At 36.7% G+C, this 463,504-nt stretch overlaps 2 protein-coding genes across 2 annotated transcripts; both read left to right on the top strand.

Moving 5' to 3' along the window:
* The first annotated feature begins 76,652 nt into the window (after positions 1-76,652).
* On the top strand, positions 76,653-362,562 carry ADAMTS19 (ADAM metallopeptidase with thrombospondin type 1 motif 19). The gene is made up of 23 exons (XM_060008921.1): positions 76,653-76,737; positions 77,366-78,003; positions 135,527-135,692; positions 142,503-142,675; positions 144,285-144,368; positions 145,041-145,198; positions 172,267-172,310; positions 208,221-208,326; positions 233,419-233,559; positions 234,979-235,129; positions 248,467-248,568; positions 254,287-254,417; positions 255,354-255,526; positions 266,432-266,559; positions 270,638-270,758; positions 277,461-277,541; positions 308,603-308,760; positions 312,485-312,638; positions 323,117-323,252; positions 330,540-330,744; positions 333,424-333,576; positions 359,582-359,759; positions 362,165-362,562. Exons 1-23 carry the CDS (start codon positions 76,653-76,655, stop codon positions 362,314-362,316), a joined length of 3,618 nt encoding a protein of 1,205 aa, XP_059864904.1. The 3' UTR covers positions 362,317-362,562.
* A 7,631-nt stretch (positions 362,563-370,193) lies between these two features.
* On the top strand, positions 370,194-386,742 carry MINAR2 (membrane integral NOTCH2 associated receptor 2). The gene is made up of 3 exons (XM_060006951.1): positions 370,194-370,358; positions 382,846-383,073; positions 386,512-386,742. Exons 1-3 carry the CDS (start codon positions 370,194-370,196, stop codon positions 386,689-386,691), a joined length of 573 nt encoding a protein of 190 aa, XP_059862934.1. The 3' UTR covers positions 386,692-386,742.
* Positions 386,743-463,504: the final 76,762 nt, after the last annotated feature.

Below are 463,504 nucleotides of genomic sequence, written 5' to 3'. Positions count from 1 at the left end.
TTATTCATTTTTGGCTGCGTTGGGTCTTCATTGCAGCGCGTGGGCTTTATCTAGTTGCTGAGAGCAGGGACTACTCTTCGTTGCGGTGCGCAGGCTTCTCATTGTGGTGGCTTCTCTTGTTGCAGAGCACGGGCTCTAGATGTGCAGGCTTCAGTAGTTGTGACACGCGGACTCAGTAGTTGTGGTGCACGGGCTTAGTTGCTCTGCGGCATGTGGGATCTTGCCACACCAGGGCTCGAACCCGTGTCCCCTGCATTGGCAGGCGGATTCTTAACCACTGTGCCACCAGGAAAGCCCTTGCCTTTATTTTTAAACTTTGGTATGCATCTTAAAAAATAAGAGTATTTTCCTTCATAGCCAGAATATTATCTCATTGAAAGTAATACTTCCTTATTTATAAGATAATATAGAGGCTATATTGTTATTTCTTATTCAAACTTTCCCAATTGTCCCAAAATGTCTGAAACAAGAGAAACCCAATACCATGGATTTAATTTGCTTCTGTGTCTTTTCAGTAAGGACCATTGTACAGTTGGATTTTTCCCCATGCAAGCAAAAAGTAATCTCTAGTTTATGACTTTTGTGCCATACAGATAGATGTCCAGTTTCCCTTCATCCATTCATCTTATGGTTTCAACACCAATTGATAATTGTTGCCGGATTTTTATTGCCATCAAGATCTGCAATAATCAATCATTCCTCCTAATTCTTCCACAGAATTTTCTAGCTTTCCCTTATTAAATGGGGCTATTTAGTACCCTAAACTCCAGTTGCTATCTGAATGAGGAATAAATTTTTAATTATTTCTCTTTAGTAGCCAAATTTCAAAGAAAAGAGTCTATTAGTAGTTTCTTTGAATAGATACTTGAGTTTTTTTTTTTATTAAGTATCATCATAGGCCCAAGCATTTTCATAGATTGTGTTGCAATCATTTACAATAATTATTCTTTATTGAAGCCCAACCCAAACCGTCACAAATTTGACTAGCGGGAGGCCCTTTAACTTTGCAGCTCTCCCAGCCCAAAGTGAATTTAATTCCATGTCTATCCTCAAGCAATAGATGAAGCACAAACCAAATTATACCTGGCACTCAAAGTGAATCTCTTAGAGGAAGATAACAGGTCTGAAATAAGCTGCAAGAGAATTTAAAGATACATCTAAAATGTGTAATAAAGAGAAAAGTATGAGGTTCTGAATACTATTATTCAGGTCCTCTGACTTTTATTGAGAGGATTTTTATTTATTTTTCATTCCTTCATTTAATGAGAATTTATTAAGTTCTCGCTGTATTCCAGCAATTCTGCAACTTGTTGAGGTTAAACTGAAGTCAAAACATGTATACTCTCTGTCCTTTTTGAGATTTGCTGCAGTGGTGAAGGGTCATTAATCAAAATACTTTATTAATAAATTTTAAATGATCACTCTGACGGGTGCTGTGAAGGAAAGAGTAACAGTTTGGGGAACCAACTGACTTGGTCTGAGACTGCAGCAAAAGTTTCCTTGAGAATGTGATACTCCATCTTAGAATAGATAAGTAGGACTTGCATAGGTGGAGTTAAAAAGACTAACTCTAGGTAATGGAAGATGTGAATATTCAAATAAATAAATTTCAACAATCAATGTCATTGAGAAATCAAGTGAACTGATACTGAAACCTTGTGAAAGCTATTTGGATGCAGGGTAAATGCACTTATTTGTATACAAATTAAAATATCTGAAAGCATATCTCATAATTATTAATAAAAGTTTACAGTGGAAAATTATGCTGGGAATTGATAAAGAGCAAAAGGGAATTGTTTGTTTTTAATCTTAAAATTTTCCTGTGTTGGAATTATTTTCATGCTCCAGTATTATTTTTCAAATTCAGAAAAAGGAATTTGCATACAACTCATAGGATTAAATTCTCAAATCCATTTTTGTTACTTAAAAAAAACTGTAAGACAAAGTAAATGTATAGTCTGACATTTTCATAATGCCATGATGGTATCCATGTATACAGAAAGATATAGGTGATCACTGTGCAGGCAAACTAAGATAACTCAAGTAAATATAAATAATTTTTTAAAATAAAGACTCCTCTATACACCTAGAATAGGTACTCTGTACTGCTGGGTCTTGGAATTTTGTTTTTGTCACTGGAATTTTCCTTCTTAAGAGGCATTATGGGGCTTCCCTGGTGGCGCAGTGGTTGAGAGTCCGCCTGCCGATGCAGGGGACACGGGTTCGTGCCCCGGTCCGGGAAGATCCCACATGCCGTGGAGCGGCTAGGCCCGTGAGCCATGGCCGCTGAGCCTGCGCGTCCGGAGCCTGTGATCCGCAACGAGAGAGGCCACAACAGTGAGAGGCCCGCGTACCGCCAAAAAAAAAAAAGGGGGGGGGGCATTATGGCAGGTATTAGACTATTACACTTTTATTGCACCCAGTCTTTATTTTGTTGTGTCGAAGTGTCCTGTAATTCAACTGAGAAGCTCTGATTCTCTATCTGCAATTTTTTAGAAAGAGAACTAAACACTGGATTCTCAAATGAAAGTTTTAAGCATAAAGAATTTAGTCTTTTCTCCTAAATGTATTCACTTTATTAGTTTTCGGAAGAAAGTACCCTAAATAGAGAAAGAGGAGAGAGACTTGAAAACCTCAGAGTTCTTCAGAAAGACTTCCTTTGCATAGAATCATTCATTAATTTCAACCGTAACAGAAAGTAATGGAAACGTGATCTGAATGGGTACCTGAAAATTGAGTAATAACTTAAAACTCCGTTGAAGTTGTCCATCAGATATAGATAGGGTCCAGCTTGTTCCTTGTATTGTAAATGTTTAAATGTTGTGGATATTTCTGCCAAAATTAAAACTTTTTTCCCAAAGGAATAGTGGTGATATAATGTGAGTATGTTAAAAGCACTTCACCTTCTAATGGGTGGCATAAGTTTTTATAAATCATTTAAAATTAGACCAAGTGTATTCACAAATATGCATCTTTATTTAGAATATATGGAAACCTATTCCATCTGAAAGTTTATTCTTATTAAAAGTATTTTTTCAGGGAATAAAATAACATTAAAGCTGGAAGTCTCTGGCACAGACGGCAGATTTTCTTTTAGGTGTTCCCAATTGTGTACTGTCTGTCCACCCTCAATCTCAGTAAATTTTGTTTTCAGATTTTCTTACTTTTGTACATATACCATTTACTCCTAGTTTATATGCTTTTATTTATAGCATTTTATAACTACTGAAATAAGTTCTGTGCCTGTCCAACTTCTTTTTTAAAAAGCTTAAAAATTAAGTCTAGAAATACGTTTTAATTGAAAAGCAACAGACTAAGAATTAACTTATGATCCTAAGAAAAAGAAAGAAGTAAAATCCTATAAAATTCTCAAGGTATTTCCCCTGTAAATATTTGAAAATTAATCTCTTGGCCTTTTTAGTGATTGGTGTATTGATATTTAGTAAGGAATTATTATTCCAAAAATATATTTTGTGATTTTGTAAGAAAAAACCTCTCTCTCAATGGCTTCGGAAGAGCTTTGTTACTCGAAAGAAAAGAGAGAGGGAGAGAGAAGGAAATAAAAGAACTGATGTTACGTAATGTCTTCGAGACAAGATGAGGTTACTGTCATGTTTTCAGATAAATAAATTATGCACAGTTTAATCCATGAAATAAGTTGAAGACCAAAAAGGTCACAAAGATCCTGAGTTCTGCACTCTGAAACAGCTGTTCCCAAACTGATTTTTAACATGGAAACAATTTAAAATCCATTGTTTTTAGCACTTTCCTGGTCTTCTTTGAGAATACTTACATGCCTATATTTTTCTAATGTGACATATTTTAAATATATATCATTAAAATTCTAATTCATCTTAAGCATGAGAATAAAGTTTAAAAGCTATAATTAATCATTTTTATCTAAAATATTTAGAAGAAAAATATATCAACATTTCAGTCAATATTATTTAAAGTATATAGGTATGATATTACATATATATGCATATTTGTGTGTGATATATAGATACATATGTGTGTATATATAAGCAGGTATACTGTTCTAAATTTATAGTACATGGAAGAAAAATAAGATTTATGTTCATGCCTTTTTATGAGCTTACTGTAGTGAATTCTTCTTCAATTGTCTAGAATTCTGCCTTCTTCCTGAAGGCCAAAGAATCATCCCCTTCCTTTGTCCACATTTTTAAAAAGTAAAGTGATAAAAATTAACTTAAGTTTCTATCCCTAAACAAATATTAAATTGATGCCTTATTAGAGTTGAATCTGTTAGAGATAAATTAATCCTAGAGGGCTGAAAGAAGTAAATACAAGAGCAAAGATATGTGTGTATGTTAAGAAACCTCTTCCCTAATTATTTTTTCTGTATTTTGAATTGACTCCTTAAAGTGCTTAGCAGAGTATGTGCCCCATATGTAAACCCACTGTAGTCACCATCAGTAGCTCCAACCCAATGCCATGACCCAGGATCAAACAAGTGTCTCAGTGTCCAATATGATCATCTTACATATCCAGGGCACTCCAGAGTGTTCTTTGAGTCAGCTCACTTTTTAATCAGCATTTTAAGATTTCCCAAGCATTGTCCTGGCTCAAGATTTTACTGTAGGTCTTTCTATCTTAATTTTTTAATATATCTTCACCACCCCTATCACTCCTAAGGTCTAACGTTTCCCCTCCCTTGGTGTGAAGGTGGTTGTTATCCCTCTACCACCACAAAATTAGAGTGTCCCATTTTAATTGCTATAACTTTAATTTTTACCCAAATATCCCCTATCCATGCCCAGAACTTTTATCAAGAAGGGACAGGTACAAGATGGGAAAGGGTATTTTTCTGAAACATACAGAGACCCATTATAACCCACACTGACACATGTAGCCCCTTGGTGAGCAGTGTACTTATCCAAGTGGCCATTACACTTATGGTCTAAGATCATGTCAGTCCAACAAAAAATCCAGATAGCCGAATCAGAATCAAATTTGAATTCCTTGGAGCCCCCTTTGGCCAGGCTGTCATTTGGAGAATGTACCAGCCAGGCTGGCCTGAAGTTGCCATTATTAGAAAGAAAGGAACGTCATGTCCAGAAACGGTCCTGGCAGAATCCTGAATTTTCCAAATTAATGTATACATAACCCTCTACTCTTTTTGGTCTGATCATTACCCAGGAAGTGGCCAGAAGGAGATGATCCCTTGCTGGGGTCACCCACACAGTAAGTGACCAAACTGCTTTATGACATTTGAGGGCCAGTAAGCAATCAGGGAGGTAGAGTCAGAAATCTTTGGGGGTTGATTTTGAAAGACGCTGTTCCAACACTCAAAAATACCAGATGCCTGTGGGTGGTAGTGAGAATGAGAAATCCACTGAATAACTTGACTGTCAGTACATTGTTGAACAGCTTTTGCAATAAACTGTGAATCATTTTCAGACTGCAAATGATCAAGAAAGCCAAAAATATGACACAGACTAGTTTCAAGTTCCACAGTGATATGTCCAGAGTTGGCTGATTAGACTAGAACAGCAACATTAACCTAAAATGGTATCATCACTGGTTAAGACACCACGGAAAATCTCAACCCTACCAGGATTCTAAAGATTTATCTGGTTTCAGACCATGGTGGTTGTGAATTTACTTCCTTTCTCACTCAGCATAGCCATGCATTTTTGTAACTGTTGTCTCCTGATTCTTATCCATGTCAATAACAAGAGAAGACAATACTTATTTATTCTTTCTTCATGTTGTTATGACACTTTGACATAATTTGATGTTTTAAACAAAAAAATATTTATTAGAGTTTTAAGGAGGGCAGAAATTCTCCATATTTGAGCTCCTATGGTACTGTCAAATCACAAATTTGCAACCATTACTACGTGAGGCTAATCACAATGGAGGATGTTGCTGTCTTTGCTGCTTTATCGGATGAGTACAAGCAATTATATAAGGGTTAGTCATAATAATAATAGATTTGCTGAGCTTTTGTACAATACTTCACATTTTATGAAACAACTTCCACATTATGATTTCATCTACTCAAACACCCTTAAGGAAGGTAAGAATCTCTTTTTAAAAATAATAAATATGTGACTTACCCATTATCATGCAATCTTGAAGCAACAAAACTAACACAGAAACTGGGGTCTTTGATATTGAAAATCTGGTGCTTGTCCAGAGCTGTCATTAAAGCTTTCCTCTGAGAAGGAAAGTATGACTGAGATCTTTTGTTTTGCATGTGTAGAGATCTTGCTATGTAACTTGTAAATGTTCGGAAAAGCTTGGGGATTTTTGATACTTAATTACGAGATTGGGTCAACTAATATAATGCCGTGGATTCTCAAGTTCTCATTAGATACTTTTGATGTTGGAGGTTATTGTGTGCACCAGTGGATGCAGAAGGTCGATTTGGCCCAGGCTGTCATTCTCCCTGCCCCCTCCCCCCAATTACCTGCATGATGTATTGGTAGGGTGGGCAGTGCTACTGAAGAGTTCTTTCATCTGAGAGTGAAGATGAAAACAAACCAGTGAGTTCTCTCTGCATTGTTCACTAGGTCTTTGTTTTATCTTCCAAAGGTTTGATGTTTGATAATGAATAAATTAGGATAAAATATGAATGCACCCTCTGTAAGGACCCAGCTGGAAACATTGGCTGTTGAGCCAGATCTCAATCAGTGAAAGAAAAGGGTTCATTTTGGCATCAAGACCAGGCCTGTGAAGTCTGCTTATTCAGAAGAAAACTCAAGATGAAAAAGGAAGTATGTGTGCATGGTGTCTATGTGTGTGCAAGACAGAAAATAAGTAGGCTTAGAAAAGTTTCCGTTTTATGGAAACACCACAAATTTTATATATAATTTAATTTCTTTTTCATATAATTTAGTCTTTAAAATATTTATTCAGTTACTAATTATTTCCCTATTATTTAAATTGGCATAAAAATTTTTACTAACGCCTCTTGGAAGCTGAACATCTTTTGAAGCTCGTGCACATTTATAAAATATCTGTGTTACTCACACAAACTGTTGCTCACCCTCACAGAGACAGCTGGAGCCATTGTAAAAAACCAGAAAAAAAATTGTATGGAAACTGGCTTTATGTGGAATTTTGTGAACAGTGTCATAGACTTGGTGTTAATACATCTCTTCCCTTATTGTCAAATTTAGATCTGGTCTAAATTTAGATCTGGTTTTCCTGGTCTCCTACACATACAATACTTCTTTTAAAGGTTGCTACATATTGTTATTCTGGGGACAGTGCCATAAGTCAGGGGTCCCCAACCCCTGGGCCATGGACCAGTACTGGTCCGCAGCCTGTTACGAACCCGGCCACACAGCAGGAGGTGAGTGGCGGGCAAGCGAGCGAAGCTTCATCTGACACTCCCCATCGCTCCCCATCACTCACATTACCGCCTGAACCATTGCTTGCTTTACCACCTGAACCATCCCTCGACACCCACCCCTCCACAACCCCGGCCCGTGGAAAAATTATCTTCCATGAAACTGGTCCCTGGTGCCAAAAAGGTTGGGGACTGCTGCCATAAGTGACTCAATCATATTAATTTAAAGCCAGGATCTGAGGCTAAGAGCACACCTATCTAAGGTGCCATGTGGTCCCATGCTGTTACTGTTCTCCTCACATCTGCCCTACCATGAAAAGCTGTCACAGGAAATTAGCAACTCCCAACTCTTTCTGTCACTCAGCTTATAGATGGAGGTTGGCTGTAGCCCTCCCTTCATTTAGGACCTGCCTGAAAGTAAGAGATGGAAGCTCTGGCGTGGGCTTCAGTTCTAAATTATGCAAGAGGGATGAAGTTCGCTCGAAAATGTCAAGTGGGCAAAATGTTTTTCTGGCATCTGCTTTTGTGCATTTTCCCTCTCTTTACTATATCCTTCTTTAAACCCAATTTCAGACTCCAGGAGGGCTATGAAATGAGACTTGAGGAGAGATTGTGGTGCAAGTGGAGAAGTATTCATTCCATTTCGTACATGAACAAAATGAACCTACTTCTTCCAGACTCATTTACATTAGCCTCTCTTTTTTAACTGTATAGCTCAAAACTTAATTTTTTATTTGAAATACAGTTGACATACAATATTATGTTAGTTTCAGGTATACTATATAATGATTTGACATTTGCACATATTATGAAATGATCACCATGGGAAGTCTAATAATTATCCCAATACAAAGTTATTACAGTATTATTGAGCATATTTTTAATGCTGGATATTATATCCCTATGACTTATTTATTATATAACTGGAGATTTATACCTCTAAATTCCTTATATTTCACTCACTAATGAGCCCCCTCCCTTCTGGCAACTATGCCTTCATATCTGAGTCTCTGTGTTGTGGTTTGTTTGTTTGTTTTGCTTTTTAGATTCCATATATAAGTGAGATAATGTGTTACTTAACTTTCTCTGTCTGACTTATTTCACTTAGCATAGTACACTCTAGGTCCATACATGTTGTCCAAATGGAAAGTTTTTTATGGCTGAGTAATATTTCATTGTGTGTATGTATCTGTATGTATGTATGTGTGTGTATATGTACATGTATGTATATATGTGTGTGTATATATATGTATATATATACTTATGATATTTTAAGTATTTAAAAAACTTTTAATACTGAAAATATTTTAAGTTTCCCTTATCCATTCTCCTATTGATGGACACTTAGGTTGCTTCCGTATCTTGGCTATTGTAAGTAATGCTGCAATGAACTTTGGGATGCCTATATCTTTTTGAATTAGATTTTTGTTTTCTTCAGGTAAATACCCTGAAGTGAAATTGCTGGATCATATGGCAGTTCTATTTTAGATATTTTGATGATCCTCCATATTGTTTTCCATGGTGGCTTCACCAATTTACATTTCCACCAACAGTGCATGAGTGTTTTGTTTTCTTCACATCCTCTCCAACACTTGTTATTTGTTGTCTTCTTGATGATAGTCATTTTGAAAGGTGTGAGGTGTCATCTCATTGTTGTTTTGGCTTGAATTTCCCTGATGATTAGTGATGCTGAGCATATTTTCATGTGTCTGTTGGCTATCTGTATGTCTTCTTTGGAAAAGTGTCTTTTCACGTCCTCTGTCCTTGGTTTAATTGGGTTGTTTGGGTTTTCAATGTTGAGTTGTATGAGTTCTTTGTATGTTTTGTATATTACCCCTTATCAGATATATCATTTACAAATATCTTCCCTGATTCAGGAGGCTGCCTTTTTGTTTTCCTGATAGTTTCTTTCACTGTGCAAAAGCTTTTTAGTTTTATTGGGTCCCATTTATTTTTGCTTTTGTTTCCCTTGCCTGAGGAGATATATCCCGAAAAAATACTGCTAAGACCAATGTCAAAGAACGTACATTTTCCTCTAGAAGTTTTATGGTTTCAGGTCTTACATTTAACTCTTTAATCCATTTTGGATTTATTTTTGTATGTGATGTGAGAAAGTAGTTCAGTTTGATTCTTTTGTAAGTAAGTGTCCAGTTTTTCCAACACCATTTATTGAAGAGGCTGCCTTTTCCCCACTATATATCCTTGCCTCTTTTGTCATAGATTAAGCCCATATAGGTGTGGGTTTGATTCTGGTCCATTGATTTATATGTCTGTTTTTGTGCCAGTACCATACTGTTCTGATTACTATAGCTTTGTATTAGAGTTTGGAATCAGGAAGCATGATACCTCCAGCTTTGTTCTTTTTTCAAGATTGTTTTGGCTATTCAGGGTCTTGTGTGTTTCCATACAAATTTTATAATTATTTGCTCTAGTTATGTAAAAAATGCTATTGATATTTTGATAGGGATTGCATTGAACCTTTGGATTGGTTTGGATAGTATAGTCATTTTAACAATATTCATTCTTGCAATCCATGGACACAATATGTCTTTCTATCTGTTTGGGTCATCTTCTGTTTCTTTCATCAGTGTCTTATAGTTTTCCAAGTACAAGTCTTTTACCTCCTTGGTTAGATTTATTCCTAGGTATTTTATTCTTTTTGATGCAACTGTAAATGGGGTTGTTTCCTTAATTCCTCTTCCTGATAGTTCATTGTTAGTGTTCAAAATGCAACAGAGTTCCATAGATTAATTTTGTATCCTGCAACTTTACTGAATCCATTTCTTAGTTCTAATAGTTTTTTGGTAGCATCTTTAGGATTTTCTATATGTAGTATCATGTCATCTGCAAAGAGTGACAATTTTACTTCTTCCTTTCCATTTTGGATTCCTTTTATTTCATGATTGATTGCTGTGGCTAGGACTTCCATACTATGTTGAATAAAAGTGGTGAGAGTGAGCATCCTTGTCTTGTTCCTAATTTTAGGGGAAAAGCTTTTAGTTTTTCACCATTAAATATAATGTTGACTGTAGTTTTCATATACAGCCTTTATTATGTTAAGATATGTTCCTGCTATACCTACTTTGTTTATAGTTTTCATAAATGAGTGTTTGAATTTTGTCACAAGCTTTTTCTGCATCCGTTGAGATAATCATACGATTTTTATTCAATTTATTAACATGTATCACATTGATTGATTTGTTGATATTGAACCATCTTTGCATCTCTGAGATAAATTCCACTCGATCAGTGTGAACAATCCTTTTAGTGTATTGTTGAAATTGGTTTGCTAATATTTTATTGAGGATTTTTATAACTATGTTCATCAGTAATTTTAGCCTGTAATTTCTTTTTTTGTGTGGTGTCTTTGTCTAGTTTTGATATCAAGGTGATGCTGACCTCATAGAATGAGTTGGGAAGCATTATTTTCTCTTCAGTATTTTGGAATACTTTGAGAAGGATAGATGTTACCTCTTATTTTAATGTTTGGTAGAACTCATCTATGAAGATGTTTGGTCTTGGAATCAGATTTCTTGGGAGTTTTTAAAATTACTGGTTCAATTTCATTACTGGTAATAATCTATATATACTTTCTATATCTTCCTGTTTCAAACTTGGGAGATTGTACTTTTCTAGGAAGATGTCTATTTCTTCTGCTTTTCTAGGAATTCATCTATTTTATTTCATATACTTGTTCATAGTAATATCTTATGATATTTTGTGTTTTTGTGGTGTCAGTTGTAACTTCTCTTTCATTTCCAATTTTACCCATTCTTTGCCTTGAAGAGTGTGGCTAAAGGTTTATCAATTTTGTTTATCTTTTCAAAGAACCTGCTCTTAGTTTAATTAATTTTTTAAAGTCTCTATCATTTACTTCTGCTCTGTCCTTTATGTTTTCTTTCCTTCTATTAACTTTGGGTTTTTTTCATTATTCATTTCTCTAGTTCTTTTAGATGTAAATTTGGGTTGTTTATTTGAGATTTTTCTTGTTTCCTGAAGAGGCTTGCATTGCTATAAAGTTCCCTCTTAGAACTACTTTTGCTGTATCCCATAGATTTTGAATCATTGTTTTTTCATTTTCATTTGTCTCCAGATATTTTTAAATTTCTTCTTTGATTTCTTCAGTGACCCATTGGTTGTTTAGTAGTATATTGTTTAGCTTCTATATGTTTGGTTTTTTTGCAGTTTTTTTTCTTGCAGTTGATATCTAGTTTCACAGCATTATAATTGGAAAAGATGTTGGAAATGCTTTCAATTTTTCATAAAGTCACTGAGACTTGTTTTGTGTCCTAGCATGTGATCTATCATGGAGAATGTTCAATGAGCACTTTAAAAGAATGTGTATTCTACTGCTTTTGGATAAAATATTAAGTCCATCTGGTCTAATGTGTCATAAGGCCAGTGTTTCAATATTGATTTTCTGTCTGGATAATCTGTCCATTGATTTCAGTGGGGTGTTAATGTTGCCTACTATTACTGTGTTACTGTCAATTTTTCCCTTTGTGATAGTTAATATTTATGTATTTAGATGCTCCTGTGTTGGGTGCATATATTTGTATTGTTCTCTCTTCTTGCTGAATCAATCCATTTATCATTATGTACTATTTTTCCTTGTTTCTTGTTACAGTCTTTGTTTTCAAGTCAATTTTATAAGTATTGCTACCCCGGCTTTCTTTTCATTTCTACATGAATAGAATGCCTTTTTTCATCCCCTCACTTTCAATCTGTGTCTCCATACATCTGGAGTGTCTTGTAGGCAGCATATATATGATTTTTAAAATGCATTTAGCTACTCTATGTCTTTTGATTGGAGCATTTAGAGTGATTATCGATAGGCATGTACTTACTGCCATAAGTATATACCTATCTATTAACTGCTTTCTGGTTACTTTTCTAGTTCTTTTTTGTTCTCTCTCTCTTTTTTTTTTTTTTTTTTCTCTCTTCCTGTGTGATTTGATCCTTAGTGTTATTTGCATTTCTTTCTCTTTTCTTTTTTTTCTGGAACTATAATAGTGTATTCAGAAAAGTATAGCATCTGTCCTTTTTCCCTCCAGTACCCTACAGATAACAATATTCTTTTTTTTTTTAACATCTTTATTGGAATATAATTGCTTTACAATGGTGTGTTACTTTCTGCTTTATAACAAAGTGAATCAGCTATACATATACATATATCCCCATATCTCTTCTCTCTTGGTTCTGCCTCCCTCCCACCCTCCCTATACCACCTCTCTACGTGGTCACAAAGCACTGAGCTGATCTCCCTGTGCTTTGCAGCTGCTTCCCACTAGCTATCGGTTTTATATTTGTTAGTGTATATATGTCCATGCCACTCTCTCACTTTCTGCCAGCTTACCCTTCCCCCTCCCCGTGTGTCTTTGTACCCATCTTGCCCCTAGGTTCTTCATGAACTTTTTTTCCTCTTTCTGACTTACTTCACTCTGTGTGACAGACTCTAGGTCCATCCACCTCACTGCAAATTACTCAGTTTTGTTTCTTTTTATGGCTGAGTAATTTTCCATTATATATATGTGCCACATCTTCTTTATCCATTCATCTGTTGATGGACACTTAGGTTGCTTCCATGTTCTAGTTATTGTAAATAGAGCTGCAATGAATATTGTGGTACATGACTCTTTTTGAATTATGGTTTTCTCAGGGTATATGCCCAGTAGTGGTATTGCTGGGTCATGTGGTAGTTCTATTTGTAGTTTTTTAAGGAACCTCCATACTGTTCCCCATAGTGGCTGTACCAATTCACATTCCCACCAACAGTGTAAGAGTGTCCCTTTTCTCCACACCCTCTCCAGCATTTATTGTTTCTAGATTTTTTGATGATGGCCATTCTGACCGGTGTGAGATGATATCTTATTGTAGTTTTGATTTGCATTTCTCTAATGATTAATGATGTTGAGCATTCTTTCATGTGTTTGTTGGCAATCTGTATATCTTTTTTGGAGAAATGTCTATTTAGGTCTTCTGCCCATTTTTGGATTGGGTTGTTTGTTTTTTTGTTATTGAGCTGCATGAGCTGCTTGTAAATTTTGGAGATTAATCCTTTGTCAGTTGCTTCATTTGCAAATATTTTCTATTTAAATTCATTTATTGTGTTGTTCTTCATTGTTTGCTCTTTAGTTCTTCTAGGTCCTCATTAAATGTTTCTTGTATTTTCTCTATTCTATTTCTAAGATTTTAGATCATTTTTACTATCATTTTTTTTTTAATTCTTTTACAGATAGACTGCCTATTTCCTCTTCATTTGTTTGGTCTGGTGTGTTTTTACCCTGTTCCTTCATCTGCTGTTTGTTTCTCTGTCTTCTCATTTTGCTTAACTTACTGTGTTTGAGGTCTCCTTTTCGCAGGTTGCAGGTTCGTAGTTCCTGTTGTTTTTGGTGTCTGCCCCCAGTGGGTAAGGTTGTTTCAGTGGGTTGCGTAGGCTTCCTGGTGGAGGGGACTGGTTCCTGTGTTCTGGTAGGTGAGGCTGGATCTTGTCTTTGTGGTGGGTAGGTCTGCCTCTGGTGGTGTGTTTTGGGGGTGTCTGTGACCTTATTATGATTTTAGGCAGCCTCTCTGCTAATGGGTGGGGTTGTGTTCCTCTCTTGCTAGTTATTTTGCATAGGGTGTCAAGCACTGCAGATTTCTGGTTGTTGAGTGGAGCTGGGTTTTAGCATTGAGATGGAGATCTCTGGGAGATTTTCGCCATTTGATGTTATGTGGAGCTGGGAGGTCTCTGGTGGACCAATGTTCTGAACTCGGCTCTCCCACCTCGGAGGCACAGGCCTGATGCCTGGCCAGAACACCTGGCCAGAAGAAAAGGGAGAATAAAAGAAATAAAAATAAATAATAAAATAAAATAACGTTATTAAAATAAAAAATTATTAAAAATTTTTTAAAAATTTAAGTAATAAAAAAAGGAAAGAAAGAAGAGAGCAACCAAACCAACAAACAATCCCCCAATGATAACAAGCGCTAAAAACTATACTAAAAAAAAACAACAGGTCTTCCCTGGTGGCACAGTGGTTGAGAGTCTGCCTGCTGATGCAGGGGACATGGGTTCATGCCCCAGTCCGGGAAGATCCCACATGCCGCGGAGCGGCTGGGCCCGTGAACCATGGCCGCTGAGCCTGTGTGTCCGGAGCCTGTGCTCTGCAACGGGAGAGGCCACAACAGTGAGAGGCCCGCATACAGCAAAAAACAGTCAAACAAACAAACAAACAAAAACAAAAGCAAAAAACAAAAATGGACAGAACCCTAGGACAAATAGTAAAAGCAAAGCTATACAGACAAAATCACACACAAAAGCATACACATACACACTTACAAAAAGAGAAAAAGGAAAAAAATATATATATATCGCTGCTCCCAAAGCCCACCTCCTCAATTTGGGATGATTCGTTGTCTATTCAGGTATTCCACAGATGCAGGGTACATCATGTTGATTGTGGAGACTTAATCTGCTGCTCCTGAGGCTGTTGGGAGAGATTTCCCTTTCTCTTCTTTGTTCACACAGCTCCTGGGGCCCAGCTCTGAATTTGGACCTGCTTCTGCATGTAGGTCACCTGATTGCATCTGTTTTTAGCTCACAGAGGATGGGGTTAAAGGAGTAGCTGATTAGGGGGCTCTGGCTCACTCAGGCCAATGGGAGGGAAGGGTATGGAATGCGGGGCAAGCCTGCGGTGGCAGAGGCCAGCGTAACATTGCACCAGCCTGAGGTACGCCGTGCGTTCTCCCAGGGAAGTTGTCACTGGATCCCGGGACCCTGGCAGTGGCGGGTTGCACAGGCTCCTGGGAGGGGAGGTGTGGATAGTGACCTGTGCTCGCACACAGGCTTCTTGGTGGCTGCAGCAGCAGCCTTAGTGTCTCATGCCCGTCTCTGGGGTCCGCACTGATAGCTGGGCTTGCGCCCGTCTTTGGAGCTCATTTAGGCAATGCTCTTAATCCCCTCTCCTCTGCACCGTGAAACAAGGAGGCAAGAAAAAGTCCCTTGTCTCTTAGGCAGTTCCAGACTTTTTCCTGGACTCCCTCCCAGCTAGCTGTGGCGCACTAGGCCCCTTCAGGCTGTGTTCACGCAGCCAACCCCAGTCCTCTCCTTGGGATCCAACCTCCGAAGCCCGAGCCTCAACTCCCAGTCCCTGCCCACCCCAGCAGGTGAGCAGATAAGCCTCTTGGGCTGGTGAGTGCCGGTCGGCACCAATCCTCTGTGCGGGAATCTCTCTGCTTTGCCCTCCGCACCCCTGTTGCCACGCTCTCCTCCGTGGCTCTGAAGCTTCTTCCCCGCTCTGCCACCCGCAGCCTCCGCCCATGAAGGGGCTTCCTAGTGTGTGGAAACCTTCCCTCCTTCACAGCTCCCTCCCTGAGGTGGAGGTCCCATCCCTATTCTTTTGTCTCTGTTTTTTCTTTTGCCCTACCCAGGTACTTGGGGATTTTCTTGCCTTTTGGGAGGTCTGAGGTCTTCTGCCAGCATTCAGTAGCTGTTCTGTCGGAATTGTTCCACATGTAGATATATTTCTGATGTATTTGTGGGGAGGAAGGTGATCTCCACTTCTTACTCTTCTGCCATCTTTAAGGTCTCTCTCTCTTTTTTTTTGTGTGTACTTATTATAGGTTTTTGGTTTGTGGTTACCATGAGGTTCATATATAATAACCTGTATATTTAGTCATTATTTTTAAGTTGATGATCTCTTAAGTTTGGACACATTTTAGCAAAACTGCATTTTAATGTTTTTGACATCATATTGCTTTGCATATCCCTTTACTACTTATTGTGAATATAGATGATTTTACTACTTTTGTCTTGTAACTTTCCTACAAGTTTTACAAATGCTTGATATATTACCTTTACCAATGAGATTTTTCCTCTCCTAATTTTCATTTTTCTCATTGTGGTCTTTTCCTTTCTTCTTACAGAAGTCACTTCAACAATTCTTGTAAAGCATATTTAGTGGTGCTGTACTCTTAGCCTTTGCTTGTCTAGAAAACTCTTTATCTCTCGCTCAAATATGAATGATTGTTTTACCAAGTGGAGTATTCATGGTTGTAGGGTTCTTTTCCTTTCATTACCTTAAATATATCATACCATTCTCTTCTGGCCTGGAAATTCCTGCTGGAAAGTCAGCTGAGAGTCCTATGGGAATACATAGCTAATTTCTCTTGCTACTTTTAAGATTCTCTCTTTAGGTTTAATTTTTTCCATTTTAATTACACTGTCTTAGTGTGAGCCTCTTTTGGTATCTCTGTTCGTCCTGGACTTATTCATCTCTTTCCTTTCCTTTGTTAGGGCAGTTTTCAGCTACTGTTACTTCAAATAATTTCTCTGCCCCTATTTTTCTCTCTTCTCCTTTTGGGACCTCTATAATGTAAATGTTAGTATGTATGATGTTTTTCCAGAGGTTTCTTAAACTTTCCTAATTTTGTGGAATCCTTTTTTCTTTTTTCTGTTCAGCTTGGGTGATTTTCCACTACTCTGTCTTCCAGATCACTGATCCATTCCTCTGTATCATCTACCAAATGTTGATTTCTTCTAGTGTATTTTTTATTTCATTTATTGTATTCTTTAGCTCTGTTTGGTTCTTCTTTATATTTTCTAACTCTTTGTTAAAGCTCTCACTGTATTCATCCATTCTTCTCCTGAGTTCATTGAGTATCTTTATGATCACTACCTTGAACTCTTTATTGGGTCGATTGCTTATCTCTACTTCATTAGTTCTACTTCTGAGGTTTTGTCTTGTTCCTTCATTTGGAACATATTCCTCTGTCTCCTCATTTTGCCTAACTTTCTGTGTTTATTTCTATGTACTACGTAGGTTGGTTATGTTTCCCAATCTTGAAGAAGTGGCCTTATGTAGGAGATGTCCTATGGGGCCAAGTAGCACACTCCTCTCTAGTCACCAGAGCTATATGCTCTAGTGGTGCCCCTATGTGGACTATGTGGGTCCTTCTCTTGTGGCATGGCCACCCCCTATGTGTGTGCTGGTAGCGGGGGCTTGCCCTTGGCCTGGTTGGTTGCCAAGCCCTGCCTTGTGTGGTGGCTGGGAGGCCCAGGGCCAGTGCCAGCCCACTAGTGGGTTGGGCTGAATCCTGGGGCAGCTGGCTGTGGGGCTCGTTGGGCCCAGAGCTGGCACCAGCCTGCTGATGGATGGGGCTGAGTCCCTACATGGCTGGCTGTGTAACCTGGAGTTTCCCAGGACTAGTGTCAACCATCTGGTCGGCAGGTAAGCCCTAGTCCTAATAGGCTAGAGGAAGGACCCCAAAATGTGTCTGGCACTTGCCAGCACTACTGTCCTCATCATAGAATGTGCTCCCCCAAATGGCTGTCATCAGTGTCTGTGTCCCTATGGGGAGCCCCAATTGCCTCCTGCCTGTCTGAGAGGCTCTCCAAGACAGTAAGTGAATCTGGCCAGGAAATTTTCAAGTTATTGCCTCTGCTCTCGAACTTGCAGCAGGTGAGATTTTGCACATGCCCTTAACAGTGGAGTCTCTGCATCCTATTGCCCTCTGGCTCTCTCATGTGCAAGCCTGACTGATCTTCAAAGCCAGATGTTCTGGGGCCTTATCTCCCCAGTGCAGGACCACTGGGCTGGGGAGTTTGATGTAAACTGCAGAGCCCTCACTCCTTGGGGAGAACCTCTGCAACTGTGATTACCCTCCCATTTGTGGGTCACCTACCCAGGGGTATGGGTCTTAACTATACCTCATCTGAACCCCTCCTACTTATCTCACTGTGGTTCCTTCTTTATGGCTTTAGCTGCGGAAAATCTTATCTGCTAGTCTGCAGGTCATTCTCATCGATAGTTGCTCTGTAAATAGTTGTCATTTTGGTGTGCCTGTGGGAAGAGGTGAGGTCAGGATCTTCCTGCTCCGCCATCTGGGCTGCACTTCTCCCAAAATTTAATTTCTAAATTAAAAAATCTGGAAGTCTAGCTAGCATGTTGTAGAGATATTTTGGGTACTTCCCCAAATAACCTGTCACTGGTAGCTTCTAATGTTACATTTATGTGTAACATGCCATGAAGACAGTGCTCTTTTAGAAAGCACTTCAATAACGATGCAGACAAGAGAACGGACTTGAGGACACAGGGAGGGGGAAGGGTAAGCTGGGGCGAAGTGAGAGAGTGGCATGGACATGTATACACTACCAAATGTAAAATAGATAGCTAGTGGGAAGCAGCCACATAGCACAGGGAGATCAGCTCGGTGCTCTCTGACCACCTAGAGGGGTGGGATAGGGAGGGTGGGCAGGAGACACAAGAGGGAGAAGATATATGTATATGCATAGCTGATCCACTTTGTTATACAGCAGAAACTAACACATCATTGTAAAGCAATTATATTCCAATAAAGATGTAAAAAATGATAATAAAAAATAAAGTAATCAAATTCATAGAAACAGAAAGTAGAATGGTGGTTACCAGGGTCTGGAAGGCTGAGGAAAGGGAAGCTATTGTTCAATGGATATAGTGTTTTGGATTTGCAAGATGAAGAAATTCCGGAGCTCTGTTTCATAGCATATTAAGTTATGTTAATTTTGTTAACATAATAAAACATATTTATTAAATTAAAAAAAAAGAAAGCACGTCAAGATTCTGTGCCCTGTGGTTACTAGCATAGTCAGTTCAATCATTGAGCACACAACAGTAATTCTTGTCCTTACTTATTTTGTATAATATGATAATGACATGGCTCAGTGTAAAATAAACTTATTTTTGAGTAGAGTCAACATGGAATATGTGAAAAAATATGTAGCAGGTCCATTACTTTATTTCATGGACATTGCAATTACAGCATTTTTTTCCTCTCAATCTGTAATCAGATATACTGTTTTTTTTGAAATTAAGAGATAGGAAAATATAGATAAGACAGCTAATTTCTGAAACTGTGGCTGAATTACATTAAAAAAAATAAATTAAGGCTTTTCTATTCCTTGGAGAGAAATTTTAGACTTAAGAATGTTTTCATAATTAGCATTTCTTGAAGGTACAGGAAGATAACACAAGATGTGTAACTATATGTTGTTATACATACAGTAAGATTAAAATACGTTAATTTAAAAGTGATTTCCTTTTGTATTTTATCTAACTAGTTGGTGTTCAATATATTTACTTAAATATTTCCCTTGATCTTTTTTTCTTCTCACTTCCTTTTTTCTTTGTATAACTATGAAAGCAGAGATTTTTATCTATTAATTAGTAGCACAAACTATGTTGGAGTTGCCTGAAGCAAACATGCATCAGTGGTTATGTACTGCATTGCTACCTTATAATTAACTGCCTTTCAAAGTGTAAGAAAGAGGGGAAGGAAAGGAAGAGGGAGATGAGGGGGGACGGGGGGGGGGAGAGAGAGAGAGAGAGAGAGAGAGAGAGAGAGAGATGAAAAAGAAAAGCAGAAAGTTGTTGAAGGAAAAAGGTCCACTGTAAGAAAATGTATTATATTAATAAATAATAACTTGCAGTTCTTTATGATATCACTAGGTGGCATGTGACCGACTTGAATGAAAATGAGATTAGAGAGGAGCCAGGAAAGTTATGATTTTAAACAGCTATGTCTGGAAATTTTCTGTATTTATTGTCTTACCTATTTCCACAGTTCACAATTAAGATAGCTCAAATTTATATTGGGGATCAAATGATAGTAACACATGTAAAAGTGCTGTTGGTCCCTGGTGTACAATTAGCCCTCAATATATGTAAAGTTATTTTCATGAGATTAGTCAAAGAAGACAGTATTTTTTTTGCTGCTTATGTTGCTACAAATATACATCCTTATTAATGAGGGAGATCAGGAATTTCTATAACTAGTAATATGTTCCCAAATTGTTCATTGAATTGTTGAAAATACAAAAATATAAATTGACAGAAAGTAAATATATACATTTTGTTGAAATTCTTCTAATTACTTCTAAACTTTAGGTAAATATTTTTTTTGCGAAGACTTACTACCATCCGACCTCCACAAAGTATTCTTAAATGTGATGAACATGATTCCCCACCATGTTCTGAGTTCAAATTCCTAAAATGTACAAACATATGTATCACTCACATGCTTTTGTGACCTGTAGTTTATTTCCCCATATTTGTTTAAAACATGATGAATTACCAAACTCTATTCCCCTCTTTCTTCTATGAAAAATACACTTCAGTACAATAATAGAGACCCTACAAACGAAGTTGGCTTTCATATATAGTTTATATGTAGTAGATCAGAAGAGAGAACAGTGGGAAATAGTAACAGCACTTTATGGTGTTGCTGATATTGGTAAACCCTGAGAAGAGGAAACACAGCTAGTGAATAAATGTCCACATCATTTGTTTTCACTTTTCAAAGTCTAAAAATAATGAGAGCATTAGCTTGACACCAGGTCCCAAAATGTCCCTGTAAATTTTCTCCTGTAATGGGTTATTTAAATAGATGACAAGTTGAATATTTGAGAAGACTCCTCAAATAAAAGTTTGAGTCACTTCCTTTGATAATGAAAAATATGGACAAGTACTTAAAAAGTGAAAAAATAGCCATTTTCCCTTCTTAGATAAAGAAGAGAGAAACATTAATTTACTGAGTATTTACTTTGTGACAAACACTGTAAGTATATCATTTAAATCTTAACAATAACCCATTAAAAGAAGTTACATTATCACATGTTATATATGAAGAAAATGAAATATATATAAGTAAAATCTTGCCCGAAGTCACTCATCTTGTGAGTGGGAAAACTTGGATAAAAGTTAATGGACATTCACATCAGGTCGCTTCTGATGAACTCTTCTAATCAACAAATTTTCTGGGTAGTCAATTAGAAATCCAACCAATTTTCATAAAAATGCACTCACTATTTATTGATCGCAGCTTTACAAATGAAGACATTTTATGGGTTGTATGTGATAATGCCTCTCACTGGCATTGAAATTTTTGTTTTATAATACAAATTTAAAGTGGATCAAAGTTCAGATGTTCGAAGTAGGGAGATTACAAATGATATTTAAGTAATAGAAGAATAATTTAAAATATTATTGGAAGTGCTTCTTAGTCGAGGAGATTAGATAATTTGGAACAAAATCATCATGAGAATAACTAGAAAACCTGTGGGACGAATCACATGATAAGAAAATACTGGAGAGTGGAAAAGAGAGTTAAAATTGATCCCACCAAAATTTGGGAAAGATTAGAGCCCCACTGAGGTAAGTCTAGGATTTGGGGGGTTTTTCCTCTCCAATTATTTACCACTCAGGTCAAGAGATCCAAAATATACAGAGGTGAAGTAGCCACTTTGACACTCTGGAGTAGAGAAGGAGATGGGAATTAGAGTCCAGGAACCTCCAAAAGAGGAGAAGTTGGAGGACCTCTCTCACATTACGTTGGGACTGCAAAGGGCCCCACCCTAAGGTGAGAGTGACCTCTATGTGGAAAAGCCCCTCCAGAGACTACAGTGCAGGTTCAACTACCCTCAGTACCTCATACTGGACTGAGGTAATCCCAAATTTCTCGTGACCCCATGCAGCAAGCAGAGGCAAAATGAAAAGACTGTGGAACAAGGTAACAGGTTAGGTCTCAAATTATTTCTCCAATTGACTTTTCAAACAGATATCCAAATTATCCAAACAAACATGACGAGGCAAATGAAGAGGTAAGACAGCATGACTAAAAGCCACCAGCAAAAACAAAACACAGTGCTGTTGTCTAAGTGTTCGTGTCCTCCTGAAAATCATATGTTGAAACAGAATCCCCAATGGTGATGGTATCAGTAGGTGGGGATTTTGGGAGGTGATTAGGCCATGAGGGTGGAGCCCTCATGAATGGAATTAGTGATCTTATATAAGGGACTCCACAGAGCTCCCTTACCTCTTCCACCATGTGAAGGTACAAGGAGAAATCTGCAGCCTGGAAGATGGCCCTTGCCCAACCATGCGGGCACTCCGATTTTGGACTTCCAGTCTCCAAAACTGTGAGAAATAAATTTCTGTTGTTTCTAAGCCACCCAGTCTGTGGTATTTTATTACAGCAGCCTGAACAGAATAAGATATATAGAAGCAGAACTATAGCAGCTGCAAATACCAAAAAAATTTTGAAATAATTATGCTATTTTATGGTGATAATAGCCAGAATTGAAACTTTCAGGAGAAAATTGCAAATAATATATTTTTAAAAATAGAAATTCTAGAAGTGAAAAATAAAATAGCTAATGAGAAACTCAATGAATGGTTTAAGAACAATTTAAAAGCAGCTGAGAAATAATTTTTTTAGTGGAAGAGCTAAGAGAAGATATCTTGAATAATGCACAAAGAGACAAATATAAGGGGAAAATAAAACATAAGAGACATGGAGGGTAGCATAAGAATGCTTAATATAATTGTAGTTGGAATCCTAAAGGACAGAAGAAAAATGGAGCAGAAACAATTTGAAGAGATAATGGATACAATCTTGTAAAACTGACAAAAGACAGAAAACCGTTTTTCAAAAAGACTATGAACAACAAGCAAGGTAAATACAAAAGAAAATCCACACCTAATCATGTCAATAACTACTGAAGACTAAAAACAAAGAGAAAATTTTCAAGCAATCGGACGAAGAAAACTTGAAGGATTATATTCTAATGTGTGACAGTGAAAACCTAACTTCTTCTCTACAACTCCAACGGAAAATAGGAGATAGCTGAATAATATTTTCAAAATGCCAAAGAAAATAACTGCCAACCAGAATTCCATACACAGCAAAAATGCCTTTAGAAAATTAAAGTGAAAAAATTATATTTTCAGGCAAACCAATGCTGAAATAATTATTACAAGTAGAGCTTAATATTGGGAAGAAAAACATCTCTTTAAAAGGAATATATAGGGGCTTCCCTGGTGGCGCAGTGGTTGAGAGTCCGCCTGCCGGTGCAGGGGACACGAGTTCGTGCCATGGTCCGGGAAGATCCCACATGCCGCGGAGCGACTGGACCCGTGAGCCATGGCCGCTGAGCCTGCGTGTCCGGAACCTGTGCTCCACAACGGGAGAGGCCGCAGCAGTGAGAAGCCCGCGTACCGCCAAAAAAAAAAAAAAAAAAAAAAGGGATATGCAGGATTTCAAATGGAAGATCTGCAATGCCAGATGGCAGGAAGAGAAACAAAAGTGATTAAAATGAGAGTAAACCTAAGTAAATTTGGATAGTATAAAATGATAATAATGTATTAATGGTTTATGTTTCATATATTTACTTATGTATGATTTAATATATGATTATAATGTATTTTTATATATTTACAATGGTTAAGAAAAAGAAATCACATAAATTGGAAGGTGGGTGTATTGTGTTATAAGGAACTATCTGATGGGGTGAGAGAGAGAAAGAAAGAAAGAGAATCTATGTACAGAAACTGTTAAAATTAGTAAGACATTTTCTCCCTTCCCCCGCCCTCCTCTTTATTTCCCATTACTGTTTTAAACAATTTAGTTTAAAGCCATCCAATGGAGATAAGCAAATCTCTGCCATGGCCCACAGTACGTATCAGAGTTATAAGAAAAGGCGATCATACTATAAGAAAAAGGGACTTACTAAAATATGTATTTCTGTTTGGAATTCTGTGGGGAATTATTCCAAAAGTATACAGAAGCTGATGAGCAGTAAAAATACCCAGCTCCTCACAATATAAACCCAACGTCTCCTAGTTACCAGAACTACAATTATAGGAAACTTAGAGACCATTATGGCAAAGCCTCTATGGGATTTGGCATGGATATGATTAATACACTGACTGAAATGTGCACACATTTTATTAACATGGTCTGTAAGTCTTAAGGTGACAAAAGTCTTAAGTTTAGTATATTTACACATAAGGAAGAAGGCAGCGTCCCTCAGGTATGAAAATCATGCCATCTTTCATGACCCAGGATATAAATGGGCACAGTAATCAATTTTTTAAGTGCACACTCAGGAATACCTTTCTACTAGGAAGTAACTTCAAAAGAACTCTTATTTTAGAAACACATGCCACAGAATAGAATATGCTTTTTATGACAGCTTACAGGACATCTTTTGTCAAAGCAGCCAACCACATGTGGCTTAATGAGGGATGCCTATTTTGTGGCACTAGTCAGAAAACCTTCAAAGATCTTTATGACACTATGATTCATCTTCATGAATGGCATGGAGATGAAGATGAATTCTCAATGTTTTCTTCTCTGATGATGGGTATATTTAATAGATATTTAAAATCAAGTTATGTATGGTTATGCTTTTTGTTTTTTAAATATTATTCTAAATTATTAAACATGTTCTAGGAATAAAATTCATTATAGTTTTCTCAGTATGCTGAAAGACACGCATTTCAAAGCAGGAAATTCAAAAGAAAAATCATATAATCACATAATACTGCTCAGCAAAGGGGACAGATTTGGGCTGCAGTATAGCATGAACTCTGCTTCCAGGTTGTGTCCTGCTGTGGATTTTTTCTAATCCACACAACGTCGCTATACAGATGAGTCTTGGCTCTGAATTGTCCCCCAAGTATGTGTTTGTACCTGACCTACCTTGCATTACTGTGGGTGGTCCACTGACATCTGAGCATTTCTTATTCTAATCACTCCTAGGAACTGTCCAGTCCATCTCCTTCTGGTGTGCATCTCCATGGAAGGGAGATACTATGCAGATCCACTCGTTCAAACTTTCTGCCCATTTGGGACACAGAGCACTTTTTAAATGCCCTCAAATTCCACTGTAGGTATATGAGAAACTTAGGGTGTTTTCTCCAGAACTGTTTTGCCTGGGCTCACCTTGCCTCTCTAAATAACTTTCTCTCTCCATTTTAGCGGAATCCCCCAAAGGTCAAAAACAAAACAAAATTTAGCAACTATCTGCACACTTCAAAACCAAGTACCACACTCCTTATTTCAGGCTCATAGAAGAAGTAAACAAATTGCCACTTTTGTAATGATATCCAGAATGAACTTATGAAAGAACTGAGGTTGAAGAAGCTTAGAGAGAGAGATAATGTCTTAGCAGGGGTGTGTTGGAGTGCTACGGGATTTCTACTCCCGGCTCCATCAGAGAAGGATGTACACACTTCCCTCTTACCTCAAACCCCATGATAGAGGCTTCAAGGAGACCATTCAGAGAATACTTCCTTGAAATCTGGGGGTTTGGCATCTTTTCAGATCCCATGTGACTGACCATCCCTCATCACCACATGGATGATACACCCAGGTATCATCATTGAAATAAAGGTGACCCCTAGAAGAGAAAAAAGTAGCATGATAGTTGACCTTGGCAATAAGAGCACCCGTTGTGATAAATATACTAATAAAGGCTCAAATTTTAAGGGAGTTAAAGAGAAAGAAATGATGAGTCCTGCCTAGAGGAATCTATGAAAACTGTTGAGAAGCATGAAGGTTGGGAAGGGATGACAGAAGGTGAATTGAAATTATCCAGCAAACTGGAGAAAATCGGACAGAAACAAGAGGGGGTGCACCTTCTGATGAAAAGGAGAGTAGGCTTGCTTGGTTGGTGGCAGGAAGGTGAATGTTGCTGAGGTATGGGGAGCAAGGATGCCGAAGAACACAATCCAGGTCGGGCTGGAGAAGCAGATAGGAGAGAATTTGATGGCTCCTTAAGTTGTCCAAATATCCCAGAAAATTCTGAACTGAGACTGTGTGAGTGGAGTTGTTTTTTCTGTGTGATTCAGAGGTGAGATGGTTACTAAATCTGATGATGACAATGTTTGACAATTAACAGTAAAATGTATGTTGTAATTTAAACATAATTTAAATTGAAAGGCATTTTTACCTAATATCTCTGGGGAAATGTATTGGAGAAATACAGAAATGTTTGATTTCCTCTTGAGCTGATTGTCTTTATAGTATTAAAATGCCATAAAATGAAGAGTTTTCCCCCCTAATACTTTAATTCACTAGACACTAGGTCAGAGCTTTCAGGTATGAGATTTTTTAAATTTGCGCTACACTTAGAGATTGTACCGCTTCATACGAGAGGAAATTGAAGATGGAATATATGATGTTTCCCACTGTATTTCCTTACAATTATAAAAAAATAATCAAACTTCCCTAAAGTTACAGGAAAATGCTTTAAATTCTTTCTAGAGATCCAAATTCATGGTCACTTAACTTTGTTTAAATAATCTTTCCCTCTAATTTTAAGTGTTAGAGTTGGCTTTGTTGGAATTTGCCCTTGAGGCTACTCTCTAAAATAACCACTTCCACAAACATTCTTTTCAAATTGTCACATCTAAAGACCCTTCAGCCCTTTCATTTATAATCAGGTGCCTCCCTTCTCAGTGTGAGCTTAAGTGAGAGCATAGGGCACACCAGGAAAGCTTCTAGCTGAGCTGAATACTGATGGGGTGATAACTTCAAAGACAATGTCGTTGGTTCACCACAGCAGGTTGGCAGCTGCAAGACAGGAAACTCAAGTGGTATGTCCTCAGTGATTCATATCCTTTGTGATTGTGGAATAGACTTACACGGTGATTTCTCAGTTATGCCATCTGTCTCCAGGTACCGCTACTAATCTGAGAGTTAGTAGAGATGTGTAAGGAATGGTGGCATCTTATATCAGGACACAACTGACTTATATAACTCTGTCGACATTTTACAACTTTTGTGATGTTAAGACTTGTCACTTTGTTTTTCAGGCGTCCTTTTATTAAGCTACACATAATGTCTTTCACTAATGCAGAGTCTGAGTGATGGATATGTTGTCACTTGCCTTCGGTAAAACTCCTGAGTCAGAAAAAAATGGGAGGGCTGGTTTCCCAAGATCTTTCCCACTCACCTTTCTTGGCCCTACTGTTTCTCCCAATAAATATAATTCCCAGTCTTCTCACTGTGCATCCAAGTTAGCAGGTAAATTCATGGCTCATGACACATGAACGTATCTGTCACTCCTCTAAAACATGAATATACATCAAAACAATTAATTATAGTCATATTTTAGTAATTAAAGATTCATGTAATTCACAGTCAGTGACATAAACATATCACAGCAATGAAAGTGCATTATTTGGAACAAAATAATCTGACACAAAAGCAGTAACTCAAAGCATACATTCTGCAGAAAGTACATCAGAAAATAAGCTACAAGCAGAAGAGAGATATATTTCAGTAAAACCCTAAAATCTTTCAATATATTCTTGCTGTGATTTTGTATAAGAGTTGGTAATGCGTATTTAATATAAACATATATAATACATAGTTTGAATCTGCATTATATTCATTCATTCATAAAATTTTAGTGACAGCCAAGGCTGCTTTCTAACACTGCTTATTAACATTACATTTTCAGATTTCTAGGAAAGCCATCTCATTCACTTTCATGAAAGCAAATTTGGTTGAACAATTTTTCAAAGTGATATTGGTAGTTAATGGGGATTAGTGCTTCTCTTTTCAACTCATATTCCTATAAGCTAAGTCAAAATACACAGACTAAGGTGTTATTCCTAGAAAGCCAAGTCTATAAATCCAGCACAATGAATACTACTTAACATTTAGCCTCAACGAGAACATTATCACATGCTAAGTGTAATAAGCTGAAAAATTAGTTCACATACAAATCTATGAAAAGTCTTATCTACGCTTCCCTCCCCAGTATTATGACTCTACAAAATATTTACTTAATATTTGGTCTCCTTAATAGATAAACTCAAACAAATGAAATATTTTCTCTAGAGTCCTAACCAGAAAGTTCTCTAAAAGACTCAAGTGTCATACTCCCTTATTTCCTCAGCTTACTTCCGTTGGGGTAAAGGTTCAAATTTAATTAGCATGTTATTAAATGCCTATTATGTACCAGGCACTTGTTTACACACTTTCACGCATGTAATCTCATTCAATTTTTAACTGACTTAAAACAAAAACACAACATTCAGTGGCATCAATAAAAGGGGAATTTGTTGGGATTTTGAAACCACTAAAGCCCTGGTTTGGGTTACACAAAATGTAAGTAAATATACTTTCATAGACTGTGTTCTTGGAAAGATTTTGGCTTGATTATTTGAGTAGGTATAGTTGTCATGCTTCCTGAAACAAAGTGAATTTGTGTCACATGTGCTCTCTGTCCACAGTACTTTACATTATCTTGATATAATGGGCAGTTGTTTTGCTTACGCTCTGCCTGTAGCCTTTAAGTCTGCTTAGTATTGCTTCACATTTATTCTAGATGCTTCTGTGATTCTCCATGAACAGTAAAAAAAAAAAAAGGTATGCACATTATTAGCAGTACTGTTTCTACTTTGATCTTTATCACTACACTTCTGCTGAGCCTTAGACACGTTCACATTCTCACGACTGGAAGTTGTAGACATCGCCTCAACTATGAGCATTGAGGAAGCTTCCCTAATTCTTACATGAAGGACTTTAGGGAGAAGCTATGGAGGAATTAGCAAATTTCCAGAGTTGAAAATCCTGTCCTACTCCTATTTCTACACAGCAGAGCTTTTTGGAGTATGTCCTAACAACAGTTGAACTCCTTCTGCTTTAGAACTTTGCTCATTGCTGTCACCTGTAATTCATAATTCATTGCTCCCTCCTGCACTAAACACTGCTGGAGAAAAATTACCTCTTTCAACACATATCTTACAAAAACAAAAGTCCCCTTCACCTACTTCCCCTTCCATTAGAGTTTCATTTTTTCCTTTCCTTTTCGTAAATAAATTGAATGGAAACTGCATGACTGTGTCCTGCCTCTATTTCCTCACTACCTATCCAAGCCTCAGTTCTTTCCAGTGTGGCTTCTGCCTGTAGCTCAACTGCAAAACGGTTCTAATCAGTGACCTGCACTTTTCCAAATCCCATTACATTTTTTTTGAAGTATGGTAGATTTAAAATGTGTTAGTGTCTGGTGCACAGCAGAGTGATATATATATATATATATACACACATATATATGTGTGCTTTTTCATATTCTTTTCCATTATAGGTTATTACAAGATATTAAATATACTTCCCTGTGCTATACAGTAGATCCTTGTTGGTTATCTATTTTATATATAGTATTGTGTATCTCTTAATCCCAAACTCCTAATTTATCTCTCCCTACCTTTCCCCTTTGGTAACCATCAGTTTGTTTTCAAAGTCTGTGAGTCTGTTTCTGTTTTGTAAATAAGTTCATTGTATCATATTTTAGATTCCACATATAAGTGATATCATACGGTATTTGTCTTTCTCTATCTGACTTACATCACTTAGTATGATAATCTCTAGGTCCATCCACGTTGCTGCAAATGGCAGTATTTCATTCCTTTTTAAGGATGGGTAGTATTCCATTGTTTATATACATCACATCTTCTTTATCCATTCATCTGTTGATGTTTCTCAGCAGCATTTGATATAGTTACACTATCAGTTTTCCTCAAAATATCCTTCTCTACTAGCTTCCATGAGTCTTTCTTCCTTGGCACCTCTTCCTTTGATGCATTTCTTGCTTCTCCTTATTTATCTGCCCTGTAAAATTTGGAAGTTCCAAGGCCCAGATCCTAGACTTTCTCTTACATCTGTACATTCTCACTTTGGTTATTTTTCCTGTTCTGCTGGCTTTAAATATCTGTATAGTTAAGGCCACTCTCCCATCCAAAAGAGAAGTATTACTTCTTGCTTAGTAGAAAGCTAGAATTGGAAAGTATCATTCAGGAACTTTTCCCTCCATCTCATTTTGCACTGCCCAAAAATTCAGTAGAGAAATTTTATTCTATTTTGTTTTACTATTAAGTGTTTGAAATTTCCTATTATTAATTCCCTCTTCTCTTCCTGTGTTGTTGTTCTCTACCTTCTGTCAGTGTTCAGTAAGTTACTCTAATACTACAGCATGCAGTATGAACACTACACACAGCACAGCTCTGTGTTTGGTGATGCATAATTACTTACCTACCAGAGATATAAGAAACACACATAGAATACTTATATGTCAGGACAGACAAAATACTCTATATGTTTATAAATATACATGTAACAATTGATATGACATTCAGTGGGGAAAAAACAGAAATATCAGCTGGAGTAATCTAAGAAACTAGACCTAGAAGGTACCTTCCATCCCAAAATTGTTATTTTAATAATTCAAAGGAACTTCTGAATTATCCTGTCCTAGATTTACAATAGCCTTAAATATGATCAACTCTTTGTCCCAACAATTCCAATTAGGAGAAATTTCCTAAAGAAGTAATCAAAGTTAGGCCTATAATTTAATCTATAAAAATGCTTTTCAGAATGTTGTTCATAATAAGATATTAGCTGTATACATCCACTATTGAATAATCAGGTATATTAGGTTTGCTAAACTGTTAGGATACTAAGCACATTGAAGAACAGTATATATACCAATTCTGTAAAATAAGACTATTTGTAAAAATAAGAGCTGGAAATATATACTATGTGGAATAAAATATTAAGAGCATTAATCTCTGGATAGTTGACTGTTTTTGGTAATGATTGTATGTGATCTATACTAAATATTTAAAAATAATTATGTATTATATTAGTGATTAGAAAATTTAAGTACATAGTGAAAGTCTTGTCTAATCCCTCCAAGAAGATTTCCTTTGCTAAAGAAAATGGTAGTGGTGATTCCTCCCATGAAGATGCTTCTATTAACAGTACCTTCACTCACACTAGTCCTTCTTGCTTGCCTATAGAATAGAACCTTGACTTATTGGTGTAGCATATGTGCCAAATATTTGTAATTATTTATCTATTATTTCCTAGAAAGTAGAATTTAAGCCTGATATCTTTGCATAATTTCACATCCACAGGCAAACATGTCATTAGTAATGATTTTTATTTTAATTTTGTTTTTTTCTTGAATATTTTTATGATATATAGTCAAGATAAAATTGAGTAAAATGAATCATCTCATTTAAAAAATAATAAAATTAAACTATATGTATTAATTGCTTACATTACAAAATATTTCTTTTGAATTCAAGTGGGTAGCTTTCCTGAGAACCCTAATGAATAACCATCAATGTGCATGCATGTTCATCTTTATTGGAATTGCCAAGAAAAAAAAAAAGAAACCATGTGACGGTATCAGTTACATTCCCACTAGTGGTAGAATGAAACTTCTAGTTATTTCATACCCTTATACATTTAGTATTGGTAGATTTTAATTTAATTTTAGTTATTAAATTGCTGAATATAAAATTTTATATTATTATGGATTTAAAGTTATTTTCTCTGATATTCATGCATTGAGCTTCTTTACATAGGTTTAGACTTATATGCATTTATTCTTCTGTAATGACATTTTTCAAACACTTATCTGTTTGGTAACTGTTTTTATTGATCAATAGAAGTTGTTTATATATTCTGAATAAAAATCCTGTGTTGGTTATAGGCATTATTCTGGCAGTTTTGTGGCCTATATTTTTGTTCTATGATCTAGCAAACCCACTTCTGGGTGTTTATCCAAAAGAATTGAAATGAGGATGCAAAAGAAATACCAGCACTCCCATACACATTGCAGCACTATTCCAAATAGCCAGGATGTGGAACCAACCTAAATGTCCATTGCCACATGAATGGATAAAGAATGTGTGGTATATAGATAAAATGGAATACTACTCAGCTTAAAAAAGAAGGAAATCTTGCCATATGTAAAAACATGGATGAAACTTGAGGACATTATGCCAAGTGAAATAAGCCAGACAGAGAAAGACAGATACTGCATGATTCACTTACATGAGGTATCTAAAATTTGACTATGTTAAATAAAAATGCATAGAATTAAAGAGTAGAACTGTGGTTACCAGGGTTTGGGGGGAAAGGGCAATGGGGAGTTATTGATTAAAGGACACAAAGTGTCAGCCAAGCAAGATAAATAAGCTCTAGTGATTTGTTGTACACCATTGTACCCATAATTAACAATAATGTATTGTATATTTAAAAATTTGTTAAGAGGGTATATCCCATGTTAAGTGCTCCTGCCACAAAAAAATAAAGTAATACAAAGTAAAAGTAATGATTTTTATGATAAGTGTACAAATATATTATTAGCTTTCATGATATTTTATATTTGGCTTTTTAATGAAAGATCCATTGGATCCTGACTTTGATGATGATGATGAGATGATTATGATGATGATGATGGTAATAATAAATATTTGAGCATGTCCTATGCATCAAGCTCAGTGCTAGGCTCCTGCAATGTACTTTCCCACTAATATGATACTGTGATATGGCTGCTAATATTATTCCAAGAAGAAATTGAGGTTTAGAATTATAAGGTAATTCTCCCAACGGCATGAAGGTAGTAAAGTGGTTTAGCTGGAATTCAAACCCAGATCTGTGTGATTCCAAAGTCCATCAATGCTATTAGTCTCCAGACTACCTTAAACAGATTGGTTCAGATTTGGAGGCTCTCCAACAGAAGGCCTCCTCCTTTCCATGGCCAGTTCTTTGCTTTCTTTTGTCAGTCTCTGAACACACCTTTTTGTTCTACAGACTCATTCAAAAAATTATGTTGATAGTGGTCACAAAATGGTGAAAGCCATCAGCATCAATGAGAATAAAAATAAATCTTTGCAAAAAATGAAAACGAAGCTAAGCTTAGAGAGCAACACTGCACTTTTAAATTTACAACAATTTGGCTTTGTAAGAAGCTGAAGTGTGACTGTGATGGAAACATTGCCTCTGGAAACTCCTTATTTCTCATCCTTTCCACCTAAAAGGTTGGATAGTTAGTTTGCCATTTAATATTCCTAGGTGAAAAACTGAGATGTCTCATAGTAACAAGGGAAGATTCATTAGGACTTAGTTCCAATCTTCTTTTTTTTTTTTTGGAGGATAATTGCTTTACAATGTTGTGTTAGTTTCTGCTGTATAACAAAGTGAATCAGCTATACATATACATATATTCCCATATCCCCTTCCTCTTGTGTCTCTCTCCCACCCTCTCTATCCCACCCCTCTAGGTGGTCACAAAGCACCGAGCTGTTCTCCCTGTTCTATGAAGCTGCTTCCCACTAGCTATCTATTTTATATCTGGTAGCGTATATATTGTCAATGCTACTCTCTCACTTCATCCCAGCTTACCCTGCTCCCTCCCTGTGTCCTCAAGTCCATTCTCTACATCTGCATCTTTATTCCTGTCCTGCCCCTAGGTTCATCAGAACCATTTTTTTTTTAGATTCCATATACATGTGTTAGCATACGGTATTTATTTTTCTCTTTCTGACTTACTTCACTCTGTATGACAGATTCTAGGTCCATCACATCCCTACAAACAGTTTAATTTCATTTCTTTTTATGGCTGAGTAATATTTCATCGTATATATGTGCTACATCTTCTTTATCCATTCATCTGTTGATGGACACTTAGGTAGCTTCCATGTCCTGGCTGATGCAATGAACATTGAAGTACATGTTTCTTTTTGAATTATGATTTTATCAGGGTATGTGCCCAGTAGTGGGATTGCTGGGTCAATGGTAGTTCTATCTTTAGTTTTTTAAGGAACCTCCATACTGTTCTCCATAGTGGCTGTTCAATTTACATTCCCACCAACAGTGCAAGAGGGTTCCCTTTTCTCCACACCCTCTCCAGCATTTATTGTTTGTAGATTTTTTTTAACATCTTTATTGGAGTATAATTGCTTTACAGTGGTGTGTTAGTTTCTGCTTTATAACAAGGTGAATCAGCTATACACATACATATATCCCCACATTTCCAGCATTTATTATTTGTAGATTTTTGATGATGGCCATTCTGACCAATGTGAGGTGATACCTCATTGTAGTTTTGATTTGCATTTCTCTAATGGTTACTGATGCTGAGCATCCTTTCATGTATTTGTTGGCAGTCTGTTATATCTTCTTTGGAGAAATGACTATTTAGGTCTTCTGCCCATTTTTGGATTGGGTTGTTTGTTTTTTTTGATATTGACCTACATGAGCTTCTTGTATATTTTGGAGATTAATCCTTTGTCAGTTGCTTCATTTGCAAATATTTTCTCCCATTCTGAGGGTTGTTTTTTTTGTCTTGTTTATGGTTTCTTTGCTGTGCAAAAACATTTAAGTTTCATTAGGTCCCATTTTTTATTTTTGTTTTTATTTCCATTTCTCTAGGAGGTGGGTCAAAAAGGATCTTGTTGTGATTTATGTAATGGAGTGTTCTGCCTATGTTTTCCTCTAAAAGTTTTATAGTGTCTGGCCTTACATTTAGGTCTTTAATCCATTATGAGTTTATTTTTGTGTATGGTGTTAGGGAGTGTTTTAATTTCATTCTTTTAAATGTAGCTGTTCACTTTTCCCAGCACCACTTATTGAAGAGGCTGTCTTTTCTCCATTGTGTATTTTTGCCTCCTTTATCAAAAATAAGGTGACCATATGTGCATGGGTTTATCTCCAGGCTTTCTACCCTGTTCCATTGATCTATATTTCTGTTTTTGTGCCAATACCATACTATCTTGATTACTGTAGCTTTGTAGTGTAGTCTGAAGTTAGGGAGCCTGATTCTTCCAGCTCCATTTTTCTTTCTGAAGATTGCTTTCCCTATTCAGGGTCTCTTGTGTTTCCATACAAATTGTGAAATTTTTTGTTCTAGCTCTGTGAAAAATGCCATTGGCAGTTTGATAGGAATTGCATTGAATCTGTAGATTGCTTTGGGTAGTATAGTCATTTTCACAATGTTGATTCTTCCAATCCAAGAGCATGGTATATCTCTCCATCTGTTTGTATCATCTTTAATTTCTTTCATTAGTGTCTTATAGTTTTCTAGCTTGCAGAGTTTCTGCTGATCAGCTGTTAACCTTTTGGGGATTCCCTTATATGTTTGTTGCCTTTCCCTTGCTGCTTTTAATATTTTTTCTTTGTATTTAATTTTTGATAGTTTGATTAATATGTGTCTTGGCGTGTTTCTCCTTGGATTTTCCTGTATGGGAGTCTCTGTGCTTCCTGGGCTTTATTGACTATTTCCTTTCCCATGTTAGTGAAGTTTTCAACTATAATCTCTTCAAATATTTTCTCAGTCCATTTCTTTTTCTCTTCTTCTTCTGAGACCTTTATAATTTGAATATTGGTACATTTACTGTTGTCCCAGAAGTCTCTGAGACCGTCCTCAATTCTTCTCATTCTTTTATCTTTATCTGCTCTGCGGTAGTTATTTCCACTATTTTATCTTCCAGGTCACTTATCCGTTCTTCTGCCTCAGTTACTGTGCTATTGATTCCTTCTAGAGTATTTTTAATTTCATTTATTGTGTTGTTCATCATTGTTTGTTTGCTCTTTAGTTCTTCTAGGTCCTTGTTAAATGTTTCTTGTATTTTCTCCATTCTAGTTCCAAAATTTGGAATCATCTTTACTATCATTACTCTGAATTCTTTTTCAGGTAGACTGCCTATTTCCTCTTCATTTGTTTGGTCTGGTGGGTTTTTACCTTGCTCCTTCATCTGCTGCATATTTCTCTGTCTTCTCATTTTGCTTAACTTACTGTGTTTGGGGTCTCCTTTTTGCAGACTGCAGGTTCGTAGCCCCGGTTGTTTTTGGTGTTTGCCCCCAGTGGGTGAGGTTGTTTCAGTGACTTGTGGAGGGGACTGGTGCCTGTGTTCTGGTGGGTGGGGCTGGATCTTGTCTTTTTGGTAGGCAGGGCCACATCCAGTGGTGTGTTTGGGGGCATCTGTGAATTACTGTGATTTTAGGCAGCCTGTCTGATAATGGGTGGGGTTGTGTTCCTGTCTTGCTAGTTGTTTGGTGTGGGGCATCCAGCACTGGAGCTTGCTGGCTGTTGGGTGGAGCTGGGTCTTAGCATTGAGACAGAGATCTCTGGGAGAGCTCGTACCAATTGGTATTACATGGGACTGGGAGGTCTCTGGTGGTCCAGTGTCCTGAACTTGGCTCTCCCACCTTGGGGGCTCAGGCCTGACACCAGGCCCGAGCACCAAGACCCTGTCGGCTACACAGCCAGGTATGTGGGGATTTTCTTGCCTTTTGGGATGTCTGAGGTCTTCTGCCAGCGTTCAGTAGGTATTCTGTAGGAGTTGTTCCACATGTAGATGTATTTTTGATGTGTTTGTGGGGAGGAAGGTGATCTCTACATCTTACTCCTCCGCCGTCTTGAAGGTCCCCCTGCAGTAGGAGACTCCACTGAAGACCCAACCTCTGCAAGAACTAGAGGTACAGAGGCATTTTTCTCAGAGGGTTTGCAACTTGCTTTTTCTTTTTCTTTTCCTTTGCGCTTCATCTAGTTTCAGTTGTTCACAGGGTGACTCATGCAGAGGCCTCGCACCCGACAGTTCAGATCTGAGTGCCTAGTGAGAAATGGCTGCGCTGACACCTCAGCTCAGTGGGTCAGGCCGTGTGTGGAAGTGCTACCCCTGACACTGCAACTCAAGATCTAGATTCCAATCTTCTAATGCTGATATTTTGACTCTCTGAGCCCTATGAAATGATTTAGCTGCATAAATTGTAGAATTGTTTTTGTTGGTAACTTCTAACTCATTTTCAGAATGAAAGGGTGAAAGAGTTTTTAAGCTCCAGATGGACCATTGGAATAATCTAGTTCTATTCCCTTGTTTCAACAATGGCAAATTATAATAATGAATTCCAAAGCAGTAAAATTACTTGTTCAGGCTTTCACTTCTAACTAGACTAGATTAGACCAGAAGCCAGTGTAGTTCTCTTTTCAGTAAAATTGAGTTACGAATAGAAACATTGATATTGATTTGTTAGTATAATGTATAAATAGTGCTTTTGTGAAAACTTTTATTAGTCCTAGAAAATAATCCTAAAATTACTGGCTCAAAATTTCACAGCTAACTAGACTGTATTAAACATTTTATCATGAATTTCAATCTGTTTGCATTCATACATTATGTAGTACTTACACAAAAAAATCGTTTGTATTGTGGGCTTGTTTTATTGTTACGGAAATTAGTAGTCCTCGGACATAATTCTAAAATAATAAAATCAGCTTATGTATGTATATTTGAAAGAAAAAAAATTGAAAATAAAACGGTGCTTCAATTATCTAACTAGAGAATCAGAGCTTACTTTACTTTAGAAATGCATGAAGAATAATACAAAAGTCTGGCCATCTGTGTATGTGATGTCAGCAAGAAGACTCAGCTACTCAAACTAGGCTATGTGATGTGCCATAGAGATGTGTCAAGAGGCCAGCATATTTCCTGAAAACGTATCTTGCAGAATGTTGCCCTGTTTACAGTATTTCTCTGCATTCTAAGATATTGCTCTGGCACAGTCAATGTGAACAAAGAGTCTGTTGTTAATACATAAAGTCCCCCCTCCCCTTTTCATGATATTTGATACTTCATGGCCACAAGAGATCTAAAGACGTCTGGGTGCTGAAGGAAAGAAGTGGAATGAAGCTGTTAGGACTTTTGTACTCAGATTCTTGGGTGGGAAAGTTAGTAAGCTCTGTTTGGTTTTTTGCAGCTTTATATAGATAACAATCTGTGGTGTGTTCATTTTACCTTGGCCCCATTCCCACATCCTAATCCAAATCTTGCCATTAGGTATAGGTATGCTTTTCCTTCTCTCCTGATATTTGCACTTGGGTGGGAGCTCATTTGTGGATCTTAAATACAGAGTCTTTGTTTTTGTTTTATGTCAGTGGGAGCTGTGGAGCATCATGTTAATCCTGGAGCTTCTTGGACTAAATTAAGAAAGGGATACTTAAAGATACTCACGTGGCACAAAGGAAGAACACATGGAGTAATTTTCTACAGAGAGTCCCGAAAAATTTTTCTTATCCCTGTTCACACATGCTGCTCCTTCCATCAAGCAGTGAGGTGTATGTCTCACCCTTTAAACCTAGACTAGCCTAGTGATTTGCTTTGATCAGTAGTATGAGGATGAAGGGAGATTCTGGGATTTCTGAGCCCAGACTTTGAGAGACCTTGTAGGCTTCCCTTTTGCTATCTCAAAAACTGGCTGCCATTTAGAGAAGTATGACTGTTCCTGGAAGATGAGAGATTCCAAAGGGAGAGAAAGAGGTCCAGATGGCCCCCAGCCATTTCAGCCAGCTCCGTTGAGGCAATAGACATGTGAGTGAGGTCATCTTGGGCTTTCCAGCAGATTCCATGTAGAGCAAAAGAACTGCCCGATTGAACTCAGTCACTCCTCAGAATCATGAAAAATCGTGAACTGTGGTTGTTTTAAGCTCCTAATTGGAGGTTAATTTGTTATGCAGCAATTAATAACCAAAACAGGATCCTTCTACAGTTGGCACAGCAGATACTCTCACTTCAGCCCATTACCCTCAATAAATCTGTTTTGATTTTCTTGTGTGTGTGTGTGTGAGTGACTCTCCAGTGCATTTGATTCTTCTGATAGTGCCTTTTCCAAACTTTGGTTTCTGAGTCACCACTCTCTCCTGATTCTCTTCTAATCTTAATTCTTTTTCATCTCCATTATCAAGGGCCTTCCTTATCTCACCATTAAATATGGTTGGTTCCAAAGTTTGAATCTTGTCTCCCTTCCCACTTTGTGTTTGTGGTATATATTCTCTTTTATGCCTCCCTCTATAACTCATGACTTCCTTAACCGTCTATTTTCTAAGTCTCCAAAATTTCTAACTCAAACCAGATTCCTTTTCTGTCATTTAGATTCTCACCTTCAACTATGTGCTAGAAAACTCTGCCTAAATATCTAAGAATTTCAAACTTGGTCCTAAACTAAGCTCCTAAATCCTTACCCTAACATTATGTGGATGTGGTTTTTTCAATTATTACTTAATCTACTTATTTGCTTTAGTCTCTAGCTATTCTTCTGAGTCATACATCTGAGCTGATCTTCCTATTGCCCCTCTCTCATAGCTAATCAGCCGCTATGTTTTTTTTACAACTCTAACTGGAATGTGTCTCTCAGATCTATCCCTTCCTTTTTTCTGGTTTAAACTAGGCTGTCAATATTTATTACCTGAACTAAATCAATTATCTCCTAAATTGTTTCCTTGTCTTTATTCCTTTAGTTAAGTGGATTTTTCCAAAATGCAGATGTAATCATGTAACTTCCTGCCTTAAGTCATTAAAAGGCTCCCTTCGGTGTAGCAGAACTTTCTGTCTGGTGTCTGGGCACAATTATATGTGTGCACAGTAGTGAGTCTGTAAATGTTTGACAGCCTGCTCTCCATGAGGAAAAAAAAGTATGCATGTGAATAATGTACACACAGACATATACATACGTGTGTGCATGTATACATATATACATAAATTTGTTATATTTTACTGAGGTACAGCATACAGTCTACAAATAATTTTTTAAATGCAATACTGTACCTTGTAAATTCAGTATAGCCGACTGATTCTCATAGGCTGCTTCTGTTGAGTTTTGCTGAGCTGCTGTGTCTGGATCCATGCTCTGGTGGCAGTTGATAAACAACTATAGCTCTGATGTGAATGTTAATGATATTTTCATTTACCTTAATGATTAAGATGAACACAAACAGTAATGTCATGTTGAAACTTCACTTGTTAGTCAACAACAGCAACTTCTTTGCTGAATCGTGTAAGTTTTCCAATACTGGAAGTATACGACCTCAATTTTGGGGTGCTAGTCACAGTGAAACTGCTAGAACTATGACATACTTTAAGTATAATCTGCACTATTAACATTTTATCCATCTCCAACTTTCTTAAGCTCAATCAACAAAACAGTAAATAAAAACGTGATCTGTAGCATTTGCTGATTTTTCCTGGCATCACTTCTCCCACCATGGCCAATTTCAAGCTACCAACATGATGTCACTACATGAGGATTTGGAAAGAAGTGCACAGGAGCACACAATTATTTAGTATTTCTACTTTTCAGGTACAGTAGACATTACCTCAAAAGCACACCTAAGAGTAAGGTGTAGTAAAATAATTGGGAAGTAATAAGGTTTGAATATTATGTTTGTTTTTAGTATAATTTCTTTGATTGTAAGTTTATATAATGTGCTATTTAGTAATGGCTATGTTTATCAATCAGCTTGCAAAATTCTTCAGATTTGAACAGTTGGCTCTCTTTAACCTGCAATGTTAGGTGTATCCAGCACACAACTTGGTGTACCCAAGGTCTTCATCTTCTCCTAGAGGAAGCTTTTGGGGTGTGGGCCTGAGTGATGCCTGAGTTCTTGGCCCTCATCCAAGAGCGCCTGCTAATTTTTCACATCCTGTATGAAGCTTTGGTGAAACTACCCCTTGCCCAGGCAAATGGAGATGACTTCTTCCCTTATGCCCCGTGCTTACCGCTTACCTTCCTCTACCTCCTGCGACATTTATCACCTCTATTGTGATTCCTTCTCATTTTCCTACTATGCTAATAGTCTTAAGAACCTATAACAAAGAACTGTGATGCTATTATTGGGTACTCAATTTATTGTCTAGGAATAAATGTATGAAAGGTGAATGGGCTGTTAGGACTGACAGGGAATAGGAAATTGAAAATTGTCCCAGAATGCAGGGTTCTCTCTACCATCCTGGCCAACCGACTTTCAGTGACATCATCTAGCAGATAAAAACCAAAGTGACTCACTCTGATCGGGGTTAGTGAGATAGCACTGAAGAATAACGGAGAGGTGTCTGTCTCCACTCTCCTTAGTAAAGGATCAGCAAGCTCCTTAGAAGAGCAAAAAGACTTCAAAAGATTATATTTCAGAGAATCTGGCAAGATACTACGTTATAAACTTTGTCAGAAAATCTTAAGTAATAAGAGCTGTCAGAAATAACAAAATTCTTAGCCTTACAGGAGCCTTACCTTGTATGCTTCTGATTAGTATTTTCTTACCATATGCAGCATCTGAAGATCAACTAGCAATATCACCGCTTCCAAAAACGAAAGTAAAACACCTATAGGACTGCTTCCCACTAGCTATCTGCCTTACGTTTGGTAGTGTATATATGTCCATGCCTCTTTATCGCTTTGTCACCGTTTACCCTTCCCCCTCCCCATAGCCTCAAGTCCATTCTCTAGTAAGTCTGTGTCTTTATTCCTGTTTCACCCCTAGGTTTTTCATGACATTTTTTTTTTCTTAAATTCCATATATATGTGTTAGCATACGGTATTTGTCTCTCTCTTTCTGACTTACTTCACTCTGTATGACAGACTCTAGGTCTATCCAGGGAGATCAGCTCGGTGCTGCCTGGAGGGGTGGGATAGGGAGGGTGGTAGGGAGGGAGACGCAAGCGGGAAGAGATATGGGAATATATGTATATATATAACTGATTCATTGTGTTGTGAAGCTGAAACTAACATACCATTGTAAAGCAATTATACTCCAATAAAGATGTTTAAAAAAAAAAAAAAAACACCTATAGGAAACAACTGCAGAGCATTTGTGACACCCCAGTCACTACTCATAATGTACTATGAGTTTAAAAGCAAAGCAAAAAGGCTGAATCCTGTCTGTATTGCACTCTTCCAATTTACTGTGCGGCTTGTGTTTGAACATGTTCTGGGGCACACACTACCTCTCTCACTTCTTATGCTGTATTTGGCAAAACATGAAAACCAGTGAGGCTGATAATAGAGGTCTGAAACCAAGCCAGTCTCTTATCATCATGGCTGCATTACCTTCAAACCCACTCTGCTGGGCTCGACGAAGGTTGGCAAAAGATAATAGCACCGCCAAGGTCCTCCATGTCCACGGGGAGTCCTTGCCAACAGAGCAGAAGAAACTCCATAAAGACTAATTTAAATACCTGAATGCAGGGCTCTCTGAAGCCATATGATCACAGAATGACCAACTTGGCATGATCACTTTTCATTCATAGAATGTGAATCTTTTAGGTTGCCACAGATCAGTAATAAGAAAAATAAAGACTTTTGTCAAATACCAACTGTATTCAATGCTGAGTATCACTAACTTTGTAACACTATTAAAGCTAACTGCCAGCAGTAAATGAAGAGATTCACCAACAGACTGTATAGTTTCATATTGTATCAGGAACTTAGAGAAAATCTTATACCTTATAAGATATAAGGTATAAGATATAAGGTATAAAATATATAAAATATAAGATAAGATATAAGGTATAAAATCCAGATATAAGGTTGGTAAAATACAGACTACTGGAGGTGCATTTACTCACCCAAGATCACAAAGTTTGAAAGTGGCAAAAGCAAATTTGAACACAGGCCTGTGTAACTCCAAAGTTATATTCTTTGCACTATACAAGTAAATAAAGATACGTTTCATACATTAGACATTAAAGTTCTACTAGTTATCACTGTCAGTAACCTTAGTCATAATGTGACAGCACCATATTTAAGTACAGAGGTTAGTGTTATGAATGTACCTCATTTCACTGTGGGCTAAAATATAAACATCTGAAACATTTGGATGTGTATTCATGTCTACAAATATTCAGACTGTAGCTGAAATGCAGAAATTTATGGACTTCCTCTCTTCTTGCCATGCACACTCTTTACTGATATAATGTCATTTTTTTCATTCAGCAAACACCATTGACCAAGGATCAGGAAATGTGTTAAGCATTGCTGGTACCCAATGAATAAGACAAGCAGGATTCCTGCCACCCAAAGAACTAACAGTTTAGTTGAAGAAGGCAGATTGTAAGCACACAAAAAAGTAAACGCATAAATAACTATGATCATTACAGACTGTGAAACTTGTTATGAAGGAAATATGCAATATGACATGGCAGAGAATAATTAGAAGGCAACTACTAAAAGTCAAATCATGTGTTACTGCTACTGAAGAAAATAGCAGTAGCATCAATAGGGAGCATATCCAAGGCTTTCTAGGAAGCAAAAAAAAAACGCATTCGTAGATGTTGACATCAACCTCTCTGCACAATATGCATGGTTTGAAAAGGAATCAGTTCTTCCATTCAAAATTATGCATTGTCTGATATTGCAGGTGCTATGAAAAAAGGAAGAATTTAACTAGTGATAACCTTTACTTTAAACCTTAGTGTCTGTCAGTAATTTTTTGTTCTTTATACGGAGTTAATGAATGATTTTTTGTTTCTGTTTTGGAAAAGTAAACCCTCTTTTCTGCCACAGAGACAGGATTGCAGCTACAGACAGTTTGCATCAGTGAGTTCCCAGGAATCATTAGGAAAAATGGCATGACAGAGTTGAAAGAGCCAAATGCCCTGGCCAGTCTTGAATCCCCAGTCACTATGACGTGTTCTTCCACAGGTCATAACCGTTTCTTTACAACGTCTAAAATGAGAGTATTGCATCATTCACCAAATGATGACTGAGATTCATTCCAACTCTAACAATCTCTGATTTTGTGTTCGAATTCAAATAAACTATATATAAATATGTAAATTATCTTTCTATTGAGACAGAGAGGAAATTTATTAGAGTGGCATAAAGAACTCTCTGTTTTGGGACTTCCATGGTGGCGCAATGGTTAAGAATCTGCCTGCCAATGCAGGGGACACGGGTTCGATCCCTGGTCCACAAAGATACCACATGCCACAGAGGAACTAAGCCCATGCACCACAACTACTGAGCTTGTGTGCCACAACTACTGAAGCCCCAGCACCTTGCTCCGCAATGAGAAGCCACCGCCCCGCAACAAAGAGTAGCCCCTCCCCACGCCCCACTCACCGCAACTAGAGAAAGCCTGCACGCAGCAACGAAGACCGAATGCAGGCAAAAATAAACTTAAATCTTTTTTTTAAAAAAAGAACTCTCTGTTTAGATCTGTTAATATTCTGGATATTGGTTCAGAAAAACCTTACTCTAAAGTTTTTGATATGAACAGCACATGACTAGTTAACAATTTTCTAGTCCAGTGCCCTCATTTTGAAGAGGTAACTGCAGCCCAGAAGCATGAAGGACTTAGCCATTGTGCTAATGGCAATGGCCAAACCGACACCAGGGCTCCAGACCTAATCCAGTCCTTGGTCTCTCAGATTAACTATGGCTTATGTCCTGTCACATATTAATTTTTAAATCTGAATCTGCCATGTTCTGTTTCTGAACTTATTTCTGTTTTTCTTTATTGTTCATTATAAAGTTATTTATATTTTGGAGACAGAATTCAACCAATATCATGATAACCTTGTTTCTTACTCCAGGCCCTATTTCCAAGTCAGTGCCCATGAAAAAAGGGTAGGAGAATACATAATTTAATTTACCTGCTTTGTTCTTTCTTGTTCTTTTTGAACTCTGCTCTTTTAATGATAAAAACAAATCCCTGCACTATCATTGAGACACTGATGGTTTTTCGTCTACATAGATTCTCAGATTTTATATATGACATCTAAGTCTAGCCATGTACAAAAAGGAGTCACATTTCACAGTGCTATTTTATGAAATTGTTATTTATACCATTTGCAACAAATAGAGAAGCAAAATAGGAGTTATAATCATGAACAGTCTCTTAAAATTCTCTGAATAATCTAGCTACCCAAAAGACATAAAAACATATATCCAAACAAAAACTTGTACACTAATATTCATAGCAGCATTATTTATAATAGAGTGGACACAACAGATTGTCCATTAAAGGATGAATGGATAAACACATAAGGTATATCCAGACATGACATATTATTTGGCAATGAAATGGAATGAAGTATCGATATATGATGCAATATAGATGAATTTCGACAAATTACGCTAAGTGAACAAATGAGAATATGATTGTATGATTTCTTTATAAGAGAAGTCCAGAATGTGCAAATCTATAGAGATAGAAAGTAGATTAGCAGTTACCTGGGGCTGGGAGTGAAATGGAAGTGACTGCTATTGCGTATAGGGTTTCTTTCAGAGCTGATGAAAATGTTCTAATTTTAGATAGTGGTAATATTTGCATAATTCTGTGAATATACTAAAACCCCTAAGTTTTATACTTTACATGGGTGAATTTTATGGTATATAAATTATATCTCAGTAAAGTTGCTTTAAAAATCATCTGTCAAGGGCTTCCCTGGTGGCGCAGTGGTTGAGAGTCCGCCTGCTGATGCAGGGGACACGGGTTCGTGCCCCGGTCCGGGAAGATCCCACATGCCGCGGAGCGGCTGCGCCCGTGAGCCATGGCCGCTGAGCTTGCGCGTCCGGAGCATGTGCTCCGCAACGGGAGAGGCCCCAAAAGTGAGAGGCCCGCGTACCGCAAAAAAAAAAAAAAAAAAAAAAACATCTGTCTACCAAGTAGTTGGGCTTACCTTTCTCATGCACCAACCTAACCTTTAGCAACTGTGAGAAACTGAAAGTATTTTCATAGATATGAATTAAAGTTTCATAGAGCTGGAAGGAATATTTGAATTCATAGTATAATAGTCAAAGTCTTATGCTCTGATGCCAGATTGCTTAGGTGTGAATCTGGCTCTGTTAGTTACAAGTTGTGTTATCTTGGACAAAATGTATTTATTTTCTTTAATCCTCAGGTTTCTAATTTATAGAAAAGGATAATAATAGTACCCAGCTCATAGATAAATTAATTGCTATTTTGTGAAGTTTTGGCTAACATGATATAGTTCAAATAATTGAATCATTGTTAGTCATATGATGCAGTTCAATTCCCTCATTTTACAAATGTGGTACTACTGTTGGTATTAGGTTTTAAAGAAGTTATGTCAAGTTGCACAAAATCACATAGTAAAATAAAACAACTATAAGTTATCAAATGCCTTTGCATTGTTTTTAAGAAGTAAAATTTGGATTTTAATTTTTTTCCCCTTAAAGAACTACTTTGTTTCATTGTTGGGCTAAAATGTGTCTCATTTTGAAATAATTTAATGAATTTAGTCTTTATAGGTTTATTTGTTTCTTGTAAAAAGGGCAATTGGATGAAAGCTAAAGACTCTACACTGGGTTCATATAATGATTATCTGGACTGATGGAAACTAAAAATAAATTCTGTATTTAATTCAGTTTAAATTCTCTAGATCATCCTCAAAGGAATGTTCACAAACTTTGAAGACACATGACAGGTGACTTGCAGTTTTAAGGAAATTTATTAAATTAACCATTTTTATCCAGTTATCTTTAATGGGAATGATATTAAAGAATTGTAACATAGAACTGAAATACTAGATTTCCAAGTATAATATGATTTAGAAATATACCACCAGAAATATAAAATAGTTCAGTAGTTAAATGAAATACTTTCTGCTAGGTTTTTTGTTTCATGCTTTTGATTCCTAGGTAAGGTTTAAATTGATTCAGGAAAGTAGTCACAAAATTGTGTTTACTTGCTGAACTGGGAGACAGAGAGCAAGAAGGTAAGAAACAAAGAATCAGGAGACAGAAAGAAAATGGCAGAAACATAGCAATTACACTCATTAGCAGTTTTGAAAAGAGTAACATTATTTGATCTTGTAACTCTATGCTTGTGTCATAAAGCAGATATATAAAAATGGTCTCTGGACTGGAATGCAAAGTTCTATAGCTTTAAAGCAATTTATCTAACTAGTCTTTAAAATTCTAAAGTCATTTAGAAATGTAAACTGAAAAGCTTTTTAAACAGCATTTTTCCTCTATGGAAATAAGAGGGATGAGAGCAAAATACAAACTTTGAGATTTGACTGCATTTATAATCCTGACACATTTGGTAAACATTTTGATAATGTTGAGTTCAAGTTTAAACAAATGACAGAGATATGTATAAAACTTAAGTTTCTTAACTTAAACTTTATCTGTATATCTGATTAGTTACATCCCTAACTTTTACATCACGTCCCAAAAAGAAAATATTTGATGAATGCTAGAGTCAATAGTTGCAATTACCAGAGTTCTAAAATTTGTAGCTTAAATAAAGAACAAGTAAGGGAGAATTAAACTAAGTAAATAATTGAAGTGTTTATTTATTCATCTTCGTCTTTTGTGTGTGCTTAATGTATTTTGAGGAACATTCTACCAGCTCTTCTTTTTGTTTTCCTAATGAAACCTTTACTAAAGCAAACAATTCTGGAGATGGAAGGGTAAGAGGATGTGGAGCTCACCTCCCCCCACGAACACATCACAAAGATATCTACAATGTGGAACAATTCTCACTGAAAACAAACTGGAATCTGACAGAAGGATTCCTGTACAACTAAGGGTATAAGAAAGATACACATGTAATCAGGTAGGAAGGGAAGAAAAGCAGTCAGGTTGAGACCTGTGCCCCCAGCAGGGAGAATATACAGGCAGATACCAACCCTGGGCAGTGAAAGCTGAGAGCCACAGTTTGAGAGCCACAGTCCTGGGTCCTACACATGGGAGACAAACCTCCTTGGCTGGTTGGAGGACCTCTGGCAATAACAAGAGGGCTGTGGTAAGACTGGACTCTGCTGGTGAGGAGTACACATGTGCTGGCTTCCCCCAAGGCAGGCAGGAAAGAGCAGCTGCCAGGTTTCCTGTGACCCACTTGGCACATGCTCCTGCTCAAGCCTAGTGGATGTTTGGCCTTGCTCACTCCACATCACAGCAAGGCATATGGAACATTCTCCAGAAGAGATCACATGCTAGGCCACAAAGCAAGTCTCACCCAATTTAAGAGGATAGGAATTATATCAAGCTTTTTTTTCTGACCACAAGGGTATGAAATATGAAATCAATCATAGAAAGAAAAATGGGAAAAGAACAAACACATGGAGACTAAGCAACATGCTACTAAAATACCAATCAGCCAATAAAGAAATCAAAGAGGGAATCAGAAAATATCTTAAGACAAATGAAAATGAGAACACAATTTTCCAAAATCTATGGGAGGCAGCAAAATCAGTTCTAAGAGGGGAGTATACAGCAATACAGACCTTCCTCAAGAAACAAGAAGAATCTCAAACAAACTAACCTACCACCTAAAGGAATTAGAAAAAGGAGAATAAACAAAACCCAATGTCAGCAGAAGGAAGGAAACAATACAGATCAGATAGGAAATAAAATAGATATAAAAATAGATAAGATCAATGAAACTAAGAGCTGTCTTTTTGAAAAGATAAATGAAATTGATAAACCTTTAGCCAGGGTCACTAAGAAGAAAAGAGAGAGGACCTAAATAAAATAAGGAATGAAAGAGGAGAAAAAACAGCCAATAACCACAGAGATATAAAAAATCATGAGAATACTATGAACAGTTATACACAAACAAATTGGGCAATCTAGAAGAAACGGACAAATTTCTAGAAACATACAGCCTGCCGAGACTGAGTCAAGAAGAAACAGAAAATCTTAACAGATGATCACTAGTAGTGAAATTGAATTTGTAATTTAAAAATTACAGAAATCAAGAAATCTAGGACCAGATGACTTCACAAGGGAATTCTACCAAACATACAAAGAAGAGCTAATACCTATCCTTCTCAAACTAGTCCAAAAAATTGAAGAGGACAGACACTCCCAAATTCACTCTGTGAGGCCATATTTACCCTGATACTAAAACTAGATAGGCACTACAAAAAATGAAAATGACAGGCTCAGGTCTTTTATGAATATAGATGCAAATATCTTCAACAAAATGTTAGCAGTTAGAATCCTACAATATATAAAAGGATCATGTACCATGATCAAGTGAGATTTATTCCAGTGAACCAAGGATGGTTCAATATTGCCAAATTAATCAATGTAGTATACCACATTAACAAAGGAAGTATAAAAAAATCACATGATCTTCTCAATAGATGCAGAAAAAGCATTTGACAAAATTCAACATCCATTCATGAAAAATTCTCATCAAATTTAGTATATAGGGAACATATTTCAACATAATAAAGGCCATTTATGACAGACCCACAGCTTAACATACTCAACGGTGAAAAGCCGAAAGACTTTTCTCTAAAGTCACGAATAGAAAGGAATGCCCACTTTCACCAGTTCTATTTAACTCAGTAATAGAAATCCTAGCCACAGTGATCAGAAAAGAAATAAAAGGCATCCAGATTGGAAAGGAAGAAGTAGAACTGTCATTATTTGCAGATGACATGATACTTTATATAGAAAACTCTAAAGTCTCCACCAAAAAACATTAGAATAAATGAATTCAACAGTCACAGGATACAAGATTTATATACAGAAATCTGTATATTAATCTGTTGCTTTTCTATACACACTAATAATGAACTATCAGAAAGAGTAAAAAAAAATCACATCAAAAAGAATAAAATACCTAGAAATAAATTTAACCAAGGAGATGAAAGACCTATGCACTGAAAACTATAAAACACTGATGAAGGAAATTGAAGCTGATACAAAGAAATGGAAAGATATCCCATGCTCTTGGATTAGTAGAATCAGTATTGTCAGAATAGCCATACTAACCAAAACAATCTGCAGATTTAATGCAATCTCTATCAAAATACCTACAATAGTTTTCACAGAAGTAGAACAAATAATATTAAAGTTCATATGGAACTACAAAAGACCCCAAATTGCCAAGGCATTCTGGAGAAAAAAGAACAAAGCTGGACTTTCCCAGACTTCACACTATACTACAAAGCTACAAAGCTACAGTAATCAAAACAGCATGGTATGGGGGACAAAAAAAGACACATAGATTGATGGAACAGGATAGAGAGCCCAGAAATAAACCCACACATCTATGGTCAGTTAATCTATGGCAAAGAAGGCAAGAATATACAACAGAGGAAAGATGGTCTCTTCAATAAATGGTGCTGAGAAACCTGGGCAGCTACATGTAAAAGAATGATATCAGAAAATTTCCTCACACTATATGCAAAAATAAACTTAAAAGGGATTAAAAACCTAAAAGTCAGACTGGAAACCATAAAACTCTCAGAAGAGAATATAGGCACTCTTTGACAAAAATTGTAGCAATATTTTTGAGGTTTCTGTTCCTTAAGGCAAAAGAATTAAAGGAAAAATAAACAAATGAGACCTAAATAAACTTAAATGCTTTTGCACAGCAAAGGAAACCATCAACAACACTAAAAGACAACCTATGGAATGAGAGAAAATATTTGCAAATGATATGACCAATAAGGAGTTAATATCCAAAATATACAAACAGTTCATACAGCTCAATATCAAAAAAACAATCTAATAAAAAAATGGGCAGAAGACCTGAATAGACATTTTTTCCAAAGAAACCATACAGATGGCAAACAGGGACATGAAATGATTATCAACATTGCTAATTATTAGAGAAAATGCAAATCAAAACCACGATGAGATATCACCTCACACCTGTCAGAATGGCTATCATCAATGAGTTTACAAGCAACTAATGTTGGTGAGGATGTGGAGAAAAAGGGAACCTTTGTACGTAGTTGGTGGGAATGTAGATTGGTGCAGCCACTATGGAAAGCAGTGTGGAGGTTACTCAAAAACTAAAAATAGAACTACCATTTGATCCAGCAACTCCACTCCTAGGTATACATAGGAAAAAACCAAAAACACTAATTCGAAAAGATGTGTGCACTCCACTGTTCATAGCAGCACTATTTACAATAGTCAAGGTATGGAAGCAACCCAAGTATCTGTCAACAGATGAATGGATAAAAAAATGTGGTACATATATGCAATGGAATATTGCTCAGCCAATAAAAAAGAATGAAATTCTGCCCTTTGCTGCAACACAGATGGACCTAGAGAATATTACGCTTAGTGAAATAAGTTAGAGAAAGACAAATACTTTATGATAGCACTTATATGTGGAATCTAAAAAATAAACAAACAAATGTAAATAGCAAACAGAAACGGACTCACAGATACAGAAAACAAGCCAGTGGTTACTGGAGGGAAGAGCAAAGAGTGGAGGGGCAAGATAGGGGCATGGGCTTAAGAGATACAAACTGTTGTGTATAAAATAGATAAGCAACAAGGATGCATTGTACAGCACAGGGAATTACAGCCATTATCTTGTAATAACTTTTAATGGAGTATAATCTCTAAAAGTACTGAATCACTATGCTGTACACCTGAAACTAATATATCGTACATCAACTATACTTCCATAAAAAATAATAAAACAATTGTAACCTATTATTTCAGTTCCACCTGCATTATTATTTTTTTAATATATATATTTATTTATTTATTTTTGGCTGCATTGGGTCTTCGTTGCTGCATGCGGGCTTTCTCTAGTTGTGGCAACCGGGGGTTACTCTTTGTTGCGGTGTGCGGGCTTCTCATTGCAGTGGCTTCTCTTGTGCAGCATGGGCGCTTCAGTAGTTGTGGCACGTGGGCTCTAGAGCACAGGTTCAGTAGTTGTGGCACATGAGGTTCGTTGCTCCGCAGCATGTGGGATCTTCCCGGACCAGGGCTTGAACCCATGTCCCCTGCATTGGCAGGTGGATTCTTAACCATTGCGCCAGCAGGGAAGCCCCCACCTGCATTATTAAAATGTATGGTAGATAAAAGAATTTTTAAAAATATGGTCACTACTGTGTAGTAGCCCAACTCAGGGGAATTTACGCACACTTAACGAGTAATGGATTTAAGCTCTCTATGACAAATGCCAAAACAAAGTTATCTGAAGAACAGTATGAAAATATCTGGGAAGGAGAAGTAATTATTCCTCAGGGAATTGTGTCAGACTCCTTCTAGGCGTTAACAGCTAGTCTGGCTTTTAACAGAAGTGTAGGTAGGTTTAGACAAGTAACTGTGTGGCATTAAGAAAGACTGCAACAGGAAGTAATAACTTAAAGCAGGGCATATCCTGAGAACAAAAAGTAAATTGTTATGGGACTCTATTCTACAATTCATTTTATTTTCCCCTTTTGGATATCATAATTCAGCAAACTGTGAAGCGGCCATACAACATTTTGACACAACACTTTCTGTGCTCATGGCTCACAGAAAGAGGTTATCTAGGGTTTGTATGAATCTGAAGCCCCTGGCATTTTGCCCATTTTTTCAGCAGGACTGTAAGGACCTGTGCTTTCATGGTCCATTGACATGTCACTCCTAGATGTTTTCAAATTTCTCTGGTACCGCAGTTTGGGTGCTGGATTGTTGGCCTCTAAAGAACAGCTTGAAGACATGGCTCATGTGTGTGACACAGCACATGTTCTCACAACTTATGTGGTCTTATAGAACCTGTTCTGCAAGCTTCCACATCTCCGTTTTATGAATAAATGCATTTGAAAAACATAAATCAATTTTATAACATTTGTTATTTTAAATCTGCCAAGAATAATGGAAACTTTCTCAGTTCTAGAGGAGAAACAGAGCAAAGAAGATATTCATCACACAATTTGAATGAAAGATGACTGGTAGGTTAATTTCCTTTCTCTGAGAAATTTGGTCTTTGTTGCTAGAATGTTCTATTTGGAACATGAATCACACAAATCACTGAACCATTGATTTGACTATTAAAGCTGTTTTAAAATAAATTTTCATTTTTCACATTGTTGATTCAATATTTGTTAGGAACAGTAGTAAACTATATAATTCATCACTTGCACTGTGGAGATTGTGTAAAAAGAAAGAAGTACACATCAAAGGTACACATGTAATGTTTAAAAAAAACTCTACAAATTCTCTTCTATTCTGTGAAAAAAAATCAAATTAAAGGATTCCTTTCAGTCAAATCCACCTACAAGCATAAATTTTAAGTATTAATAGATATAAGGATCATGTTAAATTTGAGATAAATGCATATATTTATTGCATGTCCACCTACATCTATGGATCATGCTCAGTTTTTCCATAAGCAACTTTAATAAATTAACAGAATGCATTAGTGAATAGAGTAGTTCATAGACAATAATTTTAGTTCTTCTGTCCCTGAAGAAATGCTAAAGTACCAGCTTCATTAACTTAATGAGGTTACATTAAACACTTGGAGAAAACAGCCAGCACTAAAGGCAACAGTCCAAAGGAGGAAATAGCACGCTGATGTCAAATAGGTTTAATTGTGAGGGCTGGCTTAGTTCTGTTGGTGGTGAGACCTAAAATACAATGCCATGAATATTTTAAAATATGAAGTTAGCTGGATTTAGGGAGAAACAAAACTCTGATTAAGCAATTGTATCAACAATACGATTGGGAGAAGGGACTGATGGTACAGTTGCCATTTGTTTGCTGATCCTTTCCAAAACTAATCCTTCACTAAGCTCTAATTTTATCATTTAAATCAGCTTCCTAAAATCACCACCATATGCTAGATGTATTGAAGATGCAAGAAAGTATGGTGGTAGCTTTATTCATCTTGATGTATAAATTAACCTTGAAAAAAATAGAAAGTCTGTATGCTAAATATTGTTGCTTGATTCCTTTTAAAACTTTATGCAGGAATTATTTTCCATATTGCAGTAATACTCTAAGCCAACCTAAAGTTGAGAGAATTCTTTGAGAAAATATTCAGCTCATTATATGGGTATCTCTTGAAAAAATTAAGTCCATTTTTATAGTGAATGAACAAAACTTGTCAACAGGAATGTTAATCACTGGGCTGTATCTCATGTGAATGTCAAAAAAGGTTCCAAACAAGATATAATGAAAATGACCAGAGTCACATCGACTGAAAAAAAAAAAAAAAAGCACAACCTAAAGTTGAGAGTTATGTTTTATTCAGTGGACAAAACTGAGGACTTAAGCCTGGGACACAGCATCTGAGATAACTCTGAGAGACTGCTCCGAAGAGGCAAGGGAGAGGAGCCAGGATATATAGGTGTTTTGGCAACAAGGACAAGGTATGAAGTACATGGTTGGCTGGTGGTGGGGGGCGGGGGGTGGCGGCTACAGTGTCTGATGGTTTGAGGACAGGCATTGTTTCCATTCTGAGTTCCCTCAGGGCACACCATCAGGGCAGCTGTAGTGGCTGATGGCTGCAACATCCTTTGTTTACTGATACAGCAAGAGACATTCTTATGTTCACAGTCATAATAATCATACCTCAGAAAGTTTGGGGACTGCCCAGTTTTTTAAGATTCAGAGTCACCCTACAAGCTGTCTTCTCAGAATTAGAAGGCTACCAATCTCTATTCTGCTAATATTTATTAGCTACCTTCCTGTCTCTTCACCCTGTATGTCTTCATCTTAGGTTTATGTTCCCCCTACCAAACTAATAACTCACTCTTTCCTATGAAGGTCTTTTTGGCTTGTGATTACATATGGATTCTGTTTACTCCTGTCCACTACTACTTTTTGCTCTCTTTTTCCTCTCTTTCACTTTCTGTTCCACCAGGCAAATGACCTCTGACTATTTATTTCCAGTTCAGATTATCAACAGAAAGGAAGCCTCTAATTTCTGAGCAGCTTTTTCCAAGCTATTGATTGACACTCTTGAGTTGTAGGCCAATTATTATAATATAATCATGTTTAACCAGAAGGATGGCACCCTTGCAACACTGTCGTGTCAACTTACACAAAAAGAAATTCTGGCTTTCAGTGTAAAGTACATTTATTTCTCAGAATATTGAATTCTATTCTGAAATGTGCATACATCTGCAGTTTATAAAACACAGATGAAAAAATGTTCACACGTTTAGAGTATAAATAAGTAACTAGTAAGCACAAACGTTGTTAGAGGTAAGCTGATTCATAGGATGTATTCAGTAAAGATAAACACTTAGCATATTACTCTTAAACACAGTAAGGAGTGGACAGTATTCCGTTGTATGAATATATCACATTTTCTTTATCCATTCATCTGTTGATGGACAGTTGGGTTGTTTCAATATCTTGGCTATTGTGAATAAAGTGACAGTGAATAATGGCAGTGTTAATCTTTCCTGGGGATCCTGATTTTAATTCCTTTGGATAAATACCCAGAAGTGGGATTACTTCTGGGTATTTTAACTTTTGAGGAAATTTTATACTATTTTCCACAGTGGCTACTCCATTTTACATTCCTACTAACAGTGGACAAGGGGTCCAATTTCTCCATATCCTCACAAACACTTTTTTATCCATTTGCAACAACATGGATGAACCTGAAGGAAATTATACTAAGTGAAATAAGTGAGACTCAGAAGGACAAATACTCCATGACTCTACCATGATGAGGTATCTAAAACAGTCAAACTCATATAAGAAGAAGTCAAACTTGTAGAAGCAGAGAACAGGATGGTAGTTGCCAGGGTCTGAGGGGAGCGGGAAATGAGGAGCTGTTGTTCAATGGGCATAAAATTTCAGTTATGCAGGATGAATAAGTTCTAGAGACCTGCTGTACCACATCGTGTCTATAGTTAAAAATACTGTATTGCACATTTACATAGTTAAGAAGGTACATCTCATTTTGTGTTCTTATAACAGAAAAAGAAGTACAAGGAAACTTTTAGAGGTGATGGGTATGTCTATTACCTCAATTGTGGTGATCGTTTCACAGGTGTATGCATATGTAAAAATTCATCAAATTTCAAGCCCAACCCAACACTTGACTAGATTAACACAAATCCTTTCTGTACACTAAAGGTGCAGAAGAAGGAAAGGTATGCTCATCTCCAAGCCTAAGGTAAACTTGCCTCAGAATCTGCTGTGCTTTAACATGTCTAGCTTCCAAAGAAAATTACAAGACATTGGAAAAGTCAAGAATAAATGAAGTCTGAAGATACAAAGTAATTATCAGAACCAGCCTTGGAGATGACCGAGGTGCTAGAACTCACAAGGAATTTAAAATAACTATGAATAATATGCTAAAAAAAAGCTCTAATGAAAAAGTTAGACAACATACAAGAATAGATTGGTAATTTAAGCATAGAGTTGGAAACCAGGAAAGAGTCAAATGGAAATACTAGAAATCAAAAACACAGCAACAGAGATGATGAAGTTTTCTTTTTACTTCATTTTTCAGATCTCTGAAAATAAAACTTACTTGTTATTTAGCTCCTTACTTTACACTCCTACCAATACAAGTATTCAGATGGAATTGACCTATCAAGTGTTTTAAACTTACCTTTACTTCTGTTGGATTGTTTGAGTAAAAAAAAAATGAATAAAAACAAGCAAATCCAATAGAAAGTTATTTTACTGGCTCAACTATGTTTAAGGGTGTGTGTGTAAATGTATCTTTAAACTGATTTTATCAAATTTAATCAAAACAGCTGAATTAATTTATGCATAAAGCCACTAATTTTAAATAGATGGGTTTGAGTATAAAGATGGGAAAGGGGCTTGTGTCTGAAATTAAGAATGCTAATTATTCTAGAAATTTCTGCACATCAGACAAGCATGCAAACTTTCAGGCAGTAACAATTTTCTGTTTCAGGTTAGACTAAATTTCCCAGGGAATTCCATTAAATTGGATTGTTCTGTGGGAACACAACACTTTGTGATATAAAACAGCCCCCACCAATTTACTAAATTGCTTTTTCATCAAGCTGTATTTTTTTAAAGTATAAATGATCAGTTTAAGCATTTCTCCTCGGCATAATACACATAAGGCAAGATGAAGAAAATCTTGAGTGGCAATCCAATCAGTGTTCTGTTGAATAGTGCTATTTCAAAAATAATAATCATACAAATTCTACCCACAGGTACTACTGTGAATAATGATATTTATTATTTGTTCAGTGCTGACAGTGGGCAGACACAGCCCCTGACCTGGGGGTTTATAATATTGAAAAGAACCTAGACAGCCAAGGAAATCTGAATAAACTATGCCAGTGAGTGCGAGGCTTTGCGGCTTACACACATCTATAAATTTCTCTTCCTTTTCTCTTAATTTCTACCCCTTTATTCTTGTAACACACTGTATATCAAGTAAATACATTATGGAAATTTTTTGCAGATTTCTTACTGATAGTTTACATTAAGCAAATCACATCTTAATTTGTAATATATAAAGTTCTTTAACATAATTTAAGCAGAGATCACTGACAGGTCTTCACAGGGAGTTTTAGATTAAATCTGTAAATATTTGTATTTTAATAAAAATATATTAAGTCCTACAATTTTTTTCCTCATTTTTGGAGAAAGGAGGCTATTTTGGTTGGATAACAAAAGGAACAAGGAAGCAAGATCCATTAATTACACACTACTTATTCATAGATACTTGGTGCATTGTTTTAGCTAACAGTTTTTCAGTACCATATTTGAGCCTTTACAAGTGCATTTTGTTCTAAAGCAAGGTTTACTTGAGAACTTTTTAAAAAAAGCTTTTGAAGTAATATATTATATTTGAAGTAATATACACACATAGATTTAAATAAATCTTTTATTTAAGTACATGTAGTATAGAATTACACATTGAACATTTGGAAATCATGAGTTTAATGTGATATAAATTAACTGTTTAGATCAACAGAAATACATTGTTGCCTTCATAAAGAGAACAGCACCATTTCTCACAAAGCACTTTAAAACAAAAATCAAGATCTAGCACATATATGTATGCTTCTGAGATGGAAAACCAGTTTATAATCTATCTTGAATTTTTATAAGAGTTTATTTATCCTGTGATAATATTTGAAAGGCTTTCCAGAAACAGGAAGACATAAGTTTCTGGTTCTAATTTAAATAGTCATATGATATGTGACCTTAATGTAGTAAGAGGTATTCTGGCCAGGGTAGTTTCTTCTATGGATCAAGTGTATTTTTGTTAAATTGTAAAAATTTAAAACAAATGTCTCCCAAGCTGGAAAAAAAAAACCTCAAGGGCATCATCAGTCATAGGTTTAAAACACATGCCCAAATAATTAACAGCTAAATCATAGAAGAAAAAAAAATAAGAGCTTTTCCTGAACAATTTGTGGTATTATTTAAAGTCGTCTCTTAGAAGGCAATTGTTCTAGAATGACTGATTTTCTCTTTGCACTTTCACTCAATAAACATTAATGAGTCAATTATGTAAAAGTAGAAATAAAGCAAGACAGAGAAGCATTGAGCACTTTGAATTGTTTTTTTCTTTTAAACAGTCTTTAGTGGAAGTTTTAAAAGTTGCAGAGAATTAAATGACACAATAGAAAACATGAAGAGTTTCTCTCTCTGTAGTTATCCCTATTACACCTAACATAAATTCTCACTCCTTTGAAGTATTTCAATATTTTGTTGTATACTCTGCCATTCCTTTCTGCATATTCATGCAACTATATACACCCAATATATATCAGAGGAAATACATTACATTATGACTTTTAAAAAACGTTATAATATAGTGTATACCTTTTTCCATATCAGTAGAAAAGGTCAATGCTTTTTGAAAGATGAGCTGTAAATTGTTCCATCATTTGCCTAATGATGGACATGGAGACTATCTCCCAGTTTAGTGCCACTGTAAACGGTGGTGCCATAAACATCCTTATCCAATATCCTTAGGTTTCGGGGCTTCTCTCTCTCCAACATAGATTTCCTCAAGCGGGATTGCACGATCAATGGGATATGTCATTCTAAACTTTGCTGAAGATGGCCAGTTCCATTTCCAAAGAGGGCTTAGCACCCACTCTCAGAAGCAAGGTAAGACTGTTCCCACCTCGCACACTTCACCTTCACTTTTATCACTCTCTTTTTTTAGGGCATTAAAAAAAAAATCAAAACAGGATCTTTTATAATAATCTGCATTACTCTCCCTAGTGGTGAAATTAAGCAACTTTTCATACAATTGTTTTCCATTTGTATTTCCTCTTTTCTCAATGATTTATTCTATCCTTTACCCATTTTTCTTTCTGACTGCTCATCTTCTTCTCAGTTAATTTATAGGAATTCTTTTTGCATTAGGGATATTGACCTTTTGTCTATCCTGTGTGTTTTATTATTTTTTCTAAATTATGTTTTTAATACATTTTTTAAAAAATGAAGTCAAATGTTTTTTTCTTTATGACTTTTTAGCCTTTCTATACTGTTTCAAAAGCCTCCCCCCAACCAAAGATTATTCAAATATTCCCCTACAATGTAATGATATTTTTCTGCTGGCATATTAGGGAATCAGCAGTAGTAGAGGCCAGATAAACTTTAGTGAGGGAAGTAGATGCTGTAAGTTAAGGAATAGCTTCCATACATGCCCGCAGTGCTTTTCAGTTATTCTCTCCCTCATCAATGTTGGATATGCAGAAAGAGGCTGGCTGATGTCATCAGTGAGGGCTTTTTTGTATAATCCTGGAATAAGCCTCTCTTTCACAGAGCGGGGCTTTTGAGGAGCATTCACATGGGACAAAAATGTGTTCCACTCTGGGAAGTTCTTAAACTTCCACTTCAAGAAATTCATACACATAATTCTTATACAGGCTTTTTTCTCACTGATCCTTTAATCAGATTCCTTCCTAGTTTCTTGCAACCTTGTAAAACCATTAACCACCATTCATTAATCAGTATAAAAACTTACTTCATGCCATGCCTCTTTCCAGCTGGGTGGACAAAAAAGATGTGCTGCTTGAAATTCAGCCCACTGTCCTTCAGGACAACTCCAGAGTTGGGGTGCAACATTGCAATTGTCTACTTGCGGTTGATGCCAGCAAATTGCACAGAGAAACCTATGAACCAGGGCTGAATTTATTCCTCTTTAATTTTCAGCTGATCTTAGAGACCTTCCCATGGAACAATAGATAATTTTTGTGGGAGAGACTTCAGTAAGATAAGCGTGCTCATATGTTGAGAGAACAGTATGAGAAATGTGGCCGTCAGGACCTGCCCAGACTTAATCCTGTATATGCAAGTTCTGTTTGGTGAGAGAGTGTTTCTGGACAAGTTTAGCTAGATTCCTCCCTCCGGCCCTTCCTTCCTTCCTTCCTTCCTTCTGTCCTTCCTTTTTCCTTTCCACCATCTAACAGAAAATATTTACTAAGCAATTATCATATACCAGGTATCATTCCAGAATCTGGGAAATAATGGTGAGCAAGACAGGTCCGTCCCTTCCTTCATGAACCTTCATGTGTTAATACCCTAGTAGAACACAGTAGTACCTGATTCATGATGAGTGGCTCAGTTTACTTGGTCATCTGCTATTCCACAGTCAGGTATTATGTCTCAATCATGGCCTAGTAGAAAGCCAAAAGCTTTTTTAAAGAACGGAACAGTTATTTACAGAAGAGGACGTGGCGAGGTTTCAGCATTTTTAGGGCCTCTGTTTTGATTTTCTAATCGTGTCTCGCTGCTGCTCCAAACAGGGATGAGATTATACACACACATTCCTAATGCCCCTCTTAATTTCCTGGGTCTATAGGGTACATAGGCAGAGCTATTTGCACCCCCAACAAGACCAATAGGAGAAAATTTGGTTGCTCTGAACCATGCTCATAATGTACCATTCTTTGGATCAACTAGAAAATAGGTTGGAAAGGCTAACTCAAATAAGTATATATTTTCTCCAAAATCCAAAGAACCCACAAAATGTTTTTCTTACTGGTGGAGGTACAAGGTACGGCAAAATATTTCTTTACTTTGAAAGGGAGATCCTGACTTGGCCCAAATCACTAGACTCCCAGAAACTTCTCTGAAGTGGTAGGCCCTTAATCTCTCAATGTTCAATATATGGGCTTTCCATCAAGAATGGCTACATCATGCTCTCTGTCTCCTATCAGCATTATTATTAATCTAATGAAGAAGCATTATGTCCCTTGGGGGAATATAAACTTTAATGTCCCTGTGGACTAAGTTACAGAAAGCATTAGAGAGTAGTCATATTCTAGGAGAAATTTGTACTCTGATCTCTTTCAGGTAAAACAAATATCTTCCATTGCTTTATATTATAGAGATAAAGGCAATGATATTACCAAATCACTAACTGCCTGTTAACTGTTGGAGGCTATATGTAGTTGTCCAAATAAAAAGGCCATATCTAGAAAAGCAGCTAAAATTGATTAAATATACAGCAATCATTTATTATTCACCAGGACCTGTCATCTGCACAGGTGAGTTAAATAGGAATAGGGGAAAAAAAAATCAGCACCTTTGCATTTTCTAAGTCTTTGATAGAGGCACCAATTTCCACAGTTTCACAGTAATTCAGGGTTACTTTGATTTATAATTTTGGTTTGGAGGGGGAGTTCTAGTGGTTTCCATTTGGTGTATTTTCCCTTTAGTCCCTTACCCTATGTGTTGGAAAACCCATGTGAGAGGTCTGCCAGTTCATAGTATTTTTATTCTTAGGACATATTCAGCAAGTGGAGAAAAAGCACAGCATTGTGACAGAGATTGCTAGATTCTCCCTAAAATCTACTTCCTCTTTTCCCTCTGTAAAATGTTAGGCTATATTTCCTACCCTCCCTGTATATAGGGATGATCCCATAGTCAGAGTTTGCCAAAAGACTGTGAACAGGTGAGATGTATACCATTCTAAGGTTTTTTAGAAACACGTCTGCCTCTTCATGTGCCTTCCCCTTCCATAGACTGGGTGCAGCTAACAAGGTTATGGGACATGGAAGAGCCCTGAGAAGGAGGGAACCTGGGCCCTAAAGCATAAGGAGCACCTGCCTGGACTGTCACCTAAGTGAGAAATATATTTCTATTGTGGTTCAGCCATTATATATTTGGGAATATATATTTGTTACCATAGTCTTATGAATCGTGTGGATTCAGGATTTCATTGGGCTTATCATAAGCTGACTCAGATCAAAATTCATTTATGAAGTTTACATAATTCAGTTATGTAAACTGCAATGCATGTTGGGTCCTCAGGGATTCGTGTTTTCTCAGAGCTTATGTCCAACCATAAAACTCAAAAGATCTGGGCATATTCTATTTCCCCAAGCAAAATAATCTTAGTAAAGTGTTACAGGTTCTTTTCTGGCAGGCAAGAAGGAAGATTGGCTTAAACATGATGTTATCATCAGGTCTTCTCAGGGGTGTCCAGGCTTTCCTTCATTCAAGGGACTGAAGGCAATGTACTGAGTCAGGTCCAGGAATGTTCTATTTTTTTATATACTTTTAAATATAGGTCAAATAGGATTTGGTAAGCACCTATCCATTTCACTCCTAATAATCCTATGATATATTAGCAACCAGTAAAATCTCTGTGGGTCAGGCTATTTAGATTACATTGCCAGTAACCAGAGTGTTACCCCTGAGGTTAAGTACCACTATGTCACCCAGGGTCCTAATCCCCCATTAGAGACAGGGAGACCATTTCAACTGCATCCCATAACAGCATTCACAGCTTCAAAGTACAGCCACTAATGTATTTTTAAAGATGACCCTAGGACTCTCATTAATTTATTTTTCAAGGCCTTTGAGAAAGGAACTGTTTCTAGGCCTTCTAGGAGTCATACATTTCACTTGATCAATTCCCTCCAGGATTCCATTCTCCTGACTTTGGATATCTTCTTCCCAATAAACCAAGGAAGTTCTGGAAGTAACAGAAGGTAGGGATTGTTTTAGTCCACTCATAAAAATCCCAGGAATTTCAGTACATGGCTTAAACTGAGAATTTTGGAATTTGGGCCTCTTATTGGCCTTATGTAGGACCACTAGAAGCAGGTACCCCACCCTGTATGGAAAATTCTGCTCTCAGTACACATTTCATTTCACTAGACCAGAGAAAATATTTTAAAGAGAAATTTTGTCACTGTATGTCAGGGACTGACAGATTCCTTCTGATGAATACCAACAGAATGTTCATTGCCTTCAACGCCAAGTACGCACAACTCCCTAGGTTTTTCTGAGTTCCTTTTAACTGCAACCTGCTTCCTGACAACAGTTTGTTTAAGCCATAAGTCTTGCTTATAGCAAGAGAATTGGATTCTGGTTAGTTTTAATAGAAAATAATTTAATAAAATTATGTCATTGTGTGGCTTAAAGAATTGATGGGAAAGCTGGAAAACGAAGCTCTGAAAGCAGGCTGAAACCCCAGGAAGCCGGGCAGCTGTCGTTACAGCCAAGCCCCAGCCACTGGAATAACTGGTTAGGATGCTTGTGCAGCTGGCTTAGGACACTGAACGAACTACTGGCATTACTGGCATCGCAGCTACTGGCCACTACTGTTGAAAGGAATTCTAAATTGCTCTTCTTTCCTTTGTGCTACTGGTTCCAGATCTGCAAGCTATGAACATTCAATTAGCTAAGCCTAGGTCGTGAGTCTGCACCCTGGTGGATAAGGGGAATGATAATCTGGACTTTTGGGCTACATTGGTGGGAGTCAATGCCCCTCTGCCCCAGCATGTTTCTCAACTGGGAGATTCTCATAACATACAAAGGGAGGTCAAATGATGAGCAGTTAAAACATCAACAGAGCAAAGGTCTGTAACACCCCACTAATATGAAATTCTACTTCCATTCCATGCTAGTGGTTAATTTACCATCAATAGTCAACGTATAAAGGGAGTATTTTTCAAGCTTTTTTTTTTTTTGCCAGTGGTGTACTTTTTGTATCAAAATTATTCTGAAAACATTTTTTAGTACTTCTGTCTTTGTCTCTCTCTGTCTCGCTGCCTCTCTCTCACACACACACACACATACACATATTTTGAGTACTTATAATAATCATAGAACTATAGACATAAAAGGCATATCTTTATCTCATCTGAGTCCTTCTCCCACCTCTGGCAGGATCACATGTAGATGACACTATCTTATTTCATTCATTCAGTTATTCAATAAACATTTATTGAGTGTTTAGTAGGTTAGGGTATTTCTTCGAAGATGCATCACTTCAAATTGTGTTGGAATTAAGCATACTGCTAACTGGAAAAAAGACACTAAATTATATAACACAAGATGCTTAAGGCTTTGTGTTCGGTACAGTGGTTCTAGTCTTCAGATAATGATCATTACAATGATGATCATTGCTACTTAGTAGGATACTGCTCCAAGGGAACCAATGAAAAAGTCCAAGAAGGGAGCTCTTGGCTCTAGATCAGTATTTCTTAATCTTGGAATTGGAGTCCCAACAGGTATGTGTAAATAATGAGTAAACGTTCAGTGGCAAAGAAATATATATATAAGATAGAAGTGGTAAATAAAAAAGCCTGAATTATGGTCTTTTTCTTGTTCATGAAGCTGAAGAACTTTATTATGACATACTTTACTGACTTGAGGATTGAAGACCCTCATTTTTAGATTTTTAATCCTGGCTTCTTTTACTATTGAAAGACCTTAAAACACCTCTTTAGGTAGAACACAATTCCTGTACAGTAGTGATCATTATAGGTAATTCAAACAAAACTGAGACATTTCAGGCCCTGTGTTGCACACAAAAATAAAATGCAAGTTCCATGTTCACCACCCCTTCTTTTATTGATAAAAGAATAGCAATAAAATGTCTATACACTTTCAAATGCTGAATAGTTTATGTAACACATAACGAAACTTTGTAATCATCTTTTTTCTTTTATAAATCTTTTCAAAGTCCATTCATCACAGCATAGAAATTGCCACTGCAACATTTTGTCTCACTTTTTTCAAAAGTTTGATGAAACTCAGTTTTCACAGGGTCTTTTCTTTCTCATTACTTCTTCCTTCCTTCTCAGATATGCTTTTCCTTCTAACGGTTCTTTGCATGACTTGGATTTGAAAAAAAATAATAAGCTTCCATCTTATTAACCAACTGCTTGGCCCATGTGCTGAGCAGGGGGAATTTAGAACATCTCAGATGGCAAGAGAGAAGGAAGGCTATGTATATTTATATATTTTAATTTTGTCTGTCATATAGTATTATGCTGACATTTGTCAATATGCTTTTGTTTTATGATAGTCTGGAAGGAAAAAAACTAACAGTGATTATCCCGAGGGAGCAGAATTGTGGGATAGTTGGAAGGATTTGGGTAAAGACAGATATTGAACAGACAATTACAAATAACAGCTAGATCACAGAACACTCTGAGTAGAAAACCAGGTACAATTTTGGCATAGAGCAATGAGACCTAACCTGCTACTTAGTATGCCTGAGGAAGGGGAGAAGAGAGGCATGTATCAAGAATAAGTAGAAGTTACCTAAGCTAATGTGCAGAATGGGAGAGGACATGTTTCAGGCAGAGGGAACAGCATGTGTAGTCCTGAGGCTAAATAAATCACAATATGTTTTAAGAATTGAGAGAGATCTGAAAGGGAAGAGCAGAATGTGATGGGACTGAAGACATGAAACAACTCAGATTACACAGGGCCTTTAGGTTATGTTAAGGAGATCGAAGTTTGTTCTTTGAGCACTAGGAAGCCACTGAAGGATTTTAATCAGAATATATTATTTTCATTTGAAATGACCACTCTGTCTACAGAGTGAAAATTGGATTGTAGTGGAGACAAAGTGAACATAAGAGACAGGTGACTTGGCGTTACAGTGTTTCCAGTGAGAGACGATTGCAATACGTTATGGCTAGAAGTGTTGGGTAGAGTAAATGAATCTAGGAGCTATTTAGAAGGGGACAAATGCTATGTCTTAAAGTCTGATTACATGTTGGTGATAAAAAAGATGAATGAGTCAAGGATGACTTCCTGGGCTCATGGTTTGAGCACCTGGGCAGACATAGCTCTTATTTACCTGGGGAATCCTGAAGGAGGATCCCTATTCCCTGTACATATACTCATCAATGCCTAAGATGGAAGCACTGGGGATGTCACATATTCATCTTAAGTCTTTCTTTAAATAGGTTTATTATTATATAATCTACATACAATAAATTTCACCAATGTTAAGTGTATAATTTGAATGAGTTTTGAAAAACACAGTCACATCACTGGTACCATAATCATGATACGGAACATTTCCATCACTCAAGAAAGTTCTCTCATGCCCCTTTGCCCTCTGTGCCTTCAGGCCAGCCCTGGCATCTGGCACTGATCTGCTTTCTATCACTTTACCTTTTCTAAGCTTTCATACACATGGAAGCTTCTCTCACCTAGAATAATGCTTTTGAGATTCATACACATTGTTGCATGTATCAGCAACATATTTGTTGCTGCAAATGTTTGTTTCATTTTATTGCTGTCTGGAATTCCACCATAAGGATAGAGTAAAATTTGTTTATCCATTGATCAGTTGATGGGCATATGGTTGTTTTTTTTTTCCAGTTTGGGGCTATTATGGATAAAAAGCTGGTATTAAAATTCCAGTAGTCTTTTGTATATACATGTATCCATTTCTCTTGGTAAATATCTAGGAATTGGGTTACTGGGTTGTATGATAAATGTATATTTAAGAAACATCAGAAGCTGTCAACGTTTTTTCCAAAGTGGCTGTACCATTTAGCATTCACATCAGTAATGCATGAGAGTTCCAGCTGTTCCACACCCTAGCAAACATTATAGATATTTAAAATTTTTTCCATTCTAATGGGTATGTAGCATCAACTGTTTTAATTTGCATTAAATGTTTATTTCTCTAGTTGCTAATGATGTTGGGTATCCATATATATAAATGTGAAACTTTACCTTACCTCTTCTCATCTACTGAAATTAGATCAAAATGGATCACAGACGTAAATGTAAGAGGAAAACCTTTAAAACTTCTAGAAGAAAATGTAAGAGAAAGGCATTTGATCTTGGGTTATGCAAAAATGTCTTAGGAAACCACAAGGACAAACTATAAAGGACAAATTAATAAATTAGACGTTATTAAAATTAAACATATTTGCTCCTCAAAAGACATTATTTAGTAAATGAAAAGGCAAGCCACTGACAAGGAGAAAGTGTTTACAAAATACGTATCTGCTAAAGGAGACTGTCTCCCCCTTTCCCTCTTTTCCTCTTTCCCTCTTCTGGTTTACATGGGTTGTGGATGAGAAATTTTCTGTCATTCTTATCTTTGTTTCTCTACATAATGTCTTTTTTCCTCTGACTGCTTTTGAAATTTTCTATTTCTGATTTGTCTATAGCAGTTTGATTAAGATATGTGTTGGCACAGTTTTCATTAGGTATGGTCTGCTTGCACATATATGTTTATAGTTTTCATCAAGTTTGGACAATTTTCAGCCTTCTTTCTTCAAATAATTTCTCCTCCCACTTCTACTTCTTCTCTCCTTCTATGACTCTAATTACTCATATGTTGGATCATTTGTTATTTCAATAGCTCACCAACGTTCAAGTCATTTCTTCTTTCTTTCTGTGCTTCACTTGGGACAGTTTCTATTGCTATGTCTTCAAATTCACTAATCTTTTTTTCTGAAGTGTCTAATCTCCTTTTAATGCCATCCAGTGTGTCTTTTCATTTGAAATATTGTATTTTTTATCTCTAGAATTTACAACTGGGTCTTTTTAATTTTCCTCCTCATCAGGTTTATGTTTTCCTCTGTCTTATTGTAAAGTTATAGCATATCTATGATAGCTGTGTTAATGATTGTGTTGGCTCATTCTATTACTTCTGTCACATCTGAATCTGTTTTTACTAATTGATTTTCTTCCTTGTTATGGGAAACATTTTTCTGCTTTTTGCATGCCTGGAATTTTTTTATTGGCTGCAAGAGAATGAGAATTTTACATCCTTGCCGCTTACTACTATTATTCCTTTAAATACAATGAACTTGACTTGGAATCAGATGGGTCATTTTGAGGCTGACTTTTAAGCTATGTAGGAATGGGGTCAAATCAGTTTTAATTATAGAGCTAATTTAGCCCCACTGCTAAGCAGATAATATTCTGAGAGCACTATCAAATGTCCCTTGTATAATGAGGTTCTTCCACTCTAGCTGGTGGGAATACACAGAACTTGAAGTATTGTTTGGCCTGATGCTTTTTGCCTTCCCCCCGACCCTATACTGTGGGGTAGTTTCTTTACACACATGCACAAATCAGAACACAATAAATTATTTTAAAGTTCACTCAGCAAATACCCGGTGTCCTCTTCCTCTGTAGTAGTTGTAAGGATATGTCGACAAATTCTTTGATATTCCTCCCATCAATTGGTGGAATTTAGTTCTCTTCCCTTAGAGTATGAGTTGGACTTAGTGACCCATGTTGGACAATTAGATTATAGCAGAAGTGATGGGATATCACTTCTGTGGTTAGACTATCACAATATTGTGGCTTCCTTCTTGAGTGCACTCTCTTGCTCCCTCTTGGATAACTGCTTTAAGGGAAGCCAGAACCTTCAGGCCCAGTCAAATCATCAGTGACTGTAGCCTGTAGCTCTGGCCAATAGTTTAGTTGCAATTTTATGAGAAATCTTGAGCCAGAACTACACAGTTAAGCCCTTCCTAGATTCTTAACACTAAGAGACTGTGTGAGATGATAAATGTTTATTTCTTTAAATGCTAAGTTTTGGGGCAATGTTATGTAGCAATAGATAGCTAATACATATTTTGGTACTTTGAAGTAGGTGTTGCTGTACCAACAGCTTAAATTTTAAGAATGGCCCTGGAGCTGGGCAGTGGACATTGAGGAAAGTATCAGTGAAAGCCTAAAATACTTTGAAGAAGCTTTACTTGAGGTTTTATTTTGAAGTAATTTTGTACTCAGAAAATTTGTAAATCTAATACAGATATCTTCTATGCATCCTTCTTCCATTTTCATCAATGATACTGTCTTATATAACCATAGTATATTATCAAAACCAGAAAATTGACATAGGTACAATATTATTAAGTAAACTACAGACCTTACTTGGATCTCACCAGGTGCGTTGTGTGTGTGTGTGTGTAATTCTATGAAATACTATCATGTATAGATTTATGTAACCACAACCATGATTAAAATACAGAACTGTTCCACATGATAATAAAACACCCTTTTGCCATTTATTTATAGACACAAACTCCTCCAAAACATAATCCTTGGCAGCCACTGATATGTTCCCCTTAAGTATAATTTTGTCATTTCAAGAATAATATATAAAAAGAATCATATAGCATGCAACATTTTGAGATTGATTTTTCATTCACCATAATACCTTTGAGATCCATTCTGTAGTTCATTTAATGTATGAGAGTTCCAGTTGATTCCACATCCTTGTCAGTGCTTGGAATTTTCAGTATTTTATATTTTAGCCATTCTAATAGGCATATAATTATATTTAATTATGGTTTTAATATCTATTTCTCTACTGATTAATGATGTTTAATATCTTTTCATGTGCTTATTTGTCCTGTATATACTTGCTTTTCAAGTCTTTTTGCCCATTTTCTAGTTGGATTGTTTGTTTTCTTAGTAATTATTTCAAAGATTTTTTTTTTTTTTTTTTTTTTTTTTTTAGTATTCTGAATATAAATCATTTGTCAGATACGTGGTTTTCAAATATCTTCTCCTCCCAGTCTATGGTCCATCTCTTATTAGGGTCTTTTTCACAGAAAAAGTTTTTAATTTTGATGAATTCCAATATGTCATTTTAAAATGATTTTATTTTAATTTTAAAAATTATTATTATTATTATTCTACAGATTCTGCTTTTGGTGTCATGTCTAAGAACTCCTTGTTTAAGTCATGAAGACTAAAGAGTTCGTTCCATGTTTCCTTCTAGAAGTTTTGTGTTTATTAGTTTTACATTTTATATTTAGATCTATGATCCATTTTTTTTTTTTTTTTTTTTTTTTTTTTTTACGGTATGTGGGCCTCTCACTGTTGTGGCCTCTCCCGTTGCGGAGCACAGGCTCAGCGGCCATGGCTCATGGGCCCAGCTGCTCCACGGCATGTGGGATCTTCCCGGACCGGGGCACGAACCCATGTCCCCTGCATCGGCAGGTGGACTCTCAACCACTGCACCACCAGGGAAGCCCTATGATCCATTCTGAGTTAATTTTTCTATAAGATATGAAATTCAGTTAAGAATTTTTAAACTGTTTTTTTGTCTTCAGTGTCCAGTTGTTCCAAATCCATTTGTTAAAAAGATACCCTTTCTCCATTGAATTGGTTTTGTACCTTTTCCAAAAATTAGTTGCATACTTATGTGAAAATATTTCTGGATTCTCTCTTCTGATCCATGGATCTATGGAATACAACAATCCATTGGTTACTGTACCTATAGAGTAAACCTTAATACTAGATGGTGTTGGGCCCTCAAACTTTATTCTCTTTTGCCAACTTTTTCACTATTTTAGTTTCTTTCTGTTTCCATATATATTTAAAAATCAATTTTATATCTTCAAAATAATCCAGCTGGGATGTTGATAGGAATTTCTATCAAAAAGATATTTTGGACTGAATTGTCACCTTTAATATTACTGTTTATTCTTCCACACTGTGAACCCAGTATGCCTCTCCATTTATTTAGGTCTTTAATTTTTTTTTTTTTTTTTTTTTTTTTGTAGTACGCGGGCCTCTCACTGTTGCGGCCTCTCCCACTGCGGAGCACAGGCTCCGGACGCGCAGGCCCAGCAGCCATGGCTCACAGGCCCAGCTGCTCCGCGGCACGTGGGATCCTCCCGGACCGGGGCACGAACCCGTGTCCCTGCCTCGGCAGGTGGACTCTCAACCACTGCGCCACCAGGGAAGCCCTAGGTCTTTAATTTTTTAATGTTTTGTGGTCTTCAGCATACAGATCCTATACATGTTTGATTTGACTTACACCTAAATATTTCATTATTTTGAAGCTAATGTAAATGTTAATACATTTTAGTTTCCAGTTTTTCACTAGTATACAGAAATTTGGTTGACTTCTGGTGTTGACCTTGTATCCTGCGATCTTGCTTATTACTCTAGGAATTTTTTAATGTTTATTTTGAGGATTTTCTATGTAGACAAACATGTCATTGGTAAACAGGGACAGCTTTATTTATTTTTCCAATTACTTTTATTTCTTTTTCTTGCTTTATTGTACTAGTTAGAATTTCCAGTACTGTGCTGAATAGGAGTGGTGAGAGTGGACATCCATACCTTGGTCTCAAGCATGGATAGCATTCAGTCCTTCACTCTTAGCTGCAGTTTTTAAAAATAAATAATCTGTATCCAGTTGAAGAATTTCCCTTCTACTCCTATTCCAGTTTGCTGAGGGTTTTAATCATGAATGGATATTGAATTTTGTAAAATGCCTCTTCTTCATCAATTGGTATAGTCATGTGGTTTTCTTCTGTAGCCTGTTGTTATGGTAGATTACATTGATTGATTTTGGAATATTGAACTAGCCTTGCATTTCTTAAATAAACCTCACTGGTCATGTTACATTATTCTTTTTATATACTGCTGGATTCAATTTGCTAATATTTTGTAGATTTTGCATCTATATTCATGAGATATATCGGTCTGTATTTTCTCTTTTTGTACTGACTTTGTCTGGTTTCGGTATGAGGGTAATGCCAGGCTCACAAAATTAGTTGCAAAGTGTGGTCTTCTATTTTCTGGAATAGATTATGTAGAATTGGTGTTACTTTAAAAACAAATGTTCAGTAGAATTAACCATTGAAACCATCTGGAACTAGAGATTTCTTTTCTGAAAGTTTTTTAACTACAAATTTAATTTGTTTAATACCTTAAAAAAGCTTTTAGTTGAAGCCATATGATGTTTGGTAAGGCTATAGGTAGGGGCTTGTAGCAAAGTGAGGTAAATATTATAGGAAACTAAAGTAAAAGGAATCCTTTTCATATAGTGGCATTAAATTTAGCAACACTGTTGTCTGCAGTGGAAAAATGGGCCTAATGAACTGGTTCATCAACCTAAGAAGATTTCCAAAAAAATTTTGAAGGTGCCACCTGGTTTATTCCTTCTTATAGAAAATGTGAAAGGAGAGAGATAAATAAACTGAAGAAAAACTGTTAATAAAAACCAGCCAGAACTTGATGACTCTGAAAAATTTCAGCCTCTTTTTCTGGAAAATAATGCTAAATAATTTAGAGCAAATACTTATTTTAATAATTAAAATAATTAAGGTCAAATTGCATCAGATCAAAGATGAGACGCAGGGCACTTTCAGGAAAGCATGGTCTAATGACAAAGCTAAAGGTGTGGCTGTAAAATCCTTTGTTATGAACTCATAAAGATCATAAAGATCACATGTGGCCACTCAGAGTGAAGGCCCTCTAAAGTGTTTAAATGTGTTTCTCCCAGATCCTTCCCCTCGAACAATAGGGCTCCTAAGAAGCCTAAGAACACTGTCTCTAACAGTTGCATCAGAAACTCAAAGTAGGGAAGGGTTTATCTTAAGAAGGTTTGAGGGTGTGGCTGTGTCTAATGAAGTGGTGAACCCCATAAAGATTCACAGGTGACTCACAAAGTTTGAGAAATAGAATTACATATGTAGAGACATTTCTGGTCAGAAGGGGGCAGAGGTTATATAAAATGATAAGAAGTTATTGGAGCCATAAATTCTACTGTGAGGAAGTCCACTGAGAAAACTACTCAGTTGCAAATTCATACTACCTTTCATGAAAATGGAAGGATGACTCAGAGGGTAGATACAAGTTCCCAGAGGGCAGAGACCAGAGCTATGAAGAATTATTCTCAGACCTTGAGACCTCATCAAGGAACTTTACATTTTCCCAATTGGATTTCAGAATTGCTGTGGACCAGTGACTCCTTTGTGCCTTCTCCTTTCCTCCCTTTTGAGCAGAGATGTCTATAGCAATTATCCTCTGTTTGTTCTACCACAATATGTTGGGTGTATGAGAGGCAGATAAATTGTTCCTTTAGTTTCACAGGTGTATATAGAGAGAAAGACTAAACCTGAGGAGCTCTACTTAATGAACTACACTGAGGACATTCACATTCACATGGACATGATTTAGATGGTAAGATTCTGGACTTCGAGCTAATGCTTTAATAAGATGAGCCTTTTGATAGCCTTGGGAAAGAATTAGTGTATTTTACATATGAAGGAAGTGCAAATAGCTTTTTTGCCAGAGGGTATAAGCACCCTCTGATGGATTTAAAAGCATGTCCATAAATTCTTTGCTACTTCTCCCTTTAAGTGTGAGCTGGACTTAATGATTTGCTTCTAACGAAGAGAATACGGTGGAAGTAACGGTAGGTCATCTTCAATATTAGGTTATAAAAGACCATAGCTTCCAGTTTGGGTGCAATCTCTCTCTTGCATCACTTGTTCTGAGGCAACACGTGAAATGAGAGGCCCTATGGAGAGGTCGATGTGACAAAGTTTCCTGTCAACAGTTATGTGACTTTGAAAATAGAACCTCTACCTTCATTAAGTCTTCAGAAACTTTAGTCTTGGTCAAGAGTTTGACTGAAATCTTGTGAGAAACCTTGAGCAGAAATATCCAGATTGCTGATCCTCAGAAACCATGTGAGATAGGAAATGTTTGTTGTTTCAAACTGCTAAGTTGGTTATGCAGCAATAGATAACCTCTACACTCTCTACGCAGCTCCCTCCTCTCTGGTACTGTATCCTGTAAATTCCAGTCATCTTGCTCTGTCTTCTCTTCTTAACTCAGCTAGTCTTCAGGGTTCTGTTTGGATTCCTCCTCCCTGTGCTGAAGCTTGTAGACTGCCTCCAGATAGTAAGCTGGGGAAATTGTAATGATCACCTGTTTGTTTCCTTTCTCTCATAGTCACAGTCCTAGGCTCCCGTTGTCCAATATCTGAAAACCATTGTTTTTTACATTTTGTCTCTTTTCCTAATTGCTTAAGATGAGAGTTAAATCTGGTTCCTGTTACTCTATCATGGCCAGAACTAGCTTAAGTCTTGATTTCGATTTAGATGTGAGTGCTACTGGGAGTTGATATCCTCATGCAACTCAGTGAAAGGGTTCTTCGTATTTTCTTAAGATTTTAATGTTTTTTGGAGAGGAAAGGACTTGAGATTAGCTTTACGTTGTGAGAGGCTTAGGGCCAATGAGTGAGGAGAATGAGGAAGGGCTGAAGGCCTCAAAGCAAACTTTCTACACAGAGAAGCATGGGTTATAAAATGCAACATGTGAGCACCTGGGTATAAGAACAGTTGGTTCCACTTACTCTGATGCTTTGTCACTTACCTCCACCCCATAAAAGCAGTGCTTGGTTGATGCTAGCTACCATCTGGTGACATATGTAGTGACCTGTCTTAACCAACATGTTTTTCCCAGCTGCTCTTTTCTTCCTCTAAGGTTGGTGATGCACACACATGTCACAGTCTTGCCTTTCCTCCTCTATTTCACCACTTACATTTTACTTAATTCCAAATCAGGCTAGTTCTTTTTTTTACATATGTACATACTCAAACCCAATTTAACTGATGCTCTTATTTGCACCTCTAAGTCTCTTTTACATAAGCACAAAATTTTCACACAGTCATTTCTTTCTTAGGCTTATTCTCTGTGTAAGCCAGATAAATCATGCTGATAGTAACTGATCACCAACAGATCTAGACTTGTAATTCTGGGTCAAGGAGTTGGAATAAAATACCATACAGAAATCAATATCTATCATCTTCTAAAGCATCTTAGAGAATTTCCACATGCATTTGGTATATAAATCATTGTATTAGGGTGATGTAAAAAAGGTATATAAAAGAAATCATTCCTACCTTTTCAAAAAATTGATAGTCTAGTAGAAGAAATATGTACATGAGTCATTACAACACAAATGATTTATAAAAGCCTTTGAAAATATACAAATAAATTATAACAGTATTTCAAATAGGAGAAAGAGTAGAGACAGTTGGGAATTAGGCAAACTTTTATGTAACAATCAATAGTAACCTCTACTGTAAGGGATTGGAATGGGTTAATGGCTATATATAGCAGGGGAAAAAAGGGAAAGATGGGAACTTACATAGGCAACCTGTGCTTTTAAATATATTTAATTTAATCGTATGGCTCATCTAGTTTTAAGGAATCACAAATGTATTCCAATAAATACACACAATGTAATATGCATTCCTTCTACAGTTTTATATTTTTGTTGATATTCTTGTTAAAATTACATGAGAAACATTTTATTTAACACTCAAATCCTTGTGGAGGTGTTTCATTGAAACTAACCTTCTGTGTTAAAAATGTGCTTTATTTCTTAAAAATAAACTGCCTCTGATTTCTTGTCTAGTTTTAACTCTGTAGAGTCCCATAAAAAGGAGGGTGTAGGCTCCTAAGTAACCTAGATACCTCGTGAGTGTCTGGAAACCCACACCCACCCTAGTTACTCCAGCTTTAGAGATTTTACAAGACAAGGTTTGCAGACAGACACACCTAGAGTGTCTTTATGTTTGTTTTTAATCTCTGGACAACTCAAAGGAAGTATTCTAGTACCCATCTTATTCAAACAATGGCTTTCCTTTGAAATAAGATCATCTGCCTCCCTCAAAGGCATACTAGTCACCTTTGACACTAGCAACAGAAGGGAAAACAACAAAGGATGTGGGGAACCAACCTCAGTGCTGGAATTTTTAAAAACTGATTTGCATTAACTCTTATTTCTAGGTGTCTGGCCTAGTTCAGAGGGTGCAAATGGCAGGTTAGATCAATCACCCTTGAGTCTGATGTGAAAGGTTTGATGTGGCCGAGAAAGAGGTGCAGAGAGGGGAGTAGGTACTAGGAAGAGCTGTAAGAGAAAAAGCAAGAATATTTAAGGTTGAATTGCGCCCCAAAGACGAAACATAGCAAAAACACATTTTTTAACGGAAAAAAAAAAGGCGAAATAATCTCACTTGGCCTGAGATCTTTAGAATACAGTATTTAATGCCGGTCTCTTTAATCTCACCCTCATTAGGAGTGTGTGTGTGCATGAGTTAGAGAGAGAGAGAGAGAGAGAAACTGAGAGCACTGATGAATGGGAAGCCGGAAAGATAAGGTGGGATAAGGGGCTCTGAAATGTCAGGGTGTCTACTGTCCTGGGAACTTTTGAAGCACACTCCATGACGAATTACATTATCTCCAGGCTTAGAAAATTCCCAGAGACAAAGATGGGAAGAAAAATCAAAGGTCTTTGGTAAATGGGGCCGCTGCTTTGTGCTCAAGTCTGCACTAAGTTTGGCTTTTGTGTGATGTGTGGATGGGGGTAGAACTCCACTGAAGGAGGAACCCGAGTAAGGGGGTGAGCTGGGGAGGGGACGGCCCTTCTACCTGCACACACCTCAGCAGGGAGGAGGGGGTGCCGCGTAAGGATGCAAATCCGGCCTCCCAGAGTGGCCAATCAGGAGTCGGGTGAGGGAATTTGGTTCCCCACCCCACTCCAACCGGGCTTGTGAGCACGTGTGCGGTGTTCTGGGACCTTTGTCCCGCAAAGTCTCGCTTGGCGGGCGCCCCTTGGTCCCTTTTTCTTGTCGGATCCTCTTGAATCTTCTCCACACCCCACCTCACGAATCGTGTCTTCCCCTCATCCCCTTACAAATTCCCTCCCGCGCCGCTGCGGGTAGGAGCCTGGAGCCCTCCGGTCCCGAGGACGGTGCGAAGCGTGGCACGCCCGGCTGCTGGGACCGTGGCACCAGCCCCTGGCAGTTTCGCGTGGGTGCAGGCGGCTAGCCGCTGCTCGGACACCGCGGCGCTCCTGCCCGCGCGGGGCAGTCCTCCGCCTGTCCCGAAGCAGCGCTGCCTGTCTTGCGCCGGCCGGCTCTCGGCTGACTGTGGGGCTGTCCTGAGGGGCTCCGGAAACTCCTGCGACGTCCAGAACACAGAAAATAGACTCATCACCTAATTCGACAGGGAGCCGGAGCGCTGCGGGGCCGCGCGCTGCCTGCCCCCGCTCCTCCCCACCCCCACCCCCACCCGTGCTCCAGCAGCCTCTCGGAGTCACACAGCAACCCCCCCCCCCCCCCCCCCCCGCGGCAGACAAAGGGCCTGGGCAAACTCGCCGCCCGGCCTCCTTGCGCTCCGGGAGGCGGCGGCGGCGACTGCGGCGCTGGCGGCGGCTGCTGCGACCGCGGTAGATCGCGCAAGGAGGCGCGCGCGGGGCCGGGAGCGCGGTATGGGGAAGAGCCGCGAGATGCGCCTGACTCACGTCTGCTGCCTTCTCTACCAGCTGGGGGTCCTGTCGAATGGGATAGTTTCAGGTAAGTTCTTCCGTGACTTTGGACTTGCTTTCCACCTTCCCCCAGCGGAGACCGGGCACGCACGGGTCGGAAGGGCTGGCGCAGCTGTGCGCCGTGAGCAGGGCTCCACGGGAAGCAATAAAAACCGGCGTGCGGTTGCGGGTGAGAGGGTCACGCTCCTGACCGAAGCGCACTTCTCGCGGCCTCATTTCAACAACGTGGAATGCTTAGTTTTTCTCTCACGAGAGTAATAAGATTTGCAAAGGTACGTTTACAGCACCTGGAGGAAAATTGGGACGTAAAGAAATTGATAGCTCTGCCTTGCTCTGGCAGATACTTAAGGAAATCATTTAATTGTGCTGGAGTCTTTGCACCGGTTTTCTTTTCTACAGCTAAGTGCTGTCACCAAACTTTGCAGCCCCACTCTTCCCCTCCCCCTGCCCCGATAATCATACTTTTATTTTGAAAGTGCTGGGGTCTGTAATCTGATCGCTAGGCTTCAGGGGTTGCGAGAGTTTCAGGGGCTAGACGGGTGGTCTCCAGCGCGTTACCCGTGAGCCCTGTGTGCGGAGTGTGTGCCCGGGGACGCTTGTGCTACTGGAATCGCGGCACCTTAAGCCTCGCACTTCTCTGTCTGCCCCGCCCGCAGGGCTGCAGTTCGCCCCCGACCGCGAGGAGTGGGAAGTCGTGTTTCCTGCGCTCTGGCGCCGGGAGCCGGTGGACGCGGCCGGCGGCAGCGGGGGCAGCGCGGACCCAGGCTGGGTGCGCGGCGCCACGGGCGGCGGAGGCGCCCGAGTTCAGGCGGCCGGCAGCTCCCGCGAGGTGCGCTCCGTGGCCCCGGTGCCGCCCCAGGAGCCCGCGGAAGGCCGGTCAGAGCCCCGGCCCCGACCCCCGCCGCCGGGGGGCGAAGAAGACGAGGAGCTCGAATCGCAGGAAGTGCCGCGGGGATCCAGCGGGGCTGCCGCCCTGTCCCCGGGTGCCCCGGCCTCGTGGCAGCCGCCGCCCCCATCTCCCCCCCCGGCGCAGCAAGCAGAGCCGGACGGCGACGAGGTACTGCTGCGGATCCCGGCCTTCTCTCGGGACCTATACCTGCTGCTCCGGAGAGACGGCCGCTTCCTGGCGCCGCGCTTCGCGGTGGAACAGCGGCCGAGTCCGGGCCCGGGCCCCACGCGGGCAACAGCCGCCCCGCGCCCTCCGGCGCCACCCGACGCCTCCTGCTTCTACACCGGGGCTGTGCTGCGGCACCCTGGCTCGCTGGCCTCTTTCAGCACCTGCGGAGGTGGCCTGGTAAGCGCCTTTCCTTCCCCAGCTCTCCTCTTCCCCCTGCCACTCCTCCCTCTCCCCCTCGTAGACCAGTCTGATTTGCCTGCACCTCATCCCCTTACGAAGTGCGCCCTGACCTTGGCCCTAGTCTGCACCCCCTGCACGGAGTCTCTACCGTGTACTTCCCATACAACATTTCCAGGGCAGTGAATCTGAAGGCTAATTGTTTGGATTAATAGCCTTCTGCTAGATGGTCATAAGTTTCTTCATAACACTGGGTAAAACTGTCTCCTTGCAATTCTTCCCACTGGTTTTATTTCTGCTTTTCAAAATAAGCCCACCACGTGGTGTCTTTTAGGAGACTGGAAGACAACCAGTCTGCTCACTGCTGAATCTCCTCCTTGTTTGCCCCTCACCCCCAGTTTCTCATCTATTATCTCATAGTTTTTTTCATGTCCCACTTCAAAGCTGTCAGAACAGTCCTCTAGGGAGTTACGTTCTGACAGCTGTCTGGAATTTAAACACATTCACGCTCACACGGGACACCTGTTCACTGTTCCTGTGAGAAACGAGGGGAGAAGGAGTTAACTCAAAGGCTGCGAGCAGTTGGCTAATGGATGACATGAGAATCCAGTCAGTACTTGAAGGGTTATGGTTCTATGATTTAACATTTCTTTTCTAAGGTTTACATTTTACTTGGCAAAAGTTTCTTTTCTTTTCTCCACTCCATGGGGGAAAATAGCAGGGATGAGAGCCTGGCTAAGAGGCCTGTTGGAGCTAGAAAGTAAAAGCCATTTGCCCTGTCTGAATAATACAGATCATCATTCCATTTCCCCCCGTGTCTTTTGACCCAGGGTTTGGGATAATTGTTGCCTCCTGTAAGTTGACCTTTACTTTGTGGTAAAGTATACATAACATAAAACTTACAATTTTGACCATTTTTATGTCCAGTCAGTGGTGTTAAGTACATTCACATTGTTGTGTAGCCATCATCACTGTGGACTTTACTGTTGGTTTAAGGCAAAACCCACAAAATATTGTAAACACGCACGTGATTTGTGGCTTCATTTTGATATTCCAAGTGAGCCATTGATGAAATCCACAAGGACTTCTCTGAAAGCAACCTGCTCATTTGGAGAAAAATCCAATAGTAATGGACAGCAGAAAATATCAGCACAATCAAAGGCACCCAAAGCCATGAAATGGAAAAAGATGGTTAAAAATCCAAACAAAATGAAACTGGAAATTTTTACCTATACCCTTCTGAGATACCACAGTCAAATGATGTAAAGTGCCACACAGGACTGTATTTTACCAGATGCTCATAATGACGAATATTCAAATATGGTCATTTTTAGCCATGAGTGGAAAAAAATGGCATGGAAAAATTACATGAAAAGCTTTTAAAAATGTTTTTTGTGGAGCGGATGTTTGAACACTTCACTGGGGGAAACATTTTGTGGGGATTTCATTGTCCACCGGTTTTTGGCCGGAGATTAAATAATTACATATAGAAAGTTCCTGGTGCGGTAGAAGCAATAGGGGATAAAGCATTTCACTGTGTTGAAATGTGGGCTTTTGGTCAGATTTTCCAAATGAGCTCTGCCTTCTCTCCATACTTAAAGGAGCAAAGTTAGAATTATGAGTAGGTTTTTCATAGACTGAATAGGAGTTTGACATACCTCCCTGTTTATCATGTTGGACTTTTACTCACTTTTCCTATTAGCCACATATGTATGTGTTCTGAACTGGGAAGTCTTTGTTGTTGAAGAAAACTGACATTGCTAGCAATACAGTGTAGCAGTCAGACTTTGAGTAAAAAGTTAGGCAAATAGCCAAGAAGGTTGGGTTTGTTACTCCAGACTCTGTCATGCCAGCCCTTTCCCTTATGAGGGTGGATTAGGAAAGGGAAAGCATAATTTGTTATCTGAGCTCTGACATTGGCCTGTTCCCTACTGATTGACAAGTCCCTTTCCTCTCTGGGATCTAGTTTTCATAAGTAAAATGAGAGAATCTGATGACTTAATTAAAATTGGATGATAGAATGAAAATTTTGTTGCATGCTAAATATATTCTAGAGCCTGCACTAGGGGCTCACAGATTAGAAGCACATCATATACAAGTAGATACGACACAGGTGGTCATGAAACAGTGACTTAGCAGCATGTTAAATCAGATGTTATGCCTGAGGTTAAACCACGCTTGGGGAGTTGGGGAAGGCTTCCCAAGGCAGAGTTTCAGTGGATTTTGAAGCATGGGGAGCCTTTCTCCAGGCAGGAAAGGGCTGGCAGTGTTACAGATAGAAGGAAGAGACTGAGTGGAGATGAGAAAATGCAGAGCCTAACAAGCGAATGAAAAAAAAAGTTTCTTCCGACGAGGCCAGAAGGTGCAATAAGGGGAAGTGATCCTAAACTGTCTGGTGAGATCAGACCTCAAAAGCCTTGTCTGCCTGAGTACAGGCTTTTTCTCTTTAACTGTTGATTATCGAAGGATTGCATTCTTGTTTTTCTCTATTTAAATTCTGTGATCCAGTAATTCTAATGTGAGGCATCATGATGTCTTTATATGAAGGTGCATTCTTTATAAATGCAACTCCTTTAGTTTGCAACAGTTTTTTCTTCTCAGTAAAAGCTTTCTGACTGTCAGATGCACAGGAAAGAGTAGATTACAAAGTACACCTTCCCTTCCCCTCTCTCAGTAGCAAGTTTTACCCACTTGTGCCTGAACTCCTCAACACCTTTTGAATTATTACATATTTGAAAGGTTCTAAATGTCTCTACCAAAGGAAATAGATAACAGTTATCAAGTATTGCAAAGCGGTGAACATTTGTTAAGACTGGCCAATTCATTCTCCAGATATCAATCTAACTTGTGCTATAAAGGGAAAAGTGATTGAATGGAGATTTTGGTTACAGGTTCCAGTGTTGCCTCTTCAAAGTACTTAATCTTTCTGGATCTTATTTCCCTTATTTGTAAAATGCACAAATTGTATTTGTATGTCTAGCAATTAATGTATGAAGTGTTCTTACTATTTTCCCTTATTAGTCTCTAATACTGAAAAATAATTGAGATCTAATGGGCACATAAGTAATATTAAGTAATTAAGCATTTATTGAACGACTCCTTTGAGCAAGGCATTTTGTAAGTACAGAGAACACAGAAAGGAGATGAGAAAGCCTTGGTATGTTTCAAGGAGTTCCCAACCTGGCTTGCCAGTCACAGATATAAATAGGGAAATAAAGTAGGTTGTGTTACATACAGATGTAGGAATGTCCCAAGTGCTATGATGATACTCTCTTGTTCATCTCTTCACTTCCAGAACATGGTAAGATATCTAGTTTTTAGTAGGCATCCAGTAAAAATCACTGAATAGAATATTACACATATAGTACGTTATTCTGATTTAAATAGTAATCTCTAAAAAATTAAAGTACAAAAAGCAACAAATTAAATTTCACGAAAGAGTGAAACAATCATGTTTGCTCAAAATTAACACTTTTTTAACAAAAGCATACCTAAGCACTGGGCCAAGATAAACTACATCAGTACATTCCTTGCCTGTGATTCTCTTTAGATTGATGATTACTGGCTATCAGTAATATTTAGATTACTTTTCCAGGATGATAAAGAGTAACTACTAAGACTTACTTAAACTTAGAGTTTTATAAATTTAGAGTTTTATATAGTAGTTATGCTGATTAGCTCTTCATGCAAAATCTGCAGCCTTGTGTAAATTCCGTTTTTTGTTTTTTGTTTTTTTCAATTTACTCCCTTATGCGAATCAAAGTATTTGGTACCATGGGAAGTTTTGAACACTTAAGTATTTGGAGGCATCCCTTTTGGACAAGGAACTTTATCAAGTACCAGTATGGAAATAGGAGAGGAGGGTATGAAGACAGGGAAAAGGTAGTACATACCTAGGAGAACTGGAGTAGAAGTGGAGTCAACATCCAAATGAAAAAAAATTGCAGAATAACGTCACACATCCAGCTGCTTTGTTCAAGCCAAATCTTAGGAATGACAGAAAAGATATTCTAAATAAATCTAAAGCAGTATTCTAAAAGAATGCCATCAGTACATCCGACATTTTGAGTATCTTCTGAAAGACTGCAAACAGATTGGATTGGATTAATGGAAAACATATAGATATTAGAGAATATGTGTGAATGCAGGCAGCTGTGGCAGAGGTGCTACTGCACTTGCAAAGAAAGAGAGGGCCATGAGCACAAGGGGCCCTTGAATAACAGCACTATTGGTTTTGTCTGCTGTCCAGTTGTGCCAGGTAGCAGAGGCCAAATGTGTGTCCCTAGGCAAGAGCGGAGAGAATAGTAGTAGAGCTTTCCCGGACGTGTGGGTGACACCAGAGGATAGAGAGTCTCCACTCTCAAAAGTTGAGCCATTGACTTCCTGCATGCAGTAGATGGCCCTACTTGTCCCTCCAAATAACTAGAGGAGAGCTGGTCACAACAGATAGGTGAGTAGGAAACCAACAAAAAGAGATGAGCTGACACCTAAGAATATCACACTGTTAAGAAAACAAACCATATAAAAGAGAGTCATCAAATTGGTTGATTAAAACCATGAAGCAAAAATCTTACTAAATAGAATACTTTAACTGAAAAATAAGAGTAGATATATATTCGTGGAAAAAACCAGGACAGCTGCTGTCTGTAAAGAAATGATTAGATACGGGCTTCCCTGGTGGCGCAGTGGTTGAGAGTCCACCTGCCGAAGCAGGGGACACAGGTTCGTGCCCCGGTCCGGGAAGATCCCACATGCCGCGGAGCGGCTGGGCCCGTGAGCCATGGCTGCTGAGCCTGCGCGTCCGGAGCCTGTGCTCCGCAACGGGAGAGGCCACAACGGTGAGAGGCCCGCATATGGCAAAAAAAAAACCATTAGATACAATGGAACTCACATTATATGATTATTAGAATTAAAAACTCCATAGATGAACTGGTAAGTAAATTTGTGACCTAGAAGGCAAACCCAGAAATTGTCCCAGAATAGAACATAAAGGACAAATGGATGCAAAATACGAAAGAAAATTTGTGAGCCATGAATCATAGATTTATATGGTCCAAATTTCTTTTTTTTTTTTTTACATCTTTATTGGAGTATAATTGCTTTACAATGGTGTGTTAGTTTCTGCTTTATAACAAAGTGAATCAGTTATACATATACATATACATATGTTCCCATATCTCTTCCCTCTTGCGTCTCCCTCCCTCCCACCCTCCCTATCCCACCCCTCTAGGCCAAATTTCTTTAATATGGGAGTTAATTTAAAAAAATAAGTTAAAGGAGAGAGTTTTAAAAATGCATGCAAATGAACCCTAAACATTTGATTCTATATACGTCACCAAAATATACATTCATTAGCCAAGCTTTGGATGTGAGGCCAGATACTACGCCTTTGAGTGTAGGTCAGATAACTGGTGCTCCTGGTGAGCCTTACTCACGATGCACCAAGACCAATTTCCAATATAGGTTTCTGTATTTGGAATAAAATTTAAAAGACAAATGCAAGGCAATTTATGTGTAGAATCCTGGACTTTTAAAACTTTCAAATCTTGTACAGTTTCATCCCAAATAAAATTGCAGCACTTTTTGTTTTTAGCAACTTAACCTTTCTCAGGGTTTTCCAAAGTTTTCATAGAAACAAAGACATCTTTTGCACTTATATTTCACTTGCATTAATATTTAGGTTTGATTAAATTATGTAATTACAAAATGTTGTGAACATATGTTCAAGCAAATACAGCTGATTCTTGGTGAACATACAGGCTGACTGGTGGAAGTAATTGTTTGCAACAAGACAAGAGAGGAATCTAAGCTCAGTGAGCGTTGGGCATACTGCATGCCTCAGTGATCATGTTTTCTGGACGGTGTGGAGAGTGTTATTTAATTCAGTAATTTGAGATGAATTGGTTGATGGAACTGGTGTTGGTTAGGTAGAGGTTAAAGAGAATTTTTTTGTATCAGAATCAAATTTGCCCCATAAATAAAGGAAGACACACGTCTTCAGACTGAAAGACCAACCACTAAACAGAGAGTAGCATAAGGAAAGAGAGACCCAAACCTAGACTCATTGTGGCAGAATCTTAGAAAATCAAAGATAAAGAGAAAATCCTACATGTTTAATAAAGGGAAGATGATCTACAATAAGATGAGTGTCAGATTGATGTTAGAGATTGAATCAGTAATACCAGATGCTAGGGGGTCATGAGTTGATAGCCTCAGATTTCTGATGAAATGTGATTTTGAATCCTAGATTCAGCCAAATTACCATTCAGACCTAAAGGCAGAATGAAATCATTTTCAAAATTACAAGGACTCAGACTTTACCACACAGAACCTCCAAAAAGTTATGCAATGAAAATCTTCCTTCAGCAGCCTTTCCCCAGTTATTGCTCAGTATCCCTTCCTAGAGGTGGCCAGGGTTATTAGTTTCTAGCGGGTGAGCTAGAGGTAATTGACACATAAACAAATAAAATGCATTAAGAGCTTTTAAAAGCCACATTATTTACACACACACACACACACACACACACACGCACACACTGATGTGTGAGATTATCACATAATGAGTGTCTAAAGAGAATCCCCTTTCTGTTTTGGTACTTCCATTTTATCTGATTGCAAAAATGTGGCATAATTTCCTTAATCAGTTTGGTGTGGATGTACGTTTAATGGATTCCAGTATTTTCCTTTTATGAACAGTGCTAAATGAATAAGACTCTGTAGATATGTCGTTCTGCCTATGTCATGCCCTTGTCAAAGGGCAAATGTATTGGTAATTTGGGGGCAATATTGCCTGATTGTACCCCATGGAGGTATGCCACTTTACACTCTCAGGTCAGCAGAGAAACAGAGTACGTCTTTCAGCTATGCTGTCACCAATATAGGTATTAGTAAAAATTTTGATCTTTGTAGAATCTAATGGGCAAGAAATGTTATCTCAAAGTAGTTTTAATTTACATTTTTTTCATATTAATGGTGAGACTGACCATCTTTTCATATTTTTATTCTCATTTCCTTTCCTGTAAACTTTCTGTTCATTTCTTTTACTCATTTTTCTATTAGGTGTTTGGTCTTTTTCATTTCTAATTCCAGTGCTCTTTTTCTATGAGTATATTATTTATTTATTTTTAATTTAAATAAGTAAATTAATTTATTTTTTGGCTGCGTTGGGTCTTTGTTGCTGCGCGCAGGCTTTCTCTAGTTGCGGTGAACGGGGGCTACTCTTCGTTGCCGTGCGCGGGCTTCTCATTGTGGTGACTTTTCTTCTTGCGGAGCACAGGCTCTAGGTGCACGGGCTTCAGTAGTTGTGGCTCAAGAGCTCAAGAGTGCAGTCTCAGTAGTTGTGGTGCACGGGCTTAGTTGCTCCACGGCATGTGGGATCTTCTCGGACCAGGGCTTGAACCCGTGTCCCCTGCATTGGCAGACAGATTCTTAACCACCGCGCCACCAGGGAAGTCCCTTTCTATGAGTATTTTAAAAAGATAAATGTTAATAACAAAATAATACAAGCTGAGTATAGAGAGTTTAGAAAATACATAAAATAAGTCATCTGTAATCTTAACATCCATAGATAAGCACTGTTAACTTTCTTGTGGATATGCTGTAAAGGAAATATAAATACCGAATAAACATTCACAGTTTTTTCAAATGTATTAGGAAACTAGGGAAAAATTTTTCTCAATCATCACTTTTGGTTCATAGATTGGCACAGATTGCAGATTAATAGTATCTGGTGGGCACGCTTGGGGAACACTTAACCTTATACATTGTAGGGGAGTAAATTGGGTAGAGCCTCTTGTGTGGTATGTATTTAAATTTTAAACATGCTTAGTTTTCAGCAATTCTGCTTGTAGGTATCAATATTAGAGGAATATTCACATAAGAGCAAAAGATTTATGTATAAGCCTATTCATCGCAGCATTGTTTTCAAGAGCAGAGCACTCTAAAAGTTCATCAGTAGTGAGCTAGTTACATCTATATACTGTGCCGAATACCCAGAGAACAAAACGGTAAATAGTTCTTGCTTCAAGGTCCTTACAGTTTTTAAGGAAACTTCTCTTTGCCTCAACTTGTCCTACCTGTCTTTTTCACGGTACTATTAAGTGTTCAGTGTTTCCTTATCAACTTTAAGTGCACATCTCCTTAAACCATCCATGGTTTTCCTTTTTAAAAGTTAGAACGGCATGAATGATTTTGTTCCCGCTGACAGTGACACATGGAAGATGTTTCTGTACTTAGAGTGGCCAATATGCAGACACTCCAGTCTTTTTCTAAGGGAGTGATACAGTGAATTCTAGTAAAAAGAATCATTGTGCTGATGGAAAAAGCGATATTATACATTAAAAGTTAATAACCCCTTTAATCATGTGTTAATCTGTGTCTTAGTGTCCTGAGAGGCTTCAGGCATGGACCAATTTTGTGAGAAGAAATTTTGTTTATTTAATAATATTTATTAGATAATATTTAATATTAATATATACTTATTTGAAGTTTATTAGGTGAATCATAAAAATAGTATACCTTTTTAAATTCAGGAAATTCTGTATAGCAGTCTTAAAACATTTTTTATGCAGTACTAAAACAGAGCACATTTTTATTGAGTTCATGTACAATTGAATGTTTCTGCTTAATTACAGTTACATTTTTACCCAGATGGTTTTATGGCTTTGTGTTTGCAAAATAAAGAATAATCAGAGGAGTTCCAGGTTCCTGATAGATGGGAATTGTATTGAGTTAGGGAAGTAATTGACGTATTTTAAAGCACCGAGAGAACCAGTAGTCCCCCTTGGATTATGATTTGTTGGTGGGGGGTGAGGTGGGTGGATGGGGGGTGTTCCTGAAGGGAAATTTTAAGGTTCCCACAACCAAGTGAGGACCATAATTTGATGCAGAGTGCACTTAGGGTGCAGCCATAGTGAGCACATCATCTTGTCTCCATCTCATCTTTATTCTAATGCCAAGCCCTAGACTGAGAGAAGTGAGAAAATGGGAACTCAGCCATTTCAATGCTAACCAGATATTCGTACAGGATTTTTGCATGGTGGTGTTAAGAAGGCCCTTGGGGATTAGAAAGTTTAGTACTTGCCTTTTCCAGCTGATTTCATTTCATAATGAACATCCATATATTTTCAATACATTATTAACTGCTTAGGCTTTAACGCAGATGATCAGGGAATGGAGCTGATGAGCCAGTTTCAGCATTATTTAAACAGCTCCTGCCTCCGTATTGCTTTCCAATTAAACTTATCAGACCTAAACCTTTTTTTTTCCTTCACAAGCTTATGAAGCTGTTTGGCCCCAGATTTTTCCTCTTCCCTCTGCCTGGCTTCACCTAAAATATATGACCACTTTCTGCAGTGAACCCACACCATCGGCTTTTAGATCATGCTTCTTGATGCCCTGTTTCTTAAAGTCTGGTGTGCAAGCACCTGTATCAAAATCATGGCAGTGGGGGTGAGGTAGTGGGAGCTGGGAATTCTCCATTTAAAATGAGAATCCCAGATTGAGCCTCAAAACTAAGAAGTGTATTTCAAAAGAATCCAAGGTAATTCCTGTGCAGGCTCAGATTTGAGGGCAGCCACTCTAGTGGCTCGGAAAACTCCAGAGCTCAGGATCTTTAAGGACTGGATTTGCATCCATCAAACTTCATATCCTATGTGTCTTGAATGAATTTTAATACTGTCTTTCAGCTCCAACTATACTAAACTTGGATACCTCCTGTCCTTACCTTTAACATCTTTCCAGGAACCCACTCAGATGCCATTGAGCTAGCAAGGATTTTATGAATTTCAATTATTCAACAGGCTATAAATGTGAACTAGTTGGGAGATGATATAATGGGACCTTAATGCCAGTATGAATGTTTTCCTACTCTTTAGGTGAAAAAGTATACAAAAGTCGAAACTTGCTTCCCATTCTAGAATTTGGAAGTAAATAGAGATGAATTATTTCAAATTGTCATCAACAGTTTTATGGGTAATATAGCAGGAGACTTACTCCAGCTGTTTCATGATAGTTACTGTAGTAAAATAAAATTTATCAGAAATAAAGGAAGAAACATACCTTCAGATTGTAAAGGGCCTACCATACCACCAAGTTTAGATGTGGCTAAGTGAAGACTGAGGCACATTGTAGAGGCATATTAGAAAATAAGTGAGAAAATTAGAAACTCTTTGTGAGAGATTATCTACACTGGAATGGCAGAGCAGTGTGGTCAGGTTAAGAGGACTTTGGAGATGCATGAGAATTAAATGGTGAGCTATCTCAAATGGCAGAAATAACCTACCAAGGCTTATCTGCTCATTCATATTGCAAGAATTTGGATGTTAAGAGTCCTGTAAAACTCATTAGGATTAACAGTCAAAAAACATTAACATGCTAAGAGGAGTGGCCAGGCAGATAATTATATCAGCTAATCTGATTAGTGCAAATTGTCTATCTCCATTATAATTTGGATTTGAATGCACGTAGTGGCAACTAAAATGTGATAGGTACATTTCCATTATAAAAGTATTATATTACCAGCAAATATTTTAGTGTGCCCAGTTCATAGATAAGCAGTTCATTTATTGACAGAGGAACTTATGTATAGATAGCTTAGGGTCTTCACAGTGTTGACTGGTTGTGTGCTTACGGATAAATAGAACTTCAGCAGTTTATTACAACAAAATAGAAAGTCTGAGTAATTTATTGTGGAAATAACAATTATGTGTACACATACTTAGCAAAGTATGAGTAATTCATTGTGGAAATATCTGTCTTTTAAAATTTAATTATTTGGTGCTCCATTTTGTTTACTAACGTGGATAATTCCTGTGTCTCTGTAGATCTCCAGTTAGAATTTTGTCACTTCAAAATAGATGGTTCTAATTAGTAATGTTTTAAAAGGCATTGAACTGGTATTTTACGGTGAAAGTTCCTACGTAGAAATTTTTCTAAGTAGAACCTAATTATTTCTCATTAGTAAGATAGATTCAAGAATATGTCAAGCTGATTTTTCTAGGGTAAATCATTTAAATCATTTAAAATGTGACAAATTGAAAAGGATACTGTGAATATTTTTCCCCCTAATGTCTTTTTTTCTGGTATGATTTACATACCATAAATTCACCCCAGTGTGCAATTCAATGATTTTTAGTACATTTACAGAACAGTGCAACCATCACCACAATTCAGTTTTAGAACATTTCCATCACCCCAAAGGGGTCCCTCACATCCATTTGCAATCATTCTGTTCCTATCCCCAGTCCCAGGCAACCATTCGTCAACCTTCTCTTTTTATAGATTTACCTTTACATTTCATGTAAATGAAATCATATAAAATTTGGTCTTTTGTGTCTGGCGTCTTAAACTTAGCATAATGTTTTTGAGGTTTGTCCATGTGGTAGCATGTACCAATAGTGCATTCTTTTTCTTGCTGAATAATAAGTCATTGTTTATTCATCCATCAGTTGATGGGCATTTGGATTGTTTCCACTTTTTTGCTGTTATGAATAATGCTAATATAAACATTTGTGTATAAGTCGTTGTGTAGATATATATTTTTATTCCTCTTGGGTAGATACCTAGGAGTGGAATTGCTAGGTGATATGGTAAATTTATGTTTAATATTTTAAGAAACTGCCAAATTCTTTTACAAAGTACTGCCAATTTACGTTCCCACCAGCAATTTATTAGGGTTCCAGTTTCTCTACATCCTCATCAACGCTTGTTATTGTCTCTTTTTGATTTAAACTATTTTTGTGGCTGTGCAGCAGTATTTCATTGTGGTTTGAATTTGCATTTCTTAATGACTATGTTGAGCATCTTTTCATGTCCCTTTTTATAGCCATTCATATATCATCTTTGGTGACATGTCTATTCATATCTTTTGCCTATTTTGAATTAGGCTTTTTGTCTTTCTGCTATTTAGTTTTAAGAGTTCTTTGTATACTCTGGATGTAAATCCTTTGTCAGACATAGGATTTGCTAATGTTTTCTTCTAGTCCAGAGGTTTCTGTTCCTTTTCCTGATGGTATCTTTCAAAGACAGTTTTTATAGATTTTGAAAAAATCCAATTTATTTTTTCCTTTTACGGAATGTGCTTTTGATGTAACTAAGAAGAACTCTGTCTAACTCAAAGTCACATAGACTTCCTCTTATGTTTTCTTCCATAATTTTGGTTATTACATTTAGGTCTGTGATGTATTTTGAGTTAGGTTTTTGTGTATGGTGTGAGATAAGGATTTGAATTAATCTCTTTGCATATGTATATCCAATTTTCTCTCAGCCCCTTTGCTAAAAAGACCATCCTTTCCTAATGAAATGCCATGGAACTTTTGTCAAAAGTCAACCATAAATATGAGTTTACTTTTTTACTATTAATGCTGTTTTTTAAATTTATATGTTTATCCTTATGTCAGTACAATACTGTCTTAGGAGGCTTTATAATATATTTTTTAATTGGGGAAATTCAACTTTGATTTCCTTTTTCAAAGCTTTGTTGACTATTCTGGATCCTTTGCATTTCTGTATAAGTTTTAGGACCAGATTGTCAGTATCTGTGAAGAATCAGCTGGGACTTTGATAGGAATTGTGATTAAAGATAAATTTTGGGAGAGTTTCTATCTTATAAACAATAGAGAAGATTTTTGTGCTATCTGGAAATTATTATTACTAAAGCATTCATTAGGGGATATCTTTGAATACACTGTTGACTAATTGACAAAATTAGCTACTGATACCCCATATTATAGTGGACACGATTTAAAATTCATAATCTATGAGAACAAGTATTCAAAGCCACTCATTTGGAGTTATACAAATAAAGTATACAAAATAGGAAGTTACAAAGATGTAGTGTCTTTGTAGGATTAGGACATGAATCCGCATATCAGACTCTAATTTTTTTAAATGTTGTATTTATGAGCTTCTTTTATTTAAAAAATATTTTTCTTTTCCATTATGGTTTATCACAGGATATTGAATATAGTTCCCTGTACTGTTACAGTAGGACTTGTTGTTTATCCATTCTATATGTAATACTTTACATCTATTAATCTCAAACTCCCAATTTACCCCCACCCCCGCTATTACCCTAGGCAACCACAACTCTGTTCTCTATGCCTGAGTCTGTTTCTGTTTCATTAATAAGTCCATTTGTGTCATATTATAGGTTCCACATATAAGTTATATCATACGATATTTGTCTTTCTCTGACTGACTTCACTTAGTGTGATAATTTCTAAGTCCATCTATGTTGCTGCAAATGGCCTTATTCCATTCTTTTTTATGACTGAGTAGTATTCCATTGTAAATATACACCGCATCTTCTTTTTTAAAAATTTAATTTATTACTTTTTATACAGCAGATTCTTATATCTATTTTATACATATTAGTGTATACATGTCAATCCCAATCTCCCAGTTCATCCCACCCCCCCCCACCTCTTTCCCCCCTTGGTGTCCATACATTTGTTCACTACATCTGTGTCTCTATTTCTGCCTTGCAAAACGGTTCATCTGTACCATTTTTCTAGATTCCACATATATGCGTTAATATGTGATATTTGTTTTTCTCTTTCTGACTAACTTCACTCTGTATGACTGTCTCTAGGTCCATCCACATCTCTACAAGTGACCTGATTTCTTTCCTTTTTATGGCTGAGTAATATTCCACTGTGTATATGTGCCACATCTTCTTTATCCATTTATCTGTCAATGGGCATTTAGGTTGCTTCCATGACCTGGCTATTGTAAATAGTGCTGCAGTGAACATTGGGGTGCATGTGTCTTTTTGAATTGTTTTTCTCTGGGTATATGCCCAGTAGTGATATTGCTGGGTCGCATGGTAATTCTATTTTTAGTTTTCTAAGGAACCTCCATACTGTTCTCCATAGTGGCTGTATCAATTTACATTCCCACCAACCGTGCAACAGGGTTCTCTTTTCTCCACACTCTCCAGCATTTGTTGTTTGTAGACTTTCTGATGATGCCCATTCTAACTGGTGTGAGGTGATACCTCATTGTAGTTTTGATTTGCATTTCTCTAATAATTAGTGATGTTGGGCAGCTTTTCATGTGCCTCTTGGCCATCTGTATGTCTTCTTTGGAGAAATGTCTATTTAGGTCTTCTGCCCATTTTGTGATTGGGTTGTATGGTTTTTTAATATTGAGCTTCATGAGCTCTTTATATATTTTAGAGATTAATCCTTTGTTGATTCATCTGCAAATATTTTCTCCCATTTGGAGGGTTGTCTTTTCATCTTGTTTATAGCTTCCTTTGCTGTGCAAAGGCTTTTAAGTTTCATTAGGTCTCATTTGTTTATTTTTGTTTCTATTTCCATTACTCTAGGAGTTGGGTCAAAAAAGATCTTGCTGTGATTTATGTCAAATAATATTCTTCCTATGTTTTCCTGTAAGAGTTTTATAGTGTCCAGTCTTAGATTTAAGTCTTTAATCCATATTGAGGTTTTTTTTGTGTATGGTGTTAGGAAGTGTTCTAATTTCATTCTTTTACATGTAGCTGTCCAGTTTTCTCAGCACCACTTATTAAAGAGGATATCTTTTCTCCATTGTATATCCTTGCCTCCTGTGTCATAGATTAGTTGATGCATGGGTTTATCTCTGGGCCTTCTGTCCTGTTCCATTGATCTATATTTCTGTTTTTGTGGCAGTACCATATTGTCTTGATTACTGTGGCTTTGTTGTGTAGTCTGAAGTCAGAGAGTCTGATTCCTCCAGCTCCATTTTTTTCCCCTCAAGACTGCTTTGGCTGCTCGAGGTCTTTTGTGTCTCCATGCAAATTTTAAGATTTTTTTGTTCTAGTTCTGTAAAAAATGCCATTGGTAGTTTGATAGGGATTGCATTAAATCTGTAGATTGTTTTGGGTAGTCTAGTCATTTTCACAATATTGATTCTTCCAATCCAAGAACATGGTATATCTCTCCATCTGTTTGTGTCATCTTTGATTTCTTTCATCAATGTCTTATAGTTTTCTGAGCACAGGTCTTTTACCTCCTTAGGTAGGTTTATTCCTAGGTATTTTATTCTTTTTGTTGCAGTGGTAAATGGGAGTGTTTCCTTAATTTCTCTTTCAGATTTTTCATCATTAGTGTATAGGAATGCAAGAGATTTCTGTGTGTTAATTTTGTATCCTGCAACTTTACCAAATTCATTGATTAGCTCTAGTAGTTTTCTGGTGGCATCTTTAGGATGCTCTATGTATAGCTGGTTTCATGTGATCTGCAAACAGTGACAGTTTTACTTCTTCTTTTCCAATTTGTATTCTTTTTATTTATTTTTCTTCTCTGATATCCGTGGCTAGGACTTCCAAAACTATGTTGAATAATAGTGGTGAGACTGGACATCCTTGTCTTGTTCCTGATCTCACAGGAAATCCTTTCAGTCTTTCACCATTGAGAATGATGTATGCTGTGGGTTTGTCCTATATGGCCTTTATTATATTGAGGTAGGTTCCCTCTATGCCCACTTTCTGGAAAGTTTTTATCATAAATGGGTGTTGAATTTTGTCACAATCTTTATCTGCATCTGTTGAGGTGATCATATAGTTGTTTTTCTTCAATTTATTAATATGATGTATCACATTGATTGAATTGCATATATTGAAGAATCCTTGCATCCCTGCGATAAATCCCACTTAATCATGGTGTGTGATCCTTTTAATGTGTTGTTGGATTCTGTTTGCTAGTATTTTGTTGAGGATTTTTGCATCTATATTCATCTGTGATATTGGTTAGTAATTTTCCTTTTTTGTAGTATCTTTGGTTTTGGTGTCAGGATGATGGTGGCCTCATAAAATGAGTTTGGGAGTGTTCATTCCTCTGCAAATTTTTGGAAGAGTTTGAGAAGTATGGGTGTTAGCTCTTCTCTAAATGTTTGATAGAATTTGCCTGTGAAGCCGTCTGGTCCTGGACTTTTTTGTTTATTGGAAGATTTTTAATCACAGTTTCAGTATCAGTGCTTGTGATTGGTCTGTTCATATTTTCTGTTTCTTCCTGGTTCAGTCTTGGAAGGTTGTACTTTTCTAAGAATTTGTCCATTTCTTCCAGGTTGACCATATTATTGGCGTAGAGTTGCTTGTAGTAGTCTCTTAGGATGCTTTGTATTTCTGTGGTGTCTGTTGTAACTTCTCCTTTTTCATGTCTAATTTTATTGATTTGAGTCCTCACCCTTTTTCTTGATGAGTCTGGCTAATGGTTTATCAATTTTGTTTATCTTCTCAAAGAACCAGCTTTTAGTTCTGTTGATCTTTGCTACTGTTTTCTTCATTTCTATTTCATTTATTTCTGCTCTGATCTTTATGATTTCTTTCCTTCTGCTAACTTTTGCTTTTGTTTGTTCTTCTTTCTCTAGTTCCTTTAGGTGTAAGGTTAGATTGTTTATTTGAGATTTTTCTTGTTTCTTGAGGTATTGCTATAAACTTCCCTCTAAGAACTGCTTTTGCTGCATCCCATACGTTTTGGAACGTCGTGTTTTGTCATTTGTCTCTAAGTATTTTTTGATTTCCTCTTTGATTTCTTCAGTGATCTCTTGGTTATTTAGTATCATATTGTTTAGCCTCCATGTGTTTGTGTTTTTTACGTTTTTCCCCCTGTAATTTATTTCTAATCTCATAGTGTTGTGGTCAGAAAAGATGCTTGATATGATTTCAATTTTCTTAAATTTACTGAGGCTTGAGATGTGACCCAAGATGTGATCTATCCTGGAAAATGTTCTGTGTGCCTTTGAGAAGAAAGTGTAATCTGTTTTCGGATGGAATGTCCAATAAATATCGATTAAATCTATCTTGTCTGTTGTGTCATTTAAAACTTGTGTTTCCTTATTAATATTCTGTCTGGATGATCTGTCCATTGGTGTAAGTGAGGTGTTAAAGTCCCCCACTATTATTGTGTTACTGTCGATTTCTTCTTTTATAGCTGTTAGCATTTGCCTTATGTATTTAGGTGGTCCTATGTTGGGTCCATAAATATTTACAGTTGTTATATCTTCTTCTTGGATTGATCCCTTGACCATTATGTAGGGTCCTTCTTTGTCTCTTGTAATAGTATTTATTTTAAAGTCTATTTTGTCTGATATGAGAATTGCTACTCCAGCTTTCTTTTGATTTCCATTTGCATGGCATACCTTTTTCCATCCCCTCACTTTCAGTTTGTATGTGTCCCTAGGTCTGAAATGAGTCTCTTGTATACAGCATATACATGGTTCTTATTTTTGTATCCATTAAGTGAACCTGTGTCATTTGGTAGGAGTATTTAATCCATTCACATTTAAGGTAATTATCAATATGTATGTTCCTATTCCCATTTTCTTAATTGTTTTGTTTTTGTTTTTGTAGGTCCTTTTCTTGTGTTTCCCACTTAGAGAAGTCCCTTTAGCATTTGTTGTAGAGCAGGTTTGGTGGTGCTGAATTCTCTTAGCTTTTGCTTGTTTGTAAAGCTTTTGATTTCTTCATCGAATCTGAGTGATATACTTGCCAGTTAGAGTAATCTTGGTTGTAGGTTTTTCCCTTTCATCACTTTGAATATATCGTGCCACTCCCACCTGGCTTTTAGAGTTTCTGCTGAGAAATCAGCTGTTAACCTTATGGGAATTCTCTTATATGTTATTTGTCATTTTTCCCTTGTTGCTTTTAATAATTTTTCTTTGTCTTTAATTTTTGTCAATTTGATTACTATGTGTCTTGGGTGTTTCTCCTTGGGTTTATCCTGCCTGGGACTTTCTGTGCTTCCTGGCCTTGATCGTCTATTTCCTTCCCATGTTAGGGATGTTTTCACTATAATCAAAATATTTTCTTGGGTCCTTTCTCTCTCTCTTCTCCTTCTGGGATCCCTATAATGCTAATGTTAGTACATTTAACGTTGTCTCAGAGGTCTCTTAGGCTGTCTTCATTTCTTTTCATTCTTTTTTCTTTATTCTGTTCTGCAGCACTGATTTCCACCATTCTGTCTTCCAGGTCACTTATCCGTTCTTTTGCCTCAGTTATTCTGCTATTGATTCCTTCTAGTGTATTTTTCATTTCAGTTATTGTATTATTCATTTCTGTTTGTTTGTTCTCTAATTCTTCTAGGTCTTTGTTAAACATTTCTTGCATCTTCTCGATGTTTGCCTCCATTCTTTTGCCGAGGTCCTGAATCATCTTCTCTATCCTTATTCTGAATTCTTTTTCTGGAAGATTGCCTGTCTCCACTTCATTTAGTTGTTTTTCTGAGGTTTTATCTTGTTCCATCATCTGGTACGTAGTCCTCTGCCTTTCATTTTACCTGTCTTTCTGTGAGTGTGGTTTTCGTTCCACGGGTTGCAGGATTGTAGTTCTTGCTTCTGCTCTCTGCCTTCTGGTGGATGAGGTTATCTCTACATCACATCTTCTTTATCTATTCCTCTGTCAATAGACATTTAAGTTGCTGCCATGTCTTGGCTCTTGTAAATAGTGCTGCTGTGAACACTGGGGTGCATGTATCTTTTTGAATTAATTTTTTGTCCAGATGTATGCCCAGGAGTGGGATTGCTGGATCATATGGTAACTCTATTTTTAGTTTTTTGAGGAGTGTCTATACCATTTTCCATGGTGGCTGCACCAATTTACATTCCTGCAAACAATGTAGGAGGATTCCCTTTCTCTCCACACCCTCTTCAGCATTTATTTGTAGACTTTTTAATGATGGCCAATCTGACCAGTGTGAGGTGCTACCTCATTGTAGTTTTGACTTGCATCTCTAATAATTAGCGATGTTGAGCATCTTTTCATTGTGTTTTGGCCATGTGTACATCTTTTTTGGAAGAATGTCTATTTAGGTCTTCTTCCCATTTTTCCATTGGGTTTGTTTTTTTGGTATTGAGTTGTTCCTTGTGCTATACAGTAGGTCTTACTGTATATAAAATAGATGAACAACAAAGGTCATCTATTTTATATATCGTGGTTGTATCTTATTTTTTCTAAAATTGTACCTTTTATTAAAAACCAAAGCAATAAGTTTTCTCTGGTATTGTGAGTTTGGAGAGATGCCTGCTAGCTGTAGGAATCATGATTGGGAAAATGTTAGGGAAATAAAGGCCCTTAGACAGTTAATCTATTAGGTATTAATTTAATAGTAATATAAAGCAGCCTAGTAAAGGATAGAAATACTGTATTTATTTAATTCCAGTAGATACTTTTCCACATTTTTGCAACTCTTACATTAAAGGGTTTGTTATAACATTGACAGCATCTTAAGACTCTTGAAATTTGATATGAAAGCATATGTGAAATTGGTGTCACTTTAGGAAGTGAACGTTTATGAAGGCCTAGTTGCACTGTTGTCCCAGAACAACTTGGCTCAGAAAGTAAAAGGGAATGGTGTCCAAATAGTTATATTTAAATCTTTGGTTTTGAATAATAATGTATGGACATATTTACAGGAAAGCTTTATATATTTTTTAATGTGCTTAAATTTCTTCTGCTTAAATTGACTGTAGGTCAGGATTAAACCAAATTTTCATCCCTGTAAATGTTATATTAATTCTGAACTTTAGGGAATAAAATGATGGCCCAAAAATTCTATCAGGAGAGATGGTTTGGAGTGGTCAAAGGAGAATGAACAAGACATACATAAAAATACCGCTTGAAAGTTATGTCCAAATCTTAACTGGTAAAATGGTAAATTAAAGAAATACAGTTTTTGATTACTAATTTAATTCCCATGATTGTTTATTTTGCATTTTCAGTTTCTATAGCTCATACGCCTTGTCAGGCCTCAAGAGTTTACATATCTCTGTGAGTTGACAGGACCTTCTTGTGAGGGGGGTAGAGTCATGAAGGGGGTCAATGGGTGGAAAGGTAAAGAGGAGAAGTAAATTCATTGATTCATATTTAGAGTGTGGTTTAAGATTAAGAATAGGGAAGTGCCTTATTTCTATTTGAAATGCTTTTGGAACAACATACTAAAGCACCCTTGGGGACAGCCTAGCACTGTACATTAATATGGTCTCCAAACCTTTGCCTATAGTTAGCTCAGTTGTAGTATTTTTGTAAGTGTTCTAATAACTTGGCTGCTCTTGCCTTTGACTGTGTAGTCTCCACAAGGGCATAGTGTCCAATTTTGGGGTGCTTGGTCACATGGTCTTACATGTTCCGAACCTATTAATAACTTACCATAGGCTTGTAAGAGAAAGAATACATCAGACTCTAAATTGGAACTGCATAATCAACTGTCTACTTCATACTTCTGTCATTTCTTTCCATTACCTATTCCTCTAGAAGATACACATTCAGTCCTGTGTTCAGCGCTTATATCTCCTCCTATTCCTGTAATTCTGAAATGGATTTCAATAAATAGTTTTGGAGAATTAAAAAATAATACAATATAAACAAAACATAATATAAATGGTTATAACTGTGATAATAACGTAGGTTTTAAAAGTACTTTAAAGCTTATAAATTACATTTACAAAATCTTTTGGTTGTAGTATTTCTAGACATTCTTAGAAAATAAGTGACCTGCTCAAATAAATACTTACATGTAAATCTAGTTTTTATAAACTGAATTATATTTTAAGGGCCCTATAGGATATAGCTATGTAAGGAAAACATATTGTGATTTTTTTTTTGTAAATAAAATAATAACCCCTAATTTAGTATCACTTTCTTAGAGCAAGTCTGGTTTGGAAATGCCTGATATTTCACCTTTAAATAATTATGAATACTCTTTATACATTTTGAAAGTGCTCATAAATTTTACGTATGAAAAATCAGAAGAGCTTTCTATGCCATGGCAGTGGTAGATAGTAAATGACAAGAAACATACCTGCAAGAAATAGAAAAGGTACTAGAATCTTCCACTAACCATACCTACAAGGTCAGGAAGCAAGTGATACCTCCACCTTTTTTTCTATCAAATTAATAAAGAAAGATCAGTGACTAGAGATGCTTCTATTTCTGTTTGAATCAATTCAAAAAAAGATTTCATGCCAAAAATGTAATAGCTACTATTTTTTAAGCCCTATTATACGCCAGACTTGTACTGCCATAAGGTATGACTGATTTTCATAGAAACCCACTAAAATACATGCTTTCACTCAGTTTTATAGACTAGGATGCTGAAGCTCGTGGAGATTGAATGTCACCCAGACCTGGTAAGGCCTGAAGGTGAAATTCAAAGTCGTGTGTGTGTGTGTGTGTGTGTGTGTGTGTGTGTGTGTGTGTGTGTGATGAAAATATTTTTGTAGCTTTAATTTTATTTTTCACTGGTGTATAACATTCACATAATTTTAATTCTTTGATCCAAGGTATGGGGTAGAAATTGACATGAATGAGATAGAGGAATAGAATTTGACATAGTAGAAATGACTGATTTTTAGTGTCATCTATCTTCCTTCTCCGTCTAGTTTCTGTTTTGTGTTAGCATTCTTAAAGTTTTAAAGCAAGAGGTTAGCATACAATAGATGTTTTCTTTAAAACAGTCCAATACCATTAACACTTCTAGAAGCAAATAATTTATTAATTTCACCTGCCATTTCACTGTTGGAAAATTTTGTTGTTGGAAAACCCTGGCATCTTGGAATTAATCTTGGTTTTGGTCATTTGGAGTACAAAGAATGCTGTATCACTTTTGTGATATACAGCAGTGACAGTGGCAATAAGTACAAACAACCATGATAGTTTATGAATCAGTTAAGTTTGGGGCACTATACCTGTGGTTCTTAATAGTTACATGATTAGTTTTTACAGTAACTGTGCTAGGAAGGTGTATTACTCCCGTTTTGTTGATTAGGAAGTTGAGTAGTTTTCTTAAGTCACCAAGGAAGCAAGTTGGGAATCCAATCCAGCCTTCCTGATTTCAAAGCTAATACTCTTCATAGAAATGGTTTGAAGACTGAGTTCTGCAAAACTGCACAGTTCTGAAGTATTGTCTCGGGAATTGCCATGTTTCATGTTTTGGAGACAAGTAAAGGGGAGTGTTAGGAGTAGAAGGTGAACTCCAGTCTCGTCACCCTAATTTTGGTGTGATCAGCTGTATTGTTTTCTGTTTAATATATTATCATTTTCATAAAATATTTGGTTTGAAAAAGTGTCCAAGTGCAATAAGTTTAAAACTACTGTAACTTCTACTTCCAGCCATGATGAAATAGGAACTAGAAAATGAGACAAAATATATGAATCAGTGGTTTTTCATGCGTTGGAAAAAAGGTAGCACATGGCAGGAATCCCTGAGAGAAAAGAAACAAATGAATAATCTGTGTATATGTCCCAGTTTATAGTCTGAGAGAGGCTATAGGCTGCAGCACTGACAGGGAACAAAAGTAGAGCCCACCATTCTTGATGAAGAGAAAGGGTTTGGGTTTGAAAGAGGCCAAGGAAGCTAGAATTTGCAGAAAAAATACTAAAGCAGAAGGAGCAGTGCATAGAGAGCCCTCATAATCTACAGAGGGTTATTCTGTAGTATTTAGGTGAATACTGGTCTAATTGACATTTATAGAGCATTTCACCCTACCACCCCAGGATACACTTTATTTTTCCGGTGCATGAAGGATATAGTCCAATATAATACTTCATTCTGGGTCATAAAGGAAATCTCAATAAATTTAAGAGGAATGAAATGATACAAAGTAGGTTTTCTTTCTTTTATATTTTATTGAAGTATAGTTGATTTACAATGTTGTGTTAATTTCTGCTGTACAGCAAAGTGATTCAGTTATACATAGACATATGTGCTTTTTATTTTTTTTTGCGGTATGCGGGCCTCTCACTGTTGTGGCCTCTCCTGTTGCGGAGCACAGGCTCTGGACGCGCAGGCTCAGTGGCCATGGCTCATGGGCCTAGCCGCTCCGTGGCATGTGGAATCTTCCCGGACCGGGGCACAAACCCGTGTCCCCTGCATCGGCAGGCGAACTCTCAACCACTGCGCCACCAGGGAAGCCCAGACATATGTGCTTTTTCATATTCTTTTCCATTATGGTTTATCACAGGATATTGAATATAGTTCCCTGTGGTATACAGTAGGACCTTGTTGTTTATTCATCCTATTTATACTTATATATAACTTGCATCTGCTAATCCCAAACTCCCAATCCTTCCCTCCCCCACCCCCCTCCCCCTTGGCAACCACAAGTCTGTTCTTTATGTCTGTGAGTCTGTTTCTGTTTTGTAGATATGTTCATTTGTGTTATATTTTAGATTCCACATATAAGTGATACATGGTATTTGTCTTTCTCTTTCTGACTTACTTCGCTTAGCATGATAATCTCTAGGTCGATCCATGTTGCTGCAAATGGCATTATTTCATTCTTTTTTATGCTGAATAATATTCTATTGTATATATGTACCAAATCTTCTTTATCCATTCATCTGTCAGTGGACATTTAGGTTGTTTCCGTGTCTTGGCTATTGTAAATAGTGCTGCTCTGGACATAGGGGTGCATGTTATCTTTTTGAATTATAGTTTTGTCTGGGTATATCCCCAGGAGTGAGATTGCTGGATCATATGGTAACTCTATTTTTATTTTTTTTGAGGTACCTCCACACTATTTTCCATAGTGGCTGCACCAATTTAAATTCCCATCAACAGTGAAAGACGGTTCCCTTTTCTCCACACCCTCTCCAACATTTATTATTTGTAGACTTTTTTAATGATGACCATTCTGACCAGCGTGAGGTACTACCTCATTGTAGTTTTGATTTGCATTTCTTTAATAATTATCAATGATGAACATCTTTTCTTGTGCCTATTTTCCATCTGTATGTCTTCTTTGGAGAAATGTCTATTTAGGTCTTCTGCCCATTTTTCTATTGGGTTATTTGATTTTTTTGGTTGTTATTGAGTTATATGAGCTGTTTGTATATTTTGGAAATTAAGCTGTTGTTAGTTATATTGTTTGCAAATATATTCTCCCAGTCTGTAGGTTTGCTTTTCATTTTGTTGATGGTTTCCTTTGCTGTGCAAAAACTTATCAGTTTGGTTAGGCCGCATTTGTTTATTTTTGCTTTTATTTTTGATGCCTTGGGAGACTGACCTAAGAAAACATTGGTACTATTTATGTCAGAGAATGTTTTGCCTATGTTCTCTTCTAGGAGTTTTATGGTGTCATGCCTTATGTTTAAGTCTTTAAGCCATTTTGAGTTTACTTTTGTGTGTGTGGATATGTTCTAAACTTCATTGATTTTCATGAGGCTGTCCAGCTTTTCCAACACCACTTGCTGAAGTGCTATCTTTTCCCCATTTTATAGTCTTGCCTCCTTTGTCGAAGATTAATTTTCCATAGGTTTTGTGGGTTTATTTCTGGGCTTTCCATTCTGTTGCACTGATGCATATGTCTGTTTTTTGTGCCAGTACCATGCTGTTTTCATTACTGTAGCTTTGTAGTATTGTCTGAAGTCTGTGAGTGTTATACCGCCTGCTTTGTTCTTTTTCCTAAGTATTGCTTTGGCAATTCTGGGTCTTTTATGGTGCCATGTAAATTTTAGGATTATTTGTTCTAGTGCCGTGAAGAATATCTTGGGTAATTTGATAGGGATCACATTAAATCTGTAGATTGCTTCGGTTAGTATGGCCATTTTAACAACATTAATTTTTCCAATCCAGTAGCATGGGCTATCTTTTCATTTCTTTGAATCATCTTCAGTTTCCTTTATTAATGTTTTGTAGTTCTCAGCATATAAATCTTTCACGTCCTTGGTCAGGTTTATTCCTAAGTATTTTTTTTAATGCAATTTTAAAAGGGATGGTTTGTTTACATTCCCTTTCTACTGTTTCATTGTTAGTGTAAAGAAATGCAACCAATTTCTGTATGTTAGTATTGTATCCTGCTACATTGCTGAATTTGTTTATCTAGTTCTAGTTTTTGTGTGAAGTCTTTAGGGTTTTCTATATATAGTATCATGTCAACCGTGTATAATGACAATTTACCTCTTCTCTACCAATTTGAATATGTTTTATTTCTTTTTCTTGTCTAGTTGCTGTGGCTAGGACTTTTAATACTATGTTGAAGAGAAGTGGTGAGCATGGGCATCCTTGTCTTGTTCCAGATTTTAGTGGGAAGACTTTCAGCTTTTCACTGTTGAGTATTATATTGGCTGTGGGTTTGTCATAAATAGCTTTTATTATGTTGAGATATGTTCTTTCCATACCCACTTTGGTAAGAGTTTTTATCATGAATGGACGTTGAGTTTTATCAAATGCTTTTTCTGTATCTATTGAAATGATCATGTGGTTTTTGCCTTTTCTTTTGTTTATGTGGTGTATCACATTGATTGATTTGCATATATTGAACCATCCTTGTGACCCTAGGATAAATCCAACTTGATCATGGTGTATGGTCTTTTTTATGTGTTGTTGGATTGGGTTTGGTAATATTTTGTTGAGAATTTTTGCATCTATATTCATCAAAGATATTGCCCTGTAATTTTCTTTTTTGGTGGTGTCTTTGTCTGGTGTTGTTGGCTTCATAGAATATCTTTGGGAGTATTCCTTCATCTTCAGTCTTTTGGAAGAGTTTGAGAAGGATTGCTATAAGTTCTTCTTTGTATGTTTGGTATAATTTGCCTGTGAAGCCATCTGGCCCTGGACTTTTGTTTGTAGGGATTTTTTTTTTTTATTACAGATTCTATTTCATTTCTAGTGATCTGTGTGTTCAAGTTATCTATTTCTTCTTGACTCACTTTTGTTGGGCTGTATGTTTCTAGAAAGTTGTCCATTTCTTCTAGGTTGTTGAATTTGTTGGCATATCATTGTTCATAGTATTCTCTTATGGTTTTTTTTCTTGTATTTCTGTGGTATCAGTTGTGATTTCTCCTCTTTCATTTCTTATTTTGAGTCTTCTCTCGTTTCTTCTTGGTGAGCCTGGGCAGAAGTTTGTCAGTTTTGTTTACCCGTTCAAAAAGCCAGCTCTTGGTTTTATTTATAGTTTTTTATTGTTTTTTAAATCTCTATTTTATTTCCTCTCTGATCTTTATTATTTCCTTCCTTCTGCTGACTTTAGGTTTTGTTTGTTCTTTTTCTAAGTTTTTTATGTGGTGGGTTAGGTTGTTTATTTGAGATTTTTCTTGTTTCTTAAAGAAGGCCTGTATCACTGTGAACTTCCCTCCAAGAACTGCTTTTACTGCATCCCACAGATTTTGTATGGTTGTGTTTTCATTGTCATTTGCCTCAAGGTATTTTTTAAGTTCTTCTTTGATTTCGTCGTTGACCCACTGGTTTTTTCGTAGCATGTTGTGTCGTCTCCATATAATTGTTTTTTTTCTCTCATTTCTTTTTCTGTGGTTGATTTCTAGTTTCATGCCATTGAGGTCAGAAAAGATGCTTGAAGATTTGTGCCCTAGTATGTGGTCACTCATAGGGAATGTTCCATGTGCACTTGAGAAGAATGTGTATTCTGCTTTTTTTGGATGTAATGTCCTGAAAATATCCATTAAGTCTAACTGTTTTATTGTATCATTTAGGATCTCTGTTGCCTTATTGATTTTCTGTCTTGAAGATCTGTCCATTGATGTGAGTGAGGTGTTAAAAGTCTCCTGCTATTACTGTATTCCCATCAGTTTCTCCCTTTATATCTGTTAATATTTGTTTTATATATTTGAGTGCTCCTATATTGGGCGTATATATGTTGACAAGTATACTATCCTCCCTTGTGTCGATCCTTTTATCATTATACAGTATCCTTCTTTATGTTTCTTTATAGCCTTTGTTTTAAAGTCTATTTTGTCTGATATGAGTATTGCGAATCCTGCTTTCTTGTCATTTCCATTTGCATGAAGTATCTTTTTCCATCCCCTTACTTTCAATCTATGTGTGTCCTTTTCCCTAAAGTGAGTCTCTTTTAGGCAGCTTATTGTAGGCTCTTGTTTTTTTTGATCCAGGCTGCCACTCTGTGTCTTTTGATTTGAGCATTTAGTCCATTGACATCTAAGGTAATTATTAATAGGTATGTATTTATTGCCATTTTAAACCTTGTTTTCTTGTTGATTTTATATTTCCATTGTGTCCCTTTCTTTTTCTTTTTCCTTTTGTGGTTTGATGATTTTCTCTTGCTTTATGCTTATGGTCTCTTCTTTTTGGATTTTGTGAGTCTATTTATGTTTTTGATTTGTGGTTGCCCTGTTTTCCAAGTATACTAACTCCTTCCTATATCTACTTGCTTTAGACTGGTAGTCATAAAGGCTCAAACACATTCTAGAAAAAAAAAATCTACATTTTCTTACTCTCCTCCCACACATTTTATGATTTTGATGTCATCTTTTGCATCTTTATGTTCATCCTTTTGCTGTTCATTGTGGTAATAATGGCTTTCACAGGGCTTTTTTGATTTCTTTTAAAATCTGTGTACTGGCTTATTTAAGTGATTTACTTTCCATTTATGATTTTTCTCTTTCCTTTAGATTCTTCTTTTCTATTTAAAGAAGACCTCTCAATATTTCCTTTAGGTTAGGTTTAGTATTGCTGTATTCTTTTAGTTTTTGCTTGTCTGGGAAATTCTTTCTCTCTCCTTCTATTCTGAATGAATGATAATCTTGCTGGATAGAGTATCCTAGGTTGCAAATTTTTCCCTCTCAGGACTTTGAACATATCTTGCCACTCCATTCTGGCCTGCAACATTTCTGTAGAGAAACCAGCTGATAGCCTTATGGGAGTTCCCTTGTAATTAACTGTTTTTCTCTTGCTGCCTTTAGAATCCTCTCTTTATCTTTAAGTTTTGCCATTTTTATTGTAATATGTCTTGGTGTAGGTCTGTTTGGGTTTATCTTGTTTGGGACCCTCTGTGCTTCCTGTACCTGGACATCTGTTTCCTTTTTTAGGTTTGAGAAGCTTTCAGCCATAATTTCTTCAAATACATGTTCAGTATCCCCTTTTTCTCATTCTTCTCCTTCTGAGTTCCCTATTATGCATAAATTGGCACACTTTATATTATTCCATAGTTCTCTTATATTGCCTTCATTTTTTTCTCATTTGGCTTTCTGTCTGCTGTTCTCATTGGGTGATTTCCATTATTCTGTGTTCCAGATCACTTACTTATTCTTCTGTGTTATTCATCCTGCTATTCATTGGCTTTAGCTCAGCTTTCATCTTGGTGAATGAGTTCTCTAATTTTTCTTGGTTCCTTTTTATAGTTTCTAGTTCCTTTTAATAGTAATCTATATTTCTATCAATAGTCCTTCTTAATTCCTTCAGTATTTTCATTATCTCCTTTTGAACTTGACATCTATTAGATTGAAGAGGTCTGTTTCATTGTTTGTTCTTTAGAGGAATTGTCTTGATCTTTTAATTGGGAGTGGTCCCTGTGCTTCTTCATTTTACTTCTCTTGCTCTCTGAGTTTAGGAGAAACAATTATCTACTGTGGTGTTGGAGGGCTATTTTTATGTGGGAGCATCCTTGTGTGGGTTTCATAGTTTTTGGTGCAGGGGCTGTTTTTAGTGTGGATGCTTGCCACCTCTTTCCTCAGTGTATGGTGGCCCTTATCCCCTTGGTAGAATGTGTGACTTGTGGTGACCAGAGCCTGCCCTGCATATTGAGTGTGGCCTCCTCTTTTGCTCTGTGGTTGTCACTGCTCTTTCAGGGGCCAGGACTGTTCCTTAGTTATTGGAGTAGGAGCTCCCAGATCTGTTTCTTAGCTGCATTTCTGAGCTGCATTTCTGAGCTGTGGTTTGATGGTAGGTGGAGTTGGGATTGGAGTGCGCCCACTGAGAGAACAGCCACAGAGTATTCCTCTGCCAGAGTTGTTCACTCCTGAGTGTGCTCTGTTGTGTCACCTATCACCCGTTGTGCAGACTCACACAGTAACTGCTGTTGGCACTGCCCTTGGCCCTGTCTCAACCTTGGAAATGCCGGCAGTCAGCCCTAGTGTCCCTTAGGCGTTGTTTTCACAAGGCCACCAATGCAGATCCACTGAAGCCAAGTCCCAGAACTGCAGTAGTTGTGCACCTGGACCCACTGTGGGAGCTATGGAGGCAGCTCAGACCCTGGCCTGACCCAGCCCCTATGTGTATGTGCCCACAAAGCCCACAGCTGCTCAAGCCAGACATATCCCAGCTACGGGAGCACCTGTTGTTCACTCAGATGTCTTGCCGGTGCTGCATGTACAAAGCTGGTGGCAGAGGTGTAAATCTGCAACTTGTGCAGCTGTGGGGAGAGATTTTAGCTTTGCTTTGTATGTCACGCGGCCCCTGGGGCTCAGCTCTTGTTTCAGCCCCACCTCTGCACGTGGGCAACCTGCTGACGTCTGCTCCCGGAGCCTGCTGGGGCAGCAGCTGGGGCACAGGAGCCTGCTGAGATGGCGGCTGGGGCGTGAGAGCCTTCTGAGGCAGGAACCCCAAGGTGGCAGCTGGGGGCACTATCCCTGAGCCCTCAGAGGCTGGGCTAGCACATGGAGAATGAGGCTGGCATGGCAGCCCCACCCCTCCCTTTGCATGCCACTTAACAATAGTGCTTCACTTCTGTGGTGGGCCCAGGCTTCCTTGAACACCCCCGGTTAAAGGGGATGTACCATACTCCAGCCCCTTCAGGCTGTCTGTGCACAGCTTCTCCCTGGGTCTGTCCTTTAAACCCTGAATTTCAACACCCAGCTCCCGCCTGTACCAGCAGATGTACATCTTAAGGTGGGCCACACAGGGTGGTGGCATGACAGTCTGTGCAGGTCTCTCTCTGTTTTGCCTACCACAGACTGGTTTTTGTACCCTCCTCTGAGCCTCTGAAGCTCCCTTTCTGTCCTGGCTGATCTCCCTGCTGACGAGGGGGCTTCCCAGGGTGCAGGAACCTTTTCTCTTTTTCAGCTCCCTACCAGGGTTGCAGTCCTGTCCCTCTTCCTCTTTTTTTTTTTTTTTTTTCCTTTCCACCTACCTGGTTATGAGGAGATCTTTCTTGTCCTTTGAAGTGTTTGAGGTCTTCTGCTAGTGTTTAGTAGGTATTCTGTGAGAATTGTTGCATTTGTAGATGTATTTTTGATGTATTTTGGGGAGGAGGTGTGTTCCACATCCTTCTACTCTGCCATCTTGACTGGAGATTCACAAAGTAAGTTTTCTAATGCCAACAAAATTAACTTAGGACTAAGTAAGGGTTTCAAAACAATGTTGAAAAGAACAAAGTTGGAAGACAAACCATCTTACTGATGCAGTACTGTAAAGCTTCATTAATGAAGTTAATCTGGTATTAATACAAAGTCAGATTTTGGGAACATAATAGAGAGTCCAGAAATAGATTTGCCCATATATGGCTAATTGATTTTTAATAAAGTTACCAACATATTCAATGGAGAACTTTTAATCTTTGACAAATGGTGCTAGAAAAATTAAACATCCATATGAAAATCTTGACACCTACCTCACCTTAGCCACAAACATTAACTTGAATGGATCATAAACCATTAGGAAAAAAATTAGGAAAAAAATATTTAATACTTTGATATAGGTAACTGTAACTTGAAAGAAAGCTGTAACTTGAAAGAAAAAATTTTGATAATTTAGACATCTGCAATATCAAAACCTTCTTTTCAAGTGACATGAAAGTCCCAGAGTTAGAGGAAGTGTTTGCAAAAGATATATCTGATAAAGCACTTTTTTTCTAGACTATATAAAGAACTCTCTTCATTGTAAGAAGCCAGACAACACAATTAAAAATGGCTGAAGTATCTGAGCAGATGGTTCACTAAAGAAGGTACTCAAATGGAGAATAAACTCATGAAAAGTATGCTTAATATTATTAGTTTTTAAGGAAATGCACATTAATCCACAGTGAAGTACCACCGTACACCCAATAGAATGACTAAAATTCAAATAATTGACAATATTAAAAGTTGGCAAACATGTGGAACTATGAAAACTCTCATAAGCCACTGAAGTGAATGCAAAATGGTAGAATCACTTTGGAAATCATTTTATCATTTTCATATGAAGTTTAATGTACTTACCATTTCAACTAGCAATTCTACATCCAAGAAATAAAAACAAATGTCTGCATACAGGCACTCAAATTGTTCATAGTGGCTTTATTCACAAGAGCCCCTACCTGGAAAACAAAGTGTGCTATACTCATGCAGAAGAATACTACTCAGCAAGAAAAAACTACTAGTACATTCCAGAAAATAGATAAATGATGGAAACGAAACACAAAAAAAACTACTTTTGTTTAATTCTAATTCCATTTATATGAAAGTCTAGGTAAGACAAACAGAAACAAAACCCAGAAAAACCCAAAACCAAAAGCAACAGACTCTACTTTCTCATCATGCAGTCGTTCATCTATGACAACCTAACCACCTTCTGATTACTACTCATGCTTCAGAGGTAAACATCACAGTTGTCTTTAACGATTCCCTACCTTTCTGAGGGTGGTGGTCCAGGTGTAGTCTGGTGGAAGTTAGAGTGAAACTGTTACCTTTCTGAACCTAGACAATGCGTTTCAGGTGTTACAGCCTCAGATTGTCTTAGCTTGTTTAGCTTACATTTCATATTGTCTTCTTTCACAGTTCTTTTAAGATTCAAAAATTAATGATTATTTATTGTAAAATATTAAAAATGCAGAATTAAGTGTATAAAGAGAGAAGCCTCAATCCCCAAGCCCCCCCAGTTCTCTAGAGGTTACTTCAGATACTGTTTGATGTTTTCATCAAGATCTTTCCTAAGGACTTATAAACACTATATATATAAATATGATGCTGGTGCTATTGAGGGCTTTCTGTCCCTTAGATGTTCAGGAAATTCCTTGAAGCCTCATATTCCTCAGCCGGGGAGAGTCTAAGGCCCTGACTCAAGATTTCTGTTAGAGCTTGGGGTGAAGAGGAAAAAGAGTGGGCATTCTTTCTGAGCTCCCTCCCTGGATGCTTTGTCTGCTTGAGCTGCCTTTGTTTCTTCCACGTCAGCCTGCATAGAACACTCAACTGCTTCACTGTTTTCTCCAAAAATATATTCACACCAGTCATTTCAGGTTCTAGGGAATTCGGATAAGGGCTTAGGGCATTGTGGAGTAGAGATACCTTTGAGGACCGCAAGCCTTCTAGTCCCTTTTCTCCCCAATCCATCTCTGCTCTCCCTCCCTCTTTTCTTTCAGGATTGTTTCCAGATGTTCTGAACCCTTTACCCTTTGTTATATAGGACTGTTTAACTGTCCCTTTCACTCAAGAAACTTTCTGTATCAAATCTATCAAGGTACACAGAAAGAAACAAAGGGCCTTCAATCAACCAGACTCCTTTTTTAGGAGCCAACTTGAATTATCCCCTTGCCTTTTTTCTTTTGTTTCGTATTTCATATGCATAGAATAGAAGATATTTCATGTGGAATATTTTGGACGTATTTTTTTCAAAATTAAGGGAACTACCAGAAAATAGATTTCTCAGTTCCCAGTGAGCATGATGATCTAAAAAGACGTTCCATCATATCACAGATGTATTTGAAAACTTTCAGCTAAGTGCTTTAAACACTTATTTACATTGCAACAGCACTTATAACAACCAAGAACTGTTATAATTCTTGTGTTATCAGTGATGCTTCATGACATCCCTGTAACTGTCCGTTACTATCTACTCTGTCCCTTCTCAGTTACTGCCAACCTTTTATTCACATTTATGAAGGTCACACCATCACCATATGCTGTGTACCGTGGCACATTTTTCATCAGTTATTTTTGTGTTGAGTTTTTCTAAATGAATGCTTATAAAAACATTATCCTTTTAGGAAAATTCCATTTTTATAATTTTTTAGGTCTATAGATGAGGTCATAGATAAATAATATTTCTACTATTTTCATGTACTTAATTTTGCTTATATAATATAAATGGAATTACATATTACATGTCTTCTGTAACTATTTTTACTTGTTAATTGACTGGTAGGAGATATTTATTCATTTTGGGTACTAATATTTTATTAGCTATATTCATTACAAATATCTTCTCCAAGTCTGTAACCTGGAGGTGATTGTATGTCATTTGTATAAATCTACCCTTTTAAACAGCTGTATAATATTCGAGCATAATTTATTTAGACTGCTGATAAACTTCTTGGTTAAGGGCAAACAGCTCTGCCATCTGTTATCTTTGTTACTTAGGGTATGATATTTAATCTCTCTGACACTCTTTCTTCACATTTAAAACAAGGAAAATATTTCCTACTTTATGTTGTAGTTGAGATCAGAGAAGTAATGCGATAAGTTCCTCCAGAGCAGGATTTCTCAACCTCACAACTAACATCATTTGGGTAAGATATTTGTTTATTGTGGAGGGCTGTTTTGTGTAATGTAGTATGTTTAACAGCGTCTTTGGCCTCTACATACTAGATACCCAGTCGTGACAGCCAAAAACATATCCATACATTGCCAAATTCTGCACCCCCACTCTCTGGAGTGGGAGGCACAGTCACACCCAACTGAGAACCGCTGCTCTAGAGAAGAGCCTGGCACATGGTATCAAGTCAGCTACATGAAGCTGGACATGTGCACAGCAAAGTTCTCTGGGATTCTCTTTACATGGATTACATTATGAGTGGCTCTTGCTGCAGTTGTGCCTGGTGGTGGCCATTAAGAAACATTCCCATATCGCTAAGCTTTGGGGTTGGTTCCATTTTTACACTAACACAAGTAACAATAATTTCACAGTATACAATCAGTTCTGTAGATCTTTGCATGCTCATGTGAGTATATCTGCCAGAGATATTCCTGGTAATATCTTTGAGGTGAGAGGAAACACAGGAATTTCAGTATTGAAATTTTAATACATTCTGCAGATCACCTTCCAAAAATGCTACACGAGTTTTACACTCTCACCAACTGTAACTAAGACTACCCTTTTCCTCATATCCTTATCTATAGTGAATATTAATATTCTTTTTATATTCAAGCATATTTTATGAATTTTTGTTTCCATAATTTGCCTTTCTTTTATAAATTACACACTCATTATCTTTGCCTATTTTTCCATTAATCTTTTAGTCATTAAAAGCTACACCTAGATCCCCAATTACAAACTATTCAAGTATATAGAGAAGCACAGAGATTAATACGGCTAACACCCACATTTCACAAATGTTGATATTGTTACCATTTTTGCTAAGGATCTTTATTTTTAGATTTTGCTCATAATGTTGAAGCCCTCATGGTATTCTCCCATCAACCAATTTCTTTTCTGAGTCTCCAGATGTAACCACTATTCTCAAATTTGTATACATATTTTTCATCCATATTTTAATAATTTTATTAAGCAGGTATGCATCCATAAAAACATAGAATTGTTTTGTATTTTAAAAATTTGCATAACTGGAATCATACTGCACAAATCCTTCTAGGACTTGCTTTTCAAAAATTCCTATTGTATGAGATTTATCCAAGTTGACCCTTGCACTTCTAGTTCACCCTTTAAACTTCAGTATTTGTTTGAGTATAATAGTTTATTCCTGTTGATGGATGTTAATTTTTCTCCCTTTTAAAAAACTTTTTGGAATTACAAGCAATATAATAATGATCATCCTTTTGTAACTCTCAGGTGTACTTGTGCAAGAGTTTCTCTTTGATAGTTACCTATCAGTAATATTCTGGCTTGTGGATATACACATCTTCATATTTATTATGTATTATCAAACTGTTCTTCATGGTGATTTTAATACTTCATCCTCTTGCCAGCTGTGTATTTTCCTATATCCATACTGACACTTTCTGGTATTGTCAGGCGATTATGTTTTCATCTAATCTTTACTTACCTCTCAGTAATTGGTAGAAAAAATAAACAGAGAAAAAATTTTTGTAATGAAAGACTGAACAATATCATCAACCTGCTAATTGACACTTCAGAAATTCTTGTATTTAATACACATAGAATAGTCATCAAGATAGGTCATAAGCAAAGGAAGATAGAGGGCATTTGTCAGTTTTTTTCTCCTTTTCCTGTAGCACCCTCCTCCTCATTCATCCCTGTCAGCAAATATGATTTAACTTACTACATGTGAAACTTGAATGAGATATGCTTTTTATATTATAATTACTAATAAAACAGAGTAAAGTATGAGGTAACCAAAACAGAATAACTTCTTTCTTAGATAACTATATATATTATCTAGTCATTTATTTTAATTCCTAAAGATTTTCAAGACTATTTTCTTCTCTTCAAAGGAATAGTTAGGCAGTGTTAAGGTGCAGAGAAAATTTTGAGTCAGGGCTTAAAAAGCAAGATGATAATTTTTCAGTGTATGATGCTATTTACTAAATAAATAGCAGTGCATTTCAACATTAAAATTCAACTCTTACCATTTCAAATTTCTATAAATTAATAAAGTTGTATAAAAACTTGCCCTGTTATAAATCAATAAAATAATTTCTATTTTATGGCCTTTAAGATCTGTTTTTAAATTTAATAAAGTGTGTTTTATAATATGTAATGTATATTTATATGTTTTTAGAATAACATAGGGCAGATCCAGCTTACCATTTTGCAGTCTTTTCTTTTAGACTTTTTTTCTTGAAGTATAGTTGATGTACAATATCATGTAAGTTACAGGTGTACAATGTAGTGACTCAAAATTTTTAAAGGTTATACTCCATTTATAATTATAATAAAATATTGGCTATATTCCCCGTAGTGTACAATGTATCCTTGTAGCTTATCTTATACATGGCAGTTTGTGTTTCTTAATCTCTTACCTCTACTTTTGCCCTCCTCCCACCTCTTTTCATTGGTAACCACTGGTTTGTTCTTTATATCTTTGAGTCTGCTTCTTTTTTATTATAGTCACTAGTTTGTTGTATTTTTAGGTTCCACATATAAGTGATATCATACGGTATTTGTCTTTCTCTGTCTGACTTATTTCACTGAACATAATGCCTTCCAAGTGCATCCATGTCACTACAAATTGCAAAATTTCATTCTTTTTTTTTTTTTACTGCTGAGTAGTATTCCACTGTATGTATATACACCTCATCTTCTTTATCCATTCATCTGTTGTTGGACGTTTAGGTTGCTTCCATATCTTGGCAATTGTAAATAATGCTGCTATGAACATTGGGTTGCATGTATCTTTTCAAATTAGTGTTTTCATCTTTCCAGATATATACCCAGGAGTGGAATTGCTGGGTCATATGGTAGTTCTATTTTTAGTTTTTTGAAAAGCCTCCATAATGTTTTGCACAGTGGCTGAACCAATTTACATTTCCACCAACAGTGTGCAAGAGTTCCCTTTTCTCCACATCCTCACCAACATTTGTTATTTTGAATGGTGTCTTGATCCACTTGTAAATGGTCAGATTTCTATTCATGGATCATAATATATATATACTAGGTAATATAATTATATATAATGCTAACTAATATAATTGGATTTTAAAGTTTTATGCTTTTCTTTTTATATAAAATAATAAATACTTTTATACTTTTTCTTGGTAGTCTTAGTGAATTAGCATACCATTTTCTGGATGAAATTTTCTCAGTTTGAAATAATTAATCTCAGTTTGTTGAAATAATCAATTTCAGTTTGTCTGTAGGAATGGTCTGTGTCCTTACTAATTAAGAGTCTAATTCAGTAAAACATGTGTCTTCAACTCTTTAAAGCAGTTTTTCCTGGCACATACTGAATTAGTGAAAACCATCATTGGTATGTATTCTTGTGGGTAGTGTTGAATTAAACCTGAAGGGATTCATACCGGTATATGGATTTGAAGTCTACATATTGGACAAGTTGAAATAATAATGTCACAGGCAAATTGTAAGACCAAAAGGAAGCATAAGGCAATGTTGTGTGGGTGGTAGGATTTTTAGCCTTTAGTTTTTGTAAGAGACCCTATTAACAGTCATAACAAAGGAAATATACCAGGCTTTTATGTTGAAATGAAAATCTTAATTATCTAGAGGTAAAGTACTTAGGACTTTGTAAGGTAGAGCATAGGAATAGTTTACTTTCTCTAGGGATTTACAGTTGTGTAAAGTGCTTTCACATATATCATTTCATTTAATGGATAGGAAATGTTATTTGTAAGATAAGAAAGGGTTGCTTTAATTTCATTCTTAATGTTGCCTTTGTCCAGACGAAGCTTTATGCAGCCACTTACATACATTTTGTCTGCCAACCATCAGCCCAGATCCTAAGGCTGAAAAGTGAACCAAATTTGGCACGAGTTTCTTTAAACTGATGAATGATGTTTAAGGAAATTAGTACAAAGTATAGAATATATTTTAAAATGTTAAAAAGCCTCAGTAGTCTGTGAAGGTCAGGCTTTAATGTTACAGCTGAGCCTGTTTAGCTTTATTGCGTGGTTTTGGTTTACTATCCAAGTCAGTAGATAACAATTTTGATGTCATTATCATTTAAGGCCAACACTTATTGACTGCCCATATGAAAAGTAAAGTGTGATTTATATACTTAATTAAACAATTTGTGGCTCTTCTCATTTTGAAGCTTATTATCATATGGAAAAAGAAACATGATATGGTAGAAATGAGAGAAAACAGTGCCTGTTGAAGGAAAGAGTTGCTCTGCAATGCTGTTTTTTTGTTTTTTCGTGGTATGCGGGCCTCTCACTGTCGTGGCCTCTCCCGCTGCGGAGCACAGGCTCTGAACGCGCAGGCTCAGCGGCCATGGCTCACGGGCCCAGCCGCTCCGCGGCATGTGGGATCTTCCCGGACTGGGGCACGAACCCGTGTCCCCTGCATCGGCAGGCGGACTCTCAACCACTGCGCCACCAGGGAAGCCCTGAAATGCTGTTTTGTGTGCTGTTCCTCGTATTCCTATCCCTGATTTGGAACATGTTAGTCTATAAGATCCTTTGGGTAACTAAGGTGATCTCATCTCACAGCATGTGGTGGGATGCTCCATGAAGTGGTGATGAAGAAGCCCATTTTGTTCAATATCCAATGGCCCGTGGCAGCTTCAGTTTTCAGACAAAACTACAGAGCACCTAACGTTTCATTTTTTAATTCAGTGATATCAGATCTTCCATTTTATCTTTTATGAGAACCTGATCAGGGCCATTGGCTCTTAGTTTTCTGGGTGGATGAATAATTCAGTTATAATTTCCTAAGATGGCTTATTTTTAGATTTTGTAGGAAGCATGTTTTGAGTTAGGCAAATGCTTTGGAAGTGTCCACCTTTTGTAATTAGGGCTTTGGCACTGTTCTTTAGAATAGTACATACTGTTTGTTTTGTACATTATAGTTGATGAGAACATTTTACAGATTAAACTGTCAATTTGCAGTAGCCATGATTAACAGATCTTAGTATTCCCACACTACCAATGGGGAAAACAACGACCACTGAGGTTATATTACTTGCTTAAGCTCACACAGGTCCCACGTGATGGAGCAGATGTTGAGTTTGGTCTTCCAGTGCCATGTCCTTTGCCTTTTCCTTTATGCTTGAGGTTTCTTGTGGATAGGTTGAATTGTATGAAATTGTTAATATGAATATTTGACCTGCAATAAAAAGCAATTTCATATGCAACAACCTAACAACCCCCGCCCCCTCAAAAAAACCTCCATTTAGGAAAAGCTCATTTTACATGCAGCTAAAACTAAATAGTTTTTTGGTTTTTTTTTAAGAGTTCAGTAGTCAGTTTGAGGGGAAAACAAAAAAACTTAGTCATTAATGTTTGAAAATGCAATGCCAGAGGAAACAAGCTTACTTTTGGAGTACTCTTGGCTCCTTTAAATTAGGAGTGTGGACTCAGGAGCCAAAGTGTGTGGTTTTGAATCCACGCTCCCCTGTACTCCCTGCTAGCTGTGTTACCTTAGACAGTTTACTTAACCTCAGAGTGCTTCGATATCTTCCTTTTAAGTTACTTAGGATGTATCTGTGTCTGTCATCATTGTAAGGACTATAAATGTGTTTGTTAAATAAAATGGAGATGGTAAATAGAGATAGAAAATGTTTTGGTCAATTCAGTAAATAATTTTCTAGATCTTTCAAAATGCTACCTATTTTGAAATTAATTAAGTGAAGGCAGAATGTTAACTTAGGTTAAAATAAGTAATAGTGTACCCATGTGCAATTTCTACATTAATTTGTTTAAGTAAGTTTGAGAGAAAATGTATAAAACTAATTACCACTTGCATTCCAGGAAATGTCTGTTGGTTGATTGAGCAGTTAAATAAAATTTTCTCACCAACATTCTTTCCCCAAAATTTCTTTCAAATTTTTAGTACAAAAATGCCATCCAGGAACTGATCTCCAAGAGGACTCTAGCACTTCCCCATTCAAGTACATAGATAAGTGACAAGATAAGTGACATAGTGACTTCCCATGGCCAAGTGATCAAAGTAACTATAAAATGCACACCCACAGAGATGATGATTTGCTTGTTTTCCTATAGGCTTCAATTTCCTCCACGGCCTTCAAAAATTTCAGAAGACTGTAGGAAATAGGAGTGAGAAGAGAACATGCATGTTCACAGTCTAGGGAGTGGGCTAAGTACTTTTACAAGGGGAGAATAAATTCATAATATTTTATGAAAGGCAAATGAAGCACTCAAATTAATATGTTGACTCTACCAAATCAACCAAAACCTTAATTAACATAATTAATTTCAAGCATATGAATGATAAATGCTGACCAAATGGAAATGAAGTCTCAGTAGGTAGTGAGATAAGAGAACCTCTAATTTTTCAAATAAATCCATGTATTCTAGTGCTGATGTGTCATTTCAGGTTAGAAATAGAGAATTTGCGGAGTAAATACTAAATAGCTATTACTTAGCTTTTAAAAATGTATATTTTATAACCATTTTATTCTTATAGATTAATCCATACTGAGGTCATTTAGGTTGTTTTCTTATTTTTTTTTTTTTAATGGTGAGAAACAATTTGCACTCCCAGTCTTGTACTTGCCCTTTCACTTATGCATGTGTGCAAGTATTTTCTTTTTTGTGAAACTGCTGAGGCATTAAAGATGCACATTTTCATTTAAGAGATAGTACACAATTGCTCTCAAAAGGATTTATACCAATTTATACTGTCAAATAGCATTCTGTTATTGTTTCCATTTTAATTTCCTTGGTATTGGACAGGTTGATCATCTTTTTTTGTCATTGGCCACTAGGGTTTCTTCTACTAAGGATTTCCTGTCATGTAATTTGGGAATTCTTCTACTGGATTACCTTTCTATCTCAGAATTATGTGTTACTAAAGAAAATTCCTTTGTTATATATGTTACAAGTATTTTCTTCCAGTCTGCCAGGTTTGTTTATGTTTTGTCATACAATGTTTCTACTTTTTAATGTGGTGGTCAAATTTGATAATATTGTCCAATATGATTGCTGCATTTTGGTGCTTCTTTAAGAAGGCCTCTTCTTCTCCGAAGACTTCTCCAAAGTCTCCGACTACAGAGCTGAATTTGAATAAAAAGCAAGTTGTAGAACGACGCATAAATTATGTTGCTATTTATGTTAAAAAGAACTCACTGTACTATGCATTTTCTGGTGGGTGTCTACATGTGTATGTATAAAGATATAAAAAAATCTAGAAGGAATTAGATCAAATTGATAATAGTGAATATTTTTGGAGATAAGTGAAGGGGTCTGTGATTGAGGATGATGATCAAAGAGATCTTTAAACTTATTTATAATTTTGAAAACCATTTTGGTGGAGACCTTGTGTATTGCTTGTGTAATTAAAGGTCAGTGTATGTGTGTACATATATATTTAATATACTTAAATACATATATATTTATGAGAATAGTGTAATCATAAAAATTTTTTAAAAAGAGAGACATGTTCATATTTCCACTACTTCTAAACAGTTATAATTTTAGTATACTGTTTTTATTACCAGTTTGTTACCCTATGATTTTTTGAGTTGTTTTAAAAGTTCAAATTAAAGTGTACATACATCTTTAAAGAAACAACATATTACATGCATTTTACAGTATTGCCACATAGACTTCAGTGAAGTCAAATTTAAAGAGGCTATAACATGTGTTTTCCCTGAATATACCGTAATTTTGCTTATTATTTCCTTAATGGTAGACTCAAAATAACTTCCATTTATTTTACAAATTTGAATCGTGAATATTATCCTATGTGGTTGCTACTTTGTGATCCTTCTTTCAGATTTTACCTACTCCAAAGTTATAATCATATCTCTTCCATATATTTTTCTTTAATATTTTTATATGGTTGATTTTAATAAAACCAAGCAAGAAGTTCTTATTTTGAGTATATCCAAAGAATAAATTACCAGAACTGCAATTGCTGAGTCCAAAGCTGTAAGTAACACAGTTCTACAAGGATTTCCCAGAGGGAACTAAGCTATGAGGCCAGTAGCCAATTCTGAGCACACCAGGCTGACTATTTTAGCCAATATGAAGTATAATTTTATATGCTTATTTGTAAAACTATTATTTGAAACAGTGAAATTGTCCCTGATTGTGGCAATTTACGTTCCTTTAATTACTAGCCAGGAATGACCACCGTTCTATGCCTGTTTCTCTATTTGTTTTCTTTTTTTAAAAAATAAAATTATTAAATAATTATTTAATAATTATTAATAATAATTATTAAATTAATTATCAATTAATTATATAATAATTAATAATAATTAAATAATTAATTATTAAATAATTAAAAATAAATTATTAAAAAATAAAATTATTATTTGTTTGTTTTTATTTTTGGCTGTGTTGGGTCTTCGTTGCTGTGCATGGGCTTTCTCTAGTTGCAGCAAACAGGGGCTATTCTTCATTGCGGTGTGAGGGCTTCTCATTGTGGTGGTTTCGCTTGTTGCGGAGCACAGGCTCTAGGTGCGTGGGCTTCAGTAGTTGTGGCACACAGGCTCAGTAGTTGTGGTGTGTGGGCTCTAGAGCGCAGGCTCAGTAGTGGTGCACGGGCTTAGTTGCTCCTTGGCATGTGGGATCTTCCCGGACCAGGGTTTGAACCTGTGTCCCCTGCATTGGCACACGGATTCTTAACCACTGCACCACCAGGGAAGCCCTGTTTTCTTCCTTTGTGAATTGTACAGATCATTTGCTCATTTGGCTGTTAGGGTCTTAGACATTGTCATTTACAGAATTGACGTGATCATATTTATTATATTTATTATAAATGTTTTCTCAATTCATTTTGCATTTTTAGTTTAAGTTCAGCTAAAGATCTCCTTTCAGAGTCTTGAATAACTTTTTTTTTCTTTTAAGTAAGATGCTTTGTAGTTATCTTTTAAAAGTAACTCTTTAATCATTTGGGATGAGAGTATTTAGGTAGATTTCTAACTATTTAAATGAAGTTATCTTAAGAGTACTAATATCAACCGGGAAAGAGGTTTCTAGGAAGCATCATGCTTCTGTATTTGACTCTGCCTATACAATAATTTTAATCAGTCTCTTAGATAACAGCATTAATATGCTTCTCATTCAATTTGGAAATTATAAGAATCTATAAGCATTTGCTAATTTGTTGGATCATGGAGTTAAAATCCCAGAGTATTTTTAATAGCTTGGCTGCATATGACAATATAAAACTTAAAAGAATAAACAAGTTCTGCCATTAGTTTAAATAAAAGTTTAGATGGAATAAAATGGCATAACTCTTACACTTTATTAGAACCGAGATAGATGACAGAAGTGAAAATTACCATGTATTATCTATTTCACAAGAATTACACCCCAGTTACTTCTCTTTTCATGGTGGAGTACTCTCAAATATTTTACTTTTTCTCATTTCAGTTTCTTTTCATGCCACAGAGATTCCATTCATCAGTGTTAAAGTTGCAAAATCCATAAGTATGTGTGATGAATTTTGAGATTGGACAGTTTTCCCATTAATGCTAAATTTATATTGCATTTAGCATTAATGAAATAAGGAATTGAATGGTAGTTGTATCTAAATTTTTATTCAAATTATAAACAAGTAAGTGTCTATATTTCAGAATAGTTAACTGTAAAGGACAACATATACGGAGCTGATAGAAATATTTACTTAGGGCTACTGATTTTCAGGCTTCATCTTCTCTATCAGCTGCAATGGAGAGAGCTAACTGTGCCCTTCCTCCTTCTTGATATGTATTTTTATCACTTGCCGTCCAGAATCCACATGCTTCCTCTCAGGCTGCTTCATTGAGTATTCCTATTCTCTGCACCTTCTTTACACTGGTATGCCCTAGGGCTCAGTCATGGGCCTTTTTTTGTCTTCTCTCTCTATACTTATTTGTCGATCTTATCCATTCTCAGGGTTTAAATGCCAACTATATGTCAGTGACTCCAAAATAAGTAACTCTAGTTCAGACCTCTCTGCTGAGCTCCCAGTTTGTATGTCTAGCTACCTATTTGACATTTCAACATGAGGTCTAATAGATAATATCAAACTTGGCATGTTCCAAACTGTTGATTCTCCCCCGACCCAAGCCTCCATCCTGCTCTCCCCACATTATTCTTTGTCTTATTGATGGTCAACTGTGTACTTCCATTTGGCAAAGGTCAAAATAATATTGTGGTCCTGAATTCCTCTCTTTCTTTCAAAATGCACATTCAAACACCATATTATCTCTTTGCTCTGTCTTCAAAATTTATCCTGAATCTGATGAACTCCATTGCCATTAATACTACCCTAGCTCAAGCCACCAATCACTTCTTTTTTTTAATGCATTTTTTTAAATTGAAGTATAGTTGATTTACAATGTTGTGTTAGTTTCAGGTGTACAGCAAAGTTAATCAGTTATACATATATCCACTCTTTTTTTTTTTTAAAGGAATTTTGTTTTAGTTTTTGTTTTAAAATTTATTTTTTTTTGGGGCTGCACTGGGTCTTTGTTGCTGAGCACAGGCTTTCTCTAGTTGCGGCGATCAGGGGCTACTCTTCGTTGCAGTGCGCAGGCTTCTCATTGCAGCAGCTTCCCTTGTTGCGGAGCACGGGCTCTAGGCACGCGGGCTTCAGCAGTTGTGGCACGTGGGATCAGTAGTTCTGGCTCGTGGGCTCTAGAGCACAGGTTCAGTAGTTGTGGTTCACGGGCTCAGTAGTTGTGGTGCCTGGGCTTAGTTGCTCTGCGGCATCTTCCCAGACCAGGTCCCGAACCCGTGTCCCCTGCACTGGCAGGTGGATTCTTAACAACTGCACCACCAGGGAAGCCCCTCCACTCTTTTTTATTTAGATTCTTTTCCCATATAGGCCATTACAGAGTATTGAGTAGAGTTTTTTGTGCTATACAGCAGGTTCTTATTAGTTATCATTTTATATATAGTAGTGTGTAAATGTCAGTCCCAATCTCCTAATTTATCCCCCCCTCACCCCCTTATCCCCTGGTAACCATGAGTTTGTCTTCTATATCTGTGACTCCACTTCCGTTTTGTAAATGAGTTCATTTGTCCCCTTTATTTTTTTTTAGATTTCACATATAAGTGATATCATATGATATTTATCTTTCTGTCTGACTTACTTCACTCAGTATGACAGTCTCCACCTCTGTAGTCTATCCTCAATTCAGCCACTGGAGTGAACCCTTTTAAATAGGTACAAGTATGTTCACTGCTATACTTGTAATAGTGAGTCAATATGTAGTATAAGTTTAAAACATTAGTGCAAAAGATAGGCACGTCTTCAGTGTAGCAGTTACCTCCGAGCAGTAAGAGAAGGGGATTTGTTTCGGGAAGGTATGCAGGTCTACTTCAACTGAATCAATGAATTGTTAGGTTTTTAAAAAAATAATCTACAGCAAATAAATGTTAACATATCTTAAATATTAGGAGTGGGTTACTGGGCACTCTATATCCCATATATGTCTGCAAATTTAAAATGTTTCCTAATAAAGAACGATAAAAAGTAATAAATGGAAACACTTTCCAGTTATTTTCCTATACCAGTCTGTTCCAAGCTTTTAACGTTACTTTTCTTGCAGTCTCTTTTTTCAACTCATCCTCTGTTCTAAGGACATTTTTCATTTAATATTCACTTCCGTATTTTAAAATCAAAGAAAATCAAACCTAAGAGTGACATGTATAAACTAGAGAATATCCAAATAAAATGAAAAGGATGAAGAAGGGTAGGGAACCTATTTCATATCAGGAATGGTTAGAGAAACTGGACACATACAGAGAGGCCATGAGAGTATTTGTTATATGAATGTGAAAAGGGACTTAGGATGCAGAATCAAGACTCCTGGTTTAAAGTAGTTTTGAAGAAAGCCTTTTGGACCTTTTATAATAATCTTTCTGAGAGTTACCTCTGTCCAGTAGAGGCCTACATTGCTTCAGAGTGGTGATTGTTCTATTCATGATTGAAATACATAAACAGAATATTAAATATTTATCAGGGTTGTTGACAAATGAATTTCTTCTCTGGGTGTAATTTGGAACAAACTGACCCCTAATTTCTTGTTTGGATATGCTTTTATTTATAATATGGTGCTCAGACATAATATTCCTGATGTGGTCAGGTATGTGCAGAAGGCAGTGGCTTCCTGGTTTATACCAGATTATTTTGGCTCTTCAGGTGTATGACCTCCAAAAGTAATCTCTAATAAATCAGCCTGATAGTACATGAGCTTCCTGAGCCTCTGTACTCACTGATGGGACATGTATGAAAGAGACAGTAAAGAAAAAAAGCAAAAGTGTGTTCTTTCTGCTCTCACTAGTCAGACGTTTGCATTTGAGCATCTTGTACTTAAGAAACAGGCCATGTGAGAAAGAACTTTGTTGGTCCAAGATTTATTGCTCCCTTTAAGGGAAAAAACCACCAAGGTAATTTCTTGAATATTACTTAATGCCATCAAAATAGGGCTAGGGGAAACTATTTGAATTATCCAAGGGTCCTGTGTGGGGGAAAAACCCCCATGTTTTGCTGATGGGGTTGCAAATGGGAAAGAGGACTTAACATCTACTGTAAGTAAACTCCTTAATTATTAAAAAAGATACTTAAGCTTGTCTGTTTCAAAATGACCATTTTGTGCCCTGCTGTGTTTCCAGCATCTAGCACAAGAGCTGACACATAGTGTGTAAATACTGTTGAACTTATGAATTATTGTATTTATTTGACCTTTCTTGAATCTGGAAAATAAGTTGCAGCACATTTTCCATGTCTTTGAGTACCAGTGCTATGGCCCTTGAGTAGTTTGCTCCGCTAATCTTGTTTCCATGGTGAAATGAATTCGTATCTACTCTCTAGGGGTATGTAGGAGGTTGGCAACATCTCTGTTAATTGTGAGGTCACCAGTAAGACCTGGCAGTGATGAGTACTTCCCCAAATCACAGCTGTGCAGCTTTCTCAGTGGTCTCATTCAGTTCCACTTAAAGCACATAACTGGGCTGGAATTGCATGAGATAAGTGCTGTGAGTGCTCATCACCATGGTGAGGGGCTCTGAACAGTCGCCCAGAGACTAACCCTTTAAGAGCTAGGTGCACAGCCAAATGTGCACCAACTCATTAAGTGCTAGGGTGGGTGGCAAGTTGGAAGCCACCTTTTCCAAAAAATTACAGGTCAAGCAAAGTTAGTTAATACATTTAAATTCTCTGAATGACTCAACAAAATGGAACACATAGAATTCTCTCATTTGCAACAAAAGAAACTCACACTGTTACGACTTTTGAGAACCCTGATTGATACAGGCAAGAGAGTGTTCTTTGGCTCAGTTTTTGTTGCTGAATTTAACAGCAGCATGAACACATGTGTTTGATTATCATGTGTAGGACTACTCATTTTTAACTTGGGCACTATGGGTTAGACAGGGTAAGAGCTTCTTCAGAGTGAACCGAATAAGAACTTATTCCTGTCTTTTCTTTAAAGCCATTTCTAGAAAGAGTTAATTCTGATTTTGAAAAGTCAGCTGTACAAGCTCCTACTTTTCCTTTAACCTCACTAGCCCTTCCTCCTCAGTCTCCTTTGCTAATTGCTACTCTCCTCAGTGTTAGGGTCATCAGGTTTGGTCTTAAGCTCTCTTCTTTTCTCTCTCTATATTCTCTTTCTGGATAACGTCACTCATCACTGTGAACTGAAAAATTATCTTTATGTTGGCAGCTCCCAGATACATGTCTCTAGGTTAAGACTCTCCACAAAGCTCCACACCCCAACTGTCTACTTGATTTCTCTAATTAGAGGTTTCACAGATATATCAAACCTAAGCCAGCCCCATCCGATATTTTGATTATCTACTCCGAAAATCTAAATTTCATCCTAAGTATTTGAAATTTTTATCTCAATTACAAACATTTATCTCCCTTTTTTGAGAACCTAAGCCAGAACTCTGGAGTCATCTTTCATTCTCTGTGTTATTGTCCCTCTGTGTACAAACATCTAAAACATTAACAAACTTGGGTGGTTGCTCTCTGGTTTGTATGAGAAGCCAAAATTAATCTCAAATGTGTTTACTTTTGTCCACATCCTTAGTTCAGCCACCATGTGTTGCTTTCTTGGTCTACCCATCATGATCTTGCACTTGAACTATTACTGACTTCAAACTGGTCTCCCTGATTCTACTCTTGTCACCCTATAGTCTGCTTTCCAAAAAAGAACAAGAATGACTTTCTTAAAAATTTATCAGATTACGCCATACACTGTCAGTTGCTTCCAGTTATACTTCAAATACAATCTAAATGTCTTATCATGGTCTTCAGAGCTCTACAAGAATCATGCCCTGCCAACCCCTCTGTTCTGTTTTTGCTGCAATAATTATTTCTCTGTGACTCCTGCTACCACTTCCATCTCCACATCACTTCTTTAACTGTATTCTGGTTTATCTGTAGGTATTTCTCACTGATAGACTTTAAACTGATGTCACCATTATTTATTGCTTTGATCACTGCAGTAGCCTCCCAACAAGTCTTGTGTCCCTCTATTTCAACCTCTCTATTAAATTAAAATGTAATCTAAGTCATTCATATATATTGTTAGAAAAGTCAATACTTATTGCAAAAATTATAGTGTAAAAAATAAACTTTCTTGCCCCCTCCTTTCCATCTTTGATTTCTGTCCTTTAGGAGCAGCTGCATTTCTTTTAGTACTTACTTTGCCTCTGTATTGCTAAGTAATACGGTTCTGTTGTTTATTCTTTGTTTCTCCTTTAAAAAATAAGTTTTATTGTGACATAAACATATGAAACACAAACATATATTGTTATAAGTAATAGTTTTAAATTTTGCACTTTTATAAACTCAAAGTTGATACATTGAGTTCCTTCCATCTATCTTCCAGGGTCATAGCCTTGGTATATGGCCTCCTGCACCTAAAATACCACTCTTCTCTCACTTATATTCTGTTTCCTATGGCTGGCTCCTTCTTTAGGTCTTGCCTCTACGGTTATCTCCTTAGATAGGTCTTATTGGGCCACCCTCTCTGGTATCCTAACGTGTGCTCTGTTTCTCTCAGATCCTTGTTTGTTTCTTTAATGATACTTTTCACACTTTATATCATCCTAGGTATATTTGTCTGAATATTTTTTTCCTGCCTTTCTCCCTAATATATAAGGTCCATGAAAATGCAGGTTAAATCTGCCTTCATCTTTGAATCCTCAGTGCCTTGCCTACTGCCACGTTGTGGGTATTCAGTAGGTACATTTGTAGTGAACATTAATAAGCACCAGGAAGATACAGTGGAACGTAATAGCTTTTGGCTAGACTGATTGATAAACTTAGAAGTAGATTTAAAACTGAATTTACTACTTCTCAGCTTGTTTTTTTGCTTATTTAAAGAATGCATAGATATCAGGGGATTAATAAAAAAGTCATTATAACCAATAACAGATTATATTAAAGTGAATGGATATAAGAAAGTATATGAAAATCAATAGCTTTTCTTGATATGAGTAGAAATTGTACTATAAAATGAGAAAATAGATAACCGTTATATGAACGAAAAAATCAATTATTTTTGATAACTCAATATTAGGGTGGAGCATTCATTTTCCAGTTTACCAGTTTTTACCCCTTCCTTTTCACTTCTTTAACATACAACAGCTTCTATTTATTATCATACTTGGGATGTTTATAATGGAGTTGAAAAGGAACATTTTTGAAATTTTTAAAAATCCTTACCTCTGTCAAATGTTGGGGAAAAGTTAGAAGAAGGCAATGGTTCTCAAGAAAACAGGAGAGAAAGCATATTTTTTTCAATTGTAGAAGTGAAATCTATCCCTGTGTAATTATTATGTAGATAAAATAAGACTCTGTTGAAAGAACATAACACAGAAGGCCATCATGAGGCATCCCAGGGTAAGATCTGTAACCAGTGTCTAAGAAAAGGTAGATGGGCTAAAAATCAAAGTAGGATTTCATCAGGGTTTATTTCTAAATAACTAATCCCATAAGTTGACACTGCTATGAGTTAAGGCCCTGGATTCCTTTCTAATTATCATTTCCCATATATCACACTGCTCCAGCTGCCCTAGCTTTGCTTTTCCTTAAATGTCCTAAGCTTGTTCCCATCTCAGGGTCTTGGTTTCTCTCTTTTCCTAGAATGTCCTCCCCGCTACATCTTGGCCTGGCCATCTCCCATACCGTACGTCCCTGCTCAGAAGTCACCTCACCCAAAAGGCCATCCCCACATCACTCTCTCACCCCTTCATAGTATTTGGCAGCTGAGTTCATATTATATGTTTATAACTTTTCATTGAGTAAACAGGACTCAAAGATTATCATAATAAAACAAGTAGTTTGCATTTTGTTTGTTCATATTTGTTTCTCTGGTCTTCCTTCTGGTGTTGTTTACTTTCAGGTTTTGAGAAGTCCCCTGGTGAATTTAGTCACAAAAGTCTCTGTTTGGTCATCAGAATATTTATCCTATGATCATCAAAACATCCAAGTTCACGTAAATTTAACATTTCTCTCTGACGCACGCCCTCCACATTCAGGCTTTCTGAGAACTCATCACCTGCAGTGAGGAATGGGGACACGGAGTAAGGTCCTCGTTATTCCCCATCTAGAGCTGTCACCCTCCTGCTCAGCACCCTGGGGTTCCTCTGCATCCCCTAGGGTTAAAGCTCTAAGGGAAGCGAGAAGGAGAAGGGTGCTTAGGTGACTTGTGGGGTCACGAGTGGTGTGGCTGAGCTTTATGACAGGTGCCTACAGTGGACTCTCTCACTCTCATGGGCCACATTTATGGGTTCTTAGGAGGCTTTCGTCTTCAGAGCTGCTCCTGAGCCCCTGAGGTCTTTCACTTACTTGTTCTTGGAGGAGAATTAGTTCATCTTCTCTGAATGTTCACATTCAGCTCCTGCCTTTTGCCTTAGATAGCTGCTGGGACACTTCCAAGCTATATTGTAACCTTGGTTTTTATTGTGACATAGAACACAGACATAAATAAGTGTACAAACCATCAATGTAAAGCTTATTAACAAATGTTGATGGAGAAATTTTATGTGTAACTTTGACCCAGTTGAACAAATAGCACATTGTCTTCCCTCCTGAGGTGTAAGTTGGTGACGGGGCTTTTCAGCCTTGTTCACTGCTACACCCTGAGCTCTGGATGTACAAAGTTCATACTCATAAGCATTTTGTTGAGTAGAGGGTTGCATGAATGAATAGCTAATAAGATTATGATATATTTAGAAGATAAGTTATTATCCAGCAATTAAAAACCAACTTACAAAGATTATTTGATACTATTAAGAAACAAAATCATTATTAAGCTTTTCTTAAGTGGGGAAATAAAGTAGAATATGAAACTTTAACGTGTATACATGTGTTATAGGTACACGCATGCACACATACAGATACATAGACACTTATGTGTATATGTTAGTAGACTAGAAAGAAATATGTATATACATACATATATAATTCTATATGATGGGATTTGGGATGACTATTTTCTTTTTTTTAAGTATATTTTTAAAATATTCTGCTATTTAAAAGTTCTGATTTTATGATCAGAAAGCAGTTTTAAGAAAAAAAAACAGAAGAGAGAATTGAAAGAAAGAAAGAAGGAAAGAAAAACGCAAACCTTGAACTGTTCTCCCAAATCTGCCATGGGAGAGTGATTGGGTTTCCACCATTGAAGGAGGCCTGGAGATGAAACCCTCGGCACACTCAGAAGGCCAGTGTGCCTTTGGCAGCTCACAGGTTGATCACATAAAACAGTCAGCTCAAGATAAAGTTCAGAGCCTAATGCGGTACTTTTGTCTTCTGCTTTGTGAGGGACGGGGCCTGGCCTTGCTCTTGATATCAAATTTTGGACATCTACCATCTGTGAGGTGTTGTGGTTGACGTCAGATCCTCAGTGCAGAAGTTTTTGAAGATGAGAGTTATTTGGAGCAGCAGCCCTGTGGCAGGCCTAGCCTTTTCAGATAGCCTCACAGAGGCAGCATGTGCTCCAAGCCAGGCGGCCTTTGGTTTGAATCCTGTCCTCATCACACACTGATTTCTGACCTTAGGACACAATCAATCTTTTTGAAACTTGCTTTTTTTGCAACTATAAAACGTGTGACGTGAACATAGGTATCCCAAGCTGGCTGTTTGATTAAATGAAATAAGGTATATACAGTGTCTGGCATACAGGCATGTTATTTTCTTCTATTCTTGTTTTCTTATAAATATTTTAAAATAAGTTTGAAAAGGGAAGAGGAAAGGACTATATAGCTTTTTAGCCTGGGTAACTAGAAAAGGGTCATGCATAGAGATACAGACTTAGAGAGGAGGTGCTAGTGTGGCGGGATGTCTATGCAATGGAAGCAGTGGCCTGGGTGTGGGGGGTTTGGGAATCATTTCCGTTGGGGGTTATAAATCCCTTGGGAGGGATAAATGCAGAGAAACTATTGTTGACTGGAGACCTGCTTTGGAGTGAGGAACAGGATCTGTTTAAGGAAATAGAAACAGTTGCTAGAGAACAAGAGACGTAGAGTCATGGAATATTCGTGGAGGAGAAAAGTTGTCAAGGGTCAAATGCCCAAGGGAGAAGAATAAAGGAAAGGGCATGATGGGTGGCCTCAGAACAATTTCCCAGTTCAGTAGGGGAAACAAGAATGTGGGTGGAAATGTAAGGAGAAGGTAGGTAGCGAGCAGATTTATTAGAGTGATGTATTAAAACCAGATATCAATTTGGAAATTGGGAGGCTTAGCTTCTAGCCCTGACATTCCCATGAACTCTCTGTGTGATTTTAGGCAAGTCATGCAAGATTTCTAAGCCTTGGTTTTCTTGATTTTAAAACTCCAGATGGCCGGGTGATTCTAAGTTTCCTTCTACCATTGTCATTTCATGATTCTTTTTGAAGCCCCTTTGGCAGGGAAAGTAAATGGAATGATGTTAACAGTGTGGTCACTTGAAAACTTTTCCTAAAGATAAAACTTGGACACACCGGGAAAGCAACATTGGAAATGCCAGAGGAAGAAATCAAATTGTAATTTTCCCCCAGATGGAGTCACAGGTAGAATGTTGTTCAGAGCAGCAAATGGATACATTTTCTTTTATCTCAAAAGGGAAGAATACATTGAGTTAAAACAGCATTGCCTGAGCACCTGCTATGTACCAGTCCTTGCTCATTGAGGCCTGATGACGAGCACTACACCCCAAGCATTCCCTGAAATAGCTCATGGTCTAATCAGAGGGTCCTGCAAGCAACATTTACAGGGGGCCTAATAGTGAAAGAACAGAAAAGGTACAGAAGTGGATAGAGCAGGCGGTGGTTACTTTGGAGAGAGGATAGGGTTGGCTTGATTTTGAAGAAATAACTCGCCATACCAACAGTGACTTTCTGGAAAGAGAAAACAGCATGTGCAGCGTACCAAGATGTGACCGTGCAACTAAAAGTTATTCTGAAATTGTTAAAATATAAAGTTCACACAATAAAATTTGTCTGTGGTGGTTATATGTGAAGTTTAAGTGGAGAAGTAGGCAAGAGTTTATCATGATCTTATAACTTATATATCTTCATTTGGAGTTGATCCTCACGGTGTAAAGCAGAAACCTTGAAAGTATGATATGGTAATAGGATAGATACGGCGTCAGATTTCCTGCAGATTTATGTGTATGTATAGAATATGCAAAGGCATGAAAAATCACTCCCATTTACAGGAATACTGAAAATGATGTTTTATTTGAATAAAGCATAAAATAGATTTATACCATTATAATTTATGTCAATCCCTATATTATGCTTACGTTTTAAACTATATACTTTACTTAATGAGATGTATACTATAGCATTACCATGCAAGAGAATTTTTTCAAAAATAGTCAAACGTAACATGTGTGGGCTTCCCTGGTGGCGCAGTGGTTGAGAGTCCGCCTGCCGATGCTGGGGACACGGGTTCGTGCCCTGGTCCGGGAGGATCCCACATGCCGTGGAGCAGCTGGGCCCGTGAGCCATGGCCGCTGAGCCTGCGCATCCGGAGCCTGTGCTCCTCAACGGGAGAGGCCACAACAGTGAGAGGCCCGCGTACCGCAAAAAAAAAAAAACAAACTTAACATGTGTGAAGTACACATCATGTAGAGTATGAGACATTTGTATAAAATATTTTTACAAGCAGTATACTGATGCCAGATCCTTTCAGCAACTTCTGTTACTGCTTTTTGGAAGTCAAACACTTATGCTTCTATCTCAGAGATTCTCTAATATACTTTATAGTCGGACAGTGGGCTAAAAATCTTCAGACCCTCAGGACATTGATTTTCCTTTTCCTGTCAAGAACTTTGTCATTTAATGCTTTCAATTATATTGGTTCATCTTACGTTTTGGCTACATTTTCCTGTTTCTCTACTCAAGCCAGGCATCTTCTTAAACTGTTTCCTAGATTCCACGTCTTCTTTGCCCTTTACCCTCTCATAAGGAGCAACTTTCCCCTAGTTTTATCCAAATTCTGTTATCCCTCCAGTCTTCTTACAGCCTGAAATTATAATGATCTACCACACACTAATGGTATTTACTTCTTGTGATATGCTATATATTTTTTAAAATAGGATATTATTAAAGACCCTCACCATATGCAGTTTGAGCCTCAGATATATACCTTCAGCTAGTCCACACAAAGTTTACCTAGAAAACTGAGGTTCTGGAAAATAAAGAAGATTTCCAGAAAGGAACATAGAAGAATGAAAAGAAAACGAGGTAGTAGTTATAGTAGTGCTTCAGTTCCTTAAGTGAATAGGAAGTCAGGCAGGGGAACTGAAGTAGTTAACCTGGTAGGAATGGAAGCAAGACTGGAGAGTGCCAGGTTGCTTTCTAATTTTGTTAGTCATTTTTAATTTATGCTTGTGACATATGCATTAGGACTTTAGACTCTGTCCATCTCTTTAGTAGACATAGTTAATTTGAATTTGAACAAATGAAACGTTTGTATTTGGTGAATTGAAGCAACAGTATATAAAAATCTATGCACATTGGCCAAATCAAATTTCATATTGTAATTAGAAGTTGGTGGCAGTGTCAGTACACCTTCATGGAGATCAGTGTTAATGGCTGTTTTAAAAAGCACAGGGGCGTCTAAATAGAGAAAGTAAAATATCAGAACCAGTAAGACAAGAAATGGCTGGTAGCGTATTTTCACATAAACAGTGGTAGATTTGCAAATACTGAAATGTTTGCTAAATTGTCAAATCAGAGAATAAGATTCAGTGACAATAGAACAGATGCCATTGTATGAGAAAATGTACATGATGACTGGAACAAGGCAGGGAACAACTTTTAATTTCATTTCCAAATGTTTGCATGAAAGATCTCAAAATTGTTAAAATCATTCTGAAAATCTAAAAAGGCAATCTGGGAGAAAATTCTTATATAGTTTGCATTTATTTTAGAGACTGTATTGTGCCATGTCAATACACAATTGATTTTCTTCCCTTCTAAAATTGAAAGGACAATATTTGCACTAAAGTGCATGCTGCCCAATTGTGGATTGTCAAACACAGGAGGACTTTTAAAGAGAGATTGATGTGAATTTGTGTTCTTCCATGGCTTGTAAATTCATAGCGCAGATAAAACAATCCATTTTGTTAGTGGAATAGGTGAGCCCTTTGTGGGGACACAGAAAACTTCATAATTTCCTGCAATTCTGCTTGAAAGATACCAACCCAAGCTAGAGCACTTCCTCTGCTGTTAGATAGTATTCTGGTCTCAGAAAACCCTTCCCTGTAGAGAACCTGAACACTTGATGCTAAATATGCCCTAGAGTGAAATGAGTCTGGCACACTCTGGTCAGACAGTAAATATGTGTTGAATGAATGAGTCATCATTTATAATTATTCAAACATTTTTTTCTTTTTAAAAGTGACCTTATTTTAAAAAATGTGTATAGATAAAATCCTAACACAACAGAGAATGCTGTGTTATGAAGAGGTTTCCAAATTGTAACAAAAAAAAAAAGACCACATTTATTTGAGACAGTATTTAATATGCTAGTGTGGGGATACAGAGACAAATAAATTTTAATTCTTTGGACTCTCTGAGCTCTTCAGTCCAATCTCAAATGTTTGGCTTCTTATATTTATTATGATTATCCTTATTAATAAAATAAAAATTACAATGAACATTTATTGAGCGGGTTACTCAGTATCAGATTCTATGACAGGAGCATGACATGTGCTTAAAAAATGCTTTTAAAAAATAATCCAAACAACGCTATGAAGCTGTTGTATAAAGATGCTGTAACTTTCTCATAGTTACATGCTAGTATTAGGTTATGAACCGAAATAATCTTAAATTCAGAATCTGTTCTTGAGGTCATTAAATTTTATATGATAGTATGCAGTTAAATTTTATAGGGTTTATGGTTATAAATCTTACCATGCTTATAACCTGTTGAAAGAATATATCAGATTGCAAATTCATGATTTAGGGAAACTGAGCATCCTAACAATTATTATCTTAGTCATCAGTCACACTGCCAGTTTTATTAGTGGCCTTGAATACTGACTGAACCTCAGAATCACATTTACGTATAAGACAAGAGAAACACTGTTCTGTATTTTCACAATCTGGATCAATGATAATATGGCACTGCTTATCAATCCATGTGTAGATGTACTACATCTTTAATAATTATTACTTAAATTTTAAAATATTTGATACTCTCTCTTATTCCCATCAAATTAGGCTCTAGGGAAAAATTTTGTGTTTCATATAATTACTTTAAAATTCAAGCTGATTTCATATTTGAGAGAATGAAAACTTGTGTGGAAAATAAAAGAATTCATTGAAAGTCATATTAAAATTACACAAAAATGGTCCAAATATATACTTGCCTGATATTTTGAAAGAATCAATAGAGTAAATCTTTTTTTTGCATTATCCCCACCCACAAATGATATATGTGTGCACGTGTGTGTGTGAACAAGAGAGGGAGAGGGAGAAACTGGGAAAGAGACAGGAAAAGGCAGGAAGAGAGAGAGGGGAAGGGGACAAGTCTAGTGGTGGAGCTGTCATCCTAGTACTTGAGAATTTTATTAGTGATATAAAAACTTCAATAAAATGAAGTTGATGAGTATTTTTAGATTTATTCTTTAGTTATCTTATAATGAAGATATAAGATACCTATTCTTCAGGTATCTTCTATCTTTATTCTGATATAAAGAGTAAAATGTACAGAATAAAATCAGCTTATTGGCAATCACCTGGTCTTTCCATATAGAAGATGCAATACACTTTAGTAATTAAAACAAAACAAAAAGACCTCTTCTAAGGAAAAGTTTTTTTTAGCCTAGTTTTAAAAATATATTCAGTTTGGAACAATTACTGTATCTGAAGACAGAATTATATTACTATGCTAATTATATGTGAATCAAATTAAAATGAACTGTATATGATTTTTATAAAGTTAATGCAAAACAGTATTTGATAACTTTCATATTAGCATATTGGGTGTGAATAATGCAGGTTCTAGGGAATTGTTTCTTAAAAAATGTTTGCTAAAGAGTTAACATTATAAATCAAATATACATTATATATATATTGCAGTTGAGTAAAACAATGAAAATTGGAAAGATCAAGTTATATATTCTTCCATGTAAAATATTTTCCTAATTATAATTCAGATTTATATTCTGAGAAAGGAAGGGAAGAAATGACTAGGCTTAGCTTCAATATAATAAAAGCATACCTACTTGTTATAAGTTCTTTTTGCTGATCATAATCACATTTTACAGTTTTTGGCCCTCTGTCCACAACTGGCTAACTTTAAAATATGGCATGGTATGAAATGAAACTTGTTTATGTAAGTGATGCTTCATTTTTTTCTGTAATTTATTGTTCAGGGGTTTTCAAAAATGTTTAGTAGAAGGCTTAAGAGTATTTTATATAATAACTTTAATGTTATGTGTCCTACATTTACCGTGGTATGTTACATGAATTATTTTATTAAATAATGATTGTCAAAATGTTGTACTATCCTGTGTATGCAATTAAAAACTATATTGCTCTTCTGTACATGCTGTACATATAAGTGACCCCATGGGTCTCCCAAAGTGAGCCTTTAACATTCCAGAATTTTTACTGTGCATCTGTTGCTGGCATCTAGCCTCCCACCCACACAGGCTAAGGCTAACTAAATGAAGTTTATGCTAGTGCAATAAAGTACCTAAAGATGAAGTAGTAAAATGGGAAGACAGTTACCTTATTAGTGGGGTTGCTAACATAGCTTCACTAGAAAAACGTATGCACATACGTGGAAGAAAACAGAGTGGATGTGAGTGGGAGAACCCAGAAAGTAACTTATTCGAATGATATTTCATACGTATCTTTCTATGTTATATATTCCAGATGGGAGTCATACAGCTCAATGAGGACTTCATATTTATTGAACCACTCAATGATACAATGGCCATAACGGGTCACCCACACCGTGTATTTAGGCAGAAAAGGTCCATGGAGGAAAAAGCCACAGAGAAGTCAGCTCCTCACGGTCATTACTGTGGTGTCATTCCAGGTAATGCCTTCTCCTAAAAGGGTTTAACTAAATATGCAATGTGAGATGAATCCTTTAATAAATCCCCCCTCCCTCCCTCTCTTCCTTCCTCCCTTTCCCACCCCTCCCTCCCTCCCTCTCTCTCTGTCTTTCTGTCTATCCATCCATCCACCAGCTTTATCTTTTTTAATGTGGACTCTCTCTTGGTTAATGACAATTACTTATCTTTTTTAGACTTATCTTTTAGTTTTCTATGAAATAGTACATTTTAATATCAAAAAATAGAAACTCAAAAGGACTTCAGATATTAATATATTACATGCTCTATATCCCTCAAGAGGGATACTCATGGGTTACTGTTTCCCTCACTGGAATAGAAATGACACCGAGAGAATTGCAGATTCCCTGAAACTGAATACTGTGAACTCATGGTCTTATTTCAGTCCACCTCCCTGAGAACATCATAGATATCTCTTTACTTTGACCAGAAGCAGCTTCTACTTTTTCTTCTTTTTCTATTTGACTCGAGTAAAAATCATCTTGAAGGTTAAAATTAGAAGAGGAATAGGAAGAAGAGTCAGGATTTACTTCTTTGAATTTTATTCTCAGTATCAGAATACTTTAAATCTGGAAGTTTCAGTGGCTCATAAACATTCCCAACCATCAAATCCTGGTCTCTGTCTGCCAATTTTTCACAGAAGTAAAATGGGGTGACTGTTTTGTACACTTCCTTATTACTTCCTTTGGCAGAGATCTGTGGCATTAGCAAGAAGGATAAGGAAAATGAATGATTTCTATTACATAAGTAGGACCTGAAAGTCATAGTCAGCATTCAGTGGTTTCCCTAGGAAAAATATTTGGACATCTAATCCAGACATCTCAGTGAATATTCACTGATATGAGAAATATTTCCCTATAGTATCTGAGGAAATGTGAATTTATTGAAGAATTTTTGGTGTAAACACTTTAAAATTTGAATTGGAGATTTAAAATTAGGTGTTCGTGTAGTTAGTGCCAAGATAGCAATTCTAACATTGGTTATGGTATCTGAGGCTGATTAGGTATATAAATTGTGATAATAAGTAACATTTGCAGAGGCCGTAGCATGTTCATATCATCAATTGTCTAGTATGTTCAAATTCAGAAAGAATTTCAATATGTTTCTCTTTAGATATATTATCTCAAATTAATTTATGATCTCTATTTTCTTTCACAAAAGCTCATGATATCAGTCTGTATTGGAATTATCTTCAGAAGTGGTTAAGTAAATCTATCTCTGTGTCACATTATTCAACGTACATGATCAAGTCAATTTAAATAAGACACATCCCTCTTCTCTATTCTAAGAACTGTAGACACAATGGAGATAAAAAACAGCTGAACAAAAGTCACAGTATGAACAAGCAAAAGAAAGGTTTTTATATCGTGAAATAACAGAAACAACTTGGATTTAGTCCATTTAAGGAGATTGCCTTGTGTGAGTTATACTGAAAATCTGCACTATGCAACTTTTGAATCATAGTGAGTTCCAGCTATTCTAATTACTCATGTATACGGATGACATAAAACAGGCTTTGTGTGCCATTATGCACAGAGGAAACGTTTCTAGAAAATTCTTATTTTTGATAGGTTTATAAAGCATAAATACACAGTTCATATTTCACAGACATTGTTCATAAACTTTCTAATTTTTTTTAAGGCATGACTGTTGTATCTTAATTGACCTGTTTGGATCAAGCACTTGCATAGAAGGAGTGCTGGAGTGCTAAGCTATCATCAGTTGGATGCTTTACTGAACTTAACTATTTTCGATGCTTTATAAGGGTCTAGAAATTTTAAACTCATTTTAAAATTAGCAATCCATGAAATAAAATATTCATTTACTTATCAGCATAAGTCTAATTGCAGTTCTTCCCTTCTTACTTCAAGCTGATATATCAACATATTAAAAACATGATTCAGATGTGGATAATGTTGCAGTAATTGCCTTTTCACAATGGAATCATAAAGCATATTTGTATTCAACTTGGTCTTTGCCCTATTCCCCTTCATCATGTTAATGTCTTAAGTGTATTGTGTTTGTAGGTATTGATTACGTAAATATTTTTTCTAAACAGGCACTTAATAGTTTAGGATGACTTTGTTGTGTTCTTTTATTAACAGATAACATAGAGGAAAGAAAGGCACATGAGGTTGAGAGTCAGAGGCCCTGGTTTCAAGGCCTAGCTTCAGTCTCACTCCAGCTAGGTACTCTTCTTCACTTCCCTTGAACTTTTGAACCTTAAATTCTTTTTTTTTTTTTTTTTTTTTTCGCGTTACACGGGCCTCTCACTGTTGTGGCCTCTCCCGTTGTGGAGCACAGGCTCCGGACGCGCAGGCTCAGCGGCCATGGCTCACGGGCCCAGCCGCTCTGCAGCATGTGGGATCTTCCCGGACTGGGGCATGAACCCGTGTCCCCTGCATCGGCAGGTGGACTCTCAACCACTGCGCCACCAGGGAAGCCCAATCTTAAATTCTTTATTTGCAACATAAGTAGGACCAGTCACCTCACAGGGGTACAGAGCTAAATGACACAGCTCTTATTCTCAAGAGGTAACCAATGTATTATTTTAGACAAACTAATAAATGAGTAATTATACTATCTATAATAAGAACTATGACAGACTCAGTACCCAAGATTCTAAGCTTCTGTTATTTGGTTGGGGGGGTGTGGCGGTTGAGCCTCAAAGATCAAGTAAAACTTATCCAGACTATAGGGAGGAAGGGGAACAGAGTGTGCAGGTTAAGAAAATGGACTTTGGGGTCAGACTGCATGTGGTCACATCCTTATGCTGCTGCTCCCTACCTGTGTGACTTTGGAAAACTTCGTTGATCTCTCCAAAGCTCCATTTACAATATACAAAATGGGTGTAGTGGTACCCAAATTTCAGGGCAGTTGTCCAAATTAAATGAGATTATTTGTGAAAATGGAAAACATATGTGAAAATTTAGTGGACGTTGTTAGACAGGGAAAGAGCATTTCAGGCAGACGGAACAATAAATACAAAAGTATAAAGGCAGGGGAAAGCATCCAATGTCTACAGTGTGGACATGAGACACAAGCCTGGAAAAGTAGTCATGGATGAGATAATGAGGGGACTTGGGGGCTGTTGTAATAAGGAATTTATCTGGAAGGCAAAGTGTGGTCTTTGAAGACTGTAAGCAGGCAAGTGACATTATCAATCAATATATATTCCTTAACATTTAGTATAAGCTTGTGAGTATGTCTGCTACTCTGTGTGAACAAGAACGAGATTTATAGAATTGAAGAAGACCGATCTATTTGAGCAGGATATAGAGATCATCTCTATTCTAAGAGCTAACTTAACCCAACCACTACTGAAATAGTTTCCATATGCCAACCATAACGGTTGTGGAGATGATTGTCAGTATGTGGAGGGTATTATGGGGAGCACATAGTGAGCACTGGTGAATACACATTTAAAGATCTTTTAACTGAAAGCGTGTGGTATCGACTCTATTGTTTTTATACATGCATCTGGGTAGAAAATGGTCTCAGGATTGAGATGAAGAATGAGCTCAACGTGGTTGATGTAGACAATGAAGACATCAAAGGAAGCAACTTAATAAAAAGATAACTCCAATATGCATGATATTCACACACAAGGGCTACCTTATATAATGGAGTCATAGAATCATGGTATTGGGATTCTTAAGAAACCTAGAATGTTCCAAATAGCCTGTTTAAATATAACGTGCAAATAAGGATGTAGCACAGACAGTTTGGGGCCATCACAGCTATCATTAGCTGGGGCAATAAAGGTAACAAACTTTTCTGTCTCTCCCTTACATGGTCTCTTTATCACTCTTGATATGGTCGAAAAGCCCCGCATTTTATAATTATCCCCTCAGTTTCATATTATCTCTCCTTTTATTTTTCTTATGTTTCTGTCTCCTCCATGGGCATGTCTTCTTCCATATGTGCACCCCCTAAATGCAGGCATTTCCCAGGACTCTCTCCTTTTCCTTCTACTTCTCATGCCACATGCTTCCCTGTGTTGATAGAACCCAAATCCATGGGTTCAACTTCACTTACACATTGTTTAGTTCCAAACTCTATCTCCATTTTAACCTCTCTCCTGACTGTCAGGTGTTTAGTAACTTCTACTCAGATGTCTCTCAGGCATCTCAGACTTAATAAATCTATAGCTGAACCCATCATCTTTCCTCCCAAACTGCTCTGCTGATATTTCCCACTATCTACCTAGTCACTTGAAAATAAACACTAAACACCCCCCCACACATGTAAACAACAGCAACAAGAAAGAGTAACTCTAACCACCTCCGTTTTCCTCTTTTTAGTCTGATTGCTGAGGGTGATGTCTGCTTTCTAATATGTTGCCTATCATCTCATCCTTTCTATTCTAACCACTGTGTGATTTTTACACAGAAGATCAGTGACGTAGCCATCTAGGAGAGCTGCGAAATCTGTGTGTCTGAGTGTCTCTGTATCTATCTATCTATCTATCTTTCCCCATAATCAGTTTATTAGGTGTTGACCCTGCCAAGATGAGCCTTTTTGTATACCTGTAGGAATGTCTCCTACTAAATATTATAAGTTTATATGACAGTATACAAATATATAACCATAAGTAGGATTGTGATTACAATTAGAAAAACTACAAAATTTATTCCTAACTGTTGTAGATCTTAAGATACTAATAAAACCAATTTCTTATTCTGTCCTTCATGAAGGTCTTTGGTATTAACTGCTGGTACTAAATATGGACTCATAAAATTTACTTTATAGTGATTCTGTTGCAGATGGCTACTGTTGCTTTTGTCCTTTTGCATTTTCTTGTTTCATAATATCAATATAATGCTTATTGTTGTTAAATAAGGAGTCTTTGCATTTATTTTCATAACACTTTTGTTAACTTAGTTAACTGACTCTACTTGACATTTGGATAAAACTTTGTTTGTTAAATAGATTTTTAGTCTGTGTCCCTGTGACAAAAAATGAGAAACCGTAATTTATGGAGATATCTGAGAACAGTGAAGTTTCCAGCAATGTGGCAGGATCTACTTCATGTTAGAGCTCAGAGCTAACTCAGTTGGACCTAGAAGTTAGTAATAGAAGGGACCCAGTATTTCAAGAATAGAAGAGATAAACTAATCCTGGCATCATGAAAGGGTATTAGAAGGCAAGTAAGGTGGAAAAGGTAGTAGGATAGGATAGGATAGAATAGAATAGAATTGACATCAAAGTTAAAGTACCTGGAACAAGACTCAAAAAAGGGAATTTATCGGAAACCAAGATGATGGACTGGAACTATGAGCATACATACAAATTCAGAACAGAGACATGTTCATGGAAACGGGACTAACTGGACACACATTTTTATATCCATGGGATTCCACTGAACACACATGTTTACTTCTGGGGACTCCACTAAAATTAGAATACAAAAATATAAAAGATGTCGGCCAACAAATACAAGTTTGGGAAAGAAGATGACAGCTATTTAGTGACATCAACAGAATTTTGGTAAATGGTAAGGAGAGGAACAGGTGATAGCTAATATAACAATGGATTGTGGAGATCATTGCACAATTGTCAAAACTTGTCAAGGATAATTGAATTGTACATTTAAATGGCTCCATGTTATGGCATGTAAATTACCCCTCAATAAAGCTGTTAAAATCATAAATTCGTTATTAAGGTACCACATGCATACAAGAAGTTGCACAAATGATGTGTCCAACTGCTGAATTTTCTCAAAATGAACATAACCATGTAGGTATGACTCAGATCAGAATATAGAAAATATCAGCACCATAGATGTCCCCCTTGTGCCCACTCCTAGGTACTGATCATCTCTAGCTTAGCCATTCTGGGGATTTTAATTTATTTAATTTACTGCGGTTAATTTGCATTTCTCTGAAGACTAATGTGATTGAGCACCTTCTCATATGCTAATTAGCCATTTGGATCTCCTGAAATGGCTCTTCAGATTTGTGGCCAATTTTTCAATTGGGTTATCTGTCATTGATTTAGAGTGGCTTTTTATTACTTTATTATGGAAAAGTACTGTAAATATCTTCTCCCACTTGGTTGCATGCTTTTCATTCTGATAGTGGCATATTTTCATAAACAGAAATTTTACATTTTTATGTAGTTAAATTTATAAGTATGTTTATTTGTGGTTACTGCTTTTATTTGGCCCTGTTTGAGGAATCTGGTACCCTGAGGTCATACCTTCCATATGATCCTGATGGAAGGCAGAACCAATTCCTGTGTAACCCATGTATAGTTTGAGTAAATAGGGGCACCTGCCTGACATTAGGATGTATGGGTCAGTCACTTCAGGCACTTCTGGCAAGTAGACCTTTATTTTGTCACTGATTTCAAAATGAAAATCATGGTGTCTTTTATATATGGAATTATTTTATTTATATGAATCTCTGTGCTAAAAATTTTACAAATGTGATCTTATTATAAGCCACCCACAACTCTAGACAGCAGGTGATATTGTTATTCATTTTACAGATGAGGAAACTAAGGCTGACTGAGTGATGTTAGTTTCCCAAGTGGCAGAGTTAATAAATGGTAGAAGTCCAGTCTGTCTGATTCCAAAGTCATGTTCCAAAGCCAAATGCTCATTTAGATTCCCTGTATGCGGGGAACTTATTTGGTCTTGCTCACCATTATATCATCAGCACATGTTGGTATTCGATAAGCTTTCTTTTTAATTATTGAAGAAATGGAAGTTTTTTTATTCACTTTGCTAAGATAGAGGCACATTTGAAAAATTCATTTCTGTGTTGCAGATAAAGGAAGAACTAGATCTAAAAAAATAACAGAAAGTGGAAGAGGGAAACGATATTCATACAAATTACCTCAAGAATACAACATAGAGACTGTAGTGGTTGCAGACCCAGCAATGGTTTCCTATCATGGAGCAGATGCAGCCAGGAGATTCATTCTAACCATCTTAAATATGGTAGGCAAACTTTAAAGTGCGCTTGGAATTTTTTCAAGAAAACTCTAAGGAAGAAATGTGTGAGTATAATGAAGTTCTTTAAAAATTAACTCATTACTATTCCTTTCTTTTATTGACATCAGTAAAAAAATACTTTAGGTGTACCAAATTGATCCATCTCAAAAGAGATATCAAAATAATAATTCACATCCTCTAGTAAAAAATCCTTATTGTTAATTTGATGTGGCAAAACTTTTTTTCTATTATTCTTTTATCTCTTTTTGTGCCCTTCTTTCTTTTTTATAAAAGGCCATTTGTTGAAATAGCAGAAATGTTATATTTGTTTATATGCATGGCCCCACCCAAAGTACTATAGATTATGAGGTGGAACAAAAATGGAGGTTGGTAATCCACTGAGCGCTTATATAGGTATGTAAAATTGCATGTCAGATACAAAACTAGTTGATGAGTAAGACCTAATAGCTAATAGTTACTAGCTGAATCACATGTAGCTAACTTTGGTTGATAGCTTCTGGACTGTAGAAATCTAACTTGTACCCAGGATCTTATGGATGCTTACTACCACATGAATCCTTTGACTTAATTGCATACCCTGTCGGATAAACTTCCTTCAAGGCAGAATTAGAAGGTTGTCGTGAAGAGTGGTTCTTAGGGGAGAATGAACATAAATGAAAGCCAAAGGCAAATGTCCCTTTATAACTTCAGTTGCCATATTAAGCAAGGTGAGAACCACTAATTCAAGGATAAATTTGTTATATAAAATTACTATTTTTTACTATTTTTTGCTGTCGTCTGGCATGTTTTTTTTTCAGTGAACATATTTTCCCACACTTCAGTCATTTCTGTCTGTGTTCAGCTAACTGCTGACCACTCAACCAGCATTCTGTAAAGAGCAGACAGGCATAGCCTACCAACCTCAGTCTCTTTTAAATAGTACTATCTCTGAAAGCGTGGGTTTGGTGTGCCAATTTTAATTTTCTATTATAAATTAAATACTCAATTTTGCCAAAAAAAATCAAGGTACCACATAAAAAATTTGCCTTCCTTTCCAGCATTGTTACATATACCATGTTTTGGGAAAATCAGTTATAATGATGACCTGAAACCATTAAGCAACGATGGCCTTGTCTTCATGGACAGCCTTGAAGGGAAGAGCTTTGAAAATACTCTGTTCCTATTTGGCAGTTAGCCTTGGGGAGAAAAAAACTCTAAGGAATAAATTGGGAGGTGGCATAAAGCAGGCTGAATTTTCAGGACATTTTCTCAGAAGAAAGGACACTGGCATTTTGTGGTCTTAAGAAAATTTCTAGGGTTTAGTTACTAAAATTTTTCTCTTCAGTATCGTGAAAAGCCCAACGTTCCCTCTGCACCCCATTGAAATGCCTAGATTATCAAGGCAGCAGTGAGTATAGCAGAATGCTAGGTCTAAATTTCTTGGTATCTAAAATGAATTAATTATTGCTTATTAAGCTAATTTTAAAATAATTAAAAAAAATTTAATATGTAAAATTGCTCAACTGAATTGAGATTTCTCCCATGTCTGGGCTTTAAGAAAAATTAAGATGTTTTTCAGTTTTATTTTAGGATTTTTATTTTTATTTGTTTTTAGGTTTTTAACCTTTTCCAACACAAGAGTCTTGGTGTGCAGGTCAATCTTCGTGTGATAAAGCTTATTCTGCTCCATGAAACTCCAGTAAGAAAGTCTTGAGTTTTTCGTTCAATTAAGTGGGTGAGAAGTTGTGTTCAGGTACTTTTAAGTAAAGGGAATGTTAGGGATTTACTTTTTATTGACTTGAAATGCAGACATATCCAGTGAGTCACTTAAAGTATACATAAAACTGGCCGTTAGTCTTAGTTAATACCTCAGTTATATTCCAAAATTGGAATGTTCTTAGTTTCCAAGGATCCTGACAACAAACCTTAACTTTGCAAAATGCAATTTTAAAAAATCATTTTTAATGACAGTTTTATTTTCTTATTTAAACATGGGCTTTATCTGTAATTCAATTTAAACAGACTATTCTGTGGCATCTTTTTAGCATGCTGCTTATCTGGTACTTTGGAAAACCTTTGTTCTTAAATTGTAAAAATAATGAGTGATTTAAGTCTAAAAGTTCCACATTCTTAATATTTCATTGCACCTCTCTTCTTCTTCAGAATAACATTAAACAGATTTTGTAATTACTGTACCTTCACAAAGTTTTAAGATTTTTAGCTCAGGCAAAATTAATCCTGAATGTCTTCCAGGTTTTAATTAATGTTATGGTCAGCAATCTGCTTTAGTAATTCAAGAAGTCCCCTCAGTTTTTAGTTTTTTGTATATCTGAGAATAATTTGCCTTGAAGTGAAATCTCTTCTTTTGCAGGCAGATCTATATATTGGGCATCATGGAGAGAAAATGCTAGAGAGCTTTTGTAAGTGGCAACATGAAGAATTTGGCAAAAAGAATGATATACATTTAGAGATGTCAACAAGCTGGGGAGAGGACATGACTCCAGTGGATGCAGCTATACTTATAACAAGGTAAATTTTCCAAAGCCAATTAAATGACATTCTTAATTTGATGGCCATGCTGTTAATCCTATTAATCCCTTCATAGAATGCTTTTATTCCAGATTTTCTGTTCCAGAAAACTTTTGGCATAATGCTGTTAGTCATTTCCCTCAATTCATAATAACTGATTTCTTAACAGCCACATATTGGATGGTATATTGACTAAACATTTAGTTAATTAATTTCAAAAAAAATTAACCTCAATTTTTGATGTGAAGATGTAGCCAATGATGATGATAAGTGAAAACGCTGGTGAATTTTGGTGGAACTTTGAACTTATGAACCTACGTGGTATGTTTTTCAGTCATCACCATATAAAGTATCCCGTATATTAAATTGAGCAATTGATAGACTTTCTGGTTCCATCTGAGAAAAAAGTTTCAATTAAGTCTCTAGCTAATTAGTTTTGAGCTGTATTGTGAGTGTCCGTACTACTCAAACATTTGTATTGCAGCACTGAGTGTAAATATAAGAAGGTGAAATGATGAGCAACAATTAACTCTCTATGAGCACTCTGTATGAGTAATTATTTACAAGTTTGTCTTGCTTAGAGCTAGTAAAAATGAATGGTAGTTCACTGTTAACTAGCAATTTAATTTTCGTATCAATAATGTTGACATTTCACATCTCAGAATCCACAGTGACATTTAAACATGATTTTCTGTAATGAATCTATTGAATTTGTGATAGCTTCTTGTTTCTGAATTGTATAAAAACTATTCTACTTATAAATAATTCATAAAGATGAAATTATCTCTATGCAAGAACACAACTGGACTTCCATTTCCAGCTTTGTAGGTGTACCTGATACTGGACCTCTGCAATAAACAACCATAAAACTGGAAAACATTTATGAAGCAACTACTGGCAGTTACTGGAGAATGAGCAGTGCAATCTCTGAAAGAAGGAATTCCTAAGTAAACGCCACAGCCAAGCCAACTTTTTGCCTGGGGACAATTTTTTGACTGGTACAGCAAGCTGGAATCTAGGTAGAGCACAGTGGTCCTGCTGAAAGCACCAGAGAAGAGGATCCTTTGTGGGCAGAGGTGCCAAGAAGTCCTTGTGCAGATCATCTATGAGGACTTTGCAAGACTGGTCTAAATACACAGAGATAGAAACTACCCAAAATTTATCAGGGTGCTATGGAGTTTGGATGTTAAAAAGGTACTAGAAATTGAGCAGATTTGGACCACAAGAGTGGAGCAGCCTTGTTAATACCTTGTCATCACTCCTGGCATTTATCTGAGAAAACAGAAATGCTATGCCTACACAGTAGGCACCATGATCCAGAGAAATGCCCTCTCTTGAACTGTCCTAACAAAGCCTAAAACCAAGTCCCAGTAAGGTATTCAGAGGAGATGGAGTTTGGAGGTTGAGTCCCACCAGTTTACAAAAGTTTGGGAATCATCTTGAGCTTTCGGTAGATCCTCCCTACCAAGGAATAAACTCAAACCTACCTACATTCAGAGTGAGGAATAAGTAAAACAAGAGATAGCACTCTTCAGAGGAAGATAAGAGAATCTTGAATCTCTATATCATATACAATGTCTGGAACATAATGAAAATTAGCCAAGCAAAAAAACATGAAAATGTGACCCATGGTCAAAGAAAAGTAGTCAGTAGAAACTGACCCCAAGGTAGCTTAGAAGTTGGATTTACCAAGTAATGTAAATACTGGACCTCTATCATTGGAATCTCAAAAGAGAGTGAGAATGGGTAAGAAAAGTATTTGAAGATGTAATGGCAAAAATTTTTCACAAATTTCATGAAAAACAACAACTTAGAAACCTAGGCATATCATAGAAAAATTGGTCAAAACCAAAGATATAGAAAAAAAAGTGAATTGGCTAGAGTGAAGGGATACGTTACAGAGAAAACAATCTTAAGATGGATAACTGACTTCCTGTCAGAAAAAAAAGCCCAGAAGACAGTAAAGTGATATCTCTAATGTACTGGGGGGAAAAACCCTATCAACAAAAATTCTTAATGAATTCTTAAGGGTATTTTCTTAATGTATGAAAGTGCATCTACATACACAAAAAGTCTATAGCTAACATTACAATTAATGGTGAAAATCAAAATTTTTTAAGACTGGGAGCAAGGCAAGGATGTCCACATTTACCACTTCTGTTCAGTATTGTGCTGACAATCATAACCATAATCAGTATATTAAGCTGGCATGGGGGGGTATAAATACTGGGAAGAAAAAATTAAAAGTGTCTCTTCACAGATGGCATGACTTGGTACAAAGAAAATTTAAAGCAATCTAGGAGAAAAAAATGCTAGAATTTATAACTGAATTTTACAAGGCCACAGAATATAAAGTCAATTTAGAAGAAAAATTGTATTTATATATGGTAGAAATAAACACTTGGGAAAATTTTACAGTAACTTCCAAAACCATGAAATATTAATAATTTAACAAAATAAAATATCTACACAGCTATACTTAGAGAAATTAACGATCTAAATAAAGGTTTATTCAATGGAAGACTAAATATAGTAAATCCCCTAGATACGAACAAGTTCCGTTCCAGGAGTGCATTTGTAAGTTCAATTTGTTCGTTGAGTCTTACAGAGTTAGCCTAGGTACCCAACTAACACAATCGGCCATATAGAACTGTACTGTAATAGGTTTATTTTACTTTTCACATAAATAATACTTAAAAAACAAACACACAAAAAAAGAAAACATTTTTAATCTTGCAGTGTAGTACCTTGAAAAATACAGTGGTACAGTACAACAGCTGGCATACAGGGGCTGACATCGAGTGAACAGGCAAGAAGAGTTACTGACTGGAGGAGGGAGAGGAGGTGGGAGATGGTAGAGCTGAAGGATCGTCAGCAATAGGAGACGGAGGGCAAGCTGTAATTTCATTCACGCCTGACACTGATGGCAAAGGTTCTGGTTCCTCGCTGGATTCAATTCTATCTACCCTCTAGAAAAACCAATCCACTGATGTCTGGGTAGTAGCTCTTTTTTTTCTCATCATAGATGATACGGTAGCACTGGATTGCATTCTGAACGGCTGCTGCAACCTTCGCGCACTGTTCTACGTTCAGGTCCTGTGCCTCAAAAACTAAGAGTGCCTCCTCAAATAAAGAAAATCCCCTTGCCATTTCCTGCATCGTGAATCTCTTTGGTTCTTTAGTTACTTCTTCTTCCTCTTGTCTCTCTTTATCCTTTCTCTGGGCCTCCAATTCCACCAGGTCTTCTTTAGTAAGCTCCTCTTGTTGCACAGCAGGGAGTTCAATGATGTTGTCCTCTTGCAGGTCTAGCTCCATCTTCTCCCTGAGGGTCGCTAAGTTGCTGAAGACCTCTTTGGACTCCTCATCCACCTTCTCAAATCCACGAAAATCATGAACAAACTTCAGGCAAAGGTTTTTCCAAACCCCATTCATGGTGATGGCTGTAACCTCACACCAAGCAAAGTCAATGTTTTTTATGGCCTTGTAGATGTTATGCAGTAGTCCTTCCAAAATTGTCGCAAGGTTGTTCCTGATTCGTCAGTCGCCTTTACTGCCTGATGAAAAGTGTGACATAAATAATATTTCTTGAAAGTTGCTATAACTCCCTGGTCCATAGGTTGGATAAGCGACATAGTATTCAGTGGCAGATGCACTACTTTGACGTTGGGATAAAAGTTATCCACGAACGGGTGGTGGCCTGGAGCATTGTTGAGCAGCAAGAGAATGTTGAACGGGTCGTCCTTCTCCAAGCAGTATTTCTCTACCTCCGGAATAAAGTGGTGGAAAAACCAGTCCTGGAAAATGGCCTGTGTAACCCAGCTTTGGAGTTACTCTTCCACACAACAGGAAGAGAGCACTTGGTAATGTTTTTAAGGGCTCTTGGGTTCTCTGAATGATAAACTAAGAGAGGCTTCAACTTCATATAGCCAGAAGCATTGCCACCAAACAACAGTTAGCCTATCCTTTGCTGCTTTATAGCCTGGCATCAACTTTTCCTCCTTACTGATGTAACTTTGGTCTGGCATCCTTTTCCAGTACAGTCCTGTCTCACCCACATTAAAAACCTGCTCAATTAAATATGTGTCTTCATCAATAATTTCTCAAAGCATTTCAGGAAATTCCTGAGTATCTGCACTTGCTGCCTCACCACTTACTTTTACGTTGTGAAGGTTGGCTCTAGCCTTGAACCAATGAAAACCAGCTGTGGCTGGCATTAAAAGATGCGCCCTCTGATTCTTCACCATGTTTCTTCTTCAAGTCTTCATAAAGGCTTTTAGCTTTCTCTTGAATCAGCATTAAGCTGAACGGGACTCCATGCTGATGCTGGTCCAGCCTCCACACACTGAGAAGTTTCTCCATCTCCTCCATCACTTTTCCACACTTCTTCGATATTATTGTTGACATCATCGGCACAGCAGACTTCACATGTTCCATGATCTTGTCCTTGTTCTTTAGAATTGTGCCAGTGGTTGAACGATTCCTGTGATAAGAGTGAGTGAAGTCTACCATCTTTTTGCTTTGCTCCACTCTCTCAATTACTTTCACTTTTATTTCTATCGGTATCACTTGGTGCTTCTTAGTAGTACCAGCTACATCACCGCTGCTTTTATGCTTGCTTCTGGACATCGTGGGCTTGAAATAAAGATACTGTACTACTGTACTCTGTACAGTACTGTAGAGTAAAGTATACAAAAGCACAGCCAGTTGTAGAGGATGCACGCACATGACAGCATATGCCAGACGTGAAGTAACTTATGTGATTGGACATGCGAACACAGGTTCACATCTTTGAAAGTTCTCAATTAGAAGGTTTGTATGTAGGGGACTTATTGTGTTGTCAAGATGTCCATTTTCCCCAAATTGACTTATAGAGTCACTATAATCCCAATGAAAATCTCTGCAGGCTTTTTGTGTGTGTGTGTGTATAGAAATTACAGTCTGATTCCAGTATTTATTTGGGACAGGAAAGGACCTAGAAGAGTCAAAACAATTTTGTAAAAGAAGAACAAATTGGGTGGACTTACACTATCTGATTTCAAAACTTACTATAAAGATTTGGTAATCAAAACATGATGGCTTTGACAGAAAGTTAGCTATAGAAATCAGTAAAACAGAATAGACTCTGTAAATATACTCACATATATATGGTCAGTTGACTTTCAGTAATACCACCAGCATAATTCAAGATGAAAAGATAGTCTATTCATCAAATAATTCTAGAACATCTGGATAACCATTTGAAAACAATGAATCTTGGGGAATTCCCTGGCAGTCCAGTGGTTACGACTGCACTTTCACTGCCATCCCTGTTCAAGGAACTAAGATCCCACAAGCCAAGGGTTGTGGCAAAAAACAAACAAACAAAAAAAACACCCAGCCCTGCTTGAGTGATGTTAATTCATAATGGATCATAGAACGCTACAACTATAAAACTTTTATTAAAAACGAAATCTTCATGACTGTGGGAAGGGCAGTGATTTTTTAGATTGCATACAAAAAATCATTAAACAAAAATTATTAAAAATAATCGTTTGGGCTTCTTGAAAATTAAAACCACATGATGTCCAAAAACATTGTTATGTAAATGAAAAGACAAGCTCCAGAATTGGAAAAAATAGATGCAATACATATATCTATTGAAGAATTTGTATGTATATGCTTATTTACATATATATATATAATAGATGAATATTTAAAACTTTAAAACTCAATAAGAAGGGTGATCAACTATATATGACCCGTTTTTATCCAAACAGTAGCTGGTAATCTTGAGTTGACTGTTTGACCTCTATGAGTCACATTATTACGAGGATACTAGTACAGAGTGAAGAATATAAGAACTTGTATAACATCTAACATATACTGAACATTCAATAATTTTTTCCAAACATAAATAATTGTATAAGATACTGTTCAAGCTTTTATTAATGTGGACAACATACTATCAAAAATATCTTTTGTTATATTATTATGTAATAAATGTTTTTAGTTGTTAGTTGTTCAGCCCATGGTTATTATTGCATTCCATATTATCTTAGACACAGTTAAGAATCATCTGCTGTGGCTGAAAGTATTCTCTAGTGATTGAGAACATTTGATGGGGTTAGTTTAATATATTAAATATTACTAGTATTAGTTTTATGAACAAATTAAGGTTTAAATTTAAGTGAGAAAATAATATATAAAATTCCTGACATCTAGGAATTGTGAAACAAGTATGAATTACTTTTTCTTCTTTTAGCTCTTTATATTCAGTGAAAATTTATTTTATAAGTTACACTTTCCATTTCTGTAGAATGAGCCTGCCTTGCCTTGAGATTTTTACTGTAAGTTCACTGAAGAGTTCAATAAAATACTGACACTTTCAATGTTTTATATATTTGAAAGAATGTAAGTCTACCTTGTATACCAACACTATTGGATTTTTACTAAATTATTTATTTTAAATTTAATTTTTATTTTATATTGGAGTATAGTTGATTTACAATGTTGTGTTAGTTTCAGGTGTACAGCAAAATGATTCAGTTATACATAGACATATATCTATTCTTTTTCAGATTCTTTTCCCATATAGGTTATTACTGAGTAGAGTTCCCTGTGCTATACAGTAGGTCCTTGTTGATTATCAGTTTTATATATAGTAGTGTATATATGTTAATCCCAACCTCCTAATTTACCCCCACCCCACATTTCCTCTTTGGTAACCATAAGTTTGTTTTCTAAGTCTGTGAGTCTGTTTCTGTTTTGTAAATAAGTTCATTTGTATCATTTTTTTAGATTCCACATATAAGTGATATCATATGGTATTTGTCTTTCTCTGTCTAACTTACTTCACTTAGTATTATGATAATCTCTAGGTCCATCCATGTTGCTACAAATGACATTATTTCATTCCTTTTATGGCTGAGTAATATTCCATTGTATATATGCACCACTTCTTCTTTATCAATTCCTCTGTCAATGGATATTTAGGTTGCTTCCATGTCTTGGTTATTGTAAATAGTGCTGCTGTGAACAATGGGGTGCATGTATCTTTTCGAGTTACTGTTTTCTCCAGATATATGCCCAGGAGTGGGATTGCTGGATCATATGGTAGCTCTATTTTTGTTGTTTTAAGCAACCTCCATACTGTTTTCCATAGTGACTATACCAATTTACATTTCCACTAACAGCACAGGAGGATTCCCTTTTCTCCACACCCTCTTCAGCATTTATTGTTTGTAGACTTTTTTTTTTTTTTTTTTTTTTTTTTTGCGGTACACGGGCCTCTCACTGTCGTGGCCTCTCCCGTTGCGGAGCACAGGCTCCGGACGTGCAGGCTCAGTGGCCATGGCTCACGGGCCTAGCCGCTCCGTGGCATGTGGGATCTTCCCAGACCGGGGCATGAACCCATGTCCCCTGCATCGGCAGGGGGACTCCCAACCACTGCGCCACCAGGGAAGCCCCTGTTTGTAAACTTTTTGATGCTGGCCGTTCCGACCACTGTGAGGTGATATCTCATTGTAGTTTTGATTTGTATTTCTCTAATAATTAGTGATGTTGAGCATCTTTTCATGTGCCTTTTGGCCATCTGTATATCTTCTTTTGAGAAATGGCTATTTAGGTCTTCTGCCCATTTATTGACTGGGTTTTTATTTTTTTTTTCCTATTGAGCTGCATAAGCTGTTTGTATATTTTGGAGATTAATCCCTTGTTGGCCCATCGTTTGCAAATATTTTCAATACTTTCTCCCATTCTGTGGGTTTTCTTTTCATTTTGTTGATGATTTCCTTTGCTGTGCAAAAGCTTTTAAGTTTAATGAGGTCCCATTTGTTTATTTTTTTCATTACTCTAGTAGGCAGATCCAAAAAGATATTGCTGCGATTTGTGTCAGAGTGTTCTGCCTATGTTTTTTCCTACGACTTTTATAATATCCAGTCTTACATTTAGGACTTTCATCCATTTTGAGTTTATTTTTGTATGTAGCATTAGAGAGTGTTCTAATTTCATTCTTTTACATGTAGCTCTCCAGTTTTCCCAGCACCGCTTATTGAAGAGACTGTCTTTTCTCCATTGTATCAATATATTCTTCCCTCCTTTGTCATAGATTAATTGAACATAGGTGCATGAGATAATTTCTGGACTTTCTATCCTTTTCCACTGATCTATAAGTCTGTCTTTGTGCCAGTACCATACTGTTTTGATGACTCTAGCTTTGCAGTATAGCCTGAAGTCAGGGAGCCTGATTCCTCCAGCTCTGGTAGTTTTTTTTCCTCAAGATTGCTTTAGCTATTTGGGGTCTTCTGTGTTTTCATAGAAATTTTAAGATTTTTTGTTCTAGATCTGCAAAAAATACCATTGGTTATTTGATAAGGGTTGCATTGAATCTGTAGATTGCCTTGGGTGGTATAGTCATTTTGACAATATTGATTCTTCCAATCCAAGAACATGGTATATCTTTCATTCTGTTTGTGTCATGTTCGATTTCTTTCATCAGTGTCATATAGTTTTCGGAGTACAGGCCTTTTGTCTCCTTGGGTAGGTTTATTCCTAGGTATTTTATTCTTTTTGATGTAATGGTAAATGGGATTTAAAAAAAATTCTCTTTCTGATATTTTGTTGTTAGTGTAAAGAAATGCAACAGATTTCTGTGTATTAATTTTGTATCCTGCAACTTTACCAAATTCATTGATGAACTCTGCTAGTTTTCTGGTAGCAGCTTTAGGACTTTCCATGTATAATATCATGTCATCTACAAACAGTGACAGTTTTACTTCTTCGTTTCCAATTTGTATTCCTTTTATTTCTTTTTCTTCTCTGATTGCTGTGGCTAGGACTTCCAAAACTATGTTAAATAAAAGTGACAAGACTGGACATCTTTGTCTTGTTCCTGATCTTAGAGGAAATGCTTTCAGCTTTTCACCATTGAGTATGATGTTAGCTGTGGGTTTATCATAGATGGGCTTTATTATGTTGAGGTGGGTTCCTTCTATGCCCACTTTCTGGAGAGTTTTTACCATAAATGGGTGTTGATTTTTGTCAGAAGCTTTTTCTGCATCTATAGAGATGATCATATGGTTTTTATTCTTCAGTTTGTTAATGTGGTGTATCATACTGGCTGATTTGCAGAGATTGAAAAATCCTTGCATCCCTAGGGTAAATCCCATTTGATCTTGGTGTATGATCCTTTTTATGTATTGTTGGATTTGGTTTGCTAGTATTTTCTTGAGGATTTTTGCATCTGTGTTCATCAGTGGTATTGGTCTGTAATTTTCTTTTTTTGTGGTATCTTTGTCTGGTTTTGTTATCAGGGTGGTGGTGACCTCATAGAATGAGTTTGGGAGTGTTTTCCTCTACAATAGTTTGGAATAGTCTCAGAAGGATAGGTGTTAACTCTTCTCTAAATGTCTGACAGAATTCACATGTGAAGCCAGCAAAAGTCCTGGACTTTTGTTTGTTGTGAGTTTTTCATCACAGTTTCAATTTCATTACTTGTGGTTGGTATGTTCATATTTTCTGTTTCTTCCTGGTTCAGTCTTGGGAGATTGTACATTTCTAAGAATTTGTCCTTTTTTTCTAGGTTGTCCAGTTTATTGGCATATAGTTTCTTGTAGTAGTTTCTTATGATCCTTTGTATTTCTGTGGTGTCCATTGTAACTTCTCCTTTTTCATTTCTAATTTTATTGATTTGAACCCTTTTCCTTTTTATTTGATGAGTCTGACTGAAAGTTTATCAATTTTATCTTTTCAATGAGCCAGCTTTTAGTTTCATTGATCTTGTCTATTGTTTTGTTCATCTCTATTTCATTTGTTTCTGTTCTGATCTTTATGATTTCTTTCCTTCTACTAACTTTGGGTTTATTTGTTCTTCTTGCTCTAGTTGCTTTATCTGTAAGTTTAGGCTGTTTGAGATTTTTCTTGTGTCCTGAGGTAAGCTTGTATCACTATAAACTTCCCTCTTAGAACTGCTTTTGCTGCATCCCATAGGTTTTGTTTCATTGTGTTTTCTTTTTCATTTGTCTCTAGGTATTTTTTGATTTCCTCAGTGAGCCATTGGTTGTTTAGTAACATATTGTTTAGCCTCCATGTGTTTGTGTTTTTTACAGTTTTTTTTTTCTTGTAGTTGATTTCCAATCTCATAGCATTGTGGTTGGAAAAGATGCTTGATGTGATTTTAATTTTCTTAAATTTATCAAGCTTGCTTTATGGCCCAGAGTGTGATCTATCCTGGAGAATGTTCCATGTGCACTTGAAAAGATTGTGTGTTCTGCTACTTTCAGATAGAATGCTCTATCAATATCAATCTAGTCCATCTGGTCTAATGTGTCATTAAAGGCTTGTGTTTCCTTGTTGATTTTCTGTCTGGATGATCTGCCCATTGATGAAAGTGGGGTATTAAAAGTCCCCCACTATTATTGTGTTACTATTGATTTCTCCTTTTATGGCTGTTAGCATTTGCCTTATATATTGAGGTGCTCCTATGTTGGGTGCATATATATTTACAATTGTTATATCTTCTTGGATTGATCTCTTGATTATTATGTAGTGTCCTTCTTTGTCTCTTGTAATAGTCTTTATTTTAATGTCCCTTATGTCTGACATGAGTATTGCTACTCCAGCTTTGATTTCCATTTGCGTGGAATACCTTTTTCCATCTCCTCACTTTCAGTGTGTTTTTGTTGCTATATTTGTAGTGGGTTTCTTGTAGACAGCATGAATATGGGTCTTATTTTTGTATCCATTCAGCCAGTCTATGTCTTTTGGTTGGAGCACTTAATCTATTTACATTTAATGTAATTACCGATGTTTATGTTCTTATTGCCGTTTTGTTTAATTGTTTTGGATTTTTGTAGGTCTTTTTTCTTCCCTTCCTCTTTAGTTCTCGTCTCTTGTGATTTGATGACTATCTTTAGTGTTGTGTTTGGATTCCTTTTTCTTTTTTTGTGTGTATATCTATTGTAGAGTTTTGGTTTGTGGTTACCATGAGCTTTTGATATAGCAGTCTATATATGTACAAGATTGTTTTATGTTGCTCATCTCTTAATTTCCAATGCATTTCCAATATTCTGCATTTATACTCTCCTCACTATTGCTGGTTTTGATATCATATTTGTGTGCAGATGGTTTCCTACCTTTACTGTATGTTTACCTTTACTGGTCAGCTTTCCCATTCATAATTTTCTTGTTCTAGTTGTGGCCTCTTGTTCTCTGCCTAGAGAAGTTCTTTTAGCTTTTGTTTGAAAGCTGGTTTGGTGGTGCTGAATTCTCTTAGCTTTTGCTTCTCTGTAAAGCTTTTGATTTCTCTGTTGAATATGAGGAAGAGCTTTGCTGGGTAGAGTATCTGTGGTTGTAGGTTTTACCTTTCCAGCACTTTCTGTTATTGTATGTTCTTGATATCTCTAGCTCTTCATTACACATTTCTCGTATCTTCTCAGTCTGTGTCTCCATTCTTTTCCCGAGATCTTGGGTCACCTTTACTATCATTACTCTGAATTCTTTTTTGGTTAGATTGCCTATCTTCACTTAACTTAGTTGTTCTTCTGGGGTTTTATCTTGCTCCTTCATGTGGAACATATTCCTCAGCCATCTCATTTTGTCTAACTTTCTGTGTTTGCAATTTCCATTCTGCAGGCTTCATAATTGTAGTTCCTCTTGCTTTTGGTGTCTGCCCCCTGGTGGGTGAGGCTGGTCTGAGAGGCTTGTGCAGGCTTCCTGGTGGGAGTGACTGGTGCCTTTGCACTGGTGGGTGGAGCTGGGTTTTGTCCCTCTGGTGGGTAGGGCCATGTTAAGGGATGTGTTTAGTGGCAGTGTGGGCTCAGGAAGACTTAAACAGCTTATCTACTGAGAGTGGAGCTGTGTTTCCACCCTGTTGGTTGTTTGGCCTGAGGTGTCTCAGCATTGGAGCCTACAGGTTGTTGTGTGGAGAGCCACGTCTTCGTGGCAAAATGACAGCTTCCAGGAGACCTCATGCTAATAAGTACTCCCTGGTACCTCCGCCGCCAGTGTCTGTGTCCCCACAGTGAGCCACAGAACTCTCTGTTTCCCCAGGAGACCCTCCAAGACCAGCAGGTAGGTCTGACCCAGGCTTCTGTGAAGTCTCTGCTTTTTCCCCTGAGTCCCAGTGTACACAAGACCTTGTGTATGCCCTCCAAAATGGTGTTTCTGTTTTTCCCAGTCCTGTGGAGTTCCTGTGTTCAAGCCCAGCTAGCCTTCGAAGCCAAATGCTCTGGGGGCTCCTCCCAATGCCAAACCCCCAGACTGGGGAGCTGGATGTGGGGCTAGGAACTCTCATTTGTGTGGGACAACCTCTGCTGTATAACTATTTTCCACTTTGTGGGTCACCCACCTGCAGGGTATGGGAATTGATTGTATCATGAAAGCACCCTTCCTACCATCTTGTTGTGGCTTCTTCTTTGTCTTTGGGTGTAGAATATCTCTTTTGCTAGGTTCCAGTCCTTTTGTCGATGGTTGTTTAGCAGTTAGTTGTGATTTTGGTTTTTTCGTGAGAGGAGGTGAGTTCAAGGCCTTCTCCTCCACCATCTTATCTCTAACCCCACTCAAAACACTTTGCATTTGTTGTCAGGCCACTAGCATTCAGCTTCGGAGCCCACTCCTCGTCAATAGAAGCTCTTTCTGGGCTTCTATTTCAACATGACAGTGGGACTCCAGAGGGCTTTGGTCACCTCTTCTGAAAGTTAGCCAAAGAGAAACTTGAGGCTGCCTGGCATCTCCTGAAGATGCAAAACCAGTGTGGAGGCTGTTCCCTCCACTGGGACATACCCCATGATGAGTGGGGTAAAGCTCTGGATGCTGTGGAAGTCATGGTGGCCCTGGAGAACAACCTGAACCAGGCCTTTTGGGGTCTCTAAATAACTTATATTGGACTAACTTGCATCCCAAACTCTGTTATTGTATAAGGTCTGATATTTGTTACATAATGAAAGTGGAATGGTATTTAACTTTTTCAAATGGTCAAATATATGAATGTTTAAAAAAGAAATATAAGCCAGAAGATAATTACCTTTTATTTCAGGTTAATATAGATATCATTTCATTTCATTTCCTCAGAAATGTTGATGTTAAGCAGGTTGATGGGTAGAAAAATGGTGAGAAAATTAAGTGGGTCATAGTTATTAAGTTATAATATAACTTATTATAATATAATAGCTATTAAGACCTAGAAAAAGGAACAGCAAAATTAAATGCAGAAAACTGTTATAAAGTATTTCAAATAAAAAGGAAGTTTGAAGCATGAATGGAAATTAGCCAAGTATGTAAGGATCAAACATTCTGATATAATAAAAAGTATGTTGGACAATGGGGACAAACATACATTTAATCCCAGCTAGCCTAGTTATGAACTGTGTGACTTAGCAAATTGTTTAGCTTCATTGATCATTAATTTTTCATCTGTAAAATGGGTATGATGATACCATTTCACAGGATATCTGATTCAATAGAGATGATATACCTAAATAACCTAATACAATGCCTGACCCATAGTAAATACTCAATTAAAGTAGTTACTATTTTGCCACTTTTGATTCTAATATTAAAGAATAGGGAATGGGATGTACAAAGGAAGGAGGCATAAGCAAATATGTTTTTGTTCTTCTGAACTACACATGAAGACTTTCTGACTCTAGCTTGTATTTCTGCAAGTAATTTCTTTTAGTCTTATGCCCATTTATGGACTAAAGAACAACATTGAGAAATTATTGGACTCACTATTGGTGTTCACAGCCAATCCCAGTGAATGGTGACCCCCAAGAATTTTTTTAAGAATGTAATGATCTGATACTTTGATTAGTTGGAGGAATCCTCCATATTATCAGTTTCTCTACAGAGAGTTTATATATAGTATGTTTATGAGAAGAGAAAAGAGCCACAGGAAATAACTTTAAGTATAAAGAATAAGAGTGGCATTTGCTCCTGTATAGCTTTCAGCACATTTTCTGTACTGCATAACTGTCTTTCTTCCTGTGAATTTTTGAGCTTTCTTTATGTACAGAACACTAAAAGTTGTTCAATGACTTAAACTATACCTAAGTTTAGACTGACAAAAATCTGGCACCATCATTTTCATGTCTAATTATGTATAAGATAATCCTTGACTAAATAATTTTAGAAGGAAAAAACAAATTAATAGCACTTAAATATATATAAAGATGTTAGTCTTTTCTAAAGAATTATAAGCAAAATACAGGTCTAAATCTATTTAAAGTTATTTAACAAATAATTAAAATTTAATCCTTTTAGTGCATATTTTTTCAGCTCTCTGCTAAATTATATTGTTAAAATTGTTACAATATATTTTAAAAACATGCATCTTTTTTATGGTAGAGTTTCTCTTAATGGCATTTCAGAATGACAGGGTAGCTTTGGAAAGAGACTATTTAAAATCATTTTATTGAGGAGGGGTCCTCTAAGAAATCAGCTTATACTAAATTTTATCTTGTTTATGGCTTTAAGTGTGTTTTATTTGAATAAGTTTAACAAATATTAAAGTTTACTTAACTCTACCAAAAAAATTTTTATGAATTGCTTTTGAAAAAATAATAGAGCAGCAAATAATGCTGTTAATGAGTGATTAGGATTTTCAGTGAACATGTAGACCTCATTTTTAATTTTTAACCTGAATGTCATGTCATATTTTATAATAATTTTATATGACAGTCTTCTTAAATATACTTTATTTTATTATAGTACTAAATATTTCTGAAAAAAGAATTTTTAGTGCTGTATACAATCTCTAGTATTATTTGTGATCACATAAGCTATTGTATAGGCTTATTTCAAACTTCTAACTTGTATTGCCCACCACTCCAATATAGAGAAGTTAGATTCTCAGAATGCATTAACCACAAAGGGTTTTTATATATTTCTCAGCTGATAAAATCTTCCTTCCTTATCCTCACAGTAGTTGGTTTTAGAAATACTGCTTATGAGACCAAAGTGGATGATAATCATAATTTGATTACTGATTCATATTTTTCTCTTCTTATTAAAAATGCAACACATTATAGAAATTTTAGAAGTCCAAGAATAAAGATAAAACATGAGCCTATAATCCCACTACATAGGAATAATTATAGCTAACACGTTTAAGTATATTTCTCCAGTTTTATTTCTCCATATTTCTTTAGCCAAAAACATATATTTGTAATATTTGGAGCATATTCTACATGCAAGTTTTGTCTCGCCCTACCAATACCATGATATTAATTTCATTCCTTACTTCCAATGCCATTTTTTCTCTTCAGAACTCTGAAAATAAAGAATCCCCTGCATCCATTATATATTTTTTTTATGTTTCAAAGCTTTAAAAGCCTAACTCCTCTTCATCATTACCTTCCTTGTTGCTAGCCTGCCCTAGCAGTGTAACACAAGTATTTTCTTTTTAAAACAACGTTGTATGATGTATTTCATATATTAAAAAATAATGATAATACAATTAACACCTGCATGTTCACCCATCCATGTACAGAGCAGAACACTAACATGGAGTTGAAGTCCTCATTTTATATACTATTTTATAATACATATTTTCCCTTAAAATTCTATTCCAAACATTCCCTTGTCCTTAAGTACTTCTTTAGGAAATATTGTAGGATAATTCTCTCCCCCACCACCAAAATAATGCATGAATATCTGTGGTAGAAATTGTCTAAAGGTAACCAATGTTTAGTTGGTGTGTGTATAGCATGAACTTTGTTTCATGCTATACACAGTTTTCTCTATATTTTTAAAATTAATTATTTATTTTTGGCTGCGTTGGGTCTTTGTTGCTGCACATGCACTTTCCCTGGTTGCAGTGAGTGGTGGCTACTCTTTGTTTTGGTGTGCGGGCTTCTCATTGCTGTGGCTTCTCTTGTTGCAGAGCACGGGCTCTAGGCACGCGGGCTTCAGTAGTTGTGGCACGTGAGCTCAGTAGTTGTGGTGCATGGGCTTAGTTCCTCCGTGGCTTGTGGGATCTTCCTGGACCAGGGCTCGAACCCTTGTCCCCTGCATTGTCAGGCAGATTCTTAACCACTGCGCCACCAGGGAAGTCCCAGTTTTCTCTGTTTGGCTGTTTGTTTGTTTTCTTTAACTTTACATTATGTCTTGCAAATCTTCATGTCATTTGTTGTGGAAGGGAGACTAATATACCCCAAAGAGGTCCTCTCTTAATGCCCAGAACCTGTGAGTATGTTCTCTTACATGGTAAAAGGGGCTTTGCAGATGTGATAAAAGGATGTTGAGATAAGAGTATCCTGAATCATCTACATGGGCCCATGCAATCACAAGAAAATGCAAGCAAACAGATTTTACCTTAGAGCCTCTAGAAGGAATGCAGCCTTGATGACACATTGATTTTAGCCCAGTAAGACCTATATGTGGCTTCAGACCTCTAGAACTATAAGATAATACATGTCTGTTGTTTTTTGTTTTTTATTTTTTGTTTTTGCGGCATGTGGGTCTCTTACTGCTGTGGCCTCTCCCGCTGCGGAGCACAGGCTCAGGACGCGCAGGCTCAGCGGCCATGGCCCACGGGCCCAGCCGCTCTGCGGCATGTGGGATCCTCCTGGACCGGGGCACAAACCCGTGTCCCTGCATCGGCAGGTGGACTCTCAACCACTGTGCCACCAGGGAAGCCCATGTCTGTTGTTTTAAGCCACTAAATTTGACGTAATTTGTGACAGCAGCAATAGAAAGCCAACAAACTCATATTTGGTCTATATCATTTGGAGGGAGGAACAGACATACTGTTTTACTGCATAGAAGTATCCTAATTTATGAGACTACTGTGTATTTATGTAAGTTTCTGAATTTTCACGTTTAGAGAAAAATGTATAAACATCTTTATCTGTATATGGTTCTAAACAGGTACTAGTATTTATTTAGGATAATTACAGGGTACTTGATCTTGTGTTTAGAAAGATAATCTTCTTCATTATTGTCAATGCTCATAAAATGCAGTTGAACTGCATGTTTGCCCATGGAGTAGGGTAGCATATTAAAAGAATGAACTGAAGGTAGTCATACCTAGGATTTGTGAGAATATTCTAGATAATATTCTCCAGCAAAACACATAATAACCTGTGTCTTGTAATTTCTGTTTGCTGGATCAAGTCAGTTTATAAAATAATTATTCATCCTCAGATTTTCAAAACTTGAACTACTACAGAAGGACTAAATATGTCCTTTGTATGCGTAAATATGTACTCTGTATGATTTTCAAAGATAAGACAAATTAAAGCATTGTTATTTCTAATGTATCACTTATTTATGGATAGAAAACTAAAGCTTCACTGTCTAGAAAGGATTTCTGCTCAAAACCTAATGAAAAAACCTTTTGGGAGGCAAAATTTGCTATAGTTTTGCTAAGCCACTTCATGTTTCATGGAAAAAAAGATTTTTGTACACTTCCTAAACCCTTTAGCACAAATGTTAACTTCAGTTTTTTGCCCCCTGATAAATAGGACTTAAAATAGGGCTTAATAGCTTGCTTCTCGTTTTTGTTTTTTGTTTTTTGGAAAGCAGTAGGAATAAAATCTGTGGTTGAAAATAGACAAAAAAAAAAACCAACCTGTCAAAGGAGTTACACATATATAACATATTGATAAATACTGACATAAACCTATCTTTACTCACCTGTGGGGCTGTTTATGTGTAGGATCACTTTTCTCCATATCACTGCTTCCAGTGCTCTAATAGTGAAAATTAGCCCAAAAAAGGGAATGTTTTATCTCTAAGTGACCTACCACCATTGATCAGGAAAGTCTAAATGAACGGTTTGAGTAGTTGAGGAAAAATTCCTTTTAGTTAGTGTAGTCATAGATTATCAGATCTTTAGCTTTGCAAGAAAGTTCTCAAAAATAAGATAAAAATTTTAATCTCCATGGATTCCATGGTCTTATCCATATTTGACAAACTGAACTCATAAACAGCCTAGTTTCTAGTGAGTGCTCATCTTAGGTCCTTATTAAATGTTGTATGTTACGTGAGCACATCAGTAGGAAAAGATTTTCGCTCAGCTATTAATTTTGATTTCAACTAACATGAATAATGTTCGTATAAATCCAAACCTATCTGCAGTAATATATTTGTTAAATTGTTCTGTGTGATGCAATGAAGTAAATAGTTTAAAGCTGACCTAGTGCTGTGGGCTAATAGTAACAAAAACACAAAACACGTTATCCCAACAGTCAATTCCATGATTTCTTAGTGTAATTTTCACATTTCTATGTGAAGTTATAGAGAAAGTACGAGTCTGTGTCATGTAAATACTCTTTAATTTAGAATTTAATTTTATTAATGATAGTTTTGCCTTTCAGTATGTACTGAAATGCTTTCAGTACAATACTTCTGAAAGTTAGTTTCAAAATAATGCCATTGGCAAGTAAGATAGAAAATTTAATAAAATATAGACATGGCAGAAATACATTAATTTAATACAAATAATAGAATAATTGTTGAATGAATCATTTATAGGTACATCCCAAGGCACTATAAAGTTCTACAATGAGACTTATTCTCAGATGCATCTTCATTCTTGGAAATTAAAGGCTACATTTCATTTTTTTCAGTATAAATCAGAAGTTAAGCAGAATTTATTGGCCTTCCCAGTTGCCAAAGTCTAACAGTATCATTTCCATAAACTCACATAATGAAACTCTGTGATGCAGACTTCAGGCACACTGAGCCAAAAATGAGCCAAAAATGAGAGAATTTGAATCAACATGATCACAGGTCTAGGCAGCAAGCAAATCTCTATCACCCTTACCCCTCAAAATCTTTGAATGTATGAAATTAAGATTACATTATTTTGGTCCTCTGTAAAGAAGCGTACAGTTGAAGAACTGAAGATTAAGAATTACAGTCTGATCTGCAGTTTTTAAATGCTGGTGACAGTTTGTTCTACAGTTATACTGAAAGGTATTTCCAATGCTTTTGGGTAAAAGACCTTGAATTTTTGAAAAAATGTGCTTTATTCATTTGTTTGCTAAGTGAACAGAAATTGGCTGTGTGATGGACTCTAAGTGCCCTTGACAATAAGCAGTGCATTTCTCATAGTTTTATCATGTTGTTTAGTTACAGATGAAGTCCCTTGTTTCACATTACGTAAATCAAAGTCATCTTGCAGCCTCATGCATTGATATGATGTATCGTACATTTATAAAAAGCACAAAAAATCCCTTTCCCTCTACATCTGAATATACTTTACACTAAGTGATTCTTGGCCCTAAGGTGAAGATTTGATTTTATGTGGTTCTTTAATTTTCTGCATTACCATATTATTCAATACCATCTGTTTTGGGTGTTTCTCTCTCCATTTGTTTGCTGGCAAAGGCAATTTCAAAAGAGAACTATCCATTATTTAATACAATTCCCCAGGCTTCTTCCTCACTGATCCTGGGCCCCTTACATATTACAGAGGTGATTGTGTGTCATTCTCTTCTTTGCCTTCAGAGTAGAAGCCTTTTTTATTTTTCTTTATATTCCTCTTATCCAGTGCTTGGCATGCAAGAAGCCCATAATGAATCCTATCGTATAGTTTGCGCACTACACAACAGTAGAGGGAGCCATTTACGTTGTTGTGTATGTAAATGTACCATTAGAATTAAGCAGTGTACAACCTATACAACTAGGCTTGGTGTCCTTGTAACAAATTTGATTTCTAGATCATCTGATGCAGAGAAAGACTAAATATAGCTGGTCTTTTACTTGTTTCAAAAATGTCAGCAGACCTTTTCCATTCCTCTTCATCTGTAATTATATTCAGACTCTGAATATGTTGCACGACCAGGAGGTATATTTTCCATTATCATTTGGTATTGGTTTTGAGCCACAGAGACCAACACTGAGCACAAGAAGAGGTTCTTTCTGGATTTTTTTGATAAGTGGAGAAGATTCTGTGTAGTACTCAGAATCAAAGGAAGAACTAAAGAACCAAGCATCAAGAAAAACAGTGAAGAAGAAAACAATAGAAATCTCTACCCCTGCGTTTGTATGATCCAGGGCCATTCACATTTTCTTACTATACTGTCTACTTTAGATCCTCTGAAAATGTGTGTTTGCATTGACGGGGGTGTTATATGTGTAATTTCTGTGATTAGAAGTCAGTGACCAGAAAATATGACATATTTGAAGGAGGTTTCCCCAGTGGAATGATGCTGGGGGTTGGCAATAGTTAGGGTAATCTACTGCAGTGGCTGTCAAAGAATCACTCAGCTTTTTTAAAAAAACCTTTGATTATAATCCTGGGAACAAGATTAATTAAGAGCAGTCTATTTTACCCAGATTCTTAAGGTTTTCAGTTTTGTATCTTAAATATTGAAGGCAATGCCATCCACTAGTTTCACTTGGAAGTTTAGGATAGGGTAGCTTGAGTGGTTACATTTATGGGATAAAATTTGAGTGCATCTTCCCTCATTTTTCTTGAGATGTTCTTCTAATTTTTGTATGTATTTTCAGAAAAATACTTTTTACCAAAAAGGCATAAATTTTAAGACCCTTCAGTGCTGATGGGCAATCTGATTATTTGTTTCTATTAAACTATTTCCTTTCATTCAGTTGGGACAGTAGATTTTTTAAGGCATATGCAAGTGACGTTGATAGGATTATATACCTTCTGTATATAAAAGATTTTGTATAAAGTGAAGAATAATGTATCAGGTGATAATAGCCCCAATTTTCAATTATCCAAGATGGATTAACTAGTTTATAGATTTACCAGAATAAAAAATAACAGCATATTTGAGAAAAACATTAAAATTTTTACAAATTACTGGAAACATGTACTGTTTATCTTGTTTACAGATACACAGTAATCTGTAGACAGCAGAATGTAACACTACATTGTATATATTGCATTTTGGGTGATGACTCTCTTCCTTGCAGTCAGATGAGAGGTCTCTGCAGTAGGTTTTCTCTAGAACAAAGATATTTCTGACATGTATTATAAAAGGAGAGGCAGCAGAAAACATGGCCACTACAACAAACCAAATCCAAATATTTACAGGTGGAGTTAAGTGAGGAAAGGAGGGGAGAAGGGATAATGTACAAAGGAGCCTGAGTCTCTGTCTTTCTTGAGTCCTAGTGAAATACTGGAGAAGCGTTCTTAGCTAAGAGAATTAAAGGAATAATAAATCTTCAAGTAATTATTTATGAAGCAATTCATGTGATAAACTCTCATACTTGTATTGTTTTGTTATTTTTAACTGCAGAATGGTAAACATTCCTAACTGTTGGTGTGATTTAAATGAATTAAGTTTATCATAAATCCATTTCGTCCCTTATGTTAAAAACATATTATTTAAGGTTATTTTTATCGTCTTTATCTGGACTTTACCATTCTTCCCTTTACTCTAGTAATGAAGAGTTGATTTCTATATCTGTTTCATAGAAATCATCTTTGTCAGAAATTTGCCTGAAGAAATAGTAAAAAATTATAGTAATTAATTATTGATGTTAAATTACTTCACTCCATAGTTAATTCATACCCTTGGCTAACCACACATTTTTTTCCATTTCCAACCTTATGGAAGAAAGATGACAATATTGTACCAATCACTAATTTTTACAATAATTTATAACTAATGTAATCCCTATTTGTAGAAAGATATCTTTTTTTTTTTTTTTTTGCGGTATGCGGGCCTCTCACTGTTGTGGCCTCTCCCGTTGCGGAGCACAGGCTCCGGACGCGCAGGCTCAGCAGCCATGGCTCACGAGCCTAGCCGCTCTGCGGCATGTGGGATCTTCCCGGACCAGGGCACGAACCCATGTCCCCTGCATCGGCAGGCAGACTGTCAACCACTGCACCACCAGGGCAGCCCTGTAGAAAGATATCTTTGAAAAAGTACTTTATCAGTTGAGGTCAATGTGAACATCTTACTGAGGGAGTTCAGTCTTTTAAAGAGTTTGGTAAAAGTAGCTGCATCATATAAAATGTAAGAACAGAATAAGGCCTTTGTATATTAAGATCTCATATTAACAGTAAATATGTTTCAGTATGCTTAATTACTATATGGTAGGTCACAGATGTGTTCTCTTCTTTTAATTATGTGATAATCTAGCTGACTAGATAATCAAAAAGTGTTCCCATCATTGACATCTAGGAATTGTAGAAAAAATATAATAAAATTCCTTTTACATGCATAGATGAGCCAAAAACAAGAGGGCTCTGGCCAAAAAAAAAAATGCAGTAAGCTTCTGAAGTAATGTGATAGTTGTCCTGGTAGGAGTTTGTTGGACTTAAAAATCTGGGTTCTTGGGTTTATCTCCCACATAAAGAAAAAACATTGTGGCTTTGAAAGTGGGAACTGAAATGATTGTATACAGCCAGAACCCTTGGGTACCTACACCCTTAATAAAAGTTGGATCTGGTATAAAAGCTTTGCAAACAAGCACAGGTTTTCAACAGGAAGCATTCTTTCTATCTCATCCATGAACCCATGTTAGGAGAAAATGGCTCTTTTCGGTATTCATTACCATGAATATGATCCAACATTGAAGCACTTAGTGAAAGCATATGCAAAACTGCTGTGAAAGGGCCCTCTTTCAACTTTGACCTCACAAGGCAACCACAAATAAAGTACAACTAAATGAGTTCACAATAGGATTCCAAAACACAAAGTGACAACATATCCCACTGTAAGAGCCAAGAAGCATGAAAAAGAATATTTTAAAAGACTGACAGAGATGATTAAAAAAACATGTTCACATGATTAAAAACACACAAATTTCAAAATGTGAGAGAAAGGTGTTTTGGAAAAAAGACATGATTTGAAAATTGAGGAAAATAAAACATATAAAAAATGTACTTAAATATCTCAATTTCAGAATTGAAGAGCAGAGTAGATGCAGCTGAAGAGAGCACTAATGGATTGGATGATAGAGCTGAAGGATTCTCCCAGAAGGCTGCCTAAAGTGGTTAAGAGATGGAAATACAAGAGTGCTTGAGAGTTATTGACATCAGAATGAGAAGAGCAAACATGTACCTAAAGGAGTTCTAGGAGAAGAGAGTAGAGAGAATGTGAGAGGAATTAGATAAATAGATAATGGTTAGAATGTTTGTATGTTTGTGGATCTTCAAATTGAAAGACATACCAAGTACCAAAGAAGATAAATAAAAAACTCAGGACCTAGACACATCTTAGTGGGACTGCAGAACTACAAAGACAAAAAGAAATCTTAACATTAATCAGAAACAATGTTACATGTCAATTATATCCAATAAAAAATTAATTAGAAACCAAATCAATGAAAGAAGAGCAAGGTGATTGCAGACTTCTATTTTTATAAATACTAGAATAAAATGAAATAATATCTTCAATGTGCTGACGGCTGATAAAGTCAACCTACAATTCTACAGTCAGCTACTGTTCCATTATGAATGAATGCAAACTAATGAGAATTAAGGAAACAGTAACTGGGCCAGTTTAGTATTCATAGGTCCTCACTGAAGGAGATACTGAAGGATGTACTTAAAGAATAACAGATTCTCTAGAAAGTAATGATACAGAGATTACTGAGAAAAGAAATTGCCAAATATATAGGCAAATCTAAATGAGCACTAATGGTTTAGAAAAAACTGTCTAACTTGAGATTTTAAAAACTGAGATGGAATTACAGGAATGCCTTGGAGATATTGTAGGTTTGGTTCCAGACCACTGCAATAAAGCAAGTCAAATGAATTTTTTGGCTTCCCAGTGCACATAAAAGTTATGTTTACAATATACTATAGTCTATTAAATGTGCAAGAGCATTATGTCTAAAAAATTTTACATACCTTAATTTAAAAATACTTTATTGCTAAAAATGCTAACCATCCTCTGGGCCTTCACTGAGTCATAGTAGTAACATCAAAGATCACTTATCACAGATGACCATAACAAATATAATGATAATAAAAAAGCTTGAAGTATTGTGAGAATTACTAGAATGTGGCACAGAGACATGAACTGAGTAATGCTGTTGGAAGAAATGGTGCCAACAGACTTGCACAATGCAGAGTTGCCACAAACCTTCAATTTGCAAAAAATGCAGTATCTGCTAAGCACAATAATACAAAGCACAGTAAAATGAGGTATGCCTCTATAGTGTCAGATAAAAATAACATGAAAGATTGAAGGAAGAGATTGGATTAAAAGTGTTTGATATCCTTACCTTTTTCAAGAAGAGACCAGAGATACTTTTTAACTTGAAGCGTCTCAAGTGAATATGGTACACAGAATAATGTCCATGTTCTAATCTACAAAACCTGTGACTGTTATACAGCAAAAGGGACCTTGCAGGTGTGATTTTGTTAAGGATTATTGAGATTGGGAGATTATCTGGAATTATCTAGGGGATCCTAATGTAATCACAGGGTGTGGGGAAAGAAGGAGGCAAGAGAGTGGGAGAAAGAGATGTGGTGATGAAAGTAAAGGTCAAAGTGATGCAGTTGTCAGCTTTGAAGATGGAAGGGGACTATAAGTCAAGAAATCCAGGCGGCCTCTAGAAGCTGGAAAAGGCAAGGAAACAGATTCTGACCTAGAACTTCCAGAAGGAACAGAAACATGCTTACACCTTGGTTTTAGCCCAGCAAGTTCCATTTCAGACTTCTGATTTGGAGACTGTAAGATGCGTTAAACTGCTAAATTTGTCGAAGTTGTTATAACAGCAATAGAAAACTAGTAGAGTGTACTTTAAAATGTAGAAGTAACTGTAGATCAAACACAATCTAATGTTATTTTTCAAAACAGTAGCAGAAAAATGTGGAAAATAAAACTGCATATGAACAAAGACAAAAACAGAAGAAAAGGACAAAGGTATAACTTGGTAAATAGCAATCACAAAAAATAGAGAAATCCAAATATGTTAATTAGAAATATTAAATTCACTTATAGAGATAGTATATAATGAGGTTTTACAATTTTAGTCATGTGCTATTTATAAGAGATTAGAGGAAATGAAGGTGAAAGTAAAACAAAGGAAAATATATGCCAAGCAAATATTAATGTTTTACTAATATATTAATATTTGTTAATGTCAGATACAATAGACTTTAACACAGAAAACATTAAAAGGGATGAGTAGGGTTTTACACAGTAATAAAAACAATAATTCAAAATAAATAATAAAATTTAGAGAGAGCTTCGACATAAACAGCACAAATTAGTAGAATCACAGGGAAACATCATCAAATTATAACAATGGAATTTTAAGAGCTCTTCCTTAGTAGCAGATGCAAAAATAAATTCAAAATTTCTCATTCTGTTGAGCAACTGTGTATCCAAGCTTGTTATAGCTAGATCTAATGAACACGTATAGCTTTGCTCCAAACTATTAGAGAGTATACATTTTAAACATGCACAGAATATTTATAAAACTATGCACAGAGTTGTGGATTCTGCTGGATGAGCCAAGCAAGATATGAATTGAAAACTAACCATTGTAATTACCAATGTAGATGTCACTGGGGACATTGAAAGGAGTGTTACACTTAATTTTTAAAGTTTTTGGGGGGACTTCCCTGGTGGCACAGTGGTTAAGAATCTGCCTGCCAATGCAGGGGACATGGGTTTGAGCGCTTATCTGGGAAGATTCCACATGCCGCGGAGCAACTAAGCCCGTGTGCCACAATTACTGAGCCTGCGCTCTAGAGCCCACGAGCCACAACTACTGAGCCTGAGAGCCACAACTACTAAAGCCCACGTGCCTAGAGCCCGTGCTCCACAACAAGAGAAGCCACCGCAATGAGAAGACCACACGCCGCAACTAGAGAAAGCCCGTGCGCAGCAACAAAGACCCAACGTAGCCATAAATAAATAAAATAAAATTTAAAAAATTAAAGTTATTTTTCAGTTTGGAATGGCATTCAGATGGCTATAATAGAGGAATAAAAATAGTGTTTTCCTTTCTCCTTCACACACAAATTGTCGTATTGTTTGTAATAGTAAAAATTCTATAGAACCTAAATGCTCATTGCTAGAAAATTGCTTAAATTATGGCACAGGAATAGAAGCACCAGCAACAACAAAAAACAGCAAAAACATCAACAACTGACTTGAGAGCTTTCTATGTGCCTGGCACTGTTTTAAATGCCTTGTATGTGTTAACTCATTCAAACCACACAGAAAACCTATGTTTTCAGTGTTTTATACATGTTAAATCATCTAAGCTGTACAGTAAATCTATGTGGTAAATAGATATCATTATTACCTCTATTTTTTAGGTGAAGTGACTGAGACACAAGAAGGTTAAGTAAATTCCCTAAGGTCACAAAGCTAGTAAAAGGTAGATAAAAAGTTCTGCTTTCATATAGTTTCCCTTTAAAGCTCATAACTAGTTAGGGAATGCTCTCCAAGATATGGTAGTTAAATAAAGAGAAAAGTATAGAATTTTATTCACGGTGATATCCAGCCTATGTAAAAATACTAATTTCCTCATGCCTCTATTAAAATTATCAGTCTGTTGCCAATCTTAAGATATAAAATGTTATGTTGTTTTAAATTGTATTTCTTACATTTAAATGTTCAATTTGAAAATTATTTTTATGTCATGTGAAGTAGAGATCTTAACAATATTTTTCAAACAGAAAACCATGTCCCTACACCAGATATTTTTCTTGTAATAAAACAATGAAATACTATAAAATTCAAAACAAGATGGAATGTTTATGAAATACTGTATAGGAAATAGGACATAATGTTTTAGGATTGTATCAGGTAAAAATTATAACAATTTAATTCTCACATTTTCTTAGAATTAAAAATTAGTTAATCTTATTTTCAGTTTTATTAAATTCTTAGAGATAAAGAGTATGGTTCAGGGCTTCCCTGGTGGCGCAGTGGTTGAGAGTCCGCCTGCCGATGCAGGGGACACGGTTTTGTGCCCCGGTCCAGGAAGATCCCACATGCCGCGGAGCAGTTAGGCCCGTGAGCCATGGCCGCTGAGCCTGCGCGTCCGGAGCCTGTGCTCCGCAACGGGAGAGGCCACAACAGTGAGAGGCCTGCGTACCGCAAAAAAAAAAAAAAATATGGTTCAATTATTATTATAACTATTAAAAATGAGTCAGTCACATACTCTGTGGAAGAAACAATATTTTCTATTTTTCTTTCTAGGAAAGATTTCTGTGTACACAAAGATGAACCATGTGATACTGTTGGTAAGTGTACATAAAAATTTTTACAGTTTGGAGGAGACCTGGGGAACTTGAACACATCATTTGTTTAAATATAGAAAATTATTTGAAAGTGCTAGTTTGAATGAAACACTTTTAGAATGTCAGTGATATATATTTCAACCTATATGTTTGTCACCACTTCAGTTATTAATGAAACAACCTGAGGACATGTATGTACTATATATTGGAGAAAAGTTTAAACGATGCCTTAAGAATATCATGAGGTCTTTTTTGTGTTTTTCCCCCAGAAATATACCCATGGTTTCAATAAAATTACATAATTATTCAAAACTGAGGCACAATATGTTAACGTCAGTAGGATTGACCTTTTTCAGGCTAATGGATTTGTTTTTGAGTTATACGTTTGAAGTTCTTTGCAGACTGTGAAAGAAAGTCCATCTAATTTGCCCAACAAATGAGGATTTTCTGTACATAAACTAGCAAATTTTCTATATTTTGTCCTGGATATGTAAAATCCCTAAAATGTAACCATATAGCCAGTAGGATCCATAAACCACAGTTCTTAATTTTCAGAAAATGCCACATTAATGCTAATATAAATGCATGTATATAAATTTACCTATCTAAACAGATAGCTAAAACTGTAGGTAAAATTATATAACTATTTATATATATGTTTAGTCTTAAGACACTATATATATGTATAGTGTCTTTTGGTTTTTTATTTTTGGGCCACGCTGCGCGGCATGTGGGATCTTAGTTTCCCGACCAGGGATCGAACCCGCGCCCCCTCCATTGGAAGCGTGGACTCTTAACCACTGGACCACCAGGGAAGTCCTTGTATGGTTTTAATAAGGTATTAGTATTGGGTTATTGGTAAGGTACATTTAAGAGTCATGATCTGGTTTTGATGTGTCATGTGGGGTTCGTTACTGTAGTGTAGTGTGTATTTTAACTTAACCATCGTTGAGGTGTCATTTATTCCTTGAGAGGCGAACAATAAAAAAGTGGCAAAAACAGAATAAATTAAGTACCACTGGTGCTTAAAAAAGTAATTCTAACTAGTTCTGTTAACTTAAGTTCTCACCAGCCTCCTCAGGTGATTAAATCTGAGATAATAAGTGGAAAATAGTTATAATAGTATGAAGCAGATGATGATGGAATCAAAGGAACGTTTGATTTAGAAGGGACTGTAAAAATAAAATGATCTGGACACCTAAGGAAAAGCTGAATTGATTTAGGGATGATCTTCCTAATGTTAACTAACTTGCTTCCTGCAGTTTTGTTGTCTTCTTGCCTGAATCTTCAGAAATTAAATCTTGATATATAGCTTTAATCAACCTAACCATGGAAGCATTTGATTGCCAATAATGCTTGTCTCAAAATAATTACCTTTCCTCTACTTAAACAACTATGTTGCCCCTAAAGCCTTCTCTTAATATAGACAGATCAACTTCTTGCCTTAGTAGAGCATCTGAGAGAAATCAGCAACTCGGGCAGTATCTTCCATAATTATGGACTCTCACCACCTCTTTACAGCATGGACGCCTGGACTAAGAAAGCAGTTACTAATGTGAGGCGAACCAATTTCTTTTTGACTATGACTATGTTTTATATCTTGCTAAATCTTCTAACTGAAAATAGCATGCATATTCATGCTGTGAAACATTTTCTGGGTTGAAGCACATTTGAATAATGAGGTAGCTTGGTATATTTGGAATTATTAGTATAATTAGAATATATATGGTTCGGTAGCACAATGGTGTAATCAGTCTCCAGCTCTGTTCATCTTGTCCATTAAGAGCTTGATAAAAACTAGCTTTAAATATTATAGCATAGGATGTGGAAAGTCCGATGCCGTTTCTGAGATCTCTCTGTGTTTCTGAGTGCTTAGATTCTCAAGGTCTTCTCTGGCATCACTAAATCCTAGTTTTCCCCTCTGTATCTTGTGGCATTTCTTTTTCTCATCCCAAATATGAGACAAGCGTCTTTTTTCATATTTAGTCTTGAGCAGAGTAAAAATCTCAGATATTTCTTTAGGGGACATTAAATGAAAACCTCTAACAACTAAATCAGAAGAGTAGTCTCTTTATCCCAATCCCTGTCCCCACACAAAAAATCTTTTCACACGAACCATGCTTATGCCAAGAGACATAATACATTGGTAAGATTTATAAAGACATTTGTGTGAAGTAGACATGGCGGTTGCCACCCTATCACTCGTGCATCCACCACTGTGCAGCCGTGATGCCAGGTAGAAAAGGATACTCCTCTACAGTTGGGTCATGATTCATCCAGGCCTATCAAAGGGATCGTTTCAGGACCTCAGGCCTAAACCAGTCAGCATATGGCATTGCTATGGTTGGGACATGCGACCTGTAACCTATGTCTGCTTCATGAAGCTGAAGAAAGAAACATTTTTTATGGTTGAAGCTTGGTCATGTCTGTCCCCACTGCGTGTAAACAAGGAAGGATGCAACCATGATTACTATAATAACAAAGGAAACTAGCCTTCAGATGAATCTGAATTCATACACTGCAGAATGGAGTGATGCAGGGTGCCTTTATCCTCAATGACATTGTTGAATTATGGCATCCTCCACACCTTGGACCCAGTCTAACCTTTAGGCTTCTGAATGTGTAAGCCAATAAATATCCTTATTATTTAAGCCAATTTAAAGTTTTCATTTCTGTAGCTTGCAGCCTAAGGCATAGATCTTCCCTGATACTCATATACTCTTTTATAAGAGAAGAAGAATATGGGGCAATATTAATAATATCCACTCTTATTAAGAGAGTGCTGATAAACTGCTCTGTGATTTGTCCCCCAAATTAAATAAGCATGTGTAGCCTACTGGTCATCTTAACAGCTCTCAGTCTCTAGCATAACAAAACAGAAGAGATTTAGAGCTTAAATTAATTGAATATCTATTGACACACATTTTAAAATCTCCTCATGTAATATTATGGATTTTTTTGTCAGATGCTTAAGTTCATATATCCCTTCTTTCTTCTTTTATCTATTTCTGATGTGAAGTCAGTCCATTTCACGTTGGATACTATAGTGAAAATACTGAAATAGAGGAAGGAGAAAGGAAAGAAGTGGATTTAGTATTTATTAGTTTGGATAATATGGGCCTGAATGGTTACTTTACCATGAAAATTTCCCCTACTCTCCTACGTGTAGTGAGATGGGAAGGACAGCAGTTAAAAGCTTTGAATTCTGGTTGTTAATTTGAATTGTAAATGGAGAGAAATCCCTATATTTTAAAAGCAATGTAATATTTATACTGTGCATTGTAACTTGAGCAACACTTTCATGGACATTTTCTCACTTATTTTCTGAAACGCTCTAGTTTTGTTATCATTACTGCTTTACAGATAAAGGAAACTCTGAAACAGAACAGAGCATCAATTTTGAAGTCAGACATCTAGATTTAAATCAGTGCTCTGCTATTTATTACCTACATGAATGTGGGCACATTATTTAACACGTTGAAAGTTTGAATTGCTCACCTTTAAAATAGAGCCTATGTTATTGACCTCACAAAGGCAGAGAGTTTTTAATTGGCACTCAGTAGGCACTAGTTTCTATCACATCCTTTTACTCCCTGCAGAGAAGTTGCACATTTGTCCAGCATCACTGTTAGTAAATGCCACATGGTACTAACCTCTGTCTCATATCTTACTATAATGAGAGGCAGCTTTCCTTTATAACATGATGCGTTTGTTAATCGAGGACAATACAACTAGAAATCTGAAGGTGAGAAAAATATCTTTGAATGAAATTTTAGAATAAAATTGTGTATATTAAAGTATATAAAGAAATAGCAAATATAAGCTTGGAAGTAACTTTTACTTACCAGCATTTAAAATTTGAAACAATAGGATATTTTGCTTGTTTACTGATGCAGAAGATATGTGCATTTTAAATGAACCAGGCTGTATCAGTGCTATGGAATATTATAAATAAATGTTTCAGTTGATAAGTTATACTTATTTATTAAGCTTATGTTTGAAAAGCTGTTTAGAGGGTAAAAAGTAAAAGTTGTTTTACCACCTCCTCAAGCACATTCTTTCCTGTTGTTTCAGTTAGTCAGATTAGTAGGTAGGTATATAGATACTGGGAGGAAAAAAATGCTATTAAGTGTTTTAATCAGCAAAATATCAATTCTCAAACATATGTGTGTTCATCTTTTCACATCCCTGAAATTGAGATTAATTTTGTAATCAGTGGCCTATTAGAATTACGTCATAGTTTCAGTCAAAGTTTTTTAATCTTAGGTTTGGATGAACTATGGTGCTATCCTTAAATTGAAAGAGAAATAAAGTATAATTCCAGATGCAAGTCCCAACTATTACTACTGGTATTGCTAGTGAAGTTGCCCTACTTTCTGTGGCTGGCAGAATAATGGTCCCTGAAGATGTTCATGTCCTAATGGACCTGGAACCTGGCAATATGTTAGGTTACATAGCAAAGGGAAATGAAGTTTTCAGGTGGAACTAAGGCTTCTAGTCAACTGACTTTAAAATAGGGAGATTATCCTAGGAAGTCTGGTATGCCCAATGTAATCACAAGCATCCTCAAAAGGGGGAGGGGGAGGCAGAAAAGCTCAGAGTTGGAGAGAGATATGATTACTGAAGAAAAGCACAGAGAGATGTGATGTGAGAAGGATTCAGCTTGTCATTACTGGTTTTGAGGATGGAGTCAGGGAGCCCCAGGTGAAGAAATATCTAGAACATGGAAAAAGCAATGAAACAGATTCTCCACTAGAGCCTTCAGAGGGAGCACAGACAGCCTCCTGATATATTGATTTTAGCCAGTGGGATCTGGGTCAAACTTCTAATGTAGAGAATTGTAAGATAACAAGTTTGGGTGTTTTAAGCCACTAAATTTGTGATATTTTTGATAACAGCAACCATAGAAAAGCAATATTCTTTCCAATAATTAATTACTCCCTCCCATAACTTATGGAGAAGGAGTAAGGATGGTATTCTTAAATCTTTAGACTGTGGGTTCAAAAATTCTGTCTCAATAGTTTTAAGAACTGGTGAAGGGTTTGGGATTAGATAAAACACTAAAATTTGGATCATGTTATATAAATATATATAAGGAGCAACGAACTGGGGCTATGCTAACAAACATGATTAATTGTAGTTGGCCATTTCTAGCGGAGAGACTAGACAAAAAAATAGCCTATATCATCCACTAACAATCTACGAAATCTAATCAGTCCGTTAAAATCTTTCCAAGAAAATGCCAAACCCTAATGATTTCACAGATGATTTGTACTAAAATTCCAGAAAACAGATCATTCCAATATTATACAAGCTATTTTAGAGAATAGAAAAAGGTGAATTCAAACCATATAAATTTCTTACCATATTCTAAAGCGGACAGTGTAAGAAGGAAAAATAATAAGCCATTCTCAGGAAATAAAAGAAAGAATTCTATATCAAATATTAGCAGATATTATCTCACAATGTATTTTTTAAATAACCAAGTAGGGTTATTTTATTTGAGATTTATTCTGGAAATACAGGGGTAGTTTAACATTAGAAAATCTTAAAATGTAACTCTGTAATCCAATTAAAGATAAAAACCATATGATCCGGCTTCCCTGGTGGCGCAGTGGTTGAGAGTCCGCCTGCCGATGCAGGGGACACGGGTTTGTGCCCTGGTCAGGGAAGATCCCACATGCTGCGGAGCGGCTGAGCCCGTGAGCCACAGCCGCTGAGCCTGCGCGTCCAGAGCCTGTGCAACGGGAGAGGCCACAACAGTGAGAGGCCCGCGTACCACAAAAAAAACAACAACAAAAAAACCATATGATCATCACAATGGATAAAGAAAATATCTTTCAGGCAATTCAAAACTCTTGGCAAAATAGGACAAAGTAGGAACTTTATTAACCAGGTTAAAGATATTTACAAAAAATATATGAATATATTTTTTTAAATAGTGGAGCATTAAAAGCATCCCTTTTGAAATCAGAAACAAGGACAGGACTCTATTTTCACTATTTCTGTTCAACGCTGCATTGGAACTTTTAGGCCTTAAAATGATGTGGACGTTATGATTGTCTACGTTTAAAAAAATAGAGAATATGGAGTTAATTGTTAAAATTAATGGAAGAGTTAGGTGGTTAGATAGCAAATCAGTATTGAATAACCAATTGCATTTTATGTGCCAGCAATTGGCAGTGACACATTTTATTTAAAAATTCTATGAAATATATTTAAAAATACACAAAAAATAGAATTATTTGGAATATATAATATAATAACAAATATCTAAGACATATGGAGGAAATTATTGAGCCATCTTGAAATTCAGTGAAGAAGACCTGACTCAATGAAAAGATAAAGTGTATTTACGGTCTGAAAGACTAAAGATGATACAAATATCCATTTCCCTCAAATTGATCTGTTGATACAACATATTTTTTTTTAAATTCTAACAAATTTTGGAGGAAAATTGAAAGGCTGATTCTAAATGTTATATGGAGGAGCATAGGCCTAAGAATTGCCAAGAGACTAGTGAAGAAAGTATATGGAGAGGAAATCTTCTCTGTTAGGTATCAAGATATGGTCTATAATAAATAGGACAATGCAGTTGCACATATTTGGGAAATGAACACTGGAAAAGGAGGAACATGATATTAAGATAGTCATTCAGAGGAAAAATGTTGAAACGAATTCCATATGGTTTAGATTTTTTTAATTTAGAACAGAAAATATAAAAATATAATTTTATATTTTTGAGGTAGAGACAAATTTCTGTAAAAGGACACAAAAATGCTAATCATGAAGGAAATGCTTAATGAATTCAACTATATTTATATTGAAAAGTTCTATCATAAGACATCATATTGACAGTAGAGGAAGAAACCAAGCTTCTCTCACGGAGAAGACACCATATTTCATGGATTTTTTAAGGTGCCTTCATTGTCATTAATTTCAAGATATGCCATTATTTTATGTTTCTTTTTTCTAAAGAAAAAAATATGATGAATTCTAATTGTAAGACATTATTTTAAGATGTATCACAATGTGAAATAATGTGAATCTTGGAATTACTGTTCTATAATAATTGCAACACATGTAACCAACAAAGTATTGGAACCCAGAGTATAAAAACAACTTCTCTGGGACTTCCCTGGTGGCGCAGTTGTAAGAATCTGCCTGCCAACGCAGGGGACACGGATTCGAGCCCTGGTCTGGGAAGATCCCACATGCCATGGAGCAACTAAGCCCGTGCACCACAACTACTGAACCGCGCTCTAGAGCCCATGAACTACAACTACTGAGCCCGTGTGCCACAACTACTGAGCCTGTGTGCCACAACTACTGAAGCCCACGCACTATAGAGCCTGTGCTCTGCAACAAGAGAAGCCACCGCAGTGAGAAGCCCAGGCACCACAACAAAGAGTAGCCCCTGCTCGCCGCAACTAGAGAAAGCCCGTATGCAGCTACAAAGACCCAACACAGCCAAAAATAAAAAAAGTAATAATAATAAAAAAACAACTTCCCTAAATCAGTAAGAAATAAACAAGCAGATAGACATGCTAAATACAGTGTCCCCCTTATCCAAGGTTTCACTTTCGGCGGTTTCAGTTACTTCAGTCATCCAAGGTCCAAACTAATGAATGGAAAATATCAGAAATAAACAATTTGGAAGTTTCAAACTGCACACCATTCTGAGTAGCGTGATGAAATCTCCCACCACCTTGTTCTGTCCCACCTGGGACCTCAATCATTCCTTCCTCCAGTGTTAGCCACTTATTAGCCAGCTTGGTTATCAGGTCGACTGCTGAAGTATTGTGGTGCCTATGTTCAAGTAACCTTCATTTCACTTAATAACCGACCCCAAAGCACAAGAGTTGTGATGCTGCCAATATGGATATGCCAAAGAGAAGCCATTAAGTGCTTCCTTTAAGTGAAAAGGTGAAAGTTCTGGACTTGATAAGAACAGAAAGAAATCATATGCTGAGGTTGCTAAGATCTCCAGTAAGAACAAGTCTTGTATCCATGAAATTGTGAAGAAGGAAAAAGAAATTCATACTTGTTTTGCTGCCGCACCTCAAACTGCTAAAGTTATGGCCACAGAGCATAATAAAGCTTAGTTAAGATGGAAAAGGCATTAAATTTGAGCAATAAGACATTTGAGAGAGAGATCACATGTTCATAAGTTTTATTACAGGGTATTGTTATAATTGTTCTTATTATTGTTAATGTCTTACAGTGCCTAATTTATAAATTAAACCTTATCATAGGTACATATGTATAGGGGAAAAACATAGTATATATAAGGTTTGCTACTATTTGTGATTTCAGGCATCCACCGGGTGTCTAGAACATATCCCTGATGGATAAGGGGGGGTACTAATGTAGGGCAAAAATGATAACCACCTAGGATAAAAAAGTTAACCACCATTTTTAAAAGAGAATACATCAAGGGTGAATTTTTTAAAAAAGAAAAGATATCAAACTCATTAGTAATAAGGAAAATACACATTCAGATTAAAAGATTTCTACCAATGAGATTGATAAAATTAAAAGTCTGACATTATCAAGTGGCGGAAAGAATGTGAATATATGAAACACTTTTACGCTTCTGGAAGGAACATAAATTGGTATAACCACTCTAGAAAACTTTTGACAGTATCTACTAAAACTGGCATATATATAACCTGTGACCATTAATTCCATTCTTAGGCATATACCTAAGATAATCCTATGTGCACTAAAGACATGTAACAGAACATTAGTAGTCATCAATCAAGAGTACATTAATTGATCAGTGTTTGATGAATGAAGAAACCACAGTGTATGTGTCGTGTTTAACTGGAAAATATCACCTGGCGGGAGAGCATAGAAGTGATAAGGTATAAAGCCTCAAACTTTGAAGAATTTCAGCACTTTCATTTTCAGTTAGAGGGTGAGAATTCAGCAGGTGAGCCTGAGAAGATACATTTACCCTAGAAATGTAAACATGCAAACATAAGTTATCAAAGTCTAAAGTTAAGCTTGCTTCTTTCTCAGGAATACATGGTGGTTAGAACACTTCACACACCCTGCCTTGATTGTAGGGTATTGTCATTTTTAAGAATTTCATTTAATTTTTAAAACTCACAAGATGTTGTTATGGTTTTCTGTAGACAGTGCTTAATTAGACTTGCTCACATATTTATAGTTTTATTAGTTATTTATTCTTTCTTACAACTCAGATCTTTCTTCTGACCATATTCTGTTGCTGACTGAAACAATATTAGAATTAGAATTTCCTTTAGGAAAGATGTGCTGGTCGCAAGCCTTTAAAGTTTTGTTAGTCTTAAAATGTTTTAATTTCATTCTCATTCTCGTGAGGTATTTTAACTGACTGTAGAATCCTAATATTCTGGGTGCATTTTTTTGTTTTGTTTTGTTTTGTTTCAGCACATCGTAGATCTAGTTCACCTGCCTTCTGGCATCCATTGTTGCTGTTGAGAAATCAACTATCAGTCTGAACTCCTTCTACTGTGATCTACCTGGGCTCTCTATTCTGTTTCATTGATCTATGTATCTGTTTTTATGCCAGTACCATACTGTTTTGATTACTATAGCTTTATAATATCGTTTGAAATCAGGACATGTGATACGTCCAGCTTTGTTCTTCTTTCTTAAGATTGCTGTGGCTATTCAGGGTCTTTTGTGGTTTCATATAAATTTTCAGACTGTTTGTTCTAGTTCTGTGAAAAGTGCTATGGGCATTTTGATAGGGATTCCATTAACTCTGTAGATTGCTTTGGGTAGTGTGGACTTTTTAATAATGTTCTTCCAATCCATGAGCACAGTATATCTTTCCATTTGTTTGTGTCATCTTCAATATCATTCCTCAATGTCCTGTAGTTTTCAGAGTACAGGTCTTTCACCTCTTTGGTTAAAGTTACTTCTAGTTATTTTATTCTTTCTGATGAGATTGTAAATAAGATTGTTTTCTTCATTTCTCTTTCTGATAGTTCATTATTAGTGTATATAAATACAACAGATTTCTGTATGTTAATTTTGTATCCTGCAACTTTACTGAATTCATTTACTAGTTCTAATAGTTTTTTTATGAGGTCTTTAGGATTTTCTATATCTAATAGCATGTCATCTGCAAATAAGGATAGTTTTACATCTTCCTTTCCAATTTGGATGACAGGTGCTGTCTTTGTCTCAGTGTGGTGGCTAAAGCTGAATACCTTTGGATTTTAGTTTGGCAAATGCCCACAGGCAGCCAAGCACATTAGTGCCAGTTCCAAACTCTGCATTTCTCCTTTCTTTTTCTTTAGGCCCTCACTGGTACACAGAGCCTTGCATTTAAGAAGATTTTTTGCTATTTTTATTCCAGCATTTGTATGCCAGAAGTGGAAGTCCAAGAAAAAACTTTTAAAGCATTATTGTATATATTTTTATACATGCCACAGTTACACTTGGTCACATAAATCCACTTCTTGCACATGACACTGATTTGGAGAATTGGTGTTAAAAACAAAAAACAGTGAGAAGTCATGAATTTGTTTTATATTTTTGCAAATCACTTTATATCTGGTTCGTAGAAGACAGCAGGGATCTTATATCTGCTTCTGCATGTAAGGTGTTGGTATTTGTTATTTTGCTTTAAGTGTATGAGGAAAATCTGACCTCATAAAGATGTGTAGTTGGAAAATGGATGAGTATTTTCAGATTATTGTGAATATTCTTATTGAAAGTATACTAAAACTCAGTGGTATTGTCTTAGTGGTTAGTGGATTGTAGCAATGTAGACTCTGAATGCATATCAGTAATCATTTATAGTCCGTTACATTAATATCTGTTGTGTATCTCACACTTTAAGTAGATGTTTTAACTATGGATAGCATTTTAAAGAATCATTGATTGGTCAGTGGGAAAATATGGGTTCACTGTATTAGGCAGATCTTCTATATGTTGACACATTTCACTATACTATATATATATATATATATATATATATATATCATATTCGTCAGTATCACCATCTGTCTCATCAGAAAAATTCCTGAAGTTTTGGGAAGCTTCCAAGTGTACAGTAGCAGATAAAATTTTCCCAATATTCTAATTTTAGTTGAAAGCTTGAATTTTATTATTGGCAAAAAATAAACAAAACCTACCATCAGTTGGTTTCCTTGGAGTGACCGATTCACTTTGTTCATTTTTGGGTGTCAGCCACATTCGCAAATCTGAATAACCTTTGTTTGTCTGTCAGACATTCTTTCAAGTAAAAATGGTATTCAACAAAAAGCACAAGTTCAGCTCAGAACTCAAACAATCTCACAGTACTTTTCTTAGAGACAACATGTTATTTTAGTCTGTGGCAGAAATGCTTTATCCATGCTTCCTTTCTGTTACATAAAATATTTAAAAATACATATACTCAGGAGTTCAGATTTAATAAAATTAATACATATTACTGCTTCATCTAGGATATATAAAAGTGAAATTGCCATTTTCCCCCTGGGAGTGAATATCAGTGAAAAATAAAATGACTGACAGTGAAGGCAGTTTTGCCTCCCATTGCTTTTGCACCATCAGTGTGAATGTTGACAGTTTTGACTCTGTGGGTCTCTTGAAAAGATCTTAGGAGACCCACTGAAGAGGTGTTTTGGAAGCCCAGGATTCTGCAGAACACACTGTGAAATTCTGCCGTAACCTGGCAGTGATTGATAATCAGTGGTGATAGTCGTTGTTCACGTGTCTGTGTGTTTCATGAAACCTTTTAAAGACTTTATAGTATAGAAAATTGGTAGATACTTAGAGCTGGCAAAGGTACGTGTTGGATCAGTATGAGTTTCCAGCTATGAATATTTTTTAATACATGTTGATAGGAGAAGCTGAGCATTCTTTACCACCAGATTTCCAATTCAGGGATGCTTTAACTCTCCCTACGTTCTATTGCTTCATTATTATTAATAAGTCTTCTGTCTTTCATCAGGTTGGGATGATGGTTTATTCTTCTGTGCACTTCTGAATAATTCTGATTTTCTGTACATGCAAGTTGTCAAACAGGCATACAGGCCACCTATGAAGCAACTGCCAAATAAGAAATATGTTCAGAGACTAAAACATACTTAAATAACCCTTTTATGTTAGCACTGTACATGTGAGAATCTCCAGACACTTCCCTTTCCAAACACCAGTATGTTCTCCAAACCACATTTTAGCAGAAGTAACCGTTTTCACTGGATAGGGAGAAGAGGTCAAGCCAATTTCTGTCAAGTAGCTTAATTTTCATTAAACAGCAGTCGTGGCATTTTCTCTTGCATTGTGGTACCTAAAGAACAGAGAATTTCAGAGACTGAATATACTTAAAGAAATTACTGAGATCATCTCTCTACTTTAATACCCTTTTGGTTAGAACTATATTTTTTCTACCAAAAAAATCGAATTAGTTTAATGTTCAATATTTTGAAACTTGTAATTCTTTGGGCTAAGCAAACAATGAAGTTAACCTTTATTATAAATATCTTTCTAAATGAATTGGTACTGTAATTAAGTCTTCAAGGGGAGTTCAGATACATTTATTAGGGATGATATTGGGGGTTCTTGCCCATTCAGTCTAGTGGGACATATAATTTAGAGATTATCAAATATCTTAAAGAATGCATCAGCATTAAATGTAAATAATTTTATATAAACGAGTGCCAGGTTTGGGTACCCACAAGTCATCATATTTGTGTGAGATAGGTTTTCATGAGATGCTGCTCAGTTTTTAATGTAGATGTTCTCAGAAATGCGAATGGAATATATTCAGTGTGGTAGACAGAATACTAAAGATGACACTCCTAAGATTCCTGTACCCTGGTTATTCAGTCAATCACTAATCTAGGTACTGCTCTGCTGGAAGGGATTTTGCAGATGTAATTACATTCCCTCACTTAAACTTGAGATATGGAGATCTAACCTTAACAGTCTCCCTTCAAAAAACAGAGGCAAGGAACTGAATTGTGCCAGCAACCTCAATGCGTCTGGAAGCCAGTACTTCCCCAGAGCCTTTAGGTAAGAGTCCAGCCTGGATGACATCTTGATTTTGGCCTTGTGAGAACCTCAGCAGAGTGAAGCCGTCCCAGACTTCTGACCTGTAGAACTGTGCAGTAATAAATGGGGGTTACTTTCAGTCACTGCATGACTTAAGTAATTTGTTATGCAGCAATAAGAAACTACTACATTCAGATAAAGGATGCATATTATTATACATCAGTTGGGGATTTATAAACTGAAAGAAAATGAGGCCATCTTAGATGAAAGTACAGTTTATGGCCCTCTGGGAAATCAGAATAAGAAAAAAGAAAATGTTTGTCAAAGGATAGAAGTTAAGGGAGAGATTCAAAGAGATTTTCACTTATCATACCCGATGGGATAGTAGAAAAGTGATAGGATTTCAAGAGGATTTTGTAAGGATTTACTACATTCCTATAATCTTTGCAAGTTCTCCACATGTAATATTTCTTTTCCCTTGTCTCATTAGTGATGAACAAAAGCACACTAATATGATATGGATCTGAACACTTGCCCTGTGGAGCAGGAAAAAAGGGGTGGGGAAAACTGGCATCAAAGGAGGTAAATTGGGTGGTACCAGCTTGGAATATAAGAAAATGCACCAATCTTCAGGCCTCCAGCGAAGAAAATAAGAAAACCCAGGGCAGTCAGACTGGGCTGGGGCATGACTCTAGCTTTGCAATATAAAGGCCTGTAATTTCATCTATCGGTAATGTGTAATTTCATCTATTGGTAATAATTCACACTAAGACACTTTGAAAAGTTAAAGGGGGCATCATTAGTAATTATGCTTGGACAAAAGCATAAAATGGATGCCCCAGGCATAAGAGTATTGAAGAAAATTGATACCTTATACATCATTTTTTTCTTTTTGTTTAGTTATTAGTATGTAGTAATATTAAGGTAACCTGTGTTATTTTAATGCAAATGGTTAGTAGGTCACTTCTGTTACGGTATATAAAGTATTATCAATTATTACATGGCAAAAATGCAGAAACTGTATAAACTCATACAGAAGAAAGTGCTTTTCCAGATATTACAAAGCTTTACGTCTTTAATACTTAAATAATCTAGTGATGCAGCAAAGTTGTCACTTTGCATTTGCCATAGTCTCCCCAGTTCTGGTGTTTAAGTGGTTGGAATGGTAATGACCCTAGAAAATATTGTGATTATTGAGATGCTTCATTTGCATTGTAAAAATTCCATTGGTAATTATCTTTAAATTACACAATGCTGGTTTTCACTGGGTTTTTTTTGGTTTGTTTTTTGCAGAGAAGAAACTCTCTGTTTAAGGTACTATCTAGTACTTTAAGGTACTATCTAGTTTAAGGTATACTGGAGTAAACACACTCCACCCTTCTCTTTCATTTAATGCAGCTATTAAACATGGGAGAATGGAACAGCTATTTGAGGATTTTAAAAAGTAAATAGTAGCATGCAGATTGGGAAGAAGACAAGAATTTGAAGTACCACCAAACCAGCAGTGAGTTTATTATTTTTCTCTCTCTTTTCTGGACTCAGCATAGCCCAAACTTGAAAGTGCTTATTAGGGCATGTATAGAGAAGCTCTAGGGAATACCTCTAGTTTAAATCAAGGAAGAGAAAGGTCCCTTAATGCTTAGAGAAAGCAGGGGAAATCTCCCGTTTAAGAAAAGTTTCTACATTCTCTCCTGGCCTGTCTGCCAAGCAATCCTGTGATAGTGGCAGTGGGGACAACAGTGGCAGCAGTAGGAGTCATAAAAATCTGAGGTGAACCTTCCTCTCTGATCTGCAGAGCTTTTATTCCAAAAGGGCAAGGTAAACCCCATTGCTTTTTGTCTCTGTCCTCCTATTACTTAGACCTAGAAGCAGATACAGTCATAAAAAGTACACAGCTTAGTGAGATAACTAGAGCCCAAACTTCCTGGAAGCAGGACTGAAATGAGAACCACAGAGACATGGAAGGTACCAGAGAGATAATGGAGAGGGAGGAGCTAGGGAAAGTAACCCCATAAAATTGTTTATCAACTCCTTTGCTCAACTCCAAGTTGTGTATGTTTGAATATGACCCTAAAATTTCTTTGAGAAATGAGCTACTAAGCCATTGAGCTACCTCGGTCCCAGACTGGTCCCTTGGTGACAAACACATAGGATCGATTTGAATATCAATTTGAAAATTGACAGTGAAAATTTGACAATGAAACTGAAAGCTCATAGAAGCTTTGAAAGTTTGGAACATACATCCTGAACCCAACTAGGTTGATTTTATGCTAAAAAAAAAAAAAAAAGAAAAGAAAAAAAGAATCAGCATTCTCTGTAGGATTTAAGTAAGACTGATAGTGTTCTAATATATTCTTCAAAATGTCTAGGATACAATCCAAAATTACACCCTCTGTAAAGACATAAGAACATCTCAATTTGCATGGGAAAATACACTCAACAGATTCCCACTCTGAAATGGCAAAGATTTTGGAATTATCTGACAAAGACCAAAATATCAATTATAAAGATATTCCAACTAGTAAGTGCAGGCATTCCTGAAATGAATGGAAGGATAGAAAGTTTCAGCAAATAAATAGAATATATAGAGAAAATCCAAATGTAAATATTAGAATTAAGGAAAGAATAACCAAAATAAAAATTTCTCTGGATATACTGAATAGAATAGAGATGACAGAGGAAAAAGTCAGTGAACTTAACGATAGATCAGAAGAAAGTATGTAATAGGAACACCACAGAGAAAAGAAGATTGGGAAAAATATGAACAGAGTCTCAGGGATCTGTGGGAAAAATCAAAGCAGTTGTCATGGGTTCCAGAAGTCAACAAAAGGAGAGAAGAAATATGACTGAAGACTTCTCAAATTTGGCAAAAGATTTAAATCTGCGGATTCAAGAAGGCAAGTAAACTCCAAACAAGAAATACTTGAAGCCAAAGATATCATAATCAAAACCGAGAGCTAAAGACAAAGAAAAAAATGACATGGAAAAACAACCTGTTATTTTTAGGGGAACAGTGATTCTAACAACAGCAGATTTCTCATGGCAAACCATAAAAGCCAGAAGGATAGCACACCTTTTTGAAATACTGAAAGAAAGGATTGTCAGTGAAGTTGGAGGTGAAATAAGGGCATTCTCAGATGAGGAAAAACTAATTTATAACCAAAAGAGCTTCTTTAAAGGCTGGTAGTTTTTGCAGATCTTAATGTGTTCAAATGTATTGTTTTAGGATTTTAATAGAAGGCTATTTCTTTGTTGTTCTTCCTCCCTTTTTTTTTTTTTTTAAACACCTTTATTGGAGTATAATTGCTTTACAATGGTATGTTAGTTTCAGCTTCACAACAAAATGAATCATTTATATATACACATATGTTCCCATATCTCTTCCCGCTTGCGTCTCCCTCCCTCCCACCCTCCCTATCCCACCCCTCCAGGCGGTCACAAAGCATCGAGCTGATCTCCCTGTGCTATGCGGCTGCTTCCCACTAGCTATCTACCTTACGTTTAGTAGTGTATATATGTCCATGCCTCTTTATCGCTTTGTCACCGTTTACCCTTCCCCCTCCCCATAGCCTCAAGTCCATTCTCTAGTAAGTCTGTGTCTTTATTCCTGTTTCACCCCTAGGTTTTTCATGACATTTTTTTTTTCTTAAATTCCATATATATGTGTTAGCATACGGTATTTGTCTCTCTCTTTCTGACTTACTTCACTCTGTATGACAGACTCTAGGTCTATCCACCTCATTACAAATAGCTCAATTTCATCTCTTTTTATGGCTGAGTAATATTCCATTGTATATATGTGCCACATCTTCTTTATCCATTCATCCGATGATGGACACTTAGGTTGTTTCCATCTCTGGGCTATTGTAAATAGAGCTGCAATGAACATTTTGGTACATGACTCTTTTTGAATTATGGTTTTCTCAGGGTATATGCCCAGTAGTGGGATTGCTGGGTCATATGGTAGTTCTATTTGTAGCTTTTTAAGGAACCTCCATACTGTTCTCCACAGTGGCTGTATCAATTTACATTCCCACCAACAGTGTAAGAGGGTTCCCTTTTCTCCACACCCTCTCCAGCATTTGTTGTTTCTAGATTTTTTGATGATGGCCATTCTGACTGGTGTGAGATGATATCTCATTGTCGTTTTGATTTGCATTTCTCTAATGATTAGTGATGTTGAGCATTCTTTCATGTGTTTGTTGGCAGTCTGTATATCTTCTTTGGAGAAATGTCTATTTAGGTCTTCTGCCCATTTTTGGATTGGGTTGTTTGTTTTTTTGTTATTAAGCTGCATGAGCTGCTTGTAAATTTTGGAGATTAATCCTTTGTCAGTTGCTTCATTTGCAAATATTTTCTCCCATTCTGAGGGTTGTCTTTTTGTCTTCTTTATGGTTTCCTTTGCTGTGCAAAAGCTTTTAAGTTTCATTAGGTCCCATTTGTTTACTTTTGTTTTTATTTCCATTTCTCTAGGAGGTGGGTCAAAAAGGACCTTGCTGTGATTTATGTCATAGAGTGTTCTGCCTATGTTTTTCTCTAAGAGTTTGATAGTTTCTGGCCTTACATTTAGGTCTTTAATCCATTTTGAGCTTATTTTTGTGTATGGTGTTAGGGAGTGATCTAATCTCATACTTTTACATGTAGCTGTCCAGTTTTCCCAGCACCACTTATTGAATAGGCTGTCCTTTCTCCACTGTACATTTCTGCCTCCTTTGTCAAAGATAAGGTGACCATATGTGCGTGGGTTTATCTCTGTGCTTTCTATCCTGTTCCATTGATCTATATTTCTGTTTTTGTGCCAGTACCATACTGTCTTGATTACTGTAGCTTTGTAGTATAGTCTGAAGTCAGGAAGCCTGATTCCTCCAGCTCCATTTTTCGTTCTCAAGATTGCTTTGGCTATTCGGGGTCTTTTGTGTTTCCATACAAATTGTGAAATTTTTTGTTCTAGTTCTGTGAAAAATGCCAGTGGTAGTTTCATAGGGATTGCATTGAATCTGTAGATTGCTTTGGGTAGTAGAGTCATTTTCACAATGTTGATTCTTCCAATCCAAGAACATGGTATATCTCTCCATCTATTTGTATCATCTTTAATTTCTTTCATCAGTGTCTTATAATTTTCTGCATACAGGTCTTTTGTCTCCTTAGGTAGGTTTATTCCTAGGTATTTTATTCTTTTTGTTGCAATAGTAAATGGGAGTGTTTTCTTGATTTCACTTTCAGATTTTTCATCATTAGTATATAGGAATGCCAGAGATTTCTGTGCATTAATTTTGTATCCTGCAACTTTACCAAATTCATTGATTAGCTCTAGTAGTTTTCTGGTAGCATCTTTAGGGTTCTCTATGTATAGGATCATGTCATCTGCAAACAGTGACAGCTTTACTTCTTCTTTTCGGATTTGGATTCCTTTTATTTCCTTTTCTTCTCTGATTGCTGTGGCTAAAACTTCCAAAACTATGTTGAATAAGAGTGGTGAGAGTGGGCAACCTTGTCTTGTTCCTGATCTTAGTGGAAATGCTTTCAGTTTTTCACCATTGAGGATGATGTTTGCTGTGGGCTTGTCATATATGGCCTTTATTATGTTGAGGAAAGTTCCCTCTATGCCTACTTTCTGCAGGGTTTTTATCATAAATGGGTGTTGAATTTTGTCAAAAGCTTTCTCTGCATCTATTGAGATGATCATATGGTTTTTCTCCTTCAATTTGTTAATATGGTGTATCACGTTGATTGATTTGCGTATATTGAAGAATCCTTGCATTCCTGGAATAAACCCCACTTGATCATGGTGTATGATCCGTTTAATGTGCTGTTGGATTCTGTTTGCTAGTATTTTGTTGAGGATCTTTGCATCTATGTTCATCAGTGATATTGGCCTGTAGTTTTCTTTCTTTGTGACATCCTTGTCTGGTTTTGGTATCAGGGTGATGGTGGCCTCGTAGAATGAGTTGGGGAGTGTTCCTCCCTCTGCTATATTTTGGAAGAGTCTGAGAAGGATAGGTGATAGCTCTTCTCTAAATGTTTGATAGAATTCGCCTGTGAAGCCATCTGGTCCTGGGCTTTTGCTTGTTGGAAGATTTTTAATCACAGTTTCAATTTCAGTGCTTGTGATTGGTCTGTTCATAGTTTCTATTTCTTCCTGATTCAGTCTTGGCAGGTTGTGCCTTTCTAAGAATTTGTCCATTTCTTCCAGGTTGTCCATTTTATTGGCATAGAGTTGCTTGTAGTAATCTCTCATGATCTTTTGTATTTCTGCAGTGTCAGTTGTTACTTCTCCTTTTTCATTTCTAATTCTATTGATTTGAGTCTTCTCCCTTTTTTTCTTGATGAGTCTAGCTAATGGTTTATCAATTTTGTTTATCCTTTCAAAGAACCAGCTTTTAGTTTTATTGATCTTTGCTATCGTTTCCTTCATTTCTTTTTCATTTATCTCTGATCTGATTTTTATGATTTCTTTCCTCCTGCTAACTTTGGGGTTTTTTTGTTCTTCTTTCTCTAATTGCTTGAGGTGCAAGGTTAGGTTGTTTATTCGAGATGTTTCCTGCTTCTTAAGGTGGGCTTGTATTGCTATAAACTTCCCCCTTAGAACTGCTTTTGCTGCATCCCACAGGTTTTGGGTCGTTGTGTCACCATTGTCATTTGTTTCTAGGTATTTTTTGATTTCCTCTTTGATTTCTTCAGTGATCACTTCATTATTAAGTAGTGTATTGTTTAGCCTCCATGTGTTTGTATTTTTTACAGATCTTTTCCTGTAATTGATATCTAGTCTCATGGCGTTGTGGTCAGAAAAGATACTTGATACAATTTCAATTTTCTTAAATTTACCAAGGCTTGATTTGTGACCTAAGATATGATCTATCCTGGAGAATGTTCCATGGGCACTTGAGAAAAATGTGTATTCTGTTGTTTTTGGATGGAGTGTCCTATAAATATCAATTAAGTCCATCTTGTTTAATGTATCATTTAAAGCTTGTGTTTCCTTATTTATTTTCATTTTGGATGATCTGTCCATGGGTGAAAGTGGGGTGTTTAAGTCCCCTACTATGAATGTGTTACTGTCGATTTCCCCTTTTATGGCTGTTAGTATTTGCCTTATGTATTGAGGTGCTCCTATGTTGGGTGCATAAATATTTACAATTGTTATATCTTCTTCTTGGATCGATCCCTTGATCATTATGTAGTGTCCTTCTTTGTCTCTTTTAATAGTCCTTATTTTAAAGTCTATTTTGTCTGATATGAGAATTGCTACTCCAGCTTTCTTTTGGTTTCCATTTGCATGGAATATCTTTTTCCATCCCCTTACTTTCAGTCTGTATGTGTCTCTAGGTCTGAAGTGGGTCTCTTGTAGACAGCATATATAAGGGTCTTGTTTTTGTATCCATTCAGCTAATCTGTGTCTTTTGGTGGGAGCATTTAGTCCATTTACATTTAAGGTAATTATCGATATGTATGTTCCTATTCCCATTTTCTAAATTGTTTTGGGTTCGTTATTATAGGTCTTTTCCTTCTCTTGTGTTTCTTGCCTAGAGAAGATCCTTTAGCATTTGTTGTAAAGCTGGTTTGGTGGTGCTGAACTCTCTCAGCTTTTGCTTGTCTGTAAAGGTTTTAATTTCTCCATCAAATCTGAATGAGATCCTTGCTGGGTAGAGTAGTCTTGGCTGCAGGTTTTTCTCCTTCATCACTTTTAGTATGTCCTGCCACTCCCTTCTGGCTTGTAGGGTTTCTGCTGAGAGATCAGCTGTTAACCTTATGGGGATTCCCTTATGTGTTATTTGTTGTTTTTCCCTTGCTGCTTTTAATATGTTTTCTTTGTATTTAATTTTTGACAGTTTGATTAATATGTGTCTTGGCGTATTTCTCCTTGGATTTATCCTGTATGGGACTCTCTGTGCTTCCTGGACTTGATTAACTATTTCCTTTCCCATATTAGGGAAGTTTTCAACTATAATCTCTTCAAATATTTTCTCAGTCCCTTTCTTTTTCTCTTCTTCTTCTGGAACCCCTATAATTCGAATGTTGGTGCGTTTAATGTTGTCCCAGAGGTCTCTGAGACTGTCCTCAGTTCTTTTCATTCTTTTTTCTTTATTCTGCTCTGCATTGGTTATTTCCACTATTTTATCTTCCAGGTCACTTATCCGTTCTTCTGCCTCAGTTATTCTGCTATTGATCCCATCTAGAGTACTTTTAATTTCATTTATTGTGTTGTTCATAATTGCTTGTTTCATCTTTAGTTCTTCTAGGTCCTTGTTAACTGATTCTTGCATTTTGTCCATTCTATTGTCCATTCTATCTCCAAGATTTCGGATCAACCTTACTATCATTATTCTGAATTCTTTTTCAGGTAGACTGCCTATTTCCTCTTCATTTGTTAGGTCTGGTGGGTTTTTATCTTGCTCCTTCATCTGCGGTGTGTTTTTCTGTCTTTTCATTTTGCTTATCTTACTGTGTTTGGGGTCTCCTTTTTTGCAGGCTGAAGGTTCGTAGTTCCTGTTGTTTTTAGTGTGTCTGTCCCCAGTGGCTAAGGTTGGTTCAGTGGGTTTTGTAGGCTTCCTGGTGGAGGGGACTAGGGCCTGTGTTCTGGTGGATGAGGCTGGATCTTGTCTTTCTGGTGGGCAGGTCCACGTCTGGTGATGTGTTTTGGGGTGTCTGTAGACTTATTATGATTTTGGGCAGCCTCTCTGCTAATGGGTGGGGTTGTGTTCCTGTCTTGCTAGTTGTTTGGCATAGGATGTCCAGCCCTGTGGCTTGCTGGTCGTTGAGTGAAGCTGGGTGCTGGCGTTGAGATGGAGATCTCTCGGAGATTTTTGCTGTTTGATATTATGTGCAGCTGGGAGGCCTCTTGTGGACCAGTGTCCTGAAGTTGGTTCTCCCACCTCAGAGGCACAGCACTGACTCCTGGCTGCAGCCCCAAGAGCCTTTCATCCACAGGGCTTCTTAATTTGGGATGATTCGTTGTCTATTCAGGTATTCCACAGATGCAGGGTATATCAAGTTGGTTGTGGAGCTTTAATCCGCTGCTCCTGAGGCTGCTGGGAGAGATTTCCCTTTCTCTTCTTTGTTCTCACAGTTCCCAGGGGCTCAGCTTTGGATTCGGCCCCGCCTGTGCGTGTAGGTCGCCGGAGGGCGTCTGTTCTTTGCTCAGACAGGACGGGGTTAAAGGAGCCGCTGATTCGGAGGCTCTGGCTCACTCAGGCCGGGGGGGTAGGGAGGGTCACGGAGTGTGGGGCGGGCCTGCGGCGGCAGAGGCCGGCGTGACGTTGCAGCCTGAGGCGCACCGTGCGCTCTCCCGGGGGAGTTGTCCCTGGATCCCGGGACCCCGGCAGTGGCGGGCTGCACAGGCTCCCCGGAAGGGCGTGTGGCTAGCGACCTGTGTTCGCACACAGGCCTCCTGGTGGCGGCAGCAGCGGCCCTAGCGTCTCATGTCTGTCTCTGGGCTCCGCACTTCTAGCCGCGGCTAGCGCCCGTCCCTGGAGCTCTCTCAAGCAGCGTTCTTAATCCCCTCTCCTCCTGCACCAGGAAACAAAGAGGGACGTAAAAGTCTCTTGCCTCTTCGGCAGGTCCAGACTTTTCCCCGGACTCTCTCGCGGTGCACTAACGCCCTGCAGGCTGTGTTCACGCCGCCAACCCCAGTCCTCTCCCGGCGCTCCGACAAAAGCCGGAGCCTCAGCTCCCAGTCCCGCCCGCCCCGGCGGGCGAGCAGACAAGCCTCTCGGCTGGCGAGTTCCGGTCGGCCCGATCCTCTGCGCTGGAGTCTGTCCGCTTTGCCCTCCGCACCCCTGTTGCTGTGCTCTCCTCCGCGGCTCCCAAGCTCCCCCACTCCGCCTCCCGAAGTCTCCACCCGCGAAGGGGCTTCCTAGTGTGTGGACACTTTTCCTCCTTCACAGCTCTCTCCCGCTGGTGCAGGACCCGTCCCTATCCTTTTGTCTCTGTTTAGTTTTTTCTTTTGCCCTAACCAGGTACGTGTGGGGTTCCTTGCCTTTTGGGAGGTCTGAGGTCTTCTGCCAGCGTTCAGTAGGTGCTCCGTAGGAGTTGTTCCACGCGTAGATGTATTTCTGGTGTATCTGTGGGGAGGAAGGTGATCTCCGCGTCTTACTCTTCCGCCATCTTCCCGGAAGTGCCCTCTCTTCCTCCCTTTATCGCTGTTCAGACTCTACCCATTCATCAGAACCCTGATTAATTTACACTTTTGACTTCCCGGATCATCTCTCACTTTACCATGCATGAACCTGGCGGACTTCAGTATACTTTTCTTATAACTTGCATTCCATTCACTCCCTCCCCTTCTAATCTCTTTGTGGTCAAAGATCTTCCTCAATACTTGTCTGTGTCCTCAGCATCTAGTATAGTGACTGAGCATCCCAGGTGCTCAGTCTATGTACTTCTGAATAGAAATGAATTCTTGATAGGAAAATCATACCTTTCCTTGGTTTATAATAAAAGCAAGGCTGAGCTTATCTTGTTTTGGCTCTTGGCTACTAGTGTATATCTTATTAGACACTGGCCAGAACATAAATCAGACACTTAATATTTCTGTTTTGGCAAGACATGTTGTAGGGATAAGACTGGGATACATAATTCTTAAGGAATTATTATGAAAAGTGGTTATTCTTAAGATATTTTTCTTAAGATCCTTTACTGTTAAAGCTTCAATTTAATTAGAATATTGTTTATATTAGAAAATATTTTAATGGTGCTATTAAACACTGTATGAATGTTAAAATATGCTGAGTGTAACTTTGGGAAACAAAAACCATCTTAATTTAGAAAACTCCCTGAGGTCCTCCTTGTAGTTTTTAAGAGTTGTTCTCACTATAAGCATCTGGAAATACAGCTTGTGCTCACTATACACTTATACAGTATTGTCAGTGAACCCTTAATACTTGTTAAGCATCTATTCTGTGCCGTAGATTTTTTTATTATGTCACCTCCTTTAACCTTTCAAGAGTTCTCTATCATAAGGGATTGTTACCTCATTTTACAAATAAGAAAGCTAAGTTTAATGGTTAACATGTTTCAGATAGGCCATCATATGCTTAAAATATGTTATCTGAATTAATAAGCATTCCTAAGAAAAATGACTGATTTCTCAATTTTACTGTTGGGAAAACTGAGGCTTAGAAAACAGAACTAACTTTCCCATGATCACAAAGCTAAAATTCGAGACTTGGACTCAAACCCTAGAGTATTTGACATAGAGCCTCAATTTTTAAGATTTTATCCTTTGCATTTTGCCTTTTTTATGTATACTTAATACAGAAAACAGGTCATGAAAAATTTATTATTGAATTTCAATCAAGATTTTAGAAAACACAAAATCGTTTTTGAGAAAAATTTTCACCATCTTATTTACTGTCAACTGCCTCAGTGTATAGACCTAAAAAAAAGTGATCTTAAAAATGGCATCTAGAGTTGGAACCACTTGTCCCTAAGTACACATATGTTTTATTTGAAGGATTATGTCAAAGCACTATATTAAGCTTAATATTTAAATATTGGTAGTTGAGATTTAAGAATATCAGGTATTTGTAATTGTGTTGTAATTATAATTATATTCTTTAGATTTCTCCAGTTTATAGAATTATTTATTTCCTTCACTTGAATGAAAAACACTGATTATACTGAGTAGAAAGGAGGTTATGAACAGTAACAAAATGATTAAAATTTGGCAAGGTGAAAAAAATGTGTCAAACTGTTTCGAAGTTTGAGTTGGTTTGTAGTCATACATAAAGGCATGCTGTCAATGATTTTACTAGTATACTAAAAAAGCAATTTATACAACTTTTTAGTAGCATGATATTTTTAGTTTTAATTGTCCCTGATTAATGCCTTCAGGATATGATTACGTTATAACATTATAAAAATGCGTTAGCCAAAATTCATGATTTATATGCAATCAGAACACTTTAAATTTTTCCAGCTGTATCCGTAAACTTACTTCACAAAAATCTTTAACTGTGTTTCATCTTACCTATTTTTTAAAGTCATGACAGTTTTTTAATCTCCAAGGCAGATGAAATCATTAAACCTAGTTTTTTTTGCTCATGAGCAAAGTTATATATAAAGCCTAAGAACTCTGATTTATCGTTTTTAAAATTAACATAGCAATGAGAAGACCAGTTTCCAGCCTTGTTTGTGGTCGACTGCACAGTAAAGTTCTCATTACTGATTTACAAGGGTTAGCTGTGTAATCTACCACATATGGCTTTTTGAATGCACCACTAGATTTACATTTTCAGAGTTTCACTGAAATCTAAATTAAGAATTTCGGATGGTATATATTATTAATGATATATTAATGATATATCAAAACCACAATAATGTACATTGGAGTCTGGCTTCATTTAAACTCTCTGAGGGTTTAAGAGTTTAACTTCTAAAGCCATCCAATAACCCGCCCTTAAATTTTCTGAAGAGAGGTGAAAAGTGGATGTGAAGTAGAATAAATCTAGAATACAATAGCAGGAGCACAAAACTAGCCTGCAGGCATAAATTTTCTCAGTTGTTCTGCCTTGCATACAAAAGTAGTCCTTCTCATTACCCTAATGTGGGGATAAGGTGGGTTAGCTTAGTGGTGTGGTTTATTATAAACCTTAAGGAAGGGTAAAAACAACAAAAGCACCAACAAAATCTCTTTTGGATGTGTCCTTAACCATGAAGTCCTCTTTATCTCTCAAAAGGGCAGAAGTTAGGAATTGACCACTGCTGCTCACCCTACATGCCACTCTCCCTCTGGACTCCCTTTCTTTCACTACTTTTCCTAAACATTTACCTGAATCATCTTTCATCTTCTTCCTGCGCCGTATTAATTTTTCATATAAAAGCTTGCCAAAGTTTTCAAGTGGTGTATATACACTATCTGGTGCACTAAGTGCACTTTTCTTAGATACCTCCTTTGCACCTTTGGGTAATAAAATGAGTGATTATTTACTGTTTTATTTTCCTTCAGAAACCCATTAAAAATATAATACAAATTTTTTTAACATGTGTATTCCCATCTGTAGTTAATTTGGTCTCAATACACATAACAAGGTCAAAAGTTATACTAAATTAAGCAAAGAAAATGTTGCATCTAGCTTCTTGCAATGTATTAAATCTTTCACGTGAAGTTCCTACTTCATTTGATTCCAAGACAGTGAAAATGTAAACTTGTCAATATTTTTTTCTATTTAAATTACTTTATTCATCTACCTTATTTTTGTTTTTGTTGTTTTCACATAATCCCCCAACCTCTCATTTGATTCTCTCCAAGTAGCCTGGGTGTTGGGCTATAGATCAGAAACCACCATTCTTTCTCTGCCCTCTGAGACCTTAGGTCTCTGCGTCTTTGCAGTGAATTCCTTAGCCTACATGGCAGCAGAGCACACTGCTGGACTTTGCTCCCAGGAATGTAGCTGGTGCGTTCAACAAAAGAATATTCATCTCAGGGCTCTGTAGCCTTTCTTTCCAGCTCTCTTCACCCACTCTTTATCTTCCCACCCACCCCAGCCCTACCCTTCCATCTCGTACTGCTGCTGAAGATATTGCTGAACTTCCGCTATGTCATCTATAGGTCCCCTATGTTAAACCATCCACCCCTCTGGCCTCCTTGGCAGCGAGAGTCAAAGTAGGCTCAGGAATGATAGCTCAGTCCTTATCTCCACCTAGTCACACAGTATTTTCCTTTATTCTCTATTTGAGCCACCCTGTATTGGCCTGTTGTTTCCCAATCCGCATCTGCCAGAGTTCCAAAAGAATACCACTAATCCTTATCCCCTCCCACCTGCCATCAAAGCAAAGCCTTTAGATGACTAGGAAGACATCACCTATGTGGAAATACAAAAGAGAAATGCATGTTGGTACACCTCAAAATTTGTTATCACTGTACTGTACAAAACATGGTCTACACATTGGGAGTGAACAAGTACTTGATTTCTCAGTACTTTCCTGCCCTTGTGGTGCTTACATGCTAAAGGAGAGATGGTCAATAGCCATAGTAAATAATTAGATTAATATATTAAAAAAATAAAAATGAAATGAGGCATAAAAAATGAAATGAAAATGAAACAGAAAAAAATAGTACATCTAAGTAAGAGAGAATCTGGGAATGCCAGGGTGGGGATAAGGATCTTTATAATTATAATTTGGTGATCAAGAAATGCCTTACTGAAAAAAGTGATATTGTTATGGAACCAAGCTTGGGTCCATTCGCCTGTGTGCAGTAAAGCCAATATACTGACGCCAGGTTGTGGTGAAGAAAGTGCAGCGTTGATTGTATTTAGCTGCCAGGCAAGATGTTCAGAGCAGCGAAGGCTCAAAAAACTCAAACTCTCTGATAGGTTGCAGGGAAGCATTTTTAAAGGCAAGGTGAGGGAGAGGAGTTGCGGGGGATGTGATCAGCTTGTGTACAGTTCTCTGATTGGTTGATGGTGAGGTAATAGAGTGGTGTCACAGGGGCTAACATTATGAATCCTCAGGCTCCAGCTGGACTGGGGGCTACGTGCTCATGGTTATCATGTAGTTAACTTCTTCCATTTGGTGGGGGCTTTAGTATATGTAAAACAACTCAGGAATGTGTATCAGATACTGTCATCTGTATACTTCAGGGAGGAACTAAAAATTCTGTGACTGCTGTATGGCTGACTTACTGTTTAAATTGTTACAGCTCTCCTGATCCAACTGCTACTTTGCTTACTACATGTTCACATCCTTCCAATCATTAATTTTTTTTTCTTTGGTATAAGTTAATCCCAAACTCCTAATTTATCCATTATTAATTCTTAAACCAGGCTTTTGTAACTCAGGGGGGTCTGGGAGACTATAGGTTTTCTACAGACAAGAGGCAGGCAAAGGACATGGGAGTAGGGGTCTCTCCCAGAAAGGCTCCATAGGGTCCTCCTTGGTTACAATATTTTAAAAAATTTGAGGAAGTTCTGAAGAGAGATCTAGGTAGAGAATGTTCCAGACAAGTGAAAAGCCAGTGAAGAGGTCTTGAGGTGGAAACATGCTTGACTCATTTGATGACCTCCCTCCACTGCAAAAAAAAAGCCAGTGTAGCTGGAGTACAGTCAATAAAGGAGATTATTATAGGAAATTTTAGATTTTGTGTTTCTTCTTGTGACAACTTTGATAAATTGTAAAATTTATTAGCATACTATTTTATATATTATCTTGATGTCTTTAGGAATTGTAGAGATATTTCCTTATTCACTTTTGGTGCTGGTGGTTTGTACTTGTCTCTCTTTTATTCTTAATCAGTTTATTAGGTATGTATCAATTTTTGCCAGTTTTCTCTTACATTTGTTTTATTGTTCGTTGATTTTCCTCTTTATTATTTCCTTCTATTTTTTTAAGCTTTAATGCCCTCTTCTTTTCCCATCTTCTGGGAAGAATTTTAACCATTGATTTTCAGTCTCTTTTTTCTGATATACACTATGAATTTTCCTAAGCACTGTCATTTCAGCTCACACATTTTTGAGTTTGAAGTATTTTAATCTCAGTTTAAAGTATTTTCTAATTTCCATTATAATGGAAATTGTATTTTCTAATTTCCATTATAATGGAAATTGTATTTTCTAATTTCCATTATAATTTCTTTCTCTTGTGGACTACTTAGAAGTGTATCGTTTCATGTCTAGACAGTTTGGGCTTTTCTGGTTATCTTTTTAGTCCTTTATTATTTACATTGTAGCCAGTGAACATACTTTGGAATATTTCCACTTTTGAAATTCGTTGAGTTTTTTTTCTCCAATACTCATTAAATGTTCAATTTTTATAAAAGTACCATATACACTTAAAAAGAATGTGAATTTTGTTGTCAGGTGCAATGTTCTATTAGGTCAGTTAAGACAGACTTGCTAATTTATTGTTCTGATCTGTTATCTCCTTAGTGAATTTTTTTATGGTTGTTCTATCAGCGATTAAGAGACATGTTAGGGTTTCCCTGGTGGTGCAGTGGTTGAGAGTCCGCCTGCCGATGCAGGGGACACGGGTTCGTGCCCCAGTCCGGGAAGATCCCACATGCCACGGAGCGGCTGGGCCTGTGAGCCATGGAAATACAAAGGAGACATGCATGTTGGTACACCTCAAAATTTATTATCACTCTACTATACAAAACATGGTCTACACACTGGGAGTGAACAAGTACTTGTATTCTCAGTACTTTCTTTACTTGGTTTGTAATTTTTATTTGTGAGCTCATCTTAAGTCAGCTTTCCTGTGGGAATTTTATGTTTTCTGAGATGATATCATAGTGATATTTCATTTATTTTTACTTAACTGACAAGGAAATCCCTAATCCTTGTATGATCCCCAAATTGTAGGATCAATTTGTACATTACATTCATGGTTTAGTATTCTTGTGGCTTCACACCTATGCATGATGGTGGCTTGGAGTTTTGATTTGTTTATCAAGTCTTTTCTAGCATACCCAGAATTTATTTTGAGCCAGAGTTCCTTGCTGCTTTCCTGCATATGGATTTTTAAAGTTATTTTCAAGTATGTTTGAAAGCCATTAACAGCAGCTATTCCAGGCTTCCTGATTTGTGTATGAATCTCAGTTCCTTACTCACTAATACCTGTCACTGCAGATATTTTGAAACCACACCCATTATTTAATGAGACTTGTATCTTATATGATACCCAGGCTCTGACAGCATTAACTCATGATCTTATTACTCCAGACTTGAATTTTTTTAAGCTTTATTCCTGTACCTGAGAATTGTTTTTACTACAAACTTAGCTATACATTCAAAAATTTGTATATTACATATTATTTGGCATCTCTATGTGTTTTTCAGAAAAGGAGTCTCATTCTACGTGACATGAGAACATAAAAACAATATTTTAATGTCTAAACAATATTCTGCCTTATTTCACCACAGAGTTTCACCATACTTTTCATTAAACTAATACCGTTTTTGTCATCATCAGAAGTCACTTTTTTGGGCTTCCCTGGTGGTGCAGTGGTTGAGAGTCTGCCTGCCGATGCAGGGGACATGGGTTCGTGCCCCGGTCCGGGAAGATCCCACATGCCGCGGAGTGGCTAGGCCCATGAGCTATGGCTGCTGAGCCTGCGTGTCCGGAGCCTGTGCTCTGCAATGGGAGAGGCCACAACAGTGAGAGGCCCACGTACCACAAAAAAAAAAAAAAAAAATCACTTTTTTTCTTAGTATTCATAGAAACTGTACTGTTAAGAATGTTATAGGTTACTTAAACATTTAAAAGGATCTGGAAGTCTATTTTTAATTACCGTTATAACTATACTGATATTAAATGTATAACTTATATAATTGTACTTTTATAGTCTTAGATCATCATCTTGTCTTTTAATGGAACAGAGGCAGATAATTAGCAAACTAGTAAGGCAAGTATCGTTTTAAAATATGTTCAAGGCCCAATTTGAATGTAATTGTGTAAGTGGGTTTTACGTTATCTGGGCATCGTTATTAAAATATTATAAAATGTTTTTTCAAATTCGTGGATGAAATACATTTGATTCTTCTAAATTATATATTTTATTTAAGGCCCTGCATTCAATCACATTTTATATTAGTCTTTCTATGCATTTCCTTTAAAGTATCCCTTACTGAGAATGTGCCAAATACAGTGTTGATGCAGAGATGTACTACAGGGCCTGCACGTTTAAGGAACATAAGCATCCCTCTGTCAGTAACATCAGCTCATAAGCATTTTTTTATGCTTTTCCCTGATCAGTCCTTTGTTCAGGAATTCTACCCCCCAACTTCCACTTCCTTTCCCTGGCTCACCTCTGCCCACTCAATGATACCGCCAAGCTGTTTCCCTCTCTAAAAGCCTTTCCTGCTTTGATTTCCCCTATTCAGTGTCTTTTGTAAGTTATTCTCCCATAATATCCTATGTACATCTTTATGTCTCAGAACATTTTTTAAATGCGTGTTTGTGTGGCTCAGGCTCCTGAAAGCAGTGCTCAGCATGTATTCATTTTTGTACCTTGGGGACCTATCACACACTCTGTTACATTGGGCCTCAAGAAACAGTAGGACTCATAGGTAAAAACTTACCTCATAGGGTGCAATCATAAGATAAATAACTTACCTAGGATTATGCAGTATTTTATGCCAGGAAAGCCAGGATTTTGAACTGAGGTGGTCTAGCTAGTGTTTAAAGGCAGCAGTTTGGGAGCTGGATGACTTCCTTTTGGTAGGATACACCCATTTGATCACATTAAAAACTCTGATGTGGGCTTCCCTGGTGGCGCAGTGGTTGAGAGTCTGCCTGCCGATGCAGGGGACGCGGGTTCGTGCCCCGGTCCGGGAAGATCCCACATGCAGCGGATTGGCTGGACCCGTGAGCCACGGCCGCTGAGCCTGCGCGTCCGGAGCCTGTGCTCCGCAATGGGAAAGGCCACAACAGTGAGAGGCCCGCGTACCGCAAAAAAAAACCTCTGATGTCCTGATTAGGCCGTTATTGTAACATGTATCCTGTAGGGTTTTAGAGGTTTCTGATCGTCTTGATGAGGTGTATCATATCAGGTCCAGGATAGTGTGTTTTGTTTTCAGATGAGAGATTCTCTTGACTCCTGGTGCATGACTTGATTCATTTTTAGATGACAAATTAGAAGTTGTTTTGGTTTCCTTTGTGTTTTCAGAATTTCTACATTAAAAGAGGGCTTTAAAAAGCATCTGTATTATAGCTATCTTTAAATAACAGCTGTGTTAAATCCTTTCCCCTCCTAACCTCTACCCCTTGTTATAATAGGAAACATGTGGGTTCTAGAAAGGACCTGAAAAGCATGGGCTTTTAAACAGAATAATGCAAGTCATTTAAATTAGTCATGGTTACAATTATTCTCCATAACTTTTAAGTCAAAGAAAATCTCCTCGGTGTGCCAAATGTAAGAACAATGAAATTCAAACTTATCAGAAACTTAGTTGAAGGTTTTGACTTTACATTTCGGTAAAAGGAGTAGCAGTAGAGGGTCGTTTTTGGTTGTTAAATTACACCCTGATCTACAAGACATTGTATTTACTATTAAAATTTCATAAACATGATTATCATATTTATGTCTTTAATTTTCTTACTATAAAACTATTATAAACACTTACATGAATTTGGAAAATGGGAAAAAAGGAAGAAAAGTTACCCACAATCTCTTCACACGATACTGTTGCTGTTAACAATTTAGCATATTTATGTGGTCTTTTTATTTTCCTATGAAAATGTGGTGATTTGGAGTTATTTATTTATTTATTACGGTACGCGGGCCTCTCACTGCCGTGGCCTCTCCCGTTGCGGAGCACAGGCTCCGGATGCGCAGGCTCAGCGGCCATGACTCACGCACCTAGCCACTCCGCGGCATGTGGGATCTTCCTGGACCGGGGCATGAACCCGTGTCCCCTGCATCGGCAGGCAGACTCTAAACTCAACCACTGCACCACCAGGGAAGCCCATGATTTGGATTTTTTAACACTTAGTTGTGATCGTTGCTCTATGTCAATATGTACTCATCATTTTTGAATTTTATTTTATATAAATTTATATTTTACAGTATAAATATGTCTTGTATATTATAAATTATCATTTTTACCACCATATGTTTTTATATGACCACACAGGAGTCATTGATTTCCCATAACCTGGTGAAGAATTTAGGGCCCCCAGAGAGATCACTGTTCCTTCTTTGTCTTCCCCTGTACAACAGGACTGGTGCTGGGAAGATACTGAAGTTGTACACCTTCTGCATTCCTCTTGCTTCCCACTGTTGCTTCTAAATCAAAATCTCTCTTGCCCTCATATAAAAACTCAGCATTTGAAGCTGAAGCTTGAGCTTTACCATCATGTCCCTCACTGTCACTGTGACTGATCCATCTCCTTGATTCTCGCTCACATTTCCTGTAGATGTTGGCCACCTTTCCCACCTAAGTTCTTTGTGATCATGTGCAATTTCATGTTCATGGTATCAGTCCACCCAACACTACTTAATTATTCTTTGACCTCAGCCTCTACCTCTGCCCTTCTTTGCTCTCATGGCAATACCTAATCATGTCATGGAATTTCAGCTCTGAAATCTAAAAATCCTAAATCTATCTCCAATACTTTTTTTGGAAAGTGTCTGTTCTTTTACCTCATTGATGACTCCATTCTCCTGACCACTGTATTCATTTCTCCCAAGTATCAAGCTCTGACCTTACTTTACTTATCAAGCATAGAGCCTTTACAAGGTCTATCTCTTCTCTCACTCTCAGTTTTACTGCCACCTCTTACACCCTAGGGTTCTTCCTTTATACCAGATCTACAAAAGCTCAGCTCTCTTACCTATTTCTCTCGGTTGCTATTTCCAATAGCCATCCACCTTTGACCCATGCATCATATAACATTGCCTCCTTTTTCACTTAGACACACAAGAATATTAGAAACTAAGTTCCTTAACTTAACAAGCTGTATCTTTCAAAGTCCTTATGGCAGTCATCTCCATTGTGAACCTGTAAACATTCCTATTAAAGTCAGCAGGGAAAACACGGAGCTCAATACCACATATTTCAACAGTATGTTGAAAATCCTAGCCAATGTAGTAACATTACAGAAAAATATGGAAAAAATATGTAAGTATACAACAAAAAGAATAATATAGAAAATATAAGAATGTAAAACAAGTGACAATACTATTTTTATTTGGGAACAGTATATTTGAATGGGTATGGGAGAAGAAATGTAACACTTATTAAAGTGACTAAATTTGATATGTACTGGTTCATGTAGCAAAGGGATATATGACTTGATGACAACCCACATTGGCTAAATTTTAATCTGCATATGGTAATGGAATTATTTTAGTTGTGGTGAAAAACGTGGTGAAATATATGGGCATTCTAAAGGAAATTTTGTACCAAACAGTAGTCATCAGCATGCTAATTATAGTTGAGCTTGATTTAGAAGTTTTGCAGAACATTTAATCTCAAATTATATATTTTTTAAAAATCTTAAAATGCTCAAGAGAATTTTAATATCCTTTTAAGAGGAGATACTTTTCTTTCACCCTCCATCTCTCCCTTCCTTCTTTCTTCCTTCCTTCTTCGGTTCAATTATGACACAAGTTCAGTTACTCCTAAATCTTAGTTTTCCATTTTTTGTTGTTTTAATAAGTACCAGATTTAGCACTCCTAAAATTCACACTACGTTTAAGAATTTTTTAAAGTTTTTATTTCACTTATCATTTAATGAAACTAGATAAGAACATGTTTTTCTCCTCTTTCTCTTCTTCTCCCTTCTGTTTATTACTACCTTCATCTTTCCTTCCCACTTTATCTTGATTTAACCCTGGAATAATTTCAGTCGCCTTAATAAGCCAAATGAAGTAGGGCTTATCATCTCTCTATTCATCCATTCATCCATCCATCTACCCATCCATTAATATAGAAGTTATTCATCTATTTGTGAATTTGAAATGTCTATAAGATCTATTTTAATTTCTAACTACTTAGAGAAAGTAACATATGTATTTTAATCTCTTGGCTGTTTTCTTCCTATAGTTATATGTTTTAAATAACCTGTTTATACTACATTTTGCTTAACAAATATATCTTCATTTGTCTGATAGGCCAGTGGATACCAGGCCTTGACATTCAACATGAAGGTTTGAAAGAGTAGTTAAGGATAAACTTTGAACTAATCTCCATTTTCAACCCTCCAGCAATGACTCTCCTCAAACCTTGTGTGCCTCAGTCTTGAGCCTCTCTGGGTTTCTGCCAGGCTCATAAAATCCTTCTCTCCTGTCATGTGGGCTGTGGCTCCACTAAATCAGTCCGTGTTCCTTCATGAATCTTCTCTTTCCAAAACCCTGGCACGGTGGTTTATTGTTTTATTTAAATTTAATTATTCCTTGCCATTATTCTTTAAGTTTCTGGAGAAAAAAAGTCACAAGCATTCAGCTAACCACCTTTAATTAGGGGCAACTCTGCTGTAAATTGTAATCAGAAGCAAAATAAAATTAGCTGGTAAATGGCTTTATCTTTGGTAGTCATGTGATCTTTTGCAAATCATTTTACCTGTCCTGACTTTAATTTTTTCATAAAATGAGCTTACATGTATTTTATAAGGATATGAGAATTAGAGAACATACAACTAATTCAAAAAATAACAATTTTATTTTATAACATAACTTTTGTTACTTGAAGATACATTAAAACATACTCTTGGAAGATTATAGTTCCTTGTATTAAATGATATTTATTCAGGAGTATATCTGAATTAGTAAAATAGTACATAAATCTTTGACTAAAGAGTATTAGTGATTTCAGATATTATCTTTACTAATAATTTAAACCAAAAGATCAAATGTGTTGCTGAAATTTTTGTCTTAAATAATATTTCAGTATCATGTACTCCGTGGTCAGATCATCTTATTAGCTAAGAAATTTTCAAAGGAAATATTTTCAGTTTTCCAAGTACCATAGATAGTTTTTATGTTACATTAGTTAAAATGGTATTTCATAAAATAAAATTTCAAAATTTTATTACTAAAAATATAAATGTGAGTTCAAGAATCTTATAAATATAGTTTATTTTAGGGTATTTCTTTGAAACTAGGTTTCAAGAATTGAAAAATATTTAAATAATCATTGCTTTTTCATTTACATTTTCTAAGTTGTAACTTTATCTTACATGACAATGAAAAGTGGTATTTATAAAATGTATGTTTATGGTATGCCTTTTGAGAACTGTATAATTGATAAAATAATTTCATCTAAAATATAAAATTGAAAAGAATATTAACAGTTTATTGACTGACATATACATATGCATTTTCTCCTGAAATTGTTTTTAGGGGCTGGATATCACAGTTTAATATTGACATATTTGAGGGGGAAAACTATCATTTTTCTTTTCTTCTATTAATACCAAGCATAAATATTTGCATTTTAATTCTGACATTTGATAATTAACGTTTGTGTTTTCTAGGTATAGCTTACTTGAGTGGAATGTGTAGTGAAAAGAGAAAATGTATTATTGCTGAAGACAATGGCCTGAACCTTGCATTTACAATTGCTCATGAAATGGGCCACAAGTAAGTAAAAATCCTGGCTATGCTAATATATTAGCACGTACCTTTGTAATTTGAATTATTGAATTACATGCATATCTTTTCATTATTTGCTTTGAGCATAAGTTTTTTAAATTAGGTAAATGAGGAGGCAGAGAAGATCATTTAAATTTGAAGAGTGTCTTCTGGATGTTGTAACCATTCCTGATACTCTGAATGAAATCTTACTACATCATTAAAATCCTCATCAGGACAATCATTACATGGCACATGATTCATTTCACTCATATTTCCAAATGATATAAACCTTGCAATAATCATGACACTACACAACTGTGCATTATTCAAGCATCCAAGCAAAACACTATGTACAAGTAGAAATAGTTCCAGCTTCTAATAGTACCTGTTTGTTATTATCCACTACAGAGCAAAGGAATTAATCTGTACGGTTTAGGAGCAATGCATCTGGAAGAGAATTAAACTGGACTCACAATTCATGTGCAATGAACATTAAGTACGTCTCAGGCATAATTCTAAGTAAGCACTTTACATAAATGATTTCACTTAAAACTCACAAAAAGCAGGGATTTCATTTTACAGATAATAAAAATAGCAATAATAATTAGTGGTAGCAACACTTATATAGCACTTACTATGTGCCAGGCATATTTCTACATGCTTTATATATCCCCACAGCGTTCTTGTCAGGTAGACTGTAAGGGTACCCATCTTATAGGGGAGAAAACTGAAGTACAGAGAGGTTAATTTACCCTCCCAAAGTTATAAAAATACTATGATGGAGGAAGGATTTGAACTCAAGTTGTCTAACTCAGGTCATACTGTTCTGAATTTCTTCATTAAGTTGTCTGCTATCTTTGGACCTTGGATTCCTCATCAATAAAATGAGGATAATATCTGTGTTATGAGGTTGGTTTGGGATTCAAATGACATAAGAAATAGACACATATTTACAGGAAATACACTATAGTAGAATGGTGTGGGTTAGGGAATCAGACTTAATTTTGACTGTAGGCTTCTCTACATGCTAGCAGTGTCAGCAGTACAGATGAAAAGTGTTTTAATTGAACTCACATTTACTGAAGTCTGACTCAGGGAGGTGATCTTTATGGAGACCTCTTTGGTCAAAGACATATTTAGTTTGGCCAGCAGTGTTTCAAAAATTGAATCAGTTGCCAACATTAAAAAGTATAAATTTGACTTAAAAATTCAAATTTCCAGATCTGGCAACATTAGACTCACAGTCCCATACGGCAGCCATTCCTTGGAGTTGAGTAGCGTCTGTACCCTTGAGTCTGGGCCCATCTTTCCCAGCTCATCACAGGCGGCAGCACTCTGCTATCGTGCACCCAGCTGACTTCATTTTCATTATATACCTGGACTCTGTAGACAATTGCATAAACTTGTGTTGGCAGTGGAATTTGACTGGTAAAGGAAAACTTAGACAAAAACTTATATACGACATAACAGTGTTTGTTTTAAAAAACCCTTTTTATTAGAGTAAACTGAAGTATAGGAAGATGATCAAGTCATAATTATACAGCCCTATGATTAAAAATTGAATGTACCCATGTACCCATAACCTAGTCCGAGAAATAGGATATTATCAGCAGGAATTGATTTTTGATGTCACTGTTTTCAAATGTGTAGGTACACTTTCATTTTCTCCCATGCAGGATTTCAGTAGTCATTCAAGTGCTCTAGAATATATGAGTTTGTTATTTGAAAAAGAAACAAGAAAAGATAAATACACTTTAAAATCATTATCCTTTAGGGAAAGTATACAATGCAATGACCTCATTCAGTATTTCACACCAGGAATCATAGGATTTAGATTCTTAATTCCAATACAGTTTTCATAATTTAAAGATGTTTCAGTTTAATCATAATAGGAAAAACCACATGTATCATTTGAATGAAAAATGCTGACAATAATGTTTAGAGGCAAGAAAGTTATTGTTAAAAATATTTTAAGACAGTGCATATTAATCATAAATACAATTTTTATAAATTAAATGTAAGTTTCTGAATAATTAAAATTTTTACTTCAGCCATGCATTAACAGTTTGGTAGACAAGCTGAGTATCTTTTAATGAAACAGACATTAAATAATTTTGTCAAGTACCCTGAATACTAGAGGGTTCACTTTAACAAGAAATTTTAGAGTTTAAAAGCAATTTCTTTTAAATTAATTTCTTCAGTCTGTGTTATATTCTAAAACATAGGAAAAACAGTAATTAAAGGAACCAACCACAGTACAAGTTGCTTCATTAATATGCAAAGGCTCAGTCAAGAACCTACAACTACTTAAACAAAAAACTAAATGATATAATTTAAGGAAAACCCACTTCAGCTTTATGTAGTAGAAACATTGGTTTATGACCAGGAACTCAGGTTGGAACGGCTAAAATGGTAGTAAAATATTATTTTATTTGACTTTCATAGAGCTGTACCCAAAATCAATAGAGATGTGCCAAAGGTATGTGTAATGCTTGATGGATTAATACCAGGACGTGTGATATATGTTGAACTACTTAGCTGCTAAAAATTCTCCTTACCAGTAAGCAATATTTGTCTCAAAAGTAGAGGCTAAAATTTTTCTTGCAGCTAGATAGTGGGAGACAGTAGCAGTGAGAGTAATGGTGTCTTCATAAAGAACAAACAGCAGGAAGTTCATCCATATAAATTACATCATCATCATCCAGTGTAAGATAAAAAGCACAATGAAACAAAAATGTAGGAAGAGGAAATAAAAAACAATGTTCATATACACATAGCTTCTCACATAGGGAAAGTTTTCATAGATGTTAGATAAGTATATTTATGGATTCTATGTGCATGTGTGCACACACACACACACACACACACCCCAGCAGAGCTCTTTTACTTAGAGGTATAATTAAGATTCAGCTACTTAAGTGAAGCTACTTAATTCTTATTTTTTTTTCTTTTTGGATTTCTTTCTTTTTTTGGTTATAATTTCTTCCAATATATTCAATATATTTCCTGTAGACAGAACTGGATCATTTAATTTTTCAACCCACAGTTTAAGAAATGACTTCATCTGAACTTGTCAATTCAAGAATACATTTATAATTACATATGAAATGATTCTAAATTGATTTGAGTGTATTTATGATTGTTGCCTTGAATTTGATCTCTAGAAATTCCCAGAGCAACTCCATGTATAGCTGGGAAAGTCAATATGGGCCACCAAGTAATAAAACTGACTCTTGTGGGGTGAGAATTTAAGTAATTGAAGTGAACAAAAATATTCTTCTTTTACTATTGCAAAAGAATCTTAAGTAATGTCTGCAAAAATATATTAAAATTTTCCTTAGAGAAATTACCAATTAAAAATCTTATATGTAATTATATACAAAAGTATAAGTTAGAATCCATAGCAAGAAAGAGGAAATAAATGATTTATACCAATATTTTATGATTCCTTTCCAAAATTATTTTTCTTTCTAAATGATAGGTCAGGGGAGTGATTATTTTTCTTATAACCAAAAATTTCAACAATAGAATGTTTTTATTGGTATTTAATGTTTTTATACTCATGAAATACAGATAGGACTTTTATTAATTTACTGTGATGAAGGCTAAAACTTTATTTTTATAAATAAAATACCTTATTAAATTGTTCATAACTTTGATAGGGTTTGGGAATACATATGTATACACATATTCACTATATTTTATATGTCTTATATCATCTTTATGAACAAAATTTCTTAAAGTAAGAGATTATACTTTGATTTCAAGCTGTAATTTATTATTAATATATTAATTGTGGTTACATTACTGTGTGTGGGGAGAGAGTCCCCAAGACCATCCTCAGGTTCAACGATTTGCTAGAAGGACTCATAAAATTCAGCCAAGTTGTTTTACTCATAATGATAGTTTATTACAGTAAAAGGGTATAGATTAAAATCAGCAAATGAAAAAGGCACATAGGGCAGGGTCCAGGGGACACCTGGCGCAAGCTGCCACTTGTCCTCTTCTAGTGGAATTGTACAGACAATGCTTAATTCTCTCAATAATAATGTCTGAGAACACGCACATTATACTGCCAACTGGAGAAGCTAACCCGGACCTTGGTACTCAGGGTTTTTAGTGGAATTTAGTCACGTAGGCATGGCTGACCACCTATTCCCTACAGAGGTCAAGCTGTTCTAAGTCCCCCACCATAAATCACATTGTTAGTATTAACTATTGGACATGTCCCAGGGCCCCCAAGTAAACAAAGATACTTTTTTATTAGGCAGGATATTTCAAGGGCTTAGAGTTAGCTCTAAAGAGCAAGGCAAGTCCCAGACCTTTGTTTAGAATGTGCAGGTTTGGGACCACACAAACTTGTGGAGTTAACTCTCAACTGCACAATTACACAGTATTTTTAAAGTTTTAGAATATCGTATTTATATTAGGTTGCTAAAGACTATCTGATAATTTAAAAGACTTCTTTTATTATCAGACATTGTACTAAACAGTTTATTCATATCTAATCCAATCTCACAGAAGTCTTGAACTAAGTATTATCATCTTTTTACAGATGAGGAAACTGAAGCTAAGAGAGGTTAATTTTTCAGGAGTTCTTCTGATGTTAAGGACATTCTTTTTTGATCAAATATATTGTTAAGATCTTCCTAGATCTCTTAGTTTAATCTTGTCTTTTAAAGTTTTTGACCTGAGACTGTTTTTTAGTAGTCAAATCTCACATTATTTTTTCTATAGCTTTTTGCAATTGGAAGTGCTTCCTCATTCTACAATTAGGAAAATATTTTTGTCTAGTAGTTTTCTATTTTCTTCTCCTCCCTCTCTCTCTCTCTCGTCTCTCTTTATTGCCCTATAACACTTGAAGGTCATCTAGAATCTACTTTAGTGTAGGTAGTACAATTCTCTCCATTAAATTTGATTTTCTCATTAGCTGCTCAATAACTGATCTTATATTGGAAATGTGGTCTCTGATGAGGTAAGGAGCTATGCCAGAATATAGCACATTGCTCGCTTTGTTGAAAAAGTCTTGAAATTAAAAAAAAAAATCAGTTGAACTAAACTTTGTGCTTAATGATGTAGCTGATTTACATTCTAGTGCCAGCCGCTTATCTAGTTACAAATTTGTAGAAAAAAAAACAGTTCACCTTCTGGCAGCCATTGCCCAGACCACACTTTGAAGAGCCCTGTTACATAATGGTTATTCACTCTAAGACAGTATTACATAGGAGTCACATTTGGTTGCCAGAGAGGACTGTTTTTATTTTTAGCCTGAAAGGCGGTTTTTATTTGAATTGTTTATCTCTGTCCTCATATATTCTGTGCAGTCCTTTTAGACATAAATTCTGTGATACAATCCGTTGCAAATAATCATAGTTGTTCTTTTGTACACATTTTTAGTGGTATTTTAGACTTGTTTGTTATATAAATGTGTGTGTGTGTGTATATATATATACATGAAATATGAATATATACCATATATGTACCATATATACATATCACGTACTTTTTCCTTTAGGGCCACAAATAATTCAGCCCTCTCTGTGAATTCCAACTAAAAGTAAAATAAACCCTTTAATATCGGTTAAGCTTTTACTAAAACTTAGCCCCAGGTCTTAGATATTATAAAATATATAAATCATTATGGAAATAATATTTTGAAAGATAATTGTTAGTAACATAATCCTGTGAGTATTTTTCTGACCTTGCTATATCTGGAGATTTATTGGGCAGCAAAACTTTACACTGACTTAGCACGTTGAGACCAAAGACTTCTGCTCCCACCTGAGGAAGGAAGGCATTACTATTAGCTTTACTTTAGGAATGATGGTTGCCAAAGCTCACACAGCTAATAAGTGACTGAGTGGATGTTCAAAGTCAAGTCTGTCCAAATCCAAAGCCCATGTTGTTAATTACTTACTGTGCTATGTCAGAAATGCGTAAGGGTACTTCTAACTCACTTAACTTACTTCTGGGCTGGCTCTTTATTATCTATCCCCAACCTAATGTCTTCAGCCATACTTCACACTATGCTCCCTCTCATTCTCAGCACTGCAGCCACATTAGAGTTCTTACAGTGTTTCTAATGTACCATGGTTCTTCACACTGCAGGACATTGGCACATGCTACACCCTCTACCTTACAAGGATGGGAATATCTTTGAGTAATTATGTCCTACTGATCATAATTCACACATCTTATCAATAACCATTTCCTATAGTACGTGTTCTGTGTAGGTCAGTCTATTAAACACTCAATGCCACCATCTCTTTATAAATGTGTATTCATTCATCTATTCATAGGCTTTAAGCTCCAAGGGGTAATGAACCATGCCTATCTTTTATTATCATGGGATTCCTAATCCATTTGATAGTGCTCGGTACATACTAGGCAAACAATAAATATGTGTTAAATAAGTGAATGTTTTAATATAGTAATTATCTTAGTAAAATATTCTTATGTGTAGAATGTCAATGAAATTTTATTATAGAAAATGTGCTGTATGCACACTCAAATTGTTTAGAGCATTTTTAGCTATTGTATGAAACTTTTAATAAGTTATTAGGTAAAGTTTTATTAAAATAATATGGGGTTTTTAAATTAATATTTATTTGTTTTTGGCTGTTTTGGGTCTTCGTTGCTGTGCACGGGCTTTCTCTGGTTGCGGCAAGTGGGGGCTCTAGGGTGTGTGGGCTTCAGTAGTTGTGGCACACAGGCTCAGTAGTTATGGCTCGCAGGCTGTAGAGCGCAGGCTCAATAGTCGTGGCGCACAGGTTTAGTTGTTCCACGGCATGTGGCATCTTCCTGGACCAGGGCTTGAACCCGTGTCCCCTGCATTGGCAGGCGGATTATTAACCACTGTGCCACCAGGGAAGTCCCCATGTGTTTTTAAATATACCCAAGGCTACATGGAGTGAGACTTCATTCCAGCATGCACATGCAGAAATGATTCCCCACACCCTGGAAGTGCTCCCCCCTGAGGTCTTCCTATCACAATAAGTGGAAGCTCCATCCTTCCAGTTACTCAGCCAAACACCATGAAACTGCCCTTGAGCCCTCTCTGTTTCTCGCTCTCAACATTCTGTTCATCAGCTGTTGACTCCACCTTCATAATACATCCAGAATCTGATTACTTCTCACTAATTCTCCTGCTACCACTCTGGGCCAAGCCAATATCACTTCTCATCTGGATTATTACAGTTGCCTCATAAATGATCTTTACTTTTCATCCCTTGCCTCCTACAGCCTCTTTTCAATTCAGAGCCAGGGACAGTCTTCTAAAACAAAGCAAATTGCCTGACTTCTTTGCTCAAAATCTTCCAGTAGCTTCCTATCGTACTGGTAAAACTCCCAACCTTTAAAATGCCCCACAAGACCTTACATAGTCTAGCCTCCTTCACTGCCAGCCTACCATTTCCCTCCTTACTAAGAGGGCTCTAGATGCATCAGCCTCTTTTCTGTAACTCAAACACATGAAGCAAACATCTACCTCAAACCCTGTACCTTTTGCTTTTCCTTCTGCCTGCAGTATTCTTCTCCAGAACAGCCACATGGCTGTCTGTTTTTCTTCTTTAGTTCTCTGCTCAAGTGTCACCTTAGTGAGGCATTTCTGATAACATGTCTTACAAATGTAAATATAATCACAGCCCCAGCTTATCCTCCTCTGCCTACTTTAATTTTCTTCATAAAATGTTTCCAATTCAGCTGTGTATCTGTCTGTCTGTCTATCTGTCCACCTATGTATCTATCAATCTATCTGTATGCATATGATGAATTCTTGTCTCCTTAGTTCACTGTTGTATTCCCAACCTCTAGAACATGAGTACTTGCATACTTGGCACACAGTATGTATTTTTATTCAATAAATTGATTACTAAAAATGTAGAATATATAACCTCCTAAGCCGTGTAGAACAGCTGAATATATGAAAGTATTAATTGTCTAGTAGAAATGAATAAAACATTCTGCTTGAGGAAATCAGTTGTTTTATCTAAGTAATATCAAATTTACATTAGAATTAACATTATGATCTGGACTGATAGACATTGAAATCTCCCCTCCCCATTTTAAATACCTGAAAATTCCAAAGAGAGATTTTTTTTTTTTTTTTTGCTGTACGCGGGCCTCTCGCTGTTGTGGCCTCTCCCGTTGAGAAGCACAGGCTCCGGACGCGCAGGCCCAGAGGCCATACACGCAGGCCCAGCGCCCATGGCTCATGGGCCCAGCCGCTCCGCGGCATGTGGGATCTTCCCGGACTGGGGCACAAACCCGTGTCCCCTGCATCGGCAGGTGGACTCTCAACCACTGCGCCACCAGGGAAGCCCCATAGTGGGAGTTTTTAACACAGCTCTCTGAAACTGATAGATCAAGTGAACAGAAAGATCTATATGGAAGAGAAGAGATTTGAACAACTAAAAATATTGATCTATTGGGCAGATATAAAACCTACAGCCAATTATAAAAGAACACCTGCTCTTTTAAAACATACTGGATAGTTACAAAGAATGACCATACATTGTTTTATTCTACAATTTCAATTTCAAAAAATGAATATACAGATGAATTTTTCTGATCATAATACAATTAAGTTAAACATCCATAACAAAAAAACTAAGAAATTTAGAAATTTACAAGCATACTTTTGAAAAACCCATAGATCAAAGGAGAAATCATTATGGAAACCAGAATATTCTCAGGTTTAAACAATAACAAATATACTATTTAGAAACTGTAGATTGCATATAAAATAGCACATAGAGGAAAATGAATAGCTTTAAACATACATAAAAATTTTATGATGAAATTAATGCCCTAAGTTTTCAAATTAAGATGTTAGAAAGATAACAACAAAGTAAAAAAATTAGAAGAAATAATGAAGAGTCGAAATTAATGAAAAAGAAAAATGTGATAAATGTGAACAACAAAGCCAAAATTAAATATATGAAAATGCAAGTAAAATTGACAAAGATAGGATTGATCGAGAAAAACAGGCATAATTCAACAGTATTAGAAATGAGAAAAGGAGATGTGACACAGATACCAAAGACATTAAAAAGATACTAAGAAAATACACTAAATACTTTCATGGCCAAAAGCTACAAAGAGATGAAATGGGAAAATTCTAAGAAAATGTAATGGAAGGACATAAAGCTCTATAACCATTTAAATAAATTGAATCAGCACTTTAGAATCTTTTCAAAGAAAACACAAGTTCACACAGCAATAGCGTCAAGGAAATTTAGAAAATCTAAATTTTCTAGAATGAAGGAACATCCTCAAATTCATTATTTGAGGCTAGCATTAATATAATATGAAAATCAATAAAGGACTATTATAAAGAAGCAAGTATCAATTATTTCTTATCTGAGAATGATGCAAAAATGGCAAAGAAACATTTTCAAAATAAAGCAGCACTGTATAAATAAATGAAGTTAATACAAGAGAATAAAGTTGACTTTATGTCTGTATAGCAAAGGTCATTTATCATTTAAAAATCTTAATCCCCACATTGACAGATTAATTAACAGATTCTGATTTCTTTTTAAATTTTTATTGGAGTATAGTTGCTTTACAATATTGTGTTAATTTCTTTTGTACAGCAAAGTGAATCAGCTATACGTATACATATATCCCCTCTTTCTTGGATTTCCTTCCCATTTAGGTCACTACAGAGCATTGAGTAGAGTTCCCTGTTCTATACAGTAGGTTCTCGTTAGTTATCTATTTATTTTATACATAGTATCAATAGTGTATATATGTCGATCCCAATCTCCCAATTCATCCCACCCTCCACCCTCCACCCTCCCCCTTGGTATCCATACGTTTGTTCTCTATGTCTGTGTCTATTTCTGCTTTGTAAATAAGATCGTCTATACCATTTTTTTCAGATTCCACGTATTTGTGTTAATATACAATATTTGTAATTAACAGAAAAATTACACTATCTCAGTAGATGCAGAAAAAAATCCAATAAAATAAAATTTACTCATGTAAATTTATCAAGATCAATGGGAATCATGATTCTTAATTGTTAAATATTAGAAACATCCTCTATAAAATTAATAAAATCACAAAGATCTCACTATATCTACTTCTATATATGTACTGGGGGTACAAACCAGTACAGCATGAGAGTAAAATAAATGAAAGATGTAGGGTTGAGAATGGAAGAAACAAAGCTATTTTACTTTGCAAATGATATGATTGCCTACTTAAAAGCACAATATAATGCAAAGGTAAAGTATGGAATTAGTTGATGAGTATAGTAAGTCTATTGGATATAAGATAAATATAAAAATCACAAAAATACAAAATATCATTAAAAAAGAGGATGCTGTTTACTGTAGCAATAGAAAACACAAAATACTTAAGAATAAATCCAACAAAAGACAGAAAAGCAAATACCCCTATTAAAATTCATTAAATCAAACCTGTATCAGTGGAAATATACCATGTTTGTGGGTAAATGAAATATCTTACAGATGTCAGTTCTGCTGTACATATTTTAGAGGTTCATGGAAATTCCAATGATAAACTTTTATATAAGTTGGTAAATATTTCTAACATTTATATATAAGTACAAATAGCCAAAAATAGTCAAAACATTCTTGGGAGAAGCTATGAAGCTGGAGGCAAAGGCAGAAGAGGATGAGGAGGAGAATAACATGGGAATCTTTCTCTAACGGAAATGAAGACCTATCATGAGACTATAGTAACTAAGATCTTAACATTTACGCATATATTCACAGGAAATACAGTGAAATACAGAGTCATAAACAGGCCCATGCCTACTTGAAAACCTGACATCTGACCACACTGTCATTGCAGACCAGTAAAGAAAGTTGACTGTTTATAAAAATGTGGTGGTACAATTGGTTTTCCACATGTATAAAAATAAAATTGAACACTTTCCTCAGCTCATTTCTAGAAATCAATTCCAGATAAAATAAAGACTGATACATCACAGATGAGACTTCTAAGAGAAAGTATACAAGACTGTCTTTAGGACTTCAGGACTAAAATGATTTCTACAACAGCACACACTTTGCGTGCCTTCTTCTCGAAGGCGGAAATATAAGATCTGATAGAGAAGTTGGTCATGGATCTTAGAATTTGTCTTGTCCAAATTTCCTATTTGTGTGATGGTTTCCCTTAATACTTTTTTGTTGTTGTTGAAGTATAGTTGATTTACAATGTTATGCTAATTACAGCTGTACAGCAAAGTGATTCAGTTACACATATATATATTCTTTTTTTTAATATATTCCTTTCCATTATGGTTTATCAGAGGATATTTTTTTATTGGAGTATAATTGCTTTACAATGTTGTGTTAGTTTCTGCTGTACAATGAGTGAATCAGCTATATGTATACCTATATCCCCTCCCTCCTGGACCTCCCTCCCACTTGACTCCCCATCCCACAGAGCACCAAGCTGAGCTTCCTGTGCTTTACAGCATGTTCCCACTAGCTATCTATTTTACACACGGTAGTGTACATGTGTCAGTCCTGATCTCCCAATTCCTCCCACCCTTCCCTTCCCCCCGCTGTGTCCACATGTCCGTTCTCTACCTCCAGGTCTCTATTCCTGCCCTGCAAATAGGTTCATCTGTACCATTTTTCTAGATTCCACATATATGCATTAATATACGATATTTGTTTTTCTCTTTCTGGCTTACTTCACTCTGTATGACAGACTCTAGGTCCATCCATATCTCTGCAAATGATCCAGTTTCATTCCTTTTTATGGCTGAGTAATATTCCATTCTATATATGTTCCACATCTTCTTTATCCATTCATCTGTTGTTGGACATTTAGGTTGTTTCCATGTCCTGGCTATTGTAAATAGTGTTGCAATGAACATTGGGGTACATGTGTCTGTTTGAATTATGGTTTTCTCAGGGTATATGCACAGTAGTGGGATTTCTGGGTCATATGGTAGTTCTATTTTTAGTTTTCTAAGGAACCTCCATACTTTTCTCCATAGTGGCTATATCAATTTATATTCCCACCAACAGTGCAAAAGGGTTCCCTTTTCTCCACACCCTCTCCAGCATTTACTGTTCGTAGCTTTTTTTTTTTTTTTTTTTTCAGTACGTGGGCCTTTCACTGTTGTGGCCTCTCCCGTTGCGGAGCACAGGCTCCAGACGCGCAGGCTCAGCGGCCATGGCTCACAGGCCCAGCCGCTCCGTGGCATGTGGGATCCTTCCGGACCGGGGCACGAACGCGTGTCCCCTGCATCAGCAGGCGGACTCTCAACCACTGCGCCACCAGGGAAGCCCTGTTTGTAGATTTTTTGATGATGGCTGTTCTGACTGGTGTGAGGTGATACCTCATTGTAGTTTTGATTTGCCTTTCTCTAATAATTAGTGATGTTGATCATCTTTTCATGTGCCTGTTGGCCATCTGTATGTCTTCTTTGGTGACTTGTCTATTTAAGTCTTTCACCCATTTTTTAATTGAGTGGTTTGTTTTTTTTAATCATAGGACATTGAATATAGTTCTCTGTGCTATACAGTAGGACCTTACTGTTTATTTCCTTAATACTTAAGTTATTTATATTACATAACACATTCAGATACACACACATACAATGTAGTATGTGTACACATATATATTACATATATTTGTTTTCATGAAAATATTTAATAAATTTAAAATTAGAAAGGAGAGGCAAAATGAGTATCATTTGTATAAATGGAAAACTTCAGACAATCTACTAAAAAACCTATTAGAGCAGTGAGAGAATTTTATTGGCCTGTTAAAAAACTGTGTAAAAATTGTTTTCTTTCCAATACATGAACAAGAGCCACTTGCAAACTGTAAGGAAAGAAAAAAATTTCATTTATATTGAAGATAGCAAAAAATAAAATAAAAATTAAAAAGATAAAACACCTAGGAATATACTTACAAAGGAATGTACAAGACTTATAAAAAGAAGAATTATTAACCACACAGAGTCATAAAAGTGGTGTAAATAAATGGAAAGAGATTTCCTGGTTTAGGGTAAGAACAGTCAATATTATAAAATGACAATTATCTATATATAAATTAATATAATCTGCCCAAAATATCAATAGAATTTTTTTACTAGACAGCCTGATTTTAGAGTCCATGTGGAAAACTCAACATAAGAAATTTCTTGTTTAAAAAAAAAAAAAACACTCTGGGGAGGAGGAGGGTGAGCGCTGTCAAATAGTAATACATTTCAGAATAGGTAAAGCAGTTTGTGCTGGTGCTGGAAAAAGCAGACAAGTCAATGGAAGAGAGAGTAAGAAAAAAAAATTCCATTTATATGTAGGAAAAGATGTGGAAATGTAGCATATAATAAAAGCTGCACCTACAATCAATGGAAGGAAATGAATCATTCAATAACAAAAGTAACAGAAATCTGATTCTCTACCTTAGACATTACATCGGAACACACCAAAATGATTCTGTACGTGAGATTTTTTTGTTTTGTTGGCTTTTTTCTTTTTTAGTCTTTTAATAGAGAACGTTTATGATTCTAGGTGTGAAATCTAGAAATATTTAAGGAAAATTCACATAAAATTAGTGACTTGAAATTAAATATCAAGGCAAGGAAAAAAATACAACAGTCAGAAGGTAAATCACAGTCAGTGCAAGCATTTGCATCATGTGTAATATTGGCACATGACAAAGTAATATTTTCCTTAATATAAAAAGAGCTCTTAAAAATAAATTTGCAAAATGACCAAAGTCCCATTAGAAAAATGACAAAGGATATAACCACATAGCTCATAGAGAGATTTTGATGGCTTATATGAGAATATCCTAGTGTCGTTAATAGGATGCCAGTCAAACCACAAAGCAATTCTCCTTTCGACTATCAGATTACATAAATCTACACAGATGAATCCATATTTACTCCCACTGTAAGGACCACGTGCCTCCTTTGACAAGAAAACTCTCCCTGTCCTCTTCCCTCATTTTCTCTTACTCTTCTTTCACGTCATTTCTTCAGAGAAGTATTCCATGGGTAGGTTAAATCCCTTCATATCTGCTCTTACTAATTCTGTGTAGTTTTCATTCCTAATTTTTTCACAGTTGTAGGTTTACACTTGCATGATTATTTAATGTCTGTATCTCTAATTAGATTGTGTTTATTTTATTTATTTATTTATTTTTGGCTGCATTGGGTCTTTATTGCTGCGCAAGGGCTTTCTCTAGTTGCAGCGAGCGGGGGCTACTCTTCATTGCGATGCTCGGGCTTCTCATTGCGGTGGCTTCTCTTGTTGTGGAACATGGGCTCTAGGTGTGCATGCTTCAGTAGTTGTGGCACGTGGGCTCAGTAGTTGTGGCTCACGGTCTCTAGAGTGCAGGTTCAGTAGTTGTGGCACACAGACTCAGTTGCTCCGCGGCATGTGGGATCTTCCCGGACCAGGGCTCAAACCTGTGTCCCCTATATTAGCAGGTGGATTCTTAACCACTGTGCCACCAGGCAAGCCCTAGATTGTGTTTCTTGAGGACAGGGGCTGTGCCTTGTTTTGTTTTATGTTTGTTTCTGCTGTCATTGCTGTTTAACATTGTATCTCTCACACCTTTCATTTGTGCTCTATAAATAGCTGTTAAATGATTTTTCGATTAACAGTGTAAGTGAATGAAAAGCGTTCATCTATGAGGAAATAGATATTCTTATACATTTTTGAGAGGTGTGTAAGTGGGGCACTATTTTTGGAGGCCATATGCAATATTTATCCAAATTTAAATAGAAGACTGCTGGTAAATACAGTTTCAGTTTATTTTCCCAGCTTTGAGTTTAGCACATGTGAAATTACAATTTAATTTGTTTTGTGTTTCTTTGCTTGCTAGAATGGTTAAGCATCTCATCTTTTTCTCACTTGTTAAATTTATCCCATTACTTTAAAAATAAGTAGCCAATAAATGTAATCATAAGGACTTGAAAATGATCATTGTCTTATATTAATGAAATAGTATTTATTTTTTGACCATTTAGTATCTGATGCCTCAGCACTTTGTTTTGCTAATTATAAAAACTGTCCTTTTAAGATAGGTTTATATTATTGAAATAATAGTATGGATATAAGGTTGTAGACAAAGTTGTTTGTCTTGAAAACCGTTTACGATACAATTTTGTAATTTGACTTTAGCACATTTATGGTAATTTATACTTGTAATAGATAGTGTCAAGAAAATAAAAAAGCTCTAGCAGAGTTCTGCATTTTTAAAAGTTAAAAGAAACTGCATTAAACATATACAATTTATTTATTGATTAAGAATCTCATCTGGTAATTAGATTGCCTACTTCATAGAGATGATGAATGGATAAAATTACATACATTAGGGAAAATTACTTATAAATTATGTGACTATAAAAACACAGAACATGTTTTCACATGGCCAAAATACTTGTATGTTTTTGGTTTTTGTTTTGCTTTTTTGAACCAAGGGGAAAAGACTAATATATATTTATTAAACTTTGGCTTAGAGACATGGCTTTTCCACTAAGTTGACAATTCAGGAGTTTCTTTGGAACTGAGAAGTTAATGAGGCAATAAATATGCAAAGTTAGCTCCTTGAAGGCAACAAATATTTGGGGCACCTGCTAAAGTTTTAAGTAATCCCAGAGTACGAACAATGTAGATGCCTTGTAATTAATAAGGCTTTGAAATCAATGACATTTGCTTATATGCTTTGATGGAAATTTTGCCTGGGTAGAACCAAGGTAGGGCCAGGTTATAACCCACTTCTTCAGACATCTGCATTTCTGTTATTGGCATCAATATTGTTATCAGTTCTTAAGTTGAGACATCTAAAACATCTTTAACTCTTTCTAGTCTTAGCTCCTTCCATAATCAGTTGTAAAATTCTGTTCATTGGTCATCTGAAATAGTTAGCCCATCTTTCCATTCCCTCTCTGTTATTTATCCAGGCTTGGACTATTGCAATACCCACCTCAGCGGTCTCCTTGCCTCAGCACCTAATCTTTCTAATCTATCTTACTTTCATCAGATTCAGCTTCCTGAATTATGGTTCTGATCTTCAGTTCAGAAATCTTTATTGCTCCTTACCACCTAATGAATGAACTCCAAATTCCATAGCCTTAGCTTCATGACTTTTACAGATTGGTCCCAATCTATCTTTCTAACTTTATAAGCTACTTCTCTATTTCATGAATGTAAACAATCCATAATTTTCAAGCTTCATGTCTTTATTAATGCTTTTTTCTTATTCCAACTCCCAGCCCTACTGATTTATACCTTTTTCAGTTTTACTTATCCATTAAGTAAAGACAAATGTAATCCCTTTAATGGTCAAACCAAATGTAATCTTTTTTGTGAAATTAGACCTGAAAGTCCAGCTGGAAATGTATCTCCTTTTTTAACTCCCTTACACTGTTAGTTGTAAATATCACTTGTAGCTTAATTTCTAATATATACTGATTTATACTGATATTTATACACACATACACTCCCTACTAGACAGGAATCTCTATAAAAATAGGATTAGTGTCTAATACATTTTTTCTCATATTGTACCAGGTTGAGTGCATTGTATATTATAGGAACTCAAATATTTATTGTGTGAATGAATAAGCATTTGTTTTAGGAATACTCACCTTTTGGACAACCATTTTGAGATTCAGGGTAGAGAGCAGTTGAGTTCCAGAAGCAGGGAAAGAGGAATTAGTTTGGGTCAAGGAATGCAATTGCCTTGACTGGAAAATATGGTTTTATGACTATAAAAATACAAATATGACAACATATTTTTCCTTTCTGGCACATGCTATTTTGATTCTTATATAAAATTAACTGTGTAGAAATACAGTAGTTAAATTATACATCAGTTATGATGAGTCTTCTTTGAAGTTTGGTTACAGGCCTGTTCAGCTGTTTCATGCACATCCTGAAGTCGTGGACTTGGAAGGGACAATTCCAGAAGTTTCAGCAATAGTACTATTTAATCTAAAATTCTGCTAATTAAATAAGAAGGTAGCATACGCTCCAGGAGGTATCCTGTAAGCTTAAATTTGGCTAATCTCTCTCAGCATCCAGAGGAGTCCCTTTTAGAAGGAAATAAAATTTTTGGCTTTCATTCTGCATTGATGCCCATCAGTATATCTACTATATCTTATAGTAAGTATATCTTGTAGTACAATATACTGATTAGATCAGTGTACAGTATCAGTATATTGATTACATCAGCATATCTTACTATAAGAAAGAGAGGATATATTCTAAAGGGAGAGTAGACAAACAGTAAGAAGTAAATAAGAAATGAAGATAAAGACAGTACATCATCTAGGACTCTTAGGATGGGAAACAGATAAAATAACAGATTACTGTAATAGACAAAAACAAATATACTCTTGTTTCTAGAAATCTGTTGCTTCTTAAAATATTCAAAATTAATTTTTCTGTAATTAATGTTCCTTGACCCACTAAAATTGGTAATAGCAACATGTAAGTTCACTGTTTCCATATTGTACGGTTTAGAATTCCATACAGCAAAAGTCACAAGTATCTTCCTCTAGTACTCACGCCTTGGTTAAGGATAGAAATTACTCAGTGGGCAGATGAGAGAAAGCATATTAAAGCAACGCAGACTTGGACTTGAATTCTTGTCATGCCAGCTACTCTCTGAATGAACTCTGGGCAAGTCAATCTGTCTTTACTAATTTTCTTCATTCCTAAATGTGGATAAGTTTTCCTTTCAAGGTTCATTGTTAGGTTGGTGATGCTCTAATTGCATGGCACATTGTTGACTCATAACACAGAATGAATAATACAGAGTGAATGAATAATAATAATAATTCATTATTAGTAGTATTATAATTATTTTTATGAATGCTTCAATGTAACAAGGAGATTTTCAGCCTCCAATGGCCATACATCTCTCTGTTCACTCAAGGAGTGCTTTTATATCCTTCAGAATTTTTACTGGATTGGCAGGAAGTATACTTATTATGGCGATTCTTTTTTTTTTTTTTCTTTTTAGATGCACTGGGTCTTTGTTGCTGCGTGCGGGTTTTCTCTAGTTGCAGTGAACGGGGACTGCTCTTCGTTGCAGTGTGGCAGTATGAGGGCTTGTTATTACAGAGGCTTCTCTTGTTGCGGAGCATGGGCTCTAGGCACACGGGCTCGGTAGTTGTGGCTCATGGGGCTCTAGAGCGCAGGCTCAGTACTTGTGGCGCGGGGGCTTAGTTGCTCCGCGGCATGTGGGATCTTCCCAGACCAGGGCTCGAACCCATGTTCCCTGCATTGGCAGGCGGATTCTCAACCACTGTGCCACCAGAGAAGTCGAGATTCTTGTAAGACCACTTGCACAGTTTTTGTATTTGCTATTTTATTTAGACAGTGATACCAGTTAGAGTAATAAGTAGTTTGTCCAAGTTAATAATCAGAATGGGACGTAAGGCAGCTGAGATGCAGCAGCACCCCCATACCAGATTCTCTTCAAATGTAGGTTTGGACGTCATAGTGAGTAGGTGGAAGAGGAGAAAAATCACCCAACTAGTGAACAGCCATACAAGAATTGGCTTTCTGTTTGCATTTCTCTAATGCATTTCTCTTGGCAAATGTATGGTCTAGAGTAAGGCAAGCAACCTTCCTTGAGCAGATCATCCATAGACTTTTCAGGCTTACGGTTTCCCTAAGTCAGTAAGATGCCACATTAGTTTCAACTTTCCATCAAATGTACAGAATATTTAGTTGCTCCTGTGATTCTATATTAGTTGATAAAATCTATGTATATTTATTTATTACTATTTAAGGAATTAAAAAGAAAATATGATAATTCTTATTCTCTGAACACTTAAATTCTAGGTAGTAATACTTTGTATATATTACTTAAAATTTACCAGAAACAGAAGATAGTTCTGATATTTTTTTGTGCCATATATTTGAAGGGTACAAAAGTTAAGAATCATGAGAAATATGTGCTAGAATTTATTGAAGAGTCCTTTATATGGGAAGAAGGGCTTAAAATTTAAGTTACATTTGTAAATACAAATAAGCTGTGGAAAGCATTCTGAAAGGAAGGGACTCTACAAAACAGTAGGCTGGAATTAACTGATCCAGTGGAAATTAGATTGAAATCAGTTTACAGATTATTTGAAAACAAGATAAAAAGTGTGGATTTTATCTTGTAGCTCATTGGTTCTCAGAATTTTAAGTAAGAATCATTGATAAAATGTGTTAAAATAAAGTTTCTTAGGTCTTAGGCCTCTTTTTTTTTTTTTTTTTTTTTTTTTTTGCGGTACGCGGGCCTCTCACTGCTGTGGCCTCTCCCATTGCGGAGCACAGGCTCCGGATGCGCAGGCTCAGTGGCCATGGCTCACGGGCCTAGCCGCTCCGCGGCATGTGGGATCTTCCCGGACCGGGGCACGAACCCGTGTCCCCTGCGTCGGCAGGTGGACTCTCAACCACTGCGCCACCAGGGAAGCCCTTAGGCCTCTTTTAATCGATTGGGGTAGAGCTCAGGAATCTGCATTTTAACCAGCCCTTTGGTTCATTATTCACTTTTTCAGTATCGTTGCTTGCCAAGGAAAATTGAAAGATTTTACCTAGGGAACTCATTTTTGTTAATGTTTTCATAAGGAATTAAAATAATTAAATAATTGTTTAATAAGGCAAAGAGTTAAGGCCAGGTGTGAAGGGGTTATCCAGAAGTGAAGAACAACAATCCAGAAGTGAAGAAAGTCACCTCTTGTCTTGGTTGATGGAAGTAGTGTTGGAAAAGGAGGAATGGGTGGGAGAGCTTTATGGAACGTAGAAGGACAGGATCCAGGCATCTTTTAGCTGCATGAGGGCAAGGGATGGAGTGTTCCAGCCCCAGTATATGATAAACTCCTTGAGGGTAAAAACTGGATCTTACTCATTTTTACGACCCCAACTCAGTACAGTGCCTAGCACTTAGTGTGTTCTTAACAAGTATTTGTTGAATTGCTAGATAAAACTGTCGTGTAACACACAGCAAAGTCAAAAGGAATCTCCTTTTGTACCCCTACTTTATTTTTTGACCTCTGATTTTTTATCTTGATGCTGACTTACTTTCCATTGCCTCTTGACTTACCAGTGGAAGTACATATTTGTTTTGTGCAAAGTGAAATGATTTAAAATATAAAAAGTAATGAAAATGTCTCATATTTCTTAATGTTGGGCTTTTTTCCATGAGTACACAGGAGTGAAGTTACATCAAATCAGATATAGCCACTGAATGGTATGAAATTACGTGTCATTTGTGATAGTTTGTTTCCTTTTATAAATTAATTTTTTCTATATAATATGTGGCTTTTAGTGGAAAATAAGATATTGTGACAAAATGTTTAATGTATTCAGCACAAAAAAGTTTACTCTCTTAAAATATGACTGTTTACAAATTGGATCCTTTCCAAAGTATCCAAAAAATGTGAGTGAATTCATAAATGTTCTCTTCTCTGACTCTTTAAACATCAAAAGGGACCATCTTCAAAATCCAAATGCTTCTCCAGCTTTCCGCAGGATATCACAAAACTTCCTGGCAGAGACTTTTAAACAAGTTGAGAAATTTTATAAGATAAAAATATTTTCTCAGTTGACTTGACAACCATGTACAATGTTAGTGGAGAGTTTATTTGCCCAAGGCTCTTTGTCAAAGTGAATTTAAACTGAGATTATTAAAATGTAGCTCAGTTGCACAGTGTGAGGAGAGGTGTTGCTAATGTCTTACTTCGAGAATGTTTTCCACACAGTGCATGCGACTTGGTTATGGGACTGTATGTGTGAAGGTGCGTTTCTGCTAACAGAGAGGAGACACTTAAAATTATTCAGAAAATAAACCTTATATGTCAATGGATACTTTTGATCTATAGTTTGGTGATTTAACGTTCACTTCTTTTGACCCATCAGACTGCCTGGGTCTGAGCCACAGCTCTGCTATTAACCTCAGCACCTTCCTAATCTGTAAGATAGAAGTCATGATAACAGAAACATTCTGGGGGTATTGTGAGGATTAAATGATATCATCATTGTAAATGATTAACATAGTGACTGGCGCAAATAAAGGTTCACAGTTGTTTTATTTCAAATCTGTAGGATCAGTACTAAGCAGTGTCTCCTGATAGTTCCAGATGTGTGGTTATAAAAAAAAAGCCCTGTCCCAATTTAATGATAACTTCTGTTACAAGTTAAATAGCTTTAGGAAAATTTAACTAATGGTAAACAATGCTTGTATCACCAGATCTCTCCATGGCTGTAGCTAATTTCTTACATGAGAATCAGGATCCCAAAAGGAAAATGATCATCTGCTTGAGAAGTTGTAATCTTCCCAATTTGGAAAATAACATTACACTGCTTTGGGAAAATGTCCAAATTGCTAAATCTTGGAAGGAGTCCCTCTCCTTCTCTCAAATGGACACATTATTTAAGAAGTTTTATTATTTCTGAAAAAGACCAGTTGCCTTTCAAAAATAATAGCATTTGTGTATGGTTTGAAAGACTGCACCACCACAGATGGGAGAGTTGAGTATGTTCCACATGGCAAGTGGCTGTTGTTATAACAGGGTCACCCGGCAATGTGTGCTGCAGCCAGAATCCCTGGGGGAGGTGAGACAGTGATGCAGGCAGGGGCGGCATTGGAACCGTACAGCCAGTGCATTAGGCGTCTTTATCAATCTGGGAGATTGTGGCATATTTACAATTTCTTATTTTAATTTAACATCCAGACAAAGTAACTTCTTGCCATTATTATTTACTTGGCTTTTCTTAAATCCCCACTTTCATGAAAGTCAGCCAATACAGCAGATTGCCTTTAATGATGGTTATCTCTGTGTTTTTTTGACAAATTAGAGAGATAGGATAAAACTTCTCTGATTTACTGCCCCAGTTTAAAAAAAAAAAAAAAAAAAAGGTTATGGGTTCCTGCTATATTGCAGGCACTGTGCCAGGCATTTTATATCATCCTCATGTAACCTTCACAACCAGTCAGAAAAGTATATTTAACAGATGAGGAAACTGAGGCACATTTATTCCTTTATTATTATTTAAATTGCCTCTGGTCACATGAATAAGGGGGAGGCACATGATTCAAATCTAACTCCTACGTCTTTCACTCTAGCCCTCAGTAAGTGAATTGGCCCCTACCTACTCCATATCATGTCTTACTTTTTCTCTTTATCTTCAAAGTATGAAGACATTTTTCTTCCTGTTCTCTCTGTCAGTCATTCTATTAATATGTATTGATACAAACCCTTTTTAAGGACATTAGTTAGACAAGGAAAGAGAAATATGGTGTATCATATAGGTGAATTTTTGTAACACTAAAAGTGAAGGATGATATTCAACAGTATATTTTAAATTTTATTTATATAATTTCCATAATCTTCAAGTTAGCAAACATAATGAACTTTTAATTCATTACTCTTCTTCATAAATTAATTAATTCCATCTATATCATTTTCTTCTTTCAAAAACATTAAATCTAACCATTTTGATTTAAATCTTTAGTTTATTTAACCAAAAAATGTAGTTCAATAGTCCTGAAAATTTTCATTTTCATATGAGAAAATATAGGTAGTATAGTTGTAATTTCCTTTAGCAACTTCTATAACAATATTCTTTTATTAGTATTTTAAAATATCATATATATATTCCTGTTCACAAAATTTTTATGAAAGACTATTTATTATCTAGATCATTACACAATGAGAAAAGGGAGCATTGGACTATCTTGCCATCATCTCAAACTTAACATGTGCAAAACCAAGCTTTCCTCTTTCTACTTCTTCAGTATTAACTCTCTCACAAACAGTTATTTTAATGTCCTCATTATGAGAATTCATAGGAGATTATATGCAACTTTTACTGAAATAGAAGTGATTCTGTTGGGTTGCCCAAAAAGTTCATTCATATTTTCCCATAACCTCTTGCAGAAAACCCGAACGAACTTTTTGGCCAACCCAAATACATGCTGACTTGGTTCAACATTTAAATACCATTTATAGAGTATGGTTCCCATATGCCAGGATCTTAGAGCAATGAGTAAGTTCCTATCCTCAAGAAACTGGAGAGATAACCAAGAGTAAAAACATAGAGTACAATGTAGAAAATACTGTAGTAATGTTGTTCACAGAATCCTGTGTTGGGAAAACAGAGACAGTACCCGTAGGTGAGGTGGGAGTTTAGTAAAAGAAAACCTCGTGAAAGTAATCTACGTGAATCTTGAAGATCAAGTAGAATTTATCCAGGGAAAGGTGTTGAAGGCAAGGCACTTTGGATAGGGTCAGGGAGGGAATGGACTTCAGTGGTTAGTCACATGATTCTAGAGCCAGACTCCTCAATTCAAACAGCACTACTTTCCACTTTCTTGTTGTATGACCTTGGGAAAGTTACTTCTCATCAGAAGAAAGGGTATTATATTATAATAATAGTTCCTACCTCATAGAATTGTTTAATTCAAGCTTATAAGCCCCTTTTTTATGGTATATGACACAGAGAAAATGCAAGAGAATAAGGAACAACATAATGTTTGGGAAACTACAGATCATTTGCTCTTGCTGAAAAGAAATGCAATAAATGGCTTGGAAGAAGATTAAGAAACTGTGTACCATGTTAAGGAGCTGGAAATTCCTATATAGGTAATGGAAAAGCAGATGAAAGGCAGCCCGATTGTGTTTTTAAATAGATCTTACTGGAGCAGGGCAGGAGGAAAAGGGAGAATGTTGCCAAAGATTAGAAGCACAGAGCCCACTCAGAATGCCATAGTAATTTTCAGGATTAAATATTTTTATAATCCTCTTTAATAGTAACAGAAGGAATTGAAAGGAAATAACAGTTGAAGGAAATATTTAGAAAGTAGATTAGCAGGGCTTGCCCCTAACAATTAGTAAACAATTGGGTGATAATTTGGGAGAGGAAGGAATAAATGATGACCTGAAGATTCTTGGGCTAGCAAAGGCACACAAAAGAGAACAAGCGAGAAAAAGAATTCAGGAGTACAGAGAGGTTTGAAAGAGAAAATATTAAGCGCAGCTTTTAGACATACTGAATTTAACAGTCTTCTAATACGTCCATCAGAAGATAAGTCAGAGTTTTAGAGTAGAGTTACAACTTGGAGCAACAGATTCAGGATTCAGTAGAAAAGATGAAGATGGCCGAGAGTGTTCAAGTTTCCCAGGGACAGTTTGTGTTTTATGATGAGTGGAGGAAGACTATCTCGTGAAGCACTCGAGGAAAAATAATACTTTAATGTGTTTTCGGATTTGATAAAAGGAATGAATAAAGGATCTTTAGGCAAGAGCAAGAATCTAGTGTGATTGAATAGAAACTTACCACTTCTATGTGCTTCATAACTGCTACTATGTCAAAAATATATCTATAGATCATTTTGATACAGGTGAACTAAGCATGTTATTTACTAGATTGATTGGGAGAATGTTTTTTACTAAGTGAAAGCATTGACCTTTAATATAGACCATAAAAGTTTAAAAATAAATCAGTCTGAAATCTAGTGTTATGTTGACCTTTAAAACTAATTTCTCGGGACTTCCCTGGCAGTCTAGTGGTTAAGACTTTACCTTCCAATGCAGGGAGTGTGGGTTCGATCCCTGGTTAGGGAGCTAAGATCCCACATGCCTCGTGGCCAAAATCCAAAACATAAAATAGAAGCAATATTATAACAAATTCAATAAAGACTTTAAAAATGGTCCACATCCAAAAAAATTTTTAAAAAAACAAACTAATTTCTCTCTGAATAGACCAGTGGTTGCCAAGGGGAAGGGAGGGTGTGGGAGGGGTAGAGTGGGAGTTTGGGGTTAGCAGATGCAAACTGTTAGATATAGAATGGATAAACAACAAGATCCTACTGTATAGCAGAGGGAACTGTATTCCATATCCTGTGATAAACCATAATGGAAAAGAATATGAAAATGAATGTGTGTATATATATAACTGAGTCACTTTGCTGTACAGCAGTAATTAACACAACATTGTGATTCAACTCTACTTCAATAAAAAAGAAAATAAAAAATAAAAACGAATTTCTCTCCCATTATTTTAATTATTTAGCTGTTGTTCAATTGCAAGTATAACAGGTTAAAAATATCTATCTAATGTAATTTTTAAATTTTATATTCCAAATCAGCATGGGGATTAATCATGACAATGACCACCCATCATGTGCTGATGGTCTTCATATCATGTCTGGTGAATGGATTAAAGGACAAAATCTCGGTGATGTCTCGTGGTCCCGATGTAGCAAGGAAGATTTGGAAAGATTTCTAAGGTACTGAGGTCACTAGCTGTTGCTGTGTCATGAATGTGTATGTGTGCCTGCTTCCTCTACCAACCTGGGAGGGTGGTGTGGCAGAGGGGAACAGCCACCAGATTAGGAATCAACGTGCTGGGATCCACTCCTGGTTCCCCACTGACTCATGGTGTGAACTGGGACATATTATTTAACCCACTTGTTTCTTAGTTTCCACACTTTCAAACAAGAGGATGGGCAAGGTAATTTGTAAGGTTGAAAGTTATTATAATGATAAAAAATCTTTCATAATATTGAATTGCCTCTTCAAAATTTCTCAGTGGAAACATTTTCATTGTTCATCCCTCTATATCTGTTGTTATAAAGAACCTCTTTAACAAAAGCTCCACCTTTCCACTGTGGTAGTTCTGCACTCTGAATCTTTTTTCATTAATGTCAATGCATAGTTTTCACCATTATAATAGTCCTTGATTCTCCTCTTTTCAACCTTCAGCTTTGGTAATACGTAGCTTCTGCCTAGTTGGAAAAGGAAAGGAAAAAAAGTATTACTGTTCTAATTTTCATGTTAAAGCCCTGTTCTTTACTTTTTCCTTCAGTAATAGAAGGGGAAGATGAAACAGTACCAATAGATGTTATGTAAAGTCCCAATTAGTGAGTGAGAGATGCTTAAAGTATCCAAAAGTCTAAGTAAGAAATATAGGAACATCTAACTAGCTAAATTCACTACACAAATTTCTTTTTCCATGCCATTTAAATTGTCAAGCTAATTTTTTGTCAAATGAATATTAAAATCTACTAAAATATATTTATTGCATTACTATAACTCTTTCCAGAAATATGTGCAGTAGAGTCTGGGCATTCTCTTTGTCACTGCAACAGTAGCCCCTCAGTAGGCCCTAATGAGTGTAGGATTTTGTGTAGTTGTCTTCTCGTGAATCAGAACTATGATAAAATTAAATTTTACCCCATAAATGGAAGTTGTAGTACAATGTCAAGTAGAAGAATATTCACACTATTAATAGTCACTTGAGAATGCTTTCCATAGATTCCTTAAATCCCAGAATATAGTTGATTTCTTACCTTCATACATTACTTTTGGACAAGTTACTCTCTGAGCTTCTTCATCTTATAAATATGTAAAATAATAACCACCTCACAGTGTTACGTAGATTAGCTGAGTTAATCCATATGAAAGATCTTTAAAAACAAAAAGTCCTGTTAATTTGAACTTTTTTTATTATTAGGTTTATCATAATAATTATAAACAAATGAATCTCATACATGGGATAATTTCTATGAGCATTCAATAGAAGAGCTTATAAATAAAAGTAAGAACATATTTTAGTAGTATCGAAATGTTTCCTGTTGCTGTGTTAACTACTTATAACAACTTTTTGCATTTAACTCAAAATGTTACACATATCTGTATATCGCCAGGTCAAAGGCCAGTAACTGCTTGCTACAGACAAATCCCCAGAGTGTCAATTCCGTGATGGTTCCCTCCAAGTTGCCAGAGATGACATACACTGCTGACGAGCAATGTCAGATTCTCTTTGGGCCATTGGCTTCCTTTTGTCAAGAGATGCAGGTAAGAGTTGTATCCAGGTAGGATTTTTTTTAAGTGTATGTTCACATCCATTATTTAGAAGTATTGATTGGAGGAGGGGAAGATGACTTTATTTTAGAGTTTGTGGCTTCAAAGCATCCCAGTATTGGAAAGAAGGATTTTCTAAGAAAAGGTTTCTGCATTTTCCCCCTAACATTTTGAAAGTGATAGAAATAGGTGTCGGTATTTAATTAAAGCCAGGAAGGAATGACCCAAGAATTTCTACTTCAAAAATGGCACTGAAGTCAGAAAAGCCTTTGCATTATGCCAGTTCGTTGCTTTTGTTTTAAATCTCTTACTTGCTTACATGGTAGGTAACCGGGTGAAAATGTCATAAAAATGATATACGAACATGTAATTTTGGAGGAAGGATTATATCTTTTAACTCTGAAAATAAATTGTTAAAAATATGTTCTATAGGAATAAAAATTAGAGAGTACATTTCTAAATAGTTAAACTAAAGGAAAAGGGTAAACATCTGATGGTGAACTAAGCAGTGTCTTTATATTAGTATTCAGTCACTAGTTACTCTGAGAGGCCAATTGTCCCATTCTAGAAAAATCTAAAATCTGAAAGATTGAGCAAAATGACCTTCATAATTGATGTAAGAATTTAGCTCTATTTACCCTTCCTTTTTTCTTTTCTTCTGTCTTCCTGAAGCTCATCCTCTAGCTGCCCGTTTCTTCCTACCTCTTTCCAATACACATACTCGCGCACACTTTGTATTTCAGGCTTCAACTGATAATCATGCTTAGAGTGAATTGAGAGCTGTATTTCACTGTACCTAAGTTTCTGTGATTGCCTCAAAGGAGTTTGGCCTTGTTGAAGATAATGCTGTCTTGGATTACTGGCAGAATAATTAAAATTCATTATAAGGAAAAGGTTATACAGCATTATGACATATGCTTTCTCTGCTTCGTTGTTCTTATCAAAGGAGTTATTCACTTGTTTGTTACTTTCCTCTTATTAATTTCCCACCCTAGTGTGTAAGCTCCAGGAGGGCAGAGTGTTTCTCCAGCACCTAGGCCAATGGCTAGCACATGGTAGGCACTCAGTGAATATTTGACTTAAGATTAAAATAAGTGAATGTATGAAGAAGTTGGAGCTCCATTAAATGTGACATGTGAAAGAATGTATAGACTGTAATACTCATCTGGCAATATTAGACCTCAAGAGGAACTGATATAGGTGTGTGATTGTGACTGGACACCCAAGGGTTCACATGTGGCAGACCAATGGATCCTGGAGCTTAGCATTGGGTGTGATAATTACAGCAGTAGCCAGGTTGACTTTGTATTATCTGTCCTAATACCTCTCTGATCTCATCTACCAATCTTGTTCAATCTACTCTCATCTCCAAGGACTTTAGACAATCAAAAATTGGGTCACGATCTTTCGTAAGTCATCATGGTAAGATGAATGTTTTGAGGTCCACAAGTTTGGTTTTGTAGGTAAACACATCTACATGCTGAAATTATCATGTTTTGGAAAACAGAGTAGGCTGCCTATGATTACTATCATACTATTGCATAGGAGATGGTTTCAGTTCATGTAGTACAGAAAATTGATAGACTTGATCAATGAAAATTGTTCATATTTTATGAAGTACCCCAAGTGTTAGAAAAACTCAGCAAATGATCAACTACAAAAGTGATTTTGGTAAATTTTAGATCATTTTTCATAAATACTATTTTTTTAAATTTTAGGAATTATTTTAAATTATATATTGCAGTTAGTTAAATTTTACTAGTACCATTCCACAATATTTTGAACTCTAAAATGGATGCCACAGTGTGTAAATCATTTAGATTTATGACCTATTTTGATTCTTATAACAATTATATGCCATAGTTGATATTTAGTCCTGTTTTACAGATCAACAGTTTGAGGCCTGTAGAAGTTAAATAATGCAATTAAGTTATATCTATGCAGAGGGAGTGTTAGATGCAAATCCAAAGAATAGAGTATATGTAACCACTATGCTCTACTGCTTCTTATGGAATCCAAACTTCTTTACTTTGTGTCTTTGTGTGGGAAAAACCTTAGATCAGATCCTGTGTTTAGACTGAATTTGCTTTATCCCTTACAGCACCTACACCATCAGGGTCAAGAAATATTTTAATTGATTTTTAAAACTTTTTTAGGCTATTTGCTCTATTTATATGGCTGTTTCTCACTAACCTACCTGCATGGATTTTTTCTCCACCTCTGAAAGTATAACTATTTGTTAGGGGATATTAAATCCGTTTCTTAATATCCTAGATTGTTGCCTTGTTTTAAACTAGGCATTTTGCACAAACAGAATTAAGTTTTAGGTCTTAAGTATCCAGAAATGTTCTCCTTTTTTCCCCTGAAATTATCTATATGTGACATTTTTATTCATAAAACCAGATTTTTCTCTAGTTCTATCTGTGTGTAATCTTCATTAAGGACAATTTTAAAATACTGCCAGAAAGGATTGGGCTGCTGTGGGCAGCCAAGGAGAAGCAATGCCTCCTAATAGGGGTTTGGTTGGAGAGCACTGGCTGGAAAGGCATGAAGCCTGGGCTCTAACAGTGGTTCTGCCTCTCATTAGTTGTGTAACCTTAGTCAAAACTCTTTTTCTTTGTAAGCCACACTCTATAGAACAAGAAATGGAGCTATGTTATCTTTCGAAGTCTCTTAGGGCTCAGAGGCTGGACTTCTTTCATTCTAAAATCCAAAACAGCATTCTGATACCACCTTGAAAAATCATCATTTCCATCCCAAATCAGTGCAGCATGCAAAGCATAGAAATTAGGTAGGTAGGTAGGTAGGTAGGTAAATAGGTAGATAGAGCCACAGAAGAGATTATTTAAAAATTCAGTCACTGATTTGATAAATATTTATTGAGTTCCAGCTACTTTCCAGGTGCTGTTCTGTGTACTAATAACACAGTAGGAAGTAACCCCCAGCTTCATGGAGCTTAATTTTAGCTGGGGAAACAGACAATAAGTACATACATATATAATATGTCAGTTAGTAATAAGTGTTTTGGAGAAGTATAAGTTCAGGTAACAAAGACAGGGAATACAACCAGGGATGGGAGGGTAGGAATGGTGCTATTTTATACAGGATGATCTGGGAAGGCTTCCTAAAGCAAGTGACATTTGTTTAGAAATCTGAAGGAAGTTCGGTAGCCAGCCATGCATTTATCTTGGGAAAAATGTAGCAAGAAGAAACAGAAAGCAAATGCACTGGCATGGAGTTAGGTTCATATTTTAAGTTTAAGACGTCAGTTGGACATCCAACTAGAGATGTTTGTAGGTCCAGAATAGATATCTATCTGGAAGTCCTCAACAAGTAGGAGATACTGAAGACATGATATTAAATGATGACACTAGGAAATGAGTTAGAAGAGGAAAAATTCGAAGAGTGGGAACTTAATCACTACAATATTTAGAGGTTAGGAAAATAAGGAGGAAGCAACAATTAAAACTCTGAAGAAGTCTATTGGTAGGAATCGAACCAAGAGAAAGTAAGATCTTGGAGGCTAAGTGAAGACATTTTTCAAAGTGGAAATGATTAGAAATTCCAAAAGCTGAAGACAAGGGGAGTAAAATGAAGTCTGAGAATATGCAATTGCTATGTTTTCCCCGCTGGGTTTGGGACACTATTACTTGATACTTTCTTGACATCCCTGAACACCTGAGGGTAAGGAAGTAGAAATTAAAAATATAAGGGGAAGTAGTTATAAGTGTAGAAGATAGAATAGTTCAGCGCGTTAAGCCACTCACGTACACTTTCAAGGGGATACACGTGAAGTCGCCATATCTACCAGTCTGTCATCTAGACTTTATACAAAACGAACCTCCTAGAAGGCAAGCTCCATAACATCAAAAGAGTTGTCAGTCCTTTTTATCACTGTACCTCTGGCACCTAAAAGAGTGCAATAAGTATTTGTTAAATTAATAAGTGAATCAACTGAATGATGGAATGATAACTCTAAAATTTTACTCATAGAAATAGTTGATTCTTAGATATATGTCCAGAAAATATGAAGATAACCGTCTAAAATATTAATTCAATGGCTCCATAAATAACAACCTATAAGGGTATGTAGCTTATGTTTCACAGCTTACACATGAGTTAATCAAGCATCCGTATGTCCATCTTATATCTCCATTCAGTTATAAATAAATGTTGAGCTGCATGGAGTAAGGATTTGCAGCAACTTTTCAACGTGTGTGTTTCTGGTACAATATGAGATTATGGTAGTTGGCCCATAGTATTTGAATTAGATATTGCTCTTCCATTCTTACTGACAAATAGTTATATACAAGCACTAGGGACTCCAACATTATGTACATGCTGATCTAATTAATGATATAAATTTACCCTTAGGATAGCAGCTTACATCTGCAAAATGTTTAAAGGCATAGCTGTAGAGATGTTTGTGAAACATCTCGACCCTCAGCAATAATTGCTCACTCTTCTGTATGAATATGCTAACTTCTCGGCTGACCTTATTCCTGAGTCCTAAGCATTTGGTGCCTCTAGGCCATCTGGCATCTTGTGGCTGAGCCAGCTACAACTGCATTAAGTTATCTTAATAGCTGCCTAAAATTACTTAGCCTGGCTAAGAATACAGAGGTATGGATGTTTCCTTAGGACCAATAAGAAGTGGCTGCTTGAGAGTTACATTATTTGAATGAGAAGGAAGTTTGCTTAAAAAAAAAAAAAAAAAAAATGAAGACCTCCAGGAAACTTAAGGTTCTGCCTTTGGTTTTGGACTAGGCACAATGTGAGTTGCATACATATATTGTATCGAAAACTTTCTAGTGTAATTGAATCATATGATGACTTAAAGTGAAAGTACCACGTAAAGTTCCAGTTTTACATTTCTCTTATATCGACTTAATATATCAGAGTATGTAGGACTTCTAAAATCTCTCATTTGATCTAATGAACACGCTGGCATTGAAATGAGTACCTTATGAAGAATTCTAGAATATTGCGTCTCTGTGATTTGGCATTGTGAAATTCCAGAGGCAATAGGAGTTAGGACTAAAAAAGCATGAAATATCCCTTGATGGAAAGTAGTTGTTTGGGCAACTAATACAGTATCATTGATAAATCATGTTGTTAAGATTGGTGAAGTTGAAGATTTTTATTGTCCTTTCTTCCTATAAGATCAATAAAGTTATGGTGGATTAAAGCTACCAGGAATTGAGCCTGCCTGTTTTGCCATCTCATCAAAGCTTCATCCTATTCTTTGAGCTTTAGTCCTACACGGTATGTGAGCACATGAGTTTGATGGCACATTATTTGTCTAGATAATCTAGCTCCTTAATTTTTTTCCTTAGGACTAATTTTTTTTCACGCCTTCTTATTGACGTGGGCTTTTATTTTTTTTATCTTTTTATCTTTTATTTATTTATTTTATCTCTATCTTTGTAAATTGCCTATTTACATTTTGCCCATTTTTTAAACTTTCTGTTTTTCTTGCTGATTTGCAGGAGTTCTTTCTATATTCTGTATTGTAGGTGACACTTCCTTAAAGTATGTCATTGTGTGTTAACTTTTTATACAATGTCATTTTAAAATTTTGAAGTGGTTGAATCCATCAAGTTCTCCAATTAAGTTGTGCTGTTTTTGTTTTGTTTTTTTTTGTGTGTGTATGTATATATATATATATTCTTTTTCAGATTCCTTTCCATTATAGTTATTACAAGATATTGAATATAGTTCCCTGTGCTATACAGTAGGTCCTTGTTGTTTCTCTATTTCATATGGAGTAGTGTGTATCCACTAAACCCAAACTCCCGATTTATCCCTTCCCCTCTTTCCCCTTTGGTAAACATAAGTTTGTTTTCTTTCTGTTTTGTAAATAAGTTCATTTGTGTCATTTTTTTAGATTCCACATATGAGTGATGTCATATGATATTTATCTTTCTCTGTCTGACTTACTTCACTTAATATGATAGTCTGTAGGTCCATCCATGTTGCCACAAATGACATTATTTCATTCTTTTTTATGGCTGAATAATATTCCATCATATATATATATATATATATATATGTATATATATTTATATTTATATATGTATACATACACAAACGCGCGCACACACATACACACACCACATCTTCTACATCCAGTCATCTGTCAATTGATATTCAGGTTGCTTCCATGTCCTGGCTATTGTAAATAGTACTGCTATGAACATTGGGGTGCATGTAACTTTTCAAATTAGAGTTTTTTCCGGATATATGCCCAGGAATGGGATTTCTGGATCATATGGTAACTCTATTTTTAGTTTTTTAAGGAACCTCCATACTGTTTTCCATAGTGGCTACACCAAGTTACATTCTCACCAACAGTGTGAGAGGGTTCCTTTTTCTCCACACCCTCTCCACCATTTATTATTTGTAGACTTTTTGATGATGGCCATTCTGACCGGTGTGAGGTGATACCTCATTGTAGTTTTGATTTGCATTTCTCTACTAATTAGCTATTAAGCATCTTTTCATGTGCCTGTTGGCCATCTGTATATCTTCTTTGGAGAAATGTCTATTTAGGTCTTCAGCTGAAGAATGTGTGGTTTTTGAAGTTCATTATCTGTCACTATAGATGAAGTATATTATTATTCAAAATATCTGTTTGCTTATTTGGTTCGATTGATCCATTAGTAACTGACAGACGTGTTAAAATATCCCACTTAAACTACTGATTTATTTATTTTTCCCTGTATTTCTGTCAGCTATTACCTTATATAATGTTGAATTATATTATAGGTGCATACATATTTATGGTTTTTCATCTGTTGATCTGTTTTTCTCTTTTGCATTTTTTATGACTTGTGTCTTAAAATCTGTTTTCTCTGGCATTAAAACCATTATCCTGGCTAATATTTGTCACATCTTTATCTTCAACCTTTCCAATAAAACATAAATACAAATATGGGTATGGATAGATGGGTATGTTTACTAGAGAAGAGCAATTGCTAGATTTTATATTTTTCTGTTTAAACCAATGTAACCATTTCTTGGTATTTTCATCAGCTAGTTTAACATTTTTTACATTGATTTAAATTAATGTTTTTTAGGGTTTTTATTGTCAGCTTATTTTGTGTTTGTGTTTCTTATTTATGCTCTATTTTTTTTTTTTTTGCGGTACGTGGGCCTCTCACTGTTGTGGCCCCTCCCATTGCGGAGCACAGGCTCCGGATGCACAGGCTCAGCAGCCATGGCTCACGGGCCTAGCCACTCCGCAGCATGTGGGATCCTCCCGGACTGGGGCACGAACCCGTGTCCCCTTCATCAGCAGGCGGACTCTCAACCACTGCGCCACCAGGGAAGCCCTATGCTCTACTTTTTACTCTTGTTCTCCTTTCCTACTTTACATTGGAGAAACCAAATCTTCCTCTGCATTCAAAAGTCAGACATTCTTTGTATCTTTTTATGTGTATGAGTAATTAGTTCTTTTTTCTTGATGCATAGTATTCCACTGGTATATACTGTTTTGTTTATCAATTCACCTCTTAGTAGACACCTGGGATGTTAGCTATTATGAGTAAGCCTACTCAGAAGATTTGTGAATGATTATTTGTGTACACATATGTTTTTATTCTACAGTATTAATACATTAACATATTATATTAATACATTAATTTTTTGCAAACAATGGAGTAGGGACTGGCTGCCTATTTTTGTAAATAAAGTTTTACTAGCACACAGTCATCCCCATTTGTTCACATGTTCTCTTTGGCTGCCTTCAAACTACAATGACAGTGATGAATAGTTGCAACAGAGATCGTGTGGCCCACAAGCCTAAACTGTATACTATTTGGCACTTTACAGAAAGAGTTAGCTGACCCCTGTTGCAGCAGATACTCTGGATTCTGGTATATTCCTCCAAATAGTGTTTTGGTTTTTGTTTTCACAGGGAATTAAGTTTGTTAGACTCAAACTGGAAACTATCTTGCCTACTGTGGATAGCACCTCATATGTTGGATCAGCTCACTCTTTCCTTATCTGGGCTATTTGGGGTGTGTCCCTTGCATGTATGGTACAGGTGCCACCTAAAGACCTAAACTTCTCTGACTCTCTTCCTTTTGGGATTGTCCCTTCAGGTTTTGGCAGCTTTGACTACATCAGTTTCTGTCTTCATGAGTCTAAAAAATGGCATATGTTGCTTTAGCCATTGTGTCATACCATGACCACAAACCACTATCAGGTCAAAGCCACAAAGATGGTGAACTCAACTTATGCCAGTCAGCTCCCTTAAACAATTTACCTGCCTTTGTTCACGTTCCAGAACCACCAGGAAGTTGTTTTTTGCCTTTGTTCCACAGTTTATGGTTGTTAGCTGCCAGAGGGTTGGTCTTCTGGGAACTTATTCCACCATTCCAGAAGAGGAATATATTTCTCTTTCACACAAGGAAATTCTGGATCATTTTTCTTTCAAATATTTCAAATAGTTCCTTCCCACTTTTTTTTCTTTTCTTTGGGGCTTCATTAACTAGGTATTGACAGTTCTCCTTTCTCTAAATTTCTTCGTACTCCTTGATTTTCTTTAACACTCTAAGATGTGTTCTATTGAGGGATCCTTTGCAGCGTGCTGCTTCATTTGTTGGCTATGCATAGACTACATGTTTCTTCCCATGTCTGTTACTCAACACCTACCTCTAGCAGTCATAAAGTATATGGAGTGAAGGAGGTAAAAGAGAAGACGTCAAATTTAAATATTTAACTGTCAGTGGTCAAATCGTTTCTGCTAAGGGATAAAGTTTTTGAGATGTAAATGTGCTAGATTTTTAGTATTTCTTCCCATTAAAAAGGTTAATAATAATGGCTAAAGTCCAATTATTATTGCTTTATGTAATCAATGTTTATTTAGATTTATCCTCACTTTTGTCAGGTTCTTTGATCACAAGTGCTTTTCAGCCCTTTCCTATGAGGTCATATTCTTCTTGAAATACACAATTTAGAAGTTCCTTTTGGGAAGATCTGTTGGTGGTAAACACTCAGTTTTTGTTTCCTTGAAAGAGTCTTTATTTAACCTTCAGTCTTGAATAAAATTTTAGCTGAGTTCAGGACTCTAGATTGACAGTTATTTTTTTCCTCTTACCACTATGAATACATCATGTATTCACATTTTTTATGTTTGTGCCAAGATGCCATCTTTGCTATTTTCCTAATCTTAAAAGGAAACTTTCAGCATTTCACGGCGTTTTAACGATGTTTGCTGTAGATTTTTATAGATGTCCAGAGGTCCATTAATTTTGAAGATGTGTTCTCAGTGGTTAGTTTGCTGACTTTTTTTTTTTTTTAACATCTTTATTGGGGTATAATTGCTTTACAATGGTGTGTTAGTTTCTGCTTTATAACAAAGTGAATCAGTCATACATAAACATATGTTCCCATATGTCTTCCCTGTTGCGTCTGCTGACTTTTTTTTAAATGAATGGATGTTGAATTGTGTCACAAGCTTTGTATCTAGAGATACAAAAATCATAGAGTTTGAAGTTTTTGATGTGCTTGATTATGTTAATCAAATCTCTAATATTATAGTAGCCTTGCATTCCAAGAAAAACTCAACATGATCATGATGGTACACTACCTTTTTTCATGGATTGCTGGATTCCTTCTGTTAAAAATTGTGTAGAATATTTAAATCTAAGTTAGTAAATGAGGTTGATCACTATTTTCATTTTCTTTTAAAACTCCTGTCTGGTTTGGGTATCATAAAGTGTGTTTAGGAATATTGCTTCTTTTTCTGTTCTCTAGACAGTTTATGTAAATTGACAGTTTAAGTTTTTGGATCCGACGTATTCTTTGTGGGAAGATTTTTAACAGTCACTTTTAATTATTCTATGGTTAGGCAATAGTTTCAGCTTTTCTATTTCTTTTTAGGTCCATTTTAGCAAGTTTTTTTGGGTTTTTTTTGTTTGTTTTTTTTTGCGGTAAGCGTGCGTCTCACTGTTGTGGCCTCTCCCGTTGCGGAGGCTCCGGACGTGCAGGTTCAGCGGCCATGGCTCACGGGCCTAGCCGCTCCGTGGCGTGTGGGATCTTCCCGGACCGGGGCATGAACCCGTGTCCCCTGCATCTGCAGGCAGACTCTTAACCACTGCGCCACCAGGGAAGCCCTTAGCAAGTTTTTTGTAAATTTTTAAAAAATATTTTTCCATTTCATATTCATTCTAAAGTTTTTTGGCATAAAGTTGTTCATAATGTCTTCCTACTTCTGTTTAAACTTTATGTCATCCGTAGTTATGCCTTCATTTTTTATTCCTAATAGTGTTTATTTTTGCCTTCTCTTTTTTCTTGATTTTCAATTTTATTAGTATTCATAAAAAACTAGATTTCAGTTTTTTAAATTTCTTTTGAGTCTTCGTATTCTATTTTTTTTAATACCTCTCTTTCTCTCTCCCTTACTTTTTTCCTCTTCCATCCTTAATAATACCAAGCTGTTCTGTGATAGAAAAGATTGTTTTTGAAAATATTATTCCATACTGAATTACACTTGCAATCAAATGTTACATTACTGAGATTGTAGTTTGAAAGATAATTTATGGATGAACAAGGAGTTACATGTCTGAGATTTAATTGCTACTTCCATGCATATGCACTTAAGATTTTTTTATTTTAACATAAAATTCAAAACATCTTAATGGAACTATTTGCTATAAAGAAAGACATGGACACATGTTGTCTTTGAAGATAAATTTTATGATATCTATACATGGACAGTTAATCCATGTCCATTTAAATTTTTCCATTGAAAATATTTTTTTTCATATAAACTTTTTAAAAGACTTCTTGAGATAAACATCCAAATTTATATATGCTTTTAAGGGTCATTTCTTATTATAGAGGAATAAAAAAGGAATGTTGTATTATTTTTATTAGTTTACAAGGAATGCTGAGTTGTACATTTCTGTCCTGGATTCCTGTACACAGCATTTTAAGTTTGAAGTTTTTTTCTTAATTGACATAGTAAGTGATTTCAGTAATTAAGTTGAAAAGAAGATTTGACTCTGGCCTGTGTAACATACAGAGTGTTTGGTTCTAACAAAATACCCAGTCCTGCTCCTCTTAAGAAAGGGCTTGGTATTACATAGCTCTAACATCACGCATCTGAGATGTTGCACTTCTCAAGGAGAAAACAGTCCGTTCCATTTCTTCACTATTTTATTGCTTTACTTTTTACAGTTTGGTTTGAATCCTGAATCTGAGCTATCTTTCAGAATGAGGCTCTAATTTACTTACCAAAAGACTCCCAGAACTGTAGAACATAAAGGGTAAAGAGATCTCCTCTATGAGAGATATATTCTGTATGACTGTGCTTATCTTGAAAAGCTGCCAGGTTTGCTTTTATGCTCTCAGTGCCTCAAGTGAGAATCAGTTAGAGTACTTGCTGTTTTGAATAGCGGATAATGGTGGAAGGTCAGAATTTAGACCACCACAGTGTTCAACAAGCAAGTATGATTTTAAAACTACAACATAGACAAGATTTGCTTTTTAGTTTGATATGCATTGGTTAACTAATGAACTTGACTAAAATAATTCATGTTATAGCACAACTAAGCCTTACTGAATATTAGTAAAGCAAAATTCTTCTTTGGTGGAAAATTCAGCATTTGACCCCATAATTATAAAATATCATTAACAAGAATGTCTTGGAGAAAAAAATAAAAACTTTTAGGAACTAAAATTCTCAGGTTAGATATCTATTAATTCAAATATAAATGTGTCCACAAAAGTACACAATAAACAATTAACCTCTCTGCTTATTTTCAAGAGTCTAAAATATTGCAGAGAAGCTATTTCATTTAGGCATTCTTTAAAATTAGTTCCTGGATGAATTTTTGATAAATGATATGTGAAATGAAAGCAAAGAAATTAAGCTAAATCATATCCTAAATATAATAAGATATATTTGTATGAAATATTTTGAAGCAGAAAAACTATCTGTCACAGCACATAAAATAGTGTAAATAGAATATATCACACTCCTGCCATAGACTATTGAATTTTCAAGAACTTACAAACATTTCAGAAATCTAAATTTTTAAATAAAGAAAGAATAGGAAAATAATATTTGGGGAGTTGTAACAAATTCGGAGAGTTGTAATAGACCTGCTTGAAATCTTAGTTTAAATTTATGATTCCCAAAGTATTTAGTAGGTTTGAGTCATAAGTTAATTTTAACTTTACAGTGATTTTCAGTTTGTTTTGAACACCAAGGCCAGAGTAAACCCCCTAAAATAACCTTTTTATCTTATCAACCTGCTGGTCAACTGCTGAATGATATCTTTTTCCCTCCAAATATGGAGTCCTGGCATTCAGGATCTGGTTTTTCTGTCTTTAAAATCTTGTTCCCTACTCCCTACCCTTATATGCCTCCTCCCATCTGACTGGTCTTCTCACCCTTTCAAGACTGTCTTTCACATCAACACTTACTTGTTCTGTCCTTATCAACCTGCTTTCTTCCAGCCTTTACTCCAAATATCTGGATAGGTAGTCACACTATCACCTTCAAGATAGATTACTCCAGTCGCTTTAAGTATGCCGCATGGATTTGATATTTCTGTGTAATTTGTTAATAACATGCTTGTATCTAAAAACTTCAGCCATTCTATAGAAATAGAAAGTCCTTAAGAATGTGGTAGTTTTGCCTCTTTATCTGTCTCTGGGTGGCCACAAGTATAGAGTTCTCTTCTTTCAGTGTTGTGTTTATGCTGTTTTATCTCACTATTTTTTGTTTATTCCCTCAACTTTTCCCTAGAAAAAGTTAAATGTATTCTGGATACCTAGAACTTATTCATACTGAGGTAAAAATGACTGATAACAAGGGAAATATGCCCACTGAGAGTCTCTGTATTGCATCAGGGGCCAAGGCTATGTGATGAAATAATGAAGTACTAACATGGCTTGTCGGCATACAGCAAAGCATAAGTGAGGACAGGCTTTAAGATAGGAGGCACTAAATTCATACCATAAGCTCATTACTTTAATTTTTCTAGCCTGGTTCATATAATGGTATAAATAATGATTTTTAGCTTACAGTTTTCTGCTGTAGCTACTTAATCTTGTGTAATCACATGTGTTTTATTTAAAGTAATTTTAAAATAGTTAAATTTATGAAACAGATTTTCTATTTTTATCAGTCTTCTCATCACTATAAATAAGCCATACACTATTTCAATTATAAGTTTAATATTAAAAGTACCTAAAGTATATTTTTCTTCAAATCATTTCTGATGTTCTGTTAAAAGAGCTCTCTCAAACCTTATTGACTTAACCTCAAAAATGTGATGCCTTCCCCTTATTAGTTATTATACCCTTGTTTTCAGCATGTTATTTGCACAGGGTTGTGGTGCAAGGTAGAAGGGGATAAAGAATGCAGAACCAAACTAGATCCACCAATGGATGGAACTGATTGTGACACTGGTAAGGTAAGTCATTGGTGCTGCCTGAAATTAATAAGAATATTAAGTGAAACTTAAGAAACTTGCATTTTCTCCTTACTAGTTATGAGTGTAACTGGTAAGACATTTTCTTCTGCCAGTTACATATGTATCTTAACACCAGTGTAATACTTTCAGTATATATAAAGTTTCAGCATTTCCTCTATTTTCAATTTTAACACTTATATTTTTACAAATCCATGGGTTTTTAAAATACCAATGCAGTAATTTTTTATTGTTGATTATGACAATGTGGAGAGTTGGATGTATGTATTACTTTAACAAAAATGGAATATTTTACTATTAAATTACACATAAGTAAAAGATTCACAAATAAATCATAAATAGTAAAACTCAGCTAATGAATCCTTTAAAGTATAAAATATTGTCTTAGGAGAGCCACCAGGTATAGTTTTCCCTTGTCATTTCAAGCATCATAAACAAAATATTCTGGGGGATTAGTAAACATTTGGCTGTCTAAGTTGTTTAATCTAATGTGTTTCATAAGGCTATGGAAATGTATTAGTACATATTTCCAGATCATTTCAATTGCTGTTGAAAATTAATTTTCTTTTGAAGAATATTAAGGCATTAGATCCCATATAAACTTGTAATTGCAGTTAATTTAATCAAAAGATAACCATTCAATAGTTTACATAATTTTCTAATTTTTATTCTATGAAGGGAAAGTAGAACAGTTATTACTTTACTCATTAGATGTAAGATCAGAAAACTTGCCTCTGAAGAACATGAATTTTTATTACATTTGAAAACAATCAACAACATAAAGATTACTTGGGGTGAATTACTTAGTGAAAAAAATTAAGTTATGTAGAGGGCTAGTTTAAAAGCACATCAATTTGAAAAATGGACAGAAATGGAAATCTAGCAATTCCACTTCTAGAATTTTGTCCTAAGTAAATACTTACACCTGTGCAAAAAGATAGGCACGTGTGCATGTACACACACAAACACACGCACACACATGCTTATGTCAGGATGCAACTTGCTGTGGTGAGAAATGAGGTACAACAAAAATATTCATCAGGAGAGGAATGGTTCCAGTGTAGCTGTTAACAGAATGAGGTAAATATATTTGTATTAAACTGAAAACATCTACAAGACATGATAGTTACTATAGAGACATGTCAGAAAAAACTGATACTTTATATGATACCATTTGAGAGTTAGGGAAAAAAACAATTTGCATACAGATGTGAGTATACACACAGAGTATATATTTTTAAACTCATAGAAAATGGTTTGAAAATATAAACGCCAAACTATAATTAGCAGTTGATTCTTGGGAGGGATGTGGAATTGATGGATGGAATAAAGCAATGGGAACTGAGGGTGAATATAACTTTTCTCCTGACATTTCTGGATTGTTTGACATAAGCATATAGTCATATTACTTCTGTGATTTCTTTAATGAGAAAAAGAAAAATGTACAGCATGTAGTCACATTACTTTTGTGATTTCTTTAATGAGAAAAAGAAAAATGTACAAATTAAGTCCCAAATAATAAAAAAGGACTAGAAATATTTTATCACTAGATATAATCTGTAAGAAAATGGTTCCTTGAAAGAGAACTTCTGTGAATATCAGTCAGTTGTTTACAGACTGCCAAACGTGTGTTCTGTGAGCTTATATGGAGCGTCAGAATTTGGATTTGTATTATTTTTAAATTATACACAAAAGTACAATAATGTATGTATATTGGGCAAGCCTCATGGTATTATGCTGAGTAATTTATTGCTTGAGTCATAAAACTCTGCACCAGCAATAATTTCCATCATCCCTGAAACACAAAAGCAGTAATAAATAGAGATAACCAAATATTCAGCCACATGTCTTCACACATCACACAACCCATTTGTCTTACTTAGTTCTTCATTAGCAATATAAAATCTGTTCATTTTTATAATCTGGTGTCCTAAATATTTTTCTACTATTTTTTTCTTCTGATATTTATGAGAATAAATTGCATTCTTTAGTTCTCTAAAATAAACTTATTTTTTCAGCAATCAAAATTTTAATTACTCATTAAATGTAAATGTTTTATTTCCCTATAATTGTGCTAATGATATTCTCTTAGTGGTTCTGTAATCTTTGTGTATTGAAATAACTAATGAACTTCTCAGTTCCTCAGGCCATATGGGCTTCTTCAACTATCCATCTGTTCCAGCTGTTGTAGGAGCCATCATGACAATAGCTTCCAACACTCTGCAGTTGAGGGCTGTAGAGATAAAATATTTGGATGCTTGCAACCTCGCGCTAAACACTGCTAGCTCAGTACATGGCAAACCAAGAAACAAAGCTGAGAATTTTGTAATGTGTTACACTCTAGTGATGTTAATTTAGGTGTATAACTAGTTCATCTAAGAGTATATAATTAAGTCCGAGAAGGTGCTGACCAGAATTCTATGACTCAAAATGATTTTTTTAAGAGATTTTATTTATTTATTTAATTTATTTTTGGCCGCGTCGGGTCTTTAGTTGCGGCGCATGGGCTCTTCGCTGCGGCTCATGGGCTTCTGTCTAGTTGTGGCGTGCGGGTTTTCTCTATCTAGTTGTGGCACGTAGGCTCCAAGGCGCATGGGCTTTGTAGTTTGTGGCACGCAGGCTCTCTCATTGAGGCGCGTGAGCTCAGTAGTTGTGGCCCGTGGACTTAGTTGCCTCACGGCATGTGGGATCTTAGTTCCCTGACCAGGGATCGAACCTGTGTCCCCTGCATTGTAAGGTGGATTCTTTACCACTGGACCACCAGGGAAGTCCCAATTCAAAATGATTTTGAGGATAGGGATTTATCTACTATTTATAGACAGCATTTTCCAAATTAAAAGCAGCGTGTTTTCTTTCTTCTCCTTTTCTCTACTATCATCTGTATTTACATTTATATTAACAAAGATCCAAGAGTTGATAAATGATTTGGTTTAAACCAAGAAATGTATGTTTTTTACTTAAAATATTTTCTAGGAATTGGAGGATGGGGAAGGAAAGCTAAATACAACTTACTAGAATTTTAGACTGTTTTGAAGGATGCTACATAATATATTTCAATTATTTACTTTCCTAAGTTCCTAAAGGATGAAATTACCACCATTGTTCTTTATTGAAAAAATGAAGGATGTAATATCCTTACAGTCACAAATTTGCATATGGAAACAGTTTATTGCCTTCTTTCTTCCTCTTCTTTCATCTAACAATGTATGTACAAGAAGATTTGTTTGGAGAATAATGTTTCCTTTGTCATCTTCATGAACCCCTTCCAATTGGATGTTTTCATCAACTTCCTAGGCATATTCCCATAGAAATTTGAGAGAATAGAAATATAGTCAAACTTTTTTAGGTCATGTACTGTCCCAGAAATAAACTATATTGTATATTTCCTTAGCATTTTCATAAATCAGACTGAATTATTTGATATGAGAAATTTTGAGTTTTTTAAATCATGCATAATATAATTTTTTGAAGCTAAAAAATACAAATGAAACAAAAAATCCTGCTAGAAAATTCATGAAAAGCAGCATTAGGATCATTTTATGTAAAACCCAATAGACTATTTTGTATAATAGTTTAAACAAAACATTTAACACTTTGCCCAGTGTTGAAACACAGCACCACCTAGAAGACAGAAAAGCAGGTTCTCCTTAGTTTTGTCCAGAGATCTGGTTATCTGCAAGGGGATGAACTTTAACTATTATACTATGCTTTCTTTAAATTTCACTTATTTGTGTATGCAAATTTGGCTTGCATATCTGTTTCCATTTCTCTTCATCTGCCAGACGTGTCTAGTTTAAATGACGTGCAACTCTAGATCTGGGTCTTTCCCAGAATATTTTTAGTCAGCTGTGAACTCTAGCCCAGCCTTTCAATGCCAACTTACTGCTAAATGGGCGAGGAGCTGTGATATGCACTCAGGGAAACACCCTTCACCTAGGCCAAAACAACTTGACCAATTGAAGTTTGACAGCTTTCACACTGGATTTTTTTTTTTCCATGAATGGCATAATGTCATTAAATCCTTAAAACCAGTAAGTTGTTTAAAAGTTTTCACAAGGTCTGTTTGTTTTCCTCCTTTTGCAATTTTGAGACTGAATCTTCATATAAAATCTCAATTTATTTAATGACAATCTTAGCATGTCAATACACTCTGAGTTGTTGAGGTTTTGTTTTGTTTTTTCCCAAGCCTGGATTTAAAACTCCTTGAATCCAAAAAAGGTTGAATTTAAAATCTGACATTATTAGAGAAAATCTGCAGGAACTGATTATTGCATAGAAAAGCATTAACTGGGCTCACACAAAACTACGTAGCATAGTTTTTTAAATTCTCTCTTCTAAAAACAGCATTTAAAAACATATTATCAAAATAAGCTTTAAAGAAACAGATCAGTTAAGGTCAGAATGAATAGAATTTTGGTGAGATTTCTGGAAACTTCTTAATAAAATTAATATAATGATATATAATTTGTTATTAGTATTTTTATTATAGTTAATCTTTATTAAATCTTTGCTAAGGACTATGCATTGTGCTTAGTTTCATTCAACTTCTGAAAATTCTATTAGGTAAATATCAGTATGATTATCGTTCACATTTTGAAATGGGAAAACTAAGAATTAGAGAGCTGCTATAATTTCTTCAAAATCCCTTATAAATCATGTTGCCATTAGTGCAAAATATCGTTTAGGACTGGAAGGATCAGATTGCTCAACCCTTGTGACTGTACAATCATTTATCTAAAATTTTTTAATCTTTACTTATTTCCAACATGGTTTTGTTTAATTAATTTTTACCTTTAATATGTTTGCTATGATCATGATAGATCTGATTTTCCAGGAATAAAGAGAAATTATAATAATCTGTCTACAAAGTCCTGGCAACCATTCCTCGGTGGCCACAGAAACAGCCTCTTTGGCTGTTTTTGTTTAAAGTTAATAATAAAATAAATATAAAAAAGAGAATGAACATACTCCTTTCTCTTCTTTCTTTGCTGTCTTTCTCAGTTAATAGATACCAAATAACCTATAGAATAATTGAAATGAAATGATAGAATTTCAAAAAGTAAAATTGTTCAAGTCTTTCAAATGAACAGCTTTTGAAAGAAAATTTGCTGTAATGTTAATGCTTGAATTTGACGGAAGCTTTCAGGAAAAAAGAAACAATATAAAGGAAAGTGCTAAAATTGAGTCATACTCTTTCTTTTTAAGTTACAAGGAGAGTACCCTGAATCACTGACAGTTTAAATCAAAATTGCTAAATTTGCTAAAATGTCTGCTTCAGTCTAGTTAAAGACATTTATATCTTATGTACCATTCTTATATTTATACTTGACCCTATGCTTTTTTGGTCCTCTCTTTTAAATTGTTATGTTTCTTAAAATGTGTTAGTTTTTCTTCCTGGCTGTACAACCTCAGATTCCTTCTTTGCCCTATCTCCGTCACAAGTACTGAATTCTCAGGGCTATAGTACAAATATCTGTGTGCTGTTCTTATGACAAGACTGTATGATCTGACATGAGAACTGGACCAGTGTATTACTATGACAATAAGCACGTGTCAACTTATTTTTGGTCTTTTTCAATTCCACACGTTTGGGGCTCTTAGCAGACCTGATTTAATCTCAATTCCAGTGACTCTATAGGCCAGTGAATGATTTTCCGTTGTGCCCTGATTTGTTCACCTAAGACATAACTTTTGGAATAGTGGTGTAAGGCTGGAGAGTGTACCAGCAGGACCTCAGCACCTGGACTCGTGGCTGGAGAGTGGAGCATGTGGAGTCCCTGTAGCCGAACCTGCAGTTCTGGGATCAGCAGTCGAGAGCGCAAATGTCCTGGGTAAACGCAAAGTTCCTGGATTGGGGGAGGGCATTGTTTTCTTCAAGTTTGAAATTAAAAGGTTTTACTGATAAACCATGTTGGGGGCCAAAGAAACTTCTCAAACCTCACTCCACTTTGGAAAACAGAAAAGTCCCTCAAATTATTTTATGTAAAATCTCCCTTCAAAGAAGAAAATAAGACCAAACTTTCTAAGAACAGATAATTAAACACTACACAGAGTGGTGTTTTGAGTACAAATCAAATTTTAAAATGTGTTGAAATAAGCAGGGAGAGATGTGTTAGAAAAAGTAAGTCACCATTAAAAGGAACTGTGAGAGAAGCCGGAAGCTGATAGGACTTCAGAAAGAGAGGGAATGAGGGCAACATGAGTGTCAGTAGAAGCTAAGAATGATGAGAAATGAAATCCTGCTGAGCACGTGTATGGATAGGGAGCGTCCAAGATCAGCTTGCTCGTCTCCATCATTCCTAGAGTGATCCTAGGAAAATATGGGAGAAAGTCATTTCAGCTTTATGCTTTAACTTTGGTGTGGATTCAGTGGCCCAGTTCCTCAACAAGAGATTTTAAAGAATGTATGTGAAAACCATAGAAGCAACTCCTTAATAATTCTTAGCCCCACTCTTTCATGGGAAGTACAGGCTTTCTATTTTGCCCCCAACTTCTGCCCTTTACCCTTCTATATCATTTTCATGGCAAATGGGCTTTGTTTCTCATGTATTTTGGAAATTAAATGGCTCAAAGGTTGGAAAAAATATATATTTTTAAATAAACATATGGATTTCCTACCAATTACCAATCATTTAATCTGTCCACTTTTTCAAAAGTAGATTTAATATAAAGGATTATACCTTATTAATATATTGCCTTTTGATTTTTTTAAATGAGTAGTTAACATAAAAAAAGATAAAATTGATTATTTGTACTATCTTTTCTAGGCTAGGTTCTGAAGCAAGGGATTGTAATGGTCCCAGAAAACAATACAGAATATGTGAGAATCCACCTTGTCCTGCAGGTTTGCCTGGATTCAGAGACTGGCAATGTCAGGCCTATAGTGTTAGAACTTCGTACCCAAAGCATGTACTTCAGTGGCACGCTGTCACGGATGAAGGTATGACCAACCAGATCGCCACCATCTTAGTTATGTAGACTTCTAGGTTTGCAAGGTGCTTTACAATAGTGGTAAATATTGTTTTACAGTTTATATTCTAGGTATTTCAGAGCTCTGTTTTTTCTACCTTTACTGACATATAATAACCACAAGCACTGACTAAAAATATATTTTAAAAATATAGAGATATTATACACCAATGAGATAAATTTTAAAAGGGTGACAATACAAAATGCTGGTGAGGATGAAGAGAAACTAGATCTCTCATACGTTGCTGGTAGGAAGGTAAAATGGAAGAGCCACTCTGAAAATTAGCTTGGCAGTTTCTTTAAGTAACTAAGCATACACTTTAGAAAACACAGTCTTGGTTATTTATCTCAGAGAAATGAAAATTTGCAACCACAAAAAAATGCTGAAAACAAATGGGCACAGCAGCTTTATTTTTGATAGCCAAACACTGGAAACAATCAAAAAGGTTCTAAGTAGCTGCAGAGTTAGCAAACTGAGGTATATCTGTGCCATGGGGTATTATGCAACAGTACACAGAACACTCTGTTAACATATGCAATGACCTGGTGGATGTCACAGCATTATGCTGAGTAGGAAAACCCAATCTCAAAATGTCTCACACAGTATGATTCCTCTTATATAACATTCTTGAAGCCACAAAAGTATCGAGATGGAAAACAGATAGATGAGTGGTTACCAGGAGTTAGGGGTGGTGGTGGGAGAGGGATGGGTGTCCCTGTAAAGGGGTAGCACGAGGTAGAACTAGAGATCTTTATGTAAAGTGCAAATTGGCTCATTCTAATCTCCCAGTTAAAGCATTTCAGAGACTTGCCGTAACTCTTCAGGTAGAGGCCAAATTTCACAACATGACATGCTCAGCAAGACCTTCTTTAGCCTGATTCCTTCTCTTGTCTCCTGCCTCATATAAAACCTCACTGTCTTTTCCTCTGTGCTCCAGATATTGCCCTTGTTTCACTGCTTCCTACATGTCATGCTTTCTTCCCCCACACATGGCCTCCAAACATACTGTTTCTTTATAGAAAGAAGAATAGAATAGAATAGTCTTCTATTCACACCATCCTTTTAATAAAGGTTAATTCTTTATTTCCAGATGCTTCAACCAACAAACTTTGGAGTCTTCATTTTCCATTTAGTTCTCTTTTACTGTACATTCAAAATAGCAGTAAAGTCACATGAGCCCTATCTTTAAAATACATCCACAATCTGATTATTGCCCAATATCTCCAGAGCTGCCACCCTGATATAAGCAACAGTGTCTTACCTGGATGATTGTAGTAGCTGTCTAACTGTTCTTTTTTTTTTTAATTTTTGCATTTTATTTTCTTTCTTTTTTTATACAGCAGGTTCTTATTAGTCATCCATTTTATATGCATCAGTGTATACATGTCAATCCCAATCTCCCAATTCATCACACCACCACCCCCAGCTCCCGCTGCTTTCCCCCTTTGGTGTCCATACATTTGTTCTCTACATCTGTGTCTCAATTTCTTCCCTGCAAACCGGTTCATCTGTAGCATTTTTCTACATTCCACATATATGCATTAATATATGATATTTGTTTTTCTCTTTCTAACTTACTTCACTCTGTATGACAATCTCTAGATCCATCCACATCTCTGCAAATAAACCAATTTCGTTCCTTTTTATGGCTGAGTAATATTCCATTGTAAATATGTACCACTTCTTCTTTATCCACTTGTCTGTTGATGGGCATTTAGGTTACTTCCATGACCTACCTATTGTAAATAGTGCTGCAGTGAACATTGGGGTTCATGTGTCTTTTTGAATTATGGTTTTCTCTGGGTATATGCCCAGTAGTGGGATTGCTGGATCATATGGTAATTCTATTTTTAGTTTTTTAAGGCTGTACTGTTCTCCATAGAGGTTGTATCAGTTTACATTCCCACCAGCAGTGCAAGATGGTTCCCTTTTCTCCACACCCTCTCAAGCATTTGTTCTTTGTAGCTTTTCTGATGCTGCTCTTTCTAACTAGTGTGAGGTGATACCTCATTGTGGTTTTGATTTGCATTTCTCCAATAATTAGTGATGTTGAGCAGCTTTTCATGTGCTTCCTGGCCATCTGTATATCTTCTTTGGAGAAATGTCTGTTTAGGTCTTCTGCCCATTTTTGGATTGGGTTGTTTCTTTTTTTAATATTGAGCTGCATGAGCTGTTTATATATTTTGGAGATTAATCCTTTGTCTGTTGATTCATTTGCAAATATTTTCTCCCATTTGAGGGTTGTCTTTTCTTCTTCTTTATGGTTTCCTTTGCTGTGCGAAAGCTCTGAAGTTTCATTAGGTCCCATTTGTTTATTTTTGTCTATTCCCATTACTCTAAGAGGTGGATCAAAAAAGATCTTGCTGTGATTTATGTCAGAGTGTTCTTCCTATGTTTTCCTCTAAGAGTTTTATAGTGTCCAGTCTTACATTTAGGTCTTGAATCCATTTTGAGTTTGTTTTTATATATGGTGTTAGGGAGTGTTCTAATTTCATTCTTTTACATGTAGCTGTCCAGTTTTCCCAGCACCACTTATTGAAGAGACTGTCTTTTCTCCATTGTATATCCTTGCCTCCTTTGTCATAGATTGGTTAACCATAGGTGCGTGGGTTTATCTCTGGGCTTTCTCTCTTGTTCCATTGATCTGTATTTCTGTTTTTGTGCCAGTACCATATTGTCTTGATTACTATAGCTTTGTAGTATAGTCTGAAGTCAAGGAGTCTGATTCCTCCAGCTCCGTTTCCCTCAAGACTGCTTTGGCTATTCGGTGTCTTTTGTGTCTCCATACAAATTTTAAGATTCTTTGTTCTAGTTCCGTAAAAATTGCCATTGGTAATTTGATAGGGATTGCATTGAATCTGTAGATTGCTTTGGGTAGTAGAGTCATTTTCACAGTATTGATTCTTTCAGTCCAAGAACATGGTATATCTCTCCATCTGTTGGTATCATCTTTAATTTCTTTCATCAGTGTCTTATAGTTTTCTGCATACAGGTCTTTTGTCTCCCTAGGTAGGTTTATTCCTAGGTATTTTATTCTTTTTGTTGCAGTGGTAAATGGGAGTGTTTCCTTAATTTCTCTTTCAGATTTTTCATCATTAGTGTTTAGGAATGCAAGAGATTTCTGTGCATTAATTTTGTATCCTGCAACTTTACCAAATTCATTGATTAGCTCTAGTAGTTTTCTGGTGGCATCTTTAGGATTCTCTATATATAGTATCATGTCACCTGCAAACAGTGACAGTTTTACTTTTTCTTTTCCAGTTTGTATTCCTTTTATTTCCTTTTCTTCTCTGATTGCCGTGGCTAGGACTTCCAAAACTTGTTGAATAATAGTGGTGAGAGTGGACATCCTTGTATTATTCCTGATCTTAGAGGAAATCCTTTCAGTCTTTCACCATTGAGAATGATGTTTGCTGGGGGTTTGTCATATATGGTCTTTATTATGTTGAGGTAGGTCCCCTCTATGTCCACTTTCTGGTGAGTTTTTTTAATCATAAATGGGTGTTGAATTTTGTCAAAAGCTTTTTCTGCATTTATTGAGATGATCATATGGTTTTTATTCTTCAGTTTGTTAATATGGTGTATCACATTGATTGATTTGAGTATACTGAAGAATCCTTGCATCCCTGGGATAAATCCCACTTGATCATGGTGTATGATCCTTTTAATGTGTTGTTGGATTCTGTTTTCTAGTATTTTATTGAGGATTTCTGCATATATATTCATCAGTGATATCGGTCTGTAATTTTCTTTTTTTGTAGTATCTTTGTCTGGTTTTGGTATCAGGGTGATGGTGCCCTCGTAGAGTGAGTTTGGGAGTGTTCCTTCCTCTGCAATTTTTGGAAGAGTTTGAGAAGGATGGGTGTTAGCGCTTCTCTAAATGTTTGATAGAAATCACCTGTGAAGCCATCTGCTCCCAGACTTTTGTTTGTTGGAAGATTTTTAATCACAGTTTCAATTTTATTACTTGTGATTGGTCTGTTCATATTTTCTATTTCTTCCTGTTTTAGCCTTGGAAGGTTATACCTTTCTAAGAATTTGTCTATTTCTTCCAGGTTGTCCATTTTATTGGTATAGAGTTGTTTGTAGTAGTCTCTTAGGATGCTTTGTATTTCTGCGGTGTCTGTTGGAACTTCTCCTTTTTCATTTCTAATTTTATTGATTTGAGTCCTCTCCCTTTTTCTTGATGAGTCTGGCTAATGGTTTATCAATTTTGTTTATCTTCTCAAAGTACCAGATTTTATTTTTATTGATCTTTGCTATTGTTTTCTTTGTTTCTCTTTCATTTATTTCTGCTCTGATCTTTATGATTTCTTTCCTTCTGCTAACGTTGGGTTTTGTTTGTTCTTCTTTCTTTCGTTCCTTTAGGTGTAACGTTAGATTGTTTATTTGAGATTTTTCTTGTTTCTTGAGGTAGGCTTGTATAGCTATAAACTTCCCTCTTAGAACTGCTTTTGCTGCATCCCATAGGTTTTGGATTTTCGTGTTTTCTTTGTCATTTGTCTCTAGGTATTTTTTGATTTCCTCTTTGATTTCCTCAGTGATCTTTTGGTTATTTAATAACGTATTGTTTAGCCTCCATGTGGTTGTGTTTTTTACAATTTTTTCCCTGTAATTGATTTCTAATCTCATAGCGTTGTGGTCAGAAAAGATGCTTGATATGATTTCAGTTTTCTAAAATTTACTGAAGCTTGATTTGTGACCCAAGATGTGATCTATCCTGGAGAATGTTCTGTGCGCCCTTGAGACGAAAGTGTAATCTGCTGTTTTTGGATGGAATGTCCTATAAATGTCAATTAAATCTATCTGGTCTATTGTGTCATTTAAAGTTTGTGTTGTCTTATTACTTTTCTGTTTCGATGATCTGTCCATTGGTGTAAGTGAGGTGTTAAAGTCCCCCACTATTATTGTGTTACTGTCCATTTCCTCTTTTATAGCTGTTAGCATTTGTCTTATGTATTGGGTGCTCCTATGTTGGGTACATATATATTTATAATTGTTATATCTTCTTCTTAGATTGATCCCTTGATCATTATGTAGTGTTCTTCCTTGTCTCTTGTAACATTCTTTATTTTAAAGTTTATCTGATATGAGTATTGCTACTCCAGCTTTCTTTTGATTTCCATTTTCATGGAATATCTTTTTCCATCCCCTCACTTTCAGTCTGTATGTGTCCCTAGGTCTGAAGTGGGTCTCTTGTAGACAGCATATATATGGGTCTTGTTTTTGTATCCATTCAGGAAACCTGTGTCTTTTGTTGGAGCATTTAATCCATTCACATTTAAGGTAATTATCAATATGTATCTTCCTATTATCATTTTCTTAATTGTTTTGGGTTTGGTTTTGTAGGTCCTTTTCTTCTCTTTGCTTTCCACTTAGAGAAGTTCCTCTGGCATTTGTTGTAGAGTTGGTTTGTTGGTGGTGAATTCTCTTAGCTTTTGCTTGTCTGTAAACCTTTTGATTTCTCCATCGAATCTGAATGAGATCCTTGCTGGGTAAAGTAATCTTGGTTATAGGTTCTTTCCTTTCATCACTTTAAGTATATCATGCCACTCCCTTCTGGCTTGTAGAGTTTCTGCTGAGAGATCAGCTGTTAACCTTATGGGAGTTCCCTTGTTTGTTATTTGTCGTTTTTCCCTTGCTGCTTCAATATTTTTTCTTTGTCTTTAATTTTTGCCAATTTTTTTTTCTTTTTTTTTTTTTTTGCTGTACGCGGGCCTCTCACTGTTGTGGCCTCTCCCATTGCGGAGCACAGGCTCCGGATACGCAGGCTCAGCAGCCATGGCCCACAGTCCCAGCCGCTCCATGGCATGTAGGGTCTTCCCAGACCGGGGCACGAACCCATGTCCCCTGCATCTGGAGGTGGACTCAACCACTGCACCACCAGGGAAGCCGGCCAATTTGATTACTATGTGTCTCGGCATGTTTCTCCTTGGGTTTATCCTGTATGGGACTCTCTGCGCTTCCTGGACTTGGGTGGCTATTTCCTTTCCCATGTTAGGGAAGTTTTTGACTATAATCTCTTCATATATTTTCTAGGGTCGTTTCTCTGTCTCTTCTCCTTCTGGGATGCCTATAATGCGAATGTTGTTGCATTTAATGTTGTCCCAGAGGTCTCTTAGGCTGCCTTCATTTCTTTTCATTCTTTTTTCTTTATTTTGTTCCACAGCAATGAATTCCACCATTCTGTCTTCCAGGTCACTTTTCCATTCTTCTGCCTCAGTTATTCTGCTATTGATTCCTTCTAGTGTATTTTTCATGTCAGTTATTGTATTGTTCATCTCTGTTTGTTTGTTCTTTTGTTCTTTTTTTTTTTTTTTTTTTTGCGGTACGCAGGCCTCTCACCGCTGCAGCCCCTCCCACTACAGAACACAGGCTCCAGACGCACAGGCTCAGTGGCCATGGCTCACGGGCCCAGCCACTCCGTGGCATGCGGGACCCTCCCAAACCGGGGCATGAACCCGTGTCCCCTGCATCGGCAGGCGGACTCCCAACCACTGCGCCACCAGGGAAGCCCTGTTTGTTTGTTCTTTAATTGTTATAGATCTTTGTTGAACATTTCTTGCATCTTCTCAATCTTTGCCTCCATTCTTTTTCCAAGGTCCTGGATCATCTTCACTATCATTATTCTGAATTCTTTTTTCTGGAAGGTTGCCTATCTCCACTTCATTTAGTTGTTTTTCTGGGGTTTTATCTTGTTCCTTCATCTGGTACATAACCCTCTGCCTTTTCATCTTGTCTATCTTTCTGTGAGTGTGGTTTTTGTTCCACAGGCTCAAGGATTGTAGTTCTTCTTCTGCTATCTCTAACTGTTCTTTATGCCTGTGTCCTCATACCTCCTTCAGTCTCAACATAGCCAGAGTGATGCATTTAAAATGTCAGTCATGTCATGTTATTCTTCCATTCAGAAGCCTTCAGTGTCTTCCCAGCTCACTAAAAGTCCAAAATTCTTCTAATGGTCTCTAAGGTCCTCAGCTCCCTGGCTTCCTGTTACCCTCTAAGTTCAGCTGTACTGTGCCCGCATCACACCTTGCCACCACACTGGCTCCCTTCTGTCTTAGTGTCTTGGAAGTTGTTGTTTTCTCTGGTGAATTACTTTTCCCAGATAGCAGTATGATTCATTCTCTCACCTCCTTCTGATCTTTTCATAAATATTGACTCAGTGCTTTTCCTTCCCCTGCTTTATTCTTTTTTCACAGACCTTATCATCATCTATCATAATATTTTTATTTTACTTGTTTATGTCCCCCCTCAAATAATAATTGTTAGAGCAAGAGTTGTATTTTATGCATCGCTATGTGTTTAGCACTGTAAGCAGTATCTGAACAGAGTAGACACTTAATAAATATTTAGTGAAAGAATGATATGTCTTATGGGAATTTTCTGTAGTGACCTATCCTGGCCCCTCTTCTCACTAAACATCCTTCTTGGCATAATCTTACTTATTCACTAGGTTTTATTTATCATCCAAATGCTAAAGGCACACAAACATTTATCTCCAACCTAGATCTCTCTGTCCTGAGCTCCTTACCTGTTTACCCCTATGTTGCATGAACTTGTCCACTCAGCATCCCATTCATCTCTAACTCAGCATGGTTCAAGTTCAACATACCCCTTCCCCTTTTCCTTTCTCTCACTCCCACCATCTCTCCTCTTACTGTGCTCTCTCATGGAGCATAGCATCATGATCAGCCTCATTACCAAGCTAAGCCAGAATCCTTCTGCCTCAATCTCCATCCCCCTGTAATCAATCAGCACACCCTGTTTGTCCAAACCTTTCTTTGTTTGCCAGCATCTTTGTTCATGATTGCACCACCTCTGACCTGGATTCTTCAAACGGCTTCCTCACTGTCTCTCTGACCCTCCTTCAGCCCCTACTCCTCATTTCAGACAGGCTGGCCTTTTTGAAGGCCAAAACCATCAGTCACTGTGCCAAGGAGTACCCTTCCACAAATCCCATTGCTGTCAGGACCAATCTCAAACTTTATTACTTGGTTTATAAGACCATTACTGTGACCTGCCCCCTTTAACGTCTCTGGCCTCATCTCCATCATTCCCTTCTGTAATCTCCAGCACGGCCAGGCCGAATTTCATTTCATCCCTCAGATACATCATGTTTTCTTAATTCTGGGCCTATAAATATGCACGTTTCTTGGCACAATATCCTTTCTTTCTCAAGCTTTAATCTCTTTCCCCGTTTATTTACCTTGAAAACTTCTACTGATTTTCTGGACTCAGTTTATGACAAGTTCTCTAGGAAAAAAGAATCCCGCTGATCTTCCATATAGGATACACACCCCTGCCAAGTGCTCCACAAGACCCTGCTGAAGCAGATTTTAATGCATCTCTGTTCCCTCTATTGTCTGTGCCTAGTGTACTGTCTGGCAGTGATTAAGCTTCTGATCGATATTTGTTGCATTAATTTAAGTATATAAGTAATATTTTTTCATGGTAAAAATAAAGTCAATATGACAGTTCAAATCCTGAAAATCATCATCTGATCCTGGGTTAATTCTACATCTGCCTCCAACTGGCTGTGTGATTTGATAATATTTACTTCATTTGAGACCTGTTTACTCACATGTGAAATAAGAGATAGGAAACAGGTTCCCTCCAGATTTTAAAAGAAAATCAGAGTTGTATGGGGGCCAATTTAAAATATTAAAACTGTTTGAAATCACAATTAAGGGAGCTCCTGACTCTTATAAAGTGTTGTTTATCATCAGAATGATCCTTAATAGATATTTATATAATTAGCAGGGTACCATTTTTGATAATTCTGTGACATGTATCAATCAAACATGTCAGTCTGTATGATGAATAAAAGACACAACAATAGTTTTTATGTATTAGAGCCATACGGAAGAAATTGAAATATACAAGTCTTTTAAAAACCCCAAGTTTTCGATACTTTAAAATGCAAGTGGCTATTTCTGTTTTTTTAGGTAACACATGAATCTCTGGCTAAGAGAATTAAATATAAGGTATCAATACAGTAGTGAACATTTATTTTTAGAGAAAAAAAGGTGCATGGCTTTAACATTCAGGTATTTTGCATACTCTGTGCTGAAATTTGGCTGAAATCCATGTTTAATGCATACCTTGGAAAGGGGTGGTCTCTTAAATCAAGACGGAGCCTGCCTGCCAAGTACTGGCATGTTACATGGATCACTATAATGTCACAATCTCAAGGGTGTACTCCAGGAAGGAAGACTGGTATCAAATTTTGATGTCATCTATAAGGCTAAAGTAAGTACAGTAAATTGACAATATGTAAAAGGAGGAATACAATGTTTTTATCTGAGTTCTTGCTTAGAATGTAAATGGAATATTCTAGACTAACTTCTTTCAACATCATTCTTATATCTGGTTTGCTCCTCTCTTCAGTGAAAACTCCAGAAAGAGAATAGTGAGGTGTGTGTGTGTGTGTGTGTGTGTGTGTGTGTGTGTTTGTATATATATGTCACTATTAAAGTGTTGCAATGACAGCAGCTGTTTTTAATTCCAAAGATATGACATAGTAAGTAATCACTGAATAAACGTAACCTACTTTGAGGTGTGAGAGCACACTGAACTGCTTTATTGCTGCGTATAATAGCATCTTAAAGGGAAATTTCAAAACCATTCACATTAAAGGCCATGGTACAACTCCCCAAAATTGTTCAGACCAGTATCCAGAAGCCACATGTGAAAACTGTTTGAAATGTTCAATTCTGAAGGCTCATTTAACTCTCTGTCTTCTCTTTGCCAAGTGATACCCTGTTCCATGCCTCTGGCTGTTATTTGGTATTTATAGAATGCCATCAGCATACGTGGAACTTTACTGAAGACATAAGCGAAGATCAGTGTCAGAGACTGTAAACTATCTTCCATTCTATTTGTATGAGCTTAATAAACAGTAAAGGGCCTGACTGGTGTCAAGCCAATAGAGTAGTAATGTAGCCTGGAAATTGCTCTGAAGTTTCTGATTTGGATAATCCTACTACTGGTGTTACCAAATACTACAGCTCCTCTGCAGGATGCTTAGAAATAGAAACGGCACTTTGAAACTGTTTTGCCACTTTCTGACTGAGCCTAATAGGCAAGTGTTTTAACTCTAACGCTCCTACCTTATTGTTTAAGGAAGCACTGAAGGTGACTGCCACCCATTCAAGAATTCTTTACCTAGAACTGTAGTTCTCACCCTAAACATCATACATCCTGACATGCTTTCTGAGTAAGCAATGAAGAGGGTGAGTCCCAGCTAGCACTTCAGCAACTGTGCATTCCAATGGATGTTCTCATGGGATTGTATTGCATTGCTAAACATCCTCGCAATGGAAAATCTTACAAGAATTGTTCATCTTAGAAGTTCTTCTTTCTCCCTTTACTAATTTTTCAATTAGAAAATGCCAAATGCATAGGATTTTAAATTAGTGTATTGGAATTTAGAAGTGAGACATCAAGAGAGGCTTCATGAATAAAGTAAATCTTAAATAGGCAGAAATCTGATATGTTCTTAAAATTAAAATGACTTCATGCCAAAAGATACGAGCAAAAAATGGGAGTATGCAAAATATTTTTCACGAAGAATGCTTGGTTTGTGTGTGGTAGAGGTTTAGTGCCAGAAAATAAAAAATGGTACATTTAAAAAATAATTTGAAGGCGTAATTCTTAAGAAGGAGATTAATATTCATTGGATACCTATTTTTGCTCAGGCATCGTCTCATTTACTACTTATAATAACCCTCTAGTATTATATATTCTAATAGTGCATTACTCAGTTAATATCAGATTATATTTTTTTACTCCTAACTGTTCTGAAAAATAAAGCTTGAGGCAAAAATATTTATGGAACAAATTTTGTTCATTTATTTTTATCCACTCTGTATGTAGAAAAACCATGTGCCTTGTTTTGCTCTCCTGTTGGAAAAGAACAGCCTATTCTTCTATCAGAAAAAGTGTTGGATGGAACTTCTTGTGGATATCAGGGATTAGATATCTGTGCAAATGGCAGGTGTCAGGTAAGACATTCCAAAAGGGAGAGTATATATGCTGAGGGAGGATTGGGGGACCTTCGAGCAGCTGCACAGTACAGTGGAAAGCTCTGCCTCAACTGTGATCTTCAGCAAGTCTGATCTGCTTTGAAAGTCCATTTCTTCGTCTGTATAATGAAGAGTTCAGACTAGAAAATATATAATACTCATTACTAGCTGAAAGAATCTGAAAATTTTATTCTGTAACGTACATATTACAGGTGTAAAATGGTGAGGCTTTGGGCATTCCAGACCAGAAACTCAAGCACTCCAGTTCTCCATGACTTGTGTCCAAGACTGAGCCATGTGGCAAAAACCTATAAAATCAGTCTTATTACTCAAAGTATCATCAACATTCTTGAATCAGCTGATTTCTAAATGTACATTCAATTTTTTATTATACTTAAGCATTTCATTTGCCTTTCTATTTCTTTTTAAAAATAATCTCCATCTACTATGTGCATTTATGTGCTTTTCTTTATTTATCATTAGAAAGGAGACATTCTGGGCTTCCCTGGTGGCGCAGTGGTTGAGAGTCCGCCTGCCGATGCAGGGGACGCGGGTTCGTGCGCCGGTCCGGGAAGATCCCACATGCCGCGGAGCGGCTGGGCCCGTGAGCCATGGCCGCTGAGCCTGCGCGTCCAGAGCCAGTGCTCCTCAACGGGAGAGGCCACAACAGTGAGAGGCCTGCGTACCGCAAAAAAAAAAAAAAAGGAGACATTCTGTTAAAATGAATATGAATAGTGTAGTGGAAAGATCAAACGCTAAAGCTTTGAAGTTGCTAGTTACAGGTCTGCCACTGTCTCAGGTTGGCTTCCCCTGGAAGATTATTATGCAGGAAGTATAATACCAGGTGTTTTCATGATCAACATGTATGCAGAGCGGGAAGGAGGCAGGACTGAGCACAGGGAGCATTTGGGCTTGGTACAGTCACAAGATGTCAGCTGACCGTGTGAGGAGCATTGTGGCTGGGATGGCTCTTCAAAGTTGTCCCCATTTGGGGTGAGAAAACCAGACCTTTTTAACCCCCATTATCTACTAGTGTTTGAATACAAGCTGTCCCAGGGGATGAGGGGGATGTGATCTTGGGAAACGCAGATTTCTTTAGGCTAGCCATTTTCTGAACAGGGCTGAAGGCTAAGAGCCATCAGCTGATAAATTTCCCAAGCGTGGAAGGAAAATATGTACATCCTTTAGTAATAAAAGAGGTATCTGAGTGGAGGAGGACTGAATCCACGACAACCACTAGGAAACTGTGTTCTCGGGAAAATCACTTAAAATATGTATGTGTCCATTAATCTGTAAAATGAAATAGGCAGGCCAGTGGTCATTGACTTTTTTGTGCAATACACTCCTTTGAGAATTTGATAAAAGTTTTGGTTTCTTCCTATAAAAAACGCATACCTGACCACACATGCACACACACGCATGTGCACACATGCTCCAAAATTTGAAAACAATTACAAGCTATGGATGGATCAATCTGTGGTCCAATAGAAGTCTATAGACTTCTGGATAAAAACTTGGAAACATCGTGAAACTTAAATGCTTTAGCAGCTCTCAGGTTCTTTATTTTGCCATCATGCTCTAACATTTAAAGCGTAGAATCATGCAGTATAATTGGTATAAGAGACAGTCTTATAATTACATATTAATTTCCTTTATTCTTTAACAGAATATGGCAGTAGCCTGAAATATAATTTTTCATTTGTCTATTTAAAAATCATTGCAATTATTTATCTATACATATTTTGTTTTCAAAACTGTATGTTGTGCAATTAAAACTTTTATCTTTATTTTATCATTTTACGTAAATGTCAGATTAGTATATGACTTAAACGAATTTATTTTTCAAAAGAAATTATTTTCCTAACTCTATATGCCAAATATAATAGCTTACATTGCTGTGCTTTTCACTTAACAGTATTGTGTAAGCCAGATCTTTTATAGAGTCCCTAGGTAAACATAAAAGTAACAGCAACAACAACAAAAAATTCTGCATAAGTGTTATGTGAACCTGATGATTATAATTAAAGTTCTGTGAAATGAGTTGTAACTTCTGACAGCATTGGAATACTTCAGGATTCTGGCTTTTTAACTAACATGCTTCATTCTGTCTTTCAGTATAATTAAAAGCATGCTTCCTTTTTTGTTTCTGACAACCCTCTGTATACTGGGTTTGGCTAGAGTGTTTTATTTTTATCATAAAACATACACCATTGAAGTTGAATGTAGAATTCTAAACTTGGTGAGTGGACTAAGGAGGGCAATTGAAAATAGACAGCTTTCTCCTGGTGACCCAGTTTGGCTCCCTGGCATTTCTATCCTGGAAGAGGATAGAGAAAACTCTCCTCTGTATTATCATGGTACCTGCCAGTCTCCAGCCTGCCATTGGTACTTCAGGTACCTGCCACCAGTTAAACAGTATTGTCTTTTCCAAGTCATTCATCCTCAACTTTTAGAGTTATGTGAGCATATTTCGATAAGTGTGGATACTTGAGGCTACCAGTTACAAAATACTAACTCTTTGATTCTTATTTTAAGCTTACGTGATTATTGAGCCATGGCATTATGTCTACCCCTGCCTTTTATTTTAGATTTTACAAACTTATACTATCCCAGTTACAAGGGTTACAAAAAACTAAGAGACAATGAGGTACTAATTTATTCAATCATTTAACTACTATTTATCAAGTTTATTATATTTGCTGAGAAACAAGTCGGATGCTAGGGATAGAGCAATAAAGGCACTTTTTATCATTTCAAAATCACTCTAAACTCTACTCTAAATTTTCTCCTCATTTGTACATGAAGGAGAGACTTTTTCTTTAACCCCAGGACTCTCAGGTCTTTTCATGGCTCCTGATCAGTGAACTCTGACCATATCTTTGTTGTATTTTGAGAATTTCCTGCGGTGACCGCCTCTTTCATCCAGAAACATTCTCTTCATTTCTCCCTGAATAAGCTTTGATTCGCTGGTCAGAGTTCTCCACTATTACATTGTTTTGTCTACTTCTTGACACTGATACACACCCTCATGACAAAGGGAAAGGATGCTGTATTATGCAGGTTTAATGCGATTTTTGCTTTCTTGGGATATTCATCCTGCAGCTGCATTTTATAACCTGCTCCTTCCCACACCCAACACCACCGACACCAACCACAGAAAAAGACCCTGGTTGTTTTTCTGTTTTATGTGATATTTAAAAAATTTATTTAAATAATTGTAACTTGTTATAAATGGATGTAACATCAGTCAGTCTTGCAGCTTCTTCTTGATTAGGGGTGATGGTATAATTCTACCATTTATTTCTGACAGTACAGACATTAACTTATGCACTTTGAGTATGCACAACTTTGCAAAATATCATATTTTCTGAACATCAAAGGGAGACCAACATTATTCACTAGAAAAGAGTCAATGATTTAATCTAAGAAGATTCATATTAACATCATTCTTCTGGGAACATATAAAAATTAATTATCCCACTGTTACTGTTTTCTTATAGCAACCATAGGTTGTGAGCACTTCTTACTCACTCATGCGTTAGATGCCAAAGAAGTTGGGGATAGAAGTTTATTGGTGAACTGTAATGAATGTAAACATTTATATTTGGTTTCCACAGAGTTAATATTTAATACTCAGCATCTCCTCTTCAACCACTTTAGGAGTGAAGCCACCCATCCATACGGTGAAGCTTATCTGTTCTATGTTGAGTAGAATGAATTAGATTTATCATGTTATATTTAATAGAAATGTGACTTCCTTTGGGATTTATGTAAATTGCATTTGTCTCAATAATAGTTTTCCAGATTGCTTTAGGATACCATTTAATTCTTAATATAAGAAAAATACTTTTATCACTGCCCTACTTTGGACAATTTACAGGTGGTATTATTTGACATGAGCTTGCTGTATTAGTTTGCACCAGAGAATATGGCATTTTATTAGTTTGTAAAATAAATATGTCTAGTTTGTAGAGACTGGGTTTGTCCTAAAGTAGTGGTTAAAAGAGAAAAGAAGAAAAAGCTCATTTTATGATGTACTGTCATTCTCTTGTTGCAGAAAGTTGGCTGTGATGGTTTATTAGGGTCTCTTGCAAGGGAAGATCATTGTGGTGTATGCAATGGCAATGGAAAATCATGCAAAATCATTAAAGGAGATTTTAATCACACCAGAGGAGCAGGTGATTATTGTTTTATTTTTTCAAGGTTAACAATCCAAATAATCTCTGGGGACAGATTACATTGAACTTAACTTAGAAATGACAGTTCTGATTCTGTTGAAGACTTTTGTAATGGGTATTGAATGATTTTTTGCAATGACATACAGTACATGTGATATGAGCCAGAAATTCTAACAAGCCCATTTCCCAATACTGAAAACATGAAATCATTTGTTGTGCATTTAATAAATTGGAGCAGCAAGGGAATAATCTAATTTGCATTGGCTAATGTTATCAGGTTTCTACAGACCTTATCCTCCAATGCAAATTATTGATGTCTAACAGAGAATGATGATTTGTAACAGCCTGAAGCAACTATTGAGAGTATTAGTCTTCAGGTTTTCAGCTTTCCATTTTCTTTATTTTTTTCCTAATGTTTTTACTAAATTCAAAAGGAATTAATTTTTTAGAAGAGAGAGTCTATAGCAATGTAGCATGTTGGAAACTATAACAGGGAGTCAGAAGATGTGGGCTGATGTTCCAGATATATTAAGAGAGGGAACATGTCCTCTCTTGTTGTCTTTCCTCATCTATAAATACTAATACTCAGGGGATATGAGGATGAACTGATGATGATTGATCTATGTAGTGTGAATTTTAAGGTGATCCACAACAAAAAGTGATATCTGTACTGAAATATAATAACCCACCAATAAGCTTTATATACAGAAAATGCTTTATACTGAAGCCCTCAAGCTTACGGAGAGGAAGCAGACATTTCTATGTTCACGTTAGTGTCTTACCTAGACATCTATCTATTGAACTATCTTAGTATTTATGATTCAATTTTCATTATCATTCATATTCTTACATTACATACATCAACTTTTTCCTTTTTTACATTTCTTGTTCAAATACCAAGACCTGACCTAAAAATATGTATTTGTTTTGATACAAAGAATAAGCCATTTATATTTGAATAATCAAGAAGACTGAGTTCATTCTAGATTTTAAAAAATCCTTCACAAAAGAAAATTAGACACAGCCCTCGAAAGCTGAATATAACCTTTCTCTAGGCCCCAGCAGAATAAAAGATAAGTGAGCTTGAAGAACTTGAAGCCTAAAAATAACTAAGGCCCAGGGTAAATTGCAGATCAAAATCTCAATCTCCAAAGCTGTGAAAAAAGGTGACAGGTCCTACACGTCAAAATCTGTCAGAACTCATTTAGAATAGTCAGATGGAGATGTAACAGGCTCTTATACTTTCACCTAAGTGCAATTATAATAAGCTTTTCAGCCTGATTGTGATGGGAGACGTTTTTATAGTGCAGAAGTTCAAATCAAGTCTGAAAGACTGAAGAGATTTAAAGACACTAGAATTTTTGAAGACTATTCCTGCATAGTTACTTAATTTGCATGGAAACAGTTCACTGAAGAATACCGATGCACATTCAGCACTGGACCTGTTTCTTAGTTGTAATAACACTTAATTTTTAAACTAAGCATTGACAACAGAAATAACAGTTAAAAATCAGTAATGCGGTTCATTCTGACTGCAGTTAGGTGGATACATTTTTCCCCCAGATTCCTAATTCAAATCTCCTTTGTTTTTATTGCACTTTAATTTCTACTTTTGTTTATTAGTTTGTTTGTAAGTTATATTAATGACATATGTTACTTGGAAAATGTCTAAAATGCCTACGATATTGGGAATATCAGAGACGAATAATGTTACTTCCTTACAACAATCTGTCTTCCTTGCAACTCTCTGCTAGTTTAACATTGCTTACAGGGAAGAGACTAGAATTCTTAACTTGGACCATAGGGCCCTGTATGGTGTTGTTCCTACTTGTCTCTCTGGCATCATCTCACACCAAGGTCACTTTCCTTCTCTAAGCTGCAGCCACCAGATCTGTTACAGACGCTCAAACTGACCATGCTCCCTCTAGCACCTTGCATTTAAAAATATTGTTGTGTTAGCTTCCCCTTAGCTTTGCCTGGTTAATTCCTAGATGTCACTTAGATCTCAGTTCAAATGTCACTTCTTCAATGAAGTGTTCCCTGAACAACCTCTACCTCCTATCACCAACTAGTTTAGTGATTCTTGCCATATTTGTATCTGTACGGTTCAGTTGTATGGTAATTTTCTAATTTTACACCCTTTGGTCTTTCCTGCTAGATTTTAAAGATCAGTGAGGAAAAGTATCATGGCTACTGTTGTTGAATACCCTATTCCCAATGACCAGTATAGTGTGTGATCCATTAACATTTGTTAATTTAATTAATAATGGAACATTATATTGTTACGACTTTAAAAAATACAAATCTGTATGAGTCCTTAATTATATCGTGGGCTTCATTTACTTGTGACTTTAGGAATGTGGTATTCATTTCTCTTGAGACAATTTTATCCTTGTAGTTTATGGACTTCCTAAAATTTCTTGAAGGAATTGTAGCCTTATTTGGTCCAGTTGGCCATGCACACTGTATATATTGTATGAGTAACACATGTGCAGACACGTGTGGGTGTTTTTAGTCCCTGTGCTCTATTTAGAGTTTGCTAAATCATTTTTGTTGGAGCTAGAAAATCAACTTAAGAAGAGAATTCTTTTTCCTTTGTACATTTATCATGTCTTTCATTGGAACTTGCCTGGCCAGGGGATAATTTTTTAAGGGATTTTTAAAGGTAAGTTGTATATTTGGCCACTTGTGCAACTATATAGTTATCAATCTACATTTAGAAGAAGGTGGGCATAAAACCTGTTATTCCTAGTACAAGAGATGATGATACTAATCTTGTACAAGGAACACATGCTCTTAGGCTTTTTATTTGTATGTTTGCCACAGCAGTAAGAGAGTCATAGTGTCATGTATTCTACCCTGTGAAATAGTAGCAGCAGGCCATAGCTGGAATCAGACAGATCTGAGTTCAAACCTTGCGTCAGCTAATTACTAACAAGGAAGTCTTGAAAAAGGCAGTTTTTTTCTCTACCTTTATTTTCCAATCTATTAAATATCTACCTTAGATGGTATCATTATGGCTAAATGAAATAAATTATCTATAATTGTGACTAGCACATAGCAGTTGATCAAAATGTGGCATTTATCATTAATACTACCGAGAAGATAATGATTACTTTGGGCATTTTAAGATGGCTGATTAAGAATGGGATCTCTGGTTATGAAATAGGATCTTCCTATGTACAAAGCAAACTGTCCAACGTGAGGATCAAATTTATGACCTTGACATCACAGGTTTTATTTCAACTTCTGAGCTCAGCAGTAACCACTCGTATATTCACTTCTTTTAAAAATGTGCATTCTCAATTGTGCTAAATGGCTTATTTACTGAAAAATATCTAGAGCCTCAGTCTTCGGCTATCCCTCTTCAGATGTCTTTGCTTAATATTTTTCTTGCTCTCTTTCTTCTTTAAACTTAATCTAACTCACCTGTCCTCCAAGCCTTTTCAATTGAATAATTGCTCTATATTATATATTGCTCTATATTGCTCTATACTATCTGTAGTATATAGATATTACTATAAACTTATACGTAACTGTTGTCCTAAAACACAACATACCTCTGGGTTTCCTGCTAAACTCAAACAGGAATTTACAGTTACTACCTCTCCTCTACTTTTCTCTATCTACTCTTCTTTTTCAACATCCTGAAACTTATCATCTTCTCCAAACACATTACTAAATTTATTTGCTCAGAGATGAACAGTTACCTCTTGATTGTGACATCCAATGGGCTCTCCTTGGTCACCTTTCTCTTTGATGTCTGTACAGCTTTTTGCACCAACAATTCTTTTTAAAATATTCTAATTCATAAGATCCTACTACATCAAAATAGCCAGATCTCTACCTCTCATGATTATTCCTTCTCTGTATTCTTTCCTAATTTTTTTTTTTCAGTCTCTCTGTTAAAAACCATAGGGCTTCCCTGGTGGCACAGTGGTTAAGAATCTGCCTGCCAATGCAGGAGATATGGGTTTGAGCCCTGGTCCAGGAAAATCCCACATCCTGTGGAGCAGCTAAGCCCATGCACCACAACTACTGAGCCTGTGCTCTAGAGCCCGCAAGCCACAACTACTGAGCCTGCGTGCCTAGAGTCCATGCTCTGCAACAAGAGAAGCCACCACAGTGAGAAGCCCACACACCGCAACAAAGAGTGGCCCCCACTCGCTGCAGCTAGAGAAAGCCCGCACACAGCAATGAAGACCCAATGCAGCCAAAAATAAATAAATTAAATAAACAAATTAAAAAAAAAAAACATAACTGTCACCGAGGTTGCATCCTTGACTTCTCCTGTCTCTCAGTTTTCTCCGTTAACTCTCATGGCTTAAATTACTGCCTCACAAAGGTACTTCAACAGGCTGACCTTTTCCTGGAGTTGCAGAAGTTCCAGAGTTCTTACTGGATATTTTTACTAGTGTGTTATACTGTTTTGTTAAAAACAAATTGCAAAGCCAAACATCAGATTATTGCCCAGACTTGACTTCCATGTTCCTATAAACGATGGCTGCATTTGCACATAATAATGAAGAATTGTGTTCAATGTTTATTTCCCCACTTTCTATTGGTTCTCAAATTCAGAATTTGTTTTCTTTACTATGCCTTCTGGTTTTTCTACCTTAGCCTCTAGCACTCCTGGATTTTTACATTAGCCTCCTGACACTGTTATCTACAACTATATCGCTGGGCATCTTGCATACTGCTGTCAGATAAAGCCTCTCCAAGCTGGTATCTAACTACCACATTCCTTGCTGTAGAATGTTCAGTAGCTTCAAATGGATAAATTCAGTGTCCTGGGCATGCATTTAAACTCTCCTAATATAGCCAAGTTCTTACACCTTCTCATTCTGTCAGAATTATTATATTTCTGTGGTCCTAAAAATACCACTTACTATGTTACTTTTCTTTACATTCAGTGAACTCATTCTTTTTCTATATGTAGTTGACTCTTAAATAACAAAGGTTTGAACTGCATTGGTACACTTATATGTGGATTTTTAAAAATAGTAAATACTATAGTACCACACGACCTGCAGTTGTTTGAATCCACGGATGTAGAGCCACGGATACAGAGGGTGCACTATTTATTATACTCAGATTTTTTTACTGCATGGAAGATCAGTGCCCTTAACCCCTGCATTGTTCAAGGGTCACCTGTATATCCAAATTCTATACGTTCTTCAAAGACAGTTAATCTATCTGCTTCTTTATGAAGCTTTCCTTGACTATATGAAATGTTCTCTCCTCTGAATCATTGTGACTCCTGCTGATGCCAGTGTTTCTCAAACATAAGTAATGTATATAACCGCTTAAAAGAAAAAAAGGAAAAAAATCCCACTTCTGTGAGTTAAAATAGCAGCGAAACTTTTGAGTATTGACGTGATCAGAGAAGGGGGACAGTTTAAACAACATTGATTTACATTCTTCAGCAGGGAATTAAACTATTTTGAATATGATCTTTTTAACATAAATTTGGAAGTTTTATTTAAGTCGTTTTTATGTAAGATATTTGTGCCTTGTCTTGATTCAATTATAAGCTCATTGAGTACACAGACCTTCTTACCTTACTTCAATATACCAATAGACAGTAAACATTTGTTTCCATTTTCATTGCTGCATATTGTGTTCATATAACAAAGTGGAAGTGCTTGTATGATTTGGTGTTACTAAAAATGGTTAAATTGAGTAAGTATTATTTGCTAATGGAAATGTTGATTTGAAAAGCACAGACCTCTAATCCCGGACACTACCACCAGGTGGGGTGTCTGTGACCTTTTGGTAAACACCAAATAACTGTCAACAGTTTCAGGAATTTGAATTATTGATCAACAGGAGACAACTCTGGGATTAGCTGTTATACCTTTTTAACGTAGCTTTGAAATTAGACTTTTATCAGGGCTGTATGTAGCTACACAGAAGTACTAAGAAGACTATTAAATGTTATTTTACTATAATTTTAAAGCATAACTATTAAGACAAAAGTTGGCATCTGCTGTCTTTTCTGTACCAAATGAAGTCTTGATTTTGACTTTTTATGCACACTTTCTCTTCTATCCAGCTTTATCTTACCGTCTTATTTCACTTCAGGCATTACATTCCTAACCACTGCTGAAGAATATTTCCTAAGAAACACCTAATTGTATCTTGCTCCTAGCCGTCTGACACCTTCCAGGGTGACACCAGATTGCTTGGTGTGGCCTTATTACACTTCTCTCCAGCCCCAGATTCAAAACCCTTGGCTAATCTTCCAGAGAGGGCTTGGTCTCTCTTGTCCTATACTCAACAACTTCAGGGACCAGACATCCGCCATCTGTATGCTCTCCAGCTGTGTTTGCTCCTTCCACCCACTTTCTAACTTAAAGGAGTTCCATGAGCAGAACTTAAGGCTGTTTGCTCTGTTCCAAGATTCACTGTGTTTCTAACCAGGCTGTCCTGTTGTGCTTTTTTCTCACCTCATAATTCATAAGCTGTCAGGGAGCTTTACAGTCACCTACTTGCTCTTGATAGCGTTGTATTCTCAACATTTTTCCAAGAAACTTCTCCACTTGAACTTATGACAGCTTTTATACATAATTTTTTTCTTTACATAGGTATTGAAGTATCACAGCAAAAGCCAAAACCAAAAGAGAGATAGGGCAAGTCAATGAAGAAAAGAAGAATTAGAAAAAACTCAAGATGTATTTCATGTTTTATTGATTCTTACAGGTTATGTAGAAGTGTTGGTGATACCTGCTGGAGCAAGAAGAATCAAAATTGTGGAGGAAAAGCCGGCACACAGCTACTTAGGTAACCTGTGTTACAGACGCAGAGCCCATGCAAGTCCAAGCTTAGCTGCCCTGCCCTGAGAGTGCTCTTATGCCCAAGACTTTAGTGTGTTTCTAGTTACATGTTTGAATTTCCCAGGAAGCACCTCTTGTCATATCAAGTAGGAATTTTTTCCTTCCCTCCCAGGGGCTTCCCAGGAGCAAAAGCAATCTGGTTGTCTCTGTGTTTGGTGGCGGTGGGTGTTATAAATTACTTCCTCATGTTAGTCCATGTTGGGAAACAAACACTCATTGGGGGATTTGGGTATGTTTTATTTCATATATATATATATATATATATATATATACACACATATTTAATAAATATATTTATTTCATATATTCATGAACATAAATGTATACATATTCATGTTTACTGCATGTGCAAATGCATACATCAATGTGTGTGTATATATATATATAATGATTGCTCTATAATTTGGAAATCTTGTGGGATTCTTAAAAAAATTTCTATGTACTAAAAGGACTTCCCCTTTTAATGGAAGACAATGCTCTCTTTTGCCTCACTTCAGGTGTACTCATTTATGAAGAAAGTATTTTTTAAAAAATTTTTAATAGAAAAAGTTGACTTGCATTATTCTGTAGTTTCAGGTATACTGCATAGTGCTTTGACATATGCATACATTATGAAATGGTCACCACCATAAGTCTAGTAACCATCTGTTCCCAAATGAAGTTATTACGATGTTATTGACCATATTCCTTTTGCTGTGTATGACAGGACCTTGACTTGCTAATTTCATTACTGGAGGTTTTTACCTCTTACTACCCTTCACCTATTTCATGTACCCCCCCGCCCTCTCTCTCTGGCAGTCACCCCTTTGTATCTAAGAGTTTCTGTTTGTTTTGTTTGTTTTTCTTGTCTGACTGCTATGGCTAGGACTTCCAATACTATATGGAATGAAAGTGGTGAGAGTGGGCATCTTTATCTTATTCCTGATTCTAGAGGAAATGCTTTCACCTATTTACGATTGAGTATGATGTTGGCTGTGGTTTTGTCATATCTGGCCTTTATTGTGTTGAGGTATATTCCCTTTATACCCACTTCATTGAAAGTTTTTTTTATCATAAATAAATGTTGAATTTTGTAAAAAGCTTTTTCTGCACCTATTGAGATGATTATATGATTTTTATTCCTCAGTTTGTTTACATGATGTGTCACATTGATTTGTGGATAATGAACCATCCTTGCAACTCTGGGATAAACCTCACTTAATCATGGTGTAATATCCTTTTAATGTATTGTTGAATTTGATTTTCTAATATTTTGTTGAGGAGTTTTAGATCTATATTCATCAGGGATATTGGCCTGTAATTTTCTTTTCTTCTGGTGTCTCTGTCTAGTTTTGGTATCAAGGCAATTCTGGCCTCACAGAATGAATTTGAAAGTGTTCCTTTCTCTTCAGTTTTGGGGAATAGTTTGAGAAGGATAGACATTAACTCTTCTTTAAATGTTTGGTAGATTCACCTGTGGAGCTGTCTGGTCCTTGACTTTTGTTTATTGGGAGTTTTTTGATTACCGAATCAATTTCATTACTGGTAATTGGTCTTTCATACTTTCTATTTCTTCCTGATTCAGTCTTGGGAGATTGCACATTTCCAGGAATTTATTCATTGCTTATAGGTTGTCCAATTTATTGATGTATAATTATTCATAGTAATCTCTTATGATCCTCTGTATTTCTCTGGTGTTAATTGTAACTTTCTTTTCATTTATGATTTTATTTAATTGGGCCCTTGAGAAAGTTTTTTTAAATCTTTAAGTACTACTTCTGGAAAAAAATTCTATCAGCTATTTTAATTAGGCCAGTTAATGATTTTTAAATATATGAAAGAAAATATTATGTTGTCAAAATACATATTGCTTATAAATTAATATTTCAAACTAAGTCATGTAAAATGATCTTTTATAGTCATGGCATCCACAGATAGAGGTATGTAATGTGATATGCTGGAAAAAGACTAAATATTCTCCCAGAATTTAAACATTGTATTTATATTATTTTTTTATTTTTATATTTTTATTTTATATTGGAGCATATTTGATTTACAACGTTGTATTAGATTTAGGTGTACAGCAAAGTGATTCAGTTATACATATACATATATCTGTTCTTTTTCAGATTCTTTTCCTATTTAGGTTATTACAGAATATTGAGTAGAGTTCCCTATACTATACAGTAGGTCCTTGTTGATTCCTATTTTATATATAGTAGTGTGTATATGTTAATCCCAACCTCCTAATTTACACCCTCGCCCTTTTTTCCCTTTGGTAACCATAAGTTTGTTTTCTAAGTCTGTGAGTCTGTTTCTGTTTTGTAAGTAAATTCATTTGTATCATTTGTTTAGATTCCTCATGTAAGTGATATGATATTTGTCTTTCTCTGACATCACTTAGTATGATAATCTCTAGGTCCATCTATGTTGCTGCACATAGAATTATTTTATTCGTTTTTATGGCTGAGTAATATTCCATTGTATATATGTACCGGCATCTTCCTTATCCATTCATCTGTTCATGGACATGTACACTGCTCCCATAGCTTCACTATTGTGAATAGTAATGCAATAAATATTTAGGGTGCATGTATCTTTTCGAATTAAGGTTTTCTCCAGATATATGGCCAGGAGTGGGATTGCTGGATCATATGGTAGCTCTATTTTTAGTTTTTTGAGGAACCTCCATAATGTTCTCCATAGTGGCTGTACAAATTTACATTCCCACCAACAGTGTAGAAAAAGGTTCCCTTTTCTTCACACCCTCTCCAGCATTTACTGTTTGTAAGCTTTTTGATGATGGACCATTCTGACCGGTGTGAGGTGATACCTCATTGTAGTTTTGATTTGCATTTCTCTAATAATTAGCGATGTTAAGCATCTTTTCATGTGCTTTTGACCATCTGTATGTCTTCTTTGGAGAAATGTCTATTTAGATCTTTGGCCCATTTTTGGATTGGGTTGTTTGTTTTTTACATATTGAGTTGCGTGAACTGTTTGTATATTTTGGAGATTAATCTCTTGTCAGTTGCATCAATTGCAAACATTTTCTCCCATCCTGTGGGTTGTTTTTTTGTCTTGTTTATGGTTTCCTTTGCTGTGCAAAAGGTTTTAAGTTTAATTAGGTCCTGTTTGCTTATTTTTGTTTTTATTTTCATTACTCTAGGAGGTGGATCCAAAAAGATATTGCTGCAAATTATGACAAAGTGTATTCTGCCTATGTTTTCCTCTAAGAATTTTATAATATGCAGTCTTACATATAGGTCTTTAATCCATTTTGAGTTTATTTTTGTATTATGGTGTTAGAGAATGTTCTAATTTCATTCTTTTACATGTAACTGTCTAGTTTTCCCAGCACCACTTATTGAAGCGACTGTCTTTTCTCCATTGTATATTCTTGCCCCCTTTGTCATAGATTAATTGACCATAGGTGTGTGGGTTTATTTCTGGGTTTTCTATCCTGTTCCATTTGTCTATATTTCTGTGTTTGTGCCAGTACAAAACTGTTACTGTAGCTTTGTAGTATAGTCAGAAGTCAGGTAGCCTGGTTCCTCCAGCTCCATTTTCCTTTCTCAAGATTGCTTTGGCTATTTGGGGTATCTTGTGTTTCCACACAAATTTTTAAATTTTTTGTTCTACTTCTGTGAAAAATGTAATTGGGAATTTGATAGGGATTACATTGAATCTATAGATTGCCTTGGGTAATATAGTCATTTTGACAATATTGATTCTTCCAATCAAGGAACAGGGTATATCTTTCTATCTGTTTGCCTCATCTTCTGTTTCTTTCATCAAAGTCTTTTAGTTTTCAGAGTAGGGGTCTTTTGCCTCCTTAGGTAGGTTTATTCCTATGTATTTTTTTCTTTTTGATGTGATGGTAAATGGCATTGTTTCCTTAATTTCTCTTTCTGATATTTCATTGTTTTTGCATAGAAATGCAACAGAAATCTGTGTATTAATTTTGCGTCCTGCAACTTTACCACATTCATTGATGAGCTCTAGAAGGTTTCTGGTAGCATCTTTAGGATTTTCTATATATGGTACCATATCATCTGCAGACAGTGACAATTTTACTTCTTTTCCAATTTGGATTTCTTTTACTCTTTTTTTCCTCTGATTGCCGTGGGTAGGACTTCCAAAACTATGTTGAATAAAAGTGGCAGGAGTGCACATCCTTGTCTTGTTCCTGTTCTTAGAGGAAATACTTTCAGCTTTTCACCATAGAGTATGATGTTAGCTGTGGGTTTGTCATATATGGCTTTTATTATGTTGAGGAATGTTCCCTCTATGCCCACTTGCTGGAGAGTTTTTATCATAAATGGGTGTTGAACTTTGTCAGAAGATTTTTCTGCACCTATTGAGATGATCATATGGTTTTTATTCTTCAATTTGTTAATGTCGTGTATCGTACTGATTGATTTGTGGAGACTGAAAAATCCTTGCATACCTGGAATAATCCCACTTAATCATGGTGTATGATCCTTTTAATGTATTGTTGGATTCAGTTTGCTAGTATTTTTGGGTCTATGTTCATCAATGATATTGATCTGTAATTTTCTTTTTTTGTGGTATCTTTGTCTGGTTTTGGTATCAGTGTGATGGCAGCCTCATAGAATGAGTTTGTGAGTATTCCTTTCTCTGCAATTTTTTGGAATAGTTTTAGAACAATGGTTGTTAACTCTTCTCTAAATGTTTGATAGAATTTACCTGTAAAGCCAGTAAAAGTCCTGGACTTTTGTTTGTTGGGAATTTTTTAATCACAGTTTCAGTTTCAGTACTTGTGATTGGTCTGTTCTTATTTTCTATTTCTTCCTGGTTCCATCTTGTGAGATTGTACCTTTCTAAGAATTTGTCCATTTCTTCTAGGTTGTCCATTTTATTGGCAAATACTTGCTTATAGTAGTCTCTTATGATCCTTTTTTATTTCTGTGGTGTCGTAACTTTTCCTTTTCATTTCTAGTTTTATTGATTTGGGCTTTCTTCCTTTTTTCTTGATGAGTCTGCCTAAAGGTTTATCAATTTTGTTTATCTTTTCAATGAACCAACTTTTAGTTTCTTTGATCTTTTCTACTGTTTTCTTCATCTCTATTCCATTTATTTCCACTCTGATCTTTATGATTTCTTTCCTTCTACTAACTTTGGGTTTTGTTTGTTCTTCTTTCTCCAGTTGCTTTAAGTGTAAGGTTAGGTTGTTTATTTGTCATTTTTCTTGTTACCTGAGGTAAGATTGTATTGTTATAAACTTCCCTCTTAGAACTGCTTTTGCCACATCCCATAGGTTTTGTTTCGTCATGTTTTCATTTTCATTTGTCTCTAGATATTTCTTGATTTCCTCTTTGATTTCTTCAGCGATTGATGAATTATTTAGTAACATATTGTTTAGCCTCCATGTGTTTGTGTTTTTGTGCAGTTTTTTTCTTGTAGTTGATTTCTAATCTCATAGTGTTGTTTTTAGAAAAGATGCTTAATATGATATCAGTTTTTTTTAATTTATTGAGACTTGCTTTATGGTCCAGCATGTGATCTATCCTGGGGAATGTTCCATGTGCATGTGAAAAGAATGTGTATTCTGCTGCTTTTGGATAAAATGTTCTATCAATATTAATTAAGTCCATCAGGTCTAATGTGTCATTTAAGGCCCATGTGTCCTTATTCATTTTCTGTCTGGAAGATCTGTGCACTGATGTAAGTGGGGTGTTATAGTCCCCCACTATGATTGTGTTACTGTTGATTTCTCCTTTTATGGCTATTAGCATTTACCTTATATATTGAGGTGCTTCTGTGTTGGGTGTATATATATTTACAATTGTTATATCTTCTTCTTGGATTGATCCCTTGATCATTATGTAGTGTCCTTCTTTGTCTCATCTAACAGCCTTTATTTTAAAGTCTCTTTTGTCTGACATGAGTATTACCACTCCAGCTTTCTTTTGATTTCCATTTGCATGGAATACCTTTTTCCATCTTCTCACTTTCAATCTGTATGTGTCCCTAGATCTGAGGTGGGTCTCTTGTAGACAACATATATACGAATCTTCTTTTCATATCCATTCATCTACTCTATGTCTTTTGGTTGGAGCATTTAATCCATTTACATTTAAGGTAATTATCAATATGTATGTTCTTATTGCCATTTTGTTAATCGTTTCGGATTTGTTTTCGTAGGTCTTTTTTCTTCCATCCCTCTTTTATTATCTTCTCTTGTTATTTGATGACTATCTTTAGTGTTGTGTTTGGATTCCTTTTTCTTTTTTATGTGTATAGCTATTGTAGATATTTGGTTTATGGTTACCATGAGCTTTTGATATAGCAGTCTGTATATAGACAAGATTGTCTTAAGTTGCTGGTCTCACTTTCAAATGCATTACTAATATCCTGCATTGGTACTTTCCTCACAGTTGCTGGTTTTGATATCATATTTGTGTGTGGATGATTTCCTACCTTTACTCTGTTTGCCTTTACCTGTGAGCTTTCCCGTTCGTGTTTTTCTTCTTTCTAGTTGTGGCCTTTTCTTTTCTGCCTAGAGAAGTTCCTTTAGTATTTGCTGTAAAGCTGATTTGGTGGTGCTAAATTCTCTTAGCTTTTACTTGTTTGGAAATCTTTTGATTTCTCCATTGAATCTGAATGAGAGCCTTGCTGGGTAGAGTATTCTTGGTTGCAGGTTTTTCCTTTTCATCACTTTAAATATATCATGCCACTCCCTTCTGTCCTGCAGAGTTTTTGCTGAAAAATCAGCTGATAACCTTATGGGGATTCCCTTGTATTTTATTTGTTGCTTTTCAAGTGTTGCTTTTAATATTTTCTCTTTGTCTTTAATGTTTATCAATTTAATATGTATCTCAGTGTGTTCCTCCTTGGGTTTATCCTATATGGAACTCTGCACTTCTTGAACTTGGGTGACTGTTCCCTTTCCTATGTTAAGGAGGTTTCAGCTATTGTCTCTTCAGATATTTTCTCAGGTCCTTTCTCTCTCTTGTGTCCTTCTGGGACCCACATAATGTAAATGTTGGTGTGTTTCATGTTGTCCCAGAGGTCTCTTAGGCTGTCTTCATTTCTTTTCATTCTTTTTTCTTTATTCTGTTCCACGGCAGTGATTTCCACCATTCTGTCTTCCAGCTCACTTATTCGTTCTTCTGCCTTATTTATTCTGCTATTGATTCCTTCTAGTGTGTTTTTCATGTCAGTTATTATATTGTTCATTTCTGTTTGTTTATTCTTTATGTCTTCGAGCTCTTTGTTAAACATTTGTTGTATCTTCTTAGTCTGTGCCTCCATTCTTTTTCCGAGATCTTGGATCATCTTTACTATCATTACTCTGTATTATTTTTTGGGTAGATTGCCTATCTCCAGTTCACTTCATTGTTCTTCTGGGGTTTTATCTTGTTCTTTTGTCTGGAACATATTCCTTTGTTGTCTCATTTGTCTAACTTTCTGTGATTGTCATTTCTGTTCCGTAGGCTGCAGAGTTGTAGTTCCTCTTGCTTCTCATGTCCTCCCCCATCTCACTGGGATTTCTTCTTTGTCTTTAGATGTAGAATATCTTTTTTGGTAGATTCCCATCATTCTTGTCAATGGTTATTCAACAGTTTATTGTGACTTTTGTGTTTTCTTGAGAGGAGTTGCACTCTAGTTCTACTCAGCCGTCTTGTCTCCAACCTAAAAATATCTGTTTATCAAAAAATTAGCCTCATTAACAGGTCTTCCACAAGGTCACTCTTAATGATGTCCTTTATTCATTTAACTGCCTTAATCAGCACTCACTACTTCAGCAAAATTCAGCTATACACATAGGCTATAATTCCCAGGCTCCTATGAAAGAAATTCAGCTTCAGTTTCTGTCCACTGCAGATGTGTAGCTGTTTAAGCCAGTGTTAAATTTACACTGTTCTGTCTCCTCCCCAGGTGATAAGGAAGGGGGATGTGAAGACCAGCATCCTTAAAATTCTGTGGCTGTCTCTCTGCATTCAACAGATCAAAAGCCATAAACACTGTATTTATATTATCTTTAAAGAAAACCTTTATGTCTTTTTTTCCTTCTTAACAAAATTATTTCCTCCTTATTCTTTCTCAACTCAGAAATAATGTCCCAATAGGGAAACACTTTGTACATGAAAAAATAACCCAGTGTTGTTACATGATTGTTTCTGCTCTGTAAAATTAAAAATGGTCTATACTTGGATCAAATCATTTTTCACATTAGGGTTTGTTTTCTAGGAGTAGGAAAATTTGAGGAAAGGAACAATACAAGAAATTTATTTATTTATTTGTTTGTTTGTTTTTTGGCTGTGTTGGGTCTTCGTTGCTGTGCACGAGCTTTCACTAGTTGCGGCGAGTGAGGGCTACTCTTCGTTGCAGTGCACAGGCTTCTCATTGTTGTGGCTTCTCTTGTTGCAGAGCACGGGCTTTAGGTGCACAGGCTTCACTAGCTGTGGCACGTGGGTTTAGTAGTTGTGTCTCGTGGGCTCTAGAGCGCAGGCTTAGTAGTTGTGGTGCATGGGCTTAGTTGCTCTGCGGCATGCGGGATCTTCCCAGGCCAGGGATTGAACCCATGTCCCCTGCATTGGCAGGCGGATTCTTAACCACTGCACCACCGGGGAAACCCAAGAAATTTTTTATCATGTGACACACCCATTAGTCGGTCATTATTAATATATAAAGTTTATCTATTTTTACCTGCTGTGGTTTTTAAATGCATTTTAAATGCAAGTAAATCATCCCATATATCCAAATTCAGATTAATACCCATTTTTGGAGGTGCTGTGTAAAATTGAGAAAGTTTTAATACATTCGTTTAATAGTAGATAGTTGGCAATTACATTTGGGAATATGTTTTCTTTTTTCCAAGCTGGAAAGGAATATAGGTGTCTCAAATGGAGTTTTCTCAAATTCTACAAAACTCCACATTGTGCTCTGATTTTTAATACCCTAGCAAATGTGCCTAAATACACCTACCATTTTTACAAATTTGACAGCTCCATGCTCCCTCTAATTCCTTACTAACCAGGGTCTTCAACCAATCCTGTCTTGTTTTTGTCTCTCCTTGACAATAACTATGTTTATCAAGGACAGCAAATGCCCTCTTGTGTTGGACTCTCAACCTCTACATGGTTTCCCAGTGTTCCCATACTGTGGAGCTCAAGCCTGGACCCTGTGCTCTGCTCTGCTCTGCTCTCTCCCTAGGGAATCACATTTGGCTCCTTTGCTTTACATTTTTGTTTGATGTAAATTATCAGATTCTCATATGTGCCTCAGAAATAATGCCTAAATCAAAAACTTTATTTTTATCTGTGCTGAAACCTCTTCCTAGTTTTCCCCACTATAGTAAATGTCACTGTATTAGTGTCCTATGACTGTAGTGACGATTACCACAAAGCTGGTGGTATAAAACAACAGGAATGTATTATCCCACAGTTCTGGAGGCCATGATCAGTTTTACTGGACCAGAAATTAAGGTGTCTGCAAAGCTGTGCTCTCTCTGGAGTCCCTAGGGTGTCATCCATTCCTGGCCTCTTCCAGATTCTGATGGCTACCAACATTCTTCTGCTTGTTACCACAACACTCCAACATCTGCCTCCCTAGTGTCACTGCCTTCTCTTCTTTTTCTGTGTTCAGACCACTCTCTTCCTACCTCTTATAGGCTACATATGATTGCATTTTAGGCCCACTTGGGTAATCCAGGATAATCTCCCCTTCTCAAGATCCTTAATTTAATCATATTTGCAAAGGTATTTATTTGCCATATAAGATAGCATTCATATGTTCCAGGGATTCAGATGTGGGTATCTTTATTCCCTTTCAAAACTTTTTTTTACACTGTGGTAGAATACACGTAACATGATATTTACCATCTTAACTATATTAAGTGTACAGTTTGATAGCATTGAGTACATTCACTTTGGTGCTCAACCACCATCATCCTTCTTCAGAACTCTTTTCATCTTGTAAAACTGAAACTCTGTACCCATTAATAGCAATTCGCCATTCCCCCCTCCTCCCATCCTCTGGTAACCTCCATTAGTCTTTCTATCTCCATGAATTTGACCACTCTGCATACCTCATGTATATGGAATCATACAGTAACTGTCTTTTTATTATTGACATATCTCTTATAATTATGTCCTCAAGATGTATCCATACTGTAGCATATGTCAACATTCCCTTCCTTTTAAAGGCTGAATAGTATTCCAGTGTATGTGTATAACACCTTTTGCTTATCTATTCATTTATCCATGGATCCTTAGGTTGCTTCCACATTGTAGCTATTGTGAATAATGCTGCTATGAATATGGGTGTACAAATATCTCTTCAAGACCTGGATTTTCATTCTCTTGAGTATATACCTAGAAGTAGAATTACTGGATGATAGACTAATTCTATTTTTAATTTTTTGAGGAACTGCATAACATTTTCCACAGTTGCTGTACCATTTTCCATTCCTACCAACAGGGTGAAAGGATTCCAGTTTCTCTATATCCTCACCAACACTTGTTTTCTGTTTATTTTGAATGTAGCCATCCTAATGGCTATGAGGTGATATCTCATTATGGGTTTGATTTGTATTTCTCTAATGATTAGTGATACTGAGCATCTTTTCATGTGCTTGTTGGTTTTGTATAACTTCTTTGGAGAAATATCTCTTCAGGTCCTTTGCCCATTTTTAAATTAGGTCCTTTTACAATTAGGTTCTTTGATTTTTTTGTTCATGAGTTTTTAGAAATTCTTGATATATTCTGGATTATAATCCCTTATCAGATTGATTTTCAAATATTTTGTCCCATTCTGTAGGTTTTTACTCTGTTAGTAATGTCTTTTAATGTACAAAAGTTTTAAGTTTTCATGAAATTTGTCTATTTTTCTTTTATAATCTGTACCTTTGGTGCAATGTCCAAGAAATCATTGTCAAATTCAATGTTGTGGAGCTTTTGCATATTATTTTCTTCTAAGAGTTTTATAGTTTTAGGTCTGACATTTAGATCTTTGATCCATTTGGAGTTAAATTTTATATGTGGTATTAGTTAAGGGTCCAACTTCAGTTTTCTGCATGTGGATACTCAGTTTTCCCAGGACTACTGGTTGAAAGACTGTCCTTTCTCCATTGAATGATCTTGGCACCCATGTCGAAAATCATTTGGCCATATTTGCAAAGGTTTATTTCTGGGATCTCTGTTCTATTCCCTTGGTTTATATGTCTGTTTTCATGCCAGTAGCACAGGGTTTTGATTACTGTAGCTTTCTAGTAAGTTTTGAAACCAGGAAGTGTGAGTCTCCAGCTTTGTTCCTGTTTTTCAAGATTGTTTTGGCTATTCATGGTCTCCTGAGATTCCCTATAAATTTTAAGATAGGGTTTTTTTTCACTTCTACACAAAAGGCCATTGGAAATTTGATAGGGATTCCATTCAATTTGTAGGGCACTTTGGATAATATTGACATCTTAACAATATTAACTCTTCCAATTCATGAACCTGGAATGTGTTTCCATTTATTTACATCTTCTTTAATTTCTTTCAGAAATGTTTTGTAGTTTTCATTGTATAAGTCTTTCACCTCCTTTGTTAAGTTAATTCCCAAGTATTTAATTCTTTTTGATGCTGTGCTATTTGTAAATAGAAATGTTTTCTTAATTTATTTTGCAGATCATTCATTATTAGTGTATAGAAATTGAATTGCTTTTTGAGTGTTGACTTTATATCCTGCTACTTTGCTGAATTTATTTATTAGTTCTACTGGGCTTTTTGTAAAACTTCTATTGTTTTCTACATATAAGATCATATCATCTGCAAACAAAAATAATTTTACTTCTTCCTTTCTGATTTAGATGTCTTTTGTGCTCCTGAATTCAGTTTGCTAGTATTTTGTTGAGGATGTTGCATCATTGTTCATAAGGGAAATTGATCTGTAGTTTTCTTTTTTTGTAATGTCTTAGTCTAGGTTTGATATCTGGAAAATGCTGGCCTCATAGAATGAGTTAGGAAGTATTCCCTCCACTTTTATTATTTTTAAAATTTAAGGATTTGTGTTAGATCTTTAAATGTTTGGTAGAGTTTACCAGTGAAGCCATAAGGTCCAGTGCTTTTCTTTGAGGGGATATTTTTGATTACTGATTCAGTCTCCTTACTAGTTATAGGTATACTTATAGGATTTCTGTTGCTTTGTGATTCAGACTTGGTAGGCTTTGTGTTTCTAAAAATGTGTTCATTTCATTTAGATTTTCCAGTGTGTTAGCATACAGTTGTTCCTAGTATTTCTTATAATCCTTTTTATTTCTTTAGCATCAGTTGTAATGTCCCCACTTTCATTTCTGTCTTTTTTTTTTTAGTTGTCTTTTTTTCATTCTTTTTTTGCCAGATAGCTAAAGGTTTGTCAACTTTGTTGATCTTTTCAAAGAACTAACTTCTAGCTTTGTTGATTTTCTCTATTTTATATTTCATTTATGTCTGTTTTAATCTTTATTATTACTATTTTTCTTCTTGTAGCTTTGGGTTTAGTTTGTTCTTTTTCCAGTTTCTGAGGCTGTAAAGTTAGGTTGTTAATTTGGGATGTTTCTTCTGTTTCAATGTGTATATAGCTATAAATCCCAACCCACCCCCCACCCATAGCACTGCTTTCACTGTGTCCTGTAAGTTTTGATACATTGTGTTTTCATTTCATTTGTCTCCAGACATTTTCTAATTTACCTTGTGATTTCTTCTTTGATCCATTGGTTGTTTGAGTGTGTAGTTTCATTTCCACAAATTTGTGAATTTTCCAATTTGCCTTCTGTTACTGATTGCGAACTTCATCTCACTGTGTTCAGAGAAGATACTTTATATGATATCTATCTTTTAGGGCATGGATGTCTTGGTCGGGGGCGGGGGTCCATTATTCATCCTACCACAGTCACTAATTTCTATGCAGTAGTTTACACCAAAACTAGGAGTTCTCTTTGATAACTCTCTTTACCATTCTAATACAGTACATCAGCAAGTCCTCTCAGTTATTCAGATGTATCCTTTCCTCCATGTCAACTGTGACCCCTACCCAGGCCACTCCCTATTACATGGTCCTGCTTTATTACCTTTATAGAGTTTATTGCTGTTTGAATTGTCTTATTTGTCTACATGCATGCTTTATATTATCTATCTCCATTGTTAATTCTTGAAAGCAGGGATCATTTTGCTCAGAGCCATATCTGCAGTAACTAAAACAGAGTCTGTTACACAGAAATTAATAAAGGATTTTTCAGTGAATTTTAATTAAGAAAAGATGATTCACACTTGTATAGTGATTAGCATGGGTTAGTGCATTAAATATCTTTGTTAAATAAGTCCTCACATCAACTTTATGAAGTAGGAACTTCTAATTTCCCAGTTTTTAAAATCAGAAAATAGAGGAACAGAGAATAAATTTGTTTCCCATGGTCACAAATCTTAAAAAGTTGTGATCCTGGATTTAAACCCAAGAAGTGTGGCCACAGTATCTGATCATACTGTCTTTTCTTTTCTTTTTTCTTTTTTATCATTGGCTTCTATGCAACACTTGTGATTTTAAAGTACATGTCACATATGAAGAAATTTTCCTTGAACTTCTCCCAAATTCCCCCTTTTTCCCCATTTCTTAATTAATGTGATCGATTGTATGGAATTAATGGAAGGAAATACAAATCTTGAAACGACTATTTTTTTTCTTCAGTTAGTACCTCCAAGTTTGCCAGACCCCATTTTCTTTCCTTGGTGCAAATCTTTAAACATAGATCTTCAATCACTTTTTCTTGTTAAAAGAGCATTCAATTTGAAAAGGAAATTATATATCTGTGTTAAGTGCCTGGCCTTATTATTGTCAGTTTTCCTTGTGCTTAACATCAGGCCTAAGTTACTAGGGTCTTTTACTTGTGTAAAGAAATGGCATTAGTGCTTCTAAACATCCTGAATACTACTTGAGATTAAATCATTATTGGAAAAATTAGTATGTTACCATGTTTATTCAAGAACCTACTAAGTTTCCTTACTTGCTTGACTGAGGAAAAAACAATTCTCCTGATGGAAAGTTTCAAGAACAAAGACAAGGAGATCAGTTGCATGATTCTATCAAGAGAACAGGAATAAGAAAAACCCAAGTGCTTCTACAGACATTGAAGAAGTTAGCTGATGAAACTTGTTAGAAAATCGCTGTGAGTACTGATAGAAGAGAAAAATTCAAGGATTCTGGCTTAACTTGGCAAATAATAATGGAATTTACTGAGATAAGGCACGTGGATGAGGGGCAAGTTTGGAAAAAAAACAATTAAAAAGAAATGATAAAGTATTAAAATCCTAGATTTCAAACATAAAATCCTAGATTTCAAGCTTGTGATATGTGTTCTCTGCCTAAAGAATAGAGAGAATAGATCAGAGAATAAATACCATAAATCACATTTCCTAAAAGCTCTTTCAGGCATTGGAAGGAAGTCAAAGTCATTGAAAATCTTCATCTGAAATAGCTTTAGCAGAAAGAAAGAAAAATAAATCATTTCTTGGCAAACTGGTTATTCTTTAATGAAGTAACTTATCTACATCAAACTAGATGTTATCTCACAGAAGACATTTAATACCCTCCCAGTACAGTTATTCTTTTTCATTACTCTCTTTGAGTTGTATCCCCATTTGCAATTATTATATGCTTTTCTGAAGATCATGGTTTTATTAATTTGTTAATAATTTATTCAAAAGTATAAAATGGAGAGTAGTTCAGGTAGGTCATCTATTTACAAAACCATTATAAGCTTATGATTTATAAAAATGTAAATGAGGTTGTATGGGTCAACTTAACCTTGCCTGCAGCTTTGCATGTAACCCACTGTGGGAAGAATTCCCAATGAAAACAGTTTAAAATGTTGAGCAAAATTCAAAAGGAGAAAAAAAGAACACTTTTTATATTTACCTCTGAACAGGAAAGAAGTTAAGGATTCCTCACATGTCAAAAACAAAGTGAGAACAGGAAGCCAGAGTATTAGGCTAACCGAAGCCCCACTTATGCTTAATCCTGATGACCAGTTTAGACCTTGAGAGCCAAGGGGAACTGGGCAGAAAATAAAGCCTAAGACCTTTACGAAGTGGAGACTCAAGACCCCTACGTAAAGCGGGACCCCCAAAGAACCTACGAGCTCAGTGCGAGAAGACATAGTAGTACATGTGTTGCATTTGCACCATAAAAGGAGAAAGACAGAAAATGTGTCTGTATTAACTTTGGTACTAGGTGGAGGTAGAAAATCCATTTCCCTGAGGATCTGCAACCAAGCAAATGCTTCTATGGATTTGCAGCACCAGTCTACTCTATAAAGTCCAGAACCCTCAAGATATTTATTTTAATGAGGCTACCAAAGTGGCTAGTATATGCAAATGCAAATCCTTCTTGAAGGTAAGTCACCTTTAAACCAGGCCTCAAAAGAATTCTATAAAGTTCAACAAATATAATTTTATAGTAAAAAAAAGTTCAGAAAATACAGATGGAAATAGACACTATAAGCAAAACAGTAAAACTAAGGGAGAGCAGAACCAGACATATATATTTGTATCATATGCAGAATATATAAAAATATTATGTTAATATGTTTAAATGTATAAAAAAGGGATTTAAAAATAAACAAAAATTGACTGAAAACATAGAGAACCAAATATAATTTTTTAAATAAAATTTTAAAAAATCAATCAGTAGAAAACAAGATAAGAGAAAAGCAACAAAAACATACAAGCAGGAAATCAAAAGATACCAACAATCTTAATAAACATTTAAAACTAAAGTCTGTAGTTAAAAGATGAAAATTATCAGACTGGATTTTACGAATAATTCACATATATTGTATTCATAAGAAATATATGTAAAACATGAGTCACAAAAATTAAAAATCAAAGAATGGAAACTGTACCAGAAAAATGCAAATCAGAAGAATACTGATATAGCCATAGTAATATGAGTCAAAACTCATTTTAAAGAAAAATGCATTACTTGAGGTAAAAAAGTTCACAAAATAATTATGAAAGAATCCAGTTTATCACAAACATATTATAATTTTAAATTATATGAACCCAGGAATATAGCTTTAAAGCAAAAATTGACCAAGAAAAATTGACAAATTCGTCATCATCATGAAATGAAACACACAAATATGGAGTAAACTGACTTCCAACCAAAATGTTGAGGTAATGCACAGAGAAAAAGTACTCTTTAAACAAATAATGCTGGAATAGCTTGATATTTATATGAGGAAGAAAATTGAACCTTGGCCCCAACCTTACAACATACACAAAAATTAACTCAAAACAGATTAGAAATCTAAACAAAGAAGCTAAAACTCTAAAACTTATAACAAAAAACATAATAGAAACATATTCATGACATTATGGTAAGCAAGGCTTTCTTTACAATGGATGTGCAAAAATACCAACTCTTCCACCAAAAAGGCATATACTGGATTTCATCAAAAATAAAAATACTAGAGGACTGGGGTTGGCTGCGTGAACACTGCCTGAAGGGGTTAGTACACCACGGCTAGTCGGGAGGGAGTCCGGGAGAAGGTCTGGAACTGCTGAAGAGGCAAGAGACTTTTTCATGCCTCTTTGTTTCCCTGTGCATGAGGAGAAGGGAGTAAGAGTGCTGCTTAAAGGAGCTCCAGAGACAGGCCTGAGCCACAGCTACCATCGTGGACCCAGAGACGGGACTGAGACGCTAAGGCTGCTGCTGCAGCCACCAACAAGCCTGTGTGCAAGCACAGGTCACTATACACACCTCCACTCCTGGGAGCCTGTGCAGCTCACCACTGCCAGGGTCCCATGATCCAGGGACAACTTCCTCAGGAGAACACACGGTACACCTCAGGCTGGCGCAACGTCACACCAGCCTCTGCCACTGCAGGCTCACCCTGCACTTCATACCCCTCCCTCCCCCTGGCCTGAGAGAGCAAGATCCCCCTACAGCTGCTCCTTTAATCCCGTCCTGTCTGAGCAAAGAACAGACGCCCTCAGGTGACCTACACACAGAGGCTGGGCCAAATTCAAAGCTGAACCCAAGGAGCTGTGCGAACAAAGAGAGAAAGGGAAGTTTCTCCCAGCAGCCTCAGGAGCAGCAGATTAAATCTCCACAATCAACTTGATGTCCCCGCATCTGTGGAATACCTGAATAGACAACGAATCATCCCAAATGAGGAGGTGGACTTCGAGAGCAACAACATATTTTTTCCCCCTTTTTCTCCTTCTGTGACTGTGTATGTGTATGCTTCTGTGTGTGATTTTCTCTGTATAGCTTTGCTTTGACCATTTGTCCTAGAGTTCTTTCTCTCCGTTTTTGTTGTTGTTGTTTTTAATATAGTTTTCAGCACTTGTTATCATTGGTGGATTTGTTTTTTGGTTTGGTTGTTCCTTCTTTCTTTCTTTTTAATTACTTAAAAAAATTTTTTAATAATTATTTTTTGCTTTTTATTTTAATAACTTATTTTATCTCTTTCTTTTCTTTCTTTCTTTTCTTTCTTTCTTTCTTTCTTTCTTGTTTTCTTTCTTTCTTTCTTTTTTTCCTTCCTTCCTTCCTTCCTTTCTTCTCCCTTTTATTCTGAGTCATGTGGATGAGAGGCTCCTGGTGCTCCAGCCAGGTGTCAGGGCTGTGCCTCTGAAGTGGGAGAGCCAAGTTCAGGACATTGGTCTACCAGAGACCTCCCAGCTCCACGTAATATATGGCAAAAACCTCTAAGAGATCTCCATCTCAACACCAAGACCCAGCCCACTCAATGACCAGCAAGCGACATTGCCAGACTCCCTATGCCAAACAACTAGCAACACAGGAACACAACCCCAGACATTAGCAGAGAGACTGCCTAAAATCATACTAAGGCCACAGACACCCCAAAACATACCACAAGACGTGGACCTGCCCACCAGAAAGACAAGATCCAGCCTCATCCACCAGAACAAAGGTACTACTCCCCTCCACCAGGAAAACTACACAACCCATTGAACCAACCTTAGCCACTGGTGGCAGACACCAAAAACAATGGGAACTACAAACCTGCAGCCTGCAAAAAGGAGACCCCAAACACAGTAAGTTAAGCAAAATGAGAAGACAGAGAAACACACAGCACATGAAGGAGCAAGGTAAAAACCCACCAGACCAAACAAATGAAGAGGAAATAGGCAGCTACCTGAAAAAGAATTCAGAGTAATGATAGTAAACATTATCCAAAATCTTGGAAATAGAATGGAGAAAATACAAGAAACGTTTAACAAGGACCTAGAAGAACTACAGAGCAAATAAGCAATGACGAACAACTCAAAAAATGAAATTAAAATTCTCTAGAAGGAATCAATAGCAGAATGACTGAGGCAGAAGAATGGATAAGTGACCTGGAAGATACAGTAGTGGAAATTAACTACTGCAGAGCAGAATAAAGAAAAAAGAATGAAAAGAATTAAGGACAGTCTTAGAGACCTCTGGGACAATATTAAAAGCACCAACATTAGAATTACAGGGGTCCCAGAAGAAGAAGTGAAAAAGAAAGACACTGAGAAAATATTTGAAGAGATTATAGATGAAAACTTCCCTAATATGGGAAAGGAAATAGTCAATAAAGTCGAGCAAGCACACAGAGTCCCATACAGGATAAATTCAAGGAGAAATATGCCAAGACACATATTAATCAAACTGTCAAAAATTAAATACAAAGAAAACATATTAAAAGCAGCAAGGGAAAAGCAACAAATAACACAAAAGGGAATCCCCCTAAGGCTAACAGCTGACCTTTCAGCAGAAACTCTTCAAGCCAGAAGGGAGTGGCAGGACATATTTAAAGTGATGAAAGGGAGAAACCTACCAACAAGGTTACCCCACAAGGATCTCATTCAGATTCAACAGAGAATTTAAAAACTTTACCGACAAGCAAAAGCTAACAGAATTCAGTACAAACAAACCAGCTTTACAATAAATGCTAAAAGAGCTTCTCTAGGTGGGAAACACAAGAGAAGGAAAAGACCTACAATAACAAACCCAAAACAATTAAGAAAATAGTAATAAGAACATACATATCAATAATTACCTTAAATGTAGATGGATTAAATGCTCCAACAAAAAGACATAGACTGGCTGAATGGATAGAAAAACAAGACCCATATATATGCTGTCTACAAGAGACCCACTTCAGACCTAGGTACACATACAAACAGAAAGTGAGGGGATGGAAAAAGATATTCCATGCAAATGGAAATCAAAGAAAGCTGGAGTAGCAATTTTCATATTAGACAAAGTAGACTTTAAAACAAAGACTATTACAAGAGACAAAGAAGGACACTACATAATGATCAAGGGATCAATCCAAGAAAAAGATATGACAATTGTAAATATTTATGCACCCAACATAGGAGCACCTCAATACATAATGCAAATGCTAACAGCCATAAAAGGGGAAATCGAGAGTAACACAATTATAGTAGGGGACTTTAACACCCCACTTTCACCAATGGACAGATCATCCAAAATGAAAATAAATAAGGAAACACAAGCTTCAAATGATACATTAAACAACATGGACTTAATTGATATTAAAGAAAATTGAAATCATATCAAGTATCTTTTCTGACCACAATGCTATGAGACTACATATCAATTACAGGAAAAAATCTGTAAAAAATACAAACAAATGGAGGCTAAGAAATACACTACTTAAAAACCAAGAGATCACTGAACAACTCAAAGAGGAAATCAAAAAATACCGAGGAACAAATGACAACGAAAACATGATGACCGAAAGCCTATGGGATACAGCAAAAGCAGTTCTAAGAGGGAATTTTATACCAATACAATCCTACCTTAAGAAACAGGAAACATCTTGAATAAACAACCTAACCTTACACCTAATGCAATTCGAGAAAGAAGAAAAGAAAAACCCAAAGTTAGCAGAAGGGAAGAAATCAAAAAGATCAGATCAGACATAAATGAAAGGGAAATGAAGGAAATGATAGCAAAGATCAATAAAACTAAAAGCTGGTTCTTTGAGAAGATAAACAAAATTGATAAACCATTAGCCAGACTCATCAAGAACAAAAGGGAGAAGACTAAAATCAGTAGAATTAAAATAAAAAAGGAGAAGTAACAACTGACACTGCAGAAATACAAAGGATCATATGAGATTACTACAAGCAACTATATGCCAATAAAATGAACAACCTGGAAGAATTAGACAAATTCTTGGAAATGCACAACCTGCCAAGACTGAACCAGGAAGAAATAGAAAATATGACCAGACCAATCACAAGCACTGAAATTGAAACTGTGATTAAAAATCTTCCAACAAACAAAAGCCCAGGACCAGATGGCTTCACAGCCGAATTCTATCAAACATTTAGAGAAAGGCTAACACCTATCCTTCTCAAACTCTTCCAAACTATAGCAGAGGGAGGAACACTCCCAAACTCATTCTACAAGCCCACCATTACGCTGATACCAAAACCAGACAAAGATGTCACAAAAAAAGAAAACTACAGGCCAATATTACTGATGAACATAGATGCAAGAATCCTCAACAAAATACTAGCAAACAGAATCCAACAGCACATTAAAAGGATCATACACCATGATCAAGTGGGGTTTATCCAGAGAAGGCAAGGATTCTTCAATATATGCAAATCAATGAACATGATCCAACATATTAACAAATTGAAGGAGTAAAACCATATGATCATCTCAATAGATGCAGAGAAAGCTTTTGACAAAATTCAACACCCATTTATGGTAAAAACCCTCCAGAAAGTAGGCATAGAGGGAACTTTCCTCAACATAATAAAGGCCATATATGACAAACCCACAGCCACCATCATCCTCAAAAGTGAAAATCTGAAACCATTTCCACTAAGATGAGGAAGAAGATAAGGTTGCCCACTCTCACCACCCTTATTCAACATAGTTTTGGAAGTTTTAGCCACAGCAATCAGAGAAGAAAAACAAATAAAAGGAACCCAAATCAGAAAAGAAATAAAGCTGTAACTGTTTGCAGATGACATGATATTATACATAGAGAATCCTAAAGATGCTACCAGAAGACTACTAGAGCTAATCAATGAATTTGGTAAAGTAGCAGGATACAAAATTAATGCACAGAAATCTCTTTGCATTCCTATACCCTAATGATGAAAAATCTGAAAGTGAAATTAAGAAAATGCTCCTATTTACCTTTGCAACAAAAAGAATAAAATACCCAGGTATAAAGCTACCTAAGGAGACAAAAGACCTGTATGCAGAAAATTATAAGACACTGATGAAAGAAATTAAAGGTGATACAAATAGATGGAGAGATATACCATGTTCTTGTATTTGAAGAATCAACATTGTGAAAATTACTATACTACACAAAGCAATCTACAGATTCAGTGCAATCCCTATCAAACTACCACTGGCATTTTTCACAGAACTAGAACAAAAAATTTCACAGTCTGTATGGAAACACAAAAGACCCCAAATAGCCAAAGCAATATTGAGAACGAGAAACGGAGCTGGAGAAATCAGGCTCCCTGACTTCAGACTATACTACAAAGCTACAGTAATCAAGACAGTATGGTACTGGCACAAAAACAGAAATATAGACCAATGGAACAGGATAGAAAGCCCAGAGATAAACCCACGCACATATAGTCACCTTATCTTTGATAAAGGAGACAGGTGTATACAATAGAGAAAAGACAGCCTCTTCAATACATGGTGCTGGGAAAACTGGACAGCTACATGTAAAAGAATGAAGTGAGAACACTCCCTAACACCATACACAAAAATAAACTCAAAATGGATTAAAGACCTAAATGTTAGGCCAGATACTATCAAACTCTTACAAGAAAACATAGGCAGAACACTCTATGACATAAATCACAGCAAGATCCTTTTTGACCCACCTCCTAGAGAAATGGAAATAAAGACAAAGGTAAACAAATGGGCCCTAATGAAGCTCAAAACCTTTTGCACAGCAAAGGAAACCATAAACAAGACAAAAAGTCAACCCTCAGAATGGGAGAAAATATTTGCAAATTGAAACAACTGACAAAGGATTAATCTCCAAACTTTACAAGCAGCTCATGCAGCTCAATATCAAAAAAACAAACAACCCAATCCAAAAATGGGCAGAAGACTTGAAGAGACATTTCTCCAAAGAAGATATACAGATTGCCAACAAACACATGAAAGGATGCTGAACATCATTAATCATTAGAGAAATGCAAATCAAAACTGCAATGCGGTATCATCTCACACTGGTCAGAATGACCATCATCAAAAAACCTACAAGCAATAAATGCTGGAGAGGGTGTGGAGAAAAGGGAACCCTCTTGCACTGTTGGTGGGAATGTAAATTGATGCAGCCACTATGGAGAACAGTATGGAGGTTCCTTAAAAAACTAGAAGTAGAACTACCATATGCCCCAGCAATCCCACTACTGGGCATATACACAGAGAAAACCATAATTCAAAAAGAGTCATGTGCCACAGTGTTCATTGAGCACTATTTACAATAGCCAGGACATGGAAGCAACCTAAGTGTCCATTGACAGATGAATGGATAAAGAAGATGTGGCACATATATACAATGGAATATTACTCAGCCATAAAAAGAAACGAAATTGAGATATTTGTAGTGAGGTGGATGGACCTAGAGTCTGTCATACAAAATGAAGTAAGTCAGAAAGAGAAAAACAAATACTGTACGCTAACACATATATATGGAATCTAAAAAAAAGAAAAATGGTCATGAAGAACCTAGGGGCAAGATGGGAATAAAGATGCAGACCTACTAGAGAATGGACTTGAGGACAGGGGGAGGGGGAAGGGTAAGCTGGGACAAGGTGAGAGAGTGGCAGTGTATATATATGGACATATATACACTACCAAATGTAAAATAGATAGCTAGTGGGAAGCAGTCTCATAGCACAGGGAGATCAGCTCGGTGCTTTTTGACCAGCTAGAAGGGTGGGATAGGCAGGTGGGAGGGAGGGAGATACAAGAAGGAAGAGAGATGGGGATATATGTATATTTATAACTGATTCACTTTGTTATAAAGCAGAAACTAACACACCATTGTAAAGCAATTACAGTCCCATAAAAATGTTAAAAAGAAAAAAAGAGAAGGTGGGATTTGAAAAATAATTGAATACAAATTAAATAAATAAGTAAGTAAACTACTGTTCTTTTAAAGACATCATTAAGAAAATAAAAAGGCAAGCCATAGTCTCAGAGATAAATATTTGCAATAAATTTATCATGAAAAGAATTTGTATCTAGAATATATAAAAATGTAATTTTCATGAATTTCCAATAGATAGAAACAAATATTCTTAACCAATAGTTAGTTATAAAGGAAACAGTGAAGTACAAATGTTTATATTTATTACCTGCCTTAAGAAAAATAAGATTTTTAGTACATTGGGAGAGCCTTTGTGCCCCTCCTCCTATTTTATAGTAAATTTTGTATAAAACTGGTACTGTTTTTCCTTAAGTGTTTGAACGTTGGTATTTTCTTTCTGGGAAGGTTTTTGAATCCCAGCCTAATTTCTTTAGTGTGTGTGTGTGTGTGTGTGTGTGTGTGTGTGTGTGTGTGTGTGTGTGTGTGTTTATAACTAGTCAGATGTTCTTTTAATTCTTGTGACAGATTTGGTAATTGGTGTCTTCAAAGAACTTATCTATTTCACTTATCAAGTTTATTGTCTTGAAGTTGTTTATAATGTTCTTACAACACTACAGTGTCTATATGCACTATAGCAATATTTCTCCTCTCATTTCTGATGTTGTTAATTTTTGTCTTCTTTTCCTAATCAGTCAAACTAGAGTTTTATCCGTTTTTGATCTTTTGAAATAACCACCTTTTAGTGTCATTAATTGCATCTATTGTTAATCTGCTTTCTATTCAATTGACTTTTGGTCTTTATTATTTTCTTCCTACTTACTTTAGGTTTAAATCGATTTTTTTAATACCATTTTAAGTTAGAAACTTAGGTAATTGATTTTAGTCCTTCTTTGTTAATATGACAGTTTTTCTAAGCACTGCTTTAGCTGCATTCCACAATTTTTGTAGGTCATACTGTTTGTTTAAAATATTTTCAAATTTTCATTGTGGTTTCTACTTTGACTCATGGGTTATTTGTAACTGTATTGTTTAATTTCCAAATATTTGTAGATTTTCTAGTAGATATTTTATTGATTCCAGTTTAAATCTGCATGGAAAGAGAATATGCAGTTGATCCTTGAACGACATGGGGGTTAGGGACGCCTACCCTCCATACAGCCGAAAATCCTAGTATAATTTATAGTCAGACCTCCACATAGGCTCTTCCTCCATATATACCGTTTCTCGCTATCTGCGATTCAGTTCAGCATTTGTGAATTCAAACATCAGGGGAGGTGGGGATGGGAGATCATGTAGTAAGTAATGAAGTATTTACCATTTAAAAACTTCCATGTACAAGTGGCCCACGCAGTTCACATATACATTCAAGGGTCATCTGTACTGCCTGATTTCAGCTGAGACTTGTTTCATGGCCTATGGCTTGTATTGGTTAATGTTTCGTTTATACTTGAAAAAAAATTATCTTCTGCAATTGCTGACTCTTCTCTAAATATCGGTTGGCTCCATTTGGTTCAGGTGTTCTATATTCTTATTGATTTTCTTCTTTTATCATCTAAGGAAAGAGAAATATTGAAATCTCTGATTAAAACTGTGAATTTTTCTATATCTCCTTTCAATTATGTTAGTTTTTGCTTTGTGCATTTTGATGCTTTGTTATACACTTAAGATTTTATTATCTCCTTAATAAATTTTAAATGTCATTTGAGATTTTACATTTAAAGTAATTTAAATTTAAATGACATTTTTTAAAATTATCTTTTGATCTTAGAATATTCCTTGACCTGATGTCCATGCTATCTGATATTAATGTAGCCAATACATCTTTTTTGATTGGTGTTGCATGCTTAATTCTTTCTGCCTTTTAGGTTTGCTCTCCCTGTCTTTCATTTTTAAAGTACATTCTTGTAAATTGAATATAGTTGGCCCTCTGGCCTGATAATCTATCCTAACTAATATCATAGTACATTTAAACATAATATAATTATGTGAATATTGAATTTTTCTATGTATTTCATTCCTTTCTATTCCTTTTTTTCCTCTTAATCTGGCTTCTGTTGGATTTTTTTTTTAGTAGTCTGTTAATCTCCTTTATTTGCTTATCAGCCATGTATAGCTCATGTTTTATATTTTCATTGATTGCTTTACTGTATAAGTTTTTAACTTATTATAGTCTCCCTTCAGATTATATTGTGCCACTTTACATGTAATATACGTTCCTTAAAACAGTTGAGTTCCCTTTTCCTCCTTCCCCTCCTTTGCTATTATACATTTTATTTCTACATTTTATATAATCAACTTATTTTTACATATACTTTAAGCGCCAAAATACATTGTAACTATTTATGCTTTAAATAGTTAATTATACTATAAAGAAATTTTTTTTTTTTTTTTTTTTTTTTTACGGTACGCGGGCCTCTCACCACCGTGGCCTCTCCCATTACGGAGCACAAGCTCCGGATGCGCAGGCTCAGGGGCCATGGCTCACGGGCCCAGCCGCTCTGCGGCACGTGGGATCCTCCCGGACTGGGGCATGAACCCGTGTCTCCTGCATCAGCAGGCGGACTCTCAACCACTGTGCCACCAGGGAAGCCCCTATAAAGAACTTATTAATGAAAAAATTATATATTTATTTTATTTTATTTTTTAATTTTTTTAAATTTTTACTTAAGGATAGTTGATTTAAAATGTTGTGTTAGTTTCTACTGTACAGCAAAGTGAATTAGTTAAACATATACCCATTCTTTTTTAGATTATTTTCCCATGTAGGTCATTACAGAGTATTGAGAAGAGTTCTCTGTGCTATACAGTAGGTCCTTATAAAATAGACAACTAATAAGGACCTGCTTAGTTATTTTTGTACATTTACCAGTACCAGCATTCTTCATGCCTTCACATAGACACCTGTTTCCATCTAGAACCATGTTCTTTTAGCCTGAAGAACATCCTTTAATACTTCTTGTAGAGCAAGTCTGCTGGCAGCCAAATTTCTTAGATTTTGTTTGTCTGACAGTATATTTATTTCACCTTCATATGTGAAGGATATTTTCACTGAATATAGAATTCTATATTTTGTTTTGTTTTTTTCACTTTAAGATAACGTTTCATTGTCTTCTGGCTTGCATTCGTTGTAATGGTATATCCAGGGAATTCTTAAATCTTTTTTCCGCTATATCTAATATGCCTGTTTCTTTTTGGCCACTATTTTTTTTATGATTCCATGCTTTTTATCTTTTATATTTTTAACTTTTTATTTTATACTGGAGTATAGTTGATTAACAATGTTGTGTTAGTTTCAGGTGTACAGCACAGTGATTCAGTTATACATATACATGTATTTATTCTTTTTCAAATTCCTTTCCCATTGAGGTTGTAGATAATATTGAGTAGATTTCCCTGTGCTATACAGTAAGTCCTTGTTGGTTATCTATTTTAAATATGCCCACTATTAAGATTGTTCTCGCTATCATTGTTTGCCAGCAGTTTGATTGTATTGTGCTTTGGTATGGCTTTCTTTATGCTTATCCTGTTTGGGTTCCAATGTACTTCTCAGATCTGTAGGTTTATGGTGTATATTAGATTTGGAAAAATTTTGAACACTGTGTCTTCAAATAATTTTTGTGCCTACACTCCCTTTTCAGGGAGCCTTTATTCTAGGACTAGACCAGCTTTATTTCTAATATGCAGCCTTTCTAGGTTCTCCTCCGAAGAGTCTGTATGTTCAGTAAGATACCTTCACTCTGATAGCATAGAATGCATCTGTCTTCTAACCCTACGCAAGCTCCAGTAGTTATGCAGTTTACAGGTCCTAGGTAATTACTCTTTTCCCAGCCTTGCGGAATTTCACCCCACTTATTTGCAACTTAGTAAAATATTTAGTTTCAGGCTCAAAGGAACACCTTTGCAGATTTTTTTCTTTTGCTTTTATCATATTCGTATTTTGGTTGGTTTTCCTAATTACTGTATCATAGAAAACAATGCATTGTTTGTTAATGGTTCACTTCGTTTCCTTGAAAAATACCAGAACTTTTAGGAAAAAAGACTTCATTTGTTTCTTAAGAATTTAGTAATTATCAGTTAACTATAGGATTTACAGAAACTCAAGACTTTAAAAGAATAGTGCAAGTAAACAGATCATTCTCCTTTAAACTACCATGATAGTTTCTGCCACAAAAATTTTTGACAGATGAAGGATGAAACAAATGAAAGTTATTTTTGAGTGGCTCTAAGAAATTCTGTTGTAGAAGTTTTAAGTTGCCAATATTTGGTGTAATACCATGCTGCTTGATGTTAATGGATAGTGTTGTAGGAATTAGAAGGTAGTTAACTTCTGTAATAGAAAACAAAAAAATAATTGTGAAATAGCATACACTTGACACTACCCCCCACCCCGCTGCCCAAATTCCCTGTGTCCTATCAAAACTCTATTGTGTCCTACCTGCCAGGTACCTGGTTATTCCCATTTCTTTCCCTTGGGTCATTACATAAACTAGTAAGGTTTAAGGTAACGTCCAAAAGAGACGTAAAAGTGGAAACGAAAGACTTTAAGGGCTCAAAGACAGACAATAAGATGAACTGATAAATGATAGGGCTGATAGTTATGTGTAAACAGTGAGAGTATATAAGGAGCCTGTTGCAGCTTAAATAGGATGGCAGTCTCTACACAGCAAGCATAAATAAGTGAAATCCTCTAGGTTATGTCCCTCACACTATGTCAGCTTATGAAATATTTTGAAGCTCGTTGCTGTGTTGCTCCGTCTTCTCCAGTACTCAATAAAGCAGATTCCAGCTGCCTTAGCCAGTTTGAACTCCATTCTCTGTGTCCTCATCTCGCTGAAGCCCTCGTTATCTGTGCTCTGCTTGAGTTCCCCCTCTCTGTGGTGGGGCCTGCTAAATATCTTCAGGCAGAAAGTCAAGTAATTTTAGAGAGCATTGGGTCTCCTCCTCTTAGGGATCACAGTTCTCTGTTGTCCATTGTCCAGTGTCTGGGAACAGTTGTTTCATATACTGTCTAGTTTTCTAGTTGTTTACAGGGGGAGAGATAGTGCAGTTCCAGTTATTCAGCTATGGCCAGAAACTGATTTTCTAAAAACGTTTTTAAAGCTAATGAATTAAAAACCAAAACCAGGAAACACCACACACCCAGAGTATTGAGTCTGCATATAAGGTTGCTCTTAAGCTTATAAATTGTGTGGGTTTTCAGATACATGCATGTGGCATTTGGGCGGGGAACGCTGAATTCCAGAATACCAGTTGAGTCTCAACATTATACTATAGTCACCACAAAAGGTTTTTAAGGCATTTTTCTTAGAGATTTTCAGGAAATATTCCTTTGTAATAGTGCTATGAATATATGCTGAGATACAGGAAAAAAGAATGGAATTATACTGGCCGCAGTACAAATCTAGGCCAAAAAGACTCTCAGAATATTTAATAGACCTTAGAGAAATACAAGGGCGTACTTTACCTTTTAGGCAAAATCATTATTTTTTTAATCAATCTAGCATTATCAGAAGTATATCCATTTGTAGATGGTAAGAGCTATTTGCAAAGTGTTGAGAGTTTTCTGGCAACATATTTCCCTTTCAAGTTTAAAATTCAAGGTAAACATTAGTACTTGTATATTTTTCATACATCTGAAAATATTTATGCTTAATATTTTATCTAAAACATTCTACTTTATATGCAGTATGTGATAAAGATATTACTTGGTAGAAATTAAGAGGTAAAATTTCAATATTTCTATTAACATGTTGCTTATAATAATTAGAATATAAACTCCAGAAAAATCTCTTAGTGGACCAAAAAACCTTCACAGATAATTTATAATTTGCTTAATTAATTTAAATTTAAGAGGCAAATAACTAATAAGCAAATGAAAAATATCTTTAACATCAATAGCAAAAAGAGACTTTTCTAAAAAACTGGATTGTTCAAAATTCAAATCCTGATATTTCTCCTCAATCATTTTTTTTTGCTAACCTTTCCAATCTCACTGTTTGCTTTTATAACCCACTGTTTCTCATACTAGAAACCTGGCATCATCTCTGACACTTCCTTTCACACAGGACAACCAAGTCATCATCATATTTTATCAATTTCATTCCTAAATTCCTCTTTGCACCCTTCTCTACTACCTTGAGCCAAGCCACCATTACTTTCCATTGGGCTCCTATTCTGTCTTCTCTATACAAATTTGTCCTATGCAAGTCCCTTTTCTGTACAATATTGTTCAAAATCTTGTATAGTTTTATATTTTTTCTTAGGAAAAAGCCTCTAAAAGTTAACAAGGCTTATAAGGTCTGGCTATTCCTTACTCTTCAGCCTCATGAGTTCATGATCCACTTGAGTACATGTGGCATCTGCACATTTGCTACCTGATTCTCACCAAGCTGCAGTGGTGACCTTGGCATCTGTAGTTCCCTCAGTCTTGAACACTCTTGCTTCTCTTTTCCCCTGGCTAGCATCCTCCATAAATGACATCCTTCAGGCAAGCCTTTCCTGATTCCTCCCTCACAAGTTTCAGCGTAATTATAATTAGTTGGTTACTTATGACTTGATTAATATCTGGTTTGCTAGTTAGATGATAAGTTCTATGAAGCCGGAGAACATATTTCTGTTGTTCATTTGGGAAGTCCCAGAACTTTGAGTATTTCCTGATTTATAGAGGATGCTTGATAAGCAATGATTTAGGCATGATTAAATATTATACAAGAGAAAGGTGCTTTCAAGGAGTTGTTCAGAAATGGACACTCTTAGTCACTGTTATGAAAGCATAAATTCTTGCAAACTTTATGAAAATCAATTTGAAATTGTTTTTCCAAATCTTTAAATGTTTGATTTCTTTGACTCTGTAATTCCAAATCTGGGAATCTATCCAAGGGAAGTATTCAGGTATACAAATATTTAGTGTACAGTGTATTTATCTGAGCGTTATTTACAATATTAAAAAGTTGGAACTCCTCAAACATTCAATAAACAGAGATTAGCTTAAATAATATTTTGGAAGATTTATTGGCTTATTATCAAAACATTTTCATAGCATTATGACATAAAAACCTTCAATGAATCTTCATGTAAATGTTTTTGAAAGAGAAATTCAAATATAGGGGAGAGTTTAAAGTTTAAATAAAAAATAAAATCATTTGGAAAAAACATAAGGTATCCTTAATTTTAAATGATAATCATGGCATGTCACTTCCATGTTATGAATCTCATTTAAATAGTAGCACAGATCAGGTCAAAAAAGAAAAAGAGAAAAAAAAGTAGAGGTAAACAAAGTTACTCCACAAAATTTCATACAAATGATGGCTGTTTGTGGGTGAGAATTAGCATTTATCCTCCATTCTTGTACACAATAAATCACAAACTAGGGATGTTTAAAGGTTCTGAGTTCTGTTTTTAGAACTAACACATTATCTTTGAATTGTTTTGTATTGAACATAACCCTGTCATTCTGATCTGTTAACATTCCATGTCATGATCTTTCTGTCATCACACTCTTTCCTGGGTGGCATAGGAGATACAGAGCATGTATAAGATGTAGTACCAGCCTTCACATTGTTCATAGGATCATTGCATAGACAACATAGACACACATAGCCTTTAAAATAATAATATGTTGTTAAAGAATAAATGATTAAGGGACACAAAATAAGGTTATAGACATCGAGTGTTCAAAGGAGGTTGGAGGAGGCAAGGATAAACGTGACTGTATGGTTTGTGGACAGCTTCAGGAGAGAAGGAGAACTTCCTATGGCATTTGCTGTGATTGCAGACTTTCCCAAAGAGGAGATGCCTCATGTTTTGCATCAGGGAGCGTTGACCATTTAGTTTAGAAATGAATGAAATGCTTTTAACAAAATCATGCAAAGTGGATAGTGATTAATGATGCTGACTTGTTAATCTCATAATATTTTATAACTTTTTTATAGCTCTCCGAGACACTGGAAAACAGTCTATTAATAGTGACTGGAAGATTGAACACTCTGGAGCATTCAACTTAGCGGGAACTACTGTCCATTATGTAAGACGAGGTCTCTGGGAGAAGATCTCCGCCAAAGGTCCTACTACATCACCATTACACCTCCTGGTATGAGGGAACGAATCGATAACATTGCATAATCAGCTTCCTATGACAAAGGACATTCCCACCGTGCCTTCTCTTATCTTTTTTCCAAATTTGAATTGTCAAGTAAACATTTAAAATTATTTAAGAGGTGGGTTTTTAGGGTTTTTTTAATGTGTTCGAAATCAAGATGTCTAAAAATGGAAATTATTATGAAAGGAACACGATATTTTAGGGAATTCACAGACTCACAGTAGAAGTGAATTAGCAGGCAATAAGGTTCCTCTTTCCCTAAAAGCATATGTTTACTAACCAGAGTGGATGTCTATAAAGAGAGTGCTATAATATGGCAAACCGTAACATTTCATACATCTGTGAAATGGGCATTGCCTGAATCTGTATAAAATACCTTTGATAAAATGGTATTGGTCCCAGGGGAAAACGTTTGGTAAATATTTAACAAGGCTTCCAATTACCCCATTGTGTTCTTACTAGGTTAAGTGATTCCTGTAAAGAATTATGATAATTTGAATGCTTGGGATAATAAGTTTCTTTACCATGTAGCAGAAGACTAGGTCTGAGTTTGGAGTGAAAGAATCAGGACATTGGGGCTCTGCGCCCTTGCTCATGGCAGGTTCACATACCTCTTTTGACCTTGATCATTGCAGTCAATGCTAATGGCTCAGGAGTTTTTTCTTCTGGTGGCAAAGTCTGAGATTCACACACTTCAACACCTCTTTGAGTCCACACATAAAAACAACTCTAAAATACAGCCAACTGACTGTTTATTTGGAGTGTAGTGTGCCACATTATTTAATATCTCCACACAATTAAAGTTGAATTCTTCCTCAACTGGAGACATCTGTGTTGCCAGTATAGCAGCCAGAGGTTCAAATCTCATACTGGCCCATTTGCTTTTCCTACTTTAACATGCCTGCAAATCACCTGGGGTTCTTGTTAAAATGCATATTCTGGGGAGGAACCTGAGACCTGCATTTCTAGCCATCTCCCAGGTGATGCCACTACTGCTGGTCCACTGACCACATTTCAAGTAAGAATGTTTTAGAGAACTGCAGTCAATAGACTTTACCAACAGGAATATGCATAAAGGGAGCAGGGTGAGTTGCATGGGGGCCTTCTGTTCCGAATCTTAATACTAGTAATAATATACACCATCAAGCACTGAGAGTCAGACCCTATCCAAAAGTGCTTTATGTTCATCATAGCACTTAATCCTCAAAATAACCCTGTGTAGTATGTATTATTATTACTCCGTTTTACAGATTAGAAAACACTAAGTATGTAAAAGGTTAAATACTGTGCTCAGTGCCTCCCAGTAAGTTACTTAGCTTTGAATAAACTAGGTGTTAATCCATCTTCTATGCTGCCTCTCCTGATGCAAAGCTTAAATCTAAGTTCTTTACACCAGACAGCCTTGGATCATGAGTATGCATATACTTTAAATAATTATTTTGTTCATTCCCCCACAGTTCCTCTGGATCCTTTTATTTAATTTAAATTGGAAACTCCAGTCTGTGCCCTCTGCCATCTGGAGAGAGGAAAAAAAAAAAAATGACTAACAAACATTGTATGACCAATATCTGGCTCTTTCCATGACTGGTTCACTTAGAATAACAACATTATCAACAACAAACATTTGTTTAATGATTGGGCTGCAGAAAACGCCATCAGGTTGCCTCCCTTATTACATTAATGTAAACTACGTTTTTTTTAATGGAAGAAGACTGAGGCTCTTTTAGTGAGCCTCTAATTCAGAATCTTAAAACAATATATGTGAGACCTCAGTGTTGGGCAGAGGGAGTTTCCTTGCTGCAGAATCCTTAATCTGACTGGTAATTACCAAGGTTTTTCCTGGAAGCATGAAACATAATTAAAGTCAGTGAACTATGTCTAAAAGAAGGCATCTATGTGACCTGGATTTATTCAGTAATCCAAGGAAAACTGCACTTCTAAGATATTTTTCTTTAATGACTATTACAGATTGAAAGCTGGTACTGAATTTTGAAAGGCAATACCTTCTGCTGCCATGCTTCAGTATGTGCCCCTCAACTGTAACGCGGTCACACTTTCCTTCTTGCAAAGAATACTGCCAAGTTCAAATGGTTTAAGAAAGAGCTAATGATTTTTTAGCCAATGTCTTTATTTTAAATGGCATTAGGTATTCAAGGACAATCTAAAGTTCTATCGATGAAAAGGTAGTTTTTTAAGAAAAAAAGACATGATTTCACTTAATTAAATAAGTTGGCAAATAATTTATTTATATGTTCATTTCATCAATTTGAAAATCATGTAATAGTCTGGTTATTTCCATAAACAAGGTGAGTCCATCTCTCTCTTTTTTAACTCATTTAGCTGAAAAGTCACTGGCAACATGAAATGAGATATTTAAAGCCAAAATAAGCACTGTGATATACTTAGAAGTAGGATCCAGCATGTTAGTATATATGAATTTTTAAAGTATTATTTTTATTGTTGATATAGTTGATTTATAATGTCATCATACTAGTTCCCCAATCCACATATTAAAATGTATCTTAGTATTTCTGATAATATATTGAGGCAGAATCTTAAGAAAAAGAAGTAAAGAAAATTAACCCTGGGCTCATTTAAATTTTTTCCTATTAAGTGTTAACTCTGTAACCTGTCATTACAACCACCTTGATACAGATTAAATATTTAAGTTTTCTAATACTTCAACATAATTTAAAATTTAGATATATATGTTTTTATACATCACAGCGTGTCATATAGACTGCTTCCATAAATCCTCAGATCCATAGAAGTGATATATTCCATGAGCTTGTTTGACATATTTGGTGAAAATGTATTTATAAAGAAACATATATTCTCATTCATTCTTTTATTTAAAATGAGTATATTTCAGGTATTTTTCTTTCATTTAAAACATGTATGCTTGCCCATGATGATGCAGTTCTTAGCTTGATACTGGGTACCATGGGAGAACAAAGCAGACATGGTCCCTGCTTATGGTTTAGTCCATGTAGCCCAAAGTTCAATCATTCTCATACATCCTTTATGGTTTCTTACACTGTTTACATATGTGTACATAACTGTACCATTATTAAGTTAATTTGCAGTTAGAAGTTCTTTTTAACGTAAATTTCTTTTCAAAGGAAATGATCTTTATTATAAATGGAAAATTAGTAACCTTGCCAAAGTTAAACTGTAAGCATACATGGAATAAAATTCTTGTCCTCTAATTGGCTTAGAAGTTCTCTGCCCTTATGGAGTGAAATGATTTCCAAAATCTTCTCTTCCTCTGTTGACACAGCGACTTATTATTCATCTTTCTCTTTTATATGAGTGGAACGGCTTCATTTGATATTAGATCGTGGGTTATATCTTGATGTTATGTAGGACACATGTCCCTGTCCCCCCTACTAAAGTCATCTTATACTTGTACCATGCTTTGAGAGACTGTCTAGTCCATCAACTTGGGAGAAAGTGATGTGGTATCTCTGACCTTATTCAGGTGGCCTATGTTTTCCATGCTGTCTTTAGCTCAAAGGTAAGTGTGTAACTCCAGTGATTTCAGAAGCAGGACAATTTTAACATTTAAGCATAATATCTCAAGTCTACTATGTATTAAAGGAGCATGCACATCATGCAAAAAGCATTTTAAGGTATTCGTATCCTTAGTTTTATGCTTTACATTGAATATGCTCTCCTTTGATCCATCTGCCTTGATCACTTTTATATATTATAGGTGCTGCTGTTTCAAGACCAGAATTATGGTCTTCATTATGAATACACTATCCCGTCAGACCCTGTACCAGAGAATCAGAGCTCCAAAGCACCTGAACCCCTTTTCATGTGGACACACACAGGCTGGGAAGATTGCGATGCCACGTGTGGAGGAGGTGAAGTATTTTTCAGTATTTACCTTTCCAAAACAGCTTCTTTTCTGATTAACCATTGATAATTAAGACAGGTCCATAACCCCTTATCTAAAATTTCAAACTCCATAAAGGATTGGAAACTGAAAGTTTTTTGCGACACGTTTAGTGCCTAAATCCCTGAACTATTTTGCAGCAAAAACTGGCATGAATTGAAGAAAGGCTACGTACAGTTGTTACATATGTCACTCAATATGGTCACTCATTGCATTGCTTTGCATAAATATTAACACTTATGGGGGCTGCCCTAGACACCATACAGGTTGTTATGTCATATACTTACACTTTTATATTTACTTGGGACACTATACCATTTAGAGTTCAGAGAGATGGGAAGAAACCAACAAAGCATATTAAAATAAGTAGCCAACAACATTGGAGAAAAAACATGCAAATGAGAATGCTTTTCTGTAAGGCAAGTGAGAAAGTATTTATTACAAGAAAGAGAGAATGATCAACTGTATCAAAAGCTGCTAATAAGTCAAAAATAATGTGCACTGAAATTGACTATTACGTTCAAATATATTTATTGTATTTCAAAAGATATTATATTTTTATATTTGAAACATAGAGGTCAATGATGACTCTGTCAAAATTACTTTTAATGATTTGGCTCAAAAGACTAAGTGGAGTGAATTCAAGAGAAAATAGCATGTGATGAATTGAAGAAAGGACTAAAGGTAACAGGAAATTTTGCTGAAACAAGAAAGCAGAGAAATGTGGCATTAGCTGGAAGGGAATATGAATCAAAGAGTTTGTTGTTGTTTTTAATAGGGGAAATTATACATGATGATTTCCCAGTGTGAGTTTTCTAGAATAGAACAGAAAACTAGTGGTGCAAAGGAGAGAGCAAAAAATTTCTGGAGTGATATCCTTAAGTTGGCAGGATGGATGGAATGGAATAGTTGGCTTTGGATAGAAATATGGAGAGCCCATCACTAGTAACAGGAGAAAATACAGTATTTTGAACAGAAGCAGATGTTGGAAACTTGTGGTGGTACTCTTTTGGTTGCATCTATTTTATCAGTAAAGGCCATTTTGCTGCTATTAAAGGTGAGAAAGAAGATATGAGAATTTTGAAAAGAGAGGAGATGTGAAGTGGTCACTTAAGAGAGTGAGAGAATGAATGAAATGGTACATGTATTTTGACTTTATGGTAGCATTGATGGTCCACTTGAAGTTGACAGTCATGAATTTAGCTTGACATACATATCATAATGATACTTACCCTCCAGCTATGTACAGCATACAGATGCACTTGTGGTACAAGTTTTGGAATTGCCATGTGAGTGTAATAAAACAAAAGGAGAATCCGCTTGACCTGAGGTTGTATGTAAGGAGTTGAAAATGATTGGCCATGGAATTTAGTTGTATAAGGAGGAAACTAAAAATACAAAGGACTTTGAAAGACAGTGAAAAGGTGGTAGCACTAATGGATTTTAGGGCCTGGTGGAGTTAAAGAACTTTTAGATTCAGGGTACTTAAGGGAGAGGGCTGGAAATACAGGAGATGGTGACAGAAAATAGAGCTAAGAGTATGGAGGGGATATAGTTATTAGTAATAACAAGACCAGGAGAGTTAGTGGCTTCAGTGAAGTGAAAGTACAGATCTTTGGGAAGAGAAGTGTGCCCGGAACTGAGAGGCCTCAGTGTTGGAAGAATCGTTCAAATGGCTATAATAATTACCAAAAAAATGTGTTAGGAGCAGTATTAGAAAATAGAACAATAATCCAGGAGGTAAAATCTTAGAGTAAAAAGAGAGATTGAATCAGGGGTTGGTGTTCGGTTACAGCAAGAAGGGGACTGCACTGCATAGTCTGCTCCAAAGCTGTAGGTTTAGGAAGAAGGAAGGGAGAATGGTCTGGTGGTGACAGCGAGGGGCATGGACACCCATGCTCTCTAGATGTAAAGGTATGGGGTGTAAGCAAGAAAATGGCCACCCCACTGGTGGCGGTAAAGGAAGCAAGAAACAGTGTCCTCAGGAGAGAGGAAAAGGGTACCGGGAACATCCAGAGGTTTGGAGGCTGGGGAGGAACAACTTCTGCTGCAGCACTTGGAGCTCTGGGGTCACCAGAGCAAAGGCAACATGGTAGGCAGGGGAAGGGAGACATTATAAAGAGCATACTTTGCTCCCAGGGGTACAGAGTAATTATAACAAAAGGATTTCTAGTCACTCACAATTTAAAAGCTTGTAGCAATCACCCTTGGCACAATGAAATTTTCATTGGCCATGTTTCCCTGGGGTCCCATTATCACCATGTGACTTGGGATCCTGTGTCCTCAGTCCTCTCCTGCTGATGACCCCATGTACACCCAAATTCCTATTCCTCTGCTTCTCCCATTTCTTACTGATGTCAGGGCCCATTTCACTTAAGGCGTTCTGATTCACATCCCCTATCCATAAAAAAACAAAAACACAAATAGAAACAAACACATTTAAAGTGAAGATCCACAGAGTTAGAACTTTCTTCTTTAATATAACTCAGCTGCCATTCCGTGATGGGTTATCTGGAAATGGAGCAACGAAAAGGTTGCTGGTTCCTATTATTGCACTGAAAGGCAGTCATTAAAATCTGTTTACATCTGAGATTCTAGACAGGAAAGTGTTTGCCCAGTGAATTTTATTATACTCATTTTTTTTTCATTCTGCCATAATTGTGGTCTAGTAAAAGCTTCAGAAGTAAACATACAGAACTTGTCAGTCTTCAGTTTGAACAAGCGAATTTTTAGGGTTAAAAATTTTTTCCAAAATCACATTAATTGCAACCTAGAATATGTTTTGTCAATTGTCAGGCCTTAAGAAATAGAGGTTCAATGTAAATTATTTTAGTTTCAAGGTCAGAAGGGCTTTTAGATATTCTTGAGCATAACTTCATAATTATTAACATGAGAAAAGTGAAGTGCATTAGAGATTGAGACTTCCCAAGGTCACAGGCCCAATGTGGGAGGAGCCAAGATTAGAATCCAGGACTCCAGAGTTCAAGTCTTCTTTCCTCCATGTTATATACTTCCTTCAAGAGCAGTTCAGGGGTTTGGTGTCATTTCTTTCCACAAAGTATGTATAGCATGTCCCTTAGAGATTACATAGGTTTTATTTGTTTTTTTTTTAATTAATTTTTATTGGAATATAGTTGCTTTACAGTGTTGTTAGTTTCTACTGTACAGCAAACTGACTCAGCTGTACGTATACCTATATCCCCTCTTTTTGGGATTTCCTTCCCATTTAGGTCCCCACCGTACATTAAGTAGGGTTCCCTGTGCTATACAGTATGTTCTCATTAGTTATCTATTTTATACATTAGTATCAATAGTGTATATGTGTCAGTTCCAATCTCCCAGTTCCTCCCACCCCCCCTTTCCCCTCTGTATCCATACGTTCTCTACGTCTGTGTCTCATTTATACTTTGCAAATAAGATCATCTATACCATTTTTCTGGATTCCACACATATGCGTTAATAGACGATATTTGTTTTTCTGACTTCACTCTGTATGACAGTCTCTAGGTCCATCCACGTCTCTACAAATGACCCAGTTTTGTTTCTTTTTATGGCTAATATTCCACTGCATATTTGTACCACATCTTCTTTATCTATTCCTCTGTTGATGGACATTTAAGTTGCTTCCATGTCCTGACTATTGTAAATAGAGCTGCAGTGAACATTGGGGTGCATGTGTCTTTTTGAATTATGGTTTTCCCTGGGTATATGCCCAGTAGAGGGATTGCTGGGTCATATGGTAGTTCTATTTTTAGTTTTTTATGGAACTTCCATACTGTTTTCTATAGGGGCTGTCCCCGTTTACACTCCCATCTACAAACAATAAATGCTGGAGAGGCCGTGGATAAAAAGGAACCCTACATAGGTTTTCTTTGGATTCAAAGAGATGTTTTATTTAATATGTTAAATAAGAATTTAGATATGTCCTTACTTTTATTTCAAATGACTTATTTTATAAAATAGTCCTAATTATAAGCAATCTCTATATGATTTGCACTTGAATAAACCTTCTCTCTCAAATCTGTTCCATTGTGTTTAGTCAACAGTTTTCAATTATCTCTATGTTAATAGGACGTATATTCATTTCAATGCCAAAGTATTTCTGGGCATTTGGATATTATTTTCCTTTGCAGTTCATAAATAAAGTGGATGGACAAGGTTTCAAGAATCGCATTATTTCTGACTCCGTTTCGTCGATTTTATAGCCAGAAAGAGCTTTGTAATCTTTCAGCATATTCATGAATTAGATGAGAGTAAGTTCAAAGCATAGAACATTGGAAACAGACTCATGTAAAATTTATCTTCAGCAGCAAAGAGGAATAATAGAACTATTCTACTTCACAGAAATATTAAGCAAGAAAGAGCAAATAAAGTATCACAGGGCAGTATAAAATTTCAGTGTTCGACATGTTATTTTTTTGAATACAATTTTAAGGCATCACATTCCGGAAATAAGTGGGAAAAAGAAATTTTAAAAAAATACCTAATGTCCAGTAGCTAAATTTTTATCAATATCTTTTACATCAGTATCTCAAACTAAGTTTTAAAATTACCCAAATAAGAGTTAACTGATTATGCATTTCTATTAATTTATTAATACCAGTTGTTACAAGATAACAAAAGCCTAAGATATAAAAACTTCTTCTTTTAGAAGAAATATTAATTTAAAATACCTAGTAATGCTGGTGATCTCAAGTAAATTTTTCCAGCAGTTTAACTTGTACACTTTTCATCACGATCTTGTCAAATTCAAATCATAGTTCCAGAAAAATTTAAATGGATATATCATTTTGTACTTTAGCATTGGCCATTGATATTAGTCCTTTTATTTTCAAACATCGTAAAACATATTTGTGCAATAAATGTTTACTTTGCATTGGTGTTCTAAAATATCTAAAAATCTTTGAAGGGATGTTTTAAATTTATTTTGGCACCTTAGAAGTAGGGGTCAGTGGATAAAGGATTTTTTTGACATAAAAGACTGTTTGAAATGATCTTGGTCTTCAGAGACATCAGGGATCTATCATTCCATAATATCTGATGGTTTTTTGTGGAGTTAGCATTCCACATACTATATACAGTAACTGCATTACTCTAGGACTTTTATCTAGTAGATGAATTAATGAAATAAAACCTTGAATGAAGGCCCCCAAATTTAATAACGTGTTTTGAAATAAATGAAGAGTTAAACATGCTTTTAAGAAATCTGAATAGATACAATTTGAAGGGGAAAAAAAATAAGTCAGCATTCCACATTCTTCACATTAGTCCAAATCCTGCTAGCTTATGACTCTCATGCTGTAAACCTTGTATTGTGATATCTTCTAGACATGGCTTTCCTTGTCCATGACCAGGTTCTCAGGAGGCATCCAAGTTTGGGGGTCCAAATTGAGGAAGTATTTCAGTATACCAATACCTGTATCTTATGAAGGGTGCTGGGTTTTTTCCTGTTTTTCCCTTTCACAGGCACTTTGCATGTACCAAAGTAAATGTTATTAGCCAAAGAAAACGCACCAAAATATATTTTTGCTCTTCTCTGCATTATTTTGTTTTAGTAATATTTAGTGCCATTTTGTATCCTATTGATGCTTTCTTTACTTAAATTAATAGGAATGTTTATATTAATGTAAACTCTTTATAAACTTGAATTTAACACCTAAATAATAATCCATGTATTAGATTTGCCATATATAATTATTTCCCATAATTATTCATTTAGTTTGCACATGATTTTTTACCATCTTAGGAAACACAGTGTTGAGATGTACCTCTTAGTACAGGAAGTACTTTGAGCTTGAATTACATGTTTATATTTCATTTGTTGATTCCTTTACCAATACTGACTGTACTTGCACTTTTGCTGGATGATTCAAAGATGAGTACTTTCTGTTTTTAGAAAATTTACTATCCACCTAGTAGGGGTTAGATAATAAGAAAACACCATGCAGAGTGATATGGGGAATTGTAAAAAGCCTTCCAGGGATATGCATAGTTGCAAAAGCCCTGGGGTTAGTGAGAATGTTTATTACTAGAGTGAAAAATATGAGGATCAAGCTGTGGGAAATTATTTGACCAAAAAAGTAGAAAGAAGGTAATTCGTGAAGGTACTTAAGTGTTATGCTAGCACTCAAGTTAAATTTAACTTGAAGGTTAGGGGATTACATTAAAATATTTGTGTGTATGGAAATGACAAGATCACATTGGATTGTTTATTGAGTGTTATGAACAATACAAAATAAAATTTTTTATTAAAATAAAAAATGAAATTGTCATTTTAATATTAAGCCCAAACCTTGAAGGAAAAAATGTTTTATAGAAATGTAAAAAGAATGGCTAAAAATTAAAGGACATGACATGACATTAAAGGACATGACATTATGTAACTCTAAGAAGTGCTCAGAAAAAAGACCTTCTTCATCATTAAAGTATTTTTACTTTTGGTTCAATTGCTTGCTAGTCATTGTTAGTTCAATAGAAAATAATTAAGTAAAAATTTTTAAAGAAGAATGTAAAGACAGATGACTATATATAGTCTCTTTCTTATAGACTTCCCCAGTTTTAGTAAAACATTTGGATGAATTGTTGTACAAATTGTGGTCCATCCACAGCAGGATTTACTAGTTGGCAGTAGAAAGAAACAAATGATTGATACAACAATGTAGATGTACCTCCAAGGGGATCATGCAGAGTAAAAAAGTCAGTCCCCAAAAGTTATACACTGTATATATACTGTATATAACAGTTTTCAAAACATTCTTGAAAATATTATAGGAATGGAGAACAGGTTAGTAGCTGCCGGGACTCATTGAGTGGTGGATGGTAGGGGAAGTGGGTGTGGCTCTAAAAGGGTAACTGGAGGGATTTTTGTGGTGATGGAAATATTGTACATCTTGACAATATCTATGTCAGTGTGCTGGTTGTGATACTGTACTCTAGTTTTGCAAGTCATTACCACTGTGGGGAACTGGAAAAGGGTATTCAGATTCTCTTTATTATTTCTCACAAGTAGATGTGAGTATACAATTATTTCAAAACTAAAAAGTAAAAAATTTTTTAAAAGTTTGAAATGTCCCATAACATACAGAGAATTTCAGTTATGCATATTAAAACACTGTACCCACTCCCCAGATTGTTTCTACATGTATGATGCAGGTTTTAGAAATGTGATCTACCTGAGTAGACTATAGTTTTATTAAAAATTTCCATTTCATGAGTTAAATACAGAGCATAGAAAAAAAATCAATTTATCACTGAGATTGGAAAAGAAGGAACACAACATAATGTGTACTCTGTTCAGTGTCTTCGGAGAACAAAGAAAGAATCAGTAAATAAAAATTACCCCTCCTTTTCAGTTTTTGCCCAAATTTGGTAATAAGATGAATATATAATGGTTATTGTATTTTATTTGTAATTATGTTCAAAACAGATTTCCCCAATACTGATTTAGTGGGAATGACCCAGAGATGAAATTAATTCCCATAAAGCAAATAATACACTGTCAACAGCTTGCAGCTACTCAAGGTTCAGGCAGAAGGCCAGTTACTTCATCACTTTCTGTTCATCCCTCGGTTCTACAGTACTGGATGCGTTGTAAATACTGCTGTTAGATGCTATAATGGAAATTTCCTCTGTTGGCTGGGACATAAAACTATATAAAAGAAAAAAATCAAACAATAACATTTCTGTATGGCTTTAAGATCCTAGTTGTATTTTCATAGGCATAATGTGCCTGTAACTGAGCATTAGATTTCTTTTCTTGATTCTCTTGTCTTTGTTCAATGAAATTTTTAAAAAGTAGGGCTAATCCCTCTTCTAGCTGCCAAAAAACTTATGATGTGAGGGTCTTTGCTACAATGTAGATGGAAATGTTCCAATTCGTGCTCACATGCCTTCATACTTTTTTAGAGCACCAGTAAGGTGCTCCCTGTAATGGCACCAGTACCTGTATCTCTTTTGATATATCAATACTTAAAAGATTTTTTTCAAAAGCTCAATATGTTACCTCTGGGCCAACATAACTAAGGTTAGATATTTTCTGAGTAAAGGAAAAAATGCAGTGTAATTAGCTCTGAGTTACTCATTCTGTGGCTACACTGAAGTTCAGCAAAGGCTCTCTGGGTATTGTCTGTTTGTCATCTTTTTGTGCTGTAGTTGGCAAAAAGCATTAAATTTAAATTAGTTTAGACAACTACATCTATTCTGTAAAAGAGTGTCTTATAACTATGAGGTTTTAAATTAGATTTTAAAACTAATATTTATATTTCATAAAAGCAACATTTATTTTAATCCTACTTTTAGGTAGGCATCATTGTCATGTAGAAATAATACTTACATATGCTAGCATTATACAAAATTTGTGTTACACCTATTTCATAAAGGTCATATAGGAGCACCTGAGGCATAGGAAACTAGGTGGAAGTTGACCAAAAACTTCCCAAATTTTCACATTTAGGTAACTCCTACCTAGTAAAGCCAGTTTCTTCTGTGAAGAAAAATTAACATCATAAGTCATTTCTGCTTATCTAGCAGCTTATTTGAAAATTATTTGAAGTTGATGGGTATTGAACACTATTATGATTAAGTCTAATGCCTCACCCCACCCTTCTTGACCTACCAAGGAATAGCCTGGACAGCCCTTAAACATTTGCCTGGGGCTTATAAGGTTGCCTTTCCTCTACACATTAGCATAAGCTTACCTGACTGCATGAGCTGCACAGGTCAGGCTAGTGGACCTCTGAGACGTGGCTGTTGCATTAGTTAGGCAGCTGGCACTCCACATAAAGTCCTTGCCCCAGAGACCGCAATCCAGCCCATGCTCCATTTGCCAAGTCATGCAGCCTTGTTCCAAGGCAACTTCTCGGTGGAGAAAGGAGCACCTGGGGGGTACCTTTTACTTATCTATGGTTGGATGTCCATCTCAAGGCCCTCCCCATTGTTGGCCCATTGGTGCACCCTTCACTGAGTGCCACAGAGTCCTGGTTGAAGGCATGCCTTTTCCCTCTCGAAGGAAAAGACCTTTTACCTGCTTGGCACTCTTGTCTGTCTTGAGCTCCCATAGAAAAAATTGCATTGCTCCAGAACTCTGGGATTCTCCAGATAGAAAATAATTTAGCCAACATTGTGATGCCTATGCTAGAAGATGGAACTAAAGATCTAAATGTTTTCAATAACATGACATGCAGTGACCACAGATATAATTATTAGTTAATCCACATATGTATGTAGATATAGTCATGTTTTTATACTACAAGTTGTCATGGGACTATGCTCAGTGTTGTTGAGAGGGTAATCAAGGAAAGATCCTGAACCTGTTTCTATTCTTTTGCCTTCCACTTGGTTACCCCTGTCTCTCCCAATCCCCCTCAAGTCAAAGTAAAAGATACTCAAAAGTTATTCAAAGTAGCTCTCTCTCTCTCTCTACATCCTTTCTTGATGCCAGCCTCCTTCTCTGTTAATTAAAGAACGGAGTGACCTCTCTGCCACAAGCCCAGGCTGTCCTGTTTGGCATGACCAGTATGAATGCTCTGAGCTTCCTAATTATCATTGCATGGTAGTCATAAGCTCCTAACTAATGGGCCCTTCAATAGTGACCCAAAAGACTTGTGATTTTTTTTTCTTAATCCTTCATGACCTGTCTGGCTTTAAAATTATTGGCTGATTTAATTATTTTATAATGTCAAACAAGTTAAATTAAATTATTAAATCCTATATAGATATTTAAACTTTTTTAGAGAAACAGAATCAGCACATATGTAGTAGGCTTTTTCAGTGTAAGATGAAATAATAAGTGTCGTCAAGCAAGTGTGCTTATAGGGCTCTAAGCAAAATGAATACAGCATACAGAGAAAGGGGAAAAGCCAGTTTTCTGAAAGCTGGTGGAAAATGGGAAAACTCCCATGGCTTTTCTTAGAGAACAGGATAATCATTAGGGAATGAGGATTTCTTGAATTCTTGGGGTCTTTACCAGAAGTGACAACAATATAAGTCTGAGTTATATTCAAGAGAAGCTTGCTTCCCATAACTTACCCCCTGATGGTATACAGCCAGATGGTAAAATGTGCACACGTTTATATGCATATTTATGTGCACAAAGGTTTCATACAAATACTGCTTTCCACCACTGAATGCTAAAAGATGGCACAGTCCTTTATAAAAATCTTTAAATAACATCTTATCAACTTATGCACCATAATCCCTTTGTATTATAAAACTTGCCATTTAATTGCTAACAAGAAAAAAAATTATCTTCCTTAAGCCTAGAGTTACATTTTGTTATATAAATTATAAAAATATCATCCTCATTGATCTAACCTAAAATTTGTTTAAAATATGAAAATTACAAGTCTAGGAATACCTCGAATAAACATGCATATAAGACTATGCAATAAGTCCATTGCATAGAGGCCTAAAATAACATTTCTTTTTATGTTTCTTTGCTCTTTTCAGGAGAAAGGAAGACAACAGTGTCTTGCACGAAAATCATGAACAAAAATATCAGCATTGTGGACAATAAGAAATGCAAATACTTAACCAAGCCAGAGCCACAGATTCGCAAGTGCAATGAGCAACCGTGCCAAACAAGGTAACCCTGTCCCACCACTCATTAACAAAATCCCATTTTCTTAAAAACAATGCAGTGGATATGTACCAAAATGTAAGGCTTTAAATAAGCAAGGTCTAAGAAAGAAAGATAATCAACTTGATGGAATGAGTGTTAGAAAACCACGGTTAGGATTGACTTCAACTTCAGCTGCTGTCCACAGTGTGAAGACAACTCCTAACTGGATGGCAGAGGAGTATTTAAAAGTATTTGGTAACCTGTTGGTCACCTCTTCAAAAATCTGGTTATTTGGTTGAATTCAGCTACTCATTCCTAAATTCTCCAAAATGGTGTTTTAAGCACTTGCCAATGACGATATAAACTAAAGTGGGACTGGCCAGGACCCAGTCCCCTACACAACAGTGGGAGCATTTGGTCCTTCTGGTCCCCAAGGCTAGATCCTCACTTCCTCACCCCAGCGTCCCCAGGGCAAACTGTTTGGTTCCTGATCTCTGATCGCCAGATTCCCGACCTGGGTCCTAGTTATTCGAAAGTTGGTTGCTTCGGTCCCATGTGACTTCCCCAGTGAGTAATAAGCAACAAAGCAGGGAAGAAACTCATGAGTAGGGGATAGAACCGCAATGCTGAGCACCGTAAAGTGGTGTAAAAGAAAGGCTACGCCTCAGTAACCAGCAGAGATGGGTGAATGGAACCTTAGTATGATTTGGGGGTGGGCTTGCAGCAAGGCTGTGCAGAATGGTTTCAGGCACAGGGCTCCCGAAAATCTCTGTGCTTTCATATAAAAATTAATGTTGGGCTTGAGTGGAACTCAGCCCCAGTGTCAAAAGTCCTCAAAACTTTGTGGGACAGAATGACAAAAAGAGTCTGAAGCTGGATTGATTCCTCTAGAATATGGAGACACAGACTTTTATTCTATCCTGACACTCAGAGATTTATTGAAGCTCAGTGAGTTAGGGTGTATTTGTGAGTTCTTAGGGAGTCAAACAATTGATCTCCTCTCCCAATAGTTTCTGCAGTGGAGTCACAGCGAATGTGTATGTACTGCAACTTGGATATGCAGAGAATTTGTAGCTTTGGAGTGCTCTCTAACTAATATAATCTTCCTCGTGACCTTCCACCACAATGTATGGGGAAGTGAAAGGAGAGTGAGAAACAGAGTTGCCGATTAACTATATTTAGGCTTTTCTGTCTTCAGTAATCTCTAATGCTCAGTTCTTCTCGTTTCCCTCTTCGCCCACCTTCCCCTTCAGAGGTAGCACTGCATCCCAAGTTCCTTCTATTTCTGGCTTATTGCAAAACTCAGTTGTTAAGCCCTCCAGACCTGGCTCATGCTATGTCAACCAACTTAAAAGAATTTGGAAAATCTTGTCTTCCTCTACAAAGCTGAAATTTCAAGACTTGCTTTTCTGTAGACTCAGTGTATTTAAGGTATCAAAAGCTGATTATCTACTTTTTCCTTTCTTTGCATCCGTGCTCTAACAATTCTTCCCTCCCCCTCAAAGGGAAAAATATGCTTCCAGAGAATAGAAGAATGGTATGTAAAAGAATATGCAAAAGAAAAACGTACATTACTTTCAATAATGTTCAATAATGCCCTTTGCACAAGCCGAACTATATGCTTTTCATCTAACTCTGTAATTACGTGTTTTTGTTTTGTTTAACATCTTTATTGGAGTATAATTCCTTTACAGTGGTGTGTTAGTTTCTGCTTTATAACAAAGTGAATCAGTTATACATATACATATGTCCCCATATCTCTTCCCTCTTGTGTCTCCCTCCCTCCCACCCTCCCTATCCCACCTCTCTAGGTGGTCACAAAGCACCGAGCTGATCTCCCTGTGCTATGCGGCTGCTTTAATTACGTGTTTTTACAAAGCAGGGTAGTAATCAACAGAAAGGGTGACCTAGGGAAATATTGTTGCCTACAGTCAGGTCCTTGGGTCTTTTCCATTCATTGCTAGGCAGATAACAGATGCTGAGCTTTTAGCTTTTGCCCTGTCAGCTAAAGAACCTGGATTTTTTTGTTGTTGTTATTACTATTCCTAAGAATTATCTTTCTCTTTTTTTTTTTTTTTTTTTTGCGGTACGCCAGCCTCTCACTGTTGTGGCCTCTCCCGTTGCGGAGCACAGGCTCCGGACTCGCAGGCTCAGCGGCCATGGCTCACGGGCCCAGCCGCTCCGCGGCATATGGGATCTTCCCGGACCGGGGCACGAACCCGTGTCCCCTGCATCGGCAGGCGGACTGGCAACCACTGCGCCACCAGAGAAGCCCTCTTTCTCTTCTTTTAATCTCTTTTAATAGACATTAAAATGCTAATTTACCTTTTGTTAAATAATTTATTAAAATGTTTCAAAACACTTTTATATACCATATAGCTTTCCCATTTGGATAAAAGAGCAGGAGCTTTTTGTGATATATCAGGAATCTTGAATGACCTGGATTCGAGGACTAGAGCATATTTGTCACTTCCTAACCTGGTCTGTGAAGAATCAGAATGTACAGTACACACCATTCATTGTTCATTCACTGACCTCAGCTATCTTGGGGGAAAATGCCTTGATAATGACTTGGTAAAATGAATAGTTTTGAAAGGTTGATATATTTCTGAGTGAGAAATTTTTGCAGCTGGAGACTGGAAGTCTTTTTGTTAGCAATTATTATCTTCTTTCCCTTGGAAAAGGAGGCAGTGCATTTTGAACAACCAAGAAGCAATGTCAGTGAGGTTAACCAAAATACTGGAAAGTAAGAAATTGACAAATCCTGAGGGGTCATCACAGGAAATCTTTCCAAGATTTACTGGCATAGCACAACTTTTGTTCCTCTTGCTTCTTCTTTTTTCCCCACCATGGTAAAAAACATTCTAATTACCATTCACATTTTTTGAAAAAGTCACCAAATGGCCTGATGTAACCCTATGTACCAAATATAAAATATATTAATGCACTAGTAAATAGCTTTGTAAGAAGGAGGCTTGAAGATGAGGAAATGAGATAATTCCCAATTAGATGAATTCTAAAATATAAAATGTTTTCTCTCACTACAATATGTTTCATATCTTTGTTCTTATTTTTCAGCAGCTTTCCAAGGAATGAAAAAAGTAACTTTTTATCATTATACTAAGGATTTCTAAAATATATTTTATTAAAAAAATTAGGATTTCATGAAATTGCAAATACTTCTCTTTTCAGTAGTGTCTTCCATAGTTCCATGGCTGGTTCCCTAGTTGAGGGGAAAGGCATATAGGTGGGTTTAAATTATGCTTATAGCCTAGGTATCCTTGTGCAGAAAGATGAAGCAGAAACTGAAATAAATTTGAGAGATAAATATTCACTTTAGGAAAAATCTACTAGGGGACTCCAAAGCAAAATGGTACGTCTGCATCATACTTGAAAGATGAGCAGACAGGAACTTCATTAGAGGCAGTACTGCAGTGCAAATGTTATCGTGTTTAACAGCAATCGGTTGCAGGTGATGGGCATAATACATTAGTGATTACTTCCTCGAGATAAGTAGGGAGTTCTCTGTGGCAGGCTTCTTTTTTTTTTTTTAACATCTTTATTGGAGTATAACTGCTTTACAATGGTGTGTTAGTTTCTGCTTTATAACAAAGTGAATCAGCTATACATATGTTCCTATATCTCTTCACTCTTGCGTCTCCCTCCCTCCCACCCTCCCTATCTCACCCCTCTAGGTGGTCACAAAGCACCGAGCTGATCTCCCTGTGCTATGTGGCTGCTTCCCACTAGCTATCTGTTTTACGTTTGGTAGTGTATATATGTCCCTGCCACTCTCTCACTTTGTCACAGCTTACCCTTCCCCCTCCCCATATCCTCAAGTCCATGCTCTAGTAGGTCTGTGTCTTTATTCCCATCTTAACCCTAGGTTCTTCATGACATTTTTTTTCTTACATTCCATATATATGTGTTAGCATACGGTATTTGTCTTTCTCTTTCTGACTTACTTCACTCTGTATGACAGACTCTAGGTCCATCCACCTCACTACAAATAACTCAATTTCGTTTCTTTTTATGGCTGAGTAATATTCCATTGTATATATATGCCACATCTTCTTTATCCATTCATCCGATGATGGACACTTAGGTTGCTTCCATCTCCTGGCTATTGTAAATAGTGTTGCAGTGAACATTGGGGTACATGTGTCTCTTTGAATTATGGTTTTCTCAGGGTATATGCCCAGTAGTGGGATTGCTGAGTCATATAGTAGTTCTATTTGTAGTTTTTTAAGGAACCTCCATACTGTTCTCCATAGTGGCTGTACCAATTCACATTCCCACCAGCAGTGCAAGAGTATTCCCTTTTCTCCACACCCTCTCCAACATTTATTGTTTCTATATTTTTTGATGATGGCCATTCTGACTGGTGTGAGATGATATCTCATTTTAGTTTTGATTTTCATTTCTCTAATGATTAATGATGTTGAGCATTCTTTTATGTGTTTGTTGATAATCTGTATATCTTCTTTGGAGAAATGTCTGTTTAGGTCTTCTGCCCATTTTTGGATTGGGTTGTTTGTTTTTTTGTTATTGAGCTGCATGAGCTGCTTCTAAATTTTGGAGTTTAATCCTTTGTCAGTTGCTTCATTTGCAAATATTTTCTCCCATTCTGAGGGTTACCTTTTGGTCTTGTTTATGATTTCCTTTGCTGTGCAAAAGCTTTGAAGTTTCATTAGGTCCCATTTGTTTATTTTTGTTTTTATTTTCATTGCTCTAAGAGGTGGGTCACAAAGGATCTTGCTATGATTTATGTCGTAGAATGTTCTGCCTATGTTTTCCTCTAAGAGTTTGATAGTTTCTGGCCTTCCATTTAGGTCTTTAATCCATTTTGAGCTTATTTTTGTGTATGGTGTTAGGGTGTGTTCTAATCTCATACTTTTACATGTAGCTGTCCAGTTTTCCCAGCACCACCTATTGAAGAGGGTGTCCTTTCTCCAGTGTACATTCCTGCCTCCTTTATCAAAGATAAGGTGCCATATATGCGTCAGTTTATCTCTGGGCTTTCTGTCCTGTGCCATTGATCTATATTTCTGTTTTTGTGCCAGTACCACACTGTCTTGATTACTGTAACTTCGTAGTATAGTCTGAAGTCAGAGAGCCTGATTCCTCCTGCTCCATTTTTCGTTCTCAAGATTGCTTTGGTTATTCAGGGTCTTTTGTGTTTCCATTCAAACTGTGAAATTTTTTGTTCTAGTTCTGTGAAAAATGCCAGTGGTAGTTTGATAGGGATTGCATTGAATCTGTAGATTGCTTTGGGTAATAGAGCCATTTTCACAATGTTGATTCTTCCAATCCAAGAACATTGTCTATCTCTCCATATATTTGTATCATCTTTAATTTCTTTCATCAGTGTCTTATAATTTTTAGCATGCAGCTCTTGTGTCTCCTTCGGTAGGTTTATTCCTAGATATTTTATTCTTTTTGTTGCAATGGTAAATGGGAGTGTTTTCTTAATTTCACTTTCAGATTTTTCATCATTAGTGTATAGGAATGCAAAGAGATTTCTGGGCATTAATTTTGTATCCTGCTACTTTACCAAATTCATTGATTAGCTCTAATAGTTTTCTGGTAGCATCTTTAGGATTCTCTATGTATAGTGTCATGTCATCTGCAAACAGTGACAGCTTTACTTCTTATTTTCTGATTTGGATTCCTTTTATTTCCTTTTCTTCTCTGATTACTGTGGCTAAAACTTCCAAAACTATGTTGAATAAGAGTGGTGAAAGTGGGCAACCTTGTCTTCTTCCTGATCTTAGTGGAAGTGGTTTCAGTTTTTCACCATTGAGGACAATGTTGGCTGTGGGTTTGTCATATATGGCCTTTATTATGTTGAGGAAAGTTCCCTCTCTGCCTACTTTCTGGAGGGTTTTTACCATAAATGGGTGTTGAATTTTGTCAAAAGCTTTCTCTGCATCTATTGAGATGATCATATGGTTTTTCTCCTTCAATTTGTTAATATGGTGTATCACGTTGATTGATTTGCGTATATTGAAGAATCCTTGCATTCCTGGGATAAACCCCACTTGATCATGGTGTATTGTCCTTTTAATGTGCTGTTGGATTCTGTTTGCTAGTATTTTTTTGAGGATTTTTGCGTCTATGTTCATCAGTGGTATTGGCCTGTCGTTTTCTATCTTTGTGACATCTTTGTCTGGTTTTGGTATCAGGGTGATGGTGGCCTCATAGAATGAGTTTGGGAGTGTTCCTCCCTCTGCTATATTTTGGAAGAGTTTGAGAAGTATAGGTGTTAGCTCTTCTCTAAATGTTTGATAGAATTCGCCTGTGAAGCCATCTGGTCCTGGACTTTTGCTTGTTGGAAGATTTTTAATCACAGTTTCAATTTCAGCGCTTGTGATTGGTCTGTTCATATTTTCTATTTCTTCCTGATTCAGTCTTGGGAGGTTGCGTATTTCTAAGAATTTGTCCATTTCTTCCAGGTTGTCCATTTTATTGGCATAGAATTGCTTGTATTAATCTCTCATGCTCCTTTGTATTTCTGCATGTCAGTTGTTACTTCTCCTTTTTCATTTCTAATTCTATTGTTTTAAGTCGTCTCCCATTTTTTCTTCATGAGTCTGGCTAATGGTTTATCAATTTTGTTTATCTTCTCAAAGAACCAGCTTTTAGTTTTATTGATCTTTGCTATCATTTCCTTCATTTGTTTTTCATTTATTTCTGATCTGATCTTTATGATTTCTTTCCTTCTGCTAACTTTGGGGGTTTTTTGTTCTTCTTTCTCTAATTGCTTTTGGTGCAAGGTTAGGTTGCAAATACCTGCACATGTATTTTTGTGAGGTAGTCTTCAACCTGATTTCAATTTCTGACTCCACAACCTGTGGCCTTTGGTAAGTTACTACACCTCTCCTTGCCTTGGTTTCCCTTTCTGTAAAAGCCCACGATAGTTGTAGTACCTAATATGTAGGGTTATTGTGAAGATTGAAAATGCAAAGAATAGGACCAACTCATGTATATTAGCAACTTTATACTTGTTAGGTACCTCAGTATGGCAATATGACGTGACGGGCAGCATCAGGCAAAGCGTGCAGCATGACAGGGACGGAGTCTAATACATCCTTTGAGATTCTAATAAGAGCAAGGCCCTGAGATGAGAAGTGTGGAGAAGCAATAGAAAGCCTGGGTGTCTTAGGGAAACCTCAAATATTAGTAAAAAAAAAAAAAAGAAAAAAAGGTATAAATCTATTGTGTAAACATTCTGCTAATTCTATCCATGTCAAAATATGTAGTAAGTAGATATCTTTTAACCTGTCTCAGTGACTCTTGCTTTACTTTTAGATGGATGATGACAGAATGGACCCCATGTTCACGAACTTGTGGAAAAGGGATGCAGAGCAGACAAGTGGCCTGTACCAAGCAGCTGAGCAATGGAACCCTGATGAGAGCCCAGGAGAGGGACTGCGCCGGGCCCAAGCCGGCCTCCACCCAGCGCTGCGAGGGCCAGGACTGCATGACCGTGTGGGAGGCGGGCGTGTGGTCCGAGGTGCGGTACCCACCCTGAGGCTTCTCCGTTTCCCTCTGATTTTCTTACTCTTAGCCTATATAAGGTCATGTTTTATCATGTTCAGAGTCTCTCTGCATGGCAGTTTTAGCACCATTTATTGGTTTTTCTGGTAATAAAAGGAATACATTCATTATAAGTAATTTTCACAGTAGGAAAAAACAGATTTATTCTTTGTTCTGTGGCTATTGTAACATAATCAAGAGCATATATTATATACATTTTAGAATCCAGCTTTTTTATTTCTTTACCATGAGTATACTCTTTAGTGGACACATATGAAAATACACATTTGGAGAGAGTGGCATGGACTTATATACACTACCAAATGTAAAATAGATAGCTAGTGGGAAGCAGCCACATAGCACAGGGAGATCAGCTCGGTGCTTTGTGACCACCTAGAGGGGTGAGATAGGGAGAGTGGGAGGGAGACGCAAGAGGGAGGAGATATGGGGATATATGTATATGTATAGCTGGTTCACTTTGTTATACAGCAGAAACTAACACACCATTGTAAAGCAATTATACTCCAGTAAAGATGTTAAAAAAAAATACACATTTGACTCATATTCCTGAGCATTAGAAGAGAAAGGAGAAGAAAGGACATTAACATTTAGCAGTCATTTCCTGTGAGCAGGGATTCTGTTCTTACTTCATATTTAGTATCTTGTTGATATTTAATCAGCAATGCAAAAAAGTTAAGTTTCACCCTTGTGAAATACTACAGCTCAGAGAAATTAAATAGTTTACCCAAAGTCCTGCTTAGTGTTGGAGCTAGGATTTGAACCCAATGCTGCCAGGCTCACTGCACCATACACCCACTAGCATGTAGTATGTAGCATGCAGCTTTGTTCCATGCCAAACTGTATGCTTATTTTCTGTTATCATGATACATATCTTCTTATGATAACACCAGTCATTACTTATATTTACTAGCTGCTCTGGAGCATTTTAGGTGAGCGTGTGTGTGCGTGCACACACACACACGTAAACACCCTCACACTTGTATACACATATGTATACACAAAGACGTGTGCACACACACCCAGAGCAAAATATGCTTAATTTCAGAATATTAGCTAAGATATAAAAATGACAAATAGAAAATACTAGGCTGCAATAAGTAGCCATTCTTTTGAAAATTGAGGATAAAGTAGCTTAGATAATGAGGTTTGGGAATATTCTTCAATTAACCCAACCCCCCCAAAAAAGACACACTAGCAAATAGTGTGACTTTCTCTTGTCTTACTTTTCGAAGCTATATCTCACTCTGGCATAGATTCTTCCTCATTTGTAATGAGTACTTTTGAGAATGAATAGATTGTCCAATTTTACATGAAAATGGATGAGTACAATCTGGAGAAAAGACTCATGTGAACATCAGAGAAACAGAAATACACTTCCTTCAGCCTAACTAGCATTTCTACAAACTCTTCAGGAGGAAATAGATCAGAAATATCCTACCATACAGATTTTTGGCACCAGGTAGGAGAAGTAATAGGTCAATGCAATGTACCAATTTTAAAAATGTCTCTTTTGTCTTGATTTAATATAAAAATTAAGTTTATGGATCAAGGTTAGTTTTGATTGCAAAAAATAAAAACGTAAATCTTAAAATGCCAAATCACACATGTAGTCCACCTTAAGGCTCAGGATATTCAAATGCAAACCATAAATTATGAGACAATGACGCATTTGTGCAAATATTATTGTATTTAAAACTTCAGGAGTTCTATGCTTAAGTTTTCAGGAAGACAACTACTGGAATCTGCATGGTTATTCCTCTACTACATTCTTGCTAAGTGCATACCTTCAGCTCTTTCTTTGGACCTTTTTTAGACACAGATATAAATTAGCTTGTCAAGTTTTGCTATATCTCTCATCCCTCCCTCCCTCTCCCGTCTCCCACCCAATGCCATTTTGGTTCCTGTGTCCAGATAATCAGTGATGCATAACTTTGTAAAACTGGGAAGCTTTATACATATTCCATAATGGGGAGCATAAATGTAAACGGTATGGTCAGTTACATCTTACATGCTTCATACCTGTTATGTCACACTGTCAGTCAAGCATCAATTATTCATGAAATGAACTAAACTTATTTTGAACTGAATTATATTTTCAATCCATATAGCCATTGAGAATGATTATTTCTAGGGGTGTATAATTATGTAAAGCAACTGTTTTGTTTTTGCTATGTTTTCTCTGTTGTAGCTTTAAGAAAAGTTTTGAGAAATGATATTCTCTTAGAAATTGTCATTTTTCACAAACATTTAAGGCTAAAACAAACTAAATCTTAGCAAAAATAAAATGAATTTCCTTATATAATTATATGCAAAAAATTGATGTCAGTCAGGTTTAGCGTTTTATATTTTGATCGGTTTATTATTTGTCTTTAATAAACAATCCCTGTGTTACAGGACTGTCTGTAGTAATGGTCCTGTGTTCCTGAAACCCATTCACCCCAGCACTATACCGAAGCTCCACCTGGCCTCTGATGCTGGGCTGTAGCCTGGTCTTCTCCTTCTCCTTCATTCTGGCCTTTATGTGGGTGATAGGCTTGTGAGAGATGATGAGAACCAATTCCTAACGTAATTTGATCATCAGTCTGTATCTCTTAATCACCAGCTTTATCCACACTTCTCCGCTGTTATCTTCCAGTGTTCAGTGAAGTGTGGCAAAGGTGTACGTCATCGGACCGTGAGGTGTACTAACCCCAGAAAGAAATGTGTCCTCTCCACCAGACCCAGGGAGGCTGAGGACTGCGAGGATTACTCCAAATGCTATGTGTGGCGAATGGGTGACTGGTCTAAGGTAAGAATCATTCTGTACATTCTCAGTATTGAGTTTCACTAATGTCAGCATTGTCCTGGGTACTATAGCCACACAGCCTGAAGTTTAGGAGGCATAGAGAATAGAGATCATGGAGGTAGAGTATTAAATACCCAGGTTCAAAGCCTGCCTGTCTGTCTATGGTCATAATCGCAATAAAACTGTTTTAAGGAATAAGTAAGATAAAATGTGTAAAATACTGGGGAAAAAAATGGTGGCTGCCAGAGCATGGAGGGGCGAGTGGTAGCTATTCATAAATAACCCTAAAGGACATTCTGGAAGAAATGTTTTCATTGTACAGTACACTGTGGTTAGCCGGCCTCCTCGTTATTGCCCAACAAGAAATTCATGACATTTAAAATCTATTTTCTTATGATTATTCATGCCTTTCCTCTCCAACAAAGTTTGCGTATTAACATCATATCTGAGTTCTCAGTGCACTATACTATTTCCACAACTTCGAACATTTAAAGTTTACGTTGGGATTCTAAAGGATGCATTTGTCAACAATGTAAATCAATCCCTGATTACAGAATTAGGAAATACTCAGCCCAATCCATACAGCTTTTAGCTGGTGAACCATATAGGGAAATCTCACACTTCAGAGTAAACAACTTTTAGACAGAAGAGAATTCCAAACTAATCATGAATAATTTCTTTCATGTTCAGGGTTTATGTTTCCCAATTCTACAAGAGGAAAATAGAGTACTGTGGTGTGATAGAGAAGGGCACGGCTTGGAAGTTAAGAAACATGGGGGATGGTTAGGACTCCCTCATTAGATACCTCTGTGTCTTTGTTTCCATAAGAGTGAAATAAGGAGAATAGACAACACTATTGTTTTCAAGCTATTTTTATGTTGACACTTCATTCAGCACTGAAGGTTTAAACTAGGTTGAGGAAATGAAAGTACTCCTTGGAGGGGTGTGGGGAGGATCACCTATTCCTCCCTATCAGTTGTAGAAACTCTGCATTTGTTCATCTTGGCTAATGAAATTCTAGATGTTTTCCTTAAATGAAATAATTCTGCTCTAAGAAAAAAAAACTACTAGAATAGATAAGCAATATTTTTCCAACATTATTAATTAATAGAAATATTCTAAGTGATAAATGTTGTTAACTCCTAGTTAACTATAAGAAACAAAATTTGGGGCTTCCCTGGTGGCGCAGTGGTTGAGAGTCCGCCTGCCGATGCAGGGGACACGGGTTCGTGCCCTGGTCCGGGAAGATCCCACATGCCACGGAGCGGCTGGGCCCGTGAGCCATGGCCGCTGAGCCTGCGTGTCCGGAGCCTGTGCTCCGCAACGGGAGAGGCCACAACAGTGAGAGGCCCGCGTGCCGCAAAAAAAAAAGAAAAAATTTGTCATTGCAAAAAACAGAAGATCCAGGTTTTATTGTAATTTATGACCCAGAACTCTAAGCTGTCCAACATTGCTGCATATGGAAATAAGGCTAGCAAATCCTATTTGCATGGCAAATACTATTATAATTGATTAATAAATGTGCCTATTTTGTAGCCTCTCATCAAATCTTAAGGAAAATCAAAATTAACTGGGGAGATCATAGAAAACATTGATTTTGGTTTTCTGTGCTTAGCCTAAAAAATTTTTTTCAATTTTACCACAATTTACATGTATGTAATTTTTAAATAGGTTGTATTGAATTACTTTGAATTGGTTTTGTTATGTTACTATCAGTACATTGCTACCTAGCTAGAAGAGCCTTTGTGAGTAAGGAAAGTAATGGATAGTTCTAATAAATGTTCTTTTTTACTTCATAACTTCTTATTAAATTTTTTTAATTTATTTTTTTGTACAGCAGGTTCTTATTAGTTATCTATTTTATACACATTAGTGTATATATGTCAATCCCAATCTCCCAGTTCATCCCAACACCACCAACCCTCCCACCCCACTTTCCCCCCTTGGTGTCCATATGTTTGTTCTCTACATCTGTGTCTCTATTTCTGCCTTGCAAACTGGTTCATCTGTACCATTTTTCTAGATTCCACATATATGCGTTAATATATGATATTTGCTTTTCTCTTTCTGACTTATTTCAGTCTGTATGACAGTCTCTAGGTCCATCCATGTCTCTACAAAAGATCCAATATCGATCCTTTTTATGGCTGAGTAATATTCCATTGTATATATGTACTACATCTTCTTTATCCATTCGTCTGTCGATGGGCATTAGGTTGCTTCCATGACCTGGCTATTGTAAATAGTGCTGCAGTGAACATTGGGGTGCATGTGTCTTTTTGAATTATGGTTTTCTCTGGGTATATGCCCAGTAGTGGGATTGCTGGTTCATATAATAATTACATTTGTAGTCTTTTAAGGAACCACCATACTGTTCTACATACTGGCTATATTAGTGTACATTCCCACCAACAGTGTGAGAGGGTTCCATTTTCTCCACACTCTCTCCAGCATTTGTTGTTTGTAGATTTTCTGATGATGCCCATTCTAACTGGTATAAGGTGATACCTCATTGTCATTTTGGTTTGCATTTCTCTAACAATTAGTGATGTTGAGCATCTTTTCATGTGCCTCTTGGCCATCTGTATGTCTTCTTTGGAGAAATGTCTATTTAGGTCTTCTGCCCATTTTGTGATTGGGTTGTATGGTTTTTTAATATTGAGCTTCATGAGCTGTTTATATATTTTGGAGATTAATCCTTTGTCCGTTGATTCTTTTGCAAATATTTTCTCCCATTCGGAGGGTTGTCTGTTCTCTTGTTTATAGCTTCCTTTGCTATGCAAAAGCTTTTAAGTTTCATTAGGTCCCTTTTTTTTTTTTATTTCTATTACTCTAGGAGGTGGGTCAAAAAGGATCTTGCTGTGATTTATGTCAAAGAGTGTTCTTCCTAAGTTTTCCTCTAAGAGTTTTATAGTGTCTAGTCTTACATTTAAGTCTCTAATCCATTTTGAGTTTATTTTTGTGTATGGTGTTAGGGAGTGTTCTAATTTCATTCTTTTACATGTAGCTGTCTAGTTTTCCCAGCACCACTTATTGAAGACACTGTCTTTTCTCTATTGTATATCCTCCTTTGTCATAGATTAGTTGACCATAGGTGCATCGGTTTATCTCTGGGCTCTCTATCCTGTTCCATTGATCTATCTTTCTGTTTTTGTGCCAGTACCATACCGTCTTGATTACTGTAGCTTTGTAGTATAGTCTGAAGTCAGGGAGTCTGATTCTTCCAGCTCCGTTTTTTTCCCTCAAGATTGCTTTGGCTTATTGGGGTCTTTTATGTCACCATACAAATTTTAAGATTTTTTGTTCTAGTTCCGTAAAAAATGCCATTGGTAATTTGATAGGAATTGCATTGAATCTGTCGATTGCTTTGTTTGGTAGTATAGTCATTTTCACAATATTGATTCTTCCAATCCAAGAACATGGTATTCTCTCCATCTGTTTGTGTCATCTTTGATTTCTTTCATCAGTGTCTTATAGTTTTCTGAGTACAGGACTTTTACCTCCTTAGGTAGGTTTATTCCTAGGTATTTTATTCTTTTTGGTGCAGTGGTGAATGGGATTGTTTCCTTAATTTCTCTTTCTGATCTTTCGTTGTTAGTGTATAGGAATGCAAGAGATTTCTGTACATTAACTTTGTATCCTGCAACTTTTCCAGTTTCATTGATTAGCTCTAGTAGTTTTCTGGTGGCTTCTTTAGGATTGTCTGTGTATAGTATCATATCATCGGCAAACACTGACAGTTTTCCTTCTTCTTTTCCAATTTGTATTCCTTTTATTTCTTTTTCTTCTCTGATTGCCATAGCTAGGACTTCCAAAACTGTGATGAATAATAGTGGCCAAAGTGGACATCTTTGTCTTGTTCCTGATCTTAGAGGAAATGATTTCAGTTTTTCACCATTGAGAATGATATTTGCTGTGAGTTTGTAATATATGGCCTTTATTATATTGAGGTAGGTTCCCTCTATGCCCATTTTCTGGAGAGTTTTTATATAAATGGGTGTTGAAATTTGTCAGAAGCTTTTTCTGCATCTATTGAGATGATCATATGTATTTTATCCTTCAATTTGTTAATATGGTGTGTCACATTGATTGATTTGCATATATTGAAGAATGCTTGCATCCCTGGGATAAATCCCACTTGATCATGGTGTATGATCCTTTATTTGTCTTGTTGGATTCTGTCTGCTAGTATTTGTTGAGGATTTTTGCATCTATACTCATCAGTGATATTGGTCTGTAGTTTTCTTTTTTTGTGGTATCTTTGTTTGGTGTTGGTATCAGTGTGATGGTGGCCTTGTAGAATGAGTTTGGGAGTGTTTATTCCTCTGCAATTTTTTGGAAGAGTTTGAGAAGGATGGATGTTAGCTCTTCTCTGAATGTTTGATAGAATTCACCTGTGAAGCCATCTGGTCCTGGACTTTTGTTTGTTGGAAGATTTTTAATTAAAGTCAATTTCATTGCTTGTGATTGGTCTGTTCATATTTTGTGTTTCTCCCAGGTTCAGTCTTGGAAGTTTATACCTTTCAAAGAATTTGTCCATTTCTTCCAGGTTGTCCATTTTATTGGCACAGAGTTGCTTGTAGTAGTCTCTTAGGATGCTTTGTATTTCTGCAGTGTCTGTTGTAATGTCTCCTTTTTCATTTCTAATTTTACTGATTTGAGTCCTCTCCCTCTTTTTCTTGATGAGTCTGGCTAAAAGTTTATCAATTTTGTTTATCTTCTCAAAGAACCAGCTTTTAATTTTATTGATCTTTGCTATTGTTTTCTTTGTTTCTATTTCATTTATTTCTGCTCTGATCTTTATGATTTCTTTCCTTTTACTGACTTTGGGTTTTGTTTGTTCTTCTTTCCCTAGTTCCTTTAGGTGCAAGATTAGATTGTTCATTTGAGATTTTTCTTTTTTCCTGAGGTAAGATAGTATTGTTATAAACTTCGCTCTTAGAACTGCTTTTGCTGCATCCCATAGGTTTTGGATCATCATGTTTTTGTTGTCATTTGTCTCTAGGTATTTTTTGATCTCCTCTTTGATTTCTTCAGTGATCTCTTGGTTGTTTAGTAACGTATTGTTTAACCTCCATGTGTATTTGTTTTTTACATTTTTTTCCCTGTAATTGATTTCTAATCTCATAGCGTTGTGGTCAAAAAGATGCTTGCTATGATTTCACTTTTCTTAAGTTTACCAAGGCTTAATTTGTGACCCAAGATATGATCTATCCTGGAGCATGTTCCGTCTGCACTTGAGAAGAAAGTGTAATCTTCTCTTTTTAGATGGAATGTCCTATAAATGTCAATTAAATGTATCTGGTCTATTGTGTCATTTAAAACTTGTGTTTCCTTACTAATTTTGTCTGGATCATCTGTCCATTGGTGTAAGTGAAGTGTTAAAGTCCCCCACTATTATAGTGTTACTGTTGTTTTCCTCTTTTATAGCTGTTAGCATTTGCCTTATGTATTGAGGTGCTCCTATGTTGGGTGCATATATATTTATAATTGTTATATCTTCTTGGATTGATCCCTTGATCATTATGCAGTGTCCTTCCTTGTCTCTTGTAACATTCTTTATTTTAAAGTCTATTTTATCTGATATGAGTATTGCTACTCCAGCTTTCTTTTTTTGTTGTTGTTTTTTTGTTTTTTGTGGTATGTGGGCCTCTCACTGTTGTGGCCTCTCCCATTGCGGAGCACAAGTTCCGGACGTGCAGGCTCAACAGCCATGGCTCATGGGACTAGCCGCTCCGTGGCATGTGGGATCTTCCCAGACCGGGACACGAGCCCATGTCCCCTGCATCGGCAGGCAGACTCATAACCACTGCACCACCAGGGAAACCCCCTAGCTTTCTTTTGATCTCTATTTGCATGGAATATCTTTTTCCGTCCCCTCACTTTCAGTCTGTATGTGTCCCTAGGTCTGAAGTGGTTCTCTTGTACACAGCATATATACAGGTCTTGTTTTTGTATCCGTTCAGTGAGCCTGTGTCTTTTGGTTGGAGCATTTAAGGTAATTATCAATATATGTATTCCTAATACCATTTTCGTAATTGTTTTGGGTTTGTTTTTGTAGGTCCTTTTCTTCTCTTGTGTTTTCCACTTAGACAAGTTCCTTTAGCATTTGTTGTAGAGCTCGTTTGGTGCTGCTGTAATCTCTTAGCTTTTGCTTGTCTGTAAAGCTTTTGATTGCTCCATCGAATCTGAGTGAGATCCTTGCCAGTTAGAATAATCTTGTTTGTACGTTCTTCATTTTCATCACTTTAAATATACATGCCACTCCCTTCTGGCTTGTAGAGTTTCTGCTGAGAAGTCAGCTGTTAACCTTATGCGAGTTCCCTTGTATGTTATTTGTCATTTTTCCCTTGTTGCTTTTAATAATTTTTCTTTGTGTTGAATTTTTGTCAGTTTGATTAATGTGTGTCTTGGCATGTTTCTCCTTGGGTTTATCCTGTATGGGACTCTTTGCACTTCCTGGAATTGGGTGGCTATTTCCTTTCCCATGTTAGGGAAATTTTCAATGATAATCTCTTCAAATATTTTCTCGGGTCCTTTCTCTCTCTCTTCTCCTTCTGGGACCCCTATAATGTGAATGTTGGTGCATTTAATGCTGTCCCAGAGGTCTCTTAGGCTGTCTTCATTTCTTTTCATTCTTTTTTCTTTATTCTGTTCTGCAGCAGTGAATTCCACCATTCTGTCTTCCAGGTCACTTATCCATTCTTCTGCCTCAGTTATTCTGCTATTGATTCCTTCTGGTGTATTTTTCATTTCAGTTATTGTGTTATTCATCTCTGTTTGTTTGTTCTTTAATTCTTTTAAGTGTTTTTTCTTTAATTCTTCTAGGTCTTTGTTAAACATTTCTTGTATCTTTTCGATCTTTGCCTCCATTCTTTTTCCGAGGTCCTGGATCATCTTCACTATCATTATTCTGAATTCTTTTTCTGGAAGGTTGCCTATCTCCACTTCATTTCATTGTGTTTCTGGGGTTCTATCTTCTTCCTTCATCTGGTACAGAGTCCTCTGCCTTTTCATTTTGTCTATCTTTCTGTGAATGTGGTTTTTGTTCCACAGGCTGCAGGATTGTAGTTCTTCTTGCTTCTGCTGTCTGCCCTCTGGTGGATGAGGGTATCTAAGAGGCTTGTGCAAGCTTCCTGATGGGAGGAACTGGTGGTTTGTAGAGCTGGGTGTTGCTCTGGTGGGCAGAGCTCAGTAAAACTTTAATCCGCTTGTCTGCTAATGGGTGGGGCTGGGTTCCCTCCCTGTTGGTTGTTTGGCCTGAGGTGACCCAGCACTGGAGGCTACAGGCTCTTTGGTGGGGCTAATGGCAGACTCTGGGAGGGCTCATGCCAAGGAGTACTTCCCAGAACTTCTGCTGCCAGTGTCCTTGTCCCCTGCCAGTGCCACCCCCTGCCTCTGCAGGAGACCCTCCAACACTAGCAGGTAGATAGATCTGGTTCAGTCCCCTGTGGGTCACTGCTCCTTCTCCCTGGGTACTGATATGAACACTACTTTGTGTGTGCCCTCCAAGAGTGTAGTCTCTGTTTCCCCCAGTCCTGTCAAAGTCCTGCAGTCAAATTCCGCTAGCTTTCAAAGTCTGATTCTCTGGGAATTCCTTCTCCCGTTGCCAGACACCCAGGTAGGAAAGCCTGATGTGGGGCTCAGAACCTTCACTCCAGTGGTGGACTTCTGTGGTATAATTGTTCTCCAGTTTGTGAGTCACCCACCCAACGGTTATGGGATTTGATTTTATAGTGATTGCGCCCCTCCTACCATCTCATTGTGGCTTCTCCTGTGTCTTTGGATGTGGGTTATCTTTTTGGTGAATTCCAGTGTCTTCCTGTTGATGATTGTTCAGCAGTTAGTTGTGATTCCAGTGCTCTTGCAAGAGGGAGTGAGCACATGTCCTTCTACTCCGCCATCTTGAACCAGTCTTACTCCATGACTTTTAACTTTTGTTTGTTGATGTGTTTGTTTGTTTGTTAGCTTATGTAGAAGATACAGTTATGTTGCATTTTCTATTCTCTTTATATGAATATGTCTGTTCTTTTCCTTAAAGCTGTTTTCTCCTTCTTCGTTTATGACTGAGTTCTCAGCATAACAGATTCTAATGGCATGCACAAATTAAAGCCAGTGGCTCCATGTGAACTTTATTGATTTCTCCCCTCCTGTCTTACTCCTAAGATATCACTTTCATGTTAAAATGAAGACCAGTCCAAAATAATTACAGCGAAAAGGAATAGTGCTGGGATTATTAATAAGTTTCAGTGATTAAAGTATTCATGGGCAGAGGAAACACATCAATCTCTTACTCTTATCAGCTGTGTTCCTGGAATAAGAATAGCAACAAGATGGGTGCAATTGTGGGTCGATTTCTATGCTCCTCTGAAGTCAACTAATCTGTCAGTTTCATTCAAATTCTACTGATATTTTTAAACACTTGGTAAACCTAAATGGACTTAATATTAAGCCCTGGGTTGGCTTTAATCAGAATTATTCAATGGGCTATCCATAAGGTCTAGCTCTGAAATTCTGCTCCTCCCTCAATAATATGGATGAATCACTAGAGAATCAGTTAAAATATGTATATTCTCAGATTTTCGCACTGTCTAAAAGCCATTGACCACTTGAGCCAAGGTGATACTAGCTAAATGGAGGCTTACTAAGAATATGGCTTATGCCTCAAACTGTTTACTGCCTGTATCAGCCTATGTGATTTCTAGCATTTATGTTTTGGTAGTTTTGTGTAAACAGTGGGAAAATTGCTCTTAGCTTGAAAGGGAAAATTATAGATATACTCAAAGAGAAAATCTCCCGTCATATAATTGTTAACTCTGATTTCTAAGTAGATATAATACAGCCTTTATTAAACAATGCTAGTGTTTATTTCATTGAGACTAGAAAGTTGGCAAAAACAGGACAAAAACAATGTGGTTGCTTTGCTCTGGCTTGAGTTAACCATTGAAATAATCATATGCCACATTTTGATATAGATATGGCCTTAGGGTCTTTCCTGGGAGAGCAAAACATGACCCATCTGTTTCCTGGCATTATAAGTCTGTATTTACTCATTTAAGCTGTCCTAAGCAGAGAACACTGAGTTGAAAAATAACATAGCCTCTTATGTTTAATGATATGCCATATATTTTCTGGCTGAACTTGACCTTTCTGCCTTTATGTGAACTTCTACAACTTCTTGTTTTCGTTATTGGAGGCCAATAGAGGAGCAAATAAAGGAGTGTTGTTTTATCTATTACACAGAATTTGGTCCTTCATGAAGCTTTTATAGAGTTAACTTTTCTGTGCAGTATTAACAAGTGGTTTATACTTATTCAAGTGAATTTTAAAGACAAACAAAACACCTTGGAACCACACAAAATCCTTGGTTAATTCTTAGATTCCATTCATACACTATAATTTGAACTTAATTTAATCCTTTAAAATTCTAGGAAATGAATAGCTTTGGCCACATACCAAATTATGACATGATTAATAGATTTTTGGATAAGAGATTATGAGTCTTTTGTAATTATATAATTCAAAATAATGCTGGAAGCAGAAATAATTCTGGATGATTTAATTATACAGATAGTATGGTATAACTTTGTTTAGAAGCAGTAAATATAAAGCTTACAGTATTGTGAGTTGTTTTTAACTTATCCTGCAAACGGAAACTACAGCATATTCATTTGAATAGAAGAGGAATCTAAAAACTAAGGTATTTTTTTCTAATAGGGGAATTGTATCAAACTAATATATGTTTTCTAACTATAAAACTTGCATTTAAGTTAATAGGAATTCTACTTATTTTGAGATCATTCTTGTAGTGAAGATTTTCTAGTTCCAGGTAGTTACAGATCTCAAAATGGCATTTTACAATAATTTTTTGCATTTTCTCTGAAAATAATGTTTTGGCTAAAACTCAAAATAAACCATATTGCTTGCTTAATAATTTATTTTTGTAACTATGAAAGACTTGCATGTATCTGGATTGTTTCTAGTAAAATAATTTTCTTAATACACATACTTCAGATGGTATTGAAATCTACCTGATGTATTATATTGTCCTAGGACTCTGTAATAACTATGGGAAAATAAGTGTGCCTTTTCCTGAGTAGTTAGCACTCTCATATTTTAACAGAAGCTCAAAAAAATTTTTAAATTATCATGTAAATTTTACCAGTTCTGTAAGTGTGCTTTGTGTAACCAAGATTTATAACCTTAAAGTGGTCTCATATTGCATAATTCTTAAGTTAAAACAATTCGTAACAGGCAAGTGCATGATCAGAGAAACAACAATGTCATGAAAGGTTCTTTACTGACATACTGAAGTGTAGAAAGACAAATAGAAGATTTATTACCCTGTCATTTCGAGCTTTTCTTTTATCCAGATTGGTCAGCAGTCAATACAAGTGGTTTGGTTTGTACCATTTTACATGACCCTGAAAAAAACATTCTTTTATTTCTTACTCTTTGTTACGGTGGATTCTTAGAGAGACAGACCATGTGAATGTAAAATTCTGGGTAAGTTAATAGGCTGTTCCCAAATCTCATAGGGTCCTTGGCCTGATGATCTGCCTTCAGTTTTCTACACAGAAGTTTGTCCCTCCAATTAACATGGACAGTGGTAATTGTGACTTATTACCATTGGTAGGAAATTACAAATAATCACAGAAGACGTTTGTTTTCACTGAAGGAAAACTCAGGAATCGTTGAGGAAATTTAAAGAAACAAAACTTGATCAAAGCAATCAGGAATATCCTTAAAACAATGACTATATAATACCACATTTTTAATCATGTGTCTCTGCAGCCTAGTGTTTCTGCATTAAATGAAAAGGGACAAAAAAACCCAGATCCAAAAATTGCAAAGGAGGGATTTCTTGTTACCCAATGGCTAGGCTAGGACCTTAGGACTATGGATTCCTTCATATGTGGACTGACCCAGTGCTGCATATACCCCAACCCAATTAAAATAAACTTCAGGATGTTCCAGAATCCAAATGAGGATATGTATAGATCACTGGTTTTAATACAACTAAACTAAGTGGGTTGTTGCAGGATATTCCAGAATCCAAATGAGGATATGTATAGATCACTGGTTTTAATACAACTAAACTAAGTGGGTTGTTACAGGTTAGTAGAGGGAAGCTCAATCACTTGTTAGAAGGATTTACCAGTCAAATTTAAATAAATAATTAGCAGTAATAATAAATAACCAACTTAAATATCCTACTAGATGTAAAAATAGAAAATGTTGCTGTGTACACTGCAAATCTCAAAGAGAGGCTATGGTATTTCACTTTTCTTTTTTACTTTTACCAAGGATCACTTTTACAGAGCATGTAGCTAGTTTGTTATTTAGTGTATCATACTTTAGGAAAGCTTACATTAGATTATTTAAATTTCAAAGACTAGCCTTGTAAATATTTTTTTCTAACTAGAGAAAATTTGGATGGAAACCAAACAGAAATAATCTGTAATTCAGAAAACTGTTCTTGGGATGGATTAGCATTTCTATTCAGAATTATTTTCTAATTACATCTACAAGTCTGTTGATATTTGGAAAAGATAACTGCTCATCATTTTTATAGTTATAGATAATCTCATAAGACAGGAAAATTTGAGCAGCTATCCCATAATCAAATATGAATCTATCATACTGAGTTCTATCATTGTTGGCTCAGTCAGTAAATCAAAGAAATCAAAGATTGTGGCCTTGGTTTTAAACATACAGACATTGCGGAAACCTATCCAAAGATATCCTAAAGAAGAGATATTTTGCATTATAGGAAAATCTACTTTAAAAATTCACTTATCTCTGAGTAAGCTGTTCATACTAAAGAAATTACTCAATGATAAGTAAGATGTTTTTTCTCAAGAAAAACTTTCTATTATGTCGTTTAGATACATCCACCAAACATTTACCCAACTTGCTACTCACCATTCTGTCTAAAAAATATAGCTGTCTTCTAAAGCATGCATAATAATCCCTAAACTGTTGGCTATCAAATTGTTTTGTCTCTGTCTCTTTGCACTGCCAGAGAATGGGGCAATTTTGCATTGCTATCATTTTTATTTTTAAGATCTCTCGAGAGTTGTATCTGTTGCCCCAGATATATAAAAATAGTGAATTTCCAAAGCATTCGGATTACTCAAAGTAGTCAGACGCAGTTGGCTGATACGATTGAACATAGCAGAAATATATTAGCTTGAAAAGAATGAGGCACACATACTTTGTGTATATGTCTTCTATCTAAAGAAAATGTGTAATTTAGAGAGACTAGTGTCTATGTATACGTATGTAAGTGGGTGTGTGTATGTATATATATATAATGTATATATATGTGCGTGTATATGTATAATTAAATCATAAATTTTAACATCCTTTGGATTGGAAAATGTGAGAGAAGTAATTTTTTTTAATCCACAGGGGTTAAAAATACTGTCTTTTTAATAGATCCTTGAAAAATCACTAGATTCTTAAAATAATGATATCAGTGCTCTCATGCTGCATACCAGGGCATCTATAATTTCACCTTCTAAACCATACTTAGAAGTAATTCAGTAAATAAATGTCATTGAGTTAAAAATTACTCTTGATGTCCTTTATAGGGGATGGAGCATGGAGCGTGCCAAAACTCATTTTGGGGATATTGAACTTCAATAGGTGGGAACAAGGGAAGGGTTTCACATAAAAATACAATGAAATTTGATGACTGTTATAAATCTAAAATCAGTAGTCTTAGCATTGAGTGTTTTTTACTTAGATGTAGTAAAGTATATGTTCATCAAATACCAGAGGATATCCAGAGATAGACATAACCAGATCACCAGGACACCCAGAGAAGGACGTGTATACAATGCAAGAACAAATATGCAAATGATCAGCTAGTTAGAAAGGCATCATATGGATGCAAAACGTAAATGAAATGGAAAATCTTTTCACAAACAGGTCCCTGGTTTTGCTGCAGGTTGACGGGGTGGCACCCCAGCATCTGCACAGCCAGAGTGCAGACCTGCATCGGTCTTGAATGCAGAAGAGCAGTTCCTTAGGCCCCCCCAACCTCAATCCCCATATCTGTAAAATGTGCCAAAGCAACTGTAAGTCTCTCTAAATTTCAAAATACTCTAACTGTGCAGGTAAAAGTAATCCAGTTTCAGTGATGTGTATAGACCAAGGAAAAATATTTTGAGCTACTTGAAAAGGAAAGATCTACCTGAGGAGACAAAACAGCAGAATAGATTAGAAAAAAAAAAAATATATATATATATATATATATATATAACACCTTATTTTCAATATACAAAATATGTACGAGTCCATATAGGGTAAGAATTAAAACTAACAAACTTGTTTAGAAATAAATACACACACACTTACACAAATTCAGGGCTCAGAGAGGCAACATGAGAGAAGTGGGTTGAGGGATACCCAGGGGCTGACATACGGAGGAAGTTTGTTTTACTCAATTCTGCCCTGTTGCTTCCACATATGTTTTCCCATACTACTTCTAAGACTGGATGTTTTCAAACTTTTCAAAAAACATTTTGATAGGTGAAAAAAATATCTCATTTTGAAATGCACACGTTCTTGGACTCAACAGCTCTGTTGCCATAGCTTTTGCTTACAGACATTCTCAAGTAATTTGCTAACTGCATTTATGAAGATGCTCATTGCAGCCTTGTTTGGAACAACAAAAATTTAGAAACAATCCATATATCCATTAACTAGTTATATAAATCAAAATACTATATTTAAACAGTAGAATACTGTACTTTATAAAAATATATTTGTATATACATACTGATAAGAAAATTTCTCCAAGAACTACTATTAAGTATGTAAATATTATGCAGAAGAGTTATATAGTGTGAAGTATATTTACATATATTCTTTTTATACATATTAAAATTTTTCTGCACAGATATACAAAGAACAGTTTATCTGAATTACATTGAAGGAAAGGAACTTCTATGCTTACAATTCTACCATATCCATATATAACTTTTAATTTTATAAACTGGTTAATAGTTTTTGTCTGAAATTAAAAGAAATCTCTTACTTTCTTCATACTTACATTTTTCAGGCTGCAGTATCAACAGTGATTGATGTCATGGATATAGAGAGATGCTACGAGAATATTATAGAATTTCTGGGAAGGGGAGAGGATTTGATAAGTTAGGTAATTGGTGAGATAATTCAGTGTATGGAGTCAGACAGCCCTGAGTTTGAATTCTGAATTTTCTGTTCAGTTAAGTTACTGATTCCAAATGAAATAATTTATGAAAAATGATTAGCAAAGGGTCAGATACATAGTAACTAAATAAATGCTGACTATTCGTATTGTAGTATCAGTAGAGATGGGGAAAATGGTTGGCTTTGAGAAATTTGTTATGAGGTTAAAATGAACAGGAGTGGGGTTGATTTTCTGTGGAGAGGTGAGAAGGAGGGAGGTGTTCGTGTGTTTAAGAGGAATCCCATGTTAGCTTTCTGGTCTGAAGAACTTGTATGGGTAATGGTTCTGTGATATGAGATAGGGAAGCCTAGAGATGAATCAAGTTGGAGGGGAAGGTTTATGAATTCTATTTTGGACTGTTTCACGTGCCCATAAAAGAATTAAAATACTGGTGTCTAGTAGATAGGTCAGAGGAGAGGAATGGGATGGAAATATACATTTTATAATCATCAACATTTAGGCAGTGTTTAAATTTTAAAGTATAAGCGTGCCCGAGAAGGGAGTATAGATGGAGAAGAAAAGATGCAGCCCTGAGAAACTCCCAGCTCTAAAGGCTTGAGAGAAGAGAAGCAACTGCTAGCAAAGGACCAAAAAAAGGGGTATTCAGAGAAAGAGGAGGAAAAGTCGTGAGAAACAAGAGAAGAAAGTATGCTTAAGAATGTTCAATGAAATGGAAATTCAGAAGGAGTTGAGGGGAGCCTATTTCTTTATTCTCAAATGTCAGCTGCTATAGGACTGTGTCGGTGGCATTCCTCATTTTATTTCCTCAAACCATATCTCACTCCCAATTTCCTTTTTCTTGAAAAATGTTAATACCATCTTCCCAGATACCCAAGTAGAAGCTATCCTTGGCACTTTTTCTTCTATACACAAGTAGTGTTTTGCCTGGGTTGCTCTTCACTCCCAATATAATACTACAGTCCTTCTTATATTTTCACCAGGACTAGAGTAACAATATCTAATGAACTTTCTTACCCCCATATAGGGGGATGGCTTCACCACTCTATCCTATAGTTCACGCAATTTCAGAGAATTGTCATTGGCTATACTGTCAACTACCAGATACTCACTCTGGCATTCAAAGCTTTCTATATTCTGGTCTTAACCTACCTTTTGAGAATTGTCTCATTATTCTCATTAATTCAGTATCTCCACTAAGCTCAGGCCTGAGCAGTTTTTACTTCTACAATCTCCATATCTTTGTTTATACACTTCTCTTTGCCTAGAATGTGTTTTTTACAACCATCCAAGTCCTTTGAGGGCCAGCTCAAGTACCTAATTTCCCCAGTAAATGACAGAATCTGTCTGCACTTATTGACTACATTAATTTCTCTCAATTACTTATTGCCTTATATTTTTGCCGTTTTGTTAAGATTGTCTTAATCCTTTTACCCTTCTCACTCCTCTGTCTGAGTGACCAGACCATTGCATGACATGCGGTGATATTTATTGAATAAATGACTGCTTAAACTTCTTCAACAAGTAAGCAAAAATGTATGATACATGTAAGCATTGTACTTATTTTCTTGTGGCCCATTTTATTTTTCTGACTCTGGTTCTATAACAACTACAATGTTTCATATAATTTACCACAAAAAATTAGTAACTACCTTATCTTTCACCAGGAAAATTAAGGTAATTCATAAAATTTTATGTAAACATATGACTCCCTTGACCTTTTCCTGTATGGTATATCAAACTACTTAAAAATGTGATTTTGTTTTAAAAAGTAAATCCACCCTTATTTGAGTAACATGCTATTTAAGCCTAAAGGATGCTTAAGATTGAGGTTCAAGGAAGCTGGCAGACTTCTTTTGCATTTTCTGGAATTCATTTGGCTGGAATACCTGACAGGTTAGAGAGCAGTTATCTAACCTAGAAGAAAAGCAGCAGATGGAAGCAAAGCACACTTAAGAATTTTCTCTGTGAACTAGCAAATACTTGGTTTATTTCAGGTTGGAATAAGTTAAAAGTAGCTATATAATGCTCTCTGTGCTGTTTTAAATCAAGAGTTTATTTATTAAAAGCAAAACAAAAACACACACTTCTCTAACATGGCCACAGAAGGACCTGATCCATTTCTGACATAGAATTGTTGGACTAGACCTGGAAAGTATCTTATTTGAAAAGGAAATTCAATCACTGTCTTTCCAAACAGTGTCCCTGGTGGGAAGATGTTTCACTGGGATGATAGTGATAAAATAGAAATGTCTTGATAGTCTTTTTTCACCTCTGTAACATCCTATGATTCATAGGCTCAGCACTGACAGAATTGCAGATGTGCCCAAAACTTTGTGTTTAATTGCTTCTTAATGCAAAGCATTTTTTTTTATTCCATCTTTGTGGTGATCAGTGTGTACTTTGATATAAAAAATGATTGGGGGGATTATTATGACCTTTCATAACATATTCAGTTCTCTGCTAATCATTCATAAGCACTCTGCTTGATTTTTGCCACACACATTTCCTTGATTTGCAGTAACTATATGCAAACATTTTCATTAAAGGGACAAAAATAGTTTGAACTGTAGAACCAAACAAATATTTAACTAAAGACATATGCAAAAAATCCTCAATGTCTGACCTCTAGGAATAGATTCAATTCCAAATACCCATGTGTTAAATTAAGCAGATGAACTACTTTAAAAAGATGCTGCAACCCTGACCAAAACAAACAGCAAATCTTACAAAACAAAGCTAACTTTTGTTCCGTAGTATGCTTGTTTCACACTCACTTTATTAAAAAGTTTAAAGATGGAACTGCCAAACATATACATAAATGAATAGGAATGCTGTGCTAATAATTTCCAGTAGAAATCATCATTTAGTTTCCTTATGAGGTCCACTCTCCACTGTGAATGCTACTTCACTCTTGTTAAACTACTTCGGAATAATCCATTTATTCCCAAAGACAAATTATCCAAGTCAATGCTGTTAACCTTGTTATAGATTGGCACTTATCATTACGAATTATATGAGGTTCTAGAAGACTGTCTATTATATTGGTTAAAAAAAATTGAACTCTGTCTGCCAGTGACAATTTTCTCTTAATTTAGGAATTCCTATTTCTTACAGAGGCCAGCTGGAAATGAGTAAAGCATTACAGAGCCTTCCTTAGCTGTTGGCCTGGAGAATACACATTCTCTCCAAAATATATATCTTTGGCACAGTCTAGAAGGAAGGAATCTCGGGTAATCTCTGTCCTGGCCAAGTGTGGGAATTATTATTTTTAACCCCTAAATACACTGAAATTTGGGGGTTTTTTTCCAAGGAATTTAAAAACAAACTAGTGTAGTTATGTTTGTTATCCAATAAAACTCCAAATAAATACTGTACAGTAGTATTTTTACTTTCGGGCTTTCTGCCTCTTTGGTATAATGTTTAAGAGGACATTTTACAGGATTTAAGCTTGAAGAGTTTTACAATTTAACTTTAGAGTTTAACATGCACAGATAGATAATTCTATAAACTCACTGCCAAACTAGTTGATTATTTAACCTAAGTGTACACATTTACTTATACCATAGTGTCCCAATTGGTTCCCAAACCTGGGTTATCTAAATATTCCGAGTAACTAACTAGCACCAAACAGTGTCTATCTGACTGTTCTGAAGTCCTGAAAGGAAAGGTAGAAACTAATATTTAACCAGTGATTTTAAGATTTGGCATTTTACCATAGGATCCCAATACCTAAGACTAGATGTGGAAGTCTTTTGTAGCTCCATGCTGAAAATCACATATGCAGAAAAGATCTACTTGATCTCAGAACCCATGGAGCACAGAAGCAGTGCAAGAATCAGAGATCAGTGGAAATAATTCGTGTCTCTTCTCTAAATAGGAGAGTAGTTAAGAGATATTTATGGATATCCCATTTTTAAAGGGTTCTTAAGTGAAATTAAGTTGTCCAGAAGTACATAGGTTACTTCTTGGACAAAAAGGCAACAGTGTTCTTTGGTGAATTTGACAGAGACATGATACCACGTAGATTATATCATGAGCCCTTGTGGATATTCCTACATGATTCATGAATTTTCAGTGGCAGGAAGACAATTTTGCACTTTACGAAAGTGGATTCAAGTGGTACTGTGGATGAGCTTTGAGAACCTCCTAAAATCGTGTTCACTATTTTTGTCCCTCCTTTTGGCACCTTATAAACTTGTAGATAGCTATTTATTGGTGCCTGTGCAGCCTTTTTTCTTTGAATTAAACATGTTTTACCCATGTCAATGTATTACAGAGCATGTTTGCTATTATTCACTAGGATTTAGTGGATTTATGCCTCTAAGCATTGTGGTATTCATAGAAACTTTGGGGAACAATACATGTAGATTATTTTTAAAAGATACATATTCTTGATAAACATATTCAAATCTATCACGAAATGAATATTTCTATATAATATAATGAAAATTTAGTAACAGTTTATATACTCGTCCCTTATATGTTTATATGATCCATCAAAAATGTATTTATACCATTGTTCTATTTAAGACCTAATTATCCTCAATGCATCACATTAGACTTGAAAACTTAAAGAGTTTCATCAGGCCACAGTTATTTTATAGCACACACTCACTGCCTTTGAACATAATGGAATTATAACATCAATAAAATGTCTCAAGATAAATGGCCTTTCCTTGAACACCTAGTATAAGGTGTTTACATATTTTTCCAAGTATTAAACCAAGATCTTAGCAACACTGTCTATTAATGCCATAAATAATACTGTCAGGTGTGAAATTTCCATGGTCAGTTTCTTACTGCAGTTTGCTTTTTGGGCAGTGCCTCACCACTCATCGATCCTTTGTGATGGAAGAAAGGATTCCACATCTTGGCTTGTCCATGAGATGGACTTTACAGCCATTCAGAGTTCATTTCATTCCTTTGTTTCTATGACAATGCCTCAGTTGCGAATTTGTTAAGAATTTTTTGAGTGTAGTTTTTTGTCTTACATTTTTTTCTATGTCCCTCATTTGTTCACATTTAGGCCAGTCCACAAATTTGCCAAATCATTCTAGCATCTTAACCTGCCTTTACCAGTACTGGCAAACCCTGCCCACTCAGAGCTATCACTACCTTAGTAAATATAACTTTCCAAGAGTTCACATCTATATATATCACCAGATCCTCCTTGGCCATTTTTAGAATATTATAAACATCTGAGTTAGGTAAACGTCTACTGTACCCTTCCACCAGCTTGGACATTGCTTATTTTTCCCCAGAGATTTCCCTTTCAGTTAGTTTATTTAGATGAAATTTTCTTAGGTAAAATAAAGCAAGTCATGTCTTATTGTGTGGTGTAAGAATGACAAAAAGGAAGTTTTAGATAATGGAAATAGTTATAAGGTTATATAATATATATATATCTCATTTTAAAAGAGGATAAAGCCGCCTTCTTGCTAATTTGCTACCATTTGTATTCATGGTTCTCGTTTACTAAACTATTTCTCTAATCATTTTAATAGTCCAAACTGTTTGAATTATTGAGGAAGTTTCCTTTATCATGTTTAGTGTTTGACATGCGAACTGTAAGGTTGACATAATTTAATACAGTCTTAGAAATTGTCACTAATGTCCCAGGTCAAGAAAGGGTTTATTCCATTATAAGATAAATATATTACGATATTATCTAAAGATATTATAATACTCATGTACTCAAGTGCAAGGGAGGTCATAATTTTCTCAGGTAGATTGAAATGATGAATGTCACTAAGTCAAACAGATTTTATTTTCAGAGCCTTTGGGGCTCATTTTTTGGTGGGAAAGAGGGATTACCAACATCAGTTTTTCTTGTGCCTTGCTGCTTAAGTTTGTTCTAAAGATTACTATTTCCCTTTTTACTGTAGTAAACCTGGTACATCAAGATTGCGTTTCCTGTTCGGAATTAAAGGCTTCTGGTTCATGGAATTGGTTTGTGAGGTGCTTAGTTTCAGAGGTCCTTCAGGGCAATATTAAAACTGTTTGGGGAACAGACTATTTGTCAGACAGTACAGGTCTCTCTTATTAAAATACTTTAGTCAGGAAATTTTCCTTGTAAAAAGATCAATGGCAAGTTATCTGGTGCACCCTATGTTTTTTTTTTACCAGTTGCTGGCAAATTGATGTTGACATTTTAGCATTTGGTCCTTTAGTGGAGGTCTATAGTGCTGCTGTGTTTCAAGTATTTTTTAACTTAGTACATATGTGAAGAGCAAGGTTTAAAATGTATTAGAAAAAAGACAAAAGGGAAGAAGGAAGGGAGGGCGGGAGGACTGGAGGAAGGAAGGACGGAAGAGAGGGAGGGAGGAAGGGGAGAGAAAGCCATTGAACTTGATCCAAGATCTGTAGAGACACAGTGGAAAGAACATTGTATTGGAATCCAAAGATGTGCATTTGTTTCTCCTTCATATGGAGCAAGTCTTTATCACCTTCTCCATGAGTCCTTCCCTGATCATCCCATATGAATTGCTAAACCTCATACCCCCAATTTTCCCAGTCCTCCTTCCCAGCTTTAATTTTTTCCATAGCACTTGTCAATATCTAATATACAATGTTTTTTTAATTCTTGACCTTCTTGCTCTCCAGTATTACAGTGTAAACTCCTTGAAGGCACATATTTTTGTCTGTTTTGTTTACTATCACTTCCCTGTATCCAGAACAGTATTTGGTACATTGTAGAGTTTCGGTAAATATTCGTTGAATAAATGAATGAAATAATCTCTGTGAGCCTTACTCTTGCCATCTGTAAAGTTATTAGGGTTATGAGGAAGATTAACCAAGACATTATGTGTAAAAGCATATTAGATAGTGCCTGGAATATAATAGGTATTTCGTGTGTCCATTCATTTGTGTTTATCATGTAATATATAGATCTATCAGTAAGTTGTCTAGATAGTGTGACAGCGTGTCCCAGATTAGCCAGGACAGTCCCCTTTTATGCCCATAGTCTAGGAATAATTATCAGCAACTTCTTTCACAAGTGCCCTGATTTGGACGATAAATTCTTCGATCACTCTATCTAAAGGTAAAGCAGGCTTGTGAATTGTCCTTAAGGCGAAAGAGTTTATCTCATACCACATAGCCTGAGTTATAGTAAAACAAAACCAAAAAGGCCTTCTAATTCATTAGTTTTAGGTTAAGAATGAGATATGGGGATAAGAGGTTATTTGGCAGGATAGGGAAAAAGAGAAGATTTTTAACTGTTAACATAAAGAGAAATATTAGCAATCTTCTAGTATCAAGTAATGTGTAAGTGTCCAGTCTTTGAATTTAGTACATGTGGGTTCAAACTCCAATACCACCACTTCTTAGCTATAAAACTGTGGGCACTTTGTTTCACTTATTTGAGCCTCTATTTTCTCATCTGTGTAAAAGGAATAATAATAGTACTCATTGGCTTCATATGAGATATTAAAATAAATGTAACCTCTAACACAGTACCTGGCATATAATAAATACTAAGTAAGTGCTAACTACTATTAGTATTGTATGGAGTGAAAGCTTTCAGAAGTAATATTATTGGTTCCCTTTGATCCTAAAGCAACAAACTGGTTCCATAGTACAACTGATTATTTAAAATATTAAACACTTGGCTAAGAATGGGTGAAATTGCCCAGCTTCCACAATGTTTCGTAATCTAACTCCATCTATTTTAGATCATTGCGTTTTGTTGTAAAGTTTATTGAATAAAGTACCAGCCCCATAGTATTAATAATTTCTGCTGCTTTTAGCTTCTGCACAGGATCCTGAACATGATGGGTGATCAGTAAATACTTGAAAAGCCAATAAATGATTGAATATTCTGAAACATTCAAAAGACTATAATTTTGAGACTTCATTTAATAGACGCCTATCATACCATTGTTGGGTAGCATAGTGAATAATTAGATAATGAAATTAGCATCTTTACTTTTATGCAGTGTCACCACTTAAAAATTGCCTGACTACGGGCTTCCCTGGTGGCGCAGTGGTTGAGAGTCCGCCTGCCAATGCAGAGGACACGAGTTCGTGCCCCGGTCCGGGAAGATCCCACATGCCGCGGAACGGCTGGGCCCGTGAGCCGTGGCCGCTGAGCCTGCGCGTCCAGAGCCTGTGCTCTGCAGTGGAAGAGGCCACAACAGTGAGAGGGCCACGTACTGCAAAAAAAAAAAAAAAAAGCCTGACTACAGTAACTTTTAATAATAAGTTATTTGGAATTTTTCCTTTTGTAGTAATTTAGACCTGAAAGTGTAGCTATGATCTACTACAATGCGTTGCTTTACAAAAAGGAAAACTAAGTCCCAGGTATGTTAGGTTCTAGAGATAGTATTAGAGCCCAGGTCTCCTCATTTCAAGCCAGAAGTATTTTGACTTTTTCCTTTAATGTCCGTCTGTCTTTAATCATAGTGATGTGATTTGAGAAATATCCAATTGTTTAGAGGTATCTTCCATAATAAAGTAAGGAATAGTTTAGAAGACGCTTTGGGATTTCAATTGTTCCATTTAAAATATCTGTTTATTTTTCATACATTTGTAATAAAATTTTTACCACTGTGTATTTTATAAAGAACATAATTACTAGTAAAATATTGATATTTTTATTGTTAAAGTATTCTAATGAAAATTAGATTCTAAGGCTATTAGACTAATTTCATAATAAAGCTTATTCCATTAGTTTCAAAGGCAGGAATGATACCATTTTAATTAAATAATTTTTTTCTCTTAATTTAAAATATTTTTTTATGGAAGGCACTCTTCAGCCATTATCTGCTAAAATTATGTACTCTGAGTTATCGTGTAGCTATAGTTAGTTTGTAATCCTGAAAAATGATGTTACTTTGGTTAACACATGTCCTTTGGAGTTGATATAAGATTAGCTGAAAGTATTGAGAATAGTCTGTGATTGATTACTAGGCTTCTTTGACATATGATTGAGAACCTTCTCTATTGCATCAGAATGAGTTCATCTATTATAAAACTCCCATTGTTCTTTTTGTTTCTCAAATATTGTGATTACTTCCAAGGTCTCCCAAAATTTTAGGAGTAGATAATAGAATATTTTTCCACATAAACTTAACCCCTGAAAAGTTTTTAGTTTAACTGTTTTGAATTTTCCTGAAAATATTTCTAAGAAGCATGGTGTTTATACTTAAATACTTATATCCATTCTATTGAGTGATACTAAGATACATACTTTCAAGGGGGAAAGACCATGTCAAACAGTTACTCCTCTTACAATAGTTTTTAAGTTATAATAAAGCTTAAACTGAACTGGAAACATTTAGATCCTATAGAAGTTAACAAGAAAAAAAAATCAGCTTTAAAGGCATGTAATATCCCAGTTGTTGTTCTTTAATCTGCTGTTTGCATAAAGCTAAGAATTCATCAGGTACAAGGAGGGTTATATGCAGAAGTATTTACAGAATAAAATTTAGAAAGATCGGTCATCTATAAAGTAGATGCATGTTAATAGCATGCACATAAAATTGTATTATTCTTAGTAATCTATTTTCATACCTGATATGTAGGTTTTAGTACTGAAAGTGATATGACAGTGAGCCTAATTTCAAGAGATTTACCAAGAGACAAACTAGATACATGAAAAGATACTAATCAAAGATAAAAAGTAATACACACTGGCCTACATTAAATGCAGAACACATGCTATTGACCAGTAGCTTCCAAACTCAGGCTGTGCAGCAGAACCACCTAGATACTTTTTTTTTAATGTATATTCCCATCAGACTCAATCTGTTTCCTGACTTAGAAATTCTAGGCCTTAAAATCTATAGTGAAAAATTTTTTTTTCTCCAAGTGATTCTAAGGGGTAGCTTCAGATGGATGGATATATGGTTTTAAAGCATAAATATGCATAAGTAGTTGGGATAATTGTGGACCACTTCATGGAAGTAGTGGATTTGAGATTGTGTTTTGAAAAGAGGCTAGGCACAGTTGTAATTGTGAGAGTAGGAAGTGCCTGGGCATGATTAGTGTTTTATAGAGCAAATGATCCCTGAAGCAGAGAGGTGGAAAATTGTTTGAGGAGCTAGATAAATGCCAGCCTGGAGATTTGGGGAACTCAATAACTGAAGTTTTTTCCAAGGAGATTTTATATATATATAAAGCAATTTTAAAAGAATACATATTCTGTGTTAATATTTGGGATTGATTGGAAGGCTGGGAACTAAAGACAAAGTGAACAGGAGCAGACAGAGTTGAGGTATCAAGGGTTTGTGTAGAATGCTTCTTGTGCTAATGAAAAGCAGAGCAGGGGACCCAAGATGATAGTAAAGAAAGAACTGAAAATTCTTACAAAGAAAATGCAATCCTAACAATGACTTGGTCAGATACAAAGGGGAACAAACATTACAAACCTTGTGCCTGCATATCTAAAAGGTGACAATCAGAAAGTATTTACCAGTTTTCAAATAGAATACACCGAGATCATCTCTGTAAAGAGTTCTAAGTTTTTTAGAACTGTTTAGCCAGATATGGCTAAATCTTTACCACATAGAAAATAGTATAACTAGTAAATAAATTACTATTTTCAGAAACACAAGAACATTCCCTCTCCCACATGTAATTTTGATACCATAAAATAATTGTATTTTCTCATTCAACTCAACATCAGTTTATTTGTGTAACAAATTAAATCTAGTGATATATATGGACCCAAGAGACTTCTTTAATAAACAAACATTGTAAGTTAAATATGTTCTCTGAAATATCTTACAAATGAAGACAAACTACATTTAGCTGAAATACAAGGAATCCATTAAAAGGGTACTTATTAGAAAAATACATATTATCAAATTATTATTTGCACAATTTTGGATGTCATGTAATCTGCGAAGTCATAGCAGTTATTTCAATAACACATCAGGTTGATAAGCCATGTTGATATTCTTTTTTTTAATAAATTCATTTATTTTATGTATTTATTTTTTGGCTGAGTTGGGTCTTTGTTACTGCACACAGGCTTTCTCTAGTTGCAGCGAGCGGGGGCTACTGTTCATTGCGGTGCGCAGGCTTCTCATTGTTGTGGCTTATCTTGTTGCAGAGCATGGGCTCTAGACGCACGGGCCTCAGCAGTTGTGGCACATGGGCTCTAGAGCGCAGGCTCAGTAGTTGTGGCAGACGGGCTTAGTTGCTCTACGGCCCACGGCGTGTGGGATCTTCCCGGACCAGGACTTGAACCCGTGTCCCCTGAATTGGCAGGCAGATTCTTAACCACTGCGCCACCAGGGAAGCCCCCAGCCATGTTGATATTCTTTTTTTTTTTTTCATGTTGATATTCTTAATAAACATTTTAAGGCCAGAGCAAATGGAGTGGATGAGTACATTGAAAGGCTATAACGAGGATCTGGCTCCACAGTTGGACATATCTAACTCTCAAGCATCAATGACTAAATTAAAGAGCAGTGAATCAATTACTTGTTGCAAACTAGATATTAAAACTTTAAAAACTGTCCGCCCAAGTTCATTACTTACTGGTATCACCCAATCTCTTTCCCAAGTCAGACTCTCCAACTTTTTTTTTTTAATCTTATTGAAGTATAGTTGATTTACAATGTTGTGTTAGTTTCTGCTGTAAATTTTTTTAATCACCTATGTCCTTCATTGTCCAAAGCTCTGCCTTAGGTCAGCTAGATATTCTGAACAGCACTGTGCCCAAGTTATGAGCAACAACATTTCTGACCCATGTTTTACATTAACCCTGGATGTTGTGGCTCATGTCCAATTTTAGCAAATATAAGGAGAAGGTGGCTTACAGCCTAGAGAAAGGAAACAACAAAAAGAATATTTAACAAAACCTTGTATCTCTCCTAGTGCTCAATTACCTGTGGCAAAGGAATGCAGTCCCGTGTTATTCAGTGCATGCATAAGATCACAGGAAGACATGGAAATGAATGTTTTTCTTCCGAAAAACCTGCAGCATACAGGCCATGCCACCTTCAGCCCTGCAATGAGAAGATTAATGTAAATACTATAACATCACCCAGGCTGGGTAAGCAGACCAAAAAGGGGATGATTTTGAGAAACATGGAAATGAGCATGGCTTCTTCTATTTTGCATATCACTTTAAAGCTTAGTTATCAATCTATACTAATTAGTTTGGTTCTGACTAAATTGGATCTATTCAACTATAGTTTAGTCCAGATGATCATGTGGGTAAAAAATCCTAAAGACTAAACTATTTTCATTCCTGAGCTGTCTACTCAGGTCCAGGCCCTGGAAATATGAATGCCATACCACCCAAGGTCATCCTATAAAGGGTTGAAGGATGTAACCATGTTTTTGGTTCTGACCCGTCCCATGGCAGAACCCTCAATTAAGGTAATGTCTATGGAAAGGTGAGGTTGTAGTGTACACCTTGGACCTCTTCATTGTTAATAGCCTTCCTTGTGATCCTGGGTACAAATTATCCTTTGGAGAGACAAAGAGCAAAAAAATCACTTTCAAGGAGAACAGATGCATGTATCTACACCCCTGAACAAGAAGTACCATTTTTTTCATCTTTAAGGACATAATGTTAAATAAAACTAAATAGTAGTAACATTGATTTACATAGTTTTTAGTTGTAAAATGCTTTCACATATATTCTCAATTCCTGCTATTTAATCTAATACATCTTCAAGAAGTAGAGTATGTATTTTAAGTATATATACCCTGCATTTGAATAACAAATATTCATGAATGAATTAGCCTTTAATTTTGTGGCAGTTAGTGGTTTTTAATAGCACTGCTGCCTGGATGTCACTGGGTTAATATATGTTTAACACCTTCAGTTGTTTTTTTTTTTAATTAATTTTTATTAGAGTATAGTTGATTTACAATGTTGTGTTGGTTTCTGCTGTACAGCAAAGTGAGTCAGTTATATATATACATATATCCACTCTTTTTTAGATTCTTATCCCAGATCGGTCATTACAGAGTATTGAGCAGAGGTCCCTGTGCTATACAGTAGGTCCTTATTAGTTACCTATTTTACATATAGTAGTGTGTATATGTCAATCCCAGTATTCCAGTTTATCCCTCCCCCCTTTTCCTCCTTGGCATACTGAGTGAAGTAAGTCAGACAGAGAAAGACAAATATCGTATGATATCACTTATATGTGGAATCTAAAAAAGTGGTACAGATGAACTTATTTACAAAACAGAAATAGAGTCACAGATCTAGAAAACAAACTTATGGTTACCAGGGGGGGAAACCTTCAGTTTCAATTTGTATGTATAATCTCCAGGGGATCAGTTTAATCATACAGAATAATATTGCCAAAATGCAAGGAGCTAAATTGTCATAGATACTTTTCCAGGCAAACGATTCAATCAAATGGAAAAGTTTGTGTTCTTCATGGAAATATAAAAATTCTCTTTTTTAAGCCAAATAATTAACATTTCTAAGAAATAATCAGTTCAAGTAGAATTAAAACTAGTTAAGACAAAAAGTTAAGCAATCCTAGAGCAGATGCTCTAAATCCTTGTATTCAAAAACAGCATAATCCCTTTCTCCAACAATTATTTGGAATCCTTCTTGAAGTATCATGTGTCAGAAAATAATGAATTAAAAGGAGAATTTAATTAAAACTCCATTTTCTCTGTTCATTTTTTCTTGAAGGCACATCCCCAAACACAGAAGCACAGTGGTTGGAAAATCTTAAGGTTTTTAAACATAAATTAATGAATCATACTAGAATAGTGGCAAAAGGAACAATTGTAGCAGAACTGCCTTTTATTATACATGCCAGAACACGCTATTTCTTCAGAAAAACTGGGGCCAAATCTACATGACTGAATTTTTTATACCAAGAGCTCATTTCAAGCACTTTATTGCTGTAAATTTTAGTCACTTTTGATAATCAGCTTTGATTTTAAGGATGCCTGAAATTGCAATTCTTAAATATCCCAGTTAGACATGTCTGCTATCTAGGAAACGAGGAATGTGAAATAAGTGTGAGCAGATTTTTGTTTTGCTATGTCTTCGCAATGTCATCCATAACAATACTTATTAATTTGTATTCTCGTAATGGTGGACATATTGAACACATTTCTTTTTCTTTTTAATCTCTCAACTAAAAATCCAAAAGAAGCTTAAATGAAAGCCATGAAATGGAAACTTAAAAGCCATTTGCAGTACACTTATTGGATTTGGGAAATCTATCTTTAATAAGTCTATAAAAGTTCATGAGTAAGACCATTATTCATTCACTTTACTCCTTTATTATAGGGTGTGTGTGTGTGTGTGTGTGTGTGTGTGTGTGTGTGTTTCTTTATCTTTTATGCTCCGTGAGGTAATATACATGAGTCAACGTGTGTGTACAAAATCCCCCAACTTAAGTGATTGCTCTTTGTTTCTACTCATGACACCTAGTTTATCTCATGACACCTAGTTCCCTGTGTTCTGCTTCACAGCTGCTCTGACTTTCAAGTGCCTGGGAAATCAGTGGCCTGTGTACTGCCGGGTGATACGTGAGAAGAACCTCTGTCAGGACATGCGGTGGTATCAGCGCTGCTGTGAGACGTGCAGGGACTTCTATGCCCAAAAGCTGCAGCAGAAGAGTTGACCTCTAGCAGGCTGGCTGGCTAACAGCTCTTTGCAATTACATTATTTATAAACACACACACTAGCATGTTTTTCAGACCAAATATTATCAGATTACATATAATTTAATCAAATTAATTTATTTTTTTGCCTGCCACACATCCAATATGGTGTTTGTTTTGGTTCTACAAACATTTTGATTTATACTATATGGCTTCATAAATAATTTTATACAAATAAGTTGGATCCAGTTTCCGGAATAAAAATAAAAAGGGAAAAAGAAAAAACCAAGATCTTTAGGCTTTAAAAAAACCAAAAAAAAAAACAAACAAAACATTTTTTTAAATTAGGGCCGTCTCTAAGATGCTACTCTCTCCCCGACAATACCATTGAGTTATCCAGAATGTATACTAATTTAGCATAATAGTTTAGTTATATATGGAGAGAAATCATTTTTGTTTTTTGGTATCCTGATGCAAAACTAGCCCATTTTCTGTAATCTGCAGTAGATGTGTCAACATAACAAACCTCATAGTGTCGAACAGGTTTTTAGAGAATGTATTATGCATTGCATTCAGATTTAGAGATATCCATAGGAAAAATTCTACTGTAATTATAGCCTTATTTTAATAATGAAAAAGAAAAGTCAAAATAGAGACTTTGATCATGTTCATGAACATGTACTTGAACACAAGTATTGTAACAATGAAACACTGTAATGATTTACACTGAATCACCATTGCACTGTTGATATAGTGTAGAGAAACCGTTATAGAAATGGTAACATCCTACAAAAATGTGTATTATTTTAACATGTTGTCATTAGATTTTAGCTTTTTAAAATATTTTGAACAAAGAAAGCGTTGATCCCCTCATTTCCTTGTATCTTTTTAGCAGATCTATAAAAGAGTATAGTACTTAGCCTCACAAATCATAATGAGAAAATTTACTAGTTTTCAGTCTTTTCCCTAGAAACAAGGAAAAACAAAAAGCTTATAACACTGTGGTAGTTTCATTGTGTTTTTTCTTTCTAAAAATTAAAAAAGTTTTACAATTCTGTGAAACGTTTAAAAACCAGCTTAAAGGTTTTCTTGTGAGAAAATATTGTACATGATTCACATGATTTCTTAGATTTTTCAATAAAATATGTGAAACTTCCTGCTGAGAGGCAATTCTTCATGAGTCTCTCACATTTCCACATGTCTTGGCACTGTCTGCTTTTGTTCTGGAGTGTCTTCTAAAGGATGTTTGTGTAATGAATAGCCTTGGAAGGTAAAGATAGCGTCTTTTTTTGGAGCAAAGGGCAGACATTCTTATTTCTCATTATGAAAGTTTCAGGTTCCTTAAAATTGGGGTCCCTCTCCTGTAATACAGTTCACTGCATGTACAGGTACCGCCTGGCTCTCTTCATGTCACCCTGTGGGAATTGGGACTCAGGGAACCAGTGCAGGAAAATGCTGATTCTCTGGCTACTGCTGTTGCCACAAGTAATAAAGTCCTTTGTCTCTAACCCAGGAATTTTATGTCTTCTGCCCTGAAAGTGTGGCAGGCCAACTTGCTAGATTGAAAGTAGAGTAAAGCCTCAAAGTCTTCACAGTTCTTGACACCTTCCCTCATTAGTATTTTCACCTTCATGTTCATACAGGGCACAGTTTGTTTCTAGACTGTCCCTTACTTTGGATATCCTTTAATTTAATTGTTGAAATATAAAATCAACCAGTATCAACACATCTTAGGTAAGATAGTAGGGGAATGAGAAAGGGAAAAATTACATAGGAAGAGGAGACATTCTTAATCCATCCCTTGATTCCTGAATCCATGAATTGGTGTAGAACTACCACCATTTATTGGTCGATGAATTAGGCCCTATACAACATCTTAGAGGACCTCCAAAATGTTTTCACCCAGCTGATGCGAGAATTGATTATTTGGGGGGAGAAAAGATGTTGCATCATTCTGTCAGGCCATCTGTTCAGGGTGATGGGGAACATGGTAATACCAGCGATTCACGTGAGCATGAGCTCACTGCCACATTTTTTTTAACTGTAATAGGAATTCTCTGACCAGAAACAATATCGTATGGAATACCCTATCGGTGAACGAAGCATTCGGTAAGTTCATGGATGCTGTTTTGGCAGAAACTTTGCAGGCTGGGGGGGCAAATCCATAATCAGGGTACGTGGCTATTTCTGTGAGAACAATCCATTGCCTGTTTGGTGATTAAAGTGATCTAATGTAATCTTACTGCAATCAAGGTGTTTTGGCTGCCTTGACAAGGACTTGGGAGGAGCGTGGTTTGAAAATTGGTGACAAAGAAGTTCTGAGGAAAAGATATGTGAATAACATATATTCCATTTGACTGCTCACCAAAGAGCACCTCAGGAGAGAGGACTCAGTTGGATAAGATGATGGTTTCTGTGTATGTTGGCCAATCTCTTTCATCAGCCACCCTTGTCCTTGCCCAGTGAGCCCAGGAACAGAGACAGTGGTGGCAGGACTGGAGATTATGTGTGGGTTCAGCCATGTGAGCTACCACTCACCAAGGACAGTCTAGCTACAGTCACTGCTGAGGGCTCAACCTAACAATAGCAGAGAAAATATTATTTCCCAATATTGGCACCATGCTATGGAAGGACCAGCCCACCGCCTTGATTGCAGTAAGATTACATTAGATCACTTTTATCACCAAACAGGCAGTAGTTTGTTCTCACAGAAATAGCCACGTACCCTGAATATGGATTTGCCCCCCCAGCCTGCAAAGTTTCTGCCAAAACAGCATCCGTGAAGTTACCAAATGCTTTGTTCACCGATAGGGTATTCCATACGATATTGTTTCTGGTCAGAGAATTCCTATTACAGTTAAAAAAAATGTGGCAGTGAGCTCATGCTCACGTGAATCGCTGGTATTACCATGTTCCCCATCACCCTGAACAGATGGCCTGACAGAATGGTGCAACATCTTTTCTCCCCCCAAATAATCAATTCTCGCATCAGCTGGGTGAAAACATTTTGGAGGTCCTCTAAGATGTTTTATAGGGCCTAATTCATCGACCAATAAATTGTGATATTTCTACAAGGAAGTTTTGACATCTCAGTTTCATTCAGTGCAGACCACCATTGGGTCCAGTTTTCAGTCATATTGTTAGAGTTACTCCCAGACGTGTGAACTAACACTTTGAATCAAGAATCTCTGCTTAGTGAACCCATATCAAAAACATTTAGGTTAATAGAATATTGTATTCCTTTTGTCCTAATATAACACCATTAAGAAACATCCTCATACATATTTCTTGGGTTTCAGTTAATGTGAATTGGTGAAATCCTGCAGTTCCTTTGGCATGTATGGTAACACCTTAAAGTCATACTTTTTCCCTGGTTCTGGATCTTCCAGGACTTGAATCTGGATGTGGATTTAGAAGACATCACAGATGGCAAGACATCAGCAGTACAGTTTCAAAGGTTTTATTTCAAGGCAGTCATAAAAGCTTTCTGGTTCCCAACTTAGACCTTGAGCTGTGAATGTAAAACCCCAGGCTTATCATTCTCTTTCTGTAAGTTCTCCAGCTGATTTAGAAGCAATGAATCAACCCCACGGTCCTTATTCTCTTTGCTTCTATGGAAAATTTATATTGCAGCAGGTACTTTGTAACCTAGGGCCTTGCTTTCTCTAGGCACTTCACTCCAGGTAACTACAGGTGAGAGTTTTTATAACCATTCTGCCCCTGTATGTCATGGATGACCAGGGTCCCACTTACTACTGGTCATTAATGCCTTTAAGTCTAGTCATATCGGAGAACTAATTCCAGATTCCATTTTTAAAATTCTGTTCCTTGGAAGCACTTCTGACACCAGTAGTTGCCAGATCCAATCAGCAAAGCAGTGATAGAGGATAATAGGTTTGAACTCAAACAACAGCAGGAGGACCCTGGACGTGAAGGTCCGTAAGAGGAGTTGGAGGATCAGAGCAGTCACCAATCTGAGCAGCCAGGCACAGCCAGGTAAGTTTAACGACAAAGGGGTAATTTGTGAAGATGTCTATGAGATACTGTTGCCTCTGTGTAGCTTCCTCCTTTACAGGACCAGTGCCAACACTGGGCAGTGGATCTAAGTTTCCTGGCGGTCAACAGGACCAACAGTTGGAAATAAGAAATGGGCATAGAGCTCAGGAGAGCAAGGCAATCTAGAACCTGCCAAGTGCCTATGCCTCTGTCACGATATCTGATGGCAAAAAGAATTGCAGATTAATGGATGCTGCTTCCATGGTGCCTTCCAAATTTCATGCCAGTTTCTCTTTCAGCTTCTTCTAACCCAGACTCACACAAAGAAGGGTATTCTGGGAAACGGAGTCTGCTTTTTAACTGTGGATCATAAAACTTTAAATTTTTTTCTCCAGTTTGCTTTATATCGGACGTGGCTGAAATGAAAACCCATTACTTATGCACTCTTAAAATAATAGCGAACCATTTTTAAGCACTTAATATATGCTAAGCATTCTTTTAACCAGTATACCTATTAAACCTCACAGCACCCTCGTAAGGGACCATTAATATCTTCACGTTGTAGCTGAGGAAACTGAGGACCAGAGAGATTCAGCCACTTGCTCAAGAGCACAGTTTAGTTGGATGTATCACTCTGACCTCAAATTCTGTGCACTTAGTTAACGTGATTGCCTCCCTCGTTCATCAGTTTTGATAATGTTATGTAATAGATGCCCAATGACTTATAACCTAATCACAGGCTTTCTTTGTAATCAAACTATCCAAAACTGTCCAAATTTTCAAAGTCAGATAATTTGATGAACCCCAACTGCTCATGTGGACATCATCCAGGCTTTTCAGACGGAAATACTTTCAGATATTTCAGTCGGTTATTTGCATAAGAAAAAGAAAGGAAAGAAGGAAGAAAGGAAAGGAGGGAGGGAGGAAGGGAGAGAGGATGAGGAGAAGAAAAGAAAATGTGGTTAATTAATATGTAGACAGTTTTGCCTAGTGAACTGTATTTCTATTTTTATAATTCTCATGGTTCAAAAGATAATAATTCTGGGTCCAAATCCAAGGGATAATGATACTTTTATTAAAATTTGCTCTAAAGAGAGAGAACAAATGATTACATGCATGGTAGGAGTTGAGAAGCCCCAGATATCCAGATTTCCACCAGATTGTTCCTGTAATATAACTCTTTATTTATATTTATTTATACTCTTTGTCACTCTAGAATGAAGGTGTTAGTGACAGCAAAGAAATAGAACTCCTAAGACAGTATTTGTCCAATCACTGTCAGGTAAGTTTTTTGTAGAGTTAAAAGGACAACAGTGAAATGGGTGTTATGTGATCAAATAAATTTGGCAAATGCTAGCGTTAATGAAGCAGAACTTCTCAGACTCTTCCATGTGAGTTTGTGCATTATAAACTACCAGAAGAGAATACAGAGTATGTCATAAGTATTTTTGGCGATGGAATTCTTTTTTCACTGGGCATGGTTGATTGAAAACCAGAGCACTAAGCCGTTTTTTTTTATCAAATTTAATGGGATTATCAATTTCCAACCAGAGGGCTCTGGAAGAGACAACAGCCACCGCTATTGATTGAGCGAAGGGCTTTATGAGGTTCTTAGGACAGGACTCATGTGAGGAAGGAAGCATCCAATAGGGCTGCTCGTTTGTAATGTATCCAGTATAGGGGCTCATAAAAGAAAAGGGAAAAATATATTATCAAACAAAAGATAGTGAGAGTATAAACAAATCACTCTGAAATTTCAAATGAGGGAAAAATCATTTCCCCTACTAGAGAAAATATGTAAAGTTTTTGTGAAAGGCTAGGTATCAGCCATGGCCCGTGAAGTATGAATAGGAGGTGGTCAAAATCCAGGGTTGGGAAGAAATGTTACCAGGCAGAAGGACTGGCGTCAGCAGAGGTGTGATTTGGGGGTGAGGAGGGGGTGGGGTTTGGCCAGTAGCAGGAGAGGGAGTAGTAAGCTTGATTTCCTGATTATCGGTCATGTAGGCTACCCATAGGGACAGTAGTAAGAAGTAAGAACTGATGGTTTTGGGGGTGACAGTAGACAAAGGATGGTGGGAGAATGTGGAGAGTCAGAAACCGAACTTGTAGACAGAAGGAGAGAGTATACAAACCTCTGGGCATCTAAAGCACAGTGGAGGAATCTAAAAGGAAGGACGCCTAAGGAAAACTGAAGGCTCATTTCACCTACCTCATACTTTGGCTAAGGAAAACTTCTAATCAAATATATTTGGATCTGGGTTTTGTGTCTCCACTTGGCCAATATAGAGAGCCAAAGAGAAGTAAGGTTCTTCTTGAAGATGTGTGTTATTCCCCAAAGAATCTTTTAGGAAAAGCAAACAGCCCGAGAAATATTTGTTCATTAGATGTGTTCTGGCAGCCGCCAGAAAAATCCAGAAAGTCGTAAGTACATGCACATACACATAACACACTTGATTCTTCAAACACTTGTGATTTAACTCTTTTGTTATCAACCGTCATTATGAAGTACCTCTTTCTCCAGTAAGTGTATTGATAAAAACCACTCAAACTTATTTCACATATTGTAAGACAGTGATAGAGTTTGGGTCTAAAAGTTCTTACAGAAAACATTGGTTGTTTAATCCAGTTTGCAACTATCAGTAGGGAAGATGATTTTTTAACAGCCTCATGCTTTTTGTTATAAAGAAGGTAAGTACTCTCTAGTGTCTTGCTTGATTCAAGAACATCCTAGCTGCTGAGTCTAATAAGCTATAGGGCACTCTTCTGAAATCTGGTGCTGATACATTCCACACGTGACCTCATTTCCTCTGGAAGAAAATCCTTCCTGCTGAATCAGATGGGTTTACAGAGGCACAAACATAACAACCTATGTCTTTTAAAAACTGCTGATGTGTCTGTCCTATGCCTTCTCAAGAGTGGCAATGTTCCCTCTTTCTCTAGATGAAAATCCATACTTTCCCGGTGAGAAGTGTGGTTTGCCCAAGGCAGAGTGGCTTGTAATGAGAGAGCTTATCTCCCTTAAAGTCATCATCACTTCCTGGCTTAAGATGCGGTCCACAGCCTAACTCCCACCTCGGCTCCCTGAGTAGCAGGTGGGTTCACTTAGGACAGCACGTCATCCAAACCCAGCAGCCATGTTCTCCTTTGGTTCCAAATGTACTTTGTAAACACCAAGACCCATCACAGGAGTTTATACAGCTAGGAACAGAGTCAAAGAGACCTCAGATAGAGAATGGGTCAAAGCAGTAGTTTGGGACACTAAATTACTGTAGCAAACTATCAAATTCTTGCCATTTCCCTACTCGAGCTGAAGCTGACAACCTAAACATGGTTAGATTTCACATGAGCCTGAGACTCTGGGAGTCAAAACATGAGAAGAAACAAGATCCCACGTATCACATGTGAGGCTGTGCAGGCAGAGCCAAGTCAGCTGGGTCCGCTCGGCAATGTTCAGAGAGAAATATTAAGTAATGTCTCCCTACAGGTGATTGTTTCATGTGCTCCCAACTGTGGACTGTAACCCTGAAATTCTGGCAGCCTTATCCAAAGAGTAGTTCCTCTTAAACTGTTACTCCTAACTGTATGGAGAGACAGTACGTGCTACACATACCTAATTTTGGTATCCCATCCAATTTAATGCGTGTGGGCCCAACTGTTCCATTCAAGCACTCTAAATGCACGCGCACACGCGTGCATGCGTGCGTGTGTGTGTGGTGAAAGGTAAGGCAGCGTGCTACACTGTTTCTGTGTGTGGATGTGTCATTTCGAGAGTAGTTTCTGAGCACAGCCCAGAGACCTGGTTTCAGATGCCTGTCAGGCATTCTCAGGCTCATTAATAATGGACAGCTCTGACAGCAGCAGCCTTGCTTGCCTTTGTTTTCCACCGTAGATGAAGGGAGACATGGATCTCTCTGTTTTGCCAAATAACAACCATCCTGACAAATTCCTGCAGCTTGACGTGAGGTCTTTAATGAGGAACTCAGCCCTTCTTCAGGCCAGTCTGGTGAAGTTTCCGGGAGGGAATTACCCTGCTGCACAGCACTGGCAAAACCTCATCTACTCACAGGTAAGATGTGGGAGCACATAAATACGCGGGCAGGGTCTTGCTTCTTTCTCATTATTGGCCATTTCATCATTTGTGCAAAAAGAAAGCTATAGGGAACAGAGTACAAAGTAGCTGCTCACACTTGCCATAGAAAAGGTCTTTCTCTCTTCCTTAACATAAGGAGACTTTCTCTGATCACTTTATAAATTCTGTGAATTTTCCCAACCATTCGTTTTCCTCCAAGCACTAGCTTCTCAGTCTGTCATTTTAGATTTTGCCTAGCCCTCATTTTATACCTTCCCTTCAAATTTTTTCAAATCAATTACTACGTTTGCAAATAAGGCTCTGGGGGGAACCCTACCTCTGTCTTTTGGGTAGTCTAAGCATAAAGCATCAGAAGCTTACATTGTGTGGGCTCATGCATGGCCTCTGAGAGAACTGAATCTTGCTTCTGCCTCATTTAGACAGACTCCCTTTGATCTCATGCAAAAGAGATTCAAACAGTGGAACAATGGCAACCTAATGATGGAAGGAAAGAAAACAGAGAGAACTCTCCACCTGGGAAAGGTGCTGGTTATTATTTTAGAGGTTCTTTTTTTTCCACAGGTGTCCATGTGGGCAAGACTTAACAATCAACCTTCAAACCCAGACTTCATTTCTTGCTTTCTTCTTTTGCATCTTCCTTCTTTTTGCTAACCAAAGGGGAAGAATAAAACTGTGATGAGTTCCATGTGCTGAAATAAACATAAATAAACTTGACTGTTGCACAGCTCATGAAACAGGAATAATCTTTGTTTAAGATGTGAGGGCTAATGGGGTTAAGGGTTAGTCAATTTAGAAACAGGAAGAAGCATGTCATTTCAGAACAGATGTGACTGACCTGCAAACCCCTGCAAATCATTAAATCCTTTGGAGTGGCTCAAATTCCCTAAACAGAAATTTGTTTTCTTTTAAGAAACAGTTGCTACTCATGAGTCCTGGTGTAAAGTGACTCCTTTGTGGTGTGTTTGTGGGCTCCTCGGGACCTTTATCATGAGATCATTCAAAATCAAGTACACTTGGATGATTATGTAAGTGTTTCCTCCATCTATGAGGATTTTAATTTATTTCCACTGTAAGGCAGCCTATTATGAAAACTAACTTTTCAAAAATTTTACATCCTTCCCTTTTGTAATCCTCAAAACCCATCCATACACACCTTTTTGGTGATTGCTTTTTTTGTGTTTTGTTTGAGTTAAATGTGATGAAATTTCTCCTTTGTCTTATTGTTTATATCATGGAATAAAATGATTCAAAACTCAATTCAGAGAACCTTGGCCCTCCTGTGCTATGAAGTTTAGTCTAAGAAAACATATCCAATAAATTCCTTTGAGGTTGGAACACATCGATCTAACATCTTTTGTTTAGGACTGGAGCTGACCTATTTCCTTCATGTGGAACTTCACAGTTTAAAGCTCTGTTGAATGTTGTTCCTAAACCTGAATGAAATGCACATTTTTAAAGGGCATCTCTTTCAACAGGCCCTGATGTGTTGATATAGTTATTCAGGGCAAACCAAGAAGGTAAAAGTCTGCTTCATATGTCTTTGAATATGTTATCGGTAATTATAAACTATAGATAAACTTTATTAAGTTATACTTTTACCCTAAAATAAAATGTTAAATGACTGAATAAAATTTCAGTTCAATATACTACTGAAATAACGCTTGGAGAGAAGGAGTAAATCAATTACAAATTTAGTTAGTTGAGTAGGTGTGTCACAGATTATGAGTAAAAACAATTATATTCACTACATTAGATTGCAATATGTCAATAAGTAATTCTTCTCTCCTTGACTGGATCTTAAAATCCAGGAGTGATATATTCATTGGCAAAAAAATAAATCTAAAAGAAGTGAACATATAAAAGTTTTAAGGAGGCTTCCCTGGTGGCACAGTGGTTGAGAATCTGCCTGCCAATGCAGGGGACACGGGTTTGAGCCCTGGTCTGGGAAGATCCCACATGCTGCGGAGCAACTGGGCTCATGAGCCACAACTACTGAGCCTGCGCTTCTGGAGCCTGTGCTCTGCGACAAGAGAGGCCACGATAGTGAGAGGCCCATGCACCACCATGAAGAGTGGCCCCAGCTCGCCGCAACTAGAGAAAGCCCTCACACAGAAACGAAGACCCAACACAGCCAAAAAAATATAAATAAATAAATTAATTAATTAATTAATTTAAAAAAATATTTTAGGTAGCTGTGGTGATACCTGGAATAAGGCACTGAATATACCAGGTGAATTTAGGTGTTAGGGATGCAGAAGGTGGTAGGCAGCTGTTAAATAGTTCTTAATTTAAAACCCTTGCTCTGTTGGCTTAATGTCTCACTCTGCTAGGGAGACATTATGCCAATTGGGAGAATGTTGAATAAAGAGATTTGAAACTTGGTTTCTTGTCTCAAATCCACAATAAACCAATTTGAGAGACATAAATTATGGCCCTTATTCAGTCCATGCCTTAGTATTTCCATTTGCAAAATTAGGGTAATGCTCATTTTACATATTTCCTGAAAACTGAGAGCAAATAAAATAAGGTAAAAACAATTGACAGGATTTCTTATAAGAGTATAAGAAATTTGTATCATCATCATCATCATCATCGTCACTTGCCAATATTCCAAAATGTGTTAAAATTACCCTATCATTAGAATTTGGAAAATAGCCGATAATACCACTTGCATTTTTTGATGTATATGGTGGATGCAGGGGGGTATGTGTGCGTGTAGGTGTTAGAGGATGTAGTCAATACATTTGTCAAGCTATGTGGCTAACTCAAGCAGTTAGATTTTATACTCCCATGAAATCCGCACAAGCTTCAGGTTTGTGTCAGCTTACCCTTTGGTCTCATACCCTCCATGTGCATGGTGTTTAGAATTCAGACTACCTCATGGAATGTCAAAGGACTTAGTCTACAAACATTGCCTTCAACGTTGGTAGTAACTCAACAGTTAAAACAAAGATCTCCTAGGGACTTGCCTGGCAGTCCTGTAGTTAAGACTCCGCACTTCACAGCAGGCACCACAGGTTTGATCCCTGGTCAGGGAACTAAGATCCTGCATGCTGTGTTGCATGGCCAAAAAAACCAAAAAACAAAACAGAGTACTGTATTTATATCCATAATTTATCTTTTAAGCTTTTTTAAAATTCACATTCCACCTTCAGAGGCAATTCTCTAAGCCATTTTACACAAATGGAAGCAATACCGTATGTATAGAAAAGTAAGCACAGATGTCCTCAGGCATGCCAGTATCTCCAAACACTGTTCATTCCCTCTATGTGGATACACAGGTCACCTGTATTTGCAGGGAGAGAGTACAAGCAAATATTTCTTGATTCCACTAGATTTATACTTCTTAAATTCTTTCAACTAGAGAAATAAAGGAGCTTCCTAATAAATTTCTTTTCAGTGCAATGAACAAACTTTTGCCAAAACCTAATGTTTCTGGTTGTTAAAATAATTTGGGGCATGTATCTGATGAAGGCATTTGGAATTGTATCCCAAATTTTTCTGCCAATCCCTTTATAAAACGAGGTAATAAAAGGAAAAAGCTGATTCCTTTTTTTTGGTATAAATGATAAAACATGTTTTTTCAGATATTGTGGTGGGATTTTTTTTTTTTTTTCTGATTAGCAGTTAGACTTCAGAATCTTTTCAGGTTAATCTATTTCTTATATCTTTTCCTGGCTTCCATCACATCTGTTTGAGAACCCAGGGGATTTCTGTACTAAACCTGTGAACTGGAACAAAAGACCAAGGGTAAGGAGGTTGCTCTTCCCTTGGTTTCTAGACAATGTCATTTACTGGGTGTATTTCCTAATCACCTTTCCTCGCTTTTTTTTCAGTCTTATAACTCTTTTCCCCTTAAATTCTAATATCTCTTCTTTCTATCTCAGGTTTGTTTTTTTTTTTTTTTTTTGGTATATCATAACTGTATTTCACAATCTGTCTCTGAACACGTGTCATGCGTTCTCCTGGACTGTCTCTATTCCCAGTACTCCATTTCCTATTTCAAAAAAAACAGCCTCCTATGTGCAATAGGCTCCCGTTTTTAAGCTTATATTTGGGCAAATGTTATAGGACTTTTGAGGTACTTAATTTATTGTCTAGGAAGTAGATTGAGGAGCATCACTGAGCTGCTCAGGCAATTATCAGGACATGATTTATCAAGTTATGCTAAATTTACACAGTTCACAAAATCTCCATTGGGGTCAGAAATTCACCCTTGGATGGTATGCTGCCAGAAGCATTACCCACTTTGTCCCACCACGCTGCTTCCAGATGAGACCCAAACGTCCCTGGCACTGAAACTGTATTAAAAGCACTGTGTGTGTCACAGGAACACATGTGGGACTCCAGAGCCCTGGTTACTTGGAGAGGAAGGCAGGAGGGGGTTAAAGAGAGGCCTGGGTCAGACCAGGAAGGCTTCAGAGGGTGTTGTCTAGATTTTTTAATTTTATCCTGAAAATTTGGAGGGGTTGATGAAAAATTTTAAGCAAGAGGATCACATGATCAAATTTGTGTTTCATAAAAGTAACCATTCTAGCAATTTGGAAAACAGAATTATTGTGGTCAGTGGGGAGCTGCTTTCCAAGAAAAGTTGTCTGTGGGCTCACATGTGCAATATAACAAAATGCCTTGTTTGCATTATGATTATGATAGGAATTACATTGTATGTGTAGACCAAACTGGGGAAATGGAAGTCTTTATGATCTTGATTCTCCCAGTTCATGAACATGGTATATACTTCCATTTATCATGCTCTTCGTATAGCCTTCAATTATGTCTTATAATTCTCCACATAGAAGTTTTGCATATAGTTGTAATGTTTATATCTAAATACTGATAGTAATTACTGCTCTTAAGAATAGGACCTTTTAAATCATGTTTTATAATAAAGTATTACATATGCTATTGATTATTGTATATTGATTTTGAATCCAGAAATTGTATTAAAATCTATTTTACTTTGATGGTAAGTATCCCTGTAGATAATCATGTCATCTACTGTTTTGTCTCATTATTTACAACCCTTATTCCTTTGATTTATTTATTTAATTTTTAGTGTATTGCTCAGAACTTTGCAATAACGTATGAATGTTTGTGATTACTGTCGTCCTTGTGTTAATTCTGAAACCAAGATAAATGCTTCTAATATTTGAACCATTAAGTAAACAGTGCCCTGGAAGTTTTGGGCAGATTCTCTTAGTTTAAGAAAGTTCCCTACTCTTTCCATCTTGCTAGGAAATTTACTCTAAATATGTTTAAATATTTTCCAAATATTTTTCACAAGGTACTGCAAACTTCTGTGTTGTTTCTTTCCTGATAATTGGTGAGTCACATTAATCTTTGAATATGAAACCATCCTCCTGGTAAAACATCCTTTTCTGGTATAAATCTTTCCTGTCCTAGTATATAAAATATACATATTGTAGGATTCTGTTTAGCAATATTTTATTAATGATTTTTTCATTTATGTTTATAATAGAAATTGGCCTATAAAAAATTACCTTTTCTTTTACCTACTTCCCTTGTCTGGAGTTTATACCAACTTCATAACATGAGTTGGGGAGTATTCCTTGTTTTTCTATATTCTAGAAGAGTTCAACAAGATAGAAATGAGATAGAAACAAGATAGAAATGATCTGTTTCAAGAATGTCTGAGTGCTGATTACAATACTCATTCAGCCTGGTATTCCTAAACCTGTGTATGTTTGGGGTCGATTTTAAACTATTGATTCAGTTAGTCAAATGATCACTGGTTTATTAACATTTCCTATTTTTTCCTTAATTAAATTTTGTAAGTTATATTATGTGGGAAATCGCCCAATTGCATGTAAATTCTTAAAGTTACTCAGATTATACTCCTATTACAGTTCTTAATCTGTGCTATGTAACTTCTCATGTTCCTTTTACATTTCTAACATTGTGAGTTTGTATCTTTTTTTTTTTTTTCCTGGAGAAGTATTACCAGAGATATTTTTAATCGGTTTAGCCTTTTCAAAGAAATAGCTTTCAATATGGCTGATTCTCTCCATTGTATATTTGGGTTATTTTTCTTCATAATATTTATTGATTTCTCCTTCTGTCCTTATTATTTCATGTTGACTATTTTCTTAGATTTACTCTGCTGTTTCCTTTTAAGGCTTTGAATTAGATGTTTATTACTTCATTAATTTTCTCATTCTGCTTTTATAATGTGAGCATATATGCTTATAATACTCCCTCAAAAGCTGTTTCAGCTCCAGTTTTCATTTTCATTCTGCCTAAGTTTTTAAATTCCCATCATTTATTTGAAATGTGTTTTAATTTCTACAAAATGTGGTAATTTACATTATCTTTTTGATATTAATGTCTAAATTTCTAATAAGTTGTCTGTGATCAAAGAGCATGATCTATATAATATTGAATGTTTGAAATTTCTTTTAGAGTCCAGGACATTACCAATTTTTGTAAATATTCAATGTATTTTTAAAATGAATATTTTTAGTCGTTGAATAATGACATCAATGTCTTTGATCAAATGTGTTGGTTTCATTGTTCAAACCCTCTTTATATTTAATAATTGTTTTATCTGCTTGGTAAAAAATTATATGTATAAATTTCTCCTAGTTATCTCAAGTTTTGCTTTATATATTTGAGATTATTTTACTAGAGGCATACAAGTTTAGAAATATTATATTTTACTGATTATGCCTACATTTATTCATTTTCCACCAACACTTTCTTCACCTAACAAAGTCTTTTACCTGAAAGTTTATTTTGTCTGATATATATACTTTCTTAGTAGTTAGTCAGGCTAAATTATGTTATGGAAACAAAAATGCCCAAATTCTTAGTGACTTGACTCAATAAAATGTATCTGTCATTCATACAAGATCTGTTGTGGGTGGGAAAATTATCCTAGTGGCTTGCTTCCAAGTGGAACCCAGACTGTTCCTTTTTGAGGCTCTATTATATCAGAATTTTTATGATGCTTGTAGCTAGAAAAGAGAGAGAGAGACTAAGCCAAGGATCAGGGATTTTAGGGGTCAAGTCTATGTCCCAAACTAGCTGTTGTATGCCCATGAAGAAGAAATGGGTTTGCTGAGCACCTAGCCAGACTCTGCCACAGTCTATCATTTTGTTAAACATATATATACTTATATATTTCATCTTCCTACACACAGCATTCATCCTTCCCCAGAGGTACTAACACCAAAGTGAGCCATTTAGCAGATGTCCCAACCATATCATCCTATAATCTTTGTTGGAATAGGAACGGGATCGCTACAGTAATTCTTCCTTTCTGAATGGGAAAAATGAAAGACGACAGACACTACCCAAAGTAATTCTGAGATTCCACTGAAAATAATGTGTGTGGGTCTCCTTCCTTGAAGGTGGGGAAGGTGGATTAGGCCATGATTCTGCTTTTCAGAAGACTTTCTGCTGCATTGTTCTCTAGGGTCCCCAGTCCTACCCACTAGGAAGCTGCCCCTTGTTCATCATTCTCTTTTGCCATATCAGAGTGGGCCCTCCCTTGAGGCTGTAGAAGCTTCAAAATTTACTCCTATTTATGGATATTTGGAGGCATAGGGTTATTGTTTTGTTTTATAATTTTGAACAATCAAAAGCTTTTAGTTCTAGGCTTGTGGTTTCTTTGGTGATACATATCTTATAAAACTTAGTGTGAGCTATTTATTAATGTAATCATATCTATTTTGTTGCGGTCAGGTCTATAGGTCAATAAACACACCTTAAGTTCTCTTAAGGCATAGCTCTCAAATAGGCTTTTTTTCTTTTATTTGGCTGCGTCGCGAGGGCTTCGCTCTGCTGTGTCGGGTCTTCGTTGCAGCTCTCGGGCCTCTCTCCCGTCACAGGCTTCTCTCTACTTGTGGGGTGTGGACTCCAGGGCACGTGGGCTCTGTAGTTTGCGGAACACAGGCTCTCTAGTTGAGATGTGCAAACTCAGTAGTTGTGGCGCATGGGCTTAGTTGCCTTGCAGAATGTGGGATCTTAGTTCCCAGACCAGGGGTCGAACCTGCGTCGCCTGCATTGGAAGGCGGGTTCTTTACCACTAGACCACCAGGGGAGTCCCTCAAGTAGGCTTTAATGGTTTGCTTTTCTACCTCCATTTCTCCATCCTTTAACTCAATGACAAACACCTGGAGGCAGTCAGGAATAATAGTTTTGAAACCACACCCTAACAGGACCTTTAACCTGAGTCACTTCGTTCAGCTAAGAAGTTTGTTTTTATTTTTTAATGTTTCATTTGATTTTGCTATTTATTTATTTATTTATTTATTTATTTATTTATTTATTTATTTATTTATTTATTTATTTATTTATTTATTTATTTATTTTTATGCCTGCATTGGGTCTCTGTTGCTGTGAGCGGGGGCTACTCCTTGTTGCGGTGCACGGGCTTCTCATTGCAGTGGCTTCTCTCGTTGTGGAGCACAGGCTCTAGGGAGTGCAGGCTTCAGTAGTTGTGGCTCACAGGCTCTAGAGCGCAGACTCAGTAGTTGTGGCACACAGGCCTAGCTGCTCCGCGACATGTGGGATCTTCCTGTACCAGGGATCGAACCCCTGTCCCCTGCATTGATGGGCGGACTCTTGACCACTGCGCCACCAGGGAACTCCCAGCTAAGAAATTTTAATCCGCTTTTTTTTTTTTTCTCAATCCATTTTTTTAAATGATTCTAGATCTTAGTGTTTGAGGTCTATAAACAGTCAGATTTTTAACAATAGAAGGCATCAAATTTCCAGAGTTTCTCTACTCTTTCTTCTTGCAAACGATTCAGTTCTTTCTCTAATGTCATCTTTTTCTTGTATTACACCAGCACTGTGTTCCTTGTACATAAATGCTCTGATTATTTATAATACCTCTCATACAGCTACAGGGGATTAGATTCCAAATGACCACAGATGACACTTATACCAAACACTTTTCACTGTATTATGTGAGTAACCATCAATCCGGCTTCCAACATCCCTTTCATCCCTTTCCACTTCTTGACTGCTAAGCCAATGCCCACATTTGTAGAATTTCAAGATATCACTTTCTGTATTAAGGAATGTAGGCTAGGCTACACTGTAATGACAAAGTATCTCTAACTAAAAAGAAGAAAAGCATTCTTGTGCATGTCTGAGGAAGGGCAGATGGGTTTGGGGGGCAACTCTTTTCCAAGCAGTATCCTAGGGCTTGAAGTTCTTTCATCTTAAAACTCTGCCATCTCAGAATCCTTGCTTACAGTGACACAAAAATGGAAAGTGAGGAAGAGTGAGCCAAAAATCATGTTGGAGAATTCAGGGGCTCAGCTTGGAAGTGGTCTCTGTTACTTTTGTCCACACATCATCAGAAGAGCTGGCCCCAGTTTAACTTCAAATTAACTCCTAATAAAGGCAGTCATCCCTTGTACTCAGGAAGGGAAAACAAAATTGCTGAGTATTTAACCAGTCAAATACCAGCTCTTGTTTCTTTATATTTGCCTGCTATATCTTTTTCTATACTTTCACTCTCATTTTTTCTGAGTCCTTATATTTTAGGTATTTCTCTTGTAAATATTATATAATTAAATTTAATTTTAAAAACCTGATATGACAGTCTGTCATTTAAATAGAGGGTTTAGTCTATTTACATTTAACATGATTATTTCAATTTTTTTTCTATTTTCCTAAGACTTTCTCCTCTATATTCTTTGTTTCAGGTTTCTTACCTTTTAGATTAATTTTCCTTTATCCTTTTTCTTCTGATCTACCAATTTAGAAGCTATACATTCTTTCTCTATTTTTTAGTAATATCTCAATACTCTCACTGAAATGACTTCTTAAAATTTCCTAATTAAATATATCTGTTAAACTTTTAACTGTACAGTTTCAGTTTTCTTTTATCTTAAAACTCACAAATTAGTGGTTATTCTTATTTCTATTTTACCATAAAATCAGTGCTTCCTTAGATTTCTGTATATATTTGTCAGTTTTTTCTTTTTTTTTTTTTTTCTTTGTTTTGCCTAGCATTCCTTCCTGCCTCTTAATCTTTCATTCTATTATCAGGTTTCTTCTTACCGAAGTACAGTTTTTAGAGATTCCTTCTGTTTTGGCCTATTAATTGTATATTCTCAGTGTTTGTCTGAAAGTCTTCTATATCACTCTTTCCATTAAACGATAGCTTATACATAAATGACATAAATAATGATTAAAGTGTATAAAGGGTAAATGGACAAAGTAATGGTTAATACAGAAGAGCCTAGGTAAGCTTTGAAGTGTTACTTTAAGTATTTTTAAAAAGAAGTTACTTTAGAGCTTATATGAGTAAAATAATGGAATTACTGTTGAGTTTCCTTTTGTTAAGTGTAGTCCATCTAGAATGTGGAGTGAAAAGTTAAACTCAAATACATGCTTTGTTTCCTTTCTTAAGAGATTTTGAAAAAATATATCAAAATACAAAAGAACCTCAACCATGATTAGTATTTTCTATTTCTTCCATAAAATTCTTAATAAAGTTATTCTATTAATTTTCCATTCACATGTCCTTCAGACATGAAGTTGTCAAATGGCACCAAGTTCTAGGATGAACATCAAACATTCAAGAATATAGTTTAGAATTAATGGCTTGAATGTTCTTTTAAAAATAGCTCTGATTATTTTTCTGTCTTTTGTATATTAGTTTTTCAAGATCTTTATACATTGTAATAGAAAGTATTATTTTTTCTTAACCCCCGAAACTGTATTTTTCTGATTTATAGAGCTTTCTTATTTAAGAAGCTCAAGGAATAGTCCAGCAGGCAAGAAAACTGACAAAGTCAATTTTTCAATGTTAGAAGAATTATTTCTCTTCAAAGATAATCAAAGATATCTAGCCTTGAAGAAAAAAACTTGAGTCAGAATTATGCTAAACTGAAACTATCTAAATTTTGTATCAAATTGTTTTTTCTCAATTCAGAAACATTTTTCATGAGGTCATCCATCTTAAAGATAAACACTAAGTCAAGATGATTTATTATTTCATTACAAACTTCAATATTATGGAATATAAATTGATTTTGAGCAGACCAACGACCTAATAAAGTCAGAGATGATCTCCAAGTTGAAAGTCAGAGATGATCTCCAAGTTGATCACTAAGTATGTAAAAAATGTCTGGACTAAGAAAATTAGATAAACCTAAGGCCAAAGAGAATGTGAATGGTTTTATCTAGGTGATTTTTTGCCAGCCATTTCAGAAGGAAACTATATATAATATTAGTTCACAACTTAGCTTATATAAACACATATTTAATGTGACCTATATACCCCAATAGATACTGAGGGAATCAGTGTATTAATGATTATAAATATAACTCAGAAAAATATTAATTGCTATTGAAACTTCTCTGTTTAAGAAGACTGAAATATATGAAACACATTTATTGAAAAATTTCCTGTAAATTAGTGAAATGTGTCACCAGTTTTTAAGGGTTAAACCTAAGTGTTCCAAAAATTAACTTATGTGGAGTTCCTCTCCCATGATGCCCCATCATAAATGAGACGTTACTATAAACTTTTTTTTCTTCTCAATTTTATTTGGCCAATGAACAAATTTTAATCTGAAATTTTTCTACCTTTGTGATAGTTTTGTAGTCATAAGAAAAAAAAGCAAAGTAAAAATATGAAGGTCATACCAGACACAGAAAAACCACTTTGTATGATTCCATTTATATAAATGAATACAAACTGACCTATGCTGTTATCCTACTGGTTATCCTTAGGGAGGGAGAGGGATAGTAACTGGAAGGCAGCATGAGGTGTGCTGGTAATGGTTTGTTTCTTGGTAGTATCTTGGGTTTATTTGGTATGTGAAAATTTATAATATATGCACTTTTATAATATATGCACTTTTCTACATATATATCATGCTTTAATAAAAAAAAGTTTTTAAACATCTAGAAGTCAGAATTAGAGCCTTCCAAAAGCCAGCTGTTCTGTAGCTACATATAGGAGTGCAATGCTAAGTTAGTCCAGTTCTCCAAGCTGCCTGAAATAAGAGTCCTAAGGGAGTTCCCATGAAAGCCAAGGCATATCTATAAAATGCCTTTTAATCTTGATTTTGCTGGATTAATACAGCAATGTTAAATTTTTTTAATCAGTCATGGAATGCACAAGTAGAAAGAAATAAAGTGTCAAATCTCAGTGCAAATAAGCTGGGGAAAAAATGGCTTTGTTTAGAATTCTACTATTTGAATTAAAGAACATTGTCCTTTTTCTGTTGTTATAAAATAGCATTTTAATGAATGATTACTGAAGCTCAACAAGATCACATGCAAATAAATAACTCAATTAATGGTAGGATCCTAGGTCAAACTGGATCCTAGAATTCTTCCTTCATTCATTGTCCTAATCTGTTGGGCTTCCAGGCAGAATCAGCAAGCTTTCAGGTACAGTTATTTCACGTTGCCTTCCTTGTCATCAGTGACCTATTGGTAAGACAAACTTTGTCACTGTGCCTCCTGACAGAGAGAGAAGAAGAATATTACTGCTCAACGAATGAGGAGATCCAGTTTGGAGAGTGCTGTGAGCACAGAGAGCCCCCCACCATCCCTGTCATCAGTTCTGAAGAATAACCCACTATACGGTGATGAGAGTTTGGAGGATGGTATGGAAGAAAGAAAAAAGAATCCTTCATGGACCGTTGAGGAGTATGACAAGCATTCCCTGCACACAAACCTCTCTGGGCATCTGAAGGTACTCAAGGCAAAGAATCAACTCCTTTAATTGTTGAGGGAGATCAGTTAAATAATCCTAAAAGAAATGGGTACTGAGGTGAAAGGCACTCTTCACTAGGCACAAAATTTCCAGATTTCAGGTCATTTTGGCCTCTGGCTTCACTTTCTCTCTCCTAGTCAGTAGTTATGTTTATTTATGTGTTTTGTGTTTTACAATTTCAGCAATTACCAGCATCTCTACAGTGTAGAGAGAAAGAAATGGTGTGACACAGAAGAAGGGTTTACCTGGAAGGTATCAGGTTTTGAAAGTTAATTTGCCAGATTAAGTATGTTTCCTCTAGTTTTGTGATCATCTATGTTCATGAATACTTAAGAATTCCTTATTCTACATTTATTCAAAAATATTGACTAAATGCTCTGTCTTAGGCACTGTGCAAGGCGGTTCTCATCAAAGATCATTTTATTTCAAGCCTACTCAGTGATTTAAGATTGCAAATTTACATTTTGGACATTTTCCTGTGTCTCAGTAACAAAACAAAACAAAAACATTTCAACACAGGAAAAGTATGCAATGAACTCATTCACCCAGCTTAAACCCAATTCAGGTTTTTCTTTTTTTTCCCCTTGGTGTCACCTATCAAATAGAGGGTCTAGGAATACCTGAAAAGCAGGGAGAGAGGCCCTCTGTTTTCTGAGTGGACTGGATTCCTACCCAGCCTTGGCTTACCTCTGCCCACCCTAGGGCCAGAAAGGTCTGACATTTTCCAAGTACTTCCTTTAACAATGTATGTCTGTTCTAAACCCCATACTTTAATCACCTACAGATTTTTCCTGCTAAAGGGGACAGCATTATGTCCCTCTAAAGTCCTACACTTTTTAAAATCTCAAGTGTGCACTCCTTGAAATAGTGTCCAAAGTCTTTGGAGTTTCTTAGTCTCCTAGTGGATTTAGTGTATCTCCTCCTTAATGTAGCCTCTTTTCCAGAGACGTTTCCATAACAGATGCTCCCCTCTAGCAACAATAATCTTGTGTTTTTTTATCAGGAATCTAAAGATCAATACCTCTAGGAAACAACCTTCTGCAACTAGGAAAAAGTGTATTGATTTATTTCACAAACATTTCTTGACTGTATGCTAGAGCCTCTATTCTTTTCTTTGTTGTTTACATGAATGACAAAGGGACTATGAAGATGAATATGACTCTCCTTGCCCTCAAAATTTCATCTAACTGAGCAAAGTAACAATAACGCTAGACAGGACAGAGGAAATGACAAGACAGAGGAAGAGGATAGTGGATAGAGGATAGGAAGAACAGTGGAAAGTGCTGTGCAGATTCAGAAGAGGACAAAGTCCCACTGGATTAAAAGAAGCCTTTATGAAAAAGTTAATTTATGCTGGACTTGAAGAATGTGTACAATTCCAGAAGACATAGGTTGTTTGTATGAGTGGAGAGGCCCTCTTCTGTCAGAAGTGGCAAGAAAAAAGGCACATATACAAGAGGGTGAGAGAGTTTGTCAGAACAATAGGTAGTACAGTTTTGCTGGAGCTACAGTTTAAGTAATAGAATAATGGTGGGGGGTGGGGGGGAAGGCTAACAAACAGACTCAAAGAAAAACAAAAGTTCAAATGTAAGCCTAAAGAAACTGAACATTATTGGCACTGAGGGGTAATATTTTGTTGGACAATACCATGACACGCTTAGGAAGACTGAATGTGAATTGCTGGATGCATTGCTTTAAGAAAGCCAGGGCCGGCCCCCTCCCCACCCATCCTCTACCTGTACACTCACCTCAGAACAGAGGCCCGTCAGGTCAGAGGCTTGTATGCAGACCTCATGATGCTATTTTGAGAGATGCTTCTGGAAGTCATGGCTTTTGTTTTTATTAGGATCTCTTCTTGACCTCATCATTTCAACTTCTTTCATCACCGTCCCTAGCCATATCTCCTAATTAGCAGACAGAGCCCCCAACCTAATTTCTGAAACCTTTTCAACTATTTTACAGGCCATGGAAGTTCCATGTGCTTTTGGCCACTCCCATTTTTCTAAATTACTAACTTTATGAATAAGAAAGGAGAAAAGAAGCCCACATTTAGTTACAAAGGCAAGCTATAGGCAGAATGTAAGAAAGGATAGTCTCCATTATGGAAGTTCTTACTGAAGAGTGAGGCATTAAACTTGCAGGCAAAGTGCAGGCCTCTGATTAGGACACAGACACAAATGAAGGATACGAGTGACGTAGGCAAGGATTTTTAAATCAGCTATCCTTTTGCACACGTCATCCAAATTTTATTTTAATGTTTTCGCTTTTCTAAGACTGGGAAGTTGAACCTAGTAGCAATGTGATGGAAGAGTTATATTGCCATCACCAGAATCCACCCAGCTCCCCTTCCTCTTTTAGCAGTCTGAAGCTAGTTCATTACCCTTGTGTCCAGCCATGGAAACTGGCTGACTTTAAGTCCACTGAGCCTAGAGAGGCAGAGAGAGGGTGTGGAGCCCAGCTACAAGCCACTGCAATACTCCAAATGAGAAATAATAAGGCCTGAAGTGGGTTTATGAAAATAGAGATTCAGCATTCACCATAAATTTGTTGTATGTCTACCAGATGCCAGTTATAGACACTGAATCATTAGCACTGAAAAACAGCAGGAGAAAATAGGAGGGAAAAAATATATGTGTGTGTGTGTATAGGTATGTTTTACATGTATAGACAGTAGATTTTGCAGATGATTCATTGGACATAGGAGATGAAATTGAGTAGAAGACAATTTCTCAGGGCTGAAAGGGAGACAAGGCCAGAGAAAGAATCAGAGACATGGGGCCTAGGAGGTGATGTGGGAAAGGATATACTGGGTCCTTTCTCCAGAAGGTCAAACAGTGCCAGAGTTTCTGCATGCCAACATGCTGTATTCCGCTACAAGGAAGACCAGAAGATAGAGAAGCATGGAAAAGACTCTTTACTCTTGGTCTTACTCCTTGTTCCATGGAAGTCAGCTTCTGGATTTACTGAAAAACTCAGCAAACATCTTTATCCCTATTATGCCAACAAAATCAAACCCCCAAGGCTCCACTAAGGCAAGGAATTTTAATTTTATTTCAACTCACTAACCTGATTGACACACAGTATTTATGAGTTGTAAGAGACACGAAATTAGCGAAAAGATGACAGAAACGCTCTTGTGTTTCTGACCCTGCAATGTGAGCAATTTATTCAGCAAGCCGTGCAGACTTCCTAATGAATTCTCATGCAGACCTACAGGTGGACGCTGAGGATTCCTGGTCAGCCAGGAGGCTGTAGCTACATGTTCCTACTATTCAAGGAAGCCTAGCCTCTCTTATTTGAGCAGTGACACTTAGGACAGTGTGAATATGGACGTAAAGTACCTATACGGTCTTGTTCTGCAATCTCATTGAGTCTGTAACACTGACTGATCCTATTCTTCGTGTAATTTTCTTTTAGGAAAGTCCTAATGACCTACGGTTTTGGTTGGGAGACATGTACACACCCGGTTTTGATACCTTACTGAAAAAGGAAGAAGAACAAGAGAAGCATTCAAAATATTGTCGTATAGGTCTGATTTTGCTCCTCATTGCCTGCGTCTTGGTTTCCATAGTAACTGTTAGCACTTTTTTCACCTAAAGAAACTGCCACAGACACAGTGACATTTCTTTAAAATCTTTCTAAATAAACATTTGCAGAAAAACTTGTTTACGGAGTGTGAATGTATTGTCGATGGTTCAGTCAAATGTAATTGTCTCGTAGAATGCAAACGTTGTTTGAGATATGCTAACTTTCTCTACTTTGTCCTATGAAACCTTTGTAAGAATCCCAGCCTGAGCTTTGTCCTTTGAGAAGCAAGAATTCTGGGGATCGTAACCAATAAAAAGTTAATACAGACAACCAAACTTAAACACTTTGATAGCGAACAAAACAGCACCAACAACTGTCAGCAGCTTTGTCCTAATGCCTACACTATATTCACCTTTTTATTTCTATTTTTATTTCTTTTTTGATTATCATTTTTATTGGAGTATAATTGCTTTACAATGTTGTGTTAGTTTCTGCTGTACAATGAAGTGAATCAGCTGTATGGATACCTATGTCCCCTCCCTCTTAGACCTCCCTCCCCACCCCAATCCCACCCATCTAGGTAATCACAGAGCACCGAGCTGAGCTCCCTGTGCTATACAGCAGGTTTTTAAACACTGTTATCACCCTCCTGTCATCACTAGGAAAGTTGAGCAGATCATTTTTTGGCCAACTGCCAGGTATACAGGATACAAGCTTCTAGTCATGCTGCCTGTTGGGTTGGATTCATGCTGTTTTATCTTCCTTTATTCCTGTTTAAGCCAGAAAAAAAAGGGGTAGGGATATTCAAACATTTTTATTTTCCTGATAATCCATTATGCCTCAGTTTCATGTTGCAATTTTCATAGACCTAAACTTGGACAGGCCATAGTTATATAATTAATCACATTTAGATCCAGTTGTGCTTACTGATTGATCCAAATTGGCTAGTGTGACCCCTGGTGGCGGTCAGGGTATATCAACAGCCCTGGCCCTAAAAAATCAGAGGGAATGCTAAGAGAACAGAACTTGAATACTAACTGTGCCTTTTGCTAGAACTCTTGGACCCTGAGCAAGTCATTCTCTCTGAAAAAGGATAATATCACCTCCCCAGTAGGGCTTGCCTAAGGACTAAATAAGAGGCACAGATAAGAGTAATGCCTGGCTCCTAGTAAGTAGTTGCCTAGTTAACTGCAGTCTTTACCACTAACATGGTTTATCAGCACCTGAAGTCACCTTACTTTGCACGCAGATACCTGGGAACGTGGTTCTGGGCACAGAAGGAGAAAAGTCACCACCCTTCCCTTTCTCCTTGGACACCCTTCCCTAAGTCCCTCGTCCCCACTCCTTTCTCCTCATTCAAGACTCCTTGCTGCCCCCAGACTATCTCAGGCAGAAAAAAAAAAGGGACATTCTCCTCTTCCCATTAGTCAGGTTTTGCCCTTTTGGGGTTGCCATATCATTTTGTTGTTATTTCTCTTAAAAATACTTGAAATAAAGTACATTAAAATACAGCGTGACTGTACAGTAAAATCGTTGTGCACAAAAATTCTCTTAAGCATATTTCTTATTCCTCCTCTTCTTTATGAAAGGTTCTAGTCACAGTTAGAACTGAATTAAGAAGCAGTGAAGGTCCTGGGGGCTTCCTGAGGGCAGGCACCCCCTCACTGCTTATGCCTCGTAGACAACAACTTGCTATTACTCTGTTTTCAAAGCTTGAGTGTCCAGTGTTTGCCTCTAAGGGATTCAAACGTGTTCAGATCTCTGCTCCACACGGAAATCATTTGTGCTACACCAGGTTACATCGGGCTGTCCAAGGCCACGTACAGGTAAGGCTCTCAAAGCACGAAGCAGAGGTAAGCCTAGAAGTATGCGGCTGCCCACTTCATCTCATTACCCTTTTTTTCTGCCCAGTCAAGCGTTCCTCTGCTCCCTCTGGCCCTCCTGTACTCTCATCTACCATACTATCCAGTCATTTGTCTTTCAGCTTGGATGAGTTTACTACTTTGCTACTGCTCCCAAACCAGTCTTCATTTTCAGCCTTCAGTATAACTGAAGAATCAAAATATGTTATTGTCGCTCATCAGGTAAATGTTGTGCATCTACATGAGAGGGGAAGTCATAAGTAGAGAGAGTACATCCGTGTGTGCACTAAAAATCATAACATGAGGGCAGTTCCAATTTCTCCTTCAGTATGGGTTTTGAAAATTGCTCCAGCAGAAAAGGCATAATAAGATCATGGAAAATACAGGGATGATGGCCCTAAATAGGCTTAAGTTCAAATACGGGCTTTCTGAAAAAGCTCCAATTCAAATTCAATGAACTAATGCTTTAAAAGCATTTAAATACAACCCCTGGCACATAGTAGGTGGTCATTAAATAATAACTATAATTATCTTCAAAGAAGTGACCATTTTAATCACTTCTTTTAAATTTTTTAAAATTAAGACTGGGAGCTATAAATTCTTAAATAATAATGGTTTCAAATAGTAATCTTTCCCAGGTTCTTTAGAACATGCACTGCACCCCCGAAAAATCTGGGAGGCTTTTTGTTTTGTTTTGCTTTTGTGTATTAGGTTAGTGTGTGGGAGGTCTAAAAGCAACTAGAATTGTAATTTTCTAGAGAAAAAAAATTCCAGCTGTGGATACTTTTTAAAGTGCTGCTCTCAGATTTAAAATAATTAATCTTTTAAAGATATATATAACCCATTAATGGCTATTCCAATTATATTCATGTTGCTGTCACCTAGTGGAGAGTTTGTGGTTGGAAGACAGAAGGGTGTGTGGCTGCTCTATTTATGCGGAGAGCACTCCTGCCATCTGGTGGTTTTGTTTACTGTGCCAGCCCTTAACCCATGAAAAAGCCTTTTACCAAAGGGACAATTTACAGGTGGAGGCCTAATTCTGCCTCTGTGGTTAGAATCAGTGTGATCAGATGGCCAAAAGCTCCTGTCTTCCCTCTTGCAACCACCAATTTTGATACCATCTCATCTTGCAAGAAAAGAGATATGACTGACCTGGAGTCATCCTGACATTTGAAGGCAGAAGGGTGATCTCAGAGATCACCCCGTTCCCAACCTCCTCAAATTGCTTAAGATGTTAGGAATATTAAATAATTTATGGCTTATTTCAGATATAGTATGGCCTGAATTTCTGAATTTTTAGCTTTCCATATTGAGAGTGTCTTTATTTTTTAATTCCTCTTTTTCCTATACCTATTGTTTATTACCAGTTTTTAAATTCTCCTCTCATATAATTGAAAAGGTAATTTTATCATCTATGAGAAATAATTTTTAAAACTGTAATTAGATAGGGCTGTTAAATCTCAACCCCTCTGGATTTCTACTTACACAGTCACAGAGTCTGATGGACTGTGCTTTTTAGAGGAAAGATAACTTTTTTGGTTCCTTCCAAATAATCACTTAGTCCAGGCTCTTGCCCAACTTGAGATGAGAATATTCAACCAAAGTGAGCAACTTCAGAGACTGAACACAGCTTTCTGCCAGAGCAGTTGTTCTGCTCTCATTTTATGGACCCAATGACTCATGTATCTGATCAAATTTCGCTCTGTGCAGACTGCTGGAAAAATTCAGGACCAAATTGGGGCCCTCTCTTCTTAAAAAGTATGAGGACTTCCTCGTGTGTTTTTCCTGTCCTGTCCTCATTCATGGCTCCATTTCATCGTCCATCCGTTGCCTCATCTTTCTCACTGCCTCAAATATATGGTATATCACAGTGCTCTATTTTGTAAATGCCTTAAACCTATTGAAAAGATGCAAAGCATATAGAGATGAGTACATAAAGAATTGTGTGTGTGTATTCTATATGTGTCCTATGTAAATCAAAACTAAATACAAAAGACTATCTCAAAAGAAGATTTTGAAATTAAAAATATCATCTTTTAAAGAAGGAAACTAGTTTTTTTAGTATAAAGTGTTTCCTGACTAGGTTTCTTTGGCCAGAAGAAATGAGATTCAAGACTCACAGTTTTACTTATTCTGTACTGCTGTTTTCAAGTGCCTGACAAAAAGAAGAAAGTAAGAATTCTTCTTATGCCCATTAAGCCTGTTAGTTTTTCCCAATTAAGAAATGTGTTAAAATCTCTCATATTTGAATTAGCTTCAAGGTTGGTGAAACACTGTGTAGATAATTACCTGAATAATAAAACAATGGCTAGGCTACATTCAAAACTTTATCAGTCAGTATAAATGAAATACCAGTTAACTAAAAGCTTCTTTCTAAAATTATATTATTTTAAAGGCCAGGAGGAGACCTTCAAGATGGCAGAGAAGTAAGATGTGGAGATCACCTTCCTCCCCACAAATACATCAGAAATACATCTACATGGGGAACAACCCCTACAGAACACCTACTGAATGCTGGCAGAAGAACTCACACTTCCCAAAAGGCAAGAAAGTCCCCATGTACCTGGGTAGGGCAAAAGAAAAAAGAATAAACAGACAAAAGGATAGGGACGGGACCTGCACCAGTGGGAGGGAGCTGTGAAGGAGGAAAGGTTTCCACACACTAGGAAGCCCCTTCACTGGCGGAGACGGGGTAGAGTAGGTGGAGGGTAAGCTTCAGAGCCACAGAGGAGAGCGCAGCAACAGGGGTGCAGAGGGCAAAATGGAGAGATTCCCGCACAGAGGATCAGTGCCGACCAGCACTCACCAGCTCGAGAGGCTTGTCTGCTCACCCACCGGGGTGGGCGGGGGCTGGGAGCTGAGGCTTGGGCTTCGGAGGTCGGATCCCAGGGAGAGGCGTGAACACAGCCTGAAGAGGGCTAGTGCGCCACAGCTAGTCGGGAGGGAGTCCGAGAAAAAGTCTGGACCTGCCTAAGAGGCAAGAGACTATTATTTCGGGGTGCGTGAGGAGAGGGGATTCAGAGCACCACCTAAACAAGCTCCAGAGATGGGCGTGAGCTGCGGGTATCAGCGCTGACACCGGAGACAGGTAGGAGATGCTAAGGCTGCTACAGCCGCCAAGAAGCCTGTGTGCAAGCACAGGTCACTATCCACACCTCCCCTCACAGGAGCCTGTGCAGCCCGCCACTGCCAAGGTCCTGAGATCCAGGGACAACTTTCCGGGGAGAACACACGGCACCTCAGATTGTTGCAACATCACGCTGGCCTCTGCCGCCACGGGCTCGCCCCGCATTCTGTACTCCTCCCTCTCCTCCGGCCTGAGTGAGCCAGAGCCCCCACATTAGCTGCTCCTTTAACCCCGTCCTGTCTGAGCGAAGAACAGACGCCCTCAGGCGACCTACACGCAGAGGTGTGTCCAAATCCAAAGCTGAACCCTGGGAGCTGTGCAAACGAAGAGAAAGGGAAATCTCTCCCAGCAGCCTCAGGAGCAGAGGATTAAATCTCTACAATCAACCTGATGTACCCTGCATCTGTGGAATAACTGAATAGACAATGAATCATCCCAAAATTGAGGCTGTGGACTTTGGGAGCAACTGTAGACTTGGGGTTTGCTTTCTGCATCTAATTTGTTCCTGGTTTTATGTTCATCATAGTTTAGTATTTAGAGTTTATTATCATTGGCAGATTTGTTTATTGATTTGCTTGCTCTCTTCCTTTTTATATATATATTTTTTTCCTTTTTCTCTTTTTGTGAGTGTGTATGTGTATGCTTCTTTGTGTGATTTTGTCTGTATAGCTTTCATTTTACCATTTGTCCTAGGGATCTGTCTGACCGATTTCTTTTCTTTTCTTTTCTTTTCTTTTTACTATAGTTTTTAACACTTGTTATCATTGGTGGATTTGGTTTGGTTGCTCTGTTCTTTCTTCCTATTTTTTTTCTTTTTTTATTACTTTTAATTTTTTTTTAATTTTTAATATTTGTTTATTTTAATAACTTTATTGTATTATTTTATTTTTTTCTTTCTTTCTCTCCTTTTGTCTCCCTTTTCTTCTGAGCCATGTGGCTGACAGGGTCTTGGTGCTCCGGCCCAGTGTTAGGGCTGTACTTCAGGTGGCAGAGCCAAGTTCAGGACAATGGTCCACCAGAGACCTCCCAGGTCCACGTAACATCAAACAGCGAAAGCTCTCCCAGGGATCTCAGTCTCAACACTAAGACCCAGATCCACTCAATGACCAGCAAGCTACAATGCTTGACACCCTATGCCAAACAGCTAGCAAGATAGGAACACAACCCCACCCATTAGGAGAGAGGCTGCCTAAAATCATAATAAGGTCACAGAAACCCCAAAACACACCACCGGATGCAGTCCTGCCCACAAGAAAGACAGGATCCAGCCTCATCCATCAGAACACAGGCACCAGTCCCCTCCACCAGGAAGCCTACACAACCCACTGAACCAAACCTAGCCACTGGGGGCAGACACCAAAAACAATGGGAACTATGAACCTGCAGTCTGCGAAAAGGAGACCCCAAACACAGTAAGTTAAGCAAAATGAGAAGACAGAGAAACACACAGCAGAAGGAGCAAGGTAAAAACCCACCAGACCAAACATATGAAGAGGAAATAGGCAGTCTACCTGAAAAAGAATTCAGAATAATGATAGTACAGATGATCCAAAATCTTGGAAAGAGAATGGAGAAAATATAAGAGACGTTTAACAAGGACCTAGAAGAACTAAAGAGCAAACACACAATAATGAACAACACAATAAATGAAATTAAAAATTCTCTAGAAGGAATCAATAGCAGAATAACTGAGGAAGGAAAATGAATGTGACCTGGAATATAAAATAGTGGAAATAACTACCACAGAGCACAATAAAGAAAAAAGAATGAAAAGAATTGAGGACAAGCTCAGAGACTCCTGGGACAACATTAAACATACCAACATTCAAATTATAGGGGTCCCAGAAGAAGAAGAGAGAAAGAAAGGGACTGAGAAAATATTTGAAGAGATTATAGTTGAAAACTTCCCTAATATGGGAAAGGAAATAGTCAATCAAGTCGAGGAAGTGCAGAGAGTCCCATAGAGGATAAATCCAAGGAGAAACATGCCAAGACACATATTAATCAAACAATCAAAAATTACATACAAAGAAAAAATATTAAAAGCAGAAAAGGAAAAACAACAAATAACACACAAGGGAATCCCCATAAGGTTAACAGCTGCTCTTTCAGCAGAAACTCTGCAAGCCAAGAGGGAGTGGCAGGACATATTTAAAGTGATGAAAGGGAAAAACCTACAACCAAGATTACCCTACCCTGCAAGGATCTCATTCAGATTCGACGGAGAAATTAAAACCTTTACAGACAAGCGAAAGCTAAGAGAACTCAACACCACCAAACCAGTTTTACACAAATGCTAAAGGAACTTCTCTAGGCAGGAAACACAAGAGAAGGAATAGACCTACAATAACAAACCCAAAATAATTAAGAAAATGGTAATAGGAACATACATATCGATAATTACTTTAAATGTAAATGCATTAAATGCTCCACCAGAAGACATAGCCTGGCTGAATGGATACAAAAACAAAGCCCATATATATGCTGTCTACAAGAGACCCACTTCAGACTGAGGGACACATACAGAGAGAAAGTGAGGGGATGGAAAAAGTTATTCCATGCAACGGGAAATCAAAAGAAAGCTGGAGTAGCAATACTCTGACAAAATAGACTTTAAAATAAAGACTATTGCAACAGACAAAGGAGGACACTACATAATGATCAAGAGATCAATTCAAGAAGAAGATATGAAAATTGTAAATATTTATGCTCCCAACATAGGAGCACCTCAATACATAAGGCAAATGCTAACAGCCATAAAAGCGGAAATCAACAGTAACACAATAATAGCAGGGAACTTTAACACCCCACTTTTACCAATGGACAGATCATGCAAAATGAAAATAAATAAGGAAACATGAGCTTTAAATGATACATTAAACAAGATGGACTTAATTGATATTTATAGGACATTCCATCCAAAAACAACAGAATACACTTTCTTCTCAAGTGCTCATGGAACATTCTTCAGGACAGATCATATCTTGGGTCACAAATCAAGTCTTGGTAAATTCAAGAAAATTGAAATCATATCAAGTATCTTTTCCAACCACAATGCTATGAGACTACATATCAATTACAGGAAAAAATCTGTAAAAAAATACGAACACATGGAGGCTAAACAATATACTACTTAATAACCAACAGATCACTGAAGAAATCAAAGAAGAAATCAAAAAATACCTAGAAACAAATGACAATGAAAACACAGTGACCCAAAACCTGTGGGATGCAGCAAAAGCAGTTCTAAGAGAGACGTTTACAGCAATACCTCAAGAAACAAGAAAAATCTCAAATAAACAATCTAACCTTACACCTAAAGGAACTAGAGAAACAAGAACAAACAAAACCCAAGGTTACTAGAAGGAAAGAAATCATAAAGCTCAGATCAGAAATAAATGAAATAGAAACAAAGAAATTAGATCTCTCCCTAACACCATACACAAAAATAAGCTCAAAATGGATTAAAGACCTAAATGGAAGGCCAGAAACTATCAAACTCTTAGAGGAAAACATAGGCAGAACACTCTATGACATAAACCACAGCAAGATCCTTTTTGACCCACCTCCTAGAGAAATGGAAATAAAAACAAAAATAAACAAATGGGACCTAATGAAACTTAACACCTTTTGCACAGCAAAGGAAACCATAAACAAGACCAAAAGACAACCCTCAGAATGGGAGAAAATATTTGCAAATGAAGCAACTGACAAAGGATTAATCTCCAAAATTTAGAAGCAGCTCATGCAGCTCAATAACAAAAAACAAACAACCCAATCCAAAAATGGGCAGAAGACCTAAATAGACATTTCTCCAAAGAAGATATACAGACTGCCAACAAACACATGAAAGAATGTTCAATATCATTAATCATTAGAGAAATGCAAATCAAAACTACAATGAGATATCATCTCACACCAGTCAGAATGGCCATCATCAAAAAATCTAGAAACAATAAATGCTGGAGAGGGTGTGGAGAAAAGGGAACCCTCGTGCACTGTTGGTGGGAATGTAAATTGATACAGCCACTGTGGAGCACAGTATGGAGGTTCCTTAAAATCTACAAATAGAACTACCATATGACCCAGCAATCCCACTGCTGGGCATATACCCTGAGAAAACCATAATTCAAGAAGAGTCATGTACCAAAATGTTCATTGCAGCTCTATTTACAGTAACCCGGAGTTGGAAACAACCTAAGTGTCCATCATCGGATGAATGGATAAAGAAGATGTGGCACATATATACAATGGAATATTACTCAGCCATAAAAAGAAACGAAATTGAGTTATTTGTAGTGAGGTGGATGGACCTAGAGTCTGTCATATGGAGCGGAAGTAAGTCAGAAAGAGAAAGACAAATACTGTATGCTAACACATATATATGGAATTTAAGAAGAAAAAAATGTCATGAAGAACCTAGGGGTAAGACAGGAATAAAGACACAGACCTACTAGAGAATGGGCTTGGGGATATGGGGAGCAGGGAGGGTAAGCTGTGACAAAGCGAGAGAGAAGCATGGACATATATACACTACCAAACGTAAGGTAGATAGCTAGTGGGAAGCATAGCACATAGGGAGATCCCGCATAGCACAGGGAGATCAGCTCGGTGCTTTGTGACCGCCTGGAGTGGTGGGATATGGAGGGTGGGAGGGAGGGAGATGCAAGAGGGAAGAGATATAGAAATATGTGTATATGTATAACTGATTCACTTTGTTATAAAGCAGAAACTAACACACCATTGTAAAGCAATTATACTCCAATAAAGATGTAAAAAAAAATCAACAGTTATAATCATACATTCTATATTTCAAAACCCTTCTGCTTCCACAATCTCATTTATCTCAATGATAATTTTGTAAGATTAGTATAAAACCTGCATTTTATAAGAGTAGAGGTTGAGACTCAGGGCCATCAAGAGACTTGTCAGAATAAAAAGTGAAGTGAGAGCTCAGATCTTTTTTTTTTTTTTTTTTTTTTTTTGCGGTACGCGGGCCTCTCACTGTTGTGGCCTCTCCCGTTGCGGAGCACAGGCTCTGGACGCGCAGGCTCAGCGGCCATGGCTCACGGGCCCAGCCGCTCCGCGGCATGTGGGATCTTCCCGAACCGGGGCACGAATCCGTGTCCCCTGCATCGGCAGGCGGACTCTCAACCACTGCGCCACCAGGGAAGCCCTGAGAGCTCAGATCTTTTAAACCTAGTTTGTTTGCTCTTTCTGCTCTAATTTTTATTTTTTCTAGTTTTTCTAGTTTTCATTTTTCACTCTAATGGGAGCTTGGTATATTCCAGCTGTTGTCAAAAACAGAAGTTTACTCTTCTCTCCTCCACCCCACAGCCATATGTATAGTCACGTTCTTTTCAAGCCCCCGTCTCCAAAAGTGAATACAGAAAATGCACAATTTAAGTAAGTGCAAACACAGTTGTGCCCAGAAGCCCTGTAAACCTGAATGCCATAAGGTTGCATGATTTTGTCAACTTAGATTCACAAGGCTTCTTTGTAAGATAAAAAGTAAACCCTGCATCTCATGATTAAGAATTCTCATGGATTAATGACTCTTTATTAGCAAGTAATGCTGATAGAATGTCTTTTCCCTATCACAGCGTTCCAGAGTACAGCATCTAACTTCTCCAGCCTTGTCTTGGATCATCCCTAAATTAGATGCCAGCCTCAGGATGCCCCAACTCCTCTAGAGGAGCTGACATCAAACCCACTCTGAGGAGAACATAACCCCCTGCAACCCTTCGGGTCCACATCAGCATCAGAGACATTACTGGGATGAATCCCTCAAACACCCGCTCTCCAGGTAAGGCGCCTTCCAGGTAAGACAACAAGGCACAATTTGGCAATAGCATTTGCTCATGCACTTTCCCCATCTTTATGCCTTTTGAAGCTCACCTTTTACATTTTATGCTGACCAAACACTCTCTGAGTTGTTAACCATGGAGAAATAGCAGAAAGGATTTGAATTTCCCTGTATCTTGGCATTAACCTCTCACCACCAGATGGCAGGTGAGCACCGGGATGTGAAACTACTGCTGGCACAATTTGAGGCCAATTGTTCTTTGGTGTCAAAACAGAAATCCAGACAAGCGAGTAGAGAACTTCCAAAGAATCGGAGTGCTTAACTGTGCTTAAGCACTCCGATTAATCTTAAACACTTAAGATTAATCTTAAGCACTTAAGATTCAGCCCTCGAGTGGAAAGTGTGAGGCTTGCCAAATCTGCTGAGTGTGCATCAGCTCAGGGAAGTGACAGTTATTGGTGTCCCATACTGCGAAGGCTTCAGACCCAGCGGTTCAAGCAGCGCACACGGAACTCATTAACCAAGTCCTCCGCGGTGTCTTTACTCAAGCTGTGGTTCATGCTTGTTAAGAAATGCAGAATCCCAGGACAGCTATACCAGAATCTTCGTGTTTAACAGGCTCTCTGGGTGATTGTTTTCCATCTTAAGTTTGAGAAAAGAACTTGAAGGGTGCAGGCTCCTCAGCAAATGCTTTCAAAGCTAGGGCTCGGGGTGGGGAGGCTCATGAGGATCCTGGGTTGCACTGGGAATTGCAGAACACTCACTCCAGACCCCCTCGAAGGTAAGATCTACTCGATAGCATTTCCCTCTGGAACAAGAAGGCAGATGTAGAGCTATGAGTCATCTCTGCCCTGGCACCTTCCCCCGCCTTTTCACTTTCCTCAGGAATACAAACTTCATGAGCTATTTAACCCTTAAGATATTTTAAAACTGATCATGATTCAATAGGTACTTTATGATTAAAACATTGAGCTGAAATTAGTACTGCATTTTAAATGGGCTCTTAGGAACATGTTTTGTGATTGAAGATATCCTGAGAAAGCCTCGGCCATCAGGGATAATGCAGTACCGATGTCCTGTGCATCAGCAGGATTTTTGTGTGAGTCAGAGGTTAGCACTCCAGCCACATACTAGCTCTGAAGCTGGTTTCTGGGCTACAAAGTCAATCTGTCTGACCCCAGATATGAGTAAAAGGTTTAACTTCTACAGTCACCAACTTGAGTGAGAAGAAAAGTAATTCCTGATCTGCCTCCAGAAAAATACTGTTGGAGTAAATTCACTTTAAAATTAGTCATTTATCAGGATTACTAATTCAATCAAGTCCAAATTTTAACTCTAATTCTAATTTTATTTTACTATCTAAATTATCTAATTTAAATCTAATTGTAATTATGGAAAGGGGTGCAAGTCTAAGAAGGACAAGTCCATTCAGATAATCGAGCACATACCCATGGCAGGGAGGGAGAGATACCTTCCCCTTTTGTTGTTCTGTAGCACCTGTGCTATGGCATGCTGGCTCCTGCAGGTAACACTGTAGTCACCTGTACAGTGGGTGGGAGTCAGCTCCCTCCTAAAGGTCCACACACCTCCCTCTAATGTGTATCTCCTCAATCTACACCTTTTGCTTGGCCAGATGGCCTCTGGAGAGGGTCAGCAACTCACCCTCCAAGCTTAGTCCTCCTAGAGCTTGAATTTTTAGTATTATTCCAAGGCAGGAAGACAATCAGTTTGATCTCTTATACCCATTTTGAGTCTGTCCTGTTTTGTGATAAGAGCAGCATCTTAAAATGATATAATGTAGACTATGGCTCCTCAATCTCTGTGGAAGTCTTCTTCACATCTGTCAATGCGGTTTGAGATACACATGAAGACAGGAGATGACAAGGGATAACCTAGGGAAGGAGATAAGAATGAGTATTAATATTTGATTATTCCTTCCCATTTCCACATATGCTTGTGCCCACGGAGGGTGAATCATGAGATCACCTTAAGTTCATTTATTTCAACACAGTTCCTCTCAGAACCTGTCCACAAGGAAGTGGTTAATGTTACCACCTTCCCCCAGACAGTAAGTAAGAGATTTCTGGAATTCCCCTGTAGTGGTAGAAACCTTGTGGGAAACACTGAGTAAAATGTATTTGACAAGCAGCAAAAGCATAGCCATAGAGCAAAGATCAGCTGTAGCCAAGTGTTGGGTGATTTGAATGCATGACTAAAAAGGGGCAGGCTGAAGGAGTTTTTCAGGGTGATGGAATATTAATTCTGGTGATGAATACACAGCTCTATAAATGTGCTGAAACTTATAAAACCATGCACCAAAAATTTATCTCTTGCAATTTACCCTGACCCCTCTCTTTCTTGCACTGGCAAAGCCTCTCTTTCTACTGGATGATACCTATCAACAGATAAAAATGTTAAAGTATCCCCCATCTTTTAAAACCAGTCAAAAACAACAACAAAAAGTAACTTCATCACCCTATATTTCCTTTCATCTATTGCCTCATTTTTCTCTACAATAAATTTGGAAAGAACTTCAAAAGAATTACATTTGAAAGAATTGTCAAAATCATGGTTTCAACCTTCTCTCCTCTTATTCTCTCTTGAACCCACTCTGCTCATACTTTCGTTTCCATGAATCTGCTAAACATTAGAAATTTCCCTTGCCAAGGTGTTGCCAAACCCAAAGGCCAGTTTCAATCCTCAGCTACTCAGTTTGTTAAGAGCATTTGCCTGGCGGATCCTCCTAGAAATATTTCCAAAATTTGGCTTCCAGGTTATTTACTCTCATGATGCTGACGTCTCCTTTTCGTTTGCGTTTGCTGGATCCTCTTCAGTTTCTCATCCTCTAAATGTAGAGTGCCCCTGGGCTCTGTTCTCACATCTTCTCATCTCCCCTCATTTCTGTGGTAATCTCATTCAACACCATGATTTTAAATCCCATCACTTACAATTCCACATACTCCAATGCCTGAGCTACCCTCTCAACTCCAAACTTGTGTATACAACGATCTACTCAATCTCAACAGTCAGATGTCTAATTGCCAATTCAACTTTACCACAAACTCTTGGATTCTTAACAATAACCTCTTAAATGTTCTCTCTGCTTTCCTGCTTGCCCGATCGCAGTCTCATTTCAACATAATATCTAGAGAGGTCTTTGTAAAACATAACTCAATCATGTCACTCTTCTGCTTAAAACCTTTCAATGGTTTTCTGTTGTTATGAGCTCAATGTTTGTGTCCCCCTGAAAAATCCATATGTTGAAATCCTAACCCCCAATGTAGCAGTATTAGGAGGTGAGGCCTCTGGGAGGTGATTAGGTGATGAGGGAGGAACCCTCATGAATGGAATTAGTGCTCTTAAAAAAGAGACCCCAGAGAGCTCTCTTACCCTCTCTGCCATGTGAGAATACAATGAAAATGGCATCTGCCACCTAAAAGGGGGCTGTCATCAGAACCCAACAATGCTGGCACCCTGATATCAAATTTCCAGCCTCCAGAACTCTAAAAACTAAATCTTTGTAGTTTATAAGCCATCCAGTCTATGATATTCTGTCAGAGCAGCCTGAACTGCCTAAGCCACTTGTTCAGAGTAAAAGCTAAAGTCCATGCTATGACCTAAAAGTTCCACAGGCTCTGGCTCCAACAATCTCTCTGACCTCATCTCCCTTTTTCTCATTAGACTCAGGTCACACTGTATTCATAGGTATTCCTCGAAAACACCAAGTATGTTCCCAGCCCAGGGCTGCCACATTTACTTTCTTTCATTTACTTTCTTTCACCAGAAAAGCTCTTCTCTTAGATGACCTCATGGCTGGCCCAGAGAATTTCAATTCTCTGCTCCAGGTCCTTTTCTGTAGAAAAAGACCATTTATCTAACCATTTATCTAAGGTAGCCTACCTTCCCCCATCTTACTCCATGTGTCCCTCTCCCCTTCCCCAAATGAATTTTCTCCATAGAACCTATCACTCCCAAACATATTATTTGTTTGTTTATTGGCTGTCATTCTACCCATTTCTCCCTCATTCCCACATGCCACCACCACTAGAATGAATGAACCATAGGAGCAAAGAATTTTATTCACTGCAGTAGCCCCAGTGCTCAGTTAACTGACTAATTACATAACATTGACACTAAAGTAGAAGGTTCACGAAGATTGAAAACTGGTGGCCGTATATGTGTTGTTAATATTTTAAAAATACACAGCTATAATTATAATGTTGACAAAGTTATCAACATATAAACATTAGGATTTCACATCAATATTTGGTTTTATAGCATCTATTGAAAAATTAGAAATTGCCAATTTTAGGTGATACTTGGTACATTCTAGGCATTGTTGTTATTGCTTTACAGCTATTCCAAAGAATGACTGCATTTAATCATAAAACATCTCACTGATGAGTTACTGTAGCTGAAACACAGAAGGATAAGAACTTTTCTAGTCTTCTATCTAGTTACCTGGGAGCTAGGATTCAAACTATTCCAACTCAGATAAGCGCACCTTCACAGATCCTGCCTATATCCTCTCTGAAGGCAGCATTCCTGAAAGGCTATACACACAGTTGGAGCAAGCATTCCATTACTTTGCCGTCTCCAACCAATTCTCTCCTTTACATCACCTGCTTTAGCCCTGTATCCATTCACCAGAGTTTATAATCCTTATCAGATGAAATAATCAAATGTGAATCAACAATCATTTGAATGTCCATTTACATACAGTCACTAAGGCAGGTCCTAAATGTGATAAAATGTGAGTAAAATACAATTCTTGTTTTTACAGGGCTTATAATTTTTTTTTTACTGAGCACACATACATAGAATATAACTTATATATGGTAAAAAGCACTCATGAAAAAAGGAATAAAATGATATGCTGCAATAAAGTTCAATGTAATGAAAATTTTATTATCACTAACTAGTCATGAGGCAGGAATTTCATTTTTCACAGCTATATTCAAAGCATCTACATGATACCTGGTACATTATAGGTGCTCAATACATACTTTTGAAATATGTGAATATTATACAAGAAGTCATATCTCCTTCCTAATTCAGTTTAACTACCAATTTCTCTTTTTAGCATTAACTACCCCCCATTTCATATGTTTAATGGGAAAGCACTATTAAAGATAAACTGAGGGAAATTTTTAAATTTAAGGGTATATTTGAGCAAAAATCTATTTTTTTAATTTATTTTTTGAAGTATAGTTGATTTATAATGTGCTAATTTCTACTGTACAGCAAAGTGATCCACTTATACATATATATGCATTCTTTTTCACGTTCTTTTCCATTGTGGTTTATCACAGAATATTGAATATAGTTCCTTGTGCTATACAGTAGGAACTTGTTGTTTATCCATTCTCTATATAAATAGTATACAAGCAAAAATTTATTTGAATCGGGTGCTGCCAAAGCAGAAGTGATTCGCACCTCTCTGCCATTGGAAGCCCCAGGAAGGACTTTCAGAGAAAGTCTAGAAGCAAATAAAGGAAATGATTACATTGAACACAGTTTAAAGACTTGTTGGCTGTCTGTGATTTGTTGTCCTTAGCATTCTGATTTTGTAGCCTTGAGGCGTTTGCAGGCTGAGATTTTGGTTTGCTGTCATAGGGCCACCATGACATAGAACCACCTCCATCTAATGGCCTCCTTGTTTAATTAATTCGCCGGCACAGAGACTTAAGTATGAGAAACAATACATGAACACAAGTAAACTACAGTAGCAGTTCAAAAGAAAAAAGGTTCATACCTGCTTGTGGGGGATCTGAGATTTCGTGGAAGAAATGATCTTTGAAATAGGTCCAAAAGAACTGGTAAAATGTTAGCAGGCAGAGGTAAATAGAAGGAACTTCCAGGCCCATAAAAGTGAGTCAGGACAAGCTATTTGTACTATATGCCATGGAGTTTGGCAGCAGCTCAGGGAGTTGAGCGGGTGGATGTTGATTATCTTTTGACATTTACTTGGCTTAAGAAAACAACTGAAAATAGATCTGTGCTATAAAAATTTAATAACTAAAGCAAAAGTAAACTTCTGGCTTTGATTTATTTACAGGGTGATCTTTGGCAGTTTCCTGAGCTCTCAGTCTCATGTGACCAGATAGTTTGGTCAAATTTATCTCTTTCCACCCAAAATCAATCCGCAAAGATACTGGGTTAAGGATCAGGAGCCTAAGCATTCACCCTCAGTTGGTTACCACTGGTGTGTGACCTTGGGCAAGTCACTCACTTAGCCTGAACTTCTTCATCCATTAAAAAATCACGAGTCATTTTATGCCTTCCTCACAACAGCGGGATGATCAAATGAGTGAACATACAACAAGAATTCCTTGAAGCAATCAAGTGCTCTGCCAAAGAAAGACGGCTCTATTCCATCTTTCTCTGTTGTCCCCAGCCCGCCTCAGCAGCATAATAGTGGCATGTATGAAAACACATAAGGATATGATGGTATAGAATTGTATTTTATTACTCACCATTTTCCGTTGTTAACACGTTCAGTGATTGCTGGTCAAGGCATATATATGTTCCTGGTCTAGCTGGAATCCAAGTGACATTGTGCCTTTGTATTCATCTGCTCTTGCAAGGGGGTATCATTTTCTATTCGGTGAGAAGGCCTTTAACTAGGGTAAAATGATCAAAGCCAAATATGACATTGACATTTATGGAACCACTCTATGCCTAAGAGTAAATGTAGCTTAAGTGTTATGACATAAGCAAGGCTTCGAATATTTAGCAAACTATGATAGAAAAAGACATTTTGTGCCCCCAAGGAAAAGAGAATTATTATGAAAGGAATATGATAACAGCAACAAAATCACAGCAGGTTCCATCCACAGAAGGGAAAAACTGAACGACAAATACAGTGTAGCCCATAGTTGGTCTAAGCAGTGGGATAACACTTATGATAGTGAGCAATCTGAAGATGATCTGGAAATTTAACAGGTCAAAATTCCAAGTTATAGAAGAACTGTCTGAGCACTGAATTAACTCATGGCATCGTAAACCTCTTTTCTCTTTCTGATGGCCTCTCTGAGTTTCCATACCCTAATTAGACCAGATGAAATGAGATTAACTGAGGGTTGTATCTAGTTCTGGCCCTTAGAAAAACCCATAAAATAAGGTAAAGCTTTTTTTTTCCCCCATTTTTTTGGATAATTACTTCCCTCACTCAAAACCCATTGTGAAATACCTTTCCTTGCCCTTGCTGCTTTTTAGACATTTACTTCCTTTCTTTTCTCTTTTCTCCCCTCCCCACTTCTCCATCCATCTTATATCATGTGTAGTCACTTACACACAAGGTAACCCCTCTGCCATACCACATATTCCACTGCCATCTCAAATCCACTCTAGATATCAAAGTTTACCTGCAGAGGGCTCTAATTCCTCTGGAATTTTCCTTCTACTCATGCAATAACATCATAAATTTATTGATGTGCCGTTCATTCCAAGAAATATATTTATATTTTAGCTGAGCCTTCTGAAAACATAAATTTTATACAGTGGCACTCCAAGTAGTGAGAATTGAATTATAGAAAACAAACAAAAAGAGAATTTTGCAACAAGCCTTGCAAAAGTGTTCCTGAGAGCCACAGCTACTTAAGGCTAAACTGAATATCTGATGAAACCCATTTTAAGTATTATATAAAGATATGGATAGGTTAAAAGAATGGAAAAAGCTGCACCATGCAAACACTAATCACAAGATAGCTGGTGTAGGAATATAATACAAAGCAAAATAGACGTCAGAAAAAGGATTGGGGATAAAGAGGGACATTATATAATGATGGAGGGTTCGCTTAAAAAAATAACATTCTGAAATATGTATGTACCTAATAACAAGTCTTCAAAGCACATGAAGCAAAAATAATAGAACCTAAAGGAGAAACCAGTTTATCCACAACTGTTGTGGAAGACTTCCAGACTCCTCTCTCAGGAATTGACAGAACAATAAGATAATAAATCAGTAAAGACTTGGTGGTGCTTTGAAGTGTGTCAGTTTGGCTAGACTGAAATACATTTCCTATAATTTCCTTTTTCTGTATATTTCTAGTCTGGCTAACTCAAAAGAAATGCTCTCATGCAGGATTAGAAAGGTGGAAGTAAAAAATCATCCATTTTGCAGCTCACATATTATGGCTTATCTGCTGGCTTATCTTATTGGAAAGGACAGTAATCAAGATCCACCTTTCCCTGATCCCCCTTCAATTTCTCTAACTCCTGAGCATGTCACATTCTATGATGAAGGCCAATAGCAATAGCTTCTTTTGCAAGACATCCATGGCATCATGGTAGACATAGCAAGAACTGACGTGTGTTTCTTGTTTGTGGGTCATAGCTTGTCATTGCTCTTCCCTACATTATATCCATCTTTCTCTCCTGACTGCCTGACCTTCAGACTTCAGCTCCAGCATCAGAGGCAAAGACAGTAGTCTTAGAGACACTAACAAGATCCCATAATTGTATAGGTCAAATTCTTGTAGCAAATCTTTTAATCTATCTATATCTGTATCCACATATCTCTATTTCTACATATCTGCATCTACATCTATATTTATATCTACATCTCCTAATGGTTCTTCTTCTCTGATTGAAGGCTTACTAGTACAGAATTTGATACCAAGAGAGACTCCAGAGGAGCAGAATCTTTAGGATTAGCTCTCTGAAATGATTTTGAGTTTCCTGGATTGGATCCTCTGATCTGATTAGACTCATAAGCATTAATGACCTCATTTCTAGGGGTAAAAAGGACATGTCATCCATGACATGTAGTTGTACAACAGTTAGTCAAATCGTCACCTATAAATAACTGTAATCAAGTGCCTATAGAATCCAAGGCTCTGGGTGACCTAGTAATTGCTGCCATAGAATGTTTTAGTGAACGTAAGGAGTATAGTGGAGTTGGTTGGTGGTTTTGCTGCAGAAATGGGGGAAAGCAAGTCATGAGCTCAGGGCTTTAAATTTCAAGCTAAAGGTCTGCATAAGGGAACTAAAAGCTTTAATAACAGTCCTGGAGGAAATTCTTATCTCTTACAGCCACAGGGAAGATATTTCTGAAAATCAAATCCAATTTCTGATCTGGGGGTGGTCAAATTGCAAAGGCAAATCGAATTCCCAATTCTATAGAATCTCTATTGTTAAAATTAGAGCACTCGTATAGCTGCAGTAGAATCTGAAAAATTGGAAAGGGGTCATATAGGCAGATTCTAATGAAGCTCAACCCTCTAAACCCCCCAATTCTGCCAAGCCTCTTTTGCTTGTAGGAGCAGCCTGTTAACCTCTGCCTCAGCAGGTTAGTCTCCCCTTGTCTGAAGAACCTGCTTTCCCTGAGGTAGCTATCTTGCAAGGTACTACTGATGCTGCCCAGGACCTGCTCCCACCACTGCTCTTGCTTCTAGACCTGTAACTAAACTCGAGATCCAGTAGGGTCCAGGGGGTAAAATACCAGGTATGACCTGTGAGGACATTTGATATGCACAGAATAATGACTTCCCAGAAAGCTGGTAAGTATGTGTAGGAATGGAGTTTATGAGTGTAGGGCCAAGGTGGAAGCAATATAAAATTGGATCAGCATGAGTTTATTGAAAGAGCTTACTAATCAGATTTTCTGTAGTCAAAACTGAAGGGCTGAAAATGGTTCTAACAGTTTTCTTGGTTAGTTGTCCAAAATGTGAACCCACAGGTGGCCTATGCTAACTTAAGTGGAAATGCCAGATTTTTGGTGTACTATAGAGGAAGTTATCCAAAGGTTTAGGGACGTGGAACTATTTCAAGTGAATTTAGTGATTGTTTAACATACACATTCCTTGCTTGTTATATGCCAAGTTTTATTTATAGCTATTAGTTTGATCTTATTATTGTATTACTCAACTTTGATATTGGTGATGATAATTTGTCTCTTTCACCTGTTTCTGAGAAGCATATGCTAGAATTCTCTGACCACAATCGTTAATTAGTCTCTTTCTGATTCTGTCAGTTTGCTTTTTTAAGAGAATAATTCTCTAATGATAAAAAAAATTATACACTTCTTTCTTTAAGTTTGTAACTTGGTCTTTTCCTTTAAACTCTCCCCAAATAAAATTCTCTTCACAAAGGAACATTAATAAGTAATGGTGAGTTTATTAAAGTTAACACAGGTCACATGGAAAGGGATTGTATTTCACAGTGTATAGCATTCATTTCAAAAATTTCCACTGTATTTGCCCCCTTCCAAGTTTCCCTTCTTGGTCTCACATCCATCAAGTGTTTTCCTTCCCCTTTCCTCCCTCTGGCTCTATAATGCTTGCCTCAATCCTGTGTTACCCCAGTCAACTCCACTCACCACCACTAAAACCACGACCAATCTCTCTCTTGGTTTATTATGGACAGCAGTTTAACCTTATCCCATATTCCTGCTCCAAACCATATGACTTAACCCACTATTTCATATAAATTAAACATATCCAAGACCATTTTGATGAGGAGAGACGTGTTGATTATGCTCAGAAAATGAAAGATTTTCCAGCACCTAGACCCCATCTTCCTTAGGAGGCAATTGAGCTTACACATTTAATAGTGTAATATATTTCAATTCAAAATAAGTAGAGACACAAAGAGGAGAGAGACAAAATTGCCCTTTTTCTGATTAGCTAAAGTCTCATGAGTAACAACCTGAAATAACAGACTTGATCTATGCCTTTATTCCAGGTTTTAATCAATTTCAATGTTTCAGCATCTCTTTTGGGTAGCCACACCGACAACTGCCAGCCTGATCCATCATTTATTCCAATTCTGATCCAAAATCATGACAAGAGAAAATGCTAAACTTTCTTGGAAAATCAATGAATTTTAATGTTTCTTTTATCACATTGAGTGATTTGTCTGTTGATAATGCTTCATCTCCACACACATCTCCTCACAGAAAAATATCCCATTTTAATGTAAATTACATAATTTTTTTAGATGGTAAGACATCAGTCTGAGGTCAAGATTAGTGGTTACAATTGCCTAAGACCATAAAACTCATGAGGGCACAAATATGTGACTTTAATATATCATTCATCTTTACTTATATTTCAAGTTTATACATCTCTTCTGATATCATAAAATAGAAACTTAGTCAATCCTAGGTCACTTCAGGCATAAAGTCAGTTCTGGAATTTCTCCCATTTTTTTTCTCTCTCTGGCAATCATCTAAATTCTGGAGAGCTCATAGCAGGTGAATTACCTGGTCTGTGATAATTGGCTCTGTCCACTGTGGTATCTGCTGAGATTCCCTCACCGAGGCTGGTCTGCATGACTGGTATCTTCCTTCTGTTGGTTTTCCTATATAAGATGTCAGTTCAGGCATTGGTACTTGCACTCCCCAGCCTCTACATCATGGTTGAGTGATGTCTTCAGGTCTGCCATCCCTCTCTCACATAATCCTGTACCTTCTTGTGACAAAAGAAAGTTATAATTATTCTAAGTCATTCTGGATCTTTAAAAACTTCTGTAGCCATCTGAGACCTATTCTGACTCTAAAAATCCATGCAGCCAATTCTATTCTACTTCTCCAATATCTGGAGAAGTAGAATAGAATTGGCTGCATGGTTGTCCCATGGCTGCAATTGCTTTTCAAATGGGAAGCAAGACACTGTGCCCTCTACACTTGAATCTCTAAACTTAGCTGTTTACATAAGCACACGCACCCCTACCCCTTACAGAACTGGTCCTGAGTGAGTCAGGTGCAAGCCCACAAGAGCATCTAAATCTCTAGAAAGCCCTTTCTCTTAATCTATTGTTTGTTAGAGTATTTTAAAAGTCTAGTGTGCAGCAATTACTGATCGCACTCTCTTGTTCTGTTGTGCTTCCCACCACAATCCCCCGCAGTTTAGCTCCTGTCTAAAATTAAAGGACAGGGACAAAAAAATATGTTCAGAACCAAAAAGCACATCAATTTATATCACTGCAAATAAAAACTCTGTTTGTAGTCATGGCTTTTCTACTAATCCACCGTAGGGCACTATGTGAATTATTTAACCTGAGTATTAGTTTCCTCCTTTGTAGATTAAAGGGGTTGAACTAGGTGATTTTTAGAGTCCTTCCCAGCACTAACATTGAATGAGCACATGTTTACAGACTACAAACACATTCGAAGTCCAGAGTTGACAAGTTGCATCTGCAATCAATCCCACACAACTTGAAAAGGATGACATGATATAATCCATATTAAAGTGTTTTGAAAAGTTAAATGTACCATATATGTAGACCTTGGTGTACAGCAATTCAATGTCCAGCAATTTTCTACTACAGCCTTCAGCCAGTTAAATCTGTGTTATCAATATACCACCCTCATTGCCAGCAGAGAGCACTAAGTGAACATTAATCTGCCATTCTCCTTCTTAATGTACTCCAGAGACTAGATCCAGCATCATCTAACCTCTCAGTGTCCTATACCTCTCTACCATGACTTCTCCACAGAGCCAGGCAAGTGAAGCAGAGAAAACAAAAGAGGCTTTGGACCAATGATGATTATCCCTAAGTGTAAGGATAATGGTTTTTATTCATTTTAGTATTGTTGTGATTTTCATGGTTTGCACACTCTTTTAAGCCATTTCAAATGAGATGATACTAAAAGATATTTGGGGTAATAGCAGCAGTGCCTCCCAAACATCTGCTTTGAAGACTTCTACTCTGTCATTGCTCATGATTATGACTTAGTAAGAGAGAGCTTGGACTTTGGAGTTGAACAAACTAGAACTAAATCTATGCTTGACTCACGGCTTTTGTAGACTTGGCTGTGTTGCTTAGCATCTTTGAGCCTAAATCGTTTCTTCTTTTAAACTGTTAACAAGTTTTTAAAAAAATTACCCAATAGAGAAGTTGTGAAGATTAGTGTTAAAAAATGTACCAAATGTAGAGAGCTTGACACATTTTGGATTCTTGGTACTTGATCAGCGATAACTTGGTGCTGGAGCTGCCACTGAATGTGGGAGGCCCTGCGCAAATATTGTGTATGAGGCCTTTGCCTATATAAAAATTTTGATTTAAAACAATTATTACAAAATTTATTGAAACATGCGATGTTTATTGTTTTGTTGGTGAATATTTAGAGTAATGAGAAGGGAAAAGGAAGTTACATATATGTCTATTGTCCAGTCAGTGCACCTGAAGTTTCTTCATGGTGCCTACACGCCAAATCTTCCTGTTCAGGTCCAAGAACCACTTCTTCTGACCTTTATAGTTACATGCACCATCCTGTCTAATTTCATATCTCCCACTGAGAGAAAAGAGGTAGCAACACTGATAAGAAACTAGGAATCTGGAAAGCTCTAGCTTTCTCATTAGCTCTCTGAAATTATGTTTTGCATCAGTTGTTCCTGAGCACTTTTAAATGATCTTATTACGCTATTTCTTTTCTCTCTCTCTCTCTCTCACTGGGTATGTATTGGTAGAAATTGTTGGTTTTTCAAAACAATTGTCTAAGCATTTCCAAATCTTTAGTGTCCAAGAAAGATGTTTTTTTAATTAAAAAAAAACAGTGTTTCCTAATGAACATGTTAAAAATAACTTAACATTGAGCTCTGTGATCCTTCAGTGTGGTTTTAGAAATTATCTTATGAGGTCATTCTCCTGAGATGGAAAATTAACACTGCTTGATAATAAACCATTGACCATGACCATTTTTATTCCCCGCCTCCAAAATCAGTCATCTACTAGGAGGAAGGTAAGAATATGAGAAAAATTTGTTAGGAATAGAAAAGAGAAAGTTCTTTATATGAGTAAACAGACTAAATTAAAAATGTAGAATCTCAGTCTGTTTTGAAATACTGTATACTCTTCATGCACACTCAGGTGTATGAAACAATTAATATTTCAGTTTACCTAGGTCAAAATTTCTATCATCAATACTCTGTTAACAATAAGAAATCCCATGTTAAGAAAAAAAAGAAACATACTAAGCATTTTATCTTAAGTTTTTGGCACAAACTTACTGCCTGGCTGACACCTTCTCTGTCCTTTGTCTTTACCTGAGTAGGATGTTAACTTCTGGTAACTGCCCATCCCCACGTTACCATGGAAAAGCAGTGTACAGCACAAGTCTCTCTCACTGCTTGCAACCTTAGCAATAGATATAATTGGCCCAGAATTTACCTTATAGGGAATTTGATGGCAGGTTTTACTTTTTTTAATTAAATTATACAGGATGAACATGACAGGATGGATAACTAAAATATTTTCTTTTAGATGGATGAAATAAATTTTTTCATTAGCCTCAAGAATGCCGGGCAGTTAGCTTGGTGCTCAGGTGAGCCCAGAACAGAGCACTAGCCTCTGTCCTCTTAGAACTTATAGCCTAAATTAAAAAATGAAAGTAAAACACACACACACACACACACACACACACTACGTAAAAATTCATGACTCCAGTAGTGTCCTAAGTATCGTGGGAGTTCAGAGAGATGAAGGAAAGAGAGAACTAGCTCATTTTACATTCAGAAAAAGACAACAGCAAAAGAAGACATGAGTTTTCTTTTTCATTTTTTAGATTATCAGCCAAAGAGTAAACATGCTTCTTTTTCCATCACTTCAGTATACTTCATGTAATTTCCCACTTTTTTGTAAAGAATTAAGATTCACAGAATACCTGAAATCTGCATTTTCAAAAAGTTTAATAACTTAAATATTCTGATGAGAATAAAATATAAAACAGTGAAATATATTTTCCATTAATCTTCTTTTGTTATTGATAAATAAAAGTTTTTAAATTATTGAGATAAATATGCCTTTCAGGCAGAAACACATCCTTTTCTGATGTATTTCTTTTTATTAGTTAATATATGTTATGTCCAGTCTAGGGCTTCCAAAATATATTTGGTAATATAAATGTATAATGAACCAAATAATACTTTATTAGGCACAATACACAAGGCTGTAATAAAGAAAACATTTTTCTCTAATTGTCTTTATCATCTCTGGCCAGGAGGACAATATTTTTGAGCTCTTCATATTGCTAAATTTTCTTTTTTAATGTGATGCTATTGGTACATAGAAAAAGATAGAACTTAAAGAAAAACAAATCCCAGAGAGGGAACGGAAATTAATGAGTTAGAGAATAGAAAAACCAGAATGCCTAATTAAGAAATCAAAATGCTGTTTTTGGGAAAACATTAGCAAAATAGCTAAAAATAACAAACAAAATATATAACTTGATCAAGGAAAAAAGGAAAAAGCACAAATATACAAAATAAAAAGTGACGACAAGGGAATAGCCTATGAAAAAAGAAATTAAAAAAAAATCTTAAGATACTATTTTGCAGATGTCTATGCAAATATATTTGAAAATCCAGACCAAATGGATTATTTCCCAAGGAAATACAGGTTGTAAAAATTAATCTTATTAGAGTTAAGAAGCTTATAAGCTTCTTAACTCTTCTTAACTCTTAACTCTTAACTCTTAACTTCTTAACTCTTCTTTTCCATAGAAGAATTGGAGAAAGTTATTAAGGAGCTACCCCACATAAAGCACCAGGCCCAGATGGTTTCACAGGTGAATTCTACCAAATCTTCACCATCACATAGAAGGAAGGCTCACTGTACAGGTCCCTCCTGTCCTTTATTAGTGCTATTAATATAAACTGACATGTATTTGGGACATGTATTTCTTAGAGAAACTCAGGAAATATCACACATTCAATCTGCTACAACATGGGAAATTAATTTTTCTGAAATGCTACATTTTACTTGTTTAAAATTCACTATTTGCTAATGTTATTCTTTCTTTTTCCTAAGACAAAGAGAGAGAGAAAAATTATTAATTTTGTAAGTGTGAAGTGATTTGGGGTCTAAATAGGAGAATCTGACTAAGGATTTCAGCTTCAGAAATAACACCAAGACATCCAGGGTTCATATTACTTCCTATTCTTCAAAGCCTATAGGCATAATGTTATCAAAGTGTAAACGTCACACTGCAAAGGTCTGTGATATAATGTCATGATGAATTTCAGTCCAAACTAGATTGTAGTATTTGTCAAAAGAGGAAATGAATCAGTGTCTGGATGGTGAGGGTATACTGCAATACTGCTAGGTTAAAGCAAAATGCTCATGCTATTCATAAAAATTAAAAAACATATTCAGCCGACATAATTCCTTACCATGTGCTAGGCATTGCATTCATTTGCCTCAGTAAGAAAACCACAACTGAAATACAAACATCAATTCAAGTCATCACCTGATTAGGTTTATAATAACCCTTTGTCATTCTCCAAGACTTTTCAGTGTTTTTAACTCCCCATCTGTGGAATTTAATGATATTGTGATCAGAATATAGATACTAATCTTGCAGTTCCTGCAGTGAAATGATTTTACTTTGAATGTGCTAATTTGGAAGGAAAGAAGAGACTGAAGGATTTACTTCATGGGTATGGGATCCTTTCCATTGTTCAAGTTATGTATTCAGCTATATAATAAGAGACTTGGAAAATAATGATAAATAATATTGAAGATCCCTTTGAGGCTACCAGGAAGCAAACCTAGCACAGACATACTTTTACACCAATTAATACCCATTATAACTATTGGGCTGAACTGGAATCCTGGACCTCCAGAAATTAATGTCAGTTCTCAGCCAGTATCTTATAGCCCTTCCTTATTCAAGAGTTCTTTTAGGAAACAGTTGAATGAAGGTAGACACATGTATTATCACAGTGTCTCTCTGTCAAGAGTTTAGGTAATACTCCATGGTATTGCTGTCTCAGCCTCCATTCTGTTTGGCCAAATGGCCTGCAGTGACCTTAAACTGACACTAGCCCCTTCAAGCAGGCACAAGCCCTAGATAGTAGCCCACAGAGTCACAGGCTACTGTAAGTTCCTGATATGATTCCTCCTACAGCCCTTGTGATCAATATTCTCTCTTGCTTCTCAGTGCCTTCCTCTTGTGTGCCCCTTAGGTAAGACCCCACAGTGGAGCTTACCAAATCCCTCCTCTTACAGATTGAATTGACAAATCTGCCCTGAGCTGGAGAACACCAAACCACTCCACCCACAGACCCTAATAAAGACATGTGCCCCAGGTCCTGCCTCTCTCTGTCTGCACTCTGCCTTGACCTCCACATTTGCCCCCTCCCCCAGGTGTGTCGTGTACTTCCTTCAGGACCTGTGACTAATAATCTTCTCTACTTCAATGTCCCTTGTGGTCCATTGTTGAAGTTCAGGCTCTCACCATTTGTCACCCTGTGCTCCACTTAAGTATAAATTTGACAAATTCATAACACTCTCCCTAATGGTACCTGACCCCTTCTTTATCCAAAGTGCTCTGAGTCGTGATCTGACTGAGGCATGAGACCTAGTTAGAGGTTGGGACTTTCTACTGTTGTGACTCAGATCAGGCATCTGTTCATCAGATTTGGAATTTGGAGTTTTTACAATTTAAGTAAGACCTAGTTGACTTTCTAATCAATTTTGGTAGACCTCTATAATTATTTAACCATCCTAGAGAATTCTGAGTGTCCATTCAGCCCCTGAGATGTTAACTCTTCCTACACTTCTGCTCCATTTTCTGCTATGTAGGTTCTGCTCACCAGGTTCCTCCCATTTTTACTAAAATCATAGAGTCCAGTTTTGTCCCATTCGATGGCCGTTTCCACTAGAATTCCTGGCCTAGAATGAACAGCCAGTAAAGTTGTTTTAAAGATTCTAGTGCTCTCCCATCAATCTATTCTTCATCACAAGTGTGAAGGAAAAGTTTGGGAGCCTTAGAGTGAGGTAGGGTTTTTTGAAAGCATGGGATATACAATCTAGCATTTTTGTCTTCCAAATTCTTTCAAGTCTATCTTCCAAATTACACCAAGATTTTTCTACTCTTATTATGCCATTTAAGGTCTTTGTTCATTCAGTCTAAGTTGTACTAAAGAACCTAGAAAATGTTTAGATCTAAATGGAGCTATCATGTTGGGTACAGAAAAGATTTAGCCCAATTGAAAATTGTGTTTAACCATCCTGTGTTAAGCACTCAAAATATCCATTTCCCCAGACACTTTAAATTCACGAATTCTTGCAAGCATTTTTACTCTGATTTTTCATTGTATCACCTAAGCAATATTGAGATTGTTAAAATCCTGCTTACTGAGAACCAATAAGGCACTAGTGGAAGTTCCAGCTTTCTCTTTCAAAGGAGACACATCATACTCATCCAAGAGAGGAGCAATGAAAATTACTTCAGATGGATTCATTAGTTCAGAGTTTTCAAAGCTTTCAAAATCCTCTCAGATTTTATTGATTTCAGTTATAAAAATCTCACTCTTATTTGATCAAGGCTCTAACTTTCACTTAAAAGACTTGGCAAGGTTATTCATCCAAAGGCTGCTGTAACTCAGCAACTCAAAAAAATCAATCTCCCAGTTTAATTTTCAGTGATCTCTGACCAACTGCTACAATCAATAAGGTATGTTTTTTAGCACTATCACAGGAAGGCTAATAGTTTTATATCTTAAGTGATCATTTCACAATGTGAGCTAGTTTTTCTGGCTTTAACTTACCCAATACCATCAGAATCAAATATTTCACCCCACTGTCTGGCATCCCTTAGCCCCTTTAAATTAGCCTTTTGGACTAACTTCCAATGCCAGAGAGTTTCATCATCAGTGGGCACATGACTCCCGGTGAGTAGACTTGATTAGTACTCTTGTAAAGATAGACCATGAGCAGTTAACTTCTCATCCAGGAGTCTTCCTATATTACTCCATCTCCTCAAAAAGTTAAATCCAGGTAACTCAAATTTTTTTGAGGGTCTATTGCCTAGAACACAATTTTTGTATCTAATTTTGTCAGATTTCTTTGGTTGCAGACGACAGAAACTAATTATGCTTAACTTAAGGGGGGAAAAAGAATATATCAGAAGAAAACTGTGTAGCTCACAAAATCAAAGGAAAAGTTGAAAACCTAAATCTTAGACAAGACCAAAATCAGAAGTTTCAGGTGTTTTATTTTTTTAAGTGGTTTTTAAAAATTTTTTACACTGTGATTTTGTTTGATTGATTGATTGACTGATTTATTAACATCTTTTTTGGAGTATAATTGCTTTACAATGTGTGTTAGTTTCTGCTGTATAACAAAGTGAATCAGATATATGTATACATATATCACCATATCTCCTCCCTCTTGCGTCTCCCTCCCACCTTCCCTATACCACCCCTCTAGTTGGTCACAAAGCACGGAGTTGATCTCCTTGTGCTATGCGGCTGCTTTCACTAGCTATCTATTTTACATTTTGGAGTGTATATATGTAAACTCCACTCTCTCACTTCATCCCAGCTTACCCTCTCTGTTCCCAGTGTCCTCAGGTCCATTCTCTATGTCTGTATCTTTATTCCTGTCCTGCCCCTAGGCTCATCAGAATGATTTTTTTTTTTAGATTTCATATACATGTGTTAGCATATGGCATTTCTTTTTCTCTTTCTGACTTACTTCACTCTGTATGACAGACACTAGATCCATCCACCTCACTACAATAACTTAATTTCATTTCCTTTTATGGCTGAGTAATATTCCATTGTATATATGTGCCACATCTTTATCCATTCATCTGTCAATGGACACTTAGGTTGCTTCCATGTCCTGGTTATTGTAAATAGTGCTTCAAAGAATATTGTGGTACATGACTCTTTTTGAATTATGGTTTTCTCAGGGTATATACCCAATAGTGGGATTATTTTTAGTTTTTTAATGAACCTCCATACAGTTCTCCATAGTGGCTGTATCATTTTATGTTCCCACCAACAGAGCAAGAAGGTTCCCTTTTCACCACACCCTCTCCAGCACTGATTGTTTGCAGATTTTTTGATGATGGCCATTCTGACCAATGTGAGGTGGACCTCACTGTAGTTTTGATTTGCATTTCTCTAGTGATTAGTGATATTGAGCATCCTTTCATGTGTTTGTTGGCGATCTGTATATCTTCTTTGGAGAAATGTCTAGGTCTTCTGCCCATTTTTGGATTGGGTTATTTGTTTCCTTGATATTGAGCTGCATGATCTGTTTGTATATTTTAGAGATTAATCCTTTGTCAGTTGCTTCATTTGCAAATATTTTCTCCCACTCTAAGGGATGTCTTTTCGTCTTGCTTATAGTTTCCTTTGTTTCATTAGGTCCCATTTGTTTATTTTTGTTTTTATTTCCATTTCTCTAGGAGGGGGGGTCAAAAAGTATCTTGCTGTAATTTATGTCATACAGTGTTCTGCCTATGTTTTCCTCTAAGAGTTTTATAGTGTCTGGCCTTACATTTAGGTCTTTGATCCATTTTGAGTTTATTTTTGAGTATAGTGTTAAAGAGTGTTCTAATTTCATTCTTTTACGTGTAGCTGTCCAGTTTTTCCCAGCACCACTTATTGAAGAGGCTGTCTTTCCTCCATTGTATATTCTTGCCTCCTTTATCAAAGATAGAGTGACTGGGCTTCCCTGGTGGCGCCGTGGTTGAGAGTCCACCTGCCAATGCAGGGGACGCGGGTTCGTGCCCCAGTCCAGGAGGATCCCACGTGCCGCGGAGCGGCTAGGCCCGTGAGCCATGGCCACTGGGCCTGTGCGTTGGAGCCTGTGCTCCGCAGCAGGAGAGGCCACAATGGTGAGAGGCCCGCGTACCACAAAAAAAAAGATACGGTGAACATATGTGTGTGGGTTTATCTCTGGGCTTTCTATCCTGTTCCATTGAACTGTATTGCTGTTTTTGTGCCAGTACCATACTGTCTTGATTACTGTAGCTTTGCAGTATAGTCTGAAGTCAGGGAGCCTGATTCCTCTAGCTCTGTTTTTCATTCAAATGATTGGTTTGGCTATTTGAGGTCTTTGTCTTTCCAAACAAATTGTGAAATTTTTTGTTCCAGTTCTGTGAAAAAATGCCATTGGTAGTTCCATAGAGATTGCATTGAATCTGTAGATTGCTTTGGGTAGTACAGTCATTTTCACAATGTTGATTCTTCCAATCCAAGAACATGGTATATCTCTCCATCTCTTTGTATCATCTTTGATTTCTTTCATCAGCATCTTATAGTTTTCTGCATACAGGTCTTCTGTCTCCTTAGGTAGATTTATTCCTAGGTATTTTATAATTTTTGTTGCAGTGGTAAATGAGAGTGTTTCCTTAATTTTTCTTTCAGATTTTTCATCATTAGTGTATAGGAATGCAAGAGATTTCTGTGCATTAATTTTGTATCCTGCAACTTTACCAAATTCATTGATTAGCTCTAGTAGATTTCTGGTAGCATTTTTAGGATTCTCTATGTATAGTCCCATGTCATCTGCAAACAGTGACAGCTTTACTTCTTCTTTTCTTATTTGGATTACTTTTATTTCTTTTCTTCTGTGATTGCTGTGGCTAAAAGTTCCAAAACTATGCTGAATAATAGTGGTGAGAGTAGGCAAGCTTCTCTTTTTCCTGATCTTAGTGGAAATGGTTTCAGTTTTCCACCACTGAGAATGATGTTGGCTGTGGGTTTGTCATACATGGCCTTTATTATTTTGAGGCAAGTTCCCTCTATGCCTACTTTCTGGAGGGTTTTGTCATAAATGGGTGTTGAATTTTGTCGAAAGCATTCTCTGCATCTATTGAGATGATCATATGGTTTTTCCCCTTCAATTTGTTAATATGGTTTATCACATTGATTTATTTGTGTATACTGAAGAATCCTTGCATTCCTGGGATAAACCCCATTTGATCATGGTGTATGATCCTTTTAATGTGCTGCTGGATTCTGTTTGCTAGTATTTTGTTGAGGATTTTTGCATCTATGTTCATCAGTGATATTGGCCTGTAGTTTTCTTCCTTTGTGACATCTTTGTCTGCATTTGGTATCAGGGTGTTGGTGGCCTCATAGAATGAGTTTGGGAGAGTTCCTTCCTCTGCTATATTTTGGAAGAGTTTGAGAAGGATAGGTGTTAGCTCTTCTCTAAATGTTTGATAGAATTAGCCTGTGAATCTATGTGGTCCTGGTTTTGTTTGTTGGAAGATTTTTAATCACAGTCTCAATTTCAGTGCTTGTGATTGACCTGTTTATATTTTCTATTTCTTCCTGGTTCAGTCTCGGAAGGTTGTGCTTTTCTAAGAATTTGTCCATTTCTTCGTGGTTGTCCACTTTATTGGCATATAGTTGCTTGCAGTAATCTCTCCTGATCCTTTGTATTTCTGCAGTGTCAGTTGTTACCTCTCCTTTTTCATTTCTACTTCTATTGATTTGAGTCTTCTCCCTTTTTTCCTTGATGAGTCTGGCTAATGGTTTATCAATTTTGTTTATCTTCTCAAAGAACCAGCTTTTAGTTTTATTGAGCTTTGGTATTTTTTCCTCCATTTCCTTTACATTTATTTCTGATCTGAGCTTTATGATTTCTTTCCTTCTGCTAACTTTGGGGTTTTTTTGTTCTTGTTTCTCTAGTTCCTTTAGGTGTAAGGTTAGATTGTTTATTTGAGATGTTTCTTGTTTCTTGAGGTAGGATTTTATTGCTCTAAACTTTCTTGTTAGAACTGCTTTTGCTGCATCCCATAGGTGTTGGGTCGTCTGGTTTTCATTGTCATTTGTTTCTAGGTATTTTTTGATTTCCTCTTTGTTTTCCCTCTTTTTTTCCTTCAGTGATCTCTTGGTAATTTAGTAGTGTATTGTTTAGCCTCCATCTGTTTGCATTTTTTACAGTTTCTTTTTCCTGTAATTGATATTGAGTTTCATAGCATTGTGGTCAGAAAAGTTACTTGATATGATTTCAAGTTTCTTAAATTTAGCAATGTTTGATTTGTGACCCAAGATATGATCTATCCTGGAGAATGTTCCATGAGCACTTGAGAAGAAAGTGTATTCTGTTGTTTTTGGATGGAATGTCCTATAAATATCAATGAAGTCCATCATGTTTATTGTGTCATTTAAAGCTTGTGTTTCCTTATTTATTTTCATTTTGGAGAATCTGTCCATTGGTAAAAGTGGGGTGTTAAAGTCCCCTACTATGATTTTGTTACTGTCGATTTCCCCTTTTATGGCTGTTAGCATTTGCCTTATATATTGAGGTGCTCCTATTTTAGGTGCATAACTATTTACAATTGTTGTATCTTCTTCTTGAATTGATCCCTTGGTCATTATGTAGTGTCCTACTTTGTCTCTTGTAATAGTCTTTACTTTGAAGTCTATTTTATCTGATATGAGAATTGCTACTCCAGCTTTCTTTTGATTTTCATTTGCATGGAATACATTTTTCCATCCCCACACTTTCAGTATATATGTCCCTAGGTATGAAGTGGGTCTCTTGTAGACAGCATATATATAGTCTTGTTTTTGTATCAATTCAGCCAGTCTATGTCTTCTGGTGGGATAATTTAATCCATTTACATTTAAAGTAAGAAGCGATATGTATATTCCTATTACCATTTTCTTAATTGTTTTGGGTTTGTTATTGTAGATCTTTTCCTTCCCTTGTGTTTCCTGCCTAGAGAAGTTCCTTTAGCATTTGTTGTAAAGCTGGTTTGGTAGTGCTGAATTCTCTTAGCTTTTGCTTATCTGAAAAGCTTTTGACTTCTCCATCAAATCTGAATGAGATCCTTGCTGGGTAGAGTAATCTTGGTTGCAGGTTTTTCTCCTTCATCACTTTAAATATGTCCTGCCACTCCCTTCCGGCTTGCAGAGTTCCTGTGGAAAGATCATCTGTTAACCTTATGGGGATTCCCTTGTGTGTTATTTGTTGCTTTTCCCTTGCTGCTTTTAATATGTTTTCTTTGTATTTAATTTTTGAAAGTTTGATTAATCTGTGTCTTGGCATGTTTCTCCTTGGATTTATCCTGTATGGGACTCTCTGTGCTTCCTGGACTTGATTGACTATTTCCTTTCCCATATTAGGGAAGTTTTCAACTATAATCTCTTCAAATATTTTCTCCGTCACTTTCCTTTTCTCTTCTTCTTCTGGGACCCCTATAATTCGAATGTTGTTGCATTTAATGTTGTCCCAGAGGTCTGTGAGACTGTCCTCAATTATTTTCTTTTTTTGTTGTTGTTTATTCTCCTCTGCGGTATTTATTTCCACTATTTTATCTTCCAGGTCACTTATCCTTTCTTCTTCCTCAGTTATTCTGCTATTGATTCCTTCTAGAGAATTTTTAATTTCATTTACTGTGTTGTTCATCATTGTTTGTTTGCTCTTTACTTCTTCTAGGTCCTTGTTAAACGTTTCTTGTATTTTCTCCATTCTATTTCCAAGATTTTGGATCATCTTTACTATCATTACTCTGAAATCTTTTTCAGGTAGACTGCCTATTTCCTCTTCATTTGTTTGGTCTGGTGGTTTTACTTTGCTTCTTCATCTGTTGCGTAGTTCTCTGTCTTCTCCTTCGGTTAACTTACTGTGTTTGCGGTCTCCTTTTTTCAGGCTGTGGGTTCGTAGTTCCCGTTGTTTTTGGTGTCTGCCCCTAGTGGCTAAAGTTGGTTCAGTGGGTTTTGTCACCTTCCTGGTAGAGGGGACTAGTGCCTGTGTTCTGGTGTATAAGGCTGGATCTTGTCTTTCTGGTGGGTAGGACTGTGTCCCGTGGTGTGTTTTCGGATGTCTGTGAACTTATTATGATTTTAGGCAGCCTCTCTGCTAATACATTGGGTGGTGCTCCTATCTTGCTAATTGTTTGACACGGGGTGTCCAGCACTGTAGCTTGCTGGTCATTGAGTGGAGCTGTGTCTTAGCATTGAGACAGAGATCTCTGGGAGAGCTCTCACTGATTGATATCACGTGGGGTCAGGAAGTCTCTGGTTGTCCAATGTCCTGATCTTGACTCTCCCACCTCCAAGGCTCAGGCCTAACACCTGGTCAGAGCACCACACCCTGTCAGCCACATGGCTCAGAAGAAAAGGAGAAAAAAAGAAATAAATAAATAAAATAAAGTTATTAAAATCAAAAAGAAATTATTAAAATAAATTAATAAAAAAAGAAGAGAGCAAGCAAACCAATAAACAAATCCAACAATGATAACAAGCACTAAAAACTATATTGAGGTAAACATAAAAATCAGAAACTAGTCAGTCGCATACAGCAAACCCCAGGTCTACAGTTGCTCCCAAAGTCCACCGCCTCAATTTTGGGATGATTCATTGCCTATTCAGTATTCCACAGATTCACGGTACATCAAGTTGATTGTGGAGATTTAATCTACTGCTCCCGAGGCTGCATGGAGAATTTTCCCTTTCTCTTCTTTGTTCGCACAGCTCCTGGGCTTTGTTTTTGGATGTGGCCCCACCTCTGCATGTAGGTTGCCCTCTGGCATCTATTCTTCCCCCAGACAGGAGAGAATTAAAGGAGTAGCTGGTTAGGGGGCTCTGGCTCACTTAGGCTGTGGGGAAGGAGGGGTATGGAATGCAGGGTGAGCCTGTGGTGGCAGAGGCCAGTGTGACATTGCAACAGCCTGAGGAGCACTGTGTGTTTTCCCGGAGAAGTTGTTCCTGGATCACGGGACTCTAGCAGTGATGGGCTGCATAGGCTCCAGGAGGGTAAGTGTGGATAGTGACCTGTGCTTGCACACAGACTTCTTGGTGGCTGCAGCAGCAGCCTTAGCATCTCATGCCCGTCTCTGGTGTCCACTCTGATAGCTGCGGCTCACACCCATCTCTGGAGCTCATTTAGGCGGTACTCTGAATCCCCTCTTCTCGCGCACCCCAGAACAATGGTCTCTTGACTCTTAGGCAGTTCCAGACATTTTCCTGGACTCCCTTCTGCCTAGCTGTGGTGTACTAGCCCCCTTCCGGCTGTGTTCACACAGCCAACCCCCATCCTCTCCCTGGGATCTGACCTCCGAAGCTCGTGCCTCAGCTCCCAGCCCCCACCCGCCCCAGCAGGTGAGTAGAGAAGCCTCTCAAGCTGGTGAGTGCTGGTTGGCACTGATCCTCTGTGCGGGAATCTCTCCACTTTGCCCTCTGCACCCCTGTTGCTGCGCTCTCCTCTGTAGCTCTGAAGCTTCCCCGCTCCACCACCCCCTGTCTCCACCAGTGAAGGGACTTCCTGGTGTGTGGAAATTTTTTCTCCTTCACAGCTCCCTCCCAGAGGTGTAGGTCCCATCCCTATTCTTTTGCCTCTGATTTTTCTTTTTTCTTTTGCCCTACCCAAGTACATGGGGAGTTTCTTGCCTTTGGGGAAGTCTGAGTTCTTCTGCCAGTGTTCAGTAGGTGTTCTGTAGGAGTTGTTCCACATGTATGTATTTTTGATGTATTTGTGGGGAGGAAGGTGATCTCCACGTCTTACTCCTCTGCCATCTTGAAGGTCCTCTCCCAGTTTCAGGTATGTTAACAGCAGGGTTTTTCAGATTTATTATAGGGCATTGTAATCAGACAACTGCCGTCCAATTTCCTTCCACATCTGAGTGTTTCTATGTAACAACTGAATTCCAAGGATAGAGAGTCTGATTGGTAGCATGGATGGATCTACCTCTGTGTTGGTGGGGAGTGGACTGGGTCTCATAATTTCTCCAAAATTAAACAGATTAGGAAAAGAGTAATCTTCAGTCTACTTCCCAAAGAAGGAATGGACTACAGACATAAATACATACATAAATAAAGACATAAAAGACAGTCCACTACACATGAAAAATGAGCAAGAATTCTTATTGATTTGCATGATAATTCTGGGGAAAAAATTAGATTACTCAATTGATGGTAAGCACTCCTTGTTCATCTTCATACCTCAGCTGCCACAGTAACAGCTTTGTGTAAATTATTTTCAATGCATAGATTCTACACCCTCTTGTATCTGAAACTGGCCTCTCACTTACCCTAGCTGAGCTCAAGGGATTTGCAGATAGAAACATTAGGCAAATGATGGAGCAGGCTGGTCATGAAGATTTCATAGTTGTCTTACCACTTACCACATCACTTCAAACTCCACTAAAGGTATCAGTCCTTCTGAATTTCTACTTAGATGATCTCTTAACTGTGCATATCCAGGTATAAATTACAAATTATGAGACAACAATTAGATTCTAGCTAATGGTTTACTTCTATCACCAACTCCTCATGCTTTTTTTTAAACACAAGAATTTGATTTTTCTGCCATGGTAACTTTGTTTGGGGGTGTTTTTCCTACAGGGAAAAAAGATGGCATTGACCACTGAAACTCCATCATGGTTTTCAACTTTGAAAACATTTCTCTCATGCAGGACCACAGCTTGCCCATGTGACACATTGTTGCAAATTAGAAAGATGATGCCCTTCAGCTATGGAATTAGAAAAGCCACTCTGAGCAACAACAACCACTCCGGTATATAACTTGGCAAACAGAGCAAGAACAGAACTTCAGCTGCCCCTTGCCTCATGGCCTGGATCTTTGTACAATGCATAACTGGATTTGCCATTTGTGGTGGCTCTGCTCCCGGGGTAATTTAGACAAACTGGAACAAATGCAAACCTTTCCTTTGGAGTCATCTTGTTGGAAGCGTCAGGAAAAAGGACCACAGAAAATCCTGAATTGGAGTTGTCCAGTGTTTCTACATTCGTGAGATTACTGAAGAAAACTGCACCATCTTACTGGTTGAACGATTTTTGCCATTGTGGTACCCAACTCTTGAGATGCTGCTATTTCCTTAGCATTTAATGTGATACATCATGTGTAAGATGCTGGGTCCTTGTTGAATACAGTGAAAATTGATGCTTACCCCTTTTTCAGAAAGGTAACTTCCTGGACGGCCCCCATTCTTCCTGTACTTTATCCTCATTTCTTGTTCTTGACTCCTCTTGCTACTGTCCACAATGTGTCTTGACCCCTTACCTCAAATTAGTGCAGGCTGTTGTGTCTTGATAGCTATCCTGGCTGTGGCATTGTCCCTCCATCTCAGCAATGCCTTCATAGACATCATTAAGTAATGATCCTTCCCTCTCAGCATGGTCCTCAAGACCCTCTCATATGTATATGTTACCCCCAATCTGGCTTGGCCAGACTGACAGTTTTCTCTTTGGCTTATTTTCCTTCCTTACCCAATTTGGGCCCAGGCTCACTCATTTCACTGTACTTTTATCAGCACCAGGTATTCATTTTGATACTCTGTCACAGCTACCGAGCTGAAATGATTAATGTGGGTCAACCCAGCTATTTAGAACTTTTTACCAGTGGTTCTGAAATGTGATCTGAGGACCCCTGGAGGTCCCTGAAACCATTTCAGGGGTTCAGTGAGGTAAAAAACACCCATATGTCAGGATCTCCTAGCAAGTTGGGTGAAAGTAGGACTAGTATTAGTGAGGCTAGGATTAGTAGTAGAGTGTCTAGGATGTCTTTGATTGTGTCATAGGGGTGGAATGGGATTTTGTCTGTGTCAGATGGGATTCCTGTGGGGTTGTTGGATCCTGCTTCATGAAGGAACAGTAGGTGGACAGCTACTAGTGCTGTAATGATGAAGGGAAGAATGAAATGAAAAGCGAAGAATCATGTGAGTGTTGCTTTGTCTACAGAAAAGCTGCCTCAGATCCATTTGACAAGAGTGGTGCCGATGTATGGGATTGCTGAGAGTAGGTTTGTAATAATTGTTGCTCCTCAGAATGATATTTATCCTCATGGTAGTGCATAGCCTATGAATGCAGTGGCTATGACTGTAAGCAGTAGAATAATTCCAACATTTCATGTTTCTTGAAAGGCATAGGATCTATAATATAGGCCACCTCCTACGTGAATGTAAAGACAGATAAAGAACGTGGAAGCTCCGTTTGCATGCATATATCAAATGATTCACCCGTAGTTAATGTCTCGACAGATGTGTGCTACTGATGAGAAGGCAGTTGGTGTGTAGTGTATTGCTAGGAATAGGCCTGTTAGGATTTGTAGGATCAGACAGATGCCTAGTAAAGAGCCAAGTTCCATCATGATGAGATGTTTGATGGGGTTGGGAGGTCAATAAATGTATTGTTGATGATTTTTACTAGAGGGTGAGTTTTTCGGATGTTGCTCATTGATGTTCCTATAGTTGAATGACAGTGATGATTTTTCATGTCACTGGTCATGGTTGGCACCCATGTGAGAATAATGAAGACATGTATTTATTTTAAGTGTTATTTTTGTGATCAGCTTTGTGGGGGTTTCTTCAAAACCTTCGCCTATTTATGGGGGCTTTGGGTTGATTGTGAGTGGTGGTATTGGGTGCGGGATCGTGCTGAACTTTGGTGGTTCATTTTTAGGTTTGATAGTGTTTTTGATTTACTTAGGGGGAATGTTAGTTGCGTTTGTTTATACAACTGCTATGGCTACTGAGCAGTATCCTGAGGTTTGGGTTTCTAGTAAGGTTGTTTTGGGGGCATTTCTTTCAGGGTTGATAATAGAGTTTTTAATGGTATTTTAAAGGATGAGGAGGTGGAAGTTGTGTTTGAGTTCAGTGGGTTGGGAGACTGAGTTATTTAGGATACTGGTGATTCTAGTTTTTGTAGTGAGGAGGCTATAGGGGTTGCGGCATTATATAGTTATGGTACTTGGTTGGTGATTGTTACTGGCTGGTTGCTGTTTATTGGTGTTGTGGTTACTATGGCGATTACTCGTGGTTATTAAATAAAAGCATGCTAAGGGTGAGAGGAATGAGGAATGATAGGAAGTATAGCTTGATAAGGCCTCTTGGGCTTGAGATTAGTGTGGAGAGTTTTAGCTGATGTGGTTTTTGGTAGAATGTTTTCTAGTCAAATTAAGTCTAAAAGAGAGGATGCTGATTTTTGGCTTATTAATAGGTTTAGGTAAGGAGCTAGATGGTGCTTGATGGGGAAATATCCTAGGAGACTAGAGAATTTAACGGAATTTGAGGGGTAGACTTATTTTAGGTTTTGTGTGTTGAGGTTAATTTCGAGTGCTAATACAAAGCCTAGGGTAGTTCCTGTAAGGGCAGTTAGTTTTAGGTATAAAGGTGTAGTTTTTAGGGGGACTGTTACTGGGGGGATATTGTTGGAAATAATGAACTCGGCAAAGACACTTCCAATTAGTAGGCGTTTGATGGAGTTAATTAAAAGGGGGTTGTTTTCATTGATTGGGGGTTGGGGGAGAAGCGGGGTTTTCCTAGTAGTGCAAAGAGGATGATGCGCGTGCTATAGACAGCTATGAGGGAAGTGGCAATTAGGGTTATTAACAGGACTTAGGCGTTGGTATAAGATGTGCTGGCGGCTTCAATGATTAAGTCTTTAGAATAGAAACCGGTGAGGAAGTGCATTCCTGTCAATGCTAGACGCCAGATACAAGGGCTGTTGTGGTGAAGGGTAAAGCCTTGAATAGGCCTCCTACTTTTTGAATATCTTATTCGTTGTTCAAGCTGTGGATAATGGATCTGGAGCATATGAATAGTATGGCCTTAAAAAAAGCATGTGTGCAGATGTATAAGAATGCTAGATAGCATTGGCTGATGCTGATCGTTACCATTATTAGGCCTAATTGGCTTGAGGTGGAGAAAGCGATGATTGTTTTAATATCATTTTGGGTGAGAGCCCATATAGCTGTGAATAGGGTGGTGAGGGCTCCTAAGCATAATGCTATTGTTTGAATAAGTTTTTTGTTTTCTGTTAGGGGATAAAATCAGATAAGTAGGAAGACCCCTGCTACAACTATTGTGCTTGAGTGGAGTAGGGCTGACTCAGGGCTGGGGCCCTTCATTGCTGACGGGGGTCAGAGGTGAAGTCCAAATTGAGCTGATTTTCCAGCTGTGGCTAGTACAAGTCCCGTAAGGGGGAGGTTTGAGGAATTTAGGTCGAGTATAAAAATTGGTTGCAGATCTCATGTGTTTGTGTTGAACAGAAACCATGCTATGGTTATGACGAACCTGATAACTCCAATGCGGTTGGTTATATAAGATTGCTTGGAGGGCAGCTGTGTTTGCCTCTGCTTGTCCATATCACCATCAAAATGAGCAGGAAGGATGTAATTCCAGCCCCTTCTCACCCAATGAAAAGTTGGAAGAGGTTGTTGGTAGTAACAAGAATTAACATGGTGATGAGGAAGAGCAGTAGGTACTTGAAGAATTGGTTAATGTAAGGATCTAACTGTAGGTACCATATTGAGAACTCCATAATGGATCATGTAACAAATAATGCTACCGGTACGAATATTATTGAGAAATAATCTATTTTGAAGCTAAGTGTTAATTTAAGGGTTTGAATAGTGATTCCATGTCAGTCTGAGATGACTATTTCTTGGCCTGTGTGGAGGAATGTTATTGTTGGAGCTAGGCTGGTAATAAAAGCACATGAGACAGTATTCTTTACATATGATGGCTATGTATCACTTTTGTAGGAATTTGTGTTCGTTATTATAATTGGGATGATTAGTATCAGTAGTGTGAGCAGGGCAAAAGAGGAAAATAAGTTTATTACTTTTATTTGGAGTTGCACCGATTTTTTGGCTCCTAAGACCAATGGATAACTACTATCCTTTAAAAGTCTGCAAAAGCCATACTGTTAAGCATGAGGGCATGAATTAGCAGTTCTTGCAATACTTTCTCGGTAAATAAGAAGTCTTAAGTCTTCTGTTACTAGATTCACAATCTAGTGGGTTTTTGTAAACTATATTTACAATACAAGAGGCCCAGGATGATTCTGCCGTTTAGTGACAGTAGTAGGAGGGGTAGAATGTGGAGGACCATAAGGGTAGTTTCTCACATGAAGGAGGGTGTAATATTACTGATATGGTGTATGTATTTACCGCGTTGTGTTGAGATGAATAAGCATATAGAGTATGGGGCTGTAATTACAATGTTAGTTCCTATTAAGATAATGGTGAGATTTAATCATGAGAAGGTTGATATAACTACGAACAGTTCTCCAATTAGACTGATAGTTGGGGGCAGGGCTAAATGTGTCAGGTTTGCCAGTAGTCATCAAGTGGCTATTACGGGAAGGGGGGTTTGTAGGCCTCGGGCTAGAATTATAGTTCGGCTATGGACTCGCTCGTAGTTTGAGTTTGCCAGGCAGAATAATATAGATGATGTGAGGCAATGGGCGACTATTAAAGAGGTAGCTCCTATGTAACTTCAAGGAGTTTGGATGAGGGTAGCTGCAATACCAAGTGTTATGTGGCTGACAGAAGAGTATGCGCTAAGTGATTTTAGGTCTGTTTGGCGCAGACAGATTGAACTGGTTATGATTATCCCTCATAAAGAGAGCGTAAGAAAAGGGTAGGCTATGAATTCTGTCAGGGGGTTGAGTACTGATGTAATTCATAGTATGCCGTAGCCCCTGAGTTTTAGTAATACGGCTGCAAGGACTATAGAGTCTGCGATGGGAGTTTCTATGTGTGCTTTGGGTAGTCAAAGGCGGAGGTCATAGAGGGGTATTTTTACTATAAAGGCTATTATGTCATATAAAGACATTGGATCAGGAGTTGGGTAATACTTGGACTCAATATTGAAGTACTAGGAAATTCAGAGAGCCCGTGGTGTTTTGGATCTACACTAATGCCACTAGCAGTGGGAGTGATCCAACTAGTGTGTAGAATAAAAAATAGAGTCCTGCATTGAGGCGTTCTGTTTGGTTGCCTCATCAAGTTATAATAGGTGTAGGAACTAGTGTGGCCTCAAGTGTAATGTAAAACAGAATTAGTTCTGTGGCGGTAAAAGTTACGATTAAAAATGTTTGTAGTATGATTAGTATAGTGATGTATAGTTTTTTTCAGGTCAGTGATTCTTTGGGTAGGTGAGATTCACTGGCTAATAATATCAGAGGTAGGAGTCATGTTGTCAGTAGTGGTGCAGATAGAGAGTTGGAAAAGAATGTTAATGAGAAATTAAGGCTATTATCATTGAACTGATTAAGAAGAAGCAGGCTTGTGAGACTAATGAGCAAGCTATGGGTTGTGGTGTTAATTCAAATTATGTTGTTTTCTGATAATCAAGCCAGGGTTATTAGTATAATCGTGGGGATAATAAATTTTAGCATTGGAGGAGGTTAAGGTTTTGTACGTAGTCGGTGTCATATGTATTATTTATATGTCATTTGCCTTTTTAATTCTCACTTACTCTTAGGTATACAAAGAAGTTTCCAGCTCGAATACAGAAGCAGATATGAGACTCCACCTGTCTTGTGTTTGGTCATACATTATAGACGGTTGCAAAAATTTAAAACAACGCTACTCTTCTCACTAAGCCTTTTGCTTTCCACACATAGTTATTTTTCATTAAAATGTTATATAGGTTAATGTGTAATGAGTTTATTATGTTTTGATAAGTGAATGATTTTTAAAGTTTTCAAAGGCTATGTGACAAAAATGTATAGCAATAAGGCACAGTAATGAAATCTCTGTGGAGGTTTAATAGTTGTTAATACTGAGACCAAAAGTTTGGAAATCACTGTTCTAAAACATGAGATCACTTATGAACATTGTGGGAGGGTGATGTGCCAGGGTGCTTCTAAATCCAGATACCATGCCCACAGCAGCTGGAGAGTGAGTGTGGCTTTCAGGACATAGATATGAAGATACATTGGAGCTTTGAGAATCTTTGGTGTGTAAATCATCATTTAAGCAGTAGGTATGGTTGAAATGTCCCAGGATATGTACAGAGTGAGAGGAGAATGAGGACGAACTCCCAAGAAGTGGCAACCTGGAAAGACAGACATAAAAAGAAGAGTTTGCAAAGAAGGACCAAATGAAATGTCTAAAGATAAAGAAAGGAAGTGAGGAGAGTGGTGTCACAGAAATCAAGTGGCAAGCGTTTCAGCAAGAACAGAGTGGTCAGCGGTGTTAAATTCTGCTCAGGGGTGGAGAAAGAGAGGGCCCTGGTGACCCTGGTGAGAGATGTTTCAGTGACCAAGAGGGTAAGAGGTTGACAGAATTCACATGTAAACAGTTTTAGATAAAGTAGAAGATGAAAATTTTGAGACAGCAGCTCTCACAAGAATTCGGTTAAAAGGGAAAAAGAGAGGTGATGTAACTGGAGTTGGGCAGGGGGGACAGAGGATGGGTGAGGCTTTTGTAACAGGGAATGTTAATATCTAGCTCACAAAGTAGCTTTGTAATAGGGGCGGGGCGGGTACACAGCCGCTAACGGGAGACCCTTAGCGCGGAGGTTAGAGACCCCACTCCGCCCACCCAGGCTGTGTTCCCCGGGGCAGAGAGCACAGTGAGAGGCAGATCTCCGCCTTCTGCCTGGGGTCCTCCAGGCCCTTCCGCCTTGGGCTGGTGTGTGAGCTTGGGGGCCGGGCGCAGGCTGAGGGCTGTGTCCCGCAGGGCTCCAGAGCCCTCGCCGCGGCTGCCCACTGACCCGGCGCAGGCCTTGAAGCGGCAGTGAGCCTCTCCCCCATCGCCGCCTCCGAGACCTAATGGCCGCGGCAGTCTCCATGGGTCGCAGTCCTCGGGACCCGGCCCCGTTTGGGCGGCCTGAGGAGCCTGAGGGCCGGCTGGGTCCTGGGCACCTGGCTCCCTCATTGATGACGGCTGGGTGGGGTCTGGGGACCTGGTCCTGGGGGTGGGAGGACCCAGGCTGGGTGCTGGACAAACACTCCCGGGCAGGGTAACGGTCCAGCCCAGGGACCCCCTCCTCTTAGCCAGAGTCTGGACCTGGAGCCTTGGGACCTTGCCCTTTCGTGTCAGAACAGAGAATAACATTTGCTTGGTGGAGATTTACAGGAACATTGTGACCTGAACTCAAGAAAAACAAAATAGATCTGACACCCAGAAGTTTGCAACAACTAACCACGCCCCTCCCTTACCTTTCCTATAAAAGGGCTTTGCTGAAAGCTTTGGGGGAGTTTGGGTTTTTAAGGCCTGAGCCACCTTGCATGGCCCTGTCATAAACCTTTCTCTGCTCCAAACTCCGACGTTTTGGTGTTGTTTGGCCTCACTGTGCCTCGGGCACACGGACTTGAGTTAGGTAACAGCTTAATATTCCATTTATGTGGTTATCTTCATGTGTCTGTCTTTCTTGTCTAATTACAGGTACCTTGAGTTAAATGGTCTCTTTAACAGCCCTCTCTATATTCTCAATATCTGCTACTTATCTGACAAAGATCTTCACAGGAAGATCTATATATATTTGTTTAAATTAATTACTTACCTTTCTTACTCTTTCTTAGCATAAAGCAGGCTTATAGTTCTTAATAAACAATGGAAATAAAGGACTATCATCGCATTTGAAGGAAGCCTTAAAATGCTTATGTTAATAAGGCCATACAGCGAATTGATGTCATCTAGACAAGAGATTAACATATAAAAATTCTAAGAAATACAGAAAAATACAAATCATTTTTAACTCTCAGAAAAATGTGCATTCCTTGTTCCTCCCTGAAGAGGGAATGTGTATTAACTATATCTATTTCAAGCCAGTGGCAGCAGGGAAGGCAGAGGAGAGTCACCAACTGTGGAAGCTCTGAGAAAGGAATTGAGTTTTGACTGATGGAAAGATATACTCAATTCATCTCTGTACATCTAGTAAGTGGAACTTTGAAATCCTAAATATACACTAAGGTTATTAACAGTGACCTTTTAAAGATCTATGAAGTATTAGTGAAGTGAAATCATTACAGAAAATCAAGTGTTCAGAAGAAAATGAGCCTAATTAAAAGGGATGGTGATTAAAATTCATATGTCCGATTCATAATTCTTCTGTTATTTTTGTGAGATTACTCTAACATCTGTGTATTAAAAATTCCATTACGAACACAAAACACACAGGAGCCTCTATAGGCTCAAAAATAAAATTACGGGGGACATGTGTGTGCAGATTCACTTAGTTGTGCAACAGAAACTAACACGGTATTGTGAAGCAATTCTACTCCAATAAAGATCTATTAAAAAATAAAATAATAAAATAATGCACAGCCGAGAAATCAGCAGCATGCTAATGACATTTGTTTTATTCATTAGTGAGATGGATAATTGGTGAAGTGAATATTCTCTGCCGTAATCTTTCATTAAAGAAAGATTTTTCTTCTGAACTAGCAGTTTGTTTTAGAGCAGAGCCAACGACAGCCTCTCAAAATATATGAGGCTATGGTATCTAGCTCTAACTAATGATGGAAAACACTCAGGGCTAGTAAATCCTTAACTCTTTCAGTATGTGGGTAGAAAATAGAGTAGGGGCTAAACTTCAACCCAGTTTGTGATGGACATCTATTACATTCTTCATCCCCCATCAGTTTTGTATGCCCTTCCTCTTCCGGGGGAAATGTCTGCAGTATGATCATCACCTCCCCAGTGTGGAAATCAGAAGTAAATTGTCAGCCTCCGTTGCAGATAGGGTGAAGGTACATGATCAGAACACCGCAGTCAGACACACCTGCTGGGCCTTCCAGTCAGACATGAGTAACGGGAGCAACTAGATGCAGGAGGTGGGAGCAGGGAGAGCATTAGCTTCCCAGTTGTTGCAAGACTGGGTTCCTGCCGCAGAAGTACAGTCAGCACTGGCCGCAGTGCCAGTCACGTTGAACTTGTGGTATTTGGCACCCAACAGAGGCAGTGAGTACAGTTTCCTCAATAGTCTGGTTCTGTGTCACAATTTGGAGTATTACTGCTAGAAGCTCACTTTTGAGTCTATTCTTTTTTTTTTCTCAAAGTATCCCAGTGAATCTATTAACCACCTGATATTCTCAAATACATCACTTTTCTGATTAAACTAGCCAGAACAGATTCCACTGTTTACAACCAAGTGTTCTGACAGATACACCACGTAGCTCATAAATTGAAGGGGTGAGGGCAAATCAAGCTCTAAATGCTTCTTTGAGCTCTTTAAACCTTTACTGGAAGAATTTATGTGAAGTCAATATATTGGATGTTTCTACTCTAAAAGGTAGTGAAACTGAACAGCCAAGTACAAGGAGGGGCGCATGGTCGCCAGGGCTTTGGGTTTCCGTCTTGATACCACCATCACCAGCTCCGGATAAGTAACCTAACCACGTTGATTCTCAGTTGTACCACTTATGATAGATGACAGTAATACCTAACGATTGTTAGGATTAAATGGGATAATCTTTATAAAGTATTAGGGCAATGCTGCATACCAACGGACAAAGAGCTTTTATTAGCTATTGCTAATGCCTTATAATATTGGTGAATTTTCAGTTACAGAGAATCTAATCCACTCAAGCTACTTTAAGCAGAAAAGGATTCATTTTAGAGGATTAAATCACTTCCAGAATGTTTGGGAAGGCTGAAGAAATGGAGACTTGGGTAAGCTTCTAGAAAAGCCCCCAAAACTACCCACAGAATAGGCTAACAAGGAAGCTGCTATCTGAGTCCTGACCTGTCAAGTGTAGGAGCAGGAAGCCTTCTCATAACCAGGCAGCTTTTGCTAACACTGCTAGCTCCACCACCTGTGCTATGCTTGGGACTCTACCTGCTGAATCAGGAAATCACTATTCAATTTCCATCAAACTAAAACTAGGATTAACTTGGCCCATTTTTTAACCTTATATAAACAAAACTCATCTGTGTCAGCTATTCACCATCATGTATGTGAGATCCATGCATGCCGTTCTGTGTAGCAACAGTACAAAGTTTCATTGCTGTGTAGCAGGAGGAGGTAGGCAGAATAATGGCCCCCAAAGATGTCAACAATCCTAATACCTAGAACCTGTGAATGTTGCAATACTCGGCAAAGGAGAATTGATTTGCATATGGAATTGAGGTTGCTAATCAGCTGACCTTAATATAGGGAGAGTATTCTGGACTATCCAGGTGAACTCAAGGTAGTCGAGAGAGTTCTTAAAAGTAGAAGAGACAGAGAGAGTGATCTGAGAAGGACTGGGCTGGCTTTTCTCCTTTTAAGATGAAGGAGGTGGTCCAGGATAAAGTATGAAATGTAACAATTAAAAGTGGATGTCGTCTAAAAGCTGGAAAGGACAAGTAAACGGATTTTCCCTTAGAGCTTCCAGGAAGGAATACAGCCCTGCCAACACCTCGATTTCAGCTCATGGATCCCATGCCGGACTTCTGATCTGTGAAACTGTATGGTAATAACTTTGTGTTGTTTTCAACCACCAAGTTTGTGTTAGTTTGTAGTAATCTGTAGTTTTATAGAAAACTAATACACAGGGTTCCTCAACCTCAGCACTACAAACATTTTGGACTAGATAATTCTTTGCGGTGGGAGCTTCCCTGTATAAAGCAGGATGTTTAGCAGTGTTCTGGATTCTACCCACTAAATGCCATTAGCACTCCTGCCAGATGTGACAACTAAAATGTCTTCCAGATAGTGCCAAATGCCCCTGGGGACCAAAATCACTGCCAGTTGAGAATTTACACTGTATAGTATTTTATTTCAGAAATACACCACAATTTATTTAGACAATCTATTATTTGAAGATGCTTGGATTGTTTCCAAAATTATTGTTGCTAATAATGCTTCTATGACTATCCGTGCATGTGTTTTGGTTAATATATGTGCAGCTTACTGTTAGATATGTACGGAAAAATAGAATCACTTGGTCAAACAGTATGACTTCTGTAACTAATTTGCAATTCTACAGGCAAAGGAAAACTTATAGGAAAGTTTCTGTAGCATCCCATTCTCACTAATATTTAGTATAGCCTGCACTTTTCATTTTCTAGCCATTCGAGTGAGTGTGTACAGCATCTTCTTGTAATTTAAACTTGCATTTCCATGATAGCTAATAAATAACACATTTTTACAATATGGGTATTCCCACTCTGATAGTCTTGTCTATGTCTGATCAAGTCTCCAATCCTACTGTTTTTGCATTGTCTCTCTCTTCTTAGTTTGCAGGGGTTATTTTTAAATTCAGATACATGATCTTTGTTGGATATGTACGTATGTGGACTGGGTGATTGATCCTAATTATCTCAGTGCAGTACAGCTGTTACTCAGTGGGGTTGCAATTAAGTCTGGAATCCAGGTGAAACTCTGTAGTGCCTCTTAGGTGGGCATTTACCCTAATTTTTTGTATCCTCCACACTGTGAGAGTCCTTAAAAGTCTATTCTCGTTTGCAGTGGCTTTCCAATGTGGTTTGTTAGTCTCTATCTCTGTGCAAATGACTTGAGGAGACACCTCTTCAAGGGCAGGGCTCTCATCTCCCTGCCTCTCTTTTCATCAGGATCTTTGTTGTCCCAAATCTAGTTTTTTGTCTCTCTGGAACTATGCAGTTGCCAAAAGCCCTGCTGGTGTCTCTACTTCTTTTTTTTAATTATTTTTTTATTTTATTTATTTTTTTATACAGCAGATTCTTATTAGCTATTCATTTTATACATATTAGTGTATATATGTCAATCCCAATCTCCCAATTCATCACACCACCACCACTTCCCCGCCCCTCTGCCACCTTCCCCCCTTGGTGTCCATACGTTTGTTTTGTACATCTGTGTCTCAAATTCTGCCCTGCAAACTGGTTCATCTGTACCATTTTTCTAGGTTCCACATATATGCATTAATATATGATATTTGTTTTTTTCTTTCTGACTGACTTCACTCTGTATGACAGTCTCTAGATCCACCCACGTCTCTACAAGTGACTCAATATCATTCCTTTATATGGTTGAGTAATATTCCATTGTATATATGTACCACATCTTCTTTATCCATTCATCTGTCGATGGGCATTCAGGTTGCTTCCATGTCCTGGCTATTGTAAATAGTGCTGCAGTGAACACTGGGGTGCATGTGTCTTTTGGAATTATGATTTTCTCTGGGTATATGCCTAATAGTGGGATTGCTGGGTCATATGGTAATTCTATTTTTAGTTTTTTAAGGAACCTCCATACTGTTCTCCATAGTGGCTGTATCAATTTACATTCCCACCAACAGTGCAAAAGAGTTCCCTTTTCTGCACACCATCTCCAGCATTTGTTATTTGCAGATTTTCTGATGATGCCCATTCTAACTGGTGTGAGGTGATACCTCATTGTAGTTTTGATTTGCATTTCTCTAATAATTAGTGATGTTGAGCAGCTTTTCATGTGCTTCTTGGCCATCTGTATGTCTTCTTTTGAGAAATATCTATTTAGGTCTTCTGCCCATTTTTGGATTGAGTTGTTTGTCTTTTTCATATTGAGCTGCATGAGCTGTTTATATATTTTGGAGATTAATCCTTTGTCCATTGATTCCTTTGAAAATATTTTTTCCCATTCTGAGGGTTGTCTTTTCATCTTGTTTTCAGTTTCCTTTGCTTTGCAAAAGCTTTTAAATTTCATTAGGTCCCATGTGTTTATTTTTGTTTTTATTTCTATTACTCTAGGAGGTGGATCAAAAAAGATCTTGTTATGATTTACGTCAAAGAGTGTTCTTCCTATGTTTTCCTCTAAGAGTTTTATAGTGTCTAGTCTTACATTTAGGTCTTCAATCCATTTTGAGTTTATTTTTGTGTATGGTGTTAGGGAGTGTTCTAATTTCATTCTTTTACATGTAGCTGTCCAGTTTTCCCATCACCACTTATTGAAAAGACTGTCTTTTCTCCATTGTATATCCTTGCCTCCTTTGTCATAGATTAGTTGACCACAGGTGTGTTGGTTTATCTCTGGGCTTTCTATCCTTTTCCACTGATCTGTATTTCTGTTTTTGTGCCGGTACCATGCTGTCCTGATTACTGTAGTTTTGTAGTATAGTCTGAAGTCAGGGAGTCTGATTCCTCCAGCTCCATTTTGTTCCCTCAAGACTGCTTTGGCTATTTGGGGTCTTTTGTGTCTCCATACAAATTTTAAGATTTTTTGTTCTAGTTCCGTAAAAAATGCCATTGGTAATTTGATAGGGATTGCATTGAATCTGTAGATTGCTTTGGGTAGTATAGTCATTTTCACAATATTGATTCTTCCAGTCCAAGAACATGGTATATCTCTCCATCTGTTAGTATCATCTTTAATTTCTTTCATCAGTGTCTTATAGTTTTCTGCATACAGGTCTTTTGTCTCCCTAGGTAGGTTTATTCCTAGGTATTTTATTCTTTTTCTTGCAGTGGTAAATGGGAGTGTTTCATTAATTTCTCTTTCAGATTTTTCATCATTAGTGTATAGGAATGCAAGAGATTTCTGTGCATTAATTTTGTATCCTGCAACTTTATCAGATTCATTGATTAGCTCTAGTAGTTTTCTGGTGGCATCTTTAGGATTCTCTATGTATAGTATCATGTCATCTGCAAACAGTGACAGTTTTACTTCTTCTTTTCCAATTTGTATTCCTTTTATTTCTTTTTCTTCTCTGATTGCTGTGGCTAGGACTTCCAAAACTATGTTGAATAATAGTGGTGAGAGTGGACATCCTTGCCCTTCTGGCTTGTAGAGTTTCTGCTGAGACATCAGCTGTTAACCTTATGGGAGTTCCCTTGTATGTTGTCATTTTTCCCTTGCTGTTTTCAATAATTTTTATTTTTCTTTAATTTTTGCCAACTTGATTACTATGTATCTTGGTTTGTTTCTCCTTGGGTATCCTGTGTGGGACTCTGCACTTCCTGGACTTAGGTGGCTATTTCCTTTCCCATGTTAGGGAAGTTTTTGACTATAACCTCTTCATATATTTTCTTGGGTCGTTTCTCTCTTTTCCTTCTGGAACCCCTATAATGTGAATGTTGTTGCATTTAATGTTGTCCCAGAGGTCTCTCAGGCTGTCTTCATTTCTTTTCATTCCTTTTTCTTTATTCTGTTCCACAGCAATGAATTCCACCATTCTGTCTTCCAGGTCACTTATCCATTCTTCTGTCTCAGTTATTCTGCTATTGATTCCTGCTAGTGTATTTTTCAGTTCAGTTATTGAATTGTTCATCTCTGTTCTTTAATTCTTCTTGTTCTTTCTTAAACATTTCTTGCATCTGCTCGATCTTTGCCTCCATTCTTTTTCCAAGGTCCTGGATCATCTTCACTATCATTATTCTGAATTCTTTTTCTGGAAGGTTCCCTATCTCCACTTCATTTAGTTGTTTTTCTGGGGTTTTGTCTTGTTCCTTCATCTGGTACGTAGCCCTCAGCCTTTTCATCTTGTCTGTCTTTCTGTGAATGTGGTTTTTGTTCCACAGGCTGCAGGACTGTAGTTCTTCTTGCTTCTGCTGCCTGCCCTCTGGTGGATGAGGCTATCTAAGAGGCTTGTGCAAGTTTCCTGATGGGAGGGACTGGTGGTGGGTAGAGTTTGCTGTTGCTATGGTGGGTAGAGCTCAGTAAAACTTTAATCCGCTTGTCTGCTGATGGGGGAGAGGGCTGTGTTCCCTCCCTGTTGGTTGTTTGGCCTGAGGCCACCCAACACTGGGGCTTACCCAGGGTCTTTGGCTGGGCTAATGGTGGACTCTGGGAGGGTTCACACCAAGGAGTACTTCCCAGAACTTCTGCTGCCAGTGTCCTTGTCCTCACGGTGAGATATAGCCACACCCCTCCTCTTCAGGAGACCCTCCAACACTAGCAGGTAGGTCTGGGTCAGTCTCCTGTGGGGTCACTGCTCCTTCCCCTGGGTCCTGATGCACACACTACTTTGTGTGTGCCCTCCAAGAGTGGAGTCTCTGTTTCCCCCAGTCCTGTCAAATTCCTGCAATCAAATCCCACTAGCCTTCAAAGTATGATTCTCTAGGAATTCCTCCTCCTGTTGCCAGACCCCCAGGTTGGGAAGCCTGACAAGGGGCTGAGAACCTTCACTCCAGTGGGTGGACTTCTGTAGTATAAGTGTTCTCCAGTCTGTGAGTCACCCACCCAGCAGTTATGGGATTTGATTTTATTGTGATTGCACCCCTCCTACTGTCTCATTGTGGCTTCTTCTTTGTCTTTGGATGTAAGGTATCTTTTCTGGCGAGTTCCAGTGTCTTCCTGTTGATGACTGTTCAACAGTTAGTTGTGATTCTGGTGCTCTCGCAAGAGGGAGTGAAAGCACGTCCTTCTACTCCGCCATCTTGAACCAGTCCTCAGTGTCTCTACTTCTTGTCTGTAGGTCTCCACCTAGTTTCCCTCCCTTTCCCACCCCCAGTATGTCACAGCAAAGAATTGTCAAATACCTTGAGTGGAAAGCGGAGTTCAGCCCACCTATCCACACTTCTCTTCACTTTATGATCTTGTTTCCCATCGTCTGGTTGCCTGGGAGCACTCCTATATACCTTCAAACAGATGATTTTGTATTTTAGAGCAATTTAGTAATTGGCTTTCTAAGTATTCTCCATAGGATAAATGGTCTGCTAATTTCCATCATAGCTGGAAGCAGAAGTGCCCCAGTGAAGTTGTAAGGCCTGAGATCTCGCATTCATTTATATCCATCCTCAATTCCCTCCCCCTCATTCAATATCATTGTTCTACACTGTAATTTATCATCCCACAATATTCAACTCTGTTGCTGATTTTCGGCTGCACCAGCCCTTGTAGCCAGCAATAAGAGATTGTTTCAGGAAAATCATAGAAGCTCTCTCACTATGACTTGTGCTGAGAATTTATAATTATAATGCTGTTATTTTTGTTCTTCTCCAGTACAGTTAGAAGCAGGGAGCCTTCCACCACACCCGGGGTTTGTATTTTTAGCTCTCACTCAAATGGTTCAGTGCAATAGTTACTAGGTCTAAGAAAGGTTCAGCTTTATTTCTCATCAAATGACCACAGTTAAAAATTGTTTTGCCATGGTCAATCATGGACCACTTTCTTCCCATTTCGTGTTCATACAAATTCTTTCCAGGTAAGATAACCCAGATTTCCTATTTCCCATGACCTATAGACATCCCTGTTACTGAGAAGTACATTGTTTCAGAAACACATTATTTGGTTTAATCTAAAAGAGGAATGTTTACTACTCTTCTAGAATGGTTAGAAGAACTGAAGAAATAGACTGTAAGCTAAACTTCTAGGGAAAAAATAGCAAAACGATCTATAACTTGGGCCATTAAAAGTCCTGCCACAACTGTTGTAATCCACAAGCTGTAGATTCAGGAGTTGCTTCTGGTCTCCAGAACGATGCCACTTCTGCCATGTCCTGCATCATCAAAATGAGCTCAAGCCTCACCTTTCCCTCTCTTACTTGGTTTTGAATCCAACTTTCATATGAGTATATTTGATGAGCAAAATTAAGTTCATTTCTGATATCCTCTGATTTCCTGCAAGAGATGAGGAAAATGCAGCATGGAGTTTCCAGCCTCTGCAGTACAGGAAAGCATTTGAGAGGGAAACTGGAACTCCTGACAAGCCAATCTACAGTGTCCACCACTGTCCACCACCCTCCTCATGACCTATTTCCCAATGTATACATTATTCTTATTTTTTGACATTATCTGACCAGAATGTCTTGCTTATAGCCCCCTTACACTGTATGATCAACACTGAAGTATTTTATTCTGCAAACCTGCTTCTCTCCCTGTTCTCTCTCTCAGTGAAGAACAATAGAGTTCCAAACTAGAGGCCTGTGAGGTGGCCTAGAAGCTTTCCAGTTTCTTTCCATAGTGCATTCCAGTCCTAGCTACACAAGCACCCAATACTGGGGATTCTGTCTATTTCATAATATGCGTTTTATCTTCTCCATTCTCTCTGCTACTTAGTTCATTTAAACTTTTTCATTTCTTTCTTAGATTATTGTAATAGCCTTTTAATTGTTCTTATTCCATGTACTCTTTCTTTCCATGTACTAATCTCCAAACAGAACATGTCCTTCCCGCTACTGATGAAGGTCTTTTTCACTTTGCCCCACCTATATGCACTCTTCCCCCAGCCATACACAGCTACTAGTAATTGACCAAGTTCATTTTGTATTTTTACACTTCTTTCACTCTCATTCATATTATTCCCTTTGCCTGTTTGAATGCCTTTCCTAAGTCTTACCCATCCTTTAAAACTCTGTTCAAGTGTCACTTATTCCAGGAAGTTCCCCAAACTTCCTTCTGCTTTAGATGAGCATAACACTAGTATAACATCAGACATACTCTTCCATTATCAAGGCTTCACCTCTCTGTTTTTCCCCTAGGCTATCAGATCCTTGAGGGCAGGTGTCACATTTATTAAACTTGGACTGCCTAAAGTATAAAGTTAGAGCTGAAGTTGAGTAGTCAGTCATATTTGTGGGGAAAAAAATAGTGATTAGAGTAGAAATCTTAGCAGTATTTTGCAAAGCTTATAGATTTGATTATAATTTTTAGTTCATTGTAAGCTGGAACTTGGCAGTTTGTTTTCCATACTTGCTGTGTTTTCAATAAATGACAGTGATGAACAAACTTTACTAACTTTGGCCAGGAAGGCTTGTTCTAAAAAATTTTCTGTTTCAATTAGGGTCCATAAATTTAACAAGCTATACAGGCATATCTCTTTTATTGTGCTTCAATTTATTGAGTTTTGCAGATGTGCTTTTTACTAATTGAAGGTTTGTGGCAGCCATGTGTCAAGGCCATTAGCATCATTTTTCCAACAATATTGACTCACTTTGGGTGTCTGTGTCACATTGTGTTAATCCTTGTGCTATTTCAAGCTTTTTCATTATTAATATTTTGTTATGGTGATCTGCGATCAGAGATCTTTGTTACAAGTTTCAGATGATGCTTAGCGTTTATTAGCAATTGTCTTTTTAAATTAAGGTATATACATCATTTTTTAGACATAATGCTATTTCACACTTATCAGATTACAATATAGTATAAACATAGCTTTTATATGCATTGGGAAATCAAAAAATTTGTATGACTTGCTTTATTGTGATACTTTATTGCAGTGGTCTGGAGGCTAACCCAAAATATCTCTGAGGTATACCTGTATTAAAGTCTCATGTAGACCACTTTTTCTAAAGTATTGAGGTTTTTTTTGAATAGTTCTTTTTTTATTGAAGTATAATTGATTTATAATATTATATTACTTTCAGGCATACAACAAAATTATTCAATTTTTTATAGATTATACTACACTTAAAGTTATTATAAAGTATTGGCTATATTCCCTGTGCTGTACAATATATCCTTGCATCTTATTTATTTTATACATAGTAGTTTGTACCTCTTAATCCCCTACCCCATCTTGCCACTCTCCCATCCCTCTTCCCACTGGTAGCCACTAGTTTGTTCTCTGTATCTGTGAGTCTGTTTTGTTTTTTAACTATTTATTTATTCATTTATTTATTTTATTTTTTAGATTCCACATATAAGCGATAACATATAGTATTTGTCTTTCTCTGACTTTCTCTGACTTATTCCACTTAGCATCATACCCTCCAGGTCTATCCATGTTTTTGCAAATGACAGAATTTCATTCCTTTTTTGTGGCTGAGTAGTATCCCATGGTATAAATATACCACAACTTCTTTATGCATTCATCTGTTGATGGATGCTGAGCTTGCTTTCATATCTTGGCTATTGTGAATAATGCTGCTATGAACATTGGGGTGCATATATCTTATTAATTTAGTGTTCTCATTTTCTTCAGATATATACCCAGGATTGGAATTTCTGGATCACATGGTAGTTCTACTTTTAGTTTTTTGAAAAACTTCCATACTGTTTTCCATAATGGCAATGCCAGTTTACATTCCCACCAACAATGTACTAGGGTTCCCTTTTCTCCACCTCCTCGCCAACATTCGTTATTTGAGGTCATTTTGACAATAGCCATTCTGACAGGTGTAAGATGATATCTCATTGTGGATTTGATTTGCGGTTCCCTGATTATTAGCGATTTTGAGCATTTTTCAATATGCTTGTGAAGTGTTAAGCATTTTTCAAATCAATTCTAACATTGTAGGGTGAATTCTAAAACTTTACCTTAATTGAATATATTCTTTAATGCAGCCACATTCCTTTAAAATGTTTCCAGAAATAACACACCTCTCTGATATGGCACACATGCTTTGAAAGTAATTCTGTCCTTTTTATATAAAGACCACACTACAGATAAGGGATTGGTAGACCATGTATTTTAGCTAATAAACACCCAATTGTGAACACATGTTTTACCAAACATAGTCCTGAAGTTTGCAAAAGCAGCATGCATTTTGTTTGTTCAAACAAAATGTCAAAAATGTCCAACCAAAACTAGAGGTTTATCTCTGACTTAGAAATAGAGCAAAGCTAGGCTCTAACCAGCTTCTTAATCAAACTGTATTCAAAGAACAGTAATAAGATTTTAATCGAATTCCTTGAAAAATGGTGAGATGGCAAATAAACTTGGGAAATGATGAGTTAAACAAATTTGAACAGGTTTGTTTTTGTCTTGTGTTATGTTTGGTTCTTACAGTAAGACTGTCAAATCTTAATATGGTAATAAGAATTTTGTTGATTCTCTAAGAAAATGTTAGACTACGCAGTGTCCCCAAATTTACCTGACCACAGAATTTCCCCCCACTCCAAATAGGCATACTTTTTGCTGGTTTTCAGATTACCTGTTTACATTTTTCAGAGAAAATGATTCTGAGAGCTCGGTTTGGGAGATGCTATCCTAACAAAAAGAACTGAGTTGCTAGGAAATCTTGACAACAACTTCATAAAAAAATATTCTAAACAATAAATTAAACCTTGGAAATCAGAAAAAGTTATATAGATATTTATATATTTTTTTAAAAATCAGTAATAAAAATCATCTATTTTTAAATTTTTATTGGAGTATAGTTGATTTACAATGTTGTGTTAGTTTCAGGTATACAGCAAAGTGAATCAGTTATACATATACATATAGCCACTCTTTTTTTCGATTCATTTCCCATATAGGCCATTACAGAGTACTGAGTAAAGTCCCCTGTGCTGTACAGTAGGTCCTTATTAGTTATCTATTTTATATATAGTAGTGTGTATATGTCAATCCCAATCTTCCAATTTATCCCTCCCCCTCCTTACCCCCTGGTAACCATAAGTTTGTTTGCTACATCTATAACTCTATTTCTATTTTGTAGATAAGTTCAGTTGTACCTTTTTTTAGATTCCCCATATAAGTGATATCATATGATATTTGTCTTTCTCTGACTTACTTCACTCAGTATGACAATCTCTAGGTCCATCCATGTTGCTGAAAATGGCATTATTTCATTCTTTTTTATGGCTAAGTAATATTCCATTGTATATATGTGCCACATCTTCTTTATCCATTCCTCTCTTGATGGTCATTTAGGTTGCTTCCATGTCCTGGCTATTGTAAATAGTGCTGCAATGAACATTGGGGTGCATGTATCTTTTTGAAATATGGTTTTCTCTGGATAAATGTCCAGAAATGGGATTCCTGGATCATATGGTAGCTCTATTTTTAGTTTTTTGAGGAACCTCCATACTGTTCTCCATAGTGACTATACCAGTTTACATTCTCACCAACAGTGTAGGAAGGTTCCCTTTTGTCTACACCCTCTCCAGCATTTATTGTTTGTAGATTTTTTTGTTTGTTTGTTTCTTTGTTTGTTTTTGTGGTACGCAGGCCTCTCACTGTTGTGGCCTCTCCCGTTGCGGAGCACAGGCTCCGGACGCGCAGGCTCAGCGGCCATGGCTCACGGGCCCAGCCGCTCCACGGCACGTGGGATCTTCCCGGACCGGGGCACGAACCCGCGTCCCCTGCATCGGCAGGCGGACTCTCAACCACTGCGCCACCAGGGAAGCCTGTTTGTAGATTTTTTTGATGATGGTCATTCTGACTGGTGTCAGGTGATGCCTAATTGCAGTTTTGATTTGCATTTATCTAATAATTAGTGATGTTGAGCAGCTTTTCATGTGATTTTTGGCCATCTGTATGTCTTCTTTGGAGAACTGTCTATTTAGATATCCCACCCATTTTTTGATTGGGTATCTCCTTCTACTGAGTGCATTCTCAGCAAGGGAAACAATGACTGGTTTGCAGGAGTGTTGTTCGTTTTTTCGTTGGCAGTATTATACCTAGATTCCTGATTAATATTGTCAGAAATGAAATCCTTTCTTTAGAACTCATTTCTACATTCAATAGCTGGCTGTGACAGGAATATCTCTATTGAAACGTCAGAAGCTGTGCTTCTGGTATATCAATCTCTGAGAGATGTGCTAAGTTCACTTTCAAGTCTCAAACTGTGTTGTTGAACCTATAAATGGATCAATATACAATTAGATGCCAATTAGATACCAATCTATGCTTATTATAACTGTAGTTCATTTCTTATTGAGATACAATTCATGTAACATAAAAGGCATTTTATGTTATACATTTAAAAATGTATAATTCAGTAGGTTTGATATATTTATAACATTGTACAATCATCCCCACTATCTAATTTCAGAACATTTTCATCACTACCCCCTAAAATATCTTGTACCTCTTAGCAGTCACTCCTAATTTTCCCCATTTTCTCACCACCCTTAATCTACTTTCTTTGTGTATTTTCCTATTTTGATTATTTTGTATGAATGAAAGTATATAATATGTGACCTGTTATGTCTGGCTTCTTTCACTTAGCATAATGTTTTCAAGGTTCATCCATGTAGTAACATGAATCAGTACTTTATTCTTTTTTATCGTTGAATAGTATTCCATTGTATAAACATAGCAAATTTGTTTATCCATTAATCCATTAAGAGACGTTGAGTTGTTTTCACTTTTTTGGCTATTATGAATAATGTTGCTATGAATGTTAGTGTACAAGTTTTTGTGTGAATTTGTTTTTGATCTTCTTGGATATGTACCTAAGAGTAGAATTGCTGGGTTATATAACTTTATGCTTAACTTTTTGAGAAACTGTCAAAATATTTTCCACAGAGGCAGTACCATTTTTCATGCCCATCAGCAACATATGAAGATGCCAATTTTTCCATTTTCTCGTGAACATATTTTCCCCCAAAATATGAACAAATTTATAACTCAACAATAAAAAGGCAACTCCCCCCCAAAAAATGGGCAAATTATTTAAATAAACAATAAGATATACAAATAGCTAATGAGCACTTGAGAAGATGCTCAACATAATTAGTCATTAGGGAAATGCAAATCAAGACAAGATACCACATCTAGTTCTTTTTAAATTGAGTAGAACAACACCCTGTCACTTTTTTTCTTAATTTTTCTTGAGAATATCCATAGTTAGCTCCAGGGCAGGGCAACTAAATTCATCAAATATTAAAACCCTGGTGATCTTTATCCTTCTGTAAGACTTTGACTAAGGGTTATTTTTAGCAATAGGCATTGAAACTCAGCTTGCCCATTTCATTATTAACCCTGTTGCTTTCTCTCTTTATTCAAGTTTCTACTTCATGCACATTATCAGAGTTAGAGTCTATATTTTTCCCTATGCGTTCCCTAAATCTGTGATAACCTTTGGCCACCCAGAAGGGATTAATTTCCAATTTCAAGAAAAGACTTTACCTCTCAAACAGTATTTGACTACATGTTCCTTGTGGACTATTGCCAGCCCCTCCTTACTACCATTTTCTGGCTCCTATCTTTGTATAGTTTAATCTTTGATCCAAAAAGCCTTCATTCTTAAATGGATCATATTTCTTTTTAAAGACTATTCAAGAGCTCAAATTTAAAACACAGTTAAATATAACTTCATATAGCATTGAATAGAAATATCAAGGTGAAATTTCAGAGTGTATCAGACAAGATAGTAACATTTTTATAGCTAAAATTTATGAAAATTATAAGATCATCTTCTCTGCAGTTAGGTATGTTTTTGAGAAATGCTTCTAATATATGTACAACACTCAGACAGACATACACGTGTTTCTAATAAAATACTGGAAGAAAAACCTTTAGAATAGAAGGTAGTGACCTACTCAGTTTTTTCTGTATGTTCTATCTTTGAGACTGCAAAATTTCACAGGTAAAATTTTGGTTTAAAAGATAATGGAAAGTAAAAAGAAATGAAATTGAGTTGTTTATAGTGAGGTGGATGAACCTAGAGTCTGTCATACAGAGTGAAGTAAGTCAGAAAGAAAAACAAATACCACATGCTAACACATATATATGGAATCTAAAAAAAAAAAAAAGTGGTTCTGAAGAACCTAGGGACAGGACAGGAATAAAGACGTAGATGTAGAGAATGGACTTGAGGACACGGGGAGGGGGACGAAGTGAGAGAGTGGTATTGACATATATATACTAACAAATGTAAAACAGATAGCTAGTGGGAAGCAGCCACAAAGCACAAGGAGATCAGCTCGGTGCTCTGTGACCACCTAGAGGGGTGGGATAGGGAGGGTGGGAGGGAGACGCAAGAGGGAGGGGATATGGGGATATATGTATAAGGATAGCTGATTCACTTTGTTATACAGCAGCAACTAACACAACAATGTAAAGCAATTATACTCCAATAAAGATGATTAAAAAAAAGATAATGGGAAGTACTTACAAGAATCATTCCATGTGCATGTTAAACCCTTTTCTTCATGACAAGGCATAATAAGGTCATTTTAAAATATAAGCCTTGCTCATTTCTGCATGCCAGTAAGAAAAATACTGTATCGTATAATTGCTTTAAAAGAGGTCATTAAAAGTGAGAAATATATCTTTGCATGACATTTGCAGCTTTATAAAACTGCTTTATTTCCCAGTTTAGAAGAATATGCAGAAGCATATACGTCAATGCTTGAGTAAATTATGAGAGACCATATTGGCAATACTTATTTTAGAAGCATTTGTCTCTCAGTGGAATTTTGATGAATGTCTTCAATGTATATTTATGCATATTAACAACATTTGAACTCCTCCTCGACTATAGTACTGCCTTTCAAATATTGAGCTTTAAATCAGGCCTAAAAGGTTTCCTTAAAGGTGATGTTTTTCATTTTATCTCTGAGCATACACTTGCTTATTCCTCATCCAAGGTGCAGTCATCTGCATTACATAACCTATTTTGTTTCAGAATCAGGAATCTTTTCATTTTCCCCAGAGAATCATTTCAGGTTATAAACCTAAGCTCAAGCCTTAGAAACCAATGTGTCCCATGTGAGGTAGCCTTTGGTTTGTAATCCATTCTCAACCCACTGGACAGTCAATACTAGTGAGAAATATTCAAGAACAAGATCCATGACTTGAACATTCAAAGGACTTTTAAAGCAAAATTGATTTATTTTATTAGTAAGAGGCTACAGTTTCCTTTTATATATTCTTTATCCACGTGTGGTCCTCTGTTAGGTATGCTGCCTTTTGATGATTTACACTTAAGGGGGCATGCTAAGTATTTTTATAGGTATTTTCATCTCCCTTCATTGCTAACAGACTTGAAAAATGAAATGTGTTTCCTCTATTACTGATTTTTATCACTTTCCCTGTGGGTTCTTATCTCTCGACTCTTAATGAAACAGGAACAAGCTGACGTCTGCATTTGCTCTGTCATTCAGCCAAGAGCTGATTGTAAAATGTGCAGCGGGATGTCAGGACTGTCCATAAAGCGCCAATTCCTTCTGGGCATAATTCACAAATATTATATCACTTCTCCATGTTAACATCAAGCCTGACCATTTCCCAAATCTCTAGAGCTGCAACGCAGCTCTCATCCTTTGATCTTTCTGAAGGGCCTCTGCAATTCAGGAAAAGAAGAAATTATAATGGCCATGGACCATTATGGGAGCTGTCTTAAAAACTGTTCTCCCAGTCTCCTCCATTTTATTTAATCTCTTTAATTGGATTCTCCCAACTTTCTGAAAGTAGGAGCTGCATCACTAACTCTTTAACACTGTATCAATGGACACATCTGCTGGATCCAGATATCATGACTTCTCGGAACTAGTGTTTTTCCATACCTTTTCAACTCAGATTTTAACAGCAGGCATTTTTTCAAGGGAATTTTAAAGCAATTTAGGTTAAAAAAAATTTTTTTTTATTTTTTGATATCAACATCAGAAAAAGTCAAAAGTATAAAAGTGAGCAGATGAAAAAACACAGATTTTATGTCTTGAGTCAAATATAATTGATATTTATTGAACTCTCATTATGTGTAAAGCAATGTCTTAGGTACTCAACCTGAATAACCTCATTCAGTCCTTATAACAAGCTGAGGTGGATAGTATTATCATCCCCATTTCACAGATTAGACAAAAACTGATAATGAGTAACATGCCCAGAATCATATACTAAAAAAAGGGGTCCTGTGATTAAGATTAAAACTTCTCTAAATTGGCACAGCTTCAAAACAGAAGACACTGAGCTCCTTAGCTTAGCCCTAAGAAACTAGACTCTGGGCCACTGTTTTCTTTTGTTGAATAATTACTCTTCTCTGAAGGGAATAATCTAAACTACGAACTTTAGTTCATACATCATTACTCAATTTTTGGATAATATCTACCCTCTTTATCACAAAACCTTTGTCATAACAACTGAATAAAATAATGTAAAATATAAACATAAAATTTTAAGTATTCTTATACCGATGGACATGTATATATATACATAAATGAGGATAGTACATATATATGAGCATGAAATATATATATTTGTATTTCATCTTCGTAAGAACCCTTTTTGGTAGATATAAAATTTGGTAGATATAAAATGTAGGCACGTTTGGATTGGCAAAAGCATAGGCACGTGAATGGACAGTAAATGAAAGAGAGAGAAAGACATTTCTTCCCACTAGAAATGGGCAATATTTGTGGAGAAAATCAATCTCTGTAAAAACACAACCAATAAAGATCTTGTATATATAATCCTGGATAAATTTCAGCTGTAGAAGTTGAGGATTATCTGAAAATCATAACACAAGCCATAGCCATTCTTGGACAGAACATCATGGGACAAGAGCAGGTGGTAGAAATCTAAGAGGCCCAGGCCAACCAGAGTGATTAAAGAAGAGGAACCCCTCCCAGAAATGAACAAAGAGCATTCTTGAGTTACTAGCTAAGTGTTTTCGCTAAATTCTGGGAAGAAGAACAAGAAGTTTATACTAGAAATCTGGTGTATATTATTAATATGATTTAGGCATTTGTTCTAAGTTAATTGTATTAAAAAATTGGGTGTAATTATCTTCCCTGAAGTCATGAGTTTAAGGACCCATCCAGGTATTCTGTTCTAGATAAGTATTTGAATTTTATCACAATGGCAATGAAAATAAGTGAGATAACCCCCCTGGGGCTAGTTCTAGACTTTTTGAGTCTGTATGGCTTGAAAAATGACACCACTGAGGTGGTTTGTGCCAGCAGCATTCCCTTTCTGATGGGTAGACATGGGCAGGAAAGATTGTGTTTCTGTGAGAGGCATTTCTATGCCCTGCAAGATGATGTCTTCATGATGCCTGGGGCTTGGAGTGGGCTGCGGAGAGCATCTGGCCCACTTGCAATAGCTGCAGAGGAACTGGAACACTTGTTTGCTCAACTCCTTTTCCATTTTTCAGCAGAAAACATTCTGAGAGCAGCTTGTTCTGAAATGTATCCTGTGTGTCAGGTTAACACAGAAGAAACAGGCAAACAGGTTGTGTTTAATGTCCTTTGATACACAGAAGACAAAACAATTAGAAAAGGACAAAGACAGTATGGTTTGCTGTACTGGAAGTGAGGATCAGGAAGTCTGAGTCCCAGTGGCAGATGGATCACTAATTATATGACCTTGGTACCACACTGCTTTGAGGCTCTTCCAATTCTGTATGCATTCTGTGCCAGGCCTGTCACCTCAAGGAAAAACTTCATCTCCACTATTGCCATCACCAAGAAGAAGAATTGCAACGGATTGTTCAAAATCAAGGATGTCGGCAGACAGCCTGGCAGGAAAAGAGCATGAGAAAGCCATCTATGGCTCCTAATCACGTTTACCCGAGGAAGAAAAAAAAATGTTGAGACATTTCAGGTTTGATAAAATCACAGAGCGGTTGAAAAATACTGAAAATGCCAGAAGTCCCCAAAATCTCTGCACAAGCTCAAATTGGAAGTGACATACCAGAACCCATAGACAAAATCCAGGAGGCCAGGAACTGATAGTGACTGATGGACAGCAGTCCGTCAGCTCCCCTTCTGACGCTTTCCTCCAAGTTGGAGTACCAGGTGCCGAAATACCCTGTAGGTCCAGTGTTGAGTTAAACTGTAGGCCAAGGAGAGAGAAATTATTAACAATGTTAAAATGTTAAGAGAAAATAAATGTAAAGAGGGTGTAATAGAGATTAATAGACTGATTACTTCCTTCCATTTTTATAGTTTTTAACACAATATCAGAAGCTTATTTTTTTAATGATGTATGTGTGCTACCAAAAACCAAAAAGTAAATTAATAAATATTAAAAAATAGGAGATAACTGAATCAGGTAAGCTGTCTCTTACAGAATACTGCCATAAGACTCATTCTTACCTGGGTATGCTAAACCAGGGAATGGTACAAAATTCTTTCTTTGCTAAATAAAGAAAGCAGGCTACAGTCAGGGTCACCGCTAGCCCGTAAGCCTCTTTGGTGCTAACAAGAAAAAAATGTCCCCTCTGGGCAGATAAAGCCTTGTGGATACTCGGCTTGGAGAGTGGATGATGTCTTTGAGCAAATGAGAAAACTGCAGCCCTTCCTCTATGCAGATGCAGTTCCATAATGGGTCCCAATTGCAGACTGGATTTTAGCCCCCATTTACCTGCTTGGTGAGGCACTACTGTGCAGTACACTTTCTGCACAACAGAATGTGACATCAGTGCTTGTACTTTAATCTCATTTTTATACACAAAAAGTTAATGTATGATATTTGGAAAGATATACTAACCTGTCAACAGTCTCTTGGTATCTCTGAATTGTGAAATTGTGATATTTTTATGAGTTTTATGATCTGTAATTTATATATAAAATTATACTCAACCAATCAGTATCATTACTGAAGTAAAAAAAATAAATAGTAAAAACGATTAACATTTAAATCCCCTTTTCACTGAGGTTTTCTCTCATATCAACAATTTTGCCACTTGTTTTCACTTTCTATTACGATCTACTATTCCAGTTGTTATGTATTAAATGAATTCTGGTCACTGGCATTTGTCTGGCGTTGTCTGATCACTGGCATTAGATATTCCTACAGATACTGGGGTGTGGAAGAAAGCTAACTCTGAATCTTGCATCTAACACTTTCTACTTTGGTAATCTTGGTCACTTATTCCAAAACTGTTTCCTCATCTGTAAGATGTAATATTTAGATTGCAAAATTACTAAAAAGGATACAATTACTGTATATAATGTGGCTACGCATCAGGGGTTTTAAATAATGGTAATTATTTTTTTCCAATTTCTTCAAAACTTACTTTTATTATACCCTGCACAAAAATATTAAAATCTCCTATGACTCCCGGTGGCATTATCTGGTCACTCATCTCAGGCAAAACTACACTTTAAGTAATTCCTAAAATATGTTTGCTCAAAGAAATTTTATTTCATTTCTCCTAAGTATATGTGTCTGAATTTGTGAAGGGTTGGAATGAGAATTAGCTGAACTATTCAGAACAGGAAAGAAGTGTTTACCTAAAATATTCATAGGCACGAGTTGGCATTAAGAGTAGGAATAATTTTCATGATGGGTGATGTCACATAGAGGTGGCAGAGGCAGGAAGTGGAGAAAGGAGGTGGATGGGAGGTAGAGGGGAGATGGTGAGGCAGCCTGCACTGCCTGTCCACAGTGTCCCTGAAAATAAGCCGTCAACCACTAATCTCTGGATTGTTAGCTGACTTAGAAAACAGCATAGAAAATAGCTTGGAGATAATCTTGTAGGAAGAGTCAAAGTTTTGATTTCTAGTGCCAATTCCACAATTTCTGACTTCACAATCTTTAGCAAACTCAAATTTTCAGACTGACAGTGTTGTTATCTCTAAAATTTGGGGAAAAAATATTATTCTAATTTTCTGAAGATAAAAAGAGATAAATATAAAAAATTGTATTTTATATACAGTATTTTTATTGTAGTTGATTTACAATGTTGTGTTTTAGGTGTATAGCAAAGTGATTCAGTTATACATACATATATATCTTTTTTCTCCAGATTCTTTTCCCTTATAGGTTATTACAAAATATTGAGTATAGTTCCCTGTGCTATACAGTAGGTCCTTGTTGCTTACCTATTTATATATAATAGTGTGTATATGTTAATCCCAAACTCCTAACTTATCCCTCCCCCGTACTTTCCCCCTTTGGTAACCATAAGTTTGTTTTCTATATCTGTGAGTCTGTTTCTGTTTTGTGGGTGAGTTCATTTGTGTCATATTTTAGATCCCACATATAAGTGATATAATATGGTGTCTGTCTTTCTCTTTCTGACTTCTCTTAGTATGAGAATCTCTAGGTCCATCCGTGTTGCTGCAAATGGCATTATTTCATTCTTTTTTATGGCTGAGTAATATTCCATTGTATATATGTACCACATCTTCTTTATTCATTCATCTGTCAATGGATATTTAGGTTGCTTCCATGTCCTGGCCATTGTAAATAGTGCTGCAGTGAACATTGGGGTGCATGTATCTGTTCGAATTACAGTTTTCTCTGGATATATGCCCAGGAGTGAGATTGCAGGATCATATGGTAATTCTATTTTTAGTTTTTTAAGGAACCTCCATACTGTTCTCCACAGTGGCTGTACCAATTTACATTCCCACCAACAATGTAGGAGGGTTCCTTTTTCTCCACACCCTCTCCAACATCTATTATTTTTAGACTTCTGTGATTTATTATTACCTAGAGTTAGGTTGACAGTCTTCCTCTCCTGTTGACTGAAGCTTCCCAGGTGCTGAGCTAGAAGAAGACCTAGAGGAGTACAACCAAGACTGACGTTGCAGCATAGGTGCCAGGGATGTTTACTCGGTCATTCGTTAAATACTTATTAAGTACCTTCTGTATGCCAGAAATTCTCCTAAGCACCTGGGATTCAGTGGTAAATAAAGCAAAGATAATACTATACCTCATGGATACAAACTATACTAAGGTAAGCTCTAAAAAGGAAATTGTAGGCTGCTGCAAGATGGGACACAGGATCTGGTCAGGTAATTCTTAAGGAAAGGACATTTAACACAAGAGCTAAATAACAAAGAGGGGTTAACCACACAAAGAGAGAGACAAAAACGCTTCTAACAGGGAAGAATGTACAAATGCTCCTAAAATCAAAGGGAACTTTTATATTGGAGGAACTGAAAGAAGTTCAGTGAGGCCAAAACAAGGAGGCAAACAGAATGAGCCAAGACTGAGATGCAGTCAAGGTCCCATCCACGCAGCCGTTGCAGCTGCACTAAGGATTTTGGTCTTGTGGCAGAATGCAGTAACCACATGGTCAGTTTGACAAGAGCAGTGGCAGTGGAGTACAAGAGAAGTGGACATATAGAAAAGATATTTATGAGGTCAAGTCAATAGGATTTCCTAAGAGTTAGGTGTAAATAGGTGACAGAGGGAGGGGGTATAATAGGTGTTTGCTAAGTTTCTGGCTTGTGAATTTTGCTGAGTAATTGTCCCTTTCATTGGGTGCCAGATTTAAGGGAAAGGTCATGCGTTCCATTTGGGCATATGACAAATTTAAAATGATTCAAGATATCTAAGCGGATGTGCCAAGCAGCTAATGAAAATTTAGTTCTGGCGTTCGGAAGAAGAGGTCTGGGCTGAAGTATGATTTGGTCCTCATCAATGTGAAGCCAGAGGGCATGAGGATGGTATTACATAGGATAAAGAATACAATTAGAACGGAATAACGTTGCACGAAGCCTAAGACAAAACTGCTACAGTGAGTTATATGGACCTTCCTTAATCTGTTACAAAGTTAAAACTATCTCTAAAGAATAAACATCCATAGATTGCATAGTGGCATGCCCAACCAGTCCCCAACTCAATTTGCAGAAGCAAATTGGGTCAATCATACTTTTTTATATGTTGGAGAAACTCATGCTATAATCATCACATAGTTTTTGTTCCTTCTATTTTGTTGTTATTTGCTACCACTTTAGATTCTTAAAAAGAAATACAGCCTGTTTTAGAGAGCAAATCGCTTACTAAAATCGTGCCTTGGTGCCAGAAGTTTCATTTAGCAAAATAAATGAGAAAGAATGTAAGATTCTTTTACATAAAAACTTATAAAATAGTATACCAATTAGGTAACCCTCTAAAATGCTTTTCCAAGGTTAAAAATGGAATCTCAGAATAGATGACAAACTCTCTAACCATTTAACTCTGAAAACCATTCCAATAAGTTGGTTCTAAAGATGACTAACTCTCTATTCAAGTTTTCCTCTATTCATCTCACTGCTGTCCTTTCAACTGCGTAAAACAAAATCATTAACGGGGTGACCATGAAGCCTGATAGAGAAATGACAATCTCTACCTGCTCTGGTCCGTGAACACCCTTTCAATGGCCCAGCCAGGGCTGTTAAGGTGGCAAGAAATAAATGTCTATTGAACGGATCCATTTTGAGTTTGGGCTAACTTGTTACTGAAACCTAATCCCACTTTAATTAATCATCAGTGAGCATTCATTTGCTTCCTTTTTAGTGTAAATTATATAATCACGGTGAACCATCAAGAGAGATGTCTAGTCAAGACTAATTCAGCTTTGTTCCAAAGGAAAGATTATTAAACCAAAGAGCTGAGCAGGTATTTACATCATCCAACGAGAGTTGCAGTGAATTAATAGGCTGGGGAAAGGTGTATTTGTTTTGACATTAAAGATGTAGTTTGGGAACATTTTGCCAAGAAGGATTTTGTTGAGATTCTATTAACTCAAATATATGTGTGTGTGTGTGTGTGTGTGTGTGTGTGTGTGTGTGTGTGTGTGTGTGTGTGTGTGTGTGTGTTTTGGCAGGCAGAGTATGAACTAGGTTACTTGGAGACCATCATTAAAAGAATAAAAGAATACTTCAGTGGTAGAGCAACAGATAAGTTATTTGTGAATGATATCAGTCAAAAAAAAAGGATAGTTAGATCTTTTAAACATTTTATTTTGACAACAATATAATAAGTACTTTTAAAACTGAATTAATAGTGAAAATGGGGAAAGGCATGCTAACAGAAGCTTAGAATCATAGTTGGGGAAAAAGGGAAAAAAGGAAACTCATGATTTATATTAGCCAATAAAATTTTCTAACTTATACATCCTTTAAAATTCCACTTTTAGGAAAGGATGATTTTAAATGGATGTTGATTTTCTTTTTGATAAGCAAACCAAACAAGCAAGCACGGAGCCAAAAAAATCTTTAGTTGTCAATATATATTCTTTCACCAGATATTTGTTTAAAGGTATCTTTGGATTTAGAAAAGTAAACATATGTTACAAAATTAATTTAGACTTTGCCTTAATGGGAAACACAGAATTGAATGTTCCAAAGTCACGAATTATTATAATAGGAGCTAACATTTATAAAGGGATTTGTGTCATGTACTGTGCTAAGGAATTTACTACATGTTTTAGCAGATATTATAATTAACCCAATTTTTACAGGTGAAAAATCTGAACTCAGACATTTAAACCCAATAACCCAAGTTTGCTCAGAAATTGAGACTGCTTTCAAACTGAGAAGTCCAGTACCAGAGACATATACTTCCCCTCTGGGCTGAATTTTGTGATCCTGGGAAGAGAGACCAAAGACAGATTAGAGCTCTCAGGTTACAACACTGAAATGCTTATACCAGAAAGGTGTGGTTTCCATTTTATTATATATATATATTTTTTGAGCCTTGAAATTCCTATAGCAAGACATTGCAATGCTAATACAGTAGTGTCCGTATTACTGGACACATAGGTTTTACCAAATATGTAAGTTACCTGTGGTTTGCCTCTAAAACATATGGAGCTGCCATAAAAATAAGAGAGAAAGGCTCATAGCTGAGCTTCCCTTGGACAGGCCTGACCCACCTGGCACCCAGCAGGAATCCAGTCTCACATATCATTATATCTAACATTAATAAAAATAACAGCAACATGACAAAAATAGCAAACCTAAGATAGACTTTTATTGAAATTTGTTTAAGGAGACAGAGGAGGGAGCTAGCATCACATAGTTCAGAGTGAAGTTCTCAAAAATCACTTAACCATCTCTACTATTTCTTTTTCTCTCTAAGCCTACTGCCAGTGTTCTTACCAGCTTCCAATGTCCCTCTTCTTTGTTTCCTCTTTCAGGCCCTGTGACCTCTATTTCCTCTTCTCTGCACTCTGAATCATCCCCTTAGTGTTTCTCTTTCCCTTTCTTATGTAGCACAGGGCACCCCTCTCTGGGATCTGGGATTTTGAATGTTGCTCTGGCATCTTGCTCAACAAAATGAATCTAAGGATTTACTCATTTAAGAAGGTTCGGAGTGGTGGGGAGGAAATGTCCCTACTAATAATTTAGCAAGCTTTTCCTGGTCACCCTTGTAACAGCATTAAGATAAGCAGAGAAGAAATTTACATCCAGAGCCTTAATCTCTAACCTGCCCTGGAGTCTTTACTGATAAGTTCGCATGGAGGACTTAGATCTCCACTTTTCTCCACATATTTGGAAACATTACAATACAAAGGCACCACCATTTATACATGGAGAAACAGAATGCTTCCAGGTTCAGCTGCTAACATTTGCTCTGGATCAATTCTTATTGATCCAAGCTGAGAAGGAGCAAGAGTTTCTACGTACAGAGAACGGAACATGGAGGGTATGTTGGCCACATTCATCTGGGTTCCCAGGAGAGACTTTTCGTCATTATTTTCTGTATCTTGTGAGAGTCACCAAAATTAAGGACTATCCTCCAGGAGGGTAGAGGATATTGTCACTTTTACTGTTGTAGTTTAATTTCTTGAAACATCTCCAGAGATTGACTATTTTATCACATACATTCACACATGCCTCATAAGTGAGAGCAATTTGTACCATTAAATGTCTCCTGTTCACCACTGTCAACAGGAATTAAGGGGCCTTGAGTGTAAGTTTCAGTCACCCCTCAGAGTAGGCAGAGTGCTTTTGAGGTCAGAGAAAGGATTTGGATTTTACAAATCTCTGTAGGATTTTACATGTCCAACATCAGGAGTCTGCTGAGGTCTCTAAACCTGCATGTGTTTACTGAGAGCCCCACACATCCCTCCCACACTCACAGTCCCTTTCCATGATCTGCCTGAAGACCACATCACTTTCTCTTTTTGTGGGTATAAATCCCCTCATTCTAAGTCATCCTTATCTCCCACACCCTAATCTCCGGGTGGCTCTGTGTACTGCCATTTCTGACCCCATCTTTTATGCCTGCACAATTTGGGGAAGCCCTTTTGCGTGTTTGCTACAACTCAAAAATCTCCTGTGTCCTCATCCATTTCTCTGAGAATTTCCTTCAGAGGAAATTCTAAACATCTTTTGCTCTAAAAATATCTAGACCTTGGTTGAGAACACTGGTGCCTACATGTAATGGCTGTTTGCTTTCCCACTCCTCTCATTCCACTGGCCTGTGGGAGAGAACCCGTGTCCTCCTTAGTCCTCATTACTGGTTCAGATCATTCTTCCTCTGTCCCTAAAAGTGTCCAGTTTTGCATCTCATAATATCAGGATATGGTACTCCTGGACCCTTTTTACTGCCATCATCTATTACTGCTGGGATATTGCCTCTTATTCACTAATGATTTTATTTCCTTGCCAGTGTAAATCTCTTCTACATCTTGGTAATGTCCATATCCATGTAAATGACCCATCCAATACTCTAGCCCCTTAATCCTTGATAAATTCCCTACTATCTTATCTCAACAACTTATATCCTTAGTCATACCCTTGACTTTGTCACTATAAATGACTGTAATCCCTCAATAATTTCAGTTCCAAAGATGGTACTCTCTAACCTCATCTCTCTCCTGCTCTTAGTAACCCTACTTCATCAACCCACAGTATACCAGGACTTTCAGATCATTGATCCTGTCACCTACTCATCTCTCCTTTCTTAGCTTAAATTCCATTGTCAATCATACCCCCTTCCAAGAAAATATCCTCGACTTTCTCCTCTGTCTTCCTTCAACTCTCTCACTTGGTTTTACCACCAGTCAGGTTAATTTCAACTCTCTGCAGTCAAAAGTTGCTAAAGAAAAATGTACAACCATGATAACTTGTCTCACGTTAAAAACATGATCACTAACCTCAAATAAGCTCTTATTGTTGCCTAGCAATCACACTATATTCCTTATCTCCATTTACTTAACCACTCTACCAAGATATTAATTCATACTCTCTCCTCAATCAGAAGAAAACTTCAACAAGTTCCCACTTTATCTGCCTATTGACCTCCATCTTTACCCAGATGTTCCACTTATTCTTCTATTACTGTAAATGGAAAATCCTTGTTTTTCCTTCTCTTTGGCATCATTCACAACTGTTATGCCAGCTTAACAACAAATATTTCTTTTTGTTATTATTTCTTCTGGCTTAATTACAAATCCAATTAGTAGTATGCCTTTCTCTTTCTCTTTATAGCAAAACTTCTTTGAAGTGTTATCTTACACACTGTTTCCAATTTTATTCCTCTTTAGCCAAACCTATTCTAAACAGACTTTGGCTTGCACTGCTCCATTAGAAATATTCTTAGAAAAGTCACCAAAAAACTCCACGTTGCTAAATTCAAGTTCAGTCATCTTATTTGATCTGTCCACAGGTGTTGGGTTAGAGTTACAAGTATTGGTATGAATTCATAATTTTTCAACTGTATATAAACAGAGATACATGAATAGCTATATGTGTGTGTGTGTGTGTGTGTGTGTGTGTGTGTGTGTGTGTGTGTGTGTGCATGTGCTTGTGTACATATATACATCCTAGCCCTATCTGTTGAAAGAGTCCAGAAGCCATAACACTTGTAGCAATTAGTATACTAAGGATCCAGATTTTGGTTTCTAAATACCATCCATCATTGAAAGAAACCAAGTCTCCTTAGAGAAATGGCCGAGTCCAGGACTAGGACAGAGAAACTATAAGATGAGACTAGAGCATCTTTTTGGGCCAGAAAGAAAAGAAAAACTTAAAAAATGATGGTGACATGTGAAAGGGCAAAAGAGCCAACTTGAAGAGATTCTCCATGGCTAAATTGGTGACAATTAGAGCATCAAAATAAATAAAAATTCCAGCTTACAAAACATTGAATAAAATAGGAACTCATTTTGTAGAGAAACATAAATATACATATGGTGTATATGTGATAATTTTACTGATATAAATATATGAATAAATAAATGAAGGTGAGGGCAAACCTTTATCTTAAATTGATATAAAACATCAATTTATATATATAGAATGACTGATGATGAAAATAACCACTATTTGGCAACCAACTAACATAGTGGCTATTAATTCCAGAAGGAATTGTCAGTGGATACTAAGGCTAATTGGTAGAGGTTCGATGAATAATATGATGTTTGCATAATACATGAATATCTCCCTGTGAATTTAAATACAAAGGGGAATAAGAGGTACAAACTACTAGGTATAAAATAAGCTACATGGGTATATTGTACAACACAGGGAATATAGCCAATATTTTAAAATAACCATAAATGGAATATAACCTTTAAAAATTGTGAATCACTATATTGTACCCCTGTAGCTTACATAATACTGTGCAGCAACTATACTTCAATAAAAAAATTTAAATACAAATAATCAAATAAAAATGGGAAAATGTTGACTCTATTTTGGGTGAAGATGGTAAAGAAATCTGACAGAAACTGTACTGACACATGAGCAAGGTTAAAATCCCCAGTAGCAGGAACAGGTTGGCCTGTGTGTCCCAGAAGATAAGGTTCTATGGAGTGCACAGCATTACTGCTGTGGCCTTCCTGCCAAAAATGCACAGCCTGAGATGCACGTGAGGAAACGTCCAGGTTGAGAGTATCCTACAGAAGGAAAGGTCTGTACTCTTTTAAACTGTCAAGGAATGAAAGACAAGGAAGGGCTGAGGAACTGTTCCAGATGGAAGGAGACTGACAGGACATGACAACTAAATGCAACCTGGGTTCCTGGGTGGGATCCCTGTTGGAGTAGTTGACAAGATTGAATTGGGTCTGTGAATGAAACAGTAGTGTTTTATCACTATTCACTTCCGAATTCAAGGGGTTCTCTGGCGATTCTTTAGGACAGCGTTCTTGTTTTCGAGACATATGGGCTGGGTTTTTGGATTATTTAGGGGGGATAGGACAGCAAGTCAAGAAATGTTTGTATATATATATTTTTATATAATATATGTAAAAGCACACAGAGAGGGAGAGAGAAAGAGAAGGTGATGGAGCAAATGTGGAAAACATTCCCATGGAAGGGATGTAGGTGCTTTTATACTGTTTTGTAACTTTTCCATAGGACTGACACCATTAAAAACAGTCCTTACTTCCTTACTATGATTTATGAGGCTCTTATAATCTAGTTCCTCATCACCTCTCTGACCTCATGTGCTATATATTCTTTACTCCTTTTTTTTTTTTTTTTTTTTTTTTTTTTTTTTTTGCGGTATGCGGGCCTCTCACTGTTGTGGCCTCTCCCGTTGTGGAGCACAGGCTCCGGACGCGCAGGCTCAGCGGCCACGGCTCACGGGCTCAGCCGCTCCGCGGCATGTGGGACCTTCCCGGACCGGGGCACAAACCCATGTCCCCTGCATCGGCAGGTGGACTCTCAACAACTGCGCCACCAGGGAAGCCCTATTCTTTACTCTTTTGATCTACTCTCCACACTTGTGCCCTGACCTGGGCCCTAGGATGCTGATCTGTGACCACATCAACAGGTCCCCTTCCCCAGCTTCTAGTTTGCTTTGGAAAATGGGGAGCACTATCGAAACAGAAGGGTAAGATAAAAGAGGTGGGGTAGTTTATTTCCCTAGCTCTCTCCTTGCCAGGTCCATATTGCCAGGAGTTGTGTTTCTGTGCCCAGGCCCTCAGCCCCTACTGGGAACCCTCTCCTCCATCCTCTCCTCCATCTCCAGTGACAGCTCCCTCTGTGTTTGGTAATCCCTCCTTCCCATTCCATTTTAAGTCTAGACCTCCTTAGGGCTTTCACCATCTCCTGTTTGCCAATCTTAACTCTGCTCAACTTTATAAATACCCCCTCATCAAATTCTCAGTTATCTTGTGAGATTGTCCACGTGTCCTTGCAGGATCAGAATGATACAGCTTTCCTCTTGTTACTCTGCCCCCATGCATACTGTTCCATCTACATCCTCCTCGCTGCTGGTACTTGGATCTGCGAGGCACAGCTTCTGTTTCTTCTCCCTGAAATGTTCTTTCCCCAGATATACACGTCTTGCTTCCTCTTTTTCTTCCTGTCTTTAATTAACAGTGATCTTCGCAGCGAGACTTAACATTTCAACCCCTGACATTTCCTCCTGGCTTTCTCCACAGCATTTATTACTCTCTAATGTAGTGTATATTTACTTATTTGCCTATTTTATGTCCATTTCCTCTTTAGAATACAAAGCACAGAAAGGTAGGAACTTAGGTCTTTTTTCATACTAGTATATCCTCAGAGCTAAGAACAGGGCCT

The sequence above is a fragment of the Delphinus delphis genome, chromosome 3 (genome assembly GCF_949987515.2).
Source record: "Delphinus delphis chromosome 3, mDelDel1.2, whole genome shotgun sequence".
In the NCBI taxonomy this organism is placed as follows: Eukaryota; Metazoa; Chordata; class Mammalia; order Artiodactyla; family Delphinidae; genus Delphinus; species Delphinus delphis.
This window is presented reverse-complemented; position numbering and strand designations above follow the sequence as displayed.

What these genes read in the sequence shown, in the direction of transcription:
- ADAMTS19 (XM_060008921.1), top strand. Translation starts at nt 76,653, where the DNA reads ATGGGGAAGAGCCGCGAGATGCGCCTGACTCACGTCTGCTGCCTTCTC. An exon ending in CCTTTTGTCAAGAGATGCAG is followed by an intron (nt 235,130 to 248,466) that starts GTAAGAGTTGTA and finishes CCTTGTTTTCAG; the next exon opens with CATGTTATTTGCACAGGGTT. An exon ending in GTGCAAATGGCAGGTGTCAG is followed by an intron (nt 266,560 to 270,637) that starts GTAAGACATTCC and finishes CTCTTGTTGCAG; the next exon opens with AAAGTTGGCTGTGATGGTTT.
- MINAR2 (XM_060006951.1), top strand. Translation starts at nt 370,194, where the DNA reads ATGGATCTCTCTGTTTTGCCAAATAACAACCATCCTGACAAATTCCTG. An exon ending in AAAACCTCATCTACTCACAG is followed by an intron (nt 370,359 to 382,845) that starts GTAAGATGTGGG and finishes GCCTCCTGACAG; the next exon opens with AGAGAGAAGAAGAATATTAC. An exon ending in ACCTCTCTGGGCATCTGAAG is followed by an intron (nt 383,074 to 386,511) that starts GTACTCAAGGCA and finishes ATTTTCTTTTAG; the next exon opens with GAAAGTCCTAATGACCTACG.